The sequence below is a fragment of the Rana temporaria genome, chromosome 5 (assembly GCF_905171775.1).
Source record: "Rana temporaria chromosome 5, aRanTem1.1, whole genome shotgun sequence".
NCBI classification, from domain to species: domain Eukaryota; kingdom Metazoa; phylum Chordata; class Amphibia; order Anura; family Ranidae; genus Rana; species Rana temporaria.
The window spans coordinates 237,464,581-238,041,296 of NC_053493.1; the positions used below are offsets into that span (position 1 = coordinate 237,464,581).

The 576,716-nt window shown below is 42.4% G+C and overlaps 2 protein-coding genes across 4 annotated transcripts; one reads left to right on the top strand and one right to left on the bottom strand.

Annotated features, from left to right (window-relative positions):
- Nucleotides 1-22,780: 22,780 nt before the first annotated feature.
- Nucleotides 22,781-175,305, bottom strand: WRNIP1 (WRN helicase interacting protein 1). The gene is made up of 7 exons (XM_040353628.1): nt 174,048-175,305; nt 159,679-159,870; nt 155,128-155,360; nt 91,910-92,115; nt 37,153-37,308; nt 35,464-35,543; nt 22,781-23,724 (listed from the first exon to the last, which is right to left on the bottom strand). Exons 1-7 carry the CDS (start codon nt 174,747-174,749, stop codon nt 23,464-23,466), a joined length of 1,830 nt encoding a protein of 609 aa, XP_040209562.1. The 5' UTR covers nt 174,750-175,305; the 3' UTR covers nt 22,781-23,463.
- Nucleotides 155,325-318,400, top strand: MYLK4 (myosin light chain kinase family member 4). 3 transcript variants are annotated; one of them, XM_040353626.1, is made up of 15 exons: nt 155,325-155,404; nt 187,217-187,442; nt 262,533-262,629; nt 264,853-265,468; nt 272,418-272,752; nt 286,312-286,417; nt 286,558-286,651; nt 291,953-292,062; nt 303,547-303,688; nt 304,882-304,952; nt 310,793-310,921; nt 312,491-312,643; nt 313,778-313,868; nt 314,553-314,624; nt 317,681-318,400. In XM_040353626.1, exons 1-14 carry the CDS (start codon nt 155,367-155,369, stop codon nt 314,598-314,600), a joined length of 2,256 nt encoding a protein of 751 aa, XP_040209560.1. In that variant the 5' UTR covers nt 155,325-155,366; the 3' UTR covers nt 314,601-314,624; nt 317,681-318,400. The 3 variants fall into 3 exon arrangements, with proteins under 3 accessions (XP_040209560.1, XP_040209561.1, XP_040209559.1); XM_040353627.1 differs by lacking the exons at nt 155,325-155,404; nt 187,217-187,442 and adding an exon at nt 193,436-194,437; XM_040353625.1 differs by lacking the exons at nt 155,325-155,404; nt 187,217-187,442 and adding an exon at nt 225,287-226,291.
- Nucleotides 318,401-576,716: the final 258,316 nt, after the last annotated feature.

Here is a 576,716-nt window from a genome sequence, read left to right on the forward strand (position 1 = left end):
TCTATCTCAGGGGTGATAGCCACTTTGTTTGCCACATGTGGTCTGGGACATTCTGACCGCAGCTTGTTGCGGTTGACCCTATCCAAGGACCGTCTGGTCCATAATTCCAGATATTGGGCCACATGGGGGAGTGGGGCCCAATCCCCCGAACGCGGATGAGATATCTCGTCCGGATTAAATAATGATTGCCCTTGGGAGTCTACAATGGCGTTTTGTGGCAAGTCATTATTGGCGTCATGGTGGATCGCCGTAAACCCCGCATCCTCTTCATCGTCTGTGAGTGAATCCGAGGATTCGGCTCCATCAGACATTTCAGACTCGTCCTCGGACGTGTCATATGAGTCTGGTTTAATCCGCCTGGCGGATCTATGCCCTTTTGTTGTCTCCTTGGGGCCCAAGGGTCGAGTGTGGTCTGGGATGTGCGGGGTGTGGCAGGTCGGATTGGATCCTGCTTGGGGCACATTGTAAACTTCCCCTGCCGGGGAGTCGAAATGCACTGACAAGTGCTTAAGTTTTTGGGCAGCTTTGCCTTTAGTCGGGGGGCACCCCGAAGTGGATGGCACTGAGACAGAGCCTGTTGTATTAACTGCCAAGGCCGCCTGAATGGACTTGGTAATGAGTTCTTGTATAAGATTTGTGGATAACAGATGCGATGCATCCAAATCCACCACTTCATTGCCCAGGCCTGAGCCATTGCCCTCGGTAGCCATAATATCTAAATTTGGAATGTTAGTACCAATAATCCCTGTCAGGGATAAATCACTGACAGGCAAGTAGTGACACTTTTAAAAATTATAATTTGTTTTGGCTGTTGCAGGGTCAAGTATTGTCCAGCGGATCCCCCCCTAGTCTGCCCGAGTACCTGACCGAGATTGCGGTTCTGATTGAGGTTCTGCGGCAGTGGAGGGAAAGAAAAGCAGACAGCCAGTCCCCAGCGCGCTCCTGCTCCTTCCGACCGTTGCTCTGAGGTGGAAGGAGATGCAGGGAATCGCGCCTCACGAACGCGGCCGTAATCTCGCGAGATTACGGCCGTTGGATCTGATAGGATGTCAGGTGCAGGGAGGCGTGCCGAGGAACAGCGTCTCTCGGCCGCGCCCCTCCACAAGGGAAAGCGCGCGAAGTGCGGTGTGAGGGTGAGAGAGAGGAAACTGAGGGGATGACAAATGGCTTCTGACAGGAGAAGGAAAAAGAGAACTCTAGCGCTGGGGAACCAGATAAACGGCGCAGTGCGTTAATCCAGTCAGAAAGTTGTTAAGCTGAAGTCATTATAACAGAAACATATTACATTATTATAAAATACAGCGTATTATAAAATACAGTAAAGACATTAACAGAAACATAGATGGTACTTATCTTAGCCATGAGCAGAAAGAAAGAGGAGGAGGAGATCCAGACAGCCCCTTATATAGACACTATGACAGGGGGGAGGGGCCCCCGGGGGCTGCTGGGTATTGTAGTCCTATGAAGAATTTTTTCTCTGTATTAAATGAATAGCTGTTACCATTTCTGCTATGAGCATTAAAAAGAAAGTTTAATGCAAGATATGAAGCCTCCTGTCTGATATATAATTACATTTAGCATACAATGTTTTTATAATATATGGTTTGTATCACTATTTTTAACAATAGGTCATTTCCTTGATCAGTGCCTATGAATACGTACCGATCATCTGGATTGTGATAATCAGATGTGTCAGGAGTAATAAGTATGCGCTGAATGCTGTCTTATAAGATATCAACATGATTTTATATATTTTTTTATAAATGTTTATATATGTTGTTTATGTATGTTTTTAAGAATGAGAAATGTTAATGAATCGATACTGAATAGAGGAAGTGTCACTGCGTCCTATGCCACTTTTTATAGGACTGCAAAGGGTTAAGTTGACATATGCGGTTTGGGCTGCCCTCTGTCAGGTGAATTAACATTCCCACTATTGCTTAGCGCTGATTGAGTGTGCCGAGTCTACATGTCCCACACATTTGTTCTCTGGGGTTTGTATGTATTACATCCACTGAGAAGGGGGTGTGTACTGCACACCGGAGGATTATCTCGGATTGGTTTCAGTCCGGGAGGCGGGACATGCTCTTGCATACTTATTCTGGCGTTCAGCGTGACGAGACCACGTCCTCAGACGAAGTCCAGAAGCGACGAAACGCGGCAGGGTCGTGGTCTCTGCGCTATACCAGGAAGTGACGTTTGCGTTCCATAGAGCGATACCCGGAAGTTTTGGTTGTCATCACACAGACGGCTGCCCTGATCGGATTGGAAATTGTACATAGTACGTATATATTGAGAGGGGGGCACATGTGGAACAATAAAGTTTGAAACAATATCACGCTATGGTGTTTTTTTTTCTGTTGTTGTTTGCATGAGCCCACTGGATCCTATCTATATATGTGCCCTGTATGACGGTGTAAGGAGGTTAAAAAGGGAGAAGGAAGGTCTTTGTGATTTCAAGGCATTATAAACTTATCCTTGGGGTAAGTGCATCCCCGAGAGGGGCTTCCTGTGTTCACGAGGTGTTATATGGGTGAACGGTGGATTATAAAGAAGTCTCTTGTATCGCTGTCACTAATGAACTGCATTTTTTGAGCACTTCTCTCTCATCTCATTTTCTATTGATTTCCTTTATGAAGATTAATGCATAAAGAAGTTTGTTCATTTCAACAAGAACAAAAGCGCTACTACAATATTTATTGGACATTTTAGTTGCTCTCTATTTATTGTTTTTACATATACCTTTATAACTTAAGTATATATTTAGGTGTGATTTATGGTGTTTTTTCTAAATCACATTTTTTAACTATACCTAGGTCATCGCTCACTCTTTAACCCCCTGAGCTGTGCTAAGAAAGGAGGGCCGATTTAGCATTTTTACACATATATTTAATATTAGTTACAGGTGGCTCGCTACTTTATTTTTCAACTGTCCATTTTTTTGTTCACTCTAGGAGCAAGGAAGTCGAAGTGCCTCACACCTGTGCCAAAGAGTTTGAAACACCTTAAGATGAAGAGACCATTCTCCAGAATCCAGATGTTGATGACCAAGGAGGTCCACCTGCCAATTTTCCACGACTGGAATGTGTACGGCGTTCAGGGCAGGCATGAGAAGCCAGATTTAGGCCTGCTTCTCTTTAAGATGTCCAACTACTAGTGGCGGTTGATGTAAGCCACTGTCATGACATTGTCCAACTTAATCATGGTTGGGTGACCTTGCAATTTACAGATCCAGTGTCAATAAGGGAACCAAATAATCTTGAGTTCCAGCATATTGATCTGGAGCTGAGCTTCCTCTGAAGACCAAGTCCCCTAAACCAAGAATCTATCCAGGACTCTATCCAAGCATAAGGGGCAATTTAGAGACTGAACCTAAATGTCCCACGCTGCCAGATTGTTGGTTTGTAATAGTCTGGAGTGAAACTTGAAAGATGGTTTTGCTATGAAGTAAGCCACTATTAGGCCCAGAATTCTAATGAAAAAGTGAATGGTTGGGTGGCTACTGGACCATAGGGTCTGAACAAAGCAGCAGAGAACCTGGAGTTTGTCCAAGGAAAGAAAAACCCTGCACAGGGCTGTATCCAAGGTTAGGCCCAGACACTGCAAGTGATGAATCTGATTCAGTACCGATTTCTGGAGATTTTGGATCCATCTGCACTGCGTGTCAGACATTGGCTGACAGACTGTGCTGACACTTCCCTCAGCAGGACTGTCCAAATATCCAGTGATGGCAATATCCCAAAGGTGAAACAGAGTGTGATGTACAGTAAATGTGAAATGTCCTGGGAACATATGGCTGTGAAAGACACCAGATGCCCCCTGCACTTTGACAGGCAAGGGCATCTCTTCACTGAGAGAAAGACTTGTTTTAGGACTTCACTGGATTAGGAGTCCAGGCCTTACAAACTGAATTCCATGCTTGCATTTGCATATGGAGACCAAAGATAAACTTTGCTTTCTTTTTCAGGTGCCAAAGGCTATTTTTTTCTCCCATATCTTCCTCCAATAATTTGCCATAAAAGTGTTCCCCTATAAAGGCATCTGCACAAGATGCTTTCTTTCATGGACTTTCCACAGACCAAGATTTCAGCCAAAGTATCCTCCTCATATGTATTGAAAGTAGACCCATTATGGATACCTGGCAAAGTGCATCTGCCAGCCCATTTACACACGGTGCAGGGACATGGCCAGGAGATATAATTGCTAGAGGACAGAGGGACCCATTAGTATAGATCCAGGGTCCCAAACCATGTTCATGGAAGAGTAGGATTTAGTAGGTTAAGACTGGTGACCTTTAGCAAGGTCAATGCAGGCTGCACTAGGGCAAAGCACATACACACTGCTTCAATAGCGATATAAATAATATCCTTATGTTTGGTAACTTGTATTAGTGAACTGAATTTCATCCTGCAAAACAGATAGGGTGCCACTCTCATTCTCCTCTTCAGGAAGTACAGAAGCAGCCAGAGGACCCTGAGGCCTGTAATAGGACTTAAAACGTTCCCATGAATTCAGACAATAAAACCCCTCTCTCGAGGAGCGAGTAGTATCTAAAGAGGTTAAGGGGCCACTGAAGATTGTAGTGAGTTTTTAGACCAGCAGGTCTAGGGCTTGCAGAACTAAGGCCCATAAAGGGAAATACTGCAGAACCCCCCCCCCCCCCCCTAAGCTCATTCTATTTTGTGCCTATGATCCACCAAAGAGAATGGGGGATGTCTCACTAGGGGTGCTCAAGACCATACAATGCAGAGCACCATAGGCAGCAGGAAGCCTAGGAACATCTAGAGGATCATTGCGCTGTTATTAAGAAGGTCAGGCAAAAAAGGCAAGGTGGGAAAAAGTGCATAGATGACAAGCATGAGCAGTAAACTAATCCGGTAAGGAGTCTGTGCAGGCTCAGTGGGCCACCTTGGCCACAAGTCCAGCATCTTAAACCTCTGATCCTTCCTGTATTTAACTGTATTGTAACTGTACTGTCTTCTCTGATGTTGTAAAGCACTGCGCAAACTGTTGGTGCTATATAATTCCTGTATAATAATAATAATAATAATAATAACATAGCACTAAAATAACAAAAATGGACTGGACTTCTCATGTTGCCAGCTGTGACTCGATGAATTGCAGCTTGTGTGCATTTTGTTAACCCTTTGGGAACAAGAACACACCTGTTTTTCAGGGCAGAACTCTGATTTACCACTGTAACGTGTACTCTCTGCTCCCAGTAAGCCAAGGAGGATGTTGGGAACAAATGGACTCTCTAGGCAGCCTTCAAAGACAGGGTTCCACTGATGGGTATACCTTGGGCCCTGCACAGCATCAACACACGGAAACATTACGGGCCAGCCCCATGTCTTTCCTGGCGAGGCCGGGTACCGTTCCCCAGTGCAGAGCCGAGGAGCAACTCATCTTGAAGCTGCCAAATTAGTCTCAGTGGTTTTGCAGCAGCCGAAAAATCTTTTCCCAGATATCAACAATGTGTTTGTATCTACTGATTGATGTCCATCGGCAGCTCATCCACCCACCCCAAAAAAAATTGAAAATATATCAAATGTTTAAACTGAGAAAATGTACCAGGTTAAGAAAAAAGGTAATTTTGCAATTGATGGCAGCAACATGTCTCAAAAAAGTTGGGACAGGGCAACAAAAAGCTTGCAAAGTGTGGCCCCAATTCCCAAAAAGTTGGGACAGGGCCATGTATACTATGGTGTAGCATCCCTTCTTCTTTTAACACTCTCTAAACAGAGGAGACAAGTTGCTGGAGTTATGGGAGCAGAATGTGGTCCCATTCTTGCCTGAGCATAAGCTGCCCTAAAACCTGGATATATATTTTAGCATTCACGGTGCCCTTCCAGATATGCCACCTGGCCATTATATACGCACTAATGTACCCCCTTAACATCAGATATGTAGACTTTAGAACTGAGAGTTGATAACCAAGACCACTTTCACACTGGGGCAACGGTAGTGTTCTCGGTAAAGCGCCACTCATTTTAGTGGCGCTTTACTGCTGTTTAAGCGGCGCTTTTTGGCCGCTAGCGAGGAGCTTTTAACTCCAAAGAAGGGGTTACAAACTCTTTTGTTGCAGCGCTTCGAAAGCGCTTATCCTTTCCAATGGGCAGGACGTTTTGGGAGCTCTAAATACAGTGCTCCCAACCCGCCCCAAAGATGCTTCTTGCAGGACTTTTCGGAATGTCCCGCAAGCGCACCGCCCGACTGTGAAAAGTCACACTTGAATGAATGGAAGGCGGTTTTCAGGTGCTTACCAGAGGCTATTCCCAGCGCTAATGTGCCTGAAAACCGCCCTAGTGTGAAAGGGGCCTTATTAGAAAGTCCCTCTCCTCTTCAGTCAAATTGCGATTTATCTGACCACAGAAAAATTTTACTCTTTGCGAAAGACCATTTTAAATTAACTTTGGCCCAGAGAAGATAATGGCGTTTCTGGATCATATTTAGATATGGCCTTTTTTTTTAAATAATAGAGCTTTAACTTGCATTTTTGGATGGTATGGCGAGCTGTATTCACAGACAGTGATTTTGGAGGCATTTTTGAGCCCATGCCATTGTGTCCATCACGTAATCATGCCTATTTTTATGCATTGCCTTCTGAGAACCCGAAGATCACAGGCATCCAATATTGTTTTTCAGATTGTCCCTTGCATTGTTTTTGCAGTTTTACATCAAGGAACATTATTCAGATAACTTTTCAGAGATTGGTGAACCTCTGTCCATCTTTACTTCTCATTCATGTTACTGACCTGTTGCTAGTTAACCTAATTAGTTGCAAAATGTTATTTCTGCTCAACTTTTTGTTTCACAGTCCCAACTTTTTGAGACAGGTTGCTGCTATCAATTTCAAAATGATCTTATTTTTTTCTTGGGAGGATTTAAAACAAGCATTTACAGACCTTTAGAAATGAGGCTGCTGGAGTACTATTACAGCAAAAAAAAAATTATATATTGCTAGTTTAAGAAAATCTTGAGAAAAGAACAAGAGCAAAGTGGTTTGCCTCTCTCAGAGCAGAGAGACATCTGGTATCCGAAGGACACTAGAAAAAACTTGAGGCTTGCTGGGAGTAGGATGGGTTATACAGGGCTGTCCCTACTGCTTTGTTTGTCAGTGTCCAATAACCTGAAGGCAGCTGGATAATCAATTGGTAGCAGGATACCATCCCGTGTCCAGTAATGTACAATTAAAGTGGTTTTAAACCTCTGACATGAAAAATGAGCAAGGCATAAACTTCTATAGTGTATGTCACTGACTTTTAATGCGAGACGAAGCAGTAAAGCACAATCATTATGTGGCAATGTAAAGCAGGAAGTGTATAATGAAGATATATGGCTGCTCCCCTTTTACATTTACCTGTATACTTACAAACTGTAGATAGAAACGTTTTTAACCACTTAAGGACCGGAAGACTTTCCACTTTAATGACCAGGCAATTTTTTGTGTGACGCTGTACCCCAAACAAAATTGACATCCTTTTTCTTCCACAAATAGAGCTTTCTTTTGGTGGTATTTGATCAACTCTGTGGTTTTTATTGTTTGCGCTATAAACAATTTAGAAAAAAACAAAACAAAATATTTTATACTTTTTGCTATAATAAATACCCCCCCCCCCCCCCCAAAAAAAGAAAAAAAAATCTTCATCAGTTAGTTTAGACTGATATATATTCTTTTACATATTTTTGGTAAAAACAAAAAAAATCGCAATGAGCTTAAAAACAAGATAGGGAAATTGTCATTTTTATAATTTTTTTCTAATAGTAATGGTGGTGATCTGTGATTTTTAGTGGGACTGTGACATTGAGGCACAAAGATCGCACACTTTTGGGACCATTGACATTTATACAGTGATCAGTGCTAAAATGCACGGATTACTGTTAACACTAGGGGGTGATCAAGGGGTTAAATGTGATCCCTCATGTGTGTTTCTAACTGTAAGGGGATGGGACTGACTAGAGGAGGAGACATATTCTCAGGATCGTGCCTACCTGCTGCAGTATGATGGCGGCTGCTCGGTAAGTGGCTTTAAAATATAATAATATATAAATTTCTCTAAAATACAATAAATCAGTTTGGGATATATTTCTCTTTTCTAATAAATCTAGCTTGCCAGAGTGCTTAGCACTATGAAAACAGAAATGTTTTAGAGTTCAAAAATCAACAAATGGTTAAAGATACAACCAGATGCATTATAAAATTAGATGGCATCACATCAGTTACAGTAAAAGAAAACTGCTCAGACAGAAAGAAGGCGCTAAGTATCAGACAGTCTGCTGATACATTGAGAGAAGACTCTGGCGACAGAGATTAGAACATGGACACGGAATTCACAATCCTAGCAAGACTTGACCACTAAACTCAAGTCCTGTTGTCAAAGTATCAAATGTTCTGGTAGTTTTGGATTCCCAAACTTTTCTTTCATTTTCTGTCCTAAGAAGACCTTTGTACTCATTTTCAAGTCCTTAAGGCTAAGGTTACAAACGCAGAAGTGTTTCACAGATGAAATGAATAACATGTAAAGATGAAACTCTTCACACATTCCTGATCATTTTCTGTTTCTCAGTTTTGCTCCTCAGTGACAGCCAGCATCATGCTTTCTACAAATGTCTATAAAGTGCCACACTAATCACTTACCCTGTTTTTCTGGAAAGAGTTCAGAAAAAAACATGCCTACTGGCTGCAGTCAAAAAGCATGCATTTGCTGGCCTCATGTGCGAATGTACTGAATCTTCCAACCCAGGTTTTTCTGGTTCAGGCTACTACACACGCTGACTCATTAATAAAGCATCTTTTGACATTTTATTTATTGGAGCACCCCTGTACTCCATCCATAGAGACAGACTCCCCAAAACAAATATGAAAGTTTTTCTTTGCCAAAGGATAGATAAGTGACAAACCATACATAAGACTGCAGTGGGAATTCAAAGAAAATATGGGGTGGTTGGGTCTGCTTCTTGAAGTTATCAGAATTTCTCTCTGCTTGATGCATCTTTAACCATATTTAAACTTCCAAGACAGTTGACTAAAATGTTAAGCAATCACAATTTCATATACAGTGCCTAAAAAAAGTATTAATCTCTTGAACATTTTTATGTTTTAAGCAGGACTCCAGTGAAAAAATAGCCCCCTAAAAACGTTTGCTGCAATACTCCCCTGCAGTCCAATGCTGTCCCCTGTAGTACTACTTTTGCTACCTGAGACGTTTTCTTTTAGGCGTTTCAACTCCCTTCCTCTTAGCTCATGCCACCCTGGTCTCTGACTGAAGGGGAAGTACCATAACAGATTGGTGCAGCTCCAATCCGGCAGTATCAGTCTCGCTCCAAGATCAAGACCACACCTCACTCTAAGATATAATACAGCATACAGGTACAACCACACATTGTTTTTAACTCCGGGGTAAGGAAAATGAAGGAAGGGCTTCAGACAACCCCCCCCCCCCCCCCCCCATCAGTCACTTCATGATTAAGCCCAATGTACTGTAGGTGAAAGAAACTTGTCAGAGGGGCGTGACCTATGGATGGGGATTTGAGCCAAAGTAGGTCTTTCATTTGGCTTACTCTGAAGTTTAATACAGTGTGCAGTGGTACCTGTATGCTATATTGAAGCAGCAGCACAATGATGAGCTTATCTCTGTAATTCTGCCTATTTGTCCTATTAGCATGCTGCTTGTCTGTAGATGAACTGATTAATATATTGTTTCTTCCATTTATATACCGTGTTTCCCCAAAAATAAGACGTACTCCTAAAATAAGCCGTAGCAGGATTTCCAAGCCTTTCCGAAATATAAGCCATCCCCCCGAAAATAAGACGTAGTGATGGGCGTGACTATGCGTAGCGGTAAACAAGACGTGATAGGCGTATGTACCATAGTGTACTGGTGCAGAGCTGTAAAGAAGTCGTTCAGCCCTTCTTATTTGCTCCATCGTGACAGCTGCTACGATATCTCTAGGTGACCGGAGAGGTGTCGGCAGCCACATCAATAAGGTCAGCTCCCGCTGAAAGTGAAAGTAAAAAGTCTCCTCAGTGAAGTGAGGAGCAGGACGCTCTGTCCTCAGGGGAAGAAGTAAAGCTGCTCCCCAGAACTGACCAGCAACAGTCTCTCACCCCACACAAACACCAGGGGAGAGGGGGAAAAGCTTCAGCAAACAGTCTGCTACTGAGCCCAAAGAGATCACCCCACAAGACGACTTAACTGCATTCGAATAAATGTAGATTGTTGTACCATAGTTGCCGGTAATAAAAATAAGACATCCCCTGAAAATAAGCCATAGTGAGGAAAAATAAATATAAGACGGTGTCTTATTTTCGGGGAAACACGGTACCAGCACCTCAGTACAGGGACCGCAAGATGCCGATTCACAGTAAAATTCAGGTACTTGCTGGCATTTAAAAAATACATTTATTAATATATTAATAGAAAGTACTGTATTTATTGGCGTATAACACTCACTTTTTTACCCTGAAAATAGAGGGTAAACTGTGCCTGCGTGTTATACGCAGGGGGCTGTGGAAAGTTTTTTTCCTGAAACTTCCCTCTTAGAGTTAGGTGTGCGTGTTATACGCCTGTGCGTGTTATACGCCGATAAATACGGTAATTTTCATTGATTACAATATACAGTAAAAATATTTACTAAATTACTGATTGCATAACCATATGATCCTTTATTAATATACACCTAAAGCAGCCAATTCCTAAACTACATTAGTTTAAAGGAGATCACCTGTTTGTTGTCAAGGGGTTTCAAGTAATTGTAGTATAAATGCAGATGTTTCTTGAAGGCCAAGCTTCTGATGAGTCAATATCATGGCTAAGCTAAACCATAAAGGGAAAAATACACTTCCAGCAACTCCATGGCATGCAATCAAAAAGCACAAGTTAGGATGGATACCTGAACATTTTGAAGCCACTAAATAGTCCTTGAAGTATAGTTAAATACTGAGAAATTGAGACTATGACACAACTGTACAGTGGCGTTGCGTCCATAAAGGGCGCCGGAGCGCCGTCCCCTCTCGCTGCCGCACCGCCACTGAATACAATACATAGATTCATGCATTGCATGAATCTATGTATTGCCGCTGCCGCCGACTATTCAGATGGCCGGCTCCCTGGTGAGGGCCAGCCATCTGAATAATGGCAGCTGGTTGGCTGTGGACAGGGCCGGACTGGCCTACCGGGATATCGGGAGAATTCCCAGTAGGCTGCCCGTCATGTGGCCGGTTTCAGTTGCGGGGCTGCAGTCCCCTCTCTCCTGTGTATCATCACGGAGCTTGCTGGCTGAGTCTGTGTTCGGCGATAATGCTGTAACACGCAGGCTGGGCATATTATGGGATAAAGGCCAAGCGTCTTGATCCGACAGACAGACCCCCTGGGGTGTAATCGGCTCTGCTCGTTGGTTCTGCTGACAGATCTGCTTGCTGACCATCAAATAATAAAAATAACTCCCGACCGGAGGGAACGACGAGAGCCCTTAACCCTTTCACAGCCAAGAGGACCAGGGGATGGTTAGCTGTTTCCGAACTCCAGTCTTCGCCTTCTGCAGATATCGTGTCACCAAATGCTAAAACCTAATGTGACACGGCTGGACCCCCAAAACAGCAATTTCATTTTAAGACCAAATTATATTACAGGTCCTCTCCACCACTGTTCTCCCCCCCACTTTCCGCTCCCCGCCCCTGTACTCTCCACTCTCCCTGCATTTTGCCCCCACCCATGTGCTCTCCGCCCCCCATAGTGCGCTCCAGCCCCCTGTACTTTCCACCCCTGTTTTTTCTGGCCCCCACTGGTGCTCTCAAGCTCCCCCCATTGCTCTACACTCCCCCCTGCTCTTTGTACCCCCCAGTGCTCTCCAGCCCTCATGCTCTCCACCCCTGTTCTTTCTGCCCCCAGTGCTCTCAAGATCCCCCCTTAGCCTTCTGTGCTCTCCACCCCTGTTCTTTTTGGCTCCCCCCAGTGCTCTCCGCTCCCCACCCATGTGCTCTCCAACCCCGCCAGTGCTCTCCGCTCTCCCTTCTTTCCAGTCCCACCCAGTGCTCTCACTTCCCCAGTTTAGAGGACAGGCTGACTAGGGGCAGAAAATGAGGACGGCTGAAGGTGCAGGTGGCCAGGGACCACTCCATCTCACAACAAACAGATCCTCTGGAATGAGCACTGTCCCCATCCAAAAGGAGAACAGACCCTGCCTGCTGATGGTGATCATGGATATCCTGCTGGCATGGAAGGTACCGTACCAAGCATCAACAACACACCTTCCCACAGACAGGGACTGCAGACTGGGACATGGGGCACAGGAGGAGATGCAATGATGGGCACAGTGAGACTGCATTTGATGGGCACAGTGAGACTGCATTTGATGGGCACAGCGAGACTGCATTTGATGGGCACAGCGAGGCTGAATTTGATGGGAACTGATGAGGCTGCATTGAGCTCTTGTATCATGTCTGCAGCCTCTGACCATCTCTTATATCATGTCTTCAGTCTCTGAGGGAGTCTGGAGACTGGAAAGGAGTCAAGAGTGGGAGCACCGCTGGGATGGGGGTCATGGGAGAAGTCAGATGTCTGTGGAGAGGAGACTATAGGATAAAACTAGAGCCACCAAGCTGGAGACGACTGACTGAGCCCTGCATGGTGCACCTGAGAGGAGGTCGGGGACAGCACCGCTAGGCCAGTCTGAGGGGGGTCACTGATGTAAGGGGGAAGTGAATACGATAATGTAAGAGGGCACTGATATAAAGGTTTCCCCATTACATCAGTAACCCACTCCCCTTACCATATTGTTTCTGCGGAAGGTGGTCCCCCCCCCCCACATTCTGAGTTCCAGGGGTCCACCTTGATGATTGACCGCTTTTACCTGGAATTTGCGTTAATAGATATAAAGTCCTATGTGCTTTCATATCTGTCTTATCTATATATAATACACTCTTTAAATGTGCTTTAAAATGTATGGTTTTCCCTTTCAAGAACAAGAAAATAATGACGTTATGCTGGTACGCTGGTATAATAATGCTGTGGGGCTGGTATGAAATTTTTTCCAGGGCTGGTTTTTATTCCCAGTGCGGCCCTGGCTGTGAAAGTGCCTATCAGAGCCAGTGGCTGAAGCGTCATCGAGGGCGGGAGAAGACATGGAGGGACTGTGGAAGGAGGATGGCCGACCCCAGAAAGGTAATGCCAGGCGGGGGGGGGGCAGCATTTTACAGGGCACAGCGGTGGCAATTAAAGGGCACAGTGGCATCAATTGGCACAGTGGCACCAATTGGCACAGTGGCGACAATTAAAGGGCACAGCAGCGACAATCAAATGGCACAGTGGCATCAATTGGCACAGTGGCATCAATTGGCACAGTGGCGACAATTGGCACAGTGGCGACAATTGATGGGCACAGTGGCTGCATTTGATGGCATGGCACAGTGGCTGTGTTTGATGGCATGGCACAGTGGCTGCGTTTGATGGCATGGCACAATGGCTGCGTTTGATGGCATGGCACAATGGTGACAATTGATGGCACAGTGGCTGCGATTGATGGCATGGCACAGTGGCTGCCTTTGATGGCATGGCACAGTGGTGACAATTAATGGCACAGTGGCTGCGTTTGATGGGCACAGTGGCTGCATTTGATGGGCACAGTGGCTGCATTGCATTTGATGGGCACAGTGGCTGCATGTGATTGGCACAGTGGCTGCATTTGATGGGCACAGTGAGGCTGCAATTGTTTGTTTTTTTTTGTTTGTTTGCGCCCCCCCAAAAATTTGGAGCACCAGCCGCCACTGCAAATGTATAATGCCCAGAACAGGCCGTCTAACAATAAAATGAAAACAAAAAGTACAATAAGTGACTATGTAAGTTAACTAGTAATAAAGGCCGGATAAAAATAATTTTATGACCATTCTGAAAGAGTTACAAGCCCCAGGGGGCTGAGCAAAAGAATAAAAAATCCAGACAGATCTCCCCTGCTGTGCCATTGTATTCTGACCCCCTCCCCCCAGAGAAAACAAAGATCAGCACTGCAGCAATTGGAAGCGCTGATTAAATGCTGTTTTTTCGAGCAGGATTTTCTGATAACGGCCAGCTTCTGTTGAACAGAGAGGAGTACCCATGTACCAGGCTTTAGATTGGAGACACTATCCAGACTGCAACCGTTGCATAGATGCTTTACCACTTGCACTTTTATAGAAGAAAAAAAAAGTTCACTAAAGCTTACATGGCATCTCACCTACATTTTTGGAAGGCATGTGGAAGAATCTGCTGTCAACTTGGCCTAGCAGTCTGAAAGAAGCCAGAGCCTTGGAAGAACATTTGTTCTCATCAATATAATTATTTTAGGAATAAAGCTGCAACTATGCATGAAAAGCTTAAAAATACATTTTGTCCTTACTGTAAAATCTATTTCTTGGGGTTTAATGAGGGACAGAGGATTCAGAGACAAGTATGGTTATATTGACATCTACAAGAGGATTTGGACACTGGCAAAAAAGTGACTATCCGGATATAGCCCACTACTCTCAACACGCCTCAGTTTTGTAGAGCAGTATTAAAGGAACACTAAAGGTTAGTTTTTTATTAGATCAATTGATTGCTGTAAGCTAGAGCATTTAAATATCACTTACCTCGTTTTTCCTTTTGACCTCCAAAATACAGTAATCCAGGTTTGAAAATGCCATTTTCTGTCTCTCCTCTTCTTGCTTTCCACCAGCATCTGAGCCGTTTTGCATGGTGGAAAGCAGAATGTGCTCACCCCCTCCCTATGACTACAGCCCTGCGTGAAGATGCTCTCTTATCCCTCACAGGCATGGAGGCTGAGCCTAATGGGAACTGTAGTTCCCATTAGGCCGTGATGTAGCAAGAATGAATACGCACTGCAAACCAGGAAGTCAGTGAGAATAACGATTCAGGAGTGACGGAGGTGAATAAAACAGCTCGATTTCAACAGGTATCAAACTAATTATAATGCAAAACATTACTTTTTACTTTATCAGCTACTGTCAGACTTTAATTTAAGAGGAAAATATTTTTGTCTTTACAGCCCCTTTAAGGGGGAAATCATAGGTACAAAGGAGTGGGACCTCCTGTGTCATGAAATCAAAAAAGTTGATTTTACAGTAAGCACAAACATCTTATATGTTTTTCTGTTTAGTGAATCAGTCAACTGGGACATTCAAAAGCAGTCTAACTGATGGTGGGCAACAGTAACAAACACAAACAAGCCCACACAACAAAACAATATAACCAGTGACTGTCTGCAGTTTAAAGAAGGTCCTTATGCCTGAAGCTGGCATCAGAGGAGTCCTGAAAGTCCATTTTGAGAATGTGTGAACAGAACAACAGGTGGCAGACCTTGCAAATCTGGGAAACCATTGTGTGAGGCCCAGAGGCACGCTCAGATCTAGAGGGGTGAGATTTCACAGGAAAGAGTGGCACCCAATAATTAAGACCATAAGTTTGAACAATAATCTGTCTGAGCCACTGATAAATGGTTAAACTAGAAGATGGTTCCTATTTATGAGGATCATCAGGAATGACAAAAAAAATAAAGTCAGCCTAATAGAAGCAGTGAATGCAAAACTAACCTAGACAGCTCAAACTACACCCAGGTAGTAATGGGGAATTTTCTTCTGTACTGTAGCTGGATAAAGAAATGGAAGAACAATGTCCTATTGAAGTGAAAGGCCAAAACAACCTTTGGATTAAAAGGAGGTACTGGGCCTCAACATCACCTTTTCCTTGTCCTAGGATTAGATTGATTCCTTAAAAGGACAAGGCCATGAACTTCGACATGTGTTGTAGAAGTGAAGACAATGGCCCAGATTCAGTAAGCAATTGCGCCTGCGTAACCATAGGTTACGCAGCGCAATTGCTTACTTGCGTCGGCGTTACGAATGCTCCTGATTCAGGAACATCGTAACGCCGACTGCAGCCTAAAATCTGCGTGGCATAAGGCTCTTATACCACGCTGATTTTAGGCTGCATTCTTGCGTTGGCCGCTAGGGGGCGCTCCCATTGTGATCAGCATATAGTATGCAAATTGCATACTAACACCGATTCACAAAGTTGTGCGGGCCCTGCGTACGCAAGTTACGGATTTTCCGTACGGCGTCTTTAGCGCAAGTCTGCCCCTTCTAATAGTAGGGGCAGCCAATGCTAAAGTATACCGCCCTTCCCGCGTCGCGACGTTCAAATTTTACGTCGTTTGCGAACATTCGTCCAGCGCCATTCACGTTCACTTTGAAGCAAATGACGTCCTTGCGACGTCATTTGCCGCAATGCACGTCGGGAAAGTTTCCCGACGGAGCATGCGCTCTACGCTCGGCGCGGGAGCGCGCCTAATTTAAATGATTCCCGCCCCCGGCGGGATCATTTACATTGCGCGCGCTTACGCCGGGCAATTTTGCCGGCGCGCCCTCGCAATTTACGGAGCTACTGCTCCGTGAATCGAGGGCAGCGCAAAATATTTGCGTGGGCGCAGGGCAAAATCGTTGCCCTGTGCCTCCGCAAATAAAACGCAAATGTACCTGAATCTGGGCCAATGTTGTGAATTAGGGTAGAAAATAAATATCCCCAACAGTTTGAAAATTAGGTTTTTGAAGTAGCCCAACCTAGTTGTAAACTCTTACTTACACCCAGTGAAATGGCTAGTCGCAGGTTATAGAGATGAAACAAATCCTCCTACATAAGTTGTACCTGTTTATCTGCAGTTTTCTCTTCTCTACATTCAAAGTCCAGAATTGACTGAGCATTCAGAAATGAGGAGACAGAGCTGAAATTACACTCTGCAGAGCTCAGTGAAGAGGGAAGTGACAAGAAGAGTCTGTCAATCAGCTGGAGCTCCCTCCCGTCGCTTTTTTTTCTCTTGGGGTCAGGAAAACTTGTCAGAAGTGACTGATGGCAAAGCAATGGAGCAGCATAAATTACATTTAGTGCTCCATATTGAGACAAGTGCACAATATAGAAAGATATGCTTTTGTTGATGTTTCATATCTGAGGCTTACAAGTAGTTTAAAGAAGCCTATCACATATCATCCAGCACTACATTCACAAAAAAAGAATGCACAGCCTGCAATGCTGTGTATCTATCAAAGCTGCTTTTACACATACACAGCCTAGCGGATATATGACACAGCACTGTGCGAGGTGTCAGTTTTATGAATGAGCAATCAGCAATGTTAGGCTGTGGTATACATGAGGCCGGCTCAACATCACTAGTTGCTTATTCATAAATATTGAAGCTTACACAGTTCTGCAGAGCTGTGTCCTCCATTGGCCAGGCTGTGTACAAGCAACCCTGATCGACACACAGAGAGCCACAGCTTTGGGTGATCTGTCACTATTATGAATTAACAAAGTTGAGGCTCTGTGTAATGTATCTGCAGCTTCTTGTACACACACATGGCAGATAATTTACACATAGTTGAAGCTCTGAACAACCTTTTACTATTATGAACAAGCAGCTCTCTTCATAATAGTGTCATATCAAAATAGGCTTGGAGAGGGGGTGGGGCGCTGTAATGACTGTACTTCACCCACAGGAACGCTCATAATTTGGGATTCAAAAGGAAGGGTGGGGGGAACAGGCTGCATATAGGTGGTATGTTTAGGGAACAACTGGATGAAGTGCTATATGTGCATGTGCACTTGGTCCCCTAGGGAGTTAAATATATTAAAGGAAATGGTCACAAATGCTGGGATTTGACCCTTAATTGTAATAAGTCTGTGATGAAATCTTCTTTCCTTGCATTAGGCAAAGTATGCCGTCCATGTGTGATGCTGGACCTTGAAAAACGTAGATTTCCCATCTTTTAAAAATGTCTCTCAAGACTTGGGCTTCAACAGACATGTTGCTAAATTCAGTGGCCATAAAGCAGGACCATAAATCGGACCTTGGGATAATGTCTGAAAAGGCCAACACAGTGCATTTGCCAGGATTCTAATCAGGTTGAAGTATCACATTTAACTGGGAGATTTGTACTGATCCCACAAAACCACCAAAAGCATTGGATGGTAGTGATGATGACCCACGGCAAAACGTAAATAATGCAGATATGCTGGAAAGATAGGGATGTGAAAGTACACATCCTTGATGTCCACAGAGGCTCAAGAAGTCTTCCTGATGAATGAAAACTATGACAGACCTGGTTCCATTCAAAAATTCTGCACCCAACTGATGACATTTAAGACCTTCAGATTCAAAATAGGAACAGTGAAAAGGTTGGAGTAAAACGCCTAATACCTTTCCACGGTAAGGATAATTTCTTGATCCAAAAGGTCTGGAAAATTTGCATGGAGACTGGCTAGAAAACATGAAATGGAGAGAGAGGGAAGAGAGCAGAACTCTAGGTTGTAGCCCCCAGAAACCACATGATGTTTGCCGACCAGATGTCCCTAGTAGCTAACAGACATTCTCCACTTTGGAAAGTCGGTTGGTTTCTTCATACCAAAGAGAACTTGTCTGCAGGTGCCTGGCTTGGACCTAGCCTAGAAGCCTGGGAAGCAAGGAAATAAAAGATTTTTGGCCTCAGAGGTGGGGCCTATGGCCTATGCTTCTTGATTTGGGGCAAATGAGGATGTCCAGAGCAGCTCCAAAGAGACATTTTTTCTCAAAGGACATATATGGCAGATGCTTTTTGCATTGTTGTTCCACAGACCAACATTTTAGCTAAAGAGTTGGCTGCATATTTACAGGAAACTCATTTGGGAAACAAGATGGGAAGTATCAACAAACCCATCTATGGAAAAGTATAGTGCTATCAGCATAAGCTACAAGCATTCTAGAAACAGGGGATCAGTGTGAATAGAAGCTGGATCTTTTACCATGTGTTTAGCCCACTGATCTAAGGTTTTAAAAGACTAGCATTATGGCCATCGCAGGTTGCAAGGCAGGGCCTTAAAGAGAAATTAATTATTTGGAAAGAGCTTCCAAATATTTGTCAATTGGATCCTTAAACTCATCCTCAGCAAGAATGGTGAGGGCAGGAAGCTGCTGGAACAGTGGGAAACAGCCCTCTTCTTAAAGTAGTAGTAAACCACTGGGCTTTTTTTTTTTTCATCCAGCCTTCCAATGTCACCGCTGCAGGCGCTCCCCATCTTCACCCGGTCTACCTTCTGGGTCTGCGGACTTCAGCTGTGTGACTGGCCGGAGCCGCAATTACATCATTCCCACGTACATGTGTCGTTTACAGCACTTGGCTGGCCGTTCCTTCAGAGCACATGAGCCAGTGATGTCACTGACTGCATGTACAGTAAATATATCCTAAATGGTGTTTTAAGATATATTTTTCACTACCTATAGGTAAGCCTTAACCACTTGCCGACCAGCCGCCGTCGTTTTACGGCGGTAGGTCGGCTCCCCTGCGCGAGAGTACGTAATATAACGTCGGCTCTCGCGCAGGCCACTAGGGGCCACCCGATTCCTGCGCGTGCCCGGCGGGCGCGATCACCGCCGGGCACCAGCAATTGCTCGTAACAGAGCGGGGACCGGGAGCTGTGTGTGTGTTACAAAAAATATGTAGAAGAATACGTATCGGCCTAAATTGAGGAAAACAATTTTTTTATATATTTTTGGGGGATATTTATTATAGCAAAATTGTCGCTCTATTTTTGTTTATAGCACAAAAACTAAAAACGGCAGAGGTAATCAAATACCACCAAAAGAAAGCACTATTTGTGGGGGAAAAAAGACGCCAATTTTGTTTGGGAGCCACGTCGCACGACCGCGCAATTGTCAGTTAAAGCGACGCAGTGCCGAATAGCAAAAAAGTGCTCTGGTATTTGACCAGCAATATGGTCCGGGGGTTAAGTGGTTAATAAAGGCTTACCTATAGGTAAAGTCAGAGATGGGAGTTTACTACCATGATAATAATAATAATAATAATAATAAATTAATCCTCACAGAGGAATATTGGTCAAAAAAACATTTGTGAGGTATGAATAGTTTATCTGTTTTCCAACCTCTATACAGAACAGCTTTGTGTAGTGTATGTAATAGAAAAGATTTAATACTCTTGGGGGTCTTAACCACTTGAGGACCCCTTCACGCCAATATACGTTGGCAGAAGGACATGGCTGGGCACAAGCCTTTAAGAGCCCAGCTGTGGGTCGCGCACGAGCCGCCACGGTCGCGACCTAGGCGTGAGCTCCGAGACCGCGCTCGTGTCCCAGGAGCTGAAGAACGGGCAGAGGTGAGATTAAATAAACCTTTCCTGTTCTTCTCTGTGGCCTGTCACTGATCGTCTGTTCCCTGTCATAGGGAACGAAGATCAGTGACGTCACACGTCCAGCCACACCCCCTACAGTAAGAAACACACAATAGGACACACTTAACCTTTTTAGTGCCCCCTAGTGGTTAACCCCTTCACTGCCATTTTCACAGTAATCAGTGCATTTTTATAGCATTTTTTGCTGCGAAAATGACAATGGTCCCAAAAATGTCTCAAAAGTATTGATCTGTCCGCCATAATGTCGCAGTCCCAGAAAAAATCGGTTACATACCCCAAAAGTGAGAATCTACTGGGCACCCTGGGTTAAATCTTTAAAGGGCGCCAGACCTGTATTTAAGACTTTGGTAGAAGAAGTAAGGGGAATTGGCACCGTCTTGGCTTTGCCCTCCACAATGGGCATATTCCTGCAGGGCTCTTCAGAAACTTGGCTCTGCACCAGCCAGATCAGGACCCTGGCTCTGCCAAGGGGGAACATCCAGAGAAGGATCCAGTACAAAAACTATTTTACAGGCTGGCCCCACAATAAAAAAATAATTCTGGAAAATAAATCAATGAGAGCCAGAGAGAGCAAGAGAGAGAGGGAGAGCGAAGAGAGAGAGAGAGCGAAGAGAGAGAGAGAGCGAAGAGAGAGAGAGAGCGAAGAGAGAGAGAGAGAGCGAAGAGAGAGAGAGAGCGAAGAGAGAGAGAGAGAGAGCAAAGAGAGAGAGAGAGAGAGAGCGAAGAGAGAGAGAGCGCGAAGAGAGAGAGAGCGCGAAGAGAGAGAGCGCAAAGAGAGAGAGAGACCGAAGAGAGAGAGAGACCGAAGAGAGAGACAGACCGAAGAGAAAGAGAGAGCGAAGAAAGAGAGAGCGAGAGAGAGAGAGCGCAAGAGTGAATTTCCATAGCAGAAAGTATGCTTCTCTTAGTAGGGAGAAGAGGTTTATCACATGAAACTAGCAAAAAGCTGAGATTAGTTGGGAGTGAGAGGGATTATATAGAGGAATGTCCTTGCATCTTTTTTGTTTTGCCAATGTCTATTCACCTAAATGTAGCTGCATATAACCCAGAATTGAGAAGCCTGTTATCCTGTAAGATTAGGAAAGTCGTAGCATGTTCTGGTGACATATTTGCTGTTTATTCCCAGCCAAATACCACCACGTGACCATGGCTCAGTAAATAGAAAAAAAAAATACTGACAGCATTTGTAAATTTGGGAATTAATTGTTAACTGTTGAGGCTGCCATCTGTAAAGTAGAACTTTTCAGCTCTGCCTTGTTATGACAGCACAGTTAGCTGGAGTAGCCACTGTCAATCACCTAGTTAAAGAACAGCTTTTGTTGCCATCAAAATTAAGAAAGTACAAATAACTGGCAGGATCACCAGGTATTTTTCATTTACTACAATGATTTTACAGCTAAGAAAGAGCACACGTAAATTGATAAATTTGTTGGGAATCCTCTAAATGAAATTAGTTTGGAATTTACTGACAATTTCATGATCCATGATAATTGTGCAGTGAAGCTGTCCCTTTAATGTTAAATTGTCCCATACAACATGAATGGGGCACAACAAATTCAATGTGTTCACTACATCACATTTATTTTGTTTTTCTGTAGCCGAGTGAGAGTTTTGGATTGTGAACTTGGGGTGAGAGAAACTGAATACGGAATGAATGTTGAAGACATTTGAAACCACTGAGTTATTAAAAATTGGGTCAATCTAATAGAAGTTCCTTGCATGCCTGTTCTTGCAATTACAAAGGAATCTGAGGCAGGAACACTGTGTCTTCAAAGCAATGTGAAGAGGGTTTATTGCTGCTTGTCCTGCCCTTCAGATGAAAAAAAATAGTCACCATTAAAATAACAGCAATTATGGCTCAATTTGAATATTTTGATATTGCTATGTTTACATTTGTGTGACGTTCTGTGGGTAGGCAGCCCATTCATTTCAATGGGCGGCCCTACTTGCAGAAAAACATGGAAAAAATTCCCCAACCTGAGAAAAGTCGCAGCACCATGCGATTTGGTGTGTGCGAAAAACATGCCACGTCTCCTGATGCATATGGTGCCACTTGGAAATTAATGGCATCCCTGCGCACCTACTAAAGAGCATTTTCCCTGTGGGTTGGGAACTCTTGAGTGTTTCCAACCTGCACAAGTGTGAACCTAGCCCAAGTCTCTGGAAAGTTGACACATCATTTATTACTAATACATGTTTACAAAATACAGGCACATGGCAAGTTCAGACATTTGCTCAGACATGTAGCTTTTACTAGCTAATCAGTGAAAATAGCAAATTACATAATTTTGGTTCCATATTCTTACATTAGTACTGCAGTGTAATCAAACCAAATGGACACTTAACATTCTGGAAAGATGATCCTATTTTTATTAAAGATACTCTGTCACTGTCTGCACATATTTGCAACAGCCTCCCAAACTTTCTCAATAAATCCCAGGAAGATTTGAGAGACTGCTGCAGGTACAGTAGGGGCACTCCATGCATAAGCTTGATATTCCCTCTTTCCCATGTTACAAAGCCTCTTAAAAAGTGATCATTTAGGTGTGACACAGAAAGACAGGGCAATGGACATTGATGTGCAATACACAGTATTTTATTAATGATCATAAATCGTTATTTGAATAATTGGATTGCATTTATTTATCATAAGCAATTGCCTTCAATGGACATGAAGTGATTTTCTGAATATTAATTTATAACTAAAAATGTTTTTGCTTATTGACCTTGAGGAAAGCTACTATTACGATGCATGAAGTCTCACTCGTAAAGTTTGTCATATTCCTTATAAAAGGCCTTGTTGAGTTGATGGGCTTTGTTATACTCCAGAATGGCTTCTTGCTCTGTATATGTTTTTGGAATGCAAAAAAGTCTTGTATCAGATGCAGGTCAGAATATTAGCTGCTGCTCAAATGCACCTGCAATTAATCTGAAAATATCTCAGCACATTGCATGTGCCCATCAAAGTCTGTTAGCACAGACCTTTCACTGGCAGTTCTGATGAGTAGCAAGGTATGTTCATGTATTTGTCTTATTTAAAGGCTAGCTAGAAGAGTACATTGCAAGTTGTAATATGCTTAATTACAAAAATAACACTTTGAGAAAAAGTTACAAGGAAATTCTAAAAATGAGACATCCAAAAATACTTGGAGCAATTCGGAATTTGGTTTTGAAGTGCACTGATAATAGCACATTTTAGAAATTGTATTTATTTCACTGCATGTTCACAGAACATAGTTAAGGCAGAGACATCAAGTTCAAACAAATTTCATCCCCTTCATTTCTGGAGGCAAGTAATCTTGCTCTACTGGCTCACTGAATTTCGGATTATATTTATATCCTTTAGCATAACCCAAATTCTTCATTAGTTTAGTGGGGGCATTCCGCAGATGGAGTGGAACTGGTGGAAGTGGCCCCTTATGGTTCTTCAAGCACTGCTTCACCTTATTGTACGCACTATAAGCAACAATCGATTTTGGTGCTTGGGCCAAGTACATAACACACTGGGCCAATATAACCTGTAGGGAAACATAAATAATTAGAACATGTAAAATAACTTAATTTCTTTACCTATACAAGTTATATTAGGATAAATGTAAAACACATAAGAATAATTATGTTGGCCAAGCAGTGATCTACTGATTAATAACCATTATGTCTAAATGAAAATACTTCACCTTTAGATCCTTTTCACATGGACAACTCTATCAAATTCACCTGTCAGTTTTTCAGATGAACCTGATCAGAGGTCCATGCACTATGGAGAGGCAAGTGTAAATGGAATTGTGTCTGTAAACCCACCTCCCTCTTCTATCGTCACTATTATAATATTTATTTTTATTTATTATCATTATTTTATTTAGTTTATTTAATTTCTTATTCTTTATGAATTTAATTCAATTTTGATTTATTCCATTGTCATTTTTACTTTTATTTACCAACTGTTTTTTTTTTGTTTTTGCAGGCTCTCTTTCATTTTGTATGGATCATTCCTATTGCCGTTCATGCTGTGGTTTTGGTATTTTTTAGTAATTTTTTCTCTGCTGTGGTTACAGTGTTGTCCACTAGATGTCCTCAGTATATAGCTTTGTGGAGCTCTTTGTGCTCCACCCATCTGGGCCGAACAAGCCAACTTATCCGTCGGGTGTCTCCATGGTTCACTTATGGATAGGAGCTCCTCCTTTTACCCTACCCACACTGCAATTGCAGTTGTGGCCGGGAGAAATACAATGTTTTGGGGTTCTGAGTAGCTTTATAGCAAAAAATAATATTTTTTACAAGAAGAGGAATGTCAGTATTGGCCTGGAAGTGGTTAAACAAACCCACAAGTGTAAAAGTAACAGGTTCACTTTTCTATAGAAAACCTAGGAAACATTTCTTTTCAATCTGCCCTCTTTATCCAGCTTTGCTTCCTAAAGCCAAATTTTGCTAAAATTATAAAAAACATAAAAATCAGAACAGGGGACATAACTTAGTTTGTATGTTGTGTCGTGTTGATTCTTCTTTCAGGAGAAATCTTCAGGTAGTATAGCTTCTATGAATGGCGGATCTGATCGGCTGCTTCCTTGACCAGTAACGGCCAGGGAAACAAAGAGCCAAAGCCAGAAGTGACAAAATCTTCATCACTTCCGGTATATGACATCGTGGGGAGGAACAACCTCAGTTCCTCTCACTGTGTGCTTGGAGCCAGATGCCGGCGGTCGCATCCTTATCGGGCTCCCTGATTAATTGAAAGAGCACCCCCTTCCCCTGAATGTAAAAGTAATCTAGAAGCTTTTTAGCCACTCAGATTACTTTTAACAGCTTTGGAATCGCTGGCTGGAATCACTGAAACCTCAGTTATTGCCCCAATAATGTCCAAGATATCACCCAGTGATGTACTGGTACTTCGCTGAATGAGAAGTGGTTAAGGGCTAAGTTCACTTTTGCGTAAAAAAAATGCACATATTTTTGCAGGTTAAAAAAAAAAAACATAAAAAACGACATTAGACATACCGGTAACGGTATTTCTACGAACCTTTCAGGACGGCACACCCGAGAGCTCCTCCCTAGAGGAAACGCAATCAATTGACAGCTTTTTTCTAAGTCCCCACCCTTCCCCTTGATCCCCAGTTTGTAATAAAGTAATCTTGAACCGGTTCAAAGGAGAATCGATCCACACAGGTACACAATACCTAGTGTTCAGCTAATTTTTCCCTCCACATAGGGTGGGAAGTAGGCTTGCCATCCTGGAAGGTTCGTAGAAATACCGTTACTGGTAAGTCTAACGTAGGTTTTATCCCATCACCTTCCAGGATGTCACACCTGAGAGGATAATAAAGAAACCACAAGCCTACTTTAGGGTGGGACCCCTGCCTGCATAGCCTTTCTGCCAAATGCCAGGTTTTGATTTGAATTTTTTACCTCCACTCCCTAGTGCGTGATGAAGGTATTCTAGCTGGATCATGTAACTGATCTGCAGGTCTGCTCCACCTATGTCCCTGACTTCTCTTCAGATGCAGGATCTAGGTGGCATGGGCTCTTAAAGATAAAATCTGAGAGCCTGTGTCAATCTTCTAGCAATCATGATCTATAATGTCTGTAACTGCTGCATAGGGCCACTAAAAAGACTAATCAGAGACTTGTGAAACAAGGAACTAATTGGTTAACAAAGAACATCTGGTTTTAAACCATTAGTCTGTTCAGAAGAATGATTTAGAAAAAGGCCTCCTGACAGACCATCCTTGTGGGTCCCCTTTTTTTATTTTATTTGCCATAGCCAGGGTGAAAAGAAAAAAAAACACTTAAGGATAATAGATTAAGGGAAGCTTATTCCCTGGGCTCAGAGGACTGGACAGATATGTAACCAAGCATATCCAACTTCTGTTTTTTTTTTCCATCTGAATGCTGACATGTCAGATTTGGAAGTCTTCTATATCCCTAGGCTCCTTATAACCCTGCAGGTAAATGCATTAAAACTAAGTGGAGAGGAGCCTAGTAAGAAATGATAGTAACCATTTCATAAATATCAGGTGTCTCAGACCATAATCCACTCCAAGCACCAATGGGTGCCTCTCGGAACTAATGAGTGTTAAATTAAGCAGATCCCTACTACAGGGAATTAAGTCTATAATATGGGTAAAAGATGAATATTGGCCAACTACATCCAGTTTTTCCAAGGGGGTGACATGAAGGATATCTGCCGAGCCGTAAACCTATCGGGCCGGGTAAACAGGTCAGATAAGTTCTGATGCTGCATCTTCAAGCCAAAAAACTTCTATGAACATAACTCCCTAGTTCTTACAAAAAATAATGATAGGCGATTTTATGACCTTCTTCCAGTGTCCTATAACCTGGGTTCAAGCCTAGGGAATGTTTTTTGAGTCAGAACTCCTGTTCCTTCCCTGTGCATGAAAAATAAGGTCTGAAATAAAAGTGACAAATATATAATATCACAGATATATAGGCCATAAATCTAGTATTTTTGAAGGGTAGAAAGCTCAAGCTTTATATGGAATACAAAACAGGAAGACACACCCAGCCTTCACTGTTGTATTTTCTGATATACAGTCTCCTGTAGAACAGAAAAGACACAAACAAAATGTAAAATGTGTATCTCTAATCATCTTAAGATACCATTATATAACTTAAGCAAAGGTGAAAGGACACAAACTTCAAATGTGTGCTTCTCATGCGCAACAAGATAAGGTCATACATCCAACAGAAAGGACACTAACAAATGCAAATGTGGTGTTTTTCTGATCAATATGAAAAGACACAGACACCTTTCACTGCTGTGTTTTTCTGCTTTACAGCAAACTAAGGTAATAGATGCAAGACAGGAGGACAAGAACCACTTCGGTGTTATGTATTCCTGATACCGAAAGCATTACGGTCATATAACCAACAAATTATACTAACACATATTGTGCATTTCTGATGATCAAGAAAATGCAGTTGTATAGCCAGTATGACAACAGAAAAGACACACATGACCTACAGTTGTGCATTGCTGGTGCTGGACCACGTGCAGTCATAACTGGCAGAGAGTGACACTAACACGCTTCTGATTAACAACAGGGTATAGTCAAAAAACCAACAGAAATGTCACCAACAATTCAATGGTGTGCACTTCTGATTAGCAACACTGCACAGTCATATAACCAACAGAAATGTCACTAGCAAAAACTCAATGCTGTGCATTTCTGTTTAGCAACTGTGTACAGTTATATAACAGAAATGTCAGTAGCAAAAACTCAATGCTGTGTGTTTCTGAATAGAAACCGTGTACAGTAATAAAACCAACAGAACTGTCACTAGCAAAAACTCAATGCTGTGCGTTTCTGAATAGCAACAGTGTACAGTCACATAAACCACAGAAATGTCACTACCAATAATACAATATTGTGCGTTTCTGATTAGCAAACTTGTACAGTCCTATAACCAACAGAAATGTTGCCATCAGTAACTCAAATGTCGTGTATTTCCGATTAGCAACAGTGTACAGTCATATAGTCAACATAAATGTCACTAACAATAATTCAATGCTGTGCGTTTCTGAATAGCAACCTTGTACAGTCATATAACCAACAGAAATGTCGCTGACAATTCAATGTTGTGCATTTATGATTAGCAATAGTGTACGATTATAACACAGAAGTTATTTAGGCAGAGTTACGCACTTACGTCATATCCAGGTACCGCCAGCTGGAACACAGTTGGAGCGCACGCTGCGGCTTCCAACTTGGCGAACATAATGTGCCCATTGTTTTTACTTTGCAACTACCTGGAAACAGGCAGCAGCTAGTTTTTAATCTTTTACATTTGAGTATACCATTTTTTGTACATTTTTGTGGTGTCTGTTGGAATAAAAAAAAAAATATACTACACCATGGAAGCTATACCTTTCTTTTCCTGAGGATATTGGATATACACAATTGCCTACTTTCTGGAAAGCTTCTCCTGTAAACAAATGGTCTGGCAAGTGAAAAAACAGAGGAGTGGAAGCCCAGGAGACTTATTCTACATGCAGTATACCCCTGGAGGGGTGATTGTATCTGGTGAGTGGAGACCCATGTGGTGGAGCACCATAATCACCTCAAGATCACCTGTTGCGTTTATCACCATATTCACCTCAAGATCACTTGTTGTGTCATATTATTATCTCTCATTGTGAGATCTTTCACTGGTTTTTGAACACTGATGAACTGAATTCCAACAGTGTTATATTTATGGGACTTTTTATACAATTTTGATTGGACTTTCACATACTTTGACACATTCATTTTATATTTCTTGTTCTGATTGGTTATGTATTTTGCCTTTACATATTATATACATTATATTTAATGCACATATATATGACCATAACCTATATATTGATTTAATGACTGGATAATTTTATGAATAGTCAGCAGCTATTGGCTGTTGCATCACAGTTTTTATCTATTTTTTAATGTATTCACGTAATTTCCCACCAAGCAGGAACGACCTGAGATTACATTCTATACTAGTACCACTAAATAGAGACTTAGGAACCCTGATATAATAGTAACACAGGTGCATACCTGGCCCCTGGTATTTAATCACACGGATGGTGAGGGACTATTACACAAATTAATTTCAGGACAACACTACAGGTTTATCCCTTGCAGGTCCCCGTAGGTACCCTGTCCAGAGCAGGCAGTGCCACTACCCCTACTAAACCTTTTTCTTTTCACTATAGTTTCCCCTTGGGGACTCTACTAGGGGGGGGCAGCAGCCTTTTTCATATCAACATCCTAAGCACAGGACACATACATTTTTACATATATAACAGAAGTGTCACAAAAAATTCAATGTTATGCGTTTCTGATAAGCAACAGTGTACAGTCACAGAATCAATATTATGCATTTCTAGTGAGCCTTAAGATAGTTATATAATAGAAAAGACACAAAACAAACTTCCAATGTTGCGTATTTATGATGTGTGGTCAGACAAAATCTATCCTAGGCATAGTGAAAAAAGGTAGTGATACCGCGCTGTCTGATAAGTGAACCTAAAATAAAAATGCTAGCAGCTTAAATAGTGAGATACCCACAAATAACTAGTACAATGGAAAAACAAGCTGCGCAACTACTACAAACATACAAATAACTGTAACTCGTGGTGATAAAGTACAAATAAATTCACATGAAACAAATATTTGGTCCAAAAGGTGAAAATAAAACAGTCCCAATGGTTGTGTGTTCGACCAATAAACTTTTGAGTGAAAAAAAGTCTATCACAACACAAAACCCCCAAAAAAACGTGCATCCAATGATGGTTACTGACAGTCAATTATAATTTTCCTTCTAGTGGATGGTGACATCAATGCAAGGAGACTTCAGAAAAGTGCACGGATAGAAGAAAGATACCTCCACCTTATAATCACACTGCCCCTTACCAGAGGGGAAGATCCCAATTAGAGACCTTCTGACGGCAGATGGCTTACTCCCCAGCCAAGGGTTTGTGTGGCAGGATGTCCAAGGGCCGAGATTTCTCCCACAATAGACCGATGATTAGTGTACTTTAAAACACATGTGGAGAAGGAAAGGAGCTGACATAGTGTGAATCCATATAGCAGTTTAATGAAAAAAAATTAAAATCGCACTTACAAGAAAGTAAATAATATTACAAATACAAATATTTGTGAAAATATAGCCGGCCGGCTAGCACAACCCGTTCACTCTGGGACACAGTATGCGGTTAAAGACGTCAGTACGCCGCTACCCTATGCCGTTTCGTCTTAGAAGACTTCATCCAGGGGCACGAGCGGCGTACTGACTCACCGCAATTTATATCTAACTAACACAGAGGGTACCGCCCCCATCTGAGCTCCCAGGATCCCTGAAGCTTTAATGGCCATCTTGGATAAGGGATATGTTCAACGTATAAAAATAGCTTTTCTTATAGTGTCCTAACTCATCTGGCCAGAGTCTCAATCCTAGCCAAGAGAGGAGGAGAAAAAAAGAAAAGGACAAAAGCAAACCATCAGTGCCGTAAATGCCAGCTTTGCTCCCTAATAGAATTAGAAATAAAACACGCACAGGGAAAGAACACCAAATAGATATAAATACATTTTTTCTCTGTTTGCTTTTGTCCTTTTCTTTTTTCTCCTCCTCTCTTGGCTAGGATTGAGACTCTGGCCAGATGAATTAGGACACTATAAGAAAAGCTATTTTTATACGTTGAACATATCCCTTATCCAAGATGGCCATTAAAGCTTCAGGGATACTGGGAGCTCAGATGGGGGCGGTACCCTCTGTGTTAGTTAGATATAAATTGTGGTGAGTCAGTATGCCGCTCGTGCCCCTGGATGAAGTCTTCTAAGATGAAACGGCGTAGGGTAGCGGCGTGCTGACGTCTTTAACCGCATACTGTGTCCCGGAGTGAACGGGTTGTGCTAGCCAGCCGGCTATATTTTCACAAGCTATTTTTATCTACTTTCTTGTAAGTGCGATTTTAATTTTTTTACATTAAACTGCTATATGGATTCACACTATGTCAGCTCCTTTCCTTCTCCACATGTTTTAAATTACACTAATCATCGGTCTATTGTGGGAGAAATCTCGGCCCTTGGACATCCTGCCACACAAACCCTTGGCTGGGGAGTAAGCCATCTGCCGTCAGAAGGTCTCTATTTGGGATATTCCCCTCTGGTAAGGGGCAGTGTGATTATAAGGTGGAGGTATCTTTCTTCTATCCGTGAACTTTTCTGAGGTCTCCTTGCATTGATGTCACCATCCACTAGAAGGAAAATGATAATTGACTGTCAGTAACCATCATTGGATGCACTTTTTTTGGGGGGTTTTATGTTGTGATAGACTTTTTTTCACTCAAATGTTTATTGGTCGAACACACAACCATTGGGACTGTTTTATTTTCACCTTTTGGACCAAATATTTGTTTCATGTGAATTTATTTGTACTTTATCACCACGAGTTACAGTTATTTGTATGTTTGTAGTAGTTGCACAGCTTGTTTTTCTATCCTAGGCATAGCCTGAACTCCAGATACTAACCCTTCACCCACCAGTGAAGGAACATGATAGTTCCAAATAATAGAAGTCTGAGGTGTGCGACTATACCACAGTAGTGGTAGCTGTTAACCTACTACTGCATAAGTCTGAGTAGCTGTAGCTAGCCCATACACACAGGTGGGAGCGAGTCCATGCATCTAAGGTCTTAACAAACACAGACCCAGAGATCAATTAAGTCATTGGCAGGAAGAGATGATCATAATCTTAGCCTGGAGGCAATCAGACACTAGTAGGGCTTCACCCTAAATACAGGCTAGTTTATGTAGCTCCAGCATAGAGGGTTGCACCAGGAACCCGCACAATTAAGGGTTGCAGGATAGCATTTTATGCTTCTCGTGCAGCCCACAGGTGGACTGTAGCCAAAACCACAAGAGGTCTTGATTAACTCTTATGCCGCGTACACACGATCATTTTTCAGCATGAAAAAAACTTTGTTTTTAAAAAATTTCATTTAAAATGATCGTGTGTGGGCTTCACATAATTTTTCGGGTTCTGAAAAACGACAAAAAAAAATTAGAACATGCTGCATTTTTTAACGTTTTAAACGAAAAAAATTATCGTGTGTGGGCTTAAACGACTTTAAAAACCAGCGCATGCTCAGAAGCAAGTTATGAGACGGAAGCGCTCGTTCTGGTAAAACTACTATTCGTAATGGAGTAAGCACATTCATCACGCTGTAACAGACAGAAAAGCGCAAATAGTCTTTTACCAACACGGAATCAGCTAAAGCAGCCCCAAGGGTGGCGTCATCCGCATGGAACTTCCCCTTTATAGTGCCGGTCGTACGTCACCGCGCTTTGCTAGATCATTTTTTTTAAAACGATGGTGTGTGGGCAACGTCATTTTAATGATGAAGTTGGAAAAACTTTGTTTTTCTAACATGCCGAAAAATGTATTTTTTCATGCTGAAAAATTAACGTGTACATGCGGCATTACACACTGATAGATATAGCAGCAGTGCAAGGAGGAAATAATAGGTTGGAACTTGCTGAGAAGTTGCACATAATAAACAACCCCCTCAAAAATAATATGTTCACATGGGTGCCCCCTTTTTGTGCCTCCCCACCCCATGGGAAAAAATTAGGAGGCAGGCTTTTAAGAGCAAAAAAACTCTAAATGCACCATCATGGAGCTACCTGCCAGATTCATAGCAGCTGGCCCTGATCCTTTAAGGATTGATGGAGTGGGAACACTCTGGATTGACCCTTGCTCAGCCCCCTATATACCTGTGCCGAGGTTACTCTAGGGGCTTCTGGACTCTCCTCAGTGGCATATATTGCCTGCAAGAGTCCATCCAGATCCTCTAGGATGAAGAGGCGTCTCCTTAACCTTGCATCCTCCAGAGTCTGGCGTAACAGGTCTAGATACAACTCCCCCTCTGAGCTGTGTTCTGGCCTGGCTTTCCATATCCCCCCCCCCCCAGTCCTTCTCTTCGTCCTCTACCTGGGCTACAGGAAGTGATTGTGATGGTGGGAGAAGGGCACTAGGTCCACCTCCAAAAAGGCTCTCCTGGGAGGATGTACCTTCTCTAGGGGTAAGCTCCTCTGTGTCAGGACCCTGGGTTGCCGATTGCCCGGCGGCTTCACGGAAATAGCTTTGACTGTTGCCAGCATTTCCGTCTGCATAGATGAGATAATTTTTTTCATCAGTGTAGAAGCCTCTTTTCCTTATAGCAAAAGGGTTTTGAGTGGGACTTTGGAAGTTTATCCTTACAGTACCCACATTTTTTGAGGAGCTATGCCCTGTTGTGGCAGGAGGTTGTTTATCTGAGGACTCCTGGGTTCCACTGGGGGATTCTGTAAGACAAGAGATATAACATACATATAACATTACTCTGTCTTCCTTCTAACTGCAGGCTTGTACTGGGGAGGGGGGAAGGGTAAGGTGAATGGTGAAGCCCAGCCTGATCTGGCTGGCCCAGGGATTCTCAGACCCCTACAAGCCAGGGCCTCTCACCCCCTTCTCCTCCTTCCTTTCCAAGGGGGTTTGTACTCACTGGGCCCTGACCTGGATCTGCCCACAGTTGTGGTTGCCTTCCGTTCCTCCTGTTTCATGAGGAGGTTGGCTGGGTCCTGGGCTGCTGGTACTGCTAGAGGGGCTGGTACAGCGAGCCGACCACTTTCCACTGCCTTGCTCTGCTCTCCACGCCGCTCTCTACGTTGTCTCCCGGCATTTCTAGCACTTCCAGGTTGCAATGTACCTCCGGGGCTGCCCACTTCCTGTGATGTGGCCATGTCCAGAACGAGGCCTGGAGTACAGTGCTTCCTGCCAGAGGAATCCTGGAAGTGGAGAGAGTGATTGGCAGCGGTGGTTTATGCAATACTCCCTGTGGCCAGAGCGCCAATACAAACTTGGGGGTGACCTGTGAGAAGGACAAGCCTACAGGTTGGTTCAGCCCTCCCCGGCCTCCCTAGAACCTGTCTCACAAGGGACCATCAGTACTGGGGATCAAGGGGAAGGGTGGGGACTTATAACAAGCTGTCAATTGATTGCGGTTCCTGTAGGGAGGAGCCCTCATCTCTCAGGTGTGCCGTCCTGGAAGGTGATAGGAGAAATGTGCATATACTATTTTATAGATCAGGCGGCTACAAAGTATTGCATCCGCGATCAGCTGTTTAATCATGCAAGCAACTTTAATAAGCTACGCCTGTGGTTCATTAAGACTACAGGTCTGCCTGCCGTGGTGGGAGACGGTACTTGTAGTGTATTCATTTACAGGAATCTATGCAAGAATAACGTGACCATGTGGGTGGAGTGGGAAGAAGAACCCCTGCTTGCTGTCACACACGGGGGGCATGAGCTGGAATATGTAACATGTTCCAACCTAAATATGAAAGGTGAACTTATCCTTTAAGCATTTCACCGATTATAATATTTATCAAAGCAGTGCCTCAGCAAAAAAAAAAAAAAAGTTAGCACATTAGTATATTTTTTGCAATACATACCCATTCCCTCATGTTTTGCCTATTTAAACATGCCTTTTTTTGACAAAGTAGAAATAAATTATTTTTTCCCTGAGAATCACTGTGTAAAAGCCAAAAATTGCACCAATGGTTTGCAGATGAAGAAATCCACATGTATCAACTTTGTTGCTGAAAATGGACAATGTGTGTGTGTGACAAAGTTAGACACTAAAGTATGTACATATTCTTAACAAGCAGTAAAACTACCCCTCAGCGACCTCTGTACGCAGTGAAGTAATAGTAAAACAAAATCAGTCAAGGTCAGGTCTCTCTGCAATCAGTTCACCCTGCTTTGCTCTACCAAAGCACCTACTCAGTACTTACAATGAATGAATACATTTCTTCATAGTGTCTGTAACTACAGAGAGAGCTTCTATTTAAGCGCATGTACTGACGGTTTAGAATATTGAATGACCACATACGTACTTTTAGTTTATCACCAGTGGTGCTTTGTCATTTCATATGACAAAGGCAATGTGATATATTTATTATATTGCTTCATCTAGGCTATATTCAGTAATGATCAGAGTAACTGATCATTCCAGGCAAAAAAAATGAATAAATACATTTTTTACAGTAGTATGTAAAAACCATACCCGGATGTTTACTTGCCATGCACTGTGCATAATACCATTCATTTTAATTACTGTATAATCTGACAGGTTACCATTTCTATGGCTTCCGATACTTGTTTTAACAGTAACTAGGCCTGCAATTTCAGAAGGTGTGAATTTTAGGCATTGGATAGGATTAGGCATTCTATTGCTCATACTCCACAGGTTGACACCTATTTATACATCCTTTGTCATGGTATAAAGGATTGTAGACACTATGCAATACGTTTGTATTCCTGTGGTAGTATTTAATCCATAGTACGTCAATGTTAGATTGTAAACTTTAGTGAACACATGTGAAAACTATTTGAACTGAAGCCAGAAACTGGTGTCTAGGCTTCCTGAGAGATTCTTAGTGCCTCACCCCTTGATGACTGCTCATCGCTTGTTGAAATACATCAGTACAGCATTTTCATTTCTTATGTTTACTTATAGATTATAGTAAGGCTGCCATGTAGCATTATCTATTGGATTATTTAATACTGCAAAATGTTCTAGGTTTCCAAAACTGAAGCGTGAACACAAAAGGAGTTAAAGGAAGACTATCATGATTGAAACTGCAAAATGTCACATGGAGTTAAAGCTACACTTGTGCACTTGGTGTCAAAGACTTGTGATAAGTATAGTAAAAAGTAACTTGCATCGCATTCCGGCATTCCAATAAAATGGCAGGCTTGAAAAGCTGACACTGCTTGGTTTAAAGCCAGGGGATCAGCTAGACCTGGACAACAGGAAAATAAACATTATTTATTACAAATCCAAAAACTTCAACATAATATACAAAAAGATTTAAATTCTCAAAAAAATTCCCTGTAATTCATTACCAAAATAATATAAAGATATTTAAATAAACTTAAAACCCAATTTAGCTTTCAGTTTAAATGAGCTAAAAACATTTCAGGCACATCTAAAAAGGTGTTTAAAGCCTTACAGTTTTTGTTTCCTTTAACCACTTGCTGCCCACCATGGTACTTGTGAGTGGGTGGCAGCTGCAGGCATTGCTTGTAACAGTGATGTGTCCAGTGGACAAAGCGGATCACAGCGCTCAGTACCGGCCGCTATGAGTGGCCGGGGTATCACGTGATGTAAGCAAAACAATCATAAATGGAAGCCATTTATGACTGTTTTGCTTAATATTGTGATGCTGTGATTGGCCCACCGCTATCACATGGTACCTGGGCCAATCACAACACCATGTAACATGTGATTAGCTGTAGCCAATCAAAGATCACAATAGTAAGCAAGCTGTCATGAATGAAATCCATTCATGACAGCTAAAACCTATTGCTTATAACAGTGATCAAGAAAAGCAAGCAGAGAAGTACAGTGACAATATACAGAGAGGTTGATGCATTTCAGCCCTCACAGGGGCCTTAGTCATTACGAGGACTGAAAAGTGTCAACCTCTCTGTATATTGAACCCCCTTTATATTTTATATCTTGATAGAATTACTAAAAAGAAGATTGGATTTTATATCGAGTTGACAGACCTTTGTATGTCTTCTATACTATACTTCAGATTGTGCAGCTGCCCTCCAGGCACTGGTAACCATTTACTGAACGCTGGTAGTAGAACCAGACTTTTTTATATATTGCACCTCTACGATAGTCTATGTGTCCATGCACACATAGGTGTTTACAGATGTATTAGAAGAGAAGCATTTACGGGCAGTAAAAAAACATCACCGGCATGATCCCGAGAGGAACCTTTGGTCAGAAAAAACACTTGACGTGCCTAAACGTGGTTGAACACTAAATACATTTAGCGCGTGAGCACTCATTCATTCCAATGACCAGAATTAATTAATATTCTGGCGCAAAAAATCCATTCAAGCTCAAATGCTTGATGGGCCTGAACACATGTGCAAACGCAGCTTTAGGTGCATTATCAAGCAGCTGTCCTCCTGCCATGAGGCCCTACAAGCACACAGCAGCGGCGCCTCACAGTACAAATCTCACAGCTGCAGGTCGAAAACAGTATTTTCAAGCAGCATTTACAACTGCCAACAAAAATCTACTGATTCTTGCTGGAGGCCATCCTGGCTGCACACACATTCCCATGTGAAGCTAGGATGTTGTGCCTTTAAACATTATTAAAACTGTCATTACACAATATAACAGAATAAAAAAAACATTCTTCTTAAAGTTATGTTACCATCAATGTTGTAAATTTTTTATGACAATTTCTTATAATATTGTGTGATTAAATGTTTCATGGTACCACCTGCTCATTAAGGTGGATCTATAAAGTCTCTAAATAGTGCAATATAATTATGACATGACTTAACAGCCGTTGACACCGATGAGGTGGCTGAACAAGAATTACATACCTATATCTTCACTTGCAAATCTTACAAGACGTCTAGCCACGTAAAGGGGGTCTTCTCCACCTTCAAGCATTCGACCAAGCCAATACAAAGAGGCATTCTGATCAGATCCTCGCATAGATTTGTGTAATGCTGATATACAGTTGTAGTGTTCTTCCCCTAAAATGTAAAGTCAGCAACATGAAATGTTGGCACTATATAAATCCTGCATAATAATATTAATATTATTAATATCACTATTTAACAAGTTGTAACTTCTGTCTTAATTGACCTTCGTATGTACAGTATGAATGTGAATTCGGGACCTCATACTGTGCACATAAAGCAATGTGTCTGTGCTATACAAGTATGGTAAATAAATTATTAAACTCCAGAATGAAGAATATAGTTAGAATGACCAACAAAATACAGAAATTAGCACGGCTGGGGGGAGCACCAATCCTCAAACTGGTATTACAGAACAGGGCAGATATTCAAAAATAAGGGGAAACTCTGCTACCCAAAGGAGATATGGAAGGTCCAACCATCACCACTTAAAAAAAAAAAAAAGAAGAAAAAAAGTTGGAAGATACATACTACCTGAACAGGAGAAAACGAACAACCAATGTGGTCAAAAAGAAGAAGAAGAAGAAGAAGAAAAGTTTACTAAGTGGAATTTCAGAAGAAAAAAAAAAGGTCCCTTTAGGGAAAATCTAACAGACATACATACAGATCATTTGAGAAGGCTGAGACCTGAAATCTCAAAATGACAACAACAGAAAAACTCTAGCAGTGAGCACTGCAAGCATTAAATGCACGTTAAGCCTAGAAAATAGGAGAAAAGGCTACAATACTTACTTTATTCACCCTTTGCCAGAGATCTCTCCTTTGATGCTCAAGGTTGTGGACAGGCCTTTGTCATTCTCAAACACAATGCAGGACTACTGGTTCTCTGATGTATTTGATGACATGGCCAGAGCACTTCAGAGAGGAGCTGTTGGGAACTGGTGGTCACAGAGCATGATGGAAGGCTGTTGGGAGTGAGAAATAAGGAAAGTATTCCTAAACCCCTAGACCCAACATGCATTTAACCCTTACAGTAGGTTGAGGTTTCACTGCAAAGGTATTTTTTTGGTGCCCAAACCATCAAGCCTAGCATATCTAATACATGACTTCAGTGACATGAATCTTGAACAGATTATATCCAGAGAAATGACTGTCAACTGCTGAAGGTGAAGATGAACACTCCTAAACAACATAAAGAGTGAGATCCATGGTAGGAAATAATGTTACCTGGCAAACAGCCAATCAAGAGATGGCCATAGATGTGAGAGCCAATAAAGCATACAATCTAAATGGAGATAAGGGAAAATTAACCCTTAAGGTGCTAAATACTGATGGGTACTGTGACAGACCTAGCTGGGCCAGAGGCTTTTGGAGAGGACTGAATGCTAGCCTCTTGCCTTCTGATTATGGGCTCTGGATTTTAAGGGAACAATACTTTTTGCAAGGTGTATGCCTGGGGACCTTGAAGTAATGTTACTCTGGATTCAAGTCCATGTCCCCCCAAAACACAAACTCTGGGAACCCCGTAAATGCCATATTATAAATAGTGACTAATTCATAATGTTGGGGCTCATAGAAGATGCTGATGTCATCTACTCCAGCCACCTGTCTGTTGCCTGTTCTTATGTGTTTATTGTAAATAAGGCTAGTGTGGGCTCTAAGAGTATTTCACCCATTGTTGTTTGTGTTAATTAACTCTGCTATTATGTGAAGGTTTTCTGTGTTTCTATGTATGATAATGTTGATTGTGTCTTCTGAGCTAAAATACGGCAAGTCTGTCCTAAAGGTAATGTCTCTGAGTCACCAAGTCTAAAGGATTAGATAATTAGCTCATGTTAATTAGGTTTCTGGTTACAGTTTGTATTGTCATCCTTGTGTATATATTTGTGTGAAATCTCAAATAAAAGGCTATTCCTGATGTACTCCAAGACTGGTGTTATCTGGTGATTGGGTGGGTTATGAGTCTTGGATAGTGCTGGTTCTGGACAAATGAAGCATTGATGGCGGTCCTGGGTTCATCACAGGTACTAACCCAGAATTTCTCATAAGAAGGGAGAAGGTGCAGTAATCAACAACAGGTAGGAAAAAGGGTATAAAGAAATGCAAACTGGGGTAAGTAAGAACAAGTCATTTCAAACAACAACCACATATTTTGAACCACTTGAGATCCGCGCTATAGACGAAATACGTCCGCAGCGCGGCTCTCAAGTGCCAAGTGGCCGTTTAAACACGGCCTTGTATGTGCATTACCCGCGCGCGCCACTGGGTGGCGCGCGGCGGGTAAAAACTGTCCCGGCGCATCGCCGAAGACCCGATGCGTGTACCTGGTGGCCGCGATGTCCGCCGGGTACACGCGATCGTCGGTGACACGGCAGGTGACAGCAGGGACGTGGAGCTCTGTGTGTAAACACAGAGCTCCACGTGCTGTCAGAGGAGAGGAGACCGATCTGTGTCTCTTGTACATAGAGACACAGCATCGGTCCCCTCCCCCAGTCACCCCCCTCCCCCCACACAGTTATAACACACCCAGGCTACACAGTTAACCCCTTCCTCACCCCCTAGTGTTAACCCCTTCACTGCCAGTCACATTTATACAGTAATTCGTGCATTTTTATAGCACTGATCGCTGTATAAATGTGAATGGCGCCAAATTTGTGTCAAAAGTGTCCGATACGTCCGCCGCAATATCCCAGTCCCAATAAAAATCGCAGATCGCCGCCATTACTAGTAAAAAAAATAATAATAAAAAAAATCATAATTCTGTTCCCCATTTTGTAGGGCTATAACTTTTGCGCAAACCAGTCGCTTATTGCGATTTTTTTTTTTTTTTTTACAAAAATACGTCGAAAAATACGTATCGGCCTTAACTGAGAAAAAAAATAGTTTTTTAAAAAAAAAATTGGGATATTTATTATAGCAACAAGTAAAAAAAATATATATTTTTTTTAAATTGTTGCTCTTTTTTTGTTTATAGCGCAAAAAATAAAAAACGCAGAGGTGATCAAATACCACCAAAAGAAAGCTCTATTTGTGGGGAAAAAAGGACGCCAATTTTGTTTGGGAGCCACGTCGCACGACCGCGCAATTGTCAGTTAAAGCGACGCAGTGCCGGACGCTGAGATTTCGCCTGGGAACGAAGGGGGTTTATGTGCCCAGTAAGCAAGTGGTTAAAGAGTGTGATAGTTTCATTGCAATCCTGCCTAATCAGGTATTAAATATATGATCATGGAAACATCCAACCGATCCCTGTAAAAAAATGAACTGTCTGCAGAGGAGTGAGAGGTAGAAATCCTTGTACTAGCCCTGGAACTATTCACCCGATACTCATTCTCTTATCCTCCAATTAACCCCTAAGCCCTGGTTCACACACCAGTGTGGCTTTGAAATCACTCTACTTTAGCACAATTTTAAAGACGCAGATCAGTGCTATTCGGATCTACAATTTTATTGCGGCTTGTGACTTCATTTAACAGAAGTCAATGCAAGTCACAATGAAATCACAGAAAAGTGCAGGAAAATTTTTCAAAGTCGCTGCAAATTAAGTTGCAACGATTTGAATGGTTCCATTGCTGAAAATAGGGTGTGACTTGTCATGTGATTATGCACATAACAAATCGCATTGGTGTGAATGAGGGCTAACAAACAGGTCCCACAAAGGACTGTGAATTTACACTATCCCATTTAGGGGATAACTGCAGCAGGGTAACACCGTGTCCTGTCCTGCGGAGTACAAGATCTTCCAGCGAAGAATACTTTCATGTAAGAAAGAATGAGGAACACATGCAGAAAACTCACTGTTTAAAGTGGGGATCATCAAAAGAGGGGATCTGGTAAACAAAATCTTGACTGTAGGAAAGACAGCGTGGCCATAAATGACACTCCACATTGTTCAGTGTAGAAAGTACATCTACCTGTCTATTACAGGTGGAATATCAAAATACAAACCCACAGAGGGATCCCACAACAACCCAGGAACTGTCTGTTCTGAGGAAGTCAACCCATTGAGTAAGCAAGAGTAAACGTATTCCAAAAATAGGTGAAATGGCTACCCTACCCTGTCCAGAGTACAACTATAGTGTTTGCAACTTCTTGGTCTAAAGACCTAAATTCCATATTCCCTAGCTTAGCAGGAGACACCAAAAAAAAGCAGATAGACAGCACAAAAAGGGGGCCATGAGAAAAGGGTATTCCCCATAATCCCAAAAAACCGGCAGGGGTGAAAAGAGCAAAATGTGCCACATACTAGGAGGTCATCAGGAAGTGGACTAATATAGTGAATATCTGAGCTGGGCAGTCCTGTTCGAAAATTATCTAAGATTACTAATTAGTTGTCAACTTGCATTCATATGAGGATCGTAGTTGATAGAACGTTCAGCTTTGCAAGAAATGTAAAAGCCTAGGAAACATACTCTTTTCAAGGAAGATCTCCATGGTGTTCCACGTGGAGATGCCAGGAATAGGTGCTAAAAACCGGGTCCAGGATTGCTAAAGGACAGTGAAGAGCCAGGTTGTTTCTAGGGAAGGCAGCCGTAAGGACTGCAGTAACAGATTGTAGGTCAAAAGGTCCCTCAGGAGACAGATAGGGCCGAGGAGAATCAAATACTGCAACAAGAGCAATTCTTTGTGATGGAAAAGGACTCCTGCAGGAGTCAACTGTGTACAGAATGGATCTAGGTTGCCATATTGCATTGAATTTTTACAGAATATTACACTGGCTGCAGATTGAAAAGGTAACCTGGCATAACATCAAATTACAACATGGCTTGTTCATTTTTTATTGCTATTGATTTTTTGTTTTTTCATTTGCAAAGTTTTTCCCACAAAAATTGAGTTCCCCTTTAATTATCTCAAAACTCTGTAGCTGCATATATTTATATGCGGATGACCTGCTAATTATGTAACTAAACAAACACCAGTGTTCTGCATTCCTTAAAGTTAAACTACTTGACATTTGGTACTCTGTTAGTCATCAAAGATAAGAGGCTCACAAACTTGACTAGTACAAGTCTGATTTTCACTTAAGCTAGTAAAACAAAGTGCAATGGTGTATTAGAACTAGGGATGAGGCGAATACCCCCCCCCCCACCGGCTCGCACCAGAACCTTCGAACGGACCGAACGTTCGCGCGAACATTTAGAACCCCATTGACGTCAATGGGGCTCGAACGTTCAAATTCAAAAGTGCTCATTTTAAAGCCTATAATGCAAGTTCTTGTCGCAAAACGGGTTTGAGAACCCGGGTCTTGCCCCAGGGAACATGTATCAATGAAAAAAAGTTTCAAAAACGGTCGTTTTTTCTGGAGCAGTGATTTTAATGATGCTTAAAGTGAAAAAAAATCCTTTAAATATCGTACCTGCTGGGTGTCTATAGTATGTCTGAGGTGGCACGTGTTTAGAACTGTCCCTGCACAAAATGAGATTACTATAAGAAAAAAGTAATTTAAAACTGCGGTGCCCAGAACCAAAAATGTTCTTACAAGCTATCAGCATGATCATTGAGGAGGAAAAGGATAGTCACTCAACATAACAGTATAGTCACTCAGCATCAGCATAGGCAGTCTTGAAGGGATCTGACATTTAAAAAAAAAAATATTCAGTTACATCAGCATCAGGTGCTTGGTAGCTGGTGGTGATCCAAGCCTGATTCATTTTTATGAAGGTCAGTCGATCGACCGAGTCGGTGGAGAGGCGCACCCTGTGATCGGTTACAAAGCCTCCAGCAGCACTGAATGTGCGTTCTGAAAAACGCTGGATGCAGGACAAGCCAGTAGCTCAATTGCATACTGTGCAAGCTCTGGCCAGTGATCCAATCTCAAGACCCAGTAAGCCAGAGGATTTTCGGTGGGAAAGGTGTCCAAGTCTGATCTTGCCCCTAGGTATTCCCGCCCCATGTAAAACAGACGCTGGCGATGGTTGCTGGAACCGGTCATATCTTGGGGCTGCGGACTAAAAGATTGTCTGAACGCATTGGTCAAACGGCCACCTTCTCCACCGCTCCTTCTGTGACTGACCGAAGCCTCAGCAACACGTTGTCCAGGACCTAGATTTTGTAACCCCCCAGTCTCTGGGAACGCGTTGCACAGGCCTTTCTGCAAGGCCTCCCGAAGAAACCTTATTCTTGTAACGTGGATCAAGGAGAGTTGCCAGCCAGCAATGATTCCTCTCCTTGATAGCACGAATACGAAGATCCTTCCGCAGGCTTTGCAGGATCAGGGAGGCCATACAACGTAGGTTTGCTGAGGCATTCGGTGCGGAGTCCTCTGGGTCACTGAGGACGACATGATCCGCAGCCACCTCATCCCAGCCACGTACAAGTCCATGGGTTCCTTGGGACTGTAATTGATCCCTTGAAGACTGCTGCTGATGCTGAGTGCTAGGCTCCACCTCCATGCTGACACAATCCTCCTCCTCGTCCTCTTTCTGTGTGATAAGAGGGCAAGCAGGAACACTGTCTGGATAAAGGGGGCCTTGAGAGGTAAGGAAGTCCTCCTCTTCCTCCCTCTGTTCTGCCTCAAGGGCCCTGTTCATTATTCCACGCAGCATGTGCTCCAACATGTGAATAAGAGGGACAGTCTCACTGATGCATGCACTGTCACTGCTCACCATCCTCGTGGCCTCCTCAAATGGTGACAGGACAGTGCATGCATCCCTGATCATGGCCCACTGACGTGGGAAAAAATCAAGCTCCCTGACCTAGTTCTGCTGCCATATTGGCACAGATACTTGATGGCCCTCTGCTGCGTGTGCAGCTGCTGCAGCATGGCCAACGTAGAATTTCCACCTGGTGGGCATGTCACAGATTAGGCGGTTCTTGGGCAGGTTGTATTCCCTTTGGAGGTCTGCCAGCTGAGCACTGGCATTATATGACCATCGGAAATGCACACAGACTTTCCTGGCCTGCTTCAGGACATCCTGTAAGCCCGGGTACCTGCCCAAGAACCGCTGCACCACCAAATTAAGGACATGAGCAAAACAGGGCACATGGGTCAGTTGACCCTGTCGCAGGGCGGAGAGGAGGTTGGTGCCATTGTCGCTAACCACCATTTCTGGCTTAAGCTGGCGTGGCGTCAACCAATTCTGAGCCTGCCCCTGCAGAGCTGACAGAACCTCTGCCCAAGTGTGGCTCCTGTCCCCAGCTCAAGCACCGCATGGCATCTCTTTGCCTGCGTAGCCCCTTGAATGCCTACGGAGCACCGCTGGTTCCGAGGACACATCAGCACAGGAAGAGGCCACAGAGGAAGAAGAGGAGGGGGTGGAGGTGAGAGGTGTGTCACAACCAGTAGTAGCATTTTGGAGGCGTGGTGGCGGAACAACCTCCAACACTACTGTACCTTGTCCTGCGTCCTTCCCAGCTGCCAGCAGAGTCACCCAATGCGCCGTGAAAGATAGGTTACGTCTCTGTCGATGCCTGCTGGACCATGAGTCAGCGGTAATATGCACCTTACCACTGACCGCCCTGTCCAGCGAGGCATGGACATTGCCTTCCACATGGCGGTAGAGAGCCGGAATGGCCTTCCATGAGAAAAAGTGGCGTTTGGGAACTTACCACTGAGGTACCGCACATACCACAAACTCACGGAAGGGGGCAGAATCTACCAACTGAAAAGGCAGCAGTTGAAGTGCTAGCAATTTAGCTAAGCTAGCATTCAACTGCTGGGCATGTGGATGGCTAGGAGAGAACTTCTTTTGGTGCCGCAGCAGCTGGGGCAGGGAAATTTGCCTGGTACAATCTGCCATTGGTGTACCGATAGTAGATTGCCCGCATGTACTAGGCTGTGACACACCTAATTCTACACCTTCAGTCGTATCAGTGCAGGCTCCAGAGAGGACTGAGGGTATAGTGGGGTTGGAGATCTCAGCTGATGAGGGACAAGGGGAGGTCCGCTTTGTTCTTTGGTGTGGGTCTTTAAAGTAAGCTTGCCAACGAACTGCATGGCAGGTCGACATATGTCTGGTCAAGCATGTGGTGCCCAAGCGGATAATGTTTTGGCCACGCGAGATACACTTGAGACATATGTTGCAAATAGCAATGGTGCGATCTGATGCACTCATCTAAAAAAAGGCCCACACCAAAGAACTTTTGTAATAACGCTGAGACACAGCAGCGCCCTGCACATGCGTAGCTCTGCATTGTGATGCAGTCGGTGTGCTGCCCATAAGCTGGCCTCTGGAGGGCATCCTGCCTCATTGGAGATGTGCCTGTGCCTCCTGCTCCTCCTCTCTCCTATCAGGCACCCATGTACAGTCAGTGACCTCATGATCCCCTCCCTCATCACTGTAGAAAACCTGGCAGTATGCTGCAGCTGGGGGAACATGACTGCCAGATTGCTGTCCTTCTTGGGCTTTCCCTTTCTCTGGGCTCACGTTACTGCGCATCCTCATGCAGCATGTACCCAACACTGTGGTCAAACAGTTCGGGGGACTCAGGAAAACATGGTGGGGCTAGGGAAGGAGTGACTGATGCCATTGAGCAGAGGGAAGAGGACACCTTGGCAGCTGCTTTGCCAGACAAAGTACCCTAAGCCTGGGTGAGAGAGGATGAGGAGGATGAGGACGGCTTGGTCATCCACTCTACCAAGTCTTCGGCATGTTGTGGCTCAATGCGGCCAGCTCCCGAAAGCAAGGACGAGCGTGTCCAACCGCCAAGTGCTGAGGAGGATGAACCGTGTCCACGACCAGCACTGTTGCCTCTAGACACAGAGCCTGCTTGCCCTCGTGACTCTCTGCCTCTCCTTGTTGTCCTTCCAGACATAGTAATGGCCTGCAGAGGACAAAGGCAGTACACACACCTCGTAGCTTTACGTGAAAACGGCAGAGGACAAGGGCAGTACACACACTATGTAGCTTTAGGTGCAAACTGCAGAGGACAAAGGCAGTACACACTACGTAGCTTTAGGTGCAAACTTCAGAGGACAAAGGCAGTACACACACTATGTAGCTTTATGGCTCTTCGTTTTTTGTGCGCTGTGATTGGCCAAGCATGCGGGTCATAGTGCATGCTTGGCCAATCATCAGCCAGCAATGCACTGCGATGCCGCAGTGAATTATGGGCCGTGACGCGCCACTCGAATTTGGCGTGAACGGCCCTTAACGTTCTTATTTCGACAAACTGACGAACATACGATGTTCGATTTGAACGTGAGTTTGACTCGAACGCGAAGCTCATCCCTAATTATAACATTTGCATGATAATAGACAGGGGTGAAAGTGAGATGTGGATGGGGAATGCAGAGGTTAGCAGCTGTGGAAAATCTTTCACTCTGTGTGTAGGGCACCCCTGAACTCTGCACTCTGTATGCAGCGCAACCTTGAACTTTGCACTCTGTCCCCCCCCACCCAACTCTGCACGTAACGCACTCATGGTATTTAATGCCCCTTTAAGACCCTCCCATTGTTAATGAAATTTGACCACACCTGTGATCTTGCACCTGTTTTCTGAGTAAAAAAAAGCCCTGCCCAAACAAATGTGGACGGTGAGTCTATTTTTACTACTTCACATTTAAGGTTTTTGTGTAACAAGATAAGTACCCCAGCCTTGCAGCCGACTGCATCACATCCTATCACACTGCCTACCCACAATTTTTTCCACAGAAGCTTCTATGGTAGGGGCCAGAATCGCAGCAACAGCTTGGGCGATTCTTTTTGTGGTATCTGGCTGTGGTAAGGGAGGGGTGGGGCCGCCACTCACCTCCATAGCAGGCGCATCTACCATGATGCATAACAAGGCCACATCTCTGGTCTTGGTTTGCTGCCAGTCCGAAAGAACCCGCAGACTGCTTTTGTCCAGAAAGCAGTCCATTGTTGCAGGGGGGCTTCCTTAAGGTTGTGTGGGCAGCAGCAGGTGTCTGGGTTGTTTTTTTTAAGTCGTTTTTTGGGTCGCGCTGAGGAGTACCGCTACTGCCCTTTTTCTCAGGTTCTAGGTGTTTGCTTCATGATAATATACCATCTGTTCAACGGCACGCTGCCATTGTAGCTGATAACATTTTAAGAGAGGTCCAAGAAGGTCGTGTAGCTGGCCCTTTTGATTCCCCCCCTTTTTCCAATATTTGGATTTTCGCAATTGGGTATTATTCCTAAGATCGATCATAAAACTTTCCGTCTCATCCACCATTTATCCTTTCCGGATGGAATGTCGCTTAATGATAGCATAGATCCTTCTCTCTGTAGGGTATCTTATGCGTCTTTTGACAATGCTTTGGATAAGATTGGCAATATTGGTAAAGGTGTGTTGTTGTCAAAAGCGGATATAAAATCTGCATTCAGGTTACTACCTATACATCCCAAAGCTTTTAATCCTTTAGGGTTTTTTTTCGATGGTGGATTTTTAGTACGACAAATGCCTCCCTATAGGCTGCTCACTTTCATGTCGTTATTTTGAGAAATTCTCAACTTTCTTAGAATGGGTGGTATCCTTTAAATCTGGGTGGTCTAATTGGATTCATTATTTAGATGACTTTCTGTTTATAGGGACTGTTTCTACTTTTGGGAGAATTTCAAGTAGTATGTAGAAAATTTGGAGTCCCCTTAGCCCCTGAAAAAACAGTTTTTCCAACCACTTGCCTTGAATTTTTGGGCATTTCTATACCGTTGACATTGTATTTAGGTTGCCTGTGGAAAAAGTAAAAAAATAATTGGATCTAGTTTTTTTTGTTCTTTCCAAACAAAGTTACCTTGAAAACATTACAGACGTTGTTAGGATTGTTGGCTTTTGCCTCCAGGAGTTATCCCTATGGGTAGAGTCTTCTCTAAGCGTTTGTATCGGTCTGTTTCGGGTGTTTCCTCTCCATTTTATTTTATACGCATTACTGCAGAGTTAAAAGAAGATATAATAATTTGCGCAAGTTTTTGTTAAATTATAATGGTTGTACGCTATGGCAGGCACCTTTTTGTTCTACGTCTGCTCTCAATTTATGGCCTTATGCTTCTGGGTCTGTTGGCTATGGTCTCTTTTGGCAAGGACATTGGTCAGCTGATCGTTGGCCACAATCTTGGAAATATAAAGGTTTGACTAAAATTGTTGTTCTTTTGGAACTCTTTCCCATATTGGTTGCCCTAGAGTTGTGGGGTCCTTATTTTAGAAATCGTAGGCTTTTATTCCATTCCAATAACAAAGGGGTGGTTTATGCGATTAATTGCCTCTCCTCCAAGTCTTTACCAGTTCTTACTATGATGAGGCAAATAGTATTACAATGTTTAAAATTAAATATTTGGCTGAAAGCTCAATTTGTTCCAGGAGTAGATAACGTCATTGCTGACTTATTGTCCCGTTTTCAGGTCCAAAAATTTCGGTTTCTGGTTTCGGAGGCAGATGGAGAGGGTTGCCGGTGTCCGCCACATTTATGGGACCTGCTTTAACTAATGTGGCTTCCTCTATTCAAAATTCGATTACACCTTTCACGTGGACGACTTATGAAGCCGCGTGGTTTTCCTGGTGCTCATATTTGAGCAATATGGGATTCGGATCTTCTCAATTCTCGGAATTGAGTCTTTTTTGGATTCTTTATTGGCACGTTGTTATTCGTATTTCCATGTAACAAAGACTTTGGCAGGAATTTATTTTTTTCTTAAATTGCAAGGTTTTCATTCTTGTACAGAATTATTTTCGGTGAGACAAGCGCTGAAAGGATATCGCAAACGCAATATGGTTGCGGACTCGAGATTACCAATTACTGCTGATGTTCTATCTCGCTTATGCGAGTCCACTACTTCTGTTTGCTTCTCTCCTTAGAGTAGCTTTTAGTCTCAGTTTTTTTGGAGCATTTCACATCTCAGAATTGCTTCCTCTTAAGACTGGAGATTCCTCTGGAATTTTCATATCTGATGTAAAACTGAGTAGTGGCTTCCTGCAGATCTTCTTGAGAAAGAGTAAAACTGATCAGCTGGGTCGAGGGCATTGGATTACTTCGACAACTTGGCAACTCTCCAGTTTGTCCAGTTTTCTTGGTACAACAGTACCAACTTAAGACCGTCTAGCGAGTCCCACCTGTTGCTTTATGCAACTTGCTTACCTCTCACCCGTTTTCAATTCAAATCCGTACTGAAGAAATGTTTGCATTTTCTCAATTTGCATCACTTATGTATTACATCCCATTCATTCCGTATTGGGGCTGCTACAGAAGCTTCTAACCTGGGATTGTCTGAAAATGATATTAAATGTATAGGGGGTTGGCGGTCTTCTTGTTATCGTTCATATGTTAGACCTCATTTTTGTTTAAAATTTTACAGATTCACTGTGCCATGTTTGGATTATAGGTCACTCATACATCCATTGGGCTCATCAACGTGCTTTAGAGAGAGTCTATGGTTCTAATTTGGGACTTCGGACTGATCAATTAAAAATGTGGTGGTTTGGTAAAAGGGGTATGTCATGGTTTGAATTGCGCAAGGCATTGTCCTACATGTACTTAAACTGTCCTCCTCCTGGTATCCTAATTTTTCGTTTATCTAGAAATGATATAGGTCACCGCAAAACGCTGGAAATTATATGTCAAATTAAATTTGATTTATTCCATATCCATTCGATTTTGCCTAATACCATCCTAGTTTTTTCAGAAATAATTACTAGATTACAGTGGTTGTTAGTTCCTGAGTTCAAACATTTTGATAAAATCAGGAAACATATCAACCGAGCGATTTCAAAGTTCATGCCTTCTATTAATGGCTTGTCTTTTCGCCATGTTGACCTAGAAGGGGGTTTGAGAGGTTTTTACAGAAAGATTAATGTGCATTTGTCTGCAGTTGCACTGGATATTTTTAATTTAGATTTGGAACCTTGTATTGAATTGGCCGTGGTTCGTGTGGGGTGCCAGGCTCATTTAGGTTGAGCCTGTCTCGTGGGACAGTTTTTTGGTTAAAATGGTTAGAACTCGAGCTGTAATGGCTGAGTTATCACTTATGTATTCAAAATGTGTGTAAAATATATAATAATTGGTTTGGTGTGAAAATATTTGGTAATAAAACATCAAATGTGTGTGTTATGAAATTGGATTAAAATATAATTTATTGCCAATAATAAAAGTCCACGGCCAATTTCAATCTATTAAAATATGTAATGTTTTTATTATCATTAATTATATTATAGAAGGGTATTATATGGATTAAGTACTGTCTACGATCCCATAGCCTTCTTATTAGAAGATGACCCTCTCAAACGTGGTGTGGTAGTCACTAATGAGCTAACATAGCAAAGGAAGGATCCTGCAATTGTTACCCAGAGGAACAGAAGGGGTCTACAGGGCAACAATATCCAGTGTAGCTATCCCTATGTAGGCAACCATCTTCACTGCAGCCATTTGATACATGTTCTAGGGTGGGTTTTATGGTATGGATAGTTTCTACTGTTATATTTTTAGTTTTGCTGATCTGGGATTTTCATGCATAACCATCTCTAGGGTTTACAGAGAATGGTCGGAAAAAGAGACAGTATCCAGTGTGTGGCAGTTGTGTGGACAAAAATGCCTTGTTGAGGTCAGAGGAGAATGGGCAGACTGGTTTGAGATGATAAAAAAGCAACAGTAACTCAAAAAAACACTTGTTGCAACTAAGGTATGAAAAAACATCTCTGAACGCACAACACATCAAACCTTGAAGCAGATGGGTCATAGCAGCAGAAGACAACATTGGGTGCCACTACTGTCAGATAAGAACAGGAAACTCAGGCTACATTTCCCAGCAAGGTGTACCTACCAAAGTGGCCGGTGAGTGTATATCTAAGTCTGATCTAGTCTGCAAAAACTCTTCCCACAGTGGCACTAAAAACAATTGGATTCTGTTACACAGACTAATCTACAATTACAGTAAGGAGATCATGCAGTGATGTAACATTCCTATCTACCACATCAATCTATGTTAATACCTTCATTTTGCTAGAGGACATGATACTCCTGTTCTTTTGGACATAAGAGTCTTGATGAATGGCTGCTCAGATGTTTATCCCATATAGAGGCATTAAAGAAACAGCCTTATTGATGAGAGATGACTGATAAACAGTACAAGAGTTACTAAATAACAGTTCAGTAGTACAACCATGAAGGTTATACTTTGATATGTTTTGTTAAAGGATCAGATTTGCTAATAAACAAATGAAAACATTGCTTACTAATCCTTATTTTTACACTACATGAGAAAAAAAATAAAAAACTTTCAGATACAGTGGCATCCATATGATAATCTTGCATGGCAAACAATGACCACTGTACATGTCCTTCCAGTATAGATAACAGAATGTCCGACAACAGCTATTTTTATCATACTCTTCACAAAAGAACTCCCTGGCATGTCTTCATTATCATGCCACGCTTAACAATGTACTAGTTCTGTAGGCTTACATTCAAGCCTTCAACTTACAGATTAAATCTCCAACAATACACCGGGCAGCTGAACATGCTGTGATGATGGTTAAGGAGTCATTCAGACGCCCTGTTAAAGAAGCACTGTGGCTTCAATGGACTTTTAGGACAGCTTGCTATTGTGCAAACTGGAATTTACACCATGAAAATAGAAAAATTAGACCAGATAAGCCAAGAAAATATAGTGGCAGTGGATGGCAATACTGCTGGTATACTATTTAGAATCTGTCACAAAACAAAAATTAGTGATTTTGACTTGTGGAAAAAAAGCAGACACACAATGCATGCCACATACAAATTAGCTACCTCCAAGACAAGTACAGTGATTGTTTACTTTCTCATTTCCCAGCTTTCTACCATAAGTCCCAGTACAACGTCAAATATTACCCAAATTATTTCGAGTATGAAATGGCAACAATAATAAAAAAAAATTACCCAATTTGGGCTAAAAGTGGGCATTCATTAATCCAAAGAATAATATATGCTTATGGGTCAACACTTATGCATACAGAGTACGTGATTAACACATCCGTTGGAATAAAGTTGCTCAGAGTGTACTGCATTAGGTCTCGTTCACATGGCCGATCACTTGAGTGCCCAGTGCAGAGCTGTGTTTGGCCAGCACGGGGATGGGTGCATCATCTTACCAGCAGTCCCATAGATGTCTATTTAGACACACAGTTGTACAGTCCATGTCCCAATATCATATTTGTGTGGGTGAGGGTTCATAGTCTCAAATGCACCCAGGTTGACGCACACATAAATGTCAAATTGGGAAACAACAGCGGTGACTGTGCTGCCAAAAGACATCTAAGGACTGCCAGCACGATAATGCACGCAACACCTGTCCCTGGCAAAACAAGGCCTTGCATACGGCATGCAAGTAATCATCTGTGTGAACAAGGCCTAATTAAACAATGTGTACAAAATAGATGCGCAGAAGCCTTCCTGCCCATGCTTGTATTCTAAACATTCCTACTGCTTAGAAAGGCAGCCCATCAACCTAAAAAATACTAAAATAACATGGTGCAATCTGTAACAATTCATAAAAAGTCCATAAATATGTCTATATCAAAGTGTTTCAATCACCAATGTGTTCTATAAATTCCCTCCTCTTCCTGGATAACATCATATACGTGCATAATACCATGTGTAAAATGAATCGCTCACCTCCTTATAAGACCTATTATTTAGATGTCTAGATGTCTAACAGCACTTTTTATTGTGCCACCCACTGGGGCTCTATACACCTGATGCCTGTGGTTTATATATGGCCGATGGTAGGTATCCCGATCTATCTCCTAATGCAGATTAGTGGCATATGTAAAACAAAAAATGGAGGACAAATAGTGCTCTCTGTATATACTCAATATATATTAAAAATGGTAGCATAAAAACACATATTAAAATATAGCACAAGTAGTGCTCAAACCGCACATAAAACAATCACATCTGAGGTCTAGAACTTTAAGAATTGCATAATGTTTGTGGGGATCGCCTTCGTGTTACATCCAAGGTCGGGCTTCCTGACAGTGTTAATTTTGTTGAGGAAAATATTTGTCAGAATTTTTGTTAACTGCATGTTTTCAGTGACAAAAACTAAAGGGAAATAACATTTGAATTAAGTCAATTGACAAAAATTATGGAGAAAATGAATTCCAATTTTCCTCAACGAAAAAAAATGGAACGAGAATGTGAAGGAGGGATGTTTACCCACCTGATCTTCCGCTTTCCACAATGCTCTGTCTGTCTGTTAAATCTCAAGCCCCCTGACAAGCTGTATTGGCAGAGAGACGCAGGCTTCCTTTATCTGCCTGGCTGCTGCCTGGGAGTTATGGAACAATGCCCTACAAACCACATGGTGAGTGCTTCCCCAGCCAGCAAGGTAGCATGCTTAGCACTTTGTAAAATGCCAGCCTCCCCAGACCGTCCAGTTCTCTGCCCTGTGCACTCCCTTAATCCCATTTACTTCCCCATCCCCACTACATGTTATTAGATTTTTACTCAAGGAGTATATAATGAGTTTGGAAATTCTAGAGAAATGCTTAAATAAAGCATTATAATGTAACTATCTTTTTCCCTTCCCGATCTTCAAAACAGCATGTCACGATCTTTCTAACAAGTGCAGAGAGTTCTCACAGCTGGAAAAACAAAATCCAGGCAGCCTGCCAAGTTTTATTACAAAATGCGAAAAGGTAGAAACAAAGTATCTTTTCGTTCTTTTATCAAAGGAAAGAACTTGGCGTGTAGATGAAGGAAGTTTAACCGTTTAAAGACCAAACCTTTTCTGACATTTGTTGCTTACAAGTAAAAATCATTTTATGCTGGAAAATTATTTTTCTAGCACAATTTTTTTTTTAGCAGAGACTCTAGAGAATAAAATGGTGGTTGTTGCAATATATTATATCACACTGATTTGCACATTGGTTTTTCAAAGCATTAAGAAAAAAAAATCCACTTTAATGAATAAAAATAAAAAAACTAGACAGTAAAGTTAGCCCAATTTCTTTTTGTATAATGTGAAAGGAGAATCGTGACCTTTATTCTAAGCAAAACAATTGTGATTCTCATTTTTAGCCAGAATCGTGCAGTTCTAAGACAGGGTTTATTTAACCACTTCAATACCAGGCACTTACCACCTTCCTGCCCAGGCCAATTTTTCAGCGCTTGAATGACAATTGCGCGGTCATGCTACACTGCACCCAAACAAATCTTTTATCATTTTGTTTCCACAAATAGAGCTTTCTTTTGGTGGTATTTGATCACTGCTGGGAAAATTTTGATTTTTTTAAAAAAGTTTTTCTTTGTTTCTGTTATAACATTTTGTAAATGGGTAAGTTTTCTCTTTTACTGATGGGCACTGATGAGGCTGCACTCATGAGCACTGATAATGGATACTGATGGGAACGGAGGGGCAGCACTGATGGGCATTGATAGGCGGTGCTGATGGGTACTGATAGGTAGGCACTAATGGGCATCACTGATGGAGGCATTTGACAGGCATTTGTAGTGGGCACTGACTGGCCCCATTTGTGGGCACTGATTGGTACCTTTTAGAGCACTGTGTGGCATCCCTAATGGTCATACCTGGTGGTTCTGTGTGGGCATCCGCTGGGGGGCTGCGCTGATAAAGGAGAGCAGCCGATCGGCTCTCCTCTACTCGCGCCCTCCTGTTTACACTGTGATCAGCCATGATTGGACTCGGCTGATCATGTGGTATAGAGCCTCCATCAGACTGACACGCTGCACCACCGATCGCTGCGCTGCTTGCCCCCATGGGCGGGCGCTGGCAGTTATCCTCCTGGACGTCATATGACGCCTAGTTAGGATTACTGAACCACAGCCCGGCTGTCATTTTGCTTAGGCCATGCAGGAAGTGGTTAAAGTGAGAGTTAAAGTATAACTAAAGGCAAAAAAATTGGGGTTTTGGATCGAGTGGAGAGGGATTAGAACCCGTCAGTTTTTATTGTTGTCTGTGTACCTGTTAGAAAGATTCAGCCTCTCAATGTCCTGTTTACCATTATTATTGAAAGTAAAAGAAAATGCGACATTTTGGGTTGTCCCCAGAAAAGTAATAAAGGGAACATCTTGCAATGGAGTCACTAGTTCTGGTGATCTGCGAGTCCCAAAGGAATTCCCTTATTTGCAGGGATTTTCTCTCACTTCCTATTTGGCTAAAGGGCAGGAAGTGAAGGGAAATCTCCACAATGGGACACAGATGAAAAAAAAAAAATCTGACAGGACTATAGCCCTTCATTGCTCTATCCAAAATGGAAAAAAAAGGGAAAAAGTTTTGCCTTTAGTTTTACTTTAATATACAGGTGGTTCTCAAAAAATTAGCATATTGTGATAAAGTTCATTATTTTCTGTAATGTACTGATAAACATTAGACTTTCATATATTTTAGATTCATTACACACAACTGAAGTAGTTCAAGCCTTTTTATTGTTTTAATATTGATGATTTTGGCATACAGCTCATGAAAACCCAAAATTCCTATCTCAAAAAATTAGCATATTTCATCCGACCAATAAAAGAAAAGTGTTTTTAATAAAAAAAAAGTCAACCTTCAAATAATTATGTTCAGTTATGCACTCAATACTTGGTCGGGAATCCTTTTGCAGAAATGACTGCTTCAATGCGGCGTGGCATGGACGCAATCAGCCTGTGGCACTGCTGAGGTGTTATGGAGGCCCAGGATGCTTCGGTAGCGGCCTTAAGCTCATCCAGAGTGTTGGGTCTTGCGTCTCTCAACTTTCTCTTCCCAATATTCCACAGATTCTCTATGGGGTTCAGGTCAGGAGAGTTGGCAGGCCAATTGAGCACAGTAATACCATGGTCAGTAAACCATTTACCAGTGGTTTTGGCACTGTGAGCAGGTGCCAGGTCGTGCTGAAAAATGAAATCTTCATCTCCATAAAGCTTTTCAGCAGATGGAAGCATGAAGTGCTCCAAAATCTCCTGATAGCTAGCTGCATTCACCCTGCCCTTGATAAAACACAGTGGACCAACACCAGCAGCTGACATGGCACCCCAGACCATCACTGACTGTGGGTACTTGACACTGGACTTCAGGCATTTTGGCATTTCCCTCCCCCCAGTCTTCCTCCAGACTCTGGCACCTTGACTACCGAATGACATGCAAAATTTGCTTTCATCCGAAAAAAGTACTTTGGACCACTGAGCAACAGTCCAGTGTTGCTTCTCTGTAGCCCAAAGTGGCTTGACCTGGGGAATGCGTCACCTGTAGCCCATTTCCTGCTCACGCCTGTACACGGTGGCTCTGGATGTTTCTACTCCAGACTCAGTCCACTGCTTCTGCAGGTCCCCCAAGGTCTGGAATCGGTCCTTCTCCACAATCTTCCTCAGGGTCCGGTCACCTCTTCTCGTTGTGCAGCGTTTTCTGCCACACTTTTTCCTTCCCACAGACTTCCCACTGGGGTGCCTTGATACAGCACTCTGGGAACAGCCTATTCGTTCAGAAATTTCTTTCTGTGTCTTACCCTCTTGCTTGAAAGTGTCAATGATGGCCTTCTGGACAGCAGTCAGGTCGGCAGTCTTACCCATGATTGCGGTTTGGAGTAATGAACCAGGCTGGGAGTTTTTAAAAGCCTCAGGAATCTTTTGCAGGTGTTTAGAGTTAATTAGTTGATTCAGATGATTAGGTTAAGAGCTTGTTTAGAGAACCTTTTCATGATATGCTAATTTTTTGAGATAGGAATTTTGGGTTTTCATGAGCTGTATGCCAAAATCATCAATATTAAAACAATAAAAAGGCTTGAACTACTTCAGTTGTGTGTAATGAATCTAAAATATATGAAAGTCTAATGTTTATCAGTACATTACAGAAAATAATGAACTTTATCACAATATGCTAATTTTTTGAGAACCACCTGTAACAGGTGAACAGACCATTTTTTCTCTGAAAGGCAATTTATTCAAGGCTTCTGGCAATGTATTGGGCCAAAAGTGAATCTTTTCAGAGAAAACTGATTAGTTACAAGTCCGTTATAATGGGGAAAAATTCTACATTTTGTCAGACAGCAAAGCATATTAAATGGAGCAATGGGACAGATTATATACAGTTGTATGAAAAAGTTTAGAAGTTTAGAAACCCCTGACAATTTCCATGATTGTCATTTATAAATATTTGGGTGTTTGGATCAGCAATTTAATTTTGATGTATCAAATAACTGAAGGACACAGTAATATTTCAGTAGTGAAATGAGGTTTATTGGATTAACAGAAAATGCGCAATATGCATTAAAATGAAATTAGACAGGTGCATAAATTTGGGCACCCTAAAAGAAAAATCACATCAATATTTAGTAGAGCCTCCTTTAGCAGAAATAAAAGCCTCGAGATGCTTCCTATAGCCTGTAACGAGTGTCTGGCTTCTGGATGAATGTATTTTGGACCATTCCTCCTTACAAAACATCTTCAGTTCAGTTAGGTTTGATGGTTGCAGAGCATGGACAGCCGCTTCAAATCACCCTACAGATGTTCAATGATATTCAGGTCTGGGGACTGGAATGGCCATTCCAGAACATTGTACATGTTCCTCTGCATAAATGTCCGAGTAGATTTTTAGCAGTGTTTTGGGTACTTCTCTTGTTGAAATATCCAGCCCCGGCGTAACTTCAACTTTATGACTGATTCCTCAACATTATTCTCAATAATCTGCTGATATTGAGTGGAATCCATGTGACCCTCAACTTTAACCAGATTCCCAGTACCGGCACTGGCCACACAGCCCCACAGCATGATGGAACCTCTACCAAATTTTACTGTGGGTAGCAAGTGTTTTTCTTGGAATGCTGTGTTCTTTTGCTGCCATGCATAACGCCCCTTGTTATGACCAAATAACGAAATTTTTATTTCCTCAGTGCACAGCACCTTATTCCAAAATTAAGCTGGCTTGTCTAAATGTGCATTTGCATAGCTCAAGCGACTCAGTTTGTGGTGTGTGCGCAGAAAAGGCTTCTTTTGCATCATTCTCCCATACAGCTTCTCCCTGTGCAAAGTGCGCTGAATTGTTGAAGGATGCACAGTGACACCATCTGCAGCAAGCTGATGTTGTAGGTCTTTGGAGGTGGTCTGTGGGCTGTTTTTGACTGTTCTCACCATCCTTCGCCTTTGCCTCTCCAATATTTTATGTGGCCTGCCACTTCTGGCCTTAACAAGAACTGTGCCTGTGGTCTTCCATTTCCTCACTATGGGCCAGATCCACAAAAGGGATACGCCGGCGTATCCCTGTTTCTATCTATGCGACTGATTCACAAAATCAGTTACGCATAGATATTCCTAAGATCCGGCAGGTGTAATTGTTTTACACTGCCGGATCTTAGGATGCAGTACCGCGGCCGCCGCTGGGGGGAGTTTGCGTCGTAATCCAGCGTCGGGTATGCAAATGAGGATTTACGGCGATCCTCAAAGCTTTTTTGCGTTCGCTACGTCGCTGCTACGTTAGTTTCCCGTCGCTTAGTTACACTTTTGTGAGGCAGCCATACTTTTACACAGCAGGCGTTCTGCTGTGTAAAGTATGGCCGTCCTTCCAGCGTAGAATTTTTAAATTTTACGTCGTTTGCGTAAGCCGTACGGGAAAACGGAAATACGCTACGCGGCGTTCAAAAAATGACGTCACGTCGCGCAATGCACGTCAGGAAAAAAGCGTCAGGAGCACGCGCAGTACGTCCGGCGCGGGAGCGCGCCTAATTTAAATGGGACTTGCCCCATTTGAATTGGCCCGCCTTGCGCCGGACGGATTTGAGTTACACCGCCGCAAATTTCCAGGTAAGTGTTTTGTGGATCGGTACCTAACTTAGGAAATTTGCGGCAGTGTAACTTAAATCTAAAAAGTTACGTTGCGCTGCCGGGCTGTGGATCTGGCCCTATGTTCCTCACAGTGGACACCGACAGCTTATATCTCTGCGATAACTAGCCTTTCCCTAAACCAGGGGCCTCCAAACTTGAGGCCCGAGGGCCAAATGTGGCCCTTTGCTAGCATTTATCCGGCCCAATGATGGGATAACATTTCTTCTACTAATAGGGGCACTACTACAACTCTTTTTGACCACTAATCCTAAAGCCATATTTATGGTCACTGATGTCTGGCCTGGGACATGTTCTGCCCCTGCTGGCCACAATCTGGCCCTCCTAAAGTCTGAAGGACAATATACTGGTCCTTTGTTTGAAATGTTTGGAGACCTCTGCCCTAAACCATAATGTAGAACAATCTTTGTTTTCAGGGCATTTGAGAGTTATTTTAAGGCTCCCGTGTTGCCACTCTTTAGAGGAGAGTCAAAGAGAACAACAACTTGCAATTGGCCACCTTAAATACCTTTTCTCATGATTGGATGCACCTGTCTATGAAGATCAAGGCTTAATGAGCTCACCAAACCAATTGTCTGTTCCAATTAATCAGTGCTAATTAGTTACAGGTATTCAAATCAACAAAATGACAAGGGTGCCCAAATTTATGCACCTGTCTAATTTTGTTTTGATGCATATTGCACATTTTCTGTTAATCCAATAAACCTCATTTCACTACTGAAATATTACTGTGTCCTTCAGTTATTTGATAGATCAAAATGAAATTGCTGATCCAAACACCCAAATATTATAAATGACAATCATGGAAATTGTCAGGGGTTCCTAAACTTTTGCATACAACTGTAATAGACACTGCAACTGAATGAAATATAACCATAGCATCTGTGGCGCAAGACTCTCCAAGACTTCAACCAATATAAATCTGTCCTCCAAAAATACAATTCTACCCTCCACACTGCCAAGCAGACCTATTGCATCACTCTCATTAACACCTTCTCATCCAGCCCCCGTCAACTCTTCTCTACCTTTAAATCTATACTTCGTCCTCCAATGCCTCCACACACTAACTCAATCACTGCCCAGGAGATCGCCAATCACTTCAAATATAAGAATGATTAAATTTGTGATGAAATATCCACTTTTACAGTATCCCCCACTTTACACCCCATGTCAACAGGTACAACCAATACACCCCCAATTCAACCCTACTACTACAGACAAGGTTGCTAAACTTCTTTTTATAGTCCACCTAACCACCTGGACCCAGCTCCCGAACAAATACTACAGTCACCCTCTGACTCCATCCTACACTCTCTCACCCACATCTTCAATCTCTCCCTCTCTTCTGGCATCTTCCCCCAACTCTCTAAAACATGCATAGTCACCTCCATACTTAAAAAGCCTTCCTTGGACCCTACCAACCTTCACAATCTACGCCCCATCTCCTTGCACCACTTTTCCTCTAAACTCCTTGAATTCCTGGTCTACAACCAACCGAGTGACCACCTCATTAAGAATAACCTTCTTGATCCCCTTTAGTCTAGATTTCGTCCTCAACACTCCACTGAAACTGCTCTTTTAAAACTCACAAATGACTTACTAACAGCAAAATCCAATGGACACTATTCTGTACTCCAACTTCTGGACCTTTTGGTTGCCTTTGATACTTTTTACCACCCCCTTCTCCTCAAAAAAATGTACTCCTTTGGTCTCTTTGACTGTGCTCTTCACTGGCTCTCTTTCTACCTATTCCACCACACCTTCAGTGTCACTTACAATTTTACTTCCTCCTCTTCCCTTCTTTTCTCCATTGGGGTCCCCCAAGGTTCTGTTGTTGGACCTTTCCTATTTTCAATCTACACCTCCTCCATGGGACAGCTGGGTGAATATAATTTCTACACTGATCACACCCAAATCTCTCTCTCCACCCCACAGCTCACTCTATCAGTCTCCCTACGCATCACTTGTCCAAAATCAAGCTCATAATATTTCCTCCCCCAACGTGCCTCTTTCCCTGATTTCCCTGTCCAGAGCAATGGCACAACCATCAACCATTCCCCATTCCCTTCGGGCCCACATCCAATCACTTTCCAAAGCTTGCCGCCTCAACCTCCGCAGCATCTCCAAAATATGTCTCTTCCTAACCAATGAAACCACAAAGTTCCTAATTCACTCCCTAGTTCTCTCTCGCCTAGATTACTCCAACTCCCTCCTCATTGGCTTACCTTTCAATTGGCTATCCCCTCTTCAGTCCATCATGAATTCTGCTGCCAGACTCATCCACCTCACAAACTGATCATCATCTGCTACCCCTTGTCACGGATATGCATGGCCACGGTGTCTAGCTCACCGCAACGTGAATCTGTGACTGGGGGTATAAGGGGGAACTTATACTGTGCAAGACTCAATGTATAACAGTGTAAATTTGCTGTCCCCTCAAAATAACTCCACACACAGCCATTAATGTCTAAACTGCTGGCAACAAAAGTGGGTACACACCTAAGTCAAAATGTTTAAATTGGGCTCAAAGTGTGATTATTTTTTGTGACCACCATTATTTTACAGAACTGCCTTAACCCTCTTGGGCATGGAATTCACCAGAGCTTCACAGGTTGCCACTGGAGTCCTCTTCCACTCCTCCATGGTGACATTACAGAGCTGGTGAATGTTAAAGACCTTGCGCTCCTCCACCTTCTGTTTGAGGATGCTTCACAGATGCTCAATAGGGTTTAGGTCTGGAGACTTGCTTGGCCAGTCCATCACCCTTAACCTCAGCTTCTTTAGCAAGGCAGTGGTTGTCTTTGAGGTGTGTTTGGGGTTATGTTGAAATACTGCCCAGTCTCCAAAAGGGAGGGGAGTCATGCTCTGCTTCAGTATGTCACAGTACACATTGGCATTCATGGTTTCCTCAATGAACAGTTTTGTGTGTTCTTCCAGGAATCTACACACGCTACATGCACACGTAAACCATCACTTGTGTACGATCAAAAGGGATTATTTTGCGCTCTCTGCCACTAATATTTTAGATTTTATGAGAGATAACATCTATTTCTTAGATCTGATGATATCAAAGTTTGCAGACCATCTGGGGCCTTGCGAATGCCCCCTGAGGATCCTTGTAGCCAAGATGACTAGAAGTTTTCTTTCAGGCCTCAGGGAGGTGTCTACATCGACAATTACACTACTTCTACAGTTCACATCACACTACTGGCTAAACTATCCAACTCTTACATTTATGATACACCCCTCTCTGCCAATCCCTTCATTGGCCGTCACTCACCCACTGAATAAAATACTAACATCTTATTAAGCTATCCACAACTCTGCCCCCAGCTACATCTCTAACCTAGTCTCAAAATACAAACCAAATCATCCTCACCTCCTCCCATAACAGGACTTCTCCCCAGCATCTCCCATCCTTTGGAATTCCCTACCCCAATCTGTCTATCTCCACCTTTAGGCATTCCCTGAAAACATCTCTTCAGATAAGCCTATCCTGCCTCCACCTAACTGTACTTTAATTTTCTTCATCAGCTCATCCCCACAGTTATTGTCTTTTGTACCACTTGGCCCTCCCTTCTAGATTGTAAGCTCTAAAGAGCAGGGCCCTCCGATTCCCCCTGTATTGAATTGTATTGTAACTGTACTGTCTGCCCTAACATTGTAAAGTGCTGCGCAAACTGCTGGCGCTATATAAATTCTGTTTAATAATAACCACCATGACCACTTCTTAATTGTGCATCTGAGTGAAAATATCTCGGCTTCGGTAATAAAGCTGTCCCACAACTATGTGAAATGTCGCACTTGGCTGTCCAGGAATATAGAGCAGCAATCTATAAATCGAATGCAGAGACTGCTAAAGTAGACCAAACCTGATTTGTGACTAATTATGTCACTAATTTGCTTGATAAATGTCCCCCAATATAAATACTACCCCAGGCTTTTGAATGTTGTGGTGTACTTGAATTCTCCTGCCAGGCACTAATGCCCAGCTTTAGCCAATTCTTTTTTCTTAGGTTTTGAAATGAATGGGCCAGAGTTAGAATCTCTCTTAGCTTTTTATTAGGGAAATTCCTCACTTCCTTTGCACCACAGAAAACTTAGGGCCAGATTCTCGTAGACTGGCGTATCTATGCGGCGGCGTAACGTATCCGATTTACCTTACGCCGCCGTAAGTTTTTTCAGGCAAGTGCTTTATTCACAAATCACTTGCCTGTAAAGTTGCGGCGGCATAGCATAAATCACGCGGCGGAATTCAAATTCGGCGGGTAGGGGGCGTGTATCATTTAAATGAAGCGCGTCCCCGCGCCGAACGAACTGCGAATGCGCCGTCACTAAAATATCCCAGTGTGCATTGCTCCAAATGACGTAGCAAGGACGTCATTGGTTTCGACGTGAACGTAAATGACGTCCAGCCCCATTCACGGGCGACTTACGCAAACAACGTAACTTTTTAAAATTTTGACGCAGGAACGACGGCCATACTTAACATTGGCTGCGCCTCATATAGCAGGGCCCACTTTACGCCAGTAAAAGCCTAATGTAAACATCGTAACTTTACTGCGTCGGCCGCGCATACGTTCGGGAATTCGCGTATCTAGCTAATTTGCATACTCGAGGCGGAAATCGACGGAAGCGCCACCTAGCGGACAAAAAAAATTGCAGTTAGGATCCGACGGCGTAAGAGACTTACGTCTGTCGGATCTAATGGATATCTATGCGTAACTGATTCTAAGAATCAGTCACATAGATACGACGGGTCAGATTAGGACTTACGACGGCGTACATGGCGCTGCGCCGGCGTAAGTCTTTTGAGAATCTGGGCCTTAGTAACTAAATCCAGCATATTTACTGGGCAATTGCATTCATTTAATGTACTATAAATTGGTACTGTGTATCAGCATGTATAGCACTACGAAAACAAATTCTTACTGTAATTCGTATGAGCAGTGGAAAGTAAGAGTGTTCTTACCAGCAGGTGTAAAATTGTTTCCGCCGGGCCTGAAGCATCCCATTGCATGTATAGGTCATGTATGCATAAAGAGAGGTGCTGACAGTTAGATTTATGTCTGGAATTTTTAAAAAAAAGCCTGCATTCATCTTTGTAGTGTTGATTGCAATCCACAAGAGGGAGGCCATAAAAGATGCAGCGTGCAATATATTCCTGGTGCAAGATTCTGGGAAAAGGGTAAGCCGATTTAGCACACAATGAATTTACGGGCAAGGTAAATCCTGCTGTTTTTATTAACCATATGATCAATGGAATATCATTTTCCATACAGAGGGTAGATGTCCTTTCGCATAAACAGGATAGCAATAAACACACATTTGTTCCTGGGGTTAATATACTAGAGGCACGATTCAAGGTAATGTTCACTTCAATTAGAGAAATAGGTGAAGTTCTGCTCACCTCCATCATCCAAAGTGGATTTTCACCACATTCACTAAGCCAAGGGAAAATTCCCTTGCAATGTGAACAGTCTATTTGCCTTTAATAAATCAACTTCAATATATCAAGTGCAAATGCAAAACATTGCTAGTGTCATATGAATGCAAGAAAATGCTTAAAAGTGGAACGTTAGTCTAACTCAGCTTTTCTCCAGTCTTCTCCCAGGACAACCTATGAGACGATGAGCCAGAATTCAACTCAACACACAGCCATTAATGTCTAAACCACTGGCAACAAAAGTGAGTACACCCCCTAAGTGAAAATGTCTAAATTTGGCCCAATTAGCCATTTTACCTTCCCGATGTCATGTGACTCAGTGTTACAAGGTCTCAGGTGTGAATGGGGAGCAGGTGTGTTAAATTTGGCGTTATATCTCTCTCTCTCTTTTACTGATCACTGGAACCTCATGGCAACGAACTCTCTGAAGATCTGAAAAAAAGAATTGCTGCTCTACATAAAGATGGCATAGGCTGTAAGAAGATTGCCAAGACCTTGAAACTGAGCTGCAGCATGGTGGCCAAGACCATACATCAGTTCAACAGGACAGTTTCCACTCAAAACAGGCCTCGCCATGGTCGACCAAAGAGGTTGAGTGCAGTTGCTTACTGTCATATCCAAAGGTTGTCTTTGGAAAATAGACGTAAGAGTACTGCCAGCATTGCTGCAGAGGATGAAGGGGTGGGTGGGGGGTGAGCCTGTCAGTACTTAGACCATACCCTGCACACTACATCAAATTGGTCTGCATGGCTGTTGTCCCAGAAGGAAGCCTCTTCTAAAGATGATGCACAAGAAAGTCAGTAAACAGTTTGCTGAAGACAAGCAGACTACTGGAACCATGTCCTGTTGTCTGGCGAGACTAAGATACATTTATTTGGTTCAGATGGTGTCAAGCATGTGTGGTGGCAACCAGGCGACGAGTACAAAGACAAGTGTGTCTTGCCTACAGTCAAGCATGGTGATGGGAGTGTATTTTTTTTTTGTTTACAAGTGATTATATTCTAACAAAAGGTCGATACAAAGTTATAACAGAAGCAAAAGGTACATTCGAAACTTAACAGGTATGTACTTAACATGGGAAAATAAAAAGATGGATGGGAGTGTATTTTATTATATCTTTTCATCTGACACCACTGAAGAAATTACACTTTGCTACAATGTAAAGTAGCGAGTGTACAGCTTATTTAACAGTGTAGATTTGCTGTCCCCTTAAAATAACTCAACACACAGCTATTAATGTCTAAACCGCTGGCAACAAAAGTGAGTAAACCCCCAAGTCAAAATGTCCAAATTGGGCTCAAATTGTCAATATTTTTTGTGACCACCATTATTTTACAGTACTGCCTTAACCCTCTTGGGCATGGAATTCACCAGAGCTTCACAGGTTGCCACTGGAGTCCTCTTCCACTCCTCCATGGTGACATCACAGAGCTGGTGGATGTTAGAGACCTTGTGCTCCATCACCTTCTGTTTGAGGATGTCTCACAGATGCTCAATAGGGTTTAGGTGTGGAGACATGCTTGGCCAGTCCATCACCTTTAACCTCAGCTTCTTTAGCAAAGCAGTGGTTGTCTTGGAGGTGTGCTTGGGGTCGTTATGTTGGAATACTGCCCTGTGGCCCAGTCTCTGAAGGGAGGGGGGTCATGCTCTGCTTCAGTACGCATTGGCATTCATGGTTTCCTCAATGAACTGTAGCTCCCCAGTGTCAGCAGCACTCATGCAGCCTCAGACCATGACACTCCAACCACCATGCTTGACTGTAGGCAGGACACACTTGTCTTTATACTCCTCTTCTGGTTACCGCCACACACGCTTGACACCATCTGAACCAAATAAGTTTATCTTGGTCTCATCAGACCACAGGACATGGTTCCAGTAATCCATGTCCTTAGTCTGCTTGTCTTCAGCAAACTGTTTGCGGGCTTTCTTGTGCATCATCTTTAGAAGAGGCTTCCTTCTGAAACGACAGCCATGCAGACCAATTTGATGCAGTGTGTGGCGTATGGTCTGAGCACTGACAGGCTGACCCCCAACCCTTCAACCTCTGCAGCAATGCTGGCAGCACTCATACATCTATTTCCCAAATACAACCTCTTTATACGACGCTGAACACATGCACTTAACGTCTTTGGTCGACCATGGCAAGGCCTGCTCTGAGTGGAACCTGTCCTGGTAAACTGCTGTATGGTCTTGACCACCATGCTGCAGCTCAGTTTCAGGATCTTGGCAATCTTCTTATAGCCTAGGCTATCTTTATGTAGAGCAACAATTATTGTTTTTCAGATCCTCAGAGCAGTCTTTGCCATGAGGTGCCATTTAGAACTTCCAGTGACCAGTATGAGAGAGTGAGATTGATGACACCAAATCACATCTGCTCCCCATTCACACCTGAGACGTTGTAACACTAACTAGTCACATGACACCAGGGAGGGAAATGGCTAATTGGGCAAAATTTGGACATTTTGGCTTAGGGGTGTACTCACTTTTGTTGCCAGCAGTTTAGACATTGACGATAAATTATTTTGAGGGGACTGAAAATTGACACCGTTATACAAGCTGTACACTCGCTACTTTACATTGTAGAAAAGTGTAATTTATTCAGTGTTGTCACATGAAAAGATATAATAAAATATTTACAAAAATGTGAGGGGTGTACTCACTTTGTGAGATACTGTACTGCATTTGTTCCAGTGAGGCTCCAGCTCTTTCGGCCCAAGATGTGTACAAGGCTCTTGTTGAATACGCGTTGATAAATGGCAAAGAAACCTTCATAACCCTATAGGATTCAGCAATTGCCTGCTTTATCTACCTGGCTATGGTGGTTTCAGAAGCTCCTTTACCTTTCTAGGCCCCAGAAAAAAGTACAAATAAGACATCTGATTTCCTAAAGCTTTTGGTAACCTCTAGGTCAGGGGTGTCCAAACTTTTTTCAAAGAGGACCAGATTTGATGAAGTGAACATGCGTGAGGGCCGACCATTTTGCCTGACATTCTTTGAACCATTAAAATTCGATCTAAGTGTGTTCCTCCGAGCACTAATACACTGCCCAACAAGAACTCTCTTGCCTTTTTGGCCGTGTGTGAGTAAAGAGATAAGCTTGGGCGTATTTTTTGGATATACCGTATTTATTGTCGTATAACACACGTCTTCACTTTAAGAGCAAAGTTTAGGAAAAAAAAATATTGAATAAAAAACTGAAGCAAAATAAGGGTCAGTGCCCATCTGCAGCCTCACAAGTGCCCATCTGCAGACCTACTATTGCCAGGAATGTACACTCACCATTGCCAGGAAAGTACCCTTACCATTGCCAGGAATGCAGCACGAATTGTTAGGAATACAGCACCATATTTGCCAGGAATGCGGCACCATATTTGCCAGGACTGCAGCACGATTTGCCAGGAATGCAGCACCAGATTTGCCAGGAATGCAGCACCAGATTTGCCAGGAATCCACTCACGAGTGGCAAAAATGTATTACAGGAGAATCTCCTGTTTACACAACTGCCTCTTTAATAGAAAGTATTCGTATTACAGAGGCCGCCCGTAAACAAGAAATACTCCTGTGTGTGTACAGCGGCGGCGCTCGTCCTGCCTCCTTCCTGTCCCGTTCCAAGCAGGGCTGTGGAGTCGGTAGATAAATGTTCCGACTCCGACTCCTCAGTTTTATGTACTTCCGACTCCGACTCCCCGACTCCGACTCCTCTGTATTAATATGCGAATGTATTTTATACATTCCTTGAGGGAAAGAAACGCAACCTACCACAGGACTACTGGCTGGGAAGCCAACAGTCTACTGTATTGCACAGTTTAAGCAAAAGACAAACACAATGAAAACAATCAAGTGACTGGATAGTAGCAGCAGGCATAAACATCAGGAACAGGATCTTTACCAGTTCAAAAATACAAACCACATTATTTGGTTGTTTTACAACAAAAACAAAGCTTATCTATAATGAACCAAAAACAAAATCTGCAAAACCTAGAAATGGTTTATATTAATCTTGAAATGTAGTTCTAGGCTTAGCAAATGCAAATCAATTCAATGTAGAGTTCTAAGGAAGAGAATTGCCTCTGCCAGATCCTCTTTCATAGAGGCTCTTAAGTCAGACTTTATTATTTTTAGGGCTGAAAATAATCTTTCGACACTGACTTGGGTGGGTGGCATTGCAGTGACTATTCTGGCCACATCACTAACGATCTCTGGATAAACAAGGATGGCTTCTTCAACAGTAAGTTTTGAGGAGCGATCATACTTTTCAACTTCTTTTAGTGCTTTATAAAACTCCTGTTGGAATTTTTTTATTTGGACACTTACTGGTTCTCCAACATGCGTTCCCTGTAAAAGCAGAACACAACACTATGGAAAGTATAAGTATTGCAGCTCCTAATTGTGCGTTGCGTGCCATATAGTGAAGCACATGAAAAGCATGCTTCTTCACGGTCACTTAACGTGTTCGTTTTGCGGTTACGTGAGGCACTGCATGCATTGGTCTTCATTCTTACAGTAGAGAAGTCATTAATTATAACTTTTTGTGAATTGGGACATTTAAACTTGCTTTTTTTTTTAATTCCAATCTAAATTTAGTAGGAGTCGGAGTCGGTGCATTGTTAGCCGACTCCGACTCCAGGTACCCAAAATTTCCCCCGACTCCGACTCCTCGACTCCGACTCCACAGCCCTGGTTCCAAGGCATATACATCTTTTGTGGCCCCGGCGCTGGGAGATCGTCGGGGGCCACAAAAGATATACAAGTCTAAATAACCCAGTGGGCTGTTCAAAACCGGAACGCGGGCCGTGATTGGCCCACAGGCCGGACTTTGGACATGCCTGCTCTAGGTAGAAGAGAAGAATTCTTCTGACATCGAGGCAACTAAAATTCTTTTTTTTTCTCACTCTTAGATGAATTTTAAAAAGTTGGTAGCACAATATACTGGGATCTATGAAAAGAAGTGGCTACCTTTGGTAAAAATCATGGATCTGTTTTTAACACCACTCTATCTTCAAAAATCGTGAGGGAAGGTTCCCTAAAAGCTCGTACACACTAAAAGAAAATTGGGCAAACATTTTCATCCAATAATTTTTGTACGATTTTGGACAGCCGTTTCCGAATTTTCTTATGAAAATTCCCGAAGGAACAAACTCCAAAAATGTTCTCGTACAGGAACAGAACAAACGATTTTCGTTTAATGTGTACTGTTTTAGTACAAATTTTGAACAAGTAAAATCAGAAAAGAAAGACTGCGCATGATCAGAAACAATGGGAAAAAAAAGCCTTTGTCGTACGAGAATTTTCGTACAAATTTTCTTTCAATTGGTTCCAATCTGACAAACGTTCGCCTGATTTTCTTAGTGTGTACGCCACTTAACTGAGAAACCCTGCAATTCGCTGACCTGCAAGCTGACATAATTGCAACCAGGAATGTTGTTTTTAGCATAATTTCACTGACAAATCCTTCACGAACTTAAGGGGAACAACCACTAAAGCTTGAAGAACTAGAGACAGTTCCCAGGTAGGACATGCTCTGACAACCACTGGTTTTGACCTAGCGATTGACTTAAAAAATCTTGCTATAACAGGATTTTCCAAAAAAGAATACTGGAGGAAAACACTACTAGCCGCAAGCCTAAACCTTTAAAGTACTAAGTGCTAGTTCCTTGTCGCCACCCTCCTGAAAAAATTCCATTATAGACAGAACATTGTAATAAAATCTTCAGGTTTTCAGACAACCAAAAGTTTAATTTTTTTCAAACCTTGAAGTATATAACTCTTGTAACAGCCTTCCAGTTAACCAGGGTTTTGACAACTTTGTCTCAGAATACCCGGGAGCTCAATATCTGCTCTTCAGATATCAAGCCTTGTTGAGGTACACTACAGTTGTATTGTTGGTTAAAATCTGAAGATGTTGACCGCTGACCTCCGCATGAAAAGCTTTTAAGGCCCAATGTACTGCAAGAAGTTCCCTCCGATTTGATGAAGCCCTTGCTTCCACGGGGGACCATCTTCCTTGCACTTTCTCATTGTTTAGATGGGCGACCCATTCATAGGAGCTTGCATCCGTCATGATTCTCTGAGATACTGGAATTACCCATTCCAGGCCTTTGGTCAGGTGAAGTAGCGACCTCCACCACCACAGAGTTCTTTACTTTGGAGGGTATTTATACCCGCAGATCCAAAGAACTCGTGGATCCATCCCAGTTCCTTAGCAGGAACAATTGATGTGGTCGTTGATGAAACCTTGCCCATGGTATGGCAGGAAAGCAAATGGTCATAAGGCCTATTGCCCTTGGGACATCTCTGAGCGAAACCAACTGGTTGTTTTGCAAGGATGCCATCATGTGAGTCACTTTTGCAATCTTTTCCTCTAGAAGGGAATTTTTTTTGACCGGTATTGAACGATTTTGAGGGCAAAGGTTCAAAAGTGGGCAATACTTCCCGGGGGCTTCTTTATCACAAAAACATGGGAGTAAAAGTCCTTACCCTGAACTGTCAGAGGAACCAGGATAAGAACTTCCTCATCTACCAAGTCTCCAATCTGGAGGCGGCAAGGCAGTCGCCTTTACTCGATCGAGGGGCAGGATGGCGATTAACAATCTCGATGGCGCCTGAGAATTGAACTCCAGCCTGTGCCCATTGATCACCAGATCCAAAACTAATGGGCTTGAGGTGACTGCTGCCCACTGTGGAAGGAAGGCCCTTAATGTTCGTCAGCAGGAGTCATTGTGACATGGTGGGTTGTTGGAGGGTTAAACAACCCCCCCCCCACCTTTGCCTTTGTGCCCTGTTCAACATTTCTTGGGCCTGCCCTCTTTCTCACGGACCCTGCTGTCTGCCCCCACCCCAAAAAAAAAATGTGGGCAGTCGTTTATTTTTTATTATTTGGAAACTACATCTTCCCGTCAGCCGTGTGCTCCAATGCTTCTTGTAATCCAAGTCTAAAAAGATGGTCGCCTGACAGGAAAAGACTACACAGGCGCAACTTAGAAGAGGAAGATTCACCTGAACATTTCTTGAGCCAGAGCCTTCTTCTGGTCGAATTGATGAAGGCAGAGGTCCTAGCTGCCATCCTAACCTACTCGGTGGAGGAATCGGACAGAAAACCTACCACCCAAAACAGAAGTGGATAAGATTTAAGGATCGGATCTCTCGAAGTTCCTGCAGTGAGGTGAGTTTGTATTTGTGATAACCATAACTTAAGTTTTCTGGCTACACCTGTAGATGCTGAGGCCGGTTTAAGACTGATAATCAATGAATCCCAGGCCCTGTGTAAAAGGATATCACCATCCTTATCCATGGGATCCCCAAGCGTGCCCATGTCGTCAAATGCTAGGTCCGTATTCTAGTACATTTTAGAAAGAGGTGCGTCCAACTTGGGGTACTTGTTCTAAGGCTGCACCGCATTTTCATCAAACCTCCTTTTAAGGCTGCTGGAAAAAAAATGGGTTCCTCTCTGGATTCTTCCATTCTAATTTATAGTATCTAGAAGGGAGCTGTGCACAGGAAAAACCCTGGCTTTTGTCTTAAGCATTCCTTCATACATAAGATCGTGCTTTGACATTGTACCTTCTCTTCAACCTCTACTGTCAGATACTGTAGATAGCTTTAACAAATCATCAACATCTTCTAGTGAGAGTTATACCCTTGAGCCCCTGATGGATTCCCTATCCTTAGGCTCTTCCTCTGATTCTTCCTGGGAAGAATGGGGAGATACCTAGCCTCCTCTGGATTTTTGCTTTCTGCACCCTGCAGTGTAGCGCCAGCAAAAACCTCCATAGGATTTGAAAGAGGGAAGCAGATCCCCAGGCTTACCTGTGAGGTTCTGGTGCCAGAGCCTGCGTCCAATGCCTGAGCAGGAGCTGCAGAGGAATCCATCCTGCTATCCTTGTTTTTCCACAACCTCTGCTGGGCCTCACATTAAACACCAGCCGCCCAGCAATACCCATCTGTGCGCTTAAGGAGACTGAAACCAGCGTCTCCGTCCCCTGCTGATGATATCACACCATCCGGAAGTGAAGCACTCACCACTTCCTCTAGGCCAGCGTGGAGCCCAGAAGCTCTACCCCTTTCACCTCCCAAGCCTGGGAATCAGTGATTCTGCCATTCCACCCCGACACAGCCAACCATGCTGCCGGTGGGGACGCTTTCAAACTGGGCTGTGAGATCCATCCAGCCGAGATGGACTGGGGCTACGTCAATCATGCTCCCCAGACAACACCAGCGGTCTTGGCCTTCCCCAGGCACTGAGAACAGGGTAGGGGATTTGTAGCCACCCCCAGCCCTCCAGCATGAGGTATTGCTCTGGGCAGGAGGGCAGGAGAAGGTCTGTACAGCTTGCTTACTGAGAAATCATAGGACAGCCCATGAGACCCAGAGATTTATCAGGTTCCAGGAACATATTAAATCCCCCCCCAATCTGGGGGAAACACTAATACTCAAAGGGGGAGACATAGAGAACTGCCTTTTATCTGGTGGGGTTAATGTGTTTCCTGTCCTGGTGGGAGGAGCTTTATGTCTCATGGGCTATCCAGGAAGATGACTGGAGCAATAATGCTTTTTACCAACGAACATACATTCCATATTAATAACTATGCTACCAAAATTAATGTGTGCTTTTAATTACCTCCAAAATTCCTCCTGTTTCTTCTTGCTGGAGGCTGCCATTTTGCTGAAGCCCAGAGCCCCTGTGCAGCAGCAAATCTTTAGGCTGGTAACAGTAAAAGTTTCCAGCAAAAATATCACTTATCTTCAAATCTCTAGGAAGTTTTACATATTCATTTGTAAATACTGTGTGATTTTAACATGAATCCAGTTCTAGTTTACCATATACATTTTAGCTTAAGTGGTAATTTACACACACTACTAATACTACAACAAATAAAATACTTTCATTTTTTGGCACATTGTGCTTTATATACAACTAGCTGAATACCCGGCGTTGCCCGGTCTTCCTATCTTAACCTTTTGGGGAGGAAAATCATAGTAATATAAATATACCCATATTTTATATAAGGGTGTAGGTAAGGGTTAATTTAACTGTCATATATTTTTATTTGGCATATAAGTAATATGTGTACCAGGTATTATTGAAATATCTCCAGGCGTACAGAAGTTATGTAGGAACATACATTTCCTATTGATTTGCATGGGACTTTAAACAAAAACCCCAACCCTCACAAATGGGGGTAGTTAAGGGATAAATTAACTATCCTATAGTTTAAGTGGACATATAAGTAACATGTGACCAAGTGTTATCGAAATATGTACAGCCGTTTGGAAGTTATGAAGTAACATGTATTTCCCATAGAGTTGAATGGGACTTTAAAGAAAAACCCAGACCATGGCAAATGGGGGTGGGTAAGGGTTAAACCACCTATCCTATGTTTGTTGCTGACATATAAGTAACATGTGTGCCAAGTTTCATGTTAATATCTTTAGCCGTTTGGACGTGATGCTGGAACATACATACATACATACATACACACACACACGTTGAGTTTTATATATATAGATTTATTTAAAAGGCCCCTCATTTCGTGAATGTCTTACAGGACAACTTCATGTCTCAATAGGTGGATTCTACAACTAGAAATAATGCATTGCTAAATTTATTAATTACGAACGATCCAAGTCTGATTTCAGATGTGGCAATATGGGACAACTTGGGATCTAGCAATCACAGGATGATCACATTTAGCATAAATCATAGGAAAAGAAGGCATGAGGGTAGCACAAGAACTCTAAATTTAAAAAAAGCAAACTTTTCTGAACTGTGCTCAATACTACAAGACATCAATTTGGACCTAAGCTTAGAAACATTGAACAATGGGAATGTTTAAGGAACATACTAAACAAATATATCACACAGTGCATTCCAATGAGCAATAAATATAAGAGTGAAGGGTAAACCTGGGTGGCTAAACCGTAATGTAAAAATTCTTAGAGAGAAAAAAATGTCCGTTACAAAATATAAAAACGGAGGGGGCATTCTCAACATTCCAACGCTACAAGAAATGCAATAAAAAGTGTAAGAACAAAATAAGGGCGGCTAAAAAAGAATATGAGAGACACATAGCAGAGGAGAGTAAAAAAAATCCTAAGGAATTCTTTGGATATATTAACTGTACAAAAGCGAAATCAGAGAACATTGCCCACATAAAAGATGATAAAGGGAGGATGGTTACAGATGACACAGAGAAGGCAACTGTATTAAATGTTCCCCAGTTTTTACATTGGAAAAAGGAGGGGTTATACTGACCACAACCATATTGTTAGTAGCACATCACAGGATGTACCCTCAGAGTAAGATGTCCTCAAAGAACTTTGTCAGGTTATAGCTAGGCCATTGTGCCTAATCTTTGCGGACAGCATACTGTCAAGTATAGTACCAGCTGATTGGAGAAAAGCCAATGTGGTACCAATATTCAAAAAAGGGCATAGACATATTCCTGGAAACTACAGACCAGTCAGCCTAACATCAATAGTAGGTAAATTATTGGAGGGGATGATAATAAGGACTAGATCCAAGAATTTGCTAAAGAAAATAGTATCATTAGTAGTAATCAGCATGGGTTTTAAGAAGGGTCGTTCTTGCCAGACTAATCTGTCAATATTCTATGAGGAAGTGAGCTGACATCTAGATAGGGGGGGACCTGTGAATGTGGTCTATCTGGATTTTGCAAAAGCATTCGATACAGTTCCCCATAAACGCTTAATCTACAAGCTGAGGTCTGCAGGCATGGACCATAAGGTTTGTTCTTGGATAGAAAACCTTTTAACAGGGGCACGTCTAAAGGGTAGCGATAAATAACGTGTACTAAAACAGGTCTGGAGTGGTAAGGTTTCGGTCTTGTGACCAATTCTGTTTAATTTATTCATAAATGATATCAAGGAAGGGATACATAGCTCAATCTCAGTTTTTGCGGACGACAAAAAGCAGGGCAATAACTTCAAATCAGGATATAGAAATTTTTACAGAAAGAAAGACCTGAACAAAATAACGAGGTGGGCAACTACAGATGTAAAGTATGCACTTGGGGGGCTAAAAACAAATGCAAACTACTCACCAGGGGGAGAACCTCTGGGGGAATCAAGGGTGGAGAAAGATCTGGGGGTCCTAGTGGAAGACAGACTGAGCAATAGCATGCCATGTTAAGCTGCAGCTACCAAAGCCGGCAGAATATTAGCATGCATAAAAAAGGGGATATACTCCAGAGATAAAACTATAATCCTGCCAATTTATAAAACTCTGGTCTGGTCACATCTGGAGTATTTCATCCAGTTCTGGCCACCTGTTCTCAGTAGGGATGTGCTGGAGAGAGTCCAAAGAAGAGCAACAAAATTAATAAGGGGATTGGAGGACCTAAATTACAATAAGCGACTACAAGCATATTTATTCTTGAAGGAGAAGAGACGCTTCAGAGGGGACAATATAGCGATTTACAAATACCTCAATGGTGATTCCAGCATAGGAAAAAACCTAATCAGTCTCAGGGAGTGTAAGAGGACACACAATGAGATTGCAGGAGAAGCGGTTTAACAATAAGCTACGCTGTTTTTTTTTCACTGTCAGGGTGGTAAGGATGTGGAACTCTATTACACAATTGATGTCAGCAGGGAGTATAGATATTTTTAAGGGTCTAGAAACTTTTTTTTTTTATTTCAACCCGATTATTAAAACGGCCTTGCCTACACACGATCGTGAACAAAAAAAATTATCTAGCAAAGCGCGGTGACGTACAACACGTACAACGGCACTACAAAGGGGAAGTTCCATGCGTATGGCGCAACCCTTTGGGCTGCTTTAGCTGATTTTGTGTTAGTAAAAGACGATTCACGCTTTTCAGTCTGTTACAGCGTGATGAATGTGCTTACTCCATTACGAACGCTAGTTTTACCAGAACGAGCGTTCCCGTCTCATAACTTGCTTCTGAGCATGCACGTTTTTTCACATCGTTAAAGCCAGCACACGAAGAAAAAAACGACGTTAAAAACGACGTGAAAAATTAGAGAATGTTTGAAATTTTTAATGCCCATTTTTTTATATCGTGAAAAAATGCTCTGGAGCTCACACACGATCGTTTTTCGAAAAAAAAAAAAAAAATTGAACCCGAAAAACGGTCTTGTGTATGCGGCATAACTGATAATCAAAAATAATCACTGAATGAACACTACATTTAGTTACCTGATCCTTTGCTCCCTTGGCAACCGGCACTCCCCCACACTCCAATGGTGGACTGTCCTTTGGCACCATTGCATCCAAGATAGGGCTATGGCCTGTGCTTTGGTCTTCATAACGTTAGGACACTAGAATATTGAAGCATGGGGGACAAGATGTTGCAAGGACGTAGCATTCTTTTTTTTTCCCCTTAGACCAATGAACTCTTATAGTGCAGGCCCAGTCCCACTGCAAATTATACTTTTTAGCTCCCTGGAATTAGGCTCTCTTCCAGGTGTAGGCTGGATTACATAAATCATTTCATTGTAACTCTGACATATAAGAAAAGACCAGCCTCTTAACCACTTCCCGACGGCCGTACGAATATGTGCGGCCGCAGGGTGGTTCTAAATCTCTGACAGCTCTTCCGCTCCTCCGCTCTTCCAGGCCACTAGAGGGCGCGCGAGCGCCGCCGGAGCGCGCGTGCCCGCCGCATTCCTGAGATGCCGATGCGCGTGCCTGGCGGCCGCGATGTCCGCCAGGCACTCGCGATCGGCTGCTACAGGGATAAGACGTGGAGCTCTGTGTGTAAACACAGAGCTCCACGTCCTGTCAGGGGAGAGAGGAGACCGATCTGTGTCTCTTGTACATAGGGACACAGCATCGGTCACCTCCCCCAGTCACCCCCCTTCCCCCACAGTTAGAACACACCCAGGGAATACATTTAACCCCTTCCATGCCCCACTAGTGTTAACCCCTTCACTGCCAGTCACATTTATACAGTAATCGGTGCATTTTTATAGCACTTATCGCAGTATAAATGTGAATGGCGCCAAAAATGTGTCAAAAGTGTCCGATGTGTCAGCCATAACGTCGCAGTCCCAATAAAAATCGCAGATCGCCGCCATTACTAGTAAAAAAAATTAATAATAAAAAATTAATAATAATTCTGTCCCCTATTTTGTAAGCGCTATAACTTTTGCGCAAACCAGTCGCTTATTGCGATTTTTTTTTTTTACCAAAAATATGTAGAAGAATACGTATCGGCCTAAACTGAGAAAAAAAATGTTTTAAAAAAAAATGGGCTATTTATTATAGTAACAAGTAAAAAATATTGACTTTTTTCAAACTTGTCCCTACTTTTTTGTTTATGGCGCAAAAAATAAAAACCGCAGAGGTGATCAAATACCACCAAAAGAAAGCTCTATTTGTGTGGAAAAAAGGACGCCAATTTTGTTTGGGAGCCATGTCGCACGACCGCGCAATTGTCAGTTAAAGCGATGCAGTGCCAGAAGCTGAAATTTCACCTGGTCAGGAAGGGGTATATGTGCCCAGTAAGGAAGTGGTTAAAATTTGAAAGCAAAAAGCTATTCTGCACCATATCACCAACACAACCAATGCTACAGGCTGCTCTGACATGTCATAAATACATCTTTTAAGTTTGGGAACTGCCATTGTACCAAAGAATTATGTTGTATATTAAGATATGTCAGAACAGCAGTCAGTAGCAAAGTGTCATGATCTTCAAATAGAGCTACGCCAAAAACTTTGTAATGTAAGCTCTCAGGTTATGTTTTCCCTTCATGGCAGTGATAACAGATAAGTCATCTGAATGGTGAATTCACACTTGGATCTGCCAGGGTGGATGGCAAGGACGAATGGTTGAATGGTAAATATATTTAGTCCCTTCAAATATGGTCTTGTTTCACTCTAAACCACTTAGCCATTCATCCTTCTGTTAATAATGTTAATATTAGTAACCATTATTTATTTATTTAGAAACCTAAACAGCTTTCGATCTCTCTGTCCTATCCATAGACCACTGTCTTTCACCCACATATTTACTATTGTACTGGCATATTAATAAGCCCATCCAAAGATGGTCATGTTTCTTTTTTATATTTGGCCACATTCCACTACCTGCCCAGCATTTTTTTCTGGAATATTTAAAAACGCTTAGTATTGGGTCCATTAACACAACTATTAGAAACAGAATTTAATTCCAACCTGTATTACAGAAAGTATTTAAAAAAAGAAAAGAATTTGGGAAAACCTAGATTGAAAGTCAGTTTACATTCTGGATTCTTTTATTTTTTTTTGTATAAATAGCACTAGCAAACACCTACACTAAGTGCCGGTTCACACTGCGGGTTCCCTCATCGCGTGCTCCCAGGGGCAGATCACACTGCCCTATGCGAACTGCTGGGAGTGTCAATTAAAAGTTAATGACACCCCCAAATCAGTTTGTATATCGCAGTGGGAACTGCAAATTTGTACATGAATTGGAACGCATGGGTGTTTACACCCATGCGATCCAATTCTGCTGCGGACCAAAAAAAGCATCCTGTGCGAGTTTGGTCCAAACGCGATGTGAATTCAGCCATACCATTTGTATGGCTGAAATCGCATCACACAGAGATCACATGTGATTTGCACTGCAGTGCGAATCACATCCGATGTTGGACATTGCTGCAGTGCGAACCGGCAGTAAGAGCATATCACACATTGGGGCAGAGAGAATCAAAGGTATCCTAGAAGGTTAAAATGTACTGTTGGTGCCTACATTTGCTAAAAAAAAAAATCTGTCTAGCTCTGAGATGATATACAGTACTGGCTTGTAAATTCTACAGGAATACATCCAACACCAATAAACACATCTTACAATGATATTGATATGTAGGGCAAGTATATTGCTACACTCAATTTCTATTTCTCATTAGCAATCTTACTGTAAAACACTGCTTGGCACTTCTAGTCCTAATCGGTGATCCCTGTATGAAGTAGCACCAATGACACCACACAACTTTTTACTTCATATTGCTGCAGAAGGGCTGGAATGTACTTTTGCAACGTGGGAATGTAAAAATCCTTTCACATACACTGATCAACCATAACATTATGTCCACCCACCTTATATTGAATAGGTCCCCTTTTTGCTGCCAAAATATTCTTAACTCATCAAGATATAGACTCCACTAGACCTCAGAAGGTATGCTTTGGTATCTGGCACCAAGCCGTTAGTAGCATATAGACACAGAAATTCCCCAGTTATGGGACTTTATAGACACCTCAGTCATATAACAAATTCGTAAAAGCAGGTTCTTTTTATAAATCATCAGTAAAAAACAAAAAGCATGACATATACATGGTATGGACAGCTAATAAGTACATCAACAAAGTTGGTCCATACTATGTATATTCCATGCTTTTTGTTTTTTTTACTAATGATTTATAATAAAAAACCTGCTTTTACGATTTTTGTCTATATACGAATTCAGGGATGTTGCATATTATGGAGTTAAATCACTGATAACTCCATCAGTAGGAGATCACTGCCTCGGTTGGCTTGCCTTCTTCACACAGCATCCTGGTGCCATCCCTTCCCCAGGTAAGCAATGCACCGACACATGGGCATCCACATGATGTAAAAAAAAAATGAGGCCACTTTTTCATTGCTTTGTGGTTTAATTCTAATGCTCACGTGCCCATTGTGGGTGCTTTTGGCAGTAGACACGAGGCATGGGCACCCTGACTGGTCTGTGACTACACAGTCTCATAAGCAACAAACTTCAATGTATTGTGTGTTCGGACACCTTTTTATCGGAACTAGCATTACCTTTTTCAGCAATATGAGCTACAGTAGCTCTTCTATTAGATAGGAATACATGAGCCAGCCTTCACTCCCTACGTGCATCAATGAGCCTTGGCTACCCATGACCCTATTGCTGGACTAGTTTAGTAGGTGTTGACAACTGAAGGCCAGTAACATTTCACAAGAGCTGCAGTTTTGATAATGCTCTGACACAGTTGTCTAGCTTTTACCATTTGGGCCTGGAAGTGCAGAATCACGCACCTGCATGCGATTATGCGCACAGGAAGTGCCGCCCTGCAGTAAATGTATGTGGGGTGGTCAGCATACGGTTAAATCCTTAGACTTTTACATTTTTTGCTTTCAACACATCAATGTCAGGGACAACATATTTATTGGTGCCCAATATATCCCACCAACTTTCAGATGCCACTGTAATGGGATAATCGATGTTATTCACTTTATCCGTTGATGATCATAATGTTATTGCTGGTCAGTGTTCAATGTACTAGCATAGGTTAGTATTTAGGGGTCTCCAAAACTTTCGAAACAAAGGGCCAGTTTACTGCTATTCAAACCTTAGGGGGGGGGCAGACTGTGGCTAGTGGGAGTAGAAAATGCCCTGGCATTGGTGGGAGTAAAAAATGACATAGGCTTGGTGGTCAGTGGGAGCAAAAAATTACATTGTTGGTGTCAGTGGGAGGAATGGTGCCCTATCATTGGTGTCAGTGCGAGGAATAGTGCTCCGTCTTTGGTGTCAATGGAAGGAATAATGCCTTGTATTAGTAGAAGGTAAAGTGTTTCAAGGGACGGATAAAGCAATCAAAGGGCCACACCCGGCCTGTGGGCCGCAGTTTGGAGACCCCTAATATAGATGCTGGAGTTCAGAACCATTTTAATGTCTGCAAATATATACATGCTTTTAAACTATCATAGCTATATAAAGTGCATAATTTGTTTGGATTCTTCCAGATATCAATCTATGCTGTCTAGAGCAGCAGTCCCCAGTGGCTGGTGTTGGCACTTCATTCATCACTGCACCATGGTTGATTTGGTGTCAGGATTATTTCTATTATTACATTGTAATATAAAATGAAATAGCTCAACTCATCATAATGCAGAATCATAGGGAGCCCTGAGAGTGTCACTTGCCAACAGATCCAGCTTGTCACTTGCCACGTCGCCTAACAGATGCATCTCGTCCTGTTACCCGCCTTCAGATGCAGCTCGTCACTTGCCACCAAGTGCGGATTTTCACTTGCCACGTCGCCTGCCACCAGATGCGGATTGTCACTTGCCACATAACCTGCCACCAGGTGCGGACTGTCACTTGCCACCTCGCCTGCCACCAGATGCGGATTGTCACTTGCCACCTCGCCTGCCACCAGATGCGGATTGTCACTTGCCACCTTTGCCTACCACCAGATGCGGATTGTCACTTGCCACCTTTGCCTACCACCAGATGCAACTTGTCACGTCACCTGCCACCAAATGCAGCTTGTCACATCACCTGCCTTCAGATGCAGCTTGTCACTTGTCACATCACCTGCCTTCAGATGCAGCTTATTACTTGTAACATCACCTGCCTTCAGATGCAGCTTGTCACTTGCCACGACACCTGCCTTCAGATGCATCTTGTCAACTGTAACGTCACCTGCCTTCAGATGCAGCTTGCCACGTCGCCTGCCACCAGATGCAGCTTGTCACTTGTAACATCACCTGCCTTCAGATGCAGCTTGCCACTTGCCCCCAGGTGCAGATTGTAACTTCCCACGTCACCTGCCACCAGATGCAGATTGTCACTGGCCACCAGATGCGGATTGTCACTGGCCACCAGATGCGGATTGTCACTGGCCACCAGATGCGGATTGTCACTGGCCACCAGATGCGGATTGTCACTGGCCACCTCGCCTTCCACCAGATGTGGATTGTCACTTGCCACCTCGCGTGCTACCAGATGCGGATTGTCTCGTGCCACGTCACGTCACCTGCCACCAGATGCAGATTGTCACTTGCTACCAGATGCGGATTGTCACTATCCTGCCACCAGCTGAAGCTTTCCACTGTTTGCAACCAAAAAATACCAGATGCAGCTTGTCACTTTTTAAATGTAAAGGCAATTTGGTGGCAGGCGACAGTGACACCAGATCTGGCAGTCTCCCCCCAGCTATTTAGCACATGAATCCCAGAGTCAGGCCTAGAACACACGGGCCAGAATCTCGTCAGGAATTTTTTTTTTTTTTCCTGGCGAGATTCTTGGCAAGAATCTCTTGCCGCCCGAGTGTATACACAGTCCTTTCAAAAGAACCGCAGTTCTCTTGAAAGGTAAGAACGCAATGACATCATCGCGTACAACGAGCTTGCGCTCGTCACATTCAATGCCGTCGCCGCCATCTTGCTTCACCCTACCTATGCTGTGGAAGCTACCGCGCATGCGTCTAAGTCATTTCGAGCATGCGTGGGATTCCACGGTGACAGGTAAGTATACACACTCTCTGGTTTCTCGTCGGGAAACAGGCCAACAAGAAGCACAACGAGAAAATAGAGAGCAGGATCTCTATTTTTCTCGTCTAGATTTTGGCCAGATTTCCAGGCGAGAAACCTGAAAGCCTCGTACATACGCTCGGTTTACTCTACTTGTTCTTGCCGAGAAAACCGAGCATGTGTACGAGGCTTCAGAGTGGGCAGTGAGAGATGATGTAACCTTTCTGCTGCCCATGACTGCACAGTGAGGGTGGAACTGCCGTGATGCAGGGCAGGCAGTGAGAAATTATGTAATCTCTCTGCTTGCTCACCAGCCCGCCGCACTCACGGCCTGGCTACAGAGAGACCACGGCCCAGTGGTTGGGGATCCCTGGTCTAGAGCACTCTGATCACATACGAGTGTGTTGAAAACCACAAGGCAGGATGTGGCTATTACGTTACTGTATATGGTAAAAAAATACTTTTCATAGTTTTTCTGTACTGCACAAAACCATTCCTATTCTTTATATTTAAATTACATTTTTACTTAGTTTTTATTGCATGAGCATTGGGTGATGGAGGAAACAATATACTGTATATTAATAACCACATGGTAGTCTAAAGTGTTCGAATCCAAAAGCCCATGCAAAGATACACGCTATGCAATTTGATAAACCCACTTATCATGTAAAGTGTCCCTGGAAATGGTTTTGAAATACTGGAACGTGTCCAAGATTCAGACAACATTGAAGCTCCTTGTGTTGCCCAGAAGAAAAATATTTGTGTGGGTGCAAATGTAGGCACATAGGAAAATTTAACTGCATATTTATACATCTGTTTGCAGAAAGAAAAATGCAAGATGCAAGTAACGCTAGACATATATTTACGCTAAAGTTAATTTTTGTATTATACTATATTTGACAGTTTATTAATATTAAATATACAATTTCAACTATTCCCTTGGACGCTGCATTCATTTTCAAATCAATCTGACCACTGCTACATAAACACATAAGGAGGAAGAAGAGAAGATTGTGTGAAGCTGGCTGCACACATCATAATCAGATTGCACAATCTTCACAATTGCCCTATTCATTTACCTTATAGCTATTTAGGTAAGTTCTCATGCTACATGACTGCTGTAAAAGCTAAAAATCAAATGTACAATCTGACTGCAACATGTGAGCCCCAAACCAAATGCATTTGTTTTACTAGCTATAACTGTTTAGAGACTGGTTAAGGGTGAGGGAGAGTAATGCATTTGTTTTACTAGCTATAACTGTTTAGACACTGGTTAAGGGTGAGGGAGAGTTAGGAAGGCACACAAAGGCCAGGTATGTTTCAAGAGGCAAAGTGATATCATCCCCCAATAAGAAACAACTGCAAACACCAAAAACATGGTTAAAAGAGGAGTATTGACTTACAAATAAACATTTATATTCACCTATTTGGCCCCCGCTAGCTCTGCAGTGAGAACAGAGTGATCAAAGGCCACTGAATGGTAGGTTCTCCCCTCCAGCTCCCACTGGAGCGCTTGTCTGGGGAGGGGCTGGCTCAGACTATCAGCGGATTGCTGAGAGTCTAAGCCAGGTGCTGGTCCAAGCATCTGGTTGGATCCCAACTATATGGTCGGGATCTTTCCTGAGCCTGGACCGACTTTAGCTCCCTGTTGGCTGAAAACATGTCACAGGAGTGCAAAATAATCTGCAGTCCTGTGACCTACAGGAGAAGTATAGCCAAAATGGCTTAAAGGACTTTTTTGCAATACATTTTGTTACTTGAACTGATAATTGGGCGGTCGTGCAACACTGTACCCAAATAAAATGTATGTTCTTTATTTCTCACAAATAGAGCTCTCTTGTGATGGTATTTGATTACCTCTCGGGTTTTAATTTTTTTGCACTAAAAACGACTGACAATTTAAAAAAAAATATCTGATTTCTTCATCAAATTAGACCAATATGTATTCTGCTACATCTTATTGGTAAAGAAATCCAAATAAGCGTATATTGATTGAGTTGCGGAAAAAGTTATAGCGTCTACAAACTATGGAATATATTTATGGAATTTTTTTACCAGTAATGGTGGCGATTGCCGACTTATAGCGGGCCTGCAATATTGGGGAGGACAACCCGGACACTGACACTTTTTTTGGGAACCAGTGACACTAACACAGTGATCAGTGCTAATAATATGCACTGTCACTGTACTAATGACACTGGCTGGGAAGAGGTTAACATCAGGGGCGAGCAAACGGTTAACTGTGTGCCCAACTAGTGTTTTAGTGTAGTGTGGGAGGTGTTTTTACTAGGGGAAGCCATGAATCAGTGTCCCTGCGCTACAGGAACACAGGATCCATGCCTGTCTTACTGAGAGAATGGCAAACTACCTTGTTTACATAGGCAGACTACCATTCTGCCTGTGTACCAAACAATCAGCAGGTGCCAGCGGACATCGAGTCCTTAGGACCCGCTGATTGGCTTTTGCTGTGTAGAATCACTGTAGGACTGTGCCGTGGCAGCGCAAACTCGCGCCCTCTACCTGGAAGTGCAGGATCACTTGTGTGTGTTTGTATATATATATATATATATATATATATACACACACACACACATACACACGTGATCCTGCGCAGCATGACCACCCTGTAGGAGTAACGCTACATGTATACACAGACGGGTGTTAAGGCTGTCCAGGATCTCAGGCTGATGCAGTATACGAACAGAGAATTTGGTGCATGTGCCTCCACTTTAATGGTGTTGACATTCAGTGGGTTTGTCGGCTACGCGTCATGTCGGGATGTTTTGGACAATGGCCCCGCCCCTTTCCAGCGTGCGCATCACGCACAACGTCCACATCTATAGGAGGATCACACCTCCTCCATATACCGCATCATCCGTCAGCGCCAGCTCACATGTCGGAGCGCAATGACATCACACGCTCATTGCGCACGCCATTCAGGCGGTTAGTATAAATAAACCCATATGGGCTTATATCAGTCCAATGACGAAACGCGTCTGGGAGGACGTGCGGTGACATGATCACGTTAGGAGGAAGGGCTCCGCTCTGTGTGTTTGCCGGCAACAAAATTTTAAACGCTCGTTTACTCTTTTGACTATGTGAGTAATTTTCTATTATCTTTTAAAATAAATATCCTTGTGGAATTACACTATGTCTGCCATTCTTTATATATGATCGTGCGGTGGTGTTTCTGTCACGCCTGCGGGAGCCAAGTGCTGTTTCTGATCCAGGGAGTGGGATCTCTCCCCAAAGGCCGCGGCTGTGTTGCATTCGACTGTTGTCTATTATTGGAAAAACTTTTCTAATAGAAAAAGCACTGCGCAGAATAATGTGTAAGTGCTGCCAAGTACCAAAAATAAAAGATACAAATTTAAAGACAAGTAAAAGAGAAATAGGTACAGCGCAAAAACTAATATAAATTGAGAACCTACACTTTTAATATAGGGATATGTGATAGTGATAAATATTAAGAACAACATTAAAACAAAAGTTGAAATGTGTATAAAAAGTATACCCAATAATTATATATATGATATACAATTAAGAAATCTTCTCAAGTGTGCAAAAAAAGCAAAAAAAGCAAAAAAATTCATGCCAAATAAGAAGCAAGTGAACTAAGTGAAATCCAAATATATATGGTGACGTATAAATAGAAAAGTCCACAAGATGGCGATCCAATATAAATCAGGTGGAGCGCTGGAAAGTAATCATAGTGTGACACCAGAAATGATCCAAATTTATTATATTAAAAAGTGTTACACTCACATTTAGGCCGACACAGTGTGCATGAATGAACAAGGCAACTGCCTGTGAAAATGGCTGGTCTCGGCGTCTTCTCCACACGTTCTCCCGCTGTCCCTGCTTGGTTGTATGGAACGTGATGATGTCGGAATGTTAGCCACGCCAATGTGTGGAGAAGACGCTGAGACCAGCCGTTTTCACAGGCAGTTGCCTTGTTCATTCATGCACACTGTGTCGGCCTAAATGTGAGTGTAACACTTTTTAATATAATAAATTATCGCTATTCCAAGCAGTATCACGCTATGGGAATTTTCTTTTGTTTTTCCTTCCTGAGACAATTTTGAAGGTACTACTTAGGATCGCATACCATCCAGTCTTGTTGGGAGACTTTAAAGATACCCTATGCCCATACTGACCGCTGTAGTGGTCTTTCATTGCGGTAAGCAGACTACAACACTTCATCACCTGGGTGTCTTTCTGGTGGATAGATTGTTTGGATCATTTCTGGTGTCACACTATGAGTACTTTCCAGCGCTCCACCTGATTTATATTGGATCGCCATCTTGTGGACTTTTCTATTTATACGTCACCATATATATTTGGATTTCACTTAGTTCACTTGCTTCTTATTTGGCAAGAATTTTTTTGCTTTTTTTGCACACTTGAGAAGATTCCTTAATTGTATATCATATATATAATTATTGGGTATACTTTTTATACACATTTCAACTTTTGTTTTAATGTTGTTCTTAATATGTATCACTATGCCTATATTTAAAGTGTAGGTTCTCAATTTATATTAGTTTTTGCGCTGTACCTATTTCTCTTTTGTTGTCTATTATTATCCATCTGGTAATCTGCTTAACATTAGTGGTGGTGGGCTCTCACTGCAAGAAGTGTGCTGTGGAATCACGTTGGTGACTGGAATATCTCGTGTATGGCAGAACCATGCCCAAGTTGGAAGGAATATAGACTTTTCTATTTACCATTATAGCCCCTATTGAGGGTTAATAAATTCTTTTGTATGGACTTTAGATCACACTGAGTCCGGGTGCTATGGCGCAACTTTAACAACAAATGGCTGTATATCATTTAATATGTCCGTTTGATTATAGATATCTCTACACCACTATAGGATCCCCATGAAGCAATCAACTTAAAATAATATACATACTAATGAGCAAAATGAACAATGAGGTAAATACCCATAGAATATTATTAATTATCTGCTCACTATTTTGTCATACTTGGTGGGATTGTCATATATAGATACAGATATCAATATATTTTCTTTATATTTACCAATACACATTTTCAAAATAGACTGGCCTAGAGACAAACGAATTAGAACAGTCCACCTAGCAGCTGTAAAGATACAACATCGCACTGTCTTCCAGGCCAAGCTCTGAATGCCAACCCTAATCTGTAAGCATTTATCCATATAATCTATTTAATTGTGAATTAAGCCCCAGGAATGGCCATTTAAAAGGAGAAGTCCAGCCTGAGCTTTTTAGGCTGGGATTCTCCTAAGGGTCACCGGAGCACAATTTGTTTTGCACTCCTGTGACCCGTTTTCAGCGGAGAGCGGTTTGAAGTCCGCTCTCCACTGACGTTACTGCCATCAGTCGGGCAGCACGTCATCACGACTTCCAAGTCGGGATCCGCCAGTTGCCCTGATTGATGGCAGTCTCAGTGAGCCGCTGGGACAGCCTTTCCCCGCCCCTCCACAGCTCAGCGCTCCAATGAGTGTGGAAAAGCAGAGAGGAAAGAAGCTTTCCTCTTGGGGATCTGTGAGAACCGAGCCATTGGCGGTATTCGGTGGCTCGGTTCTCAGTGCAGAGACATCGGGGGACAGATGGACCATCGGTCTGATGCTCCATCCACCGAGGTAAGTATGAATCTAAAAAAAAACTGAAAAACCATACTTATATATATATATATATATATATATATATATAATCATACATATACACACACACAGTGCCTTGCGAAAGTATTCGGCCCCCTTGAACTTTTGTCACATTTCAGGCTTCAAACATAAAGATCTAAAACAATTTTTTTTTGAAGAGTCAACAACAAGTGGGACACAATCATGAAGTGGAACGAAATTTATTGGATATTTCAAACTTTTTTAACAAATAAAAACCTGAAAAATTGGGCGTGCAAAATTATTCAGCCCCCTTAAGTTAATACTTTGTAGCGCCACCTTTTGCTGCGATTACAGCTGCAAGTCGCTTGGGGTATGTCTCCATCAGTTTTGCACATCGAGAGACTGAAATTTTTGCCCATTCCTCCTTGCAAAACCACTCGAGCTCAGTGAGGTTGGATGGAGAGCGTTTGTGAACAGCAGTTTTCAGTTCTTTCCACAGATTCTCGATTGGATTCAGGTCTGGACTTTGACTTGGCCATTCTAACACCTGGATATGTTTATTTGTGAACCATTGCATTGTAGATTTTGCTTTGTGTTTTGGATCATTGCCTTGTTGGAAGACAAATCTCCGTCCCCGGGCCTCAGGTCTTTTGCAGACTCCATCAGGTTTTCTTCCAGAATGGTCCTGTATTTGGCTCCATCCATCTTCCCATCAATTTCTCTGTCCCTGCTGAAGAAACGCAGGCCCAAACCATGATGCTGCCACCACCATGTTTGACAGTGGGGATGGTGTGTTCAGGGTGATGAGCTGTGTTGCTTTTACGCCAAATATGACGTGTTGCCAAAAAAATTGATTTTGGTTTTCATCTGACCAGAGCACCTTCTTCCACATGTTTGGTGTGTCTCCCAGGTGGCTTGTGGCAAACTTTAAACGACACTTTTTATGGATATCTTTAAGAAATGGCTTTCTTCTTGCCACTCTTCCATAAAGGCCAGATTTGTGTAGTATACGACGGATTGTTGTTCTATGGACAGAGTCTCCCACCTCAGCTGTAGATCTCTGCAGTTCATCCAGAGTGATCATGGGCCTCTTGGCTGCATCTCTGATCAGTCTTCTCCTTGTATGAGCTGAAAGTTTAGAGGGACAGCCAGGTCTTCGTAGATTTGCAGTGGTCTGATACTCGTTACATTTCAATATTATCGCTGGCACAGTGCTCCTTGGGATGTGTAAAGCTTGGGAAATCTTTTTGTATCCAAATCCAGCTTTAAACTTCTCCACAACATTATCTCGGACCTTCCTGGTGTGTTCCTTGTTCTTCATGATGCTCTCTGCGCTTTAAACGGACCTCTGAGACTATCACAGTGCAGGTGCATTTATACGGAGACTTGATTACACACAGGTGGATTCTATTTATCATCATTAGTCATTTAGGTCAACATTGGATCATTCAGAGATCCTCACTGAACTTCTGGAGAGAGTTCGCTGCACTGAAAGTAAAGGGGCTGAATAATTTTGCACGCCCAATTTTTCAGTTTTTTATTTGTTAAAAAGTTTGAAATATCCAATAAATTTCGTTCCACTTCATGATTGTGTCCCACTTGTTGATTCTTCAAAAAAAATTACAGTTTTATATCTTTATGTTTGAAGCCTATACATATATACATATATACACACACACACATTCCTTCCTCAACAAGAAGTGATGCTCGTTACACAGTGTGGAATACACGAACCATACTCTGGGCCAACTACACATGTTGGCTCAGAGAAACCTCTTCAACGGTCTCCCTGATTATCCCAGGTATCGCTTCAGTCTATCAATTGTTAATTAATTTTCTTTTTCTGTTTTTCATTTTGATTGAGTATTCAGATGATATATATGTATGTGCAATAATGTAATCTCTGTTTATAGCTATACAATAGAAATCAATGTTCACGTCTGTTCCTGACCAAGCTGTTTGGCGAAACATGTAGAACGATTAATGCTGAACATTAATATGGAGAATACCAATCATGTATACTTCTCTGCGGTTGTGTATTTTTTAAAATTTTTGCATAATAAAAAACATTTTTATATTATATTTGTCGTTGACATATCATTAGCATTCACAGAGTCCCACTACTATCCTTTTCACTTTTTCAATAATTATACACAGACTAGGTTGACTGCCGGACGTGGGAAAATGCTAAAACGCAGAAAAATAGTTTTTGAAGCGTTTTGCAGCTGGCAGTCAAAATGTTCCTATCCCGAATGCTTCTTCCATGTTCGGGAGTTTGAACCTCCCCTAACCGCAGCAGCTTCTAAACTCTTGTAAAAGCCTATGTTTTCATTGACAAAAAAAATGCCAAAAGCTCCTTAACTCAAGTTTAAAAGCTGTAGCAGACATGAGCCCTAAAACTGCTATAGGGTGTTTAAGGACAACATCATGTTTAACCACTTGCCGACCGCGCACCGTCGTTATACGTCCACAAGGTGGCTCTGCTGGGCGAGAGCACGTAATATGACGTCCTCTCTCCCAGCCGCCACTAGGGGCGAGCGCCGCCGGAGGCGCGCGCGCCCCCCGCTCGCCCCCGACTCCCGTGCGTGTGCCCGGCGGGCGCGATCGCCGCCGGGCACCCGCGATTGCTCGTTACAGAGCGGGGACCGGGAGCTGTGTGTGTAAACACACAGCTCTCGGTCCTGTCAGCAGGGGAAATGCTCATCTTCGGTTCATACAATGAATGAACCGAGGATCAGTGTTTCCCCTAGTGAGGCCCCCCCCCCCCCCCCCCACAGTAAGAACACACCCAGGCATACTTAACCCCTTCCCCGCCCCCTAGTGTTAACCCCTTCACTGCCAGTGGCATTTTTATAGTAATCCAATGCATTTTTATAGCACTGATCGCTATAAAAATGCCAATGGTCCCAAAAATGTGTCAAAAGTGTCCGAAGTGTCCGCCATAATGTCGCAATACCGAAAAAAAAAATCGCTGATCGCCGCCATTACTAGTAAAAAAAATATAATAAAAATGACATAAAAATACCCCCTATTTTGTAAACGCTATAACTTTTGCGCAAACCAATCAATTATTGCGTTTTTTTTTTTTACGAAAAATATGTAGAAGAAAACGTATCGGCCTAAACTGAGGAAAAAAAATGTTTTTTTTATATATTTTTGGGGGATATTTATTATAGCAAAATGTAAAAAATATTCATTTTTTTCAAAATTGGCTCTCTATTTTTGTTTATAGCGCAAAAACTAAAAACCGCAGAGGTGATCAAATACCACCAAAAGTAAGCTCTATTTGTGGGAAAAATAGGACGCCAATTTTGTTTGGGAGCCACGTCGCACTACCGCGCAATTGTCTGTTAAAGCGACGCAGTCCCGAATCGCAAAAAGTACTCTGGTCTTTGGGCAGCAATATGGTCCGGGGGGTAAGTGGTTAAACTGACAATGCGTAGTGCCACAGGTGTACAGCATTAGCCAGCCTTTTTTTTGCAAGAGAACATAAAGTCATTAGAGAGTGTTATACTGTTACTGAATGACATGGTGGAAAAAGTAATTGAAGCAATAGACTAATAACAGAAAAAAATTCTATATCGCGTAGAAGCTGTAACACAGATGTGGCTATTTGTAAACTAGATATGGGCATGTGTGGCTCTTCTTACTTGCTAAGCTGGATGTAATTTCCAAGTTGCTGACATTAGTTTAGTAACACCAGAACATGCTTAATACTTTGCACAGCCTTATTAAGAAACACTCATTTTGCTCACCAGCTCGGTCATAGAGAATATGGGAGCGTTGCAAGCCTTCTTTAATGTGCTCCTCCTTTATGATCATTCTGTGTTTCTGTGGATCATCTCCTGCTGCAAGTCTAGCTTGGACAGACAACTGCAGGCCATTCAGGCCAGTTCTGGCATCACCATCGCAGAGATGTGCTAAAGTTGTTAGAGCTTTAGCCTCTATACACATTGGAGATCTGAAAGAAAAAAGGCAAACTGAGTAACTGCAGCTAAAAGATATACAGTATCTCACAAAAGTGAGCACACCCATTACATTTTTGTAAATATTTTAATATATATCTTTTCATGTGACAACGCTAAAGAAATTACACTTTGCTACAATGTAAAGTAGTGAGTGTACAGCTTGTATAACAGTGTAAATTTGCTGTCCCCTCAAAACAACTCAACACACAGCCATTAATGTCTAGATCGCTGGCAACAAAGGTGAGTACACCCCTGAGTGAAAATGTCCAAATTGGGCCCAAAGTGTCAATATTTTGTGTGGCCACCATTATTTTCCAGCACTGCCCTAACCCTCTTGGGCATGGAGTTCACCAGAGCTTCACAGGTTGCCACTGGAGTCCTCTTTCACTCCTCCATTACAACATCACAGAGCTGGTGGATGTTAGAGACCTTGCGCTCTTCCACCTTCCGTTTGAGGATGCCCCACAGATGCTCAATAGGGTTTAGATCTGGAGACATGCTTTATCCAGACCATCACTTTTACCCTCAGCTTCTTTAAGAAGGCATTGGTCCTCTTGGAGGTGTGTTTGGGGTCGGTTTAAATACTGCGCTCCGGCCCAGTCTCAAAGGAAGGGGATCATGCTCTGCTTCAGTATGTCACAGTACATGTTGGCATTCATGGTTCCCTCAATGAACTGTAGCTCCCCAGTGCCGGCAGCACTCATGCAGCCCTAGACCATGACACTCCCACCACCATGCTTGACTGTAGGCAAAACAAACTCATCTTTGTACTCCTTACCTGGTTGCCGCCACACACGCTTGAAACCATCTGAACCAAATAAGTTTATCTTGGTCTCATCAGACCACAGGACATGGTTTCAGTAATCCATGTCCTTAGTCTGCTTGTCTTCAGCAAACTGTTTGCGGGCTTTCTTGTGCATCATCTTTAGAAGAGGCTTCCTTCTGGGATGACAGCCATGCAGTCTGAGCACCGACAGGCTGACTCTCACCCCTTCGTTCAACCTCTGCAGCAATGCTGCCAGCACTCTGGCTATGATGCTGAGCACATGCACTTAACTTCTCTGGTCGACCATGGCGAAGCCTGTTTTGAGTTTTAAACCGCTGTATGGTCTTGGCCACTGTGTTGCAGCTCAGTTTCAGGGTCTTGGCAATATTCTTATAGCCTAGGCCAGTGATGGCGAACCTTGGCACCCCAGAGGTTTTCGAACTACATTTCCCATGATGCTCATGCACTCTGCAGTGTAGTTGTGCATCATGGGAAAAACCATCTGGAGTGCCAAGGTTCGCCATCACAGGCCTAGGTCATCTATATGTGGAGCAACAATTAATTTTTTTAAGATCCTCAGAGAGTTCTTTGACATGAGGTGCCATGTTGAACGCCAAGTGACCAGTATGAGAGAGTAAGAGCGATAACATCAAATTTAACACACCTGCTCCCCATGCACACCTGAGACCTTGTAACACCAACGAGTCACATGACGCCGTGAAGGGAAAATGGCTAATTGGTACCAATTCGGAAATTTTAACTTGGGGGGGGGGGGGGGGGTGTACTCACTTTTGTTGCCAGTGGTCTAGACATTAATGGCTTTGTGTGTAGTTATTTAAAGTGGACAGCAAATTGAAACTGTTATACAAGCTGTACACTCACTACTTTACATTGTAGCAAAGTGTAATTTCTCCAGTGTTGTCACATGAAAAGATATAATAAAATATTTACAATAATGTGAGATACTGTATATAGATAATGGGATTTTTGTACTCACCATAAAATCCCTTTCTCCGAGTTCATGGACGGACACAGCATCTTATTCTTCACATTAGGGTATTAGCCTTCTATCAGGAAAGGACTAGGCAGAAAAGCATGTTAAGTGTTAAACATAACTGTACAGTACCGCCCTGGGGGCGGTCCCACTAGGTACAACCCCCTCTTCCCTGCATCATGCAGCTCAGTTCGTCAAAAAGCAGTACAAACATATAAAAAGGAAGGGTGGGAGCTGTGTCCGTCCATGAACTCAGAGAAAAGGATTTTACGGTGAGTACAAAAATCCCATTTTCGCTTTTGTTCATGGACGGACACAGCATCTTATTCTTAACATTAGAAACGTCCCCAAGCAGTGTCAAAAACGAGGGGTGGGAACAGCAATTAAACCAACATCACCTGTGAGACCGACACTTTGATGTCGGAAAACCCAGGAGGCACCTATTGACCTGGTCGAATGCGCCGTGAGAGCAAAGGGAGGCATCCGCCCTTTAAGGGCAGAGCCTGATTACAATCTGTCTGATCCACCGAGACACGGTGGCCGACGAGATCGCCAGGCCTTCCTATGGGCCAGTCACTGACACAAACAGTGAGTCTGACCTCCGAAAACTGAGTCGTAGCAGACAGATACACCCGCAGAGCTTGTACAAGGAAAGCAAGCAACCTCTTGGAATGCGACGGCCGAAAACACAAGGATGAAGCACAATGTCCACATTTTGATAAAAAGGCCGAAAAAAAACCTCAGGTAGAGACAAGGCTGCGGACACAGCACTGCTTCACCCTTTAGGATGAGTAAGTGGGGAGACTTGCAAGACAAGGCCGCCACTCAAACACCCCCTGGTAGAGGTAACATCCACCCGAAAGCTACATACCAAGAGAGTGCCACCAGAGGAATCTTCTCTATGTACCTTAAAAAAGGTGGTTTCTGAAAACACACAGGGTACCAGATTCAATCCCACAAAGGCAGCAGTGATTGAACCCCTTGGATAAGGTGCCCACCAGTGAATGAGCCGCCAAGGGTCGCGGAACAAATGAGCCAAGGCTTACATCCGCCCCTCAATAGACAGAAAAGCAAGTCTTTCAACCACTCCACGCTGTAAAAAACAGCAGGATCCTGGAAGCCGGCTATGTACGTGAACGCCACTCCATCTCCATCATCCGAAAGATGACTTCCGTGCCCTCAGCATGGTGGAAGCACCGAACCAACAGGCAACGGTCACTTAGTATCCGACTGTCAACAGCCATGTCATGAAGGCCAGCAACTGCAAGCAGGATGAAATGTATGACCTTGCGATAAAAGGTCCTATCGCCAAGGAACTGCCGCCACCAGTCGCACCAAAGTGGCGTACCAGGGACGCCTGAATGAAACTGGGGCAAGTAGACTACTTGGATCCCCTCTGCTACTACTCTGTGAGCAGATGAGGAAGAGTATTTTTAGGAGGAAAACATACATAACAGAGACTGTCCCCACAGGACCACAAAACGCTTCTGACGCGTCCTCCCAGGAACCTTCTATCCTGGCCACAACCTCAAAACCTTCCGATTGGGTCGAGAAGCCAGGAGATCCCCATCAGGCGATCCCCATCTCCGGTAGAGGGGTCAAAACACCTCCGAGTGTAGAGACCATAGTTCAAGGCCCAGCAACTGCCAACTCAGGGAGTCTGCCTGCTAGAGTTCTACGCCCAGACTGGATGCAGGTGATAGGGCCAGCACATATTTTTCCCGCTCCCGCAGGATGTGAGCGACGGCATGCAGCAGCGAAGCGACTTGCTCCCCCTCGATGGGTGACATATGCCAATGCCGTGGCGTTGTCCAACTGGATCCTGACTGGACGTTCTCGCAGCCTTCGTGACCAAGTGGAGGGGCACCGCCTGAACGCCCGAAGGAGCATCCTGATCGGCAGGCGGGGTTCTTCTGCGTCCAGCGTCCAATAAAAAAAGGGAAACGACTTCTGGACTGAAAGGCCGGAGACCTCAGCCACCGGATCAGGGATCCCAAACTAGCCGGCTCACCCGGATTTGACAATCCAGGGACAATGAAGCTGTGTCCCATATCGACGGGATCTCCGTTTTGCAAGGGTGGAATTAAAACACACAGGACCGCCTCAAAGGTGGCTGCCGTGAAAAAACCCGGACGCGCATGTAAAAGCGCAGTGACCACCGTTATGCCCCCCGTTGTACTGCAGCCTGAGTCTGCAACTTGTGAAGGGAGAAAAAACTTTCGCTTTTGAGGAGTCCAGAACGAACCCAGGTATTCCAGGCGTGAAGTCGGCACCAACACCGACTTCTGGGGGTTCAGTACCCAACCAAAAACTCCCGAAAAGTCAGACTGGCGATCGCCACATCCACCCTGAATTCCGAGACAGAATCTGCACTCAGACGGAGATCGACCAAATAGCCCATGATTGCAATCCCTCGCTGCCTCAGCAAGGCCAGGATCGGGGCGAGCACCCTGAAGAAACTCCCGGTGCTCACACCAGGCCAAAAAGGGGGATCCACCATTTAGCAGTGCTCATCGCAGACTGCAAACCGCAGAAACCTCTGAAGCCTGACGCATATGGGGGCTGCAATAAAATGCGTCCTTGATGTGCAAGGAAGGCAGCAAAAAAATTCCCCGGACCTAGTGCAGCGACCACAAAGTGACAAACTGCGATTCTAAACCTTTGCGCCATCACAAAGCTGTTGAGGGTCTAGAGATCCAGGACCAGACCTTCTCTGGAACTACAAACAGATTGTAGATTCTAAAGGATGAAACCAATTCGAATACAAGCTAGCGGCTGCTTGGGGCCCGTCAGCACAAATACTCTTAGGTCAAAAAAAGGGGGTATTGGTTGGGACTTTCGAGGCACTGATAGGAAACCATGGATAGGTATAAAACAAGATTTATTTACATACAAAAATACAGATATAAAAAGGACATAAAAACATTGGGGACAGGCCCCACAAATCAGATGAGGTAATGTAAAAATAACAAAACCATCTAGGTCTAATACGTGGAGCCAGTCAAACAATCTCTCGACCGGTTTCGCGGTTGTACCGCTTCTTCGGGAGAAGTCTAGAAGATATATACAAAATATACAATAAACACCAACCACAGTGTAAATATAATATATGGTCACAAGATTTTCAAAAAACAATACATTATCTAGAGGAGTCAAAAGGCAAATTGCTCACCTAAACTGGTCCAAGTGAACGAGCCATAGGCCCGATAGTCCCCCCGTGGCACACAAGGGGGATGTTAAAGACGGGCTCTGGTAAGGTAAACAAGAACCTTAATAATGATGTTAAGTGATGGTGGATAAGTAGGGGGAGGGCCACCCAGTGAAAATATGAATGAGGATTGGGGGTAAAGCTGGGGGAGGAGGAGAAGTGAGGGATGGGGGAGGAAGGAAAGAGGGAAATAGGACTAAGGGAGGAAGGGAAATTGAATGGTAGAAGGGAGGATAGGGGGGGAAAAACAAACGAACAAGGACAATTGGGAAAAAGAGGAGGGTTGGGGGGGGGAGAGGGAAGAGGGAAAAGGGAAGGGGGGAGCAAGAACAAAGGATGAGGAAGGGAAAGTTTAAAATTAAATAAGATTTGGGAAAGGAAGAAAAAAGAGGGGGGAAGGGGAGGGGGACAAGGGGAAAAAAGAAAAAACAAAAAGAAGGGGAAAAAGAAGGAAGAAAAAGGGGGAAATATAGGAAGGGAGTAAAAGGAAATAAAGAACCATGGGAAAAGAGAAGGGAAGCAGCAACAGCTGAAGCCTTAGAATAGATAGGATTTGAATATAATGGGGGGGAGGGGAAGAAAGGGAGGAAAAAAGAAAAAGGGGAAAAGAGGAAAGAAAAAGGAGACAAATGAGAAGGAAAGGGGGGGGGGAGAAAGAGGAAGGTATGGGAGGGAGAAAAAAAGTGGAATGGAGGAAAGCAGAGGGCATCAGGGAGGAGGAGGGGGGGGGGGGGAGAAGCAGGACAAGGAAAATAATGGAGTGGAAGAAAGCAGAGGACATCGGGGAGGAGGAGGAGGGGGGGGGGGGGGAACAGGACAAGGAAAAAGTCAAAGAGAGCAATAATAAATATGCAAAAAAAAATCAGAAAAAGTGCAGAGAATATTTATGTAGTGAACATAGGAGAAAAAAAAGGGGGGGGGGAGAGGGAGTAAGGTGCAGGGTCTGAGGACTGCACGCCTGCGCAATACATCTAGTGCGTCAGGGGTTGGACGGAGGACCACGCCAGCGTCGCGATCATGTGACGTCTGGCGTGGTCCGGGATTGCACACATAAACAGCTCTTGAGCTGTAATGTGTGAGACTGCACGGACGCTCTCCCTGGGGACATGCGGTATTTGATCGTACCACTGGTAAGCTCTCCTTTTAAAGTCTGCTGACATTCATACCCCTCCGGCTCCAAATTATCAAAAGTGGTTGCTTAGTCTCCATCTTAATTCCCTTCACAGCCGGATGTACCTGTCTAGTGTTCCTATACCTATCAGTGTATCATTCTACCTCACCATCGTTACTGATCTAACCGCTTACATCAGCCCCAGCCCATATACTTTGCAACAGCATTGTTGGTAAGAACCCCCTTGAAATTGATATTTTTACTCTATGTGACACTTGGAGTGGGTTAACACTTCCTCCTCTTCCTTTCACCATGGCACTCTTTATCTAATCCCCATCCACTTCCCTGCACCTCACTCCCTCCCCCCCCTCACCCTTTTTTCTCCTATGTTCACTACATAAATATTCCCTGCACTTTTTCTGTTTTTTTTTGCATCTTTATTATTGCTCTCTTTGTCTTTTTCCTTGTCCTGTTTCCCCCCTCCCCCTCCCCGATGTCCTCTGCTTTCTTCCACTCCATTATTTTCCTATTCATGGTTTCCTATCAGTGCCTCGAAAGTCCCAACCAATACCCCCCTTTTTTTACCTAAGAGTATTTATGCTGGCAGGCCCCAAGCAGCCGCTAGCTTGTATTCGAATTGGTCTCATCCTTTACAAACTAAACTGGCACATATACTTAGCTGTATAGCAAGTCTAACAGAGGCTATACTCATCTTTATCTAAGGCCGCAGTGCAGACATATGTAATGCCATGCACCACCTGGTCTGCTATCATGCTGACCGGGGAAGCCATTGCTATCCAAAACACGGTGCAGCAAATTTTGTCCATTAGGGACGTATCAGTGACCCCAGGGTCATGGCCAACAGTGGCCGCCATGCTGACCCCCATACCCTGAACAAGGGCCGGGCTCTGGATACCAGGGGGCCCTATCGTGGGAAACATTCCGCAAAGGGAAAATGGACAGCCATGCGATTTTTTGAAACGCTGCGGCCGTTCCCATTTTTAGCATGTAAACTTATCCAATGAGCATGTAGGGAAATTCTCCCAGCGGTGCGGGCCGGCTTATAGGACCCAGAAGGGACCGACACCATAATAGATGCACTCGCCGTAACCTCCATTTTATTGGGGAGCCCGCACGTGGTGATAAGTTCTCCAACAAGCGCCTTCTAGCACTGACCCGGACACGGAAGCAAGCGAGAACGCAGTTCTGCACAGTCCGAAGGTCCTGGGTTGCATCCTCTGACAGGTCAGAGCAGGGGACATCTGCCACAGCCAGGCCCAAGTCTGAATCAGAACTTTACCCTGAAGATGGTGGGGGAAGGGGGCGTTTTTACCCCTCTTGCGTCCGCACACCGCTTATACCCTGGTAATAAGGGACTCCAGGACCACCGACAAGGCGTCCATATGCACCCCAGGTACAGGGCACCGGTTGCCACCAAAGAAATGTCAGGATAAGAAAACGCCAGCTTCTGACGCCATGCAACCCGCACTTGCCTGACACCCAAAGGGACCAGGCAAGACAGCAAAAACAAATTCCACCCCCCTAGCTGCTCAGAGTGAGGGACCCCAGGAGACTCACCGCTCTGATCAAGGTGCTGCCAGCGCCGCTGTCCGCTCTCCCCATATGCCTCCTAACAGGCATGGCTGCGGTGTATTCTTGTACCTGAGGTGTTCTGTGCTGTTCGTGCCATTCAGAAGGGACGTTTTCACCGCTAGAGGCAAAAACCGAGCCGGGACTACAAGAAAATGGCCACCAGCCGCCCAAATATAAAGCACGCGGTACTACAAGAAAATGGCGCCGGACGCCGCCAAAATTGCCGTTGAGTGCTTCTGAGGAAAAAGAGAGCATGCTAGGCCTCAGTGCGGAGGCCCCCCCATGGCACCAAACAACACCCCCCATGGAGAGCGGACCCTGGGCACCCCCAGCCAGGACACGGAGCCCCCCCGGAGGACCCCCGGCCAGTACAGCAGGCCCAGCCCCACAGAGCATGGGAAGGGGGGGGGAAGGACAGGGAGAGGGTAAAGGAAGGGTGGGAATCCCCTAATCGACCTCCCCAGGAATGCCCAGCCGTATCGCCCTGCCGGAGCAGGGGGACTGCTACTTACCCGTCCTGCAATGACCAGCTGAAGGCATCCCAGACAGAACCAACGTCTGTGCGGTTACAGCATGGCTGTCGGCCCGGCACACTGTGACACGGACATAGAGCCCGGTCATATGTGTGCCCTGGAGCAACAGGGCGTGTCGTGGACAGCCCAGCGCGTAGCTAAAAGGCCGGCACACGCTTGATGGCCGAACTGGGGGGACTACAAGGATCCAGCCTGTCACCCAGTTGGCAGTTGATAGTAGATCTCAGGATCAAAAGGGGCAGAAAAAAAATCCCCAGGCAACATGGGCCCACAGGGAGCCATGTCAGTCTCCTATGCTAGGCAGAAAAAAACTGAGCTGCATGATGCAGGGAGAGGGGTTGTACCCAGTGGGACCACCCCCAGGGCGGTACTGTAAAGTTTTGATGTATGTTTAACACTTAACATGCTTTTCTGCCTAGTCCTCTCCTGATAGAAGGCTAATGCCCTAATGTCAAGAATAAGATGCTGTGTCCGCCAATGAACGAAAGAGAAATATATAATTTTTTGTTTCTTTTTTTCTTAATTATTTATATATAATTTATCAAGATATATGGGAACAAAACAGGTCAAATAGGCATCAAGAATATACATTTTCCGGTTAACTAGCATATTACACACACACACATATATATACATATATATATATATATATATATATATATATATATATATATATATATATATATATATATATATATATATATATATATATATATATATATATATATATATATATATTAGTATAAAGATCAACTGTAATTTCTACACGAGGAAATAGAGCTGCACGGTTAATCGTTACAAAATTGCGATCTCGATTCAACCCCCCTTACGATCTCTATGCAGCATTTCCCCGATTCATTCATGTAACAAGTTCAGAGAGTTGTCTGCTCACTCTTAGCTGTCAAAAAAAAACACATGTAGCCTGCCACGTTAGCGCTAGGAGAGAACTATAAATACTGTAACATTTCGTTATTTTAGAGATCAAAGGGATGAACTTCGATCTGTAAATGAGGTCAGTTTAACCTCTTAACCACTTAAGCCCCGGACCAATATGCAGCCTAAAGACCCAAGGTGTTTTTACAGTTCGGGACTGCGTCGCTTTAACAGACAATTGCGCGGTCGTGCGACGTGGCTCCCAAACAAAATTGGCGTCCTTTTTTCCCCACAAAATAGAGCTTTCTTTTGGTGGTATTTGATCACATCTGCGGTTTTTAGTTTTTGCGCTATAAACAAAAATAGAGCGACAATTTTGAAAAAAAAGCAATATTTTTTACTTTTTGCTGTAATAAATATCCCCCAAAAACATATATAAAAACATTTTTTTTCCTCAGTTTAGGCCGATACGTATTCTTCTACCTATTTTTAGTAAAAAAAATCGCAATAAGCGTTTATCGATTGGTTTGCGCAAAATTTATAGTGTTTACAAAATAGGGGATAGTTTTATTGCATTTTTATTTTTTATTTTTTTTTTACTACTAATGGCGGCGATCAGCAATTTTTTTCGTGACTGCGACATTATGGCGGACACTTCGGACAATTTTGACACATTTTTGGGACCATTGTCATTTTCACAGCAAAAAATGCATTTAAATTGCATTCTTTATTGTGAAAATGACAGTTGCAGTTTGGGAGTTAACCACAGGTGGCGCTGTAGGAGTTAGGGTGCACCTAGTATGTGTTTACAACTGTTTGGGGGTGTGGCTGTAGGAATGACGTCATCGATCGTGTCTTCCCTATAAAGGGAATGACGCGATCGATGCGCCGCCATAGTGAAGGACGGGGAAGCCGTGTTTACACACGGCTCTCCTCGTTCTTCAGCTCCGGGGAGCGATCGCGACGGAGCGGCTATAAACAAATAGCCGCGCCGTGGTCCCGGATCGCTCCCCGAGCGGACCCGACCTCCGCATGTAGCGGGGGGGGTCCCGATCGGACCCCCCACCCGCTAATAGGCGAGGACGTACCTATACGCCCATGTGCCTGTACGTGCCATATTGTGGACGTATATGTACATGCGGTGGTCCTTAAGTGGTTAAAGACTAAACCTTTTTCTGACACTTGTTGCTTACAAGTTAAAATATTTTTTTTTTGCTAGAAAATTACTTAGAACCTCCAAACATTATATATATATTTTTTAGCAGAGACCCTAGAGAATAAAATGGCGGTTGTTGCAAAAATGTATATCACACTGTATTTCCGCAGCGGCCTTTCAAACGATTTTTTTGGGGAAAAAAATGCACTTCAATTAATTAAAAATAAAAACAGTAAAGTTAGCCAACTTTTTTTTGTATAATGTGATAGATGGGTGTTACGCCGTGAGAATCGTGATCTTTATTTTAAGCAAAAAATAAAAAAAACGTGAATTGTGCAGCTCTACAAGGAAATACGTATTTAATTTGGTCAAAATCACTGTTTCAAAAATGTTTTGGTGTTGGGTACATTTTGGCAAAAATAATATAATTCAATATGCCTTTAGATAGGTACTTAAAGCGGTAGTTCACCCCCCCCCCCCCCGACACATTTTACCATCGAGACAGGCATTGTAGCGCGAGCTACAGTATGCCTGTCCCGATTTTTTTAACCCCGTACTCACCTTGTAGTCGTCCATCGTAGATTCCGGCTCCCGCGGGGAATGGGCGTGCCTATGGAGAGGGAGGATGATTGACGGCCGGCCCTGGCACGTCACTCTCCCCGAAGACAGCCGGAGTAGGTCTCGGCTCTTCACGGCGCCTGCGCACAGGCTATGCGCACGCGCCGTGAAGACCAAGCCTATTTCGGCTATTTCCGGAGAAGCGTGACGCGCCAGAGCCGGCCGTCAATCATCCTCCGTCTCCATAGGCACGCCCATTCCCCGGAATCTTCGATGGACGACTACAAGGTGAGTACGGGGGTAAAAAATTCGGGACAGGCATACTGTAGCTCGCGCTACAATGCCTGATTTTAAGGTAAAATATTTTTTTTTTTTTTTTTCCCGTCGATAGGGTGAACCCCCGCTTTAAGGCTAGTCCCATATTACAGTGCCTTGCGAAAATATTCGGCCCCCTTGAACTTTGCGACCTTTTGCCACATTTCAGGCTTTAAAACATAAAGATATAAAACAATTTTTTTTCAAGAATCAACAAGTGGGACACAATCATGAAGTGGAACGAAATTTATTGGATATTTCAAACTTTTTTAACAAATAAAAAACTGAAAAATTGGGCGTGCAAAATTATTCAGCCCCCTTAAGTTAATACTTTGTAGCGCCACCTTTTGCTGCGATTACAGCTGTAAGTCGCTTGGGGTATGTCTATCAGTTTTGCACATCGTGAGACTGAAATTTTTGCCCATTCCTCCTTGCAAAACAGCTCAAGCTCAGTGAGGTTGGATGGAGAGCATTTGTGAACAGCAGTTTTCAGTTCTTTCCACAGATTCTCAATTGGATTCAGGTGTGGACTTTGACTTGGCCATTCTAACACCTGGATATGTTTATTTGTGAACCATTCCATTGTAGATTTTGCTTTATGTTTTGGATCATTGACTTGTTGGAAGACAAATCTCCGTTCCAGTCTCAGGTCTTTTGCAGACTCCATCAGGTTTTCTTCCAGAATGGTCCTGTATTTGGCTCCATCCATCTTCCCAATTTTAACCATCTTCCCTGTCCCTGCTGAAGAAAAGCAGGCCCAAAACATGATGCTGCCACCACCATGTTTGACAGTGGGGATGGTGTGTTCAGGGTGATGAGCTGTGTTGCTTTTACGCCAAACATAACGTTTTGCATTGTTGCCAAAAAGTTCGATTTTGGTTTTCATCTGACCAGAGCACCTTCTTCCACATGTTTGGTGTGTCTCCCAGGTGGCTTGTGGCAAACTTTAAACAACACTTTTTATGGATATCTTTAAGAAATGGCTTTCTTCTTGCCACTCTTCCATAAAGGCCAGATTTGTGCAGTATACAACTGATTGTTGTCCTATGGACAGAGTCTCCCACCTCAGCTGTAGGTCTCTGCAGTTCATCCAGAGTGATCATGGGCCTCTTAGCTGCATCTCTGATCAGTCTTCTTGTATGAGCTGAAAGTTTAGAGTGACGGCCAGGTCTTCGTAGATTTGCAGTGGTCTGATACTCCTTCCATTTCAATATTATCGCTTGCACAGTGCTCCTTGGGATGTTTAAAGCTTGGGAAATCTTTTTGTATCCAAATCCGGCTTTAAACTTCTCCACAACAGTATCTCTGACCTGCCTGGTGTGTTCCTTGTTCTTCATGATGCTCTCTGCGCTTTAAAACGGACCTCTGAGACTAGCAGGTGCATTTATACAGAGACTTGATTACACAGAAGTGGATTCTATTTATCATCATTAGTCATTTAGGTCAACATTGGATCATTCAGAGATCCTCATTGAACTTCTGGAGAGAGTTTGCTGCACTGAAAGTAAAGGGGCTGAATAATTTTGTACGCCCAATTTTTCAGTTTTTTATTTGTTAAAAAAGTTTGAAATATCCAATAAATTTCGTTTCACTTCATTATTGTGTCCCACTTGTTGTTGATTCTTCGAAAAAAATTACAGTTTTATATCTTTATGTTTGAAGCCTGAAATGTGGCAAAAGGTCGCAAAGTTCAAGGGGGCCGAATACTTTCGCAAGGCACTGTATTTGTAGTAACTAGTTTGATTAGCATTTAACTACTTCCATACCGGCCAATTCTGTAAAAATCATTATTTTTTTGCTAGAAAATTGCTCAGAACCCCCACACATTATATATTTATTTCATCAGAGACCCTAGGGAATAAAATGGCTGTCATTGCAATTTTTTATGTCATACGGTATTTATGCAGCATATTATGAAACGTGATTTTTTTTTTACATTTTTTTTTCACGGATTAAAAAAAAATGGTTAGCCCATTTTTTTTGTATAATGTGAAATATGATGTTACGCCAAGTAAATAGATACCCAACATGTCATGGTTAAACATTGCGCAAACTAGTGGAATGGAACCAAACTTAAAGATCTCCATAGGCTATGCTTTAATATTTTTTACAGGTTACCAGTTTAGAGTTACAGAAGGTCTTGCACTAAAATTATTGTTCTCGCTCTCACGTTCACGGTGATACATAATTTTTTCTCTTAATTGTTTTACTTTCCCTATCATATTTTTTTTTTTAATCACTTTTATTCCTATTACAAGTAATGTAAACATCCTTTGTAATAGGAATAGGGCATGACAAGTCCTCTTTACAGCAAGATCTGGGGACTTATAGACCATTTAACCATTGACTGACTTCAGAAGGTAATTGGTTTCAGCTTATTTAGGGAAGTCATGGCAAAGGGACTAATAAGTTGTTCAATTTGTTTTTTCAATGATTGCATTGCAATTGTTAAGTGCAAAAAGTTCCAACAAATGGATAATGTCAACAACCTTTAGAATTGTATTCATAGTTATTCACAGCTCTATAAAGCGTGACAAGTACAAGAAAAAACAAAACTAAAAACAACCAACCCGTAATGGCAGGTCCAATAGATAGCAAGCTGTTATCTTTGAAAAGCTGTGTCTGGTTGTCATCCTAAACACCACTAACAAGTCATAGGCAAGGAATCCCAAATTTAAAGTGCCTAATCTTGTGTGACTGCCAGTACCAGGTGGCTGGGTCTGCTTTCATGTACGTACCATCCCATTACTGAGAAACAGCAATATGTTAGGAAAGGAAATGGACTGCAGCAATGTCCTCTCCTAACCACAACACATAGAACATCAAGAGGATGAAAAGTCTCTTACATGCGTCACGGTAGAGAGACAGATGTACCCAAGCGATCACCATACTGTCTGGTTATGTCGGAAGAGTTTAAATCCCAGCACATTAACTGTCCTGACATGTCCTAAAAAAATATAACTCTGCCACCTGACCCTCAAGGAAAGAAGGCCATTTCCTTATGTATAGAGAGACACAGAGGCTAGTATATCTGAACAACATATGAGAAAGAACACTGGGGCTGTGTCACAAAAGATTCTAATTTCTTTTGATAAGTGTAGGAAGCATGATTAGCGCTGATCCTGCAAATTGCCCAGATCCTGATTCGAATTCCCACCACACACTTTTCATCGTCAATGAAGTACCTCAAGGTTTAAGCATGTCTATACACAACCTGATCTTTGATAGCATTCTGCCAAACTCAAACTCGGCTTATTGTAAGATTGTGTGTATGACTTTTCAAAATGCAAAGAAGCTCTCCTACTACACATAGATGTCCTTACTTTCTTGGATTGGAATCACTAGTTGTCACAGTAGGAGAATGCATTGCAGTGAGCCCTTGTGATGTGGCTGTCTCACTCTCACAGGGATTCAGCTGCTCACATCAGAAATGTATTCTACATCACGGTTTCTTAAAGGGGTTGTAAAGACAAAAATATTTTCCTCTTAAATTAAAGTCTGACCGTAGCTGATAAAGTAAAAAGTAATATTTTGCATTATAACTAGTTTGATACCTGTTGAAATGGAGCCGTTTTATTCACCTCCGTCACTCCTGAATCGTTATTCTCACTGACTTCCTGGTTTGCGGTGCACATTCATTCTAGCTACATCACGGCCTAATGGGAACTACAGTTCCCATTAGGCTTAGCCTCCATGCCTGAGAGGGATAAGAGAGCATCTTCACGCAGGGCTGTAGTCATAGGGAGGGGGTGAGCACATTCTGCTTTCCACCATGCAAAACGGCTCAGATGCTGGTGGAAAGCAAGAAGAGGAGAGACAGGAAAATGGCATTTTCAAACCTGGATTACTGTATTTTGGAGGTCAAAAGGAAAAACAAGGTAAGTGATATTTAAATGCTCTAGCTTACAGCAATCAATTGATCTAATAAAAAACAAACCTTTAGTGTTCCTTTAACCAGGGTCACTCCAAAAGCTGCTAGGGGTTCCTTGAGCAATGAGCAATATCTGCCTCTCAGGTAAGTTCCCACTAATACATTGATCTTTTTAGCCATCTGTAAGGGGGTAATTCTTCCCAATGCCCACAAGTGTAAGTAAGGAGCATTCTTCTCACTGACCATCACACCAATGTATCATATAGTTATTTTTAGCAGGGGTTACCTGAGGCCAGAAAGTTATTTCAAGGGTTGTGTTGAAAAGGTTGCGAAAGGCTTCTCCACATTGTATCAAAATAAACTTGCCTCTCTGTAACTTGCTAAAATGATAGAGATTAAAAAATATGATCAAAAATATCCGCTTCATATAACATACAGTTAGGTCCATCTATATTTAAACACTGGCACAATTTTATTTTTTTTCAGGCATTTACCAAAACACGTAAGGACCGGAAGGATTTGCCCCATTAATGACCAGGACACTTTTTGCAATTCGGCACGTGTTGTTTTAACTGACAATTGCGTGGTCGTGCGACACTTTACCCAAACAAAACGTATGTATTTTTTTCCCCGAAAAATAGAGCTTTCTTTTGGTGGTATTTGATCACCGACAGTTATTTTTAGGAATTACAACAGTTTGTATATGTGCCTCCCATTTTTTAAGGGACCAAAAGTAATGGGACAGATTAACAATCATAAATCAAACTTTTACTTTTTAATACTTGGTTGCAAATCCTTTACAGCCTGAAGTCTGGAACGCATAGACCTCACCAGACGCTGGGTTTCATCCCTGGTGATGCTCTGCCAGGCCTCTACTGCAACTGTCTTCAGTTCCTGCTTGTTCTTCCCTTCAGTTTTGTCTTCAGCAAGTGAAATGCATGCTCAAATCGGATTCAGGTCAGGTAATTGACTTGGCCATTGCATGACATTCCACTTCTTTCCCTTAAACTCTTTGGTTGCTGTCGCAGTATGCTTCGGGTCATTGTCCATCTGAACTGTGAGGCGCCGTCCAATGAGAAGGGTGTTTTCTTCACATGGGAAAGAATTCTTCGGTCATCCACCACAGTTGTTTTCCGTGGTCTTCCGGTGTTGCGGAGCTCACTGGTGCGTTCTTTCTTTTTAAGGATGAGTGAGTGAGTAACTTATATAGCGCAACACATGCGAACTGAATCGCCTCTAGGCGCTTGGTATCCATTCCCTGGGCCCTCAGAAGAGATGGGTCTTGATCTTTCTCCTGAAGGCCAGGTGGTTTACCTTCAATCGGATGGTGGTTGGTAGAGCGTTCCATAGTCTGGGTCCTTGGACCGCAAATCTTCGTTCTCCTTTGGACTTGTATCTGGCTTTGGGTATCTGGAGTAGATTTTGGTTGGTGGATCACAGAATGCGATTGGTGTTGTGAGCTTTTAGTTTCTTGCATAGATATTGGGGGGCAATTCCCAAAATACACTTATGCGTTAGACAGAGAGCCTTGAAAGTGATTCTGTCTTTTACGGGCAACCAATGAAGGGATCTCAACGAAGGTGTGATTGATTCCCATGTTTTTTCCCAGTCACAAGCCGCGGAATTTTGAACGACTTGCAGACGAGTGATTTGGTATTTTGGGAGTCCAAGATCAAGGGCATTTGCATAGTCAAGTCTGGAGTTAAGTGTCCCCACCATGACTGCTATGTCTTTTTTTGGGATAAAGGGAGTGAGTCTGCGTAGTAGGCGCAGCAGATGGTGCGATCCGCTGACTACTGACCCTATTTGTGCACCCATTGTCATGTAGGTGTCGAAGATGACTCCGAGACTTTTGACTTTGGTGCTGGGGGCGATGGATTGACCCAGAATGGGCGGGGGTTGTTGCGGGATGAATCTTCCGATTGGCCTGAAACAGGAGAAGTTCTGTTTTTGAGCCATTGAGTTTAAGGTAACTCTTTGTCATCCACTTTTCTATCAAAGAAAGGCATTTCTCTAGTCCGAGATAATGATCCTTTTTGTTGCAGATGCGAAAATATAGTCGTGTGTCATCTGCATAGGAGTGGTAAAGTAACTTCTGGTTGCTGATGATTTCAAAAAAAGAGGGCGAAGATAGATATTGAAAAGAACAGGCAACAAAGGGGATCCTTGGGGGACTCCGCATGACACCGTGCGTTTTTCAGAAGTGAAAGAGCCAAGTTTCACTATTTGTGACCGGTTTTCCAAGAAGGAGGAGAACCACGATAAATCACATTCCGCAACTCCGGCTACTTCAACTAACCGAGTCAGTAATAATTTGGTCTACCGTATCAAAAGCTGCGTTTAGGTCCAGCAGTACTAGAAGACAATATTCTCCTTCGTCTGCGGCCAAACAGTTGATTTGGCCACACCTAATGTTTTTGCCATCTCTCTCATGGGTTTGTTTTGTTTTTTTCAGCCTAATGATGGCTTGCTTCACTGATAGTGACAGCTTTTTGGATCTCATTTTGAGAGTTGACAGCAACAGATTCCAAATGCAAATAGCACACTTGAAATGAACTCTGGACCTTTTATCTGCTCCTTGTAAATGGGATAATGAGAGAATAACACACATACCTGGCCATGGAACAGCTGAGCAGCCAATTGTCCCCATTACTTTTGGTCCCTTAAAAAGTGGGAGGCACATATACAAACTGTTGTAATTCCTACAATGTTCACCTGATTTTGATGTAAATACCCTCAAATTAAAGCTGAAAGTCTGCAGTTAAAGCACATCTTATTTGTTTCATTTCAGATCTATTGTGGTGGTATATAAAGCCAAAAATATTAGAATTGTGTCAATGTCCCAATATTTATGGACCTGACTATACATGCATGTTTTGTACTATTACCATTGCCATTGCATAATACTATGTTTTTGGCTGTTTACAACTATACCGTTTCAATGGGTTCATCATTCATGCCCATGTTTTTTTTTGCACTAATACATTTTACTTACTAGATTTACTGGTTTTGACCACCTCATTTAAAGTCCCATGGGCTTAATTTTGTTGAATTGCATGTTATTGGGGATGGAGGTGTGTCATCACAAGAGAGTTTTCGGCCCGGTCTTTTTCATTCTGAGGAAGGAAGAATGCACTGGTTGAGCTCAGCAACATAAAAGGGCCTGGACGTCCACGGAAGACAACAGTGGTGCATGATCGCAGGATCCTCTCTATAGTAAAGAAAAACCCATTCACAACATTCAGACAAGTGAACGACACTCTCCAGGAGATGGGCGTATCATTGTCAAAGTCTACAATCAGGAGAAGACTTTTACAAGAGCAAATACAGAGCAAGCCATTCATAAGCCTGAAGTATAGAAAAGCCAGATGAGACTGCTAAAAAAAAATCTAAAAAAGCAAGTACAGTTCTGGAAAAGCATTCTTTGGTTGGATGAAACTAAGATTAATCTGTACCAGAATGACGGCTTGGAACAGCTCATGATCCAAAGCAAACAATGTCAACTGTAAAACATGGTGGAGGCAGTGTGATGGCATGGGCACAGAAGACAGAAGCAGCTGGATGAATTCTGCAGTATTTAGAGATATACGGTCAGCCCAGATTCAGCCAAATGCAGCAAAGTTTGTTGGATGGCGCTTCACAGTACAGATGGACAATGATCCAAAACACACTGCAAAAGCAACCCAGGAGCTTTGGAAGGAAATAAATGGAATCTCCTGCAATGGCTGAGTCAGTCACCTGATCTCAACCCAATTGAGCATGCATTTCACTTTCTGAAGGCAAAACTAAAAGGCAGAAAGATCCACAAGTGAAGACAGCTGCAGTTAGAGCCTTGCAAAGCATTAGAAAGGAGGAAACCCAGTATTTGGTCATGTCCATGGGTTCTAGACTTCAGGCAGTCATTGCCAGTAAAGAATTCTCAAAAAAAAAAATATATATATATATTTTTGATTATATTAATTTGTCCAATTACATATTAACCCCTGAAAATGGGGGGAATAGGACTGTATAAAAACAGTTGCAGTTCCTAAAATTAGTACTTGATATTTATGTTCAACCATTTGAATTAAAGCTGAAAGTTTTCACTTCAAATTCATTTGGATTGTTTCGCCTTAATTTTATTCTGGTGGCATACGGAGACAAAAGTATGTATATTATAAATGATCATTATGGGGAAACTCATTAGTGTTATTAGAAATATCTTTATTAACATCATAATGGCACAAAAGCTTTACGTAAAAAGGCCTATGCTTAAAGGTGCTCATATACTGGCAATAACTCAACTATCATGCTGCATCATACTCCAAAGAGCAGTTCAATATACTCCCATTTGCAGAAATAGAATGTATGATAGGCTTAGCAAAAATAATATACATTTATTTTTATTACTTTAAAATCCTTTTCTTGGAGTCCATTCAGGGACACCGGACTTCAGATTAATCAGGCTATACTTCTGCCTACAGAATGAATCCCAGAATGTGTCAATATTGTGGTAAAGTAGTAATAAGGACATGAGCAATAAACACAGAGGGGCAGAACATGTGTCTCCCAATAGAGGAATTTAAGTACAAAAATAAAATGTAATTTTGACTTACCTTTACACAGGATTTGTATTTAGAGACCATGGGTCATATGCAGGCTACCTTCTGGTGACTGGGCAACATTTTTTTTTGCTAGGGCTGACCCTACTGCACAAATAACCCTAACCACTCTGTTAGACTCCAGTTTTTATGTGAGCAATAAGGAGGGACCACTGAGGGGCATGTTCTGTACTTCAAGATAATAACTTTATATGTGAGTCATGATTTCTATAATACTAAATCGCACAGTATAGGACATAGAACTTGTATTCATAGATCACGGGGTCCACAACCTGGCAAACAGAACTTCCAACAGGCCCACTAAAGATCAAGAGTTAAGGAACCAAAAACACTTAGATGGTAGCATAAAGAAGTCAGAAGAGGCCTAAACATCCACCTAGTAGAACCTGGAGAATGTGTGAACAGAGGACTAGATGGCAACCTTGCAAATCTGGAATACAGATGCTTGATGCTCGAAAGCCCAAGAGACACCACCAGATCAGGTGGAATAAGCTCTTAAAGGAAAAAAAAGACCCTTTTGTTAAGGGCGGAGGCTCTGGAAATTAGTTTTCTGATCCACCTGGTGCATAGCAGCACCAGTTTCTGTGTGAATGTTCCTTGGACATGTCATCAAAATCCCAGCACACCAGGCAGAGTGCTCTGCCCATCTGTATGGACATCAGAGCAGAACATAACCTTGCATGCTTTTAACATGCCATCACTACTGAAGTAAGGCATAGAAATTTTCTCCACATGCTCCATGAAACAGTGGTCAATCCTAGTGGTGGAAAGATTCTTTCAAGTTGTTGCCAGACTGCATACAGAAGTTTTATTATTACAGGTACTTGTATAGCACCATCATTTAATGCAGCACTTTATATACATATTGTACATTTAAATCAGTCCCTGCCATGAAGGAGCTTGCAATCTCTGCATGCGTGTGGGAGGAAATCGAAGTACCCAGGGGAAACCCGCACAGGCGCAGGGAGAACACGTAAGCTCAAGGCAGGGCGTGCTGTGATTGAGATTTGATGCTGCCAGTGGTAAGTGCTACCCACTTGGTCTCAGTGCTGCCTAAGTGAGGTCTAGCGTATGTCTCTGCTGTCAGATGTAACTACTCTTACATTTTATATTCTTGTAACCACTAGTGATTTACAATTTCCCGCCGAGCATACACATATTTATGTGTCCTTGGCTCGCGGGGGTTATACCGGGATGATGCCCGCAGCCGTTGTTTAGAGCCGGCGATTGGCTATCCAGGCATAACAACCGATGTGGTTAAAAGCCGCTTGGTTGTTATGCCGGAGGGGTGGGAGGGGACATCCCCCCCGTCCCGCCGCTCTGACCAGGCCTCCCATCCCACCGGGAGACCCGATCCACGATCCGGCGCCTCCAGTACCTAGGCACAGACTAAAACGAAGCCGTAAATGGCTTCGATTTAGTCTCCGCAATAAAAACACGGAAGCGGCGTTATGACGTCACTTTCAGGTTACTCGGCTGCCAATGGCGCCAGATTTAAAAAAGTACACAATATTCAGAATCGCCGTTTTCGGCAATCTGAATACTTTGAAGTGCAAAGGAGGGATTGGGGGTCTTTAAAGAGTACCTGTCACCACCTATTACTGTCACAAGGGATGTTTACATTCCTTGTGACAGCAATATAAGTGATCAAAATGAAAAAAAAAAAAAAAAAACACAATTTAATATTATAAAAAATAAAATAAATAGGAAAACTTTTTTTTTTTTTTTTAAAGCGCCCCCTCCCCGCAAGCTCGCACAACAAAGAAAATGCATACGGAAGTCGCGCCCGCATATGAAAACGGTGTTCAAATCACACAAACGTGGTATTATTATTATACAGGATTTATATAGCGCCAACAGTTTACGCAGCGCTTTACAACATCAGGGAAGACATTATAGTTACAGTACAATTTAATACAGGAATGATCAGAGGGCCCTGCTCGTTAGAGCTTACAATCTAGAAGGGAGGGTGAAGTGGAACAGAGGGTAGTAGATGTGGGGGGTGATCAGGTGGGCAAAGTTAAAATACAGTTGTTAGATGTGGGTAGGATAGGCTTCTCTGAAGAGGAGGGTTCTCAGGGATCCTCGAAAAGCTGAAAGAGAAGGAGATAGACGGATAGTTTGGGGTAAGGAGTTCCATAGGCTTGGAGAGGCTCTGGAAAAGTCCTGTAGACGAGCATGGGAAGAGGTGATGAGAGAGCTAGAGAGCAGGAGGTCTTGAGAAGAACGAAGAGAGCGATTAGGTTGGTATTTGGAGACAAGGTCAGTGATGTAGCAGGGGGCAGAATTGTGGATGGCTTTGTAGGTTGTAGTTAGTATTTTGAATTTAATTCGTTGGGCGAGCGGAAGCCAGTGGAGGGATTGACAGAGAGGAGTAGCAGAGACAGAGCGGTTGGTAAGGTGGATAAGTCTGGCCGCAGCATTCATGATGGATTGAAGGGAGGTTAGAGTATGCAGCGGTAAGCCAATGAGAAGGGAATTGCAGTAATCAAGGCGAGAGATGACCAGGGAGTGAATTAAGAGCTTTGTGGCGTCATTGGTTAGAAAGGGGCGTATTTTGGAGATGTTGCGGAGGTTGAGGCGGCAAGATTTGGACAGTGATTGAACGTGAGGCTTAAAGGAGAGTTCAGAGTCCAGGACTACACCTAGGACCTTGGCATGTGGGGATGGGCTGATAGTTGTGCCATCAATTTTGACAGAGAGATCAGGGGAAGAGGCACGTGGGGGAGGAAAAATTATAAGTTCCGTTTTGGATAGGTTGAGTTTAAGGAAATGACGTGACATCCAAAGTGATATATCTGATAGTAAATTAGTGATACGTGAGGAAAATGAAGGAGTGAGTTGAGGGGTAGAGAAATAGATTTGAGTGTCATCAGCGTAGAGGTGGTATTGGAAGCCATGGGAGGCTATCAGCTGACCCAGGGAGGAGGTGTAGATTGAAAATAGGAGGGGTCCAAGAACAGAACCTTGGGGGACCCCAACAGAGAATGGTAGAGGAGAGGAGGAAGTAGAGTTGTAAGTAACGCTGAAGGTGCGGTTGGATAAGTAGGTAGAGAACCAGCGAAGAGTAAAGTCACAGAGACCAAAGGTGTGGAGTTTTTTGAGGAGGAGTGGGTGGTCAACCGTATCGAAGGCAGCAGAGAGGTCCAGGAGTAGGAGCACAGAATAGTGTCCTTTAGTTTTGGCCGTTAGTATATCGTTTGTTAGTTTTAGGAGAGCAGTTTCAGTGGAATGTTGAGGACGAAATCCAGACTGAAGGGGATCAAGAAGGTTATTGTCAGCAAGGTGGACGCTCAGTCGGTTGTAGACTAGACGTTCAAGGAGTTTGGATAAAAAGGGGAGCAAGGAGATGGGGCGTAGGTTGTCAAGATTGGATGGGTCCAGTGAGGGCTTTTTAAGTATGGGGCTGACTAGTGCATGTTTCAAAGAGTTAGGGAAGATGCCAGAAGAGAGGGAGAGATTGAAGATGTGGGTAAGAGAGTGTAGAATAGAGCAAGAGGGTGAACGTAACATTTGTGAGGGAACAGGATCCAGAGCGCAGGTGGTAAGATGGACATTGGTTAGTAATTTAGCGACCTCCTCTGTGGTGGTGGGGTTGAACGAGGGAAGTAGTGACTGTACCTGTGTGCATGAGGTGTGAGGTGTGGAGGATGTCTGAACAGTAGAGATCTCCTTGCGAATTGTATCAATCTTCTGTTTGAAGTGATTGGCAATCTCCTGGGCGTTGATTGAGTTAGTGGGTGGAGGCAGTGGAGGACGAAGGAGAGAGTTGAAGGTAGAGAAGAGTTGACGGGGACGGGATGATAGGTTTTTAATGAGGGTGATGAAGTAGGTCTGCTTGGCAGCGAGGAGGCTGGAATTGTATTTTTGGAGGGCAGATTTATACTGGACGAAGTCTTCCTGGGACTTAGTCTTGCGCCACTGGCGCTCGAGAGCACGGTTGTGTTTTTTCAGATTTCTAGTATCATCAGTTTGCCAGGGTTGAAGGGGGCGGGGCCTTATTCTGCGTGTGGTGAGGGGGGCCAGTCTGTCCAGTGATGCTAGAAGTGAAGTGTTGTAGACAGAAGTGGCTAGGTCGGTGCAGGACAGGGGTGCAATTTTGTCATAGAGGTGGTCAGTCACAGAGTGTAGAAGAGAAGGGTTGATATGCTGAAGGTTTCTACGAGTGACTGTTAGGTATTTGGAGGAAGAGGAGACGGAGGAGAGGGAGAGCGTGAAATTAATAAGGTGGTGATCAGAGAGGGGGTAAGGATCGATGGAGAGGTTGCATGGAGTGCATAGGTGGGAAAAAACAAGGTCAAGGGTATTGCCTTCAGAGTGAGTAGGAGCATGTATCCATTGCTTCAGGTCAAAAGAGGAGGTTAGACTGAGAAGTTTGGAAGTTGCAGGAGTGTTAGCATTAGTAGGGATGTTGAAATCGCCAAGAATAATTGTGGGGATTTCAGAAGAGAGAAAGTAGGGTAGCCAGGCAGAGAAGTCATCAAGAAAGGAGGATACTGGACCGGGGGGGGCGGTAGATCACAGCTATCCTTAGAGAAACTGGGGAGAAGAGACGAATGCAATGCGCCTCAAATGAGGAGAGTGACAGAGAGGGAGGTGGGTGAAGTACCTGAAAGGTGCTATGTGGGGCTAAAAGGATTCCAACACCCCCTCCTTTGCGTCCACTGGGTCTGGGGGAGTGAGTCCAAAGAAGACCACCGTGGGATAGAGCAGCAGAAGACGCAGTGTCGGATTCGTGAAGCCAGGTTTCAGTGATGGCGAGTAGATGAAATGAGTTTGCGATAAAGAGATCGTGGAGGGATGTGAGTTTGTTACAGACGGAGCAAGCGTTCAAAATGGCACAGGAGAAAGGGAGTCTGGTCATGGGAAGAAGAGAAATGGGAACTAGATTGTGTGCATTGCGGCTGCACCCAGAGGGTGTAGGGTAATGGGTGCGTTGAGCACAGTTGGATGAAGGAGGCCCAGGGTTTGGGGAGATATCACCAGAGGATAGGAGAAGCAGGAGGGTGAGGGAGGTAATGTGGGAATGCGATTTATATGAGTGGACCTGCCCCAGTGATTTGGAGCATTGGGCGTTTGACTTTAGAATTAGCATGAGTTGGTGAGTGCAGTAATAAGGAGAGGACAGAAGTGAGGGCGATATATAGAGGGTGTAGGGTGGACCAGAGGGGTGACTGGAAGAAAGTTTGAGGATAGAAGACACAACTGTCAGAAGGAGTGGTAGAGAGTGCATTTTCGAAGGGGAAGAATGTGAATGTAAACAAAAAAAAAAAAAAACAATATATACCTGGATCATGAACAGCAAACTAAAAGTTTGTCTTGATTTGTGCAATCGCTGAAGTGCATAGGCAGAAGTGTTTCCACTTATAGAATAGCCCCACTTGAAGAAGAGCCCCAGGCGCAATGAGCCCCCTGCTAATGCTTCCCCCAAAAGGATGCTTACATTTATACTGACAGAGATAGGGGGGTGGGTGCATTTCAATTAGCTAATCAGGAGGTAATAAATGTATGCTGATCAACAGGGCAGAATTCTTAGTTCAAACACAGATCAGCAAGAGGGCAATAAAATTAATGGGCCGTGATTTTGGGTAAGTCAAGGGAGATGATAAAGCATTGTAAGGTGGACAGATCTACAGAGGGTTAAGCAAAAATAACATGCCAGTATTATCAAATAGACAAACAAAACAGACATCAATGTTTCAGATTCTGGGTGGATCTCAGACAGCTGAAACATACCATAGACATTTAAACTAGAGAAAACACATCCGTTTTCAATTCTGGGTGGATCTCAGACAGCTGAAACATACCATAGACATTTAAACTAGAGAAAACACATCCGTTTTCAATTCTGGGTGGAACTCAGACAGCTGAAACATACCATAGACATTTAAACTAGAGAAAACACATCCGTTTTCAATTCTGGGTGGATCTCAGACAGCTGAAACATACCATAGACATTTAAACTAGAGAAAACACATCCGTTTTCAATTCTGGGTGGATCTCAGACAGCTGAAACATACCTGTAAAGAGACAGAGAAGAATTCTTCAGACAAGTGCATAGGCAGAAGTGTTTCCACTTATAGAAGAGCCCCACTTGAAGAAGAGCCCCAGGCGCAATGAGCCCCCTGCTAACCCACGATCGTCAGAGTGAGAGCAATAATTCCAGCACTAGACCTCCTCTGTAACTCGGCATAACATCTTTCACAATATACAAAAAAATTGTGCTAACTTTACCTTTCATTTTTTTTTAATTCATGAAAGTCAATTTTTCCCAAAAAGTTGTGTTTAAAACACCACTGCACAAATACCGTGCAACATAAAATATTGCAACAATCGCCATTTTATTCTCTAGATTCTCTGCTAAAAAATATATATAACGTTTGAGGGTTTCAAGTAATTTTCTAGCAAAAAATACGGATTTTAACTTGTAAACACCAAATGACAGAAATAGGCTTAGTCATGAAAGGGGTAACGTGGATAATAAAAATTCAAACCCGTTTGTTGTTACATACAAACTTAGAGAACATGCAAACTTTACACAGATAATCCTCCTTTTCTAAAATACCCCAGCAATCCTTTTCACATTCCCCATTTTCGGGCCCTTACACCTTACATATTTTGCTTTAGATATCTCATTGCAAACATTTACAGTTTCCCCATGCTGTGCTCTGGGGTTCCTCATGTCACTAACGGACACTGCAGTATCGCAGGATGGTAAATGGAGGATCCTACTAAATATAAATTGCAGCAAAAATAAATAAAAAGTATAAATATAGAACAACCTCAATATTTAGAAAATAGCAAAAAGTGGGCATTAAATATCAACAGGAAGAAAACAACGAAGTCTGACCAGGAGCAGGGATGGCAGGACATGTAAATCTGCAAAGCTCCATTAAATGATCATACTGCTCCCGGAATTATAATCACACGTGTTGTATCACACTATAAAACAACAGCTGCAGAAGAGCCAAACCTAACATGTTCCAGCTACATAGAAAAGAAAAAAAAAACACGAAAACAAAAAAGCCTGCACACATTTTTTTCTTCTGTCCTGTGAAAATATTTACAACTCAAATCATTTAACACGGGCCACAAAAGAAGTAGCTTTTTTTCTTACTTTTGGATACAGTTGAGAGGGACTAAAATGACTTTAAAGTTTTTGCTGTTGTCTGTGTCAGGAGAGATTCACTCACTCTATTTATCATATTTACTATTATCACCAAAAGCAAAAAATAAAGAAAAGCCCATATTTTGAGTGGTCACCAGAAAAGGAATAGAAGTGAAATCTTCAAATGGGGACACTAGTTCTGACGACAACTAGGGATTGCCTCACTTGATAGGGATTTCATCTTAAAGTGATATTAAAGCAGAGTTCCACCCAAAAGTGGAACTTCTGCTTAATCTACTCCCCGCCCCCTTACATGCCACATTTGGAATGTAATTTTTTTGGGGGGGAGTGGGGGCTTCAGGAGGAGTGGGACTTCCTGTCCCACTTCCTCCTTCCGCCGAGGGGCTGCTAAGGCGATACGTCATATCGCCTTTTGGCAGCCGCTCCCTGTAGGCGATCGCCTGGGACACGTGACAGGTCACAGGCTCGTGCATGTGCAGTGGGTGCCCAAGTGTGAAGCCGAAAGCTGTCACGGCTGGGTGCCCACACTTAGAATGAAGACACCAGCCGGAGAGTTGGGAGAGGAGCGGAGCCCCGGGCCGGCGCGTCGCTGGAACGTGGGGCAGGTGAGTGTATGTTTATTAAAAGCCAGTAGCTACACTTTTTGTAGCTGCTGACTTTTAATAAACATTAAAAATGACTGGAACACCCCTTTAAAGTCTTGTTTTTTCATTAACCCTTACCATATAGGGCATTTTCACCCCCTTCCTGCCCAGACCAATTTTTAGTTTTCAGCGCTGTTGCACTTTGAATGACAATTGCGTGGTCATGCAACACTGTACCCAAACTAAATCTTTATGTTTTTTTCCCCCCACAAATAGAGCTTTCGTTTGGTGGTATTTGATCATCTCTGCGGTTTTTATTTTTTGCGCTATAAACAAAAGAAGAGCGACAATTTAAAAAAAAAAAAAACACAATATTTTTTACTTTTTTATTTAATAAATATCACAATTTAAAAAAAAAAAAAACACATTTTTTTTCCTCAGTTTAGGCCGATACGTATTCTTCTACATATTTTTGGTAAAAAAAAAAAAATCACAATAATCGCATATTGATTGGTTTGCGCAAAAGTTATAGCGTCTACAAAATAGGTGATAGATTTGTGGCATTTTTATTTTATACATTTTTTTACTAGTATTGGCGGCGATTTGCGATTTTTTATTGTGACATTGCGGCGAACACATCGGACACTGTTGACACGTTTTTGGGACCATTCACATTTATACAGCGATTAATGCTATAAATATGCATTGATTACTGTGTAAATGTGACTTGCAGGGAAGGGGGTTAACCACTAGGGGGCACTGAAGGGGTTAATATGTTCCCTAAGGTGTGTTCTAACTGTAGGGGGGAGGGGACCAATGTGTGTTCCTCTGTACTGGGAACACACATTGGTCTCCTCACTGCTGTCAGGAGGTGGATCTGTGTGTTTACCCACACAGATCCACACTCCTGCCGTGAATCGCGGGTGCCCGGCGGCAATCGCCGGGCACCCGCGCCGGATCACGAGCGCTGCCGCGCGTGTGCCCTAGATCGCCGGGAACACAGGACGTCATATGACGTCCACCCGGATCGGTGAGGGGTTCCTGCCGCCGTCATTTCCCTATGACGCGGTATGGAAGCGGTTAAAAAAACAAACAAAAAAACAAAACACGTTATACTTTTTGCATAGAGCAGCCTGGATCTTCCTCTTTTCGGATGCCACATCAGTACTCCTGGCCCATCCCTCCTGCCGAATGCCTCCACAGCAAGCAGCTTGCTATGGGGACACCTGAGCTGAGCCGCTGCTCTGTGTGTCCATTCAAACATGGAGCTTCGGCTCGACCCTGCCCCCCACCGTCTCCTGAATGGCTCACTGGCTGTGACTGACAGAAGCAGGAGCCAATGGCTCCTGCCAAAAGCGAATCAGGCAAGCCTCTCCTGGACATTACTGGATCGAGAGGGTGCTCAGGTAGGTATTAGGGTGGCTGCTGCACACAGAAGTTTTTTTTTTACCTTCATGCATAGAATGCATGAAGGTAAAAAACCTTGTGCCTTTACAACTACTGTAAATTCATTTTAGCTATTGAATTTCTTCAGAACTTTTATTTTTTAACCACTTAACGACCACCCTATAGCAGATTTTCTGCTACAGGATGACCGTTTTGTGCAGAATCACATGTATATATACACCACACATCATTCTGTAGTTCTGCCTAGGGCGCGTGTGTGTGACACGTCTGGTGTTACTAGTCACAGTAGAAGCCGATCACACACAGGAAGGAGCTCTGCCTATGCAAACAAGGTAGAACCCCATTCTGCTAAGCCGGGAAAGAAAATCCATCACATCCTTTAGTAAAAGAGTAAGTACACTGGTTATGCACATATTTAACCATTTGATTGCCCTAGATGTTTAACCTATCCCAGCCGGTGTCATTAGTACAGTGACAGTGCATATTTTTAGCACTGATCACTGTATTAGTGTCACTGGTTCCCACATCGAGTCAAAAGTGTCAGTGTCTGATGCAATATCGCAGTATAAAATACTAGTATAATTTTTTTTTTTCCAGTATACATCCCATAGTTTGCAGATGCTACAACTTGTTTCTGGGGGGGGGGGGGAACTTTCCCCTGGGAATTTTCCTTAACCTGCAATTGTAGGTTGAAGTGTGGGCCTGCCAGGGCAAAGGGGGGCACAGCAAAGGCCTCTAGGCATTTGTCCACAGGAACTTTAATGCTAGAATGGCACCACAGAATCAGTCAATTACATGTTAATTGCTGGATACACAACAGGGGTGAACCAAATCTTACTTTAACTACTTCCATACCGGGCCTATTTTGGCACTTCTCTCCTACATGCATAAATCATATTTTTGTTGTTAGAAAAGAGTTACAGAGTAGGTGCTAGAATTGTTGCTGGCGCTCTAACGCACGCGGCGATACCTCACATGTGTGGTTTGAACGGCGTTTACATATGTGGGCGGGACTTACGTGTGTGTTCGCTTCTAAACGCGAGCTACAGGGGATAGGGACGTTTAAAAAAAAAAAATTATTTTACTCAATTTTATTTATTTTTACAATTTTTTTTGTCATTTTTTTATCACTTTTATTCCTATTACAAGGAATGTAAACATCCCTTGTAATAATAGGAATGGTTTGTGTCAATAAGACCCCACATCTCTTCTCCAGGCTGGAAAGCATTAGATCGTGAAAAAAAATTCACCGATCTAATGCTTTCAGCCACGATTGCGGCTGTGTTAACATTCCAGGACCCGGGCGTGACGTCATAACATCGCGCCCGGGCCTCCGACCATCATAGAGATGACTGATGACCATCTGGTCACCAGTCTACTCTATGGTTTCCATCGGACGCCGGCGGATCGTTTCTCCGGGTCTCCGATGGCAAAGGAGAGCCCGGAGAAGCACCGGATGGCAGCGGGAGGGGGTGGCATCCTCTCCCGCCGCCTATAAGAACGATCAAGCGGTGGAACCGCCGCTATGATCGTTCTTATGGTGCAGGGATTCGTCAGCTGAAGAGATGGATATCTGAATCATGCCTGTAGCTGCAGGCATCATTCAGATATCCCCACTGAAAGTCCAGGACGTCATATGACGTTCTTGGGCGGGAAGTGGTTAACTAACTTAATTTTTTTCTGAGCGTCAATATAGAAATTCAGCGTGCTTACATTCTCCAACATTACCATTATGTAACCAGTAAACCAGTAGTCCGTGTGTCTTCAGTGTCGATCATCAATGAACTAAGTCATTTTCTCTCATCTGGACAGATCAATTTTTAAACACTTCAATACGTGGCACTTTCACCCCCTTCCTGTCAAGGTCAATTTTCAGCGGTGTTGCATTTGGAATGACAATTGCGCAGTCATGCAACACTGTACCCCAATGACATTTTTTTTCACACAAATAGAGATTTATTTTGGTGGTATTTGATCACCACTGGGGTTTTTCATTTTTTGCGCTATAAAGACCAACTTTTTTTGGGGGAAAAAAAGTTTTTGTTTCGGTTATAAAAGTTGTAAATAAGTAAGTTTTCTTCTTCACTGGTGAGGCTGCACTGATTAGGTGTCACTGATGAGGCACTTATATACAGCACTGATAGGCGAAACTGACGGGTGGGCACTGAGGCAGCACTGATGGGCTTCACTGATGGGCACAGATTAGCATCCCTGATGGGTCTGCACTGATAATCAATGCACTGATTATTAGCGCAGACCCCCCCCCCCCCCCAGGAGAGCCATCAATCGGCTCTCCTCTACTCAAGCCTTGTCAGCACAAGTAGAGTAAAAGCCAATAAACAGCACTTTCTGGTTATAATGTGATGAGCTGTGATTACACACAGCTCATCACATTACGTCATAGGCTCTTTACCGGAATCAGAGATGTGGTGTGTCAGAGCAAAACATTACACCACCGATCGCCCCTCTGCGGCTTATTCTGCTGGAGGTCATATGACGCACAGTCAGGATAATACAACCACTTTCCGGCCATCATTCCGCTATATGAGAGATGGGAAGTGGTTAAGTAAACCCTCCTCAAGTGTATACTGCTGAGGAAAATGTTGGCTATGGGTAAAAGCCTAATAAGGAAAAGGTTAATTCTTGTACAACAAAGGCTGTAGAAGCAAGTGTACAAGAAAAGTCTTAGCCTGCTGGGGATTCTTTACGGAAACCAAGTTGGTATGTTTTTGAGGTCGACGATGCAGGTTGCTCCAAGTTTAAACATGTTTTTGACAGGCACCCTACCCCACTTCTGGGAGACTGGGCCGTGGCACCGTCCCTCGGAAGTTCAGCCCCCTCCTCCTTCCTCTGCCTCCAGGCCAGTTAGAAAGTGCAGCGTGCTTCATGCATGCACAGTAAGGAAACAGCTGTGAATATTTGCTGTTAAAGATTTAAAGCTAAAAATGCAGTTAGTATCATATGTTTATAATAGCTAAATGTCTACTTGGACCTTAAAAGTGGAAGCTACCTTCTGATTTAATAATAAAAATGCTCATGTAATAATTATTAGAGGGACAATTTGGATGTAACCACAGTCATCTTTGATGGTCAAGCAATACAGTTCTGCTTAAAATGATATAGCACCAGTACATCTTGCATTTTTATTTACTACTATACTACAGTGCATAAAAAAACAGACATCAGGCACCAGGACATTGGTTCTCAATATGACAAGACAGACCATGTACTCTTTTCCACAGCTACATTGTCCACGTGAAAATTTATTTTAGGAACCCTCAATCGCCAAAAGCTTGACAGTGTCGGCTCTAATTTCTCATTAATTTCAACAGACATTATAGCTGTCATTTGTTACTATATCAAGTTTGGAAGGACATCAACATTTGTGTAATAACAGGATCTCTCAGCATTTAAAAATATTATATTTACTGCCATATTCCATGTGCGGGGTACAAAGTTCCAAAGTCCAAGAGCCCATTTCCAGTGTTTTGTCCTGTGTTGGTGGAAAAAAAATTCTGGAAACTAAATTGCACGGAAATAACTGTACCATAGCATGCAATATTTTAGTATACATTTTTCTGTGGATCATGCTTAGCAAAAAAAAAGAAGAAGAAGAAAACAGCCTTTAGCATTTTCCCCCCTGGTTTTCATGGTTTTCAAAACATGCAGGCTTTGTGCCGTTTAACAGTCCAACATGAAAAATTCATCCAAACCAAAGTAAAATGCGTGATTTTTTTTTTTTAACAAAATAGTGGAAATGGGCATTAGGAAAGGCCTCAATATAGAACAGTTTTTGAATTGTGGCTGAAATGAACAAGATTTAAACCCTTGTCATGCCTTTACAGCTTTTGAGAAACAGGACGCTCATCCCAATTATGGTCGTAACAGATGAAGCTCTGTTTTTCAGTCAGTCTTCTGATATAATCTACAGATTGAATTTTTTATATTTATCTATGAATAATCCAAAAGAGTGTCAATTAAGTAATCGCCTCTCATCTCTGATTCATCAGGAGAGAAGTGGAAATGTACATAGAAAATAAACTTTCCAAACTGATGAAACCCTGTAACTCCAATACTGTGGTACAGAGGCCCACCAATATTCGCTCTATACATAAGAAGTTTGTTGACTTTTTTTTTTAACTGATGTGACAATCTAATACCATGCAAGTCCAACTGCTAAAGACAATTTTTGAGCCTAGTTAATTATGAACATGAGGGATGTTTAGATTGGTTTAGAATTTGGGCAAATTGAGCCAATGTATCTTCATCTAAAAATGTGGGCAAATTACAGGGATGCCAAGCTGGCTGAAATATTAAAAAAGTTGATTTTACATTTTCAGATTCTTACCGTCCTTCTCAGGTAAACAGCTAAGGAAAATATAAGGTGGTGGTTTCACTAAAGGCAAATAGACTTTGCAAGTTGCACAAACTTTTTCCCAGAGCTTTGCAAATGTGGTAAAGCTTCACTTTGTAAAGCATACCCAATCAGGTGCAAAGAAAAAAAAAAAAATTTCACACGATTGGATGATTAAAATCGGCAGAGCTTTACCTCATTCAGGCCGGGTTCACACTTGGGTGGCCGCAGTTCCCACTATGGGGTTCAGTGCGTCCCTGTTCACTGGTTCAGTTGCAAATCAGGTCTGAATTTTTGCCTTAAATTGCACCTGAAACTGACCCAAAGACGCACAAGGACCGTTTTGAAATGCGGATCGCGAACACCCGGGACATGTGTGAACTGGCTCCATTGCGAGCTGGTCACACTCGCATGTCATGCAAATTGGATGCAGGGAAACCCGCACACTCGGCCTTACTAAGCTCTGGGAAAAATGAGTGCAATTGCACTTGCAAAGGGCAAGTTCTATTTGCCTTTAGTAAATCCAGCGCTATGGAGTTGATTTTTAAATGCAAATAAACTGTGCACTTTGCACTGCAGTTGCTCCAGAGCTTAGTAAATGCAGCTCTGCTCTGCCGATTTCCATCATCGTATCAGGTGCAAGAATAAAATGCATTTTATTTCCTTGCATACGATTGGGTATTCTATGTGAAGTGAAGCTTTACCTCGTTTACTAACCTTTGGGGAAATTAAGTGCAACTGTACTTGCAAAGTGCACAGTCTATTTGCCTTTAGTAAATCAACTTCTATGTGTTTTGGTACCTAAATTTCCCAGACTGCAAAACATCTGCACAGAGCTGAAACTTTATATAATACTATAATATTGTCCTGACACACTCAGGTATCTTCGGTGAGGAGACAATCTTCAAACAGTGTAGGTTACCTGCTGCCCATGATTTATTAGGCCTTTAACTAAAAAGGTGTCAAAAATACAAAATAAGTGATCGAAGAAGAGTCCGAATAAATAATGTTTTTCACAGGATGACTGTTCACACACTAAGGCACGGTTCACATATATGCGAATTGAGTGCGTTTTGAACTGCATCCAATGCCTGTGACATGTAAAACGGCAGCAGCCTTCTATACGGAGCCAGTTCACACATCTGTGGGTCAGCCGTGGTGCATTTTTAAAAAGTGAATTTTTCAATCCAGTTCAGGTGAAATTTCAAGTAAATATTTGCCCCTGAATCGGTGAACCAAAGTGCTTCCAACTTGTAGGAAAACCGCAGCCAGGTAAACCAAGCCTAAAGAGACTTTCTAAATTAATGTTCACAACTAGTGATGCACATAATCAAGTTGATTATGTAATGCACTTACAACAAAGAATGTTGCAAATGTACCATTCTTACAAAGATACAGTGTGGAAAAGAAACAGAGGTCCCATAAAATATACTGTGTATCAATATCAGATAGATACAACAAAAAGGTGTATGTTGAAACCATAATAATGCATGCATTACTACAGTTTATCTTTTCTCTGCCTATTGTAATAAGAGCACCATGAAAAGCTCTGATAAGCAGTGGTGTGGCATCACTGCAATAGACAGAGGAAAGAATGCTGGGAATGTTAATGCAGTTGACCAGCAGCATCTTGTGTGAGAAAACCTATGATCCACTTAGGCCGCGTACACACGATCAGTCAGAACCGATGAAAACGGACTGAAGGACCGTTTCATCGGTTAACCGATGAAGCTGACTGATGGTCTGATGTGCCTACACACCATCTGTTAAAAAAACAATCGTGTCAGAATGCGGTGACGTAAAACACACGACGTGCTAAAAGTTCAATGCTTCCAAGCATGCGTCGACTTGATTCTAAGCATGCGCGGCCTTTTGACCGATGCTTTTGCATACCAACGATCCATCGGTTAGGCGTCCATCGGTCAAATTTTAAAGTAAGTTCTCTTTTTTTTGACCGAAGGATAACTGACCGATGGGGCCCACACACGATCGGTTTGGACCAATGAAACGGTCCTTCAGTCCGTTTTCATCGGTTTTGACTGATCGTGTGTACGCGGCCTTAGAAGGATCATAAGTTAATCCTTTAAAATATTGGAAAAAAACACAAATAAACCTTTATTAATATAATAAGGAATATATGCATAATTTATTTATTTTTTAACCACTTAAAGACCCAGCCTTTTCTGACACTTTTTTCTATAAGTAAAAATATGTATTTTTTGCTAGAACTGTACTTCAACTCCCAAACATATATTAGCAGAGGTCCTAGAGAGCAAAATGTCGGTGGTTGTTTTATGTCACATGCTATTTGCAAAGCTCATTTCCAAATGCAATTTTTTTGGAAAAAAATACACACTAATATAATATAATTTTTTTATTTTTTTTTGTAAAATATAAAAAAAATCATGTTACAACTAAATAGATACCCAACAAGTCACTTTAAAATTGCGCACACTCGTGGAATGGCGACAGAATATGATACTTAAAAATCTCCATAGGTGGTGCTTTAACATTTTTTTACAGGTTAACAGTTTACAGATACAAAGAGGGCCTGGGCCTGAATTATTGCTACGGCTATATTTTTAACAATGAAACCTCACCTTTTACATATGTGTGTGCGTCCTAGGTATGAGGAAAGCGGAGGAGCTTTAAAAAAATGTTTAATAATTTTTACATTGTCCCTTTAATTATTTTTTTTAGCACATTTATCGCTATCACAAGACATGTAAACATCCCTTGTGATAGCAACAAAGCATGACAAGTCCTCTTTATGGAAACATCTGGAGATCTCTCTTCTACCCTTGAAAGAGGTAAAACAAAAACAAAAAAGAAGAAGAAAAGGCTCCGTTTACATCTGCCCTAACCACAAGTGACAAAATGCTTAGAGTGTGATCTAGACCATACCATTTTTTCATAGTACAATCATATAGGGTACAACAACACCAGAGCAGTTGTAAATATGTATTATAACAAAGCAATGTTATATAAACAGAAGTGATGACTTATACCATAGTAACAATAATAATAATACCCTCAGGAGCAGAAGCATGGTACGAATATTAAAGACTGGTTGTCTCATATAGTGGCCTAGCCATAGCCATAGCCATTATAGCTACGGGAGTTATTAGCTGTAAGTATAGGAGAGTCACAGAAGTCAAAGAGCTCCAGGAATCTGTGGTCGTTCTATGGTGGTTGAAAGGTAGAGGGGTCGGATAGACCGGAGACCTTGAGGTTGCCCAGCGAGTTGGTAAGATCCCTTTTCAAAAACCAGTCGGTATAACAAAATGGTTGCATGACATCTTGTAGGTCTTTCTGGGTTAACGTGGTCTCAATATAATTACGCCATCTTGTGAAAAAGCGTAAAGAGGTAGAGCGAAATTTTAGCGTAATCGTGTCCAGCCTCTCCAAGTAGAAGAGCGATAGCATAGTTCTTTTCACTGCCATTAGCGTGGATGGCGTTGGTAAAATCCAGTGGGACATAATAGTCCTGCGAGCAACTAGGAGGCACAGATGGGCCCATTGTGGAATATTGAGGGGTGCGACTATGGTTGAAGAGGATGCTGGTGGTGTGTAGCCAAACAAACACTGTAAACGATCCTTTGGGATCCTAGTTTTATTGATTTTTGCAGATGTGGACAAATACAGTCCCAGAATTTGAAGATAGCTGTGCAGTCCCAGAGACGGTGTAACAATGTGGGACAAGGTAGGGGGCACCAGGGACATTGCGCTTGAGTTCGGTCTGCTTTATTGAAGTGAAACGCATAGTAGGCTCTGTGCATGATCTTAAATTGTGTTTCACGCCATGTTTCAGATATAATAAGTTTGCGGACGTTTCTGTGCACCTCTAGGATTTTTTCCGGCAGTTCATTGTCATCAAATAAGATAGACCATTTTCGGAACGGTGTGAGGTGGCATTTTTCTGATTGGTGTTAAACAATATATGAGTAAAGACTGGAGATGTAATAATCTTCTCCCTTTAGCACAGTATCAATGAAGGACTGCTGGAAGGGATCGAAGTTAGATCTATAACAAGACCTCAAATAGTCAGTTAATTGATGGTAGAATGAGGAGTGCGACGGTGGCAAGGAGAATTCGCTCGACAGGGCCTGGAAAGGCCTAAACTTAGCAGGTTCACCATGGTAAATGAAAGTTACTTTCGTGAGGCCCTTGGTTCGCCATTGATCGAATGCTTTGTGGAGAGTGGATGGGAGAAACACAGGGTTGCCTTGAATTGGTAGATAGCGCAAGATACTTGATGGTAATCCCAATAGTTTCCATACCTCCCTCCAAGCGGTGACCGTATCTCTAATGAGTACACTCTTTTTGAGGTGAGATGGTAGAGCATTAGGATTGGAGTAAAGGATGGCCGAAAGGGTGTGTGGGGTGGTCAAGGCAATATTTTGACTTTCTTTTGAGTCAAAATTTTGACTTTTTGAGTAAGATATTGCAATATTTTGACTTTCCATTCAACCAGTCCAGACCCTGTCGAAGTAGGCATGAGAGATTATAAAACCAAATATTGGGTAGACCCGCCCCACCCCAGACTTCGGTAGGCACAGTTTTTGCAACACAATGCGTTGCTTTTTGTGGGACCATATAAAAGTGGTTAGCGCCCTATGAATTTTTTGCACATCGGAATGTTTTAATACAAGAAACATGGTCTGCATTGGATAAAGTAGACGTGCAAATAACACCATTTTAAAAAGGTGACATCTCCCAAAGAGTGAGAGGGGGAGGGCCGCCCATGCCTCCAGCTCCTTGACAATTTTTGCTACTAATGGAGGATAATTAAGTACATATAAAGAGGAGGGGTCACGTCCTATGCGGATGCCTAGGTATGCGATATGTTGAGTTGCCATAGCAAACGGGGATAGAAGTCTCCATCTAGCATACAGCCGTGGGTTGAGTGCCAGTATTTCACTTTTATCAAAATTTAAACGAAAGCCAGAGCATAGTCGAAAAGGCCACAGAGTTCTTTTTGTTTCATGTTTAATTTTTCTTTATTGTTTTCCAAAAAAATTGTATTTTACATGGTTGCTCATATTCATTCTCATTGCATACAATTCGTATTTCCAGGATAAACGAAGAGCAGTACTAGCCCTAATGTACATATAACAACTTATCCTAACCCATTCCCCTCCCCTCCCTTCCCCCCTCCCCCCCACTATGGCTATTATGTCTCACTTTACTTATGTCTGCTAAAGGGTTACTGTTGGGGCAGCAAGAGGGATTGACAGAGGGAACCGGAGGGAGTGGCCTCTTCCAGATCTCCAGCTCAAGAGTCATTTTTAAGGAGGTGTCTCGTTCTGGTCCATCTTATTTTTATTATATATTAGAATGTTTAATGATTTTCTATCTTCTATCGTTAAGGGAGGTTACTGTTCATGACAGCCTTATATCTCTACGGGGGGAATCCTGTGTCTCTCAACCATGGTCCCCAGACTTTTTCAAGCCTTTTACGATTCCCTTGCTTAATAAAGGTCGCTCTCTATCAACATATTGATGGTTGCGATCCAATTCCTCGCAGATGGAGGACCTTGTGCCTGCCATCGCTGCGCAATTAATTTGCGTGCCTGAAATAGCCCTCGCAGTACGCCCTCCAGTGTTCCTGATGGGGCTCTATGCTCTTCTAGGTCTCCAAGGAGACAAGTTCTAGCGTCTGTCTCTAGAGATGTCCCAAAGATACTGTTAAGTTTGTTAATAATCTCTATCCAATACCTGAAGAGCTTGGGACATCTCCAGAACATATGAACAAGATCGCCTGGAGCCTTACATCTAGGGAATTCATCCCTCTGTTTCCAGCCCAATTGAAACATTTTTTTCGGAGTGTAGTAGACCCGGTGTATTAGGAATAAATGAGACAGTTTCTGTGCTGGGGCAATAGATACTAGGACCACTCTGTTTAGGATCCTACTCCACTGCTCCTGCGTTATCAACCCCAGGTCTTGTTCCCATTTTTCTCTACTCCTGAGCAACCCTGATTTATTTATAGCCATGGCCCCCCAGTTTGTTGTATAGTTGTGAAATTGATCCTTTCATTGTATTATTTTGGGCTATTTTGTTAAGGCCGCAGAGTTCTTGGAGCCTGTCAAAGTCTGTGAGGGGGTCAGGAGAATAATAGTATATTGTCTGCAAATAGGGCGGAGCAGAGAACTTGGTTACCCACAGTGACGCCACTGATCCCTTCATGTAAGTTGAGTATTCTGGATAGGGGCTCAATGGCTAAATTGAAGAGTAGGGGGGATAAGGGGCATCCTTGCCTTCAGGAGTAACAAGACGCACAGTTGGCTATATGTACATTTGTTGCAGGAATCGCATGATTGGGCCAGAGAAGCCGAATCGTTCCATTACTTTTAACAGCCAGGACAAACTAACGTTGTCGAAGGCTTTTTCGGCATCTAAAGAGATAATAGCGATTGGGGTGTGTTTTAGCGTGTTCTAGTGCCATCAGAACCTTACGTATGTTTAGAGTCGCTGAGCATCCTGGGACAAAGCCAGATTGGGCAGAGAGTAGCAGAGAAAAGAGCAGTGGGGCCAAGCATGATTTTAGAAAGGATTTTGACATCTACGTTAATTAGAGAAATTGGGCGGAATGAGCCTGGCAGTAGGGGATCCTTCCATTTCTTGGATATCAATTTGATGTGAGCCTGCGTACCAGTAGGAAGGCAAGGGCCCCCATGCCACATGGCTGCATAGACATGTTTTAGGGTTTCGGGAATAAAGTCATTGGTCAATTTATAGAATTCAGCCGTGTAACCGTCCGGACCTGGGGCCTTGGCAGATGTCAGGTTTTTGATTGCGCTTCAGATATCGTTTGGCTCCTCTAGTTGTGCATGTTGAAGTTTAGGCAAACGGATCTTAGCTAGGAGAGCTTCCAGAGTAGCATGGTCTGTCTGGTCAGCTGCATATAGTTTTGTGTAGTACTCCGCAAGCAGGTTGCTAATTTCGGCAGGTGAGGTGACCAGGGAGCCAGTCACATCTCTCAGGGATGAGATATGGGTGGGTCGTCTTGGCCCCGAGCACAATTTGGCCAATAACTTGCCTGCCTTGTTACCAAATCTGTGGTAATGCAAATTAGCATACGACATTTTAGCTTCTTCCTGTTGTTCTGCCCAAAGGTCAAATGTACGCTTAGCCTGACGCCATTCCCGTATATTTTCAGGGGAGCGATTTAGAGTTAGGTGTTCATGCGCCAAACGTAGAGCTTCACTTGCTCGTTCGTATTGCTGCCTGGCATTTTTTTTTAAATTGGGTGGTATACGAGATGATTTTCCCCCTCAGGAATGCTTTACCAGCTTCCCAGAAGAGGTTTGGATCAGTGATGTGTCCTCCATTAGCTGAGGTGTAGTCATTCCATGCTTCACATAGCATGTGACTGAAGTCAGCATTGTCCGCTAGATACGAAGGAAAGCGCCATGTGGGCGAGGGGGATGAGGGTTTAGCATGTGCCATGTGTATAACGATAGGACTGTGATCTGATATTCTTGCATCTGTGATTTCCGAGTTGCATAAATCAGTCGTCAATGCAGGGGAAGCAAAAAAGTAGTCGATGCGTGAGAAGGAGTTGTGCAGAGGCGAGAAGAAAATATACTCCTGATCCATCGTGTCCATCAGACGCCACAAATCTAAATAGCGCATGGAGGCAATGGATCGCGCTACAGGGGTCGAGTCAGACATTGGTGGGGGGGGTTGATTCACACGCTCCGTGGGTTGGGTCGCTTGTACGGTCTGCATGTGTGGACATGACAGAGTTGAAGTCTTCACCCACTAAGTGAAGGGTTTCAGGGGCAGTAAGTATCCACTGTACCATGTCCTGGAAAAAGGAGGTGTCCAGGGCGTTAGGAGCATAAACGTTGGTAACAGCAACTTGTTTGGTTCCTAAAGTCAAATGTAAAGTCAGTTTGCAGCCTGTCGAATCTGCCCTAACCTCTCTAGCAGTGTGTCTTAAGTTTTTGTGTAGCAGGATAGCCACTCCAGACTTACGGCCTATTGCCAGTGAGGCGTACACCGAGCCTACCCATAGTTTACGAAGACGTGTTAAGATCGTCCGTGGACAGGTGCGTCTCCTGTAATAGAGCCACATCCACCCGGAGACGCTTCAAATGTCTAAGGATTGACATACGCTTGAATGGAGAACGAAGCCCCTTAACATTCCATGAGACAAACTTTAGGTGACTCCCATCGGCTGACAAGGCCATGTCTGAAGTAAAGCAATATTGAGGCGGAGGCTTGCCATGGAGCAACCCTGTAGGCAGAGCGTCTGCAATATGAGAGTCACCAAAGTGTTCCAGGTCTCTTGAGGGCATAAGTACAAAACAGGCAAGTACGGACAGTAAACAGTCATCACTGGTACATAAAAAAAAAATAGCAAAGCAACATTTAGGTAAAAAAACAAAAAAAACAACACACATTAAAGACTTCACCGTTTTCCACATGAGGTTCCACTACCTAGTTTGGCTCCCGCTATTCATCAGCTCCTCTTCTGATGCCTGTGAATAGGCTACAAAGAGAGGGAAGGGGGGGAAGGGAGGTGGGCGACATGAAAGCCAGCTATACAGGGGTTAAGGAGTGAGCATAGCGACTCCGAACAGAGGGGAAGGTGTTAGTGGGTGAGAACTCAGCACATGAGTGAGTTCAAGGATGGAGCAGTGGAGCGGATTATTAGCTGGAGCCCCTATGGCGTGCATTTTCAGCGATAGCCATAGAACAGCGTGACTGTAGCATGAACATAAACATTTAACCATTAAACAGAATCAGGCATATATAGAGCAGCAGGCTAGCTCAATTACCGCAACATAGGGTTCAGCCGGATAGAGAAAAAAATAAGAGCAAACATAGTAGAACATGAACAAGGGGGAAGAGAGAAAGGGGGCAATACTACCCGTTTCCTATGTGAGTCCGATAAAAAAGTTTCTCTGTGGATTTTCAGTGACTGCCAGATCGGTCCTCCTTCTGGGTGACGCAGCTTCGTTTATAAGGAGGCTTAGTCTGGCTACGTTTTTTAGGTAGTGCAGATGGAGAGTTGGCGTGGTCCATTTCCATTCCCAGGGTATTGATGTAGCTTTCTGCTTCGTCAGGTGTGGTGAAGGTAAGTTGTTCTCCGTCGTGTGTTTGGACACGGAGGATTGCCGGGTAAGCCAACGAGAACTGGATTTGGGTATTATGCAGTGGTACAGATCGCAGAGAAGGCTTTACGCCGTTTCATCACCTCCAATGAGTATTCCGCAAAAAGCACTAGTCGCGCCCCATCTACGGACAGCGTGCGTGTGCGGTGAAACTTCTGCATAATGGCTGTCTTGTCAGCATAGTTGAGGTATTTAACTATGACGTGGCAAGGTTTGACGCAACTTTGCCCAATGCGATGCGCCCTTTCAATGGTGCAAGGTATGCAGAGTCCCAGTTGCTGGCATAGGGGATAGTTTTATTGCATTTTTATAAAAAAAATATTTTTACTACTAATGGCGGCGATCAGCGATTTTTTTCGAGACTGCAACATTATGGCGGACACTTCGGACAATTTTGATACATTTTTGGGAACATTGTAATTTTCACAGCAAAAAATGCATTTAAATTGCATTGTTTACTGTGAAAATGACAGTTGCAGTTTGGGAGTTAACCACAGGGGGCGCTGAAGGGGTTATGTGTGACCTAATATGTGTTTACAACTGTAGGGGGGTGTGGCCGTAGGTGTGACGTCATCGATTGTGTCCCCCTATAAAAGGGATCACACGATCGATGACGCCGCCACAGTGAAGAACAGGGAAGCTGTGTTTACATACAGCTCTCCCCGTTCTTCAGCTCCGGGGACCGATCGCGGGACTCCAGCGGCGATCGGGTCCGCGAGTCCCGCGGTCACGGAGCTTTGGACCGGGTTCGCGGGAGCCATTCTGCCGACGTATATCGGCTCCGGGGACCGATCGCGGGACTCCAGCGGCGATCGGGTCCACGAGTCTCGCGGTCACGGAGCTTTGGACCGGGTTCGCGGGAGCCATTCTGCCGACGTATATCGGCGTGAAGGGGTCCTTAAGTGGTTAAAGGAAATCTAAGAACAAGACGACTTACATTGTTTAACTTCCCTTCTAAAAATGCTAATTTTCTGGCTGGTGTGCTGATCTAAAAAACCTGTATACAGATGAGGACCTCTGGGTTTACATACTTTTTGATGTGCATGCTTGTTACAGCTTACGAAGCAGTGAAAACAGAGACAGCCAGGCACATATAATTGTGCCTAGTTAGTCCCCTATATTTCTCTCAGGATATTTCCTTTAGGCTGGATTCACATCTTTGAATGCACTTTATCATAGGTTGCAAACTATCTTCATTTAAAACAATGGCTAACTTATGTACATACTTTGATGTTTTTATGTAAAAGACTGCCCTGAAAAGCATATATAAAAACAAAAAAAAAAAAAAAAAAAAACGCAATACACAAATATTATCCAATATTTTATTCCTTGAATCTTGAAACCACTGCTTGTAAATGTAACAGTCTTTATGAAACTTATAAAACAGGCAAACAAAACCCCCCGTCTCAAAAATAAAGCAAACAGTCCATATTACAGGTAATGCTCGAAAAATTAGAATATCGTGCAAAAGTTCATTTACTTCACCAATGCAACTTGACGTGATTGTAGCCGTATTAGTGCAATTGTGACAGAGAAAATTGAGTACTGTCTGTGATACTGCTTGGACCTTGAAGAAGGGGGAACACCCCGAAAGCTTGTCCTGAAAAATTGTATGTTAGTGCCAATAAAAAAAAGTATCACAGACAGTACTCACCAATGCAACTTAAAAGGTGAATCTAATATATGAGACTCATTACATGCAAAGCAAGATCGTTCAAGCCGTGATTTGTCATAATGGTGATTATGGCTTACAGCTCATGAAAACCTCAAATCCACAATCTCAGAAAATTGTAATATTACATGCAATCAATGAAACAAGGATTGTACATATCGGACCTCTGAAAAGTATAAGCATGCATGTGTACTCAGTACTTGGTTTGGGCCCCTTTTGCAGCAATTCCTGCCTCAATGCAGTGTGGCATGGAAGCCATCAGCCTGCGGCACTGCTGAGGTGTTATGGAAGACAGCATTGTTCAGTCTCATGTCTCTCATCTTTCTTTTGGCAATGCCCCATAGGTTCTCTATGAGGTTCAGGTCAGGCGAGTTTGCTGGCCAATCAAGCACAGTAATCCCACGGTCATTGAACCAAGTTTTGGTGCTTTTGGCAGTGTGGGCAGGTGCCAAGTCCTGCTGGAAAATGAAGTCAGCATCCCTATAGAGCTTGTCTGTGGAAGGAAGCATGAAGTGCTCCAAAATCTCCTGGTAGACGGCTGCATTGACGCTAGACTTAATGAAGCACAGTGGACCAACACCAGCAGATGACATGGCTCCCCAAATCAACACAGACTGTGGAAACTTCACACTGGACTTCAAGCATCTTGCAGTGTGTGCCCCTCTATTCTTCCTCCATACTCTGGGTCCTTAGTTTCCAAATGAGATGCAAAATTTGCTCTCATCAGAAAAGAGGACTTTGGACCACTGAGCAACAGACCAGGTGTGTTTTTCTTTAGCCCAGGTAAGACTCTTCTGATGTTGTTCAGGAGTGGATTGACAAGAGGAATACAACAGTTGAAGCCCAATGTCCAGGATCCATCTGTGTGTGGTGGCTCTTGATGTACTGACTCCAGCCTCAGTCCACTCCTTGTGAAAGTCCAACACTTTTGAATGGCCTTTTCCTGACAATACCCCAGGCTGTAGTCATCCCTTCTGCTTGTGCACCTTTTTTCTTCCACACTTTTACCTTCCGCATAACTTTCTATTAATGTACTTTGATACAGCACTTTGGGAACATCCAACTTCCTTTGCAATTACCTTTTGAGGCTTTCCCTCCTTATGGAGGGTGTCAATGATGGTTTTCCGCACAACAGTCAGGTCAACAGTCTTTCCCATGATTGTGATTCCTACTAAACCAGACAGAGAGACCATTTAAAGGCTCACAAACCTTTTCACAATATTCTAATTTTCTGAGATTGTGGATTTGGGGTTTTTATGAGCTGTAAGCCATGATCACCACAATTATGACAAATCACGGCTTGAACTATCTTGCTTTGCATGTAATTACTCTATCTCATATACAGTAAAACCTTGGATTGCGAGCATAATTTGTTCCAGAAACATGCTTGTAATCCAAAGCACTTGTATATCAAAGCAAATTTCCCCATAGGAAATAATGGAAACTCAAATGATTTATTCATAGGTCCTTCAGTTTATAGTCCATATAAAAAGATTATAGCAATGTGACCAGGTTGCATAACCATAAAATGTCCATCTACAAAAAGGGATTAAAAGCAAATTTAAGCAGGAGTTACAGAGTATAAAAGAAAAGAGAGGCACTTCTAAGTGTAGCAATATGTTGCTAAATGTGGTACCTTCATTAAATGTAACCATATTGCTACACTTAGAGGCACCTCTCTTCTCTTTTATACTCCATTGTGACATGACACTGCTTTTATATCAAGACATCGCTGGTACATGAAGTAAAAATGTATTAAAACATTTTTGCTTGTCTTGCAAAACGCTCTCAAACCAAGTTACTCTCAAACCAAGGTTTTACTGTATTAGTTTCACCTTTAAAGTTGCATTAGCGAAATAAATGAACTTTTGCACGATATTAAACAATTTTCGAGTATCATCTGTACTAGTATAACAAAACCAAATGCCTGGCTCACCACCAGTATCTCAGCCCCACACTTGGGTTCCCACCTGCTTCGGGCACAAGATAAGGCGCAGGAGCTCAGCAACGCAGAGTCTCAGGCTCCAGAGAGTTCACAATGGACTACCCCAGAAACCACTCAACCTGCATGAGTGAGAACCCTTGATTACTCAAAATGCATACAAGTTGCCCCTCTTAAAGTAACCACATCCCAAACAACGGGGAAATGTGTCTCTTGTTCAGGACCCATCTCTGGCATCCTGGACACTACTTTAAAGTGCAGAAAAATGACAGCCGATTTGTCAGAATAACACTTGTGGGCTAAAAGCACACAGGACTTTTGTTGTCAGCACTGCCAGTGTATTTTGCTAAACTACTCAACCACTGCCACTTCCAGATCTCTACAAAAAAAAAAAAAAAAAGGCAAATTATTCTGTAGTGTAGGAAAAAGAACTAGGGGGGCTATTTGGGATAACACGGGAGTTGTGCAGAGGACAGAAGACCGCTCTGAATTTTTTATGTTTTTTTGCACAAGCAAACAAAAAAAATGTTGGTATAGTTAAAGAGGTCATAAGAGAACTTAATTGTTAGGTTTTACTTAAAATATCTATAAAAAAAAAAACTTATAAGCTTTCAAACTGAGCTCCATGTATGATATTAATTGATTGGACGAATGCAAGTATGGATATCCTATACCTGAGGAATTGCTGTGGAAGCCGACAATCACTGTAGTAGTCAGCGCCAATGAATACAAGGCATTCTCTGACTGGATGATTAGAGGAGAGACAGTGACATCATGATCTCCACCACAGCCAATCAGAGAATGCCTGTCACAGATCCCGAAAGAACGTGGTGATAACTACAGTGATTGGAAGATTCCACAGTGGTCCTTCAGGTATGGGGTATGCATACCTACATTGGTATATGCTGGACAACCATAACTATGCTATTAAGATACACAGAACAGAGAAGGAAAAGTGAGACTTTAAATGAGGCTTGGCATAGGCAACTGATAAATGAGATATATTAAACAGAATTCATAAGATTTATTTTTATATTTCATGTTGAACATATTTATAAAAAACAATAAAATTAGTGGTCATAATGACTTGCACATAAAATATATAGGCTCATATGGTACAAATATTCAATACGCATAATTAATAAATCATTAAAAACACTATGAATTGTTTCCCAACATGAACAATGCATAAATGAATGCTTGCTTAGAGCCAGACTTGTCTTGACATTTGGGATTGTAACTCAACGCATTTCATAGCTTTTCACTACTCATCAGGAGTTTTGTGGCCAGTTTGTACTAAGAAGTGGAATTAACAATTAGTACCCTCTAAGGGAAAAGGGACCAATGAATTACAACATCAGTAATACTTAGGGTCAACTCCCCAGCTCAACTCAGGTCAAGAATGGGAAATTAAAGGGTCACTAAAGGAAAAACATTTTTTTGCTGAAATGACTTGTTTACAGGGTATAGAGACATAAAAGTTAACCGATTGATTTTTATCTATTTTTAATCATTTTTAAAAGGAATCATATAATGTGCCTCTAGTTTCACTTTCGTTTTTAAACTGGTTTCATGTTTCTGTGAAGTAGAGAGAGACACAGAACAAAAACAAACAAATCCAGGGCAGTGTTTTGTTTTTAAAATGAATCTGATTGGTTCTGAGGAGTTTTAGACACACAGCTTGGACCACAGTGAAAAGCTGCCATGAGATTTTTCATAAGGAGCCAGACAAGCAGGAAGTGTGGAGATCACAGCAGAATTACAGCTACTTCAAAGCAAAAACGAACAATGAGGACATGAAACCAGGACTGCAGTAAGGTAAAGGAAGCTATTTAGCTAAAAAAATATTTTCCTTTAGGTGATCCTTTAAGGGAAATCCCTGGGTAGGGTGTCAGCACCGGGGTTGAGGCGCGAAAACCACTACAGACGGGGACAAACAGCCGTAAAACAAGCCAGATTGCCAGAAAACCGTCCCTGTGCTTGGTAAATGCACTGATGGTGCATGATAATCTGCAAAAAATGTGTATTGGTAAATTAAGCGATTAATTGAGAAAAAAATAATTAAGTGCATGTGTATGTGTAATAAATAAATCTACAGTATTTGATCCAAAAAAATTGAAACACCCACCCATTGCTTGGTGTGTTGAAGATGCAATGGGGACCAGTTAGATGGTCCGCTGGCTGCCTCCGACTGGTAAGTATCCCCACTCTAGAGCGAATCCCTACCAACGTCATGCTAATGCCAGTGCAGCAAGGGGAGGCAGAGAGAGGGCTGACCACCCTCGTGCAGCAAAGCCACCAATGGTGGACCCACGTTTACCCCGTCTGCGGCACAGGATGGACAAACACCTCCCCACATCACTGCATCATAAGATGCCGCGAGTAAGGTGTGACCACATGACTTTGTGGCGCAGGGGGCACTCCTACATGGAGGAAATTACATTATTCATTCCTTTTAATTAGTTTTTTTTTTGTTGGGTTTATTTACATTATATATGCTAGTGCTTCCCTGAGATCACAGAGTTATATATTACACATACACTTAATTTTTTCTCAATTAATCGGCTTCATTTACCAATACACATTTTTTGCAGATTATCATGCACCATCAGTGCATTCACCAAGCACAGGGACGGTTTACTGGCAATCTGGCTTGTTTTCTGGTTGTTTGTCACCGTCTGTAGTGGTTTTCCCACCTTAACCCCGGTGCTGACACCCTACCCAGGGATTTCCCTTAATTTCCCGTTCTTAACCTAAGCTGAGCTGGGGAGTTGACCCGTAAGTATTACTAATGTTGTAATTCATTGGCCCCTTTTCCCTTAGAGGGTACTAATTGTTTATTCCATTTCTTATTACAAACATGCCACAAAACTCCCGATGAGTAGTGAAAAGCGATTAAATGCGTTGAGTTACAATCCCAAATGTCAAGACAAGCCTGGCTCTAAGCAAGCATTCATTTATGCATTGTTCATGTTAGGTGTATGAGTTATCTATGATTTTTTTCCTTTCAACTTTGCTTATATGATGATTTTAACAAGTGTTAACGATTTATTAATCGTGTTTAATTGAATATTTGTACCATATGAGCCTATATATTTATGTGCAAGTCATTATGACCACTAATTTATTGTTGATTGATTTAATAGTTTTTTTATAAATATGGCATGTTCAACATGATTATAAAAATAAATCATATGAATTCGGTTTAATTGCCTATGCCAGGCCTCATTTAAAGTCTCACTTTTCCTTCTCCGTTCTTTGTATTTACAACTTAGGCATGAAGGCTTGCCATTATTGGTGTGTCAGGTCACACTTTCCTATGTATTATAACATTAAGATCATACCTGGTGTTCAAATTTAAAATGTTTATATTGTTTTAAAAGTTGTTTTCAATCGTTGTAATCTTCAGCATTTATTACAACAATACCTTGCAATCCTGCGAAAAAAGAAAAGAAGAAATCCAAATAGTAAAAGCACATGATAAAGAGTGCAATTGTTATTGAAAAGAAAAGCAGAAGAATAATAAGCTTACATAATCAGCAATTCATTATTTTACCGTTATCTGTAACATAAAAAACTATAGGTAAACACACAGATGTGGACAAGCATTGACAGTTAAATGCCCAAAAATAAGGTTTGTAGGCAATGTTTTCATGCTCTATTTAAATGTGTTACTATTGTACATGCTTGGGATTTGCTGAGCCACTGATGGAAAAAGATCTTGGCAACAGCATTTGTCAGTATCCAAAATAACACAGCATACATCAATCTCTGAGATGTTCTATGAACTTTGCACTTAGTTCTGCTGCTCCAGAATTGTTTACCTACAGAATGGTTTCTATCAAACATACAACACTATGTATATTTATAACAACATATACCCTAAATGTGCATAAACACATTCCCAGTGTAAAGTTCTGTCTATGTTTTTTTCCCTGTGTTACATACTGAATGTCCATCCGGAAAAAATATTGCAAGAAAAGATTTTTATTCTTTGATTTGGTGCAATATACCCTGGTCACCAGATCTAATAGTATTACCGTATCCATTAATTATTATTATTATTATACAGGATTTATATAGCGCCAACAGGTTGCGCAGCGCTTTACAACATCAGGGAAGGCAGTACAGTCACAACACAAGTCAATACAGGAGGGATCAGAGGGCCCTCCTCGTTAGAGGTTACAGTCTAGAAGGGAGGGTCAAGTGAAACAAAGGGTAGCAGCTGTGGGGGATGATCAGGTGGATAAAATGAAAACACAGTTAGGTGTGGGTAGGATAGGCTTCTCTGAAGAGGAGGGTTTTCAGGGATCCTCTAAAAGCTAATAGACTGACAGATTGGGGTAAGGAGTTCCATAAGCTTGAAGAGGCTCTGAAAAAAAAGTTCTGGAGACGAGCATGGGAGCAGGTGATGAGAGAGCTAGAGAGCAGGAGGTCTTGAGAAGAACAAAGAGAACGATTAGGTTGGTATTTAGAGACTAGGCCAGTGATGTAGCTTGGGGCAGAGTTGTGGAAGACTTTGAAGGTAGTTGTTAGTATTTTGAATTTAATTTGTTAGATGAGCGGAAGCCAGTGAAGGGATTGACAGAGAGGAGTAGCAGAGACAGAGCGGTTGGTAAGGTGGATGAGTCTGGCAGCAGCATTCATGATGGACTGAAGGGGGATAGAATATGCAGAGGTAAGCCAATGAGGAGAGAGTTGCAGTAATCAAGGCGAGAGATGACCAGGGAGTGAATTAAGAGTTTTGTTGTGTCATTGGTTAGAAAGGGGCGTATTTCGTAGATGTTGCGGAGGTTGAGGCGGCAAGATTTGGACATTGAAACTGATATATCTGATAGTAAATTAGTGATACGTGAGGAGAATGAAGGAGTAGGTTGAAGGGCAGAGAAATAGATTTGAGTATCGTCAGCGTAGAGGTGGTATTGGAAGCCGTGGGAGGCTATCAGCTGACCCAGGGAGGAGGTGTAGATTGAAAATAGGAGGAGAGGTCCAAGAACAGAACCTTGGGGGACCCCAACTGAGAAAGGAAGAGGAGAGGAGGAAGTAGAGTTGCAAGTAACGCTAAAGGTGCGGTTGGATAAGTAGGTAGAGAACCAGCGAAGACTACATTCACGGAGACCAAAGGTGTGGAGTTTTTTGAGGAGGAGGGGGTGGTCAACCGTATTGAAGGCAGCAGAGAGGTCCAGGAGTAGGAGTAAAGAATAGTGTCCCTTAGTTTTGCCTATTAGTATATCATTGGTTAGTTTTAGGAGAGCAGTTTCTGTGGAATGTTGAGGATGAAATCCAGACTGAAGGGGATCAAGAAGGTTATCAGCAAGGTGGCCGCTCAGTCGGTTGTAGACTAGACGTTCAAGGAGTTTGGATAAAAAGGGGAGCAAGGAGATGGGGCGTAGGTTGTCAAGAGTGGATGGGTTCAGTGAGGGCTTTTTAAGTATGGGGCTGACTAGTGCATGTTTCAAAGAGTTAGGGTAGATGCCAGAAGAGAGGGAGAGATTGAAGATGTGGGTTAGAGAGTATGGAATAGAGCCTGAGGGTGAACGTAGCATTTGCGAGGGAACAGGATCCAGAGCGCAGGTGGCAAGATGGACATTAGCAAGTAATTTAGCAACCTCGTCTATAGTGGTGGGGTTGAAAGAGGGAAGTTATGATTGTACCTGTGGGCATGAGGTGTAAAACGTGAAGGGTATCTGAACAGTAGAGATCTCCTTGCGAATTGTATCAATCTTCTGTTTGAAGTGATTGGCAATCTCCTGGGCGGTGAGTGAGTTAGTGGGTGGAGGCAGTGGAGGACGAAGGAGAGCGTTAAAGGTAGAGAAGAGTTGACGGGGATGGGATGATGAGTTTTTAATGAGGGAAATGAAATAGGTCTGCTTGGCAGTGAGGAGGCTGGAATTGCATTTTTGGAGGGCAGATTTATACTGGACAAAATCTTTCTGGGACTTAGTCTTACGCCACTGGCGCTCAAGAGCACGGCTGTGTTTTTTCAGACTTCTAGTATCATCTGTTTGCCAGGGTTGAAGGGGACGGGCCTTATTCTGCATGTAGTGAGGGGGGGCCAGTCTGTTCAGTGATGCTAGAAGTGAAGTGTTGTAGACAGAAGTGGCTAGGTGGGTGCAGGACAGGGGTGCAATTTTGTCATAGAGGTGGTCAGTCACAGAGCATAGAAGAGAAGGGTTGATATGACAAAGGTTTCTACAAGTAACCGTAAGGGCGAGGAGGCGGAGAAGAAGGAGAGAGTGAAATTAATAAGGTAGTGATCAGAGAGAGGGTAAGGATAGTTGGAGAGGTTGCATGGAGTGCATAGATAGGAAAAGACAAGGTCAAGGGTATTGCCTTCAGAGTGGGTAGGAGCATGTATCCATTGCTTCAGGTCAAAGGAGGAGGTTAGACTGAGAAGTTTAGAAGTTGCAGGAGTGTTAGCATTAGTAGGGATGTTGAAGTCGCCGAGAATGATTGTGGGGATTTCAGAAGAGAGAAAGTAGGGTAACCAGGCAGAGAAGTCCTCAAAGGAAGATACTGGACCGGGGGGGCGGTAGATCACAGCTATTCTTAGGCCCCGTACACACGACCGGATCGATCCGCTGGGATTGATCCGCGGATCAGTTCCAGCAGATAGATCCGGTCGTGTGTACGGCCTAGCGGACATTTTCAGGCGGATAAAAATCCAGCCGACGGATTCCCAGCGGATAAAAATTTCTTAGCATGCTAAGAAATCTATCCGCTGGAATCCAGTCCAGCGGACTGATCCGGTCGTCTGTACAGACTCACCGGATCAGTCCGTCCGCTCCCATCCCTCGCATGCATCGTAATGATTCGACGCATGCGTGGAAGTATTTACCTTCCAGGGTCGCGCACGTCGCCGCGTCATCGGCGCGGCGATAGCGCGGCCACGTCACCGCGGATGTATTCCGCGGGGATTTCGATCTGATGGTGTGTACAGCCATCAGATCCAAATCCGCCAGAGGAATTATCTGCTGGAAACGGTCCGGCAGACCGTTTCCAGCGGATATCCTCTCGTCTGTACGAGGCCTTAGAGAAACTGGGGAGAAGAGACAAATGCAATATGCCTCAAATGAGGAGACTGACAGAGAGGGAGGTGGGTGAAGTACCTGAAAGATGCTATGTGGGGCTAAAGGATTCCAACACCCCCTCTCCTTTGTGTCCACTGGGTCTGTGGTTACGAGTCCAGAGAAGACCACCGTGGGATAGAGCAGCAGAAGACGCAGTGTTGGATTTGTGAAACCAGGTTTCGGTGATGGCGAGTAGATTAAATGAGTTATACAAAAAGTAGGTGATCTGAATGTATGCGCCCTCCTGATCATTCACAGTTGCGCTGATGGAAATAAGTAAACCACCCTAGCTGCTGCTTAAATAAAATGTGAAAAGTAAATAAAGGTGACACCTCCCTCAAAAGTGTGTCAAAACCAATATTAACAGTGCCTAAAGAATAATTATATCCTTCTAAATAAATTAATGTAACATGCAAAAAAATGAGAAAAATATATAAATCACAAAATTACAAAAAAGTGCAAGTTAACAGCTGAATCACTAACAAAAACCCGTGCACACTAAATAATGTGAAAAATTTATATAGTTCATAAAATAAGTGATCCAATGGTCTTCACGGTCTTCCACCACACCACAAGTGTTTAGTGACCCCGTCACCCATCAAAATGGACACTCATCAAAACTATATGCCTCACACTCTCGTACTTTGGCAAACAAGCTTAAATCACTCTAAAGTGTTGGATAGAATTCAATATCCGATAATGCGATCCAAATGGTTCAACGTGAGCAATAAGAAAAAAGGAAGAAAAAAGGTGCACAATAGTGTAATACTGTATAACCAGTTTTTAATAAAACACCATGCACAAACTACTGTTCATGGCAGAGTGGGAAGACAAATATATTTTTAAAAACAGAAAACCCCAGTTAATCTTCTATCGAAGATTTATTGACGACCTCCTACTTATCTGGGAAGGACCAGAAATCGAAATAAGAGCATTTTTGGAAGGCCTCAATGACAATATCAATAATATCAAACTTAATTATGTCATAAGCCACTGCTCGGTCAATTTTCTGGATGTTACAGTAGAACAATGTGAAGGAAAATTGAAAACAAAAGTGTTCTTTAAAGTCACTGACCGTAATAGTTACTTGTCAATTAAAAGTGGGCACCACCCCGCCTGGATTAAAAATATACCGAAAGGTCAATTTTTACGAGTACGGCGCAATTGCATGGAGAGTCTGGACTACTTCGAACAAGCAAAAAGCCTGAAAAGGAAATTTATACAGAAGGGGTGTGATGAACCCAATTTGGATGAGAAAAAAAAAAAAATATATATATATATATATATATATATATAAACATACACCAAGAGAGTGAGGGGAGGAGAGAGCTCCTTCTAGATATCAGCCTGCAGGTTATCTTCAGTCCCCATAACCTTCAGATAAGTCTGGGATTGCTTAAAGTGTATCCATTTCCCCCAGATTTCTTGGAATTTTATTTCTGCCTCTTCCTGATAACTTAACTCCTCCATTACTCTTATTTTATCTACCTCACTAAACCATTCTTTTATTTTTGGTGGATCTTTAATTCTCCAATTTCTCGGAATTAATGCTTTTGCTGCAATTAAAAGAAATGTAATCTTTCCTCTGACCCTCCATAGCATGAAATAAACATTTCCAGGGGTCCAAACCTATCTCCTTCCCTTCTATCGGTTTTATTAGGCCCAGTACCTCCATCCAATATATTTGGATAAATCTACACTGCCACCATATAGGAGCATGGTTTCCTTCTTCTCCGCATTCCCTCCAACCATTCTTTTATTTTTGGTGGATCTTTAATTCTCCAATTTCTCGGAATTAATGCTTTTGCTGCATTTAAAAGAAATGGGGTGAGGGATGCTCTGTAATCTTTCCTCTGACCCTCCATAGCATGAAATAAACATTTCCAGGGGTCCAAACCTATCTCCTTCCCTTCTATCTGTTTTATTAGGCCCAGTACCTCCATCCAATATATTTGGATAAATCTACACTGCCACCATATATGAGCATGGTTTCCTTCTTCTCCGCATTCCCTCCAACACAGAGACGATGTATCTCAGTTTATTTTATGCATTTTTGTGGGGACATAGTACCATTTGGTTAGTAGTTTGTAGTTCATTTGCTTCACCTTTGTATCTTTTGAGGTGAATTGTACATAATCCAAGACTTTCTTCTTTAACCACTTGACCACCAGGCCTATTCTGGCACTTCTCTCCTTCATGTGAAAATCACAATTTTTTTGCTAGAAAATTAATCAGAACCCCCAAACATTATATATTTTTTTTTAGCAGACATCCTAGGGAATAAAATGGCAGTCATTGCAATACTTTTTGTCACACCGTATTTGCGCAGCGGTCTTACAAGCGCACTTTTTTTGGATAAAAATCACTTTTTTGAATTAAAAAATAAGACAACAATACATTTTGCCCAATTTTTTTATATATTGTGAAAGATAATGTTACGCCGAGTAAAATGATACCCAACATGTCACGCTTAAAAATTGCGCCCGCTCGTGGCATGGCGTTAAACTTTTACCCTTAAAAATCTCGATAGGCGACGTTTAAAAAATTCTACAGGTTGCATTTTTTGAGTTGCAGAGTAGGTCTAGGGCTAGAATTATTGCTCTCACTCTAACGATTGCGGCGATACCTCACTTGTGTGGTTTGAATACCGTTTTCATATGCGGGCGCTACTCGCGTATGCGTTTGCTTCTGCGCGCGAGCTCGTCGGGATAGGGCGCTTTAAAAAAAAATTTTTTTGTTTTCTTATTTATTTTTATTTAGTTTTATAATTTTTTACACTGAAATAAAAAAAAAAAAAAAATTGATCACTTTTATTCCTATTACAAGGAATGTAAACATCCCTTGTAATAGAAAAAAGCATGACAGGTCCTCTTAAATATGAGATCTGGGGTCAAAAAGACCTCAGATCTCATATTTAGACTTGAATGCAAAAAAAAAAAAAAAAAAAAAAAAAGTCATTTTTTCAAATGACAAAAAAAAATGTTTCTTTAAGAGGCTGGGCGGGACTGACGTTTTGACGTCACTTCCGCCCAGCAGAGCTATGAGGACGGGTGAAGGAGATTTCTCCTTCAGTCCCGTCCCCGCTCAGCTGCCGGACACATCCGATCCCCTCCGCCGCTACCGACGGCTCCGGTAAGTGGCGGAGGGCGCGGGAGAGCGGCGGGAGGGGGGGGGCCCCTCTCCCGCCACTGATAACGGCGATCTCGCGGCGAATCCGCCGCGGAGACCGCCGTTATAGTGTACACCACCGCCCCCTGAAAAGATGAATATCTCGGTTGTGGCAGCAGCTGCTGCCGTTATCGAGATATTCAACTTTAAAAACAGGACGTCTTTTTGACATGGGGCAGTGGTCAAGTGGTTAACCTGTCTGGAACTTTTGTTTTAATTCACTCTCCCATTTTTCCAGGGTCCCTTCTCATTAGAGGACATCAACAGCCTGTATATTTTAGAGATCGTCCCTTTTCTATTCATCCCTCCCTGTTCTATCAGTCTCTCCCAGGGATTTAATCTTTCAGCACTTCGCAGTGGCTTTGGGAGGGATTCAGTAAAATGTTGGACCTGCATATATCTCCAACTATCCCACTGTGATACTCCGTATTTCTTTCTTAGTTCTTCCAATTGGCATAGCCTATTCCCCTTTAAAACATCACTTAGCCTCAGTCTATCCGAGTCCGTCCACTTTAGGTACAATTTGTTATTTTTCCCCGGTGGGAAATAATCATTTCCCATTAAATGCATCAGTGGGCTATTGTATTGCCCCTTCGTATCCTATTACTTTGTCCCATACTTTTAGTGTTTCTATTGTAATTGGAGCGGATGCTTTAGGAAGATCTCTATATTTTTTCGGGATCCAAATAGTCTGGCCTAACTCCGTTTTATTCATATTCTCTTCTAGGGACACCTATATAGTGTGTGGTGGAGAAGAGGGGTGAAGGAAAGACAGACAGTTTAAAGGATAGAAGACACAGCTGTCAGAAGGAGTGGTAGACATTTTAAAAGGAAGAATGTATACATTTAATATATATTGCTTTATTTGAAGGAAAATAAAATTGCATACGTTTTGTCCCTATGCCTGACCTAAACCTTACCCACTCTTACCCTCTAAGGCAGTAGTCATCAACCCTGTCATCAGGGCCCACTAACAGGCCAGGTTTGCAAGATTTGTCCCCTGCGTACTTTTGGGATTGTTTACATTCTGCGCTGCGGGTCTTCCTCTTACTCCCCTGCGTATCTCCAGGCTGGGTTTTTTTAGCCCCCGAGAAGTCTATATAAGGGTAATGAATAGGTGCGTCCAGCAGAGGGAGTACAGTACTGCAGAGAGGAATGTAAACAATGCCATGAGCAAGGAATCTCAGTAAGTAGAGATCTGTGGAGGGGGAGGGTGGGGTGATATAGGTCAAGACACAGTGGCAAAAAGAATAAGTGTACTGCACTTTGTCTAAAATTGCCCTAAAAAAAAAAAAAAAAAAAAAAAAAGAAGAAGTATGGGGGAACCTGAAGCATTCTTGCCTAGGTGGATGCAGCATTGGTCCGATGCTGTATTTGTCCCCCGCAGAATTTAACACTGAGAACTCGATTCTCAGGGCTCCCTGAGTAGAGATCTGGAGACTGTCAGTCAGCAGCTCTCTGCCCCCCCCCCTCTCGTTTACTGGAGTGCTGGTTTGTGGAGAAGACGGGAGCGGTCAAGTTAGGCTCTTAGCGGCTCGCTGGACCTGCTGCTCTGTGACTTCACGGTGTCTGCTGAAAACAGGTCACAGGAGTGTAGAACGAACTGGACTCCAGTGATCCACAGGAGAAGTACAGACAAACAAGCTTTGGCTGTACTTCTCCTTTAAAGTGGTGTTCGGGAGCTACCATCTTACACACCCTGTGCCTGAGAAAGTACTTCTGCAGGGGCAGCATGTGATGAGACAGCGTTCAGCAATGGCTAACCAAAGAAGAGTGACTGAGGGGAATGAGGGTTGAGGATAAGTGGTAGTCAGAAGGAGCCGAAAAAAATAGATGTGATGGTTTAGATTTAAATTTTTTCAACTGGTGATCATGTCCTAGGGTGGCACTTACTCATTGTACTGGAGCTATGGATGAGCAGTTGTGTCACTCTAGGACAGTTAGTATGTTAGGAATACATCTCCCTCTATCTTTTACTCCATAAAATGAGGTGGTGTTCTGCAGTATTGACACATTTCATGACAACATTGTTCCTGATCAACATCTGCCTTAACGTGGTGACTGGATTAAGGTGTCTGTGCTACCTGTGTGGATATAAACGCTTTGGTGTTTTCCAGACACTCATCAGAAATGAAGAAATGTCTTGGATAAGTTACAAACCATCAACATTATAAAACAAGTCCAGTTTATTGTGACCAACTACTACAAGCTATACCATGACCTGAATAAATGAAAACCTTCACAGCAGGTTTTTTTTTTTGCATTTACGGAACAGATATAACAACGTTATTTTAATGGTATTTGCAACAAACCTAAATGGAGCAATTAAGTTGATTGTTAGGGTTTACATTAAATTACAATATTTAGCATTATGCCATTTTCATAATTTTAGCAAGGAGCGCCTTAAACAAACAACAATGTTAAGTTTGGATAGAAAGGGTGCACATTTTCAATAATTCTTTATAATATGCTAATTTAGAAGTAATAACCAAAATAAAAAAGGGAGCAGAGAAGAGATATGCCCAAGGTCACAGAGGGCTGAATTTGCTAACCGGTTTCCACTAAAAACAAGCACTGTTCCTTGTTTGTCACATTTTGTTCTTTGTGGTTTAAAAGTATGAACGCCATCAGCCTAGAATGATTGATATACTGAGCACTGGCACAAGTGAGTGTGAAGGGGGAAGAAATTTAAAGAGCTGAGGGAATCCCTTCTTGACACACAGTAATGTGATACCTCTACATTCTGTGCTGCCTCCATAACATATGCATAGGCTTCCCTTAGTGATGTTCCAGTTAGTGAGGACAGTGGGAAATGACAAACATTTCTTTGTCACAGACGAGAACTGGGAAGTTGTTTGCAAGAAAAGAATAATGTCGGTCTATGGCAAACAAATTACTTCATTAAAGCTAAATATAATATCTGCATTATCTAAAATGTTGTTATATTATTGGGATGTCAAAAAGCATCATATTACAATAATTGTATTTAAAAGATGTTATTTCTTAGTTTACAATCTGGAGTTATATAGTTAAATACCAATCTACTGTATATTTTTCTTTCTTTCTTTCCCGGTCACATTTTACAACAGTGGACTTTTTACTTTGTGCAGCACCAATTTCATTGTTCTAAACAGGAAAGGACATGACAGCTCCACGTAAAATAAAAATAAACCAATCATGCACAGCTTACTGATGTGTACATGAAGCAAAACATGTGCATATGCTGCAGTAATAAAAGAAAATAACAGCATCATACCAATAGCTATCTCTCTAGAAACCTTATTTAGCACTGTCCTACTTTAACCCCTTTGCGCTAGGTCCTCCTGGCCCTTTAAGAGGTTTTAGTTGGTGGGAGGCGGGGCTTATGATCATGTGACTGTCGTATTTAGTGATCACATGATCATAACGCTTTCTGTTAGCTGCCAGTAACTGCGCCGGGAGTGCGCAGGGCTTCTTTACCTGTTTTTTTTATCTGTGTAGCCCACATGACTATAGAGTCACATATGTGGGCATATACACAATGGTAAATGACACTCCCCTCCCTCATTGCTCCTCCATGTCCTCCTATTGCTAAACACTATGGGGCAGGATATAGTATGCCGATTGATTACATTCACTAAGAAACTCACAAAAAAAAAACATAGTTTTTATCAGTATATCCATATAAAATATATAAAATTGGTAATACCTGTTAGGTAAAAAAAAAAAAAAAAAAAAAAAAAGAGCCTTGGATGCAGATGCTGTCTTAACAAAATTAAAGCTAGTGTTAATCATCTTTGTTTCAGCCTACAACATACTAATGCATGGAAAATACACATTGGATGTTCAATAAAGATTTATTGGGAGCTGCAAAACAGTTTTTTGATATTTCTAGTCTAATTTAAATTGCTCTTCTGAGTTTTAGTCATGTGACTGACATAGCACCAATCAGGGCTGACCAGACACAAACTCACACAGTAGACAGCATACACCAGCAGAGTAATAGAAGCCCCCTTGCAAGGATCTTTCCCTGCAGATGCCAAAAAACAAGATCATAGGACCACACAACAGCGATACACGCATAAAGTACTTAGAGGAATTAACATGTCTCTGTTTAGTATCACTTTAAGGTACATCTTTACTGAAAGAACAATAAAAAGCGTGGCTTGCTAATTTCTCCTTTTACAAATGCTAGTTCCCTAGCTGTCATGATTCATTGGTTTCAAATATTTTTGACTCAATGACTAAGGTACAAGAATTCAGATTGGGAATTATGACTTTCTCCGATTTTACTTGCTGCATGCTTGTCTCAGTTCAGCGAATTAGAAACTATTAGATGTTATGAAAATACAACAGACCTTGTTCACTTTTTTATACCCAATCACAAGCTAGTAAAAATCAGTTTTTAAATTCCCCTTGCACATGACTGTGTCTATAAGGTAAGCATAGTTTCATCTTACTTATCAACAATTGCTTTGCTACATAAACAGACATTACTTCTTTAGTAAATCAACCCCATTATGTTTTGCTCTTATGAATATAGGACAGCTTCTGACACAATTTTACACCTATTAAAAATGTAGTATGCTTATTTGCTTTTCTCCACCAAAAATGTTTGAAACCTAGCAATGCAGAAATTAAAAAAAATACAAAATCTTTAATCAGAAATAAAAAAAGATAGATTACAATTCCATGAAGATCAATGTTTTAAGAAAATGTCAGTGGTTGATATGGCGTTATTTAAAGGAGTTTTAAAAGGAGTTTTAAACCTTTGTGTTTTTTTACCTTAAAAGCGGATGTCCCCTGAAAAAAAAAAATATTAAAAGCCAGCAGCTACAAATACTGCAGCTGCTGACTTTTAATATCAGCACACTTACCTGTCCTGGAGTCCAGCGCGGTCCGCAGCAGAGGACGAGTGATCGCTCGTCACTCTGCTGCCCCCACCGCCATCCTTGGTGAGGGCTGTGCCGTGCTGACTGGATCCCGCGGTGTTCTGGGAGCTGTGTGTTTTCCAGAAGACAACGGGGGGGGGGGGACCGATCTGACGTCCTGCCCACAGACTGTGTGGCCGGAAGTGGATGCAAATATCTTTAAACAGGTATCTGCACCCCCTCCTCCTGAAAGGTGTCAAATGTGACACTGGAGGGGGGGGGGGGGGGTTCCAATGAGCGGGAGTGGAGGTGGAGGGTGGAGCTCCGCTTTAATGCATCCTATGCATTAAGGTGAAAATACTTCTGTCAGTCACCGCCCCGTTTTACTTACCTGAGCCCTGGAACTCCACTCGGCGGAGATGCGCTTTTTCTCTGCCCGGGGGTTCTCGGCTCTTGATTGGATAGATTGATAGCAGCGCAGCGATTGGCACCCACTGCTGTCAAACAAATCCAATGACGCATGCGCTGGGGCAGAGTCATACATTCGGCAGCTAGTGATGTCAAATGATGGACTCGGAAGCACGCTTGCAAGGTAACCCCCCGGGAGAGTGCTTCTCCTAGGGGGTTACCTCATGTGGGGAGGAGCCACGAAAGCTGCAGGGAGACCCCAGAATTCAAGGATCGGGGACTCTCTGTGCAAAACGAGCAGCACAGTGGGGGTAAGTATGACATGTTTGTTATTTATTTATTTATTTTAAAACAAAGCTTTAAAACCACATTAAACTCTTAAAGTTCAAGACAAACTCAAAGTTTATTTTACCTTAGGCCTCTTTCACATGGGGCAGACTCTGTACAGATAATCAGCCTGCTTAGTAGGGGATCTCTCTGCTGATCCCTGATGAGCAGGCAGAGGACAGGTCTGTGTCTGCTCTGCTATGCATAGACACCGACACAGCCCGCTCTCCTCTATGGAGCAGTGGGATGGAAACAGACAGCCTGTCCGTTTCCATCCTATTCCGCAAACGGATCTGTCTGTTTTTGGTGGCCCGGATCAAATCGGATGCCGGTGGGTGTCAGCAGACACATCTGATGACATCCACCACTCCATATAGAGCAATGAGGGGTCCGAATGGGTCCGCCTGAAAAATGGACAGGCAGACCTGATCGGAACATTTGTGTGAAGGGGGCCTTAAAGGCTGTACAGCAAACACATCTTTACAATATTCTGCTGTGGCTGTTATCCTGTTCGTTGTCACTACTGAAAATACTAAAGTTATCAGTTTTAATGCATTAAGCAGAACAAGCTAAAATAAAAAATAATACTAAATGTGTTGAGATGTACAACTGTTGCGCTGTAATATATACCATATTTATCGGCATATAACACGCACCCTAACTTTAAGAGGGAAGTTTCAGGAAAAAAAAAAAACTTTACACAGCCCCCTGTGTATAACACACAGGCACAGTTTACCCTCTATTTTCAGTGTAAAAGAGTGAGTGTTAGACAGCAATAAATACAGTATATATGATTTTATTTATATATATATTATATATATATATATATATTATATATATATATATATATATATATATATATATATATATATATATATATATATTTATTTTTTGCATCAGTGTGTGCCAATATAGTGAGTGCTGATGTCTCCCATATATTTATTTATCCATTAATTTATTTATTTTTATTTGATGAAACTAGTTAATGTTCTCTTAACACTTTAGCGCGGAATTGGTTTGGTATTATTAAACAAAAAATATCATAAATATTCACATACTACATGTGTTGCTAGTTAAGAAATTAACAAATAAAAATAAAAAAACGAAAATAAAGTGGAAGGGAAAACAAAATAAAATTTAGCAAAATAATAATAAAAAAAAGATAAAAGCAAGCAGCATCCACTAAAATTATAAAACTGGTAAAAACAATATACAATAGCAGCATTAGGCAAAATAAAAATCAGCAAACTATACACACTTTTAGGCTGCTATAACAGGTTGCTGCTCCACCTTCCCCCTCGACCCCCACCCCTCTCTTGTCTCTTTGACAGATGAGACACTTGTGGGATTTTTTTCTGTGCCGCTGCCTGCCTCTTGCTCTAGTACTTACTCTGAAGCATCGCTGCTACTGCACTCAGCCTTTTCATCCTCTCTTAGAAGTTGGATTCCCAAGGAGTCTACGGCTCGCTTCAAAATAGCCTCCATCGCCTCCACACAGATCTTCTCCAAGACAATAACCCTGCAGCGGCTTACTAACGCATTGTTCACCTGGAACGAAGGGTTCTCCGTTGTTGCTCCAATTAGAGTGATTGTCCCACATTCTACGTGTGGTAGAAACGTGTCCTGAAGATGGGAGGGAAGCAAAAAGATCATTTGATATACCCTGAGTGAGTACACACTTAAAGTTGTTTGGAAATGAATAGTGTTACATCTTTTAATGCAGAAGTACAGAACCAGTGCTCAGGTAACAAAAACTAAAAAATCAAGGTAACTTACTTTAATAGGTAAATAAAAACTGCAGGGAAGACAATACTAAGCAGTGTACATAACCAACATACTATAAAGGATTACAAAAAAAGCCAACGAAATCCTTCCACTCCTTCCCTGCAAGCTTGACACAACAATCCTAAGTGTTCAAGTGACAGCTTCCATACTTCTCAGCTAGTTAATATACATGGCAATGTTCTACAGCCATTTACATTTCTACAAGATAATCCAGACCCTTCATTCATTCCTAGTAAGCGTTGTTTGTGCACTTGTGCTGTACATTTGATAGTGTGTCAAGATTCAGCTCTATGTTCAAGTAAAGCATCAGTAGTGCTTACAATGTGCTTCTACTGATCGGGAATAGAACACTAATCTTGAGACAGGTGCTATTGCCACTTGTATACCCTCTCAAATCCTGAAGATTGAAATTATTTTAAAACACAAAATGGATTTTTAAGGATTTTCTACCTGTGAGGGCACTTTCACAGCCACTTTAGTTTTGCAAATTAACACAAATATGCATAACCTAATTATAAAGTGTTATAATATGTGATAAAGGTATTTGTGATCCTGATGAAGTACATCTAGGTAGCATTAAATTCAGTGAAGCTTTGACACTGCCTGTTTTACATCCTTATAAATGGTGTACCCCCTTCTAAGCACACAAGTTTATAAAAGTACCCCCAGTGTGTTATGGTTTATCACAAGAACCTCTTGACGTGCTCTGATTACTTGTACAACTTAAATTTGTAACACTCTAAATTGTAAGTCTGGGTATACAGAAAACCTTTGGCTAGGAGAAATATAGAGGCTTTCAATGCTGATTGAAATTGCTACTTTCCTTGCGGTTATGCTAACCCTCTGGCTTGAATACATTCCAAATCACTGAGATGAAACAAGTATGAAAATCAGGAAAGTCAGTCAAGGGTGTTAGCCTGACAGCCAGGTAACTAGCATTTGCAGAGTTAGAAGTCAGAAATGGCAACCTCCATCTTTAATGTCATAAATATCACTTGGTCAAATATCTCATCTGGCCAAATAAAGTATGACATGCTCTAATGGTACATCTGACTCACCTTATATTTGTGGCCATCTTGATGGTAATCCCAACATATGTGCCTAAACAGGAACCCAGGTATAAAGTGTCTACATCAGACCACTTGCAATAGGTAAGTTACAAAGCCAAACCTATGGCTATACAACATAGAACATGATATGGGAAATGTAATCCAGCAAGTATAGTGGGGCAGATCAATTTAGAAAGGCAAAATCTCATTATTATTTATTCAATAATAGAGATGCCTCTAGAGCTACAAAAGCTTTAGAGAATTACTTGAAGTCCATTTCCCGTAAACAGCTCAGAAGCAGTTATCAAATTTGAATAACTCTGGGAATCCATTTAGCATGACAAGTAAAAAAAATATAAAAAAAGTACGTAGGCAATACTTATGAGAACATTTTATATTTAGGGCCAGTGTTGATTACATTTGGGCTTTTGTTGATTGTATCAGTTTGAGATGCTTCTGAAATCATTTATAATTCACTATAATTATAATTTAACCAGCTGTTTACTGCATTGGACCAGTATAGGAATGCAAAATATGCTTAAGAAGGTTCTAAAGGCTCAAGGCTTATTACCTTCATGTATTCTATGCACGAAGGAAAAAAAAAAATCTCTGTGCAGCAGCCCCTCCAGTCCCCCATAATACTAACCTGAGCCTCATCACGATACAAAAGCCAATCACATTTAAAGGGGTTTTCCACCTTTTTTTTTAAGTTTATTAAAAGTCAGCAGCTACAAAAAGTGTAGCTGCTGGCTTTTAATAAACTGACACTTACCTGCTCCACGGCTCCAGCGACGCGCCGGCCGGGGCTCCGCTCCTCGCCCCCCTCTTCATTCTTAGTGTGGGCACCCGGCAGTGACAGCTTTCGGCTTCACGGCCGGGCACCCACTGCGCATGCGCGAGCGGCAGTGCGCATGCGCGAACGGAGCAGCGCCGTCCGATTGGACAGGCGCTCGCCTACAGGGAGGGGCTGTGAAAAGGCGATTAAGCTAATCGCCTTTTCAGCCCCTCGGCGGAAGGAGGAAGTGGGACAGGAAGTCCCCTTCTCCTGAAGCCCCCACTCCCCCCCCCAAAAAAATTACATGCCAAATGTGGCATGTAAGGGGGCGAGGAGTGGGTTAAGCGGAGGTCCATTTTTAGGTGGAACTCCTCTTTAATCACCGCCAGTGAGCTAATGAAAAGGAGGGTGGGCAAGCCATGGCTGTGTGTGTGTGTGTGTGTGTGTGTGTGAGTGGACATGCAGAGCATTGGCTCGGGAGCGGGTCTGCTTGGGTGCCCCATTGCAAGCTGCTTACTCTGGGGGCACTTGGGATAAGGGAGGGGGCAGGAGCACCATCGAGGGACACGGTAAGAGGAGAATCAGCGCTGCACTGTGGAAAAAATAAAATCGCTGCACAGAGCAGGTCTGACATGTTTGTTATTGAAAAAATAGATTTGCTTGCATCCCTGCTTGATTCTTTAAAGTTTGGGGTCAAAGCTGAAAAGAAAAACAAATAGTGAAAAGTATATTAAGGGTTTTCCGGCAAATTCTGCGTTTCTGACAATTATCAGGAAATCCATGGCAGCCTGCTATGCCCTCCTTGACCTACAAGCTTTTCTAATGTTGTCCAAACAAATTAAAAAATTTTATGCTTAAAGGTCTTGATCCTTCTCTTCTTCGTCTCCTTCTATCTATATAACCTTATAGCTATACATACTTTGGAAAAGTTCACCGATGGCGCCTTCTGTATTGTACTTATGAATTTCAATAATCCGGTTTTAAATTGTAACTTTACATAAAAAAATGATTATGGCTAGACTTTTTTTGGCAAAAAAAGAATTTATATGTCAAGGATCTTTAGAATATACAGCTTTTTTTCTATCTCATCTTAAGTGCCTTCTCTCTAAGCTCTCTTAGTCGTTCCTTATCGCTGAGTTCTTCCAGCTCCCATTTTAATTGTGTTGTTCTAAGCCGAACTCCTTCTAGTTCAATCTATAGGTTGATAGGTGACCAAAACTGCACTGCATACGCACGATGAGGCCAAACTAATGTTTTATAAAGGATAAGAAAAAGTATAGATTTTTGGAATAAACACCTTTTTAAGTGCACAAAATTATTCTACCTGCCATATTAGGTGCAACCTGGCATTGCATGCCGTTTCCAAGTCTGCGGTCTACCAGGACACCCAAGACTTTTTCCATCACGGATTCCTACGCTTCCCAATAAAATTTTGCATGCACAATTTTAGTACCCAAGCACATAACTCTGCATTTTTCAATTTTGAACTTCATCTGTCATGCCGTGTTTAGCTGCGTTTTTGCTTTTGTAAAAAAAAAAAGCGTTTGTAAAAAAAATAAAAAATGTTGTTAAAATGAAGAAAATCTATAAACGAAACGCTGCTAAACGTGAGCCGTTACAGGCATTTGCCATTTCAAATACCTCTGAACACCCGTCTGAACCCATTTTTTTGCATTCCAAAAAAATGCTTCTAAACGCAACTGCCTAGAAATGACTATAAATGACCCTGTGTAGATGTACTGATAAGATAACAGAGGAGAGTTCAGGGGCAGCTGAAAAAAATGCCCAACTGCTCCTAAACATCCGCTTACTAGCAGCAGTGTACATGAATCCTAATGCCGCGTACACACAACCGTTTTTCGGGTTGTAAAAAATGAAATTTTTAATGGTCTAGAAAAAAGTTTTTTTCAACCCGATCGTTAAAACTGCCTTGCCTACAAAAAAAAAAATGCTCTAGCAAAGCGTGGTGACGTACGACCGCACTATAAAGGGAAAGTTTATGTCAATAACACTTTTAGAAATATATTTACAGAGAAAAAAGGTGACGTGGTCAATACTTATTTTACCCGCTGTGTAAATTTATATATATATATATATATATATATATATATATATATATATATATATACACACACACACACACACATACATACACATACACATACACATACACATACACATATATATATATATATATATATATATATATATATATATATGTGTTACGCTCGTTTATTATTAGTGTTTCATCTTGGTTTATAGCAACTGATATTGGTTGGTTAAAATGTGTAATATAGTATCTAGTAATAAGAAATTAGCAATTGCAGTCTACCTGTTGCGTCTTGTTAAAACGATGAATCTCATCAACAAAGAGGATAGTTTTTCTTTTGAAAAGTTTAATCTCATTTTGGGCTTGCTTGATGACCTCTCGTACATCATTGGTAGAAGCACTTGTTGCAGACAGAGTTATAAAGCGTGTATTGTTTTTGTTGGTATTTTTGGCAATTATGTGAGCCAACGTTGTCTGGAAAGCAAAAGAAAATGGCTTTAACAGATATGCTAACACAAAGGAAGAGTTTGTGTAAATGACTAAATGCATCGACAACAGGTGGATACAATTTATTTTACAAACCAGAAGACAAACCTAACAGTTTGACATGTACCAAAAGACACAGACACTGTCATTTCAGATTTTACAGCTCTCTAATGCCTCGTACACACGATCTGAATTTCCGATGGAAAAAGTCAGACAGACTTTTTCCATCGGAAATTCCGACCGTGTGTATGCCCATCTGAGTTTTTCCATTAGATATTCCGATGAATTCCATCGGAGTTTAGATAGAGAACATGTTCTCTTTTACTCCGATCGAATTCTGTCGGAATTCCGATGCGAGTTAGTCGGACAAAGGTCCGATCGTGTGTACAAGGCTTAACTAGTTTGTTATGTGAATTATTTAGCAAATATATAACACTGGAAACCAAAATTCACCGAGATAGGAAGTGATGGTAAACATACACTGTACAACCACTTTAATAAAAAAAAGAGCAGGTTATACTAATACTGTTATAAGATTTCTTAGTTGACATTTTTTAAAGAAATATGCATGCAGTAGCTATTTAAATATTTCTGCTTTAAATTGCATACTATGGTATATCGATATGGGTGAGGGAAGCCTCTATGCTGAGCTATTGTATTCTCACACCAGGGAGACTTTGCCGACATCAGAATACAATTAACATCGATCCCAGCTATAGCCAGCGGTGCTAATCGAGCAGGAAAAATCTAAAAGGGCAGTTGCACATAAGTCAATTGATAGATTGACTTCTGTACAACCTTCCTGCCCATACATTAATCGAAATTCGTCTGGTCCCCACTGAACAGCCTAATTTCAATCCACGTATGGCCAGCTTAGGCCGCGTACACACGGTTGTTCCAAACAGATGAGAATGGTCCGACGGGCCATTTCCATCGGTTCACCGCTGAAGTGGCCTGATGGTCTGATGTGCGTACACACCATCGTTACAAAAACCGATCGGGTCAGAACGCGGTGACGTCAAACACACGACGTGCTGAATAAAACTAAGTTTAATGCTTCCAAGCATGCGTCGACTTGATTCTGAGCATGCGCGGGTTTTGAAACAATGTTTTCTGTACTAACCATCGGTTTGGACCGATCGGGCAGCGGTCCATCGGTTTGATTTTGAAGCATGTTTTAACATTTTGGACCGAAGGAAAACAGACCGATGGGCTATACACACGGTCGGTTTGGACAGATGAAACTGAACCTTGGTCCATTCTCATCGGTTTTGTCCGACCGTGTGTACGCGCCTTAAGGGTCTATTCACACTGGAGTCCTCAGCTCAGTCACATTTTTGCTAAGAAAAACAATTGATAAATACTGATTTAGGTTATATCATCCGTTTGCACATCTGTTTTGAGTTAAAGGGTCACTAAAGGAAAACATTTTTTTTGCTGAAATGACTGTTTACAGGGTATAGAGACATAATAGTTAACTGATTCCTTTTAAAAAATAGATAAAAACCAATCATATAATGTACCTACAGTTTAGTTTAATTTTTGCTGTCGTTTCCTGGTTCTCTGATGTACAGAACCAGAGAGCCAATAGAGAGCAGTGAAGGTTTTGCAAAACGAAACTGGATTGGTGCTGAGGGGTTTTAGACACACCTCCTTGATTAGTCACCACAGTGAGAAATCTCCCAGTACTGTGGTGATCAGGAAACAGACAACCAGGAAGTGTCCAGAACAGAGAGGAATTACAGCAACATCAAAGCAAAAATTAACAATGAGGACATAAAACCAGGACTGCAGTAAGGTAAAGAAAGCTATTAAGCTAAAAAAAAAAAAAATTCCTTTAGTGACACTTTAAGTTCATTTTACATCAGTTTGATTTTCAGTTCACATCAGTTTACATTCTTTTTTGTACCCTATTTATTTATTCATTGTTGAAAAAAAACTAATCATGAGTGACAAAAGTAAAAAAAAAAGGAAAAAAGGTTCTTGCATAAAAAAAGGAACATTAAAGCGGATGTGCCACTAAAAAAATATATTAAAAGCCAGCAGCTACAAATACTGCAGCTGCTGACTTTTAATATAAGGACACTTACCTGTCCTGGAGTCCAGCGCCGATCGCTCGTCACCCTGCTGCTCCCCCCTCAATCCACGGTGAGGGAACCAGGAAGTGAAGCGCTCCGGCTTCACTGCCCGGTTCCCTACGGCGCATGCGCGAGTCGCGCTGCGCCCGCCGATTGGCTCCCGCTGTGTGCTGGGAGCCGAGTGTTCCCAGCATACAACGGGGGACGGACGGGAAGCAAGGAAAAAACCCGTCTTTTGCCTGTATCGTAGAGCCGGAAGTGGGTGCAGATACCTGTCTGTAGACAGGTATCTGCACCCCCCTCCCCCCTGAAAGGTGTCAAATGTGACACCGGAGGGGGGGAGGGTTCCGATCAGCGGGACTCCACTTTAGGGTGGAGAACCGCTTTAATGGAATGGTTACAGACAGCATCCATTTTCACCCAATCAGATGTGTCTAGGTGTATAAAACTGTTCAAAAATCAGACCTGAACAGACACAGATGCAGTATGTGACCACGTGTAACGAAATTAAGGGCCTACTCTAGTAGGTCCTTATTTGCTGACAACCACTGGGACTGCAGACAGGGAAACAGCTCATCTCAGCTCCACAGAAGTCAACGAGGAAGAAAAAAAGAAGTCACAGGAGCTGCACATCACACAAAATCCTCATGTAAAGAGTGGAAGCCTATCTAGACTCTGTCAAGGCCATACTGACATGTTCCTCAAGAGGCTTAGTCATAGGAATGGGCAGGGCGAAACATGTTGGGGGGGTGGCCTGGAAGAAGCCTATGCTGAGGCTGCTTCCACTCTTTACATGGCGGTTTTGTGTGCTGTATGGCTTCTTTTTTTTTTTCTTTCTCATTGACAGATGTAAGCCAGTCCATAGAAATAAATAGCGGTCTGTTTTTCCATCCCCAATTTTTTTTTCTCATCAATAGAACACCCAAGACCCCTTTCACATGGGTGCCTCTGTTGGACAGACTCCACCTGTTTAGCAGGGAATCGCTGTACTAATCCCCACTGAGCAGGTGGGTGACAGCTCCATCTCCGCTTACTGAACAGAGCGGAGACAGAGCTAGTTCCGCTCTCCTCTATGGGGAGATCGCATAAAAACGGACAGCCTGTCCAATTTTATCGGATCTGATCCACCAGACGAATGGAAAATAGGACCACTATCCCTATAGATTTGGCAGATCGGATAGCAGCGGATGTCAGCGGACATGTTACCGCTGACATCCGCCACTCCATAGGGCTGAATGGAAGGTCTGATCAGGTCCGCCTGAAAAACTGACAGGCAGACCTGATCAGACAGCCCGTGTGAAAGGGGCCTAAAGCAGCAGCCAGAAGCACAACATGTCTTGTTACTAGTAAGTGATGTCCCGTGTGCTGTTTTTTTTATTTTTGACTAAGCTTAGGCTTTAACTTTGACCGGACAGTTCTAAAGTGTTCCATTGTGAAGTAATTGATATTGCAGGTATTAAACAGTGCTCTATATATTGCTAGCATTTAAAAGGAATAACACAAACACAAGTACATAAATGTAAAGGGATTAGCCAGTCAAAAAAGGAAACCTGGATGTCTCATCCTAAATAAAATATCTAAGGACATGGCGTGCAATAAACACTTGCAGAGTATCACAGACACTGCCAGATCATGCCTCACACCTATTCTAGTTTCTCAAGCTGTCTGGGCCATCTTGTTCCTCTACGAACATTTATTTGAAGGACCACTCTTGTAAATGTTTAATGAGCGTTCCTCTTTTGATACAGCAACACGGAGCATACACATGCTTTAGGTGAACAGACACAGCTCTGTCAGTTTTACAATGCTGATAGGAGAAGTGCTTTAAAATGAATGAAAAATTGCATCACAAGCTGTATGATAAAAACTACATAAACTGATATTTTAGTTTTGCTTCTAAAAACAGGAGTGTAAAGAGAAAATATCCTGTGGGTGTTATTTGATCTAACGTAAAGAAAACGCAATGTAGAAACCACAGCAAACTGATTGACTCGGGAATATAAGCCGCTGGAAGCTAATGTATGCTAGATTCTATGTCTTACTTCACATAATTTCAAGGTCAACGATTACCAGCTTTAAATCGTTAATGAAAAAAAAAAAAAAACAACATGTATAATCATGTGGTGGCAACACAATAACACAATCTGTTACCACTGAATTTAAAAAACAGAAAAATTATAAATCAAGGGTCTCAAAACTTTCTAAGCAAAGGGCAAGTTTATTGTCTTTCAGGCTTTAGGGGGTACCAGACTGCAGCCAGTGGTTTACTCAAATGGGAGGAGACATGCCCCACGGTTGGCGTCAGTGGGAGGAGACGTGCCCCACGGTTGGCGTCAGTGGGAGGAGACGTGCCCCACGGTTGGCGTCAGTGGGAGGAGACGTGCCCCACGGTTGGCGTCAGTGGGAGGAGACGTGCCCCACGGTTGGCGTCAGTGGGAGGAGACGTGCCCCACGGTTGGCGTCAGTGGGAGGAGACGTGCCCCACGGTTGGCGTCAGTGGGAGGAGACGTGCCCCATCAATGGTCTTAGTGGAAGGAATGATGGCCCATCATTAGTGTCAGATGGAGGCATAGTGGTATAAATAATTTTCCTGTAATTGATCTTGGGCCTGCCCACCAACTCGCTAAGCCATGGGTGCTCAACTTGTGGCCCTCCAGCTGTTGCAGAACTACAAGTCCCATGAGGCATTGCAAGCCACTGACAGTTACAAGCATGACTCCCAAAGGCATGATGGAACTTGTAGTTCCGGAACAGCTGGAGGGCTGCAGATTGAGCACCCATGTGCCAAGTCTTCAGTGAGGCTGTCTACCTCGGTGCCAACATAAAAATTGAAAGGCAGGCAAGGGCAGTTTCCAGCACACCTCCCGAGCCAGCCAATTGGTCAATGAGGCCGACTATTATATTAAAGAACAAAAAGAAGTTTGGGTAACAGAGGGACAGAGCCAGGCTCAACTTTTGCAGGAAAAATTGATAATTGTATAGAACTTTAGCTGCATTTTTCAATTTACAGAAGTTGTGAGTTGCCTTAAGTTCGTGACACGTTTAATTTAATTCTTTTTTTGTATTTAACTGTTCAATTCAAGCCAATATTACCGTTAACTCCTTTAGAAATACATGTGAATATCCTTTTTTCGGATGTTGGCTCAGATTACACAGTTGGCTTATCTATCTAGGTGATAAATTCCAATTCAAAAACCCAAGCAAAGGTTACCAGCACCACCAATACTTCTCATATCCGATCACTGTTAGGACATCAGATGAATGTCAAAACAACGCAGGAGTTCTATGCATGTCAAGGATGGAATTACGCCCAGTGTACTAAGTTTGTATGGGCCAAAATTCTAAACTACTATCTGCATCACTCTGCTCTAATATGATCTCTTCTCTGCCCTCTGAGCCTTCTCCTGCACCTGTCTGTATTTATTCTAGGTTATGTGGGCCCCCTGGGTCCTCTCCATCTGAGTTTTCTCAACCTCAAAAATGACATGATGAACCACAGGAATCTAAGGGTGGCTGGCGCAAAAGCAACACTGTGGGGTAGAAGTATTTCGGGGAATGTGCCAACAATAAATAATCCTGCCTATCTGCTAAATAGCAAACATCATTAATCTTTCACCATAAGATGCTTTCTGAAGAGACTGTGGGTCATCTTTCTGTACACATGCCCACGTTTTATAATTTGTAATTTCTACTGTACTTGTACAAATATGGGCACATTTTTTGCTAGCACACTATACAAATGGTATGATTGTCATTTACATGAGAAACAACCAAACAATTTCTGTAATTTCTGCCATTGTGACACGTTCACAAATCAACTCAAGGCGCATTTTCAAAGTGTTTCTGAGCATTAAATATGTAACACCAGTGAAGAAAAGCTCTTACACTTATTGCGCTTTGGTACTCACCTGCTGATGCGATTCCACTGCAGTGGTAGCCTGCTGGCAGGGTGGATTTCATTTAAATCACGATTTAACAACTTCCCGCCCGGCGCATAGTCAAATGACGGCCGCAGGAACCCTTTGTCCCTTCGGGCGACCATCATATGAGGTCCTGGGATTTCTGCAGTGTGCCTGGCGGCCGCCATGTCCGCCGGACACCCGTGATTGCACGTCACAGAGCCAGGGACGTTGAACTTTGTGAGTAAACACAGAGATCCACATCCTGTCGGGGAGAGTAGACCGATGGTGTGTCCCTTGTACATAGGGACACTGATCGGTCACCTCCCCCAGTCAGTCCCCTCCCCCTACAGTCAGAATCACTCCCTAGCGAACACATTTAACCCCTTGATCGGCCCCTAGTGTTAACCCCTTCCCTGCCAGTCACATTTATACAGTAATCAGTGCATATTTATAGCACTGTTCACTGTATAAACGTGAATGGCCAGAAAAATACTGTCAAAAGTGTCCGATCTCTCCGCCGCAATATCACAGTCCTGACAAAAGATAACCGCCATTACTAGTAAAAGAAATAATAAAAAAATAAATCATAAATCTATCCCCTATTTTGTAAGGCTATAACTTTTGCGCAAACCAATCAACATACGCTTATTGCGATTTTTTTACCAAAAATACATAGAAAAATATGTATCGGCCTAAACTGAGAAAAAAAACATATTTTTTTTGTAAAAAAATGGGATATTTATTATAACAAAGTAAAACATTTTTTTTTTTCAAAATTGACGCTCTTTTTTTGTTTATAGCGCAAAAAAAATAAAAACCGCAGATATGATCAAATATCACCAAAAGAAAGCTCTATTTGTGGAAAAAAAGAACGTCAATTTTTTTGGGAGCCACGTCACACGACTGCGCAATTGTCATTCAAAGCGTGACAGTACTGAATGCTGAAAATTGGCCTCGGCAAGAAGGGGGTGAAAATGCCCGGTATTAAAGTGGTTAAATCAGTAGTAAAAAGGCTTGATTTAAAGTGGGGTTATAAAGGTTAATTTTACCTCCACTGTGCAATTTTTATGTAACATCTCTTGCTTTTCAATACTTATCTCGCTGCAAAAAAAAATCCTGACGGATCTTTCATTAAAAACTCCCTGCATTAGCTAACCCCCACTGGGAAGCTCTCTCCCGAGAGGGTTACCTTGTGGGCGCACTCCCGTGTCATACACTCGGCGGCCATAGATGCAGAGTGTATGACTTGGCCCCGCCCCCCAGTGGCCACGTTATTGGATTTGATTGACAGGAGCGGGAGCCAATGGCTGGGGGGCCCATGATTGCCAGGTATTTTTTCACCTTATAGCATAGGATTTATTAAGGTGAGCAAACACAAACCTTTACAACCCCTTTAAATCAACTCGATTTCAATCATAATTTTTAAAGAGCAACTGTCATCTCTGCCCCTCAGCGGCTCCTCCTCTGACCCGCTGTTGACTCACGACAGTCTCATGCAGTAGTGACACAACGTGGCGGCAGCAGGAGTGTCGATGTCCACTAACAGGCGCTGTCATGATAGATCTGAAATGACAGGTGCTCTTTAAATGCAAGGACTCATTCTTGCTGGTATCTAGAATCTTTAATATTTTCAAACAAAATGAAGGTTTCCTATTTAGAATAATAAGCTGTCAGCTTAGTAAAACGGCGATATCAGAACCAATTCAATCATACAGTTTGTAGTGTACATAGATTTGCAAAACAATGGAATAAAGGAATATTCCTGAACTTTGGTTTATCTCATGATCACTGTGAAATTGTGCGAATGCCTCAATGCAGTGCATGCCATCTCTGCTTGCAGAGCTTGGTTTTCTTGAATGAGTTTATCAATGTAAATACTGCAGAATTATACAGCCTCATGCTATACAACTAAGCTCCATTTCATGCTGAATAAACTTTAATCATTGGGGAGGCAAAACGCCTCCCCTGCAGCCCCAGTGTGGGAGCTTTTACACTGGAGCAGTGCGCTTGCAGGACGTTAGAAAAATTCCTGCAAAGCAGCATTTTTGGGGCGGCAGAGGAGCGGTGTATATATCACTCCTCTACCATCCCTGCCCAATGAAATGAATGGGCAGCGCTAGCAAGCGTCTGAAAAGCGCTCCGGCAGCAGCTCTTTTCAGGCACATTTAACCCTTTCTTCAGCCGCTAGCAGGGGTTAAAAGCATCGCTAAAACGTCAGTAAAGTGCTGCTAAAACTAGCGGCGCTTTACCGCTAATAGTGTGGCTCAGTGTGAAAAGGCTCTTAGGGCTTTTTCACACTCACTTTGTCCTCTGAATAACAATGCACGCTCAGACTGCTCTTCAGACATTTTAATGGTGGTTGAGGCGCCACCGTTTTACCTCCTCACAGATTGCTTTAACCCCTTAGACCCCATACACACTAAACAACTTTTGTTGTCCGATTTCCTTTAAATTTACCAAAACAATGCAGCACAAGGGCCTACCTAATTGCATACAAATTGAAACTCTTAAGGTTTAACCTCATATTATATGGTTTTGGTAAATCTGAAAGAAAGGAATCTACAGAAAATTCTATACATTCCATGAGAATGCTAGTAATCCAAAGCACTCGCATATCAAAGCGATTTTCCCCATAGAAGTCAATGGAAACTAAAATAATTTGTTCCACATTGACTTCTATGGTATGCAATAACGCATGTGGCCAGAGGTGGGGTGGGGGGGGGGGGTGCCGGAGAGACTCGGAAACCCTTGAAAAGGCTCTAAAACACTTGTGAACTGAGTATTTCCAAGTGTTTCAGAGTATTTCTGAATGGCTCCAATTGTCACTGATGCCCCCGCACCTCTGGCCAAATGTGGTACTGCACACCGCAGAGGCTTGAATCCTGCTCGTTTTGCAAAAACAACCCTCGCAAACTGAGTCAGGATTTAAAAAAAAAAAAAAATTGCTCTTAGGCCCCTTTCACATGGGGCAGTGGAGGTGCGGTGACGGTATAGCGGCGCGATTTTTAGCGCCGATATACCGTCGTATTTACCGCGATATTCGGCCGCTTGCGGTGCAGTTTTAACCCCCGCTAGCGGCCGAAAAAGGGCTAATACCGCGGTTTCCCATTGATTTCAATGGGAAGGAGCGGTAAACACCCCGCTCCTATACCACTCCAAAGATGCGGCTAGCAGGACTTTTGGAGCGGTCCTGCTAGCGCACCGCTTCAGTGTGAAAGCCTTCGGGCTTTCACATTGAAGCCTGCAGGGCACGATTTTTTCAGGAGGTATAGCAGCGCTATTTTTAGCGCTGAACCGCCTGAAAAACGTGTCAGTGTGAAAGGGGTCTTATTGTGAAACGCTTGTTAACTGCATTACTCACAATCTGAAGTTCCAATGTAGTTTGTATCCAGCTTTAAACTTACAGGCACAAGGTTGTGAGATGCTTTCAGAGCAGCACAATTCACTTAAATGGGTCACACTTGGCGAGCATTACATTCCAACATTAAAATATCCCATGCAGGGAAAATAAAACAGGTTTTCTCAAAAGTGGATTTTAGTCTATGGGGAAAGGGTCCACTTTTTCATACAAAGTGCACTTATGCTTTTTGCCTCCTGCAAGCACCTCACATGTTTTCTGCATTGCCCATGTCTGCAGTAGATCACCACAAACTTATACATGAAAAATATGGAACCTGTCATTTCTGTCCTATTACGTGCAAGGAAAATTAAGAAAACAGGGTCTTTGCTTCCACATGATATGACAGAAGTTAGCACAACTTGCCCTTACAAAGTAAAAATGCTCTACTCCTTTCGTAAATAAACCACAATGACTTTTTGTTATTGTGCTAGAAAACTTTACTAAACCTGTCTGCAGAGAAATTCATTTGATGGTGTAAATTTAACAGTTGTCATCCTTATCCTTACCTCAGTACATTACACCAGCTAAACTGTCTCATAGTGCCATCTACAGACTAAACCAAATAATGCATTTATAAAAACAGCATTTTAAAATAAAATAAAGTGTTCAAACACAGCACTGCCGAGGGTACAATTCAAAATCAAAATATATTCTAACATCTGCTAGAACCATGTGCTCAATCAAGGGAAAATGTTTCATCTTTTTGTAACACTTCTACTGATGAACAAAAGCCATCCTAACTTATTAGTAGAAACTTTAATAGGGGAGAGATACACAGCAATACAACCTGACAGAGTTTCTGTCCTTGCTTTGGCATGGCAAATCGCATGTAAAAACGTCTGTATTTTCCGCAAATTGCCGGCAATGGCACCGTTCTAATCGGTGCGACGCCACATCTGCGGCGCTGCACCGATTTCAAAAGTAGTTCCTGTACTACTTTTTGTAATTTCGGCAGAAAATTGCACAGATGTCTCTATAATCGCGGCCGAAATCGGGACTGCCAGCGGGAATGAAATCGTGCGAGTTCAGCTGAACTCGCACGGCTTCACTCCCGCAGCCCAGTGTGAACCTGGACTAAGCGTCCGTTTACCAGCAGCAGTGTACATGAGGCCTTAGAGTGGTGTTTTGAGAGGAGTATTTCCCATTGGTTATGCATGTAAACATTTGTGCTAATATTTACATTGTATAGCATACAGAGTAAGGGCCCTTTCACACGGGCCGATCTGTAATGATCCGCTCCGTGTGTTTGCAAAAGCTCAGCGGGGATCCTCTGTAAAATCCCCGCTGAGCTGGCAGCTGACAAGGCGGTCCCCGCACACTGTGCAGGGACCGCCCTGTCTTTCCTCCGCTCTTCGTTATGGGGGATCGGATGAACACGGACCGTATGTCTGTGTTCATCCGATCCGGTAGACGGAAAAAAAATAGGATTTTCTTCCGTCCGAAAAATCTGATCTTTGCGGGGGCGGACGATTACAGGTGTCAGCGGATGGTCATCCGCTGACACCCGCAATCACAAAGGGACCAATGTATTTCCCGTTTTCATCCGCAACCGATGGATGAAAATGCGGACATACGGTACTCACGTCTGAAAGGGCCCTAAATGTACTCAATCGGAGCCATGTGCCACCTAGCAATGTGAAGCGCACAAGGCTGCATGGGCTAGAGCTCCCTGGTATCCTTTGTTACTACTAGGAGGCAGGCGGTACTATTGGCTGTGGCTGATGTGTAAATAGCGCTTAATCACTATATTGATGTTTACATAAGCCCTGAATGAATGGCTCATGCAGCGCCTGCTTATGCGCAGGATGCCCAGTCTCCAGTCATTGTGTGGCCAACAACTAATGACTCATTCAGAAGAAGAACATGTAAACGCAGGAAGTGGAGCCAGAATTTCTGCCTGTGTATAATCTGATTGACCAATAAAATTTTACACAGCTGTTTGAGCAGAACTAATGGGGAAACAACACCCAACCATTTATACAAAGATACTTTCTGTCAAGTACTCGCCGATACTCTCCAGTGCGATTTGCATCCATACAAAATTAATGGATGCATATCGCACTGTAAATAATTGCACGAGATTTGAACAGGAATGCGGTGCGATGCCTGTCCAAATCACATGCGGGTTACCCACCGTTCCTGTGTGAACCCAGGCTTGTTAAAGTGATTTTATTTACAAGTACTCGGCATCCGCACTGATATCAGTGCGCCTAATACAAAGAGCCCCACCCACACTACTGCTAGGATACAGGTGGCGCGAGTCACCTAGCATCCTAGCCTCCAACAGTACACATCTGCGATGTACGCATATAAATGTTACAGAAACATTTACATGAACATAATGGCCCAGATTCAAGAAGCACTTGCGCCCGCGCAACTATAGGTTACGCAGCGCAAGTGCTTACTTGCTCCGGTGTAACGAGTGCTCCTGATTCAGGAACCTTGTTACACCGACTGCAGGCTAAAATCTGCGCGGCATAAGGCTCTTATGCCTCGCAGATTTTAGGCTGCATTCTTGCGGGGGCCGCTAGGGGGCGCTCCCATTGTGTATCAGCGTGTAGTATGCAAATTGCATACTACCACTGATTCACAAGCTTGCGCGGGCCCCGCGCAAGCCAGGTACGGAGTTTCCGTACGGCTACTTTTAGCGAAAGGCTGCCCCTTCTAATAGTAGGGGCAGCCAATGCTAAAGTATAGCCGGCCTTCCCGCGCCGCGAAATTTGAATTTCACTGCGTTTGCGTAAGTGAAACGTGAATGGCGCTGGACGCCATTCACGTTCACTTAGAAGCAAATGACGTCCTTGCGACGTCATTTGCCGCAATGCACGTCGGGAAAGTTTCCAGACGGAGCATGCGCTGTACGCTCGGCGCGGGAGCGCGCCTAATTTAAATGATTCCCGCCCCCGGCGGGATCATTTAACTTGCGCACGCTTACGCCGGGCAAATTTGCCGGCGCGCCCTCGCAATTCATGGAGCTACTGCTCCGTGAATCGAGGGCAGCGCAAAATATTTGCGGGTGCGCAGGGCAAAATCGTTGCCCTGCTCCCCCGCAAATATCTCGCAATTCTACGTGAAACTGGGCCAATGTTTGCATTATGGAATGCTTTGTTGGTTGTCTCTTTTCTGGACATTTTTATTAATGCATGAAAGGTTGTCTTCTTTGGGCACACTTTGAATAGTGTAGTTGAAGAATTGGTGAAACCTTGCTTGGAAAAAAAAAAAAAAAAACATATTTATAAAGCAATCTGACATTTTCCAAAATATTTGCTGAAAATTATTCTTTCTTGGTACATGCGTTTTAAATGACTGATTGTTAAATGAGTGCTTGATTTATCACCAGTGAATGGTCAGTGAAAGTCACATTCGCTGCTTTATAAATATGACCCCGTTTTTAAATTCTTGCACATAAAAATATAAAAACTGAACTGCAGGTTTGATCTTTATTGCATAGTTACACAGGTCCAGCTTGCACCAATGTAAGTAGCATATTTCATACCCGGGGGACTGTTGTGGAAGGTGACAATCACTGTAGTAGTCTCCACTACTACAGTGTTCACTGCTGTCTTCTGCCCCCCCCTTTTTTTAATAGTGACCACAGAGGAAAACACGCCAAGCACTGCCACCATTCACAAAACACCTTTTTATTTAGTAATAGAAGGCATTCTCTGATTGGAGTGGTGGGGCAGTGACATCAAGACCTACACCTCGCTCACCAAGAGAAAGCCTTGCATCATTCAGATATCCCGCACAAACTCAACGACACCATATGACGGCGTGCGGTAGGGAAGAGGTTAATGTCCATGCTGAGTTTATCGACCAATATCAGGGAAGACTCCGCTGCAAGTTATGCTACTGCTGCCAATCGTGGTCTGACAAAGATATTGGGAATCAAGTGGAACAAGGTTACCCATATCCAGGAGCGGTTAGAGCCTCCAGTGGGCCATTTCCAACTACCCTCTCCTGATCGCACTGGAGCGTTATGTACAGTCAAAGTGAACATTAGGGCTGCAACTAACGATTATTTTCATAATCGATTCGTTGGCAGATTATTGTTTCGATTAATCGTTTAACAACGTTAAAATGTATGTATAAAGAAGTGTTTCACAACTCCAGTCCTCAAGGCGCCCCAACAGGTCATGTTTTCAGGATTTCCCTCAGAAGAAACAGCTGTGATAATTACTAAGGCAGTAAAACCATGCAAAATAATGGTAAGCCTGAAAACATGACCAGTTGGGGCGCCTTGAGGACTGGAGTTGAGAAACACTGGTATAGAGGTTGCCCAGCAAATTAAAAAAATAACTACAACATACAAAGCTATCCACAACTCTGCCCTGAGCTACATCATCAATCTTGTCTCCAAACATCACCCAAACCATCCTCTCTGCACTTCTAAAGACCTACTACTCTCGAACTCTCATCTCCTACTCCCATGTTCGTCTCCAGGATTTCTACAGAGCCTCTCCCATCCTCTAGAACTCGCTACCTCAACCTGCCTGGCTATCCCCTACCTTCAGGTGATCCCTGAAAACTCATCTCTTCATGGAAGTCTATCACATCTCCAACTAATCTTTTACCACTTCCATCAGCTCATTCACCACAGTTACAACCTTTTGTACCACCTGCCCCACCCTATTAGTTTGTAAGCTCTTCTGAGCAGGGCCCTCTTAATCCTCTTGTATTTTATTGTATTATAACTGTATTGTCTCCCTTTTATATTGTAAACTGTTGGCACTATATAAATCCTGTATAATAATAATAATACACAAATCAGAAATGTACACCCACCTTGCCACAACCAGGAGGCCCCCACAGGATTATAGAAGGAATATCGTTGGCTTGTAAGAGTTTTCTTAGCATGGTGTCTTCTCCAAGGACCTTCTCTTGGCCCATGTAATGTTGGAGGGTGCAGGGTCTCATTTTGTCAGCCAGCGGCTTGCCATCCAATTTTTCAGCCATATTCTTCCCTTTGGGGGGTCCTTGTAGGACCTCACTTGGCTGGGCCAACTCTCTATTATATGGTTCTCTCTGTACAACCTCAGCACTGCATCCCGCATTGATATCCATCCGCTTGTCATTCATATCAGTCCTCCTGGGGGAGGTCATGGGAAAAAAGGGGGACTTAGACGGGGTCTCCTCACCTAGGCGCTCAACGGTCTTATGTTTCTGGAACACAGGGAAACTGGCTGTTGCTGAGCCAAAGATAGACGAAGTCTCCTCGTTTAAGTGCTCAGCGGTCTTATGTTTCTGGAACACCGGGAAACTGGCCGTTGCTGAACCAAAGGCCTTCCCGTGAGCCTCCAACCCCTCTTCGTATGCGGAGAGCCGCCTTTTCTTAGGCATCATTCCGCTTGGCTTCACAGCCAGGCAGGAATCAAGATGGCTGTTGATGTTTTGGGCTGGCATGGCCTGGGCACACACGGGGCAGGTCACGGTACTGTCCGAACTGCCGCTGAGGGCCATACCCAGCATCTCAGCACCTTCTTCCATTTCTGTACTCAATCAAGGAACCAAGGAGTGCAATTTTGTTTATAAATGAAAAAAATGTTTCTGTACTTACACTAATTAAACCAAAATGTGTTTGCACTGAATAAATGAGCACAGGTTACCACAGGACTGCTGCAGCCTTCCAACCAACACGTGCAGCGTCCTCCTATCACTAGTACATGTTACTACACAACGTGTGAGGAACCTCAATGAAGGCAGCACAGACGCTACTAGCACTAGCTCCGGGCTATTTCTTGTCAGGTGCACATTAGCGGTGACAATGTAAAGAATTCGTACAGGCTCGGCATTACACACACTCTTCTATCTAGCACAGCTTCCTCCTCCCGGGTCAGAGGTAGCGGACAGACCGAGGCAGTATGGGAGCTCTGCTCCTCCTCTCATGGCGCGCTGCCTGCTTGTATGACATGCTGCTGGCTCCTCAGCGTGTCCTGTATAGCGTACACTGTGTGGGCTGGAGAGCAAACAATATAACAAAGCACTCTATATTCCAGTCACAGCTCACTACTATCACTAGCAGGGGACGCTGGAATAACCCACGTGAGGAAAACTTTGCTGCATCTGAGCACCAGAAACCAAAAACGCTATTAATTCATTTTTAACCACTTCAATACCAGGCACTTACCCTTCCTGACCAAGCCAATTTTCAGCTTTGAGCGCTGTCACATTAAATGACAATTGCGCGGTCATACGCCAATGGGCACTGAAAGGCTGTACTGATGGGTACTAAGGCTACTTTCACACTGAAGCGCTGGGTGCGTCGGGTGCTAAAGTGCTGCTACTTTTAGCGGCGATTTACCGTGGTTTTTGCTGCGATTTTCGGCCGCTAGAGTTGCAGTTTTAACCCCCGCTAGCAGATGCAAAAGGGTTAAAACCGCCCGCAAAAACGCCACTTTGCGGGGGCACTGCCCCATTGATTTCAATGAGCAGGATCGCTGTAGGACTGTTCACGGTGGAATGCAGTGTGGGAGAACCGCATTTCTATTGTAGGTACCGTATTTATCGGCGTATACCGCGCACTATTTTGCCCTGAAAATCAGGGCAAAATCGTGGGTGCACGGTATACACTGATACCCGCTTTCCCGCCACGAGTTTGAATACTGCGCGGGCATATACCGAGCGCAGTACACTTGTGTATCTTCGGGCAGTCTCGGCGCCTCTCGCACTGACGTCCTGAGCGTACAGGACGTCAGCGCGAGAGTTGCTGAGCCTGCCCGACGATACACGAGTGTACTGCGCTCGGTATATGTCGGCGCAGTATTCAAACTCGGCGCTGGAAACGAGCAGAAGGACGTCGGACCCGACGAAGAGGACACCCGAAGCCGCAGACGGACGCCGGACCCGACGAGGCCGCCGATGGACGCCACGCAAGACACCAAAACTATAAGTACAAAACATCTTTTTTCCACAGGAATTCAGGCAACTTTAGGGGTGCGCGCTATACGCGGGAGCGCGCTATACCCCGATAAATATGGTAATTTTTGTAAGTAATTTTAAAATAAGGGTGAAGTTCCTCTTTAAAGCGGAGTTCCGTCTGGGTAAATCTTTTTTTTTTTTAAATCAGCAGCTACAAATACTGTAGCTACTGACTTTTAATATACGTACACTTACCTGTCCTTGGAGCCAACGATGTTGGCACCCAAAGCTGACCCGTCCATCCGCTCCAAGTGCAGGCGCTGGCATAATAACTTGCGGCTTCACAGCCTGCTTCCTACTGCGCATGCACAAGTCTTGTGGCGCTTTCTGAATGGTCCCGTCGTCTTCTGGGACACACACAGGTCCCAGAAGGCGATGGGGGGAAAGGAGGACGGCAAAAAAAACTGCGGAAGTGATGTATTTTACCACGGGACCTTGGGACAGAAATCCAAAAGAAAATATAAGAAAAGTATAAAGAAAAAATGTTCATTTTAATTAAATAAAATTTCCAAAAAAGAGGTGGTGGGGGGGAGTTCAATTTTTGTCTGGAACTCTACGTTACTATATAAACAAGACTTGTTTTTTTATTTTTTTGTTTTTCTTTAAAAGGTGTGGGGGTTTCAGAGAGAGGGTCGGGGGCCTCCTAAAATCTTTTGGTGTTTAAAATATTAGACAAAACAGCAGTAGGTTGTTAGGTGTAGCTCATATTTGGAAGTATAAACAAACCTGGACAAGTTTGCTCTCTGTTGGCTGCAGTTCAAAGATTATTTTGCTGTCTCTGGACCAGCACTCAGTAAGAAAGAGGAGAATGCCAAGGCCTGAAGACTGAACTTGACAGACCCTGTGTCATCTTTCAGCTGAAATTTCACTGTAATCGGATTCCTTGCCAGGTTAAAGATCTATGTTGATTCACTTCTGTCAATATCGAGGAATGTGATGAAAATGTTTAATACGTATCATTACCAGCTCTAAGGAAATAAACTAAAATTTAGTCAAGCTTAATAAATATGCAAAATCTTTGCCAAGACTTATAACTGGCAGTTATACATTGTAGCTTACACTAAGATTGTCGTGAACAGTAGTGAAAAACTGCAACGAGTATACTGTTTATTTGTAATATTAAAAATTATATTGTTAACAATAGGTCATCTCACTCCAATAAATACCAAAATTGCTATTGCCATTTTCTAGTCCATTAGGTGGATTCAGAAAGACTTAGGCCGGCGTATCAGTAGATACGCCGGCCTAAGTCTGAATCTGCGCCGATGCAAATTAAAGCGTATTCTGATAACCAGATACGCTTAAATTAGGCTAAGATACCAGCGGCGTAAGTGTCTTACACCGTCGTATCTTAAAGTGTAATTTTTAGGCTGGCAGCTAGGTGGCGCTTCCATTGAGTTTGGCGTAGAATATTTAAATCATAAGATACGCCTATTCACGAACGTACAGTTGTGTTCAAAATTATTCAACCCCCAATGCTGTAAAGGGTTTTAGGGAATTTAGTGTACATTTGTAATTGTATTCAGAATGAAATCCTACAAGGACTTCTTAAAGAGCCATATGCAACTAAAATGACATCAATTGGTTTTGTAATACAGTAGTAAATGTTTATTTTGTGAATTCTTCATTTACACAATTATTCAACCCCTTAAAGACTACTACTCTGAAGAACAGAGGTTCATTGAAGTGTTTTCAATCAGGTATTGAAAACACCTGTGGATGTCAGGGAGCAGCAATAAAGCCTAATAAGCACCAATCAGGCAGCTTTAAAATGACTGTGATACTCAGCTCTTTCTAGACATTTACTGGTGTGGTTACAAACATGGTGAAGTCAAGAGAATGGTCCGGGAAGACAAGAGAAGAGGTGATTACTCTTCACAGGAAGGGCAATGGCTATAAGAAGATTGCAAAGATGTTAAACATACCAAGAGACACCATAGGAAGCATCATTCGCAAATTCAAGCCAAAGGGCACTGTTGAAACGCTACCTGGTCGTGGCAGAAAGAAGATGCTGACTTCGACTGCTGAGCGCTACCTGAAGCGTAGAGTGGAGAAAAGTCCCCTTGTGACTGCTCAGGAACTGACAAAAGATTTATCAGATGTGGGTACTGAAGTTTCTGCTCAGACAATATGGCGCACACTGCGTAATGAAGGCCTCCATGCCAGAACTCCCAGGCGCACCCCCTTTCTGTCTCCAAAGAATAAGAAGAGTCGACTGCAGTATGCAAAAGTCATGTGGACAAACCACAGAAGTTTTGGGATTGTGTTCTGTGGACTGATGAAACAAAATTAGAAGTGTTTGGGCCCATGGATCAACGCTATGTTTGGAGGAGGAAGAACAAGGCCTATGATGAAAAGAACACCTTGCCTACTGTGAAGCATGGCGGGGGGTCAATCATGCTTTGGGGCTGTTTTGCTTCTGCAGGTACAGGGAAGCTTCAGCGTGTGCAAGGTACTATGAATTCTCTTCGGTAACAGGAGATAGTGGATAACAATGTGATGCAGTCCGTCACAAACCTGAGGCTTGGGAGACGTTGGACCTTTCAACAGGACAATGATCCCAAGCATACCTCCAAGTCCACTAGAGCATGGTTGCAGATTAAAGGCTGGAACATTTTGGAGTGGCCATCGCAGTCACCAGACTTAAATCCGATTGAGAACCTCTGGTGGGACTTAAAGAAAGCAGTTGCAGTGCGCAAGCCTAAGAATGTGACTGAACTGGAGGCTTTTGCCCATGACGAATGGGCGAAGATACCCGTAGATCGCTGCAAGACACTTGTGTCAAGCTATGCTTCAAGTTTAAAAGCTGTTATAACTGTAAAAGGATGTTGTACTAAGTACTAAGATTGAATGTCAATTGGGGGTTGAATACAACTGATAATGATATGAGCACAGAAAAGACATTTGTGGTTATTTCATTATAAATGTTATGTTATATTTGTCTGACCTACACGTGCCTCTTTGATTTAATTGTAAGCAGGATGACAGGATGATCAAAATCAATGTCAAACTTGGCAAAACAATCAATTTCAGTGGGGGTTGAATAATTTTGAATACTACTGTACGTGCGCGCGTCGCAGTAAACATATGCCGTTTACGTAAGCCATTTTCAGGCGTAAAGTTATTCCATCAAATAGCTGGACTAGTAATGTTAAGTATGGCAGTCGTTCCCGCGTCGAAATTTGAAAATTTTACGTCGTTTGCGTAAGTCGTCCGTGAATAGGGCTGGATGTAATTTACGTCCATGTCGAAACCAATACGTCCTTGCGGCGTACTTTGCCGCAATGCACACTGGGATATGTACACGGACGGCGCATGCGTAAAAAACATCAATCACGTCAGGTCACAGTTAATATACATAAAACACGCCCCCCACATCCTCATTTGAATTAGGCGCGCTTACGCCGGCCCCATTTACGCTACGCCGCCGTAACTTAGCAGGCAAGTACTTTGTAAATACAGTACTTGCCTTGCAAACTTACGGCAGCGTAGTATAAATACGATGCGCTATGCCGCCGCAACGATGCGCCGCCGTACCTGAATCCAGCTAATAGTCTCTTTTCTCTGCATAAACTGTATTCTAGAGCTGTGGCCTTAAAAAACTTACAGCACTGCTCAGAGCTAGAGATGTGAGTAATGCCCTGTACACACGATAGGTTAGTCTGATGAAAACGGTCTGATGGATTTTTCCATCAGTTATCCGATGAAGCTGACTGATAATCAGTCAGAACGCGGTGACGTAAAACACAACGACGTGCTGAAAAAAATGAAGTTCAATGCTTCCAAGCATGCGTCGACTTGATTCTGAGCATGCGTGGATTTTTAACCGATGGACGTACCCACAGATTGTTTTTTTCTATAGGTTTTTTATCCATCATATAATTTTAAAACAAGTTCCTATTTTTTTAACCTATGGATAAATAACCGATGGGGCCCACACACGATCGGTTTGGTGTGATGAAACCGGTCCATCAGACCGTTTTCATCAGACTGACCTATCGTGTGTACGCAGCATAACTGTCACCGGTGCTCAGAACATGGGAGCTAGTGTCCAACATCACCAATCCGGAAGTGTAAGCATAATGAGGGCACCAGTGGAGGCTGGTGTTCAATTGTTTGTATGTGTGCCAAACAAATCTGCCCCCCCCCCAGGAGACAGGAGCGAACAGTCCCCCTTCCGCAAGAGTCAGGGCCCCCCCTGCGGGAGATGGACGGCCACAATCAGTGACGGACGCCGATGGCGATCAGTGGCCTTACTTTCGGAGGCCAAAAGCTACTCCTCGCTCCGGCTTGTCGAGGGAAGAGTGGCCTCTGCTTCTCCTCCCAGCTGAACAGGAAGTGGGTCCTGAGACCCGATTGGTCAGGAGTCCTAAGACTCACCTATAACGTGATTTTGCATTGCGGCCACTAGGGGCGCGCGCCCCCTGCTCGCCCGGGTGCCGATGCGAGTGGCGGGCGCGATCACCGCCGGGCACATGCGATCGCTCGTGACAGAGCGAGAACCGGGATCTGTGTATGTAAACAGCGATCTGTCATTTCCCCTAGTCAGTCCCACCCTCCCTTCAGTTAGAACACAATGAGGGAACATAAAAATGCCATTAAACTATCCCCCATTTTGTCGACGCTATGGGCCAGATCCACAGAGCAAGTACGCCGGCGTATCTACTGATACGCCGGCGTACTTTCAAATTTCCCGCGTCGTATCGTTGTTTTGAATCCTCAAAACAAGATACAACGGCTTCTGGGTTAGATCCGACAGGTGTACGTCTTCGTACGCCTTCGGATCTAAGATGCAATACTTCGGCGTCCGCTGGGTGGCGTTTTCTGCGTCGGGTATGCAAATTAGCGATTTATGACGATCCACGAACGTACGCGCGGCCGTCGCATTTTCTAACGTCGTCTGTAGTCGGATTTTTCCGGCATATAGTTAAAGCTGGTATTTTGCGGCGTATAGATAGAATTGCCATGTTAAGTATGGCCGTCGTTCCTGCGTCGAAATTTGAATTTTTTTTTTTGCGTAAGTCGTCCGTGAATAGGGATGGACGTAACTCACGTCTAAGTTCAGAAAATGACGTCGTTGCGACGTCATTTCGCGCAAAGCACGGCGGGAAATTTCTGGACGACGCATGCGCATTTCATTCGGCACGGGGACGCGCTTCATTTAAATGAAACCCGCCCCCAACCCGCCCAATTTGAAATCCGACGGCAAAAAATACACTGCACCGCCGTAACTTACGGCGCGAAATCGCTGAGGATTCGAAAATGCGACAGGTAAGGTACGGCGGCGTAGCGTATCTCTGATACGCTGCACGGAACTAAATGTATGTGGATCTGGCCCCATATCTTTTGCGCAAACCAATCAATAAACGTTAAAGCGACAGTGCCAAATCGCAAAAAGTGGCCCGGTCATTGACCAGCAAAATGGTCCGGGCTGAAGTGGTTAATTTGTAAAAAAAAAAATTCATCCTGCTACACTGTACTTTAAAATTTCTTATCACTACGGTCGAAAACAAATGTTGATATGACAATTTACTACCAAAACGCTACCAATTAGCTTTGACCTGAAAAATTAAAACAAATGCAGCCACTCCTTCTATGGTTAGGATTGTTTTATTTTATTTTTATTTTTGAGTTTAGATATCCCTTAGGTGGTGATCAAATACTCACATCACTTTTATTAAGAAAGGCATCCATATACTGGTGAATAAAGCCAGCCATCGACAGTTCGAATGTCAGCCGGTTTAGCAGAAAGGGGCCGAGATTCGAACCATGTATGGGGAAGCTATAAGCTTCCAAGTTGATCGATCGATCAGCTTTGGCACAACCAGCCTGCTGGATTTTACATGCAATTATTGCTAGTGGCTATTATAGCTGCGGGCAATGATCACTGTATTCTCCCGGCGAGGGGTACTTCACCCACCCCAAGCAAACTAAGCAAGCCCATAGACTTCAATGCAGAGCACTGAGAATCCTGGGAGTTGTAGTTTGAGACAGCAGCCATATAATTGCTACACTTTAATGGTTACACTACATTTCCCAATATATACTGAGCAGTAGGAAGCGTGGAGAGAAGATTTTTATTTAACTGCCCAGGAAAGTTTTTCCTCTTGGCACTGAGGGAGTTAGAGAGAGCACTTCTGTCTGAATATTTGCCTGCCAGCTGCAGACCATGCCAGCAGAGATGATCTGAGCCTAGGATTGAGAGTGGAGCATCCGCTCACCCTCTGCCCACCCACCCCCTTTTACAGCAAGAGGTCACTGCAGCAGCCTGGGGACTAGTGAGAGGGCTATTGGCCCATTGTTGATACTGCTAGCAGGGACTGAGCCATTCAGAGCAGGAAACTTATACCATACCACACCCATACTGCACACCATACTGCACTTTTCCTAACCTGGACTGCACCCTATTCCGCATTAAGCCAAACATTTACTGTATCTAAATTACACCTACCTTGCACCTGTGCAGAGACTATACGTACCTGTATTGCACCTATACTACATGTAGGTTAACTCTGACTGTTGTTAAGTGACGCTCTTAAAGGGCCCCAACGATAGCGTGCTAAAGAATCTAGGACTAGCATCGCTGCCTTAGATGCGCTCTCTCAGTATAGCACCTGTTAGATTAAACTTTACTACTGCTCACTGCTACATTTGAGGTGGCCTTGCTACTGCTTTTCGCTGATCTGACTATTACCATTATTAATCTATTTTAGGCTTGTCTAGTTACTAGGGATGAGCCGAACACCCTCCTGGTTAGGTTCACAGCAGAACATGCGAACAGGCAAAAAAATTAGTTCGAACACTGTTAAAGTCTATGAGACACGAACATGAAAAATCTAAAGTGCAAATTTTAATGGTTTAATAAGTTATTGTCATAAAAAGTGTTTCGGGCCATCTGGTGGTGAGCCGTTGGTATTACAAGTTATTACCACCAGATGTGAGCTGGCGCCATCTGGTGGTGGCCGTTGGTATTACAAGTTAAGCATTACAAGTTAAACAGCAATTCTAATGTTGTTTTTCACTATTTTCACTGCCATCTTCTTCGCTCTAATTAGAACCCCCAAACATTATATATATTTTTTATCCTAACACCCTAGAGAATAAAATGGCAAACGTTGCAATACTTTCTGTTACGCCGTATTTGCGCAGCGGTCTTACAAGCGCACTTTTTTGGTGAAAAAATTACATTTTTTTTTAAATTAAAAAATAAGACAACAGTAAAGTTATCCCCATTTTTTTTTTATATTATGAAAGATAATGTTACGCCGAGTAAATTCATACCCAACATGTCACGCTTCAAAATTGCGTCCGCTCGTGGAATGCCGACAAACTTTTACCCTTTAAAATCTTCATAGGCGACGTTTAAAAAAAATCTACAGGTTGCATGTTTTGAGTTACAGAGGAGGTCTAGGGCTAGAATTATTGCTCTCGCTCTACCAATCGCGGCGATACCTCACATGTGTGGTTTGAACACCGTTTACATATGCGGTCGCTGCTCACGTATGTGTTCGCCTTCTGCGCGCAAGCTCGTCGGGACGGGGCGCGTTTTCTGGCTCCTAACTTTTTTACCTGGCTCCTAGATTCCAAGCAAATTTGTCAACCCCTGTATTAACCACTTAAGCCCCGGACCAATATGCTGCTAAATGCCCAAAGGCGTTTTTACAATTCGGCACTGCGTCGCTTAACTGACAATTGCGCAGTCGTGCAACGTGGCTCCCAAACAAAATTGGCGTCCTTTTTTCCCCACAAATAGAGCTTTTTTTTTGGTGGTATTTGATCACCTCTGCGGTTTTTATTTTTTGCGCTATAAACAAAAATAGAGCGACAATTTTGAAAAAAATGCAATAATTTTTACTTTTTGCTATAATAAATATCCCCCAAAAACATATATAAAAACATTTTTTTTCCTCAGTTTAGGCCGATACGTATTCTTCTACCTATTTTTGGTAAAAAAAATCGCAATAAGTGTTTATTGATTGGTTTGCGCAAAATTTATAGCGTTTACAAAATAGGGGATAGTTTTTTTGCATTTTTATTCATTTTTTTTTTTTTACTACTATTGGTGGCGATCAGCGATTTTTTTCGTGACTGCGACATTATGGCGGACACTTCGGACAATTTTGACACATTTTTGGGACCACTGTCATTTTCACAGCAAAAAATGCATTTAAATTGCATTGTTTATTGTGAAAATGACAGTTGCAGTTTGGGAGTTAACCACAGGGGGCGCTGTAGGAGTTAGGGTTCACCTAGTGTGTGTTTACAACTGTAGGGGGGTGTGGCTGTAGGACTGACGTCATCGATCGAGTCTCCCTATAAAAAGGATCACTTGATCGATACGCCGCCACAGTGAAGCACTTATTGTTTCACTTTAAGCATTATTAAAATCACTGCTCCTGAAAAAAAATGAAGTTTTTAAAACGAATTTCTTAATCATTGATACATGTCCCCTGGGGCAGGACCAGTGTTGACAACCATCAGTATTTTTACTGGCAGCCAGTAAAAAACTGGCAATTTTCTTCTGCCAGTAAAAGTAAAAGGTTGCCAGTAAAAAATATGGCTGTGACCAGGGCTCAAGTCCTGCGGGAACGCGTGGGAACGGAGTTCCTGCACTTTTTTCACAGCAGGAACGCAGTTCCCTTTGCAGGACTAGAGCAGCCGAGCCAATCCTTCACTAAGCGGCGATGCCCGGCTCGAGTCACTGTCAGGGGCAGGCGAAGTTATCGCGGGATTTAGAAAGAACTTCTTTCTAAATCCTGCGATAACTTGCGGCAGACCTCCGCAATGTCTCCTGGGAAAAGCACAAAGACAAAAGCTCCCAGGAGACATTGCTGCATTGAGGAAGTGACTGAATACCCGCACACTACCCGATGAATCCATATACAGGAAGCGGCCAGTAACACAAAGGATTACTAAGGTACAGTGGATCGAAAAAAAAACAAAAAAACATGTGGTTTAGTAATTATGCATATGAGCGTATCATTTTTTTTTTTTTTTGGTGGGGGAGTGGATCTTGGGTGGGAGTTCCCACACTTTTTTCCTCAGGACTTGACCCCTGTCTGTGACACTCGGCTTGGTCCAGAGCTGGCTTAGACCATCCGAGTGCGGAGGCGATGCCTGAGTGTGATGTCATGATGTAATGGAGCCAAGCCATAGTGGCCAGTGCCTCGTGTGTGGGCCTGCAGTATGGGAGCAAGGAAGGCTGGGACCGGGACCGTCAGTGCTGTTTAGACTGGAGTGGACTGAAGGGACCACTAGGCTTGGAGAGAAACTCAGAAATATGTTTTTTTTCCTTATTATCTACCTTAAATCATATTGCTAATTGCATATTGTATTTGTTTGTAGCCTAAATACTCTAATTTGCACTTAAAACTGTAATTTTATAACTTTTGGAAATGCCAGTAAAAGAGTGGCTGTGCCAGTAAATTTTGGATGTTGTGTCAGTAAATTTCAATCTGGTAGGTTGGCAACACTGGGCAGGACCCGAGTCCCCAAACATTTTTTATGACAATAACTTGCATATTAACCTTTAAAATTAGCACTTTAGACTTCTCCCATAGACTTTTAAAGGGTGTTCCGCGGCTTTTCGAATTTGTCGCAAACACTCCAAATCGAACATAAAGCTCATCTCTACTAGTTACCAACCATATTAGGTGGCAATATATTAAAGTGGATCTTCACCCTCTATGTGAAGTTCCACCCTCTCGACCCCTCCTTCACACAAATAGTTACATTTTTTTTACCTTTTCAAAAAAAAAATTAACAAAAGCAAGGCCCTGCCCCTCTGTGCACTTCATCAACAAGGCGAATGACGTGCACAGTGCTTGCTGGACCTCCTAAGGATATGCACGTCCCAGGAGGCCCTTAAATATTTATTCAGTAAGTAGAAGTGGGGGCGGGCCAAGTGGCACATCATCGCGAGGCCCAGGCCAGCTGAACCTGGAAGAGACGGTGGGCCTCTCAATGATGCCACATGTAAGATAGTAGCACAGGGCTGAGCTGTGTCTGTTGACAGAAGAATGTCAGTGGGACAACGCTGGATCTGGTGGCTGAATAAATATCCGTACTGTGCCTACAACACCACTCCATAAGCACACAAGTTTTCTTTCAGGCCTCGTACACACCACCGGATCTATCCGCTGGAATTGATCCGTGGATCAGTTCCAGCGGACAAATCCGGTCGTCTGTACGGCCTAGCGGATATTTATCCGCGGAGATTTCTCGGCCGGATCGATTTCAAGCGGATATAAATTTCTTAGCATGCTAAGAAATTTATCCGCTTGAATCGGGTCCAGCGGATTGATCCGGTGGTCTGTACAGACTCACCGGATCAATCCGTCCGCTCCCCTCCCTCGCATGCGTCGTAATGATTCGACGCATGCGTGGAAGTACTTACATTCCAGAGTCGCGCACGTCGCCGCGTCATCATCGCGGCGACGGCGCGACACGTCACCGCGGATGAATTCCGCGCGGATTTTGATCCGATGGTGAGTACAAGCCATCGGATCCAAATCCGGAGGAGGAATCTCCACTGGAAACGGTCCGGCGGACCGTTTCCACCGGAAGATCCCCTCGTGTGTACGGGGCCTCATGTAGCACTAGTACTATATACTATTCAGTGATTTTCTTGTGATTCTGTATGTGTATACACTCAACCTGGTGTGGAAAAGGTTAAGGCAAAGAACAGAGCACACATTCTAATTATCAGCTCCTACGGGGGTAGCGCTAAATTATTCTGCATTTAAAGTGTAGCAGATTGGTATTTAGTAATTGACTTTAGTGTGTTAAGTATTTTTAGCAGATTATATAATCTGTTTTTATTATGTTTAACATATTTTACAGAAGAATACAAATGCATATACTGTATCATATCAGAGTTTTTGCATAAAGAATGTATAAGCTTTTACGAAGATATAAGGTGATATATTGTAGTATAGAATCACACATGATCATACTTTTTATATACACTGTGAGTTTAGTATTTTAATAAGTACTACATGTTAATTTTTGTTGTGTTTTTTTTTTTTTTTTTTCAGGCAAAATCCTGGAGGCATAGGAAGCAAAAAAGTTCCTTTATTTAGAAATGAAAGGATAGAAGCCAATCAGCATCCAGATGAAAATGGGGATATAGGAGATAACATATGTATGCCTTTTAAACTCATGGCACTGGACAAAATGGGTACATGCCATAACACACAAGTCATGAACTGTCTTTGGGAAGAAGAATGTAAAGCATTTGAGGAAGACAGCGACAGTACAGAGGTAAATCAATTTTTTTTGTGCTGTTTATATTCATAATTGTTTTTGTTGATATCTTAAAGCGGTTGTATACCCAAATTTTAAACTTTTACCTACAGGTAAGCCTATAATAAGGTTTACCTGTAGGTAAAATTAATATCTCCTAAACCTGTACGGTTTAGAAGATATTTCTTATGCATGCAGCCGCTGACGTCAGCGGTGCATGCGCTCTGAACTCCTCCAGCATAAGGTCCGGCAGCGTTGCCTGACCTTGCCGGGAAGAAAACGTGACGTCACCGCGGCTCCGGCCACTCACAGCGCCGGAGCCGCGAACCCGGAAGACACATCGGGGTCAAGATGTCGGCTCCCTCGGCATGAACCGAGATCCGATATGGGGGCTTCGTTCTGAGGTAAGTATTTAATAATGAGCTAGTATGCGCCTGCATACTAGCTCATTATGCCTTTGCCTTGCAGGTTTTTTTTCCCCTGTTTTTTTTTTTTTTTGCGGGTTTACAACAGCTTTAAAAGTTTACCACTTTACATTTTGAGATGGTAATGAGGGACACCTATCAGCAAAAGTATGCAGGCATAGGACACACCCCTTGCTACACCCCCTTAAAGGACAATTGTACAAAAAACAAGATTGGTTAAAGTCACTTTTTTTTTTGTTTTTTTTTTTACCACTACTATTCATTTATATTGGCTTTTGGAATTTACATATGCAGCAATTTAGAAATCAGATGAAAGGTTTAGCACTGGGAAACACTTTTTGATAGATAAAAAGTGCATTTTATATACCTAAATATAGATCAGACCAAAATGAGGGACAAATGAGGAGAAATTAGGGACAGAGGGACATTGCTCCAAATCAGGGACAGTTGGAAGGTATTTAAAAAGATCTATGGTCACAGCATACACTTTAATTTTATAACATCAACAATGTAATAGTATTAATTTACAAATAGCCTTTCTGCTGGCTATCTCTTTCCACAACTTCCTGGATACCCTGCATGCTTTACAGCTTCTCCTCTACAGTTTACTCTCATCTTCTAAAGACTATGGGCCAGATTCAGAGAGATCGGCGCATCTTTAGATAGGCGTAGCGCATCTCATATGCACTACGCCGTCGTAACATTGAGAGCCAAGTCCAGTATTCTCAAAGCACTTGCTCCCATATGTACGTCGGCGTAACGTAAATGGGCCGGCGTAAGCACGCCTAATTCAAAGTAGCAAGGCAGTGGGCGTGTTATATTATAATTAACCGTGACCTCATGTAAATTAATGGCCGTTCGAACGGCGCATGCTCAGAATCACGTCGCAAATACTCCCTAAGATACGTCGGCTCAATGCTTTCGACGTGAAAGTAACCTACGCCCAGCCCCATTCACGTACGACTTACGCAAACAACGTAAAATACGACGCTGTTCCTGCGCCCATACCTTAACATGACTTACCCCTGCTTTATGTGGGGTAAAGTTACGCCAGACGTACGCCTTACGTAAACGGCGTAGCTTAATGCGACGGGCGCAAGTACGTTTGTGAATCGGCGTATCTAGGTCATTTGCATATTTGACGCGTAAATCGACTGGAAGCGCCCCTTGCGGCCAGCGTAAATATGCACCCAAGATATGACGGCGTACTAAGACTTACGGCGGCCGGAAGAAGCCATATTTCAGGTGTATCTAGTATTGTGAATAAGGCGCATAGATACGACGGCGCATCTCTACACTTACGCTGCGTATCTGCAAAGCCAGCGAGACCCAGAAGTGAGGGGAGAAACAGTTTGCTGACGTACACGGCGCTATCGAAATGGGTCTCAGATAAGTACTGTAAAGGGGGCTGAGGGGGCGATGCTGACACCTAAACATTGTTTACCTTAATGCAAGGAATGCATTAAGGTAAAGAATGTTTAAACTTTACAGCCCCATTCTAAAATGTAAAGAAATAAACTAATACATTTACATAAGGCAGCAACATACACACACATAGGACACTCAACATTAGAGGTGATTTTTTTCCTACAAAAATAAATTTAGGCATTATGCCAAGGTACCCCTGAAGAACCCAGAATGCGCCTGGACACCCTGGTTGAAAAAGGCTGCATTAGAGTATAGAGAAAATTCCAATTTAGTTTTGCTTAGTTCATGTGCATGTGTTTCTGCATATATTTCACTAGGTGGAGCCAGAACCTAATCTGTAGTAAACTGTATATACTTATTATATACTATGCATTTGTATTCAACATATATATGTAATTTTTATGTATATTTAAATGTTAAATATATAATAAATACACAAAATTTTAAATGGTTACTTAAAATATTTAAATAGTTTTTTTTTAACACTCTTGAAACATCCACAGTCAAATTATATACAAAATATATTAGGAATTTATATTTTTCAGCTAATGGCTAAATTACACATAAGGTAAAATTATCAGTGTGCAACTGTTAATTTTTCAATTGCTAAAACATTAGGATCATTGTTTTCTATTTAGTTTTGTCATTCCTAGAAATATGTGCCAGTGCCTCATTAAGTATAATACCTATTTTGGTACTTAATAAATATAACAATCGTGATTGTATACGATTTAAGCAAAATTAAAATCTGTCATAGTTTTGCCCACCCACATTAATTTTGTTTGGGTTAACCTTGATTAATTTGAGCTTGTACGGCAATATTGAAGAAGTATGCTTTTATATTTATGTATCAGCCTAACCCCCACAAAATTGATGTCTTACTTACGGGTGGATGTCTTACTTACGGGTGGATAATTCCCCGAAAATAAAACCTACCCCTAAAATAAGACCTAGCGTACTTTTCCAGGAGGACTGCAATATAAGCCCTACCCCGAAAATAAGCCCTAGTTTAAAATCCTATAACCCACTCTATTACAGTAGTACACAATGTACAATGTGTGTGTTTCTGTAACATAAATGAAGGGAAGAGAGCTCTGGCAGGTCACAAAAGCGCAGAGCGGCGCTATAATGAAGGTATTTGGCACAATTATATTACAGAAACACACACATTGTACATTATATACTACAGTAATAGAGTAGATTATAGGATTTTACAAGCATTTTAGCTTAGTTCACACTGGGGATTCCTAACAGGCAGGTCGAGAGAGGGGAAGAGAAGACAGCACATTACATGGTAAGACCTACTCCAAAAATAAGCCCTACTGTGTCTTTTGTTGTCAAAATTAATATAAGACACGGGCTTATTTTCGGGGAAACACGGTAGTAGGCTGAATAGAACAACTGCACTCTTTAATATCTTGAGAACACAAGTGGTGAGATCTTCTCGTTGTGATTCCAAAGTCTGCTTTCTTTATTCTGATACTCTATTCCTGCTGCTTTCTCTATAAGGTATAATCAAATAAAAACACTCCGGCTGAATTCACACCTATGCGAATTAGATGCGGTTTCCCCACATCCAATTCGCATAGCAGGAGAATGTGACTGGCTCTCTATGGTTTACGAGTCTCTGTGGTGGCTTGCGGAGCGAACCATACAGAATTGGTATGCATCTTTGGCTCAGTTTCTGGGCCGAATTCAGGCAAAGATTCATCCCTGATTCGTCCCTGAAAGGGAAAACAGGGACCGACAGCATTGCTGTGCGATCCGTGGCCAGTTTAGGTGTGAACCGACCCCAAAGAAAGTGGGAAGTAATTTCAACTACAGGACATGGTAAATCACGTCAATTAAGAAAATTGGGTAAATCAGCCCATTAACTTCTGCTGAGTTACGAAAACACTGGTTTTCCAAGGACTGACCCCTTTATTGTATGGGGGGGGGGGCTTTAAAAATTCATTTTTGATATTCTTTGGGAAGGGGTGGGTGGTACAATGTGTATTTGTAATAAGGATTAACAATGTGTATTTTTTAATATTCATCTTTTTTTTTTATATGGTTCTTTGTAAACTAAGAGGTCTAATTTAAAAAAAAAACAATATTACAGGTTCAGATGGAATCTGACAGCTTAATCGCCATCTGGTTTTTCATATCTTATGCAGTACTCCAAAGTGATATTTCTGTGCTATGTACTGTAAATCCTTTGTGTTACCTGGAGCCTGACAACAGGCAAGACCGATGCTTCAGAGATGTGAGACCCCAGACAGATAGTCAATGAAAATAACATACAGTAGTAGTATCGCATCGATGAATGACCCCCCAGAACTCAGCCGCCCACGTGCCCCCTGGGGCTCGCATCTGGTGTACTCTGGGACTGCTCTGTTTCTTCAGGTCACAGATCACGGTGGCCCTTTACCATGTGATCAGCTGTGTCCAATCCTAGCTGATCACATTTAAACAGACTTTCCAGTTATCAGCAGTCCTTTCCTCACACGCTGTGTCTGTGTGAGGAAAGGAAAGCTGTTAACTGGCAAGCCTGTCAGCACATTGTTTACACTGATAGCCATTGCAGCCCCATCAGTGCCACCTATCAGTGCCCATCAGTGCCATCTATCAGTGCAGCCTCATCAGTGCTGCCTCATCAATGCCCATCAGTGCAGCCTATCAGTGAGCATCAGTGAAGAAGAAAAAATACTTATCTATAAATTACAACATTTTATAATAGAAAAACTTTTTTGTTTCAAAATGTTTTTGTTTGTTTGGCAAAAAAAAACTCTGTCTCAAAAAAAAAAAAAAATGTCATATGGGTACTGTGTTGCATGACCGCACAATTGTCATTCAACGTGCGATGGCGCTGAAAATTGGCCTGGGCAGGAAGGGGGTGAAAGTGCTCAGTATTGAAGTGGTTCAATAGCCCAGATGGCTCTAATGTCTATGGTGGATGTGCAGGCACATTCCTGCACATGCTGTGATGCAGTCATGCTAATGCAAATGCACAAAGTCCTCATCTAGTTAAGCTTATATGCATAGAGAGATGTGTATGTTTATGCACATGTGCATGAGTCTGATGATTAGCACAATGGGGTTAATTTACTAACATTTACTGAATGCGATACCATGGACACGTGACTAATTTGCATAAGTCCAATTCACAAACAAACCAGAGAGTAAAGAAACATGCAATATTTACCACCAGGGTTTTGCTGTTTGTATCAGGGGGTATTTGTCAAAACACAGTGTGGGGAATAGCTGGTTGCTAAGGAGCCGGCTGTCTCGTCCTTATCAACGGATGACTCATCAGCTGTCCGCGGGTTACCAGCTGACAGCTGAGTGTAAAAAAAATACAAAAAATTGATGAAAAAAATAAATAAAAATAAAACAGCATGCCCTCCCCCCATTCCATACCAGGCATTATTTTTTCTTAAATGGCGCCCCCAAAATCCATATCAGACCCTTATCCGAGCATGCAGCCTTGCGTGATTAACGATGGATTTACAATTGGGGGACTCTTTTTTTTAAATAAAGAAATTGTCAAAAACATTTTTTATTACTTTTTGACACTTTTATGGTGAATGGGTAGGGGTACTACTGTATGTACATCATACTCATTCACATGAAGGGGATCTGTGGGCCTCCTTCTTAAAGGGGGCTTCCATATTCTGATAAGCCCCCCGCACGGACAAAGTCCAGGTTCCAGACAGGTAAATGGAGCAATGACTGACAATAGCAGGTTAACAGGCAACAGGCAAATGATCGGGATAAGCATAGACAAACACAGTCCAAGCAATATACAGGAAAAAGCCTACATGAACAGACTAAAATCAAAGATAGTCAAGCCTCAGCCAGGGCATGAGAATACAGACAAAGCCCGTTGGTCACTGGAATGCTTAAAGTAATACTAAAGTCAAACAATGCATGAGTTTAAATGATTTCTAAGCTACACGTATACCAGATTTCTAAAAAAAACAGCTTGTTGTGTGCAGTGTATTTAGCTCAAATTTACATTTAAAGCTTTTTTTAAAGTATAACTAAGAGGAAATCTTTTTTTTTTATTTTTATTTTTTATAGAGTACTGGAGGGTTATAACCCCTGTCAATTGTTTCATTGGCGAGATTGGCGAGATTTCACTTTCTGTCCAATAGCCAAAACAGGAATTGAGAGGAAATCCCTCCAAAGTGAGGGAATCCATTGTTCTCACGGGGGTCACCAGAACTAGTGTACCCATCGGAAGATTTCCCCTGCTCTGGTGATAACCCAAAATTTGGGATTATCTTTCACTTTCGGAGATAATAGTAAAAATGAGAAAAGGAGAGAGTGAATCTTCCTAACGAGATCACAGATCAGCAATTATGAAACCCGATAGTCATTCTAATCCCTCTCCACTTGATCCAAACTTATAAAATGCTTTGCCTTTAGTTGTACTTGAAAAGTAATAAATATTTATTGGCCAGGCAAATGCTGACTCTGTAAATCATCCCATTTGTTTGATATAAGACAACAGTTAGTAGCTGTTAACACTTTCCAAGATCTTTCATTTTATTCACACTCCAAAATATGGCAGAAATTTATTGGCAGTGTTAACTCTAAAAACATTTTCCTCCCTAATGAATGTAGACATGGCTTCCAAGATTTACTATCCTAACAAAATATGCCCTCCAGCCTTTGCAGTGGGAACCTGAAAGTTTGTTCTGTTGATGGGGAACATGTGCTTGATACATTCTGCTACTGCTGATGGTGCCTGGAGTTCCTGCACAGTCGACAAGTGCTAGAGTGTCACAGTAAATACCTGTCAAGCACAGACTCGGTCCTCCTTTCCCCTTATCCCTAGCATCTGCTCCAGGCTTGTCATCCACTTGTCATATTATACCATTTTAGGTACATTGAACTTGTTGATGCCTGATACCAGATACAACCTGTCCTTTACTATGTCTCCTGCTGCAGCCTAGTTTCTTTGCAGCTTAGCAAGACAAGGGTTCAGTAAATAGGGGGGTATTTTTATACAACAGACAACCAACATTTTTTTTTAATATGGACATATCATTTAAAGGCAGATTACTGTGGATTACAGGTAACATTTGCATTTTAGCAAGTTTACTCTGGCGCCTATTGTGGAATGTGTTGCATGTCAAGAAAGACAAGAGGACAACAGATTCTGGAAATTCTCAGGTAGCTCTAGTGATGACTATTATTTTGTACAAGTGAAGTTATAGGTGTCTTTTAAATTGTATCAAACCCTCTGCATATGTATAGAACATACTTTCATTATGTCATGTGTTACCGAGCATCAGGCTGTTGTAAATGTGTTTTTTTTGGCATTGTAGTCAGAGAAATTTTAGACTGTTCTCAAACATGTGTAAATTAAGTATTCTTGTTCCTAAAGGGGGATTATACTGTTTTATTTTTTCTTAATTTACAAGATTTATATGTAAAAGAAATTAGCATAATGTCAACTAACATAACCAGTATCAGTTAATGCATTACATGGGGGCAGCCATTTTTACACATTACATATGCAGGCACTACTTCCTGCATGGTAAACTGGACAGCATTTTTCCTCTTATCTCATTGCAAGTCCACCAGACAGGATCTGTGTGATTGAAATCAATAGACTAGTCTATAATACAGCTGAAATGCAGATAACCAGAAACCATAAGGTTTAGGTATTGCAGTTTTAGGGAGCTCTCAAGAGGCACTTTTCTTATACTGTATTTATTGGCGTATAACACTCACTTTTTTTACCCTGAAAATAGAGGGTAAACTGTGCCTGTGTGTTATACGCAGGGGGCTGTGGAAAGTTTTTTTTCCTGAAACTCCCCTGTTAAAGTTAGGATGCGTGTTATACGCCTGTGCGTGTTATACGCAGATAAATACGGTTATTTGCAGTGAAGTAGCACCTTTTTTTATTTTATATGAACTATGAAATTTAACAAAGGGTAATTCTCGATGGATGTTTTAATTTGTATACACTGTTTGATTTGTGCACACTCTTTTCATATTTTCAGCATTATTTATGTACACATCTATTATCTGATTGCTGTAAAACATTTTGGAATTGTTTACACAAATTTTGGCTACACATTCTTTCCTACAACTTTGTTTAATCAATTAATTGCTAGTTGCATTGCAGTATTGGTATAGCAATTATGTGTGTTTTTCATGTTAATGCTGCTGGAATTAGATACTATATTGCAAGCATTGTGCTTTATGCCAAAATAAATACCAGGGAATTTTGCCTGTTGTAATTTGTCATTTTGATGTATAGTACTAGAAAAAGTCTATTATTAAATTAGTTTTATTCCAGTGCACAAATGGTTCCATCCAGATTAACGTTATTCTAATTTAAATATTACTAATGGCAATCAAATTATATGAAAGCACTTGTTTGCCTCAATGTAATACATATTATACCCATCCATAGTTTACCAGGTTTTAGTTAACAAATAGGCAAAGGTATATAAAAATGTTTCTCTTCTCCTCCGCGTACACACAACCGTTTTCGGGGTTGTAAAAAATTAAGTTTTTAATGGTCTATAAAAAACGATTTTTTTTTCAACCCGATCATTAAAACAGCCTTGCCTACACACGATCATAAAAAAAAAATGCTCTAGCAAAGCGCGGTGACGCACAACACGTACTACGGCACTATAAAGGGGAAGTTTCATGCGGATGGCGCCACCCTTGGAGCTGATTTTGTGTTAGTAGAAGTTTGGTGAGAGACGATTCGCGCTTTTCAGTCTGTTACAGCGTGATGAATGTGCTATCTCCATTACGAACGCTAGTTTTACCAGAACGAGCGCTCCCGTCTCATAACTTGCACGTTTTTTTCACGTCGTTAAAGCCCACACACGACTATTTTTTACAACGTTAAAAACTTAATGAAAAATTACAGCATGTTCCCAATTTTTAATGCCCATTTTTTCCATCGTGAAAAATGCTCTGGAGCTCACACACGATCGTTTTTAATGACATTTAAAAAAAAAAAAAAATTTCCAACCCGAAAAACGGTCGTGTGTACGCGGCATTATAGGTGTATGACATTGTATTATGGAAAAGAGAGAACCTAGTTAGTTGCTTATGCAATGTTTTTAGCATCCCATTTTATCATGATTGTTCTGTTCTAATTTTTCCTTAAAGTCCCCCTATCTTTTCTACCTTGAGAATTTTCACTTTATGCTATTGTTATGCTATATTTTGTGTAGGCTACTGGCATTGACGTGTGTGGCTAATGTTTTTTTTTTAAACATTTATTCAAATGTCCTTTTAGAATTGTAATTTGTAGTTCTGCTAACAGACAAAGACAGGTAAAGATGCTGATCTGTTGTTATAGTTTATTCAAATGAGAGACGATAATAATAGCAATAATAATAATATTAATTGTTATTATTATTATAATTAGTATTAATATTAGTAGTAAAAAATAGCTTACCTCATTTATTTTTGTATGCTCCTTTCTAAAACAATAATTCCCTATATTTTTTTTATTTGCTTCAATTCTCATTTCTGTATCCATTTGGTGACATTACAGTTCTTCTGTATCCTCTCCCTTAAGAATGTGTTTATATATTTGCATTACTACCGCTGCTGTTTTCTATTTAAAGACACTAATATTTAATCATATTTTATAAATTCTACTCAATTACTTAATATTACTATTAATAATTCTATTTAGTGTAGACACTGGACATTCATATAACACACACAGTGCAATTAAATCTGTGATATAACTATATTGATTTTTAACTTTGTCATTTGATACAAATACAGGGATAGTATAGTAAATACTGTATTTTAATAACTCTGGCAAATATTGGTTATTATTGCAGCCACTGGCACCAATGTTTTTTTTTATTTTTTATTGCAGTCATTGACACCACACCTAATGCCGCGTACACACGATCGGAAATTCCGACAAGAAAAGTCCGATGTGAGCTTTTGATCGGAAATTCCGACCATGTGTAGGCTCCATCGGAATTTTTCTGTCGGAAATTTCCACCAAGAAAAATTTGAGAGCTGGTTCTCAAATTTTCCGACAAGAAAGGTTCTTGGAGGAAATTCCGATTGTCTGTATGCAATTCTGACGCACTAAAAACCATGCATGCTTGGAATAAATTAGACGCACGCTCGGAATCATTGAACTTAATTTTTCTCGGCTCGTTGTAGGGTTGTACGTCACCGCGTTCTTGACGGTCGGAATTTGGTGTGACTGTGTGTATGCAAGATAAGTTTGAGCCAAGATTCCGTCGGAAAAAAATCCACGGTCTTCTTGTTGGATTTTCCGATCGTGTGTACGCGGCATTAGACTTACCAACCTCTAGTACTTGGCCTACTGGATAGTTGTTGCTAAATCAGGCATCTCAGTGGATCCCAACATTATTGTCAGGATCCTTCCAGTGCCTGGAACAGCTGAGTGACATCAACTAACAGCAGACTTTAGCCCGCTTTTAGCCGATTCTGGGTCACAGGAGTGAAAAAGTAAATGCACCCCTGTGACCCAAAAAAGAAGTATAGCCCAAAAAAATTGCCCATACTACTCTTTTAAAAATAAATTTTAATCTGCCTATATTTTGTATTCCCCGATTCCTGCACTACCTCCCACCCACAACCAACATGCTAATTAATTTTTCAATTTTTAAAAGTAAAACCTTTACATTTTCATTAAACAATGTATTTTGGACCCAGTGATGTCAACATTTGGTCGTTGTGCTTCTCTATGCAATGCAGGCAGATCATGGCTGCTAGGAGGGGCAGGCAAGGTGGTGTACGTAGCTTCCTGAAAATATCACAGCACCCTTCCTCAGTACTCATCTCAAGAGGTCATGATGTATTCAGTGCTTGGAAGGAGTTATGCAAATATCAAAATGTCTCCATGGAAGAATGTCAGTCTGGAAGAGTGTATATATGTGAACTAGCACCATTAAAAACAATGGCAATTCTCTGCACAGGTGTTTAAAATACATTCATTAAAAGCATAAGTGTAAATGGGTCCTAGTTTCCTAGAAGCCAAATGAGTTTATATTCATATATCTGTTAAGCAGATGTAGCTTTAACACATGGAAGTCAGTTAATACGTCAAGACTATACTGCAAAAAGCTTCAGCTAATCTTTTCTTATAAAATTGGATTGCTTTAAAGGGGTTGTAAAGTTTTTTTTTTTTTTCTAAATAGGTTCCTTTAACCATTTAAGGACCGCCTAACGCCGATATACGTTGGCAGAATGGCACGGCTGGGCACAGGCACGTACAGGTACGTTGCCCTTTAAGTGTCCAGCCGTGGGTCACGCGCACGCCGCCGGCGGCACGCTCACGACCCGGCCTGAAGCTCCTTGACCATGCCCGCGGGACCTGCGCGATCGCCGCCGGTGTCCCGCGATCGGGTCACAGGAGCTGAAGAACGGGGAGAGGTGAGTGTAAACACACCTTCCCCGTTCTTCTCTGTGGCAGTGTCACTGATCGTCTGTTCCCTGTTATAGGGAACGACGATCAGTGATGTCACACGTCCAGCCACGCCCCCCTACAGTAAGAATCACTCCCTTAGGGCACACTTAACCCCCCGCAAACCAATCAATAAACGTTTATTATGATTTTTTTTTTACCAAAAAAAAGTAGAAGAATATGTATCGGCCTAAACTGAGGAAGACATTTTTTTTATATATTTTTTCGGGATATTTTTTATAGCAAAAAGTATAAAATATTGAATTTTTTGCAAAATTGTTGCTCTATTTTTGTTTATAGCGCAAAAAATAAAAACCGCAGAGGTGATCAAATACCACCAAAAGAAAGCTCTATCTGTGGGAAAAAAAGGACGCCAATTTTGTTTGGGAGCCACGTCGCAGGACCGCGCAATTGTCAGTTAAAGCGACGCAGTGCCGAATCGCAAAAAGGGGCCAGGTCCTTAACCTGCATAATGGTCTGGGTCTTAAATGGTTAAGCTAGTGCATTGTTGGTTCACTTACCTTTTCCTTCAATTTCCCTTCTAAATGTTTTTTTTCTTTGTCTGAATTTCTCACTTCCTGTTCCTCCTCAGTAAGCTGTTCTGGCTGACTAACCCCCAGCCAGAACGGCTCGGATGATGGGGGTAAGCTTACTGAGGAGAAGCAGGGAGTGAGAAATTCAGACAAAGAAAAAAAAAACATTTATTAGGGAAATCGAAGGAAACGGTAAGTGATCCAACAATGCACTAGCTTAAAGTGGTTTTAAACCGCATAAACTTTTTTTTTTTTCAAACCTGCAAGGCAAAAGGCATAATCGGCTAATATGCATTGCATACTAGCCGATTATGAAATACTTACCTCGGAACGAGGTGAACACCACTTACCTGGTCCACGCCGAGCAGGATGTCATCTTGCTCCGGCGTGTCTTCCGGGTATCGCCGCTCCAGCGCTGTGATTGGCTGGAGCGGCGATGACGTCACTCCCGCACGTGCGCGCGGGAGATTTAAAATCGGCAGGGTCCGGCGGATGCCGGTCCTTTCGCCGTGGATTCCCCCCTGCGCATGCGCCGCCCGCATTGCGAGGGGAATATCTCCTAAACCGTACAGGTTTAGGAGATATTCTTTATACCTACAGGTAAGCCTTGTTATAGGCTTACCTGTAGGTAAAAGTGAAAAAGTGGGTTTTTCAACCACTTTAAAGGAACATATTTAGAAAATAAAAAACAAACCTTTACAACCCCTTCAAATGTTTATAATATTTAGCTATTTTCCATCCTATATGTATAAATGGAGACACGCACACCTCTCATACTATGCCAAATGATGCATGCTGTTCAAAAGTATTATTATTTGGCTCCACAATTCTTTCAAATGTTGCTTTTGTAGATGTTAAGGTTGTCAGTATGTGTGAAGCATTAAAGCTTTATGTTTTAACATTCACCTGAAAACTGCAATACATCCATGATATTAATTTCTCTGTACAATATTATAAATGAGCCAGTGTAACAGGCATGTATAGCATGACTATATAAATATAATGTGGACCTTGAAAAAAATATGCTGACATAGGTTGCATCATGGAAACATATTCAGATTGTCAGTAAAGCGGCAGCTGCCCCCTTGCAGCAGCACCAGTCAAGTAAAAGGAGAAGTAAAATGTGACCTGTTCTGTTCCCATAAAGAACCTGATGGTGAAAAGTAGATGGAAACACTGTGTAATCACATTCAGTGCCTTATTACACATAGTAAACATTTTCATACCTACAACATTCTGATAAGGGAGAGAGGGACTTCTTTTAGCACACAGTTTGATACATTTCTAACATAGCCTCTGTTTTGCATGCCATAAAGGAGTCCTGCACAAAAAAAATGGTTGGTTAAATGCAAAATAACAAATAGAAGATAGACAGTTAAGAGCAATGTATTTTAGTGCGGTTCTCTTCCAGAGTATCACTCTAAAGTCGGCCATAGATGGTTCAAATCTCGGCCGGTTCAGCAGGAACTGGCCCGAGACTTGAAACATGTATGGGCAGGCTGAATGTAGATCAACTTGGGTGCAACCAGCCTGCCAGACTTTTCATGCCACTAGCAATCATCACTTTTTAAAGCTGCTAGTAATCAACAGTGTGTTCTCCTGGTGGGGGTAGCTTTCCCCCACCAGGAGAACACAATGTCTTGGTGGGACGGATTCCACTGTCAACACTGTGTTGATGGGAGAATTAGTTGAATTTCTTTCCTGCAACCCATGGAAAGAAATTTGCTCTGTCTATGGCCAGCCTTAGTCCAAATAGCAGTGGCTAGGGGCAGTTGCTGACAAGAATCAGTAGATTATTGATGGGAGTTGTAAAAGGCTGCTTGCACACACTGTGTGCAACCAAAAGCAGCTGTCACTGATGGCTGTCAGACTTATGGCTGGTTCCTCTGCTGTTCAAAAGTAATTGTTCATCCGAGCAGTTACATGTGAGCAGAACATAGACAGTGTGCAACCAGTGTCTGCATTTCTGCACAGGTCTGGCTGCATACATAGGGAAATTTACAGAACCTGAAGCTTTGAAGGGCTTTTATTCAGCATTAGCTTCACTTTGTTTTGGAGGTATTGCGGGTATGAGACATGTCAGGGTGCACTGGGAAACCAACAAACAATCTGGAAACACATCATCAGCAGTCACTTCTGGTTCATGTGTATATATTCTGGAAGTGTCTGGTGCAGAGGTAACATTTGGTGTGCAGCATTGAGCAGGAGGAAGGTGAGCGAAGTCCGTATTGGCCCGAAGCAACTAGCAGACGGCACATGTGGTGTGCAACATAGGAACGATATAGCAGAAGGTGAGCAGGGGCTGGAGAGAGAGGACTGAGCGGCACAGAATCACCGGAGCCGGAGGACCAAAGCAGGAGAAACTAGCAGATGTCATACGTGGTGAGCAGCGTGGGAGCAATATAGCAGGGAGGTGAGCGGGCCCCGGAGAAAGAGGAGGAGCAGCATAGCAGAGAATCAACAGAACTAGGGGTTTCTATTGAGCGGGGGATCAGCAGAGCTGGGGGTACTATTGAGTGGGGCATCAGCAGGGCTGAGGATCTACTGAATGAGAGTACTAATAAGCTGGGGATCTGCTGAACAGGGCTACTAATGAGCTAAGGATCTTCCAAGTGGGGATAATACTGAGGCCATATTCTGCTGGGCCCTTTTAAAGCAAATAGAAAATCAACACACACACACAGGGCATTTACCAAGCTTCAAAAAAACATCACCGAATGATCACTGAAGCATTACAGAAGCATCAAAAAAGTGGAAGCGATAGGCAAAGTTGAAGCAAGTATAAATAAGCCCTAATAGGTTATGCTTTCTCATGTGTTAATGTGCACTGCAATTAGACAACCATTCAAAATGAATCGGTTGGCAATGCATTTCAACATCCAAGAAAGCAGGCATGCACCGTTTCTGTCAGCACATTGCATTGTACCAGCACAAGTAACATGCACTGCCATCCCGTGCAATAGATCACATGTTAACCAGTATCAGAAACCAGAAAATGAAAAGCAAACTGGAAAATACAAATTACATGGGAAGGAAGAAGCATTTTTTTTTATCAAAAAGGTTTTTTATTGAACATAAGGCAAATCACAACAGTTTCCATTGTACAAAAAACTTGCAGAGGTTTTACTCCGCTGACAAACACCAGATGAATACCTAGGTGTAGCACCACAATATTGAAATTCTAAGTTCAGCATACATATATAGATTAGTGTTATGGACATTGCAGAATTCTGTATAACACTAGCTCCCTGGGGCTCAACCCGGGAGTATCCAGCCACTAGGACCAAATTCGTTCAAACCTGCCCAGGCTTCCCCTGTGTTGGTATATATACTTTTCTATAATGAGAGTATTCCCCATGTGTGCTATCCATGAGGCGGTGGTAGGTGGTAAGGTTGATTTCCATCCCATCAATATAAGCTTTCTGGTCTGAAATAAGGCTCTAGAGACTGCGATCATGGTTAATTCCTCAGGAATCACATCCTCCAGGACCCCCAGCAAGCAAACAACTACGGGGATTGTCGTTTGAAACACACCATTAAGTGTACCCACCACCTCCCTCCAATACCTGTGAAGCTTCGGGCACCTCCACAGGAGATGGATGAGATCTCTGCTGTGTCGTCGACGGCAGCAACATAAAGGGTCCGGCAACCTACCCATCCTATGGAGTTTTGTCGGGGTGTAGTGGACTCTCAACAAGATGTATAGTTGGGACACCTTTTGCGCTACATTCAAAGAGCATATGGTAACAGATTGCATGGCTTCCTTCCACTGATCCCCCATCAGTTGACCAAGATCCCTCTCCCACAGGGACTCCACCTTACAGGGAAATGCTTGCAGGTGTTTCGCCAGCAGAATTTGATAGCATTGGGAGATGAACCCTTTAGTTTCAGTGCTGGTGTGCAACACATGAAACACGGGGGCGGGTGACTGAACCCATTCCACCGTGTCTGCCTTAGCAGCAACCAACTGTTGGAGCTGAAGGTAATAGTAGTGCATGGTGGCTGGCAGGTCAAACTTGGCTCTCAATTCAGGAAAGGTTAGCAGCCTACCGTTTGCAAATATGTGGGATAGCAGAGTTACACCATGGGCACACCATCTGGGCCCCTGTTGCAACTTGACCAGCTCCACATATGAGTGATTGTCCCAAATCTGGCTGTATTCTGTAAATAGGCAGAAACATTTTAGTCCCTGCAATCTCTTCTTCCTGTAGCAGCCAACTTTTTATAAACTTGATATGTTTAGCAATACTAGGGCTGGCCATACACTGATCACAATTTAAATGGTTCAGCAGGAACCAGCCAAGTTTTAATCAGTGTGTGACCATTTTTGCTTGACAGAAGTTGATTGTTTGACTTCTGGAAATGTTTATCGATCAACAGCTGTAACTAGTCAGATGCATGTTTATCGATCAACAGCTGTAACTAGTCAGATGCAGCTGCTAATGAGTTTGTTTGTACCGTTGTGTCAAAATACAGTGTCCTGGTTGGGAAGGGGGAGGGGTAGATTATTCCATTCACCTTGTTTGTGGGGGATGGAGGAATAATTTTTTTTTTTGTTCAGCTCACTGCCTGAATGAAAAATATTTTTAACAGTCTAATTTGCCTAACATTAGTTGCCTCTTGCCCTACTGTTCTTAAAATACTCGAATGTAACTCGGTGGGCCAGCGTACCAGTAAATAAAGAATAGCAGATTATATTACTGAGTATATCTGTGAACCCTTGTCATTGTATTGCTAGTAGTAGTTAGTCACATTGAACTGGACTTGTTCTGTAATGTTGAAGATGTTTTGCTACTCATCCAAGTGGCTTCCCTAGCTGAAATTAGTGTCTGCTACATACTTTATCATCTATAGCCACACAGGTTACTCATTTAGCTTGATCCAATAACTATGTGATGAGTCTAGGCAGATGTTGGTTCTTCAAGATCATGATGAAAGGTGTGAAGTTTGTGAATTCATCATGTTCTAATCACATAATCCAGTCACCATGGTGCCATGATGCCTGGGACAGGTGCTGCTTGTTTGAAGAATCCCACTTCTGTTTAAGAATAGTTGTTCCAGTTTGGTGTACCTGGCCTCTCTCATGACTTTGTGAAGCATGTGTCCTCTGTCCAAAATACACACCCTATTGTCCACAAAATATTGCCCCATTCTCTTTTTCTTAAGTTATAGGAAAACTGTACAGTCGTAAAATGCAGATTATGTTGGCCCATCTATTTGTTGAGTGTTGATTATTTTGTCCCACCAGTGTACAGGTCTTTGCATTTCTTGGTTGCAAAACTGATTCGGCACACAGACTGGATGCTACAGCCAAGAAAAACAGGCAGTGTACATGAGTGAGGTGCCCATGACCAAATATACAATCAATAGCAGAAGTATTGAATTAAAATTCATAGGGGTCCATTCGGTACATTTTTCTTCCAGGAAAGGTCTGAACCTCATGTTTGTGCAAATGATTTAGAACCTTCACATCACAGCCCCACCCCCTTTACATCACAGTTACCTCTTTACTATAGTGTCATCAGCCCCCCCCCCCCCTTTACATCACAGCCCCTTTCACATCACAGACTCACTATTTACATCACAGACCCTTTTAAATTGCAGAGTCCCCTTTTAAATTACAGTGACCCTATTTCCATTACCGTACCACCCCTTACATTGCAGTCCTTCCTTTACATCACAGCCCCCATATACATCACAATACACCCCCCCTTCAATTCAGTCTTCCTCGTTACATAGCAACCCCCTTTACATCACAGTTCCGCCCCTCTTTACATCACGGCACCCTTTTACAATACAACCCTCCCTTTACATTGCAGTGCCCCCCCTTTACATCTCAGTGCAACATTTACATCGCAGTCCCCTTTACATTGCATCCCCCTAATACATCAAAGCACCCCTCTTTATATCATGGCCCCCTTTTTACATTGTATCACCCCTTTTACATCACAGATTCCCTTTACATCACAGACCCCCATTTACATTGCAGTCTTCCCCTTTACATCACAGCCCTCTCTATACATTACAGTGCCCCCATTTACATCATAGCACATCCCTTTAATTCAAAGTCTTACAATATGGCCCCATTTACATCGCAGCCCCCTTATACAATACATCTTTCTCCTTACATCACAACCCCTCTTATATAAGACAACCACTCTTACATCACAGCCCCCCCTCTTTAAATCACAGTCACCTACTTTTCATCACAGCACCCCTCTTTAAATCATAGTCCCCCTCTTTACACCACAGCACCCTTTATAATACAGCCCCTCTTGACATTACAGTGTACCTTTTACATCACATCCCTTCTTTAAATCACAGTTCCCCCAGTACATCATAGCCCCCCTTTACATTACAGCCCCCCTTTACATTATAGCCCCTCTGAACAGCACAGCCCTCCTCCCTCTATATCAGTGTCCTCAGTCCCCCCCTCGGTACATCACAGCCCCCCTTCCAAGTCTTACTTTTCCAACCAGGGCAGAGAGCAGGAGGTGTGACAGGTCTGGACAGGTGGAAGCTTTCCAACTGTTCCTGATAATAGGTGAGTGATTGATTGCGAGGACCACACCAGCAAATAATCAGCTGCTGTTAACGTGCAAAGACCTGTCACACCTTCTGCCCTCTGCCCTGCTGTGAAGAGGACAGCAGCGGTGGGTGGAAGAGAGGACACATTAGCAGCTAAATGATGCGGCCATGGAAGCGGTCAGTTAGTCCGGATGTGGACAGCAGTTAAAATGAAAGGTAACATCCAATTTATTGCTGCAGATACTAGTTCCAGTTTTTTTTTTTTGGGGGGGGGTTCCTGATATATTTGTATATACATACACTATATTACCAAAAGTATTGGAACACCTGTCTTTACGTGCACATGAATTTTAATGTAATTCCAGTTTTAGTATGTAGGGCTCAATATTGAGTTGGCCCACCCTTTGCAGCTATAACAGCTTCAACTCTTCTGGAAAGGCTTATCATAGGATTAGGAGTGTGTCTATGGGAATGTTTGACCATTCTTCCAGAAGCGCATTTGTAAGGTCAGGCACTGATGTGGAGGAGAAGCCCTGGCTCTCAGTCTCTGCTCTAATTCATCCCAAAGGTGTTCTGTCAAGTTGAGGACAGTCAAGTGCCTCCACCCCAAACTCGCTCATCCATGTTTTTATGGACCTTGCTTTGTGCACTGGTGTGCAGTCATGTTGGGACATGGGGGGGTCATCACCAAACTGTTCCCATAAAGTTGGGAGCATGAAATTGTCCAAAACGTGTTAGTATGCTGATGCCTTAAGAGTTCCCTTTACTGGAACTAAGGGACCAAGCCCAACCCCTGAATAACATCCCTGCACCATAATCCCCCATCTTGGAAATGATTGTATATCTCGCGCCAAAAATAAATTAAATTAATTAATTCAATTAAATAAGTTAATATAGTAAATTAAGCTGCACCCCAAAAATCAGTGCAAACTGAGATGTGTGCTGAAAAAGAAATAGTGGGGGCGCTATAATCAATACATAAATAGTATATCCAGAAAGTTGTGGGTAAAAAAGTGAATAAATATAAATATATACATCCCCTTACAAAGTTTCAATTACAATGTATGTGCTAAACAGTGAAATTATGTGACAAAATTACACCATCAGATTCAATTGCATGAACAAAGTAATAAAACAAAAGAGAAAAGTGCATCAGTGCAATTCGTTGTGGTGGATACCACTATTGTGTTAATAGCTAAATAGAAGTCCTTTAAATAAAGTTCTCTGTATATAGACAGTGGCCTTCAAATTCACTGTAGATATCTCCACCTTCACCAACTGTGAGAAGACACCCAAAAGTGCTCAAAGATCGTTGACCCCTTTTAACCAAAAAAGAGGTCAATCAGAGCTCAAACGTCAAATAATAGCTGCATCTGGAACTCAGACTCCTTGGATTCAAGCAGGCTCCAATAACGATATGCGGGATAAAAGAAGGACCGCAATAGTATAATTCCGTTTTATTAAAAATTAAAATTAAAAAACAGGGTGCCAAATGGCTGCTTACTTGTGTCGGTGCCCTGAACCCGGCACTGAGGCTGAATGGCCTCTCAATTAAGTGGAGAGATGGTCCCTTCGCTGTGGAGGCTGGCGTGCGTTCCACCTCTGAGAGTGGTGAGCCATCGGGACCGGAAGTTGCGTAGCTGTGCGTAACCAGGTACCGCCTCGACGCATGTTTCGTTACCACGTCATCAGGAATCCCCCATCTGCCAAATGATTTGGACCAGTTCACAAAGCAAGGTCCATAAAGACATGAATGAGTGAGTTTGGGGTGGAGGAACTTGACTGGCCTTCACAGAGTTCCTGACTTTAACCTGATAGAACACATTTGGGAGGAATTAGAGCAGAGACTGTGAGCCAGGGCTTCTCGTCCACATAAGTGCCTGATCTCACAAATGCGCTCCTGGAAGAATGGTCAAACATTCCCTCCCATAGACACACTCCTAAACCTTGTGGACAGCCTTCCCAGAAGAGCTGAAGCGGTTATAGCTGCAAAGAGAGGGCCAACTCAATATTAAATTCTACGGACTAAGAATGGGATGCCATTAAAGTTCATGTGCGTGAAAAGGCAGGTGTCCCAATACTTTTGGTAATATAGTGTATTTGTATATTTTTGAACCTTTAACCTGCAGAAAACAGAAGGCTCACATTGTTTGATCTTCTTCAAAGACACTGATGGTGTACTGTTTGTGAGGATGTTGTGATACAGACAGCACTTCACCCCTTAGGATTGCTTGGATGGTAACAGCTGTTAGTTCACACAGGACAAGAACACAGAACCGCATTTTAGGTCAGAGGTGAGGTGAGGATTGTCAAGAAGTCAAGTCTAATAACAAGCTGAAGTTTGGGGAAGGCAGAAGGTGAAAATTTAAAACTGTTCTAGTTGTAACCAGAGGCCTCCAGATTCAGTAAATGTCCAAAGGTAAGATGAAAAAATTAGAAGTCAAATATTAACAGGAAGACAGATCCAAAAACACAATAGCAACCTCGCACATTAGGATGCAAACGTCTTTCATTTCATCTGGCATTCACAATGTGCCTTTTTACACCATACTACACAAGAAAATGCATATGCATTGCATGCATTTTTATGCACATTTCCTTGAATTTATATGCGTTAATGTGTGATGTGAGTGAGGCACAAAGAAAACCATTGTTTTCTCAGTGCCTTTGCAGTGATTTCTGTTTATCCAGTGCAGAACAATGTAGATCACTGGATATGGTGTAAATAAACCCTATGTGCTTTAATTTAAAATTCTAATTGAAGCCAAATGTACAGCAGCAACACGATCGTGCCACAGTGCTAAATATTATCCAGCAGATGTCAGCAACAAGCGTAATTGGAACATTTTAGGAAGACTGCAAGAATTACACAGCTTTGGGATGATTGTTACGTTATGGCTCCTAAAATCCAATCTAATATTTTTCAATGTCAAAATAAACTTTTTAACAAAGAATACCTACTACATTGTACGTTGCTGTACCCAAGAAGATGAACTAGTTGTCAGTTATGGAAAAAGTATCTGACCCTTTGCATAATGTCATCCTAAAAAAAGGGTAATTGGAGTCAGATATTACAATCAATTAATTGGGTACTCTAACATAAAGTTTAGCTAAAGTTTAGTAAAGTATGGGCTTGTCTTTCTGTGCCATATAAAAATAGAATATGTAATTTTGGTCACCTGTTCTTCAGTTGAGCTTCAGTCAGGTCTACAAAAATTAAAAGTCAGCAGCTACCAAAGCTGTAGCTGCTGACTTTTAATAAACGGACACTCACCTGTCTAGGGATCCAGGCGGATGCCCACTGTGCGAGCCACGTTGCACTAAGTAATTGGTTCCACAGCCTTCTGGGACCTGTGATGTGTCCCAAAAAGTTGCAGGCAGGGAAAGGGGGGAGGAGAACATTCAATGGATTCTCAGCAGCGATTTGACCAAAAGTGGGAGCTGGTACCTGTCAAAACTAAGTACCCGCTCCCCATCCAAAAAACGTCATTCCAAATGTGGCAGAGGAGGGGGAGAGGAGGAGTAAGAGTGGAAATTCCCCTTTTTGGTGAAGTTCTGATTTAACATATCTCTGTTGGACTGTATATGGCCTAATCAAAATTAATTTTAAAGCAGCTCATAAAAATTGTTGCAAGACTGAAAAAGAACGCGGAGTGTTGGTCTTCCAATAAGTCAGGCATGTACGGTAATTTGCAAAAGGAAAAAAGTGCATATTGTTACAATGCCATGCAAATCCATGGCAGACAATCCCCAGATGACAAAGATGCCTAAATGACATCTGAAGATCTGCAGTATTCTGCACTTTCCACCCACGTTCAACAACTCAGCTGCAGTATTATTCTGTAGAAAGATATGACTAATGTTGGTCTTGGTAAATGTACACAAATGTCTACGCACCAGCACCAAAACCACATATCATTGTCAATAATAACTGTGTGGGAAATTTGCTGACTCTGGATCTGGATCTGGTCATATTACAGTCATTAAGAGGCTAATATTTTCTGTCGTATCAGGAAATTCTATAGCAGAATGTCATGATATCTATGATTTAAAACTCAAAAAAAGTTGGATAAAACAGCATGTCCCTTACCAAATACAAGAGTTTAAATGTCTAAGGCCTCGTACACACGACCGAGTTTCTCGGCAAAAACCAGCAGGAAACTTGCTGGGATTTTTTTTTTGCAGAGAAAACCGGTCGTGTGTACATTTTTCGACGAGGAAACTGTCGAGAATCCCATTGAGCCAAAAAGAGAGCATGACTAACAAGGAACGCCTAACAAGGAACTTGACGAGGAAAACTATGTGTTTCGCCCGTCGAGTTCCTCGGTCGTGTGTACGAGGCTTAATAAAGATATGTCAATGTAGGATGTTCAGTGCAGTTGCTCTATAGATCAATGTTTGTTGAAAGAATCACATTTCAGAAATTACCGTATTCATCGGCATATAACACGCACAGGCGTATAACACGCACCCTAACTTTAAGAGGGAAGTTTCAGGAAAAAAACTTTCCACAGCCCTCTGCATATAACACGCAGGCACAGTTTACCCTCTATTTTCAGGGTAAAAAAGTGAGCGTTATACGCCAATAAATACAGTATATAGTAAATAATTGTTTGATCAACGAATTATGGTTTTAATCTAGAAGTAATGATCTGGATGGATAGAAAATGCAGCTGAATTTGATTAAATTGCTTTTTTTTTTTTTTTTCCTACTGATAATTTTTGAGCCAGAGATCTTTTGAAGCATTTGAATGTATGATCACTCAGTTGTTTCTTGTTGGGCATAAGTCCAGAACTAATATTCAGGTGCGGGGTGTTCTTTCAACCCTTTCCTTAAAGCCACTTGAGAATATTGTTGATATCTTATAAACCTAATACACTGCAGAGCATTCCACCCATCCCATGATACACTGCAGAGCATTATAACTATCCCATGATACACTGCAGAGCATTTCACCCATTCCCTGGCACTGCAGATCATTCCTTCTATCCCATGATACACTGCAGAGCATTCCACCCTTCTAATGACACTACACCCATTGGCTGAACTACCAGGGTTGAAAGGTCGCACTTGTGACCAGGCCCTGGTGTTCCCCCCACCGTGGTGGGCTCCAAGACAGCGGGAAGGGGGCCCACTGCAGAACATGTGAAAGAGTCTCACTGCGGGGATGGAATAAAGGGCCCCACCACAGGAGTAAAGGGGCTTGGAGGTCCTGAAGGTTCTAGTTATGCCTCTGAACTTGACGTTTAATTAAACTCATCATAGAAGTAAAGCTTTGGCCATAAAGTCTAAAGAGCAATTTTCCAAGCTCAGCTACACAAAGTAATGTGTATCTGAAAAATCTGAAGCACATTGAGAGTGTTCAGTATTCATGCAGTCTTGAAAATATACATTTTATTTTTAAGGTTGCCAGGAAATTCTGGTAATGGTAGCAACAGCTTAACAACCATTGAGCTAAAAAAAAAAAACGATTATACAGTGAAATAAAACCATAGAATTGCTAGATGGCAGTCAAAATGTAGTGATTCCACTGCAAGCAAAGGCTTTGAATGTGGGGTAATTGCTCCTGGATTACTGCTGGATATAAACCAACAAGTGCTCTGACTGATCAAACAAGACATTACACCTGTACACAGAGGCTCTTTCATATATAGAGTACTAAAATATAACACTTCTGGATTTGGTTCTGTTTATTCACAGCAATAGCTTCCAAAATGTTTCCTTGGATAGAAAATTCAGCAAAACAAATGCCAAAATGTTACTATTTCATAGAAATGATAGAAAACCTGGCAAGTTTTTAATTGCCTCATTCTACTCTTAAACTGTACATGTAAAGAGTGTTCTTCTCTGACTGTCAACAGCACCAGGGCGCCAAGCATCGCAGTGGGTTAGAATGCCCTCCCTCCAGTCAAAATGTGCCTATGCAGTTCTGAGCACAGAGGGCCAGATTCACATAGAATTACGTTGCCCCGCGGCAGCGTAACGTATGTGATTTACGTTACACCGCCGCAGGTTTACAGCGTAAGTGCCTGATTCTCAGAACTCTTACCTGTAAACTTGCGGCGGTGTAACGTAAATGCGCTCGGCGCAAGCCCGCCCAATTCAAATGGGGCGGGCACCATTTAAATTAGGCGCGTTCCCGCGCCGAAAGTACTGCGCATGCTCCGTCGGGTAAATTACCCGACGTGCATTGCGCTAAATGACGTCGCACGGACGTCATTTGTTTTGATGTTAACGTAAATGGCGTCCAGCGCCATTCACGGACGACTTACGCAAACGACGTTGTTTTTTAAATTTCGACGCGGGAACGACGGCGTAACTCGACGGAAACGACGTAAAGTTAGATCGACGGGCATCGCGGACGTTCGGGAATCGCCGTAACTATTCATTTGCATATTCTATGCCGACCGCAATGGCCTCGCCACCTAGCGGCTGGCCTAGAATTGCATCCTTAAGAACCGACAGTGTAATTCCATTACACCTGTCGGATCTTAGGGCTAGCTATGCGTAACTGATTCTATGAATCAGTCGCATAGTTAGGACGGCCGTAACACAGAGATACGACGGCGTATCAGGAGATACGCCGTCGTATCTCTTTTGTGAATCTGGCCCATAGTTTGGATTGAAACAATAGGGGGTTATTGATAACTGTGTTTTAGTTAAAAAATACGAAACAGAAAATCTACTTAGTCCATTCCTAATTTGTCATAAATGCAGATATGTTGGTTGCGGAAGCAGTCATTCAGCAAATGTTCCCTGTATGCAGTCGTTTGCATTAAACCAGGCCTTGCACTACAAAGCCCCCTTCTTCCTCATGCCATAAGGCTGCAGTTTTATTAAAAAATAAAAGAAAGCCTGCAGGGTAAAAGATTTTTTTTTTATCTTTCTCCAGATTCAATACTGCAGGGGTAGATGTTTGGAAATACAGCAGACCACAAACATCGCAAAGCAGATTCTCCAATACAGTGCACTCAGTATGGATCTCGCCAGAAGGATGGTGAATCTCACCTAAACAGCAAAGGCAAACCCGAGGCATGTAGGTTTGCTAATATTTTCCCCCACATGCTTGTTTTTAAAATAAACAAACATTGTTTTCGAGGAAGCAAATCCAGAGGAGATGAGGCCCACTGGCTAGACACACCTGGGCTAAATCCTAGGGAACATGTAACTTGTAATGATGAAACTGTTGCAATGTTCTACAAAATAATGTTATTGTAGAGCTCAGTGGTGGCTAGTGGGTTTATTTTTGGGGGGGCAACCCCCCCGCCCGCTCGCTGTCTGCCGGTCTGGCACTTACCTCATCTAGGTGGCAAGTAGCAGGCATGGGCAGTGGGCATCGGCAGCAGGCATCAGGCAGCGGCTCCTCTGTCCTTTCCTCCATCACGGTAGCCGCGCGTCTCCTCCCCTCCTCCTAGGCATTCAATAGGATCGCCTGTCCTTTCAGCCAATCGGGTGACAAGTCTCAAGGCCCAGCTTCCTGTTCGGCCAAGAGGAGGATCAGTGTTACCATAGCGAATTTGCTGTTCATTCGTTATCGTAACAAACCTGGGTGGGCTCCATTCCCATTCTCTGCGCCCCCGAGCCCACCCTATATTGAAGCCTATTAAAACCTCTGTCTCTAATGAGGTGCTTCAAAAAAACACCCACCCCCGCATTGGAATCCATGCATCCAGCATCCTGAAAGGGGCCAGACGTAAGGATGGGGGGGTGGGCAGCACCCCCGTGCTTCCTTAATGAATGGGCCGTCCCTGATAGGGGTTGTAGATTGTCTGTTTTCTATGTTTTTTTCACAATTTCTCAATTGGTTGAATATTCCCTTTTATTATATGTTTGTGATGGTGTATAGTAATTTTGGCCCACTAGGGTATGGATATGTTTGGGAGTAACATGATGTCTATTGTGGTGTGCACACCTGTCTATCGTATGTAACATAGAAGTAGACAGCAAAGGAAGATCACTGCTGCCTCCAGGTGAGAAACTCCAGGCACAATGAATAGTATGAGACTCCTCGCATGGGTGCAAGCCCTGGCTCGCCTGCCGTAAAAGACTGAATAAGGAAAGAAGTTCAACATGGCCCCTTATGACAAAGAACTCTCTGACGATCTGAAAAAAAGAATTGTTGCTCTACATAAAGATGGCCTAGGCTGTAAGAAGATTGCCAAGACCCTGAAACTGAGCTGCAGCACGGTGGCCAAGACCATACAGCAGTTTAACAGGACAGGTTCCAATCAGAACAGGCCTCGCCATGGTCGACCAAAGAAGTTGAGTGCATGTGCTTAGCATCATATCCAGAGTTTGTCTTTGGGAAATAGACATACGAGTGCTATCAGCATTGCTGCAGAGGTTGAAGGGGTGGGGGGCTCAGCCTATCAGTGTTTAGACCATACGCGGCACACTGCATAAAATTGGTCTGCATGGCTGTTGTCCCAGAAGGAAGCCTCTTCTAAAGATGATGCACAAGAAAGCCCACAAACAGTTTGCTGAAGACAAGTAGACCAAGGTTACTAGAACCATGTCCTGTGGTCTGATGACATCAAGATAAACTTATTGGGTTCAGATGGTGTCAAGCGTGTGTGGCGGCAACCAGGTGAGGAGTACAAAGAAGTGCGTCTTGCCTACAGTCAAGCATGATGGTGGGAGTGTCATGGTCACGGGCTGCATGAGTGCTGCTGGTACTGGGGAGCTACAGTATATTAAGGGAACCATAAATGCTAACATGTACTGGTACTGAAGCAGAGCATGATCCCCTCCTTTCGAAGAGTGGGCCGCAGGGCAGTATTCCAACATGATAACGATCCCAAACACACCTCCAAAACAACCACTGCCTTGAGCATCTGTGGGGCATCCTCAAACGGAAGGTGGAGAAGTGCAAGGTCTCTATCATCCACTAGCTCTGTCATGTCATCATGGAGGAGAGGAAGAGGACTCCAGTGGCAACCTGTGAAGCTCTGGTGAAATCCATGCCCAAGAGGGTTAATTTTGCAGTGCTGGAAAATAATGGTGGCCACACAAAATAGTGACACTTTGGGCCCAATTTGGACATTTTCACTTAGGGGTGTACTTACATTTGTTGCCAGCAGTTTAGACATTAATGTGTTGAGTTATTTTGAGGGGACAGCAAATTTACACTGTTATACAAGCTGTACACTCACTACTTCACATTGTAGCAAAGTGCCATTGCTTCAGTGTTGTCACATGAAAACGTATAATAAAATATTTTCAAAAATGTGAGGGGCGTACTTACTTTTATGAAATACTGTATATATAATAATAAAACAAACTTCAAAATGACACACAAAAAGGAAAAGGAAAGAAAAATTAGACCAAAAATGTAACGTCATAAATAATCTCCTGTATATAGAGAAAAATCATGAGTGCACATATAAGTATCATATACTAAATTAACCTCAATTTTTTTTAATGCATATGTCTTACAGTTATAAAATAACCAATGGAAGGACTGATTTATAAATAACAATGCCACGTATAGGACTGTGTGTGCCATACATATGAGTTCCCACCTTCCAAAATGATATATGGATATATTTATGAATGGTCTTCATCAAACAAAATACAAATACAGATACTGTAAGGGATGGAAGAATGAACTAGTAAAAACACATAGAGCAAAAGGCAAAGATAAAGCAAAACAGAGTATATTATAAACTACCTGCATAAAAGATGTGTGCTGCTGGGCCGCAGGGACGTGACTGGACTTATTCATAAAAATGACTCACATTTCATTCAAAGTTCAAACCCAAAGGGCTGCAAGTCTGGAGATGCAATATCCAGAATACCTCTCTGCGGCACAGCAGGCGAAAGGCATCTCCACCTCTCTTTGGGACTTTAATCTTGTCTATGACTTGAACTTGCGTGGTGGATTTATTACCTCCATGACATGAAATAGAATGTTTAGCTATATTTGTAGATTTATTTTTGACAGGTTCATAGAACCTGTCATGTAGACGTCTAGTTGTACTCCCCACATATTGGACACAACAGGCACTACATGAAATTAGATAAATCACAAAGCTCGTATTACAATTGTAAAAAGAGTTCATATTAAATTCTCTCTTGTTGGACATGGAGCTAAACTTATTTTCCCCTAGAATATACCTACAGCAGGGACATTCAGCCGCCCCACATTTGTAGTTCCTCAGTGCAACCAGGATTTAATTGGTTTCCTATTAAAAAAACTAGGGGACAGGGAGCGTTCCAGGGTAGGTGCCCGACGGGATACAACATTTAAGCCCTCCTTTAGAATCTCTGCACAAATCTCCTCAGTACATAAAATCGGTAGTCGTTTAAGTATGATATTCCTTATGGAGTCAAATTCTGCACTAAAGGGGGTGGAAATAGTGAGTCTGCGATCTTGCTCCATAGTTTTATTTAGATAGCTAACCCTGCTGGTATTCTTTTTAGATAATAAATCTACTCTCTTCTTCCCCCTTGCAATAGACAACTCTCTATCAAGCATCCATCTCGGGTAGCCTCTGTCTAGGAAACGTCTATATAAAACAGAAGCTTTATATTCAAAAGTAGTACCATTGCTACACATACATCTGGCCAACGGGGATCCCTTTAATCGTATGTTTTGGGTGGCCTTATTGGGCAAGGAGGGTATTGCCCAATAAAGGCTTTCTGTAGAGGGAAGTGTTGACACCAGATTCCTTTCCAATCAATGTCACATCTAAATAACAGATGTTTGTGTTGTCCCCCTGTCCTGTAAATCAGTGGTCATCAACCCTGTCCTGCAGGGCCCACTAACAGGCCAGGTTTGCAAGATAACTGAAATACATCACAGCTGATATCATTTGCTCCTCAGTGATTGCAGTATTCTAGACTGCATCTCCCCAAGGTAATACATAAAACCTGGCCTGTTAGTGGGCCCTGCAGGACAGGGTTGATGACCACTGCTGTAAATGACAGATTTTTATTAGAATTATTAGAATTGAGGAACACAAGGAAGGAATCTAGGTGTGCAACACTATCCTCCATAACTATCAATAGATTGTCCATGTACCTGAGATATAGTTTAATAAGAGGACTAAAGGGGTTCTCTGATCCAAAGATGCGGGACCGCTCCAACCAAACCATGTAAAGGTTGGCAAGAGAGGGCAGAAACGTTGCTCCCATCGCGACCCAGCATCCCCCCGTTGAATGTAAACTAATTGTGAGAGAAGAAACTCCAAAATATCCAAAATAAAGGAACGATGCTCCACAGATAGTTCAGTCAAAAGTTCTAGATAGAATTAGACCGCCTTAATAGCTAGATGATGAGGTATTGAAGAATACAAGATGCATACAGCACAGGTTAGCCAGGAAAAATTGTCTTCCCGTTTCAAATTATTTACTACCTGCAGCAAATGATTGGTGTCTTTTAAATAACCTGGTAGTTTAACACTTTTAGAACATCCTTATGGCAATTAAGGAAACATAAAAAGAGAGGCTCTAGACACTCGCTGTATGATAAACAGTTAACACACTTTTTTGAGTAAAACTTCATCTTGTTTCCTCGTCTTGTTTCCAGCACATATACAGCACATAACACAGCCGACATCAGGATGCTGTAGCTTCTGTTAAGTGGGCTTTAGGGAATTCTTCTCTGTCTCATATACACATGCGGTTTCTGACACATTGTTTGAATTTTTGTCTAAATCAGAATTATTTCTGGTATGATAAACTATTTTACCTTCAAATTAAAGGAGTAGCGATGGGGGCACGTTTTGCTCCCAGTGTTGCCTATCTTTTTATGGAACACTGGGAGAAACAAGCAGTTTTCCGGAACTGTTCCCACCAGCTTAAATGCTGCAAGAGGTACATTAAGGATCTGTTCATGGTTTGGGGAGGAGATCTAGTTAGTCTCAAGCAATTCCAGGACAGTTTGCATGCTAATAATAGAAATAATAATCTTTCATGGAATGTTGATAAGGAGGACCGTATGGTATTTTTAGATTTGAAAATCTTCAAAGAAGGAGGTAATTTTGGGACTCGTACAGTACCTATTTTAAACCTACGGACAGACATGGATACATCCCTTGTGACTGTTGTCCCCATAAAATGTGGATCTGTAATATCCCTAAGGGACAATTTGTTCGTATGAGAAGGAATTGTTCTTCCATTAATGATTACAACTCTCAGTCACAAGTTTTAGTTGAGAGGTTTATTGAGAAAGGTTACCAGAGGAACTTTTTGGTGGAAGAAATGGATAAAGTTTGAGAACTGGATAGGAATCAATTAGTGTCAGGTCCCAAAATAATTAGGGGACAAAAACCTTAATATAAGTTGGTGTTGGATTTTAATAATAATTAAACACTGGGGTATTTTATTAAGGGATTGCACATTGGGACAGGTTCTCCCGGCGCGTCCCCAATTCATTTATCATAGGGCTCCAGTCCTGAGAGATATGGTTGCCCCTGGACCCAAAGGTAGTGGACCCACCTTTCATTAAAGAAAATCATATGTTCCAGCTGTTATCAAGTTTTTATGCGTGTGGGCGGTGATCAGCATGTAGACACCCCCGTAATAATATAAAATAAGTTGGTGTTGGATTTTAATTCACATCATATAGAGATATGGTTGCCCCTGGACCCAAAGGTAGTGGACCTACCTGTCATTAAAGAAAATCATATGTTTCAGCTGTTATCTGGTTTTTATGCGTGTGGGCGGTGATTAGCATGTAGACACCCCTGTAATAATATAAAAAAAGTAAAGAATTTTCATCCACTGTTACCAATAAAAAATATCAGATTAAAGACACCTTATAACATGTAACACTGAGGGTGTGATCTACATGTTGGAATGTTGGAGTGTGACTGCGGTCTCCAATATGTCGGCTGTACAAAAATGGCATTAGGCGTACGCATAGGTGAACGCGTTAGTAACATCAAAAAAGGCCTTAGATCCCATAATGTGTCTAAACATTTTCGTCACCGCCACAAAAAGGTTGGTAAACATTGGAGGAGGAGGGGGATTTTGTGAGGCGTTTGAGTCAAAGGGAATCCTTATGGATATTTGAGACAAAGGTCATTATGGCCTTTAGGATTAAACATTGAGTTTGATCTCAATTGTTTTATCTCTGAAAGGTAGATTATTTTAGTTAGATCTCCCCCTCTCTGGTATTATTTATTTCTAATTATTTGTATTTTTGGCTGTTTATTGATTGATTTTTTATTGCTAATTATTTATTTATGTCATTATTTTAGATTTTTCATTATCAGATATCAGATTGCCGCAGGTGACATGTTTTATTAATTTTATGCTTAAATTATATATTTCAGTATAGTGATACAGCTGCACTGACACTGCTGGCTGTTTTATTGATTGCTGTAGTATTGTGCTGACATTGTTTTTTGTTTCACTGTTCCCTGTTTGTCTCCATAACGAGTGACTTCCGTGTTGGTCCGTGGTGAGATTTTAATTTTCGGTTTCCTCGGACTGCGTGCTCGCCATTGACATAGCGTCAGTGTTGGTATGGTAATGATCTTCTTTAAATACTCTTTGGGTGACACTGTGGCTCCACCCCACTGAAGAAGTCCCGTAGGACGTAACATGTACAGAAGGGGGAGGCACGCATGCTGACATCACCCACTGCCATTCGACTGGAACAAGTGTTCCTTTGGTCGTTGTCGGCTGTGTTATGTGCTGTATATGTGCTGGAAACAAGACGAGGAATCTCGTAAGTTTTACTCAATAAAGCATGATAGATGTTTATCATACAGTAAGCACTTAGATCCTCTCTTTTTATGTTTCTTTAATTGCCATATGGATTTTATAAAAGTCCTTTATTAGCTGAGGCAAGTCATCATCTTTCACACCCAATTTCCTGAGATTGTGGGGAAAAAGGTGTTTCTGACCTTCTGTGGTACAGGGGTCATTCCTTGAAGTTCAAGTCAAAAACAAGAATAGAGTCCCAAAGAGAGGTGGAGATGCCTTTCGCCGATTGTGCCGCAGAGAGGTATTCTCCAGACTCGCATCCCTTTGGATTTGAACTTTGCCCGATTAAAGGCTTTCTGTAGAGGGAAGTGTTGACACCCGATTCCTTTCCAATCAATGTCACATCTAAATAACAGATGTTTGTGTTGTCCCCCTGTCCTGTAAATGACAGATTTTTATTGTTAGAATTGAGGAGCACAAGGAAGGAATCTAGGTGTGCAACACTATCCTCCATAACTATCAATAGATTGTCTATGTACCTGAGCTATAGTTTATTAAGAGGACTAAAGGGGTTCTCTGATCCAAAGATGCGGGACCGCTCCAGCCAACCCATGTAAAGGTTGGCCAGGGAGGGCAGAAACTTTTCTCCCATTGCGGCCCTGCATCTTTGGAGCTGAAAACCCCCATTGAATGTAAAATAATTGTGAGAGAAGAAACTCCAAAATAAACGAACAATGCTCCACAGATAGTTGAGTCAAAAGTTCTAGATAGAATGAGACCGCCTCAATAGCTAGATGATGAGGTATTGAAGAATACAAGATGCATACAGCACAGGTTAGCCAGGAAATATTGTCTTCCCATTTCATATTATTTACTACCTGCAGCAAATGATTGGTGTCTTTTAAATAACCCGGTAGTTTAACACTTTTACAACATCCTTATGGCAATTAAAGAAACATAAAATAAGAGGCTCTAAGCACTCACTGTATGATAAACAGTTAACACACTTTTTTGAGTAAAACTTCATCTTGTTTCCTCGTCTTGTTTCCAGCACATATACAGCACATAACACAGCCGACATCAGGATGCTGTAGCTTCTGTTAAGTGGGCTTTAGGGAATTCTATGCAGTTTCTAACTTAGTGTTTGGAATTTTGTCTAAATCAGAATTATTTTTGGTATGATAAATAATTATAACTTCAAATTAAAGGAGTAGCGATGGGGGCACGGTTCACTTCCAGTGTTGCTAATATTTTTATGGAACACTGGGAGAAACAGAAAGTTTTTCTGAACTGCCCCCACCAGCTAAAATGCTGCAAGAGGTACATTGACGATCTGTTCATGGTTTGGGAAGGAGATCTAGTTAGTCTCAGGCAATTCCAGGACAGTTTGCATGCTAATAATAGAAATATGAATCTTTCATGAAATGTTGATAAGGACCGTACGGTATTTTTAGATTTGGAAATCTTCAGAAGAAGGAGATCATTTTGGGACTCGTACCTATTTTAAACCTACGGACAGAAATGGATACATCCCTTGTGACAGTTGTCCCCATAAAATTTGGATCTGTAATATCCCTAAGGGACAATTTGTCCATATGAGAAGGAATTGTTCTTCTAGTAATGATTACAACTCTCAGTCACAAGTTTTAGTTGAGAGGTTTATTGAGAAAGGTTACCAGAGGAATTTTTTGGTGGAAGAAATGGATAAAGTTTTAGAACTGGATAGAAATCAATTAGTGTCAGGTCCCAAAATAATTAACAAATAAAAACATGAATTTAAGTTGGTGTTGGGATTAATTCACAGCATAGGAAGCTTGAGAGAATAATAATTAAACACTAGGGTATTTTATTAAGGGATCCAATGGCATGTCCCCCAATTCATTTATTGTAGGGCTCCAGTCCTGAGAGATATGGTTGCCCCTGGGGTAGTGCACCCACCCATCATTAAAGAAAATCATATATTCCAGCTGTTGTCGGGTTTTTATGTGTGTGTGGGCGGTGCTTAGCATGTAGACACCCCCGTAATAATAAACAAAGTAAATAATTATCATCTACTATTAGGAATATAAAGTATCAGATTAAAGACACCTTATAACATGTAACACTGAGGGTGTGTTCTACATGTTGGAATGTTGGAGTGTGACTGTGGTCTCCAATATGTCGGCTGTACAAAAAGGACATTAAGCGTATGCATAGGCGAACACGTTAGTAACATCAAAAAAGGCCTTAGATCCCACAATGTGTCTAAACTTTTTTGTCACCATCACGAAAAGGTTGGTAAACATTGGGGGGGGGGGATTTTGTGAGGCGTTTGAGCCAAGGGGAATCCTTCTGGATATTTAAGACAAAGGTCAGTATGGCCTTTAGGATTAAACGTTGAGTTTGATCTCAATTGTTTTATCTCTGATAGGTAGATTACTTTAGTTAGATCTTCCCCTCTCTGGTATTATTTAATTATTTATAATTATTTGTATTTTTGGATATTCAGAGGTATTCTGGATATTCCATCTCCAGACTCGCATCCCTTTGGGTTTGAACTTTGAATGGGATGCAAGTCATTTTTATGAATAAGTCCCGGCACCTCCCTGCGGCCCAGCAACACACATCTTTTATGCAGGTAGTTTATAATATACTCTGTTTTGCTTTATGTTTGACTTTTGCTCCATGTGGTTTTGCTAGTTTGTTCTTCCATCATTTCCAGTATCTTTATTTATATTTTGTTTGATAGAGACCATTCATATATATCCATATACCATTTTGGTGTAATGATCTGGAAGGTGGGAGCTCACATGTATGGTACACACAGCCCTTTACGTGGCATGGATTTGTGGCCATGTCTAGGTCAGTGTGAGATAGTTATGTTTACAATTTGTTGTTTATAAATCAGTCCTTCCATTGGTAATTTTATAACCGTAAGACATATGCATTAAATTAATTTGAGGTTAATTTGAGGTTAATTTAGTATATGATACTTTTATGTGCACTCTATATACAGAAGATTATTTATGATTTTACATGCAAAACTATGCTCTCTTTTTCCTTTGATGTGTTGCAGTGCATGTACAATGTTGCCTCTCCATGAAATACATATGTGTATCCTACAAGTGTACGGTATAGAGATCCTATATTTTGTTGATAACACAACATCAGCGCATACATATGCCCCAGTTTAGCTCTAATGTGACAACCTGTGGATGCCATAATGAAACTCCAATACAGAAACACTAACATACTGTAAATGTCATGTTTATAAAGTATATGTGTTGGCAGTATCCTATACTGAAATTCCAAGTACTGTCATACAGGGTAGTTATGTAAACATTGTAGGTGTTCTTTCACATCACTCAAACCATTTTTTGTGTTAGTGGACTATAAAGGACAGGTTAACACCCCAGTGTAAAAGGTAACCGTTATTTTGCCTTTGTTAAAATGATAGCCACTGATCACATTGTTAAAGTCTTACATGTAGCCAGTGGTAGTAAACCCTCACTCAGGGCTGTCTTAATGAGAGGGCAAACCTGGGCACTGCCCAGGGGCCCCAGCTGCATGGGGGGCCCCTGCACTTTCCCCAAAGCAGCTGATCCTTGAGCCCACACTACCCTGAAAATGGGGGCCCCATGATGGCACTGAGAGTGATAGATGCAAAGGGGAGGCAGTCTGCCTCCTACCGACTTAATGTCTGTGTACATGCACTGTCATCATTGTAGGGGCCCCAGAGCATTACTTTGCCCAGGGGCCCATGATGCTATTAAGACGGCCCTGCCCTCACGTATACCCAGGGAAATGAATAGCCTCAGGTGATACACAGGGATGAAACAAATCCTCCTACATGAATTGTACCTGTCTATCTTCAGCCCTCTATTCCCTGCATCAATTCAAAGTGCTAAAGACATACCTCCCAACTTTTTGAGATGGGAAGGAGGGACACCTATCAGCAAAAGTCTGCGGCATAGGACATACCCCTTGCCACAGCCCCTTAAAGGAGAATTGTACAAAAAAAAAAACAAGATTGGTTAAAGATTGGTTAAACCCACAAGTTTTTTTTTTTTACCACTACTATTCCTTTATATTGGCTTTTGGAATTTACAAATGCAGCAATTTAGCACTGAAAAACACTTTTTTGATAGAGAAAAAGTGCATTTTACATACATTTTACATACATTTAATATAGATCAGACCAAAATTAAGGAGACAAATGAGGAGGAAAGAGGGACAGAGGGACATTTCTCCAAACAGGGACAGTCCCTCGAAATCAGGAACAGTTATAACAGAGGAACGAAGCAGCAGACAAAAGTGACACTTAGGGGTTGATTTACTAAAGGCAAATTGACTGTGCACTTTCTATTCTATGCATTAAGGTGAAAAACCTTCTATGGTGCTGCAGCCCCCCCCCAGCTCCCGTTTTACTTACCTGAGCCCGATCTTCCTCCGGCACTAGCTGGTGTCTCGTGTTCTGATTGGATAGATTGATAGCAGTGCCATAGCCATTGATTGCTGTCAATCAAATCCAATGACGTAGGGGGACCGAGTCCTGCATTCTATGTGAATAGACACAGATGCAGGGCTCGGGAGCGCGCCTGTATGGGTGTCCACCAAGGAGAGCATTTCTCCAACATGGACACTCGATGTGTTGAGGATCCACCAGCGCCGCTGATGGACCCCAGAAGAGGGTAACCGGGGCCACTGTGCAAAATGAACTGCACAGTAGAGGTATGACATGTTTGTTTGTTTTTTGTTTGTTTGGAGGTGACCAATCTGTGTCCCTATGTACAAGGGACACAGCATCGGTCTCCTCTCCCTGACAGGACGTGGACGCGCGCCCCCCAGTGGCCGGGGGAGCCGAGAACATCCATAGACGTCCTCCCGGCATTTGAGAGCCACCTTGTGGCCATCTTTTGCCAATGGCCCGGATACCAAGTGGTTAATTAAGACACACTTTAGAGGGATATGCTTGCTTTGTTCAGATTTCATGTCTGAGGTTTATAACCACTTTAAGTAATATATAATAATATATGTGACTAAAAACACTGGGGTGGTTATTGTAATACAAATTCATACTGCACCAAAACAACTGTAGTTGTCACTCCAAAACTAAAAAGTAATTTCCTATCATATAATAAAAAAAGAATAATGTGGTTATAGCTTTTAAAGAAGTTGTAATGGTTCATGTTTTTTCACCTTCATGCATCTGACAGTTATGGCCCTCCAGCCCCCCTGTTTTACATACCTGGGCCTGTTCACCTGCTGCGCTCGCCCCCTACTTCCTCTTCTCAGCTCAGTCTGGACATTGATCGGCTAGAGTGGATGGATTGATAGCAGCGCAGCCATTGGCTCGCGCTGTTGTCAATCACATCCAATTACGCTGCGCACCGGGGTGCGGGGCCAAGTGATACAGTGAGCGGCTATAGTCGCCAGGAGCGCGCCTGCAAGTACTAACCCCCATGGGAGAGAGCTCCCATGAAGGGGGTTAGTTCTTGCAGGGAGGAGCCGAGACAACCGCCGAGGGACCCCAGGAGACCAGGTTCGGGGCCACTCTGTGCAAAAGGAGCTGTACAGTGGAGGTAAGTATAACCTATTTGTTATTTAAAAAAAATATCCTTTACAACCCCTTTAAGCACAAACGTGTTCTGCATACAAAAACAGGAGCAATCTTTCACTGTCATTTACTGAATTCATTTATTTGATATATTGGTTTATTATTTTATTATAACCCTTTAATCCGCATCAATTTTTGAGAGTCTTTAAGGGGCTTTATTCTTTGAGCAGTACTATCAAGTTGCGTAAAACAAGCACAAATCTGACATGCAAGAACTGGACAGAGCCTGTGTAAAATGAGACTTCTCAAATGTCGTGCAGGCCTCTTGCTGTCATATTACATTGAGGTTAGAATAGACCCATTCCCTGTACTCAATGTGACGTCACAGAACAGAGTAGATTTAGGACCTACACTTGTCAGTCCCCTCACTATTTCAACTTGAACTGAACATAAAGGGGACCAGTTGTTTTCTTTTCAAGACAGCTTTGTCCCTTCTTGTTAAGTTTTTTTAACGGCACAACGATGAACAAGAAAATAGCATGCAAGGAAGCTCTGCTTCAAGTTTAAACTGGTCTGTAAACAGCTGTGATTTACACTGAGAGAAAACAGACAGCTTAGTCTTCTCAGCAGAATATAGATTTCCACTGACTAAGCATTGAGTATGAGTGCAGCCGCTAAGATTTCCAAATCATCACTGGTGAACTCTCTGGCCAAAAAGTATGATGTTCCGAAAGCTCTACAAAACCAGGGGCCTGCCAATGCACAAAAAGCATTACAGATTCCCATAGCCACAAAGTCACCAACAAGTCAAAACATCATGGACACAAAACTGGACTTCCTGCACAGAAAAATCGACACGCTTCTTGTGGAAAACAATAATGTTTCTGGGAAGATTGAGGATATTTCGCGGGATATTGTGGACATTGCGAAAGAACTTCAAGAGCTCAAAACAGAGGGTGTTAAAAATGACAATAGCAGCAATCATACGGAAGTTAAAGATGTTTTCTTAGACATGAGATATCATTTCATGGATATGACAAGCTACCTCTCGCTAATTAGTAAATATTCAGAGCAACAATCAAAAAGGTTGGAAGGAGTGGAATGCATATTGCTTGGTATGCAAAGTGTGTTTCATTTTGTAATGAAGCAAACCAAGTTTTCTGCATTGTTTGAGTTTCTTCAGCAGAAACAAAGTTCTACAAAGCCAGCTCGGAATAATAAAAAAATGACCAAAGCTGAAGAAAAAGCCCATCTAAAAACGAATGAGAAAAAGAAAAAATGTATACGGGTGCAGGAGACCAAAAGAAAAAAGCTAGCTTGTCTGATCAAAAAAAAGGTGAGGCTATTGTATATAATTTTACAGAATTTACTTCTTTGATCACACAATTTAATTTGTCTTATTTAATTGATAAGGATACTTAATTATTATTATTTTTTTTAATTAGACTATGCAAATACACCCTTAACTGTTTAACTGACATTACAACAATGTTCACTCTATAAGTAGATCTTATAAGGTAGAGGCAGTCTCCGGGTTACAAACAAGATATGGTCTATAGGTTTGTTCTTAAGTTGAATCTGTTTGTAAGTCGGAACATGTACATTTTTTTAAGTGTAGATCCAGCAAAAAAAATAAAACATTTTTAAGCTTTTTGGATAACATAGGGAAGGGTTAACACCCCATAATGTTTGTTTTGCTCTCTGTGCCCCTGTTTAGAAGATTTCACCTCACTTTCTGTCCCAATGACAACTGGATTTGGAAATTTTGGGGTTGTTGTGGACACAAACCTTGATGATAAAGCTTCAGTGGAGGTACCTTTTTCCCTTAATGACTCTTAAGCCTCATAGACACGCTCGGTTTTCTCGGCAAGGACCAGCAAGAAAACTGCTGGCAGAGCTTTCTTGCTGAGTAAACCATGCGTGTGTATGAGGCTTTCAGGCTTCTCGTCAAGAAAACAGCCCAAAATCTCGACGAGAAAAATAAAGAACCTACTCTCTATTTTCTCGGCATGATTCTCTGCAGTGTTTTCCTGCCGAGAAACCCGAGAGTGTGTATACTTACCTGCCGTCGTGGAAACCCGCGTATCCTCGAAATGACTTCGACGAATGCGCGGTAGCTTCCTAGGCATAGGTAGGGTGCAGCAAGATGGCGGTGATGGCATCGAATGTGACTAGCGCATGCTCGTCGTCATACGCGATGACGTCACCACGCTCTTGCCATTCAAAAGAACGGCGGTTCTTTTGAATGGAGAGTCTGTACACTCGGGCGACAAGAGATTCTTTCCAAGAATCTCATCAGGAAAAACTAATTTTTTTTCCTGACGAGATTCAGGCCCGTGTGTACAGGGCTTCACAGGAGTGAATTTCCCTTCCTGGGGGGAGATTTCCTCTCACTTCCTGTTGTCTTGCTTCGTTTGTATATAGGAGTCATTTGTAAGTCGGATGTTTGTAACTAGGGGACTGTCTGTATATATTTTTTAAATGCATTTTGTTGAGACAGACTTATTGTTTGTATAAAAAATATGAAAAAACATTGAATACAGCATTTTTGGTGAATAAGGTAAAATCACAGAAAGTAAAAAGCTTCAGTATCCCAGAACAGTCAGTGAACAAATATGCTAACGAAAATTGATTTCTGATTGGTATGTTACGTCCTCATGTTTCTTTGCATTATTGAGTTTTACCGCACATTGAGAGGGATTTACTAAAACCGGACTGTGCAAAATCTTGTGCAGCTTTGCATAGAAACATCAGCTTGAACATGCTGAATTTAGAAGCTGATTGGCTACCATGCACAGCTGCACCAGATTCTGAGTTTTCCAGTTTTAGTAAATCTCCCCCATTATGCTCAGTATTACAGATGTTTACTTAAAGTGGTTGTAAACCCTTTACAACCACTTTTACCTACAGGCAAGCCTAGATTAAGGCTTATCTGTAGGTGCTTGAAATATCTCCTAAACCTCCACGGTTTAGGAGAAATTTACAGAAATTACAGGCTCCGATGTTTACTGTGCATGCGCCGTAGACAACGGCGCAGGCGCACTTTAGCAACGGCGATCGTGACGTTCCTAAAGGAGTCCGTGCCGTGACTGCCGGCTCCTGTGCATGGCCGGAGCCGTGATACCCGGAAGTAAACCCGGGGAGAGAGGTCGGCCTCCCGAGATGTGTACGAGGATGGCGCGGGATAATAAGCTATGCATACTAGCTCATTATGCCTTTGTCTTGCAGGTGGTGTTTTTATTTTTATTTTTAAAGGTGGGTTTACTTCCTCTTTAATATGTTATGAACATAGGTCGTGGCCTATATTACGGCTTATTTTACCACTTCAGTCCCGGAAAGGATTTACCCCCCCTCCTGACCAAGCCATTTTTTTGCAATACAGTACTGTGTCGCTTTAACTGACAATTGCACGGTCGTGCGAGGTTGTATCCAAACAAAATTGATGTCATTTTTTTCCCACAAATAGAGCTGGTGGTGGTGTTTGATCACCCCTGCAGTTTTTACTTTTTGCGCTATAAACAAGAGAAGACAAGAAAAACACAATATTTTTTACTTTTTGCTATAATAAATATCCCAAATAAAAAAAAAAAAATTCTTCATCAGTTTAGGCCGATATATATTCTTCTACATATATTTGGTAAAAAATAATTGCAATAAGCGTATAAGTTATTAGGCCCAGATTCTGAAAGGGCTTACCACGGCGCAGTGCCATGTACGCCGTCGTAAGTCCTAATCTGGGACGTCGTATCTATGCGACTGATTCTTAGAATCAGTTACGCATAGGTATCCATTAGATCCGACAGGCGTAAGTCTCTTATGCCGTCGGATCTTAAATGCAATTCTTTTTTTGTCCGCTAGGTGTCGCTTCCGTCGTTTTCCCTGTTGAGTATGCAAATTAACTAGATACGCGAATTGCCGAACGTACACGCAGCCAACGCAGTAAAGTTACGACGTTTATGTTAGGCTTGTCCCGGCATAAAGTTGCCCCATGTTATATGAGGCGCAACCAATGTTAAGTATGGCCGTCGTTCCTGCGTCGAAATTTATAAATTTACGTCGTTTGCGTAAGTCGTCCGTGAATGGTGCTCGACGTAATTTACGTCCACGTCAATACAATGACGTCCTTGCGACGTCATTTAGAGCAATGCACGCCGGGATATTTTAGGGACGGCGCATGCGCAGTTTGGCGCAGGGACGCGCTTCATTTAAATGAAACACGCCCCCTACCCGCCAAATTTGAATTCCGCCGGGTGATTTACGTTACGCCGCCGCAACTTTACACGCAAGTGCTTTGTGAATAAAGCACTTGCCTGAAAAACTTGCGGTGGCGTAACGTAAATCAGATACGTTACGCCCGCCCAGTTTTACGCCATTCTACGAGAATCTGGGCCATAGCGTCTACAAAATAGGGGATAGATTTAAGGTATTTCTTTTTTTTTTTATATTTTTTACCAGTATTGGTGGCGATCTGCGATTTTTATCGGGACTCTGACATTGTGGTGGACTAGGAACACACAATCTGTCTCCTCACCCCTGACAGAACGTGGACACAAATCCCTGCTCTCGCTTTGTCAGGAGTGATCGCGGGTGCCCGGCGGCCATCGCGGGCAGGCGCATTGGCTCCTTAGGGACGCAGCGGGCGTGCGTGTCCCCTATACTCCTTAAAGCTCTCGCCGTACAACTACGCGGATATGCGGCAGGAGTGCCATTTGACGGCAGGCAGTCGATAAGCGGTTAAATATGTGATTTTTGTGGTTAGGTCACGTAAAAAGTGAAAACTGTTTGCTATCAGTTACTGCAGGTTTAGCATGTTTAGTGCATATTGATGTTATTAGCACATTTTTCTTCAAAGAAGCAGATCCCTGATGAAAATATATTGTGGGTAAACCTCGTTCTGGTCCTAGGCTGCTACTCCACTGATCGCGACCATAAGGAGCACTTGCAGTACATTCTTAGATATGTACTAAGGAACACCTTAAAGTGTCTGTATTTGATGCTTTTCTAGTTGAATAATTGTTATTGTAAATATATAAAACAAATGTACAGTAATACAAAAAAAGGCACCAAGGCCGGGATTCAGAAAGGACTTACAACGGCGTATCTCCATATAAGTCGTCGTAAGTCCAAATGAGCGCCGTCGTATCTATGCGCTTATTTAGAAAGGCCTGAATTTGGCCAAGATACGACCCACGTAAGTCTCCTACGCCGTCGTATCTTGGGTGCATATTTACACTGGCCGCTAGGGGCGCTTTCGTAGATTTACGCGTTGAATATGCAAATGACCTAGATACGCCGATTCAGAAACGTACTTGCGCCCGTCGGATTTAGCTACGCCGTTTACGTAAGGCGTCGGTCCGGCATAAGTTTACCCCTCATAAAGCAGGGGTAAGTCATGTTAAGATATGGACGTCGGAAACGTCGGAACATTCGTTTGTGAATGGGGCTGGGCGTATGTTATGTTCACGTCGACAAAGCATTGAGCCGACGTATCTTAGGGAGTATTTGCGACGTGACTCTGAGCATGCGCGCGCATGCGCCGTTCGATCGGCCATGCATTTACATGGGGTCACGCTTCATTACAATACAACACGCCTTGCTACTTTGAATTACGCGGGCTTACGCCGGCCCATTTACGATACGCCGACGTAACTTTGGGAGCAAGTGCTTTCTGAATACAGTACTTGCCTCTCAATGTTACGTTGGCGTAGCGCATAGGAGATGCGTTACGCCTGCTCAAAGATACGACAATGTATCTGAATCGCGGCCCAAGTCTGCCCAAGCAGGGGCCATGACTGGCGACATTAAAAAACATAAGTTCACAAAGTGTAAATGAAGGACCTCCTTCTTACATAATCATATTAAACTTAAACATACAAATATGTATTTTGGGGCAAACTCACAAATTTTGCCAAGGTACCCAGGACATATGTGTCAAAGACCACCCATGGGTAGTCCTGGACACCAATAGTATTTGATGCTTTTAACCCCTAAATGTTTCAAAAACACCTTTAAGTGAAATTAAGATATGTACCAGGTGCTCCTCAGTACATCCAAGAATTTACAATCACGGTCTAGAAAAAAAACAAAAAAACAGCATTTTTGCTTGAACATGATTGGTTGATGGAAGGTACTGTAGCGGAGAGCTTCACCTCATTCACTAAGCTCTTGAGAACAGAGAATTTGCCTTTAATAAATGACCCCATAGACCGCCATGGGGATAACTGTTTTTACCACATCCTGCCCAGCCAATACCAGAATGACAGCCAAGCGGGGGATCAGTTATCCTGACTAGGCTTCCTGCAGGATAAGCCTCTCGTGTGTGGGCATGCAGAGCAGCAATCAGTTGTTCGGTGTGTCGCTCCAACACACCGCATCTCCGATCTCGGTAAAGCCTACTCTTTACCATGTGATCAGCTGTGACCAATCACAGCTGGTCACAGCCGTAACCAGAAAGTGATGGTAATCAGCTTTCCTCAGTTCGCACTAACAAGGTGCGGGCAGAGGAAAGACAATCAGCAGCTCTCCTGACAGGGGAGGTCTGCGCTGATAATCAGTGCATTGATTATCAGTACAGCCCTCTTTAGAAATGCCAATCAGTGCCCATCAGATGCCAATCAGTGCCCATCACAAATGCCAATCAGTGCCTATCATTAATGCCTGTCAGTGCCCATCACAAATGCCAATCAGTGCCCATCAGTAATGCCTGACAGTGCCTCCTTATCAGTGCCGTCTATTAGTGCCCATCAGTGCCCATCGGTTCCACTTATCTGTGCCCATTAGTTCCACCTATCAGTGCCCAGCATTGCAGCCTATCAGTGCCACCTATCAGTGCCCATCAGTTCTGCCTATAAGTGCCCTCTATCAGTGCCCATCAGTGCTGCATATCAGTGCCACCTATCAGTGCTGCATATTAGTGCCACCTCGTAAGTGCCACCTTATCAGTGCCACATCATCAGTGCTCATCAATGCTGCCTCATCAGTGCCTGTCAGTTTAGCCTCGTCAGTGCCCATTAGTGAAGGAGATAACGTACTTATGTACACAATTTTATATCAGAAACAAAGAAAACATATTTTTATCAAAAAAATTTTTTTTTTTATTTAGCAAAAAAAAAAAAACAGTGGTAATAAAATACCATAATATTTGTAGGAAAAAAAATCATAAAAATTGAATATGGGTACAGTGTAGCATGACCGCGCAATTGTCATTCAAAGTGTGACAGCGCTGAAAGCTGAAAATAGGTCTGGGCAAGAAGGGGGTAAAAGTGCCCAGTATTAAAGTGGATAAACAATATCGCATGTATAGGAAGACTGTTTGCAGTGTTTGAGCTACATGGTAGAGGGGAGAGTTAACAATGTTTAACCACTTGCCGCCCGCCAATGACATATTGACGTCGGCAAAGTGGTTGTAGAATCCTGACTGGATGTCATATGACGTCCTCAAGATTCTGAGCCGCTGCACGCCCAGGGTGTCAGTCTGACACCCCGCAACACCGATCAAGGTAAAGAGTCTCTCACGGAGACTCTTTACCACGTGATCAGCCGTGTCCAATCACGGTTGATCACGATGTAAATAGGAAAAGCCGGTAATCGGCTTTTCCTCACTCGCGTCTGTCAGACGCGAGTAGAGGAGAGCCGATCGGCTGCTCCTGTGACAGGGGGGGTTTGTGCTGATCTATTATCAGCACAGCCCCCCCCCCCCTGAGAATGCCCACTGGACCACCAGGGATGCCCACTGGACCACCAGGGATGGCCATATAGACCACCAGGGATAAAAAAAAAAGGATGCCACCCTAGACCACCAGGGATGAGGAGGACACAAAAAATGGATGCCAATCAGTGCCGCAATGGATGCCAATCAGTGCCCACAATGGGCATCACTGATTGGCAGGCATTGTTTGGCACTGATTGACATCCATTAGTACAACACATACAATAGTGCCCATCTATGCCCATCTGTGCCACCTATCAGTGCCCAGCCATGCCGCCTATCAGTGCCCATCCATGCCGCCTATCAGTGCCCATCCGTGCCGCCTATCCATGCCCGTCCGTGCCCGTCCGTGCCGCCTATCCATGCCCAGCTGTGCCGCCTATCTGTGCCCATCTGTGCCACCTATCCGTGCCCATTCGTGCTGCCTATCTAAGCCCATCCATGCCGCCTTTCCGTGCCGCCTATCAGTGCCCATCCGTGCCGCCCATCAGTGCCGCATATTAGTGCCCATCAATGCCACCACATCAGTGCCACCTCATCGGTGCCCATCAGTGCCGCCTTATCAGTGCCGTCAGTGCAGTACCATCAGTGCCCATAAGTGAAGGAGTAAACATACTTATTTACAATGTTTTATAACAGAAACAAAAAAAAAACGTTTTTTTTCTAAATTTTCGTTCATTTTTTTTTTTTTGCAGAAAATAAATATCCCAGAGGTGATCAAATACCACCAAAAGAAAGCTCTATTTGTGGGTACAAAATGATAAAAATTTAGTTTGGGTACAGTGTAGCATGACCGCGCAATTGTCATTCAAAGTGCAACAGCGCTGAAAGCTAAAAATTGGTCTGGGCGGGAAGGTGTATTAGTGCCCTGTATGGAAATAATTTGTTTTCAGTAATAGAGAGCACATAGGTTATACTGCGTACAGACGATCGGATATTCCGAAACAAAACGTGGATTTTTTTCCAATGGATGTTGGCTCAAACTTGTCTTGCATACATACGGTCACACAAATGTTCTCGGAAATTGCGAACGCTGAACGCTGAAAACGCGGTGACGTACAAGACGTATGACGAGCCGAGAAAAAATAAGTTCAAAGCCAGTGCGGCTCTTCTGCTTGATTCTGAGCATGCGTGGAATTTTGTGCGTCGGAATTGTGTACACACGATTGGAATTTCCAACAACAAGTATTGTTGTCGGAAAATTTGAGAACCAGCTCTTAAACATTTGTTGTCGGAATTTCCGACAGCAAATGTCTGATGGAGCCTACACACGGACGGATTTTCCGACAACAAGCTCACATTAAACATTTGTTGTCAAAAATTCAGACCGTGTGTACGCGGCATTACACTTACCTTTTAAAACATTGTTGTTTTTTTCCTCTTGTGGAGTTCTTATTTAATTGCTACTCGGTGGCGTAAATTTGCAGAATAACTACTAGTAAACTGCTATTACATGTCCAGGCCTCACTTTTTTTTTTTTTTTTTTTTGAAGTTTAAAGATATTTATTGGAAAGCAGTGCAGTACATTGCAAGAGCCGCCAGAATAGCCTGGGGCCGAGTGATATACATACAATACAGAGGTAAAATTTACAAAACATTTTAGAGCAAAGACATCACTATGCGTAGAACAAAGTAACTTTTCCCCCACCCCATTTTTTCTTTTTTCCTTTTTTCCTCTTCCCCCCACCCTCGAACTTGCATTGTTCAAAGGGAAGAAAAAAGGGGAAACGGGAAATGACAAATAAATAAGGAAATAAGTTAATATTTATAAAATAAAAAGAAAATAGCACCTAATAATGACTGTATTCCTGGCACCCTCAATGGGTTCACACTGTGCCTAAGAATCAGTTAATACGTCAAACACATTAGATGTGCTCAATAAAAGTAAAAATGAACCCCCGGTCCCGGAATAACTGAAGTTTCCGGAGTCGTGGGCAAATCCCAGAGTAAGGAATATGCTACCGCGTAATCACTTTTTCAGTGAGGGCTGGAGATTACAGAAGGAAGCATAGTAAATGAGTAATAATCTCCAGTGGTACTTTATGGCAATAAAAAGGAAAAAAAATAAATATATATATATATATATAAAGAGGCCAAAAAACACTCTGATGTAATCATTAAAGGTAAACTGACTACTCTATCTTCAACTCTATATGAAGATGTACCTGAAAGGAGGAAAAAGGAAAGAAAGAAGATAAAGGGTCAAAGAGACCTAGAAAGACAAGGAAAGAGAGAGTATAGGTTGATGTTGCCAGCTACGGACTATGCTGACCGGGCCACAGACCCTGGAAATAATAAGGTAGGAAGACCAAGGATAAGATGGAGGATCTCCACCCTCTCTTATCCTTATATCATAGGTAAACCTATATATCTAGCCCAGGGTTCCCATACCGCCTCAAAGGTTTTGGAAGAATTGAGTATTGAACTTACCATCTTCTCCTGGTGCATGATCCAAGAGATTTTCCTCTTGGCCAACAGGACAGAGACAGAAGGTTGTTTCCAAGCACCCGCCAACGTAATTTTGGCACCTGTGAGCATGAAGGCTACTAATCTTTGAGTATATTTAGATGTTTGGGGCACGCCGACCCCTAGTAATGCTATTAGGGGAGATTTTTCACAGGCCTCACTTTTAATGTAATTTCCTGACTGTTCAGTCTCTGCTTTTGCTTCATGGCAGTTCTGACTCATCCCCAGTTTGTTTTATTGAGATCTCCTTAGGACAGATGCTTTTTGAATAAAGAAAAAAAAGGCAGCACATGTTTCTGTGTAGGACACACCACCTGTTACTGACGGATATGATTCCTTATGGTTGTGTAAACATACTGTGCTGACCCCCCCCCCCCCTAAAAGTGACATCTCTGTACCAGAATGAACCTATGTCTTGGTCCACATGGACTTTCTTTTTTAATATCTTGGGGCCCATTTTGAGGCTTTAAGAGGTGTCAGAGATACAGAGATTGTACAATGGAAAATAACTTCTGTATCATTCTCTAGGAGGATGTATGTGTGTGTACAAAAATAAAAGATACATGCTTAAAATAAATTGTAAGGTCAAGGTTAAAGAGGTTAATTTTCTAAAATACTTTCTACGTAATCTATATTTTGTCTAGACTCTATCTGAAAATCATTAGTAACAGTAATATGTTTGTTAGCATTAACAATAGAAAATGTTATGATCCATGAATATTAACGGCAATGTTTATTGTGTTGTGCATTACAAAATACAATCAATTAGAGCTTATTTATAATATAAAAACTCAACATTTGCTTTGATATACTTTATGCTGCCCTTTGCATTTTACATCCTATTTAAAAAATGTAGAATACAATGTGGAAACTAAAATGCAGCATGTGGTGTATTCTCTGCATAATGCTGGGGAGAATATTCAATTGACAGGTTTCCACCTAATTTCTGATACCTTTTTTTTTTCTCATTTATTTACTCCGTTCAAAATAATGCATAACCTACAGTTATAAAACACACAGCAGTGCTGTATAAATGTGCTGGAGTCTCTTTTACTAGAAAAACATTGCTTTTTTTACTGGCCCCAGACCTAGAAAGTCCTTACAGCTTTAAAATGACTAATATTTTTTTCGCCTTCATAACCTCTACCATTGATCATATGAATGCTGAAAACTATGCAAACTGCAGGGAGTTTAGTTATTAGATAACCATGATGTTAATTGGCTTAAAACTAGGAAAAAGGCATGTTCTTTATTAGGGGAACACACATTCAGACCAAACTTTGTCTGTTTCGGTGTTCAAACAAACGCCAAACATTTACCTGTTCGACGGGAGCCAATCGTTACTTTTACTACGGTATTACACGTGACAGCTATTAACCACTTAAGACCCAGACCAAAATGCAGCTAAAGGACCAGGCCCCTTTTTGCAAATCGGGACTGCGTCGCTTTAACTGACAATTGCGCGGTCGTGCGACGTGGCTCCCAAACAAAATTGGCGTCCTTTTTTTCCCACAAATAGAGTTTTCTTTTGGTGGTATTTGATCACCTCTGCGGTTTTTATTTTTTGCGCTATAAACAAAAATAGAGCGACAATTTTGAAAAAAATACAATATTTTTTACTTTTTGCTATAATAACTATTCCCCAAAAATATATAAAAAAAATATTTTCCTCAGTTTAGGCCGATATGTAATCTTCTTCCTATTTTTGGTAAAAAAAATCGCAATAAACGTTTATCGGTTGGTTTGCGCAAAATTTATAGCGTTTACAAAATAGGGGATAGTTTTATTGCATTTTTATAATTTTTTTTTTTTTTTTACTACTAATGGCGGCGATCAGCGATTTTTTTCGTGACTGCGACATTATGGCGGACACTTCGGACAATTTTGACACATTTTTGGGACCATTGTCATTTTCACAGCAAAAAATGCATTTAAATTGCATTGTTTACTGTGGAAATGACAGTTGCAGTTTGGGAGTTAACCACAGGGGGCGCTGAAGGGGTTATGTGTGACCTAATGTGTGTTTACAACTGTAGGGGGGTGTGGCTGTAGGTGTGACGTCATTGATTGTGGATCCCTATAAAAGAGATCACACGATCGATGACACCGCCACAGTGAAGAACGGGGAAGCCGTTCTTCAGCTCTTACAAATTAACAAAGCCATTCAAAGCCCCTCCCCAGCTACATCACTAACCTAGTCTCAAAATACCAACCAAGCTGCTCTCTTCAGTCCTCCCAAGACCTCCAATCCCTGTCTAAATCATGCCGCCTTAGCCTCCGCAACATTTGTAGAATATGCCCCTTTTTAACTAATGACACCACCAAGCTTCTAATTCACTCCCTGGTTATCTCTCACCTTGACTACTGCAACTCCCTCCTCATTGGATCACCTTTACATACACTATCCCCCCTTCAGTCCATAATGAATGCCCCTGCAAGACTCATCCACCTTACCAACCAAATTATTCAGTCTCCTCCACCCCTCTCCCTCCACTGGCTTCCACTCACCCAACAAATAAAATTCAAAGTACTAACAATAATTTACAAAGCCATCCATAACCCCTTCCCCCAGCTACATCACTAACCTAGTCTCGAAATACCAACCAAGCCGCTCTCTTCAGTCCTCCCAAGACCTCCTGCTCTCTAGCTCCCTTGTCCCCTCCTCCCATGCTCGTCTCCAGGATTTTTCCAGAGCATCTCCCATCCTTTGAAACTCCCTACCCCAACCCAGGGCTCAGTATATGTAGTGTATGAGCGGGGTAGTCTGGTTTAGAAGTTACGTTATTGACCGCTGAATTAGGTGAAGTGTTTATGGTTTTGTGGGCCTGTAGTGTCAGGAGACAGAAGGAAGAGGTCTGTCATAAGAGAGGGTCATCACTCTGCTCTCCTCCTGCCTGGACTTATAGAGCCCAATTTAGGTAGAGGTGACCAATCCATTACAGTGTTTGCCATTTTGTGATCTGTCAATTGTTAAAGTGTTTTTCCTCTGCTCTCTGGGTTATTCACCTTGAGGAGTCCCCTGAAAGCAGCCATACAGTACCATTGAGTTCTATTGCTCCTGATTGCAGTCATTATTACACAGTTGACCTATTTGAGATATATTTGTCTACTGTTCAGCTATATTGCTTCTGTTTGTTCTTTTTCTGAGCAATTTCATAGTAAAGACCATTTCTGTGTTTTACTATAATGTATGTCTTTTATTGGTGTTGTTTGCACTAACACTTACGCCAGGTGTGCCAGTGGGGCTGAGACTGTTCTTCGGGTTGAGGGGCAGAGTACAAAACCAAATATACTCAAGCGGGTTCTTCGGGGCTAGTGCTACATGAGAAAGAGAGATCAATGGCGTGAGTGCTCCTGGAGTCTGTGCTTGTATTGCAAATGTATCGATAAATGCAAAAAATTATGCATATCAGTCTTAGGCTGCTATGTCTAATGGTAGGTTAAAGAGTGAATTTGTATTAGTTATCCTAAAACTTCTAACAATTTCCCTGGGTAATATTTAATCTCTGTCTTAACCTTGACACAAGTTCAAATATCATTTCATCAGTGTTGTTAATATAATGGCATGCCAGGGGAAATCCAGCAAATTATATTTTCAGCCTCATGTGTCTGGTTTCCGTATTTTAAGTCTAATATTATTTTTGTGCTATCAGATGTCCAAGTTGCTGCAGTTATAGTTACTGAGTGTGGGTAAAAAAACGTTCATACATTTTATTAAACATCAATTAAAATATTGTATCCCATAATTGTCTACGTCCTGATATAAAATATCTTAATATTTCCTCCCCCACGTGCCCCTTCCTCTGATTTTTCTGTCAAGATTAATGGCACATCTATCAGTCTGTCCCCACATGCCAGGGTGCTAGGGGTAACCTAATGCCTCGTTTCCACTGAACGGAATGATTCGGGTCAGTAAATTTGGAACGGTTAGAATGGACCGGTCTATTCTCGTGAGCGTTTCCACTGCAAACCGATCCACTCAGTGGAAACGAGGCATTAGACTCTGAACTGTCCTTTCAGGCCCATATCCAATCCCTGTTTAAATCATGCCGCCTTAGCCTCCGCATCATTTGTAGACTATGTCCCTTTTTAACTAATGACACCACCAAGCTTCTAATTCACTCCCTGGTTATCTCTCTCCTTGACTACTGCAACTCCCTTCTCATTGGATCACCTTTACATACACTATCCCCCCTTCAGTCCATAATGAATGCCCCTGCAAGACTCATCCACCTTACCAACCACATTATTCAGTCTCCTCCACCCCTCTCCCTCCACTGGCTTCCACTCACCTAACAAATAAAATTCAAAGTACTAACAATAATTTACAAAGCCATCCATCACCCCTTCCCCCAGCTACATCACTAACCTAGTCTCCAAATACCAACCAAGCCGCTCTCTTCAGTCCTCCCAAGACCTCCTGTTCTCTAGCTCCCTTGTCACCTCATCCCATGCTCGTCCCCAAGATTTCTCCAGAGCTTCTCCCATCCTTTGAAACTCCCTAGCCCAATCTGTCTGACTGTCCCCTAACCTATCCATCTTTAGACCATTCTCTTTTAAGAAGCCTGTCCTGCTTCTAACAAATACTAACTAATACATTTTGTATCAAATGGCCCTTCCTTTTAGATTGTAAGCTCTAATGAGCAGGGCCCTCTGTTTCCTCTTGTACCAAATTGTAATAGAATTGTAATGTCTGCCTTCATTTTATGCACGGCGCAAACTGTTGGCACTATATAAATCCTGTATAATAATAATAAAAGAGGAAATTCATAACATAAATAGTGACAGCATTCATATAGTAGTGAAAATGGTGTTAACTAAATGAAGCTGTAATCATGTATAAAATATTTTACACTCTAGGATCCTAACTGTTGTCCGCAGCCTCATAGTACCAGCCAGCTCTGTCTTAGATAAGTTACTCTATAGTGATTTATTACAGGTTTGTACCAATTTTTTTTGCTGTTCTATACAAATGTGTATCCTTATGACCCGTACACACGATCGGAAATTCCGACAGCAAAAGTCCGATGTGAGCTTTTGAACAGGAATTCCAACCGTGTGTATGCTACGTCTGACTTTTGCTGTCGGAATTTCCGCCAGCAAAAGATTGAGAGCTGGTTTCTTAAATTAAAAATCGCATGTTCGGAAACAATTCGAAGCATGCTCGGAAGCATTGAACTTAATTTTCTCGGCTCGTTGTAGTGTTGTACGTCACCGCGTTCTTGATGGTCGAACGTTCAGAGAACTTTTGTGTGACCGTGTGTATGCAAGCCAAGCTTGAGCGGAATTCCGTCAGAAAAAACATCCATGGTTTTTCCGACGGAAAATCTGATCATGTGTACGGGGCTTTAGCGTTCAGCTGATTTATAGCTGAGAGAGAACGAGAGTTGAATAAATCTATAGCTAAGGTCAAAAACTCATATAAGTGGAATTCCAACCAAAAATATAATACAAATGAATAACATAATACAAGATAAAATAACAATACTAGCTGTTGCTGCATCATTGAACTTCTACCTAGAGGTTTCCCCTGTAGTACTATTCCTGCAACTAGATGTCCTCAGTCTGATAGCCAGCAACCTTCCACCAACTTCCTCTAAACCTAGGTCGACCTGAACACACCCCAGCCCGTGACTGGATAATGAATGAATGAAGCAGTACAGTGATGAGTTCTTCCCAATGTCACTCTGCTTGCTCTTCCTATTAGCATGTTTCTTGACAGTATATAAACTGATTGGCTCCTTGCATGACTTCTTCCTCTCACACTCCAGCCCTGTCAAGTTCCCCCACCCCAAGCTCACTCACCCATGTCTTTATGGACCTTTGTTCACTGGTGCGCAGTCATGTTGGAACAGAAACTCTTCCCAGTTCCCACAAAGTTGGGAGTATGGGAGTATGAAATTGTCCAAAATGTCTTGGTATGCTGACACCTTAAGAGTTCCTTTCACTGAAACTAAGAGGCCAAGCCCAACCCCTAAGAAAACAACCCCACACCATAATCCCCCCTTCACTAAAGAATTAAGACCAGTGCACAAAAGCAAGGTCCATAAAGTCATAGATGAGCGAGTTTTGGGTGGAGGAATTGACTGGCCTGCTCAGAGTCCTGACCTCAACCCGACAGAACACCTTTGGGATGAATTAGAACAGAGACAGAGAGCTAGGCCTTTTCGTCCAACATCAGTGCCTGACCTGACAAATGCGTTTCTGGAAGAATGGTCAAACATTCCCATAGACACATTGCCAAACCTATGGACAGCCTTTCCAGAAGAGTTGAAGCTGTTAAAGGGTGGGCCAACACAATATTGACTATGACTGGGATGCCATTAACATTTATGTGCGTGTAAAGGCAGGTGTCCCAATACTTTTGACAATAGTGTATATCTCTGAGAACTACAAAGCACCTCTATCTATGTTATAGAGAAGAGGGAAAGGTGTTTTGTTGTCCTGGCCTAGGGTAACAGCGTACTCCTCCACAGATACTGTACTGTGAATGACTATTGGATGTCTAGTGCAGTAAGCGTGTTACTAGCTGGATCACCAGGTCAAAATAAAGGAAAGAAAACATGATCAAAGGAATGTGGAGCAGCCATCACATTTAGGGACTGAAATAAAAAGTGTATATAAACTCAAGAACAGAAATTTAACATGAAAATCAAGGACTCCCTAATGTCTCCATAATGAGATTTTGTCACAACAGTTAAAAAAAAGTGCAAGGAATAAAAACATGAATTCTATCCTAGGTCTTCCTCCTGCCTTTATACCCTTGGCACTCCTCGCTACACATAGTATCCCTCTCATAAACTCCGAGCACTCCTCCCCTGCACATATTGCCCTCCATCATACCTCACACTCATCTCTTGCAAATACCATCTGTCATACCCTCCCGCTCTTCTTTCCTGAACATACTGCCTTCCGTCATGCCCTCCTCACTCCTTTCTTGCAATTACTGCCCACTGTCATACCTTCCAGACTTACCGTATCTCCAGCACATACACTCTGTACCCTACTCTTAAATATCCCCCTGCACATACTATCGGCTAAGCCATTTCTTCAGCATTATATGTAATATCAGCCAACTTGCCCATTCTGAAATGGGTAGCATTGATAAAATGATAGAAAATCGAACCAACCTGCCAGTGAAGATTTTAAGTTTAAAAAGATCATTTGCGGAGCATCTGAGGTGCAGTGATCGTGTGAAAACAAGAAATAGGGTGCATGTTTTGCCACCTGCAAGTAGTGAATATACAGAAAAGGGTTTAGTGTGGCGGCTATAGTATTGGAAATATTTCAGATTAACTTAGTTGTTCTGAGAATTAGGTTTCCTATCAAAGAATATAACAATATAACGAATGTGACTTGACTTGTCGATTGTGCTTTATAACCTCTAAGAAAAATGGCAACGGACGCGAGAGTCAATTATCTAGTGAATGTGAAGGGTTTTAAATATGTAACGGTGCAGTGTATCATATTCTACTTTTTTTAGGTTACCTACTTGGTTGCTATATATATCTTAGCACACTGTACTATGTTATGGCATAAGTTCCAATGAGTCTGCCTTTAATAACCTCTATTGTATTTGTGATCCTGCCAAGAAATGACCACAGAAGCCAAACATAAGAACCACATAATTTTTTTCAGTGTGGCTGACTTTCTCATGAATTGTTATTTTTTTCGTTTTCAGAAGCCCTGTTACATAACACATGAAAATTGAATCTCTTTGGAACAGAGAGAAACTATCTAAAGCACTCTGAAGGTTGATATTAATGTGTAGGCAGCACATTCCCTGAGCACAGCATGAGAGAACATGATAGGCTACTTAGTAAATTGACGTCTATTCAGGCATGCTTTGTCCTCTGGAAGGCGTGCTGTTGCACTCATCACCTCTTAAAATTTAAGAATCAAACTTGGGAATGATCCAGGAATGTTTCTCAGGTCAGACAAAAAAAAGGAACAGACTTCTATTGTTCTAACTTGGTGCATATGAATCCAAATGTGGTCCTGGGTCAGAATTATTTTGGGACTAAAGCTGCATTGTCCAACACTATTATGTATATTTATTATTTTGTTTTGGAATTTCCTTTTCGTCCGAAAAATACATTTATTTAGTTTCTCCCGAAATTCGTTTTTATTTATTTTGTTTTGTTAAAAAATGCATTTGTTCGAACTAATTAAGGTCGAATCTGTCATTGAAGGCTTATGGTGTCTATCGAATGTTCTAAGAAGATTTGACGGAGCAGCTAAACTGTACGACACCGCAATTGTCCATTTCCGGTCGATTGTTCTGCCTACAAGCTACTGTATAGAAGAATTCTAATGTTGTATGACACTAGTAATTATTATATTTATAAATTATTATTACTAGTCAACCAACATTCTAATTCTTCTATAGCCTATGGGCCGAGCATTTGACCGGGAATATATGATTGTGCAGTCGTACAGTTTAGCTGCTTGTCAAATCTTCTTAGAACTTTCGACAGGCACCATAAGCCTTCAATGACAGATTCAACATTTGTATGTTTTTCACTGCTTCGTCGAATCTTCGTCGTTCGTGTCGAATGGTCTACCCCAACACTGTCTCTATAATGTCAAATCTTTTCTCTCTATGTCGAATCATTCCTCTCTATGTAAAATAATCTTGGACTAATAGAGTTAAGGTTAGGCACATTCAACCGCAGATTCGATAGACACAGATTGCTTTTGCCAGCGCCATGTCGAATCTCCTATCTATATCGAACTGTTGTAGCATCGAAAACGAAAATAAAGCATTTTTAATGTTGGATCTTCTGGATTTCGGATTCTGCGCGTTCGTATTAGTTTGTTAAAACGATAACTAAAATACCCGAAATTCGGACGAAAATGAATTCGGACGAAAACAAATGCACATGTAGGGAGATTTGGTTCATCCCTGTGTATCATCTGAGGCTATTAACTTCACTGGGTGTATGAAGGGTTTACATCCACTTTAAGTGCTCAATTAATTAAGAGAGCAGATATTGCTATCCAATCTCCTTTGTGCACCGTTGCACTACTCACACTGTGGCCCATTGCATTCATAAAAATTGGACCATGGTGTGAAGCCTGCAAAGCCCCACAAAATTCTCTCTGTTCCATTATTCGGTGGAGTAGTCTACCTCGCTCTGTGATACTAACTTTATGCACTGTATCAGTAGTCCTATGTGCTTAGAGTGATAAAAGTAAATTAAGATACAGTAGGAATATCAGGATACTACTTATTAGCAGCTCACCATACATCTGTGATGTGCGAACCATCCAATCCAATGTTGCCAAAGGTGCTACCATTTACCCCTTTTTCATTGGGAACATATACTCAAATTGGGTTTGCTGAATGAAAACTCTAGAGAAATATGACTGCAATTTGACAGCGATGACAGAGTGCATAAGGAATGTCTAGAAATTACAAGGCTAAAGTTCCATTTCAAGATGGAGCAAGGCTAGTGCTGGATTTGGCCTGGGTGTTCAGATGAGTAACTGATGATATTTGATTAAGGACCTTCCCCCAGAAAGGGACAATTCTGATACATGACCACCAGGTGTGTAGCAAAGTACCGTACCCTTTTGACTGCAGTCTGTCCAGCAAGTGGAAGGAGTCTGGGAAATAATTTGACAATCTTTGTGGTGTATAGTATCAACAATTAAATAGGTTAATAGATTACTCCCAGTGTATTAGACACTATGTGGTCCATAAGGGCCAAATTGTAACCTGCTGCCATTGAGCGTTTGTGTAAACCCGGTCTAGATCATGTTCCCAAAGGAGCATGATTTCAGACAGTTTTATCCAATTGTAGAGTGTATATCAAGATGGGGTGGAAGAGATCTTTAATTTTACAGTTTGGTAATTTGCCAATTGTAGTAGGAGAGAATACTTAGTATGTAAGGTTTGCACAGCACTATAGAAAATAACACGTTTCTAAAGCCTAAAGCAGAGGTATTTATAAAACTCTTTATTAAGAAGATTCTTCTGGTGAAGACTGCCTAGTGTCCTCAACATGTTTTTGACATACAGTTGTCCAACATTTTGGTCACCTTAGGCCATCTTCGTATGAAGGAATGAGTCGGTAGTAGGGATGAGGGTTAGCAGTAGGGAGCCTAACATCATATATAGTAGTATATATATGACAGCTTCCTATCTGTCAATGGTTGCTAAAGAAGTGGTTCTAAAGGCTCGACATGTTTTCCCCTAATGCATTCCCTACATTAAAGTAAAAAATGTCCCACTAGTTGTATCACCTCCTTACTTCCCTTTATATTTACCTGAGTCCTATCTTGATCCCACACTGTGCCCATCTGCAGTAGTGCTGGTTTCTCTCCTAAAAGACTCAGAGACAGCAGCGAGAGCCATTGGCTCCTGCTCCTGTCGATCAAGTCTTGTAAAGGGGGAGCAGAGGCGGGGTTGAACTACGCCATTAAACAGGGCAGGTAAGTATACCATGTTTATTATTTTAATTTAAACAAAAAAACTCTTTACAACTGGTTTAAAGCTCAATGAGGTCTGCTCGATTTGTGTCTGCAGTGGGGCACCACCAATATCGTAGTAGCTTGGTAATAGTAAGTTATGTTCAGAGCTCCCATTTTGGCTCCTTGGAAAGGAATATGGTGGTGCTCCAGAATCTGGGCTTTGACCTTCCCCAGATATATTGGCTGACTGATGATTGTTGTAAATTAGAGAGAAAAGATGCGGGAAGGGGCATAGATAGTAACTGAATTTCTACCAGTCTAGGACACTGAAGTTTTAAAAAAAAAATCATTGCTAGTTTAATCTAGTTTAGCAATGTTTCATGGTTGCATCGGCTAAGAGCAGAATTATGCACAGCAAGAGCTAATCCCCCCCCCCCTCTCGAATATTGGAAATTTGGGGTTATTTACTAATGGCAAATAGACTGTTCACTGTGCTATGGAATTTTCCCTAGTGCTTAATGAATGAGGTAAGGCTCTGCTGATGTCCATCATTCAATCTTATGCAAGCAAAAATGCAGATTTTTCTTGCACGTAATTGAGTTATTGGCAAAGTGAAATTCCACCGCATTCACTAAGCTCCAGGAAAAATGTACTTGCAAAGTGAACAGTCTATTTGTCTTAAAGCGGTGGTTCACCCTCAGTAACAACATTATAGCATTAAATTCAGCATAGTAGCGCGAGCTACAGTATGCCTTTATTTTATTTTTTTGCCCCGTACTCACTGTGTAATCCTATAGAGAAGATTCCGACTCCCCGCGGGGAATGGGCGTTCCTATCCAGAGGCAAGATGATTGACGGCCGGCTATGGCACGTCACGCTCCCCGAAGATAGCCGGAGTAGGTCTCGGCTCTTCCCGGCGCTATACAGCGCCTGCGCACAGACATCGGAGCTGACTGCGCAGGCGCCGTGAAGAGCAAACACCTATTTAGGCTATTTCCGTGAAGCGTGACGCGCCATAGCTGGCCGTCAATCACGAGCCCTCTGAATAGGAACGCCCATTCCCCGGAAACTTTAAAACGCGATTACAGAGTGAGTACGGCGCCAAAAAAAAATATAACGGCATACTGTAGCTCACGCTACTATGCTGAATAAGATGCTAGAAAAAAAAATGTTTTAGGGAGAACCCCCGCTTTAAGTAATTCAACCCGATGGAGTTGAAGTCCAACTCTTTAATACTTATATATTCTTTTTGCACTTCTTTTCTACAATTTTCATCCTCTCTCCTATTTCAAAGGTGAAACACATTAGCAACTGAAAAAATTCTTCCACCTTTTATTACTTTAATAAATGAACATTTATGGTTAAAATATGTTCCCTTTTTTCTTATCCCACAACATATACACTGGAATAAAGGAATACTTTGAAAACACATCAGATCTTAATGGGGAAAAATATAATGCTGGATATCAATACAGATATGGACTGGGTATTGTGTTAGGAATGAAAGGATGGCACATTGTTTGATGGAAATGAAAATGATCAACCTACAGAGGGCTGAATTCAAACACACCCCGAAAATCAAAGTGAAAAAATTATGCAGTAGGATGGTCCATTTTGCTTAAACTTCATTGCAGCAACTCAAACTGGTACTAGTAGTTTGTATGGCCCCCATGTGCTTGTATGCATGCCTGACAACATTAGGGCATGCTCCTAATGAGACAACGGATGATATTCTGGGGTATTTCTTCCCAGGTCTGGACCAGGCCATCACTGAGCTCCTGAACAGACTGAAGTGCAACCTGGCGGCAAAACATAATGTCCCAAAGGTGTTCTATTGTACTTAGGTCAGGAGAGCATTGTCATGCACCAGGAGGAACCCAGGACCCACTGCACCAGAGTAGGGTCTAACAATGGGTCCAAGGATTTCATCCCGATACCTCAGGGAAGTCAGGGTGTCATTATTTAGCCTGTAGAAATCTGTGCGCCCCTCCATGGATAAGCTTTCCCAGACCATCACTGACCCACCACCAAACTGGTCATGCTGAACAATGCTGAACAATGTTACAGGCAGCATAACGTTCTCCATGCCTTCTCCAGACCCTTTCACGTCTGCCACATACTGTATGCTCAGAGTGAACCTGCTCTCATTTGTGAAAAGCACAAGGCGCCAGTGGCTGACCTGACCATTCTGGTGTTCAATGGCACATGCTAATCGAGCTCCACAGTGCTAAGCAGTGAGCACAGGGCCCACTAGAGAATGTCAGGCCTTCAGGCCACCCTCATTAAGTCTGTTTCTGATTGTTTGGTCAGAGAAATCCACACCAATGGCCCGCTGGAGGTAATTTTGTATGGATCTAGCAGTGCTCATCCTGTTCCTCATTGCACAAACAAGCAGATACAGGTCTTACTGATGGATTAAGGACCTTCTACGTCTCTGTCCAGCTCTCCTAGACTAACTGCCTGTCTCCTGGAATCTCCTCCATGCTCTTGAGACTGGGAGACACAGAAAACCTTCTTGTAATGGCAGACATTGATGTGCCATCCTGGAGGAATTGGACTGTCTGTGCAACCTCTGTAAGGGCCAGGCGTCACCTCATGCTACCAATAGTGACACTGACTCTAGCCAAATGCAAAACTAGTGAAAAACAGTCAGAATAGATGAGTAGGAGAAAACATGTCAGAAGCCTCCACCTGAAAAACCATTCCAGTTTTGGAGGTCATCTAATGGCTGGCCATCTAGTGCACCTGTTGTTAATTTCATTACCACCAAAGCAGCTGAAACTGATTAACAACCCCCTCTACTACTTAACTGACCAGATCAATATCCCAGGAGTTTCATTGACTTGATGCTGTACTCTGATTAAAAAGTGTTCCTTAAATTTTTTTTGAGCAGTGTATTTCCTTTCATACTCATCCTTGTTAAAAACCAGTGTTGGTAACCCTGCCGCTATTACTGACATTTAATAAGTGCTACGCTCTAAAGCTTAGGGACGTGTGTGGGGGGTTGCATAGGCTCAGACGTTTTTCATGTTCTGCCGATTCAGCAAATCTTAGTACCATTTTTATTTTTTCCATAAATAAACGTTGTTGACAGTCTCATTATATTAGTGTTCTGCATTATAATCTTGTCTATATTTTCCCTGTGTGGGCCCTGAAGGCATCTGAGACCTTCAATATTTACACTAAAGGATTAATTTAAATTGGGGACAAATAGTCTCTTGGTTTAAATTACTTCAGTTACTCTGCCATTTAAAGTAACAAATAATGTGTGAAATATGTTGTCATTTCCAGTGACTGACTGGAACCAACAGGTGTGACTGAACGTCTTTAAATGATGCATCCAAGGGTTAGCCATGATATAGGTCAGTACGCTTCCTAAAGTTCTCTATATGCCTGACATCATAGGTTGTGTTTGAAAACAGATACCCTATATATCACATGATCTGCATACTAAGTTGGCAATACATATTAATATCCTTTATCAGTGATTATAATTTTTTTGTTTTTAGGTATACACTACATAGTGGATGTCTGCATACCCAAGCTTGTGTCTTGAAACTTCTAATACACATACTTTGGGCCTATTCTCTGAAATCAAAAGATAGATTAGATATATTATAGTGAAAGGTGTAATGAATTCCATCTTCAGGCCTTAAAAGGTAACTGACTTTTGTGGTGAAAAAAAAAAAGACATAGCATATACAATTGCTATCATATTGTAATTTATTGGTAAAGTGATATTAAAGGCTTTCTTTTTTTATATTTAACCACTTCAGCCCCGGAAGGATTTATCAGACCAGAGCACTTTTTGTGATACAGCACTGCATCTCTTTAACTGACAATTGCGCGGTTGTGCAATGTTGCACCCAAACAAAATTGACATTTGTTTTTTTCCCACAAATAGAGTTTTCTTTTGGTGGTGTTTGATCTCCTCTGCGGTTTTTATTTTTTGCACTATAAACAAAAAAAGAGGAACAATTTTGAAAAAAAAGCTATATTTTTTACTTTTTGCTATAATAAATATCCCCAAAAAATATATAAAAAAAATTAAAATTAAATTGATTGCTTTGCGCAAAAGTTATAGCGTCTACAACATAGGGAATAGATTTATGGACTTTTTATTTATTTATTTTACTATTAGTAATGGCAAAGATCTGACATTTTTATCATGACTGTGACATTGCGGCGGACACATCGGACACTTTTGACACTATTTTGGGACCAGTGACATTTTGACATTTATACAGCGATATAAAAATGCACTGATTACAGTGTAAATGACACTGGCAGGGAATAGGTTAAACTCTAGGGGGCGCTCAAGGGGATAACTTTGTTCCCTCACTGTGTTCTAACAGTAGGGGGATGGGTTCACTAGAACACGACAGAGATTACTGCTCCCGGTCACTGGGAGCAGTAGATCCCTGCCATGTTGCTAGGTAGAACATGGAAGTGCCTTGTTTACATAGGCATCTCCCCGTTCTGCCTCTCCGTGTCACGATCGCAGGACACCGGCGGACATCGAGTCTTTGGGACCCGTGGGCACGCTCACGTGGCGCACAGCGGCATGCTCACGCAGCGCACGATAGTGCGCGCACGCCCACTAGCCTGCGATTTAAAAGGGACGTACAGGTACGCCCATTTATGCAGCCGTGCCATTGTGCCGACATACATCATCATGCGCTGGTCAACAAACATTTAATAATAAAAAACATGTTATATAGGCAAAACCTATTGTTTGTATTGTTGTTACAGTACAATGCTGATATTATAAAATGAAACTCAATGCTGTGATGATAAAACTCCTTTAACATTGTAAATTCTCTGGGACCACATTTCTGTGGTTGGTAGTGTGGATTGTTTCCACAACCAAGAGATGCAGGATCGTGTTGAGTTCAGCAATTGTATCACAACCCTTTAATGTTATAAGAGGTATATGATGCGAATTGCTGTTTATTTTGCTATTTTTAATATTCCCACAAGATTACAGGAGATCTGCATAATATGTGAAAGAGTGATTCTATTGCCGATTCGCATCATCAACATTTCTAGAATAGATGGATTTAGAGAATGCAGGGTGGTTGGTGCTCTGTACCATTGTGTTTAAATTTCTAAGGCTAGGTTCACATTATTGCGGCTTTGCGGGCCATGTTTGTGTGGGGCACAGCAGCTCTGGGCTGACTTGCCCCTGCATAGCCACAATAGTGTGAACCTAGTCTTACTGATGGAGGCATTAAAGCGACATTGTTGTTATAGTCAATATTTTAAATGAAATGCACTTGTAAAAGAACTCTTCTTCAATGCCGAGAAACCTTCAGTGAAGTTCACACAGAAACAAACAATTCTAGTTGGGTCAATCACCTGGACCCCCCAGAACTCTCACTGGTTCCTGGTGAGCTTCATGCCACTACTGTATCTTTTAATGGAGGTCAACAGGAGAAACCAGTTAGAGGTATTGGGTTTCCAAGAGATCAACAAGCACAAAAGTGAAGGATTCATTGAGGACGTCACATGAAGAATCAGTGCAGAGTTTGGTGACATGGGCAGCAGAGAAGGTAAGTATTTTTACAGACTTTTTTTACATGTTTATTGTCATATTTACGTCATGTTGTCTATAGCAACAGGAGCCCTTTAAGGGATAGGAAGATCATTTTCGATTTTTGTTCAAATGAACTCTAGATATTTAAGCCTTTTTCTTACTTTACCACTAAGGAGAGTGGTGAATCAATGTCTTGGATAAATATGGAGTACCTTAGGAATAGCATGTTCTTAGTCCAGCTTTCTACCATTCATTTGGATTCAAAAAGGTGTCATAATGCTCTCAAAAAGATTTTCAGATTTAAAATATGTGCCAAAAAGGTTTTAATCCTGTGCGACTATTCTTGTGACTTAAGCAACCCTACCAGACAGTACACTGAGATCCTTGACCTTTTTTACATCAGCACACCATGGTAAGGAATACAGTATACTTGGAAAAGACAGAGCAGAAGCACATTTTTTTTTTTTTGCTAATGTAGGTATTTTTACTTTCAGCACATAAATTCAACAGTAGAGCTTGATTGGCTCACAGTGCTACCCCCCCCCCCACCTTGTCTGAGAGCTACAGTGCAGGAGATTATACTGGGCAGATATCAAGACAATTTTATGTGTTTATTACACTGTTTGAATTGGTTTTTATTATTTATTTGAATACACTGCTTAACTATATGCTTGGAGTTCAGACTAAAGCCTCGTACACACGATAGGTTAACCAGAGGACAACGGTCTGAAGGACCATTGTCATAGGTTAACCTATGAAGCTGACTGATGGTCCGTCGTGGATACACACCATCAGTTAAAAAAACAATCGTGTCAGAACGCGGTGACGTAAAACACAACGACGTGCTGAAAAAAACAAAGTTAAATGCTTCCAAGCATGCGTTGACTTGATTCTGAGCATGCATGGATTTTTAACCAATGGTTGTGCGTACTAACGATCGGTTTTGACCTATCGGTTAGCAATCCATCAGTTAAATTTTAAAGCAAGTTGACATTTTTTTATCCGAAGGTTAAATAACCTATGGGGCCCACACACGATCGGTTTGGACCGATGAAAACGGTCCTTCAGACCGTTGTCCTCTGGTTAACCTATCTTGTGTACGAGGCCTTAGGCCCCATATTCAGTATTAGATTTTATTTTATTGTGCACAATATTAGTATTGAATATGAGGTATACACACAGTACTGGACAATTGTTTTAGGCAGGTGTGAAGAAATGCTGTAAAGTAGGAAAGTATTAAAAAAACTAAACAATGCCTTGGAGTTAAAGCTCTGTGGGTAAGCTGCACTTTACTGCCCCAAACGCTACTCCCCTTTAGCTGTAGAGGCATTAGACAAGGGTAAACACATACAGGTGTCTGTAGCACAACATCCTCACAAACAGTACACTATCAGTGTCTTTGAAGATGATCAAACAATGCTAGGCCTCAATGAGAGCCTTCTGTTTTCTGCAGGTCAAGGGTTAAAAAACTTACAAATACACTACATTACCAAAAGTATTGGGACATCTGCCTTTTCACTTACATGAACTTTAATGGCATCCCAGTCTTATGCCGCATACACACCATCACTTTATGTGATAAAAAAAAAACGACGTTTTTAAAAACGTCACTTTAAATGACCGTGTGTGGGGGAAAACGTCGTTTTATGTCTTGTGAAAAACGACAAAAAAAAATTAAAGCATGCTTCAATTTTATGTGTCGTTTTTCAAAACGTTGTTTTTTACTTCACAGAAATTGACCGTGTGTAGCAAAAAACGTAGTTTAAAACAGCGTTTTTACACCCGCGCATGCCCAGAAGCTAGTTATGAAGCAAGCTTCAATGGAAAAACGTGGTGGAACGTAACCTCGCTTTGCTAGAACATTGTGAGAAAAACGATGGTGTGTAGGCAACTTCGTCTTTGAAAATTGAAGTTTCAAAAACGTCGTTTTTTACTTCACAGAAAATGACGTTTTTTTTCATCACATAAAGTGATGGTGTGTATGCGGCATTATGCCGCGTACACACGGTCGTTTTTTGTCTTTTAAAAAAACGTTGTTTTTTTCTCATGAAAAAAAACTATGTTTTTCAAACTTCATTTTAAAAAACGACGTTGCCTACACACCATCTTTTTTTCAAAATGCTCTAGCAAAGCGCGGTTACGTTCAGCACATACGACGGCACTGTTCCATTCAAGCTCGCGTCATAACTTGCTTCTGAGCATGCGCAGGTTTAAAAACGTCGTTTTAAACGTTGTTTGAGCCTAGGTTCACACTGCTGTGAATTCAAAAAAAAATTCGAACATGCTTCAATTTTTTATGTCGTTTTTCAAAATTTCATTTTTTGTGTCATTTAAAATGATAGTGTGTGGGTGAGCCCTGGTTCACACTGGGTATGATTTGGAATGATTTGAGATGCGATTTGACATGTCAAATCGCATCTCAAATCGGCGGCAATGGCACTGTCCTAATCACTGATTTCAAAAAGTAGTTCCTGTACTACTTTTTGCGATTTCGGGCCGCGATTTACATTAAATTGCGTCCGAAATCGCGGCAAAATCGCGGCCGCGAAATCGCGGTAAAATCGCGCATTTTACCGCGATTTTGCCGCGATTTCGGACGCAATTTAATGTAAATCGCGGCCCGAAATCGCAAAAAGTAGTACAGGAACTACTTTTTGAAATCGCAGTGATTAGGACAGTGCCATTGCCGCCGATTTGAGATGCGATTTGACATGTCAAATCGCATCTCAAATCATTCCAAATCATACCCAGTGTGAACCAGGGCTCACCCACACACTATCATTTTAAATGACACAAAAAATGAAATTTTGAAAAACGACATAAAAAATTGAAGCATGTTAGAATTTTTTTTTGGTCGTTTTTCAGAAGACAAAAAACAAAATTTTGCCCACACACGATCATTTTAAATGACGTTTTTTAAAACGTCGTTTTATTTCATCACAAAAAACGACCGTGTGTACGCGGCATTAGATTGTAGGATTCAATATTGAGTTGGCCCACCCTTTGCAGCTATAACTACTTCGGCTCTTATGGAAAGGCTGTCAACAAGGTTTAGGAGTGTGTCTATGGGAATATTTTACCATTTTTCCAGAAGCGCATTTGTCAGATCAGGCACTTACAGGTGATACTCGAAAAATTTGAATATTGTGCTATAGATCCATTACATGCAAAGCAAGATAGTTCAAGCCGTGATTTGTCATAATTGTGATGATTATGGCTTACAGCTCATGAAAACCCCAAATCCACAATCTCAGAAAATTAGAATATTACGTGCAATCAATAAAACAAGGATTGTATATAGAACAATATCGGACCTCTGAAAAGTATAAGCATGCATATGTACTGAGTACTTGGTTTGGGCCCCTTTTGCAGCAATTACTGCCTCAATGCGGCGTGGCATGGAAGCTATCAGCCTGTGGCACTGCTGAGGTGTTATGGAAGACCAGGATGCTTCAATAGCGGCCTTCAGCTCTTCTGCATTGTTCGGTCTCATGTCTCTCATCTGTCTCTTGGCAATGCCCCATAGATTGTCTATGGGGTTCAGGTCAGGCGAGTTTGCTGGCCAATCAAGCATAGTAAACCCATGGTCATTGAACCAGGTTTTGGTGCTTTTGGCAGTGTGGGCAGGTGCTGGAAAATGAAGTCAGCATCCCCATAGAGCTCATCTGTGGAAAGAAGCATGAAGTGCTCCAAAATCTCCTGGTAGACGGCTGTGTTGACCCTGGACTTAGTGAAGCACAGTGGACCAACACCAGCAGATGACATGGCTCCCCAAATCAACACAGACTGTGGAAACTTCACACTGGACTTCAAGCATCTTGCAGTGTGTGCCTCTCCATTCTTTCTCCATACTTGGGTCCTTGGTTTCCAAATCAGATGCAAAATTTGCTCTCATCAGAAAAGAGGACTTTGGACCACTGAGAAACAGACCAGGTCTGTTTTTCTTTAACCCACGTAAGATGCTTCTGGCGTTGTTTGTTGTTCAAGAGTGGCTTGACAAGAGGAATAAGACGTTTGAAGCCAGGATCCATCTGTGGGGTGGCTCTTGATGCACTGACTCCAGCCTCAGTCCACTCCTTGTGAAAGTCCCCAACACTTTTCAATGGCCTTTTCCTGACAATCCTCTCCAGACTGCAGTCATCCCTGCTGCTTTTGCACCTTTTTCTTCCACACTTTTCCCTTCCAAATAACTTTCTATTAATGTGCTTTGATACAGCACTTTGGGAACATCCAACTTCTTTTGCAATTACCTTTTGAAGCTTTCCCTCCTTATGGAGGGTGTCAATGATGGTTTTCTGCGCAACTGTCAGAACAACAGTCTTTCCCATGAGTGTGATTCCTACTGAACCAGACTGAGACATCATTTATAGGCTCAGGAATCCATTGCAGGTGTTATGGCTTAATTAGTTGATTAGAGGGGGACATTTGAGCCTAGAATATTGCACCTTTTCACAATATGGTATTAAGCTGCAATATACTAAATGTTTGCTTTTGGGTTCATTATCACTTTAAAGCAAGTAGCATGGAGGTGATACAATGCCTCGTCACTGCCTGTGAAATGCTCTCTGAAGAGAAATCCATATGCAGATTGCTCATCAGATAGCAAAGTTAGTGTGAACTAGCCCTTAAAGTGCTTCTATGCATTAAGGTGAAAAACCTTCTGTGCTGCAAAATCCCCCCAGCCCCCTTATACTTAAATGAGCCTGATCCGATCCAGCGATGTGCACAAGTACAGAGGCCTTCACCACAGTCTCCCTCTTTCCTGTGCAGATTGATAACAGCGGTAACCACTGGTACCCGCTGCTGTCAGTCAAATGCTGTGCCAAACGAATGGGGTGGGGCTAAGCCGCCAATCTACCACTTTTCATGGGGCTCGCACAGAAAGGAGGAGCCTGTAGTGCCGGCGGGAGACCCCAGAAGAAGAGGAGCGGGCTGCTCTGTGCAAAACCATTGCACAGAGCAGGCAAGTATACCATGTTTGTTATTTTAATAATAATAAAAAAAATAAACTTTAATATTCCTTTAAATAGACGTAGATCTTGTCAACTGATGAGACTTTACAAGCCTTTTGTTGACATTTCTTGTACTAGGTTTTGATTATTGTCTGTGCCACCACTGGAGAGTTTCAGCCTCTCTATTGACCGTTGTCACAGAGACTTAAAGTGTTTGAGTTGTCATTTGAATAGGAATATAGAAGAAATCTTCTAATGGTACAACTCTAGGAGAAGGTTTCTCTCAGGCTAGAGAGCTCTCCTCTCTCTTCCTGTTGTGTTTCTGAAACAGACAACGGAACCAATGGGTTGCAGACAGTGCAACATAAAATTGCAGGGGTTTAAACCTTAACTTGCTATATTCAAACTACAAACAATCTGGCTTTAGATATATTCTAATGTTAAAAATTTGGTCACTGAAAAATATGTTACCAAATGTCTACAACAGATAGCAAACTGGTGACGAGGCCGTTGCGTCTGTTACATAAAAGTCAATGAACATATGCAAGAGGGTGACTTGGTTAGTAACTAGACACTTCTTCAGCTATTCATCTTCCTTGCCACTTGTAACCCTTGATACTTTTTATAGCCAGAGCTGATGTCTGACTCTAACATCTGTCTTTCTGTCTGAGAGGATACAAGGTTCCGAGAGAAGGTCACACAACCTAGAAGAATATTCATCCCTTCCATGTGAACTTACTTTCCCTTGATTATTTTCTTACATGAATGACATTTTTAAATTAATTATTAATACATTCAACGGGTATAGGCATTTGGTAATGTATTAACGTTCTATAGTTATACAAAAATCGACACAAACATTCATCAAAATTGTGAAAATGTGAAAAATACAGTTTTCTAGGTTAAAGTGATTGTAAACCCTCAACTCTTAAAACAACCTATTTGGTTTAAAATAGAAATGAAAAGCAAACTATTTGTGTATAGATATAAAAAAATATAAAACACTTTTTTCCCTTTTTTATAAGTGATCACATTCTATCTCTTCTCAGCTGCATAAGAGCTATGGTAGGAAAACCAGCAGCACACTGATCTTCACAGTGAAATGGGGGGGGGGCAGTGTCAGGACAGCACACTGATTTCCAAGCATAGCTAGAGAACTGACCTCCTACTGTTCGCCTGCTTTGTGTGGTTAGTTTTTAAAAGGAAAGCAAAAGGACTGGCAGGAACACCAGGGACTTCACACAAGGAAGCAATACAGAGAGAATAGGCTACCATTTCATACCATTACATAGTACATAGCAGACACATATCAGGAATATGAAATGTTGGGTTTACATATTCTTTAAAGGAAGAAATTAGCACATTAACCACTTCAGCCCTGGAAGGATTTACCTCCTTAATGACCAGGCCAATTTTTGTGATATGGCACTGCGTCGCTTTAACTGACAATTGTGTGGTCATGTGCCGCTGTACCCAAACAAAATGAATGTCTTATTTCCCACAAATATAGCTTTCTTTTGGTGGTATTCAATCACCTCTGCGGTTTTTATAATGTAGCGCTATAAAAAAAAAAATCTTTTTGCTACATTACATATCCCCCAAATAAAAAAAATAAAAAAATGTATTTATCAGTTTAGGCCTATATGTATTCTGCTAAATATTTGTGGTAAAAAATCCCTATAAGCGTATATTGATTGGTCTGTGCCAAAGTTATTGCGTCTACAAAATAGGGGATTGATTTAGGGGCTTTTAATTATTTTTATTGTTTTTACTGGTAATGACAGCAATCTGCGATTTTTAGCATTACTGCGACATTGAGGCGGACAAATCTGACCCTAAGTGACATTTTTGGAAATATGACAATACGGAAGGAAAATGTAGTTTTAACTAGGCGTGGGAATTTTAATAAATTTAAAATACTGTGGGAGCCCTGGTTGAGCAAAATGGGGTGTCCACACTAGAGAGGGGAGAAGAATTTAGATCCGAAGAGGGAGAGTAGCCAGATGGGAGAGAGAGAAAATGGAGAGGGAGAGCTGCACGTTACAGATGAAATGGATAAATCTAACCGGAAGAAAAAGTTTATACTGTAGTAGAGATAGTTCTATAAAAATGCACTAATCACTGTATAAATACACTGTCAGGGAATGGGTTAACACTAGAGTTGCGATCAAGGGGTTAAGTGTTACCTAGGGAGGTGCTTTCTTACTGTGGGGGAGGGGGGGTGGACTAGCAGGGAGTAGAGAGAAATCGCTGTTTCGGATCACTAGGAACAGATCTCTCTCTCCTGCTCTGTCAGAACAGGATCCCCCTTTTGTACGTTGGCAAAACCGCGTTCTGCCTCTGTGAGGAGTGATCGCGGGTGGCCGGTGGACATTGAGGCGGTGAACATGCACGGACCGACGTACGGGTGCGTTGGTTCACACAGCCGAGCCACCTTGCCACAGTATATCTGTGGTGGGCGGTCAGCAAGTAGTCAAGGGCTAAAGTTTATTTTATTTTCACAACATTTTAATTGTAATAAGTTATTTCTCACACACAGCGTGGGCATAATCACAATTGCATCCCAAAACACATTTTTCTACTCCTCGGAGATACCACATGTGTGGGACTTTTTCACAGCCTAGACACACAGAGGGGCCCAAAATCCAAGTAGCACTTTTGGTCTTTCAAGGAGCATAAAGTATGCATATAATTTTCTGACAACTTGTCTAATTTCTTTGAAGTGCCAATACAGGACAAACACCCACAAAATGACCCCAATATGAAAAGCAAACACCCCAGGGTATTTTCTGGAAGGCTTAGTGAGTCTTTTGAAAGTGTTATTGTTTTGCCTAATATGGGAATACCACAGAGTATGTAAGACTTTTTCATAGCCTAGCCATGTGCTGGGGCTCAAAATCCACGGAGCACCTTCAGGCATTCTAGGGGCATAAATTATGCATCTAATTTCCTAACAACCTACCACATTTTGGACACTGTGACTGGTGTGGTGGTTGAAGACACTGTGACTGGCTACACTATTAGGATTCAATCACACGTGAGGCTGGGAGCATTATAACCTTGCGGTTAGGCCGTGGTTTTACTGCCCCCCAACCGGTTACCCTTTCAGCTGCAGAGGCAGCAGCCAGAGGTGTACACATGCTTTGCATGGCAGAAATTATAGAAATAAACCTTCTGTCACTTTCAGTGGTTGGATACCCTATTGACACTGTACTTGCTCTAGTAACAGCATGTAATAAAATACAATTCCAAACAGTTACCAGAGCACTGCAGCGTCACTATGGGGACACTGTACTATTGTACTGTGTGCTGTGTACTGTGACTATTGATCAGAGACATGGGCTGTTGCTTTGGCCTACAAGAGTTGATTTACTAAAACTGAAGAGTGCAAAATCTAGTGCAGCTTTTTTGCAGTCCCAATGACTGCATAAGCACTCAGTTCCCTCTCACATCCCTCAGCCTTTGTTTACATATGTGATAGCTGTGACTGGTCACAGTGATCACATGTTACAGGTCCCAAGCTGTTATAGACTATGTCCGAGGGTGTACACAAGGCTCGCAAGTGGAAAGACGTACAGGTCAGTGGCGTCTCCAGCTATCAGTGCCCATCAATGCAGCCTACTGTATGAGTGCTGCCTATCAGTGCTCATCAATGCCGCCTATCAGCGCCACCAATCATTGCTCATTAATGCCACCTATCAGTGCCTCCTAATCAGTGCAGCATATCAGTGCTCAATGCCTACCAGTGCCACCTTTCAGTGCTCATCATTGCAGCCTATCAGTGCCCATCAGTGCTACCTATCAGTGGCCATCAATGCTGCCTATCAGTGCTTAATGCCCATCAGTGCCGCCTATCAGTGCAGCATAGCAGTGCCCAGCCTATAAGTGCTGCCTATCAATGCTCATCAATGCTGCCTATTAGCACCACTAATCATTGCTCATCAATGCCACCTATCTGTGCCTCATCATCAGTGCAGCCTATCAGTGGCAATCAATGTCCCGTATCAGTGCCTTCGCATCAGTGCAGCCTATAACCTTGTGGAAAATTTTGAACTTGTCTTTTTTTTCTATATTTCACGGAAAAATGACCACTCTAGAACCCACTTATATTTACCATTCTCCATCCCATGTACAGTATTTTTTCCATTGCATCCAAAGTAAGCTTTTATACCTTCTGACATGGAGCTACCATTGAGTGTTTTGATTATGTTAATGATGTTACCTCCTCCATCATATAACAGTGTTTGGGTCTAGAAATTGTCAGCTTACATAGCGACCGTACATAGTGTAAAGAATGAGAGCAACAAAATTACATTTCTAAAAGAAAAACTGGCATTTAAAACTGCTCGCGGCTGTAATGTATTGTTGGATCCTGGCAATATACATACAAATCAGTGAAAAAAACGCCATGGGTTCCCCCCCAATATATTACCAGGCAAAACATTTTTTTAAAAATGGCTTGAGGGTCCCCCCTAAAATTCATTCCAGGCCCTTCAGGTCTGGTATGGATTTTAAGGGGAACCCCCGGGCCAAAATAAAAAAAATGGCGTGGGGCCCCCTAAAATCCATACTAGACCCTTATCCAAGCATGCAACCTGGCAGACCACAGGAAAAGTGGGGGGAGCGAGAGAGTGCCCCCCCTCCTGAACCATACCAGGCCACATGCCCTCAACATGGGGAGGGTGCTTTGGGGACCCTCCCAAAGCACCTTGTCTCCATGTTGATGGGGACAAGGACCTCATCCCAAAAACCCTTGCCCGGTGGTTGTGGGGGTCTGCAGGCGGGGGCTTATCAGAATCTTCCACCCCCCCCTGCTTAATGCCCATCAGTGCCGCCTATCAGTGCAGCATAGCAGTGCCCAGCCTATAAGTGCTGCCTATCAATGCTCATCAATGCTGCCTATTAGCACCACTAATCATTGCTCATCAATGCCACCTATCTGTGCCTCATCATCAGTGCAGCCTATCAGTGGCAATCAATGTCCCGTATCAGTGCCTTCGCATCAGTGCAGCCTATAACCTTGTGGAAAATTTTGAACTTGTCTTTTTTTTCTATATTTCACGGAAAAATAACCACTCTTGAACCCACTTATATTTACTATTCCCCATCCCATGTACAGTATTTCTTCCATTGCATCCAAAGTAAGCTTTTATACCTTCTGACATGGAGCTACCATTGAGTGTTTTGATTATGTTAATGATGTTACCTCCTCCATCATATAACAGTGTTTGGGTCTAGAAATTGTCAGCTTACATAGCGACCGTACATAGTGTAAAGAATGAGAGCAACAAAATTACATTTCTAAAGGAAAAACTGGCATTTAAAACTGCTCGCGGCTGTAATGTATTGTTGGATCCTGGCAATATACATACAAATCAGTGAAAAAAACGCCATGGGTTCCCCCCCAATATATTACCAGGCAAAACATTTTTTTTAAAATGGCTTGAGGGTCCCCCCTAAAATTCATTCCAGGCCCTTCAGGTCTGGTATGGATTTTAAGGGGAACCCCCGGGCCAAAATAAAAAAAATGGCGTGGGCCCCCCTTATCCAAGCATGCAACCTGGCAGACCACAGGAAAAGTGGGGGGAGCGAGAGAGTGCCCCCCCTCCTGAACCATACCAGGCCACATGCCCTCAACATGGGGAGGGTGCTTTGGGGACCCTCCCAAAGCACCTTGTCTCCATGTTGATGGGGACAAGGACCTCATCCCAAAAACCCTTGCCCGGTGGTTGTGGGGGTCTGCAGGCGGGGGCTTATCAGAATCTTCCACCCCCCCCCCATGTGACATTGTACCCCTACCCATTCACCCAAAAAAGTGTAAAAAAAAAAAAAAATGACAGGAAACTAAAAATGGAAAATAAAAATGAGATGTGGGGTCTTATTGACCCCATATTTCACTTTAAAGAGGACAGATCGTGCCCTATTCCTATTACAAGGGATGTTTACATTAAAGTGATCAAATTTATTTTAAATTTTTTTAAGTTTGCCCACATATGAAAACGGTGTTCAAACCACACATGTGAGGTGTCGCCGCGAACGTTAGAGCGAGAGCAATAATTCTAGCCCTAGGCCGCAAAACAAATATTCAGTAAAAAAAATGTAAGTATCGCCTATGGGGATTTTTAAGTACCAAAGCTTGGCCCCATTCCACGAGTTTGTGCAATTTTGAAGAGTGTTCGGCTTATCCCTGGTCACCTGTGACCTAGAAGGGAAGTAGACCTTCTCTGTTAACTAACCACAACAACTTACTTAGACCTACTACTTGTACTAGAGACCATATTTCACATTGAGTATATATTTTTGGAAAGTTGCTTTCTTCTGATATTCATTTGAGTACAGGAAAAAATAAACACTACAGTTAAAGTAATGCCAAATGTAATGTAAAGAATAACATAAAATTGCTTTCTGATATAGCATGTATGTTTATATTGTACCATGTAAGTCCCTAATTTACTCTCTCCATATTTAGTGTTATATTTCATATTATATTTCTTGACAGATTGTCAAGGATGAAATCACAACTGAAAAAAAGAAAAACCTCTCCTTAAGTGTAAAGGGAACACAGTCTTTGAAGAAAAAGAAGCCACCAGATGCAGGTAGACTTTGCAACAACTAAAATGAATGAACACAACTCTTTTGATTGAGGATTTCACATTTAGGGAATGAATGGACTTGGAATATTGGATAGATTTGGGGGTAACTAACTTTTGTTTGCACCACAACAAGTTAATGGGGAAACCAAATGCTGGTCAGAAGGAGGTTGAGTTATGTGAATTGTTGGAGGAGATGCTGTCAGTCAACTTCTCCTTCTCCATTCACATAACTTTTTGTGTTATTGGAGTGTAGTAAGACACGTTCGATAAATGGCGGAGGAGACAGGAGGGGCAGATGAGTAGAGCTACTTTCCTGATTGGGAGCTGCTGCTATTAACCTTAACATCGCCAGAAGACAATTTCTGGGGGCTGTGAAAAGAGACAGCACAGAGGATTTTGAGCAGTGGTAGACTGCAGGTAATGGGATACACATCCTAACACATACCCTAGTGTGTATGTTGTTGTCTCCCCCCCCCCCCATTGTTTTTTTTTTATATATAAAGCTTTAGCTTTAGTGAAGGTTGCCTGTTGTTCTGGGAGGGAAGGTTTAGCAGTTGTCAGTAATGTACAATTTGTTCTACGTGTTTGACCTTTGTTTTACATCTCATGCAAACACCTTATTTTTAAACGGGTTTTCCTTCTGTTTGTATGGGATGTTTTTTTTAGCTCCTGTGCATATTGAACTTTACCACTTGACCTCCGGACGATTTACACCCTTTCTGACCAGGCCAATTTTTGTGATACAACACTGTGTTGATTTAACTGACAATTGCGTGGTCATGCGATGCTGTACCCAAATTAAACTTATGTCACATTTTCCCCACAAATTGAGCTTTCTTTCGGTGGTATTTGATCACCCCTGCGGTTTTTATTTTTTGTGTTTTAAACCAAAAAAGACAGACACTTTTGAAAAAAAAACGAAAATTTTTACATTCTGCTATAAACCATATCCAATAAAAAAATTCAAATCACATTTCTTCATCAATTTAGGCCAATATGTATTCTGCTACATATTTTTAGTAAAAAAAAAAACAATAAGCGTATATTGATTGGTTTGCACAAAAGTTTTAGCATCTACAAACTATGGGATATATATATTTTTTTTACTAGTAATGGCAGCGATCAGCGACTTGTAGTGTAACTGCAATATTGCGATGTACAGTCAGACACTAACTAACACTTTTTTGGTTACCAGTGATACTAATACAGTGATCAGTGCTAAAAATATGCACTGTTGCTGTACTAATGACACTGGCTGGGAAGGGTTTAACATCAGGGACGATTTAGGGGTTAACTGTGTTCCTAGCCAGTGTTTTTTTACTGTGTGAGAGGTGCTTTACTATGGGAAGGCATGAATCCATGTCCTTGATCCGTGATCCGGTGCAGCAGTGCCCCCTTGTCACCTTATCCGGTCGGTAAGTGCTTAAAGTGGTTCTAAATGTAACAGTTTTCGTTTACCTTAATGCATGTGTCAGTTTTCTCTGCGATAATAATTGACAGAGATGGTACCTCCAACTCTACCTTGAATTGATCAGTGGAAATAATTAGTCCAAACAATTAGTAAAACTGTTATTGATAGTGTCAACCCCATAGGGTTTGTTTTAAGTCCAGCTAAATCTAAATTGTTATAATGAATTAAACTATATGTAACTAGAAAGAATAGTAGATACAGTCAACAGAGACTTGGTAAATATATTTGTATCTCTAAGAGATTAGTAGATCTGTTGAACAAATGTGCGATAAATACTATATACAGTAAAAGGATTAAGACTAAATGGATGGACTAATCAAACTTTTTCTATCAACTTTATGTGATTGTTAAATTTTGTTGTTTAGTATTATGTACATAGAAATATCAGTAATTATGAAGATGTTCACTAGTTCCCAAAATAAACAATTAGGAAAGATTACTATTATTGTTTTTTTTTTTCTTAAATGTCATTTTCAGATATCTGATATATTTTTATTTACATATTTTCTATTAATTGCTTGTTAATTTCTAGATTTGGATATAAACCTGTCACAATTATTATACCATTTTCTTGAGCTTAAATATCCGAAATCTCTCTCTAAGTGCTTAACTAGCTAATATAGCTTGATGATGGTGCTTTGTGTGTTGTTTTTGTATGGCTATTGCTACTCACAACATAGTAAACAAGCCTCTTGGCGTAAGCTTTAAACACTAATCAAACCAGCTATGATACGCTTGCTGTCCTGTCCTTTTAGAGCGATGTGTCCAAAGAACCCAGTCCAGCAAATATAAAGAAAAGGTCCAAAAACTCAATAGAGAAAATGCAGAAAAGGCAACTGTTATATTTGTTGAGAACAAATCTTCAGAAATAAAGTATGAAGAGAACAGTCAGGCACAAAGCTTTATATCTATAGACATACCAGTTTCACATACTAAAATTCATGTACAAGATGGAATTCCCATCATTTGCTCTGTTGAAGAGAAGGAACCCATTTCTACAAATGAAGAACATGTCAAGGCGCTAACAGAAGTTGAGGAGGAAGAAGAACTGGTCAATGTCCAAGAAGACCAAGCTGAAGAAAAAATAGTTGTGTTAGTGACTGAAAATGAATTAGAAATTCTGTGTGAGGACAAACATGGAGAGAATGAAGAAAATGAGGAAGCTATTACCAAGGAAGATAATGATGATAATGATAATGACAGCAGCCATACAATTGCAGTTTGTGATCAAATTCAAGAAGTACTGGAAACCACAAAGTTTGTAGCTTCAGAAGATTCTGAGCAAATACTTAGGGTCACGGACACTTCTAAACCTCTCTCACCATGCCCTGCTTATGATACAGAACAGGAGACAGCCTCTGTTACAAAAAGGTAAGCTGTCCTAGTACATATTGTTTTTGTTTTTAAACCTGTCCTTTATTCCTTTGGTTTATGCAGGGAAACAGAAAACTTATATTTTACAAACTATTTAATCAGATACATACATTTATATCCTTAGACCCGGTTCACACTTGGGCGACTCGTCAGGCGACACAGCCGCCTGACAAGTCGCGTCCCATTGTAGTCAATAGAACCGTTCTAATAAGAGCAACGCAAGCCGCTCCGACTTAGAAAAAGGTTCTTGTACGACTTCGGGGGCGACTCGGGGCGATTTGCATTGACTTCTATATAGAAGTCATTTTGCAAGTCGCCTTAGAAGTCGTCTTCAGGTCGCCTGGCCGAGTCGCCCCCGAAGTCGTGCCGCCCCAGTGTGAACCGGCTCTAAGTGGAGTCTCACACCTTTTTATGTTTTTATAGGCTTGTTATGATTTGTAACTGGTTTTGCCTGGAACATATCTATTTCTCTCAATGGAAAATTTGACCTCATTAAACTTTAAAGAACATCTATCACCAGAAGAACTTAAAATGATTTTAACCCCCCAAGGGGGTCCAGTGCACATGGCATTTGCCTCCATATACAAGGCTTCTGATTCTTGTGTCCTCTTTTCCCAGGAACTCTGCTATGCGTGTCGGGACCCTTCGGGGTAAGACCGCGCTATATTAAGATACCTCTCAACTCAACTCAACTCATATAAATTTGGTTGCTGAGATGTACTGTTGGATAGCTAGCTCCTTCCACCTGCCTAACTATCTGACAACACAGATCAATCAAGATGTGTTTCTGAATGACAGTTCAAGAGGAGAGGGGGCATAAGAGGCAGTGCACACAGAGCCCACACAGCCCCTGCCTTAGTAGCTCCACACCTACTAAAACCCATATTTTTTGGGCTTTAGGAGAGGTGAAGTTCCAGCCAGCAATGACACAGAACAAAAATGTATTTTATTTAACTTGTACTTCTCAGATTTAATGGGGACAAATGCTATGTGCACAGTATGCCCTGGGGAACTTAACAAACTTTATTGCTTCTGGTGATAGAAGAATGTCCCACTTTCTAGCCACAAATAAATGTTTTTTTTTTCAATTTTAGGAAACTTTTCTTTTAACCACTTGACCTCCATAAAGTTTTACTCCCTTCGTGACCAGGGCATTTTTTGCTATTCAGCAATGAGCTACTTTAACTGGCAACTGCACGGTCATGCAACACTGTATGCAATTGACGTTTTTTATATGATTTTTTTCACACAAATAAAGCTTTCTTTTGGTGGTATTTGATTATTTTTTTTTGACTGTTGTGTCAATGATCAGGGATACTGGCTGGTGACAGTATGTAAAAAACAATTAAATAGCTCTTTATTTATTTTCTTTTACTTTGTTTTACTTCTAAACATTTAAATCCTGTTTAGAGTAGGTCAGTGTCACCATAGTGGGGAGGTAAACACTGTATAAGTAATAGTTTTAGCTGTCATTACTGTAATGGGTTTCCCATTCATGAACTGCTTGCGTATGGTTGTGATCTACAATTGGCTACAGCTAATCACATGGTACAGGTAGGCAGGTACCATGTAATTGCAGTCGGCCAGTCACAGATCACAACAGTTAGCAAGCTGTTCATGAATGGAAAGACATTGTTATCATACATTAACCAATCATTGCAATCACATAATATGCAGTTACCGGTAACAGTAATCCGCTGTGTCACAGGCAATGTGCGCTGTGGGTTCTAAAACCAGAAGAGGCACAACATACAGTATATATACATGACTGAGCCTGCATCTGCCACCCCGCCACAGTAAATGTACTGTGCTAGGGTGACAAGTAGTTAATCTGATATGTGGAAACAAATGGTTAACAAGTTGACACTTTTAATGTGCAACTCCAGTTTCACAAAATGCACATTTCCAAAATAAAGTCTAAGGGTCTGTTTATATGTAATAGATTCCTTGTGGGGGGTATAAATAACCAACTGTAATACACATTCTGTGTGGGGGGTATAAAGAACCAACTGTAATACAAATTAAACTCAGTCCTCTACATGTATCCATTTTAATGAAACAAAGACTCAGAGGGAAATAATCCAGAAGGGATGAGCGAATAGTTTGTGAGTTTTATATCAATGCCCTTGGGCATCCATGTCCCTATTAGATAAAAAGTAGATTGTTACTATTCCTGTCCATTGGGTGATAATCATGTTACAAATTTAAAAAAAATTGACCCAACCAGCAAAAGATGGCTAGTTCCTGCAGGGACTGTAGGAGGGAATCTGAAGCAGAAATCAATTTTTGGTTTAAAATGGAAAATCCATTTTATGCACAAGGAATACAATCTTGTTGTCTGAGTAATTTTGATGCATATATTCTAAACCTCATCATGTTTTCTCGTACTGGAACTGGATTCTCATCTTGATAATTCAAAGCCAAGCAAAACAATGTGGTTTGTTTATATAGGCATCAATGTTATTGCTACCGTAAGTGGGAGACCGTAAGGCATCTCTCGTACAGTGTTACATGGATATCTTATGGACTTTCAGTAGACATGAATATTATCTCTCATGCTGTTATAGGCACCAGACTTGTTTAACAAGTGCTCATTACATTAACATTGAGAACATTAGCTACTAACATAAGTACCATTGGCTACAATTCTCATTTTCTGTTGATATAAACATACCATGCAAAAGAGGCCTAATAAATGAACTTTATGTTGATATTCTTAAAACAGAAACTTCCATAATGCAGCATAAGTTTAAGAAAACAATTAATGAAAGACAGTATTTACCTTATACTATTTTTATGCAGTCAGCTACTATGGAAATACTCCCACTTTCCTGGTTGAATATATCTATATGCGAACTCAGTTTGATAAGCAAGTATAGCCACTTATATACATAATATAAGTAGCTATACTTGCTTATCAAACTGAGTTCGCAATATCTTAAATAACTGTCAACACTAGAAAATCTTACTGTGATAATGTTGGCCATACTGTAAAATATCATGCTGCCCAAGCAAAACCCTGATCCATGATGGTCTTCTGTAAAGCCAGAACTGTTGTGCCATTTGATTTTTCTGATTAACCCCCCTGACGGTAAACACGAGCGTGACTCGGGGTTGGTTTTTCATGTTAGGATCGGCAAACCCGAGTCACGCTCGGGCTGGACGGGCTTACCTTTCGCTGGATCCACAGGCTTGGTTTACTCACCTTGTCCCTGGATCCAGCGATGCCACCCGCTGTGTGAGCGAGCGGGACCTCCTCGCTCGATTCACAGTGTCTGTGTGCCGCCGATCTCCGTTCCCTGCGACGTTACGACGCACGGGGACGGAGAACGGCGCCAAATTCAAAAAAGTAAACAAACACATTACATACAGTATACTGTAATCTTATAGATTACAGTACTGTATGTAAAAAATACACACCCCCCTTGTCCCTAGTGGTCTGCCCAGTGTCCTACATGTACTTTTACATAATAAAAAATGTCATTTCTGCCTAAAAACTGTAGATTGTCCAAAAGTGTCCCTTTATGTCAAAAATGGTTTTAGATCAGCTAGAAAACAGCGATAATAAATTATAATCACTTGCAGAAATGTGCGATAGCGATTTGCGGGGAAATTCGTCATAAAAAAAATAAAATAATGACAGCGACAATTCTGCAACTGCAAATTTCAGTGATTTTGAGTTGATTACATTATTGAATAATTTTTATTATAATTATATTATTATTTGTTATAATTATTTATAATTATTTATTATATTATAATTTATAATTTTGTTTTAAAAAAAAAATCATACCCGGGATGCCTACAAGACTCTTGCTTGGTCAGATTTAAGTGAGTTATTTCTAAAAATTACAGGCCTACAGTATAAAACGCCAATTTCCTTGCAAAATAAATGTACCGCTTTTGGTACGTAATTCCAGACAGAATCATACCGCCAGGGAGGTTAAAAAAACAATGTTAGAATATGCTATAAAACAGCGGTTCTTAACCTGTGGGTTGTGACCCTGTTTGGAATCGAATGTCGATTTGCCAGGGGTAGCCAAATCCCGGGCTTGTCCTGGAGCCGGCGCCGCTTTCCCAGCCTTTTCGTGACTGCCCAACAGGGCTGTCCCTGAAGCCGGTGGCTCCCCAGCTTGGCTGTTCCTGGAGCCCGCGGCCGCCCACTCATCCTCTTTGTGGTGGCCCATTCAGTTCACAGCATGGCTGGGGGCAGAGATTAGAGGTCAGCTGACTGGGGAGAAACATAAAGTGGTAGGGGCTGGAGGAGACCCTGTCTCCTGATTTCAGCATAGGTGTCACTGCTACGAGACACCATGGAGCAGGCGATACAGTGAAGCCAGAAACACAATGAGCAATACTGCCTGTGATTATAGTTGCCATTAAAAGTCCCCACTACAGTTCCCAGATCAACAGATGACCTTGATTAGGAGCACCTAAGTTGACTGATCAGAACTAGCACTGCCACTCACCCCAACTCCCCACCAGCACTGACACCTACCCCCCCCCCCCAAGAGTAGGACAATGAATAAAAAGAGAGAATACATGGAAGAAAGAGAAAATAAGTGGGTAGTATGTATGTGAATTCACAGCATTTTATTGACTTTTATTTCAATATTTTTCACAATGTAATTGTTGTCTATATTACATTTTTGTTAGATTTTTGTCACATTTAGCAATTAAAACTTAGCAATGATTTTAAGGTCCTAATTTTTCAAAGAATATCCAATTATATGTGAGAAAAGCCCCAAAAAATGAATTTTTGCTTGTAAATGACTGGATGATTAAATGCTAAGCATCTTTTGGAGCTGAATTTAACTTTTCTAATGAAATGCAGCCTTTTTTATGGCCTTATGTGACCAAGCAATTCCTGGTTTATTTTCCCCATTCCTGGCCCCATTGAATTTGCATCCTTTCTGTTGTGAAATTCAAAGGTTGCACCCCAAATGTTAGGCTTCCTGTAGTTTTCACGTGGCCATCCAGGGACCAGAAGAACCTTCTTACGATGAATTGCCATAGCGAAGCTCCCAGTAGGGCATTTTTTCCCTCTCTGGCCCACGCCTCCCTCATTACATCAATGCCATTGTTTTTGTTCCACACATTCAGGGGCAGATCCACAAAGATCTGCCCCGGCACATCGTATCTGAGATACGCTACGCCGCCGTACCTTACCTGGCTTTGGTTTCGAATCCATAAAGATTTCACGCCATAAATTACGGCGGCGTAGTGTATCTCAAGCGGCGTAACGGTGCGGAATTCAAGTTGGGCAGGTAGGGGGCGTGTTTCATTTAAATGAAGCGCGTCCCCGCGCCGAACGAACTGCGCATGTGCTGTCCCTAAATTTCCTGCCGTGCATTGCGCGAAATGACATCGCAACGATGTCATTGTTTAGACTTGGACCTAAATTTCGTCCATCCCGCGATTCACGGACGACTTACGCAAACAAACAAAAAAATTTCAAATTAAACGCGGGAACGACGGCCATACTTAACATAGCAAGTCTAACTATACGCCACGAAACAGCAGCTTTAACTATACGCTGGAAAAAGCCGACTAGAGACGACGTAAAAGAATGCGACGGCCGCTCGTACGTTCGTGGATCGTCGGAAATAGCTAATTTGCATACTCGACGCGGAAAACGACAGGAACGCCACCCAGCGGACGCCGAAGAATTGCATCTTAGATCCGAAGGCGTACGAAGCCGTACGCCTGTCGGATCTAACCCAGATGCCGTCGTATCTTGTTTTGAGGATTCAAAACAAAGATACGACGCAGGAAATTTGAAAGTACGCCGGCGTATCAGTAGATACGCCGGCGTACTCGCTTTGTGGATCTGCTACTCAGAATGTATTATACATAGTGGCAATATCCATCTGGATTCAAAAATGAAATATCCAGTCAAAAGAAATAAACGCAATGCATGTATTCACATAGTGGTTCACTTTAATGTAATGTATATCCTACTCCATGATACCTGTGTTTAACATATAGGGAACAACACCCACATAAACTCTCCTCAAATTATTCAGCCAAGATCAATTATTTTATAAATGTTCCTCCTTGGCAACAATGCATTATTGTATTGTTTGTACACTCTTTCTCCACTAGCAAAACGGGCATGCACAACTGGTGAGAAGAAAAGAGAAACAGGACGAAAGAGCTAGGCCCACATCTATCTGCTTTGTCCTGAGATTGCAAGATCACAGTATCATCCTTAGTGCTTTAGGTATTACTGAGGGAATTGCATCCGTCAGTGGGCAGTTTCCATATAATCAGGGGCAGGATCACCAAGAAAGTGAGTGGGACTGCTTGGAAAAAGGACATAACGTGCGTGGGTCATGGGCTGGATGACAGTGTCCAGGGGACTAAGCTGCAGGCAAGTTTGTAATGACTTGAGTTATGCTGCAAACGATCAAAAACAGTAAACTAACCCTATAAAGTTAGCAAAGGATCACTTGTTCACTAAAGCTGGACATTCAATAATCAAAATGTGACTAATCCTGCAGGGACCAGATGAATTGTGATTAGTGTATGGCCATCTCCATTGACAGAAGTCGATTTTTCAATCAACGCCTATCTAAAAATTCCAGGATGAACAGGGGCTGCAGTCAATCAGCTGCAGCTACTGTTTCTGGTATCCTGACAGCCTCGTGGGAGGATTCCTTGATCCACACTGTTAGCATGGCTGGAGGAATCTGTTCAATGTTTTTCCGTTCAGGCTGTTGGCTGAAAAAAAAAAAATCTATTGGAGTATGGCCAATTGGCCAGCTTAAGCTAAGTGAAAATTCACTTTGCAAAATGAACATACTTGGCTTCTTTAGTAAATAACTCCCACTGGTTACTTTTCTATATACTGTGCCCAAATGACCACCTTTAGCCACCAGTAACCATATTAGATCTGTTTTGAAAAGTTGCAATATATTGAATTGAAAATAAATATATATTATAGTGAGAAGAATGAAGAGGATGCAGAGGCGCTATCCATAAAAGAGGACGATGATGAAGAAGGAGAAGAAGAAGAAGAAGAAACTTTGGAGGAATTTTCTCAGAATGGTGACATCAACCATGAACTAAGCTGTAACAGTAAGAGGAGGGTAACTGATGAAGTGGACACTAAAGAAGACAACAAAAAAAGCAAATTAGACACAGTGGATTTTACCAGTATCCAACACACTGAAGAAAAAACACAAAACCTGATCATTAATGAGAAGACACAGACAAGCCAAAGTGCTGGAGTTAAAAAACGAACCAAATTAAAGAAAAAAGACCTGTCCTTGTTTCTTGGTAAGAAACCATGTTTAGTGCAGAACATGTCTATGATGCCCAACATAACCTTTATCCTGGAACCAGTGCAAAGCAGAAGCGCAAGAACTATGCTCATACTTGCAGTCATTGCTAATGCTTAGCTTCTGGTAGATTGCTCTGCTTCTGGCAGTCTTATTGTCCCTATAGCAGGGCTTTAAAGCCTATTTAAACTATCAATATTACTTACACCATTTGTACAATTTGCATACAATTTGAAACAAATGAGCAAAACAAAGTATACAAAAAGTTAATGCTAAAGATTTGGCCCTGCTATATTGGAACTGTTACACAAATGTGTTTCTTACACAATATTATTAACATGCCTTATTGATTTATTTGTGGCTAAGTTTTTCTTTTATAACAAATACATATACAGTATAACACATGTTTTTATTTATTTCTGAATACCCAGCTTATTATAATATAGGCAAAGGGTGTCTCATTACTAGATGTTAAAAATAAATCCGAAGACATTCCCAATCATGTCTACAAAACAAGCTTTATACATTAATGGTACAGGTGAAGTTTTAGCAACCAATAGATTATGACAAAGAATATGACGAAGAATAGACTTGGGGTATATTTATAAATATTCACATCGCCCTTCGTCCAGGATTCTCTATTGTATAGCTAAAGCAGTGTACCTTAACCTTTTTTTAGTTAAGGCACTCTTAAGTCCCCTTTCACACATGCGGACCGTTCAGGTCCGCCTGTTTTTTTTTTAGGCAGACCTGAACGGACGCTCCATGCAGGTTTATGGAGCGACGGATATCGGCGGTGAAATTTCCACTGACATCCGATCCGCTGAATCCAGATGGATGGAAACCCTATTTTCCATCCGTCTGGCGGATCAGTTGAAAATGGACAGGCGGTCCGCTTTCATCCGATCCATTTTTATCCGATCCCCCATAGAGGAGAGCAGAGTTCTGAGAGGTCCATCCCTTCACAGTGAGGAGAGACAAACCTGTCATCCGCAGGCTCAGCGTGGATCAACAGAGCGATCCCTGCTGAGCAAGCGGAGTCCGGAAAATCAGACATGTGTGTGTGAAAGGGGCCTTGGAAATGCTGCACAATCTAGGACCACACCAGTCTATGAGCTCATTCGCACCAAGAGGTACTGGGATACCATGTTATTTAGCGGGTGCAAACTAGTGCAATCTAGAGAAAATTTGCTAGATTCATGGGGGTGCCATTAAGAGTGCTGTGCTGTGCAGGAAAATATGTGCATGGGTGTGAATAAGCCCTAAAATGCAGTTTGTGAGGCAGAGTTTGTAAATCCACCCCCCCAAGTCCATTCTCCCAGCACAAATCCCCTCTCCTAGCACAAATACACCACCCAAACCCTCTCATAGCACACATTTCACCTCCCAAATCCCCACTCCTAGCATAAATCCCCCCTCTCATATTTCCCCTTCTAGCACAAATTCTGTTCCTCCTCCCCCCATCCAAATGCCTTCTCCTAACATAAAACCTCTCATCACTACAGGAGTATTGACAGCAGTAGTGAGCTGTGCTCCAACTCCCCCCCCCTCCAGCTGTCTGGAGAGAATACAGGGGGCGGTAATCAAACCCTGTACAGTCCTGTACAGTCTGATCTATGTGGGCACTGTGTATTTGCCAGCTGCTTAATTTTGCTGCTTTGCAAATCTGTTCTGGAGTGGATGAGTCTCTTTGATGCCTCCACTCAGTTGGATTTATCTTGGTCGAAAGACAGAATATTCGATGGCCCCAGGAGTCTAGGGTGGCATTTCTCACTCCATTATTCACAGAGCAGGAAGAGAGCACAGACCACTCCTCCTCCTGGCTCTCTCCTTCTCTGTGCTGCTATTTATACTTCTGTCGGCAACCCAGAAAGCTGTGCGGGCCGCTCGACCTGTTTTTAGCAACTGATGATGTCATCAGTTGGCAGGAAGAAGACAGACGGCCCATATCGCATTCTGGATTGCCAACAGGAGTATAGATAGCAGGAGAAAGGAGGGGAGAGTCGGTAGAAGGTGTGGACTTTGCTGTCTTCCTCCTCTCTGTATAGCGGAGTTAACAGAGATTGAGTTTTTTGTCCTTTTTCCATGGCACCCCTAAGGGCTCTTTGTGGCACCCCGGTTGAGAAACGCTGAACTGTGCCATCAAACTGTTGTGCCACGGACATTTTTTACCAAGCCTCTTCTACCGGTTAAAGCAGGCTTAGCGCTGCTTGATGCCTTTTTTTAACTCATATGATTCACGTAATAGTAGATTGGGGTACTGATGAAATACATTTTGAAAATATATACAGTGGGGAAAATAATTATTTGATCCCCTGCATATTTTGTAAGTTTGCCCACTTACAAAGAAGTTAAGGGTCTATAATTTTTTTTACCATAGGCGTATTTCAAATGATAGAGACAGAATATCAACCATAAATCCAGAAAACACACATAAATGCTATAAATTAAGTTGCAGTTCTGTGAGTAAAATAAGTATTTGATCCCCAAGCAAAACACGACTTGGCGGAGAAACCCTTGTTGGAGGTAAGACATTTCTTGTAGTTGGTGACTAGGTTGAGACACATCTCAGGAGGGATTTTGGTCCACTCTTCTTTACAGATCATTTTTAAATCCTTAGGGCTTCTTGGCTGTCTTTTGTCAACTAAGTTTCAGCTCCACCCATTCATTTTCTATAGGATTAAGGTCTAGAGACTGGCTGTGCCACTCCATGACCTTAATGTGCTTCTTCTTCAGCCACTCTTTGTTGCCTTGGTGGTATGTTTTGGATCATTGTCATGCTGGAAGACCATTCTACGACCCATCTTTAGCGGAGGGCCGGCCAATGTATTGCACATTGGTCACTTTACCTCACTCTCCCATCTTCCTTCTCCCCACTTTCCTTTTTTTATTTTTCCCCGTGTTTGTCTGTTTTGTCACTCTTTTTGTTTTGGTGCTTGCACTTTATGTGTGGCGAGTAGGGTGCTGGTCCTCGGGCCTGCCTCTGAAAGTCTTGGGAGTTGGTGGACCCGGCCTTCTGGCTAAGTTCGCCGGCTCTCATGGGGTCTCCCTTCGGGGGAGCCTCACCGAGGAGGGTTCTGTTTCGGCAGTCCCTCCGAGGATGTTGGGTCCTTGTGGCTTCGACTGCTTGGACCAAGATGGGTCCATATGGCTTTGGCTGTATGGACCACAGTAACTCTTTTCCCTGTCAGGAGCCTAACGCCCCGGGGGATCAGAGACGGGAGGACCACTGACGTATGCACCCGTCGCAGTTTTTTGTGATTTCACTCTTTATGTGTGTGCACATTTTTCTCTGCACCGGGTGGAGTTTTTGGGTTGTGTTTTGGACGCCACAGGCTTTTCAACAGAAAAAATCTTTAGTGTTCTGGCTGAGGGAAGAAGGTTCTTACCCACAATTTTACAATATATGGGCCCTCAATGTGGCAAAGTTGGCCTGTAACTTTAGCAGAGAAACAGCCCCAAAGCATCATGTTTCCACCTGCTTGCCTGACTGTAGGGATGGTGTTCTTAGTGTCATAGTTAGCATTTATCTTCCTCCAAACACTATTATTATGCTTTGGGGCTGTTTCTCTGCTAAAGGTAAAGACTGACTTTGCTGCATTGAGGGGCCAATGGATGGGGCCATGTATTGTAAAATCTTGGAGTAGAACTTTCTTCCCTCAGTCAGAATACTGAAGTTGGGTCATGGATGGGTCTTTCAGCATGACAATGACCCAAAACATATACCACCAAGGCAACAAAGTAGTGGCTCAAGAAGAAGCACATTAAGGTCATGGAGTGGCCTATCCAGTCTCCAGGCCTTAATCCTATAGAAAATGTATGAGGGGAGTTGACATTTTTGAGTTACCAAGCGTCAGCCAAGAAACATCGAGGATTTAGAGAAGATCTGTCAAAAAGAGTGGACCAAAAACCCTCCTGAGATGTTTGCAAACCTGGTCACCAACTACAAGAAATGTTTTACCTCTGTGCTTGCTAACAAGGGTTTCTCCACCAAGTACTAAGTCATGTTTCTTGGGGATCAAATACTTATTTTACTCACTGAACTGCAACTTAATTTATAGCATTTGTTTTATGTATTTTTTTCTGGATTTTTGGTTGATATTCTGTCTCTATCATTTAAAATACTCAGATGATAAAAATTATAATTTTTTTGTAAGTGGGCAAGTTTGCTAGATCTGCGGGGATCAAATAATTATTTTCCCCACTGTACTATATATGTATAGCTCTGCCCAGCTAGACATGCTCTCCGATGACACACTTATACCCAGGTGTACTAGTACTCACTTCAGAGGACACTTAGCCTTGCCCAAAAGGCCTTTTGCATTCCTCTGACAGTTCACGTCAGCCCATAAAAGAGTCAGGATGACTACAGCTAGTCTTTCTGGGTGTTGAACTACCTCATCTGAAGTTTTAGCCCCATGGAGGGCCCTTGGCAGTAGCTGACTACATCCAAATAGCTCTGAGGTGTTTGGCTCCCAACTCACTGGCTCCTCCCACCCTGGCATTTATATATCACTAGAGAAAGGTTTTCTCTAAAAGGGACCTAACATGCACATAGCCACCTAGAGGCAGACTAGCTAACTGTACCTGCTAACAAGCAGACTTCAGTGAGACTAGTGGTTCATATTTTATTATCCTTATTGATGATTTACTCCTGTTTCAGTTAGTTACACAATGTAAATACTATAAACAAGGGTGAATAGTAGAGAAGGAAGTAATGCTGGATCAATGACTTAAGGCAATATTTTAGTTAAGATGAAATGCTGTCTGAAAATACACATTTTCAGAGTGTGCTTTAAGATTCAGGGATTGGAGAATACCAAAACAGCTTGTGAGAGCAAATCCTAGAATACAGAAGTGACTTGTACACACGGTCGGACTTTTGACCGTGCAAAAGTCTGCCGTGAGTCTGACGGAAAGAATAAGAACGGGTTCTCTATCTAAGGTCCGTCGGACTTCCGAAAAAAATGAGGCTACACACAGAATAGACTTTTTTTCTCAGAAAATCCGGCCGTGTGTACGAGGCAAAGAAAAGATATACATTTGAACTGTATTTATTAACTGGCAGACAGTGGATATGATTGCAGAGGGCAGTGGACCACCTAGAAGTGAGATAAATGAATCAAGCCGCAAAGTTCAGGATTAAAATGGTATCATTCTGTTTATTATTTGGCCAAAAATAAGGATTTTGAATTAGCGGATTGGTTTCAGGAAAATTTCAGATTTTGCCTTTGCCAAGATTTTTGTAAAAATGAGACTTACATTTTACCATGGGGACTGTTTTAGCAAAGCTTTGCATAAAAATATATTTTTCCCACATAAAGAAGTATAAAATAAAAAATGAACATTAAAAAAAATGTTGTGCTATCACATTAATATTAGAATACCAATAAAATATACAAAATACACTGCACCTCCCCCATTCCCACAATGAGCTTTAATAAACCTGGGGACATAGACAGCAACCTCACAATTATTTCAATCCTTCGCTATTCTATCCAAAATATACGTTTTGGCATTATATGTGCTTTAATAATTTTCTGTATGAGATTAAATCCTACTCCTACTCCTCAGCCCTTAAATAAAAAGTATTGATTGTGAGGTTTTGAATGTGGTATACAGGAAAATATATATATAAAAAAAAAGCAAAACAAATGTTACTGGAAAATTGGTTATAAGAAGTTGAAGCATACAGGTTTCATGAAATAATCTTCATCCGTTTCAGAGGTTTTGCAATCTGGGAAATTCTGTTATGTTAGTCAAAATTTTATTTTTTTGTTAAAGTCCAAATGTGTATTGGAACATGAAAGTAATATATCCTCATAATATCCAGTGGTGCATTCCCATGACTCATGGTTAGGCGGATTGGTCACACATATAACATTCACATCTTGGTCACAACAAGCTGTTCACTAACTGCATTAAACAGCCCTATGACATTTTATTTGGGAAGATTTAGATGAATTTCTAATTCCAACCCTGCATTAGAATTTTGCAGTGTGCATTATCTAATCCACCAGGTACTACTTATTTATTTAAATACACTTTATTTGATAGACATTTCACTAAATATGTTACCGTAAATAGTATAGCAAGAATGGGCCACCTATACCTCTGCCCCCCCCCCAGCTTCCTTTTAGAAAATACTGAACCAATTACTGTATTATTTTGTATTACTATGAAAGTAATTTTTACGGAATGTTTTAGTATTACAAATACATTTAGTAAATGTACAAAACATAAAAAGCACAGTATACAGTACTTTCTAAATAATCTCAGTATCTGCATGACAACCACAAATTAGTCATGATTTAACATAAGTCAAAATAACAAAAAAGAAAATAAGCTAAAATAAATATTAATACTGCATAAACTGTTGGCGCTATATAAATCCTGTATAATAACAATAATAATAATAATATTGAAATGTTTTTGTTGGATATGCATGCACATACACACAATCACACATATTAACAACTTGAATTTAGAAATATGCATGCATCTACACAAACACCTGCACTTCCACACATCATAAGCATGCAAATACACATGCACACACGCATCCACACATACTGGACACACACACCTGTGCAATCACTAGCACCCTCACACACAAGCATGAATGCATACATCCACACATTTACACGCCCCTGCACTTAGGGCTCATTCACACTTGATTTAATGCTAAACTGGAGTAGTTTAGTGTGTGGGCAGCAGTCTGTTTTGGGCTTACAATCAAATCAGATTTTGGATCCAGGGTAACATCCTTAAGCAAATATGGTCAAATATGGACCCTATGTGGTTCCAGCTGTCAGGCAGCATCTCCAGCCAGTTTGTTGATATTTTGCTGAGGTTTCGGCAGGGAAGGAGGCACTGTCATTTGTTGCAAGAGTTCAGCAAGAAAGGTTCATGTTTGTGTGGGTGGATCATCGGGCATTGTTCATCATGATGGATGGTAGATCGACATCTCTGGACAATGTGATTGATGGTGCATTATATGATACGTATTTTTTAATGTGTCTGTGTGCTTATTTACTTTTCTTTTTTATTGAATATCATGGGGTACTCATTCATGTGGTGGTAGCAGATATCTGGGAGCACTTTATCTTACAGAGTGCTTCCAGATTCTGATAAGTATCCCTCCCATGCAGACAACCGCATCCACCAAGCCAAAGATGTGCGGATGGGGCCCTGTCCCTATGAACATGAAAACAAAGTGCCTTGCTTGAGGGAGAGGCCTGACAAGGTACCCTACCAATATTGAGGGCATGTGTCCTTGAATGATTCAGGAGGAGGGATGGACAATTCTACTTTTACTGCTTCTACTACTTCCTTTCCTTGTCCTTTCTTGATCAGTTGGATAAGGACTGGTATGGAGGACCTCACAAATGGTCTATACCAGACCAATATCCATTCATGCAGCCATTCATGCAGCCCGAGTGGCCCTTCAGAAATATATAAGGCCACATGCCCTGCAGAAAAACAAAATGTAAAAAACAAAAAATGTTTTGTTTGTCCTTAGCCTAGACAAGGGTCTGGTATAGATATTTTAGGGGACCCCACAGAAAATAAACAACAAAAAATAGTCCCTTCTCCCCAAAATCCATACCAGATTCTTATCTATGCATTCAGCCTAGCTGGCCAGGAAAGGGCAGGGCAGTGAGCATGCTACCTCTCATCAACCATACCAGGCCACATAGCCATGACCATGAAAAGGGTATCTTTCTGAGGACCCCAGGCAAAATACTTTGCCACCACCTTGTTGATGGTAACAAGGGCCTCATTCCCACTTTCATCGTCTGGTGGATATGGGGGTCTGCTGGGGGGCGGGAACTTATCTGGCACCCCTTGTGAATGTATAGGTCACATAGCACTTGTTATTCCTTCACAGTGTAGAAAAGGTATTTTACTTAAAAAAAGACCCTATAAAGCATGTCCCACAAGGTAAAACCAATGTCAATTATGCCATCCAGTGAGATAGGTACATCAATCAAAATGAATGACACCCCAATGACCCACGCTGGCGTTCCTCTCTTCAGACTCTCGCTGCAGCCAGAAGGTGAACAGCCGAAAGCTGTCATTTAGTGGTGATAGTAATGCCACAACTAAATGAATAAGTAGTAGCTGCAGCAGCCGAAGATTAAAGTGGAGTTCCACCCATTTTTTTATGTTTGTCTGTGCTGCATGCTCTAATCTCATAGTGTTCAGAATGGACAATTTTTATTTAATTTGTTGCTTGTAAATACCTTTATTTTGTAGTCCTTCATTACTTCCTCCTCCTTATTTGCCTAGGCTATTTGCAAGGGTTTCTGGGATAGGCATCATGTTTCCCAGTAGTCCTTGCAAACCTGACTGAAACCTATTACATTGCTTGTGCACTGAGCATGTGCGAGATATGCAAAGCTGAAATCCAGGAAGTCATACAGTCTGGCTTCATGATGCCCACACTTAAGATGGCCACGGTCTATTTCTAGATTATAAACTATTTAAATGCTGTAACAACCTAACAAAACGGACCTTAGTTTACAGACTAACTTTACTAGAATACATTAAGCTTGTGTATTACAGGGGTATTTATATTTAAAAAGTGAAATTGTGGGTGGAACTCCCCTTTAAGGCAGGTGATCAAACTGGTCTGGCCATTTAGTTCGCCCACTAAGAGAACTGCTTGGGTTTGGGTTAGATTTGAAGCTCATCCCTAGTCGATATTAAAGCAGTAGTAAAGGCCACTTTTCAACTGTACCTATAGGTAAGCCTTTAAGGCCTACCTGTTGGTGAACATCTCCTAAATGTGCACTGTTTAAGAGATAATTACATTTGTAGCAGCTGGTGATGTCACCGGCACATACGCACTGCACTCTAAATACACTTGAGTGTGCCGTCCATTCAGAGCAGAGGTGCTCAATCCATGGCCCACGGAGCCCTCTGACGGAGCATGACCTCAAACCAGGAAAGGCATGCCCATACTTTGGGATGGCAGGTTGCAGACCCACCATTCCAGAGCATCAGAGTGCATGAAGTCGGCTCCAGCAGCGGAGGAAGCAGGCAGCCACATATGCTGCACTTTTGAAATGGGCATATCCCAATAATAATCAAAAGATTATTAGGCTGCTTTCACGCTAATCCACAAAACTGAATGCAGGAGTTTTTCAGCACTTTCAGAAAGTGCACCACACCCGCAAGCTGTAATTGAAGTCTATGGCTCAGTGCAGCTAACCCGCATGAAAGCCACAAGGGCAATGCGCTGCAGCTGTGGTGCGGGTAAACCACAGCACATCAGTGTTAAAGCAGCCTTATAGGGGGCTCTGGACAGTAAGCACTCATTTGGGATGGGGGGAGTTAAAAACAGCACAGTTCATTGTGGCCACGACTGGTTACCAAATTAATCGCTCTTCAAAAGACTGAGCACCCCTGATTTAAAGAGATTTGCCCCTAGTGTACCTCCCATACACATTCACAGGAGTGACGTTATCATGGCCCAGCCATTTAAATTGCAGGAAGATTGGGTGAAGATGGAAGCCCTGTCACTGGTGCAGAGTTTACTACCCTGTAATAGATTTCTTACAGCCTCTTATCATGTTTAAACATGCTTTGGAGGTTTGAAATCTGAATGATTGTAAAGTGGAGAAAGTTAGGCAGCGTGGATTCAGGAAGCAGATTATCTCACTGAGAATCTCTGTGAATTTAGGTTGCAGAGAATTGCAGAGAATTCAGATCAGGTTGAATGCACTGTTTAGGTACAGTTAAGTAACTTCTAGATATAGAGCAATGTACAGGTCACTCACTGGTTTTACTTGGCTTCTTGGATTTAATAACATACAATTGTGCTAGTTCGGTCTCAGTATGTTTGCAGGTGGGGTGCAGTCTGGTGCAGAGTTAATAATTCACACACAGGCAGGTACAATAAACTTGTGTTTTAAAAAATCCAGCAACAGCTTTCCACAAACCTGGTGGGAAAGCCACCTAACCAGGCCCGAATGACAGGGCCTGTTGCAAGAAGACTGAATGCAACCTGGCCTTCTGGCCCCCAGTAGGGAAAATGTATAGGAGAGATGAGGCCCTACTCTTACCCTCCTCGTCAGAAACCTTTCCCTAGCACTGTTACTGTCCCTTGTAGATGAAGTACCTGTCCCTACTCTGTCTAATCACCAAAGCGTGCCAAAACCAGGGTCTTAGATAGGCTCTGCATGACCCCAGGTGCAGTGGCGGCTGGTGAAGTTTTAGGATGGGGGGGCGCCAGACCCCGCCCTTGCTTTTTGACCCCTCCCACTTGGTGGAAATGGGCGTGGTTTCATCAAAATAGTGGGCGTAGCTCTAAGGTGGTGTGATTAGCATCCGAGATGAACGAGGGTTGGAGGGAGAGAGAGGGAGAGCAGGCCCAGATTCTACACAACAATAGAAATATGTGCATTCTAGAAAGTTTAACAATCAGCAGATTAAGATACTTCAATCATCCCGGCACCATTGTTGTTATGGTGTCAGGATGATTGAAGCGCATTATTTCTATTATTACATTGTAATATAAAATGAAACCATTCAACTCACCATAATGCTGAATCAGTGGGAGCCCCGAGCGTGTCGCCTGCCACCAGATGCCATCAGGTGTCCCAAGCGGAGTCCCTCCTTACCTCACGTGTCCCCAGCGGAGTCCCTCCTTACATGCAGCCCTGAGTCACATCAAATGCAGCCTCTCTCCCTATCACTTGCAGCCAGCGCCTGTCCCCATCAATAGCAGCCTCTGCCCCTATCAATAGCAGCCTCTGCCCCTATCAATAGCAGCCTCTGCCCCTATCAATAGCAGCCTCTGCCCCTATCAATTGCAGCCTCTGCCCCTATCAATTGCAGCCTCTGCCCCTATCAATTGCAGCCTCTGCCCCTATCAATTGCAGCCTCTGCCCCTATCAATTGCAGCGACTGCCCCATCAATTACAGCGACTGTCCCATCAATTACAGCGACTGCCCCATCAATTGCAGCGACTGCCCCATCAATTGCAGCGACTGCCCCATCAATTACAGCGACTGTCCCATCAATTACAGCGACTGCCCCATCAATTACATCAGCTGTCCCATCAATTGCAGTGACTGCCCCATCAATTGCATCAGCTGTCCCATCAATTACAGCGACTGCCCCATCAATTACAGCGACTGCCCCATCAATTACAGCGACTGTCCCATCAATTACAGCGACTGCCCCATCAATTACAGCGACTGTCCCATCAATTACAGCGACTGCCCCATCAATTACATCAGCTGTCCCATCAATTGCAGTGACTGCCCCATCAATTGCATCAGCTGTCCCATCAATTACAGCGACTGCCGCATCAATTACAGCGACTGCCCCATCAATTACAGCGACTGTCCCATCAATTACAGCGACTGCCCCATCAATTACAGCGACTGCCCTATCAATTACAGCGACTGTCCCATCAATTACAGCGACTGCCCCATCAATTACAGCGACTGCCCCATCAATTACAGCGACTGCCCCATCAATTACAGCGACTGTCCCATCAATTACAGCGACTGCCCCATCAATTACAGCGACTGCCCCATCAATTACAGCGACTGCCCCATCAATTACATCAGCTGTCCCATCAATTGCAGTGACTGCCCCATCAATTGCATCAGCTGTCCCATCAATTACAGCGACTGCCCCATCAATTACAGCGACTGCCCCATCAATTACAGCGACTGTCCCATCAATTACAGCGACTGCCCCATCAATTCAATTGCAGCGACTGCCCCATCAATTCAATTGCAGCGACTGCCCCATCAATTGCAGCGACTGCCCCATCAATTACAGCGACTGCCCCATCAATTACAGCGACTGCCCCATCAATTACAGCGACTGTCCCATCAATTACAGCGACTGCCCCATCAATTACAGCGACTGCCCCATCAATTACAGCGACTGCCCCATCAATTACAGCGACTGCCCCATCAATTACAGCGACTGTCCCATCAATTACAGCGACTGTCCCATCAATTACAGCGACTGCCCCATCAATTACAGCGACTGCCCCATCAATTACAGCGACTGTCCCATCAATTACAGCGACTGCCCCATCAATTACAGCGACTGCCCCATCAATTACAGCGACTGCCCCATCAATTACAGCGACTGCTCCATCAATTACATCAGCTGTCCCATCAATTACAGCGACTGCCCCATCAATTACAGCGACTGCCCCATCAATTACAGCGACTGCCCCATCAATTATATCCTCTCTCCTATCAATGGCACCCTCTGCCCCATCAATAGCAGCGCCTGTCCCATCAATCCATCAATTGCGGTGCCGCTGAGAGGGGGGGTTTGTGCCGCCGAAATTCCCCCCAAAAATTAAATTTTTCTTAAAGATGATAAGGGGGGGGGGGGGATATTGCCACCGAAATTCCCCCTGAAAGTGACATTATTTTTCAAGCTGACAGACGGCTGACATTCTCCCTGAAAATGACATTCTTTTTTATAATGATAAGGGGGGGTTGCTGCGAAATTCCCCCTAAAAATGACATTCTTTGTTAAGATAATATGCGGGGGGGGCCGGGGGGGATGCAGCCGACGATCTCTACGTAGAGATGAAAATACAACAGAGGGGCAGCAGCAGCACTTACTATTTTGGTGGGGCCATGGCTGTGGAGGAGTCTGCTCCTCATACTTCCTGTCTTCTCTCTCGGGCGCAGAAGAGAGACACAACAGGAAGTGACATCATGGCCCTAGATGTCAATCAATCTATAAGCGCCGGGCAGACACTGTGGCTACCCGGTAAGCGCCACAAGGCGGTACTAAAGCCTGCAAATGAAGCGCCGCGTCTGCAATCTTTTGATTGCATGGACGTGGCACTTCCCATAATGCACGTGGCCGGCGCCACATAGTGCATTTGGTAAAGGATTTTTTGATATTTAAATATTTTTTTTCTTAAAGGGGCCGTTTAAAAAAAAAAAAAAAAAATGTTTTTTTTTTTTTTTTTTTTGTGACTACAGGAGGGGGGGCGGCGCCCGGGCGCCCCCTATGGACGGGCCGCCACTGCCCAGGTGTCTGCTTGAGTCATGTGGGGTGGCAGCATCCAATAGGATAGCTTCCCTAGTGATCCAGGAAACCATAAAAGAACCTTGTTCCTCCTGACTTCCACTCCAGCAACAGGGCCGCAACAGAAGAGCGCCACCTAGTGTGGAGAAAGTAGATGGCACCTGCCTATGTGTTAAAAAGATGAATATACCTAAATTATAGGCTAGCTTATAAAATGGTTTTATTAACATTCATACATCTACTTAACCATGTTAAAGACTATGTGAAGTTATTTATCATTTTTAGGGACACACTTTGCTGTACAAAGCTAAATCCTATTAGGTATTTCAACTGAGAATCTGCAATCTTCATCACATTTCGTTGTAGGAGAAAATGTACAAACAGTTATATGTTACATTGTATGAATATGGGAATGTTTTAATGAGAGAACTTGTGTTGTATGGTTTTGTGGCCCTTTAATATAATATTAGAAATGCCTTCTACTGACTTTTACATCTATAACATGCTATTTGCTTTTCAATCCCTTGTAGATGTTACACCTCCTCCTCCAGCCCCTTTCGACCACAGAATTGTCTCTGCCAAACATACTCAAATTAATAGTTTTTATACTGTGGAAACAGCACATTTACTTGGAGGGTAAGTAATAGGATAAGTGATATTCTCCTATTTCAAGTGAGACAAACTATTGATCACATTAGCAACTATGTAGAAGTAATGACTGCAATTTTATGAGGGCTTTTTAAAATATGAGAAAAATGTGTTATATTTATTTACAGTGGAAGGTTTGGACAAGTACACAGATGCACAGAAAAGTCATCGGGACTTACTTTGGCGGCTAAAATCATTAAGGTTAGAGGACATAAAGAAAAGGTCAGTGTCATTTCTAGAATGCACCAGTTGCACAATTTTAAAGTATAACTATAGGCAAAACTTTTTTTCTTTTCATTTTGGATAGAGTAAGGGCTATAGCCACTGTAAAGCCTCATACACACGATCAGACTTCCATTGGACTTTTCTGTGGATTTTTGTCCGAAGGGGCGTTGACCATGAACTTGGTATGCATACACATGGCAGAACATTTTCAGCCAACATTTACCAAATCACGTGTTCTTCAGCTCTTTACCGCCACCCTTCGGGCAACTTCTGCTATTGTCTGATGTTTAGCATTGGTTCTGAGCATGTGTATTTGTACTTTGGATTTTAGTCCGATGGACTTGCATACACACAATCGGATGATCCAACGTAACACATTTGTTGTCAGAAAGTTTGAGAGCATGTACAGCGAACATTTGTCTGTGGAAATTCCGACAACAATTGTCCAATGGAGCATACAGACGGTGGGATTGTCCGATAAAACACGTCCATCGGACCGCTGTTGTCGGAAAGTCTGATCGTGTGTATGGGCCTTTGGGTTTATTTTTAACATCTTTGTTCCATTGGGGAGATTTCGTTTCACTTCCTGCCCTATAGTCAAACAGGAAGTGAAAGAAAACCTCTGCAAATTAGGGAATGTCTTGGGGACCCCCAGGTCCCCAGTACTAGTGTCCCCATTGTAATATTTCCCCTCTATTACTTTTCTGGGGACAACCCAAACTATAGAATTTTCTTTTACTTTCACTTTCAATGAACATGGTAAACAGGATAAGTTGGGAGGGTAAATCTCCCTATTGGGGATACAGACAGTAATACAACCTGATAGGTGTTCTAATCTATCTCCCCTCTATCCAAAACTAAAAAAAAAAGGTTCTCATTTAGTTATAAGATGAAAAGAAGTGTGTCTATCTGTAAACTGTTGATTAATTACCATACAATTATTTAGTAGCATCATTTACTATAGGCTTCTGATGGCTATAAATGGAAATATATTTTCATCCAATAGAGATCTCTAGTGATGGGCAGAGCTACACTTGAATACATTGCATTGAAAACTTTTAAAACTGCCTTTTGCAATTGGTCCAGAATCTTTTTCTTAGAAAATTCTTTATTTTCCCTGTTTGTGAATGCTGTAGTGTGATAGACACAATTCTTCCACAGCCACAGCTTCGCTGTAGAACAAGACAAGTCAGCTGAAGAAATGATTATACCACAGCAATTATATAAAAAAAATGCATTCCCCTTTGCATGGGTATCACATAATTTTAGTGTTGTACAGATGGAATATTGCAGACCTGCGTAAGGGACCATTACATTATATTACTCACTAGTTGGTCTCCCTCTGAAAATTCTATCAGCGCAGCTGAGTTTAACCGCTGAGAGTATGAGCCGGCCGCTCCCGCCCCTTCACAGTCCAGCACTCCAGTGAGCGAGGTGGGGGGGAGAGCAGAGAGCTGGTGACTGACAGCTCAGGGAGCTCTGAGTGATCAGCAGTGTTTGATCGATTGATTCTTAGTCTAATGCCTAGTACACACGACCAGTTTTTCCGTCGGATAAAAAAACTGCGTTTTTCTCGACAGAATTCCTCTCAGGCTGTCTTGCATACATACACGCTCAGACAAAAGTCCGCCTGTCCAAAGCTCGGTGACGTAAAATACGTACGACGGCACTTTAAAGGGGAAGTTCCATTCCAATGGCGCCACCCCTTGAGTTGCTTTTGCTGACCCTCGTGTTAGTAAAAGTTTGGTAAGAGACGATTCGCGCTTTTCACCACTTTGCAGTGTGATGAATGTGATATCTCCATTACGAATGCTAGTTTTACCAGAAAGAGCACTACTGTCTCATACTTGATTCTGAGCATGTATGTTTTTTTGCCTGTTGGAAAACCATACAGATGAACAGTTTTTCCTCTGCAGTTTGATCCTGCTCTCTTTTTTTTGTCCAGCAGTTTCCCGTCAGAAAAACTGCGATGGAGCATACACGCGGCCGGGATTCCCGACAAACTTTTTGTTTTAATGTTATTTTGTATTTAAAAAGAAAGCAGAATTAAAAAATTAATACTTTTTAAATTTGTAAATAACTTTAGAATGCTTTACATTAGAATGGTCACTTTAAAATCATTATTAGGAACACATCCTTGTTATTTTAAAGCAGAATCCTGGTCAGCAATAATCATAAATAATCTCCGTTACCACCCCTTCCCCTGATACATTTTCACTACATTTTAGACAAAATTTAATCTTGAAAGTACCTATTATTTCATGTTAACGTTTGTGTCATGTCTACTCTATTCTTAACCTTTCCCTTGTAGTGCTCTCACTGAGGGTAGTAAGAAGCAGAGCTCAACTTCCTCATATACCTATATTGGCATAGCTCCCAAGTGTCCCTGATTTCGAGGGACTGCACTCAGAGTGCAAGTAAACATGACCCTCACATGGGGCAAGGATGCATATTTGGAACAAAATCCATCTGTCCCTTTTTCCTCCACATTTGTATATAGATCAGACTTTCATGGTCTGATCTATATAGTTCTATATAAATCACACTTTTTATCTTTCGAAAAGTGTTCCCCAGTGCTAAACCTTTCATCCAATTTCTGAATTGCATTTATAAATTTCAGAGCCAGTATAAAGAAATTAAAAAAAAAGTACCTTTGGGTTTAATTAATCTTTTTTTTGGTTATAATTCTCCTCTAGAGGGGTGGCAGGGGGTGTGTCCTATGGCTACATACGTTTGTTAATAGATGTCCCTCATTCCCATCTAAAAAAGTTGGGAGGTATGCATAGACCTGAAGACCTAGCATTTCATGCTGTGGAAGGCAGTAATCTGCTTCATGTTTGAACATAGTAACATCCATTGTCATTCCTAAATACATCATAAGCAAGGGTGGTGAAGGTCTATAGGTTGGGACCCGTCTTGGGTATGACTTCCCCTAATTAACCTCCTGGGCGGTGTTCCCGAGTCTGACTCGGGGTGAGATTTTTGGGCTAGGATCGGTAACCCCGAGTCAGACTCGGGCTTGCCTCGCTGGATGTACAGGGAGTTTTACTTACCTTGTCCCTGGATCCAGCGATGCCACCGCGATGTGTGAGCGAGCGGGACCTCGCTCGATTCACACAGCGTCCTCCTGTGCCGCCGATCTCCGTTCCCTGTGACGTTACGACGCACGGGGACGGAGAACGGCGCCAAATTTAAAAAGGTAAACAAACACTTTACATACAGTATACTGTAATCTTATAGATTACAGTACTGTATGTAAAAAAAACACACCCCCCTTGTCCCTAGTGGTCTGCCCAGTGTCCTGCATGTCATTTTATATAATAAAAACCTTTTTTTCTCCCTGCAAACTGTAGATTGTCCATAGCAACCAAAAGTGTCCCTTTATGTCAAAAATAGTTTTAGATCAGCTAGAAAACAGCGATAATAAATTATAATCACTTGCAGAATTGTGCGATAGCGATTTGTGGGGAAATTTGTCATAAAAAAAAAAAAATAATGACAACGACAATTCTGCAACTGAGCAAATTTCAGTGATTTTGATTTGATTACATTATTGAATAATTTTTATTATAATTATATTATTATTTGTTATAATTATTTATAGTTATTTATTATATTATAATTTATAATTTTGTTTTTAAAAAAATGTCATACCCGGGATGCCTATTAGAATCTTGTTTGGTCAGATTTAAGTGAGTTATTTCTAAAAATTACAGGCCTACAATATAAAACGCCAAATTTCCTTGCAAATAATGGTACCGCTTTCAGCATGTTTTTTCTGAAAGAATCATACCGCCAGGGAGGTTAAGTACCTTTTTTGCAGTAATTGAGTACCTGACCCTGTCTTTGAGTAAGCAGGGTGTGGCTGGAGGCCTACATTACGGGTCATAGGTATAACTTGGTTGCCTACAAGGGCCTTGAGACTCGAGTACACATTCAATCTGTTGTTGGTTTTTGTTATGTATATTTGATATTTATATAGATTATTTAATTTGTTATTTATTTTTTGATAAATAAAGTGGCTGCTAGGGCCATTAAATTCCAGTTGGTGTCAGGCCTCATACACACAACCGTTTTCCTCGGCAAAATACATCAAGAAACATGCTGGCAGAGCATTTTTCCAGAGAAAAACGGTCGTGTGTATGTTTTTCATCGAGAAAACTGTCGTGGATCTCGACGAGAAAAAAAGAGAACATGCTCTCTTTTTTCTCGTCGGGAGTCTCAATTTCCTCGTCGTGTTTCTCGTCGGCATGGTTTACGACGAGAAACACGTTTGTGTGTATGCTTAGAAACCCGCGCATGCTCAGAATAAAGTATGAGACAGGAGCGCACCTTCGGTAAAAGTAGTGTTCGTAATGGAGATAGCACATTTGTCACGCTGTAACACACTGAAAAGCGCCAAACTTTTACTTAACGCGCAGTAACATGAGATTAGCAAAAGCAGCCCCAAGGGTGGCGCCAGTGGAATCGAACTTCTCCTTTATAGTGCCGTCGTACGTGTTGTACGTCACCGCGTTTGAGAACGACAAGATTTTGTCTTGACAGTGTGTATGCAAGGAAAGCTTGACAAGAATCTCGTCAAGCTTGACAAGAACGAGGCCTCAGAGGCCTCAGGCCTGGTACACACGATAGGATTGATCCGCGGATACGGTCCGCCGGACCGTATCCGCGGATAAATCCTCTGAGGATTTTGATCCGATGGAGTGTACTCACCATCGGATCGAAATCCGCGCCGAATTGACACCGCGGTGATGTGTCGCGCCGTCGCCACGATGATGACGCGGCGACGTGCGCGACGCTGTCATATAAGCAATTCCACGCATGCATCGATTTATTAGGACGCATGTGAGGGACGGGTTCGGACGGATCGATCCGGTGAGTCTGTACAGACCACCGGATCGATCCGCTGGAGCCGATTCCAGCGGATAGATTTGTAAGCATGTCTACAAATTTTTATCTGCTAGAAATCGGAAATATCCGCGGATAAATATCCGCTGGAACGTACACACCAGGGGATCTATCCGCTGAAACCGATCCGCTGAGATTTTTCAGCGGATGGATCCTCTCGTGTGTACGGGGCCTCAGAGTGTCTGATTTTGACAGATTTGGGGAGTGAAGTGACCAGGCAGCTTGGTAAGGCCATAACTTCATCTTTTATACCCTAGTCATGGCTGTGCAATACTGGCTGTTGCACAAGTGTGAACAAACATAAATGGTACTTGGTTGCTCAGCTATTATACTCAAAGTGGGAGTAGAACTATTGCAAATAAAATTTTTATGTATTTTTTTTTGTTTTAGGAGGAAGTGAAAAATGAGATTCTAGTCATGAACCAGCTGAATCACGCTAATCTCATTCAGTTATATGATGCCTTTGAGTCCCGAAATGACTTAGTCCTTGTTATGGAATAGTAAGTGTATTTTTTTTCTTTTTTTTTATATATATATATAAAAGCAGGTAAGGTATCAGATGACTTTCAAGCATTATGATTAGTAATTGCAATTTTCTTTTTCTTTTTCTGGTATTAATGAACTCCAAAGTGTTTAACTCTTCTGAATCTGTCATGAATCAAAGAAAGTCTGGATGCAAAATAGTTTCTAATTGTAAGATGTAGAATAAGATGTAGGTCATTGCCCTGATCATTGCTACAGTCCAATGCCAATGTCATTGTAGCTACAGCCATTCTGAATTAACATTTCCAGCATTGAGCCATAGGATAATATTTAAGGTAACTGCCAGTTTTTTGTGGCAAACATCAAGACAAGCATAAGGCAGTGCATTTTTTGCTGGGACTCAATTTTCCTGAAGATAAACCCCTTTCTTCTGGAAAGCCATTTGGGTTTGATTTTGCAGAAAAAAAAGTGAACTTTGATTTTATAGGACTGATTTGTTAGAACTAGTTTCCCCCGACCCCACAATTGATGGATGATGTATTGGTCAGATTTAGGGGTGCAGACCAGTCTTATGTTGTGAATTAATTTTGCTCATGCTAAAAGTCTGCAGCAAAGATATGAAGGAGCTAGTCAAACAGCTGGTGCTGACTAATATGTAAATGCAGACCTGCCATGAGAAGGTTCTGGTGCAGCAGGAAAAAGAGACTAACTACTTGCTGACTGGACAGATTGTGGTCCTATAGAATGCAATGACCCCGCAATCTAGAGTGCATATGGCTGATGGAAGGCCGTGCAGTGGGCCCTTCAAAAAATGACTGCAATAGACAGCATTGAAGATTTTCCAATGCTGTTTGAATGACTTGTCATAAGAAAAGGGCTGGCTAAGACAGACTGGGTGAATGTATTGGCCCCTTTTCTAATTCTGATTGTAGGCATAGTTCAGCCTGCCCCTGGAATCAGCATACAGCTAACAACTTTTGAAGAGGAAATATTGGCCAGGTAGAGAGTACCTCCAACCATGAGAGCAATCCGTGTCCATACCTGGAGCTTTGACAAGACTAAACCTGCAGGTGCACAACTTTATTCCCAGATGCATCTGCTGCAGAACTGGCTGCAACCACAGGTGCTGACCCCCATTATGATTGTGGAATGGGTCACCCTGTGCAGATTTGTATTTGTCTTTCCGGGAAACTGTACTACTGGTTAGCTCAGGGTGAAACCAGTCCCTGGATGAAATCACAACTACGTGGAAGGCTTCTTAGGGGTGCTTTTACTGTCAAAAGAGCCACTCCAGAGCAAGGAAGTACACCTCAGCCCCAGGGAGGTAAAACTGCTTAAAAAAGCACTTTGCCAACTAACTCTCCACAAAAAGTCAAGCTGAAAGAGAACCCCTCAAGGTTCTTTGGGTTTTCTAGCAGCCCAGTGCCCTAAGAGAATGGCATGATGGAGTCTGCCTTAGGCCAACAATTTACCATCTATCCTTATGTAGTGCATACTGCTGCAACTGTAAATCCACAGGATTGTGTGATGCAGGTTATTGGATGGGAGGTTGTGTCACTCCTCAAATTTTGGAATGTCACTGCTCTTATGGGATCTGACAGGTTGCAAGGAAAGCTGGTACCTGAAGAATGAGTGGATGTAATTTGTGCGTACAGAGATTTGGACATCCCAAAGCTATTAACCTCAGTGGGGACTGCCTCACTAAAGGTGGAAGTGATGCAGGGGTCGCACAATGAACTGTTAATGAAGTAAGACTGGGTCATATATGGACAAAAGTTAAAGGTCCTGTAACCCTTTGAAAATAAGAAGGAGCCATCTGAAGAAATATCTAATGGCAGTTCAGTTCGAACTTCAGACCAAAATTATCCCGATTAGAGGTTTGGGAAAAGGCCAAACTAAATTGGTGTTCAGCCAAGTTGAACCTCCAGCAGCAGCAGCAGCAGAAAGTGATATATCTAGCAGCAGTATTACTACTGCTACTAAATTTGACAACTTTTCCTCAGGCTTGTTGTGAGGAAGTCAGCCACCACCTTTTTAAGAACCATGACTCATCCCTGCCACAACATATTCAGCTGTCACCAGAGAATTCACGATTGAGAGCGGAATGTAAACAAAGGGGATTGGATTGTGTAAAAACACAGTTTGTTAGTATCTGGTAGCCCTCTTATTATTAAAAAGGGCTTACAGATTCACAGATTCAGATATGCCCCCCCCCCACAGACCCCCACAACACAGGCCAAGGTTGTGGGGAAGCATCCTTGTCCTCGTGGCCAAGGTACCCCCTGTTGTGGAATCTGGACTGCTATGGATTCGTTTAACAATCCCTTGCCTATTAACCAAGAACTTGGTTGACTTTTATGTCATTATCCCCACCTCCCAGCAGCCCTTTAAGAAAGTTTTAATGCCCAGCAGGTGTGACTTCTGTATCATGTAATCACTGTGGTTGGCTCTCACAGTGGTCACATGATCGGGAGCCCATGACACGTCTTCTGATCAGAATCCTTGACTGAGAGCTGCTGTTGACAGTTTGGTCAGTGTGTTTATAGCACATAGTGAACATGCATTATCTCTTGCCGCCATGGACGCATATGTGCTGTATCTCTGTGTTAAATCCCACCTCTCTTGCCAACATATAAATAAATTACACACGGTGCTTCCCAGAATGCTATATAAACTACAGACAATTCCGATTGCTCTACCGCTTCCTTCTTTGCAACATACAATAGACTATGTAGAAAGTTTTTGTGGGGATCCAAAGCACCTAGAATAAGCTGGGCGAAACTGGTTTTGCCAAAAGCGGAGGGGGGTATTGGTTTCCCGGACTTGCAGACATACTACTGGGCTAAACATCTAGCGTGAGTGGTGGACTGGCGGGCCCATACGCGCTGTAAAGGCTGGGTACGGCTGGAAAATCAGATCGCGGGAGCTGACCTCAGGAAAATACCTTGGATCTCCAAGATACATTGGACGTCTACCGTTCAATCTTATCCACTGATAGGGGCAACTCTATTGGCTTTCACGAAGGCTTGTCATTCATATGCAAAATCGAAGACAGAATGTAGACTAACTCCTCTTAGAGGTAAGCCAGACTTTATGCCGGGACGAGATGGGCTCTACCTGACAGACGAGTGGCCACATGCAGATATGCTGGCCAAACACTTATTTTCTGGGAATAGATTCTTGACTATAAAAGAACTTGAGAAGATATCCCTTACCAAGAAATGTCCCATATTCGCCTATCTCCAAGTGAAACACTTTCTTGATAACCCAAGGGTGAGGGGAAGTTTTACGAATTCACCTACTGTGTTTGAATCGCTATGTTCTAGTACATCACCTCAGAGGCATGTGATTTCGATGCTGTATGCATCCATGTTCAAGGCACCCTTTGCATCTCTGCAGGCGGAAAAGGCTTTCTGGGAAGCTCGGTTGGACAGACCGATTGAGCCGAAGGCCTGGGAAAAGATCAACTGGTTTATCTTTAAAGGCTCGCTGAGTGTGAACATTCAGGAGAATGGATACAAGATCAGGACACGGTGGTACAGGACACCGGATGTCGTCCATAAGTTCTCCCCTTCGGTACCTGACAGATGTTGGAGATGTGGACAAGCCTTGGGCTCCTTCCTCCACATCTGGTGGGACTGTCTGCTGATTCAGCCATATTGGCAGAGGGTACATGATGTGACGACAGCGGTCTCTGGTCTCCCCCTGGAGTTTTCACCAGCACAGTACCTACTTCATCTTTCCAAAATTTCCAAGAAAAGGTATCGCAACTCGGTGGCGATACATATGATCAATGCAGCCAGACTATGTGTTCCTGTGCATTGGAGAGCCACAGTGCCACCAACTATAAAATAACGGGTGACACGCATTGACCATTTGGCAGCGATAGAGGAGCTGATATGCCCTGCACAAGATAGAATTTCCACCTTCACTTACTTATGGAGTGAGTGGTTTGAATTCCGAAACACAGCGGATGACTGGTTTATGACATCACTAGTCTTTATTTCTTCCGATATGATGTGGACGGCGAGGGCAGTGGGCCTCCTCATGTTCCTCAGTTATTTGCTTTAGAGTTACAATGCTCCCCTTCGTGCTGCCCCCCTTTTTTTTTTGTCTCTTTCTTTCTCCCCCTTCCTCTTTTCTATTCCCTCTTCCTCTTCTATCAATGATGGGAGGGTGGGGTGGTTTTGAACCCACCCATCCACTTGTCCTGTTTGCAACAGGAGGACCCCAGTGAAAGATATAGGACCTGATTATATGGTCAAGGAGCCATAGTTGAGTATAAGTTAGATTTTGTAGAAGGAACCAAAGGCCTTTGAACACGAGCATCCTGATGTCTTCCTTCTTTGCCACTTTGAGATACATCCCCCTTGGGAGACAGATTAAAATTGTCTAGGTGGATAGTGAGAATATTGTTCGAATTTTGTCATACATGTCTTGTTTCTACCTATGTCTCAAGTGTAGCAATATGTTGCAGCTCCTTTTGTATTCGCTTGTCATGTATGTTGATGATGCTGTTTTATCCGTAACGTTGTTCTCTTTTTTTCTCAATAAAATGTTTGTGGATAAAAAAAAATTACACAACAAAAGATTAACAGTCAGCTCCCATTGTCTTCAGTGGTGTTTGGATTTAGCACCCATACTTTAGTACTGTTTACCAAATCTGCCTCAAACCAAAATCTAGTTACATTTTGCTCATCTCTACTCTTAAACAGTAAAACACAGACACAGCAATCTGGGGTGGATGTGCAGTTCCCCACTTTGCTGTAAATCATAATCTGTTATACAAAAACACCAAGGAGCATGACAAAGTGGTTGAACAACTAGTGATACAACGTGTTACATTTGGCTCATGCTCATGTGTTTGATGCTCATCTTAGGAAAGCTAAAACTCAGGAATGGGGTTTGCCATATTTTTACTGACTCTGGGTAGACAGGGAGATCAAGAATTTCTATGATTCCTGCCCAATCTGTCAAAAAAACACTCAACAACCCAGAGACAATCAGTTAAAAAAATTACCTCATTCAGAGTTATCACATTGAAGATGTTTCAGATGTTTGCAAGAATGTGTTTTTGTCCAAGATCCTAACAAATAAAAGGAAGGTGTTTAACATTAAGCATCTACAGACTTCTCTGTATCTTTCCTAAACTAATGGGTTAGTTGAATAGTTCAGCAAAACCCTAAATGGGACATTTGAGAAAGTGCTTGAAAAAATTGTTGTGATTAGTATTGTTTTATATTGCATTTGTTATTTGCCATATGGCAGGTTCCAAGTCATCCACTAGGTTCTCGCCCTTTAGCTTGTTCATTGACAGATGTGGTTAAAGATACATGGGAACTACAGTATACCATATTGGAGTGTAGTGGGACACATTGCACAAATGCAAAACTAAACATGGTGTCAGCATCATGTTGTGAAGATGCTTTTCTTCAGCAGGGACAGGGAAGCTGGTCAGAGTTGATGGGAAGATGGATGGAGCCAAATACAGGGAAATCTTTGAAGAAAACCTGTTAGAATCTGAAAAATACTTGAGACTGGGGCGGAGGTTCAGCTTCCAGCAGGACAATGACCTTTAAACATACAGCCAGAACTACAACGCAATGGTTTAGATGAAAGCACATATTTATATGTTAGAAAGTCCAGTCAAAGTTCAGACCTAAATCCAATTGAGAATCAATTTCATCCAATCTGACAGAGCTTGAGCTATTTTGCAAAGAGGAATGGACAGAAATGTCACTCTCTAGATGTGCAAAGCTGGAGACATCCCCAAAAAGACTTGCAGCTGTAAATGCAGCAAAAGGTGGTTCTACAAAGTATTGACTCAGGGGGGCTAAATACAAATGCACTCCACACTTTTCACATATTTATTTGTAAAAAATGTTGACAGCCATTTATTATTTTCCTTCTGCTTCATAATTATGTGCCACTTTGTGTTGGTCTATCACATAAAAAATCATATAAAATACATTTAAGTTTTTTGGTTGTAACATGACACAATGTGGAAAATTTCAAGGGGTATGAATGCTATTTTAAGGCACTTTATAAGATCTACCATCCCCCAAAGACACACAAAGCTCACAGCGCTCAGGATCTGGGAAGATGTGATGAGTGGTGGTTTAACCTCCCTGGCGGTATGATTATTTCAGATTTTAGGTGCTGAAAGCGGTACAATTATTTTGCAAGGAAATTTGGCGTTTTATACTGTAGGCCTGTAATTCTTAGGAATAACTCACTTAAATCTGACCAAACAAGAATCTTGTAGGCATCCCGGGTATGAATTTTTTTTTAAAACAAAATTATAAATTATAATATAATAAATAATTATAAATAATTATAACAAATAATAATATAATTATAACAAAAATTATTCAATAATGTAATCAACTCAAAATCACTGAAATTTGCTCAGTTGCAGATTTGACGCTGTCATTACTTTTATTTTTTTATGACGAATTTCTCCACAAATCACTATCGCTGAATTCTGCAAGTGATTATAATTTATTATCGCTGTTTTCTAGCTGCTCTAAAACCATTTTTGACATAAAGGGACACTTTTGGTTGCTATGGACAATCTACAGTTTGCAGGCAGAAAGAACAGTTTTTATTATACAAAAGAACATGTAGGGCACTGGGGAGACCACTAGGGACAAGGGGGGTATGTATTTTTTACATACAGTACTGTAATCTATAAGATTACAGTATACTGTATGTAATGTGTTTGTTTACTTTTTTGAATTTGGCGCTGTTCTCCGCCCCCGTGCGTCGTAACATTGCAGGGAACGGAGATCGGCGGCACACGGGGACACTGTGTGAATCGAGCAAGGACCCGCTCACTCACACAGCGGAGAGGCATCACTGGATCCAGGGACAAGGTAAGTAAACCCTGCCTGTGGATGCTGCGAGGCGAGCCCGAGTCTGGCTCGGGGTTACCGATTGCAGCACAAAAATTTAACCCAGAGTCAGACTCGGGAATACCGCCAGGAGGGTTAATAAGTCATCAGAATTCTCCAGTAAAATTGTTGGCAGTTTATTCACAAAATGTAAATGTTTATCAAGTCCGACTTGATAATGCGCATGCACGTGAAACACGTTGTCACAGCAACAGGGACGAATGCGACTTCCTGTTTCGGGATCATGTTTCTGTCCAGAGTACCAGTGACGTCATTCCTACATGACGGCCATGGAGGCTCCTCTGTTTAAGGAACCGTGCCTCTGTCCAGGGCTCCAGTGATTTCATCCACACATACCAGCTGGTTTGGCTTGCATATACTGCTTGCTTCTTCCATCCCATTGCCGCGATGGTCTGCACCTCCCACAGATCTTCCCATCCTGGAGCTAATCCATCAGGGCTTTAGCCAGCCTCACAACCATCGTGGTAACATAACCTCAGAAACATTTACGTACATTGTTGTTTTTTACATTTTTTGAATAAACTGTCAACAATTGTACTGGAGAATTATTTTTACTTCTTGAACCACCACTCATAAAATTTTCCCAGCTCCTGAGCGTTGTCAGCTTTGTGTCTTCAGTTTGCTAGCATCCAATCCCATGCTACTGGACAGCAGCACAGTTGAACTGTGACCACATAGAATGACTTTTCAGCTATTAGCGCCTGGAACCCAGTCTCCATCATCCCCCAAAGAGAATACCCTACCAAATTTAACATGTTAATCTTAATAAACAATGAAAGGAAAGTAAGGTGGACAGTGCTCCAGATAGTACAGGAACATCCTGACTCCAAGATAAAAAGACCCACTCACCCCTCAAAAACAGAAGATCTGGGAATTCTTGCAGAAAATTCTGGACATTTTCTCCCCCAACCTAATTTCAGAGAACCATGGGCCTGAGACCTCATAAGAAACTTTCAGGAGTTTATGACACTGTAATTGTAATCAGGACTGGTAAAGTCATTGAATAAAGTCAAATTGGTCCTGTATGCCCTTCAGAAGGCTGAATTAATGGTAAACTCTGAGAAAAGCATGATTGGACCAGAAGAGACCTGCTATTTAGGGTTTTGGATTGTGAGATATTACAGGAGATGTATTACCAACTTTGCCAGCTTTGCCACCACCTTGACAGATCTCACAAAAATTCATTATTTATTGGAATCCTGGAAGCACCAGCTTTTTTTTCAATTGTAGCAGGTAGCAGCCCTGATAATCCCAGGCTTTTAAAAAGAGTTCCTGTTGGAAAATGCTGCTTCAAAACTAACGTAGGCCTTAGTTCAGTCCCTGTCCCAGCTAGTTGGGAAATAAGTGCCCTGTTGTGTACTTGAGACAAACGCTCACTCCAGCTGAAAAAATTAATTGTATTATAGAAAAAGAGAGCGTCTTGTGATAAAGTGGGCATTGAGGACACTCTTATATTACTTATTGGACTGACCCTTTATACTGGTGTCAGATCTTGCACACCTTATTTGGATGGCACAAAACAAGCATAAAATCTCACAGATTACCAGGTATTTTTCTAACCCTCCTGGACTAAACTTTATGTAGTCCTAAAATCAGAGAGAGTGCACTACAATGCAAGTGCTCTTTCTCAGGTTTACTGCCATTTTGGCAGGCATATCCAGACCCTTGGCTTGGAAAGGGGGGGGGGGGTTGAATGTAGAGAGCCTAGGGCAGGGCTAAGAGGGGGTTTATCTGGAAAGACAGCTACTTCTCCTTTAGAGAACTGCCTATTAGGAATGAGTTTTAGAGAGAGAAAGAGAGACCTGTTGTCATGTATCTGGTAGAAGAGCCCGATATGAAGAGGAAGGCCGCTCTTACACCTCTGACTCAGACCCCTGATAGAGTAGACAGGTAGCGCAGGAGTGCAGAGTCGCACAAGTGCCGGTGGTCTCGTTGGCTGCTGGGCTGCTGGTAGGCTGGCATGCCAGATGACAATGGATGTCCTGTAAACTGGAAGAGGCTGGTGCTTGGATGTGGAAAGCAGAAGAGCAGGTCCCAGTGGCAGAGCTTGCAGCTGGTTAGTTCCGTGAGGACTGAAACACAGACAGGGTCAAACAAGCCAGGTCATACAAATGTGGTCAGATCAGGTACAGATGTGGAGGCAGTAGAGGAGTCAAGGTACAAGCTGGGGCTGATGCAGGTAGAGAGCAGGAGTAGTCAGAACAAGCCAGGTCAATAACTGGAAAAGAAACAGATCAACAGGGAACAGGACAAATGCTGTAGATGAGACAGCACTGATCCTGGGTGCTGATCTACTGTAGCTTAAAGCGGTGGTTCACCCTTATTAACAACTTTCTATCATTAAATTAGGCATAGTAGCGCGAGCTACAGTATGCCTGTCTTTATTTTTTTAGCCCGGTACTCACTCTGCAATCCTAGCGAGACGATTCCGACTCCCCGCGGGGAATGGGCGCTCCTATCCAGAGGCAGCATGATTGACGGCCGGCTTTGGCACGTAACGCTCCCCGAAGATAGCCGGAGTAGGTCTCGGCTCTTCACGGCGCCTGCGCACAGACTATGCGCAGGCGTCGTGAAGCGCCAAGTCCTATTTTGGCTATTTCCGGAGAAGCGTGACGTGCCAGAGCCAGACGTCAATCACCGTCCCTCTCCATAGGAACGCCCATTCCCCGCAGGGAGTCGGAATCTTCTCTCTACGATTGCAGAGTGAGTACCGGGCCTTAAAAAATAAAGACAGGCATACTGTAGCTCGTGCTACTATGCCTCATTTTATGCTAGAGGAAAAAAAATTTTTTTTTTTATTAATAGGGTGAACCCCCGCTTTAAATCAAAAGATTCCTGCTGCTACAATTTGCGCTAGCCAAAATCCTTTGTGTGAATGTAGCCTTAACTTATTGTGTCACCCAGGTTTCTCACATGCACATGGTTAAGACCCCTTCACACTGGGGCACTGGGGCTTTACCGCTGTTCAAGAGGCGCATTTTCAACACTTTTCAGTCGCTAGCGGGGCGCTTTCAACTCCACAAAAGTGGTTAAAAACTCAAATTTTCCAGTGCCTTTAAAGAGCTTTTAACCACATGTTGACCGCTACATGCCGATATATGTCAGCACAATGGCAGCAGTGGGCAAATGGGAAAATGGGAGAACAGGTGCAGCATGCGGCGGGCAAACTCAATGTTCGCGGGGGGCCTGCGATCATGTCACGGAGAGGCAGAACGGGGAGATGTAAACAAGGTGTTTCCCTGTTCTGCCTAGTGACAGGACAGAGATCTACTGCTCCCTGTCATCAGGAGCAGTGATCTCTGTCGTGTCAGTTGTAGCCCATCCCCCCTACAGTTAGAATCACTCTCTAAGACACACTTAACCCCTTTATCGCCCCCTAGTGTTTAACCTCTTCCCTGCCAGTGTCATTTACACAGTAATCAGTGCATTTTTATAGCACTGATCTCTGTGTAAATGACAATGGTCGCAAAATAGTGTCAAAAGTGTCCGATGTGTCCGCCGCAATATCGCAGTCATGATAAAAATAGCAGGTCGCCGCCATTACTAGTAGAAAAAAAAATACTAATAAGAATGCCAATCTTTCCCCTATTTTGTAGACGCTATAACTTTTGCGCAAACCAATCAATATACGCTTATTGCGATATTTTTTTTACCAATAATATGTGGAAGAATACATATCGGCCTAAACTGAGGGAAAAAAAAAATTTATATATATTTTTGGAAGATATTTATTATAGCAAAAAGTTAAAAATATTGTTTTTTTTTTCAAAATTTACGCTCTTTTTTCGTCTATAGCGCAAAAAATAAAAACCGCAGAGGTGATCAAATACCACCAAAAGAAAGCTCTATTTGTGGAAAAAAAAAAGATCGTCGATCTTGTTTGGGTACATTATCGCACAACTGCGCAATTGTCAATTAAAATGACGCAGTGCCATTTCGTAAAAAGTGCGCTGGTCAGGAAGGGGGTAAATTCTTTCAGGGCTGAATCGGTTAAGGTGCTTGAAAGCACTGCCCATTCATTCCAATGGGTAGAGGCGTTTTGGGAGCGCTGTATACAAATGCTGCTTGCAGGACTTTTTATAACGTCTCGCAATATCACCACCCAAGTGTGAAAAGTCACACTGGAATGAATGGGAGGCGGTTTTCAGAGGCTTAACAGAGGCTATTCCCAGCGCTAAAGCATCTGAAAATGGAATGGAGCATGGAGATATTGTAGAGCTTTGAGTGGAATAAAGCGTCTGCTATTCCTAGGTCCACATTTTACCAGGTTTCCAAACCAGAAATAATTAGTCTCAGTTGTGCACAGGCCTTCATATATGTGAGCTGACTAATACTGTATGAAAAGGTTGACTGCTGACAGAAGCCTAGAAAGTACAAGGGCTACGTGTTTGTATTTTGAAACCCATTGGGGTACCATGTTAGTAAAGAACCTGATCCGAGTTTAGTTAATATCTCCGATGAGCATATGTTTTGTTCATGTTATGCTATTAATTTGCTCTACAATAATTTGCAGTTTTATAACAGCGATTTTATCCCCTCCATTTCCTTTTAAAAGTGATATGAAATATTATTTTCTCTTCTCAACAGTGTGGATGGTGGTGAACTGTTTGACAGGATTATTGATGAAAATTGCAATCTTTCTGAAGTGGATACAATATTATTTATCAAGCAAATTTGTGAAGGAATTCAGTACATGCATCAAATGTACATTATACATTTAGACCTTAAGGTACTTTAACTTGGGGCATTTTTACTTACAAGCTATTTTAAGGCAACAGGGAACAAGACCATAGCAGTATGGCTGAGTACAGCTAATATTGTATTGTATTTTGTATATTTGAAGTGTACCCAGCTGAAATAAAAACTTGGGGCCAGATTCACGAACAATTACGGCGGCGTAACGTATCCCCTTTACGTTACTCCGCCGCAAGTTTTCGTCGTAAGTGCTTAATTCACAAAGCACTTGCGTGTAAACTTGCGGCGGCGTAGCGTAAAGCCGTCCGGCGCAAGCCCGCCTAATTTAAATGGGGCGTGTACCATTTAAATTAGGCGCGTTCCCGCGCCGAACGTTCTGCGAATGCTCCGTTAGGAAATTTCCCGCCGTGCTTTGTGCAAAATTACGGCGCCCCGATGTGTTTTTTGAACGGCGACGTGCGTTACGTCCTTTCATATTCCCGGACGTCTTACGCAAAAAAAAAATTTGAAATTCGACGCGGGAACGACGGCCATACTTTAACATGGCTGGTCTAAATCTAAGCCATGAAATAGCAGGCTTAAGTTTGCGACGGGAAAAACCGACTAGCGACGACGTAAGAGAATGCGACGAATGCGCGTACCTTCGTGGATCGCCGTAAACAGCTAATTTGCATACCCAACGCGGAAAACGACGCAAACTCCACCCAGCGGTCTCCAAAGTATTGCATCCTAAGATCCGAAGGCGTACGAAGCCGTACGCCTGTCGGATCTTAGCCAGATACTCCGGCGTACTTTTTCTGTGAATCTGGCCCAGGTTTCCTAAAAAAAACTTTAGTGGGCCACATTTTCTCTTTCGCACTTTAGTAATCTTCTGGTGCCACTGGAACCGGCATGCATTCTTATTCAAATATTAACTTTCAAAAAGGCAAAAAATATGTAAATAGGCTAACAAAATACTAAAGCATATTTAGGCACTAAGCACTGTCGGGGGAGAGGGAGACTAGTCTATTCTTCCTAATTTTAAATCCTATTAGTTTTAAATCCTAATATTCGTTGTCAAATCTACAATAAAACATGAATCTGGATAGTTCTACCTTTGTTATCTGGACTACATTTTGCAAATGAATACTTGCTGCACATGTAAGATGAGCTGATTTACAACATTCCTATGCACGCTGTATTTATGTTTCTAGGATGGATGCTGACTTTATTCTTATTTCTTTTCAGCCAGAGAATATTATGTGTGTGAGCCGAGCAGATTATCAGATCAAAATTATTGATTTTGGCCTGGCTAGAAGGTAAACTTTTATTGCTTGGACAATTGTCTTAGCATAATATTGAAGGTACAGAAAAGAATAATTTAAAATAAAGCTAATGTATTTCTACAGAATGATCCGTAATCATTAAAAAAAAAGCTTACAGTTTCACATATCATCTACAACACATGATACATATGTGCACATGATGTCATTCTGAAAAAGAGCCCAAGATAGTTGCACTTTATTGATATAATAATTCTAAGAACCCATTAAATTAAACAGAAAACTGTTGGGGTATTATTTGTGTCAACAAATTATATTTCATGTTCCCTTTTGAATCCTTTTATCTAAGGCCTGCTGATGTGATGATGTCCTCATAATTACAGGGCTGTGACATCATTAATTGCTTCAATAAAATTGTGACACCAAAAGCCTTCTACATTCATAGCGATACACTTTGTATGTAAACCCCACCCCCACCCGGAAGTAACTATTCGCATACTTCTTGATATTTCTTTAGTGGCAGGCAAATGCTTTATATACTTTCCCTGTTGTACTTGCATATTCTATAGTTCGATTCAATGGATTGTGGTTAAAAAAGTACATCCGTGTAGTAATACAATGAATGATCATGAGTAGAGTATATATTTCATCAATAGAAGAATTAATGTTCCCCTCATAATGTCATGCAATCTATAGATAGAAGACAACAGATAAACAGAGAATCTTCCATCCAAAGATTAATCGGAAAGTAGGAAAACACACCGTGTTCTACTCTCAGTTTGCTCTTTGAGGCCAAGGTGCCGTGAAGCCTCACTATGAGCAGAATGGTGCTTTGTGTGTAACACAGTGTGTGATATACCAAAATACATCTGTATTTTTGCTGTTCAGCCATGCAGTGCACTACAGTCTCCCAGCACAATTCAAGCAATGAGACTCACTAATTTATCCCGCAGGCCATTTTGTCATTCACATTTATACAAGACCTTAATCTCAGTCTTCTGACTCCCTCTTTCCAACAACCTAAACATATGGGACTAAGATGGGTTTCTAGCCCTCATTCTAGTAAAGTGGGTATATGTTTCAAGTAGCTCCAGCGCTGGAGCTCAAGGCAAAAAAAAGGGAAAGAATTGTGATTGCACGCCAATTACTTCTCACAAGTATCAACTGGGTTAAAAAATAAGGTAAACATGAAGAGATCACTGCATATCATGTTATATATACATATCACAGCAAAATGTTGTTAAATAATCAACATAGGGAACGGAACAAATTCAGTATATATACGCGTTAGCAGTTGCAGAGTACCATAATCAAAGCAAAGAGCTAAATGCAAAAACATGTTTTATTTTTTACAATAAAGTAATTTGATTTAAAGTGTAATGATTCTGAATGAGCAAAAATAGTAGCGCTGTGTTCAGTGAATGAACAGTTCTAAACCAGTATATGAGTAAATCACCCTGTGAAAAAAATATATCACACGTATGAATGAATAAACTAAAAAAATGCATATATATTATAACAATTATAAATAATAATAATAACAATCAGTGTTCATAACCAGTTTCGTCACTAAGGACTTCTTCAATGGGATTCCCATTGAAGAAGTCCTGAGTGATGAAACTTGTCTGGGGTGGCTACATGGCAAGCTATTCGTGTTCCACAACGTTCGGACTACCGATCACCGAGTGTGTAGTTCTATGAAGTGGAGAGGCGAGCGAGCTGAGTGGGGGGTGAGGCCTCGTACACACGACCGTTTTCCTCGACAAAATCCGTCAAGAAAAATGCTGGCAGAGCTTTTTTGCCAAGGAAAACAGTCATGTGTATGTTTTTCTTCGAGAAAACTGTTGTGGATCTTGACGAGAAAAAAAGAGAACAAGTTCTCTTTTTCCTCAACGGGAGTCTCAATTTCCTTGTGTTCCTCGTCGGGCTGGTTTTCGACGAAAAACACGTTCGTGTGTATGCTAAGAAACCCGTGCATGCTCAGAATAAAGTATGAGACGGGAGCGCACCTTCGGTAAAAGTAGCATTTGTAATGGAGATAGCACATTGGTCACGCTGTAACAGTCTGAAAAGTGCAAATCGTCTCTTACCAAACTTTTACTTAACACGCAGTAACATGAGATTGGCAAAAGCAGCCCCAAGGGTTGTGCCAGTGGAATCGAACTTCCCCTGCCATTGTATGTGTTGTACGTCACCGCGTATGAGAACGAGGAGATTTGGTCTTGACAGTGTGTATGCAAAGAAAGCTTGTCAAGTTTCTCCACAAGCCTGACAAGGAACTCGTCGAGGAAAACGATGTTTCATTTACGACGAGTTCCTCGGTCATGTGTACGAGGCCTCACAGACTGAAAAGCACGAATCGTCTCTCACCAAACTTTTACTTAACACGCAGTAACATGAGATTAGCAAAAGCACAGTGGCGCCAGTGGAATCGAACTTCCCCTTTATAGTGCCGTCGTACGTGTTGTACGTCACCACGTTTAAGAAAGACGAGATTTTGTCTTGACAGTGTGTATGCAAAGAAAGCTAGTCAAGGAAAACAACGTTTCATTTACGACGAGATTCTCGGTCGTGTGTACGAGGCCTGAGACTTATGGTTTACATTGGGTCCGCCGAGACCATAGTACATGACGGTGCCACCGCAAACTTGTCTCTGGTTTTGGATTGTTATTGCTGAAGTGCTTCTATTTGCTTTGATAGATGTGAGTGCAATGTGTGAAGGCTACTTGTGCTGTTTTTAATAAATAGTTTTTATATACTTCACTATTGGAGCCACTTTATTTTTACATGTGCCACTTTATTAAGCCGTATTGCCGAGCATGTGAGTGCAAGGCATATCCTATTGGTAAGCGCAACTCCTTGGGGTGTGAAGTCACTGAGCACTTATGGTGTGGTGGAAGGTCTCAAGCAAGATTTTCAAAGAAGATTGAGTGGACACTTTGGCTCGGATTCACATACATCGGCGCATATTTATGCGGGCGTAGCGTATCTAATATACGCTACGCCGATGCAGGCACTGGATTCACCAAGCACTTGCTCCCACTCGCTCTTAAAGATATGCTGGGTTTCCTCGGCGTAAGCCAGCGTAGGTGGAAGTGGGCGTGAGCCATGCTAATGAGGCGTGACCCCATGCAAATGATTGGGCAAGCGCCAAAGAAGTACTTAAAATGAACGGCGCATGCGCCGTCCCGTGGCCGCATCCCTGTGCGCATGCTCAGAATCACGTTGGAACTACTCCCTAAGATACGACGGATCACTGCCTACGACGTGAACGTAACCTACGCCCAGCCCTATTCACGTACTATGTAAACAACGTAAAAAACGACGGCTGTTTTCCCTGGTCAATACCTTTGCATGAGTTGCGCCTCATATATGGGGAATAACTTTACGCGGACGTACAACCTACGCAAACCGCGTATATTATGCGCCGGGCGCAAGTACGTTCGTAATTCGGCGTATCTCCCTCATTTGCATATGTGCATAGAAGATCAATGGGAGCGGCAAATGCGCCCAGCGTAAATATGCGCCCACGATACGACGGCGTAGGCAAGTTACGTCGGTCGTAGGAAGCCTATTTTTAGGCGTATCTCAGATTGTGAGCACGGCGCACAGATAAGACGACGCATAGTTACACTTACACGGCGTATCTCGAGATACGTCGGCGTAAGTGCTTTGTGAATCTGGGCCCATGAGTTTAATCACTTGGAATTAATTTAATCACTTGTGGACTTGTTTTGAGTGATTATCACTTATTGTTTTTTGATCACTGGATGAACGTTATGAACACTGATTATCATTATTATTATTATTATTATTATTTATAATTTTTACACTATATACTGTATGCATTTTTTTAGTTTATTCAGTATATGTGTGATATATTTTTTTCACCGGGTGATTTACTCATATACTGGTATAGAACTGTTCATTCACTGAACACAGTGCTACTATTTTTGTTCATTCAAAATCATTACACATTATTATTTATTTTAAAGTAGCAGCTTTAGGTGTTGTATACACAAATTTACATTTTTTGTTTGTTCTTGGGCACAGTGGGGTGTGAGAAGGTAGAAGGATGTGGATATTTCCTTTTTTTCACCTTTTATTATTAATGTGTTTAAAAATAACCAACAATATAGCATTAACCACTAAAGCCCTGGACCATTTTGCTGGTCAAAGACCGGGCCACTTTTTGCGATACGGCACTGCGTCACTTTAACTTAATTGAATTGCGCGGTCGTGCATCGTGGCTCCCAAACAAAATTGAAGTCTTCTTTCCCCACAAATAGAGCGTACTTTATGGTGGTATTTTATCACCTCTGCGGTTTTTATTTTTTGCGCTATAAACAAAAATAGAGCGACAATTTTGAAAAAAAATCTATATTTTTTACTTTTTGCTATAATAAATACCCCCCCCCCCCAAAAAAAAAAAAAATATATATATATATATATATATATATATATATATATATAAAAAAATCCTCAGTTTAGGCAGGAACGTATTCTACTATATATTTTTGGTAAAAAAAAAATCGCAATAAGCATTTATTGATCGGTTTGCGCAAAAGTTATAGCGTCTACAAAATAGTTTAGATAGTTTTATGGCATTTTTATTAATATTTTTTTTTTACTAGTAATGGCGGCGATAAGCAATTTTTATCATGACTGCAACATTATGGCGGACATATCGGACACTTTTGACACATTTTTGGGACCATTTTCATTTTTACAGAGATCAGAGCTATATAAATGCACTGATTACTCTGAAAATGACACTGGCAGTGAAGGGATTAACCACTAGGTGGCGCTGTAGGGGTTAAGTGTGCCCTAGTGAGTGATTCCTACTGTAGGGAGGATGGGCTGTGTGTGACAAGATAGCAATTACCGCTTCTGATTACAGGAAGCGGTGATTAGTGTCATTGTCACTAGGCAGAGTGGGGAGATGCCTGTTTACATCAGTATCTCCCTGTTCTTCCTCATCGTGAGACGATCGTGGGTATCCCCGCTGCGTTTGAGTCTGCGGGACCCGCGGTCGAGCTCACGGAGCATGCGTCCACAATGCCACTTCCTTAAAGGGGACGTATATATATATGTCCTTGTGCCCAGGAGTGCCATTCTGTCGACGTATGTGCATGCGTGCGGCAGTCGGGAAATGGTTAAACAATTTCAGAACATATTTTGTCAAAGCTGGCCAGAGTGTGATCATGCATCTTCAACATATTTAATATAACTTGAAGTAAATATCCAGGTGTGGTAATAACATATCATTTTAAACTTTTTTTTTGTTGCTTTTTTTTTTTTCATTTTATAGATAGCGTAGTTTTTTTTCAAAGGACATTTGAATGGTATAAAGGCCATTTTTTCTATGTGGGGGGCTTCTAGTTCCAGAAGATCTGTTTCTATTTGCCTTATGTGCAGAGTACCAGGTAAAACCGCCATAAGGTCTGCTGTAAAAGCCTATGATAAGTGTTCTATGAGGTTCAAAACAAAAGAAGCAAAGGCAATGAAGAATAGCTTTAGCAAGCTAAGACTGTTTGTTGGGTTCTTACTGTATGAGCTGTGACAACATTTACAATAAAGCATAAAGATTGTCATATTATTTACCGAAACTCCTCAGATTTGATTTATGTGGAAAAACCTCCTAGGCATTTCTTTGTAAGGTTACATGCCAGTTTATTCCATTCTGGTTATTACTCATTGTATGTATAAATGGCTGGTTATGTTCTGTGTCAGACTTCATTCTTCCTGTAGAGTATACTGGAAGGAATGGTGCAGCATGTCACTACAACTTTGCCAGAATCTAGTCTGTGGGGAGCTTTTATGCTTTGTCGTCTCTTTGAAATGATACTTTATCTCTCTTTTTATTCATGTTCTAGGTACAAGCCAAGGGAAAAATTGAAAGTGCACTTTGGTACTCCAGAGTTCCTTGCCCCTGAAGTTGTGAACTATGATTTTGTCTCCTTTCCCACAGACATGTGGAGTGTGGGAGTCATTGCCTACATGCTGTGAGTTGGCTAAGAGCATACGTCTGTTTTGTGTGAAATATTCTTTATCAATTTCTTTTTTAGATTTATTCTTGGTTTCCTGTCTATGCGGGCTCTTTTGCTGAACTAGCTTTTGTGCTGATATTTGAAAGGGAAAACGCGAGTGCTATAGCTGAAACAGCAAGGGCAAATGAAAAATAAATATTTTTATCTTTTTATACAGCAGGGTAGAGAGACAAAGAGGTAGAATAATTTATCATCCATTAAAGAGAGTGATTGCAATCACATTTAATGTGGTCCTCTGTGCACCCTGTGGGATGCATTCCTCACAAATTCAGTCTGTTAGTTTTATTACAGAACACTATATGTGCAATGTATTTATGGTGAGGATAGACATATTATACTTAAATTGTTTTTGTTAAAGTGGAGCTATGGGCAAAAGAAAAAATATATAAAATACATACTGTATATGATGCTCTCTGTCTCTAGCATTAGCACAGCATTTTTTTCTGAATCTCCAAGTAACATAATTGTATTATCTGTTTGTTCTACTAGTAGATCCATTTTTTTCCACGTTAACACCGTGAGAAGGAAATCACTGCAGTACTGTCACCCTGTTGCCAGGGTAGTGTTAAATTGGCCTAACTACTCTAGCCCTTGTATCTGTATACTTACTTAGTGATAGTATTTTTATTACTTAAAATGACAAACTAATACATACATTGCTTTTTTTGGGGACAAACTTGCCTTTCTTCTGTATTGCAAAAATTATCTTCTTTTTCTCTTGTATCCCAAAAAATGCTTTATTTTTTATTTTATTAATAAATATAATTGTTTTAAAAATTTTGACCAGTGTTGTTTAAAAAAGAGAATGTTTGACTGTAAATAAAAGTATACATTTTATTCTATAGGTTCACACTTTGAATCACCAATGAATCGCACAGGGATGCGCATCACATTCCTGTGCAATTCACATGTGCAGTGTGATTTGAACCCATTCATTTTTAATGGGGTCCAATCGCACCGTATCGCACTATTGTAGTGCATGCCAGTGGCAAAATTACCAGGGTCGCAAAGGTCGCACCAGGCCCTGGCATTTCGCCACTGTCGGGTAGCCCCAGCAGGGTTGTTTGTTGCAGGGTTCTGTGCTGAGAGCATCTCTCATACAGCTCAGAGCCTGCACTAACAGCTCCCCCTCCCTTGCACAGATGGGGGAGGAGAGAGCCATTCTGCACCTCTACTCCTGTGTATGCACTGTGGGACATGTAAAGCTAAGCAGCTGAATTTGATTATTCAGATGCTGGGTTTCACTCTGCTTGTAGTGCACACAGGAGGAGAGGGGTGGGAGGAGAAGGAGAAGAATGTCTCTCAGGCTTGTAATAGTTAACATAGGCAGGGGACGGGCAAGGGGACATATTGCTTCCAATTCACCTGTCAAATGCCTGTAAAAAGTGATCCACTGCAGATCTATTTTCAGAGGAAAGCCACATGTGTAAACTAGATCTATTAGCACTGTTTTTGTACTTTTTCAGAATGTTTTATTGTTTATAACCAATGATTAATAAAAATATTTTTGTTTTTGAATTATAGGTTGAGTGGGCTTTCACCATTTCTAGGGGAAGATGACAATGAAACTCTGAACAACATTTTAGCTGCACAATTTGATTTTGAGGGTGAAGAATTTCAAAAGATTTCAGACATTGCAAAAGATTTCATCATTAAGTTACTCATCAAGGATAAATGGTAAGACATATAATTCTCCAATTGTTTAATGCAAATGAAAAGTATACATGTGTACTACATTTTAATATAGCATATTTATGAACTACTAGTACTTTGGTTTAGATTTCCAACCAACAGTAGAAACTGCTTTGCAGAGGAGAATAGATGAGGCAGGTTCTGAAATGCTCCCTGCATTTCAGCACCTGGCATGTAATAGACAATACTGTCAGGATTAGTGATTTTTGCCCCATAGTACAACTATAGTATTTTCCTTGCTAGGACAAGAGAGTGTCACTGGAGCATTGGATTATGTATGGGGAAGGGAAATTTTCTGACACTGCACTGACCCCCAATGTGGGGTGGTGGGGGGATACACTTTACTACTGGTATTGGTTGACAGTACTGCCACTGCCATCATTCCTGAGGGTTTTTATTGTGGTCAATAACACTAATGCTCAGGGTTATTATTGATTTCATTGATTATGCTGGGGTATCTATATCAGCCATCAACTCCAATAATCACTACAAATGTTGACAGAAATGCAGCAGGACCAACATTTTCAGGAGTTGTGGTATGTTATAGCCCATTCATCTTGAATGGCCCGCCTAACTCAACACAATGTACAAAAAAATGTAATGCTATTCTGAGGGCCTCTAGGAGTGATGGGGGCTGCACTTGAGGCCCTACATGAAATTAAAGTTGACCACTACTGATATAGGGTATCTAAGCCAGCAAGTGGCATGTAGTAAAGCTGTCAAATCTCTCGATAGAGTGTGAAGGGGTTACAACCTCTTTCAGGTTTCTTTGCAGTTGGGGGGAATTTCACATTTCTTTCCGAGTTATCTTAAGAACGCTATAACAAAATACATGAATACAGAATACAAGCACTTTTTATATAAAGTGGAAGGATCCAAATGTTTGTTATTTATTATTAGTGATGAGCTTCTTTCTGTGGGCAGAAACAGCAATTCAGTTTCAATACTTTTCATTATATGGCTGTTTATTTTTATTTCTACGTTGCTGATTAAAGTAGCCAATCACAGTTTGCTGAATAACTTCACTCCAATTTTTTATTACATATTTGTGATATATTTTTTTATTATATTTGATAATGGCATTTTTCTTTATTTCACAAATGATTGTTTTATTTCTAGTTGGAGAATGAGCGCAACTGAAACGTTAAAGCATCCATGGTTATCAGATTCCAAATTGCACTTTACCATTAGCCAGAATTCAACCATGTTGGTGAGTGCTGAATATTATTTACCAAGTATAAGTTATTAAAAACATAAACACATCATTAGATTAGAAAAATATATCATTCAGTAGGTTTACTTTACTAAAGAGATGGAGACTGCTAACATAGCCAAGTAAATATTCACTTTGCAGAGTGAATGTTCATTTAGCTTAGTAAATACTATTTTACATACATTTTTTTCTAATTTCCCTTGCACGTTGGATATTCAATGTGAACACAGCTTCACCTTATTTGCTAAGCCTGGTGAAAAGTCTTCACTGCTTAAGTAAAACAACCCCAATGTTTTATTTTTCAATGAAAAAACAATTATCTTTGATATTTTCTTTTAGGTTGCATATACCATATTGTATTTAAATAATATATAACATGTTGCAAGAATAATTTTAGTTTAATAGTTAAATGAATGTATTCTACCATACATACCCCATGGAAAAATACAGAAGAAAATGAACAAGCTCAGAATTCATTATCATGTTTTAATCTCAAAGTTAATGCCATAATATTGTTATAATGAAACACAAAGTAATCGTAGACCTCTAATACATAGCTGTCATTTGAAGTGCCAACAGTCTTAATTTCTTACCAGTGTGTTTAATGGCTTTATTTCCCTTATATATGTTACTCACAAGTAGGCAATAAAAGTTACTATTCATTCTTTCTTTCCATTTCAGAGAAAAACGCAAAGCTGCCCTGTGTCTGAGACACCTGTAGAGCAGTGACATATTCCAGGCTGTAATAAGCAGGTTTGTTGAAATTGCGTACATTGCACAGTCTCGCTGTGTCATATATACCATGTTTAACAAACGTCTCCTGTGAGTGTTACTGTCTGTATCCTAATACAAACTGGGCTGACTTAAAAATCGAGAGATACGCAAGAGTGTTATCTGAAGCTACTAATCAGATTCCAACTGCTATTTTCCAGGGTGGGTAATAACATGAGGGAAAGCTGCTTTCTCCACAGTTTATAATCTTAACCCATTGTCATAAATGTTTGGGTCCCTTTTTGGTACTTTTTATAATATCCCAAGAAGTGTTTGATTTAGGTAAGGCTAGAACACTTGTGTTTACAACATAAAATGGGATTTTACCAGAATTATATTTCCACTCTTGTGAGCAAAGCATCAGAACAGATCCATGTAAGGTATCAAAGAACAAAAAAATGATAAAAACATCCTGAGAAACTAGCCCTGTCACCTTATATTTTTAATTGAACAGTTAAAAATGATTGCTAAGTCATGTCTTAGTTTCGTTAAGGGATAAAGAAATATACTTGTTGCTAAGGTCTTATACGAAATATTATTGGTCAATGAAAAAATACCTTTAACATTTTTTTTTTTTACCCTGTCATTTTGATTTTTCTGCCTCTCAGCTGATGGTTAATATGTGACACTAACATTTGACCTAAAAAGTCAAACGCAGTGCGTGTTTGTAATCTGTCAGAAGGAAATTGCCAGTCCTGAAGAACAGAGTGTGCTCTGGGTGGGGAATCCGACATTTCCCAGCCTGTGCCAACAGGTGATCTCCACAATAGTAATTGCTGCTCTTAAATGACATTTATTTAGGTCAACCCACAACACTGGTTTTCCTAATTATTTTCTTAGCCAGGTGAGATACTGGTCCAGCACAGGCAAGGGATGGTGCAAGCTTGATGTAATGCCCTGTACACACGATCGGTTCATCTGATGAAAACGGACCGATGGACCGTTTTCATCGAACGAACCGATCGTGTGTGGGCCCCATCAGTTTTTTTCCCATCGGTGAAAAAAAATAGAACCTGTTTTAAAATTTCCGTATGGTTAAAAAACTGATAGTGGGGAAATCCATTGTTCAAAAATCCACGCATGGTCAGAATCAAGTCGACGCATGCCCCGAAGCATTGAACTTCATTTTTACGTCACCGCGTTGGACACGATCAGATTTTTAACCGATGGTGTGTAGGCAAGACTGATGAAAGTCAGCTTCATCGGATATCTGATGAAAAAATCCATTGGTTCATTTTCATCAGATGAACCGATCGTGTGTACAGGGCATGACTCTGTGGTAATTTGTCTATATATACACAGTTCAAGCCTAGAATGATATTGTAATGTCCTGAAAGATTCTGAAAGATGCTGTTGTATTGAATGATATGGTGTAACAATAAGATGTGGAATTCTGGCAGTTCCTACAGTCCTTCTGTGTAGCTGTAGTTACCTTAATTTGTGAATACCAAAATCACTGCCAAAAATTTATACACTTTCTACATCATCCTATGCAATCGTGAAGTAGCTTTTACATCGTTTACAGCTGCCCCCGATTGCCACCATCAGGCCAAAAGACATACAAAATTTACCTCTCTGGCTTTGCCTCTCACCTTTTCTAAACCAGGTCCCATTCTCAGGCAACCTTTTGCAAATCAAATTAAAGTTTCATTCTTACTTTAATTTGTTGGAATGAACATTAATCCTTGTCAAGATAATTACTTGTCTGGCCAGTATGTTAATCAGCCACCTAATACTAGGAGAAACGTCATGTACCTGATGGACTTATTTATTATCAGGAAAGTTAATATATAACTAAACCCTTTTATTGCCTAATTTAGTATATTTTAGTACAAAGACTGGGAATACTCAGCTCCCTATGTCAGCATGGTGTCATCTATAGACACCCTGCCTCACAAGGGGGTAAACTAAAATATACTTGGTTAGGCTCCTTGTACACGGAACTTATGTATTAACGCTGGATCTTCTTTATGTAGCACCCTCTTAGTAAATGATGCTAGATGAGTTTAGTTTTTGGCTTGCCCTGTAATCAGAGGAGCAACGATCATTTGCTTTGGGGTTTTGGTTTGATTGTTCCCCCTGACTCTAGGAGAAACTTCCAGAGTTTAGGGTGGGAAATTCAAATGACCGGCCTGAATATTTACTACACACTGACCAATCTCTGGGGAGGTGGCATTTCCACTTGTTTTTTTTTCATGTTTTTTTTATGTTGTATGAAAGGAACTGCGTTGTGTTCACATGCATTGCTTTAACACAGCTTTGAGCTTGTTGTCTTGCGAAAAAATGCAGGTTGCTCTTTTTTTTTTTCAAACACGTATAACCACAACGCAATGGTATGAACCAAACTCATTGAGAAACATTGATTTTTATTCTCATCGCATTTGGAATGTGTTTTTGAGTTCTTTCAAATTTTATGCACTTTGCATTTTAGGTTTAGATACATTTATCATGCAGCTGATCAAATTACTAAAATCAACTTCTGTTAGCATAGCATGTTAGTCCATTGGAAGAATTAGAACGCTTACCTGAACCTGTGTTTTGTGGTATTGTCGCCTAACTTTTCCTTTGTTATAGATGAAACTTGTTCTGAGACTTTGCAGTTTATATTGTTAATATATCTATAAATATATACTGTATATATATATATATATATATATATATATATATATAGTATATATAGATATATTTTTTTCTTCTTCTACGTAGTATAATAAATTATTTTGTAACTAATCAAAAAAATGATGTTCCACTGTAAAATATAGCAACCATCCAGCACTCAGCATCTTTAAATCTAACAAGCTGTTAGAAGCTGATTTGAGGTTAATTGCAGCACATCATTGGTCTTTGAGCTGCAATATTAAATACGTTTTTTTTTTGTTGTAGAAGCATGGCCATTCTTACTAATCTTCCCTCAAGGCAACTAATAATACGGTTTTCAGAGAGCCATAACCCTGAGTAATAAAAATAATGAACTGAAGGAAAGTAGCAGAGTTAACCACTGAACTAAAAAAAATAAAGTATTGTATTTTGTTTTACAGAAACACTGCTGTGTGGCTTCTACTGTGAGACATTGGAGCAATTCTGGTGCTGTGACCTTCCATGACATGACTGGGGCATTTACTAGCTGGATGAGTGCCATTTCACCTCTGGCGCGGGTCTTGGCATTGCTGGCCTAGCTTCAATTATTTGTTTCATGTGTTATGTTAAACTGATGTCATGAGTTCCCGAGACTCACTAACTACTTACTAGGGTCTGCCATGCCGAAGTGTTCTTACCTGTAGAAGGAAAGCAGGAATATGTTCATAGTGCCAGTTTAAATACATTGGTTTAGGTTTGTTATATAGTTCTGTAAAATCTTACAACATTCACACTTGTACTACATGCCCAGTCTTGGCTCTCTTCTATGAAACACACTACTTACACATTTGTGCTTCATAAATGTGTTTGACATTAGATATCATGCTGTTACACCCTCTCAGCCTGGACATGTATCAGTATTTCCATGTCTGGGTGGTCTTTTGTCAATAATACAAGTAGTTTGAGATCTGCCTAATAAAAGGGATGAATCATAGCCATATGCAGTAAGTCACGTGTAGTGTAGATTCCTTAGTAGTCATTGTGCTCGAGAAGCCTATTTTCTCTGGGCTTGATGATACCTTTGACTGGACCAACATAATCTTTAAGATGTAAAAGCTTTGGCTTTGTTAGGTTTCAGACCTTCCTACTGAAATTTTGCTAAATAAAAAAGTATAACAGATTTTCACTTTAAATAAAATTGTATTTATTTTGCACTGTCCTTTACTCTGGAAGTACTCAGCTCTGGCCCTCAAGGACTATTAACAGTTTGTGCACTACCACAGAATATAAGAGAAATATACTTCCCCCAACCTATTGTTCCCCAACAGCCGAAACCACACACTAAAGTTAGCAGGTGAGTCAGCGTTCCACTGGCAAACAGACAGTCATAAGGGAAATAAATGCAGAGGATGGTGATCTTGATAGGAGAAATTACTCAAAAACATTCACCAGCAGCTCCTCAATGGGTTTGGAATCCCCTCCAAGGCATACAAACAAAAAAGGAGGGCACCAGATCAGTATGAGCCAATTAAAAACAACAATTTATTCAGTATCACTTACATATAAAAATTACTGCAGGCTGCATACAGGGCTGGTGTGGTGTGCTCAAATGGAAAAGCATCGGTCTCATTGGACTGGAGAGCAAATGCAAGAAGATAGAGAGAGATAACCGGCAGCTTCCTAGGCTTTCACAAAACTCCACTGATAGTAAGTCTGCAGACAAACAGAACAAGAGAGGGGTGGGCTGCAACGTTTCTAAAGTTCTCAGTGATACTGAATACGTTGTTGTTTTTAATTGACTTATACTTATCTGTCGTCTTCTTTTATTGTTTATATTGTTCCACAAGCCACTCTCATTATTAGCTTGGTTGGGTTGCTATTAACTAATATACCTGTGAAAGGTGATGGGAGAAAATAATCAAAATATTAAATTGCCCTGATTCATATCTACTCTATTAAAAACATGTTAAGTAATATTAACTGTTCCTGAATCTCAAAAAGATTCCATGTGGCAACTGGATCTCTAGTTCTGTTACTATTTATGTTAATAACATTATTTATTCAGTAGGAAACTTTGATGTTCCACTGTTACATGATTTTGTCATATTGTGACTGTAAACCCTGGAGTAAAACTTATGGGAAGCATTCGTACCCAAACTTAAACACTTAGTGCCGGTTCACACTACTGGATCCGACTTGTGTCACCCCAAGTCACGCAACATGAGAAATTCCCTTGAAGTGAATGAGAGCCGTCTTAATGTACACTACTGAAGTCGTTCCGACTTCAGAAAAGGTTCCTGTACTACTTCAAGGCAACTTCTAGGCAACTTGTAGGCAACTTTTTCCCTAATGTTTTCAATGGAAGTTGCCTCCAAAGTCGGATCACTGTCTTAACTGAAGCAACTTTACAGGAAGAGAAAATCATTTTTTTCAGGCAAACCCCTCCCTCCCACAGAGCTAATTATTGTTTGATTGGCCACTGGCAAAGTCACCTGTCCTGAAGGCAATTTGAAGTTGCATTGTTAGTCGATCCAAGTCACGCTGAAGTCATACTGAAGTCGCGCTAAAGTCGTCTCACAAAGTCACGCTGGAGGTCATGTTGCCCCTGTGTGAACCGGCACTTACATAGTTACATAATAGGTAAGGTTGAATAAAGACAATTGTCTATCCAGTTCAACCTGTGTAGGTGTTATGTGTGTCAGTGTAAATAATTATTTCCCATATCCCTATTCCCCTTCCTTCCCCTTGATGGAAGAGAAATGACAACAAATAGGTAAATTATCTCAAACCTGGGGGATTTATTTACCTATTATCAGGGCACAGGTTTTTGTTTCTTTTTTTTTTTTAAGTGTATTTTGTGCGTGTACTCGAGAGAGGAGCAGGACTGCAGGAGATGGGAGTAGGCAGGCCTCCCCCAGAGGCAATCTGCCACCTTTCTCCATGCCACGGGTGGCAATGGCAGGTGTGTGAGGGGGTCCTCCCACACAGCCCACCCTACCTGCTCCGCTTTGAAGCCCAACGGGGCAGAGGGACTCCCTACAAGGGAGTGAGAGGATCTAGCCAGCTCAACCAGCCCTGTTAGTCCTTCGCCTCTCTTTTTAGAGACCGCGTGGTCAATGTGCGTGCATGGTAACTCAATTTCGAGTGCGTGTAAGTGTGGTGTTTTTTTGTGGGAGGGGGGTGGGCGTACTAAGCGCAGGCTTACCTCGCATAGCACACCCACCGGGAGCCAGGCTGAGACCACCAAACTCAATTCACATGTAGCCGTGACCGGGGTCCAAACCCCTAGCTGCAGAGGTGAATGGCTTGTCAGCGCAGTGCCAATCGCGTTGAGCCACCGCAGCTCCACAGGTTTTTGTTTCAATTATTTTTTTTAATAAACAGTATGTGCCTTTTTTTTTACATTTATTGGCATCAGGATGAATAGTCAAAGCCTAAAGAACTCCTGTAACAGCATAGCAATTTACAAATGTATTATAAACCTGGCAGAACAATTCACTCATCTTTACAGACTACTAGGTGGGGGACAGCTGTATTAATTAGTACCATTGTAAGAAAACATATAACTATCTGTTAAGGTAGCTTAAGAGCAGAGTTGAGCACTATTACTTATTTGGTTCCTAGTGCATTTTCAGTTGGTCCATCAAAAATACATACTATTCTTTTATCCTTATTATATGAATACAAGGAGAAACATAAATTGAATTCCCAATGATGTGCAAGGGCAACGAAACACATCCTCCCCCTATCCACTAAGTGAACATTATTTGCTTTGCAAAGTTACAATTATTTACTCCTTAAGCAATTAACTTCAGGGTATCTAATCTAATCCATCTCCACTATATCCAAAACTAAAAAAAAGTTTTGCCTTTAGTTATACTTTAAATCTCTGACATTATAAAAACTGTTGGACAGGAAGTAAGGGTGAACATCTTCAACAGGCATGTAAAACAGTAATAAAAATCTAAGAGAGCCTCAGACCCTTTTCCCACGCTATCTATAACTAAAAAATAAAGTTTTGGCTGGAGTTACATTTGATTTTTATGTATATGGATTGACATTTGGTGAGCTTAGTTCTGCATTAAGAAATGTGTTTAAAAATATGTACATAATAAAGGAATTATAAAAAAAAAAATATGTACATAATACAATTTTATCCAAGTATCTTCTATGTTATAGGTTATTTCAACCACAATACAAATATTTTAGGATCCTTAAAACCTAATATATAAGTAGGCATGCTCTTTTTTCTGGGTTTATATAATGCCCCTTTTATGGGTCACATGATTAGGACTTTGAATGTCTTCCAGTCTCTGTGTTATTCATATATCTAACTATAATCAGTTATACAAAGTGTTTAAGAGAAAGTACAGTATATGCTCACTAAAACTGAGCCACGTATTAAAAACCTAATCAGCATGCAAGAAATTTTACATTTTATTAATACACAGTTAATTTTATTGATGTGATACTTTGGTACAATATATTTTGTAAATTGAAGAGCAATTTTGCTGCACCCTTGCACATAGTACTTTTCTCTTTAGTGCAATAAATACCCTCTGTATTCTGTATGTAACATTCATAATGTTTACAATGTATTTGTATGTTGATTATAATGCATTTTCTGTATTTACAAGCAGTCACTGAAGGTGTGATAAGGATTTTTGAGTGAGTTTTAAAGTATGAATAAACTGAAAGAGCACAATTTTATATGATATTGCATGTTTTATAAGTCAGGTGACCTGATAATTTAACCTGGGGTGGATTTACCAATAGATTAATAATCAGGATAGAAAAAGACAGCTAAGATCTCACTGGTTATTATATTTGTGAGACTGTCTTCCTCCAAATTGTATAACTAATCTTCATGGTGTAGTGTAGCCATGGTATTTCCTCCCCTCCCCTGTTGCCTTGCCTTTGTTATAATGCACATGTCACTGGCTATGGAATCATAGTTGCATGGTAGCAACAGTTTGATAAGAAAAATTGTTATCAGGGCTTATCAAAGGCTGCTTTCAAAGAACTTTCCAGTTTATGTGCAATTGGAAAACTGCAGTTTGGGATAGGTGTCCAGCAGTGGGGGTTCTTCTAGCACTATGTATAAACACTCAAGAACATGGAACATACCAAATCTGGGAAAAAGGCTCATCCAGTGTCATCCTCATTAACCCACTGATTTCCCAAAAATGTTGAAATGAGTGATGGTTTTCGGGAATGGGTGAAAGGGAGTCCTCGAAAGCTAATGAGACTATTCCTTTCCCTCCAATTCAGGTACCCAGACTGCTGCATACCATTAATAAACTTTTCTCAGTACTATATCGTTGGTATTATGTTTTTGCATAAAAGTACAAAATATGACATTTTGGCTGCATTATCATATTATTAGTACATGTAAAGCCAGTGAGTGAACCAGAAACTCACACTTAGATTTCAGATGCTATGGACAACAAAAATATTATGATCAATGCAAAGGCAAAGGATAAGGGGATAGGATGGTTCTCTTTATTTTTAGAGTCCTAAAAGAATTAACTGACCACCGCCATGAAAATTACAAAATTTGTTGGGGTTAATTGTCACGGCAATTTGATGTTGTTTTGCTGCAATCATTTTCAAACAGATTTTCAAACATGCCATTTGTATAGAATAAAGAAGGGGGATTTCCCTAGCTAGTATATTTTGTTAGTCTACAGTAGTTGTGCCTTCCATGAAGGCAATTGGTAAAATGGATATCCAGGATTATTTAAAGCACAATTAGAGGTTCATACCGTTTTAGTAATTTATAGTCCTTGTAAATGATTTTTTGCCTAAAACAACTTTTTCTTTTAGTAAATGTGCTGCTCTCTGTTCTTTCATTACTATTCTCTATGCTGGTATAGCAGATAAACTGCCACAACCCTCAACACAAATGTCCCCACAGGGACTTAAAAAATAAGAGCTAGGGCCTAACAGGCCTGCTAGTGAGTGCTGATTCCTGAGGTGCACAGCCATATTAAGACACCTTACCAAATTGTTGGAAAGGAAAGATGAGGTAAAACTATGTACAGGTTTTAGTGCATTGTCTGTCTAATTACATATCTATTTATGTGATATCACTTCGGCTTTAAAAGTTGGCAACTTTTCATATTAATCCCATCAGCACAAAACCAAACAAATATAGTTTTATAGTAACCTCAAGCCCTTGCATTTTTTACCTTTACTTGGCAGACCAAAGTCTGTCCTCAACAACTATTATATGTGCCTAGAATGTCACCTGGGGATGAGGGACCAGTAACAGTTTTTACTAACTGGTGCCAGCATACAAGTAATCTGAAATCATGACTCGGGCTATTTAGAAATGTGAGATGTTCAGGAGGACTCTTTTTTAAGATATGAGTATGAAGCAATGTCCTCATTTGAAAAAAAAAAACTAAAACCTTGGAAATGTCCATTAAATTATTTAATAGCCCAATATATTTTGCTTCTCCAGGAAATATTATGCATCTACTAGCTATATCAACTGTGTTGCTTAATTATGCTCTGCAGAAGTTTGCTTTACATTGGATTGTAATTATTACTAACTGTTTCTGCACAATGTAATGTACATTTTAATTGAACATCTTTTGATGTAATAGATGAATTATTGTAGATTAAATAAAATACATTTTATTTAAATATTTGTGTTTTAGTATTTACTATATGTGTTTTATATTTACTGTGTGCGGTGTTTGTAATTTTGTTGCTTTTAGGGGCACCATCCTCTTCTGATACAGAAAATAAAATACCAAAGGTTTACAACTTCAACTACACACAATGATAGACCAGAAAAAGGGTTTATAAAGAACAGATATAAAACAGATTTTTTTTGCTGTTGTTAAATTAGAGTATTTTCAATAGTTGTAGTGCATTGCAAAAGTTTCTTGAAAATGCATCAAACATTTTCAAGACGAGTACACGAATGTCAGGAGACGTTGGCTGGTTCAAGAAAAAATGGTCGACTTCAGCCCATGTGTATGTCAGCTGGTCCAACAAAAGCAAACCAAATGGCTTCTGTCAGACGAGCATACTGGAAAACCAGCAGGCTGAGAGCGCTGACCAGACTGTTATGGAGGGGGGGGGGTGTGCGTCACCCTATCAGAACACAACAGCTCAGTGGGGGAGATTGCTGTACTAACAGCGGACTGTTAATACAGCGGTTTCGACAGGAGCTGTCAGTTGTTTTTCATTCAACCAGGCTTTAGGAAGGATCTGCACCTCAACCAGATTGTTATTGATGGTGATGCTTCTGTTGGAGAGGTCACCCTAACCTGTTTTGACACCAGCGATACAGATAGAAATAAACATAACCTGATAGAGATTCTGACCCTTCCCTGGAGTTACACTTTAAAGTGAAAGTTACAGAGGGGGTCGTTAAACTGTTGGAAAATAAGTAAGAAAACCCAAGTCCAAATTTAGCCTGTTATGTTTTTTGTCAAATAGAACTATCATTCCTAGTTCAACATTTCTTTTTTTATAGTTTTGAAATTCCCCAAAGCACCTTGTCCCCACCTTGCCCCCTAGCAGGTGGTTGTGGTGGTCTGCAGGTGGGGGGCTAATCGGAATCTGAAAGCCCCTTTAAAAAAAAAAAAGATGTCCACGCTTGACTCTGGCTCCAGGCCATCTGACAGCTCCGCCACCTCATGCTGCTAATTAAACTAAGGGGCGGGGCCACCCTGTGACCTTTTTATTTACTTTTTGAGCAATTTTTTGGTAGGGGGTTTCTAGATTCTGAAAAGTCTCCCGCTCTCAGACACCCACAATTACCGGCCAGGTTTGTGGGGAAGAGGCCCTTATATCCATAAACATGAGGACAAGGTGCTTTGGGGGAGCCCCCCTGCCCAAAAGCAACCCCCACATGGGCATGTGGCTTGGTATGGTTTGGGGTTGGGGGGGTTGGTCGTCGTCCCCTTTCCTGGCCAGCTGGGCTGCATGATCAGATAAGGGTCTAGTATGAATCTTAGGGAGGACCCTATGCCATTTTTTTATAATATTTTGGTGTGGGGGTTCCCCTTAAAATCCATACCAGACCCAAAGGGCATTGTATGGACTGGGGGTAACACCACACAATTTTTTCAGTTTATTTTTAATGCCAGCAATTCTTTTCATTACACTCAGCTGTCAGTGGGAAACCCCACTGACAGCTGATGACTTATCAGTTGTTAAGGACACGGGGGCACCAGCTCCTTGACAGCCAACTATTTAAAAATGTTTTTTAAGGACATCGGATACAAATTTTAGAGCCAATCGATATGAAAGACACTTAACTTACCATGTGTTTAAGAGTGTTTCACAAAACAATACCTACAACAAAATCCATGCATACAATGAAAGGACTTAAAGTGATACTAAACACACACTGTTTCATTTACATTCTCTCTTATATTTCTGTATATGGATGATGGCACTGTATTTATTTAAAAAAATAATAATATCTAAGTACCTTTTTCCTAATCGCTATACAGCTGTCACATGACCCAGCTTTTTCCCCAGCATGCCTGCAGGAAAACATAAGCAGGAGGAGCTTCTAGTCTCTGCTGCTGGTCACACGTTCAAAATAAAAAACATTTGTTTGCAAAGTCAACACAAACTATTTGCCTTTAGTAAACAAAACCCCATTAAACTGTAGGGTGAGGTGAATTGAACCTGTGTACATCTGTTTAGTTGCAAGGGAATTTGGAAAAGCGCTTCTTTTACAGGAGTGGATGTTTGAGTGGAAGTGAGTACTTGTGAACCAGTTTATATTGGAAAACCATTTAGGGCAAAACAACAGGTTTAGTTTAATGCCTTCTCCTTGGCAGCACATTTTAAGATGCCATTCTGTTCAGCCACAGCAAATAAGCTGGGAAGCATGTGACTCGCTCCCTTTCTAAGAGATAGTGCTTAGTGATTGGCTCAGAGTTGTCACATGGTTGTGGGAAAGGAGTCCTAAAAGGAAAGGAGTCCTAAGGTTTGGTTAAGCTTTTGGTGGCTCAATGTCGTGGTGGGGAAGCAAAGGAAAGGATGGTATATGCTGCCGGGAGGATTGTGGACATTAGAGTGATTCAGCTTCATTACCTGCATGGTTTGTTTTAAGTGACTGCACAGTTTGGTAAATCAGTGCCCCATGTAGTTAATGTCTAACGTTTTTGGAATTAACACTACTTATTTTTTACACAGAGTTTTCACAGCTGCTATTTAAGGATTGCTAGAAAGCTGAGACATAAGAGCAGAATCAATAAACAGCTTACAAAAAAGGATAACTTTAGGCAAACAACTAATGTAACTGATACTCACCAATGTGTGTTATTTACCAATCCTTTTCTAACCATATGTAATCAACCTGGATGTGCAGTAACTTTTCAACTGAATTCATTGAGGAACAGAAAACCTTAGCAAAATAACTCCTTATTAAAAGTTTTGAATGTTATATAGGTGTGTTATGTTTTTCTCTATTTTTCTGGATGACAGTCCTTTGATTTTTAGCAATTGCTTCAACATATCTTCACCTTGCATTCATCCATATTTTTGTTATATCTTTCACTTCATGCATATGGCATTATTGTAACGTTTGCTTTTTTTAACGACCTGTTGTTTAACTTTCATTGTTTATTTTCCACTCTGGCTAAACTCTTCCTCACTCTTGCTAATGTGTGACGGACTGGCCAAACACAACATTTCCCATGGAGCGCTTCCCCGAAATGTGTTCAGCAGGGTGGGTATGTGGGTAAGGCGCACGTCACTGCTGCTACAGAAAAAAAAATATGGCTAAAATACTGAACTGTTGATTGTCCGTATGTCAAAGTTCATAAAAGTCTGACGCTATTTTACTGAAAAACACAGTCAGAGGTGCCAGTAGAGTTCAGGCCCCAACCCAGATCAGACATCTTATTTCTGCTATTAATGTGTATTAAACTTAATTAAACTTAACCTAAACTTAACAGGTCACATATACAGAAATTTATATCTGATATTAAGCAAAGGCACACTAAATAAAACTGAGCTTACTTCATATGGAGGAGTGCATGGTTTAGAGTTGTATTTAAAAACAATATTATGAACATTTTGGTCTGTACTGTCTTTATGGTTTAGGACGGAAAAAAAAAATAAGTTATCTGTTATTGATTTGAATTGAATCAATATTACTCATCTATGAATTGAACCTTATATGTCACTGACTCTATAGGTTATAAGTATACAATGGGATATGCAGAAGTGATGGGAGTATAGTATAGTATAAATATAACACAATAAAACACAAATAAATTATACAATTTAAATCTGAATGACAGAAAGGAAAAGAGGGGAAAAATACATAACAAAAAAAGAGTATTGAAGCTGGAGATATTTTAGATGGGAGAGATTGGGGTATTAGGGTGGGGGGGTAATAGGGTGGGGGGGGAATAGGGTAGGGGGGGTATTAGGGAGGGGGGGATAGGGTATACTAATATTTTTTTTGGAAATGTAATGTATTAAGTTAAAATGTGGTGTTTTTTATGGAAAATAAATAAAGATATTTAAAAAAAAAAATTACTGACACATAACCATACCACATTGCACTACAACAGCACATTTTATTGTATCATGCCATTACATAAAATTACGAAAATTAGCAAAAGAACATATTACACTGGATTAGCAAATTACCTCCACCAGAAACTACTCAATGTACCATCCAGCAAGAGTTATAGACTACAATAGAAAATCATATTACCCTGCAGAAACATAGATAGGATAAGGTATTATATCAAAAACAAATGACAGTCATGTAAAAAAGTAAGTATACCTCCTGCAAGTTGTTGACTTTTTTTAACATAGCAAACATTATATCTTTACACAAAGCCTACACATTTTATAATTGTGATTTCTATAAGTTATTTTAATGAAAATGCAGATTTTTGATGTGGAAAAAGTAAGTACAACCCCAACATTTACCACCACTTCAAATCCATGAATAAGGCCTCGTACACACGACCGAGTTTTTGGCAAAAACCAGCAAGAAACTTGCTGTTTTTTTTTTTTTACCGAGGAAACCGGTCGTGTGTACACTTTTCGACGAGGAAACTGTCGAGGATCTCGTCGAGCCAAAGAGAGAGCATGTCTTCTTTTTCCTCGACGGCAATGGAGAAATTTGGCTCACCGAGATCCTCGACAGCCTAACAAGGAACTCGACGAGCAAAACGATGTGTTTTGCCCGTCGAGTTTCTCGGTCGTGTGTATGAGGCTTCAGGTGTTCCAGATTATGTGCCAATGATCAGAACCTTTTTTGGAAATACACAGGTGGAACCTGTCTTATTTAAACCTTAGATATCCATGTGCTGGTGTTTTCTTTCCTATTGGCATATGTGGTGTCACCACACCAACATTAAGAGAGCTCTCTAAGGCCCTCAAAAATAAGTTTGTGGGTGCCATTAGGTCTGGCAATGGATTTTTTTTAAAATTTCCAACAAACTTAAAATCAATTATTCCATTATAGAAAGTGTTCTACAAGAGGTGAAGATTTCAAATGTGATTATTTGTCCAGCACTGGTCAGCCCAAGAACTGACCATTTGATGCTAAAAAAGGTCTTCAAGAACCCTGGAATGTCAAGGGCTCTTGCATCCATTCACAGTCATAAAGAGGTTGCAACTACTGACCTGCATGGGAGTTATTCCAGAAAAAAGCCAAGGCTTTTTAAAAAGAATATTTTTACAGTGTGTTTTTGAGCATACAATAAAAAACGAGACTGCCCACAGTAATGTTTGGAGCAAAATGTGTAATGTAGGGGCTGTGGATTTCAATTTGACTGGGATTCAAAAATAGAAAGGATTAAAACCTTTTGAGTCTGCTCTTCATCAATATATGGCATTGCACATGTCCCCAGCAAAAGTATTTAGGGTATTTGTAAGTCAAGAGCGCAAGAGCAATAAAATATGTTCAATAGATAGTTTATGAAAAATAATATAAATTTCAGGAGCTCAAAACTCCCCCTTCCCTAAAGCTAGAAAAACAAATCAAAGAAAAATCATATGAGCCAGATGTGTAAGAATTCAAGTATGGATCAACATAAAGTAGTAAAAATTAGGTGCCCAAAATGAAATCACCACAATATCTCCAATGCTAAAAAATAGTCAGGGTGGCGTGGCTTGCAGTTCATGGAGTAAACAGCGTGGTGTGATCGCTTTTCTCCTGCTTCAACTATCGTGATCTAGCCCCGTTATACCTCTCCTGCTCAGCAAAGAGCCCTGCAATGTGATATATCCTCTGGTGCCTGTAATCCAGCAATGGACATGTCCTGGAGAGGAGGTAAAGACTCCCAGCAAGCGGTGGACCATGCGGGACAAGATGGAGCCCTCTCCCAGCAGCTTAAGAGGCTGCCATGAAACTCCTCTCCAAAATGCCTGGCAAGGACATTCCTTACAAAACTGCATCTCTCCTCCTAGAACCTACTGATCAAGAGTCCCTGCATGAGGACCCAGAAGCTCTCTAGCCTGAGGCCCCCGGATGCTGCACCTATGTGGGACACATTAAGTAATCCTTCCCCTGCTGGTACACTCCATGCTGTGGGTATACAGGAAAAGACAGAGGAAGAAAATCCTGTTTCTTTCATGGAATATTGTCTCCTTTCTACATTTGGCAAAGAATCTTTCTCCTCTGTGTTTGCTATGGAAAGAGCTCACAGAGCCCCCCCCCCCCCCCCCAAGCTGCCAAAACCTGCAGAGCCTCCTAGGCCATTCCTTTTCAAGTTGTTACATTTTGAAGGGCCGGGATGCTATACTTTTTCAGTCCAGAACCAAAGGCAAGCTTAAGAAGATGGATAATGTGTGCATATCATTTTATCCTGATTTCTCTGCTGACCTTCAACGCGGAGGGCCAAATTTACAGAGGTAAAAAAGTGTGGTTGGAACATGAGTGGCCTTTTTTCTGTCTAACATATGTTATCTCTTTTTTTATGGCTAATGTACATACCCTGATATCACGGAATGTTCGGGGGCTGGGTTATGGAGTGAAACAGGTGGCTTTTTTCTCTACTGTGAAAGCCCACAAACCAGCGGTGGTGTGCTTGCAGGAAACACATCTACATGCTAACTCTGAATCTGTACTTAAACACCACAACTACCCTACCCAGTTCCACTCCACACACACTGCCTACTCCAGAGGTGTCAGTATTCTCGTATCATAGCAAACATATATGTCCCTACACCCTTCCCTCTCGATAGCCTGAAATGCTTGGCGCAATTTATCGCTTCATACTCCAATATCCCTATTTGGGTGTTGGGTAACTTCAATAATGTAATGGGTAAACAGATGGATACGTTTTCATGCAGATATAGCGGTAGTCCTTAGTCGGGGGGGGGTTCAACCCCATTTGCTCGACTACTTAATGAGATAGGCTTGAGAGAAGTTTGGAGAGACAAAAATCAGAATGTAAGGTGCTTTTGTGCTATTCAACATCATATAAGTGTCTATCACATATAGATATGTGCTTGGGTGATGCCTTGACACACCAGATGGTTGACTCTGCAATGTATGCCCCTTGAAACATCTCTGACCATTCCCTTCTTAGTGGTAAAGTCTCACACTCACAAAAATAGGTTGTGGAAAGTAAATCCCTTTTGGTTTGCTCTTTTTCCAGCCTCCAATCTCATTCCAAAAGCAATCCTGGAGTTTTTGGAATACAATCGAGGTACAGCCAGGCCCGTGGTGTTCTGAGACGCCCTTAAGGCCCATATGCGATGGATAATTATTACCCAAATATCTGCCATTAAAACTAAAACTAAAGAATGGGAGAACCTAGTGCTAAGCAGAGCTGCTAAGGCGGAAGAGCTATATGTGGGTGGAAGCCCATGCACTTTATCAGCAGGTTTCCACTAATGTGGCGGAAAATAAGAGATTTTTTATGCAGCAGTGATACTCTAATGAAGGGAAAAACATGGTACATTTTCTAGCAGTGATAGCTAGGGCCCAACAAGGAGTACACCACATCGAAGCCATCCAAACTGTAGATGGTCAATGATCAGGAGCAGATCTCTGCAGTATTCTCGCACCTTTCCAAGATTTATACACTTCCAATGGGGCATCATACGAAGGAGACGATTGATCACTTTTTGGATCAAAGCTCCCTTCCATGCATCTCAAAAAATAATTTTGATGTGCTCAATGCCCCAATTAAACTTGAGGAACTCTCCTTAGCGGTTGCGCAGATGGCCAATAGGGATGAGCCGAACATACCCGGGTTCGGTTCGCACCAGAACGTTCGAACAGACCGCGGGTTCGCGCGAACATTTAGAACCCCATTGAAGTCTATGGGACTCAAACGTTCCAATTCAAAAACGATCATTTTAAAGACCAATATTCAATTTAATGTTGGAAAACGTCTTTCAGAACCCGGGTCTTGCCCCAGGGAACATGTATCAATGGAAAAAAATATTTTAAAAACGGCCGTTTTTCCGGAGCAGCGATTTTAATGATGTTTAAAGTGAAAAAAAAAATATGAAAAATTCCTTCAAATATCACACCTGCTGTGTGTCTATAGTAGTGGCACGTGTTTAGAAATGTCCCTGCACAACATGAAATTATTATAAGAACAAAGTAATTTAATACTGCTTGAGCACGTGCTGTGTGGGAACAATATCTCGATTATTTTAGGGGTGGTGGGGGGGGCATTATTTTTTTGGGAAAGCAAAATTGTAGAAAAAAGGGCACCCCTCAAACATACTGTAATTGTAGCGCAACAAAGAGCCACATGCAAAGTATTGCATCAAAAATTGTTATCAGACGCCCCTGTTACACAGAGGCAGAACAATTTGTCCGTAGGCACAACACAACACTGCAACCCCTCCCAATATCTGTAATTGGAGCGCAACAAAGAGCCACGTGCAAAGTATTGCATCAAAAATTGTTATTAGATGCCCCTGTTACACGGGGGCAGAAAAATTAGGCCTTAGGCCACGTGCAAAGTATTGCATCAAAAATTGTTATCAGACGCCCCTGTTACACAGAGGCAGAAAAATGTGTCCGTAGGCACAACACAACACTGCAACCCATCCCAATATCTGTAATTGGAGCGCAACAAGGAGCCACGTGCAAAGTATTGCATCAAAAATTGTTATTAGACGCCCCTGTTACACAGGGGCAGAAAAATTAGGCCTTAGGCCACGTGCAAAGTATTGCATCAAAAATTGTTATCAGACGCCCCTGTTACACAGAGGCAGAAAAATTTGTCCGTAGGCACACCACAACACTGCAACCCCTGACAATATCTGTAATTGGAGCGCAACAAGGAGCCACGTGCAAAGTATTGCATCAAAAATTGTTTGATAAGTAGCAATTGTTTCACTTGTAGTGCCTTAGAAAGACCTGCTACATATATTGCTTCTAAACATTGCTGTATTTACCTCTGGGTTATTGGATACTAAGATACTGCTTGGGACTGACTGTTGTGCCTGTTGGCTGTTTGCTGTGGAGTATCTTAAAGGAACATACACTCTCAAATTAGCTGAGCTATAAGTGCCTCTCCTATGCAAATATTAGTTGTTATCACAATTCCTATTTAGTATGTGCTTGACATAAGTTCTTACTTGCTTATGGGCCCATGCCCTAAGTTACTGAACATGTTCGCCTTAACTTTCCTATGCTAAGGGTTGACAGTATTCATACCAACACCCTTAGTGGCCGAATGTTTATCTGTATGTTAAAGGTGATATGATGTAGAGCACACCTCAAAATTTCAAGTCCTGAGCTACTAGCCAGGCCTCAAGAGTTACTCGCCACCAGGTGCCCCACCTAATTCATACACTGCCCTGCGCCTAATTGCACCCGTAAACACGCCCTCATAGATTATCTCATGGAATGACACTGTTAAATGTTTTATGCAGAATCAAGTTACAAAATTAAATATTACCAACAACAACTTTAACAAAATGGGACAGGGCACTGGGGTCAGACCAGAGGGGACAGGGCACTGGGGTCAGACCAGAGGGGACAGGGCACTGGGGTCAGACCAGAGGGGACAGGGCACTGGGGTCAGACCAGAGGGGACAGGGCACTGGGGTCAGACCAGAGGGGACAGGGCACTAGAACTGGGTCTCTTCCCCATTCTCTTGCTGTCTCCTCTGCAACTCCCATCCATCCTCTCTCTCTCTCTCCCATTCATCTCATCATCAGGAGCCTGTGTGTGCGGCTCCACGCTTGCATGTCCCCACTTCCCCCTTTTATTCAGGCTGGCAGAGAGGAGAGGAGCTGCAGCACAGCGGGAGGGAGTACAATCCAGCGCTGAGATCCACATAACTGCACAGCCATTGACACCATAGCACAGCGCACACTGACACCGCACAGCACACATTGAGACCAGTCTGCTCACAGTGCTCAGGCTGAACTGCTGGACACCTACATAGAGCACAAGGAGAAGAAAACTGTACAAACTAGAAGGCTGCTGCTCTCATGTCAGGGCAACTTTCAGTGAGCGCTGCACCAGAGTGGTAATTTTCGCAATCCTCCACCTCACGCATTACTTTCTGCTCTCCAGCTACATTGGTCGGGGGAGGGGGGCAGGCTCAGAGAGGTCATACTGTTAGGTCCCATGGCTTAATAAAAATTGTAAGGAGAGCACCTGTGTACTGCTCTGCCTGTGCGTGGTTCACCAGACTACTTTTTTCCGAGCATGCACCTTTCCTCTTCGGCCGCCAATCTCATCGGGACTCTAAGTGTAGGCACAGATTGGAGGAAGATTGGTCATGTAGCCCTGTCATCACTCACTAATTTTGAGGGCTGATGTAGAGAACCCCCTAACTTCTGTTCTCTGATTGGAGTGACGTCTGGGGTCCGATACTGTTAATCATTTACATACAGCAGTGCATTGGAATCTTTTCGTGCATTATAATCTTTTAACGCTAGGAGTTGGACGCATGTTGTAATACCTCCGCCCTTAGAAGTTCAACGCATTCATATATGTGAGAGAGATGATGTAGTGACCCCCCAAACTCCTGATCTCTGATTGGAGTGACGCCTGGGGCCTAGTACTGAAATCTCACATAGAGACGTGCATTGAAATCATTGCTATCCGCAGTTGTTGTTCACTCCCGTTCACCATAGCCGTTACACCTGCTGCCCAGTCGCTGAAGGGATGGGATCATGCTCTGCTTCAGTATGTCACAGTACATGTTGGCATTCATGGTTCCCCCTATGAACTGTAGCTCCCCAGTACCAGCAGCACTTATGCACCCCCAGACCATGACACCCCCACCACAATGCGTGACTGTAGGCAAGATACACTTGTAATTGGTTGCCGCCACACATGCTTGACACTATCTGAACCAAAAAAAATTATATTGGTCTCATCAGACCACAGGACATGGTTTCAGTAATCCATATCCTTAGTCTGCTTGTCTTCAGCAAACTGTTTGCGGACTTTCTTATGCATCATCTTTAGAAGAGGCTTCCTTCTGGAACGACAGCCATGCAGACCAATTTGATGCAGTGTGCGATGTATGGTCTGAGCACTAACAGGCTGACCCTTCACTCCTTCAACTCCTTCAACCTCTGCAGCAATGCTGGTAGCACTTATGCGTCTATTTCCCAAAGACAACCTCTGGATATGAAGCTGAGCAAGTGCACTCAACTTCTTTGGTCGACCATGGCAGTCCTGTTCTGAGTGGAAACTGTCCTTTTAAACCTCTGTGTGGTCTTGGCCACAGTGCTGCAGCTCAGTTTTAGGGTCTTAGCAATCTTCTTATAGCCTAGGCCATCTTTATGTAGAGGAATTCTTTTTTACAGATCAGCATTTCTGAGAGGACTGGGAGAAATCAGCTTGGGATAGATGCAGAGTTAGTCTGGAAGACTGTTGTGGAATGGGCAGGAGAAAGGGGCAGCTGCAGCCAGGTGGACTGGTAGTGCCTAAAGAGGTGGAACTGGGAGCAGTAGCCACAGATAGAACAGCTGTGCGCTAGGATTTTCTTTGCTACACCAAAGGGGCTCGCCGGCCTTGCCAGTAAGGGGCATTTCCTATTAGTCTAACTGAGCCTTGTGTTAGACTACTGATGCTGTGATAGTATTAAAATATGATGAACTTAACTATAATCAAAATGTACTGAATATATAATGAAATATAGAAATCTTTATTTAAAGTAATGTCTTTCAAGTTCTGTCCTATGGAATGAAAATTGTGACTAAACCCAAACAGGGGATCTGAGAACCTGAAATATATTGTTTAAAGCTGAACTCCTGGAAAACAGCTAAATCCACAGATGAAATACCTATAAAGCAGCTGTTTTAGCTGCCAAAGGATTTGTATTTATGTCCTTCCATTGCGGTTATTTACACAGCCCTGTCAGACAGCACAGCCAGGAGGAGAATACCACTTTCTCTATTACATTTAGGATAATTAGTTAGTGTCATTCCCAATCCCAGACTGTTGACTGAACAGTAGGGATGAGCTCCGCGTTCGATTCGAACGTATGTTCGACTCGAACATCGGTCGTTCGATCGTTCGTCGAAACTCGAACAAAACGGGTCGTTCGCGCCAAATTCGAGTGACGCAAAACGTCCCATAATTCACTGGGGCGTTGAGCGCTGATGATTGGCCAAGCATGCTGTATGACCCGCATGCTTGGCCAATCACAGCGCTCAAAAAACGAAGAGCCATAATTGGCCAAAGCCAGGGTGGCTTTGGCCAATTATTGTTTAGGGGGATTAGTACACGCCCCCCACTATAAAAGGCAGCCTGCACGGCTGCCTAGTGTAGTGTGTTGGCGGTTCTAGAGAAGATCAGTCAGTCAGACAGAGAGAGATAGAGAGATAGAGACACAGTGTCTTAACCAGATAGATAGATAGATAGATAGATAGATAGATAGATAGATAGATAGATAGAGTAGGAAGTGTAGTCAGTATAGTTAAAAGTACAGTTTGTAGAGAATATATTCACATCCTTAGGCGTTGTCAATATATTTATAAACTGTACAGCTCAGCTAGTTTATCTATCAGGCAGGAGATTGTTCTACATGCAGCGCTCTAACGTGTTGTATTGCCTGCATTAGGGATTTACTTTAAATATAATTATTCTGTGTTATTTAACGTGTGCTAGTTAATTGCACACACAGACGCATTACCTGTTACTGCACGTGTGCAATTTATTTGCACAGAAGCGCAGTCGCTGTTAATGCAACTGGGCTATTGAATTGCACAGAAACGCAGTCGCTATTACTGCGTGCGTGCTGTTTAATAGCAACTAAAGGCAGTTGGTGTCACTGCGTGCGTGCTGTTAAATCGCATTTGAACGCAGTCGCTATTACTGCGTGCGTGCTGTTTAATAGCAACTAAAGGCAGTTGGTGTCACTGCGTGCGTGCTGTTAAATCGCATTTGACCGCAGTCGCTATTACTGCGTGCGTGCTGTTTAATAGCAACTAAAGGCAGTTGGTGTCACTGCGTGCGTGCTGTTAAATCGCATTTGACCGCAGTCGCTATTACTGCGTGCGTGCTGTTTAATAGCAACTAAAGGCAGTTGGTGTCACTGCGTGCGTGCTGTTAAATCGCATTTGACCGCAGTCGCTATTACTGCGTGCGTGCTGTTTAATAGCAACTAAAGGCAGTTGGTGTCACTGCGTGCGTGCTGTTAAATCGCATTTGACCGCAGTCGCTATTACTGCGTGCGTGCTGTTTAATAGCAACTAAAGGCAGTTGGTGTCACTGCGTGCGTGCTGTTAAATCGCATTTGACCGCAGTCGCTATTACTGCGTGCGTGCTGTTTAATAGCAACTAAAGGCAGTTGGTGTCACTGCGTGCGTGCTGTTAAATCGCATTTGACCGCAGTCGCTATTACTGCGTGCGTGCTGTTTAATAGCAACTAAAGGCAGTTGGTGTCACTGCGTGCGTGCTGTTAAATCGCATTTGACCGCAGTCGCTATTACTGCGTGCGTGCTGTTTAATAGCAACTAAAGGCAGTTGGTGTCACTGCGTGCGTGCTGTTAAATCGCATTTGAACGCAGTCGCTATTACTGCGTGCGTGCTGTTTAATAGCAACTAAAGGCAGTTGGTGTCACTGCGTGCGTGCTGTTAAATCGCATTTGACCGCAGTCGCTATTACTGCGTGCGTGCTGTTTAATAGCAACTAAAGGCAGTTGGTGTCACTGCGTGCGTGCTGTTAAATCGCATTTGACCGCAGTCGCTATTACTGCGTGCGTGCTGTTTAATAGCAACTAAAGGCAGTTGGTGTCACTGCGTGCGTGCTGTTAAATCGCATTTGACCGCAGTCGCTATTACTGCGTGCGTGCTGTTTAATAGCAACTAAAGGCAGTTGGTGTCACTGCGTGCGTGCTGTTAAATCGCATTTGACCGCAGTCGCTATTACTGCGTGCGTGCTGTTTAATAGCAACTAAAGGCAGTTGGTGTCACTGCGTGCGTGCTGTTAAATCGCATTTGACCGCAGTCGCTATTACTGCGTGCGTGCTGTTTAATAGCAACTAAAGGCAGTTGGTGTCACTGCGTGCGTGCTGTTAAATCGCATTTGACCGCAGTCGCTATTACTGCGTGCGTGCTGTTTAATAGCAACTAAAGGCAGTTGGTGTCACTGCGTGCGTGCTGTTAAATCGCATTTGACCGCAGTCGCTATTACTGCGTGCGTGCTGTTTAATAGCAACTAAAGGCAGTTGGTGTCACTGCGTGCGTGCTGTTAAATCGCATTTGAACGCAGTCGCTATTACTGCGTGCGTGCTGTTTAATAGCAACTAAAGGCAGTTGGTGTCACTGCGGCTATTTTGTTACTTTACACTTGAGCCAAGTCGCTCTTACTGTGTGGTTGCTGTTTAATACCATCTGAAAGCAGTTGGTGTGACAGCGACTATTTTGTTACTTTACACTTGAACCAAGTCGCTCTTACTGTGTGATTGCTGTTTAATACCATCTGAACGCAGTCGGTGTGACAGCGACTATTTTGTTACTTTACACTTGAGCCAAGTCGCTCTTACTGTGTGGTTGCTGTTTAATACCATCTGAACGCAGTTGGTGTGACAGCGACTATTTTGTTACTTTACACTTGAGCCAAGTCGCTCTTACTGTGTGGTTGCTGTTTAATACCATCTGAACGCAGTTGGTGTGACAGCGACTATTTTGTTACTTTACACTTGAACCAAGTCGCTCTTACTGTGTGATTGCTGTTTAATACCATCTGAACGCAGTCGGTGTGACAGCGACTACTTTGTTACTTTACACTTGAGCCAAGTCGCTCTTACTGTGTGGTTGCTGTTTAATACCATCTGAACGCAGTCGGTGTGACAGCGACTATTTTGTTACATAACACCTGAACGCATAACTATGGCTGGAAGGACAAAGAGAGGCAGAGAGTCACGAGGGCAAGCAGGCTCTGCATCTAGAGGTAACGCTGGTGATGGATGTGGTGCATCCTCTTTAGCACGTGGCCGTGGCCGCTCGTCCTTCTTTTCGGGAGCTGGCCGTGTTGAGCCTCAACATGCTGAGAAATTAGTTGAGTGGATGACCAAGCCGTCCTCATCCTCCTCATCCTCTCTCACACAGACTGATTATAGTTTGTCTGGCAAAGCAGCTGCCAAGGCGTCCTCCACCCTCTGCACAATGGGATCACACAATCCTTCCCTAGTCCCACCGTGTCCTCCTGAGGAGTCCCCCGAACTGTTTCAACACAGTGTTGGGTACATGCTAGCTGAAGATGCACAGCGTTTTGAAGACTCCGATGACGGAACACTGATAGAGGAAGGCATTGATGTGAGCCCAGGGAGAGGGGGTGGCCGAGAGGGACAACAATCTGGGAGTGATGTTCCCCCAGCTGGAGCATACTGCCAGGTTGTCGCCAGTGATGATGAGGAGGGAGGGGATGATGAGGTCATTGACTCTACCTGGGTGCCTGGTAGGAGAGAGGAGGAGGAGGAAGAGGACGAGGCACAGGCACATCTTCAAAGAGGCAGGAAGCCCTCCAGGGGTCAGCTTAAGGGCAGTACACCAACTGCATTACGTGGCGCTGCTGTGTCTCAACGGTACAGCAAAAGTTCTTTGTTGTGGGCCTTTTTTGAAACCTGTCCATCAGATGCTACCTTTGCTGTTTGCAACATATGTCTCAAGCGTATCTCGCGTGGCCAAAACATCACCCGCTTGGGCACCACATGCTTGTCCAGACATATGTCGACCTGCCATGCAGCTCGTTGGCAGGCATACCAGAAAGACCCACACCAAAGACCAAAGCGGTCCTCCCCTTGCCCTTCTGTGACCTCAAACCCCACTAGACCCCTAGTCCTCTCTGCAGCCTGCACCGAAGGTGTAGAAATAGGTGTGTCACAACGTAGTAGTGGTAGTACATCCGGCCAATCTACTGATATTACCAGACAAATTTCCCTGCCCCAGCTGCTGCAGCGCCGAAAGAAGTACGCTCCCAGCCATCCACATGCCCAGCGGTTGAATGCTAGCTTAGCAAAATTGCTAGCACTTCAACTGCTACCTTTTCAGTTGGTAGATTCTGCCCCCTTCCGTGAGTTTGTGGAATGTGCAGTACCTCAGTGGCAAGTACCCAAACGCCACTTTTTTTCACGGAAGGCGATTCCGGCTCTCTACCGGCATGTGGAAGGCAATGTCCATACCTCTCTGGACAGGGCGGTCAGTGGTAAGGTGCATCTTACCGCTGACTCATGGTCCAGCAGGCATGGACAGGGACGTTACCTGTCTTTTACGGCCCATTGGGTGACTCTGCTGGCAGCTGGGAAGGGCGCAGGTCAAGGCACAGTAGTTTTGGAGGTTGTTCCACCACCACGCCTCCAAAACACTACAACTGCTTGTGACACACCTCTCTCCTCCACCCCCTCCTCTTCTTCTTCCTCTGTGGCCTCTTCCTGTGGTGATGTTGGCTCAGAACCAGCCGTGCTCCGTAGGCGTACGACGGGCTACGCAGGAATGCAGGCCAAGAGATGCCATGCGGTCCTAGAGCTGGTGTGCTTGGGAGACAGGAGCCACACTGGGGAAGAGGTTCTTTCAGCTCTGCAGGGGCAGGCTCAGAGGTGGTTGACGCCACGCCAGCTGAAGCCTGGAATGGTGGTCAGCGATAATGGCACCAACCTCCTCTCTGCCCTGCGACGTGGAAAACTCACCCATGTGCCCTGTTTTGCGCATGTTCTCAATTTGGTGGTGCAGCGGTTCTTGGGCAGGTACCCTGGCTTACAGGATGTCCTGAGGCAGGCCAGGAAAGTCTGTGTGCATTTCCGGAGGTCATATAATGCCACTGCTCGGCTGACAGACCTCCAGAGGGAATACAACCTGCCCAAGAACCGCCTAATCTGTGACATGCCCACCAGATGGAACTCTACGTTGGCCATGCTGCAGCGGCTGCACACGCAGCAGAGGGCCATCAATGAGTACCTGTGCCAATATGGCAGCAGAACTGGCTCAGGGGAGCTTGGGTTTTTTTCACCACGCCAGTGGGCCTTGATCAGGGATGCATGCACTGTCCTGTCACCATTTGAGGAGGCCACGAGGATGGTGAGCAGTGACAGTGCATGCATCAGTGAGACTGTCCCGCTTATTCACATGTTGGAGCACACCCTACGTGGAATAATGGACAGGGCCCTTGAGGCAGAACAGAGGGAGGAAGAGGAGGACTTCCTTACCTCTCAAGGCCCCCTTTATCCAGACACTGTTCCTGCTTGCCCACCTGGAACACAGGAAGAGGAGGAGGAGGATGAGGAAGAGGAGGAGGAGGAGGATTGTATCAGCAGCATGGAGGTGGAGCCTAGCACTCAGCATCAACAGCAGCAGTCTTCAAGGGATCATTTACAGTCCCAAGGAACACGTGGACTTTTACGTGGCTGGGATGAGGTGGCTGAGGATCCTGTCGTCCTCAGTGACCCAGAGGACTGTGCCCCGAATGCCTCTGCAAACCTACGCTGCATGGCCTCCCTGATTCTGCAAAGCCTGCGTAAGGATCCTCGTGTACGTGCTATCAAGGAGAGGGATCATTACTGGCTGGCAACTCTCCTTGATCCACGTTACAAGAGTAAGGTAACGGATCTTATGTTGCCATCGCAGAGGGAGCAGAAGATGAAACTACTGCGGGAGGCCTTGCAGAAGGGTCTGTGCAATGCGTTCCCAGAACCGGGGGGATTACCAAAACCTGGCCCTGGACAACGTCTTGCTGAGGCTTCGGTGAGTCAGAGAAGGAGCGGTGGAGAAGGTGGCCGTCTGACCGATGCGTTCAGACAATTTTTTAATCCGCAGCCCCAAGGTCTGACCGGTTCCAGCAACCATCGCCAGCGTCTGGTTTACATGGTCCGGGAATACCTAGCGGCAAGATCCGACTTGGACACCTTCCCCACGGAAAATCCTCTGGCTTACTGGGTCTTGAGGATGGATCACTGGCCAGAGCTTGCACAGTACGCAATTGAGCTACTGGCTTGCCCTGCATCCAGTGTTCTTTCAGAACGTACATTCAGTGCTGCTGGAGGCTTTGTGACCGATCACAGGGTACGCCTCTCCACCGACTCTGTTGATCGACTGACCTTCATCAAAATGAATCAGGCTTGGATCAACACCGGCTACCAAGCACCTGATGCTGATGTTACTGAATAAGAATTTTGTGTTGAAATATCAGATCCCTTTGAGACTGCTGATGCTGAGTGACTGTCCTGTTGTGCTGCTGATGGAATATCCTTCTCCTCCTCACTTTTCATGCTGTTAGCTAGTAAGAAATTTTGTTTTTCTGTGCTCCGCCACCAGTGCCTAAGGCCTAATTTTTCTGCCCCTGTTTAACAGGGGCGCCTAATAACAATTTTTGATGCAATACTTTGCACGTGGCCTAAGGCCTAATTTTTGTGCCCCTGTGTAACAGGGGCGTCTAATAACAATTATTGATGCAATACTTTGCACGTGGCCTAAGGCCTAATTTTTGTGCCCCTGTGTAACAGGGGCGTCTAATAACAATTTTTGATGCAATACTTTGCACGTGGCCTAAGGCCTAATTTTTGTGCCCCTGTGTAACAGGGGCGTCTAATAACAATTTTTGATGCAATACTTTGCACGTGGCCTAAGGCCTAATTTTTGTGCCCCTGTGTAACAGGGGCGTCTAATAACAATTTTTGATGCAATACTTTGCACGTGGCCTAAGGCCTAATTTTTGTGCCCCTGTGTAACAGGGGCGTCTAATAACAATTTTTGATGCAATACTTTGCACGTGGCCTAAGGCCTAATTTTTGTGCCCCTGTGTAACAGGGGCGTCTAATAACAATTTTTGATGCAATACTTTGCACGTGGCCTAAGGCCTAATTTTTCTGCCCCTGTGTAACAGGGGTGTCTAATAACAATTTTTGATGCAATACTTTGCACGTGGCTCCTTGTTGCGCTCCAATTACAGATATTGGGAGGGGTTGCAGTGTTATGTTGCGCCTATGGACACATTTTTATGCCCCTGTGTAACAGGGGCACCTAATAACAATTTTTGATGCAATACTTTGCACGTGGCTCCTTGTTGCGCTCCAATTACAGATATTGGGAGGGGTTGCAGTGTTATGTTGCGCCTACGGACACATTTTTATGCCCCTGTGTAACAAGGGCGCCTAATAACAATTTTTGATGCAATACTTTGCACGTGGCTCCTTGTTGCGCTCCAATTACAGATATTGGGAGGGGTTGCAGTGTTATGTTGCGCCTACGGACACATTTTTATGCCCCTGTGTAACAAGGGCGCCTAATAACAATTTTTGATGCAATACTTTGCACGTGGCTCTTTGTTGCGCTACAATTACAGTATGTTTGAGGGGTGCCCTTTTTTCTACAATTTTGCTTTCCCAAAAAGATAATGCCACCCCCCCACCACCCCTAAAATAATCGAGATATTGTTCCCACACAGCACGTGCGCAACCAGTATTAAATTACTTTGTTCTTATAATAATTTAATGTTGTGCAGGGACATTTCTAAACATGTGCCACTACTAGAGACACACAGCAGGTGTGATATTTGAAGGAATTTTTCATTTTTTTTTTTCACTTTAAACATCATTAAAATCGCTGCTCCGCAAAAACGTCCGTTTTTAAAATATTTTTTTCGATTGATACATGTTCCCTGGGGCAAGACCCGGGTTCTGAAAGACGTTTACCAACATTAAATTGAATATTGGTCTTTAAAATGATCGTTTTTGAATTCGAACGTTCGAGTCCCATAGACTTCAATGGGGTTCTAAATGTTCGCGCGAACCCGCGGTCTGTTCGAACGTTCTGATGCGAACCGAACCCGGGTATGTTCGGCTCATCCCTACTGAACAGTGAAAGAGCAGCAGTAGACTGACAAGCTCATCCCTTGGGGGATATATTACCCGTCCAGCTTGTTCAGACACACAGGTGTTTCTGAGATCTTTGGATCCATAGAGGTAGGGCTGCCCCTGTGATGGGCTCAGGAACTTTAGTGGCCAGCTGACATTGAAAAAAGTATCCTGGCTGGGTTCCACATCCTGCTGTAGAGAGTGAAAGCTGCTGGATCACATGCATTTGTGAGACAGAGTTGCAGAGGAATTTTCTACTAGACCACAAGGCTGTTGTGCCGTATCTAGGGTGAGCAAAATAGTCCCAAAATCACAGGTTTGCTGTTTCTGTGCTGCTGCAGTGCGTTTTTGGTCATTTTGCTGTAGCGATTCCAAGGTGTGCCAGTTGTTCCAGTATCCTACTGTGAGAGGATCAAGTTGCTGGGGGTCAAGTTGCTATGTTGCAGGGACCCACAAAGTGAATCACTATTAGGAATAAAAGGAAAGGGCTCCAAAGCTAGCAGGACATTGCAGTTATTTACAGTGGAGTTGTCAGAGCATTTTGCTTGTAGGTAGATCATCTTAAAGTGGAGTTCCGCCCATAAATATAACATTACATCAGTAGTTTTAAAAAAAATTCATTAGTCCTTTAAGAATTTTTTTTTTTTTTTTTAGATGCCTTCAAAGTGTTGTTGCTAGGCAGAATAGTTAATCTTCCCTCTTCCTGCACCTAGGTGCTTAAGCTTCCTAACCTACACCGCACAGACTCCTGGGAATGTAGTGGGTGTAACTTTCCAGGAGTCTGTGCACTCCCCAGTCTCGAAGAATCATGTGACTTGGACAGTACAGGTGCTGAAACCTGATCTGAAACCTATTACACTGCTTGTGCAGCACTGAGCATGTGCGAGATCTGCAAGGCTGAAATCCAGGAAGTCATACAGTCTGGCTTCATGATGCCCACACTTAAGATGGCCACAGTCAATTTCTATTTTATAAAGTGTCTAAATGCTGTAACAACCTAACAAAACGGACCTTCGTTTACAGACTAACTTTACTAGAATACATTAAGCTTTTGTATTACAGGTGTATTTATATTTAAAAAGTGAAATTGTGGCCGGAACTCCGCTTTAATGCTAAGTGTGTTTGTCTATATTTTCCTTTTCTAAGGGGTATGTGTTACTAAAGCCCATTAAAATGTTTCCAGGTGTGTCAGTGTCACTTAAGTACAAGCAGCAGAATGGACACCTTAACCTACATGGATGAAAAATTTACTTTCTTGCATTTGAGGTAAGGCTGCTTTTCTCCATGAGAATACACACATGAAAATGTAGATATATTTCTTTCTTGTGATTCAAGGCATCCATTCTCCATGACAATGGACATGTTACTCCACACGATTGAAAAGAAAAGAGGAACTTTTAGCCATGTGTGGAAATTGATGCATTACCACCCACAGATGAAAAGAGAAGGGTATTTTTACCCATATGAGGTAAGGCTGCCATTCTCCATGAGAATGGATGCATTACCCCACACGGATGGAAATGCGAGATGGCTTTTTCTTCCATGTGAGGTAAGGCTTTCATTCTCTGAGAAATTACACATTACCCCACATGGATGAAAAAGTATCCCACTTTGGGCTGCAGTGCATCTGATACCTTCCCTGGAACTGAAAAAATAAATATTTATTTGCAAAACATTTTTTATTCAATGCAATTAAAGGGGTTGTAAAGGTGCCGCTTATATTTAAAAAACAAAAACAAACATATTATACTTACCTCCACTGTGCAATTTGCTGCAAGGTATTTGACTGCAAGGTATTTTTTCAACTTAAAGCAGAGTTTCACCCTAAAAACAATTTTCCAACATTACATTGTGCTCACTCTTGACATTGACAGTACACTGATGTTTTTCTTTTTTTGCCGTACATACCGTTGTATCGCTATTTTCCCCGCCTGCTTCCGGGTAGTGGCTCCGTGACTGGGCGTTCCTATGCACATGCTAAGTGATTGACGTGATGACAAAAGCTTCCCCCCGGAAGGCGCATCACGAGTTGCGGAAAGAAGCCGAACGTCGGTACGTAGGGCCGTATAACGCCGACTCGCATTTCGGCTTCTTTTGTTTTTAGGGTGAACCTCCGCTTTAATGCATAGGATGCATTAAGGTGAAAAAAACACGATGGCTTACAACTACTTCTAGGCAAAAGTTCCACCCACTTTTACAAGGTGGGTGGAAAATTGTTTTTAGGGTGAACCTCCGCTTTAATGCATAGGATGCCTTAAGATGATAAAACATGACGGCTTACAACTACTTCTAGGCAGGGTTCCACCCACTTTTACAAAGTGGTCTTAAACTAAAGACCACCCATCCACCCCTCATTTTTAGATATCTATATATTTTTTATTTCCTACCTTTTTAGAAGTACAAAGTGTACTTTCATCCTAGCCTGGCCGCAGCAAAGTACGTCATGTGCTCTTCTGCGACGAGCCCTCCTCATTCTCCCCCGCTGCCTTCTGGGACCTGTGTGTGTCCCAAGAGACAAGGTGGCCATTCACAAAGCACTGTGCGACCAGGAAACCGGCTGTGAAGCCCAAAGGTACCACTGCCGGTTTCCCTTATGCCGCATACAGACGGTCATTTTTTGCGATGGAAAAAAAATGAAGTTTGAAGTGATGAAAAAAAACGACATTTTTGAAACTTCATTTTCAAAAACGATGTAGCATACACACCATCGTTTTGAAAAATGATGAACAAAGTGACGGCACTCTAAAGGGGAAGTTCTATTCGCCTTGAGGCTGCTTTTAGCTGGTTACTTGTTAGTAAAAGACGTTTCGTGCTTTTTTGTCTGTTACAGCGTGATGAATGTGCTTACTCCATTATGAATGGTAGTTTTACCTCCCGTCTCAAAACTTGCTTCTGGGCATGTGCGGATTTAAAATGTCTTTTTAGCCCACACACGATCATTTTTTATGACACAAAAAATGACATTTTCAAAAATGACATAAAAAATTCGAGCATGTTCGAATTTTTTTTTTGTCATTTTTCAGAAGACATAAAATGACATTTTGCCCACACACGATCATTTTAAATGACATTTTTAAAAATGTCATTTTATTTCATCACAAAAAATGACCGTCTGTACGCGGCATAAGTTGTAATGGTGATGCATGCACCCAAACCAGTGGATTAATCGGCATCGGGGGGCGATATCGCGGCCACCCTGGACAGGTAAGTGTCCTTATTAAAGGTCAGCAGCTACAGTACTTGTAGCTGCTGATTTTTAAAAAAAAATATTTTTGCGGCTGGAACTCAGCTTTAATTGCAAAAGGTAGTCAATTTTTTAACGCAAAAATGCATTAATAGAAACAGTGACTGCAACACTTGAAATATACTGCCAGACAACATTGTTTAAAGATTTTTTTTTAATAAACAAAATGTTTTGGTACACAGAGAAGGTAGAGAAAGCATGTCCTTAGGAAAAATTGAGAGGGAACAATAAAGGTAATGGCAAAGGCTTAGCTCTGGGAAAAATGAAAGGGAAGGTGCAGAGGAGTTGTGGATTGGGGGTAGGAAGTGGGAGGAAGCATTGGGATATGACATGGCTGATGTAGCTGGGTAGAGGGGTGAACCTGGAGGAACTGCAGATGGATAGGTAGCCATGGGAGCAGGTGGAAATAGTGGTGCTGGCATACCATGTTTTTTGATGACCTGGAAGCCCCTAGAAATCTATATATGCAATCCATGGCCTAGTTTTCCAGTTCCTCACTGAGGTCTTCAAGCATCAGCCACAATCTGTGGCAGAATGTTGCCCAGGCATCCCTGTGATCATTTCATGGATCCCTGGCACTTTATTCTTTCCACACTTCTCCAAGCAGCTGCAGGATTCGTTCTTCTGTTTGGGGTGGGTCATCTCTGCTCTCCTCTACCACCATCCACTTCCACATGCAAGTTCACACTCTGTGCACAGCGCTGCAGCACCCTAGAGAGACAGGATTTTTTTATAGACAATGATTGTAAGCTCTTCTGAACAGGGCCCTCTTAATCCTCTTCTATTGTATTGCAACTGTATTGTCTCCCTTTTATATTGTAAAGTGCTGCGCAACCTGTTGGCACTATATAAATTCTGTATTATAATTAAAATAATAATAATGTAAGATGGATAGATTATGGAGATAGATAGATAGATAGATAGATAGATAGATAGATAGATAGATAGATAGATAGATAGATAGATAGATAGATAGATAGATAGAGTGACATATTCAGGCTTTCTGAATGTTTGGATCCTAAGTGGCTGGTGGTGGGTTGAGCAGGGTGCTAACAGTCGTGGGTGAGTTGAAGGGCCCAACCTCATTCTAATCCACTTGCTCCTTTCTCTCATCCACAGACCAGTTGGATGTGGTCCTTTAAAAGAGAAAAAATTACAAATTACATCAAACAGAAGCAAATTTGTACTTGGGTGTTGTCGGCCCCACCCCTCTCAAAACATTACTAATTGTACTTACTCTCTAGACTCCATTTCCCTTCTTAGGCAGACAAGCTCCAATGACAAAGTGTAGGGTTTTGGGTTGTGGGATTGGCAGGGCTCGAGTCCTGCGGGAACGCATGGGAACGACGTTCCTATACCTTTTCCACAGCAGGAACGTCGTTCCCATAGTAACCGAGGCGCGTCCGTCCTCCCCTCCCTCGGTCCGCCTATTCCTCCTCCTCCAGCGGCCGCCGTAACAAAGTCTCGGCTCTAGTGATGGGGTGCAGTTCACCCTAGCACCTGCAGAGGTGGGGCGCCAAAGTGCCATAATGCTCCCTTCCATCCTCCCTCTCCTTGTTTGTTTCACACACGAGTCGGGCTGTATCTGTTTGTCTTCCTAGCTCATCCCCCACTCGGCCGTCTGTCCAATCCAAATTCCTCCTCCCCTTTGTTTCCGCCCACACTCCAGCCTGCATGGAGCCTCCAGCATGGACTTACAACTCAGGTTAGTCATATAAGGTACGTGAGCTATCTGCAAAACCCCCTCTCTGTTGCGGTAATTCTGCAGACTGAGGGAGTAATTGTGGGGGATGGGGGGTAATTGTGCAGACTGGGGGATGGGGGGAGTAATTGTGCAGACTGGGGGATGGGGGGAGTAGTTGTGCAGACTGAGGGATGGGGGGAGTAATTGTGCAGACTGGGGTATGGGGGGAGTAATTGTGCAGACTGGGGTATGGGGGGAGTAATTGTGCAGACTGGGGGATGGGGGGAGTAATTGTGCAGACTGGGGGATGGGGGGAGTAGTTGTGCAGACTGGGGGATGGGGGGAGTAGTTGTGCAGACTGGGGGATGGGGGGAGTAGTTGTGCAGACTGGGGGATGGGGGGAGTAATTGTGCAGACTGGGGGATGGGGGGAGTAGTTGTGCAGACTGGGGGATGGGGGGAGTAGTTGTGCAGACTGGGGGATGGGGGGAGTAGTTGTGCAGACTGGGGGACGAGGGGAGTAATTGTGCAGACTGGGGGATGGGGGGAGTAATTGTGCAGACTGGGGGATGGGGGGAGTAATTGTGCAGACTGGGGGATGTTTATTTGTTAAAAAAAAGTAGTACATAAAACACACACATGCATTTTTTATTTTTTTGAGGCGGGTGGGGAATCTTGGGTGAGTTCCCACACTTTTTTCCCCAGGACTTGACCCCTGGGGATTGGGCTCCACTTTTGTCTGCCTCCTTCTCTGAGGTGAGTTCCCAGAGTGCTTTCTCTGGAAAAAAAAGTCAATATTTCATGTATACTTGAAAGTTTACGTGGATCAGTAAATCATCAAAGACCTGCATGTATTCCTATCTGTCTTCTGCCTTCTACTGGGTCCATGCAATTTCCAAAGTGAGACCATAGGCTATTTTCTGCCAAGATTTTTTCTTGAAGATGTGGTGCGCACAACAGGGATGGGAAAGGTCACACAGTTCAGGGTGCATCTCCAGCACAGTGAGTTTGGGCAACGTCTTTCGCAATTGCAGACATAGTACAGTAGCAGCACACCACAGAAGTCCAGCCAGAAAGCAGAAGACCTTAAGGGGACAACACCCCTGGGAACTTCATGTACATATAGGAATTCCTGGATTGTCCTTTTACCAATCAAAATAGCTTTTTTCTAAACACTGGAATGCTTTTTACGCTTCAACACACCTACACACGCAATGCTTTTTTTTTTATTAAGCCCAGTGTGCATGAAACCTTATAGTGCATCTTCAAAATAACGAATACAGGCTTTTAGGTGTTGCAGGAAAGGTTTAGCGCAGTACAACAGGTGAAAGTTTGGTTCCAAATTAAGGACAGTTCCTCCAAATGGGAACTGTGATCTAGCAAAATTCAAGGAACTCTTGATCTACATATTTGTTCCACAGCAACAACTTTACAAAGGGATAATTGGTAGCTTGAATATTTTCCGAACTACATATTTATGTTTTGGTCTTTTTTATATATATTGACAGCTTCAAGAAAAATTTGAGAGAAAGGGAAAGGACATCTATTATGAAAGAAGTCTGAAAATGGGCACCTACTGGTGTCATGTGTATCCAACTAATCAACTTCCAACCCTTGTTTTTACAATTCAGCTTCGAAACTGAATCAAAGAAGCCAATTGGTTGATTTGACCAACACGAAATGTTACCTTTAGCACACTTTTCATATTGCAGGTACATAAATAGAACTTGTTTTAACTGAAGGACACCTATGGGTATTCTTAGGTTAACCAGTTATTTAATAGGTAATAATGTATTTCTATCACTGTGTGATAAATCTAAAGTAAACCCAAGCTGAGACTATGTACAAAGCTGCACACACAATTTCTGAGGCACTTAAGTGCTCAGCGCAACCCATGATTCAGTGTTTTTCCACCATTTACAGAACACCTGTTCACAATCCATTTTAGGCCAAATATATTTTTTACAACTTTAATATAGCCGAATCCCTAGAGGCGCATTTCTAGGTGTCTTTTTAATTAATTCTTACAGTTAAAGCATTTTTGTAAAACATTTTTATGCATTGAATCTCAAATTTGCCTTCTCTCAGACAAATTAAAAGAGAGTATTAAATAATGGTTGTGTTAGAGTGATGGAATATAAGGATAGAGTCAAAAAGCATTACCCTCAGAATATCCCTGTAAATCTATGTCTGTGTTTATCTTAACTATTTAATGTCTATAAAATACAGCTGCCTTTCCATCAATCCATACCGAAAAAGGACAAGATTTCTACACTTTACACAACACATAACATGACCTGACATCTGTGTCACATGCAGATTCATCACTTTCTCACCCCATTTACAGCTCATTTTTATGCCTCTCATTTATCAAGGTATCTGAAAGAAGCACTGTTTGCTTTGAACATAGCAACAAAGTAGTCACCCTGGTTCCTTCTAGTTTAAGTTTAAGGATGAAAGGAGAAGAAAATTAGTAGCTGTGGACAATAAAGCCAAAGAGGTGTGACAGTGTTGCAGATCTGACACATCGACTTTTTGGCATCAGACTGTTACCTTTATGCCTTTACTGTTTATAGGATTGGCTTTAAAGCTAAATGTTGGTGTAAATTACAATTACGTGACAGGTTAAAGATAAGATTTTGTTAATTTGTAACTGTTATGTCAGGGATTCAATTAAATTTAATTCAGATGTTAAAAGGACGTTTACTGTTGAGGAAAAGTATAATGTACATGTTTATATTTTCTTTACTATTTTCAGACCTAAAACACATTTTAACCACTTGCTGACCAGCCTACCACATACCTAGTAGTAGAGCCTTACACCTCTGACTCGGGGCCCCTGATAGTGTAGACAGGAGGCTCAGAAGTACAGAGTGGCATGAGTGCCTATATGTCTTGCTAGCAGCAGGGCAGATGTCCACACTGGGCAGGAGACGTCATCAGATGGCTCCAGCAAGCAGGCGAGCTGGTAGGCAGGCAGCTGGTACTGGCAACAGCAGGCAGAGTAGTAGAGTTAGGCAGGCCTGGTCATACACAGACAGGATGGATCCTGTACAGGGCACAGACAGGAGCATGGTCAAGAAACATGCCAGGTTCAGAACCAAGCAAAGGTCGATGCTGGTGGAGTTCAGAGAATTGTCAAGACACCCCCCACTGCAACCACTGTGTCCAGTGGACCCAGCAGATTGTGGGTCGTGGTACTCGGGGCCCAGTGGTCATGTGATCACAATGTCAACAAAGCTGTTATGAATTCATTCATAACAGCTGTGCTGATTATGCTGTGACTGGCCTACAGCTATCATATGGTACTTGTACCATGTGATTAACAGTAGCTAATCACAGATCACTAATTGAAAACTTTGTTGTTACAATGATCTTCGCTGTAACAACAATGCCTAAAAAAAATAAAAAAACCCTGATCACCCCTCAGAGTTGTGCAGTGTTACTATGGTGACACTGAACTACTGTACTAAAAAAAAATTAAAAAAGGAAAAAAATTTTTTTTTAAATTAAATTAAAAAATTAGAATACTAATAAAAATTTGTAACATACTGCTACCAGTCAGTTTTTTATTTACACATTTTTTGTCTCAGCCTCAATTATCTTACAAGAAAATCAGATCAACCATGTGTTTTACCCAGACAGGGACATAATGTCATAACAGAGGCAGCATCTCTATTACTGAAGGCGCACACACAGCATAATTAAAACATTAACAGGTACATAAAATCACGTACAAAATCAAAACCAAACTTAATAGACAAACATAATAAGAAATAAAAACTTTTATATTATCATAGTAAAAAAATATTAAAAATAATAATAATAATAAGCAATAAGTACATGGAAAGTAAATAAAAAAAAATCATGAATTATACATAAAAAACCCACACAAAGGCAAAACATTTGTGTGTAGTACATAAGAGTGCAAACACTGAACATGTAAACCAAAACCAGAAAACACTAACAGAAATCTTTTTCTGTTCCCAGGGAAACGTGTTGGCATCACTCCAAGCATCAGCCGACATCACCGTCTTGCCTTGCACCTGTCCGTGGCAAGGACCGCGCTTTAGGAACAGTGGGACGTGGAAATCATGTTACTGTGCAGCAGCGGCGGCCTGTTAGCCATCCCAGCAATACCTCCCCACCCTCCACACTCCCTTAGTGATTCGCCTCTGGAGATATGTGATTGGTAATCCAGCCAAGGGGGCTCCGATCAGCTGTTTCATCTGTGTTCCAATAGCGCTGCCTCAACAACCTTCTGCTGACAGAAATAACTGACAGGCTATAACAATTTTGGCTGGTCCAAGGCCATTCATAATCCAGTGGATTCCACAGTATCCACCGACATGCAGCTGTTCACTCCTGTCTTTTGTCATTCCCAGGATTGTTCCACGGATTGGTGCTTTTTTGGATCCCTTTTTTCATTTTTGCAATGGCCGTTGCTTGTATTATTACTGATAGGACTGCCTGGCTGGTGGTGCAGCCATCTCTAATTGCAGTCATTCATAGTGCTTTAATGGTATACTTATATGCTTGGATTGTGTCATACGCTCTGTTTTTTTTTTTTGTGTGTCTTTGTTGTGTCTTTGTCTTTGTTCCCAGACAGTGTTGTCTACATGATGTTAGGTGTAGGATTTCTTTTATCTTTTATGTCATTTGGTCATACTGATTTTTTAATAAATTAATATAATATATATCATTTTTAAGTTATTATTTCCCTGGGCTCTTTCTGTGTGGCACTTGACACTGTGCCCTCTTTGGTATAGTGAATATTTTTTCTATTCACATTATGGCTGATGTCAACTGCTTTGGTGACAAAAGGCTGTTTATATAGCTGAATAAAGGAGCTCATACATATAAACAACTGAATAAGTGACACATCCCCTGCTCCCTCCCTATTATATATGGTTTGTGTGGCATTTCAATCAGAGAGGCCATCACAAAAGGAATAGTTAATGTTTGGCCTATTTTACAATACTATTCTATAAATACAAAATTAATACACTAAATATAAAATGTTTAAAAAAATTTAAATGAAAGGTTAAGTTAGACCTTTACATAAATAGAATAAAATGCATATCAATGTACGTACACAGCCTAGTGCTAGTTCATATCTGTGTAATGTGTTTATGTGTGTTCATTTTTTGATGCGTTGACACACCTTATAGGGCCTATGGATGACAATACTAGTGTATGAAGACTCATGATTGGTAACTCATGTAAATATTTATGAAAATGTCCAAAGAATGGTGTGAATTCAATCTTAAGGCCAGGTTCACACTAGTGCGACAAGCGCTTCGACATTGGGAGCTCATGTCGCATGACTTGTGAAAATCAATGTTTCCCTATGGGAGTCGTTCTTAACTGGTCCGACACATGTCGGTCCGACTTTGAAAATGCTCCATGCACTACTTTGATCCGACTTTGATCCTACTTCATCCCATTGAATATCACTGAAGTTGGATCAAAGTCGGATCGCCATCTTGCACGATCCGACTTTGTCATACGACTTGTGCTCTGATGATCTTGAGGGGGAACTCCATGCCAAATTTTAAATACAAAACCGGCATGGGTTCCCCCTCCAAGAGCATACCAGGCCCTTTGGTCTGGTGTGGATCTTAAGGGGAACCCCTACACCGAAAAAACAGCGTGGGGTCCCCCAAAATCCATACCAGACCCTTATCCAAGCACGCAGCCCGGCTGGTCAGGAAAGGGGGTGGGGATGAGCGAGTGGCCCCCTCCTGAACCTTACCAGGCTGCATGCCCTCAACATGGGGGGGTGGGTGCTTTGGGGCAGGGGGGCCTGCGTCCCCACATCCCAAAGAACCCTGTCCCTATGTCGATAAGGACAAGGGCCTCTTCCCAACAACCCTGGCCGTTGGTTTTTGCGGTCTGCGGGCAGGGGGCTTATTGGAATCTAGGACCCCCTTTAATAAGGGGGCCTTCAGATCCCGGTGCCCCCACCCTATGTGAATGAGTATGGAGTACATCATACCCCTACCCATTCACCTGGGAAAAAAAGTGTCAAAAATAAAACACACTACACCGGTTTTTAAAGTAATTTATTAGACAGCTCTGGTGGTTTCTTCCGGCTTTGGGGGGTCTCTTCAGACTTCTCTGCACTCTCCGATTCTTCTCCCGCTGTCTGGTGTCTTCTGCCTGGTCCTCCGCAATCTTCTGCTCTTTTTCCCGCTCTTTTGCCAACGGTTGTCCTTTTCTTCTATGTCATCTTCTTCCCTCTTCTCTTCTTCCGATGTTGACTCAACGCTCTTTCCCGCTGTAATGCCGTTTGCACGGTGCGCAACTAATTATATTGGCATGGGGCGTGGTATGGATTTTGGGGGGACCCCATGTCTTTTTTTCAGTGTAGGGGTTTCCTTTAAAATACATATCAGACCGAAGGGCTTGGTATAGTCTTGGAGGGGAACCCATGCTGGTTTTTTATTTTAAATATGGGGTGCAGTTCCCCCTCAAGATTCATACCAAACACAGTGCCTGGTATTGTTGGGATCGAAGTCAGATTCCTGTTCATTGAAGTCAGATGCATGTCGGGCTTCAAGTGGCAGGGCAAAGTCGGATCTAAAGTAGGACGACTGTCATGTCATACCAGTGTGAACCCAGCCTTACCCAGTCCAATTTTATAAAATATTCCACCAGTACTCATCTCTTTTTTAGTGCTGTCCCCTCTAGTAATTCCATTCTGATGCTGAGTATCATTAAACTTGCAAGACCAAGGACCTTGCAGGGCAGGTGAGTGCATCATAAACCCACCCCTTGAGAGATGGTCATTATGGCACCCTGCCCTACAGTGTAATAAGGGAGAGTACATCAGTCCTGCTTTTTGCATCATTGAGGACCACCCATCGCAAGGGAAAAATCTGAAGAGACATACGACACTGCACATTATGTGACCAACCTGAACAAATATGCAAAAAGTAAGTATTAGAAAAGGAAGACACACAGACGGGATGCCTCCGTGGGAGGAGGAGGAAGGAGCACTGAGAAGCCTGAGCGCCTGAGGGATGACTCCAGAGTTGCGCTTTAAAGTAGAAGTCCAGTCAAATCCTAACTATACTTAAACCTGATCCTACCCCTATTTCTAAGGCGAGATCACTGACAAGGGGTGAAGAGCCTGGGCGATGATGTCACCCAAAGGTTTATTATGGCACATTCATTGTCAGCTGTCCCTCCTCTACACTGAAGCGGAGACTGAGAACCGATCATGTGATCAGACCAGAATGTCCTTAGCATAGGTAACTATAAAAAAATTCCTTAACAAGGTGCTTATAATAGACAGCATGAGAATGGGAGCAGGATTAAGTATAGATAGGATTTGACTGGACTTCCACTTTAAGGTTTAGGAGATGTATAGTGTTAAGTTAAGTATGAGGGTGATAACAGTTAGGGATGGGTGGTAATCAGGGACAGACTGACCCATCGGGCTCGGCCCCATGAGAGGCCACTTGAAACTGCTGTAATAATAATGCAAATGGCACGCTGCTCCCCGCTGGCCCCTCCTTCCCTCCCGTCCACCGCAGGTGCTTGTACTGTATGCGTCATGACATCACCTGGGACTGACGAGAAGAGAGGAGGTACTGGCAGGGAGCAGCGTGCCGTTAGAGGTATTATTACAGGCATCTGGTGAGTGAAGCATTTTTTAACTGTAGTAGAGACACCAGGGCCGTCATCGGAGGGATGGGGGCGAGTACAGATGTATGGGGCCCGGGCCACAACATGACAGCAGGAAGGCCCATGATACTCTCCTGGTCCCTTCACCCCCACAGTGTCCCCCTGTGTACTCTCCCTCCTCCAGTGTCCCCCTGTGTGAACCCCAAGTGTCCCCATGTGTGCTTTCCCTCCCCCAGTTTCCCCCTGTGTGTTCCCCTGTGTCACCCTGTGTGCTTCCTCCCCCCTGTGTCCCCTTGTGTGCCCCCCCAATGCCCCCCTGTGTGCTCCCCCAATGTCCCCCTGTGTGCTCCCCCCAGTGTGCCCCTGTGTGCTTCCCCCTGGTGTCCGCCTGTGTGCTCCCCCCCACAGTGTCACTTTGTGTTCTCTCCCTTCCCCCACAGTGTCCCCCTGTGTGCTCTCCCCCCAGTGTCCCCCATTGTGCTCTCCCTCCCCAGTGCCCCCCTGTGTGCTCCCCCCCATGTCTCCCTATGCAGGTGTGGATTGAGTGTGGGCGGGGACACAGGGGGCCCCATGGTCTTCTATTACTCGGGCACCCCAGGAGTTGTCAGTTCGCCCCTGGTGGTAATTTAGGGGTATGTGTGCTTTCAGTAAAAGCCACATTTGCCCATGCCAAACTACTGTTGATGAAAAGTAAAGTCTTGACAATGACACAAAATATGTCCATGTCACCATTTGCAAGCTGTGCATCAGTCTACTGGCCATTCAAATTTACAGTAACACACAATATATAAATCAAAGTACTTAAACAAACTGCAGCTTTTCTGACAAAGAATGTTTTGTTCACCAACTTCCATTAAAAAAAAATGAATAGATTTGAGCTGAATGGCTTCATTGAAACATAAAGGCAGTGGGAAGCCTAAGGATGGCAAGGGACTGTTTGTTTTACATGTCATATATAATATAATATATTTTAGGGGCAGCATTTGAAAATGATGAAACTATCACTAAGTTAAAAGCTCAGGTCACGGGCATTTGCAATAAAAGTTATTTTACCTACATTCTACACTACACACAATTTCTTTCCCCTTTCTTAAAAAAACAAAACAAAAAAACAGCAGAGGTGTCAGTTGGTAGATCACTACATCTATTTAAGTATTTCATTTTCCAAAGAAAACTACAGATAATTGTCATTATTTTTATCTGCCATCTCTATCTAAAAATACTTACTGTATGTACTCCATTTGGTACAGACCACACACATTTTGTAGTCTACAAAGTTTAAGTACAGATGTGACCTTAAATAATGAGCAGAACACAGATTGTGTGTACAGGAACTATTAGAGTTGGTGCACAGTATACAAAGTATGTTTTTTTCAGAAGAATGCTTGTATTGTGGAACAATCAAACAACAGTGACATTTATGAACAACTTTACTGTCCTCCAGATAACCACATGACATACAAAAATCATATCTGGTCACCAGCCACCAGTTAACCTTTTGTTACTTCCAAACAGTAACAATTCAGGGCCGCTATTAGACTTAGACCACTCTGTTCTTTATTTAGGCTGGAGACAAAGATATTGCTTTGAGGTTGAAAGTGTTCACTCAAAAAAGCGAAGATTCGATTTGATTGTCCAATCACGTCAAAAGCTAATTCCTGCATATAATTGGATAATCAAAGTAAATCTTTACTCCATTTTTTTGAATGAACAACAACTCTAAGGCTAGGTTCGCACATACGCAAATTGGATACGTTTTGAACCGCATTGAATTTTCATGATATGCAAAAGAACATTGCTTTCAATTGTGCCTGTTCATATATGTCTGGTGCAGCCGGAGTGCGGATTCAATGCAAATTGAAAAAGAGTCCTGTCAGTTTTCTGAGCAGTGGAGTCTGGCTCAGGTGCAAATTCAGGCCCACTGACTTCTATGGGAACGCTTCTGAATCGCACATGTCATTCCGATGTTAACAGGGTAAAATTCTGACCTGATCCTGATGTACAGTGCCTTGAAAAAGTATTCATACCCCTTGAAATGTTCCAAATGTTGTCATGTTACAACCAAAAGCGTAAATGGGAGTTTATGCGATAGACCAACACAAAGTGTCACATAATTGTAAAGTGGAAGGAAAATTATAAATGGTTTTCACATTTTTTTTTACAAATAAATACCTGAAAATTATGGCATGCATTTGTATTCAGCCTCCCTGAGTCAATACTTTGTAGAACCACCTTTTGCTGCAATTACAGCTACAAGTCTTTTTGGGGATGTCTCTACCAACTTTGCACATTCAGAGAGTGAAATGTTTGCCCATTCTTCTTTGTAAAATCGCTCCAGCTTTATCAGATTGGATGGAGAGCGACTGTAAACAGCAATTTTCAGGTCTTGCCACAGATTCTCAATTGAATTTAGGTCTGGACTTTGACTGGGCCATTCTAACACATGAATATGCTTTGATCTAAACCATTCCATTGTAGCTCTGGCTGTATGTTTAGGGACATTGTCCTGCTGGAAGGTGAACTTCTGCCCCAGTTTTAAGTCTTTTGCAGACTCTAATGCCCCGTACACACGATCCGTTCGTCTGATGAAAACGGACCGTTTTCATCAGACGAACCGATCGTGTGGGTGCCCCATCGTTTTTTTTCCCATCGGTGAAAAAAAATAGAGCCTGTTTTAAAATGTTCTTATGGTTAAAAAAACGATAGAAAAAAAAAAGATTGTCTGTGGGGAAATCCATTCGTCAAAAATCCACGCATGCTCAGAATCAAGTCGACGCATGCTCCGAAGCATTGAACTTCATTTTTCTCAGCACGTCGTTGTGTTTTACGTCACCGCGTTGGACACGATCGGATTTTTAACCGATGGTGTGTAGGCAAGACTGATGAAAATCAGCTTCATCGGATATCTGATGAAAAAATCCATCGGTCTGTTTTCATCAGACGAACCGATTGTGTGTACAGGGCATAACAGGTTTTGTTCTAAGATTGCCCTGTATTTGGCTCCATCCATCTTCCCATCAACTCTGACCAGCTTTCCTGTTCCTGCTGAAGAAAAGCATCCCCACAACAGTACCTTGCAGCGAATCTGCCGCTGGGATGACTTTAATCTGAAAACTGGCTGCCTAAGGAAAAAAATGATATTGGTTGTTTTGGCAGTTAGCTGCTGCCATAACAAAGTTATTTAACATCAAAATCATGACATACGTTCCCAGTTGAGCAGTCGGCAAGTGTTTTTTAATCAAGATATTAATAGATTAAATAATAATTTAAATAATAATATTATTTATGTTCAATTTTTTCTCCACGCAGCTTCTCTATAGCTAATAGGATGATCTATGCAAATGTGACAGGACTTGTAAAGAAAAGGCGCAAAAACCACAGTGGATTACTGGGGTGATGGAAGTATGAATATAAAATATAAAAGAGATTTTTGCATTTCTCTACCTGCTCTGTATTCCTCTCCCATACTAAGAAAATGTAGAATAAGCTTTAGCTGTATGCTTTTTCACAAAATGCTAGTTACCTGTCTATCATGTTGACCCACTGCTATCCACTCAATTAGCTAGATTCAGTAAGAGTTAGGCCGTCGTATCAGTAGATACGCCGACCTAACTCGGAATCTGCGCCGACCTAAGTTTAAGTGTATTCTCAAACAGAGATACACTTAAACCTATCTAAGATACGACGGCTTGCGCCGTCGTATCTTAGGGTGCAATATTTAGGCTGGCCGCTAGGTGGCGCTTCCATTGCTTTCGGCGTAGAATATGTAAATCACTAGATACGCCTATTCATGAACGTACGTGCGCCCGACGCAGTAAAGATACGCCGTTTACGTAAGGCATTTTCCGGCGTAAAGTTATTCCATCAAATAGCTTGACTAGTAATGTTAAGTATGGCCGTCATTCCCGCGTCTAAATTTGAAAATTTTACGTCGCTTGCGTAAGTCGTCCGTGAATAGGGCTGGACGTAATTTACGTCCACGTCGAAACCAATACGTCCTTGCAGCGTACTTTGCCGCAATGCACACTGGGATATGTACACGGACGGCGCATGCGCCGTTCTTAAAAAACGACAATCACGTCGGGTCACAGTAATATTTAGGCTGGCCGCTAGGTGGCGCTTCCATTGCTTTCGGCGTAGAATATGTAAATCACTAGATACGCCTATTCATGAACGTACGTGCGCCCGACGCAGTAAAGATACGCCGTTTACGTAAGGCATTTTCAGGCGTAAAGTTATTCCATCAAATAGCTGGACTAGTAATGTTAAAGGGTCACTAAAGGAAAAAATTTTTTTAGCTGAAATGACTGTTTACAGGGCACAGAGACATAATAGTTAACTGATTCCTTTTAAAAATGATTAAAAATAGATAAAAAAACAATCATATAATGTGCCTGCAGTGTAGTTTCGTTTTTGCTGTTGTTTGCTGGTTCTCTGATGTACAGAGAGCCACTAGAGGGCAGTCAGCCAATAGAGAGCAGTGATACTTTGTCTAAAACTCCTCAGCACCAATCCAGTTTCGTTTTACACACAGCTCCTTGATTAGTGACCACCGTGAGAAATCTCCCAGTACTGTGGTTATCAGGAAACAGGCAACCAGGAAGTGTCCAGAACAGAGAGGATTTACAGCAACATCAAAGCAAAAACGAACCATGAGCACATGAAACCAGGACTGCAGCAAGGTAAAGGAAGCTATTTAGCTAAAAAAAAAAATTCCTTTAGTGACCCTTTAAGTATGGCCGTCAATCCCGCGTCTAAATTTGAAAATTTTAAGTCGCTTGCGTAAGTCGTCCGTGAATAGGGCTGGACGTAATTTACGTCCACGTCGAAACCAATACATCCTTGCGGCGTACTTTGCCGCAATGCACACTGGGATATGTACACGGACGGCGCATGCGCCGTTCTTAAAAAACGCCAATCACGTCGGGTCACAGTTAATCAACATAAAACACACCCCCACATCCTCATTTGAATTCGGCTTGCTTACGCTGGCCTTATCACGCTACGCCGCCGTAACTAAGGAGGCAATTACTTTGTGAATACAGTACTTGCCTAGCTAACTTACGGCAGCGTAGTGTAAATACAATACACTACACCGCCGCAAAGATGCGGCGGTCTATTTGAATCCACCTAAATATGTTGAGGTGCTAGCCTATAATGCACATCAGTTCTGACTGCACTCTGACTTTCTAATCGTCATGCTTGTTCCAGGTCTGTGACTCAGAGTAATAAAGCTACAGGATCAGCATGACAACCAAGCAACTATTTTTTTCAGGAGACAGAAACAACCAGGCAACCAGTTTCCTTAAAAGCAGGTCAGCAATAGCAGTTCCTGTTTTTACCCATAGCACTGGTTTACTTTAAAGGTAAGCTGAGGATTATTATATGCAAGTTTATTTATTTATTGGCATTAACTTTACTGTGTTTCTAATAGAAAAATCCAAAACATAAATCCTGCACAAGCTTTATTAAATTTACTTTAAAACATATTTTAAGTAGAATTAAAAAATGGCGTAATATGTATTCCACACATCGTGTTTACAGAGATGAGAGAGCAGACCACACAAGTTGTACATTACAAAGCTTATGTACAGATGGGATGTGAGTTAATGAAGCAAACCACTGAATAAAGTACCATAAAATGTGAACAATAGGTGTATTCATTCAATATGCATTTATTAAGGAAGATTTTCCTGTAGAACACTTGTATCCCTGAATAAAATACAAAGAGCTGCTTTACAAAATAAATAATTATCAACCGAGCTCATGTTTTTTAAATATCCAATCAGGACTGGGGAAAATGTCTAATTATTTTAAATTCTCCTTTACATGATGGGATGTTTGATCAAGGGAGAAAACACTTATATAAACCTTTTTATTAAACTAGAAAAAAAAAATGATAAAACATGAATTTGGCATCTACCTGGGGCTTAAAATTGATTTTAAAATAAAATTAATGAAAACAGTAGGAAGCAAAAAAATTAAAAAAGAAAATATGTCATGCAAATCTAATAAAGTACTCAAATTTCAAATTGGAACACGCATATTCGTGCAAATAATGCAAGATAAGTCCCTTGTTAACTTTCAGGTTCTCGGATACACTGGAGAATCAATTCTCTCATTTTTATAAGCAATGCCTTCATTACCATGAACCACAAACATAACATAGAAAAATGCCTCAAAGAAAGGAACCCTCTGATTGGTTACAGCAGACCTAATGTGCAGTAAAATGTCCCAACTGTCTGAAATTGCAAGCAATTGTCTCATTAGGTTGAATTTACACTAAGTTGCTATGAAAATTATTGTAGTTTAGTTTTACTACATTTGAGTGTGTATTTTTCTGTTTTTGTGCATATAGCTGCATATTTAATGCACTAAGCTACAATAATGTACATTAAAATACAGAGATAGAAATGCAGACTAAAACGCAGCTATTTTTTTTCTTCTTAATAACACTGTATTGTGATTAAATTATAAAGGACAGAGCACTTTTTTTTTCTTAAGATTTAGGGAAACTGTTTATAATGTCTATAAGGGACACAATTTTTAAAAGAGTAGAGGCTATTTAATTAGCAAAGTGTATGCTTACTTTGCAAAGTGAATGTGAGTAAATAACTTGAAGCTATGTTCCCTTTAAATAACCAATCGAGCAAGAGAAAGGAAAAAAAAAGGAATTTTAGTTTGAGACTGGTCGATTGAAATTAACACGCTGCATTCTATTTACTAAGCTCAATAAACATTACTATTCTCTGCTGCTTTACAAAAAATCAACCCATTATTTTCCTTCCTTAAAACTACAACATGTTGCAGTTATGTTCTTTCTGGTAGTTTTACACCATAGTCTATGGAAATCACATTAAAACATTAGACCCATTTTTTTCCTTTTTTTTTCTTTTGGCTTCTTTTTTTTTTTTTAACTATTTATTTCCAACTTCAGTCTTTTTTACTGCAATGAAAATAAGATTAAAACATAAACTATTAAAATGCAAAACAAATTAAATACTAAGAAAAGATGGAAGAATTGTAAAGTAGTCTGGACCTTTTCTATCTTTATTGCTTTTGTGAATTTCCAGCATTTTCATAAAATTATTATTCCCCACTATGTGAAAAAATGCATGTGCATATAATCAAATAAAGCTGGACTAAGGCTGGGGTTAAAGAACAATTACTAAATATAGTGAGTAAAAAAAATTGTCCTACAGACAAAATTGAGGATTTGTGCTAGTTAAAAGGGGCAATGAACGATTGTAGAGTGATGAATCCTCTACACACATTGAAGGGCATGGAAGAGATGAGAATAGTGAAGAATAAATTCTGCAGTATTTAATTCACTGCAGTATTGCACTAAAGTGCAAAAGCAATGCCTAATTCTTAATCAGAGCGCTTGTGAAAAAAAAAAAAAACATGACACGTAAAAGATATCAAGATGAAGACTGAGATACTAATAATTGTAGCTCTAGCCTAAATTGGATTTCTAGCTCACTGGGATGTATTCATATTACAGAGACTAAAGACAGTGGGAGGCATTTTAACGAACACATAAAATGTAGCTATATATTTCAAAATGTGTTTAGATAACATTTTGTAGGTTTAATTTAGTGACTTATTTTGTTTCTAGTTGATTAACCACATCAGTTCCTGTCCTCTTTTACTTCTTATTGACCAGAGCATCTTTTACATTTCAGCTACAGGCCTATGTCTTTGTGGATTTGGCAGTAATTTTACCAATTAGTTTAGATAATAAAAGAATACATACAGTATTTTTTTTTCTGGACAAACAAAGCTTTCTTTTGCTATTAATGCCTTTCTAAGTAGACAGAAAAAGAGATATCAAAATGCAAAAAATAATCGATTTTTTTAAATTTGACCTATACTATAAAATCGATTAGAAAACAACTAGTGTTACTGCAGATCAAAAGTAGTCTTTTTATTTTGCTATGCATTTATTTATACAGACATAAATAATATTTTGTATCTTAATTGCTAAGCTGCTGAATCAGTATTATGTTTACAGTAGCTCAAAGTATAATACACATAGGCGCACAAATTAAAATAACCTAACAAAAAAAATTGTAGAATGTATATTTGAATGAAGTATGTGTGTACGCTTGCAGGCTTGCCGCGTACACACGATCGGTTAAACCGATGAGAATGGTCTGATGGACCGTTTTCATCGGTCAAAACCGATCGTGTGTGGGCGCCATCAGTTAGTTAACCATCCGTTAAAAAAAAGGCAACTTGTTTTAAAATTTACCGATGGATTCCTAACCGATAGGACAAAACCGATCGTTAGTAGGCACGACTAACGGTTAAAAATCCACGCATGCTCAGAATCAAGTCGACGCATGCTTGGAAGCATTGAACTTCGTTTTTTTTCAGCACGTTGTTGTGTTTTACGTCACTGCATTCTGATACGCTCGTTTTTTTAACCGATGGTGTGTAGGCGCGACACACCATCAGTCAGCTTCAACGGTTAACCGATGAAAACGGTCCATCGGTCCGTTCTCATCGGATGGACCGATCGTGTGTACGCGGCATTTGTTTATACAGGAGCAGTCAGCCAGTTCCGGTTATTTTGCTGGGGACATTACACATAAGGGAAGAAGCCCAAAGCACAGCAGCTATGCCTAAGATATTTAGATTTTTTTATTTTTTAATAATGAATTTTTATTAAGAATAATACAAAAGAGATCAAATAAAAAACAAAAAATACCACCAAAAGTAGAGGGAAAGGAGTGTGGCACTCTCCCAGTAATAAAAACATTTACATGGCACAAATAAGTAATATGTCTATATGCTTTATAGCAAACTCTCTTATCCTATGATAACTAAAGAACATACAACAAAGCCATTGCATACTTATAGAATATTAAGCTTCGAGTCAACTGTTTCCCACCCTCAAAGAAACTCATGATGGTAAAAACCAAGGAAAAGAGAGATAAAAAAAAGGAACAGAATGAAAAGGGTGTGCCTACCATATGACATTTAAAAGGGCAAAAAAAAAGTCAAAATCTGTCCCATGTTATCTCATTTTATCACAAAGAGACAACCGAACCTAACAAAGCCTTTTAGAATGCAGTGTCAATGTCTATTCACTTAGGTATGACAGAAACGAGGAAGAATCAAGAAATTCTGTCCAAGGGGTCCACACTTCCCTAAACTTAGTGTGCTTTTCATTCGCTATAGCTATCATCTCTTCTATGCACATAATATTGTTCATATCCACTACCCATTCCTGTATTGATGGTGTTGCGGGGGATTTCCAATATCTGGGGATCAGTGCTCTCCCTGCTATCAACAGAAATCATAATTTCTGTCAACACGACAGCATTATATTGAAACTCCCCATAACTACCTCTTCCTCCTGTATTAAAAAAAACATGTTCCCAAGTTCAAGTTACCCTCCCTATGCTGCAGCACTGTCTCCAGCTGTCCCTTCATCCAGTGCTGCCAGTCCTCTTCAGGCAGGATGATGCTCATGTCATTCTGCCTGTTTAATGGGGGGGCGCATCATCACACGGATTGTGTCTACAATACTCCAGGACTGACATCATTATGTGAAAGCTGCTTAGTCTACCAAGAAATTTTGCCCTCCCTGTGCTGAGGAAGCAATGAAACCTGTCCTGACAACACCAGAATGTATACGTGGAGGGAGGTTCTAGGAATGTAGTTGGAGAGCGCAAAAGAGCGGGTGTTCCACTTTAGCAGGTTTTGCATCTGTGTTTCCCCCCCGCCCGCCCGTGACTTTTTAAGTTTTATTCTCTGTTAAACCTACCAGTGTTCCTTTAAAAGTTAGTATAGTTTTAGATCAACTTTAGCCATGTGATGTCTTTGGGCATATGGTGCATACCCTAAAAACATATGCTAATACTTTAGGCATATACTGTTCACCATGTTTACCTACCCCCACCTGTAACCCCCCTCCAGTGCTAATGTTGGCAAATCATGGCTGTGAAAATGACAGCTCAGACTTGCTCTGCAGTCACTGCTGTGTAAAGGAAAGCCCTTTAATAGTGTTATTTTTAAGTTTATATTATTGTTACATCATATTGTTTCTTTCAGGTGCAAATCAAAGGGGTGACATTTGATCTGCATATGATGTCAGTTAAAGTGGGAATATAGTCAAATACTAACTAGGCCTAAGCCTACTCCCAAACAAAGTAAAAAATAAAACAAAAACAAAGTTGTTTTATTGAGTTAATGTTATATTGTTACTGTGTGCTATTGTTAAATGTTTTTATTAGCTTTGCAGGAATGCCAATAAGCTGCAGCACTGATCTCTGTATGCTGACAGCATCAGGGTGCTGCTCTCAGAATACATGCGTCAGTGCATGCAGCACTGCAGTGGGAGATTTCTCAATCCGGGGTTAAGAAAAAAAAGAAGTAAGCCTATTCTAACTACACTGTAAAGGAAAGATGTCTATACTTACCTATGCTTGGGAAAACTGGTCCTGTACCACGATCCCTCCAGCGGCCAGCTTCAATAAAGAGGAGACATTGCTGACAACGACTGCAGAGCCTGGGCAATGACATCTCCTATATGTTTACTATGGGACATCCATTGTGAGCTGTCCCTCCTCTACACTGAAGCTGGTGCCGGGACCTGATCATGTGACCAGACAGGAGCTTCCACAGAATAGGTAAGTATAGACATCTTTCCTTTACATGGTGCTTTTTACAGTTTGATGCATTCATACCTTGGGATTGCACATAAAAAAAATTGTAAGATGATATGAAATCTTTTTTTTTTTTAGACCAAAAGCTTTGTAACAAAATAAAAAAATTATATATATATATATATATATATATATATATATATATATATATATATATATACACATATATACATATACATATACACACACACACACACTGTTTGTGTGTTATTCCTACATTGATCTAGTGAGCCTGTATTTGGGTCACACATTTGGCCATGCACCAGAAGATTTATTGTAATGTGAACTGTTATTCATTTAAATGGATGGTTGTAGGGTGCAAACGATCTTAGATCTGCTATACAGTTTTTATTCTTTTAACTTGTTTTAACTTTTCCACTGTTGTCAGCAGAGGTCGCTGTTGTCTCAAAAATAACTGTGATGTTCCAGTAGCAGCTGTTTGGGACATCAGTGCAGTTAAGGGATATCTCATTACTGTTTGTGGTAGTTGCTACATATTTCAAATGATGTGATACAAAGGAAATAACAGATGGCATATGGTCACAACTTGAGAAAGAATATTGCTTTTCCAATGATGGGTCTCACTGATGTCATAAAAACAGACGTATTATGAAACCACTTTTCTGTCCTTGACTGAATTATGTTGTAAAATACAACATGAGGTTTTAATTTTGTGAAGCAACAATTTGTCTAATCATAAATGTTTGTATTTGAAGGCTGTGGAATCATTTGTCAGCAATCCTTACAGGGACACAACTCCATTAAAATGCAGATCAGACCAAATGCTCAAATTTTATTTGGGTTTATTCACTTGTAACATGCATATCTGTTCACACAGAGCTTCTTAGTATAGCACTTACCTGTCAGTTAAAGCGGAAGTAAACCCATCGATTTAACAGTTTCAAAAAGCAGTTACATTTCCGGCATGCCGGGATTGCTAACTGTCCCATTGGTTGTGCTCTCAACCAAACGGTCAAACCATCCAATGGCTGGTGTCATAACTGATCACATGTGCAGCACCATGGCAGTTGAAGATTAAATATAGGCCAAAATGGCAGCTTCCTTGGCTGAAAATGATAGGTGGGTTTACTTACACTTTAAAGTATCTACAGGCAAAAAAACATTTTTTTAACCACTTAAGACCCGGACCAAAATGCAGCTAAAGGACCCGGCCAGGTTTTGCGATTCGGCACTGCGTCGCTTTAATAGACAATTGCGCGGTCGTGCGACGTGGCTCCCAAACAGAATTGGCGTCCTTTTTTCCCCACAAATAGAGATTTCTTTTGGTGGTATTTGATCACCTCTGTGGTTTTTATTTTTTGCGCTATAAACAAAAATAGAGCGACAATTTTGAAAAAAATGCAATATTTTTTACTTTTTGCTATAATAAATATCCCCCAAAAATATATTTAAAAAAAACATTTTTTTCCTCAGTTTAGGCCGATACGTATTCTTCTACCTATTTTTGGTAAAAAAAATCGCAATAAGAGTTTATCGGTTGGTTTGCGCAAAATTTATATAGTTTACAAAGTAGGGGATAGTTTTATGTTATTTTTATTAAAAAAAATGTTTTACTACTTATGGCGACGATCAGCGATTTTTTTCATGACTGCTACATTATGGCAGACACTTCGGACAATTTTGACACATTTTTGGGACCATTGTCATTTTCACAGCAAAAAAATGCATTGTTTACTGTGAAAATGACAGTTGCAGTTTGGGAGTTAACCACAGGGGGCGCTGATGGGGTTATGTGTGATCTCATGTGTGTTTACAACTGTAGGGGGGTGTGGCTGTAGGTGTGATGTCATCGATTGTGTATCCCTATAAAAGGGATTACACGATCGATGACGCCGCCACAGTAAAGAACGGGGAAGCCGTGTTTACACACGGCTCTCCTCGTTCTTCAGTTCCGGGGACCAATCGCTGGACTCCAGCAGCGATGGGGTTCCACGGTCCCGGTCACGGAGCTTCGGACCGCCATTTAGTGACATCTGATATATAGTATGTTTCTAAAAGTTCTAAATTAAAAGTGACATGGCTTATCAGTCATGTACCTAACATTTCTCCTTATTCATATTCCAGAATGATATTGTTGCTTTTAGCTGATGACATAATTTCATCACACATTATAAAACGCTTATATTATGCCAGGCACAAGATCTTAGCAAAATGGAATTAACCTTTGTGCCCCGGTAACAAAACACAGATTTTTAACATTAATACAGCTCTCCTTGTGTATAAGCAAATTTGTTTAAACAACAATTCTCCGAAGAAATATGAAAGCAGCAAGTCTCAATTGACTAAGGATATTGAGCCACAGTATAATAATACCAAACAATATCAAATATAGGAAAGGAAATAAAGTAAAATGGACAGGTTAAACAAATGAATATGAGAATATGTAATAGACAAAAAGGGAAAAGGATACCGTAATCATTACAATGTATGCAGTTTACTTTATCACCCTTTCAAGAGGGGAAAACTATAACATGTTTTAGGAATAGCCTGTTGTCAGATACTCAGGTGCTCTTATGAACTAAAGCGTTCAATGAGTGCTGAGAAGTAGACAAGAGCTATGCTGACTGACATCACCATCCATATCTGTGCGACTTCAAGTTGCAGCAACTTCAAAGTAGTCCTTGTACTACTTTGGTCCGACTTTGATGCGAGTTGAGGTTCATAGACCTCAAGTTTACACAGGCATTCCCGATATCGATTGTCCAGCTCTATCTCCTGTTGGACCAGCCTGTCCATCTCAGACACCCATTGTTCCTGGGGCCGCTCTCCCAGGAATAGCATCCGCAACTCCCGTTGGACCAGCGACCTGGAGGGCTCCAAGCAAGACCTGCACCTGAATCTGCTGTCTGATCTCCAGGTATTGATCTGCAGACACAGTCCTAGGGATTGCTGAAAGGGTGCTGCCAGGTCCATATCTCCGCTGGGGTGACTAAAGTCTGCTATCCTGAAATAACCGAACTGCGAGTCCGCTCTATACGGCGCTATACGGCACCTGCGCACAGACTAGGAGCCGTGTAGAGCTGACTGCGCAGGCGCCGTATAGAGCCGACTCCCAGTTCAGCTATTTTCGGAACTCGTGACGCGCCTTATCAAGCATGTCAATAATGTGGGCTAAGTCCCAGGTGACATTGCGTCGCTGCATAGGAACGCCTACTCCCGCAGGAGTGAGAACCCGGAAGCCGGGTGGAAAAGAACAATAATACGGTATGTACAGCGAAAAAAACAAACAAACAGCATACTGTACATGTCGGAAGTATGCTGAATGTAATGGTATATACATGTTTTTAGGGTGAACCTCCGCTTTAAGGCCTCTACAAAAAAAACAGCATGCACAGGGAGTTGCTCCATCCTGGAACCAGTTCTGTGTCTGTGTAGACTGGGGAGTGTGAGACTTGTCCTGTGTGGTGAGACAACGCCTGTGTGGCAAACCTCTAAAACAGGGAGATAGGTGCTGGGGCAGCACAAGGCTGTACCTAGCTGATAGATAGGGAACCTGCTTGTGTAATAAGTGGTCAAGTTGACAAGGATTTATTTTCATGTTTCTTTTTGTTTTGCCGCTATTTTTCCATTGTATATAGTGTAAATAAACTGCACCGTTGTTTTTTTCACCTGCAATGCTGTTTTGCTGTGCCTAATTTTGTGTAGTGAACTCATCCAGGGGGTCACACACACCCACTGCCGAGCTAACCCCCTCACAGTATATATATATATTAGAATTTTTTCTTGATCAGTACACCAGATATTAAAGCTTAGTGGTGCAGTCTTTCTTTATGCAAATAATTTCCATCCCTAAAGCAAAACCCTGTCACTAACACTGGAATGGAGGGTGAAAAAACAGAGATCAATAAAATACCTGACAGAAGTTGGGACTAAGAATTCATGTTTTTTTTCTTTTTATTTACATTGAGATACATACAGTACACTGACTAATATATAGTTTACAACCTTTCTTAGAAAAGCAGCCATGGTGGGTGGAGCCTGACACACTTGCTCAAATGCTGCAAAATTTTCATAAAACAATAAAAAGATATTTAGAGCTTATCCCACAATTTCCATGATCAAAGTAAATACAAAACACAAAATGGTTGTTTTGCACAGAGTGTCCCCGAGCCTGGTCTTCTGGGGTCCCTCGGCGGCTGTCTCGGCTCCTGCCCGCAAGAACTCAACACCTTCATGCGAGCTCGCATGGTGTTGAGTTCCTGCGGGTGCACTCTCATGATACAGCCGGAGGCTATTGCCGCTCACTGTATCACTCGGCCCCGCTGATTGACAGCAGCGCGAGCCTATGGCTGCTCTACTTTTAATCCACCCAGTGTAGCCAGTCAACTGCCAGGCTCGGTATTGTCGGATGTTTTTTCACCTTAATGCATAGGATGCATTAAGGTGAAAAAACATTTACCCTTACAACCCCTTTAACCATCCTGTCCCCTGAACTATAGCATAGCTGTATTTATTTTCCCTGCCCTGATCCACCGCCAATCTTTGTTATTTCTCACAGACACCCTTCAGCCATCATTGTCTTTGACAATTCGGCAACAGAGACCAACAGCACCTTTGTTGTCAGCACTATGGTTAAGAAAAGCACAGTTTATGCAATCCATTGAAACTTTTTTTTTTATGAAAGTGACCAACCAACAGTCGCAGCACATACAACAGATGATTGACTGGGTGACAAAACCTTCTAGACCTACATCCTCCCAGGGGCAGAGCAGCCTGCTCTGTCTGTCAGCATTACTAATGTGCTTGCTTCCCTCCCTTCCATTTAATTCTCCCATTGGTACATGTCCAGGGGCGGACTGACCATTCGGGCACTCGGGCACTGCCCAAGGGCACCATGCCAGTAGGGGGCTCCATCAGGGTTGCCAGCCTTAGTAAAACCAGGGACAGTATGTAAAAATCTGTGTTTTTTTACATCTGCCCCTGAAATGTCCCTTACCGACATCCCTTTGGTCTAAAAATCCCAAGATTATAGCTGCCCCGCCTCCCCAGTACCTTTTCAGTGTGTGTATGTGTATTCTGTGTGTATGTATACTGTGTGTGTGTGTGTGTGTGTGTGTACTGTGTATGTATACTGTGTGTGTGTGTGTGTGTGTATACTGTATGGCCCCATAATCTATTGCCTGGGGGCCCCATAATCTCCTATTGCCCGGGGGCCCCATGAGTTGTCAGTCTGCCCCTGTACATGTCATCCATTGCAAATTACTTTGCCTGTATTTTGAAAATAGTTTCTTTATTAGCCCCACAAACAAATCAAATTGAATATCAGGCTCTCCCCCCACAATAGACTTTAAAGCGGGAGTTCACCCGAAAAACAATTTTTAACATTAGATTGATGCTCATTTTGTCAAGGGGAATCCCTTTTTTTTTTTTTTTTTTAATCGAAGCAGTACTTACCGTTTTAGAGATAGATCTCCACCGGAAGGAGGAGGAGAAGATCTATCTCTAAAACGGTAAGTACTGCTTCGATTTAAAAAAAAACACCTGATTCCCCTTGACAAAATGAGCATCAATCTAATGTTAAAAATTAAGTTTTTGGGTGAACCTCCACTTTAAGGAAAAGTTTGGATTTTCCAAATTTTGAGAACGTTTTGTGAAACTGTCCACCAATCACACCCAGGAAAATTTGATAACCCCTAATAGCAAGCAGGCAGGAACCAGGAGTCAGACAAGCTAGGGGACAGAGCCAGGAATACAGTAGACAGGAGTGGGGCTAGGCAGAATAACAATATGTAATCAACACAGAATCATACTGCGGCACATACTAGTGACAGCAATCTGAACACTATGGTCTCCAGTATCAATTTCTTGGTGCACAAGAGGGAGAGACAGGCCCCGTACACACGGCCGAGAAACTCGACGAGCAAAACTAATCGTTTTGCTCGTCGAGTTTCTTGTGAAGCCGACGAGGATCTCGGCGAGCCAAATTTCCTCATTGAGTAACGAGGAAATAGAGAACATGTTCTCTATTTGGCATGACGAGATTCTCGTTGGTTTCCTCGGTCGAAAGTGTACACACGGCCGGGTTTCTTGGCAGAATACAGCTCCGACCGAGTTTCTGGCTGAATTCTGCCGAGAAACTCGGTCGTGTGTACGGGGCCTAAGAGAAGCCAGAGAGGACTTCAGGAAGGACCAGAGGAAGACAGTAGGAACAACAGCAGAAAACAGCAGAAGACTCAACAGAAGGACATACTGAAGAGAGTCTATTGCCAGCCAAGCACCAGTCCAAAAACAAAGGAACGGGTGATCACCAAGTCCTTCACTACCTATCGTGTGGCTGCTGCTGGCAAGAGCCCTGCATAGCACATTTTTAGTAGTTTCAAAGTTGTCATAAGTATGGCATCCTCCTATCTTCAAAGGCTTTTAAAAATTGAAACCTCTAATAACTTTCTTAGCAAATAGTGAAAGGCCCCATTCTTGAGTGGCACCTGAGTCTCCCTCTATCTTACATTCTGTCAGGTCATCATGTAGGCTGACAGATGAATGTTTTATACAGTTCATCCATAAGGAGGCAGATAGGAGTGTGGTCAGAACGCAGCTAATATTTTGCAGGGGAAAAAAGATGACTGCAAACACTCTTAATATGTCAGGGAAGCATGAAAATATTTTAATCGGTAGTCTATGTCATTTCTTCTCGTTCAGATTAATATAACAAACTGGGAGATAAGATGAATAAAATATGCTTTTCACTTTATAGTTAATGTATTTAAACAGAAATGATAGCAAATATATATTTTGTGACATTTAAAAATAAACATTACAATACTTAAGAATCAGAAGACTTGGGTCAGGAGCATTTCTGTAATCTGAAACATGACGTCCAGCTAAAACATATTAATATCTCTCTGTCTCCCTCCTACACTGACTGTGGCATATTACTTTGTGCAGGAGGCCTTTTTGGCTGTCATTGATTAAATCTTTAAGTAGTAGGGTTTTTATCTCTAGACCTTGGAATATTTTAGCGTTAAACAAATGCCCAAATTAAAAAAGAAAAAAAAAACATTCTTGAATAGTACACAACTTTAGCATTAAAAGGCATTAAAAGACTTCAGGTTTCTGTATGGCCAGCACAGGTCATGGCCCAAGGCAGCAGCATAGCCAACACACAGTCATGCACACATGATGTAGTGACTGTAGCTAATAAGGCTAGGTTCATGTGGTTTTATGTGGTTTTCTGGAAAATTTTGCGGCGTGTTTTGAACACACGATTTTCATGCGTTTTGCCTTTTTTTCTAATAGGAAAGGCTCCTTAACAAATTGGGAATAGCTGATTGTGAAGGAGCGGGTGGCTGCCACATCCTTAACCGCATCCGGATCACCAGCTGCAGTTATACTGCGGCAGGCTGGCCCCCCTGCGCTAGACATCGTAGCTGTATGTCGGCTCTTTAAGATGCCTCCGGCAGCGTGCCCGAAGCATGTCCCCAGAGCCGATGCGAGTGCCCGGCGGTCGCGATGACTGCCGACACCCGCGATTGCTTTTTACAGAGCGAGAATGGGGATGTGTGTGTGTAAACACACACATCCCCGTTCTCTCAGGGGCAAGGAGACTGATCTTGTGTTCATACAATGTATGAACACCGATCAATCTCTTCCCCTAGTCAGTCGCATCCCCCCTTCAGTTAAAACGCACATTAGGGAACACATTTTTACAGTAATAAGTGCATTTTTATAGCACTGATCGCTGTATAAATGGCAATGGTCCCAAAAATGTGTCAAAAGTGTCAGATTTGTCGATGCGTCCGCTATAATGTCACAGTCACATTACTAGTAAAAAAATAAATAATAATAAAAATGCCTATAACTTTTGCACAAAGCAATCAATATACGCTTATTGCAATTTTTTTTACCAAAAATATGTAGAAGAATACACATCGGCCTAAACTGAGGAAATTATTATTTTTTTTTTAATTGGGTTACTTATTATAGCAAAAAGTAAAAGATATTGTGGTTTTTTTTTTCAAAATTGTCGCTCTTCTTTTGTTTATAGCGCAAAAAATAAAAAACACAGAGGTGATCAAATACCACCAAAAGAAAGCTCTATTTGTGGGGAAAAAAGCACGTCAATTTTGTTTTGGTACAGTGTCGCACGATTGCGCAATTGTCAGTTAAAGCGGCGCAGCGCAGAATCGCAAAAAATGGCCTGGTCATTGGGCAGCCAATTCTTCCGGGGCTGAGGTGGTTAACAACCCATGACTCATCAGCTGTCTGCGGGATTCCCTGCTGACAGCTGAGTGTAAACAAAAGAATGCCGGCATTAAAAAACGTAAAATAGACTGTGTGGGCTCCCTTCAATCCATGGCCCTTCAGGTCTGGTATGGATATTAAGGGGATATGGTAAAGGTTAAATGTTAGGGTTAAGGGCTAGGGTTAAATGTTAGGGTTAGGGCTAGTGGTAATTGTTAGGGTTAACCCTAAAAATTACCACTAACCCTAACAATTACTGAAAACCCTAACTCCAACCCTATCCCTTAAACCTAACCTGACATTTAACCTTAACTCAAACATTTAACCCTAACCCTAGTCTTTAACTCTAACCCTAGCAAAATGCAAAAAGCATCAAATCCTCAAGAAGTCAGGGGAAAGCAATGAAACCTGCAGCCCGCATACTCCAGAACAGCCCAAAGCAATCACATGCTGGTTCACTAATTACAGTGGAACCAAAAAGAATGGAATTTGCCTGGCCTAAATAGCAAGTTATCTAGGAGGGTCCTACATCATGTAAAATAAAAGAAGTCCACCACCCGGCCTACCACTACAGTCTAGCTGTATACTAAATTGTTTCTGTCCTTGTAGAGTTGGTGGGTTTTTGTTAGTGGAAAAAAACACTTATGCCTCGTTCACACGTAAGGGATTTCCGCCGGGAAAAGTTCCCGTCGGATATCCAGAGGGGAAAGCCAAGAACCTGCTCGGTTCAGTCTTTCCCATACACATGGCCGGTTTTCCCGACAGGAAAACTGTGATGGAGCTTTGGCCGGGAATCCCGGCCGTGTGTATGCTCCATCGCAGTTTTTCCCATCGGCGGGAAAAAAAGAGAACTGGTTTCCCATCGGAAAAACTGCGAGGAGCATACACACGGCCGGGATTCCCGGTCAAAAGCTTTCCTCACAGTTTACCCGTTGGGAAAACTGATTGTGTGTACGAGGCTTCAGGCCCCATGTACACTGCTGCTGCTAAACGGACTTTCAGATGCAATTGGACACTTTTTTCAACTGTCCCTTTTTTTAAAAAGCTTTTGAAATGCCATTGGCTGAGAGCGCTGATTGGGAGTCGGTCGGCTGCTAGTTTCCCAGCATGCTCGGACAGGGTGGCATACACACGAGTCCAATGTTGGCTGTTTTTAACCAGCTGATGTTACAGTTCACTCACTCTGGGTATTTACACCAAGAATTAAAACCTGGCACAAGAAGTTCTTGTGCATAATAAAACATTCCAGACCACCACCCTGCCTGCCAGTGCCATACAGCTGTTTACTTTCTGTTTCTGTCCTTGCATAGTCTGTGGGCATGGGCATCCGCTGAACTTTTTCCAGGGGGGGGGCATAATTTTGTGGTCACCTATGCTCCGCTTCTTTGACAATGTCATTAAGGGGAGGGGCTTAGTCATTATCCCATAAAGCGCAGGCATGTGCCCATGATATGCAGCCTCACTGTGCTGATCAAATGTACAATACAGGGGGTGTACAGTATGTGTATATAGAAGGGGTGGATGGTATTGGTATATAGAGGAAGGAAGGTGGGTATATACAGCTCTATATACAGGACAGATGATGTGTATCTGCAGTCAGTGATGATGGAGGAATACAGGAAGGAAGATGGGTGTATATAGCTGTATACATGATATGATCTTTCCTATATCTGGCACCCCCCTTCACTGATCATATCTGTATGCACTCAGCTGCCCCCCTCATCTGTATATATGTCAGCCCCCCTGTACACAAACAGCCTTCTCCCTTCACTTGTACTCACAGCCCCCACTTGTAAGGCCACGGTGGTCTTCCTCTCCCAAGCCCTGTTTCCACATGAAAATACATTACAGGCATCAAAGCAAACACGAGGGCGCACATACAAGAAGCGGCCAGAGGTGGCAGTAAAGAGTTCTGTAAGCTCCGTGACACTGATCTTGCAACAGCTGTGGAGCCGACTCACACAAACACAGAGAGAGTCAGCACAGCTACAGATGCGAGCATGGCAGACGCTTGCCGATTCCAGGGGGGGTCACTCGCCCCCCCTTAACCCTATGAGCAAACGCCCATGTCTGTGGGTCTGTGTTTTTGAAATAATATAATGTGTACAATTCACCCACTTTAGGTCACTTCACTAAGTTTGTCCTGCTTTTCTAGTTCTTGTTTCTAAGTGTACTCATTTATAATAGACAAACAGGAACGATGCAAGGATTTTTGCCAACTCAGGCGAAGTTGCATTTGCCGCCCCCCCAGCACGCACGCATAGCGCCAGCAAAAACGACAGTAAAGTGTTGCTAAAATAGCGGCGCTTTACTGCCGACGGTGCAACACCTCAATATGGATTAAATAAATTAGAATTATGCATAGCCATAGATATAAATAAAGTGATTTGTGCAACAGCAGGTACTACCTGCACAAATCACTTTATTTATGATATCTATGGCTATGCATAATTCTAATTTATTTAATCCATATTGAGCAAGTACTATACATTTGGCTGCTTGGCACTGGCAGTTGGAACCTGGCACACATCTCATACAACAACATACACATGATGATAGGTTAGGTACGTTGTGACTTCACTATAGTATAGTACGGACGTTACCTGGCCTCACCTGCTGCTGCGCTGCCTGGTTTGGGGTTCCCCTAATTGCAAGTCTCCTCTCTGTCACTTCATTTTACATTACACAGCACCCTGCACCTCTGGACCCCTTTTACATTACACAGCACCGCACCTCTGGACCCCTTTTACATTACACAGCACCGCACCTTTGAACCCCTTTTACATTATACAGCACTCTGGACCCCTTTTACATTACACAGCACCGCACCTCTGGACCCCTTTTACATTACACAGCACCACACCTCTGGCCCCTGTTACATTACACAGTACTCTGGACCCCTTTTACATTACACAGCACCGCACCTCACCTCTGGACCCTTTTACATTACACAGCACCGCACCTCTGGACTCTTTTTACATTACACAGCACCGCACCTCTGAGTCCCTTTTACATTGCACAGCACTCTGGACCCCTTTTACATTACACAGCACTGCACCTCTGGACCCTTTTACATTACACAGCACCGCACCTCTGGACCCCTTTTACATTACACAGCACCGCATCTCTGGACCCCTTTTACATTACACAGCAACACTCTGCACCACTAGACCCCTTTAGATTTACACAGACACCCCCCTAGCTCTGTCCCTTCCTACATTAATCATACAGATGGAGAGACAGTGAGCAGCGCTGAACAGAGGGCAATCACCTGCTGGTTTACTTACGTTAGCTTCAGCAGCTCTCTACCCAGCACTGCTCACTGTCTCTCTCTCTCTCTCTCCCCTGCGGTACAGTGTTTTGCTTACCCAGCTGAATACTGGATGCTCCAGATGGAGAAAACCAAACTTGGCGCTGCCACGCTGTAAACAATGCATGCACGTGACGTCATGGGCATCATATCCCATACGGCCAATCAGCGCACCACAGAGGCACAGCGCCTCCCACTCTGCCGCCCGCCAATCGCGCAAACGAGCCTAGAAAAAAAAACGTTGGAGACAGACAGTTCCAGCAGCCAACCAGGCGGAAAGGGTGGAAAAAACAGATAACGGCGAAGCAGTCCAAGTGAAGTGCCATGCCACCGTCGGGGCTATAGTGCGGTTGTAATTTTTTCAGAGAGGGAGCTTTTTTTTGGTGCCCCCCCCAGGGCCGGCAATGGCACCGCAAGGCAGGTGCCCATGTTGCCTTGCGTTAGGGCCGGCCCTGTAGACAAACTGTCTCTTTCAGCCTTTCCATCCCCAGCCTTGACATTCCTTTGTGGTTATAACTTCTGATCTTGCTATTGTGATAGACACAAGACAGAAAACACAGAGGAGCCAAAGGTGTAAATCCAAACCTGTCAGAGCCTACAGCCTAGAGCAGCCATATTTATTGGGGCCTAGGCTACTTCTTGTTTTCATATCCTAATACATTATACTTCTTTGTAAGCATGCAAGTATCTCTTTGTGGTTTTCTGTTTCCTTGTTTTTATTATATATATATATCTATATATCTATCTATATATATATATATATATATATATATATATATATATATATATATATATTCTATTGCTATTCATGTCTTCAGATATATAGGTCTGCCCTGTCTGTCTCCTGAGCTCTTAGGCCCGTACACATGATCAGTCTAAACCGATGAAAATGGACTGAAGGACAGTTTCATCGGTCCAAACCCACCGTGTGTGGGCCCCATCGGTCAGTTATCCTTCGGTCCAAAAAAATAGAACTTGCTTTAAAATTCAACCGATGGACGCCTAACCGATAGGTCAAAACTGATGGTTAGTACGCAAAAGCATCGGTTAAAAACCCGCGCATGCTCAGAATCATGTCGACGCATGCTTGGAAGCATTGAACTTCAATTTTCTCTGTACGTCGTTGTGTTTTACGTCACTGCGTTGGACTCGATCGTTTTTTTAACTGATGATGTGTAGGCACATCAGACCATCAGTCAGCTTCATCGGTTAACCGATGAAACGGTCCTTCAGTCCGTTCTCATCTGATGGACTGATCGTGTGTACAGGGCTTTAGTCTTTTATCTGTCTACCTCTGCCATCCCAGTAAACCTTCTGTGTTCACATTCAGGATCAAGCTGTGCCCCTAAGCACAGCGTGACATGACTGTGGGTGGTAGGAATGAGGAGGGGAAGGCCAATGGATCAGCCTGGGGAAAAGGGCCACAAGCAGTGGTCCTGCCAGAGGTAATGGTTGCTACCTCAGTCTAAATCGACACAGCAGGGTAAAGAGCCCCCACACATTCCGTTCCACTTGCTCTGAGGAAGAAGAATTTCTCGAAAAGGAGTTAGTCTATGCATCCACAGAAGCAGTCCCATGTCATGTGGACAATTTTTGGACCTGTGTGTAAGTACTTTATGGTATGCTTTTACCAAGTCTTTGTGAGTATGATGCTTACCTTTTATACAATAAATACCAGTATATATATATATATATATATATATATATATATATATATATATCACATACACACAGTATCTCAAAAAAGTGAGTACACCCCTCACATTTTTTTAAATACATTATCATACCTTTTCATGTGACAACGCTGAAGAAATTACACTTTGTAGTAGTAAAGTAAAGTAGTGAGTGTACAGCTTGTATAATAGTGTAAGTTTGCTGTCCCCTCTAAATAACTCAACACACAGCCATTAATGTCTAAACAGCTGGCAACAAAAGTGAGTACACCTCTAAGTGAAATTGTCCAAATTGGGCCCAATTAGCCATTTTCCCTCCCCGTTGTCACGCGACTCGTTAGTGTTACAAGGTTTCAGATGTGAATGGGGAGCAGGTGTGTTAAATTTGGTGTTATTGCTCTCACTCTCTCTCATACTGGTCACTGGAAGTTTAACATGGCACCTCATGGCACAGAACGCTCTGAGGATCTGAACAAAAAGAATCGTTGCTCTACATAAAGATGGCCTAGGCTATAAGAAGATTGCCAAGACCCTGAAACTGAGCTGCAGCACGGTGGTCAAGACCATAGATCGGTTTCGGTAGGACAGGTTCCACTCAGAACAGGCCTCGCCATGGTCGACCATAGGAGTTGAGTGCACATGCTCAGCATCATATTTAGAGGCTGTCTTCGGGAAATAGCAGAGGTGGGGAGTCAGCCTGTCAGTGCTCAGACCATACTCTGCACACTGCATCAAATTGGTCTGCATGGCTGTCATCCCAGAAGGAAGCCTCTTCTAAAGATATTGCAAAAGGAACCCCGCAAACAGTTTGCTGAAGACAAACAGACTAAGGACTAGGGATGAGCCCGATGAGTTCGACTCGAACATTGGGTGTTCGCCCGTTTGCTGAACAGCGAACATTATGTGGTGTTCGCAGCAAATTTGAAAGCCCTTCAGGTCTGGTATGGATATTAACCACTTGACCACTGGGCACTTAAACCCCCTTAATAACCAGACCAATTTTCAGTTTTCGGTGCTCTCACATTTTGAATGACAATTACTCAGTCATACAACACTGTACCCAAATGACATTTTTGTCCTTTTTTCCCCACAAATGGAGCTTTCTTTTGGTGTTATTTAATCACTGTTGAGTTTTTAATTTTTTGCGCTATAAAAGAAAAAAGACTGAAAATTTTGTAAAAAAAATAGTTTTTCTTTGTTTGTTATAAAATTTAGCAAATTTGTAATTTTTCTTAATACATTTTGGCCAAAATTGATACTGCTACATATCTTTGGTAAAAATAAGTACAAATCGGTGAATATTATTTGGTCTTTGTGAAAGTTATAGCGTCCACAAGCTATGGTGCCAATATCTGAAGATTGTGCGGGGTATTGCAGAGTGTTGTGTGGGGGTATTGCAGAGTATTGTGCGGGGGTATTGCAGAGTATAGGTATTGCAGAGTATTGTGCGGGGGTATTGCAGAGTATTGCGCAGGGGGTATTTCAGATCATTGCGCAGGGGGTATTGCAGAGTACTGCGCAGGGGGTATTGCAGAGTACTGCGCAGGGGGTATTGCAGAGTATTGCGCAGGGGGTATTGCAGAGTATTGCGCAGGGGGTATTTCAAAGTATTGCGCAGGGGGTATTGCAGAAATGCGCAGGGGGTATTGCAGAATACTATGCAGGGGGTATTGCAGAGTATTGCGCAGGGGGTATTGCAGAGTATTGCGCAGGGGGTATTGCAGAGTACCGCGCCAGGGGTATTGCAGAGTACTGCACAGGGGGTATTGCAGAGTACTGCGCAGGGGATATTGCAGAGTATTGCACAGGGTATTGCAAGGATGGCTGACACCCGCTCTCTCCTCTCACACTGTACCGATCGGTACAGAGATAGGAGGGAGAAACCGGCGTCATCAAATGACGCTGGTTTGTTTACATGTGATCGCTCCCTCATTGGACAGAGCAATCACGTGGTAAACAGCCGCTATCAGCGGCAATTTACCGCAATCCGTAATGCGGACTCGGCGGTCACGGGCACTCCCATGTGCGCGCCCCAGGGGGCGCGCGGGAGTGCGATTCTGGGAGGATGTCTATGGACGTCCTCCCAGAGTTAAGGAACCGCCTTGTAGCCATAATTCGGCTATGAGGCAGTGATTAAGTGGTTTAGGGGAACCCTGCGCCAAAATAAAAAAAAGGCATAGGGGTCCCCCAAAATCCATACCAGACCCTTATCCTAGCAAGCAACCTAGCAGGCTGCAGGAAAAGAGGGGGATGAGAGAAAGCCCCCCCTGAACCATACCAGGCCACATGCCCTCAACATGGGGAGGGTGCTTTGGAGTTCCCCCAAAACACCTTGTCCCCATATTAATAGGGACAAGGGCCTCATCCCCACAACCCTTGCTTGGTGGTTGTGGGGGTCTGTGGGCGGGGGGGCTTATAGAAATCTGGAATCCCCCTTTTACATTGTACCCCTACCAATTCACGAAAAAGTGTCAAAAATAGTAGAAAAAAACAGGAGACACTTCGGGACAAGTCCTTTATTAAAAAATAAAAAAATAAAAATGTCCTGAGCTGTCCATTCATCTTCTATCATGCCGCCCGACGAGCTGAAAAAAAAAAAGCGGCAACAGATGTGCCTCCCACCGAGTGAGGCTTCTTCTCAGGAACAGCTGTTATATAGCTGAGGGTGGGGCCACTGTATATATACTCTATAACTGGCCATTTACAGTTCCAATATGTTGAAAGGTAATAACTTCAGTGCTGAAAAAGTGGACAATTTAAACTCCAGTGCTAATAACCAAGATTCTTCTGTGCAAGAATCATCAAGACTTCCACATCTCCAGCAAAGACAGGACAAGCAACACAAAACTGCTTAACAAACTGAATTTACCTCCAAAGTATTGAGTGGTCAAGTAGCACTTAAGGCAGCCAGGTCAAATATTGCTTCTCCATTTCTAGGTAAGTATCAAACTCATCAGGCTGTTTCTTTATTCTCAATGATCCAACAAATGAAAAAACATGTACCGTAATGATGATGTTGTCACAGTAGGCAGTGTCCCTTGGCTGACAGAGATGGCAGTACAATGAGGCCATTGACGAGAAATATACATCAGTGTAACTGATCAGTTTATCAATCCCAACAACAGCAAGGGAAGAAAAAATGTTTTGTCTTCCTAGATACAGATATATGTCAGTGTATGGCTTTTAATATTTATGGCTTTTAATATTTATGGCAGCTTTTTGAAAACATCTGTAGCTCTGGTAGCTCCCTAATCACAATAAGTGGTTGACAGCAGTGTTAGCTTCAGGCATAAAAATGTGTTTCTTGGTTATGTAGAACCAAGTAATTTAATAAGATCTCAGGTCAGCCAAAAAAGGAAACCTTTTTTCAGAATTGTACAGTTCTTTTATTTTAATGTTATCTTATTGAAACTGTGGCCAATATATATATGATACTGTATATAAATTGTGAATAATTAATTTTGTGCAACAACTCAAAAATGAACAAGCTGCACGGGCAATGGGACCACAATCATCTGAGGATATACTGTATGTTCCATGCATAAACCACTTAGGGAGTTCTCAATTAAATACATAAAAATACCAGAATATAAAACAAAAGTGTAAATATTGCAATCACAATACACAAATGTGTGAGTATTAAAACAAACAGAAATAAGTTTATGAACTCAATAAATTAAAAGGTGAAAGAAACATCCCTATTAGCCCTCTTCCACAAAGACGGACTCCATCGCTACGGAGTCCGCTAGCTCCTGACAGCTCAGCGGGAGATCTCTCCGCTGATCTCCGCTGAGCCGGCGGATGACAAGTCCCTCTCTGCTCACTGAGCTGGGAGGGGCTTGTGCAGCACCGCTGTCTCCTATGGAGAGATCTGATGAAAACGGACAGCATGTCCGTTTTCATCAGATCTCATCCGATCTGATCCACCATGGACGGATGAGGACGTATCGCCATCAGTCTGATTTTGGCGGATCGGGTCGGATGTCAGCGGCAGTGGCGGCCCGTCCATAGGGGGCGCCTGGGCGCTGCCCCCCTCCTCCAAGTCAGTAAAAAAAAAATGATTTAAACATGTCCCTTTAAAACAAAAAAAATTAAAAAAAGGTCCTTATGTGCACTGTGTCCAGGCGCCGGGCACAGTGAAGTAGGAGTAGCGCCACGTCTGTGCAATCACGAGATTGCAGACGTGGCGCTACATTGGCAGCAAAAAAATGCCTTTGTGGCGGAGCCCATCGCGCTACAGCTTCCGGCGCGATGGACTTAGACTTGTTGCGGGGCGGGTGCACAGGGTGGGTGCACCCAGTATATTCCCCCCCCCCCCCTCGCTTCTTAACTTTTTTTTTTAATGTTCAGCTACAAACGGCCCCATATCCCCCCCCCCCCCTCTCGCTTCTTAACTTTATTTTTAATGTTCAGCTACAAACGGACCCATATTCCCCCCTCCCCCCCCTTAACAGTTTTTTTTTATTACATGTTCGCCTATAACTTCCTGGGGAAGACACATGGCCAGGTGATATCAGTGTGGGGGAAATGCTGAGTGTTTGTAGGAGATGATCAATCATAGAAGATCACATTGTAGGAGGGCAAAGGGAATTTATATCATTCCAGAGACATAAATTGCGGTATAATATATCAGTATAATGAGAGATGTCAGTACAGGAACATGAATTTTGTGTATTTTATCAGTATAATGAGAGATGTCAGTAGGATATGAATTGCAGTGTATTAGTATGAGAGATGTCAGTACAGGGACATGCAGTGTATGAGAGATGTCAGTACAGGGACATGAATTGCAGTTTATTACATCCATATGTGAGATATCCCCCCCCAATGCAGTTAATTCCGCAGTCTCTGGTAATTTTGTGCAGTATGTCCGCAGTCTCTGGTAATTTCGTGCAGTATGTCCGCAGTCTCTGGTAATCTCGTGCAGTCAGTATGTCCGCAGTCTCTGGTAATTTCGTGCAGTATGTCCGCAGTCTCTGGTAATTTCGTGCAGTATGTCCGCAGTCTCTGGTAATCTCATGCAGTCAGTATGTCCGCAGTCTCTGGTAATTTCGTGCAGTATGTCCGCAGTCTCTGGTAATCTTGTGCAGTATGTCCGCAATCTCTGGTAATTTCATGTAGTATGTCCGCAGTCTCTGGTAATCATTTGCATATGTCCGCAGTCTCTGGTAATCGTGTGCATATGTCCGCAGTCTCTGGTAATCTCATGCCCATTTAGAGTCCTTCATTACTAACAGTGTAATTTTTTAGTTTGTTTGCGCCGATCTGTAAGGCTGCGCTATATACCATGATTTGTGATGCTGGGGCTATATACTCTGTGCTGTGATGCTGAGATGTATACTCCTGACACTATGGGTGGAAGCAAGTGGAATACAGGGGACGGAGTGGGTGGATTCTATAAGAGGTGTGGCTTATGATAAGTGGGAGGTACCAAATGTGGAGGGGCGGGGTCTTGCGCCCCCCCCATCCTAAAATTTCACCAGCCGCCACTGGTCAGCGGACATGTCTCCGCTGACATCTGACACTCCATAGGGCTGCATGGAGCAGCCGTTCAGATCCGCCGTCAAAACTGACAGGCGGACCTGAACAGTCCGATCGTGTGAAAGGGGCCTTACACACATGTGTGCCTCTGAAATGAATCATTGTAGAGGAAAGTTAAAGTGGAACTAAATAGAGTGGGTATTTTAAACACTTACCATTTGAGACACCTAACTTTTCCTCAGCTATCAGATACATAAGATGCTATGGTGGAAATTTACTAAAACTGCTGCACCAGTTTTAGTACATCTCCATCTATGTTCCTTTTATTCTAATAACAAGACCAGAACATTATTCCACCCTTGGCCAACACAGTTGTCAAAATAATATGATAAAAATTGTGTTATGGAATGCCAATAAGGTAGAAGTTCACTCACTATTGTTGAAACCGCAATTGTTGAAACTGCAACTTGTAAATAAAACATGTGATAGTAATGTTTTTACCCCCAATACAGCTGTGCTTTGCAATGAAATACTTTTAAATGAAAGCAGTATTTGGATTTATATGATCTATGGTATTTGTTAATTTGCATATCAATATATATAAAGGGGGCTATCTTATATGCAATTTAGTCTTGCTTTCCAATTTTTTGTTTGCAGAACATTTCTTTCTCTGCACTGCTGGCTACAGACAATAAAATTGCTAAATATCTTTGACAGTATATACAAAGTAAATATTTTGTGTATTTTGCCTAAAAGATAAGCTTATTGAACAGAAGAGAGACTATGGGGGTTATTTACCAAAGGCAAATCCACTTTGCACTACAAGTGCAAAGTGCACTTGAAATTGCACTGATGTTTTTCCGGGAGCAGTGATTTTAATAATGCTTAAAGTAAAACAATAAAAGTGAAATACTCCTTTAAATTTCATACCTGGGGGTGTCTATAGTATGCCTGTAAACTAGCGCATGTTTCCCGTGTTTGGAACAGTCCCTGCACAAAATGAGATTTCTAAAGGAAAAAAAGGCATTTAAAACTACTGGCGGCCAGTGGCGGCTGGTGAAGTTTTAGGATGGGGGGGCGCAAGACCCCGCCCTTCCACATTTGGCCCCTCCCACTTCACATAAGCCACACCCCTTATATAATCCACCCACTCCGTCCCCTGTATTCCACTTGCTTCCACTCATAGTGTCAGGAGTATACAGCTCAGCATCACAGCACAGAGTATACAGCCCCAACATCACAAATCATGGTATATAGCGCAGCCTTACAGATCGGTGCAAACAAAGTAAAAAATTACACTGTTAGTAATGAAGGACTCGAAATGGGCAGGAGATTACCAGAGACTGCGGACATACTGCACAAGATTACCAGAGACTGCGGACATACTGCACAAGATTACCAGAGACTGCGGACATACTGCACAAGATTACCAGAGACTGTGGACATACTGCACAAGATTACCAGAGACTGCGGACATACTGCACAAGATTACCAGAGACTGCACAAGATTATCAGAGATTACCATACTGCACGAGATTACCAGAGACTGCAGACATACTGCACAAGATTACCAGAGACTGCGGACATAATGCACAAGATTACCAGAGACTGCGGACATACTGCACAAGATTACCAGAGACTGCGGACATACTGCACAAGATTACCAGAGACTGTCGACATACTGCACAAGAACACCAGATACTGCGGACATACTGCACGAGATTACCAGAGACTGCACAAGATTATCAGAGATTACCATACTGCACGAAATGACCAGAGACTGCAGACATACTGCACAAGATTACCAGAGACTGCGGACATACTGCATTACTTGTCCTGCGACTTGGGACTTCAAAGTTGCATGACAAGTCGTACCCCATGATTTCCAATGAGCACTGTTCATATCTGTGCGACTTCAAGTCACAGCAACTTCAAAGTAGTGCCTGCATTCCTTTGGTCCCACTTTGATGCAACTTGAGGTCCATAGACCTCCAGAATACACAGGCATTGCTTTAAGTCACATCAAAATTACGGTAGAATTGTGCAACTTTCAGACTGCGTTAGCCTGAAAGTCGCAAGATTCTGCCACAATTTTTTGCTGCGATTTTGCAGCGACAATGCCTATGTATTCTGGAGGTCTATGGACCTCAAGTCACATCAAAGTGGGACAAAAGTAATGCAGGGACAGTTCTCATTGGAAATCATTGGGTCCGACTTATCCTGCAACTTTCCAGTCCCAAGTCGCAGGACAATTTGCAAGCGGGGGGTGGTTTGGTGTTGACGGCCGATATTTTCCCTGCACATTAAGTATAAAAAAAGTTTTTTTTTAATAACTGTGGGGGTGGTGTTGACGGCCGCTATTTGTGCTGTAATCAATTTTTACATAGAAAAGAAATGTTGGTAATAAGTGGGTAAATGAAGTATAAAAAAAGTTTTTTATAATAGCTGGGGGGGGGGGGGGTGCTTGACGCCCGCTATTTCTGCAGTTATTCTTATGTATTAAAGAGATTTTGTTAATAAGCGGGGTGGGGGGGGGGGTGGAGTGCTAAATTAAATTAAATATAAAAAATAAACTGTTAATAATATTAAATATAAAACAAAAACATTGATTAAAGTGGTGGTGCCTGGCGTTATTTTCGCTTAATATTAAATATTAAAACAAAATTGGATTAAGCGGGGGTGGGGGGGGAGGGTGGATGCCAGTCGCCAAATATTGCATACAAAAACATATTTTTTTTTAATAAGCAGGGTAATAAGCAATAGTACATATATAAAAAAAATCAATAAGCCGGGTTTGTATTGGCTTTGCTGGCCACCGATTATTAGATATAAAAAAAAAAGAAAACTTGTAATAAGCGGGGGGGGGGGGGGGGGGGGGGGGGGTTTGGTGTTGCTGTTTTGCCGGCCGCCGAACATTACATAAAAAAATAACATCCATGTATAAGCAGGTGGGGTGGTGTTCTGGCCGCCGATGCTGTTGCTGCTGCAGTGTTGTAATACAGTTAGCAGTTAGGGTGAGTGGAAGAGGAAGACATAGCTCAGCTTACCCGTTCCAGCGGGACGCACTGAGCTCCAGAGTGCCGACGTCACTTCCTGTTTTTCGAGTGACGTCGGAACTAGCACAAAGACGTGCGGGTGCGCACAGAAAGTGTATGCACCCGCTCGGCGATAACACCAATGTCCAGCGTGCCTGAAACAGTGGCGCGCTGGGAAGCGCCACAATAGCATATTTTCCCTGCCAATGTAGCGCCACGTCTGCAATCCCGTGATTGCACAGACGTGGCGCTACTCCAACTGCACTGTTCCCGGCGTCCGGCGCGGGGACACAGTGCACATAAGGACGTTTTTTTGGATTTTTTTTTTTCTTAAAGGGACAGTTTTAAAAAAAATATATATATTTTTTTTTTTTTTTTTTTACTGACTGGGGGAGGGGGGGCGGCGCCCGGGCGCCCCATATGGACGGGCCGCCACTGCTGGCGGCTATAATGAATTGTCGGATCCCGACAATACAGATAAAAGTCATTGACAAAAACGGCATGGGTCCCCCCCCCATCTCCATTACCAGGCCCTTTGGGTCTGGTATGAATATTAAGGGGAACCCTGAACCAAAATGTAAAAAAAATGCGTGGGGTCCCCCCCCCAAATTCCATGCGCTATTTTTTTTAAAATGCCGTAGGGGTCCCTCTCAAAAAGGATTTTAAGGGGAACCCCGTGACAAAATAAAAATAAAATGGCGTGGAGTTCCCCCAAAAATCCATAACAGACCCTTATTCGAGCACGCAACCTGGCAGGCCAAAGGGGGGGATGAGAGAGCGCCCCCCCTGAACCATACCAAGCCACATGCCCTCAACATGGGGAGGATGTCCCCATGTTGATAAGGGCAAGGGCCTTATCCCCACAACCCTTGCCCAGTGGTTGTGAGGTTCTGCGGGCGGGGGGCTTATCGGAATCTGGAAGCCCCTTTTAACAATGGGGACCCCAAGATCCCGGCCCCCCCATGTGAATTGGTAACGGGGTACATTGTCCCCCTACCATTTCACAACAAAAGTGTCAACATTTTTAAAAACCACAGTAGACGGTCCCGTTGCATCAGAGGGGGGCGTGTCCGTACATGTGTTTTTTTTCTCCGTATCCTCGCTCGAGAATGGATTACATCGCTGGAATTGTTTTTTTTTTTTTAAATAAAGGACTTGTCCCAAGCTGTCTACTGTGTTTTTTAAAAATGTTGACACTTTATTGTGAAATGATAGGGGTACAATCCTTTGTCCCCATCAACATGGGGACATCCTATCCATGTTGAGGGCATGTGGCCTGGTACGATTCAGGAGAGGGGGGCGCTCTCTCGTCCCCCCCTCTTTTCCTACAGCCTGCCAGGTTGCAAGCTCGGGCCGGGGTGTTAAGGGTCTGGTATGGATTTTTGGGGGGAACTCCGCACCATTTTTTTTTTTTTTAGCTGTGGGGTTTCCCTTAAAATCCATACCAGACCTGAAGAGTCTGGTATAGATTTTAAAGGGGGACTTCTACGCCATTTAAAAAAAAATAGCACAGGGTTCCCCTTAATATCCATAACAGATCTGAAGGGCCTGGTATGGAATTTGGGGGGACCCCATGCATTTTTTTTTTCATTTTGGATCAGGTCATTTATTATGGTAAAATTATATTTTCTGGATATGCAATTTTATTTTATGACCACTAGAGGGGAGCGTCTGAGTGTTTTTCCAGCCTAGGTGTGTTTTTTCCAAATTAGGATGATGGGCAAGGCCAGTCCTCCCCCAAATGGGCGGTCAGCTGAGTTAACTTGTACCGAGTGGAGTTGACAGGCCTCTTCGTCGTCATCCAGCATCGCTGGCCATGGCGTTCCGCGCATGCGCGGGACTGATGACGCAGCCGTGCGCACAGGGATTAGGTCCGTTCACCACAATTTAAATGGAGCTACTACAGGAGGTCAGATCAGGCACCTGGACATGAGGGAAAACGCCACTCTCGAACACTTGAAATTGGACTCAGAGGTAAGTTGGCAGCACAATGTGGACACGGAAAAATACATGTAAATGGCAGGATCTAACTAGGGCTTCTGTTATGTGTTAGTACAGAGACAGTGGGTCTATTACGACTCCAACAGGGACTCACGGTACATTGGATTTGGATTTGGGCAGGACGCGCCCTGGTATTACTACAACGGAAGGTCCTGAGTCCATCTACTCATTATCTCCCTGGTAATTACACACCTCTTTTTGTTTGTATATGCTTTGTTTTCATACCATAACCTTTATGTCTATCTATATACACTACATATATTTAACCTCAGTGAATATGATTGATTCCTGTCCTCAGTGGCGGCCCGTCCATATGGGGCGCCCGGGCGCCGCCCCCCTCCCCCAGTAAGAAAAAAAAAAAAAAAAAAAAAAATATTTTTTTTTTAAAACTGTCCCTTTAAGAAAAAAAAAAAATCCAAAAAAACGTCCTTATGTGCACTGTGTCCCCGCGCCGGACGCCGGGAACAGTGCAGTTGGAGTAGCGCCACGTCTGTGCAATCACGGGATTGCAGACGTGGCGCTACATTGGCAGGGAAAATATGCTATTGTGGCGCTTCCCAGCGCGCCACTGTTTCAGGCGCGCTGGACATTGGTGTTATCGCCGAGCGGGTGCATACACTTTCTGTGCGCACCCGCACGTCTTTGTGCTAGTTCCGACGTCACTCGAAAAACAGGAAGTGACGTCGGCACTCTGGAGCTCAGTGCGTCCCGCTGGAACGGGTAAGCTGAGCTATGTCTTCCTCTTCCACTCACCCTAACTGCTAACTGTATTACAACACTGCAGCAGCAACAGCATCGGCGGCCAGAACACCACCCCACCTGCTTATACATGGATGTTATTTTTTTATGTAATGTTCGGCGGCCGGCAAAACAGCAACACCAAACCCCCCCCCCCCCCCCCCGCTTATTACAAGTTTTCTTTTTTTTTTATATCTAATAATCGGTGGCCAGCAAAGCCAATACAAACCCGGCTTATTGATTTTTTTTATATATGTACTATTGCTTATTACCCTGCTTATTAAAAAAAATATGTTTTTGTATGCAATATTTGGCGACTGGCATCCACCCTCCCCCCCCTACCCCCGCTTAATCCAATTTTGTTTTAATATTTAATATTAAGCGAAAATAACGCCAGGCACCACCACTTTAATCAATGTTTTTGTTTTATATTTAATATTATTAACAGTTTATTTTTTATATTTAATTTAATTTAGCACTCCACCCCCCCCCCACCCCGCTTATTAACAAAATCTCTTTAATACATAAGAATAACTGCAGAAATAGCGGGCGTCAAGCACCCCCCCCCCCCCCCCCCCCAGCTATTATAAAAAAAAAAATTTATACTTCATTTACCCACTTATTACCAACATTTCTTTTCTATGTAAAAATTGATTACAGCACAAATAGCGGCCGTCAACACCACCCCCACAGTTATTAAAAAAAAACTTTTTTTATACTTAATGTGCAGGGAAAATATCGGCCGTCAACACCAAACCACCCCCCGCTTGCAAATTGTCCTGCGACTTGGGACTGGAAAGTTGCAGGATAAGTCGGACCCAATGATTTCCAATGAGAACTGTCCCTGCATTACTTTTGTCCCACTTTGATGTGACTTGAGGTCCATAGACCTCCAGAATACATAGGCATTGTCGCTGCAAAATCGCAGCAAAAAATTGTGGCAGAATCTTGCGACTTTCAGGCTAACGCAGTCTGAAAGTTGCACAATTCTACCGTAATTTTGATGTGACTTAAAGCAATGCCTGTGTATTCTGGAGGTCTATGGACCTCAAGTTGCATCAAAGTGGGACCAAAGGAATGCAGGCACTACTTTGAAGTTGCTGTGACTTGAAGTCGCACAGATATGAACAGTGCTCATTGGAAATCATGGGGTACGACTTGTCATGCAACTTTGAAGTCCCAAGTCGCAGGACAAGTAATGCAGTATGTCCGCAGTCTCTGGTAATCTTGTGCAGTATGTCTGCAGTCTCTGGTCATTTCGTGCAGTATGGTAATCTCTGATAATCTTGTGCAGTCTCTGGTAATCTCGTGCAGTATGTCCGCAGTATCTGGTATTCTTGTGCAGTATGTCGACAGTCTCTGGTAATCTTGTGCAGTATGTCCGCAGTCTCTGGTAATCTTGTGCAGTATGTCCGCAGTCTCTGGTAATCTTGTGCAGTATGTCCGCAGTCTCTGGTAATCTTGTGCAGTATGTCTGCAGTCTCTGGTAATCTCGTGCAGTATGGTAATCTCTGATAATCTTGTGCAGTCTCTGGTAATCTCGTGCAGTATGTCCGCAGTCTCTGGTAATCTTGTGCAGTATGTCCACAGTCTCTGGTAATCTTGTGCAGTATGTCCGCAGTCTCTGGTAATCTTGTGCAGTATGTCCGCAGTCTCTGGTAATCTTGTGCAGTATGTCCGCAGTCTCTGGTAATCTCCTGCCCATTTCAAGTCCTTCATTACTAACAGTGTAATTTTTTACTTTGTTTGCACCGATCTGTAAGGCTGCGCTATATACCATGATTTGTGATGTTGGGGCTGTATACTCTGTGCTGTGATGCTGAGCTGTATACTCCTGACACTATGAGTGGAAGCAAGTGGAATACAGGGGACGGAGTGGGTGGATTATATAAGGGGTGTGGCTTATGTGAAGTGGGAGGGGCCAAATGTGGAAGGGCGGGGTCTTGCGCCCCCCCATCCTAAAACTTCACCAGCCGCCACTGCCTGTCCTGCTGTGTTTCTTATTGGTGGGTTTTTGGACTGCCTGAGCATTCTCAGCTGTAAACCCCCCCCCTTTTTTCGCATTGGACCTTGAGTGGGTGTTCACCCACTATGAGTGCCATTATTGACAACACCCCTTCTTTCTGCCTAGATGCTGAGGGACTACGGTAGGAAAAGTGTTTTAAAAAAAAAAAATAGTTTCATGTTAGTCTCTTTGGTGCATGGTTGCTGGCTAAGTCTGTACAACTGCATCTGCAGGCCTTATGGTGGCCGCCCATCAATTAAACGAATATATAATATGAATTTCGGTTTTGTTCGTTTTTACCAGGGCTGGAGGAACGCTCAGAAGTAACCCTATTTCTATATATTTCTGCAGTCAGAGAAAATCTATATCCATGAAATGATTTGGTTCGGTATGTAGTCTAACTGCCAATTTGTTGAAAATGTTAATATTTGCATCCTTAAACTCACATCATATGTACAGTATTCTATGACGTATCATTTATCATTTTTAGTGTAAAAAGAACCACGATTATACTACTCTTCATCTGTGATCCCTGATGACGGTCTATTACCGGAAACGCGTCGGATATTTGTGAATCAACAACATAGGAGAGTTTTTGTTTTTGTCACTACTCGTGGCATATGTGCTGTTTTGCTGTTTTGTATTTGTTTATTTGTCTTTTTTATATGCAAACTGTGTGCTTGCTGCATGTTTTATTACTATGTGCAATTATGTGTACCTATTTCTAGTAAATAATTTTATACTCCAAACATTGTTCGGCCTTCAGTCCCACATAAGGGGAGATACTCTCTTTTTTGTTCATACCAGACCCAAAGGGCCTGATAATGGACTGGGGGGGATCCCATGCCTTATTTTTCAATGACCTTTATCTGTATTGCTGGAACCCGACAATTCATTATAGCTGCGAGTAGTTTTAAATTACTTTATTCCTTTAGAAATTTCATTTTGTGCAGGGACTGTTCTAAACATGGGAAAATTCCCTACTTTACAGGCATACTATAGACACCCCCAGGTATGAAATTTAAAAGGAATATTTAACTTTTAATGTTTCACAATAAGCATTTTTAAATTCACTGCTCCCGAAAAAAAAATATCTGTTTTTAAAAAATTTTTTTGCTTTGATACATGTCCCCTGGGGCAGGACCCAGGTCCCCAAACATTTTTTATGACAATAACTTGCATATAAGCCTTTAAAATGAGCACTTTTGATTTCTCATGTTTGTGTCCCATAGACTTTAACGGTGTTCGTGTGTTCAAACTAATTTTTTGCCTGTTCGCATGTTCTGCTGCGAACCGAACTGGGGGGTGTTCGACTCATCCCTAGTGTGTAACCCCATACACTTGTCCAAGGAAAGTTGTGAGACTCGCTGAGCACCTGTTTCTATACCTTATGGTATATGATGATGTTCCATGATCCATCTGTGGGAGAAAGACACAAAGCTGCCTTGAAAAATGTAAGTAGATGTACCAAATGTTGTGGCTGTAAAATCAGTCTCCATGTTTTTCCACCATTCTTGAAATGTTTTAGCAGCTAAACCTCTTCTGTGCTCCAGAGTCATTCCCATTGTTGCATGCTATCTCTCCTCTTGCATTTTCAGAAGTGATAGTTGCCGCATGTGTACAATGACCTGACATTCAATGGGAGTTAATTTACCCGGCTACATCCACTGATCAAGTCACTATGTTGTAAGTGCAATTAATTTTCCAGGTGCTTTATTTGCATGCTCCCATGTGCTCGGTCTTGTTCTACTTTTTCCCCTAGTTATATATGCTATTGGATTTATGTGGGTGTCAAGAAAGAGAAAAAAAAATGGTACCAGTGTGAGGTGTGTCACTATGGAAGAGGTGCATAGGCTACCACAGAGCACCAGTGAGTAGGCTGTATAAACGAGTCAATTTTGTTCAATGATTAACAATCGCAACGGGGCTTTTTAATAAGGAATCAAACTGGCAGGTGCCGCACATAAGTTATATATGTGCTCCTAGTAACTCGGGGGGCATAAAATAAAGATATCTCATGGCCAATGTAAACAATGGGTGTGTCTAACAACACGGTCCCTTTTGGGAGGCTGTGAAAAAGGCAGACATGCAAAGGCATAGATAGGAAGCATGCATGAAAGTATGCGAGAACCCACTGAATGTCTGCACGACATAGTAAATTCTCGGAATGTTTATTTTCGTATAGTTTAAAAAAAAAAAAACATAATGATAACATGACAATAGCAGAGAGATGCTGTTCAAGCTTAGAACAGAAGCAGGGTATTGTGACAAAGCCAGCGGACAAAGGGGTGATAGGTGGTTATAATGACTTTGGGCCGGTATTGTATAATATCGTATGATAGTAATGCGATTGTAAAAAAAAATCAGTGCATCTAGAATTCTGCTTTATTAATCATCAGTGAGAACTGTTTAATATCATTGTGGAATCCCTAGAAAATTGAATCATAGCTAGGGAGATGGACGAATTTTTTAAAGTGAAGTTTACAAGAACACCTCCACTAAAGTTTCATAAAAATCAAGACTATCCTCCGTGGAGGCCCAATGTTTCTGGAAATAAATCATTTACTGAAAAAGTGTTTATATAGATTATTTTTTAACATGGAATAAGAGGGTGAAGGGTGCTCCCGGACAACAGCATCCAACCAAAGACGGTGTCCCCAAAAAGACAGATGTGAATCTGGTTGATAAAAGTCAATAACAAGCACTAGGGCAGCGCTCCAAGAGGGAAGCAACAACTCTGAGGAAGAAAAAAAAAATAAGGCAACTCTAAGTGCACAAACTGACATGCCAAAGGATTAAAAACACTATCAGATGCTCTTAAATGCATCCCGCCTAATAGACGTCACGTCCTGTCCCGTGCGTTCCACGCTGGTTCTGGGAAACTTCCGCTGATGTTATCCATGAGTCCAGCACTCCACAGCACGACTGCTTTCTTCCTGGTTCCTCTCCCTGCGGCTTCCCTCTGCTGGACGGCTGGGATATCTGATACCTTGCTGCATACTGGATCCGTCCAGGACTACCATCACAGCTGGACTAACTTTTTAATATGATGAGCCTTTTTTACTTCAGACTTCTGGTAAGTGTTTTTAATCCTTTGGTAATAAATAAGTTGTAGTGTTTCTGTACTTAGAGGCGCCTTCTTTTGTTTTTTTTAACATCCCATGTGAAATCATTGCTGTCTTATGTAAGGAATACACCCAACCATATTTAGTTGATGAGTAATCTCGAAATTCCCTAAAAAAGTTTGCTTGCAGGTTTGAACACAGATGCCGATTCGTTTGGTCGCTGGCTGGTTGGTAGGTTTGAGCTTTGGGATCTCCTTGTATTTACTTTGCCATGCGTCAACCTTCCAGTGTGGAAACAACGCTGCAGCTGGCTCCTCCTGCAGTGTGAACGCCAGATGGAATCCTTCGGTGAAGGAGTATGCATGCTCTGAATGTGTGCCATGCCTACCGCATCTGGTGCTGCTCACCCAGGGTTCCCGGACTATCCAGGAACTACTGGAAACTACCACCACCGCCAAAGGAGTATCCCATTTGGAGTATCCCATGCCCTAACCCCTCTCCTGCTTAGAGTTCTTTAAGCAATACATTTAAAATAGACATTTTCTAGACTGTTATTGGAGCCAGAGTGTATAAACTTTTTGATGATATTCCAATTTTTTGAGATGCACCTGTATATAATGTGACGATTTGAGGATGATAAACATAGGATGCCATATATGTGTGCTCTGCAGGGGAAAGATTTTAGATTACTTTAAATGTGTGTATTTTTTATGTTGATACAATCTGTTTTTGAATATAATGAAATAAAAATTAGACGTATTTATTCAATTACATGCTTATCTGTATTAGAGTTGTACTAGACATTTTGGCCATAATTATCTCCATTTAAGGGGTTTATTTTTCAATTACACAGATTTTGGGGGTTAATTTATGATAGGTATGATATTTGTGTGAACATTCGTGAGATTATACATAATATATGAATGCCGTGCCCCAAGTAGTATAGGGAATGTTGACTTCCACATGTTTGCAATTATCCACCTTGAATGATTTAGAATAATACAGATCCAGCCTTTAACCTGGCAAACTGAAGTGCTCATCTATGATAGTAACCTTTAATTTTGTGCTTCAAGTTATGAATCATACATACATACATAGAATACATTTTCTTTTACTGAATGATATACTGAGGCTCAGACACTTGGAAACACAAACGAGTATGGTGTTTACTTTTGTTTGAAATAAAGTACATGACGTGGGTACCTCTGTACCTTTTTTAGCTCTATGATTGAAGGTAATTTATGTATTGAATTCATGGAAAGACGTGCAACAGAATCATTTTGTTTACTAAATTCCTATGATGCTTTTATGTCTGCAAGTATAGGGAAAGATGTTCAAATTCCCTGGTATGCATGCCTTTTTGGTTTACACTTCATATACCCCAAGGGAAGTGGTTATGACATAAAATTTAGAAAGTGGTTGTAAAAATGTGTGGTTTTATCATAACTTGAAAAACATCTCAGGTTATTGGGATTAGGCATCACTGCTTTCCTGCATGCCTTTAATTAGCTGCATAAAAGAAAAACCCACAGCTCTGAAACTGAAAATAGATGAGCTGAAGTGACGCAGATTCCATTAGATGAAAGAGCAGATTCCAGAAGTCTAATTAAAAGCAACTGAGAAACCAGTATTCGATACAGCGTTTACTCACCTGAAAAAATAAACTAAGAACTGTAACAGGGCTTTAACACAGAGATGTGGGAAAAAAGGCAAAAGGTTTCACTCAGGTCACAGGAAGGCCCAGCTATGCAAGAACACTAAATCTGTCTGTTTCTGCGCCACATGCAGTCAGCGGGAGTTCAGTCAGTGAGCTCAGGCCAATACCACTAAAGAGGGTATTTTATCAAAGTTTAATTTGTAAATCATAGTTTTCAGAAAAAAATAAATGTTATTGGGAAATAGTAATACACAAGCATTTATAGCATGGTTTTTATGGGCATTGTTTTAGGGAGCAAATTATTTGAAGCCAAATGGTACAATAATGTAGCAAGCTGACAAACATCCTAAAACATAGTTGAGATAATTAAAATAGTCAGAAACTTTGGTTTATCTATTTCATATTAAAGTGTGCAATGTATAAACTCAAACAGCAACCTTTACTTATTTGGTAAATTTTTTTGTTTCCTAAACATATCAGTGAAAAAGTGTTGCAATATCTGTTTGATATGTTAGAAACAATCCTGTTAATTTTTCCAGTAATTTTGTGAGCTGATTCCATTATTTCCAGCTATCTATGCGTACTACAGAACATCTCCCCTCTATGTCCTGGAGGCGAGAAGAGGGCAGTTGTTTTGTAGTTCTGTCCTAGGGTAAGAATTATTCTCTCTACATACAGTTTACTGAGTGAACGTTCATAGTAGGATGGGAAGTGCATTTCTGGCAGGGAAGTGTGTTGGGAAAAAATAGCGTGAAAACCCCCCCAATAAAACCACCAAATAAAAGGACTGGTAAGCTGCAATCTATTAAACCTTTGTTATCAGGTTTAGATATGCTTCAAATATTTAAAGCATTCTCTTCTAGAAGCTATGTTGATAAAAATGTGGTAGAAAAGAAGTTACCATATAGCCCTGTACACATGACCGGGATTCCCGGCAGTAAAAAGTCCGCCAGGAATCCCGGGGGTAAAACCGGGAACCTGCTCTGTAACTTTCCCCCTGTACACACTAGAGGCAGGAAAAAGAGGACATGTTCTCATTTTTCATGCCGCGATTCCTGGCGGTTGTCCTGTCGGGAAAACTGCCATGGAGCATACACACAGCCAATTTTTCCCGGCCAAAAGTTGTCATGGCAGTTTACCCAACGGGAAAACTGGTCGTGTGTACGAGGCTTTACTGTCTCAGTCTACTGAGCAGGAAGATACTTTACTCTCCACCCAATGGACCATTTAATAAATGTTTTATATACATTTAAGTATATAGAAAGTAATACAAGTGTGTACACAACTGTAGCGCCCCCTTACTTTCAGTAAAGGCGCTACGCTAAAGTTAGTGGGAGAATGAGAGAGAGAATTTGCTCTCATTCTGAATTATGTCAAATTTGGCTGTGGCCAAATCTGGATTGTTATGTGTGCTAGACTGTGTTCTAGGGATGAGACACCATCCCTGGGCAGCAGGTGGCGCCAGAGAGGTCCAGGCAGAGCCGCTTTTCCCTAGCAGCCAATTAGAGGAGTTTTCCCTCGCGGGGCATGCTGGGGAGGAGTATTTCTGTGGCGAAAGCCGTTGTTCTGGGTTCTTCGTGGGTTCCTGGTTCTGGGTGCGGCACCCACCGTTAGGGTGTGCGCACATCGCGGGCCCCACCACTATGGCCTACCTGGCCTGGGGCCCCAGTGGCTTGCTGGGTTCCCAACTCTACTGAAGAGATCCCAAGCTGCGTGCTGTGCGGTGGGGAATCGGTTCGAGGACAACCAAGAGGCAGGTTGTCTGAGAAGCTTGAACGAACCATCGGGGATCTGGGTGACCGAATACTGACAGATAACCTTAGTACTGTCAGTCGGTGACCCCAAAGCACAATTTACTGGGAGGATAAGCTCAACTATTCCGCTCATCCAAGTTCTAGGCCTGTGGCAGAGGCCCCACTAGAGCCAGGCATGTGGCAAAGGCCTGTTCCTCCCAGCAACTTCAAAGTGACACTTCGGCTGCCAGGCTCGTGGCAGGAGTCTGTCCGGGGGCACTTCACCCACTCTGGCTAGAGTGGCGACGAACTGTATTTATTATTACTGAGAGCAGGATTGCTCGTCTCTTATCCAAGCCCGATACTGCAAGGTTTTCTTACTTCATCAACCTTTTCTGTCCTATCTCATGTTGATGTTGGTCGTGTTGGGCCGAGACAATAAAGCATTCAGAAAATCTTATCCGCTGATTGGACATTCGTTTACTGCTCTACAATCATCCTAGACAACGATTGAAGGTAACTTAATGCGCTGATCCCAAAACAACCAGCGGCTCCTGAGGGGGTAGCGCTACACAACCTTTTTTTATAGCTGATGGAAGGGAAAAGAAAGAAAAAAAATTCAAAGTCTTCTATAGATTACATAGCTAAAAAGAACCAACTCACATATGATAGCATGTAGTTGCCATCATCCCATAGTACTAGAAAAAAATCGAAAATACCTCATGGAGTGGGATTGTATAGGCAACGAATAATAAAAATTTCAAAAGTATATATGAAAAAATATAACAATTTATTACAAAAATAAATACAACATGTACAGAATTAATAAATATCTCGAGAATTATATGAATGTACAAAATACAAAACAAAACATAGATGATGCAGATACTGTCCGGCATACGGTACCATCACCATAAGGGAGGTAAAGTTGTAGCTGAAAAGCTTTGAAAAGGCTTTTCAGCTACAACTTTACCTCCCTTATGGTGATGGTACCGTATGCCGGACAGTATCTGCATCATCTATGTTTTGTTTTGTATTTTGTACATTCATATAATTCTCGAGATATTTATTAATTCTGTACATGTTGTATTTATTTTTGTAATAAATTGTTATATTTTTTCATATATACTTTTGAAATTTTTATTATTCGTTGCCTATACAATCCCACTCCATGAGGTATTTTCGATTTTTTTCTAGATTACATAGCTTTCCTGTGCAAGAGTGTGAATATGAATTAAAAAGCAGCACTTTCTGTACTTTTTAAAATCAAGAATATGTTTTATTACATCTGTCCTACCAAAAGTGTTTTTAAAACATGCCAGCTCTCTATATTGTCCAGAACAAGTCATATGCTGGCATTACTAGAACAAACCACCCACCTATATTGAAAAAACACTACCTGCCTGTAATCAGAGCGTGCAGAGTAAAATGTGAGCCTGTATTCCCCCAGTCTGTGCAGCAACCAGAAAATATACCGCCGCCCCCCTGGTACCAATTAACTATTTTTTCTCTCCACTTGGCATCAATAAAAAAATATATTGTGCCAAATTTGGATGTTAGCAAAATGCAATGTGCCAGTCTCATAAAATGTGAACTCCAATGCCAACAGAGAATGTAAAGTCTAGATTTGCATATAACGTCAGCTGCCTTTATCTTTGGATCTACTAATCATTTTCACTTGAGGTTTTCATTGATGGTAGCCACCATGTATGCTTTCTTTCATTATGTGCTGGGTCTAAATTGCACATTTGTGACAGGTCTGCTTTAATGCCCCTGGAACCAGTAAAAAGTGTTGTGCCAGCACTTGGTGTTAAAAAATATATTATAGCCAGCCTCTGGTGCCAGTAGTATTACTGGACCAGACAAGTTTTAAAATGTACTGCCAGCCAGGAAATGCTACTTGGTTTTGAACCACAAAAATGCACAGTGCTTCTTTTTATGCCTGTTTGTCCACTTTCTATATTACTGAATGAAGCAAAAAGCAATATGTAAAAAAAACAGTAACATGCAACAACAACTTATCAATTATCTTTTGTTGTTCTAAAAGCTCTAAGCTAAAGAAAGATTAGATTTGATTGATTGCTATAAGTTATGTGACTCTATATATCATTGAAATTTAAAGTGGTTCTAAAGGCAGAAGTGGTTTTTTTTTTTTAACCTTTCTGCATTCTATGAAGTAAGTTAAAAAACCTTCCGCATGCAGCTTGCGCCACAGCCCCCCTTTAAATACATACCTTAATCCAACTGTAATCCAGCGATGTGCACAAGAGCCAAGGTTCTCTCAGGTCTCTCGCTCCTCATTGATTCAGATACAGCAGCATGGCTCTCACTGCTGTCAATCAGAGCCAGTGAGGAGGGAGCGGGAGGCGGGGCTGTGTCCAGAGCAAGAAATTATAACATGTTTGTTATTTAAGAAAAAAAGATGGCCCCCACCCGTATTCATATCACTGATCAGCGCCCACATAGGAAAACGGTGTTCAAACCACACATGTTTGGCATCGCCACGATCGGTAGAGCGAGAGCAATAATTTTAGCCCTAGACCTCCTCTGTAACTCAAAACATGCAACCTGTAGAATTTTTTAAACGTTGCCTATGAAGATTTTTATGGCAAAAGTTTTAAGCGTGACATGTTGGGTATCAATTTATTTTGCGCAACTTTATTTTTCACAATATAAAAAAAATTGGGCCAACTTTACTTTTGTTATATTTTTCATTAAAAAAAAGTGATGTTTTTCCAAAAAAAGAGCGCTTTTAAGACCGATGCGTAAATACGGTGTGACAAAAAGTATTGCAAAGGCCACCATTTTATTCTCTAGGGAGTTAGAAATATATATATATATATATATATATATATATATATATATATATATATATATATATATATATATATATATATAACATGTTTGGGGGTTCTAAGTAATTTTCTAGCAAAAAAATGTTTTTAACTCAGAAATCTCAGAAAGAGGCACGGGGCTTAAGTGGTTAAGTAAAAAACAATTTACATTTCAGGTCTGCTCCTCCAGTATTATGCAATTGTAGACCTTAGGAACATGTATTGGACAAACTGTGGTATAGTACACTAATATTTAGATCAGGGGTGTCCAACCTTTTGACCTTCTTGGGAGAAGAGGAAATTGTCTTGGGCCATATATTAAGTACACTAACAATAAGGATAGCTGATGAGCAGAAAAAGTCAGGCAGATCACAAGTTAACGACCCCTGATATAATGTACATATCTGAAAATTAAACCTTTTTTTTTGTAATATTTTTTATTCTAAAAGCAAAAGAGGGCAACATAATACTAGCACAATATTTGACACTGTTTTTTAATAAACGATCACATTAATACAGTATATGGTTCAATGGATGTAGTAGCAATTCTCAATGAATTATCAAGGTGCTCATGAAATATTGTGGTTCTAATTTTGCCCTTTGTGTGCTTTATCCTTGAAAATAGTTGCTCACAAATATCAGTGCTGCCAAAAACTGATGACACGAATAAGGTGTAAAAAACACAATAGGCCTGTGCTAGGATAATGAAATGAGCAATAGTAATAAAATCAATATCAATAGCTACTGGCACAATTCTGGTGTAGAAATGTAACAATAATTCATAAGTTCCGCTCTAAAAAGTCCAATCTCAAAATGTCCTCAGAGATCCAAAGGGTGCACACCCACACATAGAAGGTGCAAACAAATTATCCTTCACCAGAAGTAAAGGTACACACTAAACATTACCGCAACAGATAGGCCACTTAATTAAAAGCAGTCAAAAGCGCTCCACTGTGTAACTCGCCACCCACATGAAACGATCAGTGATATATATACCAGTACTGTCTTCCTTAGTCAAATCCTCCCAGTATGCATTCATAAAAGTAGGCAGAAAAGGAAACCTTATTGCGCATCATTACTAACATAAACATTTATTGTGAAAATGAAGAGTCGGAATACTCACAAACAAGCATTTAAAAAAAACGCATGTGAATCCAGAACACACAGGCAGTGTTTCCAATCGATAAGATGGCCAACTGTCCAGCACAGCAGCGTCATGTAATTGTGAAGAGTGGGATATTTTTCTTTGGGAAGAAAAACTCACAGTATACAAGTCCAGTAAAGAGACACAGTCAAAGTTTTCTTCGGCCACATGTGTAAACACATTTTTACCAAAAAATTTAAATGAAAAAGAAAAACTTCTAAAACCTACATTTTTAAGTAAGTTTACAGTTTTGTGTTGGGCCGCATTTATAGCCGTCATGGACCGCATGTGGCCTGTGGGCTGCAAGTTGGATACCACTGCTTTAGATATGATTTACTTGCTTTGATGTCTTGCTGCAAATCACAGCTTCTCTATTGCTATTTTTCTTTAGAATTTGTTTTTAGAAGGAAGGGGTAAGCAGAGAAAAATGCTTTCTGTTGAAATTGCCACATGTATATGTAGCGCCTGTGTACTATCAGTCCAGGTGCTATCTTAAATTTAGAGGGGGATGAGAGAGTTACTTTACTCTCATCCAGCTAATTCATGTAAATTAGGCCTCTACTCTAGCTGGGCTGTACTGCCAGCTCATTCTGTGTTCCAGAGGTACCTTTCCACCTGTGGGCGACAGGTGGCAGCAGTGGAGTTCAGTCCGAAGCGTCTCTTGCCAGCAGCCAATCAGGAGGGGTTTTCCCTCTGGGGCATGCTGGGGGAGGGTACTTCTTGAGCGGACGCCATTTTGTGAGGAGTTCTCTTTCTTCTTCCGTTGGGGGGGCATGCGCGCAGGCGCCACGTCACACAGGTGCAGATGCACATGCCTGGTGGCTGCGATGTCCGCCAGGCACCTGCGATCAGCAGTCACAGAGCCAGGGACGTGGATCTCTGTGTGTAAACACAGAGATCCACGTCCTGTCAGGGAGAGAGGAGACCGATGGTGTGTGCCTTGTACATAGGGACAACCATCGGTCACCTCCCCCAGTCAGTCAACTCCCCCCTCAGTAAGAATCACTCCCAGGGTACACATTTAACCCCTTCCTCGCCCCCTAGTGTTAACCCCTTCCCTGCCAGTCACATTTATACAGTAATCAGTGCATATTTATAGCACTGTTCGCTGTATAAATGTGAATGGTTCCAAAAGTGTCCGATGTGTCCGCTGTAATATCGCAGTCCTGACAAAAATCGCAGATCGCCGCCATTACTAGTAAAAATATGTAGAAGAATACGTATCGACCTAAACTGAAAAAAATAAAAAACATTTTTTTTTTTATTGGATATTTATTATAGCAAAAAGTAAAAAATATTGTGTTTTTTTTTAAATTGTCGCTCTATTTTTGTTTATAGCGCAAAAGATAAAAACCACAGAGATGATCAAATACCACCAAAAAAAAGCTCTATTTGTGGAAAAAAAGGACGTTAATTTTGTTTGGGAGCCACGTCGCATGACCGCGCAATTGTAATTCAAAGGCTGACAGTGCTGAAAGCTGAAATTTCGCCTGGGTAGGAAGGGGGTATATGTGCCCAGTTAGCAAGTGGTTAATATAGATATCTGTAAAGATTGTTGTGAAGTATTTGAATGCCAGTCTTTTCTTCCACTTTAAAAATGTAATGAAACATTAATGAATAACATTTTTAAATTACACTTAGATGGTATAAGATTATAAACATTTATATTGACATCTAATAAAGCATTAACACTAAAAAAAAATACATATTTTCTGCAAATTAATATTTTAATCCAAGTCAAATTAAAAACTTCTGAATACATTTTATATAAGAAAAACAAACATACCACATGTATATTTGATACAATACATTTGGAATTTATTCATTATTTTTGTATTGTATTTTTTTTTAAACCTCTCGACTGTTCAGTAATACAATTTAATTTACACAAGAACCTCTGATGTCTTTGTATGAATTTAACTATGTTCTCTGGTTGGAAATGAACAGAATGGATCACTTTTAGATGGAAATTACAATGTTCCCTTGGTAAATCAAAGCCCTTTATATACAGTAGCTGTTAGGCTTCATGCACACATTTTTAGCTTAAAACTTTAAGGATAAAATCCCTGGTGGTTTCCCGAACCTGGGGAGCTGCAAGTGCGTTTCTTCGGCATCTGTATTTACCTGTGCATAAGTATACAGCGTATTACCCCAAATGCATCACTTTCACATTTGGGGAAATACCTCAGGTGCGCATATACCCTAGGTGCGCATGTGTGTCACAGGCTGGGTTCACACTGGTACAACATGTGCTCCGACTATTAACTGGTCCGACACAAGTCGGTCCGACTTTGAAAAAGGTTCCTGCACCCAGCGCCGCATATCTTTACACATTTTTTTGATATTGTTACCTATATTTTATGCTAGCTGCTGAATAGACATTAGCTTAGTGATCAATTTTACTTATTTAGGCTGGGTTCACACTGATACTACACGACAGTCATACGACTGTCATCCTACTTTGCTCTGCGACATCAGTCCTACATTCATCCGACTTAAATGAACAGGATGCTACTTTAATCCAAATTTGTTATAGTCTAACTTGTCCCTTGACCAATCAAAACAATCCCAGTGTGACATAAATTCCTTTTACTACTGCTGTAATCACCATGTCGGAAGTCAAAAGTCGGATGGTTACTATAAGGATCCTACTTTGATCCGACTTCAATGATATTTAATGGGCTGAAGTAGGACCAAAGTCAGACCAAAGTAGTGCAGTGAGCATTTTCAAAATTGGACCGACTTGTGCCGGACCAGTTAAGACGGCTCTCATAGGGAACCATTGATTTGGACACGTCATGCGACATGAGCTCCCAATGTTGGAGTGTTTGTTGTACCAGTAGGAACCCAGCCTGAAGGTTCCTGCACTACTTTGGTCCGACTTTGTTCCAACTTTGGTCCTATTTCAGCCCATTGAATATCATTGTAGTCGGATCCTTGTCCTAACCATCCGACTTGTGACATCAGACATGGTGATTAGGCTGGGTTCACACTGGTACGACAAACGCTCCGACATTGGGAGCATATGTCGCATGACGTTTGAAAATCAATGATTCCCTATGGGAGCTGTCTCAACTGGTCTGACACAAGTTGGTCTGACTTTGGAAAAGCTTCCTGCACTACTTTGGTCCGATGTTGGTCCGCCTTTGGTCCTACTTCAGCCTATTGAATATAATTGAAGTTGGATTAAAGTCGGATCCTTGTCTTAAACATTCGACTTGTGACATCCCACATGGTGATTACAGCAGCAGCAAAAGGAATTTCTGTCACACTGGAATTGTTTTGATTGGTCAAAGGACAAGTCGGACTATCTCAAAGTCGGAGCAAAATGTTATCTTGTTTATTCAAATCGGATGGAAGCAGGACCGAAGTAGGACAGATGTGGCAGGGCAAAGTAGGATGACAGTCATACAACAGTCATGTCGTACCAGTGTGAACCTAGCCTGAAGGCTGATGCAGACATGATTGGTGTTTAGGCTGGGTTCACACTGGTACGACAAACGCTCTGACATTGGGAGCTTATGTCGCATGTCGTATGAAAATCAATGTTTCCCTATGGGAGCCGTCTTAACTGGTCCGACTTTGAAAATGCTCCCTGTACTACTTTGGTTCCAACTTTGGTCCTACTTCGAAGTGGGGTTCACCGCAACAGGGAAATCCCGAATGCAAACGTAGATAAGTCCAGGTAGATGTGGGTGCTGGCAATGCACTAGGCAATGGAAAGTGGCAAAAGACGGATGGACGGCCGCACACCAAAGAACTCTTGAGTTGTCTTTATTGAAGGAACATAAGCAAACACCGCAAATACACAGCAAGAATCATAAACAGTCGACGCGTTTCACACTTGGTTAGTGCTTATTGGTCCTACTTCAGCCCATTGAATATCATTGAAGTCGGATCAAAGTAGGATCCTTGTAATAACCATCCGACTTTTGACATCCAACATGGTGATTACAGCAGCAGTAAAAGGAATTTATATCACACTGGGATTGTTTTGAGGAATGGGGCTGCTCTGTGCATAAGCAGGTAAGTATAACATGTTTGTTATTTTAAAAAAATTCTTTAGAATAACTATAAAGAGAAATTTCTATCCAGTACCATAGAGAAAGGTCACTCACCTCACTTTAAAGAAGATCTGTCATTATAATTTTAATTTTACAGTTATGTCCCCAATAGGGTACCTGTAGTACTTTATCCCATGCGTCAAAGTGCTTTCTAATACCAGTTATGAGGTCCGACCTGACTCCCTCCACTCCTGCTGCAGCCGATCTGACAACAGTTAAGAAGGAGACGGCTAATTCATAGCTGGAGCTTGTCTCAGCTGTAAGCACTTTCCTGAGAGAAGCAATTGTAAGAAGAATGCAGAGGCATTTGCACGGGGCCTATTAGCACTGATCATGGGAGTACCTTTCACGTAGAATGCGCACATCGTTACCCAGAACCAGCTGGAGACTGCGGTCATAGGAAGCGTCTAAAATTACGACAGTTCCCCAACTTAGTGATGAGCCTTCACTGTGTACAGTAATTAAAGAGTTCCTCTGAAAAGCGACTTGTCCCATAAGATTTGTCACATGTCCCATAAGCACATGCATGCTTATATTGATTCCTTTACCTCCCCTACCTCGTGACCAGTCCACACATCTCCGTAAAACAGGTTCGGATCCAGTTGCTTTTGGCTACCGACCGCTAGACAATGACCCCCCTCGCTGCCAAAGGACCTGTCACCTTACCAGGTACCACGCCTAATCCTTCACCTTGTCTTGCCGAGTTAACTCTTTTGTAGTAGCTGACCTTCCTAACCCTTTGTGCTATACAGACCCTAGTTCTTTAGATTCGCCAGAACCAATACGCACCCCTTTCGAATAAGTATAGAAAGGGCTCATAATGGTTAAAGTAACTTTTACTGAACCGGTTGCAGCATACAGTTCAATATGAACGTCCTTCTCCTAATCCTAATTGTTTTGTTATGGCTGCCCAGGCATACCTCTGTAAGGTTAAAGTTCATAATGGCTTTGTCCATGACTTGGATCTCTCGATCTGCGGGTCCTACCGGAACCATGGATCTCAGCCTTCCCCCATTTTATGGCACAGGTGGGCCAGCTAGGACCAAAAGCCTAGGAACTGAGCCTGCATTGATTAACCCTTTCCCCTGGCTTGGACCAGCCACTAACCTGCTATAATCAAACACAGTTCAACCTGCCTAAAGACAGGTTCCCCCTCCCTCTGCACTCCTTTTGCTGTTGCTTGTCTCAGGAAAGATGATACAGCTGAGAAAAGCTGCCACTATGAATCAGTCATCCCCTTCATAGCTTGTGTCAGATTGGCCCAGCAGGAGGCGGGCAGGTCAGATAAACTGCTATAATGTACTTCAGTAAAAATGTACTTCCCAAAGCCTAAGCATGTAACTTTTCTTCTCTCTCTCTCTGCATCTTACATAATGAAGGTGCAAAATTCAAAGCAGGTATGAACCTGAGGCCGCGTACACACGGCTGAGAAACTCGACAGGCAAAACACATCGTTTTGCTCGTCGAGTTCCTTGTGAAGCCACCGTGGATGTTGGCGAGCCAAATTTTCCCATTGCCGTCAAGGAAATAGAGAACATGTTCTCTTTTTGGCCCGACGAGATCCTCGTCGGTTTCCTCATCAAAAAGTGTACACACGACCGGTTTCCTCGGCAAAAAAAAAAACCAGCAAGCTTCTTGCTGGTGTTTGCCGAGAAACTCGGTCGTGTGTACAAGGCCTGACTCTTGGCTGTGAGACGTGTATATGGCACTTTTTTTCATAAGTCTTTTTTTTTGTGAGAAACAGATAGAAGGTTGTTCCAATATCACCAGCTGGTGTGTTCCAGAAACACCAGGTATCAGATAAAAGGGAGTGGAGTAGAATCAGCAGGTGGGCCAGGTCCTCTGTTGGCACCCCAAGGTTTAAAGTGGTTCTAAAGCCTAAACATTTTTTACCTTCATCACCCCGCTGCTTTCAGTCAGGAGTCAGGAGGGCCATGGAGAGCATGGGGATCGAGGCCACTCTATGCAATTCCATTGCACAGGTAAGTATAAACCTGTTTGCTATTTTAAGAAATATAAAACTAGTTTACAATCACATTCATTTTCAGTTTTGACACAAGTTTTACTTGATTTAGTTGACAGCACTGAATATAACCACACACACATTGTGATTACATTGTATACATCAGCCCATTTAGATAAAAAATGTCCATAAATATCATTGCCTAGTTCTAATGTCTCTCTTATCTATCATGTAAAATGATTGATATTTGCATTCCATCTAGTGGTCAATGAGTGTGAAATGTTCATGATTGTTTTGTTTAATCTACTTCTGCTTCCATACCCTGAAAGAGGAACACACCACATTGGGAGATCAGGGTGGCTCATTTCTAGATTGTACTAACCACTCATTTTTTTTATTTTATTCCTGCAGTATTGCTGGTAAACACATGGAATTCATATTCTTATTCCACTAACAGATGCAAGTAGCCAAAAAGTCAGTTTATATTCCCATCCCATGACAGCAGCCAAAAGCAGCTTTCAACTCTGTTCAGTATACCCAGTGACACGTTCACACCTGTGTGCTTGACCTGCCTGTGTTACGCATCTATACATAGTACATGTTTTAAACTGTTCTACCCACCCTATCATTTTTAATACATTTTCTGGACTTAAATCAGTCTTCATTATTGAAGATGTCAATGTCAGACTACATGCAGGCTCTAAGGTAACAGGTATAGAAAACATGTTAACCACTTAAGACCCAGACCTTTAGGCAGCTAAAGGACCCGGCCAGTTTTTGCAATTCAGCACTGCGTCGCTTTAACTGACAATTACGTGGTCGTGCGACGTAGCTCCCAAACAAAATTGGCGTCCTTTTTTCCCCACAAATAGAGCTTTCTTTTGGTGGTATTTGTTCACCTCTGCGGTTTTTATTTTTTGCTCTATAAACAAAAATAGAGCGACAATTTTGAAAAAAATTCAATATTTTTTACTTTTTGCTATAATAAATATCCCCCAAAAATATATAAAAAAACATATTTTTTCCTCAGTTTAGGCCGATACGTATTCTTCTACCTATTTTTGGTAAAAAAAAATCGCAATAAGCGTTTATCGGTTGGTTTGCGCAAAATTTATAGCATTTACAAAATAGGGGATAGTTTTATTGCATTTTTATAAAATTTTTTTTTTTTACTACTAATGGCGGCGATCAGCGATTTTTTCCGTGACTGTGACATTATGGCGGACACTTCGGACAATTTTGACACATTTTTGGGACCATTGTCATTTTCACAGCAAAAAATGCATTAAAAATGCATTGTTTACTGTGAAAATGACAATTGCAGTTTGGGAGTTAACCACAAGGGGGCGCTGAAGGGGTTATGTGTGACCTCATGTCTGTTTCTAACTGTAGGGGGGTGTGGCTGTAGGTGTGATGTCATTGATTGTGTTTCCCTATAAAAGGGAACACATGAGCGATCACGGCGCCACAGTGAAGAACGGGGAAGCTGTGTTTACACACAGTTCACCCTGTTCTTCAGCTCCGGGGAACGATCGCGGGACTCCAGTGGCGATCGCGTCCGCGAGTCCCGTGGTCACGGTCACGGAGCTTCGGACCGGGTCACGGGCGCGCGCCCACGACCCACGGCTGGGCACTTAAAGAGGACATACCTGTATGTGCTTGTGCCCAGCCGTGCCATTCTGCCGATGTAAATATGCAGGAGGTGGTCCTTAAGTGGTTAAACATGTTTGAGACACACAGGGAGGGATTTACTAAAACTGGAGAGTGCATGCTTTCAAGTTTTATTGCCAAAGCTTATTTAAAGGCACTGAAGTTGGAAGCTGATTGGCTACAATGCACAGCTGCACCAGATTTTGCACTCTTAAGTTTTAGTAAATCTACCCCACACTGTTTGAATGATTTAGCCCTGGTTCACACTGGGTACGATTTGGAACGATTTGAGATGCGATTTGACATGTCAAATCGCATCTCAAATCGGCGGCAATTGTCGGCAATGGCACTGTCCTAATCAGTGCGACGCCGCATCTGCGATTTCAAAAGGTAGTTCCTGTACTACTTTTTGCGATTTCGGGACGTTTTACATTAAATTGCGGCCAAAATCGCGGCAAAATCGCGGCAAAATCGCAGCCGCGAAATCGCGGTAAAATCGCATTTTACCACGATTTTAAATTCGCAGCAGTGTGAACCTAGGCTAAAGGCTGTTTTTTTAAACGGTCAAATGCTGCATCCACCTAGGTAAGTATAAGGCTCCATTTACACTGGCTTAAAAAAACTTTGCTTCTACAGGAGTTTTGTGTTCTGCCTGAAGAGGCAACTCAATGTTATCCTATGTGTCCATGCACATTAGAATGTTAAGAGGCATATTGTGAGTTTAACGTTTAGAGGCAGAAAATAAACCCCTTCTGGATCGCGTTTCTAATTGGAGCTTACTGGCAGAAAATGCATAAAACTCTCCTTAACATGTTTAGACTTTGTACAAAAAATGCTCTATTGGAGCGTTTTTCACTCCCAATAGAACAGACGTGTTTTTAAGCCCAGTGTGCATGGAGCCTGAATCTTAAAAAACAAAACAAAAAAACATACATCTCTTTTAAGGACGTTTCCCCTCACTTCCTGTCAGAATAAGTTATGTTATAAAATCTTTCTAATTGGAACAAGGAAATACATATTTAGTGGCTTGAAGGAGGATTGGACCTTCTGGCAATGCTTTTATTACTGTCTATGTCTTTCTGTCCTGTTGATGACTACTCTCTCATTTCTTGCATGGGTGTAACAGGAGCAAGAAATGAGAGTAAATTTCCCAATGGCATCGCAGATGATAATAAAAAGCTTTGAAAGATACAGATGTGACATGTTGGATCATAGGCTGTTCTATTCCATTAGAATGGGACAAGGTGTCGTGTTTGTGAGTTAAAAGCTCCATTTATAAGGACTTCAGGGAGCACCTCAGGAGAAGTCCAAATGTATAGAACATAAAGTGAGCGTCACACTGATTTTAGTAGAGTCTAAAAATCCAATATTTTTGTTAGTTTTTCATTTAGAATGGCATAAGATGGTGAAAAATCTTCCCATAATATAAAGGAGTAACTTAACTAGGAATATTCTCCTTCCACCAGCCTCATCCTTTACTCCCTTGCCCTCACCCTACTCTTCTTGATTTTTCCTTCTGTTTTTTCCCCTGTATTAATATGTCTTTTTTTATATGCTTTTTATATATTTTTCTCTGCATGGATATGTCTCTCATACAATCTGTAAATGTACTTCAGATTCATCATTATTATCTGTTTACTACGTTTGTCACTGTATATTTTCTGGATAACCAAGGTCAATGTTTCTATGTGGTTTCTCTCCTGGTTTGTCATAATAAATGTCAAAACCTTAATAAAATCTGAAGTAAAATGATATTACACACATGGTGAATTTACTTGTACCTGTTTGTTTGTAGTGCCTAGAAAATATGTAACATCAAACACTTTAGGAGACACATTAGAAAAGGGGAACATATTAGACAACAATGAGAATGTTCTTCAAATTATCAACAGCTGAATTAGATTACATCAGATTATGACTTACCCGGTATTTCCCCAATCAATGGATCCTTTTGCAATAGAAGTAGAAGTCATCATCAATCCTACAATCATGCAAGAAGGGCCACCTGTTAGATGCCAACAGTTTTAGGTGTATGGGTAAAATAATAATGGGTCCAGAAAATTAAAACTTAAGGAAGCTAGGTTTTAAAATGAAATGAATAAAGGGTTAGAGGAACTTAACACCTTTTTTGCTTTAATGTAAATTCTTATTTTTAATATAGGACAAGACCAATTTTCCAGGTCTTGGAGCACCAGCAGAAAGCTGCAGGGCAAAATCTGCTAAACCATACATTGACCCTATAGACACTAAGGTCTTATTCACATAATAATGTTTCAAACCCCCAATACCAGATCCTGTCATTAATGGGTGCCCACAGAAGGTATATAATGAAACAGCGTGATCAGTAAATGATCATTTGTCTATGGGTGGGTACTATGGTTCCTGTGTTAACCAATACAAATATATATATATATATATATATATATATATATATATATATATATATATATATATATATATATATATATATATATATGTACATATATTTATTTTAAACCTCACCTCTATGAAAATGAAATTTGAATTGCAAGTGCCAATCTATACACAGATGTTTGTGGTATGCCCATATATTAATATTAGTATGCACAGAAATGTAAAACTGGTAGTTTTCATAAATTAGATATTATGTGCCAAATCAGTTGTTTTCAGTGTCGTGATTTGGAACAAAAAGTTTGGGTGTAGAATAATCTTTTTTTTGTCATAATATCTGTTTGGTTAACACTTGTAATTATGATAGGGTAGGTTTAAAGGTTAGGTCTTAAGTATAATTCCAAACACAACCAGTGGCGTAGCGTGGGGGGTGTGAGGGGGGCCACCGCCCCAGGCGCAAAACTTAGAGGGACGCTGTCATGAGTGTGGAGAGGAGGGAGCGCCAACAAAAGATGGGACATAGGAACATATGCATGATGTCACCACTCCAGGCTTTACCAGTCATTATCACGCACACTCTCCTCTTCCCTACAGTCACCGCTGTCTCACACAGTGGATCATGTGACCAGACTGGAGCTAGCTGAAAATAGGCAAGTCCATGAGTCAGGGGGGCGCAGATTACTTGCCTCGCCCCAGGCGCTGACATCCCACGCTACGCCACTGAACACAACAGGCTTCCATTAGACTTTCTCCTAACACAGGAGATACTTGGAGATGGTCCATAGAAGTATTCCGATTTTTACTGTGCATGCCAATGCAAGGGAAGAAGATCCAGTTTGACAAGATTAAAAACATTGTGGGCAGGTTGGGTAAGGTTAAGAGATGTGTAAGCTAAAGGTTAAGTTTTGAAGATAGGTTAAGTTTAGGATTAGATAAAATACTAACTTTGAGAGCTAGGTTTATTTTTAGTGCTAGGTTCAGAGGTAGGGTAGATTGAGGGTATATCATTAGGCTGAGTTAAAGTGTAAATTGATAAATTGTGATATACACACACACACGTGGTATATAAACAGGTCAGCAGGAGGGTAGAGAGCTGGCACTGTATCTTCTATGTCAGGCTCCTCCCTTCTGTCTCTTCAACCCATAGGCCAGTAAAACTTACACAACATAAAGAAAACAATATGACTATTATATTCAAATTGGCTGGCTCCCTTTAAATGAAGTCCGATGAGGAAAATTATAACAAAAGGTAAAAGGGTATTCCTTAAAATCCAGATGTCTTCAGCTAGCCTTGTTGTATTGTAACTAAGGTAATCCTTGATAAAAGGGTATAGCAAATTTGGCAGAACTTTAAGGTATCCTTGTTGTATTGTAACTTCCTCTCATATGATCCTAATGGTGTTAATGCAGTGTAGCTACAAGAATCAATAATGTGAATGGGGCATAAATGTCTTCTTTCAGTGTTCATTATAGCATAAGGACTGACTTCCAGTTGAACTACAAGTACCACCAAGCTGAACTGTGTGAATGATATCTTAAAGCAGTGTCTTATAACAACAAAATGGGCTATGCTCCCTCACCACTCTGGAACTCAGATACAGCTGGCAACGATGTAGGTAATGAAGAAAACTCTATCAGGAACTCTCTCTGTATCCTGGCTCTATGAAACGGCGCTCGCCGCGCCACACTGCGGCCCACTTGGATCTGAAGGGCAGGCGTCTGTGCATGACCTGGAACACTCTCCAGTCTTCTGCAGGGATCAAGCGATGCTGTCCACAGAGGTCCCTCTGGGTATAGCTGAACAGCTTCCCACTGTGTAGGCCGCAAATCAACAGCAGCTCATCATCACACAGACGTCCTGCTGGCAGAGTCAAATGGTGTTCCAAGAGGCCAATCTACGCTGCGTCAGCCCATTTTCTATCCTTTCCCAGCAGACTGTTCTGTCCACTCAGCATTCTGTTAATTGTAGCTCAGATCAGTCCTGCTGGCATTGAAACTTCAGCATTCTGAACTATACATCCCACAAAGCTTTACTCTGTATTTTGCCACAAGAAAAGGAAATGACATATAGAGTCCAGCAAACACTAGAGGGAGCCAACCCAACATTAATAACAGCAAAACATGTCTCTGAATTGCAGGCATAATAGCCAGCTCCTAGCTACATATGTATGTTATATATATATATATATATATATATATACAGTACAGACCAAAAGTTTGGACACAAATTCTCAATCAAAGAGTTTTCTTTATTTTCATGACTATGAAAATTGCAGATTCACATTGAAGGCATCAAAACTATGAATTAACACATGTGGAATTATACATAACAAAAAAGTGTGAAACAACAGAAAATATATTTCATATTCTAGGTTCTTCAAAGTAGCCACCTTTTGCAGCAGACACATCTCTAGAACTGTTAAGAGGAGACTGTGTGAATCAGGCCTTCATGGTAGAATATCTGATAGGAAACCACTGCTAAAGAAAGGCAACAAGCAGAAGAGACTTGTTTGGGCTAAAGAACACAAGGAATGGACATTAGACCAGTGGAAATCTGTGCTTTGGTCTGATGAGTCCAAACTTGAAATCTTTGGTTCCAACCCCCGTGTCTTTGTGCGACGCAGAAAAGGTGAACGGATGGACTCTACATGCCTGGTTCCCACCGTGAAGCATGGAGGAGGAGGTGTGATGGTGTGGGGGTGCTTTGCTGGTGACACTGTTGGGGATTTAATCAAAATTGAAGGCATACTGAACCAGCATGGCTACCACAGCATCTTGCAGCGGCAAGCTATTTCATCTGGTTTGCGTTTAGTTGGACCATCATTTATTTTTCAACAGGACAATGACCCCAAACACACCTCCAGGCTGTGTAAGGGCTATTTGACCAAGAAGGTCATTTTATTTTATTTTTTATATTTAGTTTTGATGCCTTCAGTGTGAATCTACAATTTTCATAGTCATGAAAATAAAGAAAATTCTTTGAATGAGAAGGTGTGTCCAAACTTTTGGTCTGTACTGTATATATATATATATACACACACACACACACACACACACACACACACACTGTATGTATATTAATAGCTGGTATGCCTACCAAGATCTTTTTAAGAGAGCTGCAACTGCCAGACACAAGCATTATTAGTTTGGTCATGCAGAATATTGTGTATTTATTTTGCAAATGTCTACTATTTGCACGGAAATGGGCCAATTCATATTATTACTGGCACTTGATTTGAGAAACACGACTCAGTGGAGTGAGAACTTGTAAATCACCCACCAGTAGGTGAACTATCTCACTTGTGCTTACATAGGATCTATTGTTTTAAAACAGCAAGCTAATGGCTCAGTCACAAGCACATATGTGGGACTACCCAGCCACTGAGTTAAAAGACTTGTCAGCCTTCTGCACTTAATTTAAAAGGACAAAGAGAGATGTGTGTGACAGCCTAGGTCATCAAGAGTTCATTCATTTTTACATCAGAGCACATGCAGTGAAATATCTGATTGCACTAATAGCTTTTATTACTTTTAACATGTATTCACTTAGCCAAACAGGTGAAACTGATTTGTGCCAGGTTTTACAAGCCCAGGGGCTGAGATAGAGATGAGGTTTTGCTGTGACAAGCTTGAGCTTCTTCTGGTTCCCATCCCGGTTTGATATTTGTGAGAAATTCAATTTGAGAAAGCACCCTTTTCAACTTTCAGGCTAACTAGGATGCTAGAATCAAAACCAGATGTACTTATCAAGGCTAAAAATAACAAATATGCTGGAGGACCACCAGAGCAAGGGATAGAAAGAATCTCATGAAATTCTAGAACAATACATAATAATGTTGAGCAAACCACTAAGTCTGAAGTGAAAGGGTTTTTTTCTGCAGTTCGGAATAGTACTGGAGCATTGTACGCCAGTCATTTGAGATTGTTTAAGTGAAACCAAAGCCAGTGTGTTCGCCTCCTGTGCTCTGTTGCTCCGTTACAGGGCTGCCAAAGACAGGCCTTTCCAAGTGTGCCCATAGCAGGGGATGGTTTGTTTTGGCAGACGTAGCAGGTGCCTTCCAAGTTCCAAGATCTGAAGTGTCAGCAGTGACCTCAGGTCTTGGGTGGCCAACTTCACAAGTTCATTTCCCTCTGTCAGCTGATACTTCTGCCACCCACATACAATGAAGGATTTCAATAAGTTCAGAGACCACTAAAAGTATACACTTTTCTCACTGCCCCACAATTCAATTGTGTTTATGGATTTGGTGCATATATTGACACATCTTTACCTGATCTGGAGACCCAATAATATAGAATAAGAAAAAGAATAAGAAAAAGACAAAAACAGTCATATATGGGTCGATTTACTAAAACTGGTGCACGCAGAGTTCTGCACAGCTGTGCACAGTAACCAATTAGCTTCTAGGTTTTATTTTCAAAGCCTCACTGAACAAACAGAAGTTAGTAGCTGATTGGTTGTTATGCAAAACTACACCAGATTTTGTGTGCACCAGTTTTAGTAAATGCCCCCCCCCCCCCCATACTGTTCATTAAAGGAAGTATAGGTAATATGTTTTAAATGTAACCATGCCGGACAATGGGACCAAGTTTACCATCAATTCTGTTAAATTAAAATGGTACTAAAGGAAAAATATAAAATGACAAATATGATACAGTTTGTCGCTAGCATTAAATTAGAACTATAGGCAAAACTTTTTTTTTCATTTTGGATAGAGTAAGGAAGGGTTATGTTAGTTTTTTGTTTGCCATCTAAGTCCTATTGGGGAGATTTCCCTTTCCTTCCTGTCATCTAGCCAAAACAGGAAGTGAGAGGTAATCCCTACAAATTAAGGGAATCCCTTGGGGCCTCCCAGATCACCAGAACTAGTTGTCCCTATTGGAAGATTTCACCTCTATTATTTTTCTGGGGAAAACCCATAATTTGGGATTTTCTTTTACTTTCAATTGTAATGGTAAACAGGGTAAATAGAGAGTGTGAATCTCCCTAACAGTTATTGCACTTAGTTATTTTACCCATTGATCCTGCTGTAATTTTTCAACTTCCTTTACAGACCAAGCTGTGCAGCATATCGTGGAAGTTAGAGGGTAGAGACAAACACTGAAGCCTCGTACACACGACCGAGGAACTCGACAGGCGAAACACATCATTTTCCTCGTCAAGTTCCTTGTTAGGCTGTTGAGAAACTCGACAAGCCAATTTTCTCCATTCCCGTCAAGGAAATAGAGAACATGCTCTCTTTTTGGCTCGTCGAGTTTCTCAACAGTTTCCTCGACGAAAATGTACACACGACCGGTTTCCTCGGCAAAAAATTATCTCCCAGCAAGTTTCTTGCTGGTTTTTGCTGAGAAACTCGGTTGTGTGTACGAGGCTTAACAGGGAAGCTTACAATTGTCAGATTTTATTCAGTTATGTAAAACCTTTATCCCATAAGTAAAACATTTTTTATAATCATGCAGTGAAAGGAAGTAGATCCTCAAATAGACACACTGTATGGTATTATTGCTAAGAGTGTGGTGTCTCTTGGTGTTGTCTTTCTGTGCCATCTCAAAAAATTCACCTTATGTAAAGCCAGGAGAAAGTCTGGATCATTAAAAAAGGATATAAAAGGTCTGGTCTGGTGGATGAATTAGATGATCCAAGCAAGTTAGTGTAGGGGCAATAATGTTGGGGCAATCTATAGTCTGATTTGGGTTTAGAAACTGGGGTCAGCCAGGGAACGGACCTTAAGGTTCCAAGACATCACTTGACCTTTCAATGCAATCCACAGTTTGTCTTGTTGTGATGGGACCAATGAAAACCAACCTGGTAAGGGTGGCTGCATGGAAGCACAAAGTTAAATCAAACAGAGCAGGTCCACCTCTTTATCTTAGGCCCTGTACACACGATCAGTCCATCCGATGAAAACGGACTGAAGGCTGAAGTCTGATGGTCTGATGGTCACAACGACGTGCTGAAAAAAAACGAAGTTCAATGCTTCCAAGCATGCGTCGGCTTGATTCTGAGCATGCACAGGTTTTGAACCGATGCTTTTGCGTACTAACCATCGGTTTTGACCCATCGGTCATCAGTCCATCAGTCCGATTTTAAAGCAAGTTCTAAAACTTTGGACTGAAGGACAAAAGTCTGATGGGCCATACACACGGTAGGTTTGGACTGATGAAACTGAACCTCAGTCCGTTTTCATCAGTTTGGACTGATCGTGTGTACAAGGCCTGAAAGTGGAGGTTCACCCTAATTTGCAAGTCAGCGTGAAACACAAGAGCTGACTGTATCTTTAAACAATTCCCTGTCCAAAAAAAATAAAATAGCTTCCATACCTTAATTTCAGTCATCTGAACCAGGCACTTCCTAGTTTGAGTCCCGTGGGAGTGGGCGTGTCGCTTTGGCTGCGATCGCCGCAATGTTTCCTGGGTTCACAGCGTGATGCTGCCCAGGAGAGGATTCTCTACAACATAGCTGAGGAAGTCTTGCATGATTTCTCGCCGGCTCGCCGTCAACACTGCGCATGCGCGGGATAGAGCGGTGAATGCTGGGACATCAGCATTCCCCGCATCCCGGAAGCAAATCCCGGTGGGCTTCAGAGTGCCCACAATCAAGATGGAAATGTCCATCTATCATTTTTATAAAATATCCTTTCCGGGACAAAGACGATGTTGGCGGCTAGAAGATTAGCTCACGAGGGTAGCAGATTGACTACGGTAAGAACTCAAGAACGATCTAAAAAAAAAAAAAAAAAAACATTTCCGCCGAACCCCCGCTTTAAGCCCTGTATACACGGGCCAGAATCTCGTCATGAAAAAACTGTTGCTTTTCCTGACGAGATTCTTGGCAAGAATCTCTTGCCGCCCGAGTGTACAGACACTCCATTCAAAAGAACTGCGGTTCGAGAGACCTGAAAGCCTTGTACACACGCACGGTATACTCGGCAAGAAAGCTCTGCCAGCAGTTTTCTTGCTGTTTCTTGCCGAGTAAACCAAGCTTGTGTACGAGGCTTAAGTCTAAACATTTACATTTTCCAATATTCTTTGTGGCTCTATATAAAGATACAACAAGAGTATTTCTTTGTGGCTCTATATGAAGATACAACAAGAGTATTACTTTGTGGCTCTATATGAAGATACAACAAGAGTAGATAAGAGTAAAGGACGGTTGTGATGGTATACTGTAGCTTGAAAGAGTAGTAAAAGTATTTTTGGTAGAATATACATTTTAATTATAAGTATCAAAGGCAGTCTAGGATAAATTGTTGAAAAGGTCAATAGTAACTTACCAGGTTAGAGAGATCACTTAGAATATGGACCCCTAGGTATTTGATGGAAGAGGATTGCCATCAGAATAGAAGAATATAAATGTATTTTGTAGGTGGTAAGGAATATTAAAAGAGAGTAGAGCTATATTTAAGAATTCAGTTTGTCATAGCTGACTTTAACCACCTGAGGCCCGCGCTATAGCCGAATGACGGCTACAGCGCGGACCTAAAAATCCAACAGGACGTCAATTATCTTCCGCCCCTTTCCTCGTTCCCCGCGTGCGCTCCCGAGCCGCGCCGTTTGGTAGGCGATCTGTGCGGCCAATGAGAGATGATCTCATATGTAAACATATGAGATCATCTCTCATTGCCAGCTCACACAGAGAACTGACAGCGTCCTGTCAGGGAGAGAGGAAACCGATCTGTGTCTCTTGTACATAGGGACACAGATCGGTCACCTCCCCCAGTCACCCCCCTTTCCCCACAGTTAGAACACTATGCAGGGTACACATTTAACCCCTTTCTCACCCCCTAGTGTTAACCCCTTCAATGCCAGTCACATTTATACAGTAATTAGTGCATATTTATAGCACTGATCGCAGTATAAATTTGAAAGATGCCAAAAAAAATTCAAAAGTGTCTGATGTGTCTGCCATAATGTCGCAGTCCCAAAAATCGCAGATTGCCGCCATTACTAGTAAAAAAATAAAAAAAAATAATTCTGTCCCCTATTTTGTAGGCGCTAAAACTTTTGCGCAAACCAGTCGCTTATTGCGATTTTTTTTTTACCAAAAATATGTAGAAGAATACGTATCGGACTAGACTGAAAAAAAAAAAAAATTTTTTTTAAAAAATTGGGATATTTATTATAGCAATAAGTAAAAAATATTGCATTTTTTTTCAAAATTGTCGTTCTTTTTTGTTTATAGCGCAAAAAATAAAAACCGCAGAGGTGATCAAATGCCACCAAAAGAAAGCTCTACTTGTGGGGAAAAAAGGACGTATATTTTGTTTGGGAGCCACGTCGCAGACTGCGCAATTGTCAGTTAAAGCGACGCAGTGCCGGAAGCTGAAATTTCACCTGGGCAGGAGGGGGGTATATGTGCCCAGTAAGCAAGTGGTTAATATTAAGCAAGCATTCAAATTGTTAAAATTCTTTCAGGATGATTATAATTGATATGATAGGAGATGTGACATAGAGCAGTAAATTGTCTGCATAGATAGACACTTTATAATGGTGATCTTTATCAGTAATGCCTTGTATATCAGAATAATTTCAAATAACTAGGTGCTCCATCATCATAAAATAGAAGGGGGAATAGGGGTCCTATGCTCGAATTTGAGCTGTGGAATTATAACAAAGGGCTGTAATTTTTTATTGTGTTTTTTTCCACTTCCACCAGCTATCTTATTATTGTCCTATACACATCTATATAACCTATACACACACAAAGGCATGACAAATAGGGTAATTCTAGACTATTGGACAAAGCTGTCCTTTCTTTCATCCTCTTATTTGTCATTGAGCCTAGGTTCCCACTGACTGCGGGTTAGAAATTGTGTGAGTTCAGCTGAACTCATACGATCTCAAGCTGGCAATGCAGTCCGACTTCATGGGCGATTTGAAAGGCATCTGTGCGGGTTCCTGCACAGATGTCTATACAAATCGCCCCCCAAAGTCGCCAAAAGTAGTATATTAACTACTTTGGAGAATCGGTGCAGTAGCAATAGCTGCCGATTTGGCATGCGATTTCACATGTCAAATTGCATGCAAATTGGTGTACACACCACCAAATATTGTGATAATAATTACAGTACTTCCCTCCTCCCAGGGATGCAATTAATTTTTTGGCAGTTGGGACCACTGATAATTTCTCTTTAAAGCTCCAATCTACTCTATCAAATGCCTTTTCGCATTACCAGAAATTAAATATGTTGGGATTGATTCTTTCTAGGCACATTTAATGTTTTTCACCATGTTGTCATGAGCTTCCTGGCCCATAGTGAATTCCTTTTGAACTAAAATGTTTAAATCAGGGATGATCAGTTTTAGTCTGCTTCCAAACATTTTTGAATAGATTCTGATGTCAATATTAGTGAGAGAAATGAACCTATAATTGCCTCATGCCGTGGCATCTTTCCCTGGTTTGGAATAACCGCAATAGGGGCTTCCAAGGTTTGAAATGGAAAATACGGGGTATTAGATATTATGTTAAATACTTTAGACATAAATATGAAAAGAAATGTCTTATAGAATAAATGTTAGTATTATAACAAGTGAGGCTGAAGTTCTCACTAGTTCTCTGTTCAGTGTTGGCGAATGATGTTAAAGCATGAGTTCACTTTAAAAAATAATAATAAATGCACATTTTAATTTTTTTACAGGTAAAAAACTTTGCATTATTAAAAAAAATTCTTAGGCGCCTGTAAAGCATTGCACCCACAATCATCAGATTGTTGGTTCAGTGTCAAGCTCTTGCAGACTGTCAAAACAACTGTCTGACCATACAGACAGACAGTTACTGAAATCCAGGAAGATCAATGACTATAAGGCCTTGTACACACGGCCAGACATGTCCGATGAAAACGGTCCGCGGACCGTTTTCATCGGACATGTCTGCTGGCAGAATTTGGTCTGATGTGTGTACACACCATCAGACCAAATTCCCTGCGGACAGAATACGCGGTGATGACGCGGTGACGTGGTGGCGACGATGACGCGGTGACGTGCGCGAACCCGGAAGTTCAATGCTTCCACGCATGCGTCGAATCACTTCGACGCCATGCCCGGGTTCTCGGGCCAGTGGACATGTCCGATGATTCGTACTGACCGTCGGACATGTCCGACGGACAGGCTTCCAGCGGACAAGTTTCTTAGCATGCTAAGAAACTTTTGTCCACTGGAAACCTGTCCGCTCGGCCAGGAATCCGGTCCGGTAGGCTCTACACACGGTCGGACATGTCCGCGGAAAAAAATGGTCTGCGGACCAGTTTCAGCAGACATGTTCGGTCGTGTGTACGAGGCCTGAGAGTGCTTACCAGCCTGTGTGTTTATATACATTGGGACAAGGTATTAACAAGGGGAAAGGTTCTTTGCCAGGGAAGTCCCTCTGGGCATGGTACCTTTGCCATGTTGAGGACATGTGGCCTGGTATGGTTCAGAAGAGCTGGCCTTTCCTGGCCAGTCAGGTTGCATATTTGGATAGGGCTGAACTATAGAATATATTAATATTTAAACGGGACCCCAGGTAGACCCCCAAATACACAGCAGGCCCTTCTGCAAGCATGCAGCCTGGTTGACTAGGAAAGGAAAAGGCAGAAATAATGATACCCTCCTGATCCACCCCTCAGCATAGGGAGGGTATCTTTACAAGGGGTACCCCATGCTGATGAGAACAAGGGGGTCTACTCCATAACATTGACCTAGTGGTTGTGCAAATCACAGGGTGAGGGTGGTTTATTGGAATCTGGAAGCCCCCTTCAAAAAGATAAATAAATGAGACCCAAATACTACCCCTTCAGTTGTGAGTAAGTGGTGACTCATTCAGAAAAAAAAGTTAAGTAAATGAAGTCACCACACACCCTTAACAAATCTGCTATTTAAAAAAAATAAAAAAAAGCCCACAAAGTCCTACAATGTTCATCCATGTCAATCACAATAAACAAATAACACGCCAACCCTCCAACAATCCATTCCCCATGGAGACTCACCAAGAATGACATTTCTCTAGAAGACAGCAAAATGTAAAGAAAGGAGTATAGGGTCCTGCGTGCGGACATCACAAGGACCCCTACCTTCACATGGGGGAGCAGTATCTAGGGGCCCACTTATTTTTAAAGGGGATTTCTAGGTTCTGATCGAGCCCTTGCCCTTATCACCATGGTAACAAGATGCTTTGCCAGGGTTCTCCTGCCATTGTCCACCCCCCCCCCATGTTGCAGGCATGTGGCCTGGTATAGTTCACAAAGAGAGGGCACAAGCTCACTGCCCCTCCCCCCATTCCTGGCCCACTTTTAGTTTTTTGGGGGAATTCTTCCTAAAGTCCACACCAGACCCATAAGAATTTTGAAGGACCCCCACCTTTCATTTTTGATGTAGTACATTGTATACATTGTAAAGATGCACCACGTTTTAGCGAAGTTCAAGGCATGCTCTAGACATGTTATTTAAAGGAATTGGGCATTTTTAATGTGTCACTTCTGTTTTGGTTCTTTGTTTGAACAGAATGGTCAGAGTTGATTTTAAAGATTTAGCACTTATTGACGTCTGTGGGGATTCAGAATACCGTTTAGAACTTTGGCACAGTTTGCTAAACCGAACCCAGGTAGTTCAGCTCATCCCTATTGCAGACCACTAGCCTTGTAGGCTTCAATGTGTATGGGCCTTAAAGCAGAGCCCCACCCATTTTCAAAAGTTATTCCTTTTTCAATGCCCACTAACATAGCTTATGTAATTGGCTAATCAAACATTTCAAAGTATTGTGAAAGTTCCCTTTTTTAATTGTTTTCCCAGGACTTCCTGTTTAGGCTGCCTAGGCGAGCTACATCATTAGGCTGTCCCAGTGACTCCCAGGATATCTGTGTCATCGATCCCAGCAGTCTGCAGGCAGCCTGAGCTTCCAAATATCATGTTATTTCCAGGCCGGAAATTGCATGACCAAGAGAAGTTTGGGTGGGGTGCTCAATCCTTTCCCCATCCTCACTTGATTCTGCGCTTGCTTCCTTCTGGCTTCTCTGTTGATTGACAGGTTGCCAAAACAACAGAGAAGAAACTTCCGCCAACGCCACTGTCACGTATCAGATAAGACCAGAACTGTGTGGACTGCAACAGAGGAAACCCAGACGTGTTTAAGTGAAAATATAATTTATTAAAGATAAGTAAAATAATATTAAAATAACAACCTCCAATACCACACTATGCACAACAACCAATACCAACAGAACCCACAAATAATAACAGTAAGAGACCAATATGTACAAGTAATGGGAAAAAACAGAATCATAACAGGGCCAGGCCAGGATCGTCAATAGGAGGTCAGCAGCTGGGTAAAGGGAAAACAAACAGGACAAGGAGAGGATGGATCACAGGGGGGACAGGTATAGGTACAAAGCACAGGGTACAGGATTCCAGGTTCAGGATCAGATGCAGAGCTACTCAGGGTCAGGGCGCATGGAGAGATACCAAGGCAAAGTCTGATTGTCACTGCCAGGTATTTGTACATATCTCCTGCAATCAGTCTCAGGTGACGCCTAATCGCAAGAGATGTTGGCCCCACACTGCCAGGAAGCCCCCGCTGGTGGATGCCAGTACTGCGTCCCAAAGATCACATAATACCACCACCAGGGGAGAGCTCCCCTGGCAGTTCCAGACTGCCAGGAGACACCTGGTGGTGGACCACAGTACTGCACGCCAAATATCAGGCAGTGTCACCAGCGGAAGGAACTTTTCCTGACAGTACCCCCCTCAAATGAGCCGCCTCCAGACGCTCCAACTAGCTGCTGCTGAGACAAGTCTATGGAATCAAGTCGGGCAGCGGGCAGAGTCACACTAAGCTGGGTATGATGATAGTCTAAAGTATCAAACCAGGCGACGGGCAACTCAAGCTAGACAGCAGGCATTTCAGGCAGGGCATCAGGCACATCAAACTGGACAGCGGGCACCTCAGGGCAGACAGCGGGCACCTCAAGGCAGACAGCGGGCACCTCAGAGCAGACATCGGGCACTTCAGGGTTGTCGAGCTGGGCAGCAGGCTCCGGGTCGTCGAGCTGGGCAGCAGGCTCCGGGTCGTCGAGCTGGGCAGCGGACAGGAACACCTCAGGCTGGGCAGCAGACAGGAACACCTCAGGCTGGGCAGCAGACAGGAACACCTCAGGCTGGGCAGTAGACAGGAACACCTCAGGCTGGGCAGCAGACAGGAACACATCAGGCTGGGCAGCAGACAGAAGCTCATCAGGCTGGGCAGCAGACAGAAGCTCATCAGGCTGGGCAGCAGACATAAGCTCATCAGGCTGGGCAGCAGACAGAAACTCATCAGGCTGGGCAGCAGACAGAAGCTCATCAGGCTGGGCAGCAGACAGAAGCTCATCAGGCTGGGCAGCAGACAGAAGCTCATCAGGCTGGGCAGCAGACAGAAACTCATCACGCTGGGCAGCAGACAGAAGCTGATCAGGATGGGCAGCAGACAGAAGCTCATCAGGCTGGGCAGCAGACAGAAGCTCATTAGGCTGGGCAGCAGACAGAGGCTCATCAGGCTGGGCAGCAGACAGGAACTCATCAGGCTGGGCAGCAGACAGAAGCTCATCAGGCTGGGCAGCAGACAGAAGCTCATCAGGCTGGGCAGCAGATAGAAGCTCATCAGGCTGGGCAGCAGACAGAAGCTCATCAGGCTGGGCAGCAGACAGAAGCTCATCAGGCTGGGAAGCAGACAGAAGCTCATCAGGCTGGGCAGCAGACAGAATGCCCTGTCAGCCCTCTCCCGCTCGTCATCCTTCAATTGAAGATTTGAAGGAGCCAGGCGATCAATTTGACAGCAGGATAGCCTCTGCATCCGTACAGCACTGATGGCTGTCAGAATAAATAATCCCATTTGGATTTCAGACATTCTCTCACATCATGTTTAAAATAGTTGTTGCTTATTTATGTTGCCTGGTTTGTATGTTCGGTCCCCCGCTGTGGAACTTATGAAACATTTGTGAGTTTTCGAAACGCAGTCGTTATTTCACCAATGTTCCAAAGTAATTTTTCAAATAGGTCATGCACGGCACTATACCACGTGGTCTGTTTTCCCAATTTGCCTGATTCGTATCAGATCCACTCCATACTTACAACAGCCCTTTTTTAATCTAGTCGCACTGGTGGCATAATGATTCATATTGGTTATATTATTTTTCCCCAGTACCTACTACCGATTCGTACTGGCTCATATCATTACCCTACAACTGATTCGTATCACATCAATTTAAAACTCACTACAGTCTGATTTGGATCTAGTCACGTTGGCGGCACAACAATTCGTATCAGATGCATTTTCGTTCACCAAATCGTATCTGTTCATGTCAAATCATCCTACCAACTGATTTGTATCAAATTAGTTTCTATGCACACTACAGTCCAATTCAAATCTAGTCGCGTCGACGGAACGATTTGTGTCGGATAAATTTTTCATACATTCTCAGGCTCGGCTGCAATCTTTCAGAATCACAGATCATTCCACATACTCAATTTCTGCTATCCTTATTTTCACCTGTCAGTAGGGCTACCTTCTTGCAATCGCTGCAAGTACGTCTCCAGTAGCACAAAAAAACCCATGCAATCGTTGTAAGCACATATTCAGAGGCAAACTCTTGCAATCACTGCAAGCACATATTCAGAGGTGAACTTCTTGCAATCACTGCAAAACACATATTCATAGGCAAACTTCTTGCAGTCACTGCAAGCACATATTCAGAAACAAACTTCTTGCAATCACTCCAAGCACACACCCAGAGGCACAAGGATTTTTTTTTTTTACCAGGGCCAGTCGCACAAGGGTGGGATAGCTAATTTCAGGTAAAAAAAATGGAATATATATATATATATATATATATATATATATATATATATATATATATATATATATATATATATATAGATAGAGAGAGAGAGAGAGAGAGAGAGAGCTTTATCTCTTAACATCCATGTCATTAGGAAATTAGGCAGATAGAAATCCACCTGCTTTGCTCGATACATTCCAAACCTTCAGGTAGAATTTACACAAGCCTTTACCAAGTGTAGCGCTCACCCCCGAAAGAGTCGCTGTTTAGTTTGGGATCGGCCTACTAAGTTACCTTCTTGACTTGGTCTAGGGGTGATAGCTGTGAGTGTGAATAAAGAGCAAGTGTCCAGACCTCAAGGCCCAACATGGCCAACATCAACATGACACACGGTAGAGAAAAGTTGATGAGCGTAGAGAAACTTTAGTATCAGGCCCTGGATATGAAAGAGAGCAAGCCTGCTCTCAGCAATAATGTAACCCAATTTGTCGCCACCACAATCAGGGTGGGTAAAGTGCCCCCGGACAGGCGTCTATCACAGGCCTGGCAGCCGGAGCGCCACTTAAGGATCACTGGGAGGAACAGGCCTCTGCCACAGGCTTGACAATTTGCGATTTGTGAAATTAAATTGAGCGAATCCTCCCAGTCAGTTCAGATAGTGTCACCCACTGACAGCTTGAGCATACCTGTAATACAGTGTGGTGACTGGATCCCCAGTGGTTCGTCTAGGCCTCCTGGACAACCTCTGATTCTATGTTCTCCCGAGCCAATCCCCCATCGCACAGCTCCCGGCTTAGGATCTTCTCAGCAGAAGGTTGGGACCCAGCCAGTCGCTGGGGCCCCTCTCTAGGTTGGGATGTGGCTCTGCATGGTGCATGACCTCAGTAAAGCAGGCCACGGTGGCGGGGCCCATGGATGCGCACACCCTGAAGGTGGATGCCGCACCTGGAACTCAGGCCCCGCACAGAACAGAACGGCCCAAAGGCGGTTGCCCAGATATATCCCATCCCAGCATGCCCAATGAGGGAAGAACTCCTCTGATTGGCTGCTGGGAGAAGGTGGGTCTGTCAGAACCCCTCTAGCGCCAGCTGCCACCTGGGGGTGATAACGCACCCCCGGAGCGCAGACTGACCCACAGGACAAATTCTGAATTTGGCAACAGCCTAAATTTCCATAAACTGTGAATGGGAGTAAACTAATCCTCCCATTCCCCACTAACTTTTAGCGTAGAGCCCGTACTGAAAGTAAGGGGGCGCTACACAGGTTTGCTCTATGATAACACAAGATCATTAAAGAATTACTTTCCTAACCAAGTATATTTGCCCCCTTTTCCTGGCATACCCACCAGTCGACCAATTCATACCTCAGGTCTGGTATGTTGTAAGACTTGTCGTGTGTCTTGTGTTTATATGATCCATATTTGTCTTGGTTGAAGGGCTTCGACCATAAATAAGACCATAAATAAGAAGGCCAGTATGGTGGCCTGAATTTATGGGAGGAGTCCAAGGGTATTTAAGCAGACCACTCACCTGTGCTCTTTGTCGGTTCCAGTGCGCGATACCCTCCCTCCCATTCCCTTTTTCAGGGCACTTCTCTCCACAATCTTCCATTACTTATCTTGGGTATGTCTCCTTTTCTTGGAATAACGACCAGCTGACCAAGGCACACCTCAGGTCTATGTTATGTTATAAGTCTTGTCACGTGTTTATGTGATTCATATTTGTCTCGGTCAAACACTTTGACCATAAATATATGTAGCGCTTACCCCCGAAGGAGCGGCTAATTGTTTTGGGCCTGCACTCTGCTTTATTACCCCCCCCCCAGTATTCTGGGTCTCACTCCCCTGGTCACAGCTGTGGTGCAAACTGACACAATAGTTTATGAGCGACAAAGGAACCGTTTAGACACAAGTTAAACTTAAATAATCATTGACTTTACTAAACAGTTGTTGTAATACACAATCGGAACATAAGTGGTACACATACAGTATTGCGAAAGGCTGTGCGCAACAATTTCTTTACACCCCCCCTACGGCCGCAGGTATTTTGGTGTCTCCAAGTGGGACTAGCGCGCAGGCCTTACTTCAAGCTGCGCGCCTTCCCACTTCCAGTACACAACCACACAGTATGCGCCACGCAACACCCAACAGAATAAAACACAACCGTAACGGGTAATCACTCAGTAACTTCCCTATGACAGTATCTGTCTAACAGTAACAGCGCTGCAAGGCCTTGCCAATAAAATGTAGTAGTATTAGTCCTTGATCTTCTTTCTTCGCTAGCAATGTGAACTCAATTTGTAATCCACAGGTATTTTAATAGTAGTTTGATGCAAACAGGGACTGCGGATTAAACGTGGAGGGTGACTGCGCACTCTTTCCTGGTTAATACACAATATTCAATGGCCGGCCATCAAGCAGTTGATTAAGGCTTTCAGGTCCTGGCACATGTGGCTTAGGGAAACACACTGGCAGCGTGGAACTAACGGTCCCAGCAGCACTCCCCGGCAGTCTAAGTGTGTGTGTGTGTAAACAGTACAAAGCTTTGGGCCCGAACCCTCTCACCACACGAGGCCCAGATGACTGGATGCTCTCACCACACACGGCCTCCACCTGGTCTCTGCACTCGTCTGGTTGTCCAGTTCCCACTTTCAGAGACGATCGGGAACCCTCCAACACTTGCCTGGATACCGATGGCTTGCTTCCGCACGAGGTAGGCCAGAACTCCACCAAACACACTGTGAAAGGGTTCCTCCAGGATGTGGGTCCCGAGGCCGAGAGAGCTAAAAAATGGCCACACAAGGTCTTTTATATCTTCCCAGCATGCCTTGCAGCCCTGAGTGTTCCTGGGTAATTATTCATATCCCTTCTGGATGTTCTGAAAAAAAACAAACCTTGAACACGCCGTTCCATTTCTTCGCCAGTAGATGGCATCAGACGCTTATTTACATTATAAGACTATCAATTCTACCACTTCAGATCTGAGCATTCTTAATAGCAAAAATTGCCCCCGCTACATACTCCCCCCACTTTGAATCTTTGGTCCCCAAAGACATTTTTAACTCTACTGCACATTTTTGCCTCTATGCGGCTGCTCAATACAGACAGAGGAGCCTCCCACCACTTTTCATAAGATGGGAGGCTGTTCTGTGCACTCTCAGGTGACACCGCAGTGTCTGGTACAGATGTGTCCAGGGGTGAGTTGGGGTTCTCTCCTTCTAGGTTTACAGTAAGGAGACCAGGCATATCAGGAATTCTTTTGGGGGCAAGCCAGGCCTGTTCAGAACATTCGCCCAGAATATCATACGTCAGTTTCTTAGGCGCATGAACTTCCCTCTTGATTCTTTGTCTTTTAGGAGTAGGCGCTGTCTCTTCTTCTGCCTCACACTCTTGCACCTCAGTGTCAGCGGGTGAGTGATCCTCAGAATGCCCACTTTGCGGCACAAATTCCGGGGCCTCCGGTCTCAAAGTCACAGTGTCTGTCTCCTGCTCATGAGGTAAGCAATTAGTATCAGTTTCCGGCATCTCAGGCGACCACAACCAGCTTATCTCCATCCCATCCTCTTTCTCACTACCTTCTGTGGCCAGGGATCCTGACTGAGACCTAGTTACAGGTCGAGGCTCAGCCATAGGCGATAGTTCCCGTCGTGGAGTTTTCCTGACTGCTTCTGTTAAGGGCAGAAGGTGATTCCGATGCCATACCTTCAGTGGTCCAGTACTCCCTTCTGGTCTGATTTCGTATACCGGTAATCCCAGGAGGCGCCTGCATATGATGAGAGTCAGAAAAGGGACGGAGTGCAGTGACGTCACCGCGTACAGGAAGGGCTCCTGTTAGATGCCGGCCGGCAATTGTTTATCTGCTTCCTATTTACCTTCGCCTGTAAGTAGTTTTAACCGTTTTAATTAAAACCTGTTAGTGCATACTACCCTATGTGCGGTCTCCTTCCTTTTATGTTTGCATTGACTGGGCTGTGACATGCTATGAGGACGAATACCGTTAGTGTATCCTGCTGCATCCCGTCGTGGATCTCTTAAAGGGGCTGTGACCTGGTGTATTTCTGGCTGATATCCCGCACTCTGGAAGTATCCTGCAGTAATTTGAATAACGCTGTTATCAAATTACCTATTGGTAAGCCTCAGTCCATATGGTGGCGGGTCACAACTGTCAATCATCTTCACACTGGGTGCTGTCCGGGTTGGACTTATCGTCTATGGACTTTGATACAGAAATTTTTAACTTTTAAATAGTTTTTTTATTTATGCTCTCATATGGTGCACATTTTTTCTATGTTTCACTTATAGGAAACACAAAGGACTTCACTGGTTTATTATTGGTTGGCGCAATTTTTTCTTTGTTTTTTCGCCTGCATATGATGAATGGCTGTGACTTCCAGCGATCAGCCAACTTGTGTTTTCCTGGTACACCCAGATTTCTCAATAGCACTCGGTCTCCAGGTTGCAGGTCTTGGATCCGCACTCTGAGGTCAAAGTTCCTCTTATTCCTGCGTCCCCTCGCATCTGAGGTGGCCCGAACTTTCTCATATGCGGCCTTCAAACTCTTCCGTAATCTGCCCACATATCCTCGATGAGAGGCCTCCGAAGTGTGGTCTAAAGAAGTACCAAACGCCAGATCCACCGGCAAACGAGCTTCCCGACCAAACATTAGGCGATAGGGTGAATATCCTGTGGCATCACTCACGGTGCTGTTATAAGCATGTACCATGGCTGCAATGTGTTTACTCCACTGTTGTTTCTGCTCCGAGGCCAGTGTTCCTAACATGTTGAGGAGAGTTCTATTGAATCTTTCGGGTTGTGGATCCCCTTGTGGGTGATAGGGGGTAGTCCTAGATTTTTTTATATCCAGCAAGTCCAGTAGCTGCCTAATGAGGGTGCTCTCAAAATCCCTTCCTTGATCTGAATGGATCCGCTGAGGCAGGCCGTAATGGATGAAGAATTTCTCCACCAAGATCTTTGCCACAGTAGGCGCTTGTTGATCCCTGGCTGGAAAGGCCTGAGCATATCTGGTGAAATGGTCCGTGACTACCAAAATATTTCCTTGCCCACTGAGATCGGATTCCACACACAAGAAGTCTATACATACTAGATCCATGGGTCCGTGGCTTTCCATATGGCCCATTGGGGCGGCTCTCTGAGGTAAAGACTTCCTTTGTATGCACCTGAGACAAGAGCGACAGTAATTCTCCACTTCAGATCGCATGTATGGCCAGTAAAACCTGTCTCTCACTAATTGAAGGGTCCTTTCCGATCCCAAGTGGCCATGGTGGTCATGCAGAGCAATCAGAACTCTTTCCCTATGTTTCTCCGGCAGGAACAACTGCCACTTCTCCTCCAGATCTTCAGAGGGGGCCCTCCTGTACACCACTCCTTGTTTCAGCTGTAACCGACTCCACTCCTTGCATAACAGGCGAGCTTCCTTCTTGGCGCTCTGTAGGAGTAGATCAGAATGTTGAGTCTCCAAGGCCTCCGACACAAGGCTACAGAGGGGATCTTCTTGCTGATCTCTTCGGAGGTCCTTCCTGGACAGTTTAGGCAAACCCTCATCCACCACTTGAGTGACATTACAGTAGCCCCTAGGCACTCCCACAGCGGACACTCCTACCTCCTCAGCCCTGGCTCCACCCTTCGCTGGTTGTTCTGCTCCTTCACAAAGAGCCCTCACACCTTCAGGGGTAAGTTGGGTCCAACCTTCCGGCGAGTTCCAATCGTAGTGGGGCCTTCTGGATAATGCATCAGCGTCCCGATTTCCGACCCCTGGACGGTATTTTAGACTGAAGGTGAATCCAGAGAGTGCAGCCAGCCACCTATGCCCTGTAGCATCTAATTTTGCTGTGGTGAGTAGGTAGGTGAGAGGATTGTTATCTGTCTTGATCACAAATTCTGCGCCATATAGGTAGTCTCTCAGTTTGTCCACTACTGCCCACTTCAAAGCCAGGAACTCAAGTTTGTGAGTTGGGTAATTCCTTTCAGCGGGTGTCAAACTTCGGCTCACATAGGCAATGGGTCGTAGGTGCCCGTCATACTCCTGGTAGAGTACTCCACCCAGTCCATCTCGACTGGCGTCCACATGCAGTTCATAAGGCCTGGCAGGGTCTGCGTAGGCCAAAACCGGGGCAGTAGTGAGGCTCCGCTTCAACTGTACAAAGGCCTCTTCACACTGAGTGGTCCATTGGTCTTCAATCGACTCTTTCTTCTTCCTGGGACCCTCCTTAGGCTTCCCAGGTCCATCAGGGTCCGACCCAGCCCCCTCTTGGTTCTTTAATAGTTCAGTGAGTGGGTGAGCTATCTTGGCGAACCCTTCAACAAATCTGCGATAGTAGGAGCAGAATCCCAGAAAAGACCTGAGTTCAGTCACATTTGTTGGCCGGGGCCATGAGGTGACAGCATCCAGCTTCTGCGGGTCCGTGGCCACTCCTTCCGCGGACACTATGTGACCCAGATAACTCACTGATGACTGGTAAAATTTGCACTTTTCCATCGAAAGCTTCAGGCCCTCCTCATGGAGTCTACTCAAGACTTTCTCCAGGCGCTCTTCGTGCTCTTCCAGTGTTCTGCCGAACACTATCACATCATCCAGGTATACCAGCACTTCAATTAAATTCATATCACCTACAGTCTTCTCCATCAACCTCTGGAAGGTGGCCGGGGCCCCCGACAAGCCTTGTGGCATGCGGTTAAATTCAAAAAACCCCACCGGGGTAATGAAAGCTGTCTTCTCCCTATCTTCAGGATGCATGGGAATCTGGTAGTACCCACTCTTCAGGTCCAGCACACTGAACCACTTCGCCCCCGACAAGCTCTGTAAGGCATCTTCTATTCTGGGGGTGGTGTATTGGTCGGGAATGGTCCTCCGATTCAGTGTCCTGTAGTCAATGCACAGCCGTAACGACCCATTCTTCTTTCTCACTACCACTATCGGGGAGGCATAGGGGCTCCGAGACTCCCGGATGATGCCTGTTCTCTTCAGCTCAGCCAGTTGCTCTCGCAAATCTTCCAGGTCTCCCAGTGGAATCCGCCTGACCCTTTCCCGGAAAGGTTTGTCCTCTTCCAGCCGGATCTTGTGCTCAGCACTTTTGGCCAGCCCCACATCGAACTCGTTTTTTGAGAAAGCCATCCTCCATTTTAGTAGCTGGGTCTTTGCTCTCTCCATCCATTCGGGTGACAGGGGGGTGTTTTTTGGGAAGAATTCTCCCAGAGGGATCTCCTCTCCTTGTTCTTTCAGCATTTCATACGGAGGAACTGGGGTTGCTGGCTGCACTTCCCCTAACAACACTCTAGCCGGCATCTTCACTGGGGATGTTGTGGTGTTCCGGACGCTGACGGAGACTTTCCCTCTTTTTCTCTTCAGTAATTTAGTTGGTAGCAATTCGGGGACTATCTCCAACTCGTTGTTCCCCTGTTTTCTGTCCGTCTCAAGGACGATGAAAGGTCCTGGTTGTTCCCAAGTGAGCTTGACAGAAGCTCGCAGGCAGACCACCTCACCAGGCTGTATCACCTTTTCTCGTCTATCCAAACGCCAGACTCTTCCCACTCCTTCGGCTGGGGCCCCCTGCTCATGCAGTAAGTTCTGATACACCTGGGTCAGTATGGGGTGTATTTTTATGGCTGAAGTGTCCTGCTTCTGCATAAGTGGTGTCAAGAGTCTCCGGACTAGGTTGGTGTTGGTCCCAATAATGATGGAACTCTTGTCCGCCCCTGGTGGGCGGGGGCATACTACTGCCAGAGCATCGAAGACTTCAGCCTCCCCGGCCACGCTTGGGTCGAAGGTGAGCTTAATAGGCAGGAAACCGTCATATGGGAAATTCTGAGTTCCTAGACCCCATATTTCCAGTTCCTCCAGCTTCTGGAGAGGCAGGTGCCTGAGGTGCTTCTCATAGAAGTCCCTGTAAAGGAGAGTTACTTGAGCTCCAGTATCCAGCAGGGCTTTGGTATAGATTCCTTCCACTTGGATAGGGACAATGGGAGAGGGCCCCACTAATTCAGGGGGGAATCCACGTGGGGTGGCAAGGTTAGTCTGTTTGGTGGTTCGTACCCTTACACCCTTCTTCCAGGGGTGTTTTTCCAACTTCGACCCCTGGGGGTCACTAGGGACCGGGACGGCGTATGGTTGTTTGGAGTTTACTATTGTGACCGGGCGCCCAGCTGACTCCTTCACTGGGGCCCTCTGGAGTTTTCCGCCGGCTTCTGGGCCCTTGCTTCTGTCTTCGGCGGGCTTGGACACACTTGGCGGTAATGCCCCACTCCTCCACAGTTGAAACAGGTCTTTGACCTCACCGGTCTCTCAATTTGAGTGACTGCGGGCTCCGGTGGGGCCTTCTGCCTCTGTGGGCCCTCTGGCCTAGCGGTCAACAAAGTCATCATCTCCAGTATTTCCTTCTGCACTTGAAATAGCTTTCCTAGTTCAGAACGGGGCATATCATCAGCGGTTGCTGTCAAAACACTAGTCTCCGGGGAGCTCTGTGAGACATCAGCGTTATGCCATCTGATCCTTGCGGTGATACCGGACTGAGCTTTCCCTTGCTTCTTCTCTCCCTCTGTTTCCATCCGGGCCGCCTCATTGGTCTCTTCAATGAGCACCTCATCTGAGGTGGAAGGATCATCCAGGCACTGTCGCAACTGGAATTTAACATAGTCACTCCTCAGTCCTGTAGCCACAGACCTCAAGAACTTCTTCTGGATGACTTCTGGCCCAAGATGTCCATCCGAGTCTTCTTCTCGGGAGGCGGACAACAAGCGATCCTTCAGAGCGATGGCCCTGAACAGGAAATTCTGCGGGGTCTCCTGGGTGTCTTGTGCCATATTTATTAGTTGATGATACAATTCCGCAGCATCTTCCTCCTTATAGTAACTTTTTAATATCCTCCTGAGCTGTGTCAGAGTTAACCCATTCTTCATCTCCAACATCCTTCTGATGCTCAGATCCGGGCTAATGGCGTTGACTACGGCCTCTGTGATCTCAGATTCATGATAGCCCTTCTGAAGTCCCAGCTCCACCTGATGTAAGAGATTTGTATAGGACAGGCTTCCCCCTTGGTCTTTTTCCCCTATCCGTCCTTCGATTTTAAAATCCTTCCGGATCGTCACTTCAGGTAGGCGATTTTTGGTACGTCTCGAGGGAACTGAGGCAGACCTCGAGCTTAGCTTACTGTTATTTGAATCTTTGCATGAGACACTTAGCTCTTCAATGTGTCCTGCGATCACACCAGAGGCCTCCTTGAACCTTTCCTGTATGGTGCGGCACTGCCGTTTCAGGTCAGATAGCTGCTGCTCTGACTGAGAACCTCCCCTGTACTTTCCATATACAGGTTTTACCTTCCCTTGAGGGGGTCTTGAACTGGTATGGGCTGGGGTTGTTTTCTGATCAAATCCCAGCGCCGTTGGCTTTACAAGGCTAGAGTTGGCAGTGCTCTGACCAGACCCTTCTGGATGTGTCAGGTATAACTTGGTTCCTCCAGCTAGCTGTACACTCGGACCCCTGAAGTTCTCCGGAACTTCCGTCCTCCACTCCAATAGGGCATAGGTGTGGGAGGTTTCACAGTCTGGTCTGATGGCGATCACCCAGGCCTTTCTATTTGGGGACAGTGCCTTCACAACCTTTTTGATCTGCTCACTATCCCAGGTTTCTCCCGGGAGGGCGATGGCTACGCTCGCTTCGGAACGGGCGCCTTCAGTTCCACACCACCGAGCCACTGTAATAGGATCCATGCTGATACCAGGGATGGGTTTTATTTGCAGAGGTACAGGATCCCGGACGAGCCCCCACGTGTAGCGCTTACCCCCGAAGGAGCGGCTAATTGTTTTGGGCCTGCACTCTGCTTTATTACCCCCCCCCCAGTATTCTGGGTCTCACTCCCCTGGTCACAGCTGTGGTGCAAACTGACACAATAGTTTATGAGCGACAAAGGAACCGTTTAGACACAAGTTAAACTTAAATAATCATTGACTTTACTAAACAGTTGTTGTAATACACAATCGGAACATAAGTGGTGCACATACAGTATTGCGAAAGGCTGTGCGCAACAATTTCTTTACACCCCCCCTACGGCCGCAGGTATTTTGGTGTCTCCAAGTGGGACTAGCGCGCAGGCCTTACTTCAAGCTGCGCGCCTTCCCACTTCCAGTACACAACCACACAGTATGCGCCACGCAACACCCAACAGAATAAAACACAACCGTAACGGGTAATCACTCAGTAACTTCCCTATGACAGTATCTGTCTAACAGTAACAGCGCTGCAAGGCCTTGCCAATAAAATGTAGTAGTATTAGTCCTTGATCTTCTTTCTTCGCTAGCAATGTGAACTCAATTTGGAATCCACAGGTATTTTAATAGTAGTTTGATGCAAACAGGGACTGCGGATTAAACGTGGAGGGTGACTGCGCACTCTTTCCTGGTTAATACACAATATTCAATGGCCGGCCATCAAGCAGTTGATTAAGGCTTTCAGGTCCTGGCACATGTGGCTTAGGGAAACACACTGGCAGCGTGGAACTAACGGTCCCAGCAGCACTCCCCGGCAGTCTAAGTGTGTGTGTGTGTAAACAGTACAAAGCTTTGGGCCCGAGCCCTCTCACCACACGAGGCCCAGATGACTGGATGCTCTCACCACACACGGCCTCCACCTGGTCTCTGCACTCGTCTGGTTGTCCAGTTCCCACTTTCAGAGACGATCGGGAACCCTCCAACACTTGCCTGGATACCGATGGCTTGCTTCCGCACGAGGTAGGCCAGAACTCCACCAAACACACTGTGAAAGGGTTCCTCCAGGATGTGGGTCCCGAGGCCGAGAGATCTAAAAAATGGCCACACAAGGTCTTTTATATCTTCCCAGCATGCCTTGCAGCCCTGAGTGTTCCTGGGTAATTATTCATATCCCTTCTGGATGTTCTGAAAAAAAACAAACCTTGAACACGCCGTTCCATTTCTTCGCCAGTAGATGGCATCAGACGCTTATTTACATTATAAGACTATCAATTCTACCACTTCAGATCTGAGCATTCTTAATAGCAAAAATTGCCCCCGCTACATATATATATATATATATATTTTTTAACCACTTCAGTGCCGGAGGATTTGGCTGCCAAATGACCGGCCCCTTTTTGCGATTCGGTACTGTGACGCTTTAACTGACAATTGCACGGTTGTGCGACATGGCTCCAAAAAAATTTAGTTTGACGTCCTTTTTTTCCCACAAATAGAGCTTTCTTTTGGTGGTATTTTATCACCTCTGCAGTTTTTTTTTTTTTGTGCTATAAACAAAAATAGAGCGAAAATTTTGAAAAAAAAAGCAATATTTTTAACTTTTTGCTATAATAAATATCCCCCAAAATTATATATATAAAAAAAAAATTCCTCCGTTTAGGCTGATACGTATTCTTCTACATATTTTTGGTGAAAAAAATTTCAATAAGCGTTTATTGATTGGTCTGTGCATAAGTTATAGCATCTACAAAATAGGGGATAGTTTTATAGCATTTTTATTAATAGATATTTTTTTTACTAGTAATGACGGCGACATTATGGTGGACACATAGGACACTTTTGACGCTATTTTCGGACCATTATCATTTATACATAAAAATGCCCTGATTACTGTGTAAATGACACTGGCAGAGAAGGGGTTAACCACTAGGGGGCGAGAAAGAGGTTAAGTGTGTCCTAAGGAGTGATTCTTCCTGTGTGGGGGGCTGGGCCACTGCTGATGACAGGGAGCAGAAGATCAGTGTCCTGTCACAATTTTTATAATTTTTTATAGTTGGACTGGATGGACTTGTGTCTTTTTTCAACCTAACTATGCAACTATGTAACTATGTAACTATGTTTACACAGGCATCCCCCATTCTGTCGCTCTGTGACACGATCGTAGGACACCGGCAGACAATCGAGTCTGCGGGTCTCGCGGGCACGGTGCAAAATTGAAAGCAACGTGTATATATATATATATATATATATATATATATATATATATATATATACCCTTATTTATTCGAGTATAACGCGCACAATTTTCTACCAAAAAAAGAAATCAAAGTTTGAGTGCGCGTTATAAACGAGGGCTGGGGTGGGGTGGCAGTGGCGGCCGGTCCATTGAGGGCGCAGGCGAATTGTGAGTTCGCACTGCGCCTTTTCCGGGCTGCAGCCGCTCACTGTACGCGAGGGCGAAGAAATAAAAAACGTCCCCACGTCGCGTACAGTGGGCGGCCCGAACTGGGGGTGAGAATTCTTATTATCTGCTGTATGGTCGCCGCTTCATTTCCTCGCCCACACGTTACGGTAAGCATTGCTTTTGTACAATTCAGTGTTTTGCATACCGTAATTCAGTGTTCTTCATATTTTAATTGATATACTGGTACCCGTTAGATGGCAACTCATGGTATCAAGAGAAAACGTTCTGCATATGACGCTTCATTCAAGCTCAAAGTTGTTGATCATGCTGAAATTCACGGAAAACGAGCAGCTAGCAGCTAGTGTATCTGATGATGAATCTGACTTTGAAGCATTTTAAATAAATATTGTTACCGGTAATTCAACGTTTTTTTGTCAATTACAATGCTTGGTGTGAAACAAAATTGTATACCGATTTTTAATCGAAAATTAGGGGTGGGCGTTATACACGTGTGCGCGTTATACTCGAATAAATACGGTATATATATACACACATTGCTTTGCGCAGCCGTGCACTTCTGCCAACGTATACGTGCGTGAGTCGATCAGCAAGTGGTTAAATAATACGTTTTTATATATGTATAATGAATAACAATACAAATATAAATTGATAAATTTGCCAAATAGAGTATTCAGCAATGACCTTAATAACTAAAATATAGTGGAGTCTAATATAATTTTTAACCAAATACTTTTTTATATATGTGTATTTGAGCCAGGTTTTCTATGCATGGCTTATTGGCTTATTCACTAGAGACTCCTACAGTAGTTCTCTGCTAAATGCTTTGAACAGGTTTATATCTGTGAGCCAAAAAATAACGATTCATTTTCATCAAATTATTATTTTTGTATAACTATTAAAACTACCACCATCCTTTTAAATGTTATTATTAACATCTGAGTCTATTCATAGATAATAATGTGAAAGTATTTGATCCCTTTAAACTGATTAGACAGAATTATTTTATTCCATGACCACCCGTCTTGAATATTAGGCCTTAATTAATTTCCCACATCTATCCCAAAATCTCTACTGACATCAAAACACTTGATGGTTGGTTGCATGTCTGTGAAATAATAATGTATATATTAGTTTGGCAGTCCTTCTGGATTGATTAATGGGCTTTAAAGTTTTTTGGATCTGGAACAAAAGCCATTCGAAGTTGAAAGAGTGCACTCTTGGTAGAGTCAGGCGATATTTTACCAAACTTTCCATGAAACTAATTGTGGAATAAATTATAGAAAAGGTAAACAAACCCACAATCAGTGCCTGCTGTGTATTACAATTGTTGTAATCAGTAAGCTTGATAGTCATTGCTGTGAGGAAGTCTAGCTTATAAAATGTGTTCTGCGCAGAGAACATTGTCAGCTGTAGAAAGGTATTCTCTTTTTTAAGGAAACTTGTTAGAACAAAACATGTGAGCTGCCACTGTTGACTTTCCCCAAGCCTGTGATCCCTATCCTGACTTTGCTATTTAGCAAGTTAAGTGAGCTCTAGCAAGTAAAACCAGAAAAGTCTAAACCACTATCTTGCATCAGTGTACTGGTTAAAGTAGGAGTAAACTCCCTGGGTCAGATTCACAGTGAGAGTACGCCGGCGTATCTACTGATACGCCGGCGTACTTTCAAATTTGCTGCATCGTATCTTTAGTTTGAATCCTCAAACCAAGATACGACGGCTTCTGGCTTCGTTCCGACAGGCGTACGACTTTGTACGCCTTCGGATCGTAGGTGCAATACTTCGGTGCCCGCTGGGTGGAGTTTGCGTCGTTTTCCGCGTCGGGTATGCTAATTAGCTTTTTACGGCAATCCACGAACGTACGTGCGGCCGTCGCATTCTCTTACGTCGTCGCTAGTCGGCTTTTCCCGGCGTATAGTTAAAGCTGCTATTCTGTGGCGTATAGATAGACTTGCCATGTTAAAGTATGGCCGTCGTTCCCGAGTCAAATTTTAAATTTTTTTTTTGCGTAAGTCGTCCGTGAATAGGAATGGAAAGGAAAATTCTCACGTCTACGTTCAAAAAATGACGGCAGGAATTTTCTAAACGGAGCATGCGCATTTCAAACGGCGTGGGGGTGCGCTTCATTTAAATGAATCATGCCCCCTACCCGCCCAATTTGAAATACGCGCCGAGAAATACACTACACCGCCGTAACTTACGGCGCAAAATCTTCCTGGATTCGAAAATGCGCCAGGTAAGATACAGCGGCGTAGCGTATCTCTGATACGCTGCGCCTTGGCAAATGTCTGTGAACCTGGCCCCCTGATTTCTACCTATAGGTAAGCCTATAATAAGGCTTACTTATAGGTACCGTAAATATCTTCTAAACGTGCACCATTTATGAGACATTTTACTTGTGATGCTGCCAGTGACCAGTCACCAGGGCATGCGCTCTGAAGGAATGGCATACCCATACCGTTCCTTCAGAGTCCTGTGGCGTGAACAGTGACATCAAAGGACTGGAGCTTGTGAACCTGGAAGGATGACCAGGTGAAAATGGAAGTCCTGTCAGCGGTGACACTGGGCTGCTGGAGGGCTTTGTTTCGAGGGACGTTTCACATAATGTGCCAGTATGCGATGCATACTAGCACATTAAACATTGCCTTGCAGGAGGAAATTCCTTTTTTTTTAATAAGTTTGCAGCGCCGTGACCCGAGACAGGTAAGTGCCGGGCGGGGGATGCACTAGCAGAAATTGATGGGGCACAGTAGCAGCAATTGATGGGGCACAGTAGCGGCAATTGATGGGCAATTGATGGGCACACTGGCAGCAATTGATGGGGCACAGTGGCAGCAATTGATGGGGCATAGTAGCAGCAATAGATGGGCACACTGGCTGCAATTGATGGGGCACACGGGCAGCAATTGATGGGGCACACGGGCAGCAATTGATGGGCACCTGGCAGCAATTGATGGGTACAGTAGCTGCGTTTAATGGCACTGTGGCGGCAATTTATGGGTACAGTGGCTGTGTTTGATGGGCACAGTGGCTGCACTTGATTGGGACAGTAGCTGTGTTTGATGGGCACAGTAGCTGCTGATGTTTTTTTTTTTCTTCAGTTTGTTTGCGACCCCCCCAAAAAAAATTGAGCACCAGCCGCCACTGGTCAGTTCTCTAGCTATGCTGGGATCTCAGTGTACTCTTCTCCAATGATTAGACCTGTCCTAACATGCCCCCGCTGCACAGCCATTCACTAGGAAGCTCAGAATGCTGCTGCTTCTACTCCCCCCAGCTCTTATGCAGCTGAGAACAGAGGGAATGTGATCATTTATAAAAAAGGGAAAAAAGATGTTTTGATTTTTTTTTTATATATATATCTATGCATAAATATTTTACCTTTAATTTCTATTTTAAACTGAATGGATTGTTTTACAAGGTTTACAATCACTTTAACTGCTTGCCGACCAGCCGCCGTCATTCTACGGCGGCAGGTCGGCTCTGCTGGGCGAGAGCCCGTAGCTATACGCCGGGCACACGCGATCGCTCGGTACAGAGCGGGGACCGGGAACTGTGTGTGTAAACACACAGCTCCCGGTCCTGTCAGCGGGGGAAATGCTGATCTTCGGTTCATACAATGTATGAACCGAGGATCAGTGTTTCCCCTAGTGAGGCCACCCCCCCCACAGTAAGAACACACCCAGGCATACTTAACCCCTTCCCCACCCCCTAGTGTTAACCCCTTCACTGCCAGTGGCATTTTTATAGTAATCCAATGCATTTTTATAGCACTGATCGCTATAAAAATGCCAATGGTCCCAAAAATGTGTCAAAAGTGTCCGAAGTGTCCGCCATAATGTCGCAGTACCGAAAAAAAAATCGCTGATCGCCGCCATTACTAGTAAAAAAAAATATTAATAAAAATGCCATAAAAATACCCCCCATTTTGTAAACGCTATAACTTTTGCGCAAACCAATCAATTAACGCTTATTGCGTTTTTTTTTTACGAAAAATATATAGAAGAATACGTATGGGCCTAAACTGAGGAAAAAAAATGTTTTTTTATATATTTTTGGGGGATATTTAATATGGCAAAAAGTAAAAAATATTATTTTTTTTCAAAATTGTCGCTATATTTTTGTTTATAGCGCAAAAAATAAAAACCGCAGAGGTGATCAAATACCACCAAAAGAAAGCTCTATTTGTGGGAAAAAAAGGATGCCAATGTTGTTTGGGAGCCACGTCGCACGACCGCGCAATTGTCTGTTAAAGCGACGCAGTCCCGAATCGCAAAAAGGTCTCTGGTCTTTGGGCAGCAATATGGTCCGGGGGGTAAGTGGTTAAGCAATGCAGCTTGGTCTCCTCACTGCCCTGAGCCTGCAGACTTGACATTGAAGGAGCACTCTGTTTTCTCCTCCTTTCTGCATGCTCTTCTTTTTTTTTCTCTCACATGTCTAATGCAGCACATCATTTTGAATTCTAATGCTTCCTCTCTTTCTCCCAGTTCAATATATATATATATTTTTTTTGTTTGTAGGACATACAAAACTGTACTACTATATATTTTCATTACATATGCCTGAAGTTTATAAATAATTCTTTCATGACACTTCAAAACAACTGTCCAGACCAAATTTAGAAACATAAAAACACAGAAGAGCGATAGTAGAAGACCAAGTTGTACATTGTTTTTGTCTGACCTTACATTTAGGTTTGTCCGAAGCTTGTTTGAATCCTCTTACTGTTGACTGGCTCATCACCGATGCTGAAAGTCTATTCCAAACATCAACTACTCTTTTGGTAAAATAATACTTTCTAAGATTGATTTTGAACTTTCTTTCTGTTGGTTTAAGGTCTTGTTCCCATTTCCTTGTTCTTCGCTTCAAATTTAGCAGCGTTAGTATGCATCTGTTACCTTGACAACAACTCTGTGACTAATGTGCCTACCTAAATATGTTTTACAGTGTTTTTGTAATGGAAATAAATAATAATACTATTAATAAAATCAAATATAAACTGTTGGGCTATTTTACATTTAATAGCTTTATATAAAATATTTTTCGCTTTGTCATTGTTTTTTTTTTTTACATACTATATTGTACTATGACAGCTACAGCCTGCCAGCTTCAGCAGTCATTATGATTTAATATTGGAAACAGCAACAGCTAAAACTGACAGTTCTTTTAGTAAGTTAAGTTTATATGATAACCATCATTGGGACCCACGTTGATTGGCTGGTGTGAACTAGCATCTTTGTGAAATTTTAGAAGTAGAATACAAATGCCATGCCTGCGAACAGTAATCTACAGACTGCAGATATCAAGATGCTAAAACTTTACATTACATTTATACTTTTGTATGTTTAATCATACCAGGCTTAACCTCTTCAACACAGAGGAACCCTTGAATAGGTTTCTGCTCACAGTATCCAATTATATTATGTACATTTAGTAAAGGATCCAGGCCTTTCTTAGAACAATCTACTGAGCCGACCAGAAGCACCTCTTGAGGGAGTCTATTCCACATTTTCACAGCTCTTACTGTGAAGAAGCCTTTCTGTATTCTGTATTTGATCAGAGGTATATAACTGGATACTAATATTTGTAGGTAAATTTGAAAATTTGGGGGATCGGGAAGCACGCTTTTCAGCCTCATGCATTTCAGTCCATTACAGCGTGATGAATGTGCTATCTCCATTACAAACGCTATTTTCACCAGACCGATCGCTTCTGTCTCGCACTTGATTCAGAGCATGGGTGGAATTTTATGCGTCGGAATTGTCCACACACGATCAGAATTTACGAGAACGGATTTTGTTGTCGGAAACTTTGAGAACCAGCTCTCAAATTTTTGTTGTCGGAAATTCCGACAACAAATGTCTGATGGGGCCTACACACGGTCGGAATTTCCGACCAAAAGCATCCATCGAACATTTGTTGTCGGAAATTCGGAGCGTGTGTACATAGCATAAAACTGGATTAAACTACCGGGAATCTACTCTTATACCTTCTTGGCAAGTTAAACTGTACGTGGATTTGGTCAGTTCATCAAGACATCTTGTCATATATACAGAATGGGGAGTTATGTTTTTTGCATAAAACAACATATGACCTTCAACTGACACAGGTGGTTGTCTTTGTTCTCTAGAGGGTACAAATGTAAATATTTATGCAACTTTTTTGTATATTATAATGATCACCATGTTTTTGCATTTCCCAAGAGAATACATGAAGCCAAATTAAAATTCTATGGGTCATTACACACTGGGGCGGCTTCACAGCGTGACTTCAGCGCGACTTGTAAACAACTTCTTTAACCACTTGACCACTGGGCACTTAAACCCCCTTCCTAACCAGACTATTTTTTAGCTTTCTGTGTTCTCACATTTTGAATGACAATTACCCAGTTATACAATGCTGTACCCATATGAAATTTGTGTACTTTTTTTCACACAAATAGAGCTTTCTTTTGGTGGTATTTAATCACAGCTGGGTTTTTAATTTTTGAGCCATAAAAGAAAAAAGACTAAAAAATCTGTAAAAAATATAGAGCCAGATCCACAACCAGCGGGCTTAACTTAAATGTTCCGATTTAAGTTACACCACCGCAAAATTTCTACCTAAGTGCCCGATCCAAAAAGCACTTACCTAGAAATTTGCAGCTGTGTAACTTAAATCTGTCCGTCGCAAGGCGGGCCCAATCTAATGGGGCGAGTCCCATTTAAATTAGGCGCGCTCCCGCGCCGGACGTACTGCGCATGCTCCCGACGCTATTTTCCCGACGTGCTTTGCGTTACGTTACGTTGCGCCGAGTTTTGTGAATCGCGATGGGTAAAAAAGAGATGCAGCGGGAAAAAAAAAAATTAAATTTTTTTTTACAGCGACGCGGGAAAGAAGGGTATACTTTTACATGGTGTACTAAGTTTACACTTTGTAAAAGCAGCCCTAATTTTGCGATGGCAAACTAACACTTACGGAGAATTAACGAAGGGAAAAACCTTCGTGGATCTCCGTAAGTGCTAATTTGCATACCCGACGCGGAATTTCGACGAGAAGAGCCCCCAGCGGCGGCCGCGGTACTGCATCCTAAGATCCGACAGTGTAAAACTATTACACCTGCTGGATCTTAGGAATATCTAAGCGTAACTGATTCTATGAATCAGCCGCATAGATAGAAACAGGGATACGACGGCGTATCAGCAGATACGCCTGCGTATCCCTTTTGTGGATCTGGCCCATAATTTTCTTTGTTTCTGTTATAAAATTTTGCAAATTAGTAATTTTTCTTCATACATTTTGGCCAAAATTTATACTGCTGCATATCTTTGGTAAAAAATAAGTACAAATTGGTGTATATTATTTGGTCTTTTTGAAAGTTATAGAGTCCACAAGCTATGGTGCCAATATCTGAAAATTTATCACACCTTAAGTACTGACGGCCTATCTAATTTCTTGAGACCCTAACATGCTACAAATACCCCCCAAATGACCCTTTTATTTTTCTTTTTTTTTTCAAAAAAAATCATATTAGCAGGTCATTTCTCACACACAGCATATGCATACCACAAATTACACCCCAAAACAAATTCCGCTATTACTCCTGAGTATGGCGATACCACTTGTGTGAGACTTTTACACACCGTGGCCACATACAGAGGCCCAACATGCAGGGGGCACCTTCAGGCATTCTGGAGCACCCATGCCAATTCTGACATTTCTCTCCTACATAAAAATTACGTAATTACGTAAAATTCATCATTTATTTGCTTGAAAATTACATAGAACCCAAAAACATTATATATATATATTTTAGCAAAGACCATAGAGAATACAATGGCGGTCGTTGTAAATGTTTATCTCGCACAGTATTTGCGCAGTAATTTTTCGAATGCGTCTTTTTGGAAAAAAAACTGTTTTGTGCTTTAAAAAAAAAACAGAAAATATAGCTAAATGTTTTTGCATAATGTGAAAGATGAAGTCACGCAGAGTAAATAGATACCTAACATGTCACCCTTCAAAATTGCACACGCTCATGGAATGTCGCCAAACTTCGCTACTAAAAAATCCCCATAGGCGACGCTTTATTTTTTTTACTGGTTACATGTTTTGAATTACAGAGGAGGTCTAGGGATAGAATTATTGCTCTTGCTTTAACATTCGCAGCGATACCTCACATGTGTGGTTTGAACACCGTTTTCATATGTGAGCGGGACTTACGTATGCGTTCGCTTCTGCATGCGATTTACTTCAATTATTTTAGTTTGACACTTTTTTCCCCCCACATTTTTTTTTGATCACCTTTATTCCTATTACAAGGAATGTAAACATCCCTTCTAATAGGAATATGGCATGACGGGTCCTCTTTACAGTGAGATATGGGGTCAATAGGACCCCACATCTCACCTCTAAGCTGGGAAGCCTAAAATAATAAAACGATCCTGGCTTCGATTGTAGCGGTAAGTCTGTAGAAAGACTGGAGGGTGGCGGGAGGGGGTGTGTAGGGAATCGCCAGCTGAAAAAGCTGATATCTGAAAAATGCCTGTAGGTGCAGGCATCATTCAGATATCCCTGCACAAAGTCAAGGACGTCATATGACGGCCGGCAGGCGGGAAGTGGTAAAACACATATTTTTTAACACAAAGTTGTCCATTTATGCAATATTTCTAACAAAATAGATTCTCCTACTCCTCCTGAGTACGGTGATACCACATGTGTGAGACTTCCACAGCCTGGCCACATACAGAGGCCGAGTACAGCCAAGTATGGCCGAGTATGGCTGAGCATGGCCGAGTATGGCTGGGTATGGCTGGGTATGGCTGGATGTGGCTGAATATGGCTGGGTATGGCTGGGTATTGCCGAGTATGGCTGGGTATTGCAGAGTATGGCTGGGTATTGCAAAGTATGGCTGGGTATTACTGAGTATGGCTGGGTATTACTGAGTATGGCCCGGTATTGCAGAGTATGGCCCGGTATTGCAGAGTATGGCCCGGTATTGCAGAGTATGGCTGAGTATGACTGGGTATTGCAGAGTATGGCTGAGTATTGCAGGGTATTGCAGAGTATGGCTGGGTATTGCAGGGTATTGCAGAGTATGGCTTGGTATTGCAGAGTATGGCAGGGTATTGCAGAGTATGGCTGGGTATTGCAGAGTATGGCCAGGTATTGCAGAGTATAGCTGGGGGTGGCAGGGTATGGCAGAGTATGGCAGGGTATTGCAGAGTATGGCAGGGTATTGCAGAGTATTGCAGAGTATGGCAGGGTATTGCAGAGTATGCCAGGGATGGCTGAGCATGGATGGATGGATCTCTCCCCCTCTCAAACTGTACCGATCGGTACAGAGAGGGGAGAGAGGAACCGGCATCATGACATGATGCTGGTTTGTTTACAAGTGATCGCTCGGTCATTTGACGGAGCGATCACATGGCAAACGGCCATTTACCGTGATTAGTTATGCGTGGGCGCGCCGGAGCGCAATTCTGGGAGGACGTCAATGTACGCCCTCCCAGAACTAAAAACCGGCTTGTAGGCGTCATTCGGCTATGGGTGGGTCGTTAAATGGTTAATGGAAGTCGCCCGACAAGTCGCCCCAGGGTGAACCGACACTAATTCAGTGCACATTCAGTGCCCTTTGTCTGATAATATATTTAATATCTTAGCTCCAATGTTTAATCCTTTTCTATTGAAGCTGAATTCACACTAACAATAACCAACACAGATATATGATAATTAAGCATTGTTATTTTTTTTTTTTTTAAGTATTGTATTAATTGTATTAAGTAAATGTATTAATACACTGACTTTATTAAATTAATAAAACACACTGTTAGACATAACATTAACACAACTTGACCAAGGTTGGCTGAAATCATATTCTCTTCAGTTCAGAAAGACCACACAAAAAATATCTGCCAGTACAAACAAATAGAGGTTACAGGCGCTACAATTATTAATATCTGTGGTATAAATATCTCCCAATAACTGCACAAAAACATGCCTCTTGGGATTTTGTAAATGCACAGCATTGCTTGGTAAACATACACCTCATGTGAACATTGTTCAATAATAACAAGTAATCATTTTGGCCACAACACCTAGTTATTACTTATTTATGTATTGCTTGTATTTATACAGCACCAACAATGTACTTCCGCGAAGGGACGTACACTCTAAGGTCACTGCCTCAAGCTCCATTCACACCTAGACAAATTGATTCGCGGGCAGAATGGCCATGATTCTGCCCACGATTCCAAATCGCGGCAAAACGGGGGACACGTTTGCGCGGCAATCGCTGCAAAAGCACAACGCATGAAGCTTGTTGCTGCAAAAAAGAAGAGCTGAACTTAGAGGTACCTCTAACACGCAGCTTCTGCTGTCCAGGACTTTAGCCGGAGAAGTCCATGCATGTGTAGCACTACCCCTGGAGGAGCTGCTGGTTGTTTTGGGTCTACTCTCTGTGATTAACCCCTTAAAGTGGCTCAAAACCCTCCCTTGACACACCTGGTAATATGGGAGTTGTGGACCTCAGTAACTTGTGGGGAAACACAATATCCCCTTACACTACAACAGATTATGAAAATAAAAGGGATTACCTTAAATGTAAGGGATCTTGCAGTGTGAAAGATAGGCTGCACACAAACTTCAAGATAACCAGAGTAAGGCTTTACTTAAAGAAGGAACAATAGAACATGAATAAAACAACGTTACTCTATTTGCAGTTCCCTGCAATATCAATAACAACATTAAGGCTTAAGTGTGAGCTAGGCTTTAATATCAGATAGACCTGTGTGAGCACACAGCAAGAGGGACCCCTTCAACAAAACACATACATTGAAACGTCCTCTTGCCAAACCTCACCCAGCTCTCTGCCTCTCTACAATACCATATAAAGTAATCAAATTGATTACTCGGTCAACAAGTAATGCAATGAATATCATGAATATACAACTCTAAATAGATAACCCTTGAGTACTATAGCTATAGCTAATCAGGATGACCTGGCGTCCCAGGCCAAACTTCAATACAGTCTTCTGCTAACAGTTCGTGCACTTATTTGTTAGCATGCATTGGCAAGCAACAAAACTATTTATAATCCAAAAGGGTAATAGTAAACTGTTAAAAACGTATTGATTAGTCAAACCGCAAGATGGATATTATCTGTAACGATCAGGGGTTAACGCTGTTTACGATATTCCATTCCGAACCCAAGACAGCTACCGACACTCCACAATCCAGCAGACAAACCCCAATAACGAGACACAGCTCTGTTTGAGGTTCAAACGAATAGACTTTAATGGGAAACTCAGGCTTCTTATATACAGTTAGAAACCCCAATGAACAATGACTGAACTCCACCCACAACATGATACAATGAGCCCCAATACACATCTTTTAGTCAGACTTTCTGGCACCAGGTCTGACATAATTAACATGAGCTAATTACTACAGCTGACAAGTCAGACATCATGACTCCAGCTTCTCTCACCTGCTATACAATACACATTCCTTTAGTAGACATAAGTCAGACATCTGACCTTTAGACTGTGCTAACTCACAATACACATCTATCATCAATAGAAATTCACACAATACAGTGTCAATTAGCATAACACAATGAAAGGTCTTTAGAAGCCAGACTAAGGTTAGTTTACATGACAGTAGCAGACTTAATTACCCCCTTAACAGTCTGTGTTCCCACATGAATGAGTTACTCTTCTATTGATCTGTTGGGTTCAGAATCAACAACCTGTAATTAGTTATTCCAGACATTCTTGAATATATTGTGGATTACAGACCCAGGTTAAAGCAATCCAACATATGTCCTTTATTTCCTGGCTCAATCTGTGTAAGAGCTTCTGAGTCCCACGGCCCTCCCGTTACATTAACGATCCGCCCTTCTGCAAGACAATCAGTACTTTCAGGCAAGTGCCCATCTTACCCAACCGGTTCAGGCTTTGTCCTTCTATGGCACACCGTCCGGTCGGTCAACAGTCTCTGGTCCTCAGACAGGTCGCAGGGTTACTGGAATCTAGTCCGATGACTCCGGCAGAAACTCCGTCCTTCCTTCTCAAAGCCGCTCTGCCCGGCCGTATGTAGGCCTCAACTGCGGAATACTCCCAGTGGAGGCACTCCTAACAGCGTCCTCCTTGTATGAGAAGCCGGTCGCGAGAGAGCGCGCCAAACACGTCCTCTCCCTTAAATTACCTCCCTTAGCAGGCGGTGCGGAAGGCAAAGCATCTTGGGGTTGCCCAGCTGCTCTCTGGTTAATGTAGTTCATTACAGACCAGGGCAAATGGAGTCTCTTCTCCTTCTGAACTCAATCCCCCAACATTCACTGTGGTACCAGAATGAAATGTAAACAACAGGTGGCTCTAACCCAACTTGGCCACCGGAGGGAGCTGAGATCCTTCACGATCAGAAATAGTAGTCTTTTGTTTCACATTTGAAAGGGTGATACCCTGCTACACATGTGAACAGATTAGAGCCATTCTGGATATTTGTTTCATGACGTGTTCCTTGGCAACTACACTAAGTAAAAAGAGAAGAAGGCATTTGTTGTAATTGCAGTGTGACCGAACAATGTTAAAAAAACAGGGTTGTTCATTGTTCTAGTCCAGCAAGTGCTATTTGCAGGCCTGCCAGGTTAAAGAAAACTTTCAGAAGTGTCTGTCAGCAACAGCAGATCTTTAAAAGACAGAAAATCTTCAAAACATACAGGGGTTGATTAAGTCTTTGTAGGTAGGTGAGACAAAGGAGAGTTGATTTGCACAATATCAAGGCTTCTGTAGAATGAGGTAATAAACTTTTCAAAAATGTTGCGTGAAGCAAGTGCCAGTCTTGGGGAGAGAAATTTTCTACAGCTTCCTCCAACACTGCCTCAACATCCTCTTCATTCCCTTCTGATTCAGTAGCCTCTAGAACAGGCATAAGTGTGCGCAGCCTATTGCATTAGGGTGTGCATCCCAAAGCTCAAACACACGTGCCTTACTCTGCAGCCTCCGCTGCACGGGGCGGTAAATGAATCGGAAGTTCTCTGTGCTGAGCGGCTTCCTGTTCAGTCACAAATTGAAGCATAATAAACACAGTTTAAACACAGCTTCTGAGCTGTGAGTAAGTGTGTTTACCGTGTTCATTTAGAAAAGGAAGGGGCTGGTAAATTCCATATTTACTAGCCCCTTCCCCCGGTCTCCATCCTGAAACATCGCCCACAGCAGCCGGAAGGAGAGGAGGGAAGCCAGCAGCACTCCAGGGTAAGCGGGACCCGGGCTGTAGGGGGAATGGATACCGCACATAGGGATTAGGATGTGCTCAGGCACACTTGGCACACCCCCTGCGCACGCCTATGAAGACAGGTATATCATGGTCTAAAATAGTTTGAGAAACAGGAATGGGAAAGGAGGTGGAAAGTTTTGTAACTCTGGATACAGGTGGTTGAATTAAGGCCATAATCTGTTTTAGGAATTGTGACATAGATACAGAAAATTCTGCTTATGTCAAAAAGGCTGCTTTGAGCTAGAATCTTAAACTGAGACCGGTGTTAAAGTGGAAGTAAGGTGTGTGTTTAAAGGGGTTGTAAAGGTACAATCAGCCCGGTGACAAAGGTGTTAACAAAGTCCAAAAAATTGAACAATCCACAAAGTGACAGTGGAATCTCAGGACTGAGTTATTCAGTGCAGAAAAACTCCCAACATCCAGAAGAACGTGAGGAAAGGAAAGCTGCCCAACATTTCGTCGCAAGGGGACATGGTCACGGGATAACGGGCGGCGCTATGACCACCGCTTATATACATATCAAAGACTCCTAACCTCGCTGTGAGTCCCCGGAAGGCCGAATTGACGCCATTTTGGTTAAGGGATCACGTAAGGGAAAAGAGCCATAAAAACCTTAGGGGGCTAAAATGATCGCCCCAGAAAGCCTGCATAACATTATATAATATTAACAATAGGGCAACCTTAAATGTGCACTATAAAATAAACAATATGTTGATAATTATTGTATTAAAATTGCAAATATAATCAATTGACAAGAAGCCAATTAATTAAATCATGTACATTGGCGAATTGTGACAAAAAATAACTATTTAATCACTTTGCCAAAAAAACATAATAAATGTCAAATAATAAATGTATATTATATATCATATGACAAAACATTAATATCCTAAAAAAAAATAAAAAAAATTAAAAAATCTCTATGTGCACAACAAGTATAGATGAGCCCTCTCATATAGCCAGGTAATAGAGTCAATAATCCACCATTTGGGACTCACATCAAGTTCACAAATTTATACGTACCACCAATACATTTGCTATCTCAGTGATATAAAAAGTAAAAGAAGAATACCATAATTGAATAATACTATAAATTAAAAATGCCTTGTCCACAGAGAAAGTCCCCCTCATTCAAGATATGGATACCCATTGGCCTATGAATTATCGATGAAACAATTAATGTCAACATCGATATTTAAGCCAAAAGGGGTATACCTTTTGAGCGTAAGTACCCATGACATTTCAAGTTGTGATATGCCCCTGACAAGATCACTCCCCCTCCAGTGGGAGGTGAACTTGTCAATACCAAGAAAAATGGTATTAGTCTTTTTTGTGGACAGCCAAATAGTGTTTGGATACTGAGTGCTTAGTGTATCCCCTCCTGATATTGTTAATGTGTTCATTAAGGCGCACCTGCAATGGACGCTTTGTCCTGCCCACATATTGCAGGCCACAAGGGCACTACCGTAGAGCAGGTGATGAACGGCTCAATGGTAAAACTCTTAGATGTACACCTGGACGTAAAACTCGTATTTCTTCTGGCGGTGCAAACCTGGCATCTCCTGCACTGATAATAGCCAGTTAAGCCAGAGAGAAACATAGAGTTTATAGCAGGAGGATTAAGAATGTTAGGGGCTAACTTGTCCCTCAAAGAGGGAACCCCTCTGAAAACCACTTGAGGCTTCTCTGGGAGAATGCCAGCAAGAATCCTGTCATTTCTTAGAATATGCCAGTGTTTACTCATAATCGTTTTAACACTGGCATGTTGACATGAATAACCTGTAACAAAGGGGCTCCTGAAAGCATTATCTCCACCTTTACTTATCTTATCCTCCAACAGGCCTTTTTGAACAAAGTTCAAGGTGTTAGACAAAGAGTTAATAGAGTAACCCTTCTCAACAAATCCTGCGTGAGGATCTGAGCCTGCTCTAAGAAATTTGGTTGGTGCAATTCCGCTTTAGTCGCAAATATTGACTTTTTGGTACCGATTTCAACCATGAGGCGTGGTGACAACTGTCACTTGGTATAAATGAGTTGCGGTCAGTGTCTTTGAAGTAAGTGGAAGTAATAAATTCTTCATTCCCCACAGAGATGCTTAAATCAAGAACGTTTATAATTTCTTGGCTGGCCACATAGCTCAGATGAATCTATCATTGTCATTAAGGAAATCCATGAATTGCCCAAGTTCTCCTTCACTGCCATTCCAAAGGATGTCATTTATGTACCGACCCCAGAAGACCACCTGGGGTCTGGATCGAACACAGACGACATCCTCCTCCCACTTGGCCATGAACAGGTTCGCCAAACTAGGGGCATATTTGGCCCCCATGGCAACGCCCCTGTCCTGCCTGTAAAAACAACCATCAAACCAGAACAAGTTATGGGTTGCCGCAAATTCAAGCAATTCCATAATATAGTCCATCTGTCTGGTTGGAAGACTCGAGTCCCTCCTTAAAAAACATGAAACAGCCCCAAAAACTGATGTGATATGACTGTGTATAGAGAGGTGACATCAGCTGTCACCATCCAAAAATCCGCTGAAGGCTTAACGAAAGACAGGTAATTAATGACATGGCGAGTGTCCTTAATATAGGAGGGTATCTTACGTACCAAGGGCTGCAAAAAATAATCAGTATACTTCCCCACCTGGGAATTAATGGAGTCTATTCCACTTACTATTGGTCGTCCCGGGGGGCAAGTCAAACTTTTGTGCACTTTAGGCAAATAATAAATAATTGGAATCCTAGGGGATTTAGGGATCAAGAAGGTTCTCTCTTTTTTTTTTTAGAATGTTAAGATCGAAGCCTCTTTTTACAATTCTCTTCAAGGTTTTCTTATATTTATCACCTGGATTCAATGTCAAAGGGGTATAAGTGGTTGTATCAGAGAGAATCCGATGCATTTCTCTCTTATAGTCGTCCTTTTTAAGGACCACTATTCCGCCCCCTTTGTCAGCGGGGCGGATTACTAAATGCTAATTGGAGCATAACGATTCAATGCCCGCTTCTATATCCCTTTTACTTTGTATCCATTTGATTTGTAACTCATCTAGATCTTTAAGAGCTAGATCCCTAAAAACCTGAAGGGAAGGTGGAAGATGATCTGGAGGGTTAAAAACCGAAGCGTTAGAGAAGCCAGAGTGAGCATAGCCTGAAGAAACGCTTATAGATGAATTAAAAGTGTTTGAAGCCATATACCGTTGCACGTTCAATTTACAAACGTATTTGTGGATATCCATGTAGGTATTAAATTTATTGAGATTTTTTGGTGGTGCATATTTAAGTCCTCTATCGAGAACCGCTAATTCAGGGCCTGTTAAGGAGTGCGAGCTTAAATTGAAAATGCCAGTGCCTGTTATGTCCTTGGTCTTTTTGGACTGAGCGCGCCTCCCCCTTCTAGTTCCTCTCTTAGTTCTACTACTCTTTTTATTCCTTGGCCCAGCCTGGGAAAACCCCATTGTGGTTGCCCATATTGGTCCTTGGAATTGCCATCATTGGCTCTGCCATAGTTAAAACCATAATGGCCTCCTCTAGGGCCTTCAGCTTCCCTAGGGTGTCTGCTAAAAAAACATATATAGTGTTTGGGGGTTCTGAGTAATTTTCTAGCAAAGAAAATATGATTTTTGCATGTAGGAGAGAAGTGCCAAAATAGGCCCGATATGGAAGTGGTTAAATTGCTTTGTAGCATTTTAATTCTGCACTTTATTTTGTTCCACAGACTATGAAATTTGAATTTTATTTTGCATTACAGCATATGAATTTTGCACTTTATTGGTATCTGGTTTACAGCACATCATTAGAGGTTGTCTCGTAGTGCCCCCTCATGCATATATAAATTACAGTATAGCTTTTTCCTACACAATTGGGGAACAGATTTTCTTTGGTTTTATAGTTCCACTTTACATTTTATTTAAATCGGGAAAAAAAATCTTGAAGAGGCACGAGGTACCCCTAACACTTAAAGGGGATACTAAAGGTTCGATTAAAAAAATAAAAAGAACAAACATGTCATACTTACCTCCACTGTGCAGCTCGTTTTGCACCGAGTGGCCCTGATCCTCGTCTTCTGGGGTCCCTCCGCGGCTGTCTCGGCTCCTCCTCGCATTAGCTAACCCCCCCTGGGAAGCGCTTGGGAAGCGCTTTCCCAAGGGGGTTACCTTGCGGGCACGCTCTCAAGTCCTGTATTCAACGTCCATAGCCACCAACTACAGGACTCGGCCCCGTCCCGGCCCTCTCTTTGTTTGGAGTTGATTGACAGCAGCATGAACCAATAGCTGCGCTGCTATGCTGCGCTGCTATCAATCTATCCAATGAAGAGCCGAGAATCCAGCGCGTTCTCGACTGGGCTTTCGAGGGCTCAGGTAAGTAAACCGGGGGGCTGGGGGGGGCAGGCAAATATTGGATGTTTTTTCACCTTAATGCAAATAATGTATTACATAATAATACAGAGTAATACAGAATCTGACAGGTGTTCTATTCCTTCTCCATTCTATCCAAAACTTTAAAAAAAGTTTTTCCTTGAAGTAATACTTTAAACCTGGTGATTAAAACTAATTGTAAACATTTATACAGTTGAAATATAACTTGTAATTAGGATGCTACAAGAATCTTTCTTACTTTTAACTTGATTTTAATGAATCAGACACTAATAATATGATGTAAGCGATATTTTCAGTGGGAACACGCCTTACCTCACCTTAGGCTCTTGGTAATTAACAACTATATTAAGGGTTAATATAGATTTATTGTGTCATTAAACAAAACAAATTAATGTTGTATCATCCATAGCTTGAGTGTTATTTAGCACCCTTGATAGTTTTATTGGACACTGAGTAAGGAGAAAGGCTCAAGAAAACTGGTTTAAATGATCAGTTTTGTTCATTGAGCCTTTCTTATACATTTTGCTACAATAGCTTTAACTTGTTATTACCAGGATGTCCTTCAAAATAAAAAAAACATGTATATTGCCTCCATATTGCTGAAGCATGCAGAATGGGCAAGACTGGCTTGTACTAGTCAAGGCAAGCACAGATTAACTGTATTACACCAACAGCTATGCTGTTCACATTAGAATGTGTCAGAAAGTTCTGCAGCACATGAAAAGTTGCTTATATTTATTTTGGCTGCCTACACGAGGATTATGTTAGAAGTGGATGTAATGATCTTGCCAGAGCAATGAGATCAGATCCATTTAGCAGCATGTGCCAGTATTCACAGGCTGAGGATTGAAGTTCTTTATCTTGCCATAGACTAAAAATAAATGTCACTTAATATATTTGCCTCAGAGTCCTGTTTATTTTGAAGTGATACTTTAAGAATGTGACTTTTTTGTACTGAATTATTTGATAAGAAGATAATTAAACTGTAAATTATTAGTCTACAGCAGGGGTCTCCAAACTGTTTAAACAAAGGGCCAGTTTACGGCTTCAGACTATAAGGGGGATGTTTGTGTCAGAGGGTGGAATAGTACCCCATCATTTGTGTCAGTGGGAGGATAGTACCCTATCATTGGTAATGGAGGAAAAAGTATCCAATTATTGGTGTCAGTGGGAGGAAAAGTACCCTATCATTGGTAGTGGAAGGAATAGTATCCCATCATTAGTGTCAGTGGGAGCATAGTACCCTATCATTGGTAATGGAGGGAAAGTATCCAATTATTGGTGTCAGTGGGAGGACAAGTACCCTAGCGTTGGTAGTGGAAGGAATAGTACCCCATCATTGGTGTCAGTGGGAGGATAGTACCCTATCATTGGTAGTGGAAGGAATAGTATCCCATCATTGGTGTCAGTAGAAAGAATAGTACCCCATCATTGGTGTCAGTAGGAAGAATGGTGCCCCATAGGTGATGTCAGACACCACTCTCTGCTCTACACCTCTAGTACCAACTGAAGCATCAGGCTGGGGAGGCTTTACTGACTATCAGGACAAGAACGTGGCAACAGACCAAAACAAAACACATATTTAATAGTTAGGAAGGGTTGAAACTTATAATGTCTTAATGCTTTCTGTACATTACTGTTTCGGTGATGACCAGTACCGCATATCTTACATTGGTGTCACAGGGAGAGGAAGAAAAAAGAGTATCTCCCCATTGGTTTACAGACTGAAATAAAAACCAGACAGAAATTTTTACACTATCCAAAACAACGAAATAAATGTAAAAAAAATATTGGCTAGGATTTGGACAAAAAATAGGCCCTAGGCATTTTAGATTGGGCAGCCCAGTCCCTGGGGGCATGGCCGTCTTAATAGCATCATGGGCCCCAGGGAAAAGTAATGCTCTGGGGCCCCTACAATGATGACAGTGCAGGTAAACAGACATCAAGTAGGTAGGAGGCAGACTGCCTCCCCTGTGAATCCATCACTCTCAGTGCCATCATGGGGCCCCCAATTACGGGGCAGGCATCGTGGGCTCAAGGACCAGCTGCTTGGGGTCAGTGCAGGGCCCCCCCATGCAGCTAGGGCCCCTGGGCAATGCCCAGGTGTGCCCTCTCATTAAGACAGCCCTGCCTGGGGGGGGGGGGTGAAGGGCGGGCGTTTGCAGGGGTGGTTGGTGATGGGATATTCATCTGAAGAGATATCCTCATATAGCAAATAGATATCCCAATGCAGCAAAGAGACATCCCCATATAGAAAGAAGACAGTCCAATTCAGCAAGAGACCGGAAAGTCCAGCAAAAAGACATCACCACCCAGCAAAAAGACAGCCACAGACCAGCAAAGAGATGTCCCAATACAGCAGAGACATCCCCAGACCAGCAAAGAGACAGCTGCAGTCCAGCAAAGAGACAGCCCCAGATCAGCAAAGAGACAGCTTCAGTCCAGCAAAGAGATAATTCTAGACCAGCAAAGAGACAGCCCCAAACCAGCAAAGAGACGGCTCAAGACCAGCAAAGAGACAACTCCAGACCAGCAAAGAGACAGCTTCTGCCCAGCAAAGAGACAGCCCCAGACCAGCAAACAAACAGCCCCAATCCACCCACCTTCCCCACTGCTATATATATTTATCAAACAGGCAGTCTGGCATTCAGGCCCTGGTGTGTACTGCCCAGAGACACCTTTCCCGACATCAGGCTGAAGGGGTCTCCTCCAGCACCTCCCCCTTCACTGTCAGCTGACACCAAATTTAAACCCCCTGACTCTGATGGCCTGAACTGAATAGGAGACTGGACTGCCACAGAGCCGGCCGTAGAGAGGCCGGGTAAGCCGTGCTGGCCGAAGGAGCACCCCGGCTATATAGAGAGTCAGAATTCAGCCAGAAGGACACTCCATGGAGCCATCCGTGGACAGGCCAGGTGAGCGGCGCTGGCCCAAGCAGCAACCCAGCTGCCTAGAAAGATATCCAGCCCCGGACCACCACGCTGATGCCCAGTGTGCCCTATGGCCAGTCCGGGCCTGCTGGAATCCAGGTTTAATAATGGTGTCTGAAGGTGTCTAAAGCTATCAATAGATATGAGATGACTCCATTCTGATCTTGCTTTTTTCAACAGGATTGGTCAATGATCTTATGAACTTAGAGCCTTTATACAACTACTGGCCAACTTCTCTTTGGTGAACAAACCTGCCCCAACCTGTTCTGCTTCCGTCATTATCAGTGCTCTGTCTCTCTCTTTTCCATTCCATTGACATTCAGCCAAATGTTCTTGTCTTTGGCACTGCCACCTGAACCTAGTTCTTGAGAGGGATTGCAATATATATTTTTTTTATAGGCACCTGTAGTTGTAAGTACTGTCAAAAGTCTGTTATAAAAAGCTGCAATATTGCCTCTTCTGTTTTCAAAGTATCATGTGAAAATCCTCTATCTAGCACCTGTTCTGAATCATCTGCATCTGGGCATGCCTGACCTTTTCTAGACTTCCCCATCTGGATTGCACAAGATGATTATAAGAACATCATTTCCATGAGAATCTCCCATGCCTTACAGGTATATTTATATTAAAAGATGTCTCAGACTGGTGGTAAAAGGCTAGGCCCATCTTGCTAACATCTGACATCCTAAGCTCCTGCTGTTTCCCATTCCCCTCCAGAAAATCATTCCAGATGAAATGGTGGGAGGTAGAGCACAAAGGTAGAGTCAGGTGTCGGCACTTGCTGGGGGGCTGATACTTGATGCCAGTGCACTATACACAGCTCCGTGTCCAATGTATTTTTGCAGCTGAGAGCACAGTGTGCAGCCTTAGCTGTATTAGAGAAAAATGAATAGCCATGCATGACCTTTCCAGCACCACAATGGGAATAGGGAGGCATACATTAAAAAGAAGCTACACTGCAAATATTACAAGTCCTCCAGGCGAGAACAGAGGTTAGAGGAGATCAGGAAGGAAAAAGATCAATTACATCAAGATGATGTTACTGTATGTATCCACACAGATATATTCATTCTCAAAACAATACTGTTTGTTTTGAATCATTATTAAATTCACTGTAGTTAATTAAGAGCATTAGAGGTAATTAAGAACCTGTAGAGCCGTGACAAGTCGTATTGAAAATGATCTTTGCTTTGTTTTATTTTTGTTCATCTATGAAACATTTTTTCCAGCTTTTAGCTAAAGGAAAATAAACAACCTAAGGAGATTACATTTATCTGCAAAAATGTTTTTATTGTAACAAAGGTTTACAACACACGTCTTTCAAATCTGCTACTGAAAAACCTGAAAAAAAAGGCAAAACAAAAAAAAATAACCACATCGGAGAACTGGTTATCTACAATATACTACATTTTCACTTCTATTTGAAAACCTATGGGGATAGATAGATAGATAGATAGATAGGCTCTTGAAAATAGAAAAAAAAAATGATAAAGTAACTAAAATGTGTAAATAGGTTCCTTTAAGCTAGTGCACTACACTTACCTTTTCCTTCGATTTCCCTTCTAAATGTTTTTTTCTTTGTCTGACTTCCTCACTTCCTGTTTCTCCTCAGTAAGCTTGCCCCCATCATCGAGCCGTTCTGGCTGGGGGTTAGTCAGCCAGAACAGCTTAGGCCCCTTTCACACTGGGGCGGGAGGGGCGGTGGCGGTATAGCGGCGCTATTTTTAGCGGAGCTATACTGTCGGAATTGCAGAGGCGCATTGCCGGCGGTATAGCAGCGGTTTCCCATTGCTTTCAATGGAAAGGAGCAGTGGAGGAGCGGTAAACACACCTCTCACCACTCCAAAGATGCTGCTAGCAGGACTTTTGGAGCGGTCCTGCTAGCGCACCGCTCCAGTGTGAAAGTCCTTGGGCTTTCACACTGGAGAAACAGCAGCCACTGTTTAGGGTCGGTTTGCAGGTGCTATTTTTAGCAAACCGCCCCAGTTTAAAAGGGGCCTTACTGAGGAGGAACAGGAAGTGAGAAATTCAGACAAAGAGAACAAAGAAAACAATTTTTAGAAGGGAAATCGAAGGGAGAAAGAGGGACAAGAATATACACTTCCTGCATTCTCCCTCCCCACCCCCTTTTTTTTCTTCTCTCACCCCCAAATTCTGCTTATTATTAAGAAGGAGGATAATATGGGGGACATTGGGGGGACCCGCCTCTCATAACCCAAATATATGGCCCGGATTCACAAAGCACTTACGCCGACGTATCTCGAGATACGCCGCGTAAGTTTAACTATGCGCCGTCGTATCTGTGCGCCGTGCCCACAATCTGAGATACGCCTAAAAATAGGCTTCCTACGACCGACGTAACTTGCCTACGCCGTCGTATTGTGGGTGCATATTTACGCTGGGCGCATTTGCCGCTCCCATTGATTTTCTATGCACATATGCAAATGAGGGAGATACGCTGATTCACGAACGTACTTGCGCCCGGCGCATAATATACGCGGTTTGCGTAAGTCGTACGTCAGGCGTAAAGTTATTCCCCATATAGGAGGTGCAACACATGCAAAGGTATGGACCAGGGAACAGAGCCGTGGTATTTTACGTCGTTTACGTAGTACGTGAATAGGGCTAGGCGTAGGTTACGTTCACGTCATAGGCAGTGATTTGACGTATCTTAGGCAGATGTTTCGACGAGATTCTGAGCATGCGTACTGGGATGTGGCCACAGGACGGCGCATGCGCAGTTCGTTTTAAGTACATCTATGACGCTTGCCCCATCATTTTCATGGGGTCATGCCTCATTAGCATGACTCACGCCCACTTCCACCTACGACGGTTTACGCCGAGGGAACCCAGCGCAGTTTGGGAGGCAAGTGCTTTGAGAATTCGGTGCTTGCCTCTCTGCGCGACGTAGCGTGTATTAGATACGATACGCCGGCATAAATATGCGCCAATGTATGTGAATCCGGGCCTATATGTTTTATGTATGTTTTATGATTGCATATGTTATTGTAGGGAAAAACAACTTTAAATAAAGATGAATTAATAAAAAAAAAGAAGGGAAATCGAAGAAAAAGGTTAGTGAACCAACAATGCACTAGCTTAAAGGAACCTATTTAGAAAATAAAAAACAAACCTTTACAACCCCTTTAACTGTAAAGACAAAAATGTCATAAATAATTTAAAAAGGTTGGTTTAGGGAACATGGTTTTGGAAGCAGACACCATACAAGGAAAGCATAAAGCCAATCAAAAATAACGACTTAACAGTGTAATGTAGGGTACTCAAAATTACAAATACAGTAAAGCCTCGTACACACAGGCTAGAATCTCCTCAGGAAAAAAACGTTGTTTTTCCTCACGAGATTCTTGGCAAGAATCTCTTGCTGCCCAAGTGTACATACACTCCTTTCAAAAGAACCGTGGTTCTTTTGAAAGGCAAGAACGCGTGGTGTCATGCGCTCGTCACATTCGATGGTGTCGCCGCCAACTTGCTTTGCCCTACCTATGCCGTGGAAGCTACCGCACATGCGTCAAAGTCATTTCGAGCATGCGCGGGTTTCCACGTCGACAGGTAAGTATACAGACGCTCGGGTTATGCTTTGGGGTGTGCAGCTTCTCTCCTACATACGTTTTTCCATAATACAAAAAATAAACTACAGCTCCCTCTATATTGGCTAACCCTTCTAAGCTCTGATTTATTTAATTTTCTTAACATCTATCAACCTTCTCTTTCCAAACTAAATTAAATGTTTATACTTCTTTGTTTCTCTTTTGAGATCACATCTATCAATTCTCCCTTTTTAACGTGGTAGTAAAGTCTTTTTATTTTTTTACTTGTATCTGTAGGTACAGTGAATATCTTCTAAACTTGTACTGTTTAGGAAATATTCACACTGCATGCAGCCGGTGACAGCACTGGTGCATGTGATTTGTAGGGACAGCATATCTGTGCCATCTCTTTAGAGCTCTATGCCACGGCTGTGACTCTTGGAAGTGATGTCATTGCGGCTCAGCCAATCAGACGGTCGGAGCAAGCAAACTCACAAGGAAGACCGAGTGAAGATGGAAGCTCTGTCAGCGGTGACTGGAGGTGCTGGAGGGCTTCATTCTAAGGTTAGTAATTTATACTGTGCTAGTATGCGATGCATACTAGCACATTATGTAATTGTCTTGCAGATTTCATTTTTTCTCAAAGGTTGAGGTTTACTAATGCTTTAAGCTTAATTCGCATATAATATCTGCTCCCTATTCCTAAACTAAAAAAAGATCTGTAATGCCGCGTACACACCATCACTTTATGTGATGAAAAAAAAATGACGTTTTTAAAAACGTCACTTTAATTGACTGTGTGTGGGGGAAAACGTTGTTTTATGTCTTGTAAAAAACGACCAAAAAAAATTGAAGCATGCTTCAATTTTATGTGTCGTTTTTCAAAAGTGCACTTTTTACTTCACAGAAATTGACCGTGTGTAGCAAAAAACATTGTTTTCTAAGACGTTTTTTCATCCACGCATGCCCAGAAGCTACTTATGAAGCAAGCTTCAATGGTAAAACGTGGTGGAACGTAACCTCGCTTTGCTAGAACATTGTGAGAAAAACGATGGTGTGTAGGCAACTTCGTCTTTGAAAATTGAAGTTTCAAAAACGTCATTTTTTACTTCACAGAAAGTGTCGTTTTTTTTCATCACATAAAGTGATGGTGTGTATGCGGCATAACATCTTTTACTTTGAACATGAACCTTAAAGCAGAACTTCACTTAATAAAGAACATTCCGCTGATCCTTCTTCTCTGCTCCTCCGCCTGTATTTTTTTTTCAGGGAGCGCATACATTTATCTGATAGGTATGCCCTCCCATTTTCGCTCTTCCCGCCTAGGTTAGAAGAACTGAAGTTCAGCCTCTTCGTCCGCAACCTCTTGGGACATGTCACCCTTTTCCAGGACACAGTGGGACCATTCATAAAGTGGAGAGCTAGCTAACAGTAGGAAGTCACAGTCTGCTTCCACTGCAGCACCAGGGACCCAAAGGCTGCCAAAGAACCAATGGGTGACGACAGCTTTGGATACCTGGGTCGGTAAGTATCTGTCTATTAAAATTCAGTAGCTACACTATTATTTTTAAGACCAAAGTTCCTCTTTACGTACATTCAGCCAGCTCTTTTTTCAATACAGTGAAGCTAAATTACTATTGGCTTTGTTCTCTTGAATCTTTCACTAACCTGATTTCCCTTTTTTTTTAAGAAACTGAATTGCAATGAGATGTTTTACTTTTGAAGAATACCATCCATCTCATGCTAGGTTCTAGATATACAGCTCTGAAACATTAGGATAATATAAAGATTCCCTGCTTCATATAAAAAAGCATACATTTCAGACCTGGTATTCCCAAAAGGGTGCCTTCCAGGATCAATTACATTCTTTAAGTTAAACTGCCAACAGGATTATTGAGTAAAAGTTTATTTTTGAAATGTTGTCCCTGATGCCCCAGGAAGACGTTCCATTGAACAAAACATACATTGGACAGAGAATAGCAGTGACGTTGACGCGGCTGCCCTGAATACTGGCAGTGCGTTTTTTTAACGTAAAGTACATTTGCTCATATGTTTGTAAGTATGAAGTGTAACGGACCTATGAACTATTCTGCCTACAAAGAACTGCATGACTTGTTACAATTGGATTTACCACATTATATTCTGAGCTCAAAGGGTTAATTGTAGAAGGAGCTCTTTCACTGCTAAATGCTAATTGACTCTCTGTTGTGTATTACCAGTTAACAGCCTCCTGCCAGGTGTATGCTAACGTGATCATCTGTGAGTGTGTATTGTTCTAAAGGTTAATCGAATTCTATTGAGAAAGGAATGTGCCTGGCCAGGTCATGTTAAGTGGATCTCGGTGCCGGAACGTCTAGAGACTGATTGATTCAAGGAGATGTCATTATTTCAAAGTATCTGTGTGAAGGGGGGGCGGAGATTGTCATTGTTCCTGTAACAGTTTGTAAGCACATATAAGCTAGGTGAAATGTCCCATTAAACAGTCTTGTTTGACCCTTCAAACGCAGCCTTGTCTCGTTCTTGAAGGGGGACTCTCTCTCTCTGGATCTTGGGGATGGAATGATACCGGTTTTACTTGCATATCGCACTTTGCCTGGGAAAAGGACTTCTCCAACGGCTGATACCCTCTCACTAGCCCGGGTAGCCGTTACATTGGTTGGCAGCAGCGGGATGGTCCTTTTATCCAAAGAGCAAGTTCTGAATGGAGTCGCAGTACGCCAGGCTGAAAAGATCCACACTAAAAGATCTATTGGAGAGTCGTGGTAGGAGCGCCAGTAACAGACCACGGAGGGAGCTGATAGCTGACCTACTGGACGAAATGGATGGATCCATGGAAGGAACGGAGCCCCTTGCACCGGTCAGCGAGGAAGATGTAATTACTGGGATTGTGCAGCGGAGATTATCCTTGTATCCAGAAACGTCCGTGGAACTAATAAACCAGCTGTTCCGGGAAGCACGGGAAGAGATACAAACTAAGAGGGGACAAGAACTGGAACTGGTAAGAGCGAGACAGCCCATTACACCTGCAGCTCCTACTCCCCCATCCGCTGCTACAGGAAAGAAAATACCGTTCACTGCATTTAAAGCTTTTGTAGAAAGTGAGGAGGAAATAGATGGATATTTGGCGGACTTTGAGAGGCAGTGCTCACTACACCAGGTACCACCAGACCAATGGGTCACTATTTTGTCGGGGAAATTGTCGGGCAAAGCCAACGAAGCCTTTCGGGCTCTTGCTCCAGAGGATATTTTACAATATCAGCAAGTTAAAAAGGCGCTGCTAACCCGATACGCTGTAACTCCAGAAGCCTACCGCCGTCGCTTCCGGGAGTCCAAGAAGAAGGCTGTGGACTCCCACATGGAATGGGCCAACTGGTTACAAAGGGTGGCATCCCTTTGGGTCCAAGGGTGCAATGCCAACACCGGGGAGGAAGTGTTGCAGCTGTTCCTAATGGAACATTTCTTCCAAGACCTGGCCGCAGACATACAAGACTGGGTACGAGTTTGCCGTCCCGCTAACTTAAACGAGGCGGCTCGGCTAGCAGATGAGTACGCGGAGACAAAGAAAGTAAGCCAGGGTACTACACGGCTGGCTCATAAGGTAGAACCGCGTACTCCAACCGTCACCCCACGCCCAGATTCAGGCTCCAGTCCCACCAGGACCACCACGCCCTCAGGGGCCTAACAACTACCCCCGGGATTCGTCTAGGGTGACGTGCCATCACTGCAGCGACACGGGACATATTGCTCGTTATTGCCCTCTGAGAGCTACAACTACCAACTGGAGACGCACAACACCCAACACAGAGGTCACTCCATCACGTCCCTCTGCGGCCCACTGCCTAGAGACCGAGGGGGGCCCTGAGGAATGTCTGGGAATTTTGTATGAGGCAGACCCAATACAAGCTGCCTCTCCGGATAACCGTCAGCATCACCGTCAGGAGGTACGGGTGAATGGACAAGTAGCACAAGGCTTAAGAGATTCCAGGACTACTATCACTTTGATTCAAAAACATCTGGTAAAGCCAGAGAACGTGTCCACTCGCACAGTTGCCGTCCGGGTCGCAGGGGGTGCTGTATTTCGCGTACCCACTGCCCGGGTGCACTTAGACTGGGGAGACGGGTCAGGAAAGACCACAGTTGGTATCATGGACAACCTACCTGCCGAGGTTGTGCTGGGCAACGACATTGGCCCTCTGACTTCGGCTTATTTACCTACACCTGCTGCTGCTTGTCCCGTGACCACCCGCGTTGCTGGAATCAACTCGCTTGCTGCTGAGACCCGGGTAAGACTACCGTCCCCGACATGTACTGTAGATCCGGCACAATATCAAAGTCTAAAATGGGAATGTGACAAGTTGGCCAGCGAGAAATCAGAGATACAACGACACTATGTCATGTATTATGAGATGTCCCGTGGCTTGAACATTGAAATGCACAAACAGGCGGAAATTGTCAAAAGATTAAATGGGATTTGCATCCAGGTGGTGCCTTATCTGTCCCAAGAGCATCAGCAACAGGTTTTGGGAGCCATTGAGAGAGCAAAGCAAGTGACTGTTCCAGAACTGAATTCTATTATTCACCGTCACCATCAGCTACCGACCTGGTAAGCCAATGGGAATGTCGACGGACTGTCCAGGCAAACGGAACTTTTACCCTAACAGCAGACCGGACATCCCCAAGTTGACCCGAAAAGGATCAATCCGGGTCTGCCGGAGTGTTCCACAAAAGGGGAGTAGTGTAACGGACCTATGAACTATTCTGCCTACAAAGAACTGCATGACTTGTTACAATTGGATTAACCACATTATATTCTGAGCTCAAAGGGTTAATTGTAGAAGGAGCTCTTTCACTGCTAAATGCTAATTGACTCTCTGTTGTGTATTACCAGTTAACAGCCTCCTGCCAGGTGTATGCTAACGTGATCATCTGTGAGTGTGTATTGTTCTAAAGGTTAATCGAATTCTATTGAGAAAGGAATGTGCCTGGCCAGGTCATGTTAAGTGGATCTCGGTGCCGGAACGTCTAGAGACTGATTGATTCAAGGAGATGTCATTATTTCAAAGTATCTGTGTGAAGGGGGGCGGAGATTGTCATTGTTCCTGTAACAGTTTGTAAGCACATATAAGCTAGGTGAAATGTCCCATTAAACAGTCTTGTTTGACCCTTCAAACGCAGCCTCGTCTCGTTCTTGAAGGGGGACTCTCTCTCTCTCTCTGGATCTTGGGGATGGAATGATACCGGTTTTACTTGCATATCGCACTTTGCCAGGGAAAAGGACTTCTCCAACAGCTGATACCCTCTCACTAGCCCGGGTAGCCGTTACATATGATTATTATTATTATTAGTATACAGGATTTATAAAGCGTCAACAGTTTGCACAGCGCTTAACAATGTAGGGAGACACTACACCAACAGTACAATTCAAAGAAAGAGGGTTAGAGGAGCCCTACTCCTGCGAGCTTACAATATAAAAGGGAGGGGGCTGGATAAACAAAAGTTAGGGCCTGTGTGGGATGGACCGATGAGGGGAGTAGAAGATTTGGTTGTTAGCTGGAGGCAGGATAGGCCACCTTGAAGAGATGAGTTTTCAGGGATCGCCTAAAAGTGAACTGAGTTGGAGATAGCTGGACAGAAAGGATTAGTGAGTTCCAGAGGATGGGAGAGGCTCTGGAGAAGTCCTGGAGACAAGCATGGGAGGAGGAGACAAGGAAGCTAGGGAGCAGAAAGTCTTGGGAGGAGCGGAGAGGGCCGTTTGGGTGATATTTGGTGATACGATTGGTGGTGTAGCTCGGGGCAGAATTGGAAATGGCTTTGTATGTTATTGTTAGTGTTTGGAATTGTATTTGTTGGGAAATGGGAAGTCAGTGGAGGGATTGGCAGAGAGGAGTGGCGGACACTGAATGGTTGGTAAGGTGGATGAATCTGACAGCGGCATTCATGATAGAAGAGGGGATAGTTTGCAAAGAGGTAGGCCAATGAGAAGGGAGTTACAATAGTCAAAGCGAGAGATAACAAAAGAGTGAATAAGTTGCTTAGTGGTCTCAATGGTTAGAAAGGGGCGTATTAGGGAGATGTTTCGGAGGTGAAGTCTGGACAATTTGGACAGTGATTGGATTTGAGGCTGAAAGGATAGTTAAGAGTCTAGGATTACACCTAGTACCTTGGCACGAAGTGAGGGACTGATAGTTGTATTATTGATCTTGATGGAGAAGTCAGGGGGAGGAGCACGGGCTGGAGGAAAAAATTTGAACTCAGTTTTAGAAAGATTGAGTTTGAGAAAGTGGTGTGACATCCATGTTGCTATGTCAGTTAGTAAGTTATTAATGCGAGAGGAGACTGAAGGAGTGAGTGAGTAGCCATGGGAGTTTATTAACAGACCAAGGGAGGAGGTGTAAATGGAAAAGAGAAGGGGTCCGAGGACAGAACCTTGAGGTACCCGTAAAGAAAGAAAGAGGAAAGAGTTATAGGTCACACTGAAGGAGCGGTGTGATAGGTAGGAGGAGAGCCAGAAGAGAGCAGAGTCTTGAAGGCCAAGAGAGTGGAGTTTTTTTTGAGGAGGGGATGGTCAACAGTATCAAAGGCCAAGGGAGGTCGCGTAGTATGAATATGGAGTAGTGGCCATTGGTTTTAGCAGTTAGAAGGTCATTGGTGAGTTTTATTAGGGTAGTTTCAGTGGAGTGTAGCAAGCGGAAGCCAGACTGTAAGGGGTCCAGAAGGTTGTTGTCAGTAAGGTAGGAGCTAAGACGGTTGTAGACTAAGCATTCTAAAAGTTTTGATGCAAACAGGAGCGAGGAGATGGGTCTTTTATTGTTCAGGCCGATGGAATCCAGTGAGGGCTTTTTAAGTATGGGGCGGATCAGCTTGTTTTAGTAGGGAGGGGAAGGTGCCAGTAGAGAAGGAGAGATTGAAGATGTGAGTGAGGAAGCATAGGATAGAAGAAGATGGTGACTGTAGTAGATGTGAGGAAACAGGATCCAGGGGACCAGGGGATCCAGGGGACAGGTGGTAAGGCGGGCTTCTGAGAAAACTTTAGAGACCCATTCTGTAGTAGCAAGTTTAAAAGAGTAGAGTGTTGAGAGTGGATTAGTACAGGGTATGTTAAGTGGGTTAGATGTCTGTGCAGTGGAGATGTCCCCACTAATTGCATCAATCTTGTTTTTGAAGTGACTGGCAATCTCGTAAGCAGTAAGCGAGTTACTGGGTGGAGATGGTGTTGGAGAAAGTAGAGTCAAAATTAGAGAAGAGACGATGAAGACCGGAGGACAGAGTTTTAATGAGGGTGACAAAGTAGGTTTGTTTAGCAGCATGGAGGGAGGAATTGTGTTTTAAGAAGGCAGTATTATATTGGGTGAATGCATGCTGGGAGTTGGTTTTACGCCACACTCACTCCAGTGCTCAGCTATGTCTCTTAAGGTTTCTGGTGTTGTCGGTCTGCCAAGGTTGTAATAGTCGGGGCCTGACAATCTAAATAACAATTTTAATTTTGTTTTTAATAAAATAACACACAGTACTACACTATTGGATGTTTTTGTATTTTCCTTGGTATGTACCTGTGGTGTGAGATCGGATTGAGTCTTTCTGTGGTTTAGTATCTTTATGAGAGAGATTTGAGGCATTGACAGCTGAATAATCAAGCGGTCTGGAGCCAGCCATCCATCCATCTGGGATTCTGTTTCATCCAAATGCTGTTTTAGACCGCTGAAGTCTAAACTTCTGGCAAGCGGCTTTCCTTTTCACATGGTGGCTTGTGCACTTTGGATTCATCAAGATTTTGCATAGTGGATTTCTTATGCCCTGTACACACGATCGGTTCATCCGATGAAAACGGTCTGATGGATTTTTTCATCAGATATCCGATGAAGCTGACTTTCATCAGTCTTGCCTACACACCATCAGTTAAAAAAACGATTGTGTCAGAATGCGGTGACGTAAAACACAACGACGTGCTGAGAAAAACGAAGTTCAATGCTTCCGAGCATGCGTCGACTTGATTCTGAGCATGCGTTGATTTTTAACCAATGATTTCCCCACAGATGATCGTTTTTTTCTATCGTTTTTTTAACCATCAGATAATTTTAAAGCAGGTTCTAAGTTTTTTCACCAATGGGAAAAAAACGATGGGGCCCACACACCATCGGTTCGTCTGATGAAAACGGTCCATCAGACCGTTTTCATCAGACGAACTGATCATGTGTACGCGGCATAACAGCCAACACTTTTGGATTTATTAATTTATGCGTTTGATAGATTATGCGTTTTCATATTGTGATTTAATATAGTTTTTATATGTAACAGTGTAACCTTTTCTCCATGAGATTGGTTTTGATATTTATGTGCAATATTAGTGAGTCCTGCTATTACCATTAACCATTTAAAGTTTGCATTGAGTTTTTTTAGCTTGCCTAGGGTGGAATATATATATATATATATATATATACACACACAGATTTATAATTTATGTGATTTAGTATCATTTATGTATGTGACAGCACAACACTTTCTTATGAGAATGGTTTTGATATTTGTATGCCATATCCGTTGAAGTTTTGCGTTGTATTTGTATTTGAACTGAGTTTTTAGCTTGCCTGGCATGGGATATACTTACAGTATATACACAGATTCGTATAATTACTCCTCGGACCCCTTCAACGCATATTTCATCTTGAGCTATTAAGGTCTGTGAACAACATGCTTTTTTAGACAGAGGAACACACGTGGCACTGGAAAACCTTTGAAAAGCAGCCTAAAGATCCATGTATTGGGTTGATAGATAAATATATAATAGCAGTAAATCATAAAGGGGAACTAAACCCATAAACCCATACTCTAAGGGGGGAGGGTTGAACTTCCTTCCGGCGCCGCGGAGCCCCGGAAAAAAAATTACATGCCAAATGTGGCATGTCAGGGGGTTTCTGTAACTTAAAGAGGAAGTTCCATTGTTGGGTGGAACTCCGCTTTCATTTGTTCTCCTGAAGCACCCTGGGGAAAGAAATGCCGGGTGCCCTACATCCCCTATGTGCACTAAAGGTGGCCTGTTTCAACTCCTACAGTAGGCAGTGTCAAACAGATTATGTTAGCACTTCCTTCACAAGACTACAAGTGGGTGGTAAGGTGACTGGTCACACAATGCATAGGCAGCCGGCTAAGTGACTGGTTACTTTAATGATTTTTTTAAAGCAATTTCCAGCTGATTTCCAGGGATGTTTATATAGTAAATAACAACATAACTTCTATCTGAATGAATACAGACTTGGTATGGTGTGGTGAGCATACTACTACATATTTCAGTTCAGAGTTCAGTTTTAACAAAAAAACAAGGTCTGAAGAACAATCATGTATAATCATTATTAGCAACTAGTGGGTAGGTTGTTTATGACCCAATCTGAAGCATAACAGTGCATACCTATAGCTATGTAAAACACAGACAGCCATTACTCTCTTTTTATACTGTTTCCTGTTATCAAATAAACCCTTGTGAGCCAAGTGTTCTAAGCCTGTCCCTTATGAATGTGGGTGAGGCTTAAGTTGAGTTTTGTTGACTGGAGAACATATATTTACCGGTAATATATATCCAGCCACAAATCTGTATTATTTATTTTCTGTATGCTGATTTTATTTCAAACTTGGAGCCAGAAGATATCAGCTCAATAAAACCCACCTGAATGTCTCCAATGTTCCAAGGGCATTGGTCACCTGGATGCAATTCATGGTGTGAACAGTTTGAAGATATATGAATGTAATGAGCAACATAAAACTGTTTTCAACCACATATCTGCAGTTACACATTTTAAGTAGGAAGAAAATTGTAGTAGAACTAACCATATATTATTTATGTTAAATGATCTGAACATGTGTCTCAACCAAATACAATACAAAAAATGTGTTATGCCCTGTACACACGATCGGTTCATCCGATGAAAATGGTCTGATAGATTTATTCATCAGATATCCGATGAAGCTGACTTTCATCAGTCTTGCCTACACACCATCGGTTAAAAAAACGATCGTGTCAGAACGCGGTGACGTAAAACACAACTACGAGCTGAGAAAAATTAAGTTCAATGCTTCCAAGCATGCGTCGACTTGATTCTGAGCATGCATGGATTTTTAACCGATGGACGTGACTACAGACGATCGTTTTTTTTTATCAGTTTTTTAACCATCAGATAATTTTAAAACAAGTTCCTATTTTTTTCACCGATGGATAAAAAAGCGATGGGGCCCATACACGATCGGTTCGTCTGATGAAAATGGTCCATCAGACCATTTTCATCAGACGAACCGATCGTGTGTACGCGGCATTACATTATTTGTCATCAGTAAAAACAAGGTCATCAAGGGCCAAGGGATGTGCCACAGAGTGCCACTACATATTAAGTAGCTAATCTGTTCTTCAGTAAATGGTAAGAAATACAGTTCATGTCTGTTAACCGATACAGTATATATTATATATGCGTGACTGACAAGTGAAATTAACCTTTTCACACCAGTGTACTGCGATAAGCTGTGTTATTTGCAGTGGTACATTGCAATGCCATTCGTTGTGAATGACACCCCAATGCACTGCAAAATACCACCCTGGTATGAATGGGCCCTTACAGATAGTTCTTCTGGCCAGCTACCAATGTTCTGGGTATTATTACACGCATTGAAAACAAATAATGGGAATCGTAGTTTGTATAGACGTCGATTGCTTTGCATACTTTTTAGTGTGTTTTTAACTACAAGAAAGTATACCATTAAGGAATTTACTATGAAGGAAAGACAATCCTGTGCCAACTGCTGTGACTGGAGCCTGTGTCAGCTCCAAGCAACTGTGACGCAAAAGATATGTCCTGTGAAGCCGCACATTACTACAGACCAGCTGGTTAAAGAAGTGAATGACTGTCTCAGCCTACGCTTTTGCCAGGTCATTCCACCCCTCAGAGCCTAATCATGGGGATCATCCCCATGATTAAGCTCCGAGGGGCGGGACGAAACATGTTGGGGACGTGGCTGCCATTCACTCCTATACTAGCAGGTCTGCATTGATGTGCAAATTAACAGGACATATCTTTTGCCATTAATAATTTTACACTATTCAAGCCTGGTGCTCCATTTTTCTACAATCTTGGGTATCCTAAACAGTGGAGAACCTGTCTGCAGACATGATGGTGTGGTTTCACTCACACAAGCAGTTTCTGACTTCTCTACATAGGGAGTCACATATGCTCTGATAAGCCTATATGTATACTGTGTGAAAGGACATGCAGTGTTTTCTCTTCAGATATCCAAGTTGGGATTCACGAAGACCCTGTGTTGTTGTACCCCGGATTCACAAAATTTGATGTGGGACTTTCTTCAGATTTATGTATGAACTTTTTTTATTTATGCATTATATGCTTTTCACTTATATGTCTTGTGTTCCACTACATACATTTACTTACTTGCATTCTTTTCATTTTTTGTGATATGCTATTGTTTTTGAGTTTATGTGCTTTATAATTTATGTAATCACTTATTTACATCTATTTTTGTTAGCGTGGCATCCTATAGAGAGAATTATTGCATGTATTGAGAATAGCATACATAGAACAGCTACAGCTGTCTGTGTGTGGCCAGTAATGTTTCAATGGACTTGGCAATTTTTAAAGCATTGCAACTAAGGCTGGCCATACATGGTCAAGTTTCTAAAGAATTTTCTTTTCAAAATTTGTGTGTTTTGTGATCCAAAGGTGCCACCATTTATTTCGAAATTTGGCCAACAAAGCCTTTGATTTCACCTCATGTTGCTACAGAAAAGAATTGTTGTGACTGGGAATATTATTTTCTTTACAGGAATTTTCTTTTCTTGTACATGAGCATTTCTTTTTTTATTACATTTCTCACCCGATTCTCCTATTATTGATTAGAAAATCGTTAGTTTTTCAAAAAATTTCAATATGCCCGATTACTCAAATTCAATGGCTGCAGCCCACTAATGGTGCGAAACTAGAATGAAAATTCTTAGATAAGATTTTCCAAAGAAAATTCTTTTGAAATTTGACCCAGAGCTGTTCAGTGTATGAAACTGTCAGATAATGACACTGCATGCTGGGAGAGAGACCAGCTGTTAAAAGTCAGCGGTGATGTTGGGGGTGGGCGGGACTGAACAGTTATCAAACACAAGCCAATGGGATGGTCTGGGTATGCCGCGACATTTCTCTGACTGCGCCCCCTCTCTGAAGCAGCCCAATCATAGGCTGGTGTTGATGGCGCTCGGTCCCGCCCAACCCTGTGGCTGAGTTGTGATGACTAACAACTCAGCCGCAATGTCGGGGGTGGGCAGGGCTAATCGCTATAAACACCAGCCAATGATTGAGCTGCTTCAGAGAGGGGCTGAGCCACATAAATGTAGCATCCCACCCAGACCCCATCCCATTGGCTGGTGTTTGATGGCCGTTCGGTCCCGCCCCAGCACTGACATCACCACTGACTTTGACAGCTGGTGTCTCTCTCTGCATGCAGTGTCATTATCTGACAGTTTCATACACTTAACAGCTCTGGCAATTCTCACTATCTGCTGCCTGTGAAACTGTTTTACAGGCAGCGCGGGCCACACACTGTCTTGGATGTAGCATTTCGGGGCAGATCTCTGGAGACAGCACAGGGTGATTAGGGTGTGCACAGGCACATCCGGCACACGCCTATGCCTTTAACTATGTAGTACAAGTGCCTGCCTGCTTGCATACAAGTTAAAAGTGTTTAGGTTTGACCTCATATTATATGGTTTTGGTAAATCTAAAGGAAAAATATCTAAAGACAATTGATGTATAACCAGCTTAATGCAAGCAAACTCTAGACTTTGCAACAGTTAGCTTTGCTTTCCCATAAAGTTAAGTATTGACGGTGCTGAGCTCATTCATTTCTATAGATGCTCTTTGTGTCTCTATCCTGGCAAATGCAGTATAAAAGCACTAGTGTGTGTTACCTAAATATCCAAATAGTTGAATCATTTATTTTTTTGCTACGCAAAAAAAAAAAAAATCTAGAAGCAATGAACAATATAATGGTATTTGTTTGTGTGCATGTGACTAGGGATGAGGTCCGGTGTGTTCGCACAGTCCACATGCAGAGCCCGCCAGGAAATCTGCACGGCACTGCGCTAAACACAGGCAGGGAGACATTGTCCCGATGCTTGGCTGGAGAGATCGGGAAATGTCTCCCTGGCTGTGATTAGCGCAGCGCCGTGCAGACTTCCTGGCGGGCTCTGCACGTGGACTGTGCGAACACACCGGAGCTCATCCCTACATGCGACACATCTGAAAAAAAAAATAGATGATCCTTGACTCCTTTAAAGGTACTGGCAACTCCTCCTTAGACAAAGCCTTGCTTTTTTATTAAATAACCTAATTCCTCAAAAGGGCTCATTTTAATTAAATGCAGTATATTTTAAAGTTGTATTTAATTGTTTTTGACCATTAATTAACGAGCTAGGATTTCACACAGCAGTGTGTGCCTTTTCAGAGTTAGCTAGCAGTTGTAAAACTGCTTAAAGTGTTACACAGAGAAAGCTTTAACCAGTGTACACTTACACCAGATGGAACAAGGTAGAGCCAAATATATTACTAACGGACTATAAACCCATTATGTATACATGAGGTAACTTGACCGTTATTTGGTTCAATTTCTCTTTATAAGTGTAATAAATAGCTCTCTGAACCAGGGAATATATTGCATAAAGGGAATATAAATGCTTATATAATTTCAAATAGTCAGAAATATATGCACAATTCAGCTTACATTTTTCATTAAGATAGGAATTATAACTGGCATTCTCCAGCTGAACAAACTTCACGTATGCGTTTTTTTGTGGATTGAATACACTGCATAACAAAACTACATTTATGAAGAAATAGCTGGCAATGCATTATTTCACAGGCCCAGTGTACTATGTATTTAGGGTGACAGCGTTCCATAGCAGCAAACTATACATTAAACATTTAGAGATTATTTATAATCTGTTGTCTGCTTTTAGTTGAGCCCAGGCTCAGGAGTGTTTAAACAGCTTATTTGTTCAAAAGTTATAGCAATAATGAGACCACCAAAGGTTGCTAGAAACATTATAACAATACTTGTCTTGTTAGGGTATGCCCATATTATCCAGAGGTCACTACATGTTACATTGTTGGTGTTAAAGTTCCCATCCCAAGGCATACCATGGTACTGCTCCTAACATGTAGCCTCCTCTTCCATCCTGTGGCCCATGTTAACCAATCTGTATAGATCTAAAAATGTGAGATTTCCAGTATAGTGCACTACAGCACTGCCTCTTACCCCTGAGCATAGGTTCACTATCTTAGGTGCTGGGCTATCATGTCGATGGGCTTTTGGTTTATGTCAATGTCCCCAGTTTGACATCAGTTTAAGAAGCTTATGTGATCATTCAGAATGATTCAACAGTCATATCTGACTTGCAGTTGACCACTTTCTGACCAGCAATTGACCTTGTTCAAGTGGGATTTGATTTCCTATAGCCTTGTATGTCAATGTAAAACCAGTTTGAAGCAAACAAAGACTGGTCAACACAGGCCTATAGACCTCGGAGACATTTCAGTCTGATAGAAATGGTCACAACACTGTTTGTCTACGCTGACTTCACCTGCATACTTGACTTTCATAAACTATTGAACTATTTTGAACTAATTGAACAATTTTTTGACATTGGATATAATTAGGCAGGGCCAATGCTAGACTGTTCTGCGCCCTAGGCAAGACTAGCTACTTGCACCAACCCCCCCCCCCCCCAAAATGAATAAATAAAACCTTCAAAATTTCTAAAAACTGTAGAAAATTATCTTATATAAGCACACTCCATGCATTCCCCATACTTCCCCCTATACTTGCAGAAACTCTATGCATTCCCAACACTCTCTGTGTACTCGGAGTACACTCCATGCATTGCCCATACACCCCCTATACTCACAGCATATTCCATGCATTCCCCATACACCCCCTATACTTACAGCACACTCCATGCATTCCCCATACACCCCCTATACTTACAGCACACTCCATGCATTCCTCATACACCCCTATACTCGAAGCATACTTCATGCATTTCCCATACACCCCTATACTCGCAGCACCCTCCATGCATCTCCCATACACCCCTATACTCGCAGCACACTCCATGCATTCCCCATACACCACCTATACTCGCAGTACAATCCATGCATTCCCCATACTCCCCCTATACTCGCAGCACACGCCATGCATTCCCCATACTCTTCCTATACTCTCAGCACATGCCATGCATTCCCCATACACCCCCCTATACTTACAGCACACTCCATGCATTCCCCATACACCCCCTATACTCGCAGCACACTCCATGCATTTCCCATACACCCCTATACTCGCAGCACACTCCATGCATTCCCCATACACCACCTATACTCGCAGCACAATCCATGTATTCCCCATACTCCCTCTATACTCGCAGCACACTCTGTGCATTCCCCATACTCTTCCTTTACTCTCAGCACACGCCATGCATTTCCCATACACCCCCTATACTCACAGCACACTCTATGCCATACAACCCTATACTCACAGCACACTCCATGCATTCCCCATACTCCCCCTATACTCACAGCACACGCCATGCATTCCCCATACACCCCCTATACTCACAGCACACTTCATGCCATACACCCCCTTTACTCGCAGCACACTCCATGCATTCAGCAGTCCTCCATTCTCCTTGTTTTGACAGGGTCTCTTCATGCCCCATCCACATATGCTGTTCTGTACCTCATCCTCTACTATGACATCTGGGATGTAGTAGCTTCCTCCCCGACATGTGACCGACCTCTCCCACTTCGTCCTTCTGCTGAGCAGCTTACAAACTTACAATGTGTTAACACTGGTAAAGTATTTCACATGTTGTAGATTAGAACAGAAGGTGACACTTCTGTGACAGAAGGTGATCAAGTAAGCATAAAGTTCTTACATGTTGTATTAGTTTGGCCAACACAGTTACCACCCCCATTACCCTACCACTGGTATCAGCCATGCAGCATCTTTTCAACATATTTCTCATAAAGATTGGAGTTTTAAAACTAGGTTTGACAGGTTATAACAGTGTATATATTAGTCCAATGTTTAGTGTATCCTTAGTTTGGTGGATCCCTTGCAAGTTCAACAATAGAGTGTAGTTAAGTGTGCTTGCTTTAGCAGAAGTTCTTTAAAAAGGTTTTATATATCCGCCCCATGTACATCTACTGAGGCAGAGAGGCCGCTGCTTGCTGGATCACGTATCTTTTACGTGATCAGCACTTCTGGGTAAGGCCATCCCAGCTGTGCTGTGATTTGTTACAGCACAAGCTGATCAGCGGGTCCATTCCTTAGTGCTAAAGTGAAAAAAAAATTGCTACAGAAATAACGTTGTTATTTGAAACGTACGTCGAGGCGCATCTCGTCACGTCACTTCTGACCACTTTCGGTTTTACATCACCATGGTGGTGGAATGCACGCCAATCACCAAGCGAAGTCTGGGTGGCTGCAGACCGTTCTGTCTGGTGTTTCACGCTGCAATCCTAAGTGCCAGGATAAGGCACCCAAAAATGTAAGCAGCCACTTTTGGCATTTGTTTTTATCCATTTTTACGATATGGTCCCGATTTAAAAAATGTTTTAATGGGCTATCGTGAAGGAGAAAGAAAAAGCTTTTCAGTTACATCTCTATTTGTTTACCAGCAGGATTATTGACCCACTTAAACAGCCTAATTTGACCTTCTTTTTAGCTAAAGATATCATGCGGAAAAAGAGAAGAAGTTGGGACTTTAAATGAGATGCGATTTGATGCAAACAGTAGTAAAGTAATAAATGCGTAATAACCAAGCTCAAACTTACCACCCAAACAGCAAGCCAAATTCAACTGTCTAACTTGTATGTTAAAAGCAGAGGATTGGTTGCACACATTTGCAAATGTATAGATAGACTACAGGCCTCTTCACGGCTCTCTGCGTATCTGTAGTCCTAACTAAACTGATGTAGTTTCCTCAACAGAGGCATACAAATACTAATGAGTAGGTGGAGGACAGGTGACTAGGGGTATGTGTCCCCGCCTCCACCTAAGAATGGTATGGTAGTGAGAAGCATTGGAAAAGACGCATAAGGGTAAATATATAAAAATATTAAAATCGCATCTCCATCCCTGTAATATGTAATAGAAAATGGTTTGGGACTTTGAATGAGGCATATAGACACATGCCTCCATCCCCGAAAATGGAAAAAGAGAAAAAGTTGGGACTTTAAATTTGCACATTTGCAAATGTGTGCAACCAATCCTCTGCTTTTAACATACAAGTTAGACAGTTGAATTTGGCTTGCTGTTTGGGTGGTAAGTTTGAGCTTGGTTATTACGCATTTATTACTTTACTACTGTTTGCATCAAATCGCATCTCATTTAAAGTCCCAACTTCTTCTCTTTTTCCATTTTCGGGGATGGAGGCATGTGTCTATATGCCTCATTCAAAGTCCCAAACCATGTTCTATTTCAAGATATCATGTGTGTTCAGTGAGTAGGCACTCTACTCACACTCATCGGGTGATTTATATGAAGTTTGTCACTAGTGACGGTGTAAGGATTGGAGTCCTATCACAAAAGACACATGGACTTTGTTTTGATGAAATATTTGATTCACTGTTAATACTATCATCATCATTGGAGGATTATTACTATTAATGAACTGTTTATATTGGTTAACCAGCACTATGCACTTTATTATTTATATGTAAAAAGATGAATAACACATACCAACAGTGACCCCTATGACTACACACCCATTCCTTGGTGCTGCCTGTGCCCACATCTGAGTACCCTGAGAACCCTGCCTGCGTCCATGACCTGAGCCCTCTGAAAATGACTGATCCTAGTCACAGCATGCAGTGGTGTCCTGATTGCCAAACAGGATCCGTAGACTGGAGGGGTATAGTATTGCAGTGTAAACAAAGCCTTTTTGCAGCCCCCCCCCTTTTTTTTCTGTGCCCACTGCTCATATTCTTTGACCAGGCTGTGAGGGAGCCGGCAGAGGGGTTGGTCAGGGTCTGAGAAGGTAAATCATTACCATAGCATTCCAGCTCTGAACACTGGAGAAGTTCAGATGGTCTGGGTACAAGCTGTGGCCTACAGAGGAGGAGAGTTACTCCAAACTTCCAAGGTCATCAGTAAAAAAGGGAACAACTTATTGCAACAACAAAGGGACATTTAGTAAGAGTTCATCGTTCACTATTATTGAAAATGTTTAATCTGCTATGTTCTCTGGTGATTTAGTTTGAATTGCTGTCATGCTACTTGACTCAGCTTGCTGTGTATTATAGATCAATGGAAAATCCTGTGACATTCTGATGTAGCATTTCCTGATGCAGCTTGGATAATACAGTATTGAACAAAGCCTCTCACGTCAATGTATTGTGTTAAAAGTTCAACTTTGCGTTACCTGCCCACAGAACATTAATTCAGTAATGTGTAAAATATCTAGGTGGCCTTTTTTAAACTGGAGACGGGCAGCATTCCCAATGTTCCCAGTAATCTAAATCAGTTCATATTATACAGTATTTTAATTCAAATTATATTGGCATTATTGTAGCACATTCTAGTGCCATCAATATATCAAACCACTCACAGAGAGATGTATTGTTTAACCAAAGCTAAATTGTTTAACACTGCTGGGAGCTCATACGTTTCTTATTTTAAATGCTGATGCACATACTGCTGAGGAATCCTAATCCAGCAATCAGCTTCCTTACACAGATTCAAGCCTTATTTGAGTCCAAAGTCCTCAATGTTCTAATTTATAACTGAAGCCCTGATAATGGGGGATATTCCTTTGACCCCTGAAATGCATTTAGACTCTTATCTTTTGGTCTGACGCTCCTTCCATATATGCACATCTTTTTTCTGGTAACCTGCTGGAGTACCCACAGTAGGATAGTCTTGCCTGTTGCAAGCAGCTTAAAGGGGTTGTAAGGGTACAACTTTTTTTTCCTAAATAGCTTCCTTTACCTTAGTGCAGTCCTCATTCACTTACCTCATCTTTCGATTTTGCTTTTAAATGTCCTTACTTCTTCTTCCTCACTTCCTGTTCTTCTGTCTGTAACTCCACACAGTAATGCGAGGCTTTCTCCCTGGTGTGGAGAAAGCCTCTTGAGGGGGGAGGGGGCGAGCAGGAGTGTCAGGACGCCCACTAACACACAGCTACTTTCTCTATCTGCAAAGTAGAGAGCGTCCTAACCCTCCTGCTTGCCCTCTCAAGAGGCTTTCTCCACACCAGGGAGAAAGCCTCGCTTTACTGTGTGTAGTTACAGACAGAAGAACAGAAAGTGAGGATTTCTCAGAAGAAATAAGGACATTTAAAAGCAAAATGGAAGGATGAGGTAAGTGAAGGAGGACTGCACTAAGGTAAAGGAAGCTATTTAGGGAAAAAATGTTTACCTTTACAACCCCCTTTAACCTGAGCCAGTGGGCTCTTCAAATGTATTTTGCCCTCTCACTAGCTTGTTTAAACTCATATCAAAGTCCAAGCGCCTCTTGGATGCCCTTTTATTCATTGGAGTCCCCATAAAATCCAGGTGGCCTTTTTTAAACTCGAGACAGGCAGCAATATTATATAGAGATCAGTGGTATTCCCAGTGTTCCCAGTAATCTAAATTATTCCCAGTAATTTAAATCAGTTCCTATTATACAGTATTTACATTCAAATGTATTAGCATTACTGTAGCACATTCTAGTACCATCAAGATATCAAACCGCTCACAGAGAGATGTATTGTTTAAGTAAAGCTAAATTGTTTAACACTGCTGGGAGCTCATTAGCAGCTAGGAGCAGTCTCAAGTAAAAACTGTAAAATAATAAATCTGTTATATCAGGAGAAAACAAGGGGAAGGTGTTATAAACATTAAGAGGGAAATATGTGCACACATCTTGTTGAAAATATCGAACATCTATGCACGTCACAAGTAATCCATCCACTGCAAAAAATTCACAGTGGATAATGGCTGCTAGAATACCACGGAAATGTTTATTTTAGAATCAGTAGGTAAACATACTGAGAACTAGACCTCTCCAACCTGCAGGGAGGGTCTGTTGCAGTAGGGTGTGCCAAACCTCTGCAGAAAACCACTGCTTCCCCACAAGGAACATGGGCCCTTCTCTGCACCATGCTGGCCACTGTTGGGCTTTTCTACTCAGGCTGTGGCCACTTCCTAAAAAAAATAGTTGTATGGCATTGCACATATTTTGATTTGGATACAGCATTGGTCCGATGCTGCATCTGTTCGTCCTGGCGCCTCTGTACTATTGTTTTCACAGCTCTGTGATCAGAGAGCTGTGAACTGTCAGTCACAGCTCTCTGCTCTTCTCCCTACTCACTCATTGGAGTGCTGAGTTGTGGGGCATCTCAGGCTCTCAGCTGCTCTCACCTGGCAGACGCGGTGCCTGCACTAATGTCCATGACGTCAGAAGAGAGGGGACTTCAGTCTGCTCTCTGCTGAAAATGGCTTACAGGAGTGCAAAACTAATTGCACTCCTGTGATCCATAGGAGGAGTACAGCCAAACAAGTTTTGGATGGACTTCTCCTTAAATGCCCAATTTACAAAAGGTTTTCACTGAGTAAAAACAATGACATCACTTGATCTGTAATGCACAGCGCCCCAGAGGTATAATCCTACCACATTATTGGCCAGTCTGCTATTCTTATATCAGTGGTATACACATAAGCTGTGATTATGTGTTTCAAGATAAAGAGGCAGAAAAAATGAATTAATGTGAACAAGACAGCAGTTTAACAGGACAGGTTCAACTCAGAACAGGCCTCGCCATGGTCCACCAAATAAGTTGAGTGCACATGCTCAGCATCATATACAGAGGTTGTCTTTGGGAAATAGATTAATGAGTGCTGCCAGCATTGCTGCGGAGGTTGAAGAGGTGGGGGGGGTCAGCCTGTCAGTGCTCAGACCATACTCTGCACACTGGAACAAATTGGTCTGCATGGCTGTCGTCCCAGAAGGAAGCCTATTCTAAAGATGATGCACAAGAAAACCTGCAAACAGTTTGCTGAAGACAAGCACTTAGGAGATGGATTACTGGAACCATGTGCTGTAGTCTGATGCGACCAAGATAAACTTTGTCTAAAAAAAACAATTTAATCTGACAAGAGGTTGGTAAGTTACAGGTAAGTTAAATTGCACATACATTTTGTTAAAATGGGCTTCATTTAGAAGGCTGGCAGAAAGCCAGGGTCAACCCCATTATATGTTTGTATATAAAAAAAAGTCTAATTTTACAGTGTCTAACAAAAGTGAGCACACCCATCACATTTTTGTAAATATTGAATTATATAATTTTATGTGGCAACACTACTGAAGAAATTACACTTTGCTACAATGTAAAGTAGTGAGTATACAGCTTGTATAACAGTGTAAATTTGCTGTCCCCTCAAAATAACTCAACAAACAGCCATTTTTTGTCTAAACCGCTGGCAACAAAAGTGTCAAAATTGGGCCCAATTATACATGTTGCCTCCCCGGTGTCATGTGACTCATTAGTGTTACAAGGTCTCAGGTGTGAATGGGGAGCAGGTGTGTTTAATTTGGTGTTATCGCTCTCACTCTCTCATACTGGTCAACATGGCACCAAATGGCAAAGAACTCTCTGAGGCCTCGTACATACGGGCAAGAATGACGTCAGGAAAAATGTTTTAATTTTCCCAGACGAGATTCTTGGCAAGAATCTCTTGCCGCCCGAGTATACACACTGACCTTTCAAAAGAACCGCGGTTCTCTTGAAAGGCAAGAACGCTTACGACGAGCATGCGCTCTTCACAATCAATGCCGTCGCCGCCATCTTGCTTCACCCTACTTATGGCTGTGGAAGCTACCGCGCATGCTTCAAAGTCATTTCGAGCATGCGCGGGTTTCCACAGCGACAGGTAAGTATACACACTCTCGGGTTTCCCGTCGGGAAACAGGCCGACAAGAATCTCAACGAGAAAAAAGAGAGCAGGTTCTCTTTTTTTCTCGTTGAGATTCTGGCCAGATTTCCAGATGAGAAACCTGAAAGCCTCGTACACACGGACAGTTTTCTCGGCAAGAAGCAGTTTTCTTGCTGGTTTTTGCCGAGAAAACGGGTCGTGTGTACGAGGCTTCAGGATCTAAAAAAAAGAATTGTTGCTCTATATAAAGATGCCTAGGCTATAGAAGACTTCAAAGACCCTGAAACTGAGCTGCAGCACGGTGGCCAAGTTCATACAGCGGTTTAACAGGACAGTTTCCACTCAGAACAGGCCTCGCCATGATCGACCAAAGAAGTTGAATGCACATGTTCAGCGTCATTTCCAGAGGTTGTCTTAGGAAAATAGATGTTTAAAGTGGAGTTCCACCCATAAAGGGAACTTCCACTTTTTGGAACCCCCCCCCCCCCCCGGTGTCACCTTTGGCACCTTTCAGGGGGGAGCAGATACCTATCTAATACAGGTATTTACTCCCACTTCCTGGCATAGATCGGTGATCTACGCCACTTCTGGCGCCTACTCTGTACCCCCCGCTGTGTTCTGGGAGACACACAGCTCCCAGAACACAGTGGGGACCACTGAAGATGTGCAGCACAGCTCGCCCAGTAGGGAATCAGGAAGTGATTCCCTACTTCCTGGTTCCCTTAACAAGTATGGCAGCGGCAGCCGCCTATCCACGAGCGGCAGATCGGCTTTGGCTGCCGACATCGCGGACGCCCTGGACAGGTAAGTGTCCATATATTAAAAGCCAGCAGCTGCTGTATTTGTAGCTGCTGGCTTTTAATATTTTTTTTGTGGGAACTATGCTTTAAGTGCTGCCTGCAATGATGCAGAGTTTGAAGGGGTGGGGGTCAGCCTGTCAGTGCTCAGACCATATGCCACACACTGCATCAAATTATTTAGTATATAACTGATTAATTACCAGGTTTTCCTGCTGCAATAACTTGATAAAATAACTAAAGGTCTATAGCTAAACATCAAGGGAACCTGCTCAGGGACAAAGATCAGTGTCAATCCAGAAGCACTGTCAAGCTTTAAATGCAAAGAACTGTAAAGACAGTAATCAGGAGGTATGAAACAAATTGTTCACTTCAACCCAGGTACTTTCATTTATTAGATGTAGAATCAGTACTGCTTGTAATTAATACTTATGATTATTGTGTTACCAATGTTCAATAACTGAAGTGCTAATGACATGTGATGTTGAACAATCATTATAGCTAAAATACTGCTTACCTTAACAGTATTAGATGCATCAGGCCCATTCTTTTGTAAAGAACTTTTAGAGTTTATGTAAGGGAATTGTGTGATTTAGTGACTGTAAGGCACAGGAGAATATTACCTTTCTATGGCTGATAAATCCACTGTGTATTTTCTTTTTACAGTTTGTATGTATTTCAGGCCTGCGTTGCTGCATAGAAACGATGTGTGAAGTTGTAGGATTACTTCTTTTTCTGCCAATACTTTTTGTATAAAATAGATTAAGAAGTGCCAAGCATAGTCCTGACTCTTAACAATGTGTCTAGTTTTGTAGCTTTGTTAGCAGCAGAGCTTTTAGTGGGGCTCATATCACGCCCTTGAGATTTCACAATACAAATGTTTGATTGTAAAATAGACAACCAACTTCCTGTACTTATGATTTTTACATAACATTTAAACATTACAGAGCAACTAGCTAATTCTTTGTGTTTTTTAGCATTATGTTTGTGATTTTTTTATTGCAGACATTAGTGATATGTTAAGTCCTTAGAAAGGCATAATTACTGCATAGACTATAATTGGTCCCAGTCTACCTCAAATAGTCACTTTCCCTTCAGCAGATTTTTTCCACTTTGACACTAGGTTCTACTTAGCAATAAAAAATGAAGAATAGTAAAAATACATAAAGGGAGAATTTGAATAGAGGTGAAGTTTATCTGGGACCCCAGACACCCAGAAAAACCAGGGAAAACAGGCAAGGGCTATTGTACTATGTCGGTACTTAAGTAAATCAATTATCAATAGAATATAGAAAAGATAAAAAAGTTCAATTTATTAAAACATTAACATAACATAAATGGCTTGAGAAATACACAGTATTTTAAAATGACAAAGATGGTGGTGTAAACAATTGATTATACGACCAGCCAACACCTGATGAGGATGGTATAGCGAGCCCTAGTTGCGGGCAACGATCAGGCGGAGGGGGTCATATAGATGAGGCTCTCAACTAGTTTCGCTACTTCAAGGGTAGCTTCGTCAGGAGATTTTGGGTCTGTGAATACAGATACACTCCTTGGAGGAGCCTAGGCCCCACGTAGAGACAAGGTCTCACGTAAGCTATAGATGGTGATGGAGTTGCCCCCAGCAAAGGGAGAATCTGTATTGACTGTATATAATATCAAAAACACTTAGTTGCCCTGGGACCTATTTAATAGTAGGTGAGGACCGGTCAAAGGAGCCGCCAAAAAGACACTTCTTCTCACGATACACACCCGGCCCTGGGACACACTGCTGGATCTACCGATTCAAGTGGCTTTAACCCTCTACCTCCATTGCTGGTATCCCTTAACCGGGCTCTCCCAGAAGTGTCTTTTTGGCGGCTCCTTTGACCGGTCCTCGCCTACTATTAAATAGGTCCCAGGGCAACTAAGTGTTTTTGATATTATATACAGTCAATACAGATTCTCCCTTTGCTGGGGGCAACTCCATCACCATCTATAGCTTACATGAGACCTTGTCTCTACGTGGGGGCTAGGCTCCTCCAAGGAGTGTATCTGTATTTACAGACCCAAAATCTCCTGACGAAGCTACCCTTGTAGTAGCGAAACTAGTTGAGAGCCTGATCTATATGACCCCCTCCGCCTGATCGTTGCCCGATCAAATTATGATAGGATGATGGTACTTTTATGCTATGTTTTTCTTTTTCTATTGAGAGGTTTCCTTATAAACAGGGGCGGACTGACAACTCATGGGGCCCCCGGGCAATAGAAGATTATGGGGCCCCTCTGGCTTACAGATGGCCACCACGCCAGGAGGCAGTGCAGAGGCAGGGCAGCTAAAATCTTGGGATCTTCACATTAAAAGCATGTCAGTTTCAGACATATCAGGGACAGATCTAAAAAAAACACAGATTTTTACATACTGTCCCTGGTTTTACTGAGCCTGGCAACCCTGATGGGGCCCCCTAGTGGCATGGGGCCCTCGGGCAGTGCCCGAGTGACTCAATGGTCAGTCCGCCCCTGCTTATAAATCAACATAAAGGGAGAAATAAGAGTTTAATATTTTAGTATATGTAGCACTATTTTTCTCTCTATCTGCGGCTACTGAGGTATGATACCTGTATAGTATTTAGGCCTTCACAGTCTGTGTGATCAGGACAGGGTCTCTAACAAGCGTAGTGCCTCCACTCAATTGGGGCTTGTGAATAGCAAGTGAAATCCCAGTTGAGAAATATATCTCCACATAGACAGTAAACCACACAGCATTGTATTTGAAAGTCCATGTATTGAAGAAATAACATTCAGTGAACCAGCCAACATAAAGTATTTTCCAAATAGGAACATGAAATCATTAACAGTCTCTATGTATGTCTCAGTGAGATGCATCTGCAGCACTTACACAGCCTGTATTCTCTTAGCAGGAATTCATTGTTCTATCTCTCTCCACATGTATGTCTCTCTCCACCCACTTACCCACAAAACACCTTGCCATCTGCTCTTCTTGATGACCTCATCCTTGGTGAGAGAGAGAGGATAGGAACCATATTGGAAAAGGGCAAACAAAAACTGCATAACAAGAGTATACACTTGGTAAATGGGCAAAGGAATTATCACATCACTACATATATAACTGATTAATTGCCATATTTTTTTTTTTGCTACAATGACTTGATAAAATAACTGAAGGTCTATAGCTGAACATCAATGGAACCTTCACAGAGACAAAGATTATCGAAGCACTGTCAAGCTTTAAAGGCAAAGGTCTGTACAGATAGCAATCAGGAGGAATGAAACAAATGAATGGGATAATAACAGACAGAAATAGACAATAATGGGCAAAAGCCTAAAACACAAGTTTTTTCACAAAGTACACATTTTAAAGTGGGGCCCATTGCAGGCTAGAGAGAGGTGCTGCAGCATAAATAATTGGTGTTTGCGCTAAGCTTCATAATCATAAAAGATCAGCATCCGATCAACGACAGGTAAGTGTCCATGTATTAAAAATTAGCAGCTGCTGTATTTAATTTAATTTTTTTTTTTTGTGGGAACTCCGCTTTAAATATACCCACTGGTATTTCTTTACTTTATTATTAGTTTATTTGCTATTCTTGGTTATCTTCTGCTATTCTATGGTAATCAAGGTCTTGTTAATTTTCCCATAAGGCTACATTCACACCCACAGTGACTTTCTGGCATTCATTTTTTTTTTTTATTTGAGGGTTTTCAAGCATTTTTTGCATGCACATATGAGTGTTTTAGAAGTGTATTTCAAGCATTTTACATGTATATTCAAACTCCATATCCTTTTTGCTTTAGCAAATAGAAAACACTAGGTGAAGGAAATCAGTTCCCACAGGATTAAAAATGCCTAACAATATGCCTAAAAGAAAGCCTGGCTAGAGCCTGAATAAAAGCTCAAAAGCACTCAATTCAAACATTTTCAGGAGTCCCTATAGAAGTCTATGGGGGTAAAAACATCCAAATCTGCCTCAAAAGTAGCCTTATGCCCCGTACACACGATCGGAATTTCCGATGGCCTAAAATCCGATTGGGATTTTTAGTTGGAATTCCGTTCAAGCTGTCTTGCATACACACCGTCAGACCAAATTTCAGTGACGTAAAACACTACGACGAGCCGAGAAAAATTAAGTTCAATGCTCCTGAGCATGCGTCAACTTGATTCTGAGCATGCGTGGGTTTTTTCTCCGTCGGAGTTGCACACAGACGATAAGGATTTCCTATTGTTTTTTTTCATCAAAAATAAAATAAAACATGTTCTATTACTAAACACAGATGGAAAAAAAGTCAGATGGGGCCCACACACGATCAGAATCGGACATTTTTCATCGGAAATTCCGATCGTGTGTATGCGGCATAAGCCCATGTAGGTTTGGTGCTTCAAGCTACATAAATCTGGACGCTCATATGTGAACAGTCACCATTAAAATACATGCAATTTTGGTGTGAATGTGGCCTTGGTGCTAAGAAAAAAACAGAAATAAATAATATGACTCTTAAATATTGTATTTAAAAAATATTATTACTGTATTTATCAAGGTATTGCGCGCTCCGGCGTATAGCGCGCACCCCTAATGTGGACCCGCAATACCTGTAAAAAAACATTTTAGTACTTTCAGTTTTGGTACCTTGCGTGGCGTCTATCGGCGGCCTCGTCGGGTCCGGCGTCCATCTTCGGCTTCGGTGGTGTCCTCCCGGCTTCTCCCGCGCTGTCTCCCCGTCGATTTGCCGCTTCCCGCACTCAGTTTGAATGCCTGCACCGACGTATACCGAGTGTAGTACACTCGGCTACATTCGGCCAGGCTCGGCTTCGCTCGTGCTCACGCTCTGTGACGTTTATACGTGAGCACGAGCGAAGCTGAGCCTGGCCGAAAGTAGCCGAGTGTACTACACTCAGTATATGTCGGCGCAGGCATTCAAACTGAGCGCGGGAAGCGGGTATCGGCGTATATCGCGCACCTACTATTTTCCCCTTATTTTAAGGAGAAAAAAGTGCGCGGTATATGCCGATAAATACAGTATATTGTTGTTCAACTTGAGAAAGCAAAACTGTATAGCATACTTGTCGTCCATGAAAAATTGTTATTTTAGAAAGTGCTAAAAAGCCAGCTTCAAGGTTTTAAACTTGACAAGCATGGTATCCATACCAAAGTTGAATACACTGAGATTTTGGGTAAGTTGAGTTTGCTACAGACAAGGTTTCCATGACAATGTTGAGCTGGACTAAATTACTCATTTACTGAATATGTTTCTACTGCAGCCTATTTTTCATTAGAATACCTGTTATATTTCATTATGAAGTACCATGCCACACTAAAGAACTCTGACTTGCAGCGAGATTCATACTTTGTTTCCATAGTGACTGTGTGTATTTTGGCAGACTTTCGTGTTCTAACAAGTAGCTAAAATAGTAATACGACCTCCCCAAACCATGGCTACATTTAAGTGTCTAATATTGCAAATCCAAATACTGAAGTGTGCCCAGGAATATTGAGGGGTATCACAAGTTAAAATGCTTGTGGTAACGAGCCTCAGAGAAATCCAAAAAAAAAAAAAAAAAAAAAGATTGAGACATTTTAAAACATTTTCTATACATCATTATTGGATTTTAAGTCAGGTAAAAATAATTAAAATAACTTAGCAAAAAAAATTATTCTGCAGTTCTCCTTATAACTAACTGGAATAAAATATTTGCTAATGGTAGTTCAGCTTTGTTTTTGGAACTTAGACTGTAAAGCGCAGATGGAATAAAGCATCTACATCATGTGAAATCTGTTTATATTTTTATGGCAAGAATATGGCATTACATAAAAAACATCCGTGCTTTTTTGACTAGATCAGAATGGGAAGAGGCAGATTCAATTGCTGATGGTACTCCAAGAAACTTTGGCAAGGCATCTGATCCAATTGAACCAATAAGGCCCCTCCACCTGTGGTTAATATAAAATAGTAATATACTTTCATAGTCACAGTGTGCCCTGGGTTCCAACCTTGCTTGTACCCAGCTTCGTAGATCAATATTCTCAAAACTGCGGCCCAGGGGCCAGATGTGGCCCTTAGCTTGCTTTTATCCAGCCTTCGGAGCATGTTTCCTCCCACTATCAGCAACATAGGGGGCATAGGCGTGTGCACAGGGTGTGCCCAGGCACACCCTAATTACTCTGTGCGCATTAGTGTTATTGCTCTGTGTAGCAACAGAAACATAGGAAAGATCTCCCTCTTATCGGCTCTGCCATAAGAGAAGCGTTTATGCGCTTCTCTTTCACTGTGCCAGCAGAGATCAATGTGCTGGGGTCATATATCTGTAGATACATACACATGGATGTGTGTTTGAGCTTAAGTGTGCACACCCTAATGCATTAGGCTGCGCACACCTATGAGTGGGGCATAGTTCCTGCTACTGACATCGACAATGGTGCACTAGTCCACTCACTGATAGGACACTATTCCTCCCACTGATTCAAACAATGGAGCACTATTCCTCCCACTGACACCAATGACTGGGCACTATTCCTCCCACTGACAGTGACAGGGCACTATTCCTCCCACTGACACCAATGATGGGGCATTATTCCTCCCACTGACACCATCGATGGGACACTATTCCTCCCACTGACACCAATGATGGGGCACTATTGCTCCAACTGACACCAATGATGAAGCACTATTCCAACTATTGACACCTAAGATTGGGCACTATTACTCCCCCTAATAACAAAGATGGGGCACAATTACACTTCCTAATACCAATGACGGGGCATTGTTTATTCCCACTGATGCCAGGATATTTTCTTCTGCTGGAGCTGCTGGGCTTATCACATTGCTGGAATAGGTGGGCTCAGGTAAAAAAAAAAAAAGTTTTTTTTTTGCACCTTAATGCATAGAGGTGAAAAACCATGAGACTTGACCATTCTTTTAACAGTTCATGTTAAAAACAAAGGGCCATGTCAAGTCATCCCAATTTACTGTGGTTCTAGCTCTATAATTTTGTGAGTTTCCCAAATTGGAGCACATACAGTATATAGCAGTCGGATAGATGAAAGTGTTTGTTCCCCCAGCATCTCATGTTCCCAATATGTGCCTGCTGTACCATGTACTTGTATAAAAAAGTATCCTGTTCTCTTCGTATTCCTTTATGTCAGTCCCTCTGCTTTCCTATTAAAAACTAACCACACTTAGCAGGAGAACACACAGGTCAGTTCTCTAGGTGTGCTGGGAACTCAGCCTGCTCTCCTCCAATGATCCCCCCCTTGCACAGCCATCCACTGGGATGCTCTGTGTACTGTTGATTCTCCCCTCCTCAGCTCCTATGCAGCTTAGAGCAGGGGGAATGTGATCACTTATAAAAAGGGGAAAAAAGTTATTTATAATTATTTTTTATAACTTTACATGCATGTTTTGCATTTTTGTGGGCTGTTTTACAAGGTGATCATTTACAATCACGTTAAGGGCTGTTTGCCTGAAGGGAGCCCACCCCTCCACATTGGGACGATTTGGCATGCGATTTGACATGTCAAATTGCATGCCAAATCGGCGGCTATTGCCAGCAATGACACCATAATTACTGTACTACTTTTAGCGACTTCGGAGGCAACTTGAATAGACATCTGTGCATGAACCCGCACAGATGTCTGACAAATCGCCCCCGAAGCCGAACTGCATTGCCGGTTTGAAATCGCACAATTTACAACCCGCATCAGTGTGAAGCTAGGCTTAAAGTTGGAGTAAACTCCCATGCATAATTTGTACCTATTGGTAAGCCTATAATAAGGCTTATCTATGGGTACAGTAAATATCTCCTAAACATGCACCGTTTAGGAGATGTTGACTGCACATGCTACCGGTTACATCACCGGTACATGCGCTCTGATAGAATGGCCGTGCCTTTAGAGTCCTTTGCTGTAAACGTGATGACATCATCGTGGCTCCGGCCACTCACACAGCCAGAGTCCGCAAAGCCGAAAGATGGAAGCCTTGTCATCGGTGGCAGCTCGCCGTTGGAAGGGCTTTGTTCTAAGGTAAGTTTCACATAATGTGCTTGTTTGCGTTGCATACTAGCACATTATGGCTTTACCTTGCAGGTTAAAAAAAACACAGCGGTTCACTAGCGCTTTAAAGGTCTAGGGACTCACAAAACACAAGGGAGAAGGAAGACGAGAGAGCGGTGAGGAACAACACATTTTTTATCAATATGGGTTTTTGGTGCCAAAATATGTACAGTAAGTATAAAACCAATGCTAAAACCAACATTTCTGTGCCAGAATTAATTCCTTGTTCAAGTATTGTATTGGAGATAAAAAAACAGAATACAAAGAATATGTCACAGTAAAATTTTGTGATACAAGAGGATCTGTAGATTCGAAATACAATTAACATGTCACAGGGAGATTTGTGGCATTAAAATTGGTACAATCATCCTTCTTTAAACTGAAGAGAAACCAATCTTAACAATAGTGCAACGTGGAGAGCAATTTTGTTAGAGTAAGAATGGTTAAAGCGGAGCTCCTCGCAAAAATTGAACTTCTGCTGTCCGGATTCCTCCCCCCCAGTGTCACGTTTGGCACCTTTCAGGTGTGGGGGGGGGATACCTATCTAATACAGGTATTTTCTCCCACTTCCGGCGAAAGATCGCTGCAGTATCTGTGGCCCCCCCCCCGCACTCAGGTCCCAAAACACAGTAGGGACCACTCAGAATGCGCAGCGCGACTTTCGCATGTGCAGTAGGGAACCAGTTCACTTCCTACTTCCCTTGCTAGCAAAGTCAGAGCCTCCACCGTGGAGCTGAGGGATGGGTAGGCTTCGGATGAGGACATCGTGGGCGCCCTGGACAGGTAAGTGTCCTTATTTTAAACGTCAGCAGCTACAGTATTTGTAGCTGCAGACTTTAAAAAAAAATGTAGGCGGAACTTCGCTTTAAGGTTTGTTAGACCAATGACACCCCAGCCACGGGGGTATACCCAGTAGAATTGCTTAATATAATTAATTTGAACCATAATATATGTAGGCTCGGGAATCAAGTAGAAGGGCATGTGTTGATTGACTCCTGCCTCAAGTGTTAGGGTGGTCTTGTGTTGTATAGTAGATGGTGGTCCAGGGGATGATTGGGTATGAGGTATGTTATTGTTATGATAAATCACATGAATGGGACTAGAGACATGTGAGAGGATATTAAAGCGAAGTTCCACCCAGAAATGGAACTTCCATGGATCGGATTCCCCCCCTTTCAGGGCCACATTTGGCACCTTTCAGGGGGGGAACGAATACCTGTTGAATCCAGGTATCTGCTCCCACTTCTGGGAAAAGATCGCCGCGATCCTTCCCCCCGCTGCCTTCTGGCAGTCACACAGGTCCCAGAAGATAGCAGGGACCATTCAGAAAGCGCAGTAGGAAACAGGCTGTGAAGCCACAATACTTCACTTCCTGTTTCCCTTAGTAAGGATGACGGCGCCTGTACCTGGAGCCGAGGGACGTGACGGCTTCAGGTGCTAACATCGCGGGCTCCCTGGACAGGTAATTGTCCATATATTAAAAGTCAGCAGCTACTGTATTTTTCCCCCAGGCAGAACATTGCTTTAAGTACAGAGGAGAGGAGTAGAGGTGGAGGATCGTTAGAGGGTAGAAGAAAGAATAGGGGAGGGGATAGGGGTCATCTAGGGGGTGTTGCGAACATTGCTCCTCGCTAGTACACAGGATCCTCTATGAAAGTAAAAGTGTATTGTCAAAGTTGGAGGGCAAGTAATGTTCAACCCAAGGACTCCAGAGTTTTTCATATTTAGGGAAGCTATCCAACAGTACAGCTTCTATTTTGGCATGAATCATAGCTTGCTTAATTCTGTTTTGGGCCGATAAAACACAGCAGATGTAGGTTTTCCAGGCTCTCGCTATTGTTTGCTTGGCTGTTGTAACCTGGAGGCATAATTGGAACTGTCTGTGGGTAATGGTTGGTGGTTTCAGATTTAGGAGCTCCACTGTGGGGTCTGAAACTGTGTATATCGCACAATTTAGAAAGGATGTAGAAGATGTCAGACCAGAAAACTTGTACCACTGGGAATTCCCACCATATATGAAGGTTTGTGCCTGGTGAGTCACAGCCCTGGAAGCATTGGGAAGGGTATTGTGGAAGAAATCTAAATATACTGGTGGGGACCAAATACCACCGTGTGGAGGACTTTATAGTTGGTTTCTAGAGCAACAATATTTTGTGAGGCCGACTTAATGGCTTCACATATGGGGGTCCAGTATAAAAGTAAACTGCGCCAAGTAGGAAACCAGATATCAGGCTGGTAAAAAGCAATGATTATAAATAATATGAATAAAAGCACATTCAGTCCAATAAAAGGTTCGTAGCAGCACCACCATGTGTCAGCAAAAATTCAGTGTGAACACACCACCACCAAACTGAAAGCCGCTTACCAGAACCACCCAAACATTAGGCATGTAGACAGATTTTATTCAATGGGCTCCACATCAGATTAGCATCAGACTGGGAAGGGATCCATTGAGCAGATCTCAAATTGCACCACATCGATGATTGAACATATCCTCGGTATATAAATAAAAACGGACCATAGCGTGATACTGTAACAATACGCCAAATTAGTTTCAGGTTTATGGATCGCAACTGCGGAGACTTCTCAGGTTCGAACCCAGGTTTCACTCTTAACTCAGTTAAGAGTTTGGGTTCTATCATCACAGCCTCAGTAAAGTAAATAGTGCTTATTCCAGCATAAGCAACATAAAAGTAAATCTTGGTATTAATGGTATAGAACAGGTATAAGGATAGGTGTAGCCGCAGTACTGGGACTGCACACTAGAGGTCAGTAATGAACACAGGCATAGAAGCAAATCAGGTAACTGGTATCTATAGCAGTGAGCATAACATGTGAGCTGCAGTTCAACCTTGAGTGAAACTCCTTAGTACTTTAGCATAGCAGTGAACATAACTTGGAAGCAAGCGGCAAGTATGGAGATCAGCGTTTAGACCTGGTTGATGAGAGCGGTAGCTGCAAATAAGGAGTCCTGGTGATCCAGTTCAGGAAGCTGGAGCTCAGTTCAGGTGAGTCTGGAAGCCCAGCTGACAGTGGCGTTCTGTCAGCAATAGAGGAACACCTTCCTGTCAGTGCTGGGAGTTTAAATAGGCCGCACAGGAGCGAACCAGGAAGTACCACTAGGTGGCGCACCTCTGCAACCACCGTGGGGAGTAAGGCTGCAGGAAGTGAGAGGCTATTCAGAAAGAAGGAAGAGAGTTGACTGGGAAAGAAGCAACTATAGTTGTACTTAGTGCAAAGTTATTGGTGTGACGTTACAGATACCGTACAAAATATTTAATAAAAATGCATAAGACATGTACTTACAAACATCTCATGATTAAAAAACGTGTATGTATGCCGGCCGGCAATAGGAGCGCTTCCTCCTTCAGATGGAACGCGGTGACGTCAGTGTGCGCCTTCCCAGACGACGTTTCGTCATTAACAGACATTCTCAATGGGGATGGTAAGCGGCTTTTAGTTTGGTGGTGGTGTGTTCACACTGAAGTTTTGCTGACACATGGTGGTGCTGCTACGAACCTTTTATTGGACTGAATGTGCTTTTATTCATATTATTTATTATCATTGCTTTTTACCAGCCTGATATCTGGTTTCCTACTTGGCGCAGTTTACTTTTATATTGGACTTTATATGCTTATCACATTTCTTCTGCTGCCTTGACGCATATATATTTAGAACGTTTTTGACAAGCGCAGTTTTTTCTCCCTACAGTAATGTGGGTCCAGTAAACAGGGTCTGGAGTGGGTTCGACATCCCTCTCCCATTTAGCAATGTAGGATGGAGGGTTAGTATTTGTTGGTTCCAACGGTCCTTTATATAAATCCGGGATAAGTCCTCTTCCATGAGGATCAGATTTGCTGGTGTGCTCAAAGTGGGAAATCTGTGGGGCAGCGGAGTGTACCAGAAATAATTAACACCCAATAGTTATGCCAAAAATGAATGATGAGGGTTTGAGTGAAACCTACTCTGGTAAAATTCTTTAGCACTAAGAATAGAGGATCAAATATCACTTGATTTCCCCATCAATACAGTCAGTGTTGATGGAGGGATGCCTCCAGCAGCACTATTGTGTTCTGCCGGCAGGAGGCCTTACCGGGCGGCAGAACACAATGATTACTGCTATATCCGCTGGCAGTAATCGCATATAGCAAAATCTGACAGGCTGGTTGTACCCAAGTTTATTGATGGATCAACTTTGGTACAATCAGCCTGCCCTACATGGATCGAATCTCGGCTGGTCCCTGCTGAACTGGCCAAATTTTGATCCATGTATGGGAGGCTTTAGTTGTGATCCATTTATTGGATTTCACAACAATATCTTCTTCCCAGTTTTTTGATCAATCGACTACAACTAGTCTGTTCCTTTAACACTCCAAATTACTTTCTTATTTTGTCAAGTACCCGGTGGAGACCGAGTTGGTGAGGGGATTCCTCCTGCACCTTATGTACCTTATCACTTATGCACCTTATCACTGGAAGAGGTCATAGGAACAGTAAAGGACACAAGTATCAGAGTTGTGTTGCGGGCAGTACTGGATCTGTGTGGGCGCATGGGCCAGATCACTGTAGCCCCCTGGGCAGGAACCAGATGTATGAACACCAATGCACCAGAGCAGATGACAGGAAAATAGTCAAGACATGAGCCAAGTCAGTAACAGACAGACAATGAGGTACCAAAAAACCAAGGTGATAGCTGGTCAGCAGAGGTACAAGGCAGAAAGCAGGGTCAAATATGTAGGCTGTGGTTTTAACAGGTAGCCAAGGTTCAGAAACAGGTCAGAGGCAAGCCTGGTTGTACACTGGAAGGCAGAATTATCAGATCAGGTCACAGGTGATCAGGAACTAGCTGAAGATCACTCAGCCATCCCTCCATGTAATGGTCCAGTTTATATAGGCCTTTTGGCAGGAGAGCATTAATGTATGTCTGGAAGTAACTCTATGTGCCAGCACTGGTTTTCATGTGTTGAAACAAACTCCTCCCATGCTCGCCTCCAGGACTTCTTGAGAGCCTCTCCCACCTTTGGAACTCCCTACCCTAATCTGTCCAGTTATCTTACACCTATAAATTGCATGCCCTAATGTGTGTTAAGCTAAACAGGTGCTTCCTTTCCATTCAATTAGCATACAGTGTTGAATTGGACAGTGGCAGTCTTCATCAAAAAGGTATTTAGCTTAAAAACAGATTCCCTTTAAATAGTATAAAACGTGTAGCACCCCTTGGTCCTAAGTAGCCTAGGGACAGGGACATTCCAGCTTATGGCAGGATTGATTGTTTTTTTTTGTTTTTTTTATGTATAGTTATGATATGTGCCTTGAGTGTAGAGTATGTGAAATACATTTTCCTGAATATATGTATTATATGGAAAGTAATACTGGATGGGAATGAAACACCCACATTACAAAATAAGAGTAGCCTCTAAATTGTGTTTAAATGAAAACAGGACATATTGTATTTCTTATTTCTGTCACTACTTTCATTGCATACATGTTTTGTGTACATTATCTTTGAATTCCTGTCCAGTAATGTGTAATGCAGTTCCTAAATACTCTGACCAGTACCTCCGAAGTCTACATCCACAGACTATTAAAACACGTGCGTGATTTCACCATAGTAGAAGATTTATATCCAATCTATTCTACATTGAGTGTGCCATTAAATGCATTTACTTCTCACAAAAAGCTTTCTAGTTTGCTTCAACACCCTCCCCTATACCACAGGAGTTATAAAACATATTTTTTTTCTATTCACACAGTACATTATACTAGTTAGAAAATGACTGAACCTTCTCCACTGATTTGAATGATATGGCAAAGGTATCAAGGTAACCATTAGGCTTAGCTGACACTTGCTAAAAATGAATACTAAAGCCGATGCTAACGCAAATCAACATGCCTATAGAATTTACATGCATTTTTGCATTTAAAACGCACCCCAGACCCCCTTGAAGTGATTTTTATTTCCACCCCACTGATATTCCACCTTCCACTTCACAGATATTTGATAAACGCTTGTCAAACAAGCCAAAAACACGCTGTAATAGCTACAGGCCCATTTACAGCACGTTACCATAGGCCAGAATGGAAGTAGTTGACAGGTTTCAAATCTGCCCAGGGTCGACATGTAGTTTTACTTGTGCCGCACAGCAACGCAAATGCTAAAAAAATCTTTTAATGTAACTAGCTCTGACTGCTGTCCATATTATCTTTTGTAGGCCACTTAACTAGGTGTTTGAGGAGCAGCAAAAACACGCCTAAAACACTTGTTTCTAATTCCAGTGTGAACAGGGCCTAACAGAATTTATTTTTGCATATGGTAATGCAAAATAGTAAAGACAAAGCAATGGATGTAATTGAAACTGTCTAAACAAACTGTGAATGCTTTGATCAACCACTACTCATCTGCTAACAGTACATTTACTGTGGGCAGGAGGCACAGGCAGGCTGCATCACATACATGTAAGTCATCCAGCCTGTTCCGGGTTAGGGGCGTGCAGCTAGGGTTGCCACCTTTTCTTCAAGCCAAAACCAAACACTTTAGAGGCACAGGGCAATTTTTTTTTCTATAGTAAACACTATAGGATTATAAAAGATCTGGGACACCTCTGGGTGCCCCAAAGAGAGTGGTGATGCAGAACTCTGCGGCGAACAGTGGGTGTAACCAAACTGCTCTTGCTGACATTATAGCCAGTATCTGACCGTTTTCACCAGCCAAGGGATCATGTGATTGTTATGTGATCACATTATCGCAATGTTGATAAAGCTGTTATGAATACATTTCAGCTGTGTTTCCTATAGATCAGGGGTCTCCAAACTGCGGCCCGGGGGCCGGATGTGGCCCTTTCCTGGTCTTTATCCGGCCCTTGGGGCACTAATCCTCCCACTGATATGAGACATTATTCTGACATCTAACACCAACAATGGGGCACCATTTATTCTACTGAAACCAATAATGGAGCACAAATACTCCCTATGATAGCAAAGATAGGCCACTATTCCTCCTAACCTGATGCCACTGGCCACGATCCGGCCCTCCTAAAGTCTGAAGGATGGTGAACCAGCCCTTTGTTTAGAAAGTTTGGAGACCCCTGCTATAGAGTGATGATGTGATTGGCTTATAGCTATCACACGTTACCTGGACATCTACAGCACCCTGTATCATATCATTAGCTGTAGCCAATCACAAATCACTAGTAATCATCGTTGTTATGAATGTAACCCATTCAAGAGAGTTAAAAAAAATTGCTGTTACAGTGATCATCACTGTAACAGCAATCAAAATAGAAAAATCGCTGATCATCCCTCCAGAATAGAACAGTGTCACTATAGTAACACCTACTCTGATAATAGAGTGTAAAAAAAAAAGAAGAAAATGTTTAACAATATAATACAAATGTATTTTCTTTTGTTGAAAGGGAACAGTAACAGTATCCTTGATCACCACCACACCAGTCATATGATGACGCCGTACTGCACTGATAACAGCATGCAAAAAATAATGTGAAAAAAAAAAATACAAAGAACAGTAACAAAAAATTACAACTTCAAAAACTCATCATGCCTCAGACTACTCTCCAGAAAGGGGTCCTTTGTTGGGTATTTGTTCTGTGCTGTCATTTCAGGGCCTCAAGAAATTAGATGTCTGGCTGTCAGTACATTCATTACTGGATTTATCAATTTTCCAATATATCACACAAACCAATTAATATACAAAAGACATGTAGCAGAATACATTTTGACCTAAATGTATGAAGAAATTAGATTTTATTGGATATGTTTTATAACAGATAGTTGAAAATATTGGGGTCTTTATCAACATCTTCGGTCTTTTTTTGCTTACCGTATTTATCGCGGTATAGCGCGCTCCCGCGTATACCGTGCACCCCTAAAGTTGCCCCCGAAATTCCTGTAAAAAAAAATGTTATATGATTTTATTACTTACAGTTTTGGTGTCTTCCCAGCGTCCATCGTCCGGTCCGGCGTCCGTCTGCGGCCTCGGTGGTGTCCTCCCGGCTTCTCCAGCACGCGCTTAAAGTCGAGTCCCCGCTTCCCGCGCTCAGTTCGAACGCCTCCGCCGACATATACCGAGTGCAGTACACTCGGGTACATTCGGCAAGGCTCGGATTTGCTCGCGCTCACGCTCTGTGACGTTTATGCGTGAGCACGATTGAAGCCGAGCCTAGTCGAATGTACCCGAGTGTACTGCACTCGGTATATGTTGGCGCAGGAATTCAAACTGAGCGCGGGAAGCGGCTATCGGCGTATATCGCTCACTCACGGTTTTCCCCTTATTTTAAGGGGAAAAAAGTGCGCGATATACGCCGATAAATAAGGTATATCGAAAAAATAAAAAAACAAGTGGTGATCAAATACCACCAAAGGACAGATCTATTTGTGAGAAAAAATTATATAAATTTCATTTGCGTACAGTCTTGCATGACAACTCAATTACCAGTTAAAGTAGCACAGTGCTAAATAGCAAAAAATGGCCTGGTCATGAAGGGGGTAAACCCCTACAAAGGTTAAGTGATTAAGGCAACCAGTCAGCATTTTCCTTTGTTTTAGGACTAATTTGCCTTAAGCCTCATACACACAATCGAATTTTCCGACGGGAATTGTGTGATGGCATGCTGTTGTCAGAAAATCCGACCATTTGTATGCTCCATCGGACAAAACTCCAAAGTACAAACACGCATGCTCAGAAGCAATGCAAACCATAACACAGCAACTGATCAGGGTGGCATTCTCTAGGGCGCTGTTTCAGGCTAGGAAACTATTATTAATAGGCTGGAAATCCACCTCACCTCCCACTAGCGCCTCCTGGATAACTCACATGGGGAATACCCTTATAATGGAAAAATATATTTACCAGCACAGGGGGTCCCTTGGCAGGTTTGAACGCCTGTGGCACGCTGGTTGGATACGCCTGGTCTAAGCCCTAAAGAGCTTGTGTTGTCTAGACTTTTGCAGTGTCCATAGGGGGGATTGTGTACCGTACCCATACCATGTTTGATGTGATCAGTGGAGGGATGGAGTGGTGTCTAGTAATTGCCTGGACTTTACAGATGTGTGGTACCTGTTGGGCTATTCTGTTTATGTAAATGCTTATGGTGGAAAAAAAACCTTTCTTGAATTGTGCATTGGAGAATGTTGTATCTTTACTTGTTCAAAAAAAACCTTTTTGATGATAAAAAAAAAAAAAAAAAAAACACAACGATAGCAGAAGTTGCCCAAAGGGTGGTGCTAAAGAGCTGAAATAACACGTAGGTTCGTGTTTGTTGGCTGGCAATACAAGTTCCTGGCCAACGCCCTTCAAACAAAAGTCCTACGCTTTGTCCGCGGATTCTGTTGCCCAGAGAAAATTTTAATATATATATTTTTTTTTATTAGTGTATTTTTTGTGCGTGTACACGAGAGAGGAGCCGGACTGCAGGAGTTGGGAGTAGGCAGGCCTCCCCCAGAGGCAATCTGCCACCTTTCTCCATGCCCCAGGTGGCAATGGCGGGTGCGTGAGGGGGTCCTCCCACATAGCCCACCCTACCTGCCTGCTCCACTTTGAAGCCCAACGGGGCAGAGGGACTCCCTATAAGGGAGTGAGAGGATCTAGCCCGCTCAACCAGCCCCGTTAGTCCTTCGCCTCTCTTTTTTAGAGACCGCGTGGTCAAAGTGTGTGCATGTTAACCCAATTTCAAGTGCGTGTAAGTGTGGTGGTTTTTGTGGGCGTACTAAGCGCAGGCTTACCTCGCATAGCACACCAGAGCCGGGCCAAACTCAATTCACATGTAGCCGAGACCGGGATCCGAACCCCTAGCTGCAGAGGTGAATGGCTTGTCAGCGCAGTGCCAATCGCGTTGAGCCACCTCAGCTCTCAGAAATTTTAATAATAAACTGGTTGCAATAAATAATTTCAAAGAAGAATTTGGTTGCTATGAGCAACTTTTGAGACTGAGTTCCCTCAAACACATTAATTAATGGGGTCAGGGATAGAGATACATCTCTGCGGGAAAACAGGGGAATGTGTTGAGGCAGGTCTACCCAGTATGTATGTTATAATTTATCAACCTCTCCAAAAAAAAAAGCTGCTTGTACTTCATTTGACCTATGGAGGCTCTAGTTTATGAATACCAGAATTATGTTTTTGCCATTCCAGAACAAGTGATGGTATCTGCAGCACATTATTTTGGTTGGCTTGATTTATTATCTGTGCTGTAATTCTGCAAATCTACAAAAAATGATTAAGATATATCCCATAGACTGTACAGCATACCTGTTGCATCACTTTCCCCTACTCTTTATGGTATTAAATCATTGGTTAAACACTGGAGCCTCTCTCATCCCATTAGCAAAACATCTAGCAGAAAATTCACTGTCGTCTGTGAGGTCTGTCACAGCATATGAGAACTGGCACAGATCAGACTGTGGCTTTCTGTCAGGGCTGAAGATTGATTACCCTGCCTATGGATCCAACTTTCTGCTCATGTCTCACCATAATTGTCACAGGAATAGAATTTCTGTCTGGGTTCAATGCGACGTCCAATCATTTTCTGTGCAACAAAGTCGTGGGTGCTAATCTTGCTGTGAACTGGAGTGATAATTTGTTTTAAAGAAACCCAGAACCCTATGAATCACCTCAGCACAAATCTGTTATTCTTTAATAGAGGAAATATGCTTTTTTTTTTCTGTCTGGTGGTAAGAGCAGTTCAAAATAGCTCATGTCCTGATGCCAAATATCTCAAACACCAAGAAAGCAACAACCTATCCAATTTTTTATTTCTTAGCACATAATGCAGTGGTTCTTAACCTTGTTGGAGGTACTGAACCCCACCAGTTTCATATGCGCATTCACCGAACCCTTCTTAATTGGAAAAATAAAATATGATTTTTTCAAATTCAAAACATAGGTATATATTTAGGTATATATTTATCTAAATCTAAGCACTGTGCAACAGCTGGGATCCTATTGATGCAACTATTCTGCAACTTCTACCAAAGGCTTGCATTAAAATTAGCAGAAAACATTAGCACAAGAAAGGCATGAGCCTCATAGCACTGTAATCAATGGGCTAGATTCAGCAACCAGATACGGCGGCGTATCTCCAGATACGCCGCCGTAATTTCAAATCTGCGCCGTCGTATCTTTACGCCGATTCTCAAAGGCAGATATGTTGAAAAAATAGGCTTCCTCCGCCGACGTAACTTGAATACGGCGGCGTATAATTGTGTGCAATTTTACGCTGGCCGCTAGGGGCTCTTCCGTTGTTTTCGGCGTAGAATATGCAAATGACCTAGATACGCCGATTCACAAACGTACGTACGCCCGGCGCAATTTAGTTACGTCGTTTACGTTAGGCTTTTCCGGCGTATGGTTACTCCTGCTATTAGGAGGCGCAGCCAATGTTAAGTATGGACGTCGTTCCCGCTTCGAATTTTGAATTTTTTTACGTCGTTTGCGTAAGTAGTTCGCAAATAGGGCTGGACGTCATTTACGTTCACGTCGAAAGCAATGACGATTTGCGGCGGAATTTCGAGCATGCGCACTGGGATTCTTTCACGAACGGCACATGCGCCGTTCGTAAAAAAAGTTAAATACGCGGGGTCAACATTAATTTAAATAAAACACGCCCCCCTCATCCTCATTTGAATTAGGCGCGCTTACGCCTGCCGCATTTACGCTACGCCGCCGTAAGTTAGGAGGCAAGTGCTTTGTGAATACAGCACTTGCCCCTATAACTTACGGCGGCGCAGCGTAAATACGATACGCTGCGCCGCCGTAATAATGCGCGCAGCTACCTGAATCTAGCCCAATATCTTTTTTTTATTATTATTTTTTTGTATGTGGTCCACCTTTAAAATCCTTTCTAGATTTCTAGGTTTGGTATACAAGTTATATATCATATATATCAAGTTATATATAATTTACTTACTTAACCACTTGCCGACCGGCCACCGCCGTTATACGTCGGCAAGTTGGCTCGGCTGGGCGAGAGCACGTAGTATGACGTCCTCTCTCCCAGCCGCCACTAGGGGCGCGCCGGGGGCACACGCGATCGCTCGGTACAGAGCGGGGACCGGGAGCTGTGTGTGTAAACACACAGCTCCCGGTCCTGTCAGCAGGGGAAATGCTGATCTTCGGTTCATACAATGTATGAACCGAGGATCAGTGTTTCCCCTAGTGAGGCCACCCCCCCCCCCACAGTAAGAACACACCCAGGCATACTTAACCCCTTCCCCGCCCCCTAGTGTTAACCCCTTCACTGCCAGTGGCATTTTTATAGTAATCCAATGCATTTTTATAGCACTGATCGCTATAAAAATGCCAATGGTCCCAAAAATTTGTCAAAAGTGTCCGAAGTGTCCGCCATAATGTCGCAGTACCGAAAAAAAAAATCGCTGATCGCCGCCATTACTAGTAAAAAATATATAATAAAAATGACATAAAAATACCCCCTATTTTGTAAACGCTATAACTTTTGCGCAAACCAATCAATAAACGCTTATTGCGATTTTTTTTTACGAAAAATATGTAGAAGAAAACGTATCGGCCTAAACTGAGGAAAAAAACGTTTTTTTATATATTTTTGGGGGATATTTATTATAGCAAAATGTAAAAAATATTCATTTTTTTCAAAATTGTCGCTCTATTTTTGTTTATAGCGCAAAAACTAAAAACCGCAGAGGTGATCAAATACCACCAAAAGAAAGCTCTATTTGTGGGAAAAAAAGGACGCCAATTTTGTTTGGGAGCCACGTCGCACGACCGCGCAATTGTCTGTTAAAGCGACGCAGTCCCGAATCGCAAAAAGTACTCTGGTCTTTGGGCAGCAATATGGTCCGGGGGGTAAGTGGTTAATAAGCCACTACCATTCAGAATCAGCCAGAATGTTTATCCGTCTCCAGTCCACATGCCCTACTAGTCGTCCTGGACCTCCGGCGCTCAGGCCGCTCTCCCCCAGTCCCAGACACACTGCCAGTGGCCGGGCAAGCAACATGACTCGTCTGAGTCTCTCAGTCTCACCTACTCTTCCAAATCCTGTCTGTCCACGATATGAGCCGCCGCCGCTGCCTGCAGTGCCACTGCCACGGTCGGTGAAGTGATCCGGACCGCGGAGGAGATGACGGCGGCATCAGAGTGACAGCAAGGCAGAGGCGGGAAACTCCAAGCGCATGCGCCACCCGCCGTGATCACAGACAGGCCAGCTCAGGCCAGGCCACATGACCTATTCACCCAATCACAGCACGCCGGCTCGCCATTGTCGAGACTGAACATGGCGGCCGGTCCGGTGCACAGACACAGTGACACGGTGAATACAAATTAATAGAGTGACACAGTCCACACTGGCGCCCCTCCTAAATGTTGCGCCCGGTGCACCTGTCCCCCCTGCCCCCCCACACACTACGCCAGTGTGTATAGGTATGTGTCTTGACCTCAGCCGAACCCGCGAGACTGACTTGCCGAACCCCTGGGGTTCGATCGAACCCAGGTTAAGAACCACTGACATAATGGCTTTAAGACACAGTTGCTAAGAGTAGCTTTAAATGTTTTACACATTTTCTTTTCCTATTATTTAAAATTTTCATCAACAAGTGGACAACTACATAACAGTATATAATATAATATGACATATTAACCACTTCAATACCTGGCATTTTTACATAGCTTTCAGCACTGTCACGCTTGGAATGACAATTGCGCGGTCGTGAGACGTGGCTCCCAAACAAAATTGATGGTATTTGATCATCTCTGCGGTTTTTATTTATTTATTTAACAAAAAAAGACTGAAAATTTTGAAAAAAAAATATATTTTTTTTACTTTTTGCTATAATAAATATCCCATTTAAAAAAAAAACATTATTTTTTTCTCAGTTTAGGCCGATATGTATTCTTCTACATATTTTTGGTAAAAAAAATCGCAATAAGCGTTTATTGATTGGTTTGCGAAAAAGTTATAGCGCCTGCAAAATAGGGGATAGATTTATGACATTTATTTTTATTATTTTTTTTTTACTAGTAATGGCGGCGATTTTTGGCAGGACTGTGATATTGCAGCGAACAGATCAGACACTTTTGACACTATTTTGAGACCATTCATACAGCGAACAGTGCTTGAAATATGCACTGATTACTGTATAAATGTGACTGTCAGGGAAGGGGTTAACACTAGGGGGCGATCAAGGGGTTAATGTGTTCCCTAGGGAGTGATTCTTACTGTGGGGGGAGGGGACTGACTGGGGGAGGTGACCGATCGGTGTCCCTATGTACAAGGCACACACCATCGGTCTCCTCTCCCTGACAGGACGTGGATCTCTGTGTTTACACACAGAGATCCACGTGCCTGGCTCTGTGACGAGCAATCGCGGGTGCCCTGCGGACATCGTGGCCACTGGGCACGCGCATCGGGTCCTCCACACTGCAGGAATCCCAGGACGTCAATATGACGGCCACCCGGAGGGACAAAGGGTTCCTGCGGCAGTCATATGACTATATGACTAATATAATATGTATAGGACACATACTCCAACAAAAATAATGTTTATCAATAATGTTTATCAGTAGTGGGGAAGGATTGAAAGAAGGAAGAATGGGTCGTGGTCAAGTCATTGTCAGTCTGGGGGCTTTTTTGTAGGAGGAATGCATGTGAGTGATTGCCTGAGTGGGCAACCAGCTGTGTTTCCTACATGCACCACAAAATATGTATATGTTAAAATGGTAGTAAATCCTACCTTGTTTACTTGTACCTACAAGTAAGCCTAAAATAAAGCTTACCTGTAGGTAAAGTAAATATCTCCTAAATGTGCACCATGCGCATGGGAGTGATGTCATCGTGGCTCGGCCAATGAAACTGCCGAAGTCTACAAACCCGGAAGGAAGACGGGGTGAAGATGGAAGCCCTGTCAGCGATGACAGCATGCATGCAATTCATACTAGCACATTATGCTATTATTTTGCTGGGGACTTTTTTGGTGGTTTACTGCTGCTTTAGGTGACAGACATTTTGTAACTAACAACATGAAAACATCATGAACAATCTTAAAATTATTAAAGATTTAAACACACAAATCCCTGTTCTGTCAGGGGAGAGGAGACAGATCGTTTGTTCCTAGTAAGTAGAAACAGCAATAAGTCTCTTCCCCCAGTCAGTCCCATCCCCCCACAGTAAGAAACACTCACAAGGGAAAACATTTAACCCCTTGATCGCCCCCTAGTGTTAACTCCTTCCCTAACAGTGGCATTTACATAGTAATCAGTGCATTTTTATAACACTGATTGCTGTATGAATGTCAATGGTCCTAAAAATGTGTCAAAAGTGTCCGTTATGTCCGCCACAATGTCACAGTACCGCTAAAAATCGCCGCCATTACTAATAAGAAAAATTACATAAATCTTTCCCGTAGTTTGTAGACGCTTTAACTTTTGCTCAAACCAATCAATATACGCTTATTGCCATTTTTTATCAAAAATATGTAGAAGCAAAGCATACATATCGGCCTAAACTGATGAAGAAATTTTTTTTTAAAACATTTTTTGGGGATATTTATTATAGCAAAAAGTAAAAAATATAGTTTTTTTTTTCAAAATTGTCACTCTTTTTTTTTTGTTTATAGCGCAAAAAATAGAAACCGCAGAGTTTCACAGTGCCGTATCGCAAAAAATGGCCTGGTCATTAGGCAGGAAAATCTTCCGGTCTGCAAGTGGTTAAATGTGATCTGTAATTTCACTAATACATTTCTCCCTGCCGATGTCTTGTTTTACCTGGTTGATCCTGCCTGTGCCCCTCCTCTTTAGAGTAAACGCTAGCATGGCTGCCAATCCATGCTAGCATGGTCAGTTTGTCTTGCGTCATCACATTGAAGATACAGGCACGCTGTGCGAGGGCACAGTGTGCCTGTATCTTCCATAGTCAGAAATCAGCCACACCCCTCCCTGCCAATGCACTCAGCTGGGAAGGAGGAAGCAATGTTTGCTGCTGGGCTGGATGGTGTTCCATTGCTATGCCATACACTCATCGGCAACATCACTTCCTGTAATGAAGCAATGCCCAAACGTCAGACCACCAGCAGGTCTGTGCATTTCTGTAGAAGCTACAACGATCACGTGACCTGCACCAATGAACCCTGGAAAAGCGAAAAAGGATAAAAAATCTATAAAAAAAGCAACTCATAGGGGGTTACTTACAAAAGGCAAATCCAAAGGCACTTCAGCACCCCCACCTCTGTGGCGCCTGGGTGCGCTGCACCCCGTGCACCTGCCCAGGATCGGCCCTGGCATAAGAAACAGTTAAAACCTTTGTTGTTGCCCCCCATCAATGAAATTGTCCCCACAGACAGAACAGGAAGTGGAAGTCTCTGCAAAATGTGAGGTATCGTTGGCACAAGTATTTTCATGTCACAAATAGTTGATGGCTGACACCAAAGAATTTAAACTCATTGGAAGGTATAACCTCTACCCCTATTCTGATGACAACTGTAAATTATAATTTGTCTTTTTAGTATTTATTCTGTGTTTATTGTTATACAATGTTACCATAAGGTAGTTCCCTTCAAATATAATATAATCTTTATCACATGTTGGGCAGTTGGACTAGTAGCCCTAGAAGGGTTAAGGAGCCAAAGCTTTAAAAATATTTGCAGCCATGAATCCTGTTGTGATTTATACACACTGGGGTAGATTCAGGTACCGCTGCGCACTCCGTACGGAGGCGCAGCGTCCCGTTTTTGCCCTGCGCCCCCGCAAATTAACTGCGCTACGCTTCAAAATGCCCGGCGTAAGGGCGCCTAATGTAAATGATCCCGTAGGGGGCGGGAATCATTTAAATTAGGCGCGTTCCCGCTCCGAGCGTAGCGCGCATGCTCCGTCGGGAAACTTTCCCGACGTGCATTGCGGCAAATGACGTCGCAAGGACGTCATTTGCTTCAAAGTGAACGTGAATGGCGTCCAGCGCCATTCACGATTCACTTACGCAAACGACGTAAAATTTAAACTTTGCGACGCGGGAACGACGGGTATACGTAACATTGGCTGCCCCTGCTATTAGCAGGAGCAGCCTTACGCGAAACCCGACGTACGCAAACTACGTAAACTGGGTACGCAGGGCTCGCGTAGGGTTGTGAATCGGCGTTAGTATGCAATTTGCATACTATACACTGACCACAACGGGAACGCCACCTAGCGGCCAACGTAAGAATGCAGCCTACGATATGACTGCATAAGGAGCCTTATGCCAGTCATTTCTTAGGCTGCAGTCGGCGTAACGAGGTTCCTGAATCAGGAGCATTCGTAACGCCGGCGCAGGTAAGCAATTGCGCTGCGTAACTATGGTTATGCAGACGCAATTGCTCTTTGAATCTACCCCACTGTGATAAAGCTGTAAAAGGGTTACATACACTATATTACCAAAAGTATTGAGACACCTGCCCTTTACACCCACATGAACTTTAATGGCATCCCAGTCTTAGTTCGTAGGGTTCAATATTGAGTTGGCCCACACTTCCTAACTATAACAGCTTCAACTCTTCTGGGAAGGCTGTCCACAAGGTTAAGGAGTGTGTCTATGGGAATGTTTAATCATTTTTCCAGAAGCACATTTGTGAGGTCAGGCACTGAAGTGGACGAGAAGGCCTGGCTCCCAGTCTCCACTCTAATTCATCCCAAATATGTTCTGTCAGGTTGAGGTCAGCACTTTGTGGAGGCCAGTCAAGTTCCTCCACCCCAAACTTGCTCATCCATTTCTTTATGGATCTTGCTTTGTGCACTGGTGCACAGGAAGGTCCATAAGGAAGGGGCCATCCCCAAACATTTCCCACAAATTTGGGAGTATGAAATAGTCCAAAATCTCTTGGTATGCTGACGCCTTAAATATCCTTACCTTCTTCTTATGTCCTTAGACTGGTCACATCATGCACACCATAAATAAAGGATGTCTCCTCAGGGGCAGACCAATGATGTCCTGCATTCACAGTATTATCCTGAATCCACTGGCTTGAAATATGCTGGTCATTATTGTGAGAAAGTGTTTCAAACTAAAGCTAAGTGTTAAAGCCAGAACGTTTTAATATTTTTTAACTCCATCCGGGTTGAGCTGTAAGTTTATGTAACTATTTACCTGGTCTTGACTACATTAACCAACATAATATATGTATATACTGTATATAGAAAATAAATACCCACAGACAGCATGAACAAAAATCCTACCCCTTCAAAACTTGGAAAAAGTACCCACCCACATGGGTGAAGAGGTGCTGAGTGCAAAAAATGTTATAACAAAACCAAAGTGCTCCCAAGGGCTTTTAAGCAGAAAAAAAGAGGGCCAAACTAAGCCTTAGATTGATTTAAAAAACAGTTTTTATTGCTATAATTAGCATAAAAAGTTCAACACCACTTAAAAATATAAGCCCTGGTATGCATGATCTCCATACAAGGCAAATGTCCTAATAACACTGGCATATATAGCTAGATTCACAGAGAGCACCGCAACTTTAAGGCGGCGTATCGTATTTACGCTACGCCGCCTTAAGTCAGAGAGGCAAGTACTGTATTCACAAAGTACTTGCCTCCTAACTTACGGAGGCGTAGCGTAAATAGAGCCGGCGTAAGCGCGCCTAATTCAAATTAGGATGAGGGGGCGTGTTTTATGTTAATGGACGTGATTGACGTTTTTTACGAACGGCATGCGCCGTCCGTGTACATTTCCCAGTGTGCATTGCTCCAAAGTACGCCGCAAGGACTGATTGTTTTCGACGTGAACATAAATTACATCCAGCCCTATTCACGGACGACTTACGCAAACAATGTAAAATGTTAACATTTCGACGCGGGAACGATGGCCATACTTAACATTGACTAGTCCAGCTATTTGATGGAATAACTTTATGCCTGAAAACGCCTTACGTAAACGGCGTATCTTTACTGCGACGGGCGCACGTACGTTCGTGAATAGGCGTATCTAGTCATTTACATATTCTACGCCAAACTCAACAGAAGCGCCACCTAGCAGCCAGACTAAATATTGCACCCTAAGATACGACGGCGCAGGCTGTCATATCTTAGCTAGGTTTAAGTGTATCTCAGTTTGAGAATACACTTAAACTTAGGACGGCGCAGATTCCGAGTTAGGTCGGCATATCTACTGATACGCCGGCCTAACTCTCTCTGAATCTAGCTATTAGTGTATATATATATATATATATATATATACATACCTACATAAAAGTTACAACTCAGTGTTGTTGCTCAAAGAAACCCTGATGTGTTTCGATTATGCTAGTTCAAATCTTTCTCAGGGTTACCCCTTCAAAACTTTGGCTCTTGTTATTTACACTTTGGGAAACCTTTATGTATATATTTTAACTTATTATCTATAAATAATAATTATTTACATAATTTTTTTTTACTAAAATTAAAATGATCTTAAAGGAGAAGTCCAGCCAAAGCTCCTGTGACCCATTTTCAGCAGAGAGCGGACTGAAGTCCGCTCTCTGCTTTCGTCACAAATTTCAGTCCAGGCAACGCGTCATCCCGACCACGGAGTCGGAGTCCGTCGATGAGAGCCTCAGGCAGTCGCTCCCTGCTCCTCCATAGCCCAGTGCTCCAGCGAGCGAGAAGGGAGAAGAGCAGAGAGCCGTGATTGACAGTCTGCAGCTCTCTGCTTGGGGGGAACTGTGAGAACCGAGCCATGGGTAATGTTTGATCGCTCGGTTCTCAGTGTAGAGGAGCCGGGGGACAGATGCAGCATCGGACCCATGCTGTATCCACCTAGGTAAGTATGAAACTGAACAAAAAAAAATCATTTACTTCTCTTTTAAGGTATTTCATAATTAGTTTCTTTAATAAGTATCATGTTACACAGGCACTGTTGTTTGTTTGCCTTTAAATCATTTTAGCCCTTCCTCACTCTATAGCTAGGGGATGCTCTATGTAGTTAGTCCCAACCTTTTCTTCATGCTTTGCCTCCATTCATCACACATCATGCATTCTGCTGAGTCTAGACACCCTATGATTTTTGACCTTTCATATGTTAATTTGTAATAATTTGCACAAGCTCTTGGGTTGAAAAGCTTTCTGCGATCTGCAAGATGTCATTTGGATTAAGTCACTGTCTGCTAATTCTGCTGAGACTGTAACTTACAGCTATAGTATCCAGGGCCGGCGCTAGCAATAGGCAGGTCAGGCGGCTGCCTAGAGTGCCAGAGTAGAGGGAGCGCTACAGGCAGCACTCAGTCACAAAAAATAAAACATTGACTGCTTTTAAGTTAATAGCACATTGCACTGTGTACAGAAGGGGTACTGATATGTGTGTGGGGGGAACACAGACATGCAAGGGAAGTACTGATATGTGTGTGGGGGGAACACAGACATGCAAGGGGGTACTGATATGTGCAGGGGGGGGACAGATACTGATATGTGTGCGGGGGGGCAGACTTGCAGGGGGGTACTGATATGTGTGTGTGTGGGGGGGAAAGACGTGCAGGGGGTACTGATATGTGTGTGTGGGGGGGGGAAAGACGTGCAGGTGGTACTGATATGTGTGTGTGGGGGTGGGGGAGACGTGCAGGGGGGGGTACTGATATGTGTGGGGTGGGGGACAGACGTGCAGGGGGGTAGTGATATGTGTGGGGTGGGGGACACACATGCAGGGGTGTACTGATATGTGTGGGGTGGGGGACAGACGTGCAGGGGGTTACTGATATGTGTGTGTGTGTGGGGGGGACGGGTGGACAGATATGTGTATGGGGGGGACAGGTGTGCAGGGGGGTACAGAGGGGAAACAGATGTGTGTGGGGGGGCAGATGTGCAGGGGGTACAGAGGGGTAGCAGATGTGTGTGGGGGACAGATGTACAGGGGGGTACAGAGGGGGAACAGATATGTGTGTGTGTGGGGGGGCAGATTGGCAGGGGGTACAGAGGGGTAGCAGATGTGTGTGGGGGAAAGATGTAAAGGGGGAACAGATATGTGTGTGTGTGGGGGGGGGGGTGGAGCGGATGTGCAGAGGGTACAGAGGGGTAGCAGATGTGTGTGGGGGACAGATGTACAGAGGGGGAACAGATATGTGTGTGTGTGTGGGGGGGGGGCAGATGTGCAGGGGGTACAGAGGGGTAGCAGATATGTGTGTGTGCAGGGGGGGACAGAGGGGGTGATGATCTGAGACCTGAAAATACAGGAATTGGGGCCATTTGAGGTGTGAAAGTTCAAGTCCACCTTTGTAAAAAAAATCCAGATCTTTTTGCAGATACAAAAATGTGCATTTATTATTGTTTCCAGGCATGTACTGGCCATAGGGACTACAGGGAGTTTCCCGGTGGGCCGATGGCTCAGTGGGCCGGTTTCAGTGACAGCTTGTCAAAGTAATGGCTGCGCAGCTCGCCCTCCACTTCATGCAGTGATGTGAGAAGGATGAAAAAAATAAAGAGGAAAATAAGTGAAATAATAAAAGAGGTGAGTGAGGACTCCTTATGTTATGCTACTTATGTTTTTTTTGCACAATTGCGTATAGTTTATATACTGTTTTTGTGCTTGTTTGCAAACTTAAATTGGGCCGGTCTGGATGATTGTTTCTAGTAAGAACCTGTAAAGCATTGTCAGCGTATCTGTCTGCTTGTACAGACAGGCAGTTACACACGGCTGGCGTGAGGAAGCGAGCTAGTGCCATCCACTATTTGTCTTCGGGCTGGGTCCAGAGGCACATGTGCAAGCCTGTGGACCACGGCTGAAGAAATGGGTGCCGCAAAAATTTTAGTGAGGGGCAGAGCGTGCGTGCGTGGGGGGGGGGCGCAAAATTGGGTTTCTCCTAGGGTGTCAAAACTCCTTGCACCAGCCCTGATAGTATATTGCCACACATGCAGTGCTTAGTTTGGAATTCAAATTTGCAGTGCTTAGTTTGGAGGTCACATTTGCAGTGCTTAGTTTGGAGGTCACATTTGCAGTGCTTAGTTTGGAGGTCACATTTGCAGTGCTTAGTTTAGAGAGGCAGAAAAATAATCATGGTCTTTTCATTTTATCATCAAACGTACTATTAAAAACTAAGAGGAGTATAAATGTTATTAGTTTTTAATTTGGGCATGATTAAGGTCTTATTTTTTTCTTCAAAGTAAATTTATACACAGCTTTCTACAGTCCACTTTTACATTATATACATCTTTATTTGTTTGTAAAGGCTAGCTATGAATCAAGGATACATACTGACACCAGCTCTGTATTATTCATCTAGCATTTCTTGACTAGCAGAAGTAGGATTATACAGTGTTTTATAAAAGGGATTTGTAAAGTATTCATTGTCATTCCTAATAATAATGGAAAAAATTATTGCGCTTATTCTAAATGTGAAAATAAAAAAAATAAAAAATGTGAAAAAATATTTAAAAGCTGCGACCAAAAAGTGTTATACCACACCAAACAAATACAAATACCAGAAAGAAGATCGCGCTAATGTAATCTGCCAACTAACTGCAAATTGAATGTGTCAGATAAATTAGCAGCAATGCAGTGAGCTATACCATAAGTGACTCTATATAATAAAAGTGATATAGATAAATATATAGTCCTTGGTAAAAAAATCCACAATGAAGAATGGTTAATTTGAATGCAAATAAAAATATAAACACGTGAGTGTAAACATATTCTTGATAGATGAATTCTGTAATGAGCCAAAAAAGTCCACCACACAAAGATTTCAAAGGAAGGTGTCCCAAGTGCAGACAATCTGAAATATCCCGGAAAGAGTGATGAGAGAGCACCTCCACCAATGACACACACAGCCTCTTACCGAATGTTATGGTCTCTGTTTAAGGAGACCTGATACAGCAAATAAGGATAATCCCTCCAGTGTCCAATATAAAGACTGTCAGAATCGGCCAATCGTCTCAGCACAACAGGATATATGTAAAAAAGAGGGACTCACATAGCATAAAATCCTCGCGATTTTAATAAATAAAAGGGTATGCACTTACATATAAGTAGATCAAATAAGGCATCCAACATTAAAACAAGCCGGCCAGCTAAAAAATGAACGCCCGTATCTTCCGGGTATTGCGATGTGCGCGGTGACGTCAGAACGTCTCCCCCCTAATAATGTTACTGCAATAACAGAACAACAGATTGATTCACTATCTATTTCAAATGAAAATAAAATATGCTTCTAGAAATATGAGCAAAGAAAATGTAAAAATGTAACCAGCACGAACAGTAATATCATACCTGGTCATTATTTTATAATTAATTGACTACATATTGCTGATCTCAAAAAGTAGAGTGTACATTCTGATTTGTGCTTACGCTTTCCTTCGTAGTTACATGTGCACTAGTTGCATTTGTTTTTTTACATGCACTTTTTGCACAAAAGATGGTTGACAGCTGCTAATACTAATCTCTCTTTTTAAATGAAGTAAACAATCTTGTAGCCTTATGCATAACACAGATATGTGAATTTAATATAGTGACACACAGTATTTAAATTTGCCTATTGCATCACTGGTTGTGCCTATACATTATGTCCCTTTACCACATTTTTGTTGTGGTCAAGAACTGTTTATGTCTGCATTTTATTTGCACCATGGGAAATTTCAGATTATTCTGTGTGAGAACAATTGCTTGGCTTATCTTTTTTGAAATTGGTGTTTATGCCCTCTTCTGTTCACTGTTCTTACTCACAGATTTCACTACATGCCAGACATGGAACTTGTGGGGGATGTTTAAAATTCCAACCACGGCTCAAATTCCATATTCATTCTGTACATTTAGAGTATTGTTTATAATACAATTTCAGATAAATTCACCCAATTAAAGTGCATGTATATTTATTCTGTGAAAATGGGGCAAAAAAATGTTATTTAGCTATTTTCTGTGCTGCTTAAATTTAATCTAAAATGGTAAATACTGCATTTGACCACTAGATGGTGCTTAGTATCAATAAAAACATCCAACCATCAAAGGAAACCACCTAATAACAATAAACTGTTGTCCAATTCACACAGAACAAATGAACAAACACTTTAGCTTGGCAAATTTATATGCAAATGTTTTATAAATACACCCCACTTTGATTATTTTTTTTTCCAGGCTACTGTTCACATTTTCTCCCTGTCATTTTCTGTAAGACAATCAACACTGCAGTGTAGTCAAGCTGGATCTGCATACCTTGGAATGACCCTATGTTCACACCTTCGCGCTATTTTGAGCACTTACTATTTCACAGAAACACACTACAGTCCATTTAACATGATTTCCTATGGTTATCTAAGCGTTTTTCAGCCGGTGCATTTTTGGAAAGCACCCAGTTCCCATGTTGATGGGGACAAGGGCCTCTTCCCAACAACCCTGGTCTGTGAGCGAAAGAGTACAGGAAAGCCAGCAGAAAAAAGTTTTTACATATGTGGCCGAGCACACGTAAACGCATGCATATATAGCTTATATAGCATGTGTGCATGCTGGCAAAAATATCCTGAACAAATAAAAATGTATGAATGTATTAAAGGACCAATAAAAATGTGTGTAGGTAGTTCATCATTGACAACTAGTTTTGGTCTTAAAACCTAATATTAAAAATAAAAAGGAGAAGAAAAAAGCAGGACTAGACAATTAGATGAATACATCACTAATAATTTGATCAGTGTGCCTTATGTGCCTCTTAGGCCTTGTACACACGGTCGGTCAAAACCGATGGAAACGGACTGAAGGTCCGTTTCATCGGTCCAAACCGATGGCGTGTGGGCCCCATCGGTCAGTTATCCTTCGGTCAAAAATTTTAGAACTTGCTTTAATATTGAACCGATGGACGCCTAACAGATAGGTCAAAACCGACGGTTAGTATGCAAAAGCATTGGTTAAAAGCCCGCGGATGCTCAGAATCAAGTCGACGCATGCTTGGAAGCATTGAACTTAATTTTTCTCAGCACGTCGTTGTGTTTTACGTCACCGCGTTGGACTCGATCGTTTTTTTAACTGATGGTGTGTAGGCACATCAGACCATCAGTCAGCTTCATCAGCCTTTACTGACAGCCTACTAAACAAGTCACCCTATAAAAAGGATCTCCTCTATGCCTCTCACTACTCCTGAGGAAGTCACATGATAGTGACGAATGCGCATGAGTCCACTGAGAGGTATCGGAGGTGACGTTGGCGACAGATTGCCCCTCTTTTTACATGCTCAATTGTATTTTAGATTATGTGAGTACCCCTGTCTATTATCTCTGAGAATTAAAATTTTAAAACGGTATCACACCATCGATGCTTTATTTCTTTGGGGCGAGAAACTGACCAATCTGGGACGAGAACTCCAAAGAGGACCTGCCGTTGTTGGATCAGAGCCCATCGAGAGAACCATCTAATGTGGTTGGATCTATATGCTGTTACCTTACAGCAGTAAGGTAAGGGGACATCCTTACTCACCCTAAAAGGATCACTGGATACCCATTCCCCTTCCACTTCATATTTTGCGGACCCACACTTGCACTTTTGCTTCTTGGACTTTTGAAATTTTATTTATATATTTTTTGCTGATATTTCTCAAGCCTTGGATTGTTTATCACCAGTTTAGGAGTGTCACCTAGCACAGTTACTTGGGAATTTTTTGCACCACTTATCACTTTATTCATAGTGTATTTCATCACATTAAGAGGAACCTGTGGAGTTATATGATTTGCACCAGTACTGTTATTGTTCACTGATCATTTTATATTTATTTTTATGCTGATGCCATTTGGGCTATACTGCTCCTCATTTCATTTATACAAATTTTTCATTTCCTTCCCCCACCTGCTTATTCACCTATCCATTCACCACTGATTAGCGCAGCACTACCCTCCCCATTATCAATTGCTTATGGGTTGATACACCTTTCAGTGCCGCAGCTGTACCTCCACTTCTCCTCACTTCCATTTCCCCCCCCCCTTTTTCTTTCTTCCCCTCCTTTGATAAGCGCGGTAATATCCATTTTTTCAAAATTAGATGAATACATCACTAATAATTTGATCAGTGTGCCTTATGTGCCTCTTAGGCCTTGTACACACGGTCGGTCAAAACCGATGGAAACGGACTGAAGGTCCATTTCATCGGTCCAAACCGATGGCGTGTGGGCCCCATCGGTCAGTTATCCTTCGGTCAAAAATTTTAGAACTTGCTTTAATATTGAACCGATGGACGCCTAACAGATAGGTCAAAACCGACGGTTAGTATGCAAAAGCATTGGTTAAAAGCCCGCGGATGCTCAGAATCAAGTCGACGCATGCTTGGAAGCATTGAACTTCATTTTTCTCAGCACGTCGTTGTGTTTTACGTCACCGCGTTGGACTCGATCGGTTTTTTAACTGATGGTGTGTAGGCACATCAGACCATCAGTCAGCTTCATCGGTTAACCGATGAGAACGGTCCTTCGGACCGTTCTCATCGGATGGACTGATCGCGTGTACAGGGCTTGAGTGTCACATTGCACTCCATGAATGTGTGCGTAAATATGATCAAAAAAAATTATCTATATACAGTATGATGATAAAGAAAAAGATAGAGGTCCTGATGTAAAAAAATATATATAAAAAATATATATAAAAATATAACGGGCAGTAAAAATATATAATGTAATTGTGTAGCATATATACAGATTGCTGCACCCAGCTCATAACCTCAAGATAATGATAGGTTTCCAGATTATTAAGGTTATTTAAATGTTATAGGAAGTAAAAAAAAGGGAATGTGTATATAAATATATGTTGCATATACATGTGTTGTAATATATATATATATAAATGCTGAAATAATATATATTACAACACATGTATATGCAACTTTAGTGTCGGTTTAATGGATGCATAAAGGAGTCCTGCTGTTTATATGAGTTCTTATTCTTCTCTTTCTCTTCTTTGTTTTGCTTTTCACAGTATATGGATCAGTACTGATATTGATATACCAATATTTTACCTGCTGAGGAGACGGATCAATTCACCCATATCTGCACAATTTCCAACTAGTGCGATGTTATTTGTATTTATGTTTATGTCTAGTGTTTACTATGTTTTATGTACCAATATTTATTTCATGTTGGATGCTCGTTCTGATTTTATATATGTGCAGATTGTACAGGTCTATATGATCTAGTTATTTTTAAAGATGATGTTTTTGGTATAGATCTAATCTATGATTCCAAGGAATAGGTACTCATATACATATAGGGCCAGATTCAGGTACATCTGCGGCGGCGTAACGTATCGCATTTACGTTACGCCACCGCAAGTTTTACGGGGCAAGTGCTTGATTCACAAAGCACTTGCCTGTAAAGTTGCGGCGGCGTAGCGTAAATCCCTCTGGCGCAAGCCCGCCTAATTCAAATGATCCGGGTAGGGGGCGTGGATCATTTAAATTAGGCGCGTTCCCTCGCTGAACGTACTGCGCATGCTCCATTTGGAAATTTTCCACCGTGCTTTGCGCGAAATGACGTCGCACCAACGTAATTTTTTGAACGTCAGCGTGAGTTACGTCCTTTCCTATTCACGGAGGACTTACGCAAAAAAAATAAAAAATTTAAATTTGTCGCGGGAACGACGGCCATACTTTAACATGGCAAGTCTATCTATACGCCACAAAATAGCAGCTTTAACTATACGCCGGGAAAAGCCGACTAGCGACGACGTAAGAGAATGCGACAGCCGCGTGTACCTTCGTGGATCGCCGGAAAAAGCTAATTAGCATACCCGACGCGGAAAACTACGTGAACTCCACCCAGCGGGCGCCGAAGTATTGCACCTACGATCTGAAGGCGTACGAAGCCGTACGCCTGTCGGATCGAGGCCAAAAGCACGCCGGTGTATCAGTAGATACGCCGGCGTACTTGTACTGTGAATCTGGCCCATTGTTACCAATTTATGCAGGGACAGCTAGGTCATTCATTTTAGACCAGTCATCCAGGTTGCATTTATAGGTGGCGACGTCCGCTACAGCACTTTAGTGCGGTTACTGTGCATTCACATATATATTTATATGCATATATAATACCATGAGTACGTAGCGGATAATAAATTCCCAAATGTTTCCCTAAATAATTTTCCTTGGACTTATAGTTAAAACCAGCTTTATTAGCCTTTTGGCCAACAACACATAATAACACTACTTCTCCACACATGCACCTCGCCATTTCCGAGAGGTTTACTAATGATAAGTGACTATTGGCTTGCTGTTGTTTTAGCCTCTTTATTTCAAAATTATCTTTAACCCATTCATGTTGTTTGGTTTTGAACATATAGCTTATTAACATGCTTTGCCTTGTCACCAGTGGTTTTGTTATCGGTTTTGTTAGCGTTTTTTTTTTTTTCATTATTTACAGCTGACATATGTATATATATTTATATACACATTCCCTTTTTTTTACTTCCTATAACATTTAAATAACCTTAATAATCTGGAAACCTATCATTATCTTGAGTTTATGAGCTGGGTGCAGCACCGGGATGCAATCTGTTACATCTATATATGCTACGCAATTTACTAGATTGCGCTGCCCATATGATACTGGCTGTTATATTTTTATATATATTTTTTAAATTATATCTGTTCTCATTCATCTAGTACTCAGGACTTTTATTCACACACCTGTATCACTTACTCACTAATTATGTGTTAATTACCCACACCCATCTGCATGGGTCACTTGACCTACCATGAGTGGTATATAATAGAAATGTTTTTATGTGCTCAATAGCTATGGCTAAACACTAATATAGTGTGAAACGCGTCAGCTTCACCGGTGTGCTGTGACTTGTAGTGTTGTTTTGTTTTTTTGGATTTTACAATAAAGGCTATTTGTATTTGGCGTGTGATTGTCCAGAAGAATCTGTTCTTTTGTTTTGCAACCCTGGTCTGTGGTTGTGGGGGTCTGTAGGTGGGGGGCTTATCAGAACAAGGGGTCCCCAGATCCTCCCCCCTCCTATGTGAATGAGTATGGGGTACATTGTGCCTATACTCATTCACCAAAAAAAGTGTCACATAGAAAAAAACACAGACAGTTTTTGGCAATTCCTTTACTAAAAATAATAAATAATGTAGATCCATCGTCAATCGCCCCGCCTGCTGCACCCCTAAACCTGGGGAAAAAAGGCTAACCGCTGACTGCTGAAGATGGATCTACATCGGGGGACATTCATTTTTGATTTTTAATAAATGTGACACTTTTTTTTCTGAATGAGTAGGGGTACAATACCCCATACCAGTGGCGGCTGGTGCTTAAACTTTTGGAGGGGGGCAAACAAACATATTGGAAATAAAATCAATTGCATCCTCACTGTGCCCATTAAATGCAGCCATTGTGCCATCAATTGCAGCCACTTGTGCCCATCATATGCAGCCACTTGTGCCCGTCAAATGCAGCCATTTGTGCCCATCAAATGCAACCACTTATGCTCATCATATGCAGCCACCTGTGCCAATTAAATGCTGCCACTTGTGCCCATCAAATGCAGCCACTTGTGCCCATCATATGCAGCTACTTGTGTCCATCAAATGGAGCCACTTGTGCCCATCATATGCAGCCATTTGTGCCCGTCAAATGCCACCACTTGTGCTCATCATATGCAGCTACTTGTGCCCATCAAATGCAAACACTTGTGCCCTAATATGCAGCCACTCGTGCTCATCAAATACAGCCACTTGTGCCCATCATATGCAGCTACTTGTGCCCATAAAATCCTGCCACTTGTGCACATCAAATGTAGCCACTTGTGTACATCATATGCAGCCACGTGTGCCCATCAAATGCATCAACTTGTGCTCGTCAAATGCAGCCACTTGTGCCCATCATATGCAGCCACTCGTGCCCCATCAAATGCGGCCACTCATGCCTATCATATGCTGCCACTTGTGCCCATCAAATGCTGCCACTTGTGCTCATCAAATGCAGCCATGTGTGCCCATCAAATGCCCTCACTGTGACCCCCGCCCGCCGTCTGCCCGGCACTTACCTTATCTTAGGGGCGGGTCAGGCAGCAGGTGTCAAGCTGTGGAATGGCTCCTGTGTCCTCCATGCTTCCCCCTCCTCTCTTTTTCGGTCTGCTAGGCATCCAATTGGGGCTCCTGTGCCTTCAGCCAATCAGGTGACGGGTATTAGACCCGCGCTACCTACATGGCGGAGAGGCAGTTCAGTGTTAGAAAAGCAAATATTAATTTGTACATATGAACTAAAAATATACTATATCAATAATGACCATTAACTATTATATCAAACCCACTCCCACCCCTCGGTATCCCAGTACATAAATTATATCCCTCAATATGCTCAATATCTTAACTAAATTGGGGTTATGAATTTATGTCACCTCATGTTCTCCTCTCACAGAGGAGGAATGAGGTGCCGGATGCATAATGTGAACTGAGTAATCTCTTATCTGTTGCAAAGGAAACAGCGCAGATCAAAATCCTTATTCAATACCCCCAGCACCAAAGATCCTAATTGGTGTATCCACCAATACTCTTGTTTACTAATTTCCCTTATATAATTGCTCCCTCTCCAATGGTGTTTGGGGGCCTCTACACCCAAAATTGCATCCCTTCTGTGTTCTGATTATGCTTGTCTCTAAAATGTATCGACAAGTGGTGTTTGTTGAACCCATTCTTAATTCCCAACATGTTCCTTAATTCTAACTTTGAGGGCCCTTTTTGTTCTTCCGATATAAATCAGAGCAAAGGGGAATTTTATAGCATACACTACTCCCTTGGTTTCACATGATATGAAATCTTTAATAGTATATGTTTGCTATACACTAGGATTAGTGAATGTTTTTATTTTCCTAATATTTTTTGGGACTCTCACACAGCTATAGCACCGGTCGCACCGGAATCCCTTGATGTCAGAAAACATGTGTCTTAGAATTTGGGGGTTCTATCACATTCCGTACTATTTTATCCCTTAATCTCAGGTCTCTTTTGTAAACAAATCTTGGTTCATCGAGTAGGGTTCCTCCTAAGTGTACATCTTGTTTAAGAACTTGCCAATACTTAGTTATATTTTTCACATCCCATTCATATCCTCATTTCCATCTCATTTGACTTTATCTTCTAATAGTGTGTCCCTCTCCATACCTCTAATCTTAATCTTTTCTCTTTCCAAAAATCTCTCTTCAAATCCTTTATCCCTAAACATATTAGTCAATCTGTCTGGTTATTTTTTAAATTCCTCATTTGTGGTACAATTCCTCTTTATCGTCATGTATTGTTCTATTGGTATATTTGTTATCCAGGGTTTGTGGTGGCAGCTAGTGGTGGGGATGTATGAATTTCTATGAGTTTCTTTAAAGTATGTTCTCGTCTGTATCCCATCCAGATCCAGAAAGTGTACGTGGGTTCCACTAATATCCCAGGTTAGCCTAATACGCTGATCATTGGTGTTCAATAATGATCTCAAATTGTCCATATTTCTACCCCACGCAATGATCAGATCATCTATGATACGTTTGTAGAGAATCATTTTTGGGTCCTGATCACATAATATATCTTCCTCTTCTCATTTTGCCTTCTATAAGTTGGCAATGCTGGGTGCAAATTTTGCACCCATCGTGATGCCCCTTACTTGAAAATAATAAACACTATCATACAAAAAATAATTGTGATATAAAGAGTAAGTAAAGCCTAAAAAAAACAAAAAAATACAGTGCAGACAAAGGCATAATGAGCTAGTATGCATAGCATATTAGCTCATTATGTAATACTCACCTCCGATCAAAGCCCCCGCAGCCGTCCGTGTACACTGCTCGGGCGGCCGACATCTTTCCAGAGAGTTACTTCCGAGGGTATCGCAGCTCCGGCGCTGTGATTGGACATTATATGGCGGCACACCAGAACGGCCGTTCTCGTTCGGCCATGGGTGCATGCACAGCGTGGTGTTTGCATGCCGTGTTGCTAGGACATTCTGCGACCCCGATCTCTGTAAAGACCCACTGACTCTCAGCCTAGTCACAACTGGTCACATGTAAATGCGAAAGTGCCGTAAATCATCTCTCCTCACCTCACATTGACAGAGTGTGTAGCGAGGAGAGCCAATCAGCGGCATCTCCTCACAGTGGGGAACAGGAATGGTATTCAGGGCACTGATCATCAGTGCCCTGATTACAGGAAAGCTGCAGCAGGGACACCAATCAGTGCCAATGAGTGTCATCAATCAGTGCCCATGAGTGCCCAATAGTGACACAAATCAATGCCCATTACTGGTGCCAGCCAGTGCTGCCTTTAAGTGCCCATCAGTACCTGCTTATCAGTGCTGCCTATCAATTCCCATCAGTGCTGCCCATCAGTGCCACCCATCAGTGCCCATCAGTACTGCCTATCAGTGCCCACCAGTGCCACCTATATTGCTAATTTACTGTTTGTATGGTTCTTTAGAGAGAACAACTATACCCCCCCCCCCCTATCTGCAGGACTGCGGACTACAATGTCTCTAGATTCCAGTGATTTAATACTTTTTTTAATGTCCTTGTGTTCCTGCACTTTTCGATTGGTAATCTTTCCAAGTCTGCCGTGACTAACCTTTTAAACATGTCTACACACTTATTATTGGCAATTCATTTTAACAAAGGAAGAATTGTTAACTCTAGATAGGGGCATCAAATATGCACCAAAGAAGGGATTAAACTAATTTGAGACTTATGTGAGCATTCAGAAATGTATAAGAATGTTAAATATAAAAAAAATATAAAAAAATAGTATGTTTAAAACATTATGGAACGAGCATTGTTAAATGGGGACCACACTCTGTTAAGGAATAAATCTGTATTCAGTCCTAAAATCGGCAATAATAAGTGTGTAGACATGTTTAAAAGGTTAGTCACGGCAGACTTGGAAAAAAGTGCATGAACACAAGGACATTAAAAAAGGTATTAAGTCACTTCAATCGAGAAGGGACATTGTAGTCCGACCTGCTGATAAGGGGGGGGGGGGGTATAGTTGTTCTCTCTACTGAGCAATATAAACAGGAAATATGCAATATATTAGGGGACAGGAACACGTATGAGATCTTAAATTCTAATCTAACTAAACAATATAAGAAGGATTTAGATTTTTTTTTTAAATATACTAAATAAACATGAGGAATAATACTTAGTATCTACAGCATGCAGGATACCCATTATTTACTATGTCCCAAAAATACATAAAGATAAAATTAACCCCCCTCGGGCTGACCCATAATTAGTGGGATTGAATCACTCTCAGACCGTTTAGGGGAGTACATTGACATACATTTGCAACCATTGGTACGTAACACATATGCATTTCTTAAAGACACCAAGCATGTTTTGCAGTTAATAAAGGGGTGCGAGATCGGGGGGGAACACTGTGATGGTCACATCCTTTAGTACAAATATCGCTCACCAGGGAGCAATGCCAGCAGTAAAGTGGGCAATAAAAAAATAGCATATTAAAAATACAGAAAATGTATTCTCAAATGTTAAGAGTGTTGTTTAAATCACAATTATTTTTGGTATGATAGTGTTTATTATTTTCAAGTAAGGGGTATAGCAATGTGCGCAATATTTGCGCCCAGCGTTGCCAACTTATATATGGACAAATGGAAAGAAGGAGGTATATTATGTGATCAGGACACAAAAATGATTCTCTACAAACGTTTCATAAATGATCTGATCATTTTGTGTGATGGAAATATGGACGATTTGAGGCTAAAGAGGAATTGTACCGCAAATGAGGAATTATAAAAACAATCAGAAAGATGGACTAATATGTCTAGGGATAAAGGATACCAGGAGGGATTTTTGGAAAGAGAAAGGATTAAGATTAGAGGTATGGGGAGGGACACGCTATTAGAAGATAAAGTCAAAGATGAGAATGAGGATATGGTTATCAGCATGGCCTTAGATTACAGTTTACAAACCTGGGATGTGGAAAAGATAATAACTAAGTATTGGCAAGTTCTTCTGTATAGACATGAGCAAATTGTTTAGTTCCAAATATTTTTTTTAACAAATTTAGACAAATTAGTTCATTCGGAAATATCTGAATTTCCGAATTTTCAAATTTCTAAAAATTTCCGAATATTCGGAAATTCAAAAATTCAAAATGTCGAAAAAATTGAAAATGATAAATTAGAAAATCCGAAAATTCTAAATTTTAGAAATTCAATAGATAGAAATATGAAAAGTCTGGAAATCCTTTCAAATTTGGCTGTCAGTGAATGTAACTAATACAAATTTTTCCAAAGTTATGAATTAGCTGTAAAAACGAACGAAATTATTATTATTTTGTTCCGTTCCATTTGTTTAGATGCAACATTCTTTATTTTGGATAATTCGTAACTTCAGATAATTTAATTCACTAACAGTCAAATATGAAAGGAAATTCCAATACCTATAACTTAATAGTTAGTAATAATACATTTTATTGATTTTTGGATTTTCGTTCCTTCTAATTTTCGGATTTTCCTTCATATTTTCGGATTTTTAATTTTCCTGAATTTACAAATTTAAGATTTTTTTGAACTTCATCATTTTCGAATTTCCGAATTCAGAATTTGTAAGTTTTCTAATTTTCAAATTTCCGAAAAAAAATTATGAAACGAAAAGCAACACATTTTTCGTCAGTGCGCACTGCGCATGTCTACTTCTGAATGCAGATCACACGGATCACCACACAGGCAGGTAAGGGATCGCAGCATCAAATCATCAGTGTCCCGATATATGCAAATAAAACAGGAAACATCTAGTGCTCTATGCTAGCATATATTAAATAAAATAAGCAGAGTCACACTTACATAAAAGGCATTTCCATTAAGTGCCAGCCAACAAGTACTCTATTATGTGAAATTACATGGAATTAGCATAGGAGACGGCCACGTGTGACGTAGCTCCTTTTTCGCACGCGTATCGTCCCAAAGGGCAGGACTTAATCAGCGTATAGGAAAGCACGTCATACACCTGTCTTAAAGAGTAATGCATATTTAACCGAAGGGTGGTGCCGCACCCATCGTTAAACTGTAAGTACTTTACATCCTGACCACAGGAGGGAAAGAGAGTGGGCAGCATAGCACCACTGATGATTAAATAAAAAGGCTGTCCCCTTGCAGAGAATATCAGCCTCAAGAAGTCAATCGTGACCCCACATACTGAAAAACAACAAAATAAACTGTTGTAAAAAGTAACTAATAATTTATACTACTTAAAAATACTATCATGATTAACTTAAATGTCAACTGCGGCCATCTTTCACAAATATTCAAACCAATTACTGTATTTATCGGCGTATAACACGCACAGGCGTATAACATGCACAGGCGTATAACACGCACCCTAACTTTAAGAGGGAAGTTTCAGGAAAAAAACTTTCCACAGCCCCCTGCGTATAACATGCAGGCACAGTTTACCCTCTATTTTCAGGGTAAAAAAGTGAGTGTTATACGCCAACAAATACAGTAATCAGTCACATAAAAAATGAAAAATATATAGCAAATATTGAGTATAATATATACAAATTAACGAACAGAAATGAAGCAATTTCAATCAAAATCGACATTTAAGCCGACAGGAATCCCCATCTTGGTCTCACAAATTCGATAAGATTCCCTGCGGCTCAACTGTCTAACAAAATTACCACCCCCTCCAATGCCCTTTAACCCTCTCTATACCCCAGAACTTCAAACCCCTGGTATTATGATTCTGGTGAAGTCTGAATTGTCTAGAGATATGTTATGGGTCTTACGTCCTTTTTTAATATTATTAACATGCTCCCTCAACCTAACCCGCGGCTTGCTAGAGGTTCTGTCCACATACTGAAGGCCACAACTGCACTTGACAGAAGATACAAATTCTTTCTGATTTTTGTCATAAACCCTAGAATGTCTACAGGCTGAGCAACGGCCACAGGCAAAACCACTTAAGTTAAGGAAAACAACCTATGCTCATTTCTTATAATGTACGTTGTAATCCAAAATTAATTTAAAATGATCCTTTCCTGAAGTATTATCCCTAATTTTATCATGGACCAATGTGCTTTTATCCAGTCTAGTTTTCTCTATTTCCTAGTTAAGGAAATGAATTTCATATTTTTTTTGTTAGAACCTAAATGCAAATTCTTGTGACTGCTTAAGAAAATCAGTCTCAGACGTGCAATTATGCCTCAATCTTACGAACTAGGGATATTAAATAGCCAAAGTTTTTGGTGACAACTTCCCATTGGAATATATGAATTTCTGTCAGTGGGCTTTAAATAATTACATATACAAAACCGATCACCCTCCTTAGAGATCTCTTAAGCCCTGTACACACGATCTGATGGACCGTTTTCATCGGTTAACCGATGAAGCTGATTGATGGTCAGTCGTGCCTATACACCATAGGTTAAAAAAACGATTGTGTCAGAACGCGTTGAAGTAAAACACAACGATGTGCTGAAAAAAACAAAGTTCAATGCTTCCAAGCATGCGTCGACTTGATTCTGAGCATGCATGGATTTTTAACCGATGGACGTGCCTACAAACAATCGTTTTTTTTCCTATCTGTTAAATTTAAAACAAGATTGTTTTTTTTTACCTATGGATAAATAACCGATGGGGCCCACACACGATCGGTTTGGACCGATGAAAACGGTCCATCAGACCGTTCTCATCGGTTTAACCGATCGTGTGTACGCGGCCTAAGTCTAGGAAAACCATCTGCTCTAAGCTGACATTCCATTATAAAATTATATTTTTATTATTTACATAAATAAATTCAAGTCCGCCAGGTTGCCCTCCCAGACCATAACCAGGTCATCAATGTACCTATGGTAACAGATCAATTAAGGGGGGTGATCTCCAAACACCACTTTCTCATCCCAGTGGGCCATAAACAAATTGGCCACATTGGGAGAAAAAGGGGCACCCATTGCCACCCCTCTGGTCTGTAAAAAGAATTCCCTATCACACCATGATAATGATAGAGCTGGTGGATGGAGAGAGGGGGCGGTGCCCGTGTGCCCTTATGGACACACCACCACTGCCTATGGGCCCCTATTCAGCACAACCACAGTTACTTATTGAGGACGACATCTCTATTGATGCTCACTTCTTGTTTTATGTTCACTGCTGTGCTGCCACAGTCACCGCCACTTCAGTTTCTAGGGATGATGGGCCAGATTCACAAAAGGGATACGACGGCGTATCTGCTGATACGCCGTCGTATCCCTGTTTCTATCTATGCGACTGATTCATAGAATCAGTTACGCATAGATATCCCTAAGATCCGACAGGTGTAATAGTTTTACACTGTCAGATCTTAGGATGCAGTACCGCGGCCGCCGCTGGGAGGAGTTTGCGTCGTAACCAGCGTCGGGTATGCAAATTAGCAGTTAGGGCGATCCACAAAACGTTTTCCCGTCGTTACGTCGCCACAAGTGTTAGTTTTCCTGTCGCAAAGATAGGGCACCTTTTACAAAGTGTAAAATTAGTACACCATGTAAAAGTATACCCCTCTTTCCCGCGTCGCTTTTGAATTTTTTTTGAATTTTTTTTTTTTCCCTGCGCAAGTCTTTTTTTCACGTCGCGATTCACATAACGTTGGCGCGTCGTAATTTCGCGCAAAGCACGTCGGGAAATTTGCGCCGGGAGCATGCGCAGTACGTCCGGCGTGGGAGCGTGCCTAATTTAAATGGTACCCGCCCCATTTGAATTGGCCCGCCTTGCGCAGACGGATTTAGGATACAACGCCGCAAATTTCCAGGTAAGTGCTTTGTGGATCGGGCACTTAGCCAGAAAATTTGCGGCGGTGTAACCTAAATCGGTTAAGTTACGTTGCGCCCGGGCTACTTGAATCTGGCCCGATGTTCCCATAGTGCCTCCAGCTACTAATTCTATCCATGTTATTGAATACTGTAGCTTACTTATAGGTAAGAGTGTTGGGATAAAGTTGTGGTTCCCCCTCTTCCTGTTATTTTAGTTACTATATTATTTGGTATTTATATTTTATTACAGACATACCTACATTGCATTTGCTCCTGATGAGTGGAAGTTATTCACAAAAACATGTGTAGAGCTATATATCGATGTATTGTCACAGCTTCCATGCGTCTACTATGAGACTACCTTGAAGAAATTTTAATACATTTTACATTATCATGTGTGCAATCAGTCATGTCTATATGCAAGTTTGGGCTACATTGAATAAATTTTAATATATATTATTTACTATGTAGGAACACTTATGTGTGTGTATACATTTATATGTATTTATTATGTAATTTATTACTGTCCTACATGCATCCATATGCACCATTAAATAGTATCTACTAATTGATTAATTTGGTTCTGGTGTTGTGCTTCATATAAAGTTCCACCATTCTGCCATTCCCCTTTACCCTCTTTTTTCTAATCAGGCAGTATTCAAATGGATCCCATTTACTATCAGTCGTCCAGGTGGATTAACAATGTCCTTATGGATTTTGGGTAAAAAATGTATCAAAATTCAACTAGATTATGTAATTCCTCTTTGGATTGAAACATTGTATCCTTAGTTAATAACTGATATGTTCCCCGATCACTCAACAAATAATTAATTTCAGTGTGATAATAAGACTTACTCAAAACTACCAGACCTCCCCCTTGTCCGCAGGCCGTATAACAATGTCTTTGTTCTTTTCAAGGGAGGCTAAACCATTTTTTATATATTGGGGATCTACCACTTTTTTAATCTTGAGCTCACCCAGATCTCTGGACACCATATTTTTAAAAACATCACAATACTTATTATCACTGTTTAGAGGATTAAAAATGGACTTATTCCGCCAATTAGAATGTAGGCTGTCAGACGGAAGCACTTTTCTAGTAACAGGATTAGATTTAAAAAAAAAACATTTTCATGTTTAGATATCGCACACATTTCTGTAGATTAATGTAAGTTTGATTTTTTTTCAAATTCCTTACAGGAGCTAACCTTAGTCCTTTATCTAACAGGCGTGTTTCCTCCTCACTAAGGGGATTACCACTTAAATTATAGACGTCCACACCTACTGGGATTTTGGTCTTTTGTAGTCTCCTAACCCCCTCTCCTTCCTCTCTGTCTTTTCTTTTGCGAGGTTGATCTCGAATGGGGCTTGGAGGTTGCAAGGAATCTCTCCACCATCCTTTTGGGTTCGGTGGGTATTGTGGCGGGGGAGCTCTCCCTAAACATTTATCCCTGTTATCAGCAGGATAATACTGCAATGGGTCAAACCAATTATAAACAGCACCTGATTGGGCATAATGAGGCTTACCCCTCCTTAAATTACATCTACTGGTGGCCTGGTTGATGGTAACTCTTGTTACCCCTTTTCCTGTTTACAGGGGACTTAAAATCACAATTCTGATTCTGAGAGGACGGGCCTCCTCTATTCATAGGGGACCCATATGAATAACTAATTGAACTGAACCCCACCTCTATAAGGAGATTGATCCCACCCACCAACTCTTCCTCTACCTCAAAGGTTCCTACCTCTTTTACTGCCACCTCTGGAAGATGAATAGGGCTCATCCTGCTGTTTATAGCCTCCTCCTCCCATCGGGACAGTTTGAGCATAGGTTAAATTTACACCTGGGGTAGGCAATGGGGTGTTAACCTCTAAAAAAAATCAGTAAAGGGGAGTCATGGTGGATACACCAATTAGGGGGGATTGAATAATGCTTTTGATCAGCACTGTTTCCTTAGAAACCTATAAGACATGACCCAGTACACATCATGCATCTTATTCCTCCTCTGTGAGAGGAGAACATGAGGTGACATGCATTCATAACCCCAATTAATTTAAGAGTTAAAACATTGAGCATATTGAGGGATATCATTTATGTGCTGGGATACCGAGAGGTTGGAGTGGGTATGATATAATAGTTAATGGTCATTATTGATATAGTATATTTTTAGTTCATATGTACAGTGGGTCTTCCCCTATAGGGGGACCCCCCTTTTTATAAAATTATTTTTATTTGATTATTAAATTTAGCATTTTTTGCATTTTTATTATCTAATTTTTATTGTATTTTATATTAATTGTAATATAGCCACCAGCACTGAATAATAATGTTTAATCAAATGTAGAATATATGTATAAGAGCCTGGAGATCCCACTTACCATTGAGTCCAGGGGTGGCTCATCAGCGCTGTTTGACCAAACTTGAGGTCTCACTCCCTGAGGTGAGGACATTACTACAAGAGTGGTGGCACATTGAGTGTTTTTGGAGCACCATCACATGGATTAATTCTTATTAAGAAGTTCGCTAAGGACACTTATTGATGAACTTATTGATGAAAATTTCAGCACGTTATTTTTTATTATTAATGGTTTTTATTATTATTCATTTTCAACAAGGTTTATTTGATATTGTCATGCACTTATAAATGTAATTTAGATTTTATTATACTGGATATATTTGGATGTAGAGCAGGGGTCTCCGAACTTTCTAAAGACAGGGTCAGTTTCCAGTTCTTCAGACAGTAGGAGGGCCAGACTGTGCCCAGTGAGAGAAAACAATGCCTGATATTTGATATTAGGGGGAGAAACAGTTGGTGTCAGTGAGAGAAATAGTGCCCCATTTTGATTGTCAGTAGAAGGAATTATGCCCCAGTGGAAGGAATAGTGCTTCATTGTTGGTGTCAGTGGCAGGAATTAAGCCCCATTGTAGGTGTCAGTGGCAGGAATAATGCCTCAAGGGCCAATAAAGGCAAGCAAAGGGCCGCAGGTTTGAGACCCCTGATGTAGAGCATAGCGCAACACTTTTGTTGTTTTAAATGTATTATATTGCAGCTAATACATTTTTAGATGTGATGGCTACATTAGTTTTCTTTTTTTAGGCTTTTTTTTCTTTATTTTTATCTGGTGATCTGACCAGTACGTCTGTTTTTTTTTTCAATAGAACAAACTTTCCTGCAAATATATCAGTTAAGAGTGTTGAGACAAACCATTTACCGTTGACAGGGGTGCTTACTATGATCAGCTTTTATTTATTTCTGTGAAACCCTTATCCCAAAAGAAAAAAACTGTTGCTGCAACTGCATGTGTAATTGCAGTGTGAACTGGAGTATGACTTTAATTTGTTAGTGTATCTAAAACTGCTAGTAAATCTAACATTACCCTTCCCCCGGATTAACAATGCTGCTGTCTGCTGTGCCCCTGGGTTCCTTCATCCAGAGTGGGGGCACGCTAACACAGGTGTGTTACTGGCCAGATCATCAAGTAAAAACAGAGAGAGAGAAAAAAGAAAATGGATGTAGCCACCACATCTAATGATTCATAGCTGTAATTTATTAGATTGTTTTGTTTTGGATTTAATACAGCTTTAATTTGGTTCACTGATTGCCTGATCGAAGCTGCTTTTGTAAACTTATATTCCTTTCATATTTGCTACATTATGTTAACCAGGTTTCAAGTCCTGCGGGAACACGGTGGAACGGAGTTCCTGCACTTTTTTCACAGCAGGAACGCAGTTCCCTTTGCAGGACTAGAGCAGCCGAGCCAATCCTTCACTAAGCGGCGATGCCCATCTCGAGTCACTGTCAGGGGCAGGCGAACCTTTATGTTACTGGCCGCTTCCTGTATATGGATTCATCGAGTAGTGTGCAGGTATTCCGTCACTTCCTCGATGCCGCGATGTCTCCTGGGAGCTTTTGTCATTGTTCCCAGGAGACTTTGCAAAGGTTTGCCGCGAGCTATCATGGGATTTAGAAAGAACTTGCTTAAAAAAAAAAAACATGAGGTTTAGTAATTATGCATATGAGGGTATAATTTTTTATTTATTTTTTGGTGCGGGAGTGGATCATGGGTGGGAGTTCCCACACTTTCCCTAGGACTTGACCCCTGATGTTAACCTTCTGGTATTTATTCAGTTATGCTTGTCTGCTGCCATATCTAACTTCATGTTGGCCTAATGATTTGGTACTTTGTACTGGTGTGGTCAGAACTGTCAGCTGTCATTCCTAGATAATCCCAAAGATTGCTTGCAGTGTCTGGATGCAGTATTTTCAGCGCCAAATTTTCTAGAGCAGCCCATTTGCTGTTAAAACCCATTCCTCAGTAAAAACTTTAAAGGAGTTGTATAATACATTTCTTTTTTACACTATAATGTTCCCTTAGGCGTTACCTTTCAGTCGATGTCTTTCTTTCCTAAATCGGCCCAGCCATTCCTCTGCTACCTCGTCCTGAATTTCTGCCACTTCCGGGTTATGGAGCCCTGGAGGATGACGTAAAAATCGTCATCCCCCAAGCTCCCTTGCTTGTCTTTCCGGTCTCTCAGTGCCTCTCTCCTCATCCCCCCCTCCCCTACCCAAGTCTCTCCCCTCCCCTATCCTAGTATCTCCCCTCCCCATTCATTTCAATAAACACACCCCTCCCTGCCTCCCCTGCCATGCCATCCGCCCCTAAAATTATCATATCCCGCCCATCCAAACCCTGCACCAATCATGGTGTCCTGTGGCTGCACGGAGCTCTTGCTATGTGAGTACACATGCAGCTCACATAGCTAAATATACTGTGCAGCAGGAGGAAGCAGCCTGAACTCCCATAATGGTAAATAAAAGTTCCCCTTACCCCTTCCAGACACACACATTCACAGTAAAAACACACACATAACACATACACACATGTAGCCCCCAAGTTTAGCAAAACTACAGCTCAAAGCATGCCCATACAGTGCATGTTAGGAACTGTAGTTTAGCAACTGCTGGAGGCCCCCAGTTCATGTAATAAACATGTTTTTTGTCAATATATCAGTGATTCTTGGCTGCATAACTACAAATATCAGCAAGCATGCTATGTGATTGCTGGTAGTAGAAATTTCCTAAACTACAACTCCCAGCAATCACATACCAATGCATGCTGGTATTTCTAGTTATGCAAAAGCTATACACACTCGTTATCTTTTACACACACATATATATATATATATATATATATATATATATATATATATATATATATATATATATATATGTGTGTGTGTGTGCATGTCTGTGTGTTGTAATAATCAGTGCCTCTTGCTGCATAACTACAAATAGCAGCATGCATGCTATGTTATTGCTTGTAGTTACAAGCTTACAAGTAGTTACAAGCTTGTAGCTTGTAGCTTGCATTACAATAAGGGTCTGTACATAGGGAAAGGTGTTTTACATACTGTAAAACACCTTTCCCTGTGTTACACAAAAAAACTTACTAAATTGCTTTGTGAATCTCCCTGTTAGTTACGGCAACGTAACTAACAGGGAGATGATTGGCTGTGTTGTAAAGTTCCTTCTACTTTTGTGAATCTGCAATACGCATGCGCGAGTCTACGCTATTTGCGTAACGCTACGCTTAGGTTCGCTCCTTGCGCAGTGCGTTACCTGCTAGTTATCAGCGATATAAAGTAATTTTTACTCTGTAAAATTCTATATACGCATGCGCGTTCTACGCAAATAGCGTAGACTCGCGCATGCGCATTCCACAGAGTGGACAGATTCACGAAGTAGAAGGAACTTTACAACAGCTGCAATGAACACGTGTCCGGTCCCGGCACTGAGATCAGTGCGCAGGCGCGGAAGGACGCCGATGATAGGCTGGGGGCTTACAGACTAGTTTGCACAGCCCAGCGAATCAGGGCTGTGCAAACGAAGAAGAAATGAATATTCAAAGTGTGGGAGTGACCCACAGGAGGCCGGAGCAGACAGCGGGGAAGGCTGCAGAAGCGTGACGTTCGCGTGACGTTTCATTACCAAGATGGCGCCGGCACAAAGAAGCTTGGGATACGAAATTCATAGCCCAGAATGACTGGCCGAACTTCCGGTTTCTGAGAAGTCGGGGATTGCGGCAGATATGATAATGCAGGTGAATTACATTGTTATATACTTTTACAAGATGTTGCTAATTTTATGAAAAAAATTTGCTCTGGAGTACTCCTTTAAGCTCAGCGTTTCTGAACCAGGGTGATGTGGTACCCTGCAATGCAATTTAGGTTCCCCCAGGGTGTTGATAGCATGAGACTACGTTTGCGCTGGTTCAGAGATAAAAAGGAGGACTTTATGGTGATGGGAGATGCTGTCGTTGAAGTGGTCTGATGTGATGGAGGGGACTTTTATCTACGGGGGGGACTCTGATGTGGTAAGGGGACCATGACTCAGTAATGGGGGCTCTGAGGTAACGGGGGAGACGTTGATGTTATGGGAGCCCCTGATGTACGGGGGGACCTTTATGTGATGGGGGGGCCTCTGATGTATAGAAGGGACTGTAAGATGAAAGGGAAACATATGGCAAGTTGTTGCCTCTGACATGAAGGGGGGGGGGCTCTGATGTGATGGTTGGGGTGTCTAATGTGATGTGGGGACCTCCTATGTGATGGAGGACCTCTGACGTGATTGGCGGACCTCTGAGATGATCAGAGCCTCTCATGTGAAGGGGGTGTCTGATGGGAAGATAATTTCATGAAGGCAGTTGTCTGAATTGTTGAAGGTTCAGGTTTCCCATTGATAAGTAACATTTACACTTTTGAAATTTTTGAATAGGGTGCTTTGGGACTAGCATACTTTTTAAAGGGTGCCACGACTGAGAAAAGGTTGAGAAATACTGTTTTAGCCAACAGCTGTTTACACAGAGGAGTTGCCTCATTTCATATCAGGATGGCATTATGCCTTTATTCACCCAGCAGTTGGCATATCACCATGGAATCTGCAAACATCAAGCACAGAGTCCATTGCAGTAAGCAGTTTTAGCCTACAGATGCCTAAAGATGACTATTTAAGCTGTACTTTCAAAGAGGACTATCAGAGTTCTTTTGATGAAACTGCATTTTCTGATGATTTTCTAAAGATATCAGATGTGTGGCCTCTTATAGGCCTTGTACAGACGATCGAACATGTCCGATGAAAACGGTCCGCGGACCGTTTTCATCTGACATGTCCGCTAGGAGATTTTGGTCTGATGGTTGTACACACCATCAAACCAAAATCCCCGCGGACAGACAGCGTGGTGACGTGGCGGCGACGATGACACTGCGACGTGCGCACACCAGGAAGTTCAATGCTTCCATGCATGCATCAAATCACTTCGACACATGCATGGGATTTCGTGCCAGCGGACATGTCCGATGAGTCGTACTGACCATCGGACATGTCCGACGGACAGGCTTCCAGCGGACAAGTTTCTTAGCATGCTAAGAAACTTTTGTCCGCTGGAAACCTGTCCGCTAGGCCGGGAAACTGTCCGGTCGGCCCTACACACGACCGAACATGTCCGCGGAAACTGGTCCGACGGACCAGTTTCAGCGGACATGTTCGGTCGTGTGTACAAGGCCATAGAAAGCACATGTAAATACTAATGTTTTCCCCTCTGTTCTTTCTAATATAACCCACCTAGATATTTTCATTCCTATTAACCTAATGTATTTTTCTTCTTCTAATCTTAACAGCTGAGGTGGCAACTACATGTAGATTAATGGAGGCTTCATCTCCCTGTTATTCTAATGCTGGAGAGCGCGCGACACAGCCTCTGACTGACAGAAATCCGCCCACACCATGTTATTGCCAAAAAATAAAGAATTGATTTCAAATATATATGACAATTTAAAACAGTTTATTTATATTAACCACTTCCCGCCCAGCCTATAGCAGCATGACAGCCGGGGGGTGGTTCAGTTATCCTGACTGGGCATCATATGATGTCCAGCGGGATAACATGCCTGGCGTCTGGCCGCGGGGGCACGAAGCATGTCGATCAGTGGTGCTTTGTGTCACTGTAACACACTGCACCTCCGATCATCTGACGGAGGCTCCTAACCACGTGATCAGCGGTGACCAATCACAGCTGATCACAGCATGAACCAGGAAGTGCCGGTAAGCGTCTTTCCTCGGTTCGTGCTGACAGGGAGAGCCAATTGGTGGCTCTCTTGATCAGAAGGGGGATCTGTGATGATAATCAATACATTGATTATCAGCACAGCCCCATCAGATGTGCCACCAACAGTGCCCATTAGAAATGCTGTCAGTGCCCACAACAGTGTCAATCAGTGCCTGCCACAGTGCCAATCAGTGACCATCACACTGCCAATCAGTGCCCATCAGGAAAACCTATCAGTACCTCATCCTCATTGCTGCCAATCAGTGCCATCTATTAGTGTCCATCAGTGCCACCTATCAGTGCCAATAAGTGCCGCCTATCAGTGCCAATCAATGCTGCCTATCAGTGCCCAGTGCTGCCTGTCAGAGCCTATTAATTTCCTTCCTGTCAGTGCCCATCAGTTCCGCCTGTCAGTGCCCATCAGTGCTGCATATCAGTGCTGCCTATCAGTGCCCATCAGCGCAGCATATCAGTGCCCATCAATTCTACATATCAGTGCCTCCTCATCAGTGCCACCTTATCAGTACCACATTATCAGTGCCTCCTCATCAGCGTCCATCAGTGCCGCCTCATCAGTGCCCATCAGGGTAGGAGAAAACAAAATAATTTGATAACAGAATTTTTTTTAAATGTCAGTCTTTTTTAGCTTGTTTAGCAAAAAATAAAAACCTCAGTGGTGCTCAAATACCACCAAAAGAAAGCTCTATGCATGGGAAGAAAATGATAAAAATGTAGTTTGGTTACAAACTAAAATTTAGTTTGGGTACAAAAATGTAGTTTGGGTTTGCATTACCAGGCAATTGTCATTCAAAGTGCCACAGTGCTGAAAGCTAAAAATTGCCCTGGCCCGGAAGGGGAGAAAGTGCCCTGTATTGAAATGGTTAATTTTTTATTTTTACTCCATATCACAAAAGCAGTTGTTTTTTTAAAACATTTTGAATATGTGACCAGCAGCAGAGGACTAGAAGTTCCTTCTGCTTATGTCTCCCTGCAGACAGGCTGGGAAAGATCTGGTTCATGTGATAGCTGATGAATAATTACAGTGCCATCATCCACATACAGAAAGAGAATGGATAATGTAAATCAAACAGTGTGTGTTTAGTGTCACTTTAAGCTGTGAAGAAGTACTCAGACATAGATATTTTCTCACCACTCACCATTAAATTATTATGTAATAAAAAAGTCCCATCAATATTTTTTTCAAACATAACTAGTTACTTCTAAGTAAATACGAGATCATTCTTTATATAGTGAAATATGTTAAATATATTTTCTGTGGTTGGAGATGTCCTTTTCCAATAAGTGTATCCAATATGTATGGTTTATAATTGCAAGTAGGTTGAGCACCCCTATTTGTATTCTTTAATAAGAAAAAGTTTGACAACAAAAATATTTCATGATAGTGTCACATTGTGATGTAGAATGTTCATATTATTGCAAGACTAGGACCTAAGAACTATGAATTACAAGTATGCATATCTAAACAATGTTCAGGATTTTTTCTTTGGCACTATGCTTTAGATATCTACAAATCGTCAGTTAGACAATTCAAATGGGAAGAAAGTTGACTTGACATCTCCAGCATAGGCGTGCCCACGGGGTGTGCCGGGTGTGCCCAGGCACACCCTAATCATCCCTGCTGTGCTCTTGTTCTGCACTGACTGCCTACACTCTGCAACATGTACATGATGTCCCTGTGTGTATCTCAGTGACCCAACACTGCCTGGGGTAATGTCTGCCAGCAAATACAGCTATGTGCTGCGAGTGGGAGGCATGAGCAGGGAGGGAACTAGCCGCGGAGTAACCCAGCCTGGAGCCGCATAAGCCGATACAGCTTCTATAGTTCCGGCTGCAGGTCCCGCAGGCGCTGGCGGAGTGATCTACATCTGCACTCCGCCTCCCCCTCCATCCTCTCTCTCGCTTTGAAGCAGCGGACTAGCGGAGCCAGGATAGTGGCTGCAGCCTGCTGGAATCAAGGTGGGCACTGAAGTGAGAAACGGTGCCCTATCTCTACTCTGGCTTGCAGTAATAACCAAGGGCAGATAAGGGGACTCTGCCTGACTTGGACATCTCACTCGGGAGCTCAGTGTCCGATTGGTCCTGTCCGTTCTCCCAGCCCCTCCCTCACTCCACTAACTGTCCAATGCCACATCCTGAGAGAAGGAAGGCATAATTGGTAAGTGAAACTTTTGCACACAGAACAAAACCCCTGTTTCCCCTCCACCACCTTTTGCACCCCCCCCCCTCCTGCCTCCATCTCTACATTCTCTCTCCCCTTCTCACTTCCTCCTCTACCCCCCACTCTCTCTCTCCTCCCACTCTCTCTCTCTTTCCACCTCCCTCTCTCTCCCCCACCTCTCTCTCTCCCCACCTCTCTCTCTCCCCCTACCTCTCTCTCTCTCCCCCACCTCTCTCTCTCCCCCCACCTCTCTCTCTTTCCCCCCACCTCTCTCTCTCCCTCCCCACCTCTCTCTCTCTCCCCCACCTCTCTCTCTTTCCACCTCCCCCTCTCTCCCCCACCTCTCTCTCCCCCACCTCTCTTTCTCCCCCACCGCTCTCTCTCCCCCACCTCCCTCTCTCTCCCCCATCTCTCTCTCCCCCACCTCTCTCTCTCCTCCCACCTCTCTCTCTCTCTCCCTCCCCCACCTCTCTCTCTCTCCCCCACATCTCTTTCTTTCTCTCTTTCCACCTCCCTCTCTCTCTCCCACCTCTCTCTCTCTCCTCCACCTCTCTCTCTCTCCCCCACCTCTCTCTCTCCACTACCTCTCTCTCCCTCCCCCACCTCTCTCTCTCTCCCCCCACATCTCTCTCCCTCCCCCACCTCTCTCTCTCTCCCCCACCTCTCTCTCTCCCACCTCTCTCTCTCCCCTACCTCTCTCTCTCTCTCCCACCTCTCTCTCTCCCCCACCTCTCTCCTCCACCTCTCTCTCTCTCCCCCACCTCTCTCTCTCTCTATCTCCCCCCACCTCTCTCTCTCCCTCCCCCCACCTCTCTCTCCCTCCCCCACCTCTCTATCTCTACTTCTCTCTCCCCACCTCTCTCTCTCTACTTCTCTCTCCCCCACCTCTCTCTCTACTTCTCTCTCTCTCTCTCTCTTTCTCTCTCTCTCTACTTCTCTCTCCCCCACCTCTCTCGCTTCTCTCTCTCTACTTCTCTCTCCCCCACCTCTTTCTCTTTCTTCCCCCATTTTCTCTATCTTTACCTCCCTCCACCAACTACTTGTCCCCCTTTCTCTCTTTCTCCTGTATCTCTCTTCTTGTTATATACAGACCAGTGTATACAATGTAGCGTATGGTGTACATATAATGTACAGACTGTACCCTGGCACTATACTGTACATTATATACAGACCAGTGTATATATAACATACAGCGCCGTGTCGGGGGTGACACCGTGTTTTGCCGCTCCGGGTGACACCAACCCTAGTGACGCCACTGAGTGAGACAGCACTGAGCAGGGCAGGCAGTGGGCAAATAAAGGACCAAAAAAAAAAAAGGCAACCAATCGATATGATATGCACCCTACCCTGGCTTGTCACTGTCAGCAAAAAAGTGTGTGTGTATATATATATATATATATATATATATATATATATTTATTTATTTAAACATCTGCACTTTTTTGCTGACAAGCCAGGGTTCATATAGTTTGGAATTGTATATGCAATACATATATATTTATTTTTACACAATATATATATATATATATATATATACACACACAATTCAAATCGATATGAACCCTGGCTTGTCAGAAAACAAATTGCATATTTATTTTTATAGATATATATATACACACACGCGCGTGTGTTTGAGCTTTGGTTTGAGGTGCACACCCTAATGCAATAGGCTGCGCACGCCTATGATCTCCAGGGAAAGTAGGAACAAATAAAAAAGGTGAATGAGTATACTAGCACCCTTTACTAATTTCCCTGGAAAAAGTAACCCTACTTTAGTTTATGTACATATGTGACTTTCTTCAACACGGATAGGACTATATTTGTTAATAAAAAATAATTGAACAAAAACCTCTAAAGTTATTACTACACTAGGAATTCTGGGGTAATTTCAACCTGATGCATTACCAAACAGAGTAGCAGTAAACTCATTTTTAGATTAAATTAACTTTAAAATGAAGTTTAAATAAAGTTTGTCCAATGATCCCACTGGGAGAATGTCCCCATTGACCATAAGACCAAGGAAATGGTAGATTTAATGAGGCAATTTCCTTTGAACCTGACAAACAACATTTAAAAATAAAGAACCATCTACTGTTCTGTAAGAATACTTGGTCATTTCAAGCTTTGCTATATAATTATCTGTCCTCAGCAGAACCATAAACCTATTTCCTTAACATACTCATTTCGGTATACCAAAATAAAACAGCTAAAGAAATTTATACACAAATCAGAGTCAATGTTATAAATATTACTTTTTTTTACGAATGGTTATGAAATGTTTATTAATATATACACAGAAAACTTTTTAAAACTGGCAAGGGAGGGCACCAGATGTGTCCAATTATATCCATATATGTGGTCTTCAGGTATGCCAGCAGTAGGATCTAGTCCTTTGTTCCGTAGTCTGCAGCAATAGGCTGCCACACTTTCGTGTTCCGCCAAACCACACCACATGGAAATATACTGAAAGAAATGGCCAAAGTCAAAACAGTAAAGTGACTTAAGCTCATAAAGTACAATTACAGTAATGATGATTTAAATACTGACCGAAAACTCATAACACTTTTTTTAGTCAAAGAACACTTGGTTGACTGGTAATGCCCAGACCTTGTGTGGCCAGTGCTAAGTTAGGAAAAAAGACTCAAAAGACTTTTGTTATAAAAAATAAAAAATAAATGATAAAATAAATACAAAATAAAGAATGTTTTGTAATAATGGTGGATTGTAAAATGACATGGCACTTGCAAAGTATTATTGTCCAGGGGGAGGTGAAAGAATGCACAATACTGTGTAGAAAAAACAAGTTCTAAAGGCAAATGCACACAAGAAATTGTTGCTTGAGCCCTATAATTAATACTATCAATCACTACCTATAAGCAATAATGCAGTGTAGTATGTTGTAAAAATTATTACACATTTGTCCAGTTGATTGCTGTCACTTGCAACTGCACTAGTGATTAATGACAGTCATTCATAGGCAATGTTAGTAGTGTAATCACACAAGCAAAAATCACCAATGAGTGCCTCGCCTAAAATGACCTATTAATGTTCAGATATAGGGCAAAGTTGGATGTCTTCACAAAACTGTATAATGATGTGGTTTTGCAGCATGGCGGCACTCCCCTAACACAGCTTTTAAAAATGCATTCTTGCCTGGAGAAAGTCCAAAGAGTTTTTCCCACTTATAGCACTTTAAAGAGAGTCAGTCATTACTTGGTTTATTCAAGAATAGGAATATTCATCCAAAGATTTTTATGTGTTGGACAGAGCGCACAAAAATTAAAGGGAATCTCCAAAAGCAGAGTCATAGACAGCAAATAAAACCAGAGGTTTTAATCCTACCCCTGCCTATCTAAAACATAAGAAAAAATTGGTCTTTTGATCTGGTATAAATGATTAATATTATTATTATTATTATTATTATTACGGCTTAAATATAAAATTAAGATTTGCCCCTATTGTTACATACCCTATTAAATTCCTGATCTTACATACTGTCTTCTAATGCCAGAAACCGCGTAACAGAGCCAAATAACGCAGCCCTATATTTAAGTAGAATATAAACAAATATAGAGTTCTGTTACTTGATATACGGTCAGTTAAGCCAGTTAATAGAGAAAGAACTGTTTCGTATAAATCCAAACATGACAAAAGAAAATTGTGTTACAGCCATATAACTTCTGGTAGATGCGGTGGGTTCCAGCATCACTGGTGAGTGCCATCGTTGGCGCTGCTGAAGAAACCAGGGTTTTCGGAAGACATCCTAGCCATGGAAAATGCCATTATGGACATTATGGACGTTGTTCATATTGAACTGTTATGCCGCATTTCTTCAGTAAAGTTACTTTAAAGTGGTTGTACACACTGTACAACCACTTTCACCTACAGGTGAGCCTCGATTAAGGCTTACCTGTAGGTGCTGGAAATATCTCCTAAACCTACACGGTTTAGGAGATATTTATAATTCCCTGTACAATGATTTCTCCTGCCAATGTGCCAATGTATTTGGCGCATGCACACTTTATAAAGGGTACGCCTTGCTCTTTATAGATGGGGTCATGCAAAACAACTTCATTATTCTAGCATTATAAAGAAGAAGAGAATGCGCTGCATTAAAAGATTACAAAATTTGCAGCATGACGAATGTGCTATCTCAATTACGAACGCTAGTTTTACCACACCGAGTGCTTCCGTCTCGTACTTAATTCAGAGCATGCCTGGAGTTTTGGGCGTCGGAATTATCTACAGACGCTCGGGAATTTACGATGGAGCCTACACCCGGTCAGAATTTCCAACATCAAGCTCCCATCGAACATTTGGTGTTGGAAATTCCGATAGTGTGTACGCGGCATTAGAGTTCAGCAGGAACTGGGCAAGATTAGAATTGTGTATGGCCGGTCTTAGGCAACACACATCAACGCACTACTGTGTGTTCTGTTACAAAAAAAGAACCACTTGTGATTCTGCCTATTCTTGGGTGCACTGGCAGCCCATTTAAAGTTAATGAAGTGCCTTTATGCAATGCATGTTATAACACGGCGTGACTCATGTTAAAACACTGCACATGTGTAATCCCATTCTAATACTAAGCTGCACTGCCGCTTACTGTAGCCCACTGTTATAATTTGCTGATGTTCTAGTCTCTAATCTATCCCAACCACATCTTTCCTACATGCAGCAACAACCTTTCCATTCACTGCCTTTTCTTGTTAAAAACACAGGGCCAAATCCACAAAGCAGATGCGCCGACTTAACTCGAGATTTCTAATTTTACTCCGCGCGTATCTTTGCGCCCGATCCTCAAAACGAAAAATCCGGTTTTTCCGTCCTACCTAAAATAATTACTCCGGCGCATCCTCTGACGCAAATTACGCTAGTCACGCCGCTTTATTTGATAGGCAAAGATGCAAATGAGGGAGATAGGGCGATCCTCAAAATTAAGTGTGTGCGCCGTAGATTACGCCCTGTGCGCCGTAGATTACGCCCTGTACGCACCTGTTAGTTTTCTGGAGCAAAATTAGACTTTATAAAAGCAGCCCTAATTTTACACCAGCCCTGTAAAGGTCTGCTGAAGCAACACCATTGAGGAAGAGCTGCCAACACTTCTTTGCTGGACTTCATTCTGACTGCCAAAATGCCCGGCCCATCCATGATTATAACGGCACTCGCAACTTTACAGAGAAGGAGGAGGGCACAGAGGAGGAGGAGGAGGGCACAGGAGAGGGTATACCGCCCACGCCAAGATCTCTTTGGCATGACTGCGTCTGAGGTCTTTGGCAACTTCAGATTTAACCAGGAAGCCATCCTGGAATTAACCAGGATCCTGCAGGATGATCTGAACACCCCAACCCAACGATCTCATGCCCTGCCACCTCACATCAAAGTTATGGCCACCCTGCATTTTCTTGCCACTGGGTCTTTTCAAAGAACATGTGGAGGTCTGGCTGGGATGGTACAGTCCTCGATGAGCAGGTGTGTGCACCAGGTTGTCCCTGCAATACTGAGACGCATGGGCAGTCAATTTGAAAAGCCCACCCAGGAGGACCAGCGAATGAAGAGCATGGCCGACTTTTATCAGATTGCCCGATTCCCACGGACCATCTGGGCCATTGACTGTACCCATGTGGCACTATAGCCCCCCCATGATACAGAGCACCTGTTCAGGAATCGCAAAAACTGGCATTCCATAAATGTGCAGGTAATCGTAGATGCCCATGGCCTCATCTGGCATGTCTGTGCCAAATTTCCGGGTTCGTGCCATGACAGCTATATCTTCAGGCAGACCAACATATCACGTGAATTGGAGCTGAACGTGTATGGAGACAGCTGGCTGGTTGGTGAGTGACATGGGTGTCAGGTATGACTGTCCCCCCCATGATGCAGACATCACAAGGGGCACATGCATGACTAATATCCTCCTGTCTTTTCCCTTTCCAGGTGACTCTGGATATGCCCTGGGACCTCACATGATGACCCCCTTCAGGAACCCCCAAACCCCAGGAGAGCAACGCTACAACGAGGCTCATATTCGCACCCGGGCAGTAGTGGAGCGCACATTTGGGCTGCTGAAGTCCCGCTTCAGATGCCTGGATAAGTCTGGGGGTACACTGTTGTATTCCCCAGACTTTGTGTGCCAAATAATAGGGGCTTGTTGTATTCTTCACAACTTTGCAATGAGAAGGGGACTGGAGATTAACTTACGTGCTGACCTGACCCCCCACCCAGGCAATCCCCCCCTAGCCCACTCTACCCGGTCTACTGAGGGCACAGTAGCCAGGAGACGCCTTGCAGAAGGCATCTTTTCACAGTAAATGGCCATAAATCATGTCACAATGATATTATTTGTTTTCACTGCAAACGCACATGAATTATGTCACAATGATATTATTTGTTTTCACTGCAAACGCACATGAATTATGTCACAATGAGAATGTTGCTTTGCACAGTAAACGCACATGAATAATGACACATTGAGAATGTTTTTGTCTCTGGAAACGCACATGATTTATGTCACAATGAGAATGCATGAATGCACACCACTGTGGTCCCTAGCACAGACACATCACATGCACATCGAATTGGATTAGATCCAAGTACCCCCCCCCCTTTGGTACTTGGGAGCAGTAACGCCACGCCACGGCTCCAATTATGTCACTGTGCATTCATACACCATTCAGGAACCTAGGATCACTTCTCCCTGGTCCTGGGGATCCCTTCTCCACCAAAACTGAGGGTGACACCCTTATTTTGTCAGGAATGCCACCCCCCCACATTCACACATCATTCACACACATAAACCAAATCATAAGTACAGTATAATAAACAAAATTATAAAACCAAAAAAAAAAAAAAAAAGTACCCCTGGTATTTAAGTCCGGCGGTGAGTGCTCCGTCTGCCCACGGGCAGGGGCACGGGCACGGCCACGGGCACCTGGAGGATCTTCACGGGGGGGAGCAGGGGAGGGAGTATCTTCATGGGGGGGGGAGCAGGGGAGGGAGTATCTTCATGGGGGGGGAGCAGTGGAGGGAGTATCTTCATGGGGGGGGAGCAGGGGAGGGAGGAGCCTCCCCTGGTGTCTGACCTCCGGCTGGCCTGCCCTCCAAGGCCACTGCTATCCTGTTCAGGCAGACAGTGATGGCAGCCGTATTGGCCTGGCCAGCCCGGGTGTTGTCCTGCACAGCCCGGGTGTTGTCCTGCACAGCCCGGGTGAGGGCAGTCACCTTCTGGGCCACGCCTGTTGTGGCGGTATGCAGGGACCACAAACAGGTGATGACACACAATGAATTGGTGGCCACATCACTGAGTGACTCCCTCATTACATCCAGGCTGTGCTCCATCTTGGCCATAGTTTTTTTTGATGTCACCCAGACTGCGGGTCTGCTGGGCATTGTCCCTCAGCAGACTGGCCGGCATATGCTCAGACCCCCCCCCCTGGTCTCCTGGGTCGCCATCCTGCCTGCCCCTGAGGCTTGTGGCCAGGGAGGAGGGGATATAGTGACCCTTGTGGGTTGCGGCATGTTGTGGGAGGAGTGGGAGGGGCTACCCCTGATGGTGGCCTGACTGGTGCCAGCCTCTGGGGTAGCCTCTGGGGTAGCCTCTGGGGGAGCCTCAAGGGGAGCCTCAAGGCTAGCCTCAAGGGTATCGTCAAATGTCATGAGATCAGTGGCAATAATGATTTCCCGGCCAATCTGGAGATCTTCTTCCTCCTCCCCCTCATCCTCCTCCCCCTCATCCTCCTCCCCCTCAGCCTCCTCATGAGGGGAGGTTTGGCCACTCCCCTCCCCTGGGGACTCCTCAGCAGCCTCCTGTCTTTGGGGTGGTGCAGCAGCCTGGCCTGATGGCCCAGCAATCTCCTGGTCATCTGTGGAAGACACCAAACAATCACAGGTTTGAGGATCCACACACTTGGCACATGTTCCCTTCCCCCACCCACACATGCTAATCACCAACTAGAAAAAAAAAAAACCTTACCTGGCCTCACAGGAACATCAGACTGATAACCAGGCAGGCCCACCACCTGCTCTGGCTCGAAACACCGGGCCACTGCCCATTCCTCCTCAGTCAGCCGGATGGGGCATGGTCCCCCTCCTCCATTGCCCCTCCTATGCGCAGTGAGCTTGGCCACCTTATTGCGGACCACGCTCCTCAGATCATTGATCTTTTTCTTAATGCCAGCGGGGGTCCTCGTCTCCCCTCCCCCCGCCGCATTTATGTGATCTGTAATTTTGGCATAGATCCTCTTCCTTTGGGACGGGGAGGTGTTCCGGCTATCAGGCCCATGTAAATATCTTCCATATTGGATGATATACCTGGCAAGGATTTGCTTTTCAACATGGGAAAAATTCAGCTTCCTGCGTTTGGGAGCCATCACAAACACCACACAGCAACAAGAAAACAAACAGGACAAACACACAAAAATACACACCAAACAAATACACAAAAATACACACACAAGCAGACAGCTACTACAAAGTCAAATACAAACACACACAAACCAAACACAAAATCCAAGCAGAAAAAAAAATATATAAACTTAGCAGAGACAATCAAACAAAAAATACACTTATCACAAACAAACAACAACTACTATCTACTACTCCTCCAACACTTCTCTATCACACACAACTTACCAACAAACACTGACAAACTAAGAGCAGAAGCAAATTGCTCATGGAAGGGAACACAGGGAAATACTTTTGCAAATGAAGTGTGTTTGACTGGGGCTAGTTAAGCACAGGGCGATCCTCAAACTAAGTACACTTGGCCTTTTACCTATCTCACTGATTGCGCCCAGCAAAGTTCTGCACATGCGCAGTGAGCAGCAGATTCCTGCGCGCATGCGCAGTACGGCCGGACCTTCATTTGCATGGGGTCACGGCTCATTACAATGAAGCACGCCCACTTCCTTCCCACTTGCCATAACCCCGCCTTACGCCTCCGAATTTAGGTTACGGCTGGCACAATTTTGTGCGCAAATGCGCTGTGGATACGGCACTTACGACACCAACTTAGGGCGCCGTAACTTAAATGACATAAGTTTTAAAAAACTTATTTTGCGCCGCTGGCTGTGGATTTGGCCCACAATGAAGAGAAGAAGGTTTCTTTTATACCAGAAGGAATATAACTTTTTCCAACATTTCTGTCCTATCTCTAAATTTCTGTCTATGGAAGTCAAAAAGCAACCATGAGTCATTTAAATCTATTAAACCTGTTATATACCTAATACCTAATACCTAATATATCTTAAATACAGGATCAGCTCTAGCGTATCTAAGAAGCTCAAAGGATAATATGTGATGTGCAATACAAAGCAGCCTGACTGGGAAAAAAAAAAACTAGTTCCAAAGTATTTTCTTTTGTTACAAAAGTCAGGCAGTATCTGTAGGACACCTATGCAAATAGTAGGTAAGATATCACATTACTGTAAATATAAACTAGTTTGCACGTTCAAGGATACTCATGAACTCTACCAGGATATATTCAAACTGTTATCTAGTAGTGAATCAGTTGAGAAGAACTAAGCAAAATTATCACTGTAAAGTTTATATATCCTCAATTAAAATGTATCTATGTTGGTATTAGTCACAGATACTTGAAGTTTATTGTTCAAATTACCCATCTAATAAAATGTTTTACAATAGATCATCACTAAGGTAAATGTTACAACCATGTTAATTCATGTCTATCAATGACTCCATGACAAGGCTACCAAATACAGAAAATAGCATACCAGTTCTCATGTTACAATTGTTACTATTAGGTAAATACTCACGACTATGCTATTTTTGTCCAGTTGTGGTATGGTGGTGTCTACTAAGCATGTCTTTGTGGGGTTGATCTACTAAAAGCAGAGAGTGCAAAATCTGGTGCAGTTGTGCATGGTAGCCAATCAGCTTTTAACTTCAGCTTGTTCCATTAAAGTGTTGCTAAAACAACAGTAAAATCAGTCTGTATATGCAGTAAAGCATGGAACCTATTCCTTTGCATTGTGTATAAAGGCTGTGTGATCCTGTCTCTCTGATCTTCCACTTTCCTAACTGACTCTGATGCCGCGTACACACAATCGGTCAAACCGATGAGAACGGTCTGATGGACCGTTTTCATCGGACCAAACCGATCGTGTGTGGGCCCCATCGATTATTTATCCATAGGTTAAAAAAAAGCAATCTTGTTTTAAATTTAACCGATGGATACCTAACCGATAGAAAAAAAACGATCGTTTGTAGGCACGTCCATCGGTTAAAAATCCAGGCATGCTCAGAATCACGTCGACGCATGCTTGGCAGCATTGAACTGCGGTTTTTTCAGCACGTCGTTGTGTTTTACGTCACCGCATTCTGACACGATCAGTTTTTTAACCGATGGTGTGTAGGCACGACTGACCATCAGTCAGCTTCATCGGTTATCCGATGAAAACGGTCCATCAGACCGTTCTCATTGGTTTGACCGATCGTGTGTACGCGGCATAAGGGCGCTTTCCTGAACGGCCCGCCCATGTGAAAGTGAGTTTAATGGAAGTGGTTTCATAATTATCAATCAGCTGCAGCAGCTGCAGGACACTAATGAAGAAATCTGCTGGGCCTGCATCGCTTTAGACATATTCTTAGTAGGAGTAGTTCACCAAAAATGCATTGCATACAAGCTCATTATGAAATACATACCTTAGAACGATGCCCTGAATCAGCGCCGGCACACCGCTGACAGGGCCGTTACCTTTCCTTGAGTTACTTCTGGGTTCGTGGGCTCCACAACTGTGCAAGTTTAGAGGATATTTAGAGTATCTACAGGTAAGCCTTATACGCCGGCAAATATGGTAAGAGCAAGACTACGCCTGCTCAAAGACAAAAGAATACATACAGTACAAAACTATTCTGCCCTATGAGAATTTTTGTATGGTAAATAACCTCTTCACTTTCGACATGAGACTAGCATGCAACATAAAGGACGAGCGGTCGTCCGAAAATCTGATCGTGTGTACGAGGGTTTTTTTTCTTTCTTTTTTTTTTCCATGTGTACAAGGTTTAAGGCACTGCTGCCTCTAACTGCTATTCTCAAGGGATTTAAAGTGAGATTTGGTGATGCCGCAATTGTGCTGCTCATTGTTCTCCTTGTTGAAGGCTCTGACATAGGGGTTTTCTTCCTTATCTCTACCACAATGGACACCTCCAGAGACACAGTGCAAAACAAGGCATGGTAACTCAGTAATGGGGAAAACTTTAGCTGTAGGGAGACAACCCGCACTACTGCTGACTAGTTCTTTGCCCATGGTGTGCGAGATTAGCCTAGCTCTGAGGAAGGGGGTGCGCCCCCGAAAAGCGTTAGCTGTACTCAGTGTTCTATGTATGTCCATGCACTGTTTATGGCCTTTTGTACCCACTTTTATACACTTTTATACAAAAAAATACCCACTTTTATACAAAAAAAATATTATTAAATTAACTTTGGTAATGCCCTAGGTGTGCGCGCCTTCAATTTCTGTTTTTCTTGTAGTTCTTTGGCCTCTGCCTGACTTTTTTCAGGCACAGCTTACAGGGTTCAGATTTACTTTAAGGCTTCATGCACACGGATGTCTAGGGCTGTACAATGTAAAATTTGGGCATGTTTTTCCACCCAGCAGCCATAAGTGCTGCGTAGAGCCACCCATAGAAATCAATGACCACACATAAATATGTGCAGGTACTTGCATAAACACACATATGCGTATGGATGTATGATGTGTGCATGTTTATGCAATTACCTGCATATACCCATTTACAACAATTGACTTCTATTGGAAGCCCAAGAACCATAAGTGCTGAGCGGAGCCACCCATATAAATCAATATAACCCCACATGGGTATACTTAGATACTTTCAGAAACACACACATGTCTATGGATGTGTGTGTGTCTATGCAATTACTGGCATATACGCATGTAGAAGCATTGTTTTCAATGGGAAGCTGTATGCAGCACCTCTGGCTCCTAGGCAGGGAAAAATACTCCGGATTTTATCTTGCAAATTATGTTGTATGGCTCCAGGCGCCTGTGTGCATGAGGCCTACAGACAACCCCAAACTAGTCTTGTGGGTTCATAATCTCCAAAATCTTACAATAGAAAGCTATTATCACAGGCTTTTATGAACCACTCTAACAAAAAAAAATAGACGTAAACCCTAGCCCTTTCTAACAGATATAATAAAAAAACAAAAGCAGTAAGTTTAAAAAAAACTTTGAAAGTAATAGTCATTATATATTTCTTTATGCTATTCAATGTCTCAAAGTAAATATTTTGCCCAAGAGCATTACAATGTGTTTTCTATTTCTTATGTTGACCAGAAAACCCTCTCATGTGTACCCATCTGCTTTGTTACAAAGAGATTAGACCCTTCCCACCCACCACATTCTAAATTAATAAGAGTGCACTGGTGGCCAATAAAGTTTATTTTAAAAGATGTTAGGCTTATGGATGAGACTCAGGCCTCGTACACACGATAGGCTCGCCAGAGGGAACGGTCTGAAGGACTGTTTTCATCAGTCCAAACCGATCGTGTGTAGGCCCCATAGGTTATTTAACCTTCAGTCAAAAAAATTAGAACTTGCTTTAAAATTGAACCGATGGACACCTAACCGATAGGTCAAAACCGATCGTTAGTATGCAAAAGCATCGGTTAAAAACCCGCGCATGCTCAGAATCAAGTCGACACATGCTTGGAAGCATTGAACTTAGTTTTTTTCAGCATGTCGTCGTGTTTTACGTCACCGCGTTCTGACACGATCGATTATTTAACCTATGGTGTGTACGCACGACGGACCATCAGTCAGCTTCATCGGTTAACTTAAGACAACTGTCCTTCAGACCGTTTTCATCGGATGGACTGATCGTGTGTACGAGGCTTCAAAGCTGTATTAAAACCTATAATAAAATATATTTTATTTTTAAGGGTTTTTTTTTAGGCTTTTTTTTCCCTTCATGTTCACCTAATGATCTGCCCAGTTACATATTTCCTTTCATAGGGTGGCTCCAATCTATAAAGGAGCAATGAAGACACCTTTGCAGCAATTTTCAGTCTGGGGGAGAGGGTAGTGTTACATGCACAGATGATCTGATTGGGATTAACACTTTTTAAGCAGTTACAGGAACAGTTTTTTTTCTTTTGGGATAAAGGTGTTAGATAAATTAATAACATTGAATAAGCTATATATACAGTTGTGCTCATAAATTTACATACTCTGGCAGAATTTATGATTTATTGGCCATTTTTCAGCGAATATGAATGATCACACAAAAACTTTTCTTCCACTCATGGCTAGTGTTTGGCTGAAACTATTTATTATCAATCAACTGCATTTACTCTTTTTAAATTATAATGACAACAGAAACTAGCCAAATTACCCTGATCAAAAGATTACATACCCTAGTTCTTAATGCTGTGTATTGCCCATTTTAACATTAATGACAGCTTGAATTTGATATTTGTGGATGAGGCTCTTTATCTTCTCACATGGTAAAGCTGCCCATTCCTCTTGGCAAAAAGCCTCCAATTCCTGTAAATTCTTGGGCTGTCTTGTATGAGATCTCCCTAGAGTGGTTCAATGATATTGAGGTCAGGAGACTGAGATGGGCACTCCAGAACCTTCACTTTATTCTGCTGTAGCCAATGACAGATCGACTTGGCCTTGTGTTTTGGATCATTATCATGTTGGAATATCCAAGTACATCCCATGCGCAGCTTTCTGGCTTATGAATGCAAATGTTCCTCTAGTATTGTTTGATAACAAACTGCATTCTTCTTGCCATTAATTTTGACCAAATTTTCAGTGCCTTTGTAGTTTACACATCCCCAAAACATCAGTGATCCACTTCCGTGTTTCACAGTAGGGATGGTGTACCTTTCATCATAGGCCTTGTTGACTCCTCTTCAAAAGTAGTGTTTATGGTTGTGGCCAAAAAGCTGCATTTTGGTCTCATCACTCCAAATGATTTTGTGCCAAAAGGTTTTGGGCTTGTCTGTGCTGTTTGGCATATTGTAAGCGGGATACCTTGTGGCATTTGCGTAGTAATGGCTTTATTCTGGTGACTCGAACATGCAGCCCATCTTTCTTCAAGTGCCTCCTTATTGTGCATCTTGAAACAGCCACATCACATGTTTTAAGAGAGTCTTGTATTTCACCTGGATTTATTTGTGGGTTGTTCTTTGCACCCTGGACAATTTTCCTGGCAGTTGTGGCTGAAATTTTAGTTGGCCGTGGTTTGGTTTCAACAGAACCCCTCATTTTCCACTTCTTTATTAGAGTTTGAACACTGCTGATTGGCCCTTTCAATTCCTTGGATATCTTTTTATATCACTTTCCTCTTTTATACAGTTCAACTACCTTTTCCTTTGACAATTCCTTTGTTTTCCCCATGACTCAGAATCCAGAAATGTCAGTGCAGCACTGAATGAAAGATGCAAGGGTCTGTCAGGAGTCCAGAAACTCATTGACCTTTTATATACACACATAAATTACAAGAAAACAGATCACAGGTGAGGATGGTTACCTTTTAATAGCCATTCAAACCCTTTTGTGTCAACTTGTGTGCATGTTATCAGGCCAAAATCACCAGGGTGTGTAAACTTTTGATTAGGGTAATTTGGGTAGTTTCTGTTGTCATTATGATTTAAAAAGAGTAAACATGGTTGATTGATAATAAATGGCTTCAGCCAAACACTAACCATGAGTGAAAGAAACGTTTTTGTGTTATCATTTATATTCTCTGAAAAATGGCCAAGAAATCATAAATTCTGCCAGGGTATGCAAACTTATAAGCACAATTGTATTTGGATCGATTGATTTGCACTGCATATGTATATTTAGTGGACAATTTGTAGTGCTGGCATTTGGGTTTTTGATGTTGCATGCTTGGCAGCTTCTCCTTTGCTCATTCCTTTCGTTTGGTTCTTATGATTACATACCCCATGTTACCCTGCTGCCTGCAAACAGTGATGATGTCACATTTGGTATGTTTTCGGTACTGACTGTGCCTCCTTGAACTCCTCCTCTTCAGCACCTCTAGTAGTATAATTGTAGTTCAGAAGGCAGGGTCTGTGAAATAGGTGATATAGCAATGCTTTTTCACAAAGCATTCAAGGAAGTAAATGTATGAGATTCTTCAAAAAGTACACTTTCAAACTTCACGATTGTTCTAATTAATAAAAATAGGCTAGAAACAATCGAATTTCAATGTATAAATAAATAAATATACGATTTAAATCTTTTACCATATAAACACGTGTAGCACTACCCTCGTAGGAGCTGCTGGTTTAGATTTTGGGTTTTGCACGTTACCTCTAAGTTTGTTGTCCGGGGAAGGAAATCTGTATAAATTGCCACACAAGATGTAAAACCTTCAACTGTAGGCTTTATTTTTGCTGCATAAACTTGTGAAGGAAATTATAGAGAGAAGGGGAAACTTCAGGTACATGGTACAGAATGCACAAAATGTATTCTAAGTTCCAGTATTCACAACTCACTCCTGAGTGGGTATTGCTCACCCGGATAGACCCCTCTCACATGGCCTAGCAGCCGGAATGATGCATGGACAGTATGGAAACAGTCTCTGCCACAGACCGTCTGAGAACACAGAATGGATATTCAGGAATCCTCTGCCACAGGATTTAAAGTCCCGAACTTCCTGCCTTACAGCCAAAGAGCCTTTAAGCCAATCCGGCGGACTGGAAGGTAATTTGCGTAGTGGATCCTTTTTCCTTAACGAGGTTACCAGGCCTATCCCGAGACATCAGCTTGCCTTGCTGGTCTCCTCCAGGGCAGGTCCTCCCCCGGTTTCCTTTGCTAAGCAGCTTCCTCCACTTGGAAGGACAGCTTGGGATCCTCTGTAGAACCATAGGCCCTAGCCAGCATAGCTGGGCCTACTTGACAGGAACACAGCCTCAGACCAAACGTGGTCCCGAGACTGACATCACACGCACTCACCTCGCGCCAGGAGGGCCACAAGGCGAAGGACCCCGAAAAACGGCATCTGCCTCTTAAGTACCCCCTCCCAGCATGCACAGCAGGGCACCACTCCCACTGGGCTGCTGCCGAGAGAGGTCACCTAACACACTATGGTCTGCTCCAGTTCCAACATGGGCCTGAAGTGGTAACGCCACCTTCAGGCAACAAGGGAAAACTTCTACCGAGCACAACCATAGCCAACACAGAGGCTAATTTAAATAGAACTAATAGAGTCTGAGCCAAACTATTGGCTCAGACACCCCTAAATTTACAATAGCGCCAAACCCGTTGGGAGACCAGCGCTACACACTTTTAGTCCCATTTGAAAGTTGTTTTATTGGTAATATAAGGAGTTAAATCTCCTGCTAGCTGAGCCCTGACAATATCCGGTTTGTTCAGACTATACTTACAATTGTTTATTCAGATCCTGTTTGCTCAGTTGTAAGTAAATAATCTACAATTTAAACATAAGTCATAGTAAAAAAATAAAAGAACATGAGCATACAGTACTTTGGCTATTGTATTAGATTTGATTCGCGGAAAAAAAGGTATGCCAAAATATGTTGAAAGTACATTTACACTTTCCTGGTAAGTAAAGGATCGTCTTACAAGGTTATACCTAATTTGGGATCACAGGACCTCTTAGCTAGACACGTGTTTCTCAACCTTTTTCTGTCAAGGCACCCTTTAAAATTATATACAATCTTGAGGCACCCCATTCTAGTTTTACATAATGCAGCAGCATCCACACAGGTAGGACACCCAACGCTAAAGTTTATTCGTCCAAAAAAAATACACCTTTGCACACAGGTACTGATTAGTATTCCAATGTTTCTCTTCTCCCTCAGTTTCTCTCCCTCACTCAGCTAACATGACCCCAGTGCTGATGGAGAGGGGCAAACAAGGATGTCCTCCTTATCAACCAAAGACATTACTGGTTGTAAGGACACCAGCAACTGGAAGGAACATTCTTCTCACTGATCACCAATGTAAGGAACATTGGGGGTTATCCTCAAAAGAGATACTCCGACTTAACAGTCAGTCAGCTCAGTCTGTGTGTAACTTTGGAAACGATCCTCAAAAGGCTTTTTCCAAAGTTAGACAGAAGATCCGGCATGTGTAATTGAATTACACTGCCGAATCTTAGGATGCAGTACCGCATCCGCCGCTGGGGGCATTTCGAGTCGAAATGCCGTTGCTAGTATGCAAATTAGCACTTAAGGCGATCCACAAAGCTTTCTAGCTTCCTTTTTGCGCCGTAAGTGTTATTTTGCAAGTGTAAAATTAGGGCTCGTTCTACAAAGTGTAAAGTTAGTCACACCTTGTAAAGGCCCATTCCAGCGACGGCATTTGGTATGCTTTCCCGAGGGAGAACTCCACGTCAATTTGTAAAAACAAAACCGGCATGGGTTCCCCCCCAGGAGCATACCAGGCCCTTAGGTCTGGTATGGGTTGTAAGGGGACCCCCCCTACGCCGAAAAATCGACGTAGGGGTCCCCCTACAATCCATACCAGACCCGTATCCAAAGCACGCTACCCGGCCGGCCAGGAAGGGAGTGGGGACGAGCGAGCGCCCCCCCCCCTCCTGAGCCGTGCCAGGCCGCGTGCCCTCAACATGGGGGGGTTGGGTGCTCTGGGGCAGGGGGGCGCACTGCGGGCCCCCCCACCCCAGAGCACCCTGTCCCCATGTTGATGAGGACAGGACCTCTTCCCGACAACCCTTGCCATTGGTTGTCGGGGTCTGCGGGCGGAGGCTTATCGGAATCTGGGAGTCCCCTTTAATAAGGGGGCCCCCAGATACCGGCCCCCCACCCTAAGTGAATGGATATGGGGTACATCGTACCCCTATCCATTCACCTGGAGGCAAAAAGTAAAAGTTAATAAACACACAACACAAGGCTTTTTAAAATATTTTATTATTCTGCTCCGGACGCCCCCCCTGTCTTCGTTATTAGCTCAATTACCAGGGGGGGCTTCTTCTTCCGCTCTCCGGGGGTCTTCTCCGCTCTCCGGGGGTCTTCTCCGCTCTCCGGGGGGGGCTTCTCCGGACTCCGGGGGGCTTCTTCCATCTTCTCCCCTCTTCCGCTCTTGACTCGGCGAACCCCGGTTCTTCTGCAGATGTCCGGTGCCTTCTTCTTCAGCGCTGGCTGCCTGCTATGTTTGTGTGTTAGCTCGATTAGTAACAGGCAGCCAGCGCGGTCTTCTGTGGCGTCAGGGTCTTCTCTTCCTTTCTTCCGATGTTGCCTCGTCGCCTGTTGTCGCTGTAATGATGGAAGCGCGCCTTGCATCCCATTTATATAGGCATCACCGTCCCATCATGCTCCGGTAGGTACCCACGTGGTGGGTGCCTACCCACGTGCACCCACCACGTGGGTACCTGCCGGAGCATGATGGGACGGTGATGCCTATATAAATGGGATGCAAGGCGCGCTTCCATCATTACAGCGACAACAGGCGACGAGGCAACATCGGAAGAAAGGAAGAGAAGACCCTGACGCCACAGAAGACCGCGCTGGCTGCCTGTTACTAATCGAGCTAACACACAAACATAGCAGGCAGCCAGCGCTGAAGAAGAAGGCACCGGACATCTGCAGAAGAACCGGGGTTCGCCGAGTCAAGAGCGGAAGAGGGGAGAAGATGGAAGAAGCCCCCCGGAGTCCGGAGAAGCCCCCCCCGGAGAGCGGAGAAGACCCCCGGAGAGCGGAGAAGACCCCCGGAGAGCGGAAGAAGAAGCCCCCCCTGGTAATTGAGCTAATAACGAAGACAGGGGGGGCGTCCGGAGCAGAATAATAAAATATTTTAAAAAGCCTTGTGTTGTGTGTTTATTAACTTTTACTTTTTGCCTCCAGGTGAATGGATAGGGGTACGATGTACCCCATATCCATTCACTTAGGGTGGGGGGCCGGTATCTGGGGGCCCCCTTATTAAAGGGGACTCCCAGATTCCGATAAGCCTCCGCCCGCAGACCCCGACAACCAATGGCAAGGGTTGTCGGGAAGAGGTCCTGTCCTCATCAACATGGGGACAGGGTGCTCTGGGGTGGGGGGGCCCGCAGTGCGCCCCCCTGCCCCAGAGCACCCAACCCCCCCATGTTGAGGGCACGCGGCCTGGCACGGCTCAGGAGGGGGGGGGCGCTCGCTCGTCCCCACTCCCTTCCTGGCCGGCCGGGTAGCGTGCTTTGGATACGGGTCTGGTATGGATTGTAGGGGGACCCCCTACGTCAATTTTTCGGCGTGGGGGGGTCTCCTTACAACCCATGCCAGACCTAAGGGCCTGGTATGCTCCTGGGGGGGGAACCCATGCCGTTTTTTTCTTTGAAAATGGGCATGGAGTTCTCCCTCAGGAATGCATGCCGCTGTCATTTTTTTTTTCCCCGACGCAACTTTAAGCCGTCGCGATCCTCAAAACTCGGCGTAACGTAACTTCGCGCATGCGCAGTACGGCCGGCGCGGGAGCGCGCCTCATTTAAATGGGACTCGCCCCATTTGAATAGGAACGCCTTGCGCCGGCGGAATTTTAGTTACACAGCCTGAAATTTCTAGATAAGTGCTTTGTGGATCAGGCACTTAGGTAGAAACTTTAAGGCAGTGTAACTTAAATTGGATTTTTTAAGTTACGTCAGGTTTTTGTGGATCTGGCCCACTCTTCTCACTGACCACCAATGTAAGGAACATTCTTCTCACTGACCACCAATGTAAGGAACATTCTTCTCACTGACCACCAATGTAAGGAACATTCTTCTCACTGACCACCAATGTAAAGAACATTCTTTTCACTGACCACCAATGTAAGGAACATTCTTCTCACTGACCACCAATGTAAGGAACATTCTTCTCACTGACCACCAATGTAAGGAACATTCTTCTGACTGACCACCAATGTAAGGAACATTCTTCTCACTGACCACCAATGGAAGGAACATTCTTCTCACTGACCACCGATGGAAGGAACATTCTTCTCACTGACCACCAATGTAAGGAACATTCTTCTGACTGACCAGCAATGTAAGGAACATTCTTCTAAATGACCACAAATGTAAGGGACATTGTTCCCACTGATCACCAATGTAAGGGACATTCTTCTCACTGATCACCAATGTAAGGGACATTCTTCTCACTGATCACCAATGTAAGGGACATTCTTCTCACTGATCACCAATGTAAGAAACATTCTTCTCACTGATTACCAATGTAAGGAACATTCTTCTGACTAACCACCAATTCAAGGAACATTCCTCTGACTGACCACCAATGTAAGGGACATTCTTCCCACTGATCACCAATGTAAGGAACATTCTTCTCACTGATCACCAACGTAAGGAACATTCTTCTGACTGATTACCAATGTAAGGAATATTCTTCTGACTGACCACCAATGTAAGGGACATTCTTCCCACTGACCACCAATGTAAGGAACATTCTTCCCACTGACCACCAATGTAAGGAACATTCTTCCCACTGACCACAAAGGTAAGGAACATTCTTCCCACTGATCACCAATGTAAGGAACATTCTTCTGACTGACCACCAATGTAAGGGACATTCTTCTCACTGACCACCAATATATATATATATATATATATATATATATATATATATATATACTGTATATAAAAAACTCACTTAGCCTAGGTTTATACTGACAGCGGTAATGAAAGCGTTCGAGTTCAGCTAAACTTGCACAATTTCTTACCCGCATGTTAGTGCGAGTTTGGCGGACGATTTCAGAGACATCTGTGCGGGTTGCGGCACAGATGTCTATGGAAATCGCACCCAGAAGTCGCCAAAAGTTGTACAGAAACCACTTTTGGGAATCGGCGCCACAAATGGGGCATTGCACCGATTTGGGTAGTGCCATTGCCATGCGATTTGACATGTCAAATCGCATGGCAAATTGCTCTAATGTGAACCAGGGCTAAGTGCTTTTCCCTATATAACACTGATATCTATACACTGAGTGGCATTCAGTGTACCAGATATCAGTGTGCACTAGTGAATAGCACCTGACCTGCCACCTGGTAAATAAGCACACAGCACAGGGCAAGAAGGAAGGAAGTAACACTCAGCATGGCTCTTAGAACAACATAGATGAGACACAGTAACTGCCATGCTTTTATTATGACACTGACCTGCTGCTGCACACAAGGCAGGTCAGTCTGGGTGCCGTTCCAAGTTGGCTCCGCTCTGTGTACAATTCACTCTGCCTCCAGCTCCTTTACAGACGGTCCCCTTCCGCAGTGACTTATGGCCCCGCCCCTGGCTCAGCTGAATTCCCCAGGGGTAAAGGTGGCCGGAGCGCCTCTCACTGAATCCCCTCACGGCTTAAGGCTCTGATGAGCCATCCATCCCGGCCAGCTCACACCTCCAGCCACATCAACCGGGCTCACTGAATTGTACTGCTTCCTCGGGGGTACTTTTTTTTCTGTGTCAGCTACCCCTGCTCAGCACACTTTACTCGGCTGTGTGATACACAGGTCTGCCAGGCAGGAGTGGGGGCAGGAGGAACACAGAGCACAGCTCTCACTCTGTCACTCCGGTTCGCAGCTCCTGACAGAGGTTGCTCGAGTCCTGCAAAGGGAACGGCATTCCTGCTGTGAAAAAAGTGCAGGGACGCCATTCCCAAGCGTTCCCGCAGGACTCAAGCCTAGGTTGTAATGGTGCACAATGAAAACCTGTGGCTTTGTGTAACTAAAAGGCAGGCTTCATTTACTCACTGGCTTGTATATACAAATTGTGTGCAATTGTTAGGCATTTAGCCAAGGCAGCTCTGAAGAAACATGAAAGCAATCCAAGGTGCCTGGGTACCCTGGTTGAAAGAGGCCCATCCAGACCAACACAGAAGCTCCTGTGGCACTTTCAGCTGTAAAAACGCTCTAATGCTGATAAATGCTGATAGACGTCAATAAACGCTGATAAACGCTCCAAAACGTCACTCACCAGCGTTTTTTTTTTTTTTTTAACGTTTTTGATCCATTGAAAAAAAAAAAAACTTCAACCAAAAAACGCTAAAAAACGCTAACGCGGGAAAACGCTAAAAAACGCTATTAAAAAAACGTTAAAAAAAGTTGAAAAACTTACTGTGTGCATGACGTCCAGTGTGCATGAGGCCTCAAAGTTCTATTACTAGCACTGCAAGCTTGTGTACTGCACGGGAATAGTTGCAGTGTGATCTGCTGGTCTACATGTGCTTAGTACATATGATATGTGTGCTTTTATGTCTTATCGCTTCTATATTTTGTGCATTTTATCAACAGTACTTCTTTATCTTGATGTATTTGTCTAATCGGAAGTATGTCATGTACGCTTTTGTTTACCATGTTCTACTGTGCTGTATCTGCATTTGTCTCAATAAAGACCTTATTTTTTTTTCAACGTAAAATAAAAACTACTCTCACCCCCATTCTTAACCCATTCTATCAAATCCTGAAAAAAAAAGATGTGTATTCTTACCTATTCTGAAGCAGAACCAGTCTGATCAGCTGTCAGCAACACCTTCATGTTTCTTCAGGGCTGCTGACATACAAACATAGCAACAAATGATGAAAGAGATGATCATTTTTCCTATTGGCTTAAACAAAAAACGACGAAGTTCAAAATTGTCGGACAACACTGTATGCAAACGCGCGAATACGTGTGAATACGCGCGTTTGCATACATCGTTGTCCGACGTTTTTTCACTTTGTCGTTTTTCATTTTATCATTTGTTGCTATGTTTGTAGATTTTTTTATCTTCTTCCAGGGTGAATGTTCTATTTCACAAAACAGATTAAAGCGTCAAAACACCCGTAGAAACGCTAGTTGTCGCGCTAGGCACTTGAATCAATCGTTTCCATTTGTTTCTATGGGAATACAAACGTTCAAAAGACACCCAAATCAGTCCGATTCACGCAAAAAAAAAGGGTCCAGAACTAGATTGAGCTTCAGGCGTTCGGCTTCAGGCGTTTTGGAGTGGAGATGTGAACCATCTCCATTGAGAATAATGTATTTTTTCCCCTCTAGCGTTTTATAGCTTCAGGCTACAAAACGCTCAGGTGTGAATTCCTTTATTAAAAAATAAAAAAGTGTCCAGCGATGTACATACATCTTCAATTATGCCGCCCGACAGACCCAAAAAAAAAAGCTCTGCCTCGATGGGATGCCTCCCGGCGACTTCTATCTTTTGGCTGTGACAGCTATCATATAGGAAAGGGCAGGGCCACCCAGTTACGTAACCGAGTGACACCACCCTTTCAACATCATGTGACGTCAGAGGGGGTGGGGTCATCCGGTTAACTCAGCGGGTGGCCCCGCTGCTGTCAAAGCCAAAGACAGCAGTCGCCGGAGTTTTTTCTTTTTTCTTTTTTCTTCTATTTTTCGGGTCCATTAGGTGCCGTGATTGAAGATGGATGTACATTGCGGGACGCTTTTTTTTATTTTTTAACCACTTAACTGCTTGCCGACCAGCCGCCGCAGTTATACGGCGGAAGGTCGGCTCTGCTGGGCGAGATCACATAGCTATACGCACGTGCGCCCCCCGCTCGTCCCTGATCCCGGCGCGCGTGCCCAGCGGGTGCGATCGCCGCTGGGCACCCGCGATCGCTCGTTACAGAGCAAGAACCAGGAGCTGTGTGTGTAAACACACAGCTCCCGGTCCTGTCAGGGGAGAAATGCCTGATCTTCTGTTCATACAATGTATGAACAGCGATCAGTCATTTCCCCCAGTCAGTCCACCCCCCCTTCAGTTAGAACACACCCAGGGAACATACTTAACCCCTTCCTCGCCTCCTAGTGTTAACCCCTTCCCTGCCAGTGGCATTTTTATAGTAATCAATGCATTTTATAGCACTGATCGCTATAAAAATGCCAATGGTCCCAAAAATGTGTCAAAAGTGTCCGAAGTGTCCGCCATTATGTCGCAGTACCAAAAAAAATCACTGATCGCCGCCATTACTAGTAAAAAAAAAATATTAATAAAAATGCCATAAATCTATCCCCTATTTTGTAAACGCTATAACTTTTGCGCAAACCAATCAATAAACACTTATTGCGATTTTTTTTACGAAAAATATGTAGAAGAATACGCATCGGCCTAAACTAAGGAAAACAATTGTTTTTTTTATATATTTTTGGGGATATTTATTACCTCAAAAAGTTAAAAATATTCATTTTTTTCTAAATTGTCACTCTATTTTTGTTTATAGCGCAAATAAAAACCGCAGAGGTGATCAAATACCACCAAAAGAAAGCTCTATTTGTGGGAAATAAAGGACGTCAATTTTGTTTGGGAGCCACGTCGTGCAATTGTCAGTTAAATCGACGCAGTACCGAATCGCAAAAAGTGGCCCGGTCATTGAGCAGCAATATGGTCCGGGGCTGAAGTGGTTAAAGACCGCCTAACGCCGATATACGTCGGCAGAATGGCACAGCTGGGCACAATTACGTACCCGCGACCCGGTCCAAAGCTCCGTGACCGCGGGACCAGCGGACCAGATCGCCTCCAAAGTCCCGCGATCGGTCACAGGAGCTGAAGAACTGGGAGAGGTGTGTGTAAACACACCTTCCCCGTTCTTCACAGTGGCGCTGTCATTGATCGTCTGTTCCCTGATATAGGGAAAGGCGAAAAATGACATCACACGTCCAGCCCCGCGCCCCTACAGTTAGAAACACATATGAGGTCACACTTAACCCCTTCAGCGCCCCCTAGTGGTTAACTCCCAAACTGCAATTGTCATTTTCACAATAAACAATGGCCCAGATTCAGAAAGCAATTGCGCCCGTGTAACCATAGGTTACACGGCGCAATTGCTGACTTGCTCTGGTGTAACGAGTGCTCCTGATTCAGGAACCTCGTTACACCGACTGCAGCCTAAAATCTGCGTGGCATAAGGCTCTTATGCCTCGCAGATTTTAGGCTGCATTCTTGCGTGGGCCGCTAGGGGGCGCTCCCATTGTGATCAGCGTGTAGTATGCAAATTGCATACTACCACTGATTCACAAGCTTGCGCGGGCCCCGCGCAAGCCAGGTACGGAGTTTCCGTACGGCAACTTTAGCGCAAGGCTGCCCCTTCTAATAGTAGGGGCAGCCAATGCTAAAGTATAGCCGGCCTTCCTGCGCCGTGAAATTTGAATTTCACGGCGTTTGCGTAAGTGATTCGTGAATGGCGCTGGACGCCATTCACTTTCACTTTAAGGCAAATGACGTCCTTGGGACGTCATTTGCCGCAATGCACGTCGGGAAAGTTTCCCGACGGAGCATGCGCTGTACGCTCGGCGCGGGAGCGCGCCTAATTTAAATGATTCCCGCCCCCGGCGGGATCATTTAACTTGCGCGCGCTTACGCCGGGAAAATTTGCTGGCGCGCCCTCGCAATTCACGGAGCTACTGCTCCGTGAATCGAGGGTAGCGCAAATTATTTGCGGGGGCGCAGGGCAAAATCGTTGCCCTGCTCCCCTGCAAATAAAGCGCAAATCTACTTGAATCTGGGCCAATGCATTTTTATAGCACTTTTTGCTGTGAAAATGACAATGGTCCCAAAAATGTGTCAAAATTGTCCGATGTGTCCGCCATTATTCCGCAGTCACGAAGAAAATCGCTGATCGCCGCCATTAGTAGTAAAAAAATAAATATTATTAAAAATGCAATAAAACTATCCCCTATTTTGTAAACGCTATAAATTTTGCGCAAACCAATCGATAAACTCTTATTGCAATTTTTTTTACCAAAAATTGGTAGAAGAGTACGTATCGGCCTAAACTGAGGGAAAAAAAAACGTTTTTTTATATATTTTTGGGGGATATTTATTATAGCAAAATGTAAAAAAATATTGCATTTTTTCTAAATTTTCGCTCTATTTTTGTTTATAGCGCCAAAAATAAAAACCGCAGAGGTGATCAAATACCACCAAAAGAAAGCTCTATTTGTGGGAAAAAAAGGATGCCAATTTTGTTTGGGAGCCATGTCGCACGACCGGGCAATTGTCAGTTAAAGTGACGCAGTGCCGAATAGCAAAAAGGGACCTGGTCCTTTACCTGCATATTGGTCCGGGTCTTAAGTGGTTAATTAAGGAATTCTCTAAAACTGTCTGTCTATTGTGGTTTTTAATTTTTGACACTTTTTTTGATAAATGGGTTCACATAGGGGGGCGGGGTCTGGGGGGCCCCTTGTTGCTGATGAGGGATCTCTTGTCTGCCTGCCTTACTACTAACTTACTCCTAACCCTGTGAGTTGTTGGCTGTCTACAGTACTTTGGGATATCCCATGTTTGGAGTGCAAAGCCCTTTCTAACTTACTTTCTAATTTCCACATACCAAGGACCCCAACTCCAGAAGGCTTTGTCTAATGTAAAAAAAAAGTATATATATAACTGCGATTGTGGTCAAACATATATGTACTGTATAATAACCACAGGCTTCAACATTACTGTGGGATATTCTATCACAGTACATACAAAATTATAAATATATAATAATATATATAATTATAATATCTGCTGTGCTAATCATGATTAATACTTAATTTATGTCACAAGATACTGTGCACAAAAATCTCCCCTTTGTGAACTGTAATAAAAATGGCAAAACAATGCCAAACATGCTGACGTCACTGCGTAATCGGGAAGTGAATGTTCTTTCATTTTGTTTGCCAGCTGGACTTTTTTTTATATAATTATCTACAGTTGAATGCAAGTGCAATATTATTTTTTTTATAAAAGCTGGGTTTTAAAAGTTTTTGTGGAGCATGTTTTGTTTCTTCTAAGGCCCCGTACACACGACCGAACATGTCTGCTGAAACTGGTCCGCGGATGTCCGTTTCCAGCGGACATCTGTCCAGCCGACCGTTTTCCAGCGGACAAATGTTTCTTAGCATGCTAAGAAACATGTCCGCTGGAAGCCTGTCCGTCGGACATGTTCGGTCGTCTGTACAGACTCACCGTACATGTCTGCTCGGCCGCCATCCCTCGCATGCGTGGAAGTGATTCGACGCATGCGTGGAAGCATTGACCTTCCAGGGCCGCGCACGTCGCCGCGTAATTGTCGCGGTGACGGCGCGGCCACGTCACTGCGTATTGTGTACGCACGGATTTCTGTCTGATGGTGTGTACAACCATCAGACAGAAATCTCCGGGCGGACATGTCCGATTTTAGCGGACAGTCCGTCCGTGTGTATGAGGCCTGAGAGAATATATATTGAAGTCAGAGTGGCTATACAAGTGTAAACCCAGGTAGCATTCCTTTGGATTCCAGGAGCCAAGTGGCTGATTTGATTCGGATAAAGTCACAGAGTGATGATATAATCCAATATTTTGGATGCAAGCATCTTTTGATTTCTCTTTATGTAGGGTCAAAATTTGCTGGTAAGCGTACATCTGTACTTAACGGTGGTGGCTATCACATGAATCTTCTATGAAAGCAATCATGGTGGTGGATGTAATTTACACAATTGAAGCGGATCACTTTACACCATATGAACTTTATTGTTTGATATTTTTGCTGCCTTTTTCTAAGAACATATTTTCTTTGCACATTATTTTGTGATATAAATGAAGTACTAATCATGTAATTGGTGCAACAGCTATATTTATAATATATTTTAAACTATATACATTTTTTTTATTGTGCCATTTTTGTTGCGGTTCATTAAGGCCTCGTACACACGGGCAAACATGTCCGATGAAAACGGTCCGCGGACCGTTTTCATCGGATATGTCCGCTGGGATCATTTGGTTTGATGGCTGTACACACCATCAGACCAAAATCTCCACGGACAGGATACGCGGTGACGTAGCCGCGACGATGGCGCGGCGACGTGCGCGACCCTGGAAGGTCAATGCTTCCACGCATGCGTCGAATCACTTTGACGCATGCGAGGGCTTTCGGCCGAGCGGACATGTCCGGTGAGTCATACAGACGACCGAACATGTCCGACGGACAGGCTTCCAGCGGACATGTTTCTTAGCATGCTAGGAAACATTTGTCCGCTGGAAACCTGTCCGCTCGGCCGGGAAACCGGTACGGTCGGCCGTACAGACGACCGAACATGTCCGCGGAAACTGGTCCGCGGACCAGTTTCAGCAAACATGTTCGGTCGTGTGTGCGAGGCCTAAGAGAACATTTTTTGCACAGTATATTGTGACATAAATTAAGTATTAATTATATAATTAGCGCAACAGATATATTTATAATTTTGTCTAATGTGACCCTGGCCAGTGGAGTAAACAGGGTCTGTGTATGTTATTTAGGTATTAATGTTATTTCATTTGTGCATCTTAGAGCCTTTTCCAGTCTGTTTCTAGTGGTTTTGCTACTTCTGTGCAAGGTTGTATTTCTTGTCTTACAGTATTTTGCCTGATCAATTTCCTTTGCAAAGCCTAAGCCTTCAATACAGCCAATTAAAATGTACCGGGTGTGTCAGTGGTGCTACTCAAGTCAAGGTAAGGGAAATCACAGGTACAGGGCAACAGATCCTTCAGGGGTGGAGTTATGTACACATATAATGCAAGTACAAACATCTGTCACATGGTATTAAAAGTAACCACAACTGATTTTGTGATAATAAAAAGAGATTAAAGTGGACCTTCACCCTAACTGTGAAGTTGTTCTCCCCTGCCTCCCCCTCCCTCTCATACAAATGGGCATTTTTTGAAGGACTTTATTTGTGCTGCACTTCTGTGTCTCTCACCTAGGCAAGACTTTGTGGCCACCCCTTGCATGTGCGAAGATATGTTGTATGGCTCCGATTTTGAGCCCTGCAATGCTTTTGCACAGCCAGCTGCGCAGGTGTTTTATGTGTAACAACTGCTAATAGGGAAGTGTTGGCGTGCGTGTGGAAAATCCTTTACACATGCACAGAAGCACTGACAGCCTTTGCTACGACCTGGGGCCTAGCAGAGCCCATGGGTGCATGAGCGCACACAGTATAATAGTGGCTTCCTGGGGCACAGCCACCTAAGGAGGTGGACTGAAGTTCTGGTTTAAACAGAATATTTTTTAGAAAATGTATATTTTAATTCATACTGAGACTCTCCATTCAGCATAAATCTTGGAACCCCTTGCTATATGTAGGTGACACATACTGTATACACCATCCAAAAGCCTGTTACTAGCCAGTTCTTAAATATATATATCCCCACACATCCCAACGGTGCTATTGGATTGAGATCTGGTGACTGTGGAGGACATTGGAAGACAGTGAACTTATTGTCATGTTTAATAATCCAGTGGTGATTATCATTTGAGTTTTGTGACATGGTGCGTTATCCTGCTGAAAGTAGTCATCAGAAGATTTACACGGTTAGATAGATTAGGTTTAGAATGTGGCACAGAGCAGGTTTAATGTTTGTTTTACTAATACCCCAAACAATGACGAGGGGCAACTTTTAATTAAATCAAAACACTGTGCAAAGAAACTGAATATAAAAAACAATACAAATAAGGTGCAGTAAATTTCCACGCATGTGAAGTTGTAGGAAAAACGTTATCCAACCACTTCATTCACCACTGTGACATGTTATAGGCAAAGTGAATCCACCACCCATATAGATGAGCCTCTCACCATGCTTCCTGTGTTACCAGTGGGTCTCACCCAGCGTTTTTCCCTCTTTGGGGATGAGGAAAAACAGCTACCGTCTCCAATACTACTCTGTTTCTTGTTCAAATGGAAGGATCTCCAATCCCCATGGGATGCATGCAGGAAAAAAGCACACAGACCTAGTGCTCTCTGTTTAAAACTCACATTTATTATAGGAATAAAATATTGCACTTACAAACAAGTTCCTATAGGCAGTGCTAACCGTAGGTCGCTTGTCTTTCAAACACAATTTGCAGGGCAGCTAGATGCATAGATGGCTACTTCATGGCGTCATGTACGTGTTTCCTCGTCCTATATGTGCGTTACGTCCAAACCTCAGGACTTCCTCAGTAGGTAGCCAATTAGGTTTTGCCTGAACTTCTACTTTAAATCCTCTTTCTTCCCCATTCTGATGCTCGGTCTTCACCATATCTAGATGCCTAAATGCATTGAGTTGCTGCCATGTGATTGGCTGATTAGCAACTTGTGTTACCAAGCAATTGAACTGGTGTACCTAATAAAGTAGTCGGTGAGTAAATATAGCTGATCCATGCAAGTATATATTTTCCAGAGCCATTGAACAAACAAATAAGTAAATCCACACAATATATACTGTTGTGCCTATAATCACATAAAAAAACTATAAAATTGAATATAGATATGAAACTCAAAGCCCACAATTGAATATTAGACATGATATGCAAATGGCTAATCCAACTGTGCAAAATGTCCTTTTTATTAATAGTACATCCCTTCGCCATTAACTGTGTATGTCCATGAAGATGTACTATCTTTCTCCTCTGGCTGCTGAAAAGAATAGTGTCTCGTCATCGTCCAGAGACACGTGATAGCTCCCAAAATTCATTGCGGTGCAAAGCGACACGCCCAGTCCCGCAACCCTAGAACCAGGAAGTGCCTGGACGAGCAGCCATAAAGAAGGTATGGAGATTTTTAGAATTTTTTTGAATAGCCAAATCGTTATGTACGTCGGGGGGACTAGTGAATCAGACAAAGTGACAAAATCGGGTGAACCTCCACTTTAACACAACAAAAGTTGTAAAATTTCAAGGGGTATGAATACTTTTTTAAGGCACCGTATATACAGGTATATATACAGGTATATATATATATATATATATATATATATATATATATATAAGCATTCTGTGTATTGCAATATTAAGAATTATAAAACAAACTGTGGGCCTTATTACATCATATTAGGTAGATAGGAGACAGGAGTGGCTAATCAGATATGGAATTACAGGAAACTGCTGGTCAATGTGGTCATATAAAGAATATTTACAGACACATACGTCAGCAAAGAGAGAAAATGGGAGCAGCTCAATCAATTTAAAATTAACAAGGAAAAGGCACATGGAAAAGGGAGTACACTGCAAACACACATAAAAAAAATCATCAGCAGTAGCTTATTAAGAGGATCTAGCCAAAACCTATTTATAACAAGTTATTAAAAACATGGGTCTCATTTGAATTAATTTAAAAATATATGTGGAAACAACATGCCTCTATATTAATCTATAGGAGTATCAACTATGATACATACTGTATAAAGAAACAAGCAAAATGAGAACAAGCTTACTTCGAAGTTATCCAAGACCTCCCCAAATGAACAATAACAGAAGAAATACAGAAGGGGTTATTTACGAAAGGCAAATCCACTTTGCACTACAAGTGCAAAGTGCACTTGAAAATTGCACTGAAAGTGGACTTGGAAGTGCAATCACTGTAGATCCAAGGGGGACATGCAAGGAAAATAAAAAACAGCATTTTCGATTGCACATGATTGGATAATAAAATCAGCAGAGCTTCCCCTCATTTCAGATCTACCCTCGGATTTACAGCGATATGTAGTAAGAGGCATGGTGAGTTTTAAGAAGTTGTATTCTTGTGCCACAATTTTTGGAAATGTAAGAAATTAAAAAAAATAGGCTTTCTATTATTTTTTTTTTATATACTGTCATTAGTGTAGTACAGTGTCATCATATAACTTGTGTGGCAATGATCAGAAACACTAATGCCGCGTACACACGATCGGTTCGTCAGACGAACCGATCGTGTGTGGGCCCCATCGTTTTTTTTCCCATCGGTAAAAAAACTTAGAACCTGTTTTAAAATTATCTGATGGTTAAAAAAACGATTGAAAAAAACGATCGTCTGTGGGGAAATCCATCGGTTAAAAATCAACGCATGCTCAGAATCAAGTCGACGCATGCTCGGAAGCATTGAACTTCATTTTTCTCAGCACATCGTTGTGTTTTACATCACCGCGTTCTGACACGATCGGTTTTTTAACTGACGGTGTGTAGGCAAGACTGATGAAAGTCAGCTTCATCGGATATCTGATGAAAAAATCCATCAGACCGTTTTCATTGGATGAACCGATCGTGTGTACAGGGCATTACTGGTGACAATATGTAAATATGGGCCCGGATTCAGATAGGAGTTACAATGGCGTATCTCCGGATACGCCGTCGTAACTTGAGTGTGCGGGGTCGTATCTATGCGACTGATTCGTAGAATCAGTTACGCATAGATTTCCCTAAGATCTGACCGGCGTAAGTCTCTTACGCCGTTGTATCTTAGTTGCATATTTACGCTGGACGCTAGGTGGCGCTTCCGTAGATTTACGCAAGGAATATGCAAATTAGGTAGATACGCCGATTCAGAAACGTACGTCCGCCCGGTGCATTTTTTTACGTCGTTTACGTAAGGCTTTTTCCGGCGTAAAGTTACCCCTCATAAAGCAGGGGTAAGTCATGTTAGGTATGGACGTCGGAAACACACGAACAGCGTCGTATTTTACGTTGTTTACGTAATTTGTTCGCAAATAGGCCTGTACATAAGTTACGTTCACGTCGAAAGCATTGACAGTTTGCGGCGTAATTTGGAGCATGCGCACTTGGAAACGTTCACAGACGGCGCATGCGCAGTTCGTAAAAAACGTCAATTACTTGGGGTCACAAGTAATTTAAATAAAACACGCCCACATAATCAACATTTGAATTAGGCGGGCTTACGCCGACACATTTACACTACGCCGCCGTAACTTAAGGTTCTTTCTGAATACGGAACTTGCGCCCTAAGTTACGGCGGCGTAATGTATCTGAGATACGTTACGCCCGCCGATAGATACGAAAATGTATCTGAATCCGGGCCATGTACTTTTTTTTTATTATTTTTTTGAATACACTGTGACCAGAGCAATACATAGGAAGTGATCAGGATATATATATATATATATATATATATATATATATATATATATATATATATATATATATATATATATATATATATATATATATATATATTAAACAATATCGTTGCTTATAGCAGTGAATTTCACTGCTATACGCAACAATTTTTACTGAATGAAATTGTTTCATTCAGTGTTTACTATTGTGGTTAGCTGTGATTGACCTTTTGGTACAGTTTGATTGGTATAGTTGGGCTGTGATTGGCCTTTCTGTATGGTACCAGTGATCACTGTGACCAATCGCAGAGATCATCACAATTGTACACAATAAATGGCATGAATCAAAGCCATTCATTGTGTACAAATGTCATGTAATCTGCTGTGATGGGTTTTGTGGTTTATCCAAATTCCAATATTTTGGCTAAAAACAATGTTCAGGTTACTAATAACGGGTCCAGTATTCACAGGCATGGGCAGGCAGAGAAAGAATATATCCTTCACTGTGCATTGGATGAACCCTATAATACCCGGTGATAGGAATTTTGCAGCACAGAGCACAATACTCCTCTTTGTGGTGCGCTTTTA

Bases quoted from the DNA above. Each gene is read 5' to 3' on its own strand.
- WRNIP1 (XM_040353628.1), bottom strand. From the start codon at position 174,749: ATGGAAGAAGGTGCTGAGATGCTGGGTATGGCCCTCAGCGGCAGTTCG. The intron at 92,116-155,127 runs GTAAGTACTAGA...TTTTTCTTTCAG, and splicing joins AGTAGCAGCGATGCTTCAGA to ATCTCCAATGTGTATAGAGG. The intron at 23,725-35,463 runs GCAAGTTACTTT...GTTTCCCTACAG, and splicing joins TTGGAATGCCGGAATGCGAT to GTTATATTGGCCCAGTGTGT.
- MYLK4 (XM_040353625.1), top strand. From the start codon at position 225,617: ATGAGTGCAGCCGCTAAGATTTCCAAATCATCACTGGTGAACTCTCTG. The intron at 226,292-262,532 runs GTGAGGCTATTG...ATTTCTTGACAG, and splicing joins CTTGTCTGATCAAAAAAAAG to ATTGTCAAGGATGAAATCAC. The intron at 310,922-312,490 runs GTGAGTTGGCTA...TTTGAATTATAG, and splicing joins GGAGTCATTGCCTACATGCT to GTTGAGTGGGCTTTCACCAT.